Source organism: Struthio camelus, chromosome Z (genome assembly GCF_040807025.1).
Source record: "Struthio camelus isolate bStrCam1 chromosome Z, bStrCam1.hap1, whole genome shotgun sequence".
NCBI classification, from domain to species: Eukaryota; Metazoa; Chordata; class Aves; order Struthioniformes; family Struthionidae; genus Struthio; species Struthio camelus.
The window spans coordinates 44,148,093-44,724,808 of record NC_090982.1 but is presented as its reverse complement, the minus strand read 5'-3'; the positions used below and the strand labels follow the sequence as shown (position 1 = coordinate 44,724,808).

At 39.7% G+C, this 576,716-nt stretch overlaps 6 protein-coding genes across 21 annotated transcripts; 4 read left to right on the top strand and 2 right to left on the bottom strand.

Annotated features, from left to right (window-relative positions):
* The first annotated feature begins 14,763 nt into the window (after positions 1-14,763).
* On the top strand, positions 14,764-118,666 carry LOC138064543 (adenomatous polyposis coli protein-like). Of its 4 annotated transcripts, none has more exons than XM_068927561.1 (16): positions 14,764-14,877; positions 48,483-48,635; positions 68,555-68,639; positions 69,608-69,809; positions 76,621-76,729; positions 80,013-80,126; positions 84,061-84,144; positions 90,558-90,662; positions 94,721-94,819; positions 97,839-98,217; positions 99,487-99,582; positions 100,438-100,577; positions 102,075-102,152; positions 104,709-104,825; positions 105,848-106,062; positions 106,569-118,666. In XM_068927561.1, exons 2-16 carry the CDS (start codon positions 48,501-48,503, stop codon positions 113,128-113,130), a joined length of 8,520 nt encoding a protein of 2,839 aa, XP_068783662.1. In that variant the 5' UTR covers positions 14,764-14,877; positions 48,483-48,500; the 3' UTR covers positions 113,131-118,666. The 4 variants fall into 4 exon arrangements, with proteins under 4 accessions (XP_068783662.1, XP_068783660.1, XP_068783663.1 ...); XM_068927559.1 differs by having other exon boundaries at positions 94,721-94,843; XM_068927562.1 differs by lacking the exon at positions 14,764-14,877 and adding an exon at positions 36,065-36,123.
* A 7,181-nt stretch (positions 118,667-125,847) lies between these two features.
* On the top strand, positions 125,848-131,580 carry LOC138064542 (signal recognition particle 19 kDa protein-like). Its single transcript, XM_068927558.1, has 5 exons — positions 125,848-125,996; positions 127,746-127,821; positions 128,506-128,577; positions 129,788-129,899; positions 130,867-131,580. The coding sequence occupies exons 1-5, from the start codon at positions 125,962-125,964 to the stop codon at positions 130,998-131,000; spliced, it is 429 nt and encodes a 142-aa protein (XP_068783659.1). The 5' UTR covers positions 125,848-125,961; the 3' UTR covers positions 131,001-131,580.
* A 6,179-nt stretch (positions 131,581-137,759) lies between these two features.
* On the bottom strand, positions 137,760-161,708 carry LOC138064541 (receptor expression-enhancing protein 5). 2 transcript variants are annotated; one of them, XM_068927555.1, is made up of 5 exons: positions 161,458-161,708; positions 160,920-161,013; positions 147,055-147,193; positions 141,804-141,972; positions 137,760-140,415 (listed from the first exon to the last, which is right to left on the bottom strand). In XM_068927555.1, the coding sequence occupies exons 1-5, from the start codon at positions 161,573-161,575 to the stop codon at positions 140,366-140,368; spliced, it is 570 nt and encodes a 189-aa protein (XP_068783656.1). In that variant the 5' UTR covers positions 161,576-161,708; the 3' UTR covers positions 137,760-140,365. The 2 variants fall into 2 exon arrangements, with proteins under 2 accessions (XP_068783656.1, XP_068783658.1); XM_068927557.1 differs by lacking the exon at positions 161,458-161,708 and adding an exon at positions 161,095-161,161.
* A 7,111-nt stretch (positions 161,709-168,819) lies between these two features.
* On the top strand, positions 168,820-192,261 carry LOC138064540 (m7GpppN-mRNA hydrolase-like). Of its 2 annotated transcripts, none has more exons than XM_068927554.1 (11): positions 168,820-168,926; positions 174,755-174,906; positions 176,205-176,332; positions 176,778-176,876; positions 179,322-179,474; positions 181,260-181,372; positions 181,479-181,586; positions 182,410-182,533; positions 183,127-183,228; positions 184,459-184,510; positions 185,226-192,261. In XM_068927554.1, the coding sequence occupies exons 1-11, from the start codon at positions 168,874-168,876 to the stop codon at positions 185,387-185,389; spliced, it is 1,248 nt and encodes a 415-aa protein (XP_068783655.1). In that variant the 5' UTR covers positions 168,820-168,873; the 3' UTR covers positions 185,390-192,261. The 2 variants fall into 2 exon arrangements, with proteins under 2 accessions (XP_068783655.1, XP_068783654.1); XM_068927553.1 differs by having other exon boundaries at positions 185,223-192,261.
* On the bottom strand, positions 191,821-415,216 carry LOC104150980 (MCC regulator of WNT signaling pathway). 11 transcript variants are annotated; one of them, XM_068927547.1, is made up of 23 exons: positions 414,487-415,216; positions 412,722-412,784; positions 410,513-410,635; positions 405,529-405,595; positions 403,583-405,096; positions 378,487-378,734; positions 364,260-364,471; positions 263,142-263,255; positions 254,030-254,172; positions 246,556-246,692; positions 242,474-242,637; positions 239,260-239,466; positions 229,073-229,219; positions 228,664-228,753; positions 227,860-228,008; positions 226,036-226,176; positions 224,881-224,981; positions 222,084-222,267; positions 214,683-214,917; positions 208,839-209,045; positions 207,722-207,819; positions 196,328-196,450; positions 191,821-195,388 (listed from the first exon to the last, which is right to left on the bottom strand). In XM_068927547.1, exons 5-23 carry the CDS (start codon positions 403,612-403,614, stop codon positions 195,208-195,210), a joined length of 2,913 nt encoding a protein of 970 aa, XP_068783648.1. In that variant the 5' UTR covers positions 403,615-405,096; positions 405,529-405,595; positions 410,513-410,635; positions 412,722-412,784; positions 414,487-415,216; the 3' UTR covers positions 191,821-195,207. The 11 variants fall into 11 exon arrangements, with proteins under 11 accessions (XP_068783648.1, XP_068783650.1, XP_068783649.1 ...); XM_068927549.1 differs by having other exon boundaries at positions 414,955-415,216; XM_068927548.1 differs by lacking the exon at positions 414,487-415,216 and having other exon boundaries at positions 405,476-405,595.
* A 299-nt stretch (positions 415,217-415,515) lies between these two features.
* On the top strand, positions 415,516-449,284 carry LOC138064539 (3'-5' RNA helicase YTHDC2). The gene is made up of 30 exons (XM_068927543.1): positions 415,516-415,815; positions 416,332-416,422; positions 419,052-419,248; positions 421,014-421,213; positions 421,767-421,933; positions 423,845-423,947; positions 425,195-425,351; positions 426,448-426,555; positions 427,576-427,724; positions 428,144-428,279; positions 428,651-428,777; positions 429,590-429,655; positions 430,587-430,765; positions 430,961-431,057; positions 431,143-431,230; positions 431,317-431,397; positions 432,308-432,390; positions 433,164-433,269; positions 433,393-433,512; positions 433,839-434,111; positions 434,630-434,756; positions 435,278-435,483; positions 435,950-436,145; positions 439,156-439,265; positions 440,121-440,413; positions 440,880-441,057; positions 442,126-442,329; positions 444,190-444,372; positions 446,110-446,215; positions 446,366-449,284. The coding sequence occupies exons 1-29, from the start codon at positions 415,593-415,595 to the stop codon at positions 446,188-446,190; spliced, it is 4,329 nt and encodes a 1,442-aa protein (XP_068783644.1). The 5' UTR covers positions 415,516-415,592; the 3' UTR covers positions 446,191-446,215; positions 446,366-449,284.
* The last annotated feature ends 127,432 nt before the right edge of the window (positions 449,285-576,716 follow it).

Sequence of the window (576,716 nt, the reverse complement as noted above, 5' to 3'; positions counted from 1 at the left end):
TTATCCTCATTTGTAACATTTTGTGAACTCAAACACTGCTGATTTTTTTATTATCAGTTACAAATATACAAATACCATGTATTTCATCCAGAACAGGAATATAATTTTTTTCTTCCCGTTCCCCTGCTCCTCAAAGTAGACAATGAATGAACTGTTTAAAACAAAGAAAGATTTGCTCACACTGAACCGTCTAAGAAGGCACGACTGCTCCTCCTAGGCAGGCACCTGGCATGAGAAGACAGGAATGCTTTCACTGTTTGTCCTCCCTGTTTGATCTTTTTGATATTTTTGATTGCATAGGAAAGTTTATATGTATTCGGCATCCTCCGCAAACCTGACAACCAGTTTCAAGATCAGATCTCAGAAGAAGCTAGAGAAATGAAATCTATTGATTCTTTCATCCAAGCTTCTCATCAATAATCCACAGGCTCTAATCATACAAATGATTATGTAAACCCATAATTTTACACAGAATTGTTATTTCAATGAAACGAACTTAAGTAAATGCTCAAATATTTCCACGATTAAGGCCTATGAATTTCTTGCAGTACTATATATGTGACGGTTGAATTAAGGCAAATCTGCTAATCTCTCTTTCTTGAATCTCTGTTTATTCATCTACAGTATCAGATGAGAATGCTAAACAACCAGAGAAATTCAGAAAGATATTAGGGAATAACTAAGAGGAGAGAAGGTTACGGTGGAGGCTTTGTAGTAATATAAATGTATTTGTATGCAGGAACTACTTTCAGTCAATGCGTATTTTAGTCAAGGTATAAGAAATCACAGTAAATATTTCATCTTTAACATGACGAAAATGTGGATTTCAAATACTGTTATTTTATGGACCTGTCTGATTTGCAAAAAGTAAGGTTGGAGCCAAATGTTTTCAAGGTCTCAAAAGAAGATCTTCAACTCAGGCCTACTTCTAATTATTTATCATTATTTGTTAGTGTTACTAATTCTTTGTTCACTGCTTTAATTCTGTCTTGTGAACTCATTTATGGGAATTTAGGTTGCTTTTTAATGAAGCAGCACATTAGGAGACGTTTTGAATAACGTACGATAATGCATTAATTTCAGGAACTGGCAGTATTCTTAAAATAATCATATTAAGTTTGATTGAATAACATTTCCACAAATCATGTACATTTTGAGAATTCAAAAAGTATAAAACATTACATGTGAATTTCTAGATTGCTAGATGCAAACATTTTTCATAGCTGTTATATAAAGTATCAGATTAGGTTTCATCTTATCAGAATTGGGGGCATAGTTATTTGCTCACTCTTCACACAGGTTAACTCTACTAAACTATATATTCTAGTTATGTATTTAAATGTCCTATAGCAGCTACACAGATACAGGCAAGAAGATGGGTAAAACTGGCCCTCTGTACTGTTCTGTCTTTCCTTATTTTCTCCAACTAAGAAACTGCACAAGAAGTGAAGTACAGAATTTTGTAATAGGGTATTTATAGTTCAGGCAGTTAGATTATTTCATAAAATCGCAACCAGGAGAGAATGTACAGGAGGCAATCTCTCCATTAAGATGCCAACTACTCAGTGAAAATATTTAAGAATCATGTAGCAGCTGTGACAGTGCCGGAGGTAATTAAACTGCAGTTCTAAAAATAAAAAGAAATGTATGGTGATGCATCACATTTGATTTTTCTTCCAGATGCTAATTATGCAAATTTATCCTTCTCACTGACACTTAAATTGGAATCTTCCCATCACATATACAAGCGATATATATCACATATACCTATCAGTAACAAAGATTCAGTTGAGGAACATACACCTTGCTTCTGCAAAGGTTTTCATATACAGTTAAACCTTTGAGAATCTGGGCTTCAGCTTCAGTATTGGTTTTATAAGGTGCTATCTATTATATGATGCTAAGAGTGTCAACTGTCACTCAGGGAGGAGGAGAAGCCAGTTCTCTCACTCACGTTACCTCTGTAGGTTAGCAGCCTCTTGGTTTCGGTTTGTTTGTTTGTTTCTGCATATTCAAAAGCTTCAGTCAGGACGGGGGACACTTTGCTTGCCTTGTAGTTTGTAGTGTGCAAACAATCTGAATACACACAGGTATATGTATATCAGCCAATACTTTGGAGTTACTTTTCATAGGACTTTGAAGCTGTAACCACGGAGAACTATAAAATAAGTTTTTATGAAAACACTTTCACATTGCATACTTTCTCTGCCTCACCTGTAAATAACAATCCTAATTTTGTAGTTAAATCACAGTCCATTCAATTTTCTCTTTTTTTAAACTTGCTTAAAGATTTTTACTTATCTTCTGGGTCTGAAAATATACATGCTTAATAGTCAGTAGGTGTTTTTATCTAACTTTATAGAATTTTGGTAAAATATTCAGAACTGTAATTATTCAAATATTTGTGCCTAAATAACTAAAAATTAACAAGAATAGAAACCTCAGATTTAGATTATTTGGAAAATTAGATAAACATTAAGCCATGTTCGAACAAAATTGTTTCAGCATGCTCAGAGTTACAAACATTCAAATTCAGCAGTTTCACACAAGCACATTCAATTTTTCAAATGTACTTGAAGTATATCCTTATTAACTGTGTCCTACTACACTAGCAAATCCACAGTAACTTCTACAATGTTTCCAGCAGGAATGTACTGATGCGAAATTATATTCATCCTATCAAGTCCTGCAGGATTTGGCTCAATAACTTTCTTGCATTTCAGAAACCTTTAGCTTTTCTTCTCTCCTGATGGCAAGATTCTTGGATGTAAAAGAGACTATTTTTATATTTACTGATGAAAGATTCCCTATTAACATAATTATTTCAGTATAATTACAGTTGACATATGAAAAGTGATAAATACCTTCAGAGAGGTACCCAATCCTTTTTTAAATTATCATTTTCCATCAGCTTAACAATGCCTTTGATCCATCACAAGGACATTTCTCAATACAGCATATGATTCATTTGTACCCCACTTGCTGGAAACATCAACAAAAATCGAGCTTCTCTGTGAGAATCAAACATACAGAATTACAAAAGAAGACAAGAAGGACAAGAATGTAAACCTTTCCTTACAGGTAATCTGTCAGATAATCTGCTTTAAATCCAAGCGTTAGTAAAACATGTTAAGGGAGAAAGACAAAAACAAACAATATCAGATCACCAGGAACCAAGGACGTTCACTCAAGGGCTCTAAAGGAACTGAAGGATGACATTGCTGAGAGACTAACCACACAACATTTTTTCAGTGGGCCCAAGTATCAGAGGACTGTGGTCAGTCTGACACTGGCTAGTCTGACACTAACTTTTTAAAACGCTTCCAGAGTAGATGCAGAAGAGGAACTAAAGAGCAGTAAGAAGACTTCTGCAATTGGGCAAGTTAGTGGAAGCCACCACGAAAAACAAAATTAGTGGAAGCATGGATAAATATGGTCTATTGGGGAAGAATCAGTATGACTATTGCATAATTTCTCCTTACATATTAATCCATCAGCTTTCCTTGAAGGAGTCAGTAACCACACGCACAAGAAAGGTCCTGCTGACGTAGTCTATTTTGATTTCCAAAAGATGTCACTGTGCATCACCCATGCTGCCCTTGTATTTTGAATGTTAGGTATAGTACAATGTATACACTATAGAGTATATAAAAATGCACAGAGTAAAATTCAAAGAGGTGCAGATAAGGGTGTCCAGGATTTGGTATGCCTTCCATACTAGGATTGACTAGCTTGGTTAGGACAGTTCAGCCGGGAAAAAAGATGACTGAGAGGGCATTTCATAGAAGAGAGGGTTAATATGGAAGGACTCTTTACTATCTCTCCCATTATATGAACTAAGCGGCTTCAAATGAAACTAGCAGCTTCAGTTCAGAGCAAACAGAACAAGGTGCTCTTTACAGAGTGCATAACTAAGCCACGTCACATTCTTATGTTCTTAGTAGATGCAGTCACTGACTGACTCTAGATTCCTGTGGAAAAAATATGACAGTATGAACAAATACTGCTCCACAGGATACACATGCAAATGAAATGAATTAAGATTGCACAGGCAACCTTCACCCTCAGATTTCTTAATGTTTTAGTGCTTGACACTACAAGTAATCTCTTTTAAGGTAGTCTGTATATATTATACCTAGTAGTTCTACCACTCCATGAAGTGGTACACACTGACCCAGAAACAATGGCAAATGATGGCATTCTGTTGCATCAGACACATATATCTCTGTCTGATACTCCCTGCTCTTTTGTTCTCTTTCTCCCTCTTTCTTAAAATGTCAATTTCTTTATACATCCCTCTCCTAACTTCTGGAAAGGTTATGACAGAATTTGAAATGTGCCCTGGTTCCTCCTCATAGATCTGACTTCTGCATTCTGGCCACACCAAAATATTTTCTCAAGATCTGTGCTCTGGTCAGGCAGCATCTCACTGCCCAGTTTCCATCGGTTTCAGAGAACACAGCCCTGACTTTCATTCTGCATGACCGATTCTGTCAACTGCGCTGCTGCTAGAATTTCTGAGTTGATCAGCAGTATTTGTGACCCAGCAGTGGCCCTGGCCTGCTGCTTGGTCATGGAAAAAAGTCACAGTAGGCTTGTTTTTCCTTTGTGCGGATGTTTGCTGTATCATCATTAACAGTGAGACGGCAAAACAGAAGAAGAAAGTTATGATCTGATGACACCTTGATATATCTTATCGATACCAGCTGCCGTGCAGTTCAGTGATCAGGTTCAACTATGAAGGCACTCTCCTTTTACAGTCAAAAGATGAGATTGTGTTCTAACACCGGCCAATTCACTGAAGCTATCTGGTAAGTCAGGAAATACCTTTGCCTCATGACAGCTTTGCCCCTATCTTAAAAGAAAGTGGAAGCAGTCTGTAGAAATGCCCACTATAAAATTATGCAAACTTCCATAAAAAATGGAAATTTAACTTCCAGTGGCTATTTCACTTTGTCCCTTCCCAACTAGAAACCAAACAAACCCCTAAATCTCCTCTTCTCTCTCCTTCTGACAGAACGCGTTTGAAGATTTATCTTGGGTTTGACCTTTTACCTATCAACCTTTGTTGCTTATATGACTCTCCTTATTTGACGTTAACATCCCTCAAAAAATCTAGACAGTATTAACACCTGTGAATGTGAAATACTGGCTCAATTTTATGGTCTGGACTTAACATGCATGTCAGAACAGCTTTGTTTTTCAAGTAACTGATTGAGTAATAAGAATTATTACTTCAGCTGCTTGCAAGCATTTATTTGCTGAATCATGACTAGAAGTCCTGAAATTTATCTTACATAAAAATATGAAACACATGAAAGTATGGCACTAAAAATACACTTTATTTCTGTTCCAGTTGAGCAGAAATATCTTCTCTTCAGTGTATTAAAAATCTTATGTCATTCTTTCAAAATAGGTTTATGATGTACAGCTCTAGTGACATAGTGGGGATTTTGAAAGTTATCAATCACAGATGTTTATCATTGTCTTTTGTAAGGACTTTTCTATAATGATGAATTCAGTAATACTGATAGCTATAGGTTATCTCTAGCAAAACATTTAATAATCTTTTCTTAGAAAACTGATAATTCAACTGGCAACTGTTTGTCACGTAGGTGCTGGCACAGTTTTTTGGGCATGGCCTAATCTGAAACCATAAATTTTTCTCAAAACATATTTCTCAATTTTTAACATACGCCTGAGCGCGTGCCCCTGGGGGCGGTTTGGCTGCTGGGGCTGAGGACCACGGCAGGGCCAGTGCAGCTGGGGCTGCCCCCTGCCTGCTGGTGACCTGGGACCAAGTCAATGAAGGAAGCTTTGCTACTACACAAAACTTTTCACCAAGCTTTCACCAAGCTTATGAAGGAACATCTTGACTCTCTAACCATATATTTTTTCTCAGAATTTGCCACCTGTATGTGATGTAGTTATATTCATGGGGTTTTAGTTTAGGCGGTTTTCAAAGAGATAATGGTTATCACATCAGCACTGTAAAAACTGCTTACTACCAGTGGACGAGTAAGTAACAATAGACTTTTAGAAAGAAACAATACCTACTGTAGAGATGGTCATGCGTGTATATATATATATTTGATTTTGCCAATACTGATGCATTTGTTTAAATGGAGTTATATTTGACTTAGAGCTGGTAATTCAGGCCCCAGAGCCTTTTCTTTTGCAGAGAAACAGTAGCAGCATCTCAGATAAGGATAACATTACTGATAATACGCTGAGAGTAACAATCAGAAATGTGAAGGAAAGATGCCTTGATAAGGTCCAAGAATAAAATTTATGTATGTCCTTTACACAAAACCACCTACTTGTGTAGATGCTTGTGCAGCTTGCTAAAAGCATTTAAACGGTTTTATTTTATAATTTGCATTAATTTCTTGCATTACTGTATTGAATAAGTCCTGTCTCAGCATATGAGATAAGAATCATGCATTTTCATTTAAGAATATAAAAGTTGGACATTTAAGGCTAAGCTGGTCCTCTAGACTCCCTTTACGATCAGTGGAGTTAAACAGGTAACTCTAAAGGGTAATTTATCTTAAGTGGCTAAAATAAGCTAGAGGCGTTGCCCCCTGGGCTATCTTTGAGAAGACTTCAGATGCCTGAGACGAATCTCATGGTCCGAAACCATGCCGTAGCCAATCAGCACACTCTATTATCTGCTATATTTGCTTGAATTTCACATAAATTAAGTCTTAATATGAAATAATTATTATACTACATACTGGACTATAAGCATGCTGGGATGAAATATGAAGACTTTCATATATAACACCATATTCTGGAAAGCACTGAAAAGTATTTCTTTATTCCCCTCCTACAATTCCTATATTTTAAAACATTTTTCTCCCGAGAGAACTCTGAAAATGCTTGTATCAGCAGCGTTAGTTCATTTTTTCTAGATAACAACCATTTGAGAGGAAAAACATGTCGAGCCCACGCTACTGGAAGCTCTATTGTTTTTTCCCTGCTAAAGATCTTTGTAAGGAATCATACTTGATCATAAGAAAATTTGGGGAAGACAACAGAGATTTGCTTCACTTGGAACAATCCATAAAAATTTGTTTTGTAACAATGCTATTTTCACTGGGCTTATGGTTCACCTGAAATCCATGCTACTCTCGCTGTTTGAAGTAATGGATTACACCTGTACTTGGATGAAAAGACACCTGGCTGTATTTTTTCTAGTTTTGAAAATTACCACATCAGCAAATTCACGCACCTCTATTTTATGAGTTCAGTTTTAGTATATTTACTGTGTAAACTGCTTACCATTGTTATTTTTTCTATGCTTAAGTGTCATCACGCTGATGGTTTGGCTAGGTCCACAGAAGTTCCCAGTGGAATGTTAAGCAAACTGCCAGCTACCCGAGTCACAGTAAAGAAAACTGAGCTGAACGGCAAAATCTTTTAGAGCAACTACTGAAATAAAGCACACCTAAAGCTTTTCATGTAAGACATCCGTAAATAATTATGAAGATTTAACAATCCAACCTTGTATAATTCTTACTGAGGAAGTCACTTTTAAATGTTTATTTTTGACTGGACAAATCTTGCCAGAGATTATTATACATATTTGGTGTTTGACTTGGTTTTTCACTCCTTTTTTATGTTGTTCAGACAGAAAAAAATATAAAACAAGACTGAAGAATAATATATGTTTAGCAATACGTATCATTTTATCATATGTACGTGTTGCCTGCTTGTTATCCCCTTTTTTGGTGCTCCTGCAGCATGATACATGTTCTATCTCTTCTGATTCGAGTGGGAGCTCGAGGTATTTAAGCTCTATTACTGATCCTACTCTACATGCACAAAATAGATCATGATATTATCAGCCACTGACAACCATCCAGGGATAAACAGTCATACGAGTATTTTGATTCCTTATTAATAAGCTATGTGTGAAAAACTTACAATAATGAATGGCTCAAATAAAAAAGTATTTCATGAATAACATTATCGGAATAGGTAGCTTTTCCTACATAATGCTAATTTTAAAACCTTATTAGGAGCTAATGCTTTGATGATTAATATACTTTATTCCCTTGCTGTAAATGTTACGATGCTTTTCTTAAATCAACTACATTTTTTTAAATAAGCTACTGCCCACATTTCACAAAATACATTGATTTTTCACAGCTAGGCTTCCCCAGTCGATTCCGTAAAAAAACCGTCAGCACGTGTTTACATATCAATTTCTAGCCACAGGTATGAAGTTGGAAATGTATACGGAATAATAAGCTTTACTCAGAATAACTTTCTGGAAAAGAGGACACTCAAGGAAAAATGCCTCATTTTGTTGAAAATCTCATTGGTACAATACATAGCAAAATAAAAACTTTGGCGTTTCTTTGAGAGAAGAAACTCCACATCCTAGAAGTCATTAAGTAGTGTTGCGCTGAAGTGGTCTGAATCAGGACAGTTAGCCTCTAACGCCATGAAACGCTGGTTAAACAGCTGATCATTCACTACATTTCTTTCCAGGTATTTTCTTCTGTGTTAGGCAAATTTAGTCACTTCTCTAAAACAGACACCATCCTGTAGTCCTCACCTCCATGGCAGGGTGCCTTTCTTGCTTGCTTAGATGTCAAGGAGATGCTACTGTTATAATCACACAGCTACTGAAATACACTCTAGGATATACAAACTCCGTTTACACCTTGTTTTTTCTTCAGTAAAGTAGAGTCAACTTCTGTCTTGAAAAAAGTTTGCTAACATTTCTTCCCTGACTGTAATATTTTGGATAATATTTCTAACTTGGTCACTGCCTGTCTTTACTCACAACACAATTTTTGTTAATATGCATTTAGTAGCTTTGGCAACCACGTATAATTCTTCTGTTGATCATAGGCAATGTTTCTGATGTAAAAATTGCTTTCTAGTTCCCCCTCCCCAAAATCTGTCCCTTGTGTCCTGGCCTTTGGGAGCTACGGTAATCCAAGAAAGTAATTTCTGAAGCTTGCACTCTGACTCTGTCTCCTTGTCTTACTGCAGTTGTCTCCTCTTACTGTGAAGCAAGCACTGCATCAAAATCTTCTGGGCTTATAGATTTCAATGGGACAAGCACCTGAACTAAATTTAGTCTTTAGGATCTCTCTGCCCTTCTATCTCTCAGGTCAGATAGCAGCATTATTTAAGGATGCAGACATCTAAATTTCACAAGCACTCTTTTAGAAAGCTAAGGATTTTGGGTGCAAGTTCAGACCTCTTCAGCTATCTGGAATTGTATGTAACTCAAAATGACTCATTCTCTGGACTACACTCAAAGTAATTTTTCATAAATATTTAAGACCCGTGTCTCTTTTTTTCTTTCTCTCTTCAACTCTAGCACAGAAAACCTGGACATATTCCATGCAACTATCACTTTCCCTTAGACTGACAGGATAAATTTAATGCTATGATTCTAAAAATTAGGCGGCTTTAAGAGGACACCTCTATTTTTAATCCTTTAACCCTGAGATCAGTTTTCTTTTCTGGCTAACAGAAACTAACTAACTAACATCTACTGTTTTTTCCTTTGGTTTCCTTTAAATATGTGAACCTTAACATGAGCCAGGCAAACCACCAACAACTCAAAATATGATTCGTTGCTCCGGGTTCTCTGACCTAATTAATTGATGGATCCATGCTGGTTATTTAACAACATTAAAGTTTAGTTTAAAAACACAGTTCTAAATGCACCCCTAGGATTCTGGGGTTACATAATATCTAAATTCAGGACTATTTCTTTGGAAAAGCATCTTTTTTTTCCTTTGTTATAGTTTGGAACCCCAGGAGCGAAGTGTTGTGAGTTCTCATTTTCCCATTACTTTCTGTTGACTACAACTAACTCACAGTAGAAATCATTCAAACATTTTTCTAATTTTTACATTAACCTATAGAAATTTCACCTTTTTTCTGTGTTCCTTTGAATAAAATGACTTGATTCAGGAAATACAACACTAACTCTGAGATTCTTTGACAACTTATTTTAAGAGTTGTAAAATTATTTCTGCTTTCCTCTATAACAATATTATATATGTGATCAAAAAGAGGATGACTCTGCAGTGCTGGCACTGCATAGACACCTAATATCTACTTCCCTGAGAGGATTACTGTCTAAATAGACATGACAGGAGAAGGTTTTGAGGGCTAACCGTTCACAGAGAAGTGAAATGATTTGCTCAGTGTCACAGCAGAGTTCATGGGCAGAGACAGGAAGAGAATGTGAATTTCCTAAATCCCAGGTCAGTACTACAGCCACTGAAGTACACTGCCCCTTAAATAAGAACTATATAAGAGAAAAAAAAAAACCACCCAGCATATAAGTATCTAAATCTCACATACAACTTATTTTTAATATTCCATTGTCTAGCACAAGGCTAAGTGCATTGTGAGTGACATTTTAATATTAGACCATTAATTGCTTAAATCAAGCATAAAAAAGGAAAGTCCTCCTTGCTATGGGTCATTTGCCTTATAGGATTGGCAGTCCTTGAATAGAGAAGAATAGGCCATCAACAGCAGGAATCAGTAAAACCACTACCTAAATTTCTCTCTCTGTAGTTTTACATGTTGCGAGTCCTTTGGGCTGGCCTTTATTCTGCAAGGTAATTGTTGACAAAACGGCTCCTACAAGATGCTATTTTAAAATCAACTACATGGATTTCGCATCATAATACTGGGAACTGCCAATTGTGAGAAATGCTTTCCTGTGTAGAGCGTGGAGAATATAATTCTGCTTTGTAATACAGTTAACATCATTCCTAAATAATTTATTTTTCATGCATTTATGTAAAACCTGGACCAATAGGTTAGCAGCTTTTTAGGAAGAGCTGCCAAAATGCCCTTGGAACAACACTTCTGAAAATGGTCCATCTTCTAACAAACATCTGAAGATATGAAGTGATGGCTCTTCTTGGTGGGTAGTTACCCCAGAACAGGCTACAACTTTTCAGAATGCTATCTTCAGTATGATCAGCTTGTTCATTTGTCAGTCTAACTAATTAGTGGTACTGTCATTTTCCATCTCCCATTAGGTTTTTAAATCTGTTTCTGGCATATTGCTTTAAATTTGATGATTAAACTGTTCAGGCAAAAATTGACTTGTGTACCGGTCAAACACCTAGCAAAATGGAATTCTAATCTGATCTTGATCTGAAAGTGCTCTGAAAAACAAAACTATAAATACTAATAATCTTCAGATGAGCGACTGGCCAGCAGGCTGGAAAGAAAAGAAAGCACGCTATTTCAAAGGTATATTAAGAAACATGTTCCAGTCTGCTCTTTCTGTGCTACTTGGGTACACCATGCACACATTTTTGTCCTGGACTCCCCAACAGGCACACAGACAAACCCTATGTCCCCTTCCTGAAAGGGTAGGGGCAGCATGACAAGGAGCAATGGGAAGCAAAGGAGAGGTCAAATTCCTAGGGCAAATTCCTGCTAATTTCAAATAGCACATGCTTCCTTACGGCACAATTTAGAGCAATTATGGCCAGGTCTCTTGAGAATCATAACTAGTTATTGTTTTTCCACCTCTTTTGTATTCCTTTATTTTGTACAAGGCAGATTAGCTCAAGAGTCTGATACAGTGACTTGCTGTCCCTTTCATGGAGGCAGATGGTGTATCAGCCAAAGTTACTTTCTTCCCTAGCAATACAGCAGGTGTTCAGCCACAGGGGCCAGGGAGGAGCTATAGCTGGAACAGCCCAGCAGCTGCTGCTTGACATGCTCTCAGAATACCTCAGAGCCCATCAGCCTCACTGCCAGGACAGATACTCTCTCTATTTTCTTCCTGTGGAGATAGGCCTGATTCTAGCACTTCACCCCAACAATCATACGGTGTAGCTCATAGTTAAATCCATCCGATTATCTTATTTACCTATAGGGCCCTCAAGGAACCAAGGGACCGCAAATAGCATACCACTATTGCTGTTGATTCATTTTCCTAAAATTGTTTTGATCTACCTTTTTTATGATTTCTTTGATTTTCTTTTTAGGTTTTCTTTGATTTATTGTCTTTCTTTCTTTTATGATTTCTTTATGATTTCTTTTTTATGATTTCTTTCTTCTTTTTCTTTCTTTCCCACTTTGGAAAATAATAAATATGAAAATAATTAAAAAAAATGCTACCTTAATATCCTTCTTATGTTTTCAGTCTTCCTGAATGAGGTACAGTTTAAGATTAATTCCCTTTTAACAGTAGTTACTCTAATTGTTAGAACTCTCCACCTGACACACAAATGCAATTTATTTGAAAACAGACTCTCATAAACCGGACTTAAAAAATGTTGAAAGTTCCTCTCGTTTCATGAAGAGGAAGGTTACTTCATGCTTTTCTAGACGTTTACAATTGTTTTTATTCAGATTGTCACACAATGAGACACTCCTTGATTTATTCCCAGCTCCTCAGAAAAATAATTTATGTTTGTCATCATCTAGCTTTTAGGCAAGGGACTCTAAGGGGGACTGAACTTACAAAAACATGTACCAAGAAGTATTGCCTTTCCAACATTCAGTCTGACACCTCATTTGCTTAGATAAAATATACATTTGGAGCAGCTAACACTGGTTCACTAAGCTAATTTTCATTATATGAGTTCACACAGTAGCATCAGCTCACATGTAGTTAGTTATTCATGATCATGGTTTATAGGATACAATTTTATGGCCCTTGAAATGGAAAAGTAGAAATCAGAACACAGCAGTGATGGAAACTGCAGCTAAAAATGAGTTATCTCCCAGGTATGAAATGATTTTTCTTTATTTTTAGAAGCATCAGAGTATACGTTTTTATTACTGTTGTGTATAATCTTATATGTAACCCTCATAGTTGACTCACTTTATTGTAAAAAGAAGGTAAAAACTAGTAATATTTACCAATAAAAATGAAATGTTACTAAGTTAATTGTGCTGAACTGTGTATAACTGTTGCTTAGTGTATTTAATTCCAATGATATTAATCCTGGAAATAACTTCATTAGTAAAATAAACAATGCAAACAATACCTAAACATAAAATGCACAGGCTCAACTACTCATCAGCACAAAACCACTTCCAGTTTCACAGGGGGCTGTGACAGTCTAGTATTACCTCTGATTATGGGCTCTGAAGAGGAGTGCGAATGGGCTTAGGAAGGTGATTTCTTTGATCCTAATGAGGGGGCAGAGCTTGCCCAGGCCCATATAAGGAGAACAGAAAGCCTGTAAAACGCGGCAGGTCAAATCTAAACAGGAAATGTTTGGGCTAAACACGGTCAGGGCTAAAAAAGAATTCGAAGAGCACCTTGCAAAGGATGCTCAAACTGGCAGTAAAAAGGTCTTTAAATACATCAAAAGCCAGAAGGTAGTTAGGAAATCGGTGAGACTGCTAGTGACAAAGGTCTAAGGGGGCGGGGGGGGGCTCAAGGATGTCAAAGCTATAGCACAGAGGCTCAAAGAATTGTCTGCATTAGACTGCGGCTGGGGATGCTGGGGAGAGTCCCAACCCTACATCTGTTTCCCAATGAGAAGGTCAGAGGCATCAGATCAGTTTGAAGTAACTTTATAGGAAGTATAACCCCAACAGGCAAGTTATCAGGACCTGGTGGCGTTCAGCCAAAAGCGATGAAGGACCTTGGTATCAAACCGCAGACCTGCTGGCCATTGTGCATAACCCATTGTTAGCAGTGGACTGGAGCTAACAAGTTACCAGAGCACCTCTGCCCACCCAGGGCCTGCTGGAGCGGACCATGGGAGGCAGAGACCCGAGGGGCTGGTTTTCACTTGCAGTAAAGGTGTAGGGTTTATTATAAAGATCCCTGACCACGTGGATAAACACAGACTGATCGGCAAGAGCGTCTCTCTTCTGTGAAGGGGAACTGTCTCACTGACCTGCTGGCCTGACCGCTGCAGGAGGGTAACAATACACACGTGGAGAAAGCACTCTCAACTTTTGCCCTCAGCTGCCATACCTCGTTGCGTGCATCTCTTTCTGCCAGGGCGAGTGGCCTTTCTGCAGCCTGTCTTTTCTCTCCCTGACCGTACTTATTCTCCAAACCACGACAGGCGACCCTTCAGGGACTACATCTGTTTGGCAGCTATTATTCGAGCCGTGTTTCAGGCTCTCGCCGTCCGCCGGCTTTGCCCTATCAAAACAGCCCGCCCTGTCCCGCTCCAGGTCTCCGTGCGAGGGAAAACAGAAAGAGCCCGCAGCGCTCAGCGCCCGCTCCAGCCCGGCGCCGCGGCAGCCACCGCGAAGGCGGCGGTTGGCGGGTAACGGCCACTCCACACACACCACCCCCCCTCCCCCCGCCACCGCCCCGCCCCGCCCCGCCCCGTGTGGCAGGTGTGCGCCAAGCGGAGGGGGCGGAGGAGCTCCCGCCCTCGCGCATGCGCGCCGCCGCCACCGCCGCCGACGCGCGCGGGTTCCTGTACCTCCGCCGCCGCGGCCGGGATTCCCTGGGCTGCGCCTGCGCGCTCCCCTCTCCCCCTCGGGCAAGATGGCGGCGGGGAGATTCGTCCGGGGAAGCGAGTGAGGGGGGCGGTTGGGGGCCGGGCTCGCCGGCGAGAGACCCCCGGCGTCCGCGGCCGGGCGCGCTTGCGGGAGGCGGGCGCTGAGCCGGCGGAGGAGCTGGGCAGGAGGCCGGGGCTGCCCCGGAGCCCGCTGGCAGGATGAGGAGCTGGGCAGACGGGACGGGGGCCGGCCCTCGCCGGTGAGCGGGGCGAGCGGCCGCCGGGCCCGCGCCCCGTATGCGCGCCCGGCCCCGCCGGCTGCCCCTTCGCGCCGCCCCGGGGGGCGCCGCCCTGGGCTCCGCGGGCCGGCAGCGGCGGGAGGCGCCCGAGGAGTCGCGGCGGCGGCAGCGGCAGCAGCGCTGGCGGGCGGGGAGAGCGCGGCAGGCAGGTGAGTGCCCGTGGGCGGGGGTGGCGGCCCCGGGGGCGCCGAGCTGCGGGTGGGGGCCGGGGCGGCGGCGTGGCCCGGCCCGGCGTGGGCTCGCGTGTGCCCGCGGCCGGTGTCCGTGCCGCCTGGGCGGGCTGTCCTCCCCCCCTCCGCGGCCAGGGCGGTCTCCCGCGGGCGCTGCCCCTCGCGCGGCGGGAGCTCCCTCTGGTAGGTGTCGCTCGCGTAATGGCAGAGCTCTCGGGGGCTTTTGGCGGTGGCGTGACGCGCTCTGGCTTCGGTGGTTTTGTGCTCCAAAATCTGGCCAAGCGTCTTGCGGTATCTGCTAGCTGAGATGCTGCAGTAGTAGCAAGGCCCCGGCGGCTCGCTCTCGTGAAGAGCTCAGGTCTCCTCTTCTGTGAAAAGGAATTTAAAAGTCGAGTCCTTCACCTGCAAAACCTTCCTCTGGCAGCTGGTTAGGCTTTGACTTCAAAACTCGCTGTCAGTAGGCGTTATGTACTTCTGTTATGTTTCCTCTGTAACTTGTTGCAGCGAGGGGTGGATCCGTACAGGTCTGTCTGACTACGGCCCCAGTGCCTCCTGAGGTCATTGTAGCCTCTGCTGCTGTTCGTAGCTGCGGAAGTGATTGAACGTAAAGCAAAATAGTTCAGACTTCTGTAAACGTCGGTTTTGTTGTAGAACTACAGAAGACGGAAGAAGCAAAGATGCAAGTGTACTAAACTACATAACTAATCGGTTTGTGTCTCTGTCCCTGTCCTCTCCCCCGATAATTGCTATAAACTATATGATAGTAGTACTCTGTAAAAGTGGGAAGGCAGGCCTTTCAGTAAAGCTGTCATAGAACCTTTTAACTTTCCTGAAAATAAAGTGAAATTCTGCAGAAGCTAATTTCAGGTACTTGCTTCTACCAACTGCTAATCAACAAGAGAAGACTTCTGTGCTCCGAAAGAAAAGCACAGATTTGAAAACTTTGTTTCAGGAGGTAACGTCCCAGTTGATAGCCTACCGAAATGCTGTCTGTTCCTGCTAGCGGTAGGACTAGTGCAAGAGTTAATTAAGATTATGCCACTCTAATTGAAATGACAAAGAGCTTTTTTTCCTATTGTCTTCAGGTGCTGTAATCTTACATTTTTAAACTGGGTTCGGCAAAAATTGTGTGCCCAGTGGTTTCATCCAATCCTAAGCACTCAAGAAATATTAGACTTGTTAAAGTGAGTGCCTTGAGGTCATTGTTATGCTTCAATTTCCTTGATATGTTTCTTTTCCTCTAGTTATGATAAAGACTGTTTATAGAATAGTTCTGCCCAATGAAAAAGACCTTGCAATTACAAGTACTTGCTCTCCTTGGACGTTTTAGGTTCCAAAATAATTATATTTTGCCAAATTATACATTTGTATTTATACTTACTGGTATAAAGAAAAAACCAGATAACTCAGGCAATCCAAATGGTGGTATAATCTATGAAATATTTTTAGTTTTGCCCTTAGTGTTTGAGATAGCAGGTTAGTACACAAAATGTTTTCTGAATAGTGCAGAAGCAAACACTGTTGTGCATAAGAACATGTTTTAGCAAATGTAACGAAATATGTACTCAAGTATGTGAAGTGTTGATACCTAGACATCTGTTGTAGAAAACGTGAAGTAACTAACATTGCAATTGCAGCTTCTTTGGAATATCAAATTGTAAAACCCTCAACAGCACGCTCTGCTACTGTGCACGCAAAGTTTCAGATACTGTTTTGGTCAGCTTTTGTTTTTAACTAATAACTCTTAGCCCCAGTGCACACCTGTATTTTGAGTTTGCAGAACCTTCTGGGTGCTTTAAAAAATATGTTTCTGTGTATATGTTTTTGCTCTCCTAACTTTTAGATTATTTCTGGAACTTTCTTATAGCTAGATAATCTTTTGGGTAAGGGAATTATGTCCTTCCATGATCACATTTAATACTAAACATTAGCATATTTCATAATAAAACTTTCTTAATACTGTGATGATCAAATGGGAAAAAGTTAGATTTGGCTAAGTCGGTTTTGGCTAGATTTTGAAAATTCTGACCTTGATTAAAAAAACACAATAGTTTGGATTTTTTTTTATAGTTGTTAACTTTTCCTGTTTGTTTCAAGCAGCTCAGTAGTGATAAATAAAATTAATAATATTATTGTTAAATATGTGCTTTTTGAAGTATTTTATGTGTAGCAAGTTGTTCTGAAGTATCATGAATGTTATGTGAGAGCATAGAATTGGTTCAGGATGTGGGGCATGTTATCATTTTTTGCTTTCAAACTTTGCTATAGAAGTTATTTCATGGTGCTATGCAGTAGAAATTCACGAATTTCAGGATTTTCTCTCACTACATTTGAAACTCAGTGAGAGAGTCTACTTTTTATTGTGGTTAGGCCTCAGAATATTCTCCTTCAAATTGTCTCCATTGAATCTGGACAGTGGAAAGCAATGCATCATCGTCTTTTCTTTGTATCGGGTTACCATTTTTCACGGGGTGATTTTTAGTAACTTGTATGACAGTGATGGAACGAACAATGAATGAATGCACTGAAACCAGGCAGCTAGAGAGCTTGAGGAGCAAAACATACACCACTAACTTTTCCCATTTTAATGAGAATGTCAGTGCTGTGAATGATAAAAGGGTCTTATAGGATTATTGTTTTAAGTTTAGTTTTTAAGGAAGTCTCCATTGTAGGCTTTAAAAAGCAGCCTGACTGTACTAAATAAATATACAAGGGCTCTGCTTGGCAGTAGCCATCCCATTGTTAAAACTGATCTTTAGATGGATCTTCCAGTAGTTTGCTTTTCAAATTCACATTATCTTCATCAGACAAGGTTCCATTTATTAGCAACATTAGCAAAGCAAAAGCACTTCTACTGTAAGCTCTCAGCTTTGACTCCTCCTATTTGCATACCAAAACACTGGAAGTTCTGCTGGGTTTTTGATCTGAATTGACTTGGGTTATGATTGTAAGTACCAGTTTGCTAAAATAGTATTAAAATAATCTGTGGCAGTGATTTCGACAGTAGCTGATGCTGTGCTGTTACAGAACTTTATTTTGATTATTGTATGATAATCATTTATTTTTAAAAAGCTTGTGTCTTGTTGCATCAGGTGTAGCTGGAGGATGAAGCCCCTGTGCGGTAAGCATTCACTTAAAATGTCAGAAGGTGATGTTGAGTGGACTTGCTGTTTTTCATTAAGGCTTATGGGAGAGGCAGTTGGGAAGAAAAATTAAAATGAGTAAGAAATGCCAGCTTGGTTTCACTGTCTGCACGTGCTGTTATAGCTGTACTTTTGGACATAATCACAAGGCTAATCTATGCTAATTTGTAAAAGATTAATAGGACAGTAAAAGATTAATAGGCTTCCACAAGTATGTTCCTTTGTGTCTATTAGATGGTGATTGATTAGTACTAGTTATCACTAGTGGAAATAAAATTTTAAAAATATGAACGCTGTCAGACTGAAGAGAATGTATTTTGCCCTTACCTTGAGGAGTAAAATTCAGCAAGCAAGAACGTCTTTTTAGTTAGTCAATACAGTTGTGTTAGAGCACAAATAGTATGACTCTTCTGTAGAAATGGTGAACTAAAAAAAAAAAATTAAAATTTAAGGATTAGTAGCATTTTGAAGCCTCTTTTGCAACTGTGAAGCTATTCTTTAGAGATGCAGCTTACTCACAAACTGATAGAACTATTAATCTCTGATAGAAGAACAGACTTTTAATTAAGTAGACTTCATAATTCAGCATAAAAATTTAGACTTATGTGAAATAATATGATGATACTTCTCTTAAGACTGTGATTTTTATGAGCTCTTTATTCTTGTTCTGTAGTAGAACTGGCTGAAGAGCAGAGCTCCAAGGGTTGCGATCAGTGGCGCAGGCTAGTTGGAGGCCTGTAGCTAGCGGTGTCCCCCAGGGGCCAGTCCTGGGTCCAGTCTTGTTCAATGTATTCGTCGATGACCTGGAGGAAGGCACAGAGTGCACCCTCAGCAAGTTTGTTGATGATGCTAAACTGGGAGGAATGGCTGATACCCCAGAGGGCTGTGCTGCCATTCAGAGGGACCTGGACAGACTGGGCAGAGGGGAACCTCATGAAGTTCACAAAGGCAAGTGCAGGGTCCTGCACCTAGGGAGGAAGAACCCCAGGCACCAGTACAGGCTGGGGGTTGACCTGCTGGCAAGCAGCTCTGCAGAGAAGGACCTGGGAGTGCTGGGGGACAAGAAGTTAACTGTGGCCAAGAAGGCCAATGGTCTCCTGGGGTGCTGCATTAGGCAGAGTGTTGCCAGCAGGTGGAGGGAGGTGATCCTGCCCCTCTTCTCAGCCCTGGGGAGGCCTCACCTGGAGTACTGGGTCCAATTCTGGGCTCCCCAGTACAAGAGAGACATGGCACTACTGGAGAGAGTCCAGCAGAGGGCTACAAAGATGATGAAGGGACTGGAGCACCTCTCCTCTGAAGAAAGGCTGAGAGAGCTGGGCCTGTTCAGTCTGGAGAAGAGAAGACTGAGAGGCGATCTCATCAACGTGTATAAGTATCTGAAGGGGGGGGGTGTCAAGAGGATGGGGCCAGACTCTTCTCCATGATGTCGAGCGATAGGACGAGAGGCAACGGGCGCAAGCTGAAGCGCAGGAAGGTCTGTCTGAGCATGAAGAAAAACTTTTCTACTGTGAGGGTGACCGAGTGAGGTTATGGAGTCCCCGTCCTTGGGAGATATTCAAAAGCCATCTGGACGCAATCCTGGGAAATATGCTCTAACTGATCCTGCTCTAGCAGGGACATTGGACTAGATCTCTAAACATCCCTTCCAACCTTAACCATTCAGTTATTCTCTGAACTCTGCTGACCCACCCACCACTTAAAGCTTTGTGTGGAAGCTGCACACTTTTTCTGGAAATCAGATCCGAATAAAAAGTTTTCCTATTCATGCAGTTAATGCTATGAGCGTCACTTGCTTTAAATAGATTCTGAGAGATGCTGAGTCGTACAAAACTGAATTTGGCTGTTAGTAGACTGGCCTTTTTGCAGCAACTGGCACGCGGGGAGAACTGGAAGGAAACTAGAACTTCTCATTGTTGTGTGACAGGAGTGCAAAGAAATTGTGAAAGCATAAATTGTGTGAGCTGACTCTCCTTTTATTGATGAAAAAAGTTCTCAGGATCACTTGAGCTTTTTCTCCTCTCTGAAACCCCTGCTATGGTGATCTTACATAGCTGTTGTTCTTCCACTTAAAGGGTGCTAGCAAAGAATCTGCTCAGAACAAAGCAATGTTATTCCTATATAGCATCATAGTTTTATATGTATATTACATAGAAATCCCAAGCTTCTATATGTAAATTTTATATAAATAGCTAGTTATAATCTCACACATGCCTACTGTCATTGCTCTTTCACTTCAAGCTAAGTCACCATATATTAAGAATTGCATGACTTTTTGTGCTTGGCTGCTGTTTCTTGGAATAAGATTTTCAGATTTTTTTATATTGCTATACTGTAAATTGAATTCAGTTGGTCAATGACGAGCATTTCCCTCCGGCCCCCTCTGGTTTGTGTTGTTACAGGTTCTACTAGAGTTTGCCTTTGGATTGTAAACTTCCTATTTAGGTAGTGAGATGCTTTTCATCTAATAAAGTTACTTGAATGCCTGAATAAACATGTCAGGATAGGACTTAGAGCTGTTACTGTATACCCTGAAACAGTTTCCTCTTCCTTGTTTTGGTTTGTCTCTTGTGACTTTCATTATATAGGAGTGTTTTTCTTAACTGATTTTTGGCAACAGAAAGATAAATATTGATAGAAATAAAAATATGGCATGGACTGGGGATCTCTGGTTATGTAAACAAAAACTGAGGTTCGAGCATGGTGCTGAAAATCAGAAGTACTGTAAGCTTAAACATATCCCTGTGGTTCTAGTGGAAATGACCCATGAGGCTTGTCTTTTTCCCTAGAAATTGTAGGCTATTAAGAAAAACAAGAAAATGTAGTATGTAAGAGGCAAATTTTTTTTGTCAGAAATGTTGCAAAGAGTGTTTCTTGCATTGGGATTTTTATAACTAATTTTTTTTTGTACCAGTCTTCATAATAGATTTGTGATGTTCTCTGTGTAGGATAGCTGATATTCGTTCTCTGACAGTTGTAACTCCAGTTTTCCTGTTTGTATAGGTAGCTGTTACTGCACTGTGGTTCTTGCTTGCAATGTCTTTATCTTGCAGCTGATCTGTGTTCTCAGAGAACTGATTGATTTGCCAAGCTTGTGCTGTTTCTGGGTAGTGTTACTTTTCGTGCCAGTTGTGCCTGGATTTGAGGAAGAATATATGGAAAGCTCTTGATGGTAAAAGCGTAGTTATATGTGGTAATTAACAGAAACAAAGGGGTGTACTGCAGAACCATTTATACTGAGAAATTGAGGGGGCATATACAGCTATACTTACATATTTTTATTTTTTGGTGGGATTAGTTATTTCTTGTTTGTGTGGGTAGACCTGAAGATCAAATTTATCCATACGGTGTTTGGGGTGTGGAGATGAGGTAGGGGGAAAAAAAAGCAATAGTATATGCTGTTATAAAAGGACCACATACTGAAATGGATCTGTTCACATGCAGGGAATTGAATAATCATTTCTTTCATAGGTCTTCAGTAGTATTTTTATGTATAGATAAACATAAACACATACACACAGTTTACATACTAAATGCAATTTCTGGATATTCTGTATTGTGTAATAAACGCTAATGCACCTTTCTTCGAATATGTGTGAGGGGATTTGGAAGATGTCTTGGGAAATAAATTTATCGTGTTGATCTCACTTAGTTGCTTTGGAATTTAGTAGTTTGGAGAGCAGACTCTTACAGTTGGTGGTGGTTGTTGTTGTTTTTAAACAAAACCTACTTCAGACATGGTAACAGTACTGTCCTGGACTGTAGTAACCGACTTATTCTAGGAATGAAGCTTTTCTGAGGGCTGTAGCGTAAGAATTGGAGCAGGCAGGTTCATGTAGTACCATTACCAATCGTGTGACTTGTTACCCTAATGGATGTTTTAATGATTATGACTTCTAGTAGTGTGGTGTAAGAGCTTTTGTTTTTATTTGAAAGATAGTTGCTGTTAGGCTGCCTGAAATGTAGAAAATGTTTCTATATTTCGAAAAAAATTTCTAGCACCAAAAAGATATAACTTCTCTGATTTATTTAATAATACAATCCATTCTTTGCTGACTACTGTTGAACCATCTGGAAAAGGGGATATTAGAAAGTGTGACTTTATTTTATTTTTTTTAATTGCAGTAGTGTTAATTGGCACTATTGTCAGACAATGGTTACCTCTATTGCTTTGTGTGTAATATAACATCCTTTGGAATAGGGTAGGAGTCATCAAACTGTAAAACAAGACAGCTTTTGAAGATGGAGCAAAGTAGATTGTTCAAAAAAGTTCGTAATCTTCTGTTATTGCATCTTGTGTTTATAGTATCTGAGTAAACACACTAAGTGAATTCATCAGTGGTTGCTTGTTGGAGGCTGGTCGTAGTAGGGCTGTCTTAACAGATTTAAATTCCCATGTGAGCCTTGCACAGAATTTCCGCTTTGCCTCAAACTGCTGACATCACCCTAGACTACTGTCTTACTTGTCTTGGTTTTGCTAATCAGAATAAATATCATGTTTCTGTACTTACTTGTTTTCAAATCACTGTCTATTTTCAAAACGCATCTCGTATAATTGAAAAATTCCTTACAAAGTCTTTTGGTCTTCACATTGGTGTTGATGGCTGCAAAGAGAGTGGCTGTCACAACTTTGAATCGCTAGTAGTTGCAGACAGGTCAGTAAAAATCAGGTGCAGTTCAGCTAATTTCTAGAATTCTAGCAGGCTTGTTCTTAGGACCAGCAGTTTGGCATGCTTTCATTTGTGAACTTTCTGTGCAAGTAAATGCTGACTTCGGGTTCCCGAAGCTTTGAAACGTTCTGTCAGGAGTTTGCTTAGTGCCTTGAAAGGGCCTAAGGAAGTGGGTGACCTTCCCAGAACTCTTGCCTATTCAGTAGAAAATACCTTTCCTGTAGCTGACCTAGCATTTGCCCTGAACCTTACGGTATTGTGTTGCGACCTGCTTGTTTTATTGAAAATTTTGGCCATTTCATCATTCTGCTGTTTGATAAAATCTTCAAATAGCTAAGGCAGCACTTTACTTTTATGAGACGGTGAAGACTACTTTCATTCTGAAAGAGCGGTTCAGATTTTATTGGTACTGATGCAGTGCCTTTCCAGCTTAAAGCTTGCTGGAAGGAAGGAGTGTCACTTCTGCTCATGTTTAGGACTTCCTAGAGTAGAAAATTCCCATTTATGATGTGTAAAGCATATAGGTCATAAAGGGATAAATAGCTATGATTCTCTCGCTCTCTTTTTTTTTTTTTAAACTATAGTAAAAGGGATGTAAGACTGAACTTGTGTTGAACCCAGAACTTTTGTGTTTTGTTTTCTTTGCTTGTTTGTTTTTTAAGACTTCATCTATGTTTTTTGTGGAAAAAAACAGATTCAGGTATTTGAGTTGGACATTCCACAAAAGGAGCACTGAGCTTGCCCTGGATAATGGGATTTTTTGAGCTAAATGCCTGCCTTGTCTCACTGTGATTGTTTGCAACTTCTGTATTTTCTGCCCAGAAAGAACTGTATACAAGATCTCTGCTCCCTTTGAAAATCCAAGGGCTCCAGTCCAAAACTTGCAAATCCAAGGGCTCGTGTTAAATATCCTTGATTGTTCCATATTAATCATTTAGGACTTGGATGTGGAAAGAGTTTGGGGAAAGGTGTTGCCTGTCAGCAGGCGCTATACACTGGAATCTAGACCCAGCAGAAAAAATAATGCTGATTATGTTAGGTTTGTGGGGTGTGTGTGTGTTTTTGTTGGGTGTGTGTGGGTTTTTTTTGTGTGTTTTTTTTTTTTTTTACTTTTGGCATCAACAACTTCAGTGTCAGCAATTCTGAGGTGAAAAGCTTCAGTGCCAGTAACCTTGACAATATAATTGGCACCTATCACTGCCAAGAAGATTGTGTCAGTGGGCAACGTTGAGATAAATGAGACTCCGAGGTTAGCAGAATCTGCTCTGTGGCCATATTCCTTCCACGTTGTTGGTTTTTAACACAAAGCTAAACTGAATGTTTTTTTCATTACAAAATGTAGCAAAAATCCCCCAAAGCTTGTTTGCAGACTTAATTTATTTTTTATCAATAGCGGGATTAAGCACAGCTTTGAATACTTCCCAATTTCCTTATAGATCCAATTTTTAATTTTCTTAGTATCAGTCTTCCTCCTCCGCATTTCAGCAGAATTACTGTATTTGTAATTTGTCCCCAGTGTCCAGATTGTTCAACTACAAGCACTTCATTGTATAGGACTCTAATTTTAGCCAAGTCTAGCAGAGTAGTGACTCAAACTTCTGTAGTATTCCAGTTTCCACAAGAGTAGGAAAAAACCCACAGAGTAGAGTTCCTGCACTTTGCTCTAGCATTTTTCTGCATTTTGCATGTTCTTGTTGTTGTTTCAGTGAAAACCACAGATCTAAGTTAAAAATACAAGCTGAAAAAGGACGTTAACGAATGTAATTTTTTTCCATTGGTTCTGTATATAGGTTATTTGTTTATAAATACTGTTATGTATGTTTGTGACTTTTTAAAATTCCATGTACTGAATATGGGCCACGGTTAAAACGCTGAAACGTGGTAATGGTACTGAGTTTACATGTGTAGATCTCTAAATGTGATTCAGAATAACCCCCAGAAAGGTTTAAGGTCTGGACTCAGCTGGGACTCGATGAAACAATTTGTTTGATCAAATCTTTTTTCATTTGGCTGTCAGTCTGCTGTAATTGCATCCACGGTGTCAAGAAGCACAGGGTATGCCAGTTCATAAATGAATGTGGTTATGTTTTTGTCTTATTTAGATTACTGTTACTAGCTTAATGTGTACACGGTAGAACTGTACGCTTGTGTTCATTTAGATGCTCTTCACTGTTATGTTAATGCTTGCCAGTGCAATCCGATAGCCAGAAAGTTATGAGACTTATTAGTTAATATAAGGCTAATGGTATGTTTAAATTGATGTGGAATTAGGTCTCTGACAAAAGGTTTAGATGCCAGTCCAAGTGATGGCTTCCTAATTAAATGTCTAAATGTCATTGCTAAGACTTTGAGAACTAGACTTAATTTATAAAGCGTTTTCCAAAAAATGTTTCAAGTACATGAAGCTGAAAAGAATGAATTGAATGGAGAAAAGGAGTCCTTGTCCTCCTCTCAAACCAGTGGATTTGTGTGTTGCTTTATTTGCATGAAAAAGTAGGTTTCTGTACTTGACTGTCTTTAAACTGTTCCAAATCTCTGTCTGACTAGTGAGCAAAATGTGCAGCCATTTTCTTTACGACTGAAAGGGTGCCTAAAATGATCTAAAGGTACTGAAGATTCCAGGTGACAGTCCAGTACGCATGCAGCAATAAAGATCTGAAACCAGTTGTAACGACAGAGCGTGGTTGTAATTTGCTATACTATTTTATGTTTTAGAATGTTTTAACTTCACAGAATGATGGAAAAGCAACTTACTTCAACGTGTTGGCTACCATGGCTAAGCTTTGCATTTGGTCTCTGCTAATGCATTAATTTTTGCCTTTAAAATTTTCTTTTCTAAATATAGGTAGTATAGGAATGTTGGAATTTCTTTGCTCTATCGCAGTTTGTATTGCCTGAAAATTTTCTAACTTGTGACTTTTTAAGGGGCAGAGTTTTTTTTATGGACTCTAGCAATGGTCATTGTGGGCAATTTGCCACCTAGTTCATTGTTTGAAGGAGAATTGTCCATTTTATTCAGTTCACATTTTGTTTGTAAACATGCATGGCTAGTGCTCTTTATCGTTCTTGCTTCTTTACTGTGTTCCCTAAGTTGTTATATAATTACATTGTGGGAATTCTAGAAACCCATTAAGCATCAGAATCGCTTTGTGTTGGGCAAACCTCAAATCCATAAAAAGACACGATTCCTGTACTGAAGCAATTACGCTGCTCCTAGCCTGCAATGTAGGTTGTTGCCAGGCAGCTGAACTGGGGAATAAGATTTCATGAAGCACGCTGCTAGCACTTCTTAGCGTTTTCTTTTAGGAAAATGAAAGGTAATAAACTGTAAACTAAAAGAACATCAGGAAAGTATCAACCAGGTGTAGAGGAGAAAGCACCTACTCTTGTAGTTGTTTTATCTTCTAGTGAAGTCATGCTATACAACCTTTTGTGGAATTACTTGGACTCCATAGATGTGGTCATGCTGTAGCACATGTCCAAATCGTAGGTGCACCCTTTTATGTGGTGGGTGCCCATCTGAGCACACGGAAACAGTTCCAGTCAAATCGCTCATCCAGATGCCTTAGTCAGCTACGTGTCTGATCACATGATGAGCGAGTGCCATAACATGACTGTCACCTGAAACTTTAATGTGATAAGACACGTTTGCTCACAAGATAAGACAAAAAATTCAGAGACGGCAGAAAAAGTAGGAAGTGAGGCTGACGAACAATTCATCCATAATCTTGAATAAGAACATTTCAATTACTACCGGTTCTGTTATTGGAGAAGAACTTTGGTTTTCTGTTCATAAGACAGAAGGGATTTTGCCAGTGTTGTGGGATCTCTTATTTATTCTGACAAGGAAGAAGCAAAAATATCTACCATGAAGATTTCTGTTGTCATCTTGACACCTGAGGAAATTAGCTTGCACAACGGCCCCTTTCAGACTTCTGGGGAAAGTTTAAAATTTGTAATGTCGGCTTATCTTGATTTGCAGGCACTAAATTTGTCTGCAAGAGTGTTTCTATACAGATTAAAAACTGCACATAATGTCTTACGCTTGCCAGAGTTTACTCAAGATCACTCAATACCAGGCAAGCTTAAACTTAAATGACTTGAATTTTAACATTAAAACAGTACAAATTATTTCTAGAAGGGATTCAGTACTTGATTAAAAAATACAAAACAATTCTAAAAGTCATGAATCAATAGAATACAATTTCATGCTGAGGAGGAACTTCTGATTGTCAGTTATAGTTGCTCCTAAATCTCAGTGAGTTAGGGCTGACATTCTAGCTGACTTGCCTTGGGGATCTTTGAAAATACATCTTTTCTTCATTTAAGATTGAAGTATTGGGGTTATGTGTAGGACAAAAAAAGGAAAATGTTCTTTTAGAGCGCTTAGCAATACAGAGAGTTTTCCTAAATATGGTTGTAATGACTTAAAATTTTCCCTTCCCATGTCCATAGGGATTGGAATCTGAGATACAAAATGTAGCTGTAGTCAGTAGGATGTTTTTCCCCTCTGTGATTTTTTTTTTATGGTACTTTTAGCCTGAGAAGCTTATATTTTCGAGAGAGTTGCAACACCTCATACACCTTAATTACTCAGTTGTGTCATAACGATTTTAAGATTTAAGGCATGTAACTTGGGTATTTCAGTTCCATCTAAATTGAGTGGCCCAGGATCCCACCTGGAGGAGGAAGGCTGGTGTCTGCCAAGATGCTGCTCAAATATCCATCAACTAGAGCAAGGAATTTGAAAGCACTCCTGGTTTCCCAATTCAGACAGACTTACGGTGCATTCTTCTTCTGGATTATTCCACTGACAACTCATTTGTTCTGGGCATGGTTGTCACCCCTCTACCTACTTCAGTTGCTTTTTCTCAGTACTTTAGGAAAGTAACTTTGACAGCGGTAAAATGTTCAGCAGCTACTGCCTCAGATGCTGTTTTGTTACTTTGCATGTTGATCTTCAAGGTGAAGAATGGGCCACAGAAAGGCCAACTTCGTGTTGGCCTACAAAAGTGCAGAGCGCTGAGCACTGGTGCTGCATGGATAGAGCTTGCTCCTGGAAGCAGCTTGCCTAGAGATGCAATGAGTATTTGCATTTTGCATTCTTTTTTCCAGTGGGCAGGTAGGTCAGTTCAAAAAAGTGTTTGTACTGACTAAATACTGGACAGGGTAGGCTCTCAAACCCACCCTAATGTATGTTTGGATTTTTGTTCCTTACTGACTCTTCAGTAAGATGAAGCTTCATTATTGGGAGTAAATAACCTAAGATGTTCTAGACTGCTCAGGTTTTACAAAAACAAACCCCCAAAGAAGAGAAGCATCAGACTACAGATTTCAACTTTCAAATAACCCACTAAACTGTGTGCCACAGGAGGAGTAAAAAAATAGTTTAGGATGCCACAATGCTAAACACTTGTGTAACAGCGAACTCCCTAGAGAAGTGAGACCCGGATCATCCGAGGAAGCATTTTATGCTTAAGAAATAAGCTGAAGAAAGCAGGAGCACTTCAAAAACAAAAGCTAAACCAAAAATCTGACGTGAAACATTACACTTGATTAATATGGCTATGAAGAGGAAAACTGCATGCTGGCTAGGCATCTGTGAGGCTTCTTTGCGCTACCTGGGAGCGCCGGTCCATGCTGGGAGAGTGCTACCTCCGGCGCCAGCTCATCTCTGCATTCACAGAAGACAGCAAGTTGGAAAGCAATTTCTGCGTTGGTCTTGGGAAGAAGAGCTGGAGGACTTTTTGTCCTGGCTTTAACAAGCAATCAGCTGAATCTCTGTAGTGTAAGACTCGATTATAATCGTTGCAGTGTGTTATGAGTGTACACACACTGCAGAGAATTACAGTTTTTGAAGGATCAAATGAATTGTGAAATCTAATGCATTTCAAGCTCAGAAGGAAGCCCCATGCCATTCAGTATGACCCCTACACAGAAGCTGCACAACATTCAAAATCAAATTTTCTTGAATACCGTCTCACCTTATAGACTCAATTTGTGCTGGGCTTTTGTAATCCAATTAAGCATACTGATACTATGGATTTTAATTCCAATCTATCTAATTTCCAGCTACTGAGTCTTGTTAAGCTTTTGATAAAAGTATTTTCAATACTTTTATAATAAAAAACAGCCTCCTCTTTGCTGAGCCAAGTAAGTTGTACATAACTTAAGCCATACAGTGTAAGTCTTAACCTCAGAGCCATTTTTGAGGTCCTTCAAAGGAGGACTTTCACACTGAACGTTATATGCTGGAACTTGGCTTTGGCCTTTTTTTTCTTTTTTGAGATTTTAATGAAGATGAGTGTATGCTCATAGTTCACAACAACAGTTTATCTTGTAAAGGAGAGTTTTCTAGTTTGGTTTGTTATGAACATCTTCCTCTAGATAAGAGCCTCTGTTGAGGCTCTGGTCCTAATTTAAGTATTTAAGAGATTCTGATGACACTAAAGTCACGGCCATGACTAAGTAAGATCTTTGTGTTGTGTTTCTAGACATTGCTACAGCCTTTGCTGCAGTGGGAGTTTAAAAAGCTGTCATCAATATGGTATAGAAAGATTGATAGCTTTTTTTTGTTTTTAACCCCCTCCTAGCAAATGTGGAGGATGGTGGTGGTAAATTTTTTTTAAAGTTCTTTGTTTACAGGGTCCCATAAAAATTGACCCTCCCTCCTTTTCAATGTCCTGGGCAAAACACACATGTTGGTGACCTGCAGCTAAATAGATTAACTGATTTATCACTACTAAAATGTCAGAATGCTTACAAGAAATCAACTTTTGGATGAAGGACATCTGGTTCAACCTAAACAAAAGGAAGACTGAAAAGAAGATTGTCAAGAGAAAGGTAAATATACCACTGAAATAATAGAGCTTCCATTTATCAAAGTGCTGTGGAGTTTTGGGATGCTCACACAACCAGGTAGCGTGCATTTTTTTCTAGTGGTGACTTTTCAACCTCAGCTTATCAAGAAGCTGAATCTGATCAGCCGTTTGCATGTGTGGTCATCCATTTGTCATGAACAGATGTGAATGTAACTTCTTATGTCTGCTAAATATTAAGAATAAGCAAAATATATCTGTGTAACTCAGGCTGTTGTAGGTATTCTAGGCATGTGCTCGGTTTATTCTACCAGGTCTGACTCTGATTCAGTCTCTGAGCAACTGACAGCTATGCAACCCTGCATGAAAAGCCAGCAGCTATGTTGCGGCTAAGGATGAAATATTCTAAGACGAAAAGATTTGATTATGAAAGGTAACTCTAGGTCAGATTGGACGGATCCAGAGCATGGCAGTCTGGGGAAGCACTGAGAAACATGAAATCCTCAGTCTTTCTGCAAGTGTTCCATCTTTTGCTATTCTATGGCCAAGACGGGGTAGAAAGGAGAAATCTGTGTTAATAAGCAAATTCCCTTAGGAAGAGCTTTTACTGTGAAAAATCTTCCAGAGGTTGGCTGAGGTACACTGGACACGTTCTTCCCATGAACGATGTTCAGTGTGATGTATTGCCTTCAGTAAAGTTAACTGATTACTGAAACTGAATTAAAGATGGGTTAGAATGTGCAATTATAGGTTTACAAAGGGGCTGAATAAGCCTTTACTTTGCTGGAGGTTTGGAATAAGTGGGTGGGCAGATATGTGAATCTGTGGAGTAAGACAAACTGAACTTGAAAGTCAGCTCTCTGTTTAGGTGGTCACCGTAGACTCTTTCAGTGAGTGATACAGACAAATGACAGTTTTCCAGCTCATATCTGTGAAAAATAGTTTTCCAGATTTCTGTGATTGAATAAGCATAATCCATTTTAATTTTCTTCTTTCTTTAAACTTTTCTTCCTTTTATGTTGTTGCAGCACAGCTTTTTGGAAAGGACTGCTTTTTTCCTCATTTAAAAAACAGAAGTTTTTATGAAAACTAATGCAGAATGTTAGTATTGGGTAAGATAGACATCTGCAGTTAGTTTGAGAAGGAAAGAACTGATATATTTATGTATTGACTATTTCTCTGTTGATTTCTTCAGAAGACCTTAAGGTATAGCACAACACTGATCTGACTTGCAGCCTCTTAACATCTTACAGAGGTGAAGCCTGGGATGAGTAACAACTCAGTTTGTTGATATTTGAACAGAAATATTTCTGGATAAAGACCTGTACTCTGAATAAGTACATGAGAAATGAGGCCTGGCGAGTGTTGTGCCTTGTTTTGCAATAGTATTAAGGAGAGGTGGGAAAAAAAGCATCGGAAGTAAAAGGAAGGCTGAAAAACGGAATAAAATATGCAGCTGTTTAGGAGGGAAAGAAAATGCATGGCATGGCTGGATTAAGAAGTAATTACAGCACAGATATAGTAAGCTACTCACATGCATGACAAGAGCTGCGGCTGAGGAAACAAAGCAATACAACAGAAGGATACTGTGATGCTCTTAATTAGAGGATAGGAAACCATAGTTAATGTGACACGAAGTTAGTGTCAGATGGGGTTCGTTATGCAGTGGAGATAAAAGAATGGGGAAATGGATGGCGACGTCTGCTGGATTGCTGGCTTGCTATGAAAACTCCTTCCGTTATTGCTGTTGTACTGTTGCTAGAACGTATACGGCTGATATTATAAATTGGTCCATGACATGTTACTAGATTTAACTGTAGTGAGGAGAGATGTGCTCCTTCTCCCTGCACAAGACTTTCACTTACTGAAGTTGCAGCAAGAAACCTGCATGGAGATGGAAAAATTTAGTAAGAGGGAAGAAAGTATGAGTGGGAGATGTCCCAGAGAGTACAGTACTTCCAGACAAAACAGAGGAACTGCAAACCGTAGAGAGCTGTACACAATAATGGATTTAAAGAGCAGATAGCATTCTGTAAATCTGATTTATTTATGAAATGAAACAGCATGCATTTCTCTGCTTTTCTCATTCAGCTTATGTTTGCAGGTCTTTCCTGCAGTTAATTGACCCTGTGAAGGGGCACACTGTTTTCTGTTAATAAAATCTGTTTACGCCACTTATTTAATCCCCCCCCCCAAGATGTAGCCTAATGTAAATCAATGTGTAAAACTTGCATTTTATATTAGTAAGTGAAGTTCTGAAGACAAATCTTTTAACTTGCCACTACTACATTTCACATTTGCAAGTAATACCAAGCATAATGCCTGGCAACAGAGAGAATTTAACTCATTATCCAACCCACTTGCTGTGCCCAGAGTCTCTAAGGTAGTTAGTACTGTGCATGCACAATGACTAGTAATGAAATATCAATCACTTCAAATATATGAAGTGGTGAAAGGCCTCGAGGGAGAAGGGTACTGCTGCAGAGGGTGAGGTGGTGAAGGCACAGAAAACTGTCCCATTTATGGTCAAGCTATCTGAAAAAACCCACAATCTCTTGCATTTTCTGTTGTAATATTCTTAATTTTATGAAGCAAATAAAGGTTTGGGGAACATCCTTTGTTTTCAGAATGGACCTTAATCCATTCTGGGGCTTCTGTTTAGCACCACTTTGTAGATGAGGGAGACAAGTACGGGAAATAAAAAAGCAGGGTTATAGCTTAATTTTATTTGGTCTCAGACTGGATTTTAGTAAATGCAGTAAGAGGTTGGGAAACAGTGCCTGACTTGCATCAAGTATTCTATGAAGAGATTGCTAATTCCTCTTCTACAGCAAAAAAATCTCGTTTAGCTGTGTGAGAACACTGTACTGGGTAGACTACAGGGATCTGGGCCAAAATAATACAAATAGTCAAACTGTGAATATGGAAACTGAGCTGATGTTTTCAAATACTAAACTTTTGTGTCCCTGGGAGTTGATAGCTTACCAGCAAAGATTTAGTTCTCTTAATAGATTTTTAAGTTTTTATATAATACACATATGTAGTAGATATTCCTAGACTTGTCTTGGGTTTTGGCAATGGTATTTTGCAGAAAATGAAAAGCCTAGTTTGTTCTTTCTGCCAGATTAGAAAGTAACTAGCCAAAAATGAAGTCTAAACAGGACTTTCTTCTCTGTAAAATTCCTTTCTGTGCTCCTTTTTTTCTCCAGAGAGACCAATTTATTTATTTATTTATTTATTTTAATCAAATGCTGCTTCATTAATATCAGAAGGGTCAATGGATGACAGTACTGCACTTAGACAGTAGTTTTGAAAGACGTAAGTAGAGTTTATATCCTAATACCATTCACCTGTTTGGTTGTATATCAGTGCCCTAACACCACTGGAACAGACAATATGAGAAAGATCATCTTACTACTAGTAACATGCTGTATATTAAACTGAATTTCATATAAAATTGGATTTTTCTCCAGCGGCAAGTGCATGTGACAGACACAGAACATAAGCTACCATTTTTTTTATAGAAATCATAACAGAATGGGCATTACTATGAGCAAGGAAGGGAAAGCTTTCTGCCTCCCACTCAGCTGTCATGTTGGCAGGAGGTATTAAGAGAGTCTGTGCTGCTGCTTATGCTCTGCTTGTTCTGTGAATAAATACAGAACTTGAGGCTATAGAGCAGTGAATCTAACATCTTTTATCAGCACTGAATTTACATAAACCTATGCCAACTTGTGAGTACCAGGCTCATAAAGAAAGAGGTCAGGACTAACCAGAATCTCTTCACAGGCTGGGAACTATAGCTTATGGCTTTTCAGAGCTGCAGCAAGTGTGGTGTAACGTGGGTAAATGAATACTTTATGAAGCTTTTGATCTCTGATATTCCCAGTTTGGATTCTAGAAGGAGATCTATGAAAATTAAGTCTACTTCTCAAGCTCAGTTTTTAACTGAGAAGTATGCGTTTTAGCTTTGAATTATATAGGATTTCAGCCTCTCTCGCATTTAGTATGTCTTTGAACGCTTAAAACTGCCATTCTAGACTGTATTGCACTTGCAGATTATGACCATGAATTGAAACCATTACAGTTCTCAGTTTGACTGACCTGATGGGAGTATAAGGCACAACTCATGTTACAGCAACTTTCCGGCTGATAATGTAAATTTTGTGAGCTATATGTGCACTTATTTGAGCTTGACTGACTTAAATAATTTTAGGCAAGAGAGAGCTGCACAACAGCTAGGAGCGCTTAGTTTTTACTTTTTTGACAGGAGGAACAGTGGCGTTGTTATCAGTGGGATGGCTGTAGATCTAATGGAAAACCAGGTTCTAAACTTTTAAAACCATCAGGAGTAATATGATACAGCTTACAGCTGAAGGATTATTAACTCGCTAGTACAGTCTGTAGTATACGCGAGTCTAAAATGAAACTGAGTTTATCAAAAATCAGGAGGACATCAAATATGGCTGTAACTAATGGAAGCTGCGTAACAAAAACCATGTAGCATGAGACATTTTCATCGTTCTCATCCCAGGGAGTCCTTGAATACTACTGCAGTTCACTGTGTTTGAAATGCTTTACCATTTGAAGATTTTTGTGTGATACCACATTGAAGGCAGCAGGCAACACGTTACACATCTTATTCCTGAAGACCTTTGAAAGGGTAGCTGACAAGGAGCGCCTTTCCTGAGACTGCAGTATTGTCTTGTGCGACTGGAAAAATGAGCCTTGAAAACAAAGCTGAAACAGAAGTAGTTGTGTTTAAGCATTGTTTCGCAACTGCTCACTTTCCCTGCGCAGGCCTGTAGTGCCTTTAACTTCACTTGGTCCCAACCACGAGGTATCATGAGTCTGCTAGTTCCACGCAACTCAAGGAAATGATTATAGGAAGAATGAAACTTCCTCCAGCATGTGGGGGTAGATAGCTCATTAAAAAGGCATATATCGTTACGTCCACTTGCATGAGCAAATATTGCCATAAATAATGTAATGAAATGTCACAGGGGAGGGCATTCACTTGCTTCGTTCATAAAGCGTTGCAGTTTTTTGAAGTCTTGTATCATTCCCTTTTTTGTTCGGATGTTGGACTGCACTGCTCAGAGACTTAGTCTAGAATACTTCTTCCAGAGAATAAAAAAAAAACCTAATAGTGTGTTTTTAAGCAAAGCTGTCTTTATATAAGAACTGATTTTTATTTTTTTTTAACAACATCCCACTTACTACCTGATATCTATAAAACTTGTTGTAAAGAGCAAATGTAGACCACAAGCTCACACGGCTGACATATGGCAGGGTTTCTGCTGTCTCTTGTACTCTGTAGCATGCTGCTTTAGTCTTGCGTCTTCTTCATTAATAACCTCTCACCTCTCTATCCTTGGAGGGAGAGGTCAGTTCTGGAAGGAGGTTCTAAAATCGTCCTGAAGTGATTTGTTTGTTCATCCATCTTCTGGATTTTTCTCCAACACTCCTCACTGAACTTGTACTTATTGCTCTAATTTGGTATAGCTTAAATGCATACGTTTTATCTCTATTATAAAACCAGCAAGTAGTAATGACAAAAAATTGTGTCTGAAAAGTACATGAAAATGTTATTTTGTTGAGGTGTAAATACATTAGAGATGACATTGGGAGAAACGCTTAGTTGCCTTTTTGTAAAGCAAGTATCTGTGTGTTTTCTTTGGAAACTAGGCAATGTATATTAGCTCTAGTACGTGCAGAACCTTTTTTTCTAAAACCATCTATTATCAGTGCTTGCATCCTTTATATAAATGCAAAGGCTTTTTTGTAGTCTTGCACAGTATTCGATCCCTGTCCCTTAATTGAAAGGAGGAGAAACAGAGTGATAATCTTCACAAGCGAAGTGATGCAGACACTTAAGAGACTCTTTCCCCTAGGAAGAATTTAAGTGTTGTACCCATTGCTACAGAAGAGTGAGCATTAATGCTGCAATATAGAATTGGGGGTGGTTGTGATGGTTTTTTTTTTATTATTTTCTGTTTGCAGTTATGACATGATCCTGCCCGCCTTGTTGGCGGTTTAAAACCTCCCCAAAAGTTAGGATACGAGCATGCGTGCGTTAGCAGGCACCGCGGTCGATGTTGCATGCCGTGGCTGCCTGATGCCTGTGCTCAGAGGGGCAGCAGCTCTCGGGTGGGCGGGCGATCTTGCCCCAGCCTGGCCCTAGGGGGGGATGCGAGTGCCCTTGCAGGGGCTGTGCGGCGCCGTGCCCTCCCTCCGCCGCCTGTCACCTCGCGCGACCGCGGCGCTTCCGCGGCCCCGCAGCGCGCTGGGCGGGCGGGGAGCAGCTGGGGCGCGAGCGGCCCCCGCTTCAGCCCAAGCGCGCGGTTCTGGGGAGCGGCCGCGGCCCCGCCCCCGCCCGCGGGAGGGAGGGGGAGCAGCTGTTCCCCCCGCGGGGAGGGGTGGGGGGGGCGCCTCATCCATGCGCGCCGCCCCATTGGCTGCGCGGGCGGGGCCGGGCGGCACGTGACCGGCGGGGCCGTATTGGCCGCGGCGCGGCGCAGCCGGTGGGCGCGGGCGGGGCCGGGCGGGCCGGGGCGCTGGCGGCGGGATGGAGGCGCAGCCGGCCGCGGCGATGGGGTGAGTGCGGCGGCGGCGGCGGCGCTGCCGCCCGGGCCGCGGGCGCCTGACAGGCCGCGGGGAGCGGGCGGGAGCGCGGGCCGGCCGCGGCAGAGCCGGGGTGGCTGCCTGCGGCTCTCCCCCGTGCCTTGACAGGGAGGCGGCAGCCCTGGGAGGGGAGAAGAAAGCGGCTTTTGTGGCTAAAAAACAGGCTAAAAAATGCGGGGGGGGGGGGACTTGCTGACCTAGAAAAGGGGGGAAACGCGGTCTCTAAGGAGACGGGCGCCGCGTAACAAAGAAGGGAGCCGGCGCGGGAGCCTGAGCCCCCGGCGGCGGCCGCGGGGACACAAAGCGGCGGCGGCGGCGGCGGCAGCAGGTAGCGCGGGGCCGCCCGGCTGCGCGAGCCGCGGAGGGGCCGCGGCGGGGCCGCCTCGCTGCGGCAGCGCGTCCCCGCGCCGGCGGCGGGAGCGCTGCGGAGGGGCCGCGGCCGGGGGGCAGCGGGCGCCGCGGAGCGGGGCCGGGAGGTGCCCGAGGATCGCCCGGCTCCTCAGAAATTCATTTAACATCACAAAGACGCGCTGGGATCTGTGACTTAACCCGAATGCTGTGGGAAATCTTAATAAATTATGTATGAAGCGGTGGGTCCTTCCTTTCTCTTTGTCAGACATGCAGCTTTTTATTCTAGTAATTAGGTCATTGCCAGCAAAACGCTCCGGTTCTGCCAAGATGTAAGATAGTTTTTTTTGGAGGACAAATGTGCTGCCGAATGATTTGGTTGTATTTGTTATTTGAGTCCAAATTTAAAATGCTTTCCGTCCGCATAGGTCTAGGATTATGACCGTGAGCCGTAGGGAGCGTCTTTCATTTGACAGAATTTTCTTCGAGGCATCAGCAAAACCCAGTTTTGACTAGTCTGGTTTGGATAGTCATACGTTGAAAGATGCCTTCTAAAGGTGCAGCAGGGAAGACGCAGCTTTTTCATTGGTGTGGAAGTATCTTCAGTAGATCGCTGTACATGTTTGAATAACACAGTACAGATTAATTTCAGATTTTAATGATTTTTTTCTCCTGTTGTTGCATGGGAAGTGCTCCTTAATATTCTTTCTACTAAATGTTTTTAATACTTGGTCAATTTTTGTATTAGTTCTAGTGCAATTAATAGATTTCTGATTATTTTATCCAAACTATGGTTCTGAGAAAATGCCTATAAATGTAAGCATTGAAAGTAGTTTTATGGAAGCAGACTCTTCTGTGTTTTTAAGGAAACTGCAAGAAACTGGTAAAAAATGTTTCCTTCTCCTTAGTTCTGTTCAATAAAATGATGTATGAAAACCCCTTGATGAAGAAAACTCTATCATAGATTTTGAAATTCTGTTTTATATTAAACATCCCCTCAAAACATTTTCCATGTAGGCCATGCACTTGTTCTAGAATGGAAGTCATAGGTGTCTTGTCGGTGAGATACGCTCTGGATGGCATTAAATTTTAAAGCATTAGTTGAGGACTTACCAGTTGGAGTACTTGGATTCAGAAGGTAAAATGGCGATACTGGGTGTTTGTCCTATAACACTTTGAATGTTTATTATAGTTGCTCAAATATTGGAAGGTGCAAAAGATGCAAAGGTGCTTTGGCTGCTTTTTCCTGAAAAGAAAGAGAATGACAAAGCATGATAGCGGATTGCGTTGATTATTATGGTGATGCTTCTTCCTTTACTTTTTTAAACCTTCCAAGAGACAGTCTTTGTATTGTTTTATGCGACAAGCTAAGTAGTTGCTATGAGAAGCAGCAGTCTCACTCTTAAAAATGGCAGCATGAATAAAAGATAGCTTTTAAATTCTTTAAATAATTGATAATTGTACACTTTCCTAAACATTGTCCCTGAAATCCACATAATCATGTTTGCCAAAATATTTGTGCAAACTGTTGGGTTCTGATACATGTTCTGATACGTGTTATCACAGAACAGTATAATTATTAGTATATCATCAGCATAGTATAGCATATGTTGGAAATGCATGTCTGAAATTGGCTCCTTTGGTTTACAAATTCCTATGAATGATTTATGCATGTATCTTAATTCAGTTGGTGGAATATTTATGTTGATGAAATGTTATTTATTACTTTTTTGCGAATGTAATGAAATTGCATTAAAAACAGTCTTCTGATGCTGATGTTCTGCTGTGACAATAAGTTATTGCTAGTGAAGACTTGAGTCTCGGCTGATTGTTTTCCAAAATTCAAACAGGGCCTGTGTGAACAGATGCTGATGTATTTCCTACAAGATAAATGATCTTTTATTCACTTCAGGTGCTGAAGTGAACCCTGAAGATGACCCTGATAGAGTACCCAACATGGAAGGATATTTCCATATTTCCTGATTTTAACATATTTTTCATTTTCTTTTTTAATTAAAATCAATTTATTTCATGTTAATGGTTTTAGCTTGTGTTTCCAGCTAGAATAAGAGACCTGTCTCAGAAATGTAATAGCTTACACTTTCTGGAATTGGACCATTAGAAGATTAGGAGAAATAAAAAGTAAGCAGCAAGTCAAACGTAGTGAGGTCGTACACAATTGGCCACGAGTAGCAAAGATGATCTTCACGAAGCATGAGTGTGCAGGCTTGTGAATCATCCTCGATCCAATATAAGTTATGATTCAAACGGTGTCTGAACTCTTTGTGTTCAATATAGTATTTAAATGCAAATCATGTTTTGTATTTTCACAGTTCTATTCTGAATGCAGCATGACTAACAAGCTAGGGAACTTCCCAACCCAGAATGCTGAAGGAAGAAGTGGGGTGGGTTTTTTTGGTTTGTTTTTCCTTGACAGTGTGAAAACTTAACTGGACCGTTCATAGCCTGAAATGTATGACTTGCAGGTTCTCCTCTTTTCTGTGGTGTTATTATGAATGTGTTTTGGATTGTTAGCGTTCTCTAGTAAAATCTTAAATGTGGGGTTGTTTCTAGTTTTAAAAAAAAAAAAAAATCTTCATACTTGACCTATAACAAGCAAGGCAGTACAGACTTCAGATGAGATTGCCATCGTAAGTGTCCTCCTCCTTCTCTTACAGTTGCAGAGAACAAGGATCATTTATTATTTTGGGACCCCAAGTTATGTTTTGGTTAGGAAAAGCAGATGATGTGTCTGCTAGGACAAAGCGTATGAAATTGTGCTTATCTGTGTTCCGCGGTGTTGCAGGCTGACTTGTGATCGACAGAATTCTAGCTGTCTTTCAAAAGCTGGTACACCATAGGTTTTGCAGTATACTACTTATGTTACTGAATTTAAGGAACAGTGTCTCTAAAGCTCTTGCCAAATTACAGATTCATTTAAGGAAAAAAGAGGGGGAGACATAACCCCCGCCCTTGCCCACAACTGAAAGGATTTAGGAAGATCAGGTGTATTAACACCTAAATACTTTATTCTGCTGTACAAAGCTAACCTTCGTGTAGAGGTAGATAGAAAAACTAAGAAGAAAATCCTCTCTATGCAGCTGAGGTTTAGGTAGGGAAAGTCGAGCGTGGCCCCCTTTTAAAGGGATTGACCTTTTCATACATTTTGTTAGGAAACTGATAGTAGCAATGGCTTTTAATCTGGGCCTTGTTTTTCCTGCATGGCTGAAAAAAACCCTTCCCAAAAGTAGGGAATTCAGAGGGCACCTAATCTGGGGATTCTCTTTTGATATCATTTCATGAACAACTTGCAAATTTCAACATTTAAGACGTTGTTAAAAGGAATATCATTACGTACCTTGCAAGCCGCTTTCCGGTGTCAAAGTCGTGGTTGCTAAAGCAAGCTCGTGAACAACTGAAAAAGTTTTCAGTGGTGGCTGTTTCCTGCTCCTTCCTGTATTCCTCTGGCTGATGTGCCTGGGCACATTAACACAGAGCAAAGGAGAATATGAACTGAAGGTACCAGATCTGTAACACTGCTCTTCCCTTCATGGGCATTTCCTCGTTATGTTTGTGTGCCCACATAGCCCAGATGAAAAAATAGCTTCCTCTCCAGCTGCTACTGACCAGAAGTTTTGGGTTTGTTCTTTAATACACAGAGGGGTAGGAGGATTAAATACATTAGCTACAAAAGCCGTTTTGGTAAGGCATAGGCTTGCTCCCAGGTGGAAGTAACAAAATTGTTCACAGTGATGCTGAAAAGGGCAGAAATATGATTTTGAGCACTCTGGAAAGAATCAGGATAATGGCCTTTAATCACCTGCAGGGGACGGAGTATTTGTCAGTGAGTACACAAGGAAATTATTAAACAACTCCTGTGAAGGCTAAGCATTTTTAAATTAGGAGGCCTGGAAAACTTGCTCCTGACTGAACTAAGTCAGTCTCTGGCCCATGGATAGTCATTTTTGATAAATTATTAAAACACCAAAAAAACTTAGAAGAATGCTGATACTTAGCTAGAGTTAAAAAAAAAAAAAAAAAGGAGAAGCGGAAAGATATCTATCTATAAAGCACTGAACATTTTAACTTGAAGTCAAGCTCCAGTCAGCGTGGTGGAAAAGCTGATAAAAGGACTCAGTCAACAGAGAAATTGAATTAATGCAAATCAGCATGGTTTGATACGTTCAAAATAAGTATGGCCAAATAATCCTCACTTCATTCTCTTTGAGGCTTTAAATATATTGATGAAGGTAACAGTATGAAGTTGTACGTTTAGGGCTAAAATTAACAAGTGGGCCTGGCTTACCTTGGAACAGCTGTGCTGCGGGTTGCCCCTGTCTGTCAGCCCTGCCCCTCTTTTGGAAATGCTCATGTAACAGCTGCTGAACCATTGTGGTTAATGGCCCAGCATATTAAGTTAAACCGACACCTATTTCAGATTACCTTAGTATGTCAAGCGGTAATCTGCAGTGGTTCAGCAGCTGCTGCCTGAGCAGCTGAGCCCGCCCCTGTTCCCTGGGTGGGACCGTGGTGGAGATGGGTAGGGCAGACAGCCGGGGCAGGCCCCCCCTGCCCCGTGCAGCTGGCCCAGCGATGGCACTAGGCTCTTGCAAGTCAGAAGCCTTAGGCTTGGAACTTCAACAGAATCTCTTTTGAAATGTGTTAAAAGGATTGATAACTAACTAATTGGAAAACCTCAAAAATATGCTTTAATGACAGCATGGTCTGCCACTACATACGTTTCTTTTTTTTCCTGAATTTAATGTATTTTGCTCTTGAAGAACAATTCCCCGTTAGTCCACCTTGGAGTAAATGACAAAAATCAGCAGAATGGTTAAAAAAATAACAAGGACAAGATATTTGGCTTAGCACAGGGTAGTTGGATGAAATCTGTGGCTATTGAAACAAATCAGAGTTGATAGTCCTTTCTAACCTTACTAAATTATAACAGTATATTCATGAACGTTAGGTGCAAGGATTACAACTGTAAGCAAAGAAACTGCACTGTGAACAATTTCCAGTTGCTGTAGAGCGCATTAGCGCGCTCTGCTCACCACATGGTTGAGAAAAGACATGTTAGGGTTTTACTAAGACTAGACTTCAGTTCTATAAAAGTTGTTTTATAAAAATAGAAAGCTCTGGTAGTAATAGCTTTTATGAGCAAAAAACAGTAATGGAGTCTGAAATATTTTCATAAGGAGATTTAATTAATATATCACAAATTGTTGAGCTTAATTGTTAAGCAGAACCTCTTCAGGGCATGTTGAGTATGCATGTTTATTGATATCAAATGCAGAAGAACACTCTGATTAATATAAAACTAAGTTTTCAGAGAATGTTGATGTTTTTGCCTGTCTCTTGGGATTTCAGACTAAAAAGAGCCCACCGAAATTACCGATTCCTGGGTAGTTGTTACTTGTATAATTTTCTAAATGTAGAAAAATGGATATCTAAATTTTAACAGTGCATTTGCATAAATTTAGGCTGCTGATTAATTTTGATTTTAGTGTGTGAAAGAGTATCCACTTTGAGTGTCTCCTTTGATATGTATATTCATGTAAGCTGCTGATTCAGTAGAGCGTAGTGAAGTTTCTTGTCATAGATTTGCCTTACTTTGATAGGCGGTGGAAGAGAAGAAATCTCTTAATGATGAGAATACAGGTCAGGGAGCCTGGAGACCTAGATTCTAGACGTTTATTATCGGGTAAGTTTAAGCCTACATCCCAAGAGAGTTATTTCTTGGAGTAGATCCAGTAATAAGGGTATCTGCATTCTTCCGTTTGTTTCTGGAACGCTGCAAAACGAAATGCAGAGTGAGAGTGTAAAAGGGGGCCTGACTCTGAAGTGGAATAGTGAACTTCCCAAAGCTGAACTGTTTGAAGTATCACGCAAATTGCTTTAGGTTAGGTAGAGTATAAAATAAGTGTAAGCACCCAGAATTCATCTTCTTGCTTTTCCCTCAACTCCCCAGTGTAGCGGCTTCCTACGTGGAGTGAAGAGTCATAATTTTTCTTGATTAAACTGATTTTGGCCCCGTGAATCTGGAATATGTTTCTGTATATGTATGCAGTGGTATAGCTTCAGCCCAAAGGGCCAAGTGTAAACTATTTCTTGCTTTACTTTGGGCTCTTCAGTGAGGGAGGGAGGATGTGTGTGGAAGCCTGGCTGGCTGAAGAGGGCCCCAAGTTTGATTGTTTCCCCAGGGCAAGTGTTCTGACTGCTAAGAAATGACCAGAAATGGGTAGGGATCAATTTCTCTTCCTTTGCTGCTGCCACCACTTCTGTGTTTAAAAATCAAGTCTTTTTTTGTAGCCAAAGGAATAATTTTGGAGCGTAAATCCAAGAATTTGGAGACCTGAACTCCAATCTGATGCAAGTGTTAGTCTGGGGTTATTGGTAGGTATCTATTTCCAGAAGACGAGCAGACTTGGGGATATGTGTTCTTAACAACATTTACGTAGTTGGATACCTAAGCAAACGCTGCAAATGACTGTTGAATTAAGTTTAATTTTTAGGTGTCTACTCAAAATACGTGGAACAGCTAGTAAGCGTCTTCCTTGTGATTCCACTCTGCAAGCTAAGTGCTGAAAGGTGTCACAAAGTTCGGCATGGGAAAGCCTAACCTGCTTTGTGGTCGCACATCACCTATGGCTCAGTTTCCCCAATCTTAAAATGAAATAACTATGTCTTTTGTGAAATACTTTGACATTTCATTATTCCAAAAGACACTGAAAGATGGAATAGTGGAGAAAAAGACACAAATGAATGTAGAGAAGCAATTTAATTTTCATTGAATAGCACTGATATAATGGATTGTAGGAATGAAAATAGGTGCAGTATCTTTCGGTATATATGTTTAGGAACATAAGATTGGACTTCTGAGTTGTTAAGCCTAGTTCCTTCCTGAGCAGTCAGCTAGGCAAGGATATTTCTGAATTTACAACTTCTAATGACGTTTCCAGTCTACATTCATGAATGACCAATTTGTTGGTCATTTGTTCTCATTTGTTCTGTGTCAGTACTGTGTTTTAACATACATATTTTTCTCCCTCTTGAGTGTTTTCCCCTCCCTAATAATATTTATAAGATGTAGCTGTGTCCTTCCAGCCTTTGTTTTGCTGAAGCAGCAAAGGCTTGCTCAGCTGGTCTCTTCTCCTGTAAGAGACCCTCTAGTCTCCTGATCACATAGCATCTTTCTGCGCACCCACTTACATTCACTTTTCATAATACGGTTGACCAAAACTGTGCAGAGTATCCTTGTTCAAACGTTACTTGTATCTTGTAAAATAACCTGGTAACTCTAGGGGTTATGTTTGCTTTCCTTGTATTAGTATCATGTTGGTAGCGCTCCGGCTTTCTGTGGCTGACTGGTAAGGCTCAAGTTAGTCTTCTCCCTGCTCGTTATTTCCAACTGACAGGATCCCAGCTCATGGTGGTAGCTCTTGTTAGTGATTGCTAAATCAATGACCTTGCGTTTTATGTTTCTTAATTTCAACCTATTTCTACTGTTCCGTTCCTCAGGTCATCGAATCCTTTATATATTGTGTTTCAGTCCTGTGATCTCATGAAGCCTCTTGAATGTATGACATCAAGCTTTGTTGCCACTCAGCCACTTCTTATGCCAAGGTCAATAATGAAATAATGAATAATGCCTGTCACAGCCTAGTTCCTGGGAGATTTGATGAATAACCTGTCCCAAGCCCAACAGTTCTGCTTTCGGCACAGCCCGTTGTCATCTTGTCTTTAAATTATTCCTTATCTATGTACAGTTTTCTACTAATCTCTATCATAACCATAGCTGACGTTACATGTGGCACCGTTTCAAATGCTGTGCAGTGTTTGTGGTAGGTTAGATCTGTCATTTCTAAAAAGTAGTTCACTGTATCAGCCTGAGTGTAGGATTGCCTCAAATATATGGTAGTCCTTCCTTTAACAGGCGAGGAGAAACAAGAATCATCTTGGAGGTCAGAGAGGTCTATGTCAGAGAGGCTCCTGTGCTGTGGTGGGGTGTAAACCCTTTAAGCATCCCGGGGCTTACCTTAGCCAGGGTAGCGGCCAGCATCACTGAAAGCAATGCCATGCCTTCCGAGCCCACAGCGCATCAGTAACGTTGGATCTCTTCCCTTCAGGCTTCTTCTCAGTGCTGTTGCAGGCTTTCAGATGATGCTTTTAGCTGGGACTTGTGCAGTGAGTGCCAGAGCTGTGCGGCACTGAGAATGCCGAAAAAAGTTAGAAATAGGGCTCCTGTCCCAGTAAGTGCTTTCTGTGCCAGCACTAGGTGTTTAGCTGGCCTTCAGGTAGCCAGGGACCGTGTTGCCTCTCCTTTCAGTTTGGGGCTTGGAAACTTTTAATACAGCGTTACTGTCTATTACTAAAATTGTCGTGTGCTTTTGGAGAAATGCTGACCATGCTGAAGTCTATAAGGATTTCTCTTTAATAACTTGTGCCATCGTGCAGAGGTCTGAAACACTTTGCTGCGTTTTCCCAAATGGCTTCATTAATCTTCCTCATTTATCTTTTATTTTGTTTCTGCAATTTATGAGCGGTTCAAAGAGTAGAAATAAGATATTTGACTTGTTAGTGTTTGTACTCTGAACTCTAAATTCAGCACAAGAAATTCAAACTAGTCATATTTTTGGATTGGATATTTTGGATTACCAAAAGATTCATTATCTAACTTTTGGGAATATACGGGTTATTTTGTGATATGAAGTCTGTATTCTGTGATGGAAAGGTATCGTTCATAATGAGTGTTTGCATGAATAAACGTTTGTGGGTGGTTCTTATCTTTTGGGTTTCTTCTGTAAAGAGCACACAAGAAAATTGAATGAAATGTTAATGGAGAATAAAATAAAACGCTGTCCTTGAGCCAAGCGCAAAATATTTTTGAGGAGCAAATTTCCTTTCTGGCTGTGAAAAATGTAACTTATTGTCATCATGGACAAAATCTGTTATTAAACAAAAATTGAAGATGTTTTAGATTGCCTAGCTTGTGGCAATGAGCTAATCCAAATAGTTTTTTTATCTGAAAACCTTCACAGTAGTATTTGACATCTGCATAAATCAGTGAGTGACTCCTAGTCTGAGGTAAAACACGGCCTCGCTCCCATACTGTGATTGCCTAAAGCCAGTCTTGAATTCTGCTCTGAGTCTTATCACATCTTTTGAAATCAACAGTTTGGTGAACATGCCTAAAAGTTATTTTGCTTGTTTGAAACCATTCGATGTTTAGTGCTTCAGTTAAGAGAATTTTGGTGGATTTCGGGGAGGGGGGTGCTTACTTCTTTAAGGGAAAAATAAGTGAATCTTTATTATTGGATATATGATGAGTAAAACTTTTTTCTTTATTTGAAATACTACCTCAAAGTTGGTTTTGCCGAGAGTTGACAGCCACTTTATGTAAGATACGCTACTTAAAATTTTAAACCTCCACTCCATAACTAGACTCTTACTCATTTAATGTAGCTACATTTAAGCTTGTTTTCATCTAAAACAATCAGAGCTACCCAATTGCTGTTCTTCTACTGTAGCTCCTCTCCTCAATTCATTTTTTTCCGTTTTCTTCTTTGCGTTTATGTGTCCTGTTAACGTGACAGATTATTTTGACTTCCAAGTGGATGAATGAGAGTTTCTCAGATTGGACCAAAAAAATGGAAGAATCTGATATTTTAATCATTACCTGTCCTTTCATATTAACCACTGATTAACATGAGGTGAGAAGATGATTAGCTGGAAAGGACGGGCATGTCAAATACATGGCACACAGCAGCCTCTGTCAATTAGAAGTAAATGAGTAAACGTGCAATGTAATTGAGGTATATTTCTAACATGCCAGAGGTGCAACAAATGGACATTTAGGTATGCTACTTATGCAGTGTAATCCCAGAGCCTCATATAAAACAACGGGTTGTATCAATATTGCAGAATGATACTAATTTATAGCGATTTGAAGTAAAAACATTTTGAAGTTACCCACCCTTGCATGGGCTTGTGCGGGATTGTCCGTGGAGTTTATGTTCTGAAAAGAAACGTTGGTTTTATTTATTAGAGTGGCAAAGTAGTACTTACCAAATAAATACAGGCATGAAAAGGAACATGAGCAGTGCGCTTCGCCCCCGGCCCCCAGCGCTCTTTGGCAGCCCTCCACCTCTTGGGTGGACCTGGCTGATGATAAAAGCACAGAATCCGTCCAACAGAGCAGTTGTTTCAGATTGCCGTCGTTTCTCTGCAGTCGAGGTCTCCGGTCCCGCCTGGCCATCTTGGCAAAAAGAGATTTATTCGGGATTTTTTTTCTTCAGCTCATTTGTACTGTCATTGAAATCACTGTTCCACAAACGGCAGGCTTCTTTCTTGCTCCTGATGAGAGGTGTCTGGGATACGAAGCTTTGCTCCTTGAAAAGGAAGTAAACTAGTCACATCAAAAAGCAGTACAGCTTTCGTTATTGTTCCCATCTTTATCTATTGTTGTTTTTATTTCCTTTGAGTTTCACGTTTAAGAGATTAAACATAGTTTTCCAATTTTATATAGGAGAAGTCCAACCTTTTGGATATTTTTTTTTTTACCTACTTTTTAATTAGCTAGATAATAATTCAATTAAGAGTCATCTGGGAGAGCAAAATTGCTTCCCCAAGCAGTTACTTGACCTTGTAATTACAACGGTCAGCGGCGTGGTGAGAGGGGGCGCGGGACCCGTGCTGCTCTTCGCACCCTGCGCAAGGCAGCCCGCCCGCCGCGTTTGCAATACGTTCCAGGAGCATACAGGAAATTCTGACTGTGAGCTTTTCCAAAGGACCGGAGTAGTGATGGAATAGGCATGTTGTCCCGCAAGCTTTTTTTTTTTTTTTTTTTTTTTTTTTTTTTTGAGTTGCAGGTCTTATACTTGCTTGGGAAGTTCTGAGGGTGGAATTGGCTGGGCTTCCTGTTGGGCTCTAGAGTGGCCGACGAGGAAGAAATCGATAGCTTCCGCTGTAAAGCGCCGCAGATGCGGTCAGCCAGGTTTTCATTAGCTTGCGCGTCGTTTCCGAGATGAACAGCTCTGATGGTGTGTTGATTTGGAAAGCGGGAAATAATTTACATTTTATACTTTAAATCAGAGTATTTGTTTCGTGCTACTTGGTAACGGCTGGATAATTGTGGTGGTGTTTTAGGGCTGTGTTACAATGTTACCCCAAATAAATATCACTGAAAATGCAGGCATGACTTATGGACAAAATCACTATAATAGCATATTTGATGTTTTTACTTCATGATTTATATAACATACCTTTCTTACTCTTCTTTTTTATATTTTCAGTGTAGGGTATCCTTGATACTAAGAATAGCCCTTTATCTATTTTTTTACAGTGAAATCTAACCACTTTTTGTGTTAGAAATACACGGAATATTTATTTTAATGTTTATGACTAGGAATTTTGCAGAAGACTTGATTACTACTACATTTGATGCTTTTGTTATGTTAAAATTGCTCAGTACTTACTGTTGTTCTCCTTTCACACAATATCTCCATTAGTGTGTGCTGCTCTAAGGAGAGCTGAGCATCTGTGACTATCTTCCACTTCATAACATATGTGGGCAGTCAGTCAGCGTATTATAGATGTGGTTGACAGTGCTTGTTGGCTATTCAAAAATGATTAAATATAGTCTATTATCTCCTTAGTGTTTTATTGTTGTTACTGAAGTGCTAATGGTGACGATGCTTTTGTGTGATGGTATAATTTTCCCTCATGAATTCTGGCTTTCCCTAATACCTGAAGCAATTGTTTTCAGCTTCTTTCCTTTGCTGAAACATGTGTATCAAATGGAAACCCACTGAAAAAAGCCTTTGAATCGGCATTAGTTCTAGGCCTTAATAGCCTGATATAATGGATTGGAATTAAATGTTTAGAACATGGAGTGGTTAATGGAAAAGAGTGAGATGTAATTTCATGCTTAGATAACACTAAAATTAAACATTTTAGGAAAAACTTATCTGTTACTTTTCTAGGGTTGAGGGTAGCCCAGGATGGCTGCAGCTTCATATGATCAGTTGTTAAAGCAAGTTGAGGCCTTAAAGATGGAAAACTCCAATCTTCGACAAGAGCTCGAGGACAACTCAAATCACCTAACAAAACTGGAAACTGAGGCATCTAACATGAAGGTACTGTAAAGTAAATTTCTGTGTGCATCACCTTTTCTGTTACTACCTTTGTTTTTGATTGTGTTCAGGTGTTTTAATGGACTGGTAGTTACTTAACAAGTTTTGTGTGCTTCTAAATAAAAAAAATTCTTTTCCAGGTTGTGTAAGGAAAAACTATGCTAATCAAATCTACCTGATAATGCAAACTGTTTTTTTGAAAATTGAAAATTAAAACAACACTTCAAATGGTTTTTAGAAACACTTTCCTGTTCTTCTGTCTTTTTTTCTGGAGTGTCATGATAAGCACTACCATTTTACTACTGCTGTACTTCCCAGCAGGAAGTCCAGTCTGCTAGCATAGTTTATGACAAAGCAAGTATTGCTCAGCTTTTGAAAACATGGGAGAGACTGGGGATTTTCACAGTATTTTAAGGTAAGTTTACAAATTTTTGGTTTTGTTACAATTGCAATGTTTAATTAACATCCCAAAAATAAAAGTTCATCTTTAAAATAAGACCACAAGTCTCCAGCCTCTCCCAAGGCCTAAATTCATACTTTTTAGTTTCACCCAAATCTGTCCATCTAGTGTTTATTGGCTAGGTATAGGCCTTCAGAGGCACTGACCTATCCAAGAGGAAACTCCAGGCTCTGATGGGATTTAGATGGATTTTGATCAGCAAGATATATGTACAGCTGTGTGGGTGTGGTACATGGCACTGAACAAGGCAGAATTTCACAAGCAATATAGGTCCATCAACATAACGCTGTGCCTGAGTTGACAAATCCTGCTTTTTGGTGCTAACAGCTGGCAAAAATGGATTGTTTTTGGTGCCTAACCTAATATGGCTCAGAAATGGTTGGAATCTCTGCATATACTCCTGTATAGCGTAAAGGTACTCTAAGTGTTAAACTACATTTGTGCTTCCATCTCCTTTTTTTTTTTTTTTTGGGTTCATCTGACAAATTTACAGTTGTTTTATAATTTTCTGAAATATGCTCATGAGGACTGTAGCAATTAAAAAAAAAATACTTCTAGTTGAACCTGCTTTTCCTCCAGCATCTAGATTGTGAGCTGTGTATTCACTATAAGAAGAAAAATTTTCGTGTGTTGGTAGTTGTGATGAAACTTGAAAGAACTACATATTTTTCAGTTATATTTAATCCCTGCATTTTGCTGCAAAATGAAAATGGTTTTGCTTTCTGCAATTAAAATGAAATTATAGCCCTTTATTTCAGCTACATGAAACTATATTCAGCATTAACAACTCTGAAAATAATGTTTTGCTTAAGTACATATCAGAAAGTTTGAGTTAGGTCTTTCATTTTTGCAGATAGTATTATCGCAGATTCATTAATAATTTCCCCTCTCTCCCTGTCATTTCAGTCTAAAATAAGGGCGCGAAGAGTAGGAGAGATGATCTTCCCTGTGGTTTGAAAAGGGGATAGAGAAAAAGTCTCTTTTCTCTTCTTTGTTCCCCTGTGGATTTTTTTTCTTTTGACTTCTGTGTACATAATTAAATTTCCAGTGACCTGGAGACAGACCAGCTGTATAAGCTGGACTCTAGGGCATTAATTTGGGATGTGGGACAGCTTTATATCCTTGCTTCAAATCTGGCAGACCACCAGGCTGAAAGTGATTCTATCACACTCCACTGAAGAGTCTTTATTAGTGTATTCTCAGTAGATACCTCGTATTTGCTCTCTCTGAAATGCCATCCTGGATCTGAGGAATTTTTCCCCCTAAAACTCCACCAAACTCGGTATGTTTCTTTTCATTTGGAGGAGAGCATTGTTTCAATTAATCTGAATTATTTCATCTGTATTCTATCAGAAAGTCCCCACCAGTTCCATTCCTCGTGAGTGTTTGCTCTTTGGACCTGAAGTGCGACCCTGTTTCTTTCCTTTGTTTATTTCGGATGTATTTGAAATGTGTCCAAATCTTGCTTTGACTTAAGCTTGAATTTGAAAGATGGTATGGGAGTGATCTGTGGAATTGCCATCTGTGGGTGAAAAAGTTTGGTGGAGATTAGCATAGGATTCTTTTTAGTCAGGAGATGATTTCAGTTTTACAAGCTTCAGGAGAAAGTGCATGCTGGCTGTGTTCCACTGGAGGAAACTGCTTGCTTCATGGTTTGTGTGGTTCCAGTGCCATGATTAGGGATAATTACAAGGAAAGTAAATAGAAGAACCAGAGAAGTGGAGGGCTGAAAGTCCTGTAGCTGCCGTATGAATAATTAAAACTCCAACTACTTTGAAAAACTAATCCTTTGGGTTAGCACATAAGTAGCTTCTTTGGAATGAAACAGAGGCCTAGCAGCCCCTACCACCAAATAAAATCCCAAATATGAATGGGAGAAAGGGATTGATAGCGGGGGAAATGAGCTGTGGTTCTGTGACATTTTTATAGCAACGTCGTCGTTTCTAAACTGTTTTAGATCTGTGCTGAGGTAGAAACATCTCAGTAATTCTTTGGACCGTTAGTATGTTTATTATATCTGCTTTTCTGCCTTATTCCTTGATCAGTTGTTGAAGAAAATACTTTGAGAGGACACCTTAAAGACAGCATTGAACATTTTTAAAGAAACTGATTTTGAGAGCAGTAGTGTTAAAATGTTGTGCAAACGTGCCTCACTTTTGTAATCTCTCCGTTTCAGAAATGTAAGATAATCGTACTGGAATTAAAAGCTTAACACGAGCTCATCTTGCAGATGCGTTTTTTAATAAACTACTACTGACCTATATAGTAAAGTACAATGTCTGTATGCTTTGTGTTTAAAGCTGAATTTCATGTTTAAAAGGGAAAACAGTCCGTTTGCAGACCAGAAAAGAATTTTAGTGGTAAATAAAGATGGATATGATATCAGGAGTGCCAAAATGATTGGTAAAACAATGTCCACTTTGTATTTTTAATTTGTGTTGTCTTAGGGATTAACTGTTCAAACAAAAGAAATCCCTGGGAGTATTATGACTAACTTGGGAAATTCAGTTGTTACTATTGGCTTACTGTCAGATGAAATACAGCGGTTCAGTATGATAAAATATTCTCTCTAAAAAAACAAATATGCTGTTTGATGGTCAGTGCAATGGTGATGATGTAGGCCCATACACATAGGAGAGTGGTTAAAATCTCTAGATGTAGATAATAGGAGTAACTACATAAAACAGAGACTATGGAACAAAAAACAGAGATTACAGTTTTGTTCTTTCTGAAAATCTGTACAATTTGTAAAGAAATGAAAAAAGCAGTTCAGTGTTAGTTGTATCTACTTTCTGTCTATAAATGTAGAACTCTTCATGTCAGAAAAAGGCCTCCGTTTTCTCGATAATATATTGCAAATGAACGCTATTCTCCTTAGGTTGTGTAAATGACAAGTTCTCTGCCAAGGAATTTTTTCTTTCTTTTTTTTTTTTCCCATATCATGGATAATTCATATTAATATCTTTCCCCATGTCAAATCTTGATGGGAACAAGTACAAGTAATTTAACTTTATTCAAGAAATAGCAAAGCAGTAACATGTAATCCTCGATTTCCACACTCACTCTGTCTCTGCTTGGATTTTACAGTAAAATGAGTAGCGTGTTGTCTTGTGTAAGAAAGTCATCTTTATTGTACATAATGTTCTGTGTGTAAAAAGCTCTCCGTTTCATCTTTATATAGTACCGATAAAGTTACATTCTATTTTACAACTCATTTTATTGCCTGTATCTTGTGTCAACGTGCAGCAATAATAAAATAGAAAGAATTTCACTAGAATGGATTTTAATTTCTCAAATTTTTTCAGGCGCGTTCTAATGCATGTCCTATGGAGAATAAAGACATGCAAGCACTAGCTGCATTTTCTGCCCAGTACAGAAGAGGTTTATGTATTTCACTCTTGCATTTGTTTATTCATTTATTTTCCCCGTAAAAGTTAAGATCAAGTTCAAATTTTGCTCTCTTATGCTGAAGTATGTTTGGAATAACTCTATTAAAAGAGAAGTCTTGACCACTGTATTTCTGTGGTGATTTTTCTTATTGTGTAATCTAAACCTTTGTGATTATTTTGCTTAGCGTAGTCTTCAAGAGGACACGTTAAAGTACTCTTTAGTACTTTAAAGTACTATTTAAATTAATGAAGCCAGGTTGAATGAAATCTGTTGTGAATTTTATGCAGCTATATAAATTTTTCCTGGAATTTTAGGAGAGCCAAACTTCACCAGAAGAAAGTTAAGCTAGATTTTTTTTCAGCATCCGAATACAATTTTTGAAGAAGAAGAAAACATGAGTAATAGAACAATTGTTGAATAAATGTCGGTTGTTGAGATTAAAGAACATATGGTGTCCCTTCCGTGATTCCTCTTTGCTGGTCATATTTTATTTCCATTAAAGCAGTGTGGTGTTAATAATACCATGTTAATGTTAAATTATGTAACTCTTAGTGGTCTAGAAGAGCTTTAGCATATGTTATGGTAGTTGGCAGAGTGGAAAAGGGCATTTTCAGATACTTACCACAAACGAGCGTTTTAGTCTCAAATTCAAAGGAAAATACTGTATTTTAATATATACTTATTTTTTGTGGCAAATATTTCAAAGTAAATCTCACTTGGTGTAATTTTGAAGCTAATTTACATTTTACAGTTCGCTTTTGATAGGGTAAATTCGGCATGAGCTGGCTAATAGTTGTCTGGTTCATTTCTTCTTCTATTTAGAATGTATTGGATTAAAAAAAATACATCTTTAAATTGTGTTGTTAAGAAGATGGCAACTTTCCTCAAGGCTTTTTAGCCTGAAGAAGAGAAGGCTTGGGTTGGTGGGGGGGAATCTTTCAATGTTTATAAATATCTGAAGGAGGAAGGGTAAAGTGGATGGGGTCAGACTCTTTTCACTGGTGCCCGGTGACAGGATGAGAGCCAACGGGCACAAACTGAAACACAGGAAATTGCATTTGAACATAAGAAAATCCCTCTTCACTCTGAGGATGGTTGAACACTGGCACAGGCTGCCTGGAGATGTTGTGGAGCCTCCGTCGTCGGGAGGTATTCAAAACCTGACTGGACACGGTCCTGGGCAACCTGCTCCAGCTGCCCCTGCTTGAGCAGGAGGCTGCACCAGGCAGTCTCTGAAGGTGCCTGCCAACCCCAACTATTCTGTGACAGGTTTAGTCACCTGTATTTTTAAATTCTAAAAACCCTTAGTTCAGTGTTTCTTTAAGTGATCATTGTATCCATATTTTCAATAATATTTTCAATTTTTAATGTTAAAAGTTCGTGTTGGTCCATAAGATAGGTCAGTTCTCCGTTTTTCTGGCCCAAGCATTGTGGGAACCAGTGATTCAATTTATATTACATATTTAGGTTTTTCCTTTCAGATGCAATTTGTTATTGTCTTATACAGGTTGAATGGATGAAAAAGGTCAACAGAAAAGATGCAAAAATGGCAAAAGCTTTACATAAATATGCACTGGAAAGAAACAAATCAATGGTTAAACTTTTGTACTAGGGAAATCTTAAGCTACTTGTTCATCGTTCTTTATACTTACTTGGTTTCTAGAGTTCTTTTTTTTAGCAGATCATTGCCTTCATATAAAGGTTTTAGTTTTAATAATTTTCTGGGTTTTTGTTTTTAAGGAATTCAGGTTTAAAAGACAAGTGCTAGAGAGCTGGTTACTCTCATGTGCAGTGCAGGTCAAAGAGTGGTTTTATTTTGGATATCGGTAGTGTTTGTGGGATTCTTTCTGCTAATTAGAAAGCAGGATAATAAATCTTGTGATGTTTTACTTTGTTGGATTGGAATGGATTTTGACTACACAGAAAAACAACTGCTAAAATATTTTGAAGAATTTCATTTTGATTTTAAAAGCATTTGTGCAAGGTTAAGCAAAGACAATTTAATGTGGTTGCAAAATAAATTATTTTAAGCCAATAGAATATAATATCCCAGATGTATTGTGATGCTGTGCATACTTCCTATGGTTGATTGATCAATACTTAAATTAGCTGAATTGAAGGTAGGATGTGTGCTAGGGAGGATGTCATGGCACCTGACTTTGGTATGGTTTCTGTCATGCAGAAATGAGAATATGAGAAAACTTATTTCTTATTAGATCTGAGTATGATTTTATCGTAAAATAATGTGTTTTATAATTGTGTTTTATTTTCTGTGCAACTTTAACTTCCTCTCATATATTTTTATGACTATTTAAAGGGATGATCATACAAATCATAACAGGAATAGCAGACTGACTAGCAAGTTAACAACTTAATAAAATGGTTATGGTAGCTTGGTTGTTTTATTAAAAAGAGAAAAAGAGATAATCTTAAAAATGTAATACTTTTAGCTTTGAATATTTTAGCATCAGTTTGTTAATAAAACAAAAGATTGATGTTCGGAATGTTTCAGGAGTAAATCAACTTGCAGTGTTTGGACGTTGTCTTACGCTTTTTGGATGTGAACTCTTTGTTCATCTTGTTTGGAAGTAGGATTTTGTGGTCTGTGTGGATTAAGAGTTAAGAAGAGTTAAAAAGGAAAACCAGCCAGCCAACCAAACAAAAAAAACAAAAAACAAAGCAGGTTTCCCAGTAGCTGAATCGCATCCTTTCTAGAAATTTACCCTTGCAGGTGCATAAGATTTCAGATGTTAGTGGTACCCTTTACTCGTCTTGCCCAAACTTTAAAGTTTACTTTAAAATGACTGCTGAGAGAGTCTCTCTTTCAGAACTTGTGACCCCTTTTATCAAACGTTTCCTTGATCATGTAGGCAGGAGATGGGATTTTTTTTTCAACTCAGATTCCCCATTTTGTGATTGGTGTCCTGCTTGTCCACCATGTCTTGGTACTTAATCTTGAAAAGCTGCTTTTTTTCTGATCAGCAGTGTTTAATGATCCTCACTGTAATGTGCAGAAGATGACAGGAGATATATTAGTGTCTGGTACAATACTTCTTAGTTCCATATATCATGGTAAAATACAGCATCTAGTAAGCCGTGTGCTTGCAAATTAGAATTTGAAGCCTAACGTTTTCACAGAGATTCCTGGTACATGACAAAATTCATAAGCTAATATATGTATGTGTCTATGTATTTATACATAAGATTTCTCAAGTAGATGGCAGATACATACATTTAATGGAGACCCACATGTGTAATCCCACCTTCGGGAATCTAGCAGCAATTCTTAGATTAGAGTATCAGAAGCTTGAACAGTTTGCTCGAGATACTGTGTCGGATAACAAGGCTCTCCCATCTGTTTCCAAAGGGAGACTACTTTTAGCTTTGTCTTGCATTTTCCCTTTTTTCTTTTTATCTTTGGAGAAAACACTTTTGGTTGACATGGCACACAGTAGAACGTTTCAGCAAGGCATAGAGAAATAAAATTTTTTTTGGAAGAATGGTATTAAGATGCAGGGGTGAAACAGCTAGAGTGAAGTGTCAGAAGCAAGTGATATTTACCCAAGAGTTCTAAAGGAACTTAAGTGTAACATTGCTGAACTGTTAAGTCTAATGTATAACCTGTTCCACCCTCTCCTCTTAAGCACTTGGGAAGATCTAGGTATGATCTCTTTGGCTTTAAGATAGAGCAGATTGCAGCCTAAGAAAGAGGATAATTCATTTACTAGAGTAAATCATGAGGTCTGGATAGTGAAAATCGTAGTCACTCCAATTATTTCCCTTCTGTCAACAGTTTCATCAGTTTGTCAGCCAGTCGTTTCTTGTTTGATCATGGATTATGAAGTTCCCTCTATGATAGGTTTCCTCCTTGCAGCAATTCAAGCAAGTATGACTTCTTGCCCAGTGCGTCTTTTCTATGTAATCTCCACTTTGCCAACCTTATTGCCTAAGAGGTATCCTCTAACTGTTAGTTAGGTACCCCGTTAGTCCCCGAACTTCCTCCCCGACAAATTTTCACTTGCCTTCCATCTGTATCTTTATTTCTTAATCTGTTAAACATAAGGGCAATGATACACTGTCGTAGAATCACAGAGTGGTTGAGGTTGGAAGGGACCTCTGGAGATCATTTAGTCCAACCCCCCTGCTCAAGCAGCGTCCCCTGGAGCACATTACCCAGGATTGCGTCCAGACGGCTTTTGAACATCTCTAGGGAAGGAGACTCCGCAGCCTCTCTGGGCAACCTGCTCCAGTGCTGTCACCCTCACAGTCAAAAAGTTTTTCCTCATGTTCAAACAGACTTGCCTGTGTTTCAGCTTGTGCCCGTTGCCTCTTGTCCTGTCACTGGGCACCCCGGAGAAGAGTCTGGCCCCATCCTCTTGACACCCTCCCTTCGGATACTTCTACACATAAGTATCATACACATACTGTCAAACTATAGAATCCAAACTGAAGAAAGTTTAGTGTTCATTTTCTTATTTTTTGATCTCACTCAACAGACATCTGCATTACTTAACCAATTTATGCACATGTAACTTTCCTGCAAGATCTTTTACATATTTACAACCATTTCTTCTTGTCAGCTGAAGATAAAGCTCCATAATCTATATTTAAAATTACCTCGGTACAAGATTTATGGAAGGTGGCAGGTGTGATGCCACATGTTAAGAAGACTTTCCAGGAAAAATTGGAGATCTACAAACCAGCAAGCCTGATGTTCATAATAGGCACATTGTCAGAAACTAGAGTAAAGAATAGATTTGGACTGTTAGTTGGCAAAGAATTTACACTGTTTTCTTAGAGACGCTTATGGCTCACAAATCTGTTAGAGTTCTTTGGAAGGAGTCACTGAGTAGCAGGAAAGCAGTATTGGCATTGATGAATCTGCTTGGATTTCTGAAAGCATTTTAGTAATGTCTCTCATCAAAGACTCATAAAGACTGAGAAGGTTCTGTCTTGGATTACTACCTGATTAAAAGGTAAAAAAATAAAAATAAAAATTGAAGAGCAAAATAAACAGTCAGGCTTTTTTCGTGTTACCAGTAGTGTCTCTAGTGAGATCTCTGCTGTGACCTGAATTTTTCAACATATTCTTAAGTTATTTAAGAACGAAAAAGTTCTTAAAAAGTTTGGTTTTCACTGTGGTAAAAATGAAAACTGGGTGTGAAGAGCTGCAGAAGGGTCTCATGGTATTGCATGACTGAATGAATACACGGCAGATAAAATTCAGTGCTCGCAAGTGTAAAATAATTCATGTGGGAAAACAGTCCTAACTTTATATACGTAACAAGAGATTCTGAATTAGCTTGGCAACAATGTGACGTAGGGAGAGGTCTTGCAGTTAACACAGATCTTTTAAATAAATAAAAAAAAAAAGTCAGCTTCCCTTCCCCCCCGCCGCCCCGCACACGCTCCAGAATTGTCAGTTTAATGCTTGATTTGGATCAAACAAGTCTGATGCTGGGAAGTAATAGAACAGGCCTAGATAATGAAATAAAAACCTATAATTACATCAGGGCGGAAATATGTGCTGCATCCACACATTGAACAGTATATTCTGATGAACCTTCTCAGAAAGAACATAGCAGAACTAGTGTGGGTGCAACAAGAATGACTAGGTGATATGAACAGCTTCCTTAAGTGATGGGGTTGAATAGAGTGGGACTCTTTTGGGGAAGAGAGAGGGGGAGAGAGAGAGAGAGGGGCAGGAGGGGAGAAGGTTGCTGAGGTCCATAAAATCATAAATAATATGAGGAAAGTTAATAGGGAATGACTGGCCTCTCTCAATACCAGATCTAAGGGATATGAAATAACATTGTCAGGTAGCAAGTGGAAAACAAGCAAATAAGGTACTTTTTCCTGTAACTCGTGGGAGCGATTGCTTGTCAAAAGAATTGATTGGGAATTAGTACCCCCAGAGGTGGGATATCAATAAGTTAAGTTGGGGAGAGGGATAATGAGGAGGAATGAATAGTATATTCTGTTCTGTTCTAGCACCTTGTCTAGGTTTCTGCTGTTGGCGTAAAATACTGGTGTGGATGGACGTGTGGTCTGACGCAGGTGAAGGACAGCTTGCTTTTCGCCCAGGTCCATTCCCTCCCTTGGGAGGAGCGGTGGGAGCAGAGCGGCCAAAGGGGGGCAGAGAATTCCCCTTCCTTCTGGGACAGCCGGCACAGGTGCCGTGGGGGTGCCTGGCCAGGGCACCCAGCAGGGGTGCCTGGTGCTCTCGAGGGGCTGGGAGGGAGGGAGGGAGGGAGCAGCGGTGGCGGCTGGGCCGCCTGCAGCTGAAGAGAGCCTGAGGGGCTGCGGGCAGGAGCAGGAAGCGGAGAGCGGGGCCTGGCAGGGCATGGGAAGAGCCTTCCCTGGAGCAGGTAGCCTCGACGGAGCACGCTGCTGTCCTGAGCCACCCGGCTGGGTGCGAGTTGAAATTGGAGCATCTTTTCAAGCCACTTTGAGTTTTCTTCATTTAGATGGTTCGTATTTTGTTGTTTAGGGTTAGCCTACTGTCCCTGTTTATAGCTTAGCACTACTGGTTTAAAAACTTTTCTATCTTCTTTGGGGAGCTCAGTCAAAGGAGCTGGTGAGAAGGTCTAAGCAGATCCACCCCAAAGCTCTGACTGTCTAGGAGTACCATGAGGCCCAATGTATTAGTTTTTATGTTTGTGGAGAACACCTTTGCAAATAATTTCAAGAAAACATTTTTGATGTGAAAAATTGAATTCTGTGATATGTTTATTGGGACTTAAACGGGTGACAGTCTAACTTTGAAAATTTTACATAAGGTCGCACTAGGGTAACTTTGGCGCATTAAAAAGGGTTTATTTTAGGAAACCGGAGTTGGTAGCTTGTTGTTTAAAGGAGCAGAGTATTTGAGCAGTGTTAAGTGCCGGTATGACTGAGTCGCTTGCTTGCGGTTTATAAATCAGTGACAGCATTGTGATGCCACTGCCACGTCAGCGACTGTGCTGACATCCTGCACGTTTTACCCCATCCCTTTGCTTTTGTCATTTTGTGCGTTTTCATCACGGCGGTTCTGCCTGCATGCGTTTGGCTTACCCCTTTTTGGAGAGGAACCCCGTTTACCTCGATAGAGATGTGAGTGAATGCAACTTTCTTGCTTGCTATTAGCAGTAGCTGAGCATACATTTTTTTTCCCCTTCATTTAGCTTGGGTGCCACCAGTTAATTCAACTCTTCTAGCATGCTCGACATCTGCTCATTGCCATGCAAGTAGTGTACCTCCTGAAGCGGTGCCCGCATTGGATCTGCCTTCGTCCTGGCATTGTTTCCGTGTACCTTCCAGCCAGCTCTAATGAATCAAGTTTGTTTTGTCTGAGTGATTTTTCAACGTTCTGGCTTATGTGGCCAAAGTTAAGGGGTTTTTGTACTTTGTACTCCTGACTTTTTAGAGTTATTTATAGGGGACAGTGTGCTCTGCTGACTTGACAGAGCTTGTTTTTCTTCTCCCAACTTTCATTTTTAAGGGCTTGTTTTGATGCGTTTTCCATCTGGCACACAGTGGAGGCTTTGTCTTGGTTTCTTTGATACTTCACTGAATTTTGTTGTGGCCCAGCTTTAAGGGAGCTTTAATCAGAAACATAAATCACAGCAGATAATAAAGGGAAACGTAGAAGGGACTAAAAGTGTTTTGAAGACCAGCTCAAGGTGCAGTAGCAAACCAGAGAAGTTTTTGTAATATGTTTCCTGCTTTTGAGAAAGAATTTTGGGGAGGGAATCAATGAATTGAAATGAAAAACTATGGAAACTTTTGTGAAGCTTAACTTGTGTCAGATTTCAATGGTGGGAACATGGCAAAGAATCAGACACTCAGAGCTGATTTTCTGTTTTTTTTGTTTTTGTTTGCTTTGCAGTGCTAACAGACTTTGAGATTGACACAAGCTAACTATAAAGAAGTAGAAAATTATCCAATAGAAGTTATTTTTATTTTTGCTTGTTGAATGAAAAAATAAAGTACCACAAGAAAGATTTAAAAGGCATTTTATTTGGGTTTGCACACGAAAACATTAAAGAAATGCCTGCCTTAGGGTAGAGGACGCACCTCTGTTTTTGTCACCTGGTTTATACGTGCTATGATACAATTCCACATATTCTACAAAACAACTTTCTTAAGTTAGCGCATATGATAGTCAGACTAAGGGTGAAAAAGTATACATTTGTATAAAGTGATATTTTCTAATTTACCTCTGCAAATGAAGTCTTCAAACACAGATTTTCAGGTGTAGAATGATCTGTAGTGAGTCAAGAATCTCTATTCAAAATTACTTTTTGGCAGAAATGCAGTCTGCAGGAAAAAAATTAAACTTACTCAAAGAAAATATAAATTCTGATCAGAAAAATCTATTGTTGATTCACCGTATTAAAATTAAACTGAAATTCTAATCTCTTCTATCTGCTGACTTTCTTATCCAGACTATACCTCCTTGAAGGGCTGTGGTCTCACTATGAGTGGGTAGCGTGCATCCTGACAATTGAGTGACTCCAGTGCACTGTGAGAAACATACTGTGTGCTGAAAGTTGAGCTGGAAGGAGAGAATCCAGTGAGAATCCCAAGGGACAGATCTCACGTGGTGCTGTAGCACCCTAGACAGACTGTTCAAAAGCAAATTATTGTAATCAGCTCAAGACACAAAAGTGGTTTGATTAGATAATAATGACATTTTTTTGCTTTCAGTGTAACTGAGTTATGTTTTTTATTCTAGAATAATACATTTTTTTAAATGCACTACAAGATACTTCACTTAGTCTTTGTGCACAGTAATGAATTAGCTAGCTGTAGAAATGCCATGTTACAGCTGTTTAGTTAGTGAGAGCTTTGTAAAGTATAGTAGCAGCACAGGATATGATGCTTTGAAAGTTAGTTCCTCCTCCAGATGATTGGCTATATGGACATTTGCACAGCAGATATTCATATACTCATCCTTTAATGAAAACCTTTCTCAGCTTTACATTCATCCTGTTCTGCACAACAGGCATGATATAAATGGGCAGAATATGATGACTCCTTATTTTGTTAAAAAGTTCTTTGCATAGTGATACTAGCTCTCTTATTTTTTTCCTGGAGCCTTGGTATTTATTTTATTTAACTGCTGTATGAGCAGTCGTTACTGTGCATGGTGTTAGTTAGCTGCTCTAGTTTGAAAGTGAGATAAGCTGAGTATAATCTTGAACATAAAGGCTGTTCATGTGGGGAATTAGTTCTGAGGTGCAAGCTGACAGAGTACTAGCTCAGTCTTTTTGCTGCCTAATAGTCTCACATTGACAATGTCTCTATTGCAATGCCTACTTTAAGGCTAAATTTCTAAAAGATTTTAACTCATAAAAATATTATTGAAATTGTTAACACTTTGCTTGATGAACAGCTAGGGAGTAAAGCCATTGATTCAGAAGTAATGTTCCTTGCCCACATAAATATTTGTGGAATAGGTACTAAATTCTGAGCTTCTACACCTTCTGCTGTAGTAGTTCATTTGGTATTTTTCTTTCCAGCGTATGCTTGGTTTCCATTTTATTTCAGTTTGCACGTTGTAAACTCTGCAAACTTGTAAGCGTTTGAACTTTTGAAGTGTTTCAAGGAAGAACAGTAATCTTGGCTAGCGTAGGAAACGTCGTATGCTGTTTTGTCTAATGTGGGCTTTCACCTTCCTTCTCAAATTCCATTACCCTAATTTGGATTTTTTCACGTGTGGAGCGTTTTTGTTGAGTCCTGTGCACCCATGCCCTTCAGGGGTGAAGAGGTGATGTCAGACCTAAAGTGCATAAAGGAGACCGTCACAACCAAATTGTGACACGAGGAAAAAGAATGTTGTTTGTGCAATAGACGTGCAAGGGATAGTATCTTAGAGACATCCTCTAAAAATAGTTGATGAATGCTAAACTTGAAGATATTAATTCACGTGCATTGATCATTTGATAAATTATAATATGCCAGTGAAAGAAACTCCTTTAAGCTGCGTGGATTTTTAGAAATTGAGTCAAATAATAAGTTCTGATAAATATTTCTATTCTGTGGCCGCACAAGCGATGCAGCTGAACACTTGCAAATCACCTTTTTATGAACTATGCACTATGTTATGAAAAATGTTATGTTATGCACGTTATGAAAAATGCACTAATTGTTATGAAAAATATTTAGTAAGTTACAAAACAGACATTTTAAGTATCAGTGAATGTGGGGCATTATATTGAGTGTGTCTTTTTCAGCTTGTTGGCATGATTTTAGGATAATTAATATTTTTAGCTTAGCCTTTGTTCTAAGGATTCTACCAGAATACCAATTGCTTGGAAAATTGAATCAGAGATTTTTCTTCTTTTTTTTAAGAGGAATTTTAGGTAAAACTGAGCTAGTGGTAGTTATAGTTACTGGCATGACTTCAGACAGTATTCTTTCTGAGCATAAAATAAGATACTTAAGTTGATCTGACAGAGAACTTGCACTAAAAACTTAATAAAATACAGTACATGATTACAACAAGTGACAGCTCTTGAGCCTGGTGGCATAAAGGGAATAATTTTCTTATAAAAATGTCATTGTTCAGAAAACTCAATGAAAATGAATAACATCATTTCACATAACAAATGCTTTTACTCTTTTTATAAGGTTAAAAGTTGAGTTATTGCAGTGTTTCCTCACAGCTAGAGATACTTTTATCATTGCTGTTATCATTTGGACTTGGTTATAGGGTTGAGCAGCCAGGGCAGTTGCCTGACACTGCAGGCAATCAGGAGGGTTTCCACCAAGCCTGATTAAGCCATAATGTAAGTCACCGAAATTTATGGAATAAGTCCCTTACTCCCCATATCTCTCACTCAGCCCCTATGAGTGTCATAGCTGGCATATGTGATAGTATTAACGAACTGTCAAGTTCAGATAACTATGGAGGGTCACGTCAGACCTTGACCTTTAGATTTATGCTCTCCATAAATGCACTGAAAGCAGGATTCTGTTTTTCCCCACTGTTTTGACATCTTCTAATGTTGTTGTTGAATTTGAGTGATGGATGTGCTTTTAGTGTATTTTATCTTTTTGTTGCCCTTTTAAACAAATAGTAATTGAAACAATGTGCACAGCTTTTGGTTGAACTTCTAAAATCACATTCAGCTTAGTATGCAATTGTAAGTTAGTTTTCAGCATATTAGGGTAAAAACATGAGTACCAATGGTGTCATTTAGAAACACTGTAGATTTGGTTTAGTGTGATAGTCTTCAATCATTCAGTATGCATTATTCTTATCCTGAGTGGTGCTAGGACAGATGTTCAAATGCTATCTGCAATTGTAAACACTTGTTTCCATTTTTGCAGTTAAACCTGTTTTTATACTCAAATGTCGCAAATGTAGCGGTAACCAAGATATACATAACCTAAACCAAAGGAGAACTGAATCTTTAGTTTTGTTTACAAGCATGAAAAGAATTGCCTATGTAAATGACAGGAATGTCTCTTTGTTCAGGACCTAGTTATTAGGTAAGAGGGAGGAACAGGTAAGAATGACACTCATCTTACTAAAAATTGATTGATAGAATAGCTTTTGTGGCAAATATTTTTAAATACAGGTTTGTGCTTACCTTTAAAAGATCCAGTAAATTCAAAATATCTTGTTTGCTTCCTACTCCAACTGATACTGAACTGTATCTGGCACACCACTGCCAGTGATTGTAATTCAGTACAACTAATGATTTTGTATATTTGATCTTCATCGTGATTTTAATTTGGCATTCTCTGAATACACGGAAGTCTCAGAAAAGAGAAAATGTAATTTTAAGAAGCCTTATTCTATTTAAACGGGAAAGGGAAAAAAGTAACGTTTACAAAAGACTAAACCCATTTAACAGAATTTCTACTGGGCTCAGCAAGAAGGGACAAATTTTAAAAAATTTCTCACAGTGAAATTTGTTATTCAAATGTAATTTGGAATATACCATGGAAACAGTAAAGTGCCACGGATGCTCCCTCTCCTGCCGGAGGAGAGGTATATGCCTAAAACAGAATGTTGTTGTGCAGAAATCATGTTTGTAAGTGTTTATAAATATGTATATTAATATGTATATGCTTAAACTTTTTCAAAATTAAATATACTTTTAAATCAAGTTGTTGAGATTTTAATTTTGGCATTATTAGAACTATTTCTCTGTTGTTCCTTTCTTTGTAGCAGCTTGATTAAATTCAAAGCCCTTAAGCAATTTTATTTATGACCCTCACCATTTAGCTGGGTGCACGTGCTGTGAAGATACTTGTTTAGACTTTCCTTTCCAGTAATTTTCCTGTTAGTTGCTGATATATCTGATCATGCTTGCTTAATTAGCCGTAAATCAGTTGTAAGCTCAGGAATGTGTTCATAGAGCCCAAACGAAAAATTGACATTAGTTCTTTACTTCACAATCCACAAGGCACTCACAGCATCTATTCTGCTTTCCCATTTTATATACCTATACTTTTCTATAAGCCTTTTTAAATATCAGAGTTCTCTCTGGAGGCAGCATAACCATTTAAGCTAGTAGACCAAAATTTAGCCTTGTACTCCAGGAAAGTAAAATATATACAGGTTTCTTTTACAGATTGAAGTTAACGGTTTTCTCTAAGGTTTCCAAAATAATTTCCCATGAAAAATATATGAATTTACAGTAAACTGTTGACTTATGCTGCATCTTCCCTTTATTGCCTTTAAGTGATTCATCCCGTCACGTGGGTCTGACAGCCCTAATCTGAGCTGCACTAGTCACAATGAGTCATAGGGACTGCTCCTTTTCCTCCGTAGGTGTTCTTGTAGACCTCCAATAGGACAAGGTAAACTTGGTTATGTTTAGGCTCCTTCTTTAAACGAATAGAGCAAAACTTTTGCAGCCTTCGTTATAGACACTTATGGTTGTGTGCCTGTTTTATCGGTAAGTCACTAGTGAGTCACTAAAGAACTTGCTTAGAATAATGCTATAAACCATTACTAGTGTATGGATTCAAACTTGCCTAAGCAAATAGAATATTAATATAGCTTTAGCTAAAGTGGTTCAAGCTTATATGTGGAAAAGATTCTACACTATCTAACAGACAAGCTATTAAAAGAAATACAAAATTATTGTTTGTGGAAAGTACTGTTTTAAAACTTTACAAATCTTGAGGGGAAAAAATGGGAGAACTGCTCAAGAAAGGCATGAGTTTTGAAGTTATAGTAAGTAAATAAATATCACAGTAATCGATAATTTGCCATGTTTTCTCCATGACCTGCAAATTGGTTATTGCAGACACTGCTCAGTCCCTCTGCTCAGATAAAATTCTAAATTCCCAATTTGTCATTTTAGCACAGTCTCATTTTCCACCAGTATCTGGCCCCAGGGCTGCTACCTTGTCAGTTTAGACTTTAAAGTGTATGGTGACTGAGCTTGAAATCGCTGTTATAGCCTAATAAAGGCATTGTTACCTAAGCAATGATTGTATAGAAAAGAAATAATGGGTAGCTTTTCCTGTGCACTGAAAATGTGTGTGTGGTATTGAAAAAAGAAGTGAAAGGATAGTTAAAAAAATAAAAGTTAAAACCGAAAGTAATGAATTGTGGCAGAGAAAATTGAGAACTGTGATCCGGTAGGCTGACGCTAAGCCGTGGCCAATACCTGATATTCAGAGACAGACAGCAGTCCTGAGCTACCTGGACACCATTCAGTCCTGTAATTCAGTAACGTGGTGACAGTGTTTCCACTTAGCTGTTCATATTGGCTCTTGAAGCAAGAGGACTCGTAATGCGGGAAAGTATCCTGAACGTAGGATCTCTGACATAGCAGAACTACCAAGCAGAGAGGTGAGAAAGAGGCTTCTGAGGAGGGGGCTGGAGGTTTGGGTAGGAGTTTTTTCCTGCAGCAAGGTGCTGTTCTCAGGAGAAGGGGATTCACCAGCTATTTCTAAATTTGTCAGAGCTGACAGGTCTGGGGAGAAGACAGAAGCCTGAAATAGTCCCAAGACCACTCCACATATCCACATTGCCCTTTCAGGCTTTTAAGCGAAGTCTGCTGTCTGCAAATGTTATCTGCCCTTGTGTCGGATAACGTAGGAGCCGTTCTTTGAAAAACACCAGATTACTTGTTTGTCTGACTTTGCTGACAGGACAGATGTTATGTATAGAGTTGGCTGAGCCATATGGCTAATGAGGATGCCCTTAAATGTACTTAAAAGCACAAGCGCAGCTGGGATTTTCTTTCTGAGAGTAGTGATTTTATCACATCAGACTTGATCCTAAAGACTGTGCAGGTATGAACAGGTAGCGCAGTAGGAGTAGGCCTGTGGCTCGGATGGTGCTGAGGACCCACTAGCCATACGGTATGTGTTACAAGGGACTCTGCTTTGAACTAGCTGCGGTGTGGTCCCGTGGAGTGAATGTCCATCAACGCTTTGAGAATGGTAACTGCTGGCTTGCTGGATCTAAAAGGAGTTTCGTTCACACTGAGATTACTCTACAGTGTGAACCGAAGTCCCATTAGCAGGGGCGGTTGGGAGACTGGCTTCAAAGTGCTCCGAACTAAAACACTAACGTAGTCACACTTTTGGGGCTCTCTATAGGTCAGGCAACATGAAGATTCAGGAAATTTGGCCTCAGCGTCATCTTCAGAGTTACTTCGGTAGAACAGTGTAGACATGGTTAATGTGACTACTCCAGAATTCCTGTTTCTGGAATAACGGCATGTAATTAAATAGTGGGTGATTGCAGGGTGACTGTGCAGCTACTGTTTGTTCTGATACTAGTGCTTGGAGATGATATTTCCACCATCCTGTGGAATTCTTTACTCAAAATCTTTTTATCTCGGTTTTGTACTGGGAACAACGCTTTGAGTACAGGAAAAACTGAGTGTTATATCTGTTTAAAATGAGTATCTTGACTTCTTGTAGATGCTGTTCTTGTTCCTTTCAAACAGAGCAAAATGCCTTTAGTGTACCTTCTGTACAAGTTCTAAGAATCATTAACACTGATGGTAAGGCATGCTGGTTTCTTAAAATAGCAAAATAGTGATATGGAGATCTTTATAACTGTTATTTAAAATTCATTAGATCTAAGATACTGAACAGAAGATGTACAGTTCTAGGTGCAGAATCTGTCTATGACAAGTATGGAGCACCTCTCATCATTCTGAGTTTTTTTTTCTGACTCTTTCTAAGAAATATTTTCTATAGCGTAATAAGAAAAATCATATTTTAAATTGCAGTAAGGGCTTTTTGCCTTCTGGCCAGTCTTTTCAATTTATTTTTGCTATTGATGTATCCACTATTATGATGTGGGAAAAGGCTTTCACTAGCTTTCATTTAATTTTCCACCTGAATTTAGGCCACCGAGCAATAGAACCCTAGGGCGCGAGCCGCTTTTAATCTAGTAGTCATTGTTTGCTATGAATTTTTTTGTGCATTAGAAGTATTTTCCTTCAGCTATATAATTTGATCACATGTAGTTCTTGATAGCGTGCAGGGATGGTCTTTGCTTTGAAGCTTCAGCCGCATGAAGGAGTCCTAAATCTTTTCCTCACAGGCATGGTGGTAGTGGTAGTAAGCAGAAGAATGTGACTGTCCTTTCTGGCATATGGTGGTGATGAGGCCTCACAGGAAAAAAACCCTGGAGATTATTTCTGCTGATGATGATATCTTTGAGGTTCAAAAAATGTAGTGTTTAAGATACTTTAGTAACTTTTAATTATGTATCCAGATTTTATATTTGTAAGACATACTTCAGGTACACACATTGAGAAATTGGACTCTGAGTTTCCCTCTGCTTCCATTTCTCCATCTGTAAATTAGAGAGATGTGAGCATTCATTTTGAGAAGAACTTTTAAATAATCTAATAAGTTGTACTGTCAGAGAAGATTAATTAATCAGGATAGACTTTATATTGTGACAGTGTTTGGGAAAATAATGAGGAACTTATTTGACAGAAATTAAAGTTATAGCACTTGATCACTGCTCATATGAAGGATAGTTTACATTGGTGTTACAGTAGCTGTTACCTAAATGTATAACTGAGGGCAGGATAAGATGTATTTACCTTGTGGCTTATTGTAAAGCTTTCTTAATTATGCTAATTTCTTATAGGAGGTGCTGAAACAGCTACAAGGAAGTATTGAAGACGAAGCAATGGCATCTTCTGGACAAATTGATTTACTGGAACGACTTAAAGGTAAATTTAGAATTATGTTTTAAATAAGTTCATTTGCTTCTTAGTAATAGTGGCTTTGGGATAAAATTTTCCAGCTCAGCTGCATCTTTTTTCCATTACTAACTTTGACAGTCAGGCGTAGTCTCGGTGCCTGTTATTTTTTGCTCAGTGTTTTAAGACACGCTTTCTAAAGAGAATGTCTTCCTGTGTTGCTTTTGTGCTTTTGCTACTGTTACTGTAGGGCTTCATATGAATTGCATGTAATACAACTTGCACTTTATTCACTTTTTTGGCAAAAATGGATTTAATTGTTTAAATTGGTGGTGGGTTAGTTCTGTCAATTTTCTAAAGTTGTTTACATGCCCTGTCTTCTCCCTGTGGTATTGCTGGAACTGTATCTGTCCTGCTGGAAATTGGTGCCCCCTTCCCTGAAATGTGGTGGAATGCGCATCCAGGCCGTTATATGGGATGTGCAGAGCAAGCCCAGATCAGTGACTCCCTGCCATACGTCCGTTATCTCTGTCACAGCAGCAGAAATATCGTACAGGACGTCCACGTTTAGGCCCCTATGGTGGACAGTTCTCATCATTTATACGATGGTGGAGCACCTGCAAGAGCCCTGAGAAAGATGATGTTAGGAAGTGGGCCACGAGAACAATTCACCTGACGTTTATGCTACGCTCTGCCTGTTTCCAAGTTCTCTGGGGAAGAGGCAAGGAAACTGGTTTGGAGATACTGTGTTGGTTGGCAGGACTGTAGTTTGAGCATCTCCTCGTTCAGAGGACTACTACTCTCTAACTATGCTGTCAAGACTATTTTTGTTCACATTATGCTCTTCTGTGGATACCGAGGCAAAATGTTTTAACTGTTTCCTTTTAAAAAAAGAAAATCATAAATTTGTTCATGAACTATGACGTGAAGTAGGAATGATCTTTAAGAGCTGTGCTGCTGAATTTCAGCTCTGAAAACATTTGCTCTTTATTATCTAGAACTGAACTTGGAAAGCAGTAACTTCCCTGGAGTGAAGTTAAGGCCAAAAGTGTCCATGCGTTCATATGGGAGCCGGGAAGGGTCTGTGTCGAGCCGTTCAGGAGAGTGCAGTCCTGTTCCCATGGGATCATTTCCAAGAAGAGGTTTTATGAATGGAAGCAGAGAAAGCACTGGTTATTTAGAAGAGCTAGAAAAAGAGAGGTAAACTTCTTCATTTATTCCTTCAGTGTGTGCTGACTTCTTTCAATTTTAACATGCAAGTTTACTGACACATTTAAGATCTCACGCTTAATATTTAGTTATCATGCGTATGATTTTGATTAGTGGTGTACTCAGAATTATCCTAACAGTTAAGAAAAACTAGGAATCTGGAATCTACATTAGGTTTAAACACACACACACACACACACACACACACACACACACACACACACACAAAATCCTCAAGCATACAGTATGATTTTTACTGCTTCTTCATGTATTTCATTGTTGCGGGTCGTTTTCTGAAGTTAATTTTATTTTCATCAGCAGAGCGTTAGCGTCTTAAATATCTTTATAGTTTGAAAAATGATGCCTCCCAAACACCTCTTTATCTCCTCACCACTAGTGGTAAGTGCTGAAAGCGGGGCAATGTGAAGGTGCAATCTCTTTGTCTTGTTTAAATGCGAATAGCTACAACAGGTTGTTAATGAGTCACTTGATGTTAGTAGTCATTTACCTAGTGATTTCTTTCTCTTAGCAAAAATGACTACCAAACAAAAGCATTTAATCTGTCTCCAAGATGTCATCCCTATAGGATGTCAAGCCTGTTGGCAAAATAATGAAGTTGTTTTTTCTTGCACAGTAGTGGTATCCATTTAATGTGAAGAACACACTTCCAGGGCATATTACAGAGATGTACCACACATCAAACACTTATGAAGGAAATGCAAAGCAAGAGACAGGCAGCTGTTTCTGTTGAAGGCTTCTTGATATCCTAAAATAAATTTGACTAAAATCCCAGGTGGTTTCAGAGGCCTCTCGTTAAGCCGGACTTTCTAAAGATTTGGTCATTGAAAGCTACGAAGTGGATGGGATGTCAGACCAAGGGGCTGCAAAACCATATAAATTGCAACACAGTATTTTTGTGTCAAATAGTTGAAAAAAAGTTTTTAAAAAAATTCCTCTTTGGAACTGTCCTACAAAAGCTTTGTGTGTATCAAAAAGGTTTGTGGGCACCACTGTGGAAAACCCGAAGGGCCTTTCCTGGTGTTCAGTAAAACTTTTGCAATCAAGAGCTGAAAGGAGTACATTTTTCCTCTGAGGTAGTATGTCTAGATCCCTTTGGATTGTAGCAGTTAAATGAAAGTAATGTCTTATGGGTCCATTCTGAGCCTCATCTAGCAGCCACTCCGTTTTTTCATTTTCCTAGTCAGAAGCACTAATTGTGTGTGTTTCCTCTCATAAAATCTAGATTCATGAAGGGCTGTATGTGGATATTTCCCCCTAAGTCAGGAATCTCTTCCCACTTGGTCGTCCCAGTCTTTAAGGATCTGACGTGTCTGCCATTTGAACTCATGGCTATCCATGCTTCCTTTTTTACATGCAAGTGCTCTTCCTTCCTAGTGCGTATAGTTTAGTAAGATTGATGGAACAGAGCTTTCTGTGTGTGATGTTTCATACGGACAGCACCTTGGTTCTTACTCAGAGTAACAGTCTTATTTCATCTTGTTCGTATTTTTTCCGATGCTGTATTCTACTGCATGTGATACTAAAATCTATAAGTGTACTTGGGGCTTTCATTTGTGGTTCAAATGAATTCCAGGCCACTCAGAACAAGAAGCATTCGTTCCCAGCAACTGGAGTTCTTCAGGGGCTTTAATACGTCTGTTTTCTCATCTGTGATCTTTTTCCCACTGTTGTGGATTCTAAGGTGATAGTTCTTCAGAAATTTTTCTCAACGATAAAGACGGCTTAAGCAGTGAACTGCTCTTTGTTTATAATAATCCTGGAATAAAGGAAGAGGGACATTTTAATTTCAGATGAGTTCACTGATCTGGTTATGAAACGCAGTGTTACTATCACAGTTGAGGGAGTAAAGATTTGTGCTGCTGAGAAAATCTGCAGAGGCATGGCCAGATAACATCTAGCTTCATTATTAGTGAAACGACGGATAATCAAAAATGCCTGTTTATTACGCTATTTGAGGGGACGTGTAAGAATGCTAAGGTATCAGCATTGCACCCTGGATAGCCCAAAGAATCAGAATTTGGGGATGAAAGAACTCATGGAACTTACCAGGCCTCAAAACGTTAAAGCAGTGTGGTAAGAAAACGAACGTTTTTTGGAAACCCAAAACAAGGGAACCAGTAACCCATCCAATAATCGAATACACAGGCACAGTATATGCTGCTTATGGGCAAGAGTGTTCGGGAGGAGCAGATCATTTATTAAGTGTGTGCAAATTTGGGAAATTCAGTAAATGCTTTTCATTAATAAAAGGATCTAGAGAAAAGTGCTGAAATTTGCTTTGTACTGAACATTTAGCTTGTCCAAAAAATGATATACTAAAGGAAAAAGTTAATAAATTAGTTCAGTTACCAGAATGAAGGTAAAATTGTCTACGTATTTCTCCTTTGCTCAGCTCCCTTCTAGTTTCAAAGCCCCCAAAAGAGGGGAGGGATATATGTTTTTGTGCTACCAGTTTAGAACACACTACCTATTAAATGCCCTCTGCATTCGCTTTGGCTAGTTTCAGGTGTATTTGATAAGACACTATCTCAAAAACAAAACTTTTCGAAGTACATTGCGAGTTACTTTTTGGGTCAGTTTGTCTTTGGCAATTTAGTGAGTCTTTTAGAAAAATTAAACATTTTGTCAGTTCTATAATTTTCCACTTAGGCCGATGATCTTAGGACGTGTTTAAAATGATGAAATTTGAATGAAAATTGTTCTCCTGCTTTATTTCCTCTGTTTTATTCCACTCTTCTTTTCTTTAGTGTTTATTTTGAGCATTTTCTTTGTCTCATGACTTCTCTCTCCCTGCTCTTATCTCCTCTTGGCTGACTGGGCTACTTACCCAAGTCTTTCCAGCATCTGTCAGCAGTGTTTGCTTGTATCAGATGTTGGAAAATTTGTGTTCAGCCTAAGGAGGATGTTGCAGTGCTCCTGCAGTTGCACAAAAAATGCTGACTTACTGAAGTGTATAGCTAAAAAAACAGCCAGAAACAGCTAATGTATCCTACAAGTTTGTTGTCTCAGTCAATAATTGTTTTTTCTGCAGACAATTCATGCAGAAATTTCATTTTCCATGTTGTATGCATCATTTGGTTGAAAGACATTTGTACCTGTTTTGCTTTTGATGTTCGGAAAAAACTGCTCTTTGAAATACTGGGTTTTTTTCAGATCATCATCTTCAGGAATTTGTACCTTTTTAAGGTGTTATCATTTTATGGCTTACTAATAGAAGTCAGGATTAATTATAAATGAAATTACATGATGTAAGTAGAATAGTGTATATTTTGTTTCCCTTCTCCCCTTTAACTGGGAAAAAGATTGACGTATTTATTCAAAAAAGATTTCCCGAAATAAGAAACTGCTTTTGTCTGATCTTGCATTCATTCAGCTTCACTTATTGGTGGGAGCTTCAAAAAAAAAAAAAAAAGTGTTAGAGAAGAGTTTGGAAACATACATGCTTCAGAGAAGCAGTTCAAATTGGAAACTTTTTTTACTCATGAAAGCACTATAATGTTCCAAAAGTTTGTTTGATTTACCTTGCTGCATTCTCACTGAACTTGAGAGCATACGACAGAGAACAGAATATTCTGATACTGTGAGAATATAGATATAAACAGTCTTGGAGTATAAAGAGATGAAATAACTGCATTGGATTTTTCCATCAAAACTTTTCTTGGATCAGTAACAGCTCTTCCACCTTAAGCTCGCTCCTGACCTCAAAAAGTTCCAGATGGCTGCAAAAGGAGCTTGACTTCTGGTTGGTGTAATACTTGGTACAAATGTCAGTGCAAAGAGCAGCTGATCAGATGTATCTGCAGAGACCCACTCTGCTTATTTTCAAGGAAATTGAGGCAGAACCTGCTGCAAATGTACCAAGCTCCTTCAGGCTAATAAACCTAAAGTCATTGTGAAACCCAGAATCCTCCTCCAGGAGCAATGATGCCAACCTACTAAGCCCAAATAAAGCATTTCTCATAAGCAAAAACGGTCCTGTTAAATGAAAGGAGTCCCCCCCCAGGGCATGCATTATGTTATTTGTGGTGCGCTGATGGTTCTTAAGTTTCTTTTCTTGCTTCTAGCATCCTTTCTGCCTGTCAAAACAGATTGAATGGCACAATGTCTCACTCCCAAACTGAATGCTCTACATTTTACAGGAGATACTTAATCACTTATTCACTTACCTGCTTTCTAAAAAGAACTTCTGTTGGTTAGCTGAAAATAATCCCTCCTCTTTTTACTACCAGTTTTTTGACATCCAGAGGCAAAATTAGTCAATCCCGTGACATTTGCAAGTCCTCGTATAGTTTTGATCGGCAACAGATGAGACTGATCTGATTCATACCATTAGAAAAAGCATCATACCGTTGTGAAAAAAGGATTGGGTTAATTTTACTTCCGTAACTTTCATTTCCCAAACTGGACGCGCTCAGTGCAGTGGCACACACGGGGAATAAAAAGGCAAGCCCTGCAGAAGGTCTGCGTGCATCGAGATAGGCAGAGCGGGCGTGTGTGAGAGGATGGGCAGGTGGGAGGTGAAAGGGAGTGAGTACCCCTTTCCCACAGGCTTCCCCTGAGTAGGCTCTAGTGGCATTTTGTTCAGTCTGACTAAAGTGTCCCGGCAACAGGGCTACAGTCCTTGCCCTAAGGAATTCCTGCCCAGACCCATCCTTGCAACTGGGGGATTACAGTTACCCTGTAATCCTGCTACGGTTACCTGCAACAGTAGGGTAATTGTTGTTTCTTACTTTTTTCACTGATTTTACTTGTAAGCCCATCTAGTATAAAAGTTGACCGAATAAATGGCTTTATGTTTGCCTCGACATCTTAAATGGTTCTGTTTCAACCTGACTTTTGAATCAAATCTGGAAAGTTACGTTATTCTGGTCGTGCTTAAAAACATTCAGCGCTCTTAGATGAGTGTAGTTTTTCAGTCTCTTGCATCCGGAGTGAGGGAGAACAGCCCAACAACTGAGTAGTTAGTGTAACAGTATGGTTTTCCTTAATCTCTTTCAAAGGTATTGTAGCTGTCATTAAGATTACGATTCCTTTCTTGTGTGGTTTTACATTAGATTAGGCAATGCCAGTTACTTTGGTATACCTCTAAACTGTTACAAGAATGCTGGTTTTTTTACTTTCTGAGATGTATGGATTCTTGTCAGTATTATTCTCAGTTCTGCCCGTGTGTAAATGAAAAAAAAATAGAGCTGTTAGTTTAGCATTTACTAACATAAACTAGATCCTGTAAATTTTTCGTTTTCCACTTTGAGCACTGTTCAAATCGCCTGCTTTGAGTATGGAACCATAACTGTTAGTCGTCAAAACTTATTTATTTGAAACATTTTTGAAGAGACCTAGGTCAGACAGATACTTCAAAACCTTTATTTTACGTGAAGTTCTCTCATTTCAAAGCTTGATAATCATCTTACCAAATCGTGATTGAGCTGCATTAACAAAGTAGTCAGGGGGGATTTTTATTTTTGTTATATGCTCTGTTTTTGTTCCTTAGCAAAACATTTGTGGTAATTATCCATGATGCGTGCATATTTGTTAGAAAGATTCGCTTGACTCTTGTCAGAAAGTTCACAACCTGAGTTTAGAGAGAAAAGGATGCAGAAGTTAAGGAGTGGGGAAATAGTACTGGGCAAACTTGTATGCAGCTTCCGGTATTATGGCTGAGTGTTTGAGTTCGGTCTTCAGCATTATCAGTCCAATTTTGTTTATGAATGGTATGCTCGTTTAATTTTTTTAATGAAGTACACCTGCCTTTATATCATCTGTAATCTAATATGATTTTAGCATTTCCTCTGATGTTAATGAGCGATATTAAAGTGTCAGAAGGGAGAGAAGTGCTCGCAGAAAGCACTTGTAAGAAACTAAAAAACTTAGGAACTGACTTGTCTGTATACATGTACTAGCAGGATTTTGACCGTAACATTTTAAAATGTATTTTAGAAGGAAAAATGTGATAACAATAAATAGTAAGTAACTGTATTGATAAATTTTACAACTGTATAAATGTGGTTTATTATAAAGGGTTGATAAAGCAGTATGTAATGCTATTTTAATAGATATGTTCTCAGAGTTTGCATATAAACATCTTCAATTCCTTATATTGATGTTCTGATGCCTTTAGCACATACTACTTGGGTCTGCAACGTGCTTATGTTACATATTTAAAACGTATTAAGCAGCTGTAAATGTATCCTGCCTATAAGATTTGATGGAAGGTACTCTTTTAAAATGTTTTTAATAATCATGCAAATAACTTGTTTGTTTTATGCATTGTTTTGGCATGGGTGGCAGAGTTAGTGAGAAGGCACTACAGAGGCAGCAAAGATAATGGAATTTAGTAATGGTATTGTGAGATGTATTTACCACAAAATCCAAGCCTTTTCTTACATAGCAGTTGTAGTTTGCTACATTATACAAAGCATATTGTCATAAAGTAGCAGGATGCAAGTTAGCACAGGGCGAATACCTGAACATAGCTTTCACAAAATGCCTCTCAGCTGCAGACTTCCAAGTGATTTTGTAATGAGGGGTAGCTATCATCTCTTCTATAGAGGTGGACCTGATGCACGAAAAGTCACACTGACTTGCATAGCACAGTGTAGTGGGTAGTTTGTTCAGCTAGGGCCAGGGAACAGAACCCCTGCTCAAACTTCTCCTTTAGTGCCCCCTTCAACAAACCTCTTTTCTTATATGACCTTTGGTATTGATATCAATGCTTGTTGCTGTTCTTATATTGGTAATGAAGACTTACTAGTGAGACATTTCCTGCTTCTGTTTTTAATAGATCTCTGTTGCTTGCGGAGCTTGAGAAGGAAGAGAAAGAAAAAGATTGGTATTACGCTCAGCTTCAAAACCTTACTAAAAGGATTGATAGCCTCCCCCTTACTGAAAACGTAAGCAATTTCAGCATGCTCATTCTGTATCTAGTGCTGTGATCTCTGTTTAGATGCTGTGTGTATTTTATGAATTTGGGGAAGTTCTCTACTATCGTTTTCATATGTAAAGCAGTTTTATTCACTATGTAAAGTTAACTAAGTCAAAGTAATGCATTTTTCCTTTGCAGTTCCCCGATTTTCAGATACTATTTTACTAGTTTAAATTTGTACCTATCGGTATGAATGTCAGTGCTAGACAGGAGCACTGGAAAAGTCGTTATGACAAAAGATTTACATGTCGGTAGGTTTCTTCTTTAACAGTATCTCCCAAAGGCCTTTTCTCTATCAGTTCCATTATTTCTCTTCTAGTTTTGTGAGCGATATTAGCCTAGGAGACAATTTACGCAGGAGCTCTTAATTCAGAACAGTGAGTAAAATGGTGCTATAGGCTATGCAGAGTCTAATGACCCTCCAAGCTTTTACCTTGGCATCTCCAAACTAGTTATAGTCATCAGCATTATCTAGGATAATGAAAATCTTTGATATCCCAGATAATACAGGTTTTCCTACTTTCAGACCTTAGCAACGTGCATGTACTTACAGTGCGTTTCCTTAGTACGTGCAGTTCTGTGAAGGCTTGGTTGCCCATCCTTATAGAGGCATATCTGGACAGGAACCAGATTAGCTGTATTTATGCTGACTAGCTGTGAGAGCTAGTCAGCTTCCTGGAAATGGAAATACAGTATGAAAACACTTCAGTGACTGGGGTAAAACAGTTGCCATTCAGTAAATCTAAAACTAAGTCACAGCCATGTTGATCAGAAAACCAGGGGAAGGCGGGGAAGACTGAAATAGACCTTGAGGAAATGCAGTCTGTTCCCAAAGGCAGTCAGGTGTATCTGTGTCACACTAAATACACTGTAGCTTTTAAGATGAAGTCTCCCCAGCTTCACAGAAAATCAATTAACTTTAACTCTTATTATTATAGTGTTTTGCTTAACAGATGTGCTAAATCTCTTTTGTGGTAATTTATGCCCATTACTTCTTTTTCTATCCACAGAGGAAGGACAGATTATCCCTTTCTTTTTAGTAGCATTTTTCGTATTTATAGACTATTATATCTCTTGCTGGCTTTCTGACTTGACCTTGCTGAAGTCTTCTGGGAGAACTTGCTGTTGGAAACGTGTTTATTTGCAAACAGTAATTGTCCAAAAACCGTGAAGAGTTGACTTCTAGGAAAAATGAAAAGATACATCAGCCATAATTGAATTTTCTAAGAATTTTCCAAGCTTTTTAACCTCATCATAATTTCGTCATGGTTTCAAATTTCTATCTCTCAGTTCAGTTTATGCTTTTATCTTGTGCTTTGAAATGCATAGCCTTCTCATTTCTGTGTGTTCTCCATCATACAGTTGGCTCTAGGGTCATGTATCATACTTTACCTTTCTTTTCATATGTCTGCAGCTGAAGGCTTCCTTCTGGCCTTTTAAGGATCTTTTAAGATCCTTATCCCAAGTAGAAAGGGCTTATTAATTCTGTCTTTATAAGATTTCTGCATATTATTGGTGGTACAAATGACTAGTGTATGTGGGCTTTGATTTTTTCCCTTTTCCATACCAGGAAAAGTTCTGGAACAAATAAGAAAATGAAATTTCTGTCTTCTCTCAGTGACCATCAATAACATGATCCCAAGGTTATGCCAAAAGTTCTGCCGTGTACCTGTATGAATAGTACTGTTTTAAACCTGGCAGTGCAACATAGTACTTTGGTGCTGTCTAAAACTTCTTCCTGAAAGATTTATACTCTTAACAGTCTTGTTATACTTGTGAATAATTGTTCCTAATAGCGAAGAATGAATAGGCCTTCTAGTTTTGATTTTCACACATTCATGCAGTCATTGTTTTTGGTTTGTGTTCTCTTTAGTTGCTAGTACCTTTTTGCTGGAGAGCAGACTAGAGAGAAGTTTGAAAAATAAGTACAGCTGCAGTGTTTGCTTGTCACGTCCCATTTTCTTCCAGAAAGGCATTTCTCACTGATCTTTAAATGATGCATCTTCTGATCTTCCATGGCATTCATTTCGTTTTACTTGCCAGTCCCATATAGCTACATATCTGAAACCACTGACTTTTCAGAAATTGAATAGATAAATTCATATCGTGTTCATCTGGTAAGAACAGTTAGAGACGAAGGTAGTCATGTGCATCAGAAGATGATGTTAACTAATGCTCTTTTTGAGCAAACATGTTTACTGGGCTTAGTACTATTTTCCACATATTTGAATAAATTACTTGTGTACATATGAGTAGTAGTTAAACTTTCAGCTTAAAAATTATCTTGCTCAACCTAGAGAAGAGAAGGCCTAGGAAGGATCTACTGACAGTCTTCTAATACTGAAAAGGTAGCTATAGAGAAGATGGGAGGTGCTCTCTTCACATGGTGACAGGACAGGAGGGCACCCAGTTGTTTCAGGGGAAATTCTGTTCGAATATAAGAAAAAAAATTCTTCACCGTGAGGACAGTTTGAACATTGGATTAGATCGCTCAGAGAAGAGGTGGAATCTGCCAGGCTAGAAATATTCAAAACTTGGCTTGAAAAGGCCCTGGATAGCCTAATCTGAAGCCCAGCTTTCAACAGAAGGTGGGACCGGGTGATGTCCAGGAGTTGCTGCCAGCCTAGGCTTTTCTATAATTCTGAGATCTTTTAAAATAAAGCTTGAGGGAGTTGCACTGAAAATGAACTTTCTTGTTAATTTTTTGTTCTCCCCATTAATTGCAAAGACCTATTTTTTTAAATTACATTAATATTATAAACCAGCCTTTCTGGTGCTTTGAAAAGTTGGAGTACCTTTCCCTGTAGGTTATGAATTCAACAGCTATGCTTTTTTTTTTAAACAGGATAGTTAAGAATAGGATTGATAGCAGTAGCATGAACACCATCACTAGGTGCAGTAGTTTGACACCTATGAATATTTTTGCCAGTACAGATTTAGATGGAAAACATAACAATTTTTGTTGGTGTGCTGACATACGTTAGCATCCAAATGTTCCATGTTTTTAATGATACTGTGTCAATGTTTATATATTGTATTTAGTCATTTGACAGACTTGCAGGTAGTCTTTGGGTTGAACAGTATTGTGTTCTTATTTTTAAGAATGTAGTAGTATTTTAAAGGTCTATTATTCGTGTTTTATTTGTTTATGAAGTTCCATGTGGAAAAAATTGTTCTGCTTCTGTTCAGAGAAATACAGAGTTTGCATCAACTTCATTTGCTAAAATGCCTTCTCTGCATTTCAATTTCAGTTCTCCTTGCAAACAGACATGACCAGAAGGCAGTTAGAGTATGAGGCAAGGCAAATCAGAGCTGCAATGGAAGAACAACTAGGTACTTGTCAGGACATGGAGAAGCGAGCACAGGTATAGTTTTTCTTTCATTATTAAAAGGATTGGAAAAAGTTTTCCAGTGATGTCATTAAATTATTCATGTATCTTTAAACTGTGTGCAAACACAGTGATACCTTAGAGCATTCAGTTAGCCTTTTAAATACAAAATAAAGGAATCAAAACATAGAAAAAGACCACTCAAACAAAAAGCACCTTTCTTTGCTTGTTTAAAAGACGACTTGTGAGTAGTTGGGAGAGGTTAAAAAAAAAATCATTATTTGACTGTAGTTTATTACAATTTTAGCTTCAAACAAATGTGTATTTGCAGCTGCTTAATTTGTTTGTGTAACAAAACAATATGTTGGGTTTTTAACTTTATGCTTTTAAGTTTACAATAAAATTCAGCTGCTATTAAGTTTCCTTTACCAGAAAGCATGTATTAAGGAATAATCTTTGAAAATAAGATATGCTAGCAAAATGTCATTCACATCCATACCTGTAAACTGTTTGCTCTAAGTAAGGTTTCTGTTGTGTTCATGATGAGTATGTGCATAGTTCTGTATGCAAATCATGCCACATACATTTGGAAGTATAACTCAGACTGTAACTGTGGGGAACTCGATAAATGAAATTATCAGCTGTTGACTGGTTATAAAAGCTATTCCCCCACAGTAGCAGAGGGACAATTTGAATTATTTATTGCCAGCTGTTTCCATGGATGTTAAGTAACTAGTTTGATAAAATAACCTGCTTTTTCCTAGAGTGTTACAAAAATAAGTCATTTGAACAGAAAGTGTCTCTTTAGGCTTTATTTTCTTCACTGAATTTACCTCAACACAAAATTTTGCTACGTAAGTAATATTTCTAATTAATTCTGTTTGTAATTAAAATTTAAAGTGGCTTTAAAGCAGAATAATTTAGTAGGTATTCTTGAGAAAATTCTGAAAAATGGTTAGTCCGTGGCTGTATTTTTTAGCAAAACACATACACGCTAATTGTAGAGCTCGCTCTATCAGGTATGTGCGTTATGGTTGTGTAAGGGTCTGTCTATATAGAAGCGCTTAGACCCAAGTTCACTCTTCCCTGTTCTAAGCTGCCGGGGTAATAACTGGCTCTGGTCAGGATGCTGTATGGCTGTGTTACCGAGGTTTATTGGCTGCCCTGCACCAAGGCGACTGTGCGACTTGGGTGCAGCCAGTTCCAAATGAAGGCAGAACAGAGTTGAGACTGTCTGTGTATGCCTGGTTCTCCCTGTTGTAAAAGAAAGTAATACTGAAGCGACTCTAGAACTTCTGAGCAAGTTCTTTAACAAGCTGCAGCTAGAAGGTGAAGTGAGCTAAATGGATACAGTAGGCTGCTGGCCAAATTTTAAGTGCACTCAAGCAGAATAAATGAAACCTCTGCAAGAAGCAATTTGACTGTAGTTATATCACTATGAAAGTAATTAAGTTGTCCCTAAAGTAGCTACTTCCCTACCTGTTCTTTTTTAATTTGGGGGTGGGGGAGGAGGAACCCGTAGGCATACGTTAATTCAGAAAACCATAATCTTCCATCCTGTTGGTAGTTACCACAACTATTTTATTCCCGATACATATGTATAACACCTATATGTAATCCTAATAGACACTGTAATTTCCATAAGATTATAAAATAGGAAGAGGAAATAACTATATCCTCCTGCACTCTGTTATTGAGTTTGGCTGGTAATTCCCCCTGGTTTCATTGTACCAAGGTATAGATGCCAAAACTGTGTAGAACTTAATTGACGTATAAATACCTCAGAGCAAATTCTGGATTACTCCACTGTGATGTTCAAATGCATAAACTGAACCGTTCATATCTGGCAAGTATAGTGAACTTGCTTGTTTTTCAGCTTTCCTTTGGCTCTGTATTTTCATTCTTCCGTGACCATTTGTGCTACTGGACACAATGTAAAATGTAATTTCGAGGAAGGCAAGAATGGAGGTATATAAAGGCTGGCATTGCAGACGACTCAGTATTATAGATATATAATATTGATTCCATAAGCATGGATAACCTGCTGTTGCCCAAGGAATTCATGCAGTGGTCAGCCTGTTCTTTTTTCTGCTTGTACAGCGTTTGGTACAAAATATCCTCGTGGTCGACTGAACTCCTCAGGTCCCCTGCGATACAAAAAAAGAATAAGCAGAAAGAAGAAGGGTCTGATGTTTCTATCTCTGAACTAAAATTTGGGATATATGGATTGAATTCTTGGCCCTTTCAAAGACTTCATCACTGATACTGGACAAACCATGTAATCTTTACATTTCTTTCTTCTGCAAAAAAAAAATAAATTCCCCACTTATAGATGTACGTATATGCATACACATACTTGTTTTTTCTTGATCCCTTTATGGAATAACTTGCTAGTTACATAGAAAGAAACTCAGTTTGATGAAAAATTAAAATCGTGCTTAAAGACAAAGAAGAGAGGGGTTCTGTCAGTTATGCATCATCTCACCAATGTACAGTTACCCAGTTATATATTTCTATCATCTTTCTCATACTTAAGAATCTCCTGATCCAAGAGAGAAGGGGGATGGATTATTTGTCTGCCTCCTGCTCTGTATGTTCAGTTTAAAATGCTACTGACCTTGTTTTCTGATGTTTTGCTTTACCAATCCAAATCTAGTTAATAGGTTACTCTTTGTAATTTTGCATCGCCGCTGTATGTTGATGTTTAGGGTGTTTTTCCCGCAGCTTATTATTGTGCATATTTCAAGAATTACTTCTATTTGGTGATTATGTTTTCTTCCATATTTCTAAAATCTCTAGATTCCGTTATGTTTCTATTTCATGTGTATAATTTGGCATTTGCAGCTCTTCTAAAGTTCAGTTTATTTCCACTTCCAGACTACAAAGATGTTAAATAAGGCTAGTCATAATGCTAATCCTTGCAGTGCCCACTAGATGCACAAAGCCTTTCCTTTATTAGTGTAGCACTCTAACTGTTATTCAGGTTACATGATCAGGATTTTTTTGTTTGTTTGTTTTGTTTTATTTTAACTAGGCATCCATTTTTAACCTACCTATTATACAGGCAAATGTTATTTAATCAGTTCAGTGTTCGGTTCATATCCTGCTATATTACTGGGCTATTTATTTTCTGCCCAATTTTCAAGTCAAATAACGCCAATTTATCATCAGGCTGGTACAAGGATGTATCACTTACTGTATTCACTCGCTTCACAGAGTCATAATGCATCCTGTGCACAGTATAACTTACGTAGAGTACATGTATCCTGTAAAGTTTGTTTTTTCAGCATTCCGTTTACTAACCACAGAACGATTGCAGTGGGAAGTGAGGTGGCCACTTTTATATGGCTATAAAAGACTCAAATTAATTCAGAGATATCTATAGAATCCCAGATAAGCCAAAAAAGCAATGTGCACTTTTCTTTTTTTACTAACCCTCTAAATTCTTGGAGATTTTTTTTAGGAATGGAAAATATTCAGAGGCTATGCATAGGCAAATCCACCAAAGCATCCTAATAACTGAAAATAATACAAGTCAGACAGCATTTTATACCTTCAAAGCACTCTGCAAATATAACTCTCTCTCAAATCTGTGTAAGGCAAGTAGAATTCTAACATTGACGTGAAAGGGAAATAATTTATTAAAAATCTACGCAGAACATCAATTTCGGAAGCAAGAAAATTGTGCGAGTTTGCCGAAGCGTTTTTCTTGACCTGAGTTTGTACTGTGCGACAATCTAATCTTGTATCCAAGTTAGTGCTTAGTTATATTAAAAACCTAATTACCCATTCTGTTTTGAAAATGTTACAGTCGTGCCTGTGTCTTACTGCGGTTCATGCAATTACCACATGAATGGAGCAGTTCTGTTTTGTAGCCAGCTATATTTGCAATGAACTTCTCATATTATCATTCTATACAGTAAGTGTAAGGAGTTTTTAAAAATGAAACATGAAAATACATTCATTTCAGGTGAGAGTGGCAAGGATTCAGCAAATAGAGAAGGACATCCTTCGTATACGACAGCTCCTGCAGTCACAAGCAGCTGAAGCAGAGGTTAGTAAGCGATTACTTGCCTTCTTTTGACTAGGGTATGTTTTTTAAAAACAAACAAACCACACCTATTTAAAAGAGTAAACTTGTGGACAGCCTTATTTGCATCAGCAAGTGACGACACTGTTCATTAATTAGTCAATATATGTAGGTAGGCTGTAACAGTCTTGGGAGTAAAATTTGGTAATGTGTTGCTCTGTTACCAACGAACTGAGGGTGGAATACTTTGACTATTCTCTGTGCTACTGTTATATTTTCATCAATATTGATATATCAATCAAAAATTTAACTGGTAATTTCAAAAAAAAGACCAAAATGCAATATATCACAAAGTCTGAGTCTTGGTTTTAGCAAATAATTATATAAATTAGTAGTACTTTTCTTTCTAAATCTGAATCTCTGATAAGCAGCCTCCTGGTTTGCTTATCTGTTGAGAGAAGATAACCAAAAAAGGTGAATACAGTTTCTGCCAGATTTCATTATAGAAGCCCTGCATATTTTTAGTGTTTAAGTATTGGTTTCTGTATTAACAAGTACAAGATCATATTTCCCGTAAATGACAAAGTTCGTAATAGTGCCTGCCATTAGCAAAAACTGCACTCATAGTGGAAATTAAATTGCAAATTCAGTTCCATTTCTTGTACCTGTAACTTAACTGTAAATTGTATGTTGGACCTGAATGTTTTATGGTTTGTCTTCACCCAAAGTAACTACTGTGAAAATTCAGGGCAACTTTTAAATTATTAAGGGGATGTAGATTTTCCCCCTGTAAAAAGTAAACGATTTCATAATTCTAGATTGGGTGACGTAAACAGCAGCGTTTATAATTAAAGTTATCTAGTGTTTTGACGCTTTAGCCGATCCAGCTGCAATTTTGTTGGATTTATGCCATAGATTGCTGCTTTTAAAAGTCACTAAACATTTTAGAGAATGGAATTATCAGAAAAATTGATAGTATTTTCTCTCTGGCCTCTTCCCATCTTCCTTCACTTTAGTTCCTAACCTTTTCATTTATTTCTGTCAGCACCCTGTGGTGAAAGAGAGATTTTATTTTTGGAGGAAGTGACTTTTGCTTTCATACTAATAAGTTTCCCCAGTTGGCTTACGCAATTCTCCTGTAGTCTGACTAGCAGGCTTGCGCAGCTGCATTAAGCGTTTAAGCAACTGAATTAAATGACAATAGCATTGGGCTTCCAGTCTCCTAATCAGACTTTTATGTTGTATGAATAGGAATTGTCACAGAGGAATATAGCAACCACAGGGAAGGTGCAATCTGGTAGATGTCAGGAAGGGCCAATTAGAAGTTCTGATCTCTAGTTTTGTTACAAAGTTAAGCTTCATGACTCTTCTTTTGAGCACAATTACATATCTTCCCTTCCTTTCACAAGTTACCGTAACTGAGCAGATGCAGCAGGTCACACTTGTTAGAGCTTGTTTTCAAAGTAACGAGCTCCCCTATTAACCATAAACCTTTTTTGAATTAATATACTTGATTGTGAAATCTGCAGTCTAGAGACAACTTTGTTCTTCAGCAGAAAAAGAAATTAGGATTCTTGGTCTACAGCACTTGTTTGCTATCTAGCGCAGGCTTTGTCAGTAGCTTACAAAAAGTTTTAACATCCTCTTTACTGAGCAGTTTGCATCCATATCTCAGATAATAGGCTCCTCGAGTTACCAGACGTTCTTTTAATGCAAATATCTGTGATTAGTGCTTTGGATCTTAAAGATATTTGGTATAGACCTCACCAGTGAGCATTGGGGGGTGGTAAGGTTCCCTATGATGGTATTTCTGTTTTCCCAGATGGCATGCAACATACTATTCTTTAAATAAAACAGAAACACGTTAAAAATAATAAAATTGCTTAGTACTGAAAAGTCAGCAGTATAAAACAGTGTGGCTTCCTTTTGTGTGAACATGATGCACTTCTTAATTGCACTTAGTCTTTACCACATAATTTGTTAGGACTTGGCTACATTCAGGGCATAGGACAGAAGAAGGTGGACAAGACAGGGAAAAGAAAAGAGAGGATACTCTGCTGTCTTTTAGGCCCAGAACAATAGTCCAGGAAGGTCAGGTTCTTATCCATGTTCTGCCATAGACTTTCATTGAGTCCTGTTACTACAGCATAATTTTATTTTCACACAGTTTTACAAGAGGTTTCTTTGCATGACGTTTGTAATTTTTTTCTAAAATGGTGGTACTCTTACCATGTGAGAGGGGTGCCTGTCATTCCTTTTTTTTATTTCAGGATGGGGATACACTTAATTTTCACTTCTTACATTTCCTCATTCAATATCAAAATTGATTCTGCTTTTCAGCAAGATGAGGGAAGCACAAAATTTACCATTCTAATGTACGGGTTTTCTCCGCATAGAATGTCTAGCTTGTTGTTGGACGGATATCATTAGTATTGTTTTAGAACTAAGCTGAGGGTATTTTCAAAAAATGTGTTATGAAAGCTATCAAAATGCTTCTGAACAAAAAATGTACAATTTATTTTTAGTGATCTGATTTGTATTTATTTACTATAAATTTTGAGAAAAGTTGGGCAGCAAACACCACCTCATTCGTTATCCGCTCCATTGACAGCCCCTAACTGCAATCCAGTAGTAGCGTGGATGCAGCTCTGCAAATAACATGTTTGGCAGAAAAGAGTAAATATTATGCATCAAAAGACAAGTCTGTTGACAAGTTTCAGAAAAGGGATGGGGTTATGTTTTGAAGGGCAGTCTGGTGGGGGACCTGTATACAAGCACTTGAAAGATGTAAGGCAGTGCTGAATCAGGAAGAGTAAGTTGAGGAGCAGACAGAGGAAGTACGCGGTCTTAGGCAGAGGTCAGTTTATTGGCAGAGAAGAAATATAAGATGTCATGCTCTTTTTTTAAAGAGAAGAATTTTACCAACGGTCAGAATTAGTTAAATATATGTGACATTGTATAAGAGGTATGCACTTAGTCTGAATAGCCTTAAATAATTGACTGCTCTGTCACCAGTGCTTTCTGTTCTGTACAGAAGTTGCCCGGTGGCAAGAAAAAAGGTAGTAGCAGTCAAATTTCAAAGTCTGTGTAACTGACAAACGGGAACCTGAGGCATTTGCTATATTCTTATGCTGTGCCTGATGTAGTGATACCCGACTTGACTGTGCTCTTTATGTTTGTAAAGAATTAATAACAACAACAATAAATTCCATAGCTTGTCCACTGATTTCCTTGTCCCCTGTGGTGATGGCAGTCGTCGTAGAATCTAAGCGCAATATATGTTGTAGTATATGACCCGAGTATAGTACTGTACCCTGTCAAATAACTTTGGGAGATAAAGAAGCAGAGAAAATTGTAGCACACCTTTTAGCACATTTTTAATGCTTGGCAAAGTTACAAATACCTATAAATTAGAAAATTGTGATAATTTGCCTGTGAGTGATGTTACCTTCCAATTTCATGAGACTTCTATTATATATTTCATGAGATTTACGGATTTGCAACCCACTTTAGAGTTAGACCCTCCAAAAATAGAATGCTGGCTGTCAGGTACAAATCTGAAATTGCATTTAAAAGGAAAAAAAAGCCACTTCTTTGCAAGTATTTTATGGTGTTTTTAATTTGTTACGGTGGCACAGGCCCTTCTGTCATAGTATCCATCATTTGAAATACGTGTTTCCATTAGACAGTGGTGCTGTAGATAAAACGTAAAGGTTTTATTATGTGCAGAAATTATGCTCAGCAAGCTTTTAAGCTATTTTTACAAAGCACTTTGATGATTAGGAGTTCTGTTAAGGATTTGACTCACTAGATTTTTTTTTTCTTTTATGGTTGAATTGTAATAAAATAGTTTCAGTCTCATGGTTGCTTGTCTTTGTTGGTTGTATCGTTCTTGGTTTTACGTTCTTACGTATACTTGTATGTCTGTAGCTTTTGGATCTGCTATGCCATTATGGTAAAATAAACTTTCTTTGATATCTAGAAAATAATAATGTATCTGTAGTTTTTAATGCGCAGAAATTAATGTGATAGATGAGTATTGTGAGAGAGTTAGTGTCTTATGCCTAAAAAAGTCATTATTCCTAATAAATACAGAAGAGGCTACTTTTGCAACTCATTTTCTCAAAGCACTCAGCAAAATTATGTGTAATAGGTTATCTCAGCAACTAGGATGAAGGCATACTATTCTTGCAAGCTTCACAAATTACCCAGAGATTTGTCTTTTTTCTACTAGTAAATACGGGGAAATTAAGAATTGATAAGTGATAGCTAGCTACTGTTCACTTTAGAAGCATTTAGAGTATAGTGACAAGCGAGAGGGGGCTTCTCTGTCTTCCTGTAATAGGAACTTGGCCGTCTTTCACCATTTTGCTACAAAAGTGAATGGGCATCCTCAGTAACTTCAAAACGTAAAGTTACTTTAGTAGTGTGATACCAGAATTCAGAAATGACAGAAGCCTGTGAACCCAGCTGATGCCTCCTGAGGGTGAACGCTCTTAGAGTTTAAATGAACAGCTGCAGACGAGGTGTCTTCACAAAGCAGAGAGAAAGGGAAACTGTATTAAGATTTGCAGTCTTTCAGTTTTACCAAGCCCTTGCAGATAAATCACGAGAAGCAGTTTTCCTGCCTGCATCTAGCCTGGAGCTTTCAAGGAGCAAGTTCAGGGAAGGGGGATAAAAAAAAGAGCTTTCTTAGAAGAAAAGGTATACTAAAGTATGAACTATATACATCACTTGAGCTTATAGCCTCTGAGCCAAGGCTTCTCAGAAACCAGTGTTAATATTTCTTGCACGCTTTTACAGCCATCACGTAGTGCGTAAATGGGATTTTGTTATTCATCCATTTCATGGACAATGTAATGAGCACTTCTGTAAGGCGCTCTCAGACAAGGTACGCACGAGAAACCGGCTGCTGAAATAACACAATTCACTTTGCTTCACAGTTCTTCAGAAATCACGACCCAAAGTACACGGTTCGGTTGAGCACAGTGGACCTGTGTGCCGGTCTCTAGCTGCTGTACCACATGCAGAGATGACCACATCTGCTGTAGTTTAACATACTGTGGTTCTTTGGCTGATGCGGCTGGTAGCTTACACGTTTTAATCCACAGGTCCTACCTTTGGTGTTAAGAGATGATGCAAAGAGGAGGCATCCCTGTTGCGGTTATACTTTTATAACCGCTAACCCACAGTCTGTCAGAGGCGAATGTTAGTTTATTTACAATAATAAGTTATAGATAGATATTTTTAAAATCATACATATATGTGTATGTGTTTATAAAGAAAGAATCAGCTTCAATAAATGCCAGTTACCTGCTGGCTGCATGTTATAGTTGACTCCGTGGATTGGTCTGCGCAAAGAGAACAGCTTTGCACTTCTCCCTTCAAACGATGCCAGTAGCTAAAGTGTGAAAATCTGTGCTGTGAACTTGAAGGTGTTTCACGCTGGAGCCCTGCTGATGACTCATGTGGCGGAGAAGGCGGTGTGTGTTTGTAGGCGTTGCGAGCGCACGGGGTGCGTTTAAGGGGAGATAAGCCCTGGTAGTATCTGGTAAGAATTGCTTTGGAGTTGCACGTGAAATTGGGTGTTATGTTGACTATTTTTCGCCCTGGTATATTGCAGGAGGGGTTGTGAATAGGAAGCTGCTGCTGCTTTTACAAATAGCGTGTAGTAAAGGCAAGGTTGATGCGAAGGGGAGGAGAGGGACAGAAGATGTGGGGGAGGAGCTTTGCTTATGTTGTCGGGGAATTAACCGTCTCCGTTTGCGCGCTCCCTGTTTGATCTGAGTGGTAGTGACAACAGTTTAGTTTTCCTGTGCTTGTACAGAAAATTGGATCGCCTTCAGGAACTGTAACGTGGCTGTACCAGGTTGCTGTATCATTTGCATTCGTTTTGGCAATATGATGAGGTTGATCGATAGCAGATTGTTTAAATTTTATTTGTGGCAAAGTGGTTACTCCTGCGCTGTTTGTCATTAAGATGTAGAAGGATTTTTAGTGTGTGTATATCCTTCTGTCACCCGCAAAGCGTTTGTGTTTGAACGTGAAGCTTAATTTGACTGTGCTAGCGCTAGTCTCCAGTAAATGCATAGACCATGTGACGTTGCAGAGAAGACAGCTGTTTGCTCCAGTTCTGTTACATTTCTGATAGCGATGTGAGCACAGCTGGTGGAGAAGGGTGTTGCTGTGTCTCCCTGCAAATCCTTTGTCTTGCAGGGCTATAATCCTCCGAGGACGTGCCTCACTTTCATCTCGCAGTTTTTCTAAGATGCTCAGTCTCAGCCCTTAGCCTCAATAATTAACAGCTATGAAATAGTAAGCGCTGTTCAATGGCTTTGAGAAGATACAGCACTGATGCATTTACACTTTTAGAGAGCTTTGAATGGTAACGTGCACTTCGTTTCTGCATATAATTTCATAAACTCTTGTATTAACAGAGGACACCTCAAAGCAAGCATGATGCAGGTTCACATGATACAGAGAGGCAGAATGAAGGTCAAGGAGCAGCGGAAACCAGCACGGCAACTACTGGCACTGGTCAGGTAAATCAGCTATTTTGGTTTTTGATAGTATAATTACATACTTGAAATGTGCAATGCTTACATTTCGGTATATACTTTATTGTATTTGTATACCTGTTCATTTTTAAAACATTGACATTTTTCTTCATTCCATTGGAAGTGAGCAATTTCCTATATTTATTAGAAATAAGTGTTTTAAGAGGATGAAGTGTAAATATTCCATAATGCAGGGAGCAGTTTTCTTTTGTTTCAGTGAGTAATGAGCCTAATACAAAAAAGGAGATAAGAAGAACGACTAGAGAAAATGTATTTTATAATAAGTAAACTTTAATATTAGGAATGTGATTTAATTATGGGAAATTTTTCAAAATTTCACTTTAGATATTATCACTGAAATATCAGTGATTTAAAAAAGAAAGGAACCAAATAGTAAGTTTATCATTAATATTTCTGTAATACTATTTTAGATACTATTTGAAATGGTAGTATCAATGAGATAATCTCCTGGAAGTGTGCTGAAGGGTAATCAAATTACTTTTAAATAATCTTTCTTTGTTGTTCCTTTAATAGTGAAATACCTTAGCAGGGTACTTAGAGGACTACATTAAGTTCTTCTTTACTTACTCCTTAAAATTAATATTTATCCAAGTTTGGGTCTTCCTTTTTGGGCTAAAAATACTTTGGTTTATTTACCATGTGGTAATGTTCATTCCTTTCATAATTTCCAACTGCAGCTGAGATACTCGCATTAGTAATTTGGGTTCTGAAAACTTCACGCTATAAATTTTGATAATTGAATTCATATGTAAAGTATTTCTGCTACTTTAGGGAAGCAGAATTATTTAAATCCTTCTGAAAGCTTCTCATATGGGAAGATTTATCAGAAAGGGTATATATAGTGCAGTTTGGCTTGAATATTTCATTTGATTAAACATAAGGAATGGCCTACGGTTTTACTTTTGAAATATATTTGATAACCATTTGGAATTAGGTTCCCTCTGTTATATCCGAGCATTTGCTGGAGGCTCTCGCTCTAATTCTTATGACAGCTTTATTGTTTGGGGAAAAAAATAGTTCAGCGCTGCTTTGGGGTTGAAAGCATAATGTATTTAAATAATTGATGTATTGTGGCTGTATTTTCTGTCTTCATTGTATGAATCAGGAGTTATTTTGGACAACAGTTATTTTACATGGAAGAAGGGATTGTCATGTGTCTTGGCAGACTTATGCAAGTGGAGGATTCATTTATTCATTCGCAGTTTTATGTTTAGGATTTAAGCAGTTTTGAATTTTGCATCATAAAAACGTTTAAAGTATTTGTATTCTTTTCTCCTGGAGGTTGCCAGATCCAGGGCTCTGAATCTGTGTTCTGGGAGACATCTGGGGATTATTCACTTTTAGTGCAAGTCCAGAGAGAATAGGCTTAATGGATTGGGCATAGCGTTTATTTTGGATAACTCAGCTCGGTATATTTTAATTTTTTTGAGCAATCAGTTTTAAGCAGAGGGTAGAAAGTTTTAACTGAATAATTTGGAGCTAATTGGTTTTGTAGCCGTGTGAACAACATTAATTGAAAATTTGCCAACTGAAGACAAGGGTTTTCAGGATTCAGTCATGTCCTTTTCTGTGTCATCTTAACAGTGAAAGACAGAAAGGTATAAAAGGAGAACACAAATGAAGTAGGACAGGAGAAAGTTTGGAAAGAGAAGGGTCTACACAAGAAGGGTCCGTGTTACATCTCTCTGTTATTTTTCAGTTTCTCGGATGAATGGTTACACTTCTCTGATACTAGTTCTTTCAGATCAGTCTTTAGGAGCCAGTAAGAAAGATAATTACATTTCATTCGGGCCTCCTGGCATCTTCCAAGTAGTAAGGCCAAATGATGGCACTGAAGGAAATAGTTATCTGGATCACAGTTGGTGCAGTTCTGGGGGAAGCAATTGGAAAAGTATGCTATTTCTGTCTATGCTATGAAGGCCTGTAAGAGCTAGTGCTGCAAACTTGGGTCGTTTTTACTTGCTTGGATAAAATGAACGTACTGAATTTAACAGTGGAGAATTTCAGGCATGTACAGAACCTGTAATCCTCTGCGCGTTGTTTGAGGACGAGGTAATGTGATCAGTTAGTGTAAAAATCTCATGTTGCTTTCCCATATTCGTAGCACTACAGATTATTAAAAGAAATAATTTAGAAAGGCCAATATAGTTTTCATTCTAAGCTTTACACTTTTCAATTTTTCCTAGCCTCAACAGAGAGAATAAGGGCTTGTTTACATAGGAAATCTATATTAGAATAAAATAATGTGTGAATTAAAGCGTTTTAGTTATACCTATTTAGCATCCCATGCTAATACTTATTCCGGAATATGGATGAAATATTCTGGATTCAGATGGAGAGTGGAATGAGTATAATTATGTCTGTTTACATATTCCAGCATAACTCGAATTTTTTTTCTATCTAGACAAACTCTACATGAAGCTATTTCTACCTTTTATTTGTAGTCACTTTCGACTTCAAGTTTCGAATGTTGAAATGCATGAATAGCAAATACTGTGGGAAGAAATGTTTATTTTTGTTTCTGGTGCACCTAAAACATCATAGAAGTTATTTCAGAGTGTCTTTTATGTAGTTTTTCAGTGTGGTGTATATTTTTATTGAAAAAATCATATTCAGCGGTCCAGGTAGGCTGACAATGTTGTTTTGCAAATTAAGCTAATACTTCATGAATCGCTTTTTAGCTTTTGTACTAGATCAACAAAGAATTGGTGACTACCTCAGTAAAACAGTGTTTTGGTACTAAAAGTGACTGAGCATGTACAGTTCTTATCACTGATTTCAACCTATGTGCTCACATTTTCTAAATTAGGTGTGTAGGCACTTCCTTTGAAAATTTTGCCCTGGTTTCATCGTCAGTAAGCTACTAATGGCTTTTAATTTCATAACGGACTCATATTTTTAGGTCCACAAATTGCGAATCAGTAGATTAAGAGACCTGTATCTTTAAAATGGTTTACATTATTTTGTGCATGGCTTTTTAAATGCCACTGACATGGTCTAGTAATAGCTATGATTTTTGTAGGAGTTTGCTTTTGTGATTCCTTCACAGTTAGCAATGTTTTAAAAACACGTAGAATATGAGGTAATCTTTTAACTTTCGGAGTTTATTTTTTATTTGGGCTGTTACATTGAACACATGCTTCTAGATAAACAGTTATTATATTAGCACCTATTTTGATCACCCTGGGTAACATATTTACCTAGATGTACGTGAAAGGATTGAGACTCTTGGAAATTGTCTTCTCCCTGTGCGAGCTGGTACAGGAAAAAGTCACCACAAGCAGAGACAGGCACAGGACAACAGGGCAAGCTTCAATATTGTAAGGCACTCAACTCAGCTGTGAGACAAGATGCAAGCTCACCCAGCAGAGCAAGGAAACAAACACAACAATATTCCCTTACAGTGTTCACTATTCAAATGTATTTTTAAGTGCCCCAAACTGAACGGAGTCGTCTTGTGAGGGAGGGATATAGTAAGGGAAACTTCACAGATGGGAAGCAGAGAAAAAGAAAGAACATTTAAAAAAAAAATTTTTTTTTAATTTAAAAAAAAAGCAAAGAGGAGAGTGAGAGGCTAAGAGATGGAGGGAAAAATAAGGAAAAATGTAAGTACCCAATGGTTTAAAAAAGCAAAGATGCTTATAAGCTGGGCCTTGGTATTGTAGGTAGGAGCATGCTATCAATAATAGGTTCTAGAGAAATTACCGCTTATAGTGAACATAATTCAGTTTTTTGCCAAGTCCTCTTCTTTTTCTTGGTGAAAATAGTAATTAGAAAATACTCGCATTGAAAAATATAACTCTTCTGATACTGCATTTAGGGAAAATGGGTAATAAAACCAGTTTAACCATAACATCTAAATTGTGTTGGGGATGGTGAAGGATACCCGTCTTAACCGAAATAACATGCTATCAGTTCATTATAAGTATGATTCTGTTATCCAGTGCTGAAACTGAATCAGGCAGTAGTTGGTGTTCTAGTTAGACTCTGTCTTAATACGGAAATATTGTTTTAATTCGTAGGGTTCTGCTGCTCGAATGGACCATGAGACAGCCAGTGTTATGAGCTCTAGTAACAACTACTCTGTTCCTCGCAGACTGACAAGTCATCTGGGTACCAAGGTAACCGAAGATTACAAACCACAGGTCGCTAATGCTACATTTTTACTAATACAATAACCTCATTGTTTTTGCCAGTAGTACTAATATTAGCTGAATGTTCTGTCCACACATACTAAATTTATGGAATTAAAAATTTAAAATATTTTTTCAACTTTTAAAATACATGCACAGAAATCCCTTTTTGTTTTTTTGATTGCTGATGCTTCATTAACGGAATTATTACAATAAGAAAATTTGATTGCCAGAAATTACTTGAGGTCTAAAAACCTTGTGATGCTGATGTGTATAATCCGTTATGAAAACTAGCCCTTTTAAGAGTAGACCTTGGAATACTTTTCCAAAGTGTGAATCCTCAAAACTGATGCCATTGCTAAGAAATTAAAAAAAAAAAATGTTATGCAAGCCCGTCATGATGATAAATGTCTGTTCATTCTCTCTATAATAGTTCAGATAATATGACATAGAATCACAGAGAAAAAATACGAAATGGTCATTGTAACCAAAAAAATTGAATTGAATATTCTTAGAAAATAGGAAATGTTAAGGGACATTGAGGAGGTCATCTAATACATCTCTGCTCCCCAATAAAGCATTAATTCTCTCAGAAGTGTTCTTGCCAGCACATGACAGCTGTCTAACCTATTAGTAAAAACTAATGATAAGCAGTATCTGTCAATTTTTCACTCTTTCTACCATTAAATTTTGTTAATGTCTAACCTAAACCTCCTTAGCTGCACTCTCCCTGTTGTTGGTGGAAATTGGATATACTTTTGTCTTTTGAAGCAACCTTTTACATTCTTGCAGTATATTCTGAAGTTACTGAAAAATTAGAGAGGAAGCTTGATACACAATAGGGAGTATACTCAAAATACATGAACAGCATGAAAAGAGAGGAGAAAAAGGGCAAATCTGTAACACAGTTGACTTCCTGAACCGCTGGGGTTTATACTACCTTTGGCATCAGCAGTCAGACGTATGGTCATTGTGGTGCTGCTGAGCCCTTTCCCCTGCGAAGCAAGGCGTATTAGCTTGACATAGTATTAAGTTACGTTTGGCCTTAAAACAGCGTTATAATGTTGTAATTTCTGCCCCGCAGCGTTACGTGTGCACAAAATGGAGGTAACGTTAGCTGGAGTGTCTGTTTGTAGCTTTCCATTATAAAATATAGAACTCCCAAAAGGTGCAGACAAGGGGGGAGCCCTGAATGCAGGGAAAGGGACTGTGTGTGGAAGGAAACAAGCAAATAAATAGGTTGAAATTAGCGTGCTGTAGGGTAGGAAAAAATTGAAGTTAGTGCATGAAAAGAATGGAAAGCAGTAGAGATTTTAAGTAGAGGAATTACATTTACAGAAGCAGAAAGAGATGCCTCTGTGTGTAGTACATATAAAGAAAATGCGCGCACACACACACACACACACATATATCTGTATCTATATTAAAAAAATGGCTTTTCCTATACTATATGTGCCACAAGTCTGAAGGCCAGATTTGGATGGCTTCTTCAGCTTTATTCTCTGAGAAAAATTTACCTTCCAAATCTAAATTACTGTGGATTAAAGCTGCCGCTTAAAATGTCTGTCAAGAGGCATGCATAAAGCAGATTAAATTCCCTCTCTTTCAAGAATCCAAATGGATTGGCTTAATACAGTATTGGATTTTTCCAGTCTAGGACTTCAGGATCTCCAAATTGGGATGCTAGACTACCCTAAAATTGTTTCCAAGACTTATTTCAGTGAATTTTGCGTGTCGTCATACAATTTTACAAATTTTAAGATGTGCATTGTTTCAGCAAGTCTACAATGTTTAGAAAAATACATTTTAACAGACTCACTGCTTATTCTATCCACTGCCATCCAATTTTTGTGTAACTCATGTGTCATGTGTTATTATTAGGAAACTTTGTCCAACAGTCCACAAGTCTCATTTCTTGTTGAGCTGGTGTATTCTAAAGAAACACACCCACTGCTACTTAACAGTTCCCTTTGGTAGTTTCTATATGTTGTGCTGTGTGTTGGAACATTGCTGGTTTTGTTGCCTTTAGGAGCTTTGGGTATCTAGATAGTATCTAATGTTATCTTTTACATCATATTGTTTCTACTAAAAGTTCATTAAGAGAACCAAACACATTTCTCATCTAAAGCAAACGGAATGGGAAAGACAAACCTGAGAGTGCATTGGCTGCTGTGTTATATGACAACCAAGGGAACCCCTCAAAAATTGCTATTTTTGAATTGAAATTTAGTTGCTCTGAATTTAATGTGTAATGCTCTTTTTCTAGTGGCTTGATTTATTTGACAAATGCTTAGTACTTTATATTGTACATGTTAAACGAGCATTTGTTCCACTTCTGTTATCCATTGAAACTGGAAGAAGGCTTAATTGACCTAGTCAGTTCTGCATTAGCTGTAAATAATCTGGCCCCTATGCAAATTGTTTATCCTAACACAAAATGATGTGTTAATTTGAAATAGTTTTAAAGGAAATTTTTTTTAATGTGTGTAAGATTTTTTTTAAATTACCATGTGAATTAAAAATTAATGAAATCAGCCTTATCCTTTGTCTAGCATAACTGTATTAATTCCACATATCAAATAATTTTTCACTGAAGAGCATCTTTAACTGAAAGTGACTCATACAGAACATTCTTTTTGAGATAAAATTCATTTAAATATATTCTAGCATTTCCAAACTAAAGCACTTTCATCAGTATGTTTCTTTAGCCCTTTGGACAGTGGAGAGTTAGAAGTCTTCCTGATTAATCTTGTAGGTTAGTACAGTTACATTCAGTTACCACCCAGTTATTCTAGCCATTTAACCACTAAGTGAGATTTATTAACGTTAGAACTGATGAAGAACCAGTAGTACTTATTTTATTGTTTGTAAGTAGTACAAATTCTGGCACCATTATATAAATACATTTTCTTTTTTGTTGATGTGTACCATTCAGAACTTCACTTTAATCTAATTTAATATGTATTTTTTAAATGTAACTGTATTTTTAAAATCATTTGACCTGCAGGTGGAAATGGTGTATTCATTGTTGTCAATGCTTGGTACTCATGATAAGGATGACATGTCGCGAACTTTGCTAGCAATGTCTAGCTCCCAAGACAGCTGCATAGCCATGCGTCAGTCTGGATGTCTTCCTCTCCTCATCCAGCTTTTACATGGCAACGATAAAGACTCTGTGTTGTTAGGCAACTCTCGTGGTAGTAAAGAGGCCCGCGCCAGAGCCAGTGCCGCACTGCATAACATCATTCACTCCCAGCCTGATGATAAGCGAGGCAGACGGGAAATCCGCGTGCTCCATCTTTTGGAGCAAATCCGTGCTTACTGTGAAACATGTTGGGAATGGCAGGAGGCGCATGAACAAGGCATGGACCAAGACAAAAACCCAAGTAAGTTCTGTGAACGGTGTGGAAATGTTTAAAAGATGTTTCGAAAACAGTGAGTTTACCAAAAAAAAATCTGATTTCTAGTTGAATATAATGTTAGGTTTCTTTTAAATAAATATGTATATACTTTAAGTTGAGGTAGATTTAGGAAATAGTATCTATTACTGATGTGACATCCCATTTATAAATTTGGTCTTTAAATCATAGGCCTTTCTATGGTTTTCAGACACAATTTTAGCGTTTTGTATTTATAACCTACGAATTAATATTAAATTTTATACTCATTGCTCTTGTACATTTCAATGGGTAATGATTTGTATCTAAATAAAAAAATAATCCCAAATTGCTGTTTGTTCAGGACACACATTTCCCTTAGGAGAGGGACAGAGGGCGCAAATTAAGTAATCTCATTCTAGTCTGTTCAGTATGATGTAAACTGCTGTTTAAAATGTTGTACATAAGAAACGTTTCGGTATTAAACTACCAGAGAAGTGCCATTTTAAGTGAATTGGAGTTTTCTCAGAGAACAGCTTTAACAACAGCAGCAAAAAGATACACCCTTCACGATTACATAACTTTTTCTGAATTAAAAAGAGGTTTAAGGTTGCCATTTTTAAAATTTGTATTGCAGACCTCTATGTCAGTAATGCTACCGAAATCAGTGGGCTCTGACATGGGTGCTGGAGTTTAGTGCAAGAATCGTTTTGCAGAAGTGGGGCTCTGAATAAGTTGTACCAATACAATTTGTGCTTTAGACAGTCTCGTTTGCGATATTATGAACTTTAAAAGTTCTCAGTTATGAAACAAAGGCTTTAATTAACCATTCATAAGGACATGAAGAAGAGAGCCAAGGAAACAGCTTCACGTTAGATGTTGTATTATTTAGTGCGTCCAGAAATTTTAAGTTTATTGATTTATGTCGCTAAGTTTATTATTTTTCCAAATGAATTAGATAATTTTTTTTGTACTTGAAGTCATATTTCTTACCAATACATGCATTCAGAATTCTCCCTAAATTCTTTTTCCTGAGGAGTCTTTTCAGCATCAAGTGTACTTATTTCTAGTACATAGATGTAATCTTGGGCCTCTGTGTATACGCGTTTATTATTAGTGTTCCTAATTAGTTGTCTGGTTTTGTATCTTGCCGGTGATCCAAATCCTGAGTAAATAGCAATTCGTTTATCTCTAAGATTAGATTCTCTTTGGAAAGCTTATGATCTAGACAAAATAACACGCCTAGGAAATAGTAATCGTTCCCTTTTTCCGTATCAGTGCCAGCTCCAGTTGATCATCAGATCTGTCCTGCAGTATGTGTTTTGATGAAACTTTCGTTTGATGAAGAACACAGGCATGCAATGAATGAGCTTGGTAAGACCAAATGGTTTTCTCTAGCTTCCTTTGAAAAGCTTGCTGGGAATGCTGACAATCCTTTCTTGTATGCTGCACTGAATATGAAGCTTTTTTGCTACTAGTTTAAACAATCGTGAGTTCATTTGTATCAGTAGTTGCCCTGTCAGTGATTGATGCAATTTAAATGAACTTAGCGCTAGACCATTTCTCACTGGACAGGTTATTATGCAAGTTAACTCTTTTTCCTGGCATGAGCTGTGAATTTTGGAAGAGTATTATTATCATGGAAACATTTGTGATTTTAGATATATTAGACTTAGAATCGAGACTACTTCTCTGGGGGGGGTTTTGTATCATGAGTTAAGCGTATTGATAGGTTCCTGTGTAGTAGGCTGAATTTTGTAGTCCATCACCTGTCAATTCTGAGCCGCTTTTTATTATCAGTGAAAACTTCCTATGTATTTTTTTCTGGGAAAATAAAATTCAGTAATAATTATTAAATTAATAATTACCAGATTTTCTGAATAGCCTTGTAAGTAATTGGTGCGAGTTCATCAGCCAAATGTGATTTTCATTGGATGAAATTAACAGATGAGTGTGCTTTTTACATCTTCAAAAATGCCCCCGTTCCCACCTTTCCCCCATCATCTTAAGATCATGCTACCAAGCCTTTCAGTTTATACTAAGGACAGGATTCAAGGTCCAGAGTCAGTATTTAACAATATGTTTAAGAAATTATTGTTTATCTTTCTGACCCTTTTGGGTTTCACATATTTGAGATTTTTTTCTGTATATATGAGTGTAATTTGCTCCTTGGTGTGTGTACTATATTCTTACGTTAAGCTTATTTTTTTTTTTAATTTCTTTTTAAAGGAGGTTTGCAGGCCATTGCAGAACTGTTGCAAGTGGACTGTGAAATGTATGGACTTACAAATGACCACTATAGTGTTACATTAAGAAGGTATGCTGGAATGGCTCTGACAAACTTGACTTTTGGAGATGTGGCAAACAAGGTAAGAGAGAATTTCAGGCATACGGTAATTTCAGTTTGTAGCTGTGTTTGAACTGTTGTTCTAAATTGTGAGTGATGAAAATCTCCAGGATAGGATATTACTCGCATTTGGGTTCACAACAGAAATTCCCAAAGAATTGTGCCATTCCATGCTGTTCCTAGCAGAGGAGGCCACAAATTGAATGTTTTATCACACAAGTGTAATATCAACTTTCATATGAAATGAAGTTACTCTTAGTTTGTCAGTGAAACTCAGGATTTTTATCTGTTGGTTTTATTTCTGTATAAACGGTACACTAGGTCTTTCCACAACATGTAGCACCTGATGATTATGGACCAATGATTATGGATAATGATTGGTTTTTCTGAGAGTTAGGAACTAAAACTGTTAGTTGAGTCAAATTTTGTAGAGTTGTCACTGAATTATATTATTATTGTCTGATGAATTTTTGCAGTCATCTTCAGTCTGGATCCTCTTTCTTAAATGTTTGGAGCATGTCTGGCTAATAATGGGCACTACTTAAATAACTTGAGGATAAAATGGACTCCCTGATTTCAACTGGGGACCTTGCTTTCAAATGATTAAAAAAAAAAAAAAATTAATAATTTCTTGTCCCAGAGTTTTCCAAGATATGGCTCTTAAAATAATTTCATTCAGACAAGACTTTTATCTTTCTACTCTAACGGAAGATATATTCAAGAGTGAATGGAAATAAAACCATGTTTCATATTACTCACTTTTTGCTCCAGGTTTAAACACGGTAAAGTGTAAATCCCTGCTACAAATAAAGTCTTCACAAAATATTGGCTCTTAAAATCATCTGATTAGTAATTGCTGCAAGGCTGAAGTTACTGGGTTTGTAGCACAAAGAAAGCTGCTCAGTGATACAGATGTGTTGTACAGCTGATGAGTATCAGTTCTACTTTTTGTTTTTGAGGAATTAACTTAATTAATTTAGTTATGCGTGTCACCAACAATTACTAATGTAAGCCATACAGATTTTCAAGTACTTAAAAAGGCAGTTTGTTCTTCAAGGCTCAGGGATGTTGATGTGTTTGTGTAAGTTTTAAATATTCATACTACTGTCTGATGTAAGATTCACAAAGTTTATTTGAAATAAAAAGTATGATTGTGAAACTCACCAGGCAGCCAGTAGCGATGCGTTATCAACTTACAGGTGAGTGTCCAGTGTGTTATCTAGGACATAGTGAAGATGGCTTGCAAACTAGTAGTGTTTCAGGTTTAGTCCTAGGCCTGTTGTCAAAAATACAAGATTTAGCACGCCTTTAGCAGGCACGTATTTCCCAGAATAGAAACTGGTAGTTATGCTTAACTTTTTAATAGCCGTAGACCAAATATCTGTTGTTGGCAGCTTATTTCACTAAGCTGTGTTGAACTTCAGAGATGATTATCTTAAAATATCAAAGCATTACGCACAATCAAGCTGCCTAATCTGCTATTTAATTCTCTTTTTTTTCCCCTCCTGATTCCTAACAGGCTACATTATGTTCTATGAAGGGCTGCATGAGAGCTCTTGTAGCCCAATTAAAATCTGAAAGTGAAGACTTGCAACAGGTAACTTCCTTTTGAGATGAAATACTCCCTTAGCTTAGACATTTCCGTCATCTTGCATCTTTTCCATTTCATTATGTTATGCTGAATTATTGTATCTCTGCTCTCCTTTCCTAAGGTTTACTTTCCTTTTACTCGTTTTACCTCTCCACCTTATTTTTATGCTTGAATTCAGGTCTTCTTTCATGGAGTCTCTAGTGTGCTGTCCACAGAGATTCTTTTTTTTTTTTTTTCCCCCCCCTTCAAATGAGGCTCTCTCTTTTAAATATGCACCATCCTTCCTGGTCTGATTGTGTTTTTTCTTAACTGTTGTTCTTGTGTTGTCTTGTCAGCAGTAAGTTACATTATCTGTGATGCAAAGTTTGTATCTGTCTTTGTTCTGTAAATTATGAAGTACAACTTTGTTGCTGTACAAATGCTCAACTGAGGGTCAAATTCTGTTTTTTCACCAAAGTACATGTTATATACAGACTACAAAACTTATTGGAAGTCTGGTTTTCAAGATGAGCGTGAGCAGTCTGAGGTTCTCTCATTTAGTTTACTGCTGATAGTGCTAACAGACCGGGATTACACTGCTGGTTAATGCAGTATTGTGGCATCTGAGGTTCCTTCTACTCTAGCAGCAAATAAATAATAGAGGAATAATAGTAGAGAGTGCTCTATTTCAGAGGGCAATCTACAATTACGCTTGATGGGGTTGTTCTGTTAGCACATGCATGCCAGCTCTCCAGACTAGCACCTCCCAGAGAAGCATTGTAAGTGTCAGCAAAGTGTTTGATGTGACACCAAAAGGGTCTCTTCCAATGGCTTATGCCACGTAAAGAAAAACACCTGGTAAACAATCTTTTTTTTTTTTTTTTTTTTTTTAAACCTTGTAAAGTGCTTTGGGTGACCCTGAGAGTGTAGAGCACAGACCTGTTCTTCAGTGGTATGGAAATTGTTTAAAATTATTAAATATGAAATTGTAGTTCCCTTTAAAAAAATATATAATGTAAATAAATCGGAACAACTTTTGGAAGGGAAAACCCTCACAGTTTGAGTGAATCACCAGAAAATAGGTAAAAGGACAATTTTTAAATATAATTGACTTTATCTCTTAAGACTTTTCCCCACTAGAGGAGTAGCTAACTAATTATAATTGAGTAACTAGTTAAAATTACAAAACAGGTCTCTGATTTGGTATTAGGACAGATATTATGGATATGTAGTACTCTGGAAAAGGAAGTCAACTGCAAGGGCACAGCGTTGTATGATTATTTGGATTTATCAAGATTAAAGAGACTGTGAGGAAATGCAGAGATGTGTAAAAAGATCTTAAACAGCATATGATATTCAGTATTTAAATTGAAAGTACTGCGGGTTCAGCTATTCATATGCATTACTACCTTTATGAGTGCTGGCAGCTCATTTAAAACAAGACCTGAAACTGCTGTGGTGACAGTGAACAAAAACATCGGCTCAGTGCAGCAAGGGTTTAAAAAGAAAAGAATAATTTGGAATAGTTGGATTTTTTTTTTTTAATTCTTATCACCTAATGGTCAAAAAAACCTGCAGAAACGATTTGGGATGAATGAAATTAGTGATTTTAAGTCCTGAAAGATATTTTCATTGAAAGAATATTGTAAGTATTGAAAGACTGTTACAAGTATTGCAAGAGACATAGTTTTGACCCTAAACAAATGAGGACATGAGACACAGAACAACATAAGGAATGATATACCACAGGTAAATTGCGCCCATTACTTTTTTCAATCGTGATACCAAGGAAATTATCAATGAAATGAAAACTAAGAAATTTAAATTAAGCATTAAATGTCAAGACCAATGATTTAGTAATATTTTGAAAAGCTTATGCACTTCCTGTGACAAGAGCAGCCATAGAAAAAATGCATGCTTACGCCTGCCCATAAATGGATGAAGTTAAATATTATGGGCTGTCCATTATGGTGCCCAATTGCATTTTACTTTGAAGCACCTCAATCTAGTTGCTGCCGAGAACAAGAACTTAGGCTGAATGGCTACCCATCTTCCATGGGTAACTATTCTGATTATCACAGTGTATTTTTTTAATTACTTAAAAGAGCTTTAGAAGCGTTAATAAAAGTAATCATACCGTACCTCTGAAAATCAATATCATAGAGAAGGTAAAAACCATTGTCCGGTTTTACAATTGGAAAAGCTGAGAAAAAGATAATAGAAATTTCTCTCCTGAAATTATATAAGAAGTCTACAACAGACATCAGAAGAGAGCACAAATCTGAACGTTTGGTCCAATTTTTCAGCCTATGTGGAAAGAAGGGAACCTGCTTTCAAAACTTTGTTTCATGTACACGCACACAGAAAACAGTACCTTTGCTCAAACTGTCCAAACGGAAACGTTTGGACGATATATCTAGGACTAGAACTGAAAACAAATTTCAGCAGAAGGCTACTTCATTAGCTGAACGTTACCGTTGTTAATGGATTCCATAGTGTTCCGGAAATCCAGGAGGATGTGCTGATAACCTACTAAAGAAATAGCTCTATTGAAATACATTATTTTTATTTCTTGTTTTGCAGGTCATTGCAAGTGTGTTGAGGAACTTGTCCTGGCGAGCAGATGTAAACAGTAAAAAGACTCTACGTGAAGTTGGGAGTGTGAAAGCATTGATGGAATGTGCTTTAGAAGTTAAGAAGGTATCATATATAAATGACTATGAGATAAGTTTTGAAGAGATTATATTAATTTTACCTAAAATACCGATATTATCCTTTTTGACATAAGCCGTTGGTCAAATATTTGAAGTGTTTCAGGTAGTTCCCTTGGAAGAGGAGAATTGCTTTGAGTTAACTGGGCAGCAGCTGATCACAGTGTAGCAATGACATCTGAGAACCACTAACATTTCTGGAATTTTATTTATGAGGGTTGATAGCTTTCACTGTTCAGTTTCATGAGCTGTGCTGTTCTAATGGCACATTCCAATAGCATTTTTTATTATTTGCCATTTAATAAAACTATCTTCTGATTTTGTGAATAAATAGACTTCCACTTCTGCCATTCTATAGATGTATACTTGGTATCCAGACAGGATTATATTCTGACCCAGAGTCCCTTGCCTGCTAATCTACAGACCCTTTTTACTATTACGGTAGCTGGCAAGTACTGTGGCTCAAACTTTCTCGCAAGCAGTAACAAATTCATAGATGAAGGAAGGAGAGAGAAGCAAACAAAAGCAGGTATGGGTGCAGTGCCACCTGCCTCGAGTTTATCAGCACAGAAGGCAGAAACTGAAACACACTTAATTCATATTTGTGAGGAAAACAAGAGAAATGGAGTGGCATATGCAGGAAAACAGAAAGCAAAATATTGGCCATCAGTATACAACGTGTAGAGATTTCATGCCAAACAAAAATTAAATTCTGTAGTTAACTGGAAAGAAGCCAGATTCCATGGTAAATAAATTTGTTGTTTGCAAGTCTGGGATAGAATCGGTGAAGCAGTTTGTTTCTCCAAGCTGTGTTTTCAGGCTCTGTGCAGATTCAGCAGGAATTATTTCTTTCATTTATTTTTGGTTCACGTTTCCAAAGCTATCTTTGCATCCACGGGAGCTAGAAAAACAAGTTTATTAAAACCTCATTGAAGCTGGCTTACATATTGCTGAGGGCTTCTGATCAGTAATTGAAAATTCTTTAATTCTGTAATTTTATTATTTTCCTAGGAATCCACCTTAAAAAGTGTTTTGAGTGCCTTATGGAATTTGTCAGCACACTGCACTGAGAACAAAGCTGATATATGTGCTGTTGATGGTGCTCTTGCATTTCTAGTTGGCACACTGACATACCGGAGCCAAACAAACACTTTAGCCATCATTGAAAGTGGAGGAGGAATATTAAGAAATGTTTCCAGCTTAATTGCTACTAATGAGGACCACAGGTGAATATACTTTCTAGTTTTCTGAAAATCTGTAGTGATACCAAAAGTATATTTACTAGACAGTTTTTATGACTGAGTTCTAATATGAATGCATGTATTAAGTACAGTAATTAAGGATTAGCTTTTTTTAATAGATTTGATATTCCATTTAGATAACAGGACTATGTAAAAGGATTAATGTATTTGCTGCTTGTTAAATGATGAATTGAACTGCAAGCTTTTCCTAACAAGAGAAATTCATTAGCTATTTCAGCCATAGGAAACCACCCGGAATGGAAAATTGTTTCGTATGGAGAGGGTTGTGTGGGAGCAAATTATTCATATCCACAGCAGAATTTGATTAGCATTCAGCTTAAAATTGAGGAAAAATAAGGTATATTTGCCCTGGAGAATTCATATTTTATCTTTACTAAGGATTAAACTTGCTTATAGCATCATAGATTTTTGTTGTTTTGTCCTTTTGAAGTGCCACTTACTAACTCTTGTTTTCAATTGCTCAACACCAGGCAAATCTTGAGAGAGAACAGCTGCTTACAAACCTTGTTACAGCACCTGAAGTCACACAGTTTGACAATAGTTAGTAATGCGTGTGGGACCCTGTGGAATCTTTCTGCACGAAATGCAAAGGATCAGGAGGCACTCTGGGACATGGGAGCAGTTAGCATGCTCAAAAATCTCATTCATTCAAAACACAAAATGATAGCAATGGGCAGTGCTGCAGCTCTAAGAAATCTGATGGCAAACAGGCCAGCAAAATATAAGGATGCCAATATTATGTCTCCAGGATCAAGCTTACCATCCCTTCATGTTAGAAAACAAAAGGCACTGGAAGCAGAATTAGACGCTCAGCATTTATCAGAGACTTTTGACAACATTGATAATTTAAGCCCAAAAGCTTCTCACCGTAATAAGCAGAGACATAAGCAAAACATATACAGTGAGTATGTCTTGGACGCCAATCGGCATGATGATGGGATTTGCAGATCAGAGAGTTTTAATACTGGTAATGTGACTGTACTTTCACCATATTTAAATACTACAGTGTTGCCTGGTTCCTCTTCCTCCAGTAGAGGGAATACAGAAAATTCTCGATCTGAGAAAGACAGAAATCTTGATAGGGATCGTGCAGTGGGTTTGAATACCTATCATCCAGGTACAGAGACTACCGGGAACTCCTCCAAGAGAATAGGAATGCAGATTTCTACTGCTGCAGCTCAGATTGCCAAAGTTATGGAAGAAGTAACGAGCATGCATATTCCACAAGAAGACAGAAGTTCTGGTTCCACTTCTGAAATGCACTGTTTGACAGAGGACAGAAATGCCCCGAGAAGAGCAGCCACTGCCCATACTCACTCAAATACGTACTTTCCTAAAGCTGAAAATTCCAACAGGACATGTCCTGTGCCTTACACAAAAATGGAATACAAGAGAGCTTCAAATGATAGTTTGAATAGCGTCAGCAGCAGCGATGGTTATGGTAAAAGAGGCCAAATGAAACCTTCCATTGAATCGTACTCGGAAGATGATGAAAGTAAATTTTGCAGTTATGGTCAATACCCAGCTGACTTGGCACATAAGATACATAGTGCAAATCATATGGATGACAATGAGGGAGAGCTGGACACTCCTATTAATTATAGTCTTAAATATTCGGATGAACAGTTAAATTCTGGAAGGCAGAGTCCCTCCCAAAATGAAAGATGGGCAAGGCCTAAGCACATAATAGATGATGAAATAAAACAAAATGAACAAAGGCAGTCCAGGAGCCAAAACGCAACTTACCCCGTATATTCTGAGAGTGGAGATGATAAGCACATGAAATATCAGTCACCTTTTGGACAGCAAGAATGTGTTTCTTCCTTCAGATCAAGAGGATCCAGTGGTTCAGATCAGAACAGAGTAGGCTCCACTCTTGGAATGAATCAGAAAGTAAACCAGTCCTTGTGCCAGGTTGATGATTATGATGATGATAAGCCAACAAACTACAGTGAACGCTATTCTGAGGAGGAACAACATGAAGAGGAAGAAGACAGACCAACCAATTATAGCATAAAATACAATGAAGAGGAACATCATGTAGATCAGCCTATTGACTATAGTCTAAAATATTCAACAGAAGTTCCTCCGTCTTCTCAGAAGCCGTCTTTTACTTTTTCAAAGAGTTCATCAGTGCAAAGCACTAAAACTGACCATATTTCCTCAAGTAGTGGGAACACATCAGCCCCTTCAGCTAGTTCAAAGAGACAGAATCAGCTTCACCCAAGTTCTGCACAGAGCAGAGGCAGTCATGCTCAAAAGACTGCCTCCTGTAAGACTCCCTCTATTAATCAGGAAACTATACAAACTTACTGTGTGGAAGATACACCGATATGTTTTTCAAGGTGTAGCTCTTTGTCATCGTTGTCATCAGCTGAAGATGAAATGGGGCGTGATCAATCCACCCGTGTGACGGATGCTAATAACACACTACAGATAGCAGAACTAAAAGAGAACAGTGGGACTCTGTCTACAGAAGGCGCAGTAAGCGAAGTCACATCAACATCACAACACATTAGAACAAAATCGAGTAGACTTCAGACTTCTAGTTTATCGCCTTCTGATTCCTCTAGACATAAAGCTGTTGAATTTTCTTCAGGTGCCAAATCTCCCTCGAAGAGTGGCGCACAGACTCCTAAAAGTCCACCAGAACATTATGTGCAAGAGACTCCGCTCATGTTCAGCAGATGTACTTCTGTAAGTTCCCTGGATAGTTTCGAAAGCCGTTCAATTGCTAGCTCCGTTCAAAGCGAGCCTTGCAGTGGAATGGTAAGTGGTATTATAAGTCCCAGTGATCTTCCAGACAGCCCTGGACAAACAATGCCTCCAAGCAGAAGTAAAACTCCACCCCCTGCCCAAGGAGCTCAAGTAAAGAGAGAAGCAGCTAAAGGTAAAGTACCTAGTGCAGAAAAGAGAGAACCTGGTCCTAGACAGGCAGCCGTGAATGCAGCTGTTCAAAGAGTTCAGGTGTTGCCGGATGCTGATACGTTACTGCATTTTGCCACGGAAAGTACACCCGATGGATTTTCTTGCTCTTCTAGCCTGAGTGCTCTGAGTCTTGATGAACCATTTATACAGAAAGATGTAGAGTTAAGAATCATGCCTCCAGTACATGAAAATGAGCATGGAAACGAAGCAGAACCTGAACAGCCAGATGACGCAAAGGATAACCAAGAGAAGAAAGCAGAGAAGCCTACTGAAGCAGAAAAAGACATTCTGGATGATTCTGATGATGACGATATTGAAATACTGGAAGAATGTATTATTTCTGCAATGCCAACAAAGTCGTCACGTAAAGCCAAAAAGCCTTCTCAAGCATCTGCTTCAAAAATACCTCCTCCTGTAGCCAGGAAGCCAAGCCAGCTGCCAGTTTACAAACTTTTGCCTTCACAAAGCAGACTGCAATCCCAAAAGCATGTGAGTTTTACACCTGGAGATGATATGCCACGGGTATATTGTGTTGAGGGTACACCAATAAATTTTTCAACAGCTACATCTCTGAGTGATCTCACGATAGAATCACCCCCAAATGAGTTGGCCAATGTAGAGAACGTGGGTGCTGGGACAGACTCAGGGGAATTTGAGAAGAGAGACACCATTCCTACAGAAGGCAGAAGTACAGATGACTCTCAGAGGGTGAAAAGCTCGACTGTGACTGCCTCAGGACTGGACGATGACAAAACAGAAGAGGGTGATATTTTGGCCGAGTGCATCAACTCAGCTATGCCAAAAGGAAAAAGTCACAAACCTTTCAGAGTGAAGAAGATAATGGATCAAATTCAACAAGCATCTTCATCTCTAAGTAACAAAAACCAATCAGAAGGTGAGAAAAAGAAGCCAACATCACCAGTAAAGCCTGCTCCCCAGAATAATGAATACAGAGCACGCATAAGAAAAAACACAGAGCCTAAAAGCAACATTAATAATGAAAGAAGCTATTCAGAAAACAGAGACACAAAGAAACATCTTAAAAATAATTCAAGAGATTTTCATGACAAACTTCCAAATAATGAAGAGCGTGTAAGAGGAAGCTTTGCATTTGATTCCCCTCATCATTACACACCTATTGAGGGAACTCCTTACTGTTTTTCACGGAATGATTCCCTAAGTTCTTTAGATTTTGATGATGATGATGTTGACCTTTCAAGGGAGAAAGCAGAATTAAGAAAAGGAAAAGAAGCAAAGGAAACGGAAAGCAAAGACTGCACTAGTTCCGAGCAGTCTTCAAATCAACAACCAAGTAATAGGACACAAGTCTGTCAAAAACACCCACCAGGCAGAAGCCAGCCTAAAAGTTTCTCTCAGTCAACTAAAGAAATTCCAGACAGAGGAGCAGCTACAGATGAGAAGATGCAGAATTTTGCTATCGAGAACACACCTGTTTGTTTTTCTCGCAATTCATCTCTTAGTTCTCTCAGTGATATTGATCAAGAAAACAATAACAACAAAGAAAGTGAACCTGCAAAACGAAGTGAGGCTCCTGATTCACAGATAGAATCGAGTAGACCTCAGACTTCCGGTTATGCACCTAAGTCGTTTCATGTTGAAGATACACCTGTATGTTTCTCTAGAAACAGCTCCCTGAGTTCTCTTAGCATTGACTCGGAAGATGATCTTTTGCAGGAATGCATTAGTTCTGCTATGCCTAAAAAGAAAAAGCCTTCAAGAGTAAAGAGTGAAAGTGAAAAAAATAATTCCAGAAATATGGGTGGTATACTGGCAGAAGATTTAACCCTGGATTTGAGAGATATACAGAGGCCGGATTCAGAGCACGGTTTCTCACCTGATTCAGAGAACTTTGATTGGAAAGCTATACAAGAAGGTGCAAATTCTATAGTTAGTAGCTTGCATCAAGCTGCAGCTGCTGCATCGCTGTCTAGACAAGCTTCATCAGACTCTGATTCTATCCTTTCATTAAAATCTGGTATTTCTCTAGGGTCACCATTTCATCTTACCCCAGACCAAGAAGAAAAGCCTTTTACTAGTAATAAAGGTCCAAGAATTCTTAAGCCGGGGGAGAAGAGCACATTGGAGTCTAAAAAAGTAGAATCTGAAAATAAAGGAATCAAAGGAGGGAAAAAAGTGTATAAAAGTATAATTACAGGAAAAGCTCGCTCCAGTTCAGAAGTTTCAAGCCAGCTAAAGCAACCACAACAAACAAGTATGCCTTCAATTTCACGTGGTAGGACAATGATTCATATTCCGGGAGTTCGAAATAGCTCCTCAAGTACTAGTCCCGTTTCCAAGAAAGGCCCCCCCCCGAAAAACACAAACTCCAAGAGTCCCAGTGAAGGCCAAAGTTGCACTAGTTCTCCAAGAGGAGTCAAGTCGTCAGTGAAACCTGAGCCAGCTCCTGTAACTAGGCAACCCTCTCAACAGGGTGGATCAAGTAAAGGACCTTCTAGATCCGGATCTAGAGATTCCACTCCTTCCAGACCTCAACAGCAGCCATTAAGCAGGCCTCTGCAATCTCCAGGCCGAAACTCAATTTCCCCGGGAAGAAATGGTATAAGTCCTCCCAACAAACTGTCTCAGTTGCCAAGGACCTCATCTCCTAGTACAGCTTCAACTAAATCTTCAAGTTCAGGAAGAATGTCTTACACATCACCGGGCAGGCAGATGAGCCAGCAAAACCTTGCAAAGCAAACTGCCTTACCTAAGAGTAACAGTGGCATTCCCAGAAGTGAGTCTGCTTCAAAAGGATTAAACCAGATTCTCAGTAGTGGTGGATCCAACAAGAAGACTGAACTGTCCAGAATGTCATCCACAAAATCTAGCGGAAGCGAATCTGACCGATCGGAGAGACCTGTGCTAGTTCGTCAGTCAACTTTTATTAAGGAGGCTCCGAGTCCAACCCTAAGACGGAAATTAGAAGAGTCTGCTTCATTTGAATCTCTGTCTCCTTCCAGGCCGGATTCTCCCACTAGGTCCCAAATACAGACACCAGTTTTAAGTCCGTCTCTTCCTGATATGTCTTTATCCACTCATTCAACTGCCCAGACTAGTGGTTGGCGAAAATTACCCCCTAATCTGAGCCCTTCTGTGGAATATGATGGGAGACCAGTGAAACGTCATGATATAGCTCGCTCTCATTCCGAGAGTCCGTCTAGATTGCCAATCAATAGATCAGGAACATGGAAGCGTGAGCATAGTAAGCATTCCTCCTCGCTTCCTCGTGTCAGCACTTGGCGAAGAACTGGAAGTTCTTCCTCAATTCTGTCAGCTTCTTCCGAATCCAGTGAAAAGGCAAAGAGTGAAGATGAAAAGCAATATGGAAGTTCTGTTTCTGGACCCAAGCAAAGTAAAGAAAGTCAAGCACCAGCTAAAGGTACTTGGAGAAAAATAAAAGAAAATGAAATTCCTCAAATAATGAATGATCCTCAGCATTCTTCCTCAGGTGCAACAAATGGCTCTGATTCCAAAACTCTAATTTATCAGATGGCACCAGCTGTCTCGAAGACAGAGGACGTGTGGGTGAGGATAGAAGACTGCCCAATTAATAATCCTCGATCTGGAAGGTCCCCAACTGGCAATACTCCCCCTGTTATTGACAGCCTTTCAGAGAAAGGGGGTGTGAATGGTAAAGATTCTAAAGAGAGTCAAGAAAAACAAAATGCAGGGAATGGAAACGTTCCTGTTCGTACCATTGGTTTAGAAAATCGTCTGAACTCATTTATTCAAATAGACAGTCCAGACAAGAAAGGAACTGAAACAAAACCTATGCAGAATAACGCTGTTCCTGCACCAGAAAATAATGAAAGTACTGTTAGTGAGCGTACACCATTCAGTTCCAGTAGCTCCAGTAAACATAGCTCTCCCAGTGGTGCTGTTGCAGCAAGAGTGACTCCTTTCAACTACAATCCAAGCCCCAGGAAAAGTAGTGCTGACAACAGTTCTGCTCGGCCATCACAAATTCCAACGCCGGTAAATAACAGCACAAAGAAACGTGACTCGAAGACAGAAAATACAGACTCCAGCGGAACTCAGAGCCCTAAACGTCATTCGGGCTCTTACCTGGTGACTTCTGTTTAAATACATCAAAAAAAAAAAAAAAAAAAAAAAAGGAGAACTGATGTATTATTTACAGCACCTGTTGAGAAAACCTTTGTTCCAAATGAAACCTTAAAAGACTGGGGATTGGTTTTATTTGTTGTTTTATTTTTTGTAAATAGGTTTGATTCTTGTTAGAGGGTCCTTGTTCTGGAAGCCATATTTGATAGTATACTTTGTCTTCATTGGTAATATTTTGGAGGGATACCTGATCGACAGTTTGGAGTAAAATTGCTAACGCAATTATATTTGTACAGTATGTTTAACATGTATTTAATTAGCATCCCATCCCATAATCCTTTAAATATTGCTTGTCTTGAAATCATGACCCTTACAGATAGAGATGATACAGTCATATTGCTTTATCAATCATTTCTAGATTACAGACTGACTAAACTACATCAGGGAAGAATTGGTATTATTTATGCAAAAAAAAAATATACTCAGTTTTAGTATTTGTGAGTCCATCTAACCCAATAATTAATCATGTGGCTGTGAAATTCACAGTAATATGGTTTCTGCTGAACAAGCTTTCCCAGCCTGCTTTTCTGCATGAATGGAACTGATGGTTCATTTTCTGAAGCAATGATTAACATTTCTGTGGTCACATAATGTGCATAGATAGCTATGGTGTAACAATTTACACTCTCTTTGTGCTCTGCAACAAAAGGAAAACTGTGTAACTGTAAAACCTTGAACAAAATTATTTTACCTGAACTAGATTTTATCTTCAAGTAGGTAGAATTTTTTTGCTATGCTGTAACTTGTTGTATATTCTGGTATTTGAGGTGAGATGGCTGCTCTTTTATTAATGAGACATGGGTGATGTCTCAACAGAGGCTAAAATGAACATTTCAGAATAAATTATTACTATATGTAAATTGTGTGTGTTACTTCTGCATTACATAAAAAGACGATATTTTATTTTGAGATGTCACCTTATAATGTCTTGTATAATGCACTTACACTTAAGGCCTGGTCCAGCAGAATCATGCACCTCCACTATTCACCCTTCTTTATTACTGACAATGGCTGGTTGTAGGATGCTTATAAGAGTTGCAGGATCAGGCCCTAGGTCTTCTGTACTATATTTGTAATTGAGACGGTTTCACACATCTCAGGTGCATAACAAGGCTAAAGGCAGGGTATTTCCAGAAGCCAAGCAGTATAATTGTTTTCTTGACTGCAAGCCTGAAACAATATTGTATGTATAAAAGTAATATTTATAAAACAAAAGATTTTTTTCTTAATTGGGAAATAATGTAGAATGTGAAATAGTGACTGTAAGATGAAATTTTAATTCTATTTGAAATCTTCATGCATTTTTTATTTATTTTTTAGAAATGATCGAGGGAAAAATATTGCAAAAATTCCATGATAAGAAATTCATTACTGTAGTAGAAGAAGAGTTGTATACACAAACCAGAACATCTGCTGCCTCAAGCCTTTTTGATGCGCATATGGTTTGTGCTTAAACAATGCTGAAAAGACAAATCTGTGCTTAAAATATATATGCGGTCTGAATTTAGATGGGATTTGGTTTAAAGCAGAGACACTTATAAAAGAATATAATATTAACCATTGTGCGTATGATTGAACAAACCATGACATAGCATCTAGGCTTCTTGTGTGTATCGACTCGACTATTCTAAAGTTAGCATTCTAAATAATTGGTATGCAGGATCCAAAACGTCCTGATATCAGGATTCCCTGAAATAGAGCAATTTAACTTTATGGTAGCTTTAACGCAGTTGTAGAGTGTATCACATCTGTGGCTATTGTACTTCCTCTGATATTGAAATTAATCTATTTTTATCTTAAATTCTGCATATGAAATGCACTTTTTATTAACAGAAATGAGATGCTATCAACAGAAGTCAACTAAGATTAAATTAAAAGTCAATACCAAAATAACCTTTTTGGAAGAAGTGGTATGTTATTTCCTCATTTATACTTTGTCTCCCATCAAATTTGCTTATAGGCATGCTATATTTCTATATCATCTGGTGAGTCTCTTAACCAGCAGCACTCCTCATTTAATGTATCTGCATATAACAGTCATCACAAAAACCTTTATTATCAGTATTACTGTCCTTTTAAAGATGGAGAACTAGAGGTGGAGAAAGACTGTGATTTGTTCAAAGTCAGAGCTTCCTATTGGAGTAGAATACAGAACTCCATCCCTGTGTCTAAAATGCAAAACCATCTTTCATATAAGTTTATGTGATACTTTTTTTGTGTTGGGCTTTTAACTGTTGATAGGTACGTATACTGTGTAATCCAGGACGGTCAGTTGGCATCAGCTTTACATGTACATCTTGCTAAGAGTTTAAAGTCAAACTGAATCCAGATAAAGAAATTCTGATTACAGTTTTATAACTGAGCTATTTAAAAAAAAAAAAAAGATGAGGTGAAACAATAAATAATTGTATGTGTATTGTGCACTAGAATGTCTTTGAAAATTGCAGTGGCCTCTCTAGATAGTCTGGGAGGTATTTCATGATCATTATAATTGGGAAGTTTCTCTTAATAACCTTATAACTAGCCTATATTTGTAGCAAAAATGATATAGGTAAGATAAACTTTCCAACTATAAGGGTAGTGAAACAGTGAAATATGCTTCCCATGGGAGTTGTTAAATTTCCATTATAGAAGTTTTAAGAAGAGGTTTAGCAAACATCTCTTAAGGATGGGCTTGAGTATATTTCGTATTGCCTCTGTGCAGAGAGATGGGCTTAGGTGACCTTTAGAAATCCCTTCCAGACCTACATTTCTCTTGATTCTGCATCTAAAATGTTCAATATCCATTAAGACCCTTTATAGCATCTCTAAGGATATCCCATGATGTTTGATTGATGTTAGCAATTAGGATACCAAGATATGTTTAAGCTTAGCTATAAAAACGGATGGTGGAAATAAAATCTAACACCCACATATACATTTTAAAGCTATTTTCTGTTTATCTGGTTTTGTAATGATGTCTAGATTAATGATAGACGGATTTGGTTTGCGCTGCTAAAGATTTAGGCTTTTTCCTTGGTTTTATTTATGTGAAGTCACCACACTAGGTAACAGGACATTATTTCTATCAAGTCAAAAAGAAGAAAAGCATGGAGCTATGGGATCCAAGACTCATTTCACTGTTCTTCTAGAATGCGGATTTTCTTCTCCAGATTTTGGTAGAACTTCTGCGATTCGCATGCAGACCTTTACTTGTCCTTGAATTAGCTTGTCATTTCCGGTACATATTGAACTAGTACCTGAAAATCAGTTTACTCTGAAAATACTCATAAAGCTGATTTCAGACTGATTTATAGCTTTGTCCTCTTGATGTTGAAAGTGGAAACATGACCACTTTGCAAATTCTAATTCACTTTTTTAAATATACATTCATTTTAGTTTCTTGATGAAAGTTACGTGTGTGCGACAGTTAAGGTTATTGCTCACTTTCTGTGAAAGTTCTTCTGACTAAACATTTCAAACTTTAAAAGGGAACTAATCTATTTTTACTTTTCATTTGAAATTCTCCATCAGAGTATTTTCCCCTAAAGGCTTCAAGATAATTCTCAAAACTCTCTGTCAGACATGCCAGCTGAAGAACTGAAAGCCTTGCCGGGATTTCCTGACATGACTGGAATAATGTTTCAAGCAAGACTTGGCTTCAAAACGCAAATATAATTTACGCTATGTTCTTCACTGTGGACAAGTATCTGTGATGGCGTTGGCAAACTTAGTTGCTGTGTCTTGGGCAAAGGGGAGAAAAGGAAAGATTTCAGAGACTCGGCCATCTTTCCCCAAGAATTCTTTCATATCTTCCCCAATAAATTCCATAAGCTACATAGGGAGAACAATGTTTGTCTACAAATTATTGAGATTTCGTTTTGAAAGTATGCAAGCAGGCCATGAAAATGCAAAACTTTTATCTGCTAATCTGACAGGCAAATTTTTGATGTTCACTTTGGAATATTAAATTAAAAACAAAAAGTTACTCAACACTTTCCAAAAAATGTTTTTTCTGTCATATATAACACGTAGGTGACAATTTAAAATTTTTCCGTGTTAAACTGAATGCAGTAAATCCATCCGGTAAATATATTTACTGCAACTAGTTTTCTGGGAAAGGCTTGAAAGGGTCCTTCCCTAATAAAGACAGTCCCTACTTACAGGGATGTTCTGGAAAATGTTTAGGTGGACTCTTGGAAACTCTTGTATTCTCTTGTTGCTAGATGCCTCCCAAATGGTCTTTTTCTCACCTTGCTCTCTTATTAAATAGTATGAACTGCTGTAAGAGTGTCTCTAACAATCTTCCACCTAAACATAACCTCATTTATCTACTGTAATGCCTTGCAAAATTTCATCCACCTGTCAGACAGCATTGTTCTTGATGAGATGTGTGATCTGAATGAAGCTGTGAATCAGAAGCAAATTGTCAGTCAATAAGAAGCACGACCTCCTCCACATGCTTAAAACTTTGAAGACTTTCTTGAGCCCAGATCACCCAAATGTGTTCACACCTTGCTTCCACAGCCATCTCCTTTGCACTTTTTAAGCAAAACAGTAAAAATGCCCACACTCTTTTTTCATTTCAAATCACATACAAAAACCTCATTGGAGCTTCATAGTTTCCTGTATGCAGAATAACAGATTTTATCTGTAAATGTGTTTATAGAGAATGTTAATGTAGTTAAGGTTGAGTTTTTAGTCAGAATGGTAAGTTGGCTGCTTATGTGTTGTGTTTGGTTACGTATTGGAAGCGCAAGGGAATTTGGTGTGGGGCTGAAGAGCTTAAGAGTTCGCAACAGTAATGTAGGTGTTGGAATCAATTGGTAATGTCTAGATGAATATAAAAGTGTGTATTTGATGCCTCAGTTTTCTGCTGTCAAATTTCAGTCTACCACATGCACTGTTTACTTACTGGAAGACTGGGTAATGCCTCCCTAGCATAGATTTGCAAGTGATCTATTCCTCGTGAAATTTCCAAACAGTTCTGGCTTTACATGCTTATGAATTTCTGCCACTGTAAGATTTCAGAAAAGTATTCTCATTTTGCTGTTTGTGGAAACATCCTTTGCTTGAGTGGCTGTGGAATTGCAATTAGGATATCGTGAAGATGTAGAGGGGGCTTGTTCACTCAGAGAAACGCACTTCTGTCCAGAGAATGAGCCCAAGACTGATGTACACACCGAACATCTCTCACGCCCTGCTTTTTGGTGGGATTTAAGATGCCTAAAGCTTGTGCTGGTTCTCTGCAAAGAATTGTCATCCTCTGAGACTGGATGCATTTTCCCACCTGTAAATGTTGTTTCTCCTTAACAAACTCAGCCCACAATTATCTTTCCTTCAGTTTTGTTGTTTGCTTCTGCCTGAGATGCATTACTGTTTATATCCTAACTCTGTAATTAATTCTTCCTTCAACTATTCTAATGTATTTTGTTTCACAGTATACTAATTCTGAATTTAGGCTTGCTATGCATAACTTATTACCTGCAGTGCTACATAAAATTTCCTCTTGATTGCACCTTGTCAGAGTGGAATTCTTTTCTCGGCTACTACTAAAAGTTAGGCGTCTGTTTGCTGTATTAGAAATATAATTTAATTTAAAAGGAAGTCGCTGTTAAGACAGTTAGACAATGATAGAGCATATCAGAACTAATGCCTCCAAAACATTCTTATTTGATTTTGTTGGTAGTCATGTTTCATACAAACACAAATGAGAAATAAGCTCAGCGACGTGGAATTTACCAATAGAGCTCTGTTTTCTTGCATGTTTATTTTCAAATGAATTCCACAGAACAAAATCTAGTTCTCCCACAACATCATTCCATAATTTCTCTCCATTATTTACCAGAGGTTCATGAAAGAGCTTATTTCATTATGACTTTTAAGCACAGTAGAGACTCAGTTAACTCCAACTCTTTTTTTTCCATAATGAATGCATTTTTAATCCCTGATTAGAGACTATCAAAGGACCTGGATTCGTTGAATTCCCAACATACAAACATACATATTTATACATACATGCACCTGCATATTTTGTACCCTTCTGTTCACTTTAGGCTTTGACATATAGTTAGATCAGAAGCATTTGAACAAAAAAAGATGCACTGTTGCTGAGTTAGTAAGATACTGTGTTTTCTAGTATTTGTAGCTCTCTCTGTTAATAGTTTAGAAGATGAGTTCTGCATTTCAGGATTAATGAGTTTGGTTGGCTGATTTGGTATTTTGGTAGCAGAAAAATACACTTTTTAGTTTGAATTTATAAATAGAAAAGGAAATTCCCTTACTAGCAGTTTTTAAAAAGCTAGATAACGTTTCAAAGCCAGATTATAGGGAAAAAAGCATTATTTCTATCACCTACAGTTTAAATTAAGGATCAAGAAAACTAGGATGTTTTAAGGGATTACATTTAATACTGAATGAAGGTAGCTTATGCCTAATTCTGTCCCTCCACCTAAAAATCCTCTGTAGAGAATAGCATGTTGTTGGGGGTGGGGGGGTGGTGGGATGCAGTGTGGATATACAATAAAGAGAATTCGGATTTGCTTGTGCATCTTACCTAGATCGTTACTAAGGTCTGTGATGGCAGACACTTTGTACGGAAGTAGCCATGGAAGATGTAAAGGAAGGTAGATGTAAAGATTAAGCCATAATATGAATGGCTAGAAACTTCTCGTTTTTATGTGATTATTTTTTTTCCATTGGGAAAGGGAGTTGTCACCTTTATTCTTAGAATAACTGAACAACTGACTAATTGTGATGGATTATTTGACGCTCTTGAAGTGTTTGAAGTCACGTGGAAGCCTTTCAGACAGAAATCCCCTAGTTTAAATGAAAGCTGTGAGTTCAGTGCAAATAGTGTATTATTGTGTCGCATATGTGTATGGATGACTGATGGTTCCTTCTGCTCTTACAAACTGACTTTGCACAGTTGTGACTTTACACAGCTGCCAGCTGTTACACAAGGCAAAAAAGAAAGGCCAAGAAACAATTGGATGTAAAACTGAGACCTACACTTTTTTCCCAGTCACATATTCTTTGCAAATAGCAAGGAATTAGAGATGGGTAGAAATCCCTATTTTCTGTATTTGCATTTTGCCAGTTCTTTTTGTTGCCAGCTAAATAGAGATTGGATAGAGTCCATTGGCAATGCGGTGCATGCTATTCCCTGTATCTCGGAGAAATACTGTATACGGTACCGGCTGTATTTTCTGAATTACTCCATGTCAAGGGTTGGGTCTAGGTAAGATATTCTAAAAGACTTTTAGTTCTGCATTGAATAGCATTCAGGAGCACTATTTCAAGGCAGCTATGGCACTGCTGCTGTTACGGTGCAGCATTTAAGCAGATTGAAACAAGGAAACCCAATATGGCTTTAGAAATCTTGTGGATGTTTATGCCTTTTTAAGGGTGCATGTGCTATCAGGATTGTTTCTAGGACTCTACCATACAGATGAACAGAAGGCACTTTTCTGCTGAGTACTGGAGTAAGTTGTGCAATTGTCTCTTCAATTGTAGGACAGGCATGAGGTTGTGCTCCTCCAGAAACCCCCTAAGGTTTGAAAGACAGGATTTTGGCTTACTAAGATAGAACTGGAGTAGTCCATGGATTTAAAAATAATCACTTCTTTTGGGAAAGTGGTTGTACACAGCACTCTAAAAGTGCAATATGCCAAGATGCTATAGTTCATTCTGCATAGTGAAGTTTCATGGTATGCAAACACCACTTTTGTGAATCTAAATGAAGTACGGCATTCCTTTTTTTTTTTTCCTTCTCTACACTGTTCAGCGTTCTCTTTCAGACAGACCTAGTTTACACCTGCCTGCACTTCCATCTTAGTGTCATATTTCATGAAGCGTTTCCATTTAAATGGTTTATTTTCTTACCACTCATTTTCCCTATATTTTATTTACAAATACATTTTTTGAATCCTTGCTTACAAAGACTGTGGAAAATTCCTCCTCTGCTCAACCCTTCCTTTCAATGTCTATTGAACCAACCAAGATTTCACCCTACATCCCTTTTCTTTGTTCTGCTTTTTATCAGCAGTCCACTACAGCAGTGTTGCACCTTCTGTTTTTTTATATATGCATTTCTAGCATGTTTAGACTATACAGTGTAACACTTGGTTAGAGAAAACTGAACACCTAAGCTAGGTCTGAATGAGCTGATAACTGTACGTGACACTTCAAGTGATACACAGAGGTATTGTTTTGGCTCAGTCCAGATGCATTTGCTTAGGCAGCCACTTCCAGTTAGGGCATTTGGATTTATCCCAGGTGAAATGTGCCATCCTGTATCACAACCCCTGCTGAATTTCTGTTTCATAATTTTACAGGCCCTTGATTATAATTTTCTGTTAGTTCACAGTCATAAAATAGGGTTTGACTGAGCACACCTTACTTGCTGTGGTGTGTGCTATGACAGAATTCTGTTTGAAATGCATGTAGTGCAATGTTAATTGCATGCCATTTCCATTTCCACTGCATAGTTGTGACAAACAGAATAACTTCATGAAGTCATACACAGCTTTCAGAGACCAGTATCTCTGGTAATCTCTGGTATTAAACAAAAGCATTATTTGGAATTGTGAAATTTTGCTTCAGACATACATGCGACCTATCCTCAAGAGCAATTACACCTTATCTTCACATTGCTTTAAATGTTTAAGAGCTGTCAGGTTTTGAACTTTATAGCTTAATTACTGAATTTCTGATGTCAGGGACAATAGATATTTGGAGAGCGCACGTGCCTGTTACATGCCTGAGTTAGTGTGTTTTGTGACCTACTTATGCCTCTGAATTCTTCAGGCTGGAAATATGCAGAATTCAACTTTAAAATAAATTCCTTGTGACACTAGAACGAACGTAGTGGCTGGATGCCATATACCCAATGAGCTCATTCTATAATGATGGTGGGGATTAAACTGGCATGTTTGTACCTAATGCTTCATTTTAGGCATGTTAGTTTCAAGATAATGTGAATTCTAGCACCAAGACATGAGATTGGTATAAAATAATAGGATCTACAGAAAAGAAGACATGCTTCCCTTGTTGTCAGCTAGGTATGCTGCATAATTCAATCTGTAACTCTGCAAACGCAATTTCCAATAATTGTTTATAATTTTTTCCATCTGAAATAGATGTGAAAAATCCTTTATGTCATTGGCTATGTAGCTTCTGTGCTATGCAGAAATAAGCTTACATATTATATTAAAAGAGAAATCATTAATCTATATATGTTGCTTTTAAACTATATGAATTCAAACAAAGGAAAAAATAGCACGCAGTTATCAAATATAACAACATTGAACAAACAAACATATAAAAGCTTTCTCAGGATCCTAAACTAAGTGGGCAGACTGAGAGCAAACTTAATATGCAATAATAGTATTGGGCCACTCACCAGTTGCAGCTGTGTTTGCTGCCATTTTTAATGTAACGTCACAGCAGTGCTTCTCAATCTATTGTCTAATAGCAGTCCATTATGCACCAAAGAGTGGTCTACAAAGTAACGGAGATACTAGAAACATTGTGAAAATCTAAGAAAAAAGAATGGCACAATGGAGAAACAACTTTTAGTATTTGTTCATTAAGTTTTAGCCTAATTTTTATTAATTGTATTTGAAACTGTGACAATAACAAATAATTCTTTTTTTTTTCTTCCCTAAAAGCACTAGGTAGTTCTTTTATTTAAACACTGCTAGAGCATTGTTTTTCAGATCTAGCTTTATACCCTTTTGGGGGATTCAAGACCGTGTGTCCCAGGTTAGACGTATTGTTATCTGAAGAACAAAAATAAACTGCAATGAGCCTGATGCATAACATGCTTTAGTGATGAATATGTTTCATCTAAAGATCAGACCATGAGTATGCCCTGCATATTAGATATTGGTACTGGGACACAGTGAATATAATGAAATCTAGTCTGTCCACAGCTTATATTGTATGTACAGTCAATGTTAAATGCCGTAAACAATTGCTGCAGGCTTCCGTAACTACAAGGACCACCTTCTCCCTGAGCGCAAGGGACAGCCCACAGCCTGCTGTTAGGGAAACACGACGCTGGCACTGCAGGGTCGCACTGCCATGCAGCATGCATGTAGGCAGTGGAGGAGCAAATGGTGTTGACCTGCCCACCTCCCTCTTTCCCTCCCCTTCTGCCTGTTTTGCTGAACGGTGGTCACAGCAGCTGGCAGAACCTGCTTCTGCCACCCTGACTGAGGCACAGGCTAAGCACTGACAAGTTGGACAACAGCTCCCAAGGCAGTGGTACTTCTAACACTTATTAGTTGGTGGGGATCTCAATAGAAGTCTCTTAATAGACATGTGTGTGTGTATGCAACAAAGACTTGAAAGAACAATGTGGTACTAAACCACGCTGGTAATTCTTTATCAAGCTAATCCTAAGATGAGAATGTTTTGTTGTTATATATTAACAAAAAAAGGCCATATGTTTAAATACATAATTAGTTTTAATAATTACCTCTTAGAGAGGTATGTTTTTCTTCAGTGTCTCACAGCATCACGCAAAAAGACTGTGCCTGTCTGTTCTTCAGCCTTGCAAAATGCTCCTTGGCTTCACTAGGTTGTTCTCTATCAACAGCACTGCTAAAGCATCCAATTATTCTTGCTTTTCATGTTCCTCAGGTAGGTTTTGCACACATTTCAGTGTCAAGAACATCTTTTTTCAGTTCTGATGTTCTGATAGGTCTCATGATTCTATTTGAAAGGAGTTCATCATTTAACTGAAAATTTCTTCTATATTGTTTTGTAAAACAGTGAGGTAGTGAATTTTACACCACTTTTACTGCTATGCATCAGCAGAAAATACCAAGCTGCGTCTTTTTTATTTTTCTTTTTTTTTTTTGGTCTGAAAACAGAAAACAGTCGATTGCTGTCGATCTTATCTCCCTTCAGGAAAATAACATATATATTTTTTAAAGAACTCCACATCAGGCAGCCTGAAGTAACCAGGGATCACCCTCTGAAAAATCGATCGGTCTTCAGCATGGACAGCTATTGGATCAAAAGCTTCCTTCACAACTTGACTCAGCTCAGTTTGTGTAACTTTTCTTTTTGTTGTCAGCTTTTTATCTTTCTAAAGGGCTGCCAAAGCTTTGGCCTCCTCCCATATAGTTACAATCACATTTTTGAAAGCTGCTATTGCAGAGACCACTCAGTTGTATTTCACTTCCGTAGTAGTTTGAACAGTATATTCACTTCTGGCATAATGAGACCAAAGATGGAAAGAAAAAAGACAACAAAACTTCCCACCATTCAAAAGAATCAATAGCCCAAATAACTCATGTTTGGGTGCCACCTTGATTCTTCCTGAAGCTTCTCCACAACTCTCAACTCTTCTAAGTTTTCATGAACTGTCCTTACAGTCCTTCCCTGGAAGTTCCATTGTGTTGCACTGGATCTCAGCATCCTCCTATTCAGTTCTTCATCTTGGACAGCCACATGCTTTACTGAAGCAGGAAAAAAGGTGCAGAAAAACGTGCAAAAATACTTTGTTCTTTGTGTGTCCTGGAGCATAGCTGCTGCGTGAAAAGGTTTAATTAGTGACTGTAACAATGCACAAAATGTACCCTGTGGAATTCATCTTCCATTAGGGCTTGTACTCCATTCAGTCTGCCCATCGCTGCTGCACTGTCCTACCAGCAGCAAGTTTGTGCGCTTCATGTTCCTGAAGGACAGAGTCGATTTGCTGTTGCCAAACAGCAAATCCGGGTGGTCTTTCACTACTGAGACTGCACAAAGTAGTCAACAGAAACATCACTAACAGACAGTGCAACATTGTTACTATCAATGAGTTACAAAACATAGCAGTCATTTTGTCAGCTTGAACTGAAACTTAAGTTTGCTCTTTGAACGTCACCCTTGATACAGTCTCTGGAAATTTCGTACGTGCAGAACAGTTCATTTGGTGTAACTGAAGGGTCCTGAAATGCTGGCAAGTTATCGCGAGGATTTCTTAGTACTGGATCATCCTCACATAACATTTAAAACATTGACCAAAAAGTTCCTGGCTTCAAAGACCTGGATCGCTTGTCATGCCCTTGGGTACCTGCGCTGCACGAGCCACAGTTCTGGCCCTGAAACAATCTTTGATAACGTTTCCTGTTCTTATCAACGTTTTGGTTGTGTCAGTTAGTCTCACACCGCCACACCGCACTCCCCAACTTTTCAACAGCGCTGGCTTTTCCAGGAAGTGGCAGGGAAGGAGCATTTTGCAGATGAGGGGCCGAGCTTTTTGTGCTTTGCGAGTCTTTGGCGCTGCGGCACAGCGCCACCCCCGGGAGCCCCCCGCGGAAAGCCGCACAGACTCCTCCCGCCCACCCTGGCAGCCGGGCGCCATTTCTAACGAAGCCGCTCGCACCGGAACGTTGACCTGCTGCCAAGCTTCCTCACTTCGCTTTTGGGGTTGGTAAGAACAAAGTCGCCGAGGCGAGGCGACCCGCAGCGTTCCGCTTCCGAGCGCTCCTCACCGCTCCCGTTTCCCACCAACGCTCCGGCTCCGCCCCGCGGTGGGAGGCGGCCTCCGCCCCGCCCGCCCGCCCGCCCCCTCAGCAGCGGCGCCTGCGCAGCCGGGGCGCACGCGCGCTCTGCCGCGAGCCACGTCGCGCCCTCCTACAGGCTGGTGCGCTTTAGAGACAGCAACCTCGTCCAATCGGGTGCCAGGAATGCTTGTCGCTGGAAAGGAGGGGGCGGGATTTCTGGTGGGGGAGGGGGGAGGGCGGTGTGACGAGGCCGGGCCAACGGAAGCAACGGCGGTGAACGCTGCTGCTGCTGCCGCCGCCGCCAGTTATTATGGCCGCCGCCGCGTCTCCGGCTGATAAGGAGAGGTAGCGTGGGCTGCGTCTTCCGGTCCTGTTCCGCTCTAACCCGTTTGGTTGCAGCGGGCTGAGGGTGGGGGGTCCGCTGGGGCTGCGTCAGCGCAGGGCGCTGGGGTAGCGGCGGCAGCAGTGGCCGAGGGGCCTAACAGGTGGGGAGCGGGGGCGAGGGGTCAGGCACCCTTCCCCCCTTCCCCCCCCCCCACCGTGTTCTTCCCCGGCGCTGCCTCGGCCGCGCCTCCGAGCCGTCGGGCTGCTTTGGGGGCCGCCGGTGCGGAGTGTAACGCGCGGTGCTGTGCGCTTCTTTGCGCTGCTTTGTTCTAAACAAAATGTTCTAGGTGTCCTGCGTGAGGTGCTGAGGACTTGAGAGAGTTGTGTTTGGTTGTTAATATTTCTATTATGTATCTTCAAAAACCAGTTACAAATATAATATGGTTAACGGCCACATATTGAATCTAGAGTAGCTGAAATGCCTAGTCTCCCCAAGCAATTTTCACGGTGGTGAATTTAAAGCAGTTTTCCAGGGGCAGCCTTCAAGTGTGCAGTCCACATGCTCTGCAGCAAGTCGAGGAATCTACAGGTGCCCCTTACCTCTGCGATTCGTTGCAGAGAAGGTTCAGCTTGTTCAAGGGTGGTATGGGGGAGATTGTTATAACTCACTTATTTGTCGAAGCAGGAAGTGAACATTTAGCCTTTCCTGATGCTGGCGTGCATGATGTTACGCTGCCATGTCATTTTTTTTTTCATGTAATGCGTTTAAATCTCAGAAAAGGTAAACTGAGGAGGAGATGGTGGGTAGTGCAGTGTATTGATGATTGTGAATGTCAGTAATGAGATTAGAATTTTCCTGTGCAGATCTCTACCACTTATGTAAAAATGGGGTAACTGGTCTGTAAAGAGGATTGTAACTAATAGAGGAAAATATCTGTGGAAAGGTATTTGAGAGTAGAAGAGTAATGAGAGTTGAGATGACTGAAGCTAACTTCAGGATCAGCAAGAGGTATTTTCTTGAGGCAGACTTTTTCAGCAAGGCAGGCTTTCTTTCAGAGGTGTTTCCTTTTAATCCGCATCAGTGACTCCTCGTCCATCTCCAGCTCATTGAATACTAATCTGCTCCATATAATTGATCGCTTCCTTAGTTTCTGCTCTGCTAGTATTTTTGCCTGATGAGAAGAGTGAGTTTCTGTCACTCTTGTCCTTATATATGCTTGACAAAGGTTGAACTTTTTGAAAGATCTTAGCGCTATCAAGTCTCTAAGCGTAGTTTTTCAAAGGCTTTGTAACTTGTCTAAATTTGGGTAGTTCTTTGTGGGAATAGGGAAAAACGAATCCATGATTAAAATGCTTTTATCGAGAACTTGAAATCGATCAGCAATAAGGGTACTACAATCTTTCAAGGAAATGGGTATATTAGATTTTAGCTTTTGAGATGCTATGGGTCAAAACATGCTCTTTCAACCTCCTTTGCTCTCAAAAGCCTAGGAGGTGGCCCCTTCCTTTGTCCGCGTTTTGCTCCTGAAACTGATTTCTTGCAAATAAGGTTTCAGCCAACTGGTGATAGTCCCTTAAATAACTGAGAATGGGATTTTGCAATGTCTTGCTAGTTAGCCAAGGAAAAATAAGTGGCTGTTCTAAACTGCTGTGGGGAATTGGGAACTCGTGTGTTATAGAAATGGACTTTCTTATTTTCATTTTACCGTCGCGCAAACAATTTAAGGAGCTGATATTACTTACTTAATCTTGCAATGTTTTGTCTTCTAGATTCATCTGCATTTATCCAGCTTATTTAAATAACAAGAAGACAATAGCAGAAGGAAGAAGGATACCTATAGACAAAGTAATTTGTGGGAGAAATACAATGTTTTGCTTTGTGGTAGTACATAGGGAGTTGGAAAATAAAACCAAGTCTCAGACAAAGCTGTTATCTTCCCTGTCCTTCTCAGCAAATAGGCTGAGAACTGGAAGTTACAATGTATTTGAAGATAACTTACTGTCAGCATGTGGACTTGTTAGAAGAGCGCTGGGTTTAAGTCTCTGCTTTCACATGAGCAGCCCCTTTGGCAGGAAGATGAAGTACTGAAAACTAATATGCTTGATAATCTACGGCAGAACTTGCTGAATTTAGAAGTGATGCAGACAGCAGTAGTAGGCTAAAGTCTGTGTGACTGGTGATCTAACTTGTCTTAATGTCACCCGTATTCTGTGCTTTGTCCCTATGCACATGGTACATAGATTTAGTAGTTGTTGCTTTTAGTGTATCCGGAAGTAGTCGTGATCCTCTCCCTCCCTCCCTCACGGTATTTTTCTAGTTGCAAAGTGTAGGGTAGGAAACCTCTAACCCGTTTGGTTGAAGCGGGCTGAGGGTGGGGGGTCCGCTGGGGCGGCAGCCGGGGGTGAGCGGCCACGCCAGCGCAGGGCGCTGGGGTAGCAGCGGCAGCAGTTGCCGAGGGGCCTAACGGGTCCCTGTTTAGGTAATTCATCAATTAAAAATAACTGTAATAAAAAACTGTTGTTTCAATAGGCTGTTGAAAATCCAACATCTACAGAAATCCAAGATGTGTGTGCAGCAGTTGGATTCAACGTGCTTGTAGAGGTAATAAAAATAACTTGGTATGGGTCTTAGGTTTTCTTTCGTTATGTCTTTTCTTACAAGCGAGGACAAATTGTAATGGAAAAACTTTGGTTGTCAGCCAAGATGCTTCTTTTCTTTGAGCAATAACTGAACATCATGCTTAAGCAGATATTGGAAAACTATATGCAAGGCAAGAATCACATATCTCGGAGATAATGATGTTTTTACCTTATAAAAAAGCTAACTGTAAAATATATGTATATATTTTATAAGTGTGTAGGTATATATATCCTTCTGAGAAGACTATACTAGATGCTTGAAAGTTTCTAATGGAAAAGGGCCAGAATAAAAACTCATTTTGCAACCTGGAGCTATACAAATTAAATATTAAAAAGTAGCTCACTTCTAATGAAAGATGATTAATTTTTGGAAATAATGTCCTATAGGAATAGGATTCTGCTGTATGAAATCTTCAGGGTCCTTTGAAACCTTTGTGGAAGTCATGGTTTAGCCAAAGAATTTTAGTTTTCAGTACCGTAGTAATCATCTCAGTACTCCCGTGGTCTTTAGATAGTTTAACTTGTTCACCTTTTTTTTTCCCCATAGGGAATGAGCTTGAGTTTCTAAAAGGGAACTTTTTTCGCCATTTATTCTTTTTAGAATTAATCATCTATTGCATTTTGTTAAAGAAATTAGATCCTCATCAAAGAGTTTAATGACTGGCATCCAAGGTCTGTACAAAATCACTTGGCTTTTCACAAGACGACTAATATATTCCTGTTATTGCACACTAGCCTGTAAAATAGCCAGTACAAGGAAGAAGCCTGTAATGTTATTTTAACGAAAATAAAAGATATGAGTTATCTGAAGTCAGCGGGCCTCGACGTCTGACCCATTCATGTATTGTCCCAAGATGTTCCAGAAGGGTTCATGGCCATGGAGAGGAAACAAAACGCGTGTCGCTGTGATCCAGACTGATGGAGTAGTACAGTGGACCCTGTAGCAAGTTATTCAATGAACCGGTTGCAGCAGTGCTTCTGGAAAAGTTAAACTATGACTTTGGGTGTTATTGCACTGGCTAACTGATGGATGATACTGCAGAGTTGTGGCTCTGGGTTTGATCTGCTCAAAAGAATTCCATGCAGGCTGCTGTGATTTGGATAGCTTGCACAGAAAATCATTCCCGTACTTCATATTCCTAGTAAAATAAGTTTATCCTTTCATATGACAGAAAAATAAGATGTATCCTAGAGAGTGGAACCGTGATGTGCAGTACAGGGGTAGAGTACGAATTCAACTCAAACAAGAAGATGGCAACCCGTGTTTACCTCAGTTTCCAACACGTGAGTAGAGCATCTGGGTTAGATGCTTTAACTGTTACTAACAAACAGGAAGGCTTTGTTTGTCTTATATTATCAGCTTGTTTAATGGTTTTTACTAATACAAATTTTAGAACTTAACATCAAATAAATTCACCTTTTAAAGTCAACCAAATAAAGCAAGTGAGTGGAGTTTGTAAAGTGCTGTTGTCTTTGATCTTGCCTTTTTTCAGGGCTTGAACTGAAAAGGATTTGGAGGAAAGTTGCAAGAGTGCTGTATTGAACAAAACAACAGTTCAGTTTTGATTTTTTGTTTTGTGGAGGATCATTTTTCAAAACAGGAGTTTGTATTAAAATGGCTAAATTCCACCTTTTTCGTAGGTTATATGCATCAGTTAAGCATTGGTACAGATGGCAAACTGATAAAACACAATATTGAGTGTGTATTTATTTTCTCTTCACCGTTTACATAAATTAAAAATAAAGTGGGAGGGTCCCTGAAAGTTCCATAAATTACTTGCCCATGCAAGATGAGCTAGTGTCTTTCTAAAGATGCTTGCACTTGTTGCCTGGTTATTCTGTGCCAACAATTTTTGGCCATTGGAAAGTGAGGGGGGAGAGAGTCGTAGGAAGGGTGTCGATGCTTTGGAGACTGTCAGGTCATGTGCCGCTCTGATACAGGTAATCCAAGAGGGGATACTTCAGTCTTGATGGCTATGCAAGAGAGATCATAATCTGGTGTAAATAATGACAAGGCTCTAATGAGCTGTGACACTTCATTAGTCCTGGGCTTAAAAATCTGATTAAAGCTTTGCACAAACTTCCAGCTACATGGGGAAAGTAAGAACAACTCTGCATTTTGTATCTGTTTTAACAAAAAACTGAGCCGGGGCTGAAGATTCTAACTTTCAAAACGCTGTGAATGTTCTTAACTTTGTGAGTTCTTTCTCTCTCTCTCTCTCTCTCTCTCTTTCTCTCTCTTTATTTTTAGGTAAATCAGTGATGCTGTATGCTGCAGAAACCATTCCCAAACTGAAGACAAGAACACAAAAAATGGGAGGTAGCGAGCAAAGTCTCCAGCAAGGAGAAGGAGGCAAAAAAGGCAAAGGGAAGAAAAAGAAATGAGCCTACATCTGGAATAACTGTTACTTTACATAGCTGTGCTTACTACAGATATGGATGGACACGTTACTGATTGCAACTTTGAAGTGAAAGATACCGGAGGGAAGGAGGAAGAAAAAAAAAAAAACAAAAAAACCCCACAGGTGAAGCTGAATAGAACTGCCTGCTTTTTCCGGCATTGGAATGCATGTAACTGCCTCATCTCTGTGTCACAGCAAATCTATCTACATACAGCCTGCAAGTCAAAAGCTAACATGCAGTTCTGAAGGTGAAAGAACATAAGCAAATGGGGTGGCTGGGAGAATTACTCTTTCCAGAAGAACTACGCAGTGTTATTCAGCTTTTTTTAAAAACAAACAAACAAACTTATGCAGACTAGATACCGGAAAACTGATTGCCTTAGTACACCATTTCTCTATGCTAGTTAAGTGACTATTTTAATTCTGAATGGTCTGTGTTGCTAAAAGAAAAATGTAAATGAGTGAAATTGATTCTGTAAACTTTCCTTGCTAATTATCTTTCACAACTGTCAAGTGTACTAATAAAGGCAACAAGTTAATTTTGAAAAATCTAATTATATAAACACTTGTGAAGAGCATTTCTTTTGTTGTTTTGTTTTTGTTTTTTTCCCCTCCAAAACGTACTTAAAAGATGTATGTGACTTACTGTAGGGATAATATTTTAACATTTTAAGTTAGTTGAACAAAATAGCTGTTCCTTTGTGTCTTTTGTAATGTAAGATACCATATCATATATTTCAGGTTGGTTTTGAGAGCTTATGAAATGTACTTTCTACCTTTAATCTCTCAAATATTGTTTCAAACGTCTGAGGCTCACAATATCTGCTAACGTAAAATAAAATGTTATATTTTATAGACGTGTAGCCCATGGACAGGGGCAAAAAGTCAGTCATTGGAGAAGTTGAGGTGGTCAGAACAGCTGTCAGCAACAAGGAACCTTAGAAGAACTCAAGAAATACACTGTGTAAGTGAAGTGAGGAATGGTTTAGTATAAGGAGACAGAAAAGGAAACAGCAGTACCAGTTATCAGTTAAGAATTTCCTGCATGAGTTTTTCTAGTCCTTACTGTATGAAAACAAAATGAGCTGGATGCTTTCATAAATGAGTACTAGAGGAAAGTTAACCAGACTATTTTGGTAAGTTCTCCATGTGGAGATACTCTCTCTCTTGGGGTTTGTCTCATCTTTATCTATCAGGTATGCTATCCTATGGTGTCACCTTTTTTCTCCCCCTATTTTAAAGATGAGCAGCATCCGAAATCCATCTAGACATTTAATGACTATTTTTAGAATTGTCATTTCTAGAATAGTCAGAGTTTACTAAAGTAATGAAACTTGACAAAGGGTTGTGCTTGGTATCCTTGCTCAGATTGCTAGTGCTTGTAGTTTGGGTTTTCTTCTAATACTTTTATTTCTTGTTCTACTGAACTGCCCCTTTTTTTTTTTTTTTTTAGTAGCTTAGTAAGCTACTGGTGCCCCTTGAAGTTGATTGATAGATAGGTGCTGATAGTGCAACTACATAGAGCCCTCTAGTTGTGAACAGTTCAAAGTTGTTTGTATTTTCTGTCTGTAATGTTCAGTAAGAGTGATTCTTGTATTGCATTTAATGAAGTATGCTGTGTTCTCATTCTCACTACAGTTGTACAAAATCCGAAAGCTGTTACAAAAAAGTTCCTCAGACCAAACCCCATGACAGTGAAGGAGTAAAAAAATATAGGCCATGTGTAATAGAATGACTTGCTGGAAGACATCTTTTGATCTAGCATGATAGAATATAAAGATTTGTTGTTTCTGCAGAATTAACAGTTTACACATACCAACTTTGGAGGATCTCTCCTGGAAAACGCACCTAAATTCTGAGAAGCTAGTTCACTGGCCTTTTTCCATGAGTTGCTAGGATGCTATGCGATAGGAAGAGTAGGCATGTTAGAAGACAAGTGGAGGTTGCTAGAGACTGTTACTTAGCTACTTACGCTCTACGCAATTAAGAAAGTGTTAAAGGTTAGTTGCAACTTGGGAACACGTAGTAAGTAATGTATTCAAGCAAGTCTTGAAAGTATAGTCAATATATAAATGGACCGTAATTCTTCACAGATTTGGGGGTTTAAATTATTCCTGGCTCCTCCTGCTAGTTGAGTACCTTCTCTGAAACTTTATTTTTCAGGGAGCTCTGTGAAAATTACTTCATAAAAGAGAATATCTCAATTCCATGATGTTAAATGGAGGTAAATAGATTCTTATGAAGTTATGATAGTTATGCATGAGTATTGCAAGTCACAGCTTTAGGCCATTGACATTTGAAAAATATGAAGGTTAAATCATACTGGATATCTGCTTACAGTGGCCGTAAGTTGAACATCCAAAGAATTTGTCTGCGCTATGCAGTGTGGATTAAGAAAGGATCTTAGTTGCGTTGCTTACTAACTTACCCAATTAAAGAAACAGAACTAGTTGAGTTATTTTAAAAATAAGGACCTTATGAAGAAACTGGGAGACATTTCTGCAAAGAGTAATATTAACACCAAATTTCTTAAACTGTGGTTTAATCAAATGAACAAAGAACGCTGTCAGGGTATTTTGTGTAAAGCTTTTTTTTTTTAATTTTTTGAAACAAGTTACACTCTACTAGGAAATCAAATAATTACTACCATTAAGGATCTAAAGTCTGTGGGGTTTTGTTGCCGTTTCCCCTACCCTTATATGAGCTTATCATTTTGCTTTCTAGTTTGCTTCAGGAAGTACTCTTATGTGAGCAGTACAGGTCCTATAAATGACGGATCAGAAAATTAACCGCAACTTCCCTTTTCCTGCCTTGGCTAAGCTTACAAACCATTATTTCATTTCTGGATTTCTTATTTTATTTTATTTTATTTTATTTTTTTTACTTTTTTTTTTTTTGACGAACTGAGTTAATTAGATGATTAAAAACAAGTGGGTTATGATATTAGGTCAGATTATTATGCAGGCCTGTCGGTTCTGCTTCCTTCTCTCTTTTCCCTCCCCTGCCACCCCCCTAAGAAAAGAGAGAACAGGAACGAGAAAAGATTGTTATAGTCTGATTGGTGAAATAGAAGTCTTACTTGTACGCTTCAGCTTTCTCATGTTCCTTTAAAAATTTGAATACAATATCATAAAATATAATGTAATTGACATAGATAAAGCTAATCTAAGCTGTATTTGGCGTAATTTTGTTCCCTCTTTTTATTGTTAGTAAGTCGTTTTAAAAAAAAATGTTAAGTCCTACAGGATTTCTCAGGACTTGAATGTGTTTCTCAAGTCTTTTTTTTTTTTCTTTGTTTAGAAAGATGGATCAGTTTGTTCAGGACCCTGATATCTATGGAATTACAGTTGTGAACATACTGGTGTCTTCAGGCCATTTCAAGTGTTGCAAGGAAAGTGTCTTCTGGCATTTTACTTTTAGTTTTGGAAAAATGGGACAGTTCTGCATTGTACGTAGTCCATTTGGGGACTGGCAGAAATGGAGGTAGGGAGAAGGGTGCTGCAAAAACACTAGAATTCTCGATCTCAATGCTGTCGATAGAAAACCATTTTTTTTTTTCAGAAATTGGCTGGTAATGGACATCTCTTTAAGGTGTTTGGTACCTGGCAGTCTTGTTAGTTAGTCTGTCTAGCTTTTACTCTCTTCTGTGAGAATTTGCCTAGAAGAGTAGAATTATTAAAATAGCACTAAGGATAACTATGGTTTCCTGTGGGTGGCAATATTAAGGACATGCATTGCTGGGTGGGAATTGACTCTGTATCTCTGAGATGAGGAATATGGATATTAAAGCTGATATCTGTCTCAAAGATACTAGTGTAGATATTTAAATATACATACTTGTTATGTTCCTGTGTTGGTATTTCAGTACCTAGACAAAGATTAAACTTTTGAAACAGGCACGTGAGCTCAAAAATCAGCCTCCCTGTAACAATTTCTGTGGCAGCAGCAGATAGGAAAACTGACAATAGGCATTACGTAGCAGATTTGAACATGCAGGCAAACAACATTGAAAGGAATAACTGTAGAAATGAACATTTAGCACTGTTGTAAGGTAGGTGGTTCTTTCAGATATACGGAAGGGAGCAAGTAGCTGTAGCTGCAAGTCTGCTGTAGCAGAATCGCAACCACCATCATTCAATTCTGGATGTAAAGACCATGAGTTTCAAATTGTATGTGGAAATGTATCTTACTTTGGGAAGTGATAATAACGTATAACCGTATGTGATTTTTCACCTTCAGCCATGAGGTAGATTGCATAAAGACCAGGGTTTGGGAAAATAGCTGTTCTTAAACATCTCTGTATGTATATTCTGTTCATGGTGCCTGTAGCTGAATGATTGGAGCCGTTTAGCCAACACTTTCTTTTGGGACAGCATATGTTTATCTGTCTGTGGTGTTTGTGCGTGCTGTACCGAGAGCATGAAAGGTGGAGTGGCTCACTTGTTTTGTTCTCTTTCTCTCTGTAGCTGCAGATTTAGCTATGTCTTAATGTAATTCCTCCAGTTACAGACTGGCTTTTGTTAGGTTATTTTATGTCTTGGTATAGGTTTCTAGAGAGGGCTTTTTTGCCTGTTTTCAAGAAGCGAGGCTTAATACAAACGCTGACTTCATCTGTCCCTTTATAACTTTTGAGTCTGTTGATAGATTTGGTTGAAATGATGCAATGACTAGAGTTCTCAGAGACAGTGAGTTCCCATAAGTCATGAAGTGCAGTGGCCGAGTTGAGAGATGAGACTCTGTTAACGCATCCAGTGAAGGAACTTTCTGTGTTCTGGATGGAACAAAAAAAGGCAAGGAGAATGAGCACGTGTTCTTCCTGGTTGGCAGTTTGCTTTGGCCAAACTGCATTTAGTGTATTGGCTGTCCAGTCAGCATATATGTAGCTTCAGATTAGGTACGGATTAGAACTGGCGAAATAACTACCAAATTAGCTGTCTTTTGTCAAGGCCCTGAAAAGATACCGACTACATTGTGGTGGTAGGCATAAGGGAGATGGGAAGGAAATGAAAATAATCGGTAGCATGGGACGTAGGAGTGAGTGGAGGAAACTCTAGGTAGGAACTGAGTGGAATGCGGTCGAGTTCTGCTTCTTATGAAACAGCATGTGTTTCTCGTTGTCTCTGTCAAGGTTTTTTTTTTCCAGATAGCAGAATTTGAAAAGTCTAATTTAAGTCTGTAGGCTTTCAGTATTCTCTTGCAAGGATGCAGTAATAGAAAATGGTAGGCACATAAGGTGGTTTTGTTTTGTGGAATTCCATTGCCTACAGCAAATGCATCCTTCCAACAGGTTGCTAAATTCAAAGTTCATCTTCAGTTATTTTTACTTTATTATTTCATGAGTTGACAGTCACCCACCACGTTTCTTGCTCAGGCACTTCTTACTATTTTATGGACCACAAAGAGATCTGTTCTTCACAAGGCTGTGTCGGTGTGGTTGTACAACAGAGGATTCCCTTAATGGTTTCCAGGTGGTTAATGCTGAAGTACTGCTTCATACCATCGCACTGGATGTAGAATTTCTCTGGAAATACAAGACTGAGATTCAGTACTCTGTTTGCATGCTTGCAGAACATGCAGTGTACAGGAAATACTTATGTCTCTGAATAATCACTAAATCTTATGAACATAATTTTCTCTTTAAGATTTGCTGCAGGACAGAATGTATTTATTATATTCTTATCAGTAGTGGCAGCTTATTCAAAATTATTATCCTTTGCCTGTAGTCAAATGATTGCTGAGCCTAAATATACTATTTAACATAATTCTGTGTAGTATCATGACCTGCAAGAATTTGTCATTTATTGTTTTAAACCCTGTTCTTCCTTTTTTGCATAGGGCAGTTATGGTTGGTTGAGTTTGAAAGTTTTGGAGGAGAGGATTAAGGAATTAGTCAATATGTTTACATCGATTCTCAGAATATTTGTACAAAGTATAATTGATTGTACAAACTTGACAAGACTGGAACACAAACTCAAGGCACTTTAACTTTGTCAAATTAAAAACATTGAGAGGTTTTGACCTGGCAAATATTAGTCATGTCTTCCACTACTTACAAGAAGGTATATTCTTTGCTAACTATCTTGCTTTGTTTTAGTAAATTCAGTTTTATTTTAGTATCATTAGCGGTGTTTGTATCATTGTGGGGTTTTTATTGCTTTTCTCTAAGAACTTCTTTTGTTCTGCTTGCTGAGTTTGGAAATGTATGGAATAAACGTCCTACTTACACTTCAAGCAGAAAGAACTGTAAGTGTGAACACTCCTACCTGCCAGTAACTATGCCGTATTATATATCTATATCACTTATGGAAGACTAGAAAATCAATGGGAGAGGAAAAAACAGTCTGAAATCCCTGTAGTTTATAGTGTTTCCTGTATACATTTCTATAGGATCCTGCATTCCCAGGACCTAGCCCTTGATAATTCCTCAGGAAAGCAAAGCTATGAAGTCTTGAAAACTGTGCTGTGTCGGCAGTCTGTTGTGCTCACTGTTCAGATCTGTATTCAAAACTGTTCTGTTAAGGTCCAGCGCTCTAAAACAGCTACATTGCACCATGAGATCTAGTCATAAAGCAAAAGAAGTACTTCCATCATGCTTTTAGAGAAGTTCCTACTAGTTCCATGGTAATGAAGTTTGGGTAGAGAAGTGAACATCCTGTAAAGACATTCTGCCTTTTTAAACTGATTCGGTTTCTCTATGTGTTGAGGTATAAGGTTCTTAAGAAATACTGAAGCGTTATACCAGTCCTGTAAGAATCTCTTTATTTGTATCCATTTTTATTTAGCATGTTACAACTTCAGCACAGACATTGATTAGAAGTGTATATTAACATTGTCCTATAAATGTTGTGAAGACAACTTTGAGAAGAGCACTGATACGAGGGGCCAGCCCAGTGGAGTTACTTGCAGGAAAAGGTAACTTCCTGCAGAAAATACTGTTTTTCTTTAGACAGCAAAGTTAGTCCTGAATCTTTACTTTTAACTAAAGTCTTCCCAGGAAGTTTCTCAGTCCGAAAAGAATCACCCTTTCTTTGAGGACACGATACGTTTAGCTCTCAGAATTAAATCACTGTGAAAGCCCACGAATGCTCCAGATGGTCATTTCTGTTTGCAACAATGCAAACAACAAGATCAAGTTATATTAACAACTTTCAAACAGGTGGTAGCTCTACTTTCAAGTAGAAATCTGATAAGGAGCACAAATTTAGCTGTTGGATCAAGAAATACTGGGTTGTAAATATAGGAAGTTGATCGAAAGCCCAACTGGTAAGTTCTTTGAGAAACGTAAAGGAATGGTCACCCTTAACACTTAACTGAAAGAAGTGTTTTATCTCATTGATAATGGTAGTATTTTAAAGAAATGATGATTTGTCTGAGAATTAAGTTTTGTCTCTGCTGCAGACCTGGATAGTCTTGGAAAGTCTCAGACTTACCAACAGCTTTTAGAAAAGCAGTTTTTGTAGTACTCTGAACCTAAATCAAATACAGTATTGAATGTAAGTATCATTATTTAACATAATTTATTTTATGAGGTGAAACAAAATTAAACTGACCACATATGACTGCTATGCATATAACTTTAAAATACAACATGAGGATTTAGGATGGATTGCCAAGTTCAGTGGGTTAAAGACAGAGGAAGCTAGGACAAGAAATGAGGTTACTTAAATTGTGAGTCGCTGTTAGACTTTTCTACTTGCTCACATCTACAACTTTGCTGTAAACTTTATTCTTTGCAGTAGATCCATTCGTTACAAAAAGCCGTCACTGAATAATCAGCCAAATGTTTTCATTTACATACTGCAGTATTCCGTGTTCTTCCTTCAAATAACAAACCGTGTATGCTGTAGGACAAAAAACGATGCATGGTGGATCTCATGCTTCCCCATTGTAGTTGTTCTTTGACAGCTGTAAGTGCTGTCTTACAGAGTCAGTGCTGTGTTTTCCAGCTTAAAGGCTAAAAAGCTTACTCTTAAGACACTGTTACATCTGTTCTTATAATAGGTATCGCTCAAATTCAAAAGTGATCTACTAAATAATAGTGCACGCTTCAATCTTTTACAGTTCTAGTCTCTGAAAATTTAGAGGGAATGTTTATAATATCATCAACTTGTGGAACGCCAGAAGCCTTCAGTGCCTTATCTTAAGATTACAGCCTAATCAATTTAGGATGGTGGACCTAGAAATCGCTTAACATAGCAAAAGTTTAAGCTTAACAACTTCTTCATGTTCTGTAAGTAAGTTCTATTCTATTCCATGAACTGCAAAACAGACTATATTCTTCTTGTAACAACTTTGGTTGCATTCGCACTGATTGGTCAGGAATAGATCAAGTAATCTCAACACCACCATCCCTGTTCCTTAAGACTGCTCAGTGCTCATGCAGCATTGTTCTTAGTACAATCAGAACAGACTGCAGATTTGTTATGAGCAGAAAACGCTCACAGAGGTTGTGGTGATAATTAGTGATGTAGTTCTGGGGACTGACACCCAGGGCACTAACTATTTCAACAGGGCTTTAGGAAAAAAAAAAAAGGCTTGTAACAGCATCACTCCCTAGTGAAAGGTGGTTTGTGCTTTTGAGTGTGATCTTACAAGGCACTCTGTTTTCAATTTTAGATGACAACTTTTAGCAAGAAAAGGCAGAGAGTTGTACTTTAGTAATGCTGTGCTCTCAAGGTAATGCATCCATTTCTGGCAAATTACTTCACGCTAATGTAAGCTGGATCACTTGAATGAAGTTACTCTTTCCCATATTTAGTATCTATCCATTTAAGAATACACACACTGTACCAATAACTGTAAGTTACAATGAAACATGCAACATTGAATAATCTCTATCATCAGGTGGCTAGAACAACAGTTTCATCATTTACAACTTCATTAGTGGGGAATATATCCATTATGCCACCTCTCAATAATTCCCTGCATATTCAAGAGAATCCTTTCAGGCTATAGTTTCCTCATACAAAAATTTTATGTCACCAGACACACCAGAGTTAAAGTGTTAAGAGTAATTACATGCACAAAGAGACAACTAAAGTGCAGAGCCTGTGGGATATATACTTTTTATTTATGTTATTGCAGAAGGTGATTACTGAAAGATTTCTTCTGCATGAAGATGAATAAAATATTTTCAATAAGCTTCCGATGCTGCCCACTGCATTGCTTTTAAATAAAAGTGCTTACTTTCTATACAGACAAGAGCAAAATAGTAAGCAAACGTACAACACATTCCTTTAATATCAAAATGTTTCCAAGGCAACATTATTAAAATTATACCACAGTCCCCAGCAGCATCAAGCTTTATCAAGGAGGTGGTAGGGAAACATTCTTTATCCAGTTAATAGTTTAAGTGCTCTTCTTCTCTTCACCCAGCAAGTTCACTGTTGCTTTCTTGGCTGCAGGAGAAAAAAAGTTTAATTTTAGTGGCCTATTCGGTGTTCTCGAGCTGCATAAAAATGTTATCTTCCTTTCAAGTTACAAAAGAAACATCATAGTTTTAGTGTGTGTGTGCATATGTGCATATATATATATATATTATGATGATACTGATAATATAAGGCTTTTCAAAAATAAATTGTGCAGTGAATCGAAACCATACATAAGGAGCTGCACAATAAACAGCACAGACTGACTGACTTCTATTTTAGGGAGAAAATAGGGCTACTCGGTGTCTAGGACATCCAGATTCACAGCAAGAAATTACTACCAAGCTGAAGAAATATTGCTGGAATAATGCTAACACAGGTGTGTGTGTGTGTGTGTGGATACAAGTTCTTAAAAAAAATAATACACATATGTGCAAATCTTTTTATCTAAAAATAGGAAAGAGGAGTACGTGATGAAAAGAAGACAGAGAAATCCCATGTGCAAGGTGGAAGAACATTAAGATCTCTCCCTACCAGTATGACTCAGTAAGGGTCATGCAGCAAAAATTCCAAGAATGACAAAGAAAGGCAGATCATTGAAATACTGATAGGAAAAATGGCAAGTTAGGTAAGAGGAAATCAGACTGCATGTGGTGTTCAAGAGCAAGGAGACTTAATGTGCTTTGAAGTATCGTCTCAAAATTTTTCAAATTAAATTTAAATAAACTTTTACGTCAGTTACTTAATAAATACAATTCTTTTTCTTACTCATAAAATTATCATCAGACATTTTGGAGTATAAGGGTTCAGTTTAAAATGCAGAGAAATAAAAGTAAAAATTAAACAAGCTTCAGGCTGTGACACAATTAGGAGGCCATTCTAAAAAAAATTAAGTTATTTCAAAATTTGCTCAGAAGAGAGAAAAGTTCAAATACTTATATAGACAAGAAAACTTAATTTTACATGTTGCTGTTTGTTGGAGTTCAAGGATTTTTACTAGACGTTCCGCCGTAGCACCAGGTATTTGAGATGGTATTTTAGGAGATGCAAGAATGCACTGAAATAATAATTGTATTTGCAGAAGGCGTCTTGTGAGGATGTGCTGATCTGTCTCTCTACAGAGAGAGTATTTCTATGGATATGTATGTTGGAAAGACACATGAGCTAATTAGCTATTATTTCATACAAGCCATAGCTTGCTCGCTCTCAGCAAGCATACCTGTATTCCTAGAAGTTAAAATTGCCTGCAATCCTCTTTCTTTACTTGGTAATTTCATCCAAATCTGACCTCACCGTTAAAGTTGATATAATCTTTTTACAAAATATTTTCCAGAGATGATAAATACGAACTTTAACATTAGAGTAGCAAAGGTGAACTCTTTCTAATTGATGTGATTAGTGAATGGTCTTTTCCTCACCTTCTTTAGTGATGGTATCTGCAGTTTCTGCAGCCTTGTCTTTCAGGTCTTTAACAACACTGTCCAGCTGAGCTTCGTGCTTCAGGAAGAAAGGGCGGATAATTCGATGATAGAGAAACTCTGCCCCGTTAGAAGGACTTGGAGCCATGCACCACAACAAGAAGCCACACTACATGGAACAAGGACATCTGCATTAGTACAGGAAAGGAGGTAGGAGACAGAAGGTGTAGCCTGTCTTCTTAACTCTGTCACAGACTTGAGTATATTTAAAGCAGTACATGACCTTCATTTTGCATGGTCACAGCCTAATAACAATGTGTATCAGTATTGTTTCATGTAATGAACCTTATATTGGAATAATTTCATGCATACTCATAGGATAAAGGAGGAAGCCTCTAGTGAAAAAGCTAATCTGTAAAAAAAAAAAAAAAAAAGACCATTGCATGTTTTTGTTTTTGTTTAGTTTAGTAGTATAAAAGCTAATTAGACAAAACATTAGTCTCCCTAGCTAGGCATGACTGAAGGTCTAGATCCCTCAGTCACTTAAATCCAGCCAGAACATATTCTTGTCCTTTCCACTTCCTTACCTTGAAAATGCAACAGGGAAGAACGGGATGATGTGCACCCCAATGTTAAAACTGACATGAAGGCAGGATAGAGGCAAGCTATGCATAGAGCGCAGACATGGGAAACACTTTCAGATTGCACAGTTTAGCTATATAGCTTTTATACCACATTCTGCTTTTGGGGGGGGAAAGGGGAGAGAGAGTACAGTACTATTTTTGTATCTTAAAAGGGGGGCTGAAAAGATAGCTGCTAGTGTATTATAAATATCGGTCTTCACTGGAGCACCTTTTATGTGGCTTCAGTCTCACTGTTCAATAAAATACAAAGACAGATATGCAAACAAAATTAAAATATTCAAAGAGCAGGAAGTCCCACAAGTAAATCTGCTTCTGTTCTGTAAGTTTATACAAAAACATTTTTCAATGATAAAACCTCAACCAAATTAGGCAGATTTTCTCGACAATGGTATAGTTCCTTCTAGACACAAAGCGTACACCATTATCAGATGTCGTGACCCTCTCCACAGTCTAAAGCCAGAACAATTTCTCAGAGAAGACTACCTGAGATTTCTGAAAAGACAAATCAAAAACACCACAACCTCAAGCAAAATATGCTTTCTTTTGCTTTAGACATGATTAACCATTTGAGGATTTCCACAGCTTTTTGTGAGGGGAGAGAGAGAGAGGGAGGGAAAAAAACCCACACAGCCTGAACTTTTCCTCCTCAAAAACACCAAACCCAAATACATACAGTAGACACCAAAAATGGAAAGCATGAAACTAAATCATTTAAACTACAGTACAACTGTAAGCAACCTAAAATTCTGTATTTAAATGAAAGTGATAATGGCGCCCTTCAATAGTGTTGACAAACAGCATTTCTTTTAATAGTTTAAATTTCAAAAGTTTTCCAGTATACATATCTTCACATAGCAGTATCTCCAGTGGCTGAAGAGACAGCGAAGGCATGTTTCAATGCATGCAGCAGAGCTTCTGAGAGAAAGTAATTTTTAAAACATAAGCAAAGCTTTTTACTTATTGATGAGATTTCCAGTATACTGTATAACATAAAAGCATTTCCTAGAAACTAATTTGATTACAGTATCCTTTCAAAAATCCACTGTGCCTAGCTAGACATTTCTGTCTCTTTTCCTTCCCCTCACACTTTTGATTTCCCACTGGAAAACTGCAAATACAAAGCCACACCCAAATATTACTTTGGTGTCACATAAGAAACTCCTAACAACAGGCTGACCATTAAAAGGTGACTAAGTCAATAGAGGTTATCTTAAAAGGAAGGTTCTGGTATGACTTTAACAACAAAAAAAGATTAAAACCTCTTTTGAATTATGAAAGTCACGCAGTCTTCAGATAAACCTTCCAAATATTTTGGATTATCTTCCCTCTATTCTTCCTCAGATAAGGAAGGGATATTGAGATTAAAAATCCTACACGTTTTGCTGTTCAGACGTGACATGTTGGCATAGTTTTCACTGCAACGAACACCAAGATAAAATTTCTCTCTATTATGCTCATCTGTTGAAGTAAAGATCTTTAATCTACTACTTCTGGAGGAGAGTGCTACTCGCCTTTTTTTTTTTTTTGTTTAAAAGGCCACTTCTCCTTCCCCTAGATAAAACCATTTATGATGTATTTGGAGCTGGAGAGGTATCTTGATAGGACATGTCTTCAAAAAGTACAGCTGTTTCCTGGGGAGAACAACTGCATTCTATGGAAGATTTTGCTAAACCAATTTAACATCCTTTTAGGGAAGCTTTAAGCTTTTTTTCTTTCAGGTATGCGTTGTAGCTATCAGAATAGCTTAAAGGGAGATGTTTTTCCAGAAGAGGAAAAAAGGTTTTTTTTAAAGTAAAGTTTTTCAAAGTAAAGTGCTTACCAATGAGAATGCCTAGCAGGGGCATTTCAGTCAATTAAAAGAAATAATTCAACGTGCAATAAAATATGGCATTAGTAGCAATTGCTACTAAGTGTGTTCAGAGAAAATAAAAGCAAGAAGTGATGGAATACTTATTTTCAAAAGCTTCTGTTTATTTGAGATGTAATATAGCCTAAAATATAAATGATAATATATTGTCCTGTTATCTTTCATTAAAAGCTGAGAAGTATATTGAATTTATTTCCTGCAAAGAATAACCGGCTAGCCACTAACAATTATCTTACTTGTCCCACTACACACAGATGTTACTTAGCTCTCCTTTGTTTTAGGAAGTCCCTGAGCTGTAAGTCCAACTTCCTCTGAAACTAAAAGTAAAGGAAACTTTGATTTCTTGCCTAGGAAAAGAATTAGTCATTTTGAATTTACAGTCTTGTCCCAATCTAGTCAAGGAAAAATTAAATCTTTTCCAGTTACAGGTTTGTTCTCAAATACCTATTACTTCTGAAATTTACTGAAACAGATGATTAAATATATTTTCCAGAGGATATGTACCAAAGTTGCAGGTCTCGGTCTTTTCAAATCTTGACAGTGTCAGACTGTTAAGTCTAGTTTATTCTTCCCTAGTCTTTTGTGAAATTTTGTGTTACATAGACCATTAAACCTAATATGGTCTAAAAGAGACTGACATAGCTCAGACCGTGAAAAGAGTAACTAGGGGGAAAAAAGTTATTACACTCTTTTGGTGCCTGCAGTACAGCCACAGGAGGGAATGGTGTTCATGGAATGGAGTTACTTCCATTATGCAGTTACCTGACCTAGATTTAAAACACTTGGATCCGGTGCTAATACTTGTTCTGGCCCTGGCAGCGTAAAACAGTTCAACTAGTTTCTCCACTACCACAGATGAAATGACTGCAGCTAGGAAACACGGTGTGTGATCCCATGATCAGTTCCATGCTTCTACAGGTAGAATACTACCAAAACCCAAGGCGTGTCTTATATGACTGCAGATGTGAACTCAAAAGTCTACTTTAGTCATTAAAATAAGGTGTTGATTTTCATGAAAGTGAAACAGCTCTTCAGTGGAAATCAGTAATTAATTGCATAGGGGGCAGGGGTGAGAGGAGACAACTGCTGTCTTGAAGTCAAAAGCCCTGATGTCAGTCTGACGCATTTGAAGTGTTACTTCCCTCACAATGAAAACTCCTACTTCATTTGATTGAGTACCTCTTAGTAGCACTTTGCATAATATAACCAGTATGAAGTATCTGCTGGAATTCTGTTCTGAAACAGTATTTTAGTGTTCAAAGAAAGAACTATGAGTAAGCTCTGGAGTCTCCTTTCCCTCCCATTCCCAATAATACTCCTAGAATAACCTCTGCTACTTTCTTTGACTACAATATATTAATGCCAGAGAAATCATTAAATAATCAAGAGATATACTGAAAAAGAGAGAAGCAGATTACATACAAAATCATTTTTTTCATGAGTTGTAAACATTTCCTATGCTTTAGAGAACAAAGAAGATAGATAACCAGAAAATAGGCATTACTAAAAAAAAAACAAAAAAACCCACCAAGGAAATCCAAAATAGTTCTCAGCTGTAGAACAAAAGTATATGCCAACATCGTAACGCATGCTTTCAAAGGAGTGCTTCAACGTGCCTTGTATCCATCTGTAAAAACTCCTAGTGCATTTTGAGGCTGCAGCGCTTAAGCTCTGAATTGCAGAAATATGGGAACACCTAAGATCAGTCTCAGTCCTGCATATCAAGGTATACAGAAACAGCAAGTAGCCAAGACTCAGTCAGTCCAGCGTACAACCTACAAGCTGTACAAAATGAATGTCAATATGCAAATTTAGCATATGTGAGACTTGGAAAGTAGCACGTATGACATATCTGAGTTTCTGTTTCGTAAGATCATAAAGGAAACCTAGAGACACCACAAACTACACTGCAAGAGATTTTAGTCACAGCTAGATTGAAAGTGCCAAGCTGTGGGCTTTCCCCTTTTCCTTACAAGCAAGCTCTTCCCACCCTTCCAGCCAGTTAGCAATGCTTTCTGATTCTCAGCCAAAGCCTTCTGCCTGCCTTTATATCACAAAAGTAAATCTCTGCTTCTCCCCACTACTGACCGTAAATGCTTTTACATGTATGTCCCTTCAGTGATTATCTTAGAAAGCTGTGCATTTATCTTAATTGCTTCCTTCAGTTGTTATGCTTTTTGCTGAACTGAGAAAAGTGTCTTACTGTTCATGCCATCACTAGATGTAAACGCGGTACTTCTGGGAACGGTATTATCAGAGCCGTCTGTGTTTGGTCTTCACTTGCTAGGTCAGCCTGAATTTCAATTGCACGCTCTTCAGAAAGGGTGTTGTGCTGGCATGAAGAAATCCTTGACACATTTTTTTACCATCAAGAAATTAGAAAAGAAGATCTACAAATGCACTGTATGAATTCAAAACTATTAAATGTGAGTATACGTCATACATATTCATATACTGGCTTTCCACTGTACACCTGAATAGGCTCTTCTTTCATAGAACACCACAGTTCTTTCCCTGCCACCCACCTCAACTTCCTGTCTTCCTCCACAAAACCATCACCCTTAGGCAGATCACTTTCACAGTGCTGGAATAACAAATTACACGTAATCAGCATGTAAAAATAAGGTGTGACCCAGGAATGATTCCAGGGGAAATCTGTTGTCATCTTTTTGTTCTGAAAACATTAAACCAGTTACATCAAAAATCTTGTGTTAGGGGAGGGGGAAATGAATTAACCTACCTTTAGCATGTAGTAGAAAGGGAACCAGGATAGAAAGATATCAGAGAAGAATTCTGCTATGCTGAAAATGCCATACACAACCCAGTAAGTCAGCCACTGTGTGTCATCATCTTTGTTGGGGCTTTCAATAGCCTTGATGCTGTGAGGAAAACAAAACAAGCGAGCAAGTTAGTAGTGCCAGTTTCATCTACAATGCTGAGGTTTTTATGTCTCAGATTTGTTGTTATACATGAATTCCCCTAATTTAATTTCTCTATATGCTGTACAGAAGAGGCTTAAATAGCATCTATCATACAGACAGCGTGCTCATGATCTTTGAATAGCAAAGCCTTTTTCTACATGTGAGGCTCCAAAAAGAAAAGATATTTGAGCTATTTCTAGCTCTGTGGGTAAAAAAAAAAAAAAAAAAAAAAAAAAAAGAGCCTCTTGCCCTATCAGTTCGTTGGATGGAAAAGTAGAGAAGAGAAGGGATAGTATTTGGCCAGTTCTGCATGCATCTATATTAACATTTTAAATTTAGTTCAGGATTTTGAAGCGAATCTTAAACATCCTTACTTATCACGTACGTGAGCTAGATTCCTTTTTGAAAAGGTAAACCAGAAGACGTGCTCTAACTACTAACAAGCACTTCCACTTCGCTTCCACAGAAGCAAAACAGAGCTTGTGCAAAGTACCCTCCCCCAAACGTGCATAGCTGCAGCACCAACTGTTTTGCTCTATAAATCCACTCCTATGGGACTTGCAAATTATGATGTAGCCTGTGTTAGTAAGAACAGTGCGGAACAATCTCTAGTAAAGTCTTAGGGTTCCTATTCAATGACTAAATGCCTTTTTGTTCTCCAGCTGCTAGGAGAACGTAGTTCAAGTTTATATAGTTTTAACAACAAAATAGCTTGAGTAAAGATGCACATGAGTTTTCTTTAGTAAAAGAAGTAGAGCAGAGATTCTAGACTTGCTAAGTCCTAGATTACTACCATAAAAAGTTCACAAAATCACAGAACGGCTGAGGCTCTGGTGATCATCTAGTCCAACCCCCCTGCTCAAGCAGCGTCACTTGCAACGTATTGCCCAGGATTGTGTCCAGACAGCTTTTGAATATCTCCCAAGGAACAGAGACTCCACAACCTCTCTGGACAACCTGCTCCAGCGCTCCGTCACCCTCACAGTAGAAAAGTTCTTCCTTTTGTTCAGATGGAACTTCCTGTTTCAGCTTGTGCCCGTTGCCTCTCGTCCTGTTGCTGGGCACCACGGAGAAGAGTCTGGCCCCATCCTCTGGACACCCTCCCTCCAGATATTTGTACACATTGATGAGATCCCCCCTCAGTCTTCTCTTCCCCTGACTGAACAGGCCCAGCTCTCTCAGCCTTTCTTCAGAGGAGAGGTGCTCCAGTCCCTTCACCATCTTAGTAGCCCTCCGCTGGGCTCGCTCCAGTAACTCCGTGTCTCTCTTGTACTGGGGAGCCCAGAACTGGACCCAGTACTCCAGGTGAGACCTCACCAAGGCTGAGTAGAGGGAAGGACTACCTCCCTCCACCTGCTGGCAACGCTCTTCCTAATGCAGCCCAGGATCCCATTGGCCTTCTTGGCCACAAGGGCACACTGCTGGCTCATGGTTAATTTGTCCACCAGGACTCCCAGGTCCTTCTCTGCAAAGCTACTTTCCAGCAGATCAGCCCCCAGCCTGTACTGCTGGCATGGTGTTTTAGAAGGAAATGATAGCAAGGGTGAATTTGATAATGTGAAACTTGAGAATATTAAAAAGCATTTATCCTCTCCACTCATGCCATAGGTTTAAAATTGGTATACTGAGTTTAATGAATTTCATTTCAATTCTCTTAAACTTTTATTCCCTCAATATTAAACACGTTTCTGCTGAAGCAACATCTGTGCAAAGGTGCAAAGTTTTCTTTTAAAATCTGTAAATGAAGATTCTGAGAGTTAGGGAGATTTACAGAGCGGAAACTCGAGAGAGACGGTGTCTGTGAGTACACTTCCTGCTTTGTGAATTCACAAACCCTTTGGAGCGTGCCACTTCCTAGTTCTACAGGTTAAGAAAAAAATCAATCATGTGACAAACTTTATGTTTTAGAAAAAGTACTAGCATACCCACCACACACACGCACACAAAATTGGCTTAGCTACTGGACCGAATTACGCAGTATGAAGATTTTACACTTGCATTATACTTATGTATTATTTCCATTAGAGCTTATGGCTGTCAGCAAGGTTCTTTGTGGGGAATTGTAATAGCCCTTGTCCCACGCAAGCACAACAAGGTGTGGTTGTTAAAGTACCACACAGCCCAACCGGAAAAACAGGTTTGCCACAGCTGGACAGCAGCAGGTCTGCTTACTGCTGTTCCTAACAACACAGCATTAGGAAACAGCAGTTCCTGGCACTTTTCTTAAAGGCAGTGCCAACGTCTCTAGCTCCTGCCCTCCCACTCTAAACTACGTTTTTTCCTACACCTGCACCTCTCTTTCAGTTGTTCTAGTATCACTGGATAGGGGAGGTGAGGGAGAGGGTTACTGATCTGGGCTGTTTTCAAAGTGTGAAACTACACTTCTAGAAGGAAAGAAAAAAGTACAAGGAACTAGTAGGGAAGTTACAGTGTTGAACAAAGGGACAAATAAAGGAGAGAGCCAAACTCACTGCAAAGTTTCTCAATGTTACGGAGAACTTGCTGAAGGCCTTAAGTGCATGAATTATTCTGGTTATCACAGAATCACAGACAAGTTCTGCATTAGAGGCATTTATATTGATGAAGGATGTCTGGGATTTCACAATGTGCATGTTAGCTTGGTATTTGTTGAGAGGATGCTCAGCGATGAAACAGCTAACAGATTTGCTATTTTCCACTCATTGTTTGAAGCCATCCACAGATTAAGAAGACATTGTTTGATCTTTGTTGACGTTATTAAAGCCATCTTAGAAATCATGAAAGTTAGAAATTTTCATCAGAAAGCTTAGAATTTCCAATGCTGAAGCAAACGGCAGATGACGTGGTATCGCAGTGCTAATACTTTATTTATTACCTTATTTTCTCTCCTATAAATATGAATGACCTTTAAGAGCTCCATAAACGCAATGCTATGGGTGTGCCCCATTTGAATTTTTACCATCTGCTGCCGCAGTTCCTTACGTTGATGTTCTGCCTAGTCAAATCAGAGAATGGGAACTGACTGCCTCCATATGGACCTTAAAGAAAGATCCCTAATAACAAACAAATAGAAAACAAAGTGGCAGACTTAAGAAGTTAGAGAGATATGCATTTTTTCCTGTCTGTCAGGTATTCACTGATTTTTAAAGTACTTCAGCTTCACAGGGATACCTGTTCAGCATGTGCTTATGTCTACAACATATCCACTCATCCAAAAATCTCAAGATATAGCAGCTTTTGCTCCCAAGTATTCATGATCTGTGAAAGAGCCCTGATAGCACCTAAGAGGAAGCACTGCCAATCTTGCAAATTTCAGTCAAACCGTAACGCTGTGACTCCTCAAGTGCTGAAGCAATAAAGGTGAATCTAAGCTGTTTTTATAGCTATGAATTACTAGCCCTGAGGGCATTGGAGAAAAACATTTGAAAACACTAATCCCAAGGACATAGCACTAAATTAACTAAAAACAAAATTATTTTAAGCAACTCTTAATGATATGAATGCTGGCAACACAGAGAATTAGCCACCCTAAAATCCTGTCCTTTAGGTTTAGGAATCACAGGACCACTAATTTGGGGGAGAGAAAGGTGGCCCTGTAGCCTAGCCAAGCAAAAGTCAAATTATTACTTGATGTGGAGAACTGTTATTTTAATTGGAGTTTTTGTGCTATACATGCTATCCTACAGGTTTCTCAGTCTTCCTCCTGGATGTGCTGAGAAATCTAAAAAATAAGGATTGCTTTTATCAGTGATAAGGGAATTATGAACAAGACACTTTATGGTCAAATGCTCAGAAGCAGTAGTACTACAAGTGGACAAAAAATTGTCTGGTTTAACCATCTGATGTGTGGGGTGTGGGGTTAAAATCCAACACCATCCAGATGCTGTTGTCCTGCATGCTGTGAAAGCCAATGCACAATCCAATCCTCCTCCTATAATGGTCTGATCTAGATATCATAGGACAAGTTCACTGAGCAGACGCCTACCACACCCACTAAGGTATCAGCCACCAATGTCAGCTCAGAAGTAAAAATACAAACTGCGGCCGTTAGCAATGTCTCCAGCTCTAATCCCACTTAGCTGGGGGCGGGAGGGGAATGAAGGAAAGAGTGGATAAGAGCAGGGCCATCAGGGATTTAACATTTTAACTGCAGTCAAAGAAAGGAAAGTATTCGATGAGTGTTCTGCCTCAGAATGGGGAAGAATATGTCCCTCACCTGAGAGTGCCAGTGTGAATCCATATTCTAGCTCTTCTCTACTTAAAAATAAAAGAAAGGCAAGAGCTATCTCCGTCCTCCGTACTTACACAGTATTTCAAGAGTAAGGCACAGAAAATCCTTCACATTCAAGAATCAGCAAGTACAATGTAGTTCTGTAAAATATCCAAAATATGTTTTTTTAATCATTTATAACTATTCTCTTTTGAACAACTGAATCTCACCATAATTAGAATTAACTTTAGTAACTTATTCTGTAAGAAACTATTATACCTCCGTAACGTTCTGTGCAACTAACTTGAGGAGACAACGTGTCATGTACGCTACTTCAAGCCAAGAACATTTTATTTTTTTCCCTGTTAAATCATGAATCGATCAGTGTACTATTCCAAATGCAATCTCCATTAGTAAGTGAAAGGATACAGGTCAGAGATGAATGCAGATCATGAGACATTGGCACTAGAGTCAAATTTAGAATAGCCTTCCTGTAATGGCTATTGGTACATCTTAACACCAGGTAAGTCAGTCCCAGAGGCACATAACATTACAGTCTCCTAACAAAGACAGGAACATCCAAAACCTCGCGTTTCAAATTTAAAAAAGAAAAGAAGAAATACTGTCAGCTTGTATATGGTGTTTATACGCTAACTGTAGAGAACTATATTTAAAGCCGCAAGCAACTACTTACAGTAGTTCTGCACGTCAGAGGTAACAGCAGTCATTATGAACCGCTTCCAGTAGACTGGATAGTCAACATTCCTGCTCAGTTATTTTAAAAACAGATGTTTGTTCAGTAGAGAAAAGGACTCGCCATGGGCCAGCGTTGCCACTTGTGCAAGCAGATGGTGACCCAACAGAAAACTTCTTGGCTGGGTTCATTTTTAAGATCTCTTCCCTGATGCCCTGTTAACTGGTGAGGCCAAAGAGGAAGTGCTGAGGCTGCCATTTTCTCTGGCAGTCCAGGGCTTTATGTAACTACATTCATTTATGGAACTACAATTTCAGAATACCAGTTCAGTTTCAATTGTGTGTGTGTCTCAGAATCAGTCCAAGTGAATTCTCGATCGAGCGTGATTTTTTTTATCCTGTTACCTGATAATACGTGCTGGTCTCATTTTAGCACGTTGCTATGTTCAGTTCATTCACATAAAGCATCTGGCTCCTTTTGACAAAAATGAGATCTTTTCCAGGAAGAGACTGTTACACATTCCTACATTAGCTCCAACACAACAAGCTATTGTTAGTGTTAATTCACACAGAGAGTACTCACAGAAAAAGTTTATTATAATTTCACTGATTTGGAGGCTGGCCTTTTTTGAGCTGAGTCCAGCCAATAAGAAGTGGAAGCCAGAAACCAAGACAGACATGCCAACATCTATTACCCTAGTGCCGTGTAAAGTGATCACTCAAAACCCCGCAATTTACAAGGCACACCTGATGATGACTCTTGCAAAGGTGCACATCACATTTTAATACAAAAGATATAACACAAGCCTCCAGTATAAGCCAAGAGATCTTTGGTGCACAGTAAACCACCCATGCATCAACCTAGATATTCCATCCCACAAGGCACCGCTTAAACTAAACCCAGTGCTCATGCTGTAGTTAAAGAAGAGAAAACATGTTGTTTACCCTTCCTTCAGTTTTCTAACCACTGATACGCTGCATGAGCGGGCAGGCATATTTTTGACTCTCTTAGTTGTGCATGGCACTTTTTTTCTCTAACTTGAAAAAACTGAAATTCCCTGTACTTCTGGATCTTACATTTACCAGTGCCTCTCAACTCGTTGTAGCAGTTTGTTGCTATTCAAAAGTAATGTACTTTTAGCTCTCCAGTCATCCCTGTGGGATCAACAGTCAGTTGTAACACAGACCTCTGACTTTTGGCACCTTCCTCATGTCAAACTTATCTTTGGCAGGCTGCCTCTGTGGCACCTGGCATCACTTCAATGAAGGAAGTACCTGTTTATTTGTATGTGCTTTATTACTTTATCTTCTTCATTTTCTTTCAGCAATTAAAAGCCTTATGTCTTCCATCTTTCTTCCTCCGTACCATCTCCACTAATAGTGCCATGCACTTCCGGATCCCCAAAACATCTTTCTGCCAAATACTCTGCAATATTTGTATACGCACAAGCCTGCCATCTCCCTGCTCTCATCATTATTGTGTATCCAGAAGATGGCAGTAGATGAACTCATGAAGGGACAGCAAGGGGATTCGCTGTCCATGGAGAGCCAGATATTAGTAGGAGGCAACACCAAGTAACACAACAGTGGTACAAAGCGCCTTCCAGCTTCACTTCTTCAAAGAAAATGGAGACTAAGCTAACAAGAGGAGCACAGGGCACTTTGTCTAACAATGAAGCAGATTCTACAAACTACAATTTACATCAGCACAAAGCTGGATTCCTGCAAAAAGCAGCAATCCTGTCACCTCATTGCTCTGCTTATTCTTACCCACTCTCTTGTGCTGGAACAAGGGCTATATGATAATCAGTGCCCCAATTTTAACTCAAGCTAAAACTTGAGTTTTAACTCAAGTTTTTTTAACTCGCCTCTCCCCTCTCCCTCCCCCCTAATTTTTTTGCCATGACAGATTAACCTGTATCAGTTCCCCAGGCCATCTGCCTGGGAAAGTTGGGTAACTGCTTGCTCCAGCACACCATCTGGGCAACGCAGGCAGCGTGGCCCAGCAGCAACACCAGCACAGTTCAGCTCGCTGCTCCGCTAGAAGCTATTCATGTGCCTTCTCTAGAAAGGGAATTTGCTGCAGTTCCAAACTTAACACAGGCAAGGAAAGTCACTGCTGGCTTTCGTGGAGCGCGCCTGCGCTTGCATTCTCCTGCTAAGCTTTACCGGCTTTACCGCTGGCTGTACTTGTCCACACTAGCAATCAGACCAGTATTGCTACACTGTCTGCTAGCCCTGTTTTTGTAATGTCTAATTCTGTTTGTTTATATTACAGAAGTCTTTCAGGTTGTCTTCCCTCAAGGTGCTGACAGGAAAGACAAGCAGCGTGCAGTCAGGGAGTTTAAGAAAAACAACAACAACTACATCTTACCTTTGTAGTACAGACATGCTGCCATTTCCACAAGAGGAAGCTACTTGCTAATGATCTGAGACACAACACTTCTGGTGTCCTCTTTTTTTGTGACAGTTTTGTTTGAAGAAAAAAATATTTCACGTTCAGTGATTGCCTCTCCACAGCTGGTATTGCTTAGGGTGTAAGCCCAGAGATCAAACACAGCACTGTTGTTCACTGAATAGAGGAGGACTGGGCCGCTGCTATATTCTTCTAGCAATACAGAAATAAGTTATGTTTTCTTGTCAAGATATGTTGCATTGTGGAGAATATATTCAAGTGTAATTTTATTACAGTTCTAATATTGTTCTTCAGCTCTAAGTTCTAAATTGAAGTTTCATCTAATGTTCACAGACCCTCACACACAAGATCTCATGGAATATTTATTTTCATAAGAGCAGAAGACAGCCTCATTATTCTCATCCAAAAATTCCTTAAGCATCTTGTTCATTGTATGCACAGTGACAGTAGGTGCCCTTCCTTTTGGAACAGCAAGATGTTGCTGGCTCTTCTATGCTCAAGAGTCTCATAGATGCGGAGAAAGACCTCAATCCTAACTAAAATACATGACCAAAACAAAACAAACAAGCAAACAAGAACTGCAACTAACACTAATCCAATATTTGTTCTGATCTCGCTTTTGAGTCCAGCTCAATTTTTCTAGCGTTTAGAATTAGCACAAGAAATTTTTGAAGTACTGTGATTCTCCACAAGGAAGGGTAGCTTAGAAATATACGCCAGCAAACCCCAGCTTGTGTAAGTCAAACTGTTCCATTAACATCTGTAGGCCTCCATCAGCCGGGTATCCAGAGACCACTTCAGTAAGAGAGAATAGTGCAAGCACAGTGCAATACTGCAGCGTATCTTGACTAAGAAGGTCTTGTAAAGTGCCTGCATTGATTATGTCTCAAACATATCTGCATTCCCTAAAAATAGTATCCTCATCAGTTAGAAACTGGAAATCTTCCAATTAGTTTAATTCCAATTGTAGACCTGTAGCTCAAAGATCTTTATCTTTTTAAGCTAAATTTAATATATGGAAAACCAATTATAATTTTCCTACAGTTATTGTTATGTTAGATGCTCTCTCCAGTATGTGACCACTTGCTATCTTTTGGACAAATCTCGTGCTTTCCTTTCAACGGACATAGAGAGCTTTTATTTGACACACGGCACTCTTAAACCTAGAAGACAAAAAGCAAACAAGTTTGGAGGAAGTGACTGGCAGAACATACACAAAAGTTAAAATTCTTTTTAGTGTTTGAAGCCTCATTAAAAAAGCATAGGATGGGAAAAGAGCCAGTATAAACGAAGACAGATTTGGAAACTTTCTGCTCTTACATAAACCGAGCATTGTGAATATGGTTAGATACATCATCTTGCTCAAATCATCTTTAAAAAGCAGCAATGGAACATTACTCAAGAATATTAACATAGCATGCAGCATTTTCCACGTGGGGAAAAAAAGAAAGCCTTTCTTTTTAGAGAAAACAAATTTGCTGCCTTATCTCTCAACAAATACATGAATGATTTTACACTTTCAAAGCATCCTTGACCAAAGGAAGAGGCAAAGGAACTAGGAAGGCAGCTCAAGACTATAACAATACTCAAATAAGGACTTGAATTGCTTGTTTCTACCTCTGCACATTCAGTTTCGATTAAGTCTTACATAAAATGACATGAGCAGCACTTACACAGCAAAGCCAGCTAAATTGAAGCAACAGCATAAAATTAGCCAAAGCAGAGGTATGATTGTGCTATATTGCTTTTCTCCCTTCAAGACACCAGTAATAAGTTCAGGCATTTTTACTGCCCAAAGCCATTTTCATCTTGGCAATTTTTACACTGACGTGACAGCACTTGTGAAATTTCAGCAAATCCTTTGCATGCATTTCTTAGTCATCAAAGACTTCTTTCCTGCTCGTTCTTTTTTTTTTTTTTAGTGGCGGCTGCTAACCACCACTGGTTATGGGTGGAGCTACATTTAAACAGACTAACCCTGGCAAGTTTAGGGAAGCAATGAAAATATTGGCAGTTATTTAAAAACTGCCAATAGTAATTTCTTCCATCTAGGCTGACTATTCCCTTGTGCAGTTAAAGCTCAGTAAAGATATAAAAAGTTGCTTCCATCATTTGTGGCAAAGTTTTAAATGCTGGTCTACTGCCATCACAAAAGGCTGCAAATGAACATTAGATTTCAGTTTCAGACAGGTTACTTTATTTCTTCACGAGCACTGAACAGAATTGGAGGGAATAGGACTAGAATTTTATGACAAACTTGAATCCTAATTGTCTGACTTTCTGGGATGCAGCCAGATAATCTTGGAAGAAACACTTCTCAATTTTGCCTGCGTAAGAGCCTCATGAGTAGACCCTCGATGATGACAGAGCATAAAGACTTGGATTTTTGGAAGATTTTGTATCACTGGAGGAAGAAAACTCCTTCATGTATAAACCTACCATAGACTTGCACAAAGCAAAGCTAAATGTGAAGGGGGAGGGAGGGAGGGAAACAGCTGTGCCTGCGCAAAACAGTTACAATATTAACCAAGGAGTCCCCCTCGCCTTGGGCTGGCTTTGTGCATTCATTAGCACTCCATGGGGCTGACACAGCACCGGCTGATGTGAAATCGGGCACCCACACAGCTGCAGCGGTGTCATGTAACACTGAAGGTCACACACACCTTATCAGCTAGGCCAAACGAAGGGGCTAGACTCCCCAGCGCTTCTCCACTGAAATTTGCACCTGCAGCATAGCACAGGCGCACACACACGTACACGCACATACACTGAATATAAAGAACAACATAAGTGATAAGAAAATAAACTACAGAATTATACAGGGCCTGATGGTCAGAAACTTGCACATCCATAAAACTTCACGTTTCATATGTGAACAGACTGAATTATGAGCTGAGCATCCTTCTCTGGGTTTGTTTTTAATCTACTATTCTTTCTTTTAGGCATAGAGAAGAGACAGTAACTATCATGACCAATATAATCCAATACTAAAATCCTAAACTAACAGTTAGACTTGGAACATACCTAATGGGTCACTCATTCAGTAGCCTGCTTGGCACTGTAGTCAAGCTGTAAGGATAGGATGTGATCTCTCTCACAGTTCTTGCAGAACACACATCTTTCCTGACATTTAATGAGCGTCTTTCCTTCTGAAAAGGCAGAAGCCTGACGAATTATGTAGTTATTTCTTATTTTAAACAATTCAGTCAACCACAATACATAAATGATGCTGTCTTCTATTATGCAATAGATCAGTGTAAGTTAACTGGGAAAAAGTAATCTCTTTTTCCCTTTCAGTACCCTTCTGAGATGTTTCACAGTTGGTCCCATTGTTGAAATGCCTGTGTAAACATCAAATTAACACTGCCTAATACTTTCAGTTTCTGCCTCTGTTCCCTGACCTCTTCCAGGAGCCACAGCGCTTAGTTTTACTTAAAGGAAGAGTCACTTGAGAGCTGACGTTGTGCCCAACGCTAGGAAGTAAATCTCGCTACTGTTACCAAATCACAGAGCAGGCTCTTCAACTGTCTTTTCAAGAGGGCCAGAATGAATAGAAGTGAGGAATAAGCAAACCATCCCCAGTGGCCCTCCTTGGGGTTTGGGTCTGCAAGCATGAGCAACAGCACTCAGCAGCACCCTAACGGCAGTACAGGATCCGGAGCAGTGGAAAGGGAAGCAAGAATCTCTCCAGTAATTCAGCTTTATCTCATCGTGGTTTAGCCCAGTATAAGGGCGAGCACCAAAGAGGATTCTTGTTCTTGTTCACAGTTAAGCGGCCCGTGCTAGAGAGCAGACTGAAGGCCACCATCTTCCCCTGCTGCCAGGCTGACCCTGTAACCCTGTACAAACTGGCAAAGGCAATACTTCCTCTCCTGAGTTCATGCACCTTACACTCGAAAAAGGGGAAGCAGAATGGGACCATGGTGTGCACATTAGCACACCTTCCCCGTGTCTCCTCTGCACCCGCGCTGGACTGCCAGAAGGTTTAGGGCAGAGGAGCACGGATGGGAAAACGCTACAGCCCAGTTCTGCATTTGGGAATGAGGGCAAGGGAGTAAGCCCCGCTGTGCTGTCAGCAGGCTACTTCATCCACAGGCTGCCACTGGAAAACCCTGGCGTAAGGCACACTCAGCAATGCAAGTGCTACCTTAACTTTGTTCAGTAAGAGATACTGATAATGCTCCAGGTTTGATTTTAAGCAATAAAGATGTATTTAATCTAATTTTGATATGGAAAAAAAGAAGTTGAGAAGTGCATAGTACCAACACATAAATAATGCTATTAAATAGCTAAAGGGATACATAGTTCCAAAACCACTGTAATGGATTAAATGCGTTTTAAATAAAATTTTAATATAAGATTATAACTAAGTTTCTCCTAAAAATATTTTAGCATTAAAAAGATACCTAAAGTGAGAGCATTAAAGTGAAAAAAAACAGAAATGGCATTGTATTCATGTGCGTGTTATTCAGATAATTATTATTTTTGAAGCAGAACATGCAGCCAAGGACAATGCCACATGCACTCGCCCCTAAAGAAAACACAGTGCTAACATGAAAGAGGTAACTTTTTACGTTAAGATAGATTTAAAACATCTTCCTGCATGTGGAACGGTAGACATATTGCACAAAGATAAACTCAAAGTAAAACAAATTTTCCAAATATGGAAGGAGAAAGAAATCAGAGGAGAAAACTCATTATCTGCATTTTATTTGGTACTATCTTGCCTTCACAGCCCTTAGAGCTTTTATCAGTTTATTCAACAAAGCTGCCAGTATGCAACTGTTCTCTGTGCTCATTTGTACGTTCACATAGTCAGAAGACATATGCAAAGACAGAGAGAATAAAGGCATATTTTAAGTATAAAATATAGGCCCAAAACCAAATTTTAAAACAAATTAAAAAATTTAGATATATTTTTTATACAGTACTGATATCAAAGTGACCTCAGACATACATTATTACATAAATACAATTCCTATGCAACTGTTTTAAGGTTTTGAAGTCTTATAGACTGAAAACCTATATTTTTACTTTCAGCTTTTAATGAAAAAATAAAATTTAAATATAAATTGCTTTATAAAAATAAAAATCTAAGTTTCTCTGGAGTTGTTCTTGGCCTATAATCTTCTAAACTAATGCCCACCAGTGACATTGTTAGAAAAAAGTTTTATATTTCTAAACGCTGCAATCTTAAGATGTTTAAAGAGGTAGTTTTAATCTTGTCCAAGTCTAAAACTAAGTCAATCTTCAATATAGCTGAAAAATATAACAGAAGGAACAAGCAAAGCAGTATATTTTGTATTGCCCAGGACCTAAGTACAAAGAACATATTTTTTTTAAAGTTGCTGACTGCATTTACGCACCATTATTTAAAAGGCAAACACTGTGTTTTAACAATCTATTAGTACAGTTGGGAAGAACTTCCATTTTATGAACATATTTGGCTACACAGAAGTTTTTATACACTACATTTCCAAAGCCTTTTGCAACATACTCCACTGTGCTTTTACCTAACAGGAAATCCATTTTACTGTAATAACTTAAAAATCTAATGCTCATGAAAGATATCCAATATTCTTAAAAACAAAACTTCTAAGGAGGCTTTCCTGCGCCATCCTTTGACAAAATGAAACGCTTTAGGGTGTTTTACTCCTAAAAGGTGCTTCAGTGTCTTCAGTTCCACCTTCTCATCAGCTAGGCTATTTTGGAGCACAAACCGTCCCTGAACGCAGCTCTGTCTCCGGACCCTTGCACAGAGCTTTGCATTAAACATATGCTGACGCTGCATCAGCGCCCTCCTGCCACATCCGAGAGCGCACTCAGCTAGAACTATCAATATATATTTTATCAAATACCGTTGCTGCAGCAAATAAGATAACAGTGATCCCGCTTCCTATTGAAGATGACAAAGCTACAAAGTCAAAGCTGAAGCACGATGCGCTATGGGAACAGATTTTCAAGTACGAAAATTGCTGAACGTCTGCCATCTGTAATTCATTACGCAGGCCCTGCCAGATGGGAAGAAAGCTTGTTCTTTACTTAGTACCCAGGGACTACAACGGCTAACAGAAACGGGCGTGGGAGGGAACAACAGAGAGGGAGACAGGCAAAGGAGCAACGTTTTGGAGCAGGGTCCTTGATCACCGCAGCAACAGCCCTGGGCCAGCAAAGGGCTGTGATTGTGCAACCGAATTTCCCTCAGCCAGTATCCCCGTTAAGTAACAGTCATGGCCAAAAGGGGCAAAAGGCTCGGGGACGTTCCCCGAAGCCAAACTCGCTAATCCTCCGCGACCTCCCCACCGCAGGCGAGCGGCGCCTGCTTTCAGGGCGGCCCCGGGAGGAGGCGCCCCCCGCACCCCCCTGCCCCCGCCGGGCCCACTCACGAGATGTACGCGGGGTAGGCGAAGCCGATGAGGTTGCAGAGCAGCGAGGCGCCGTAGCCGATCACCAGGTACACGGCCACCGCCCCGGCGACAGCTGCGCGGAGAGAGCGGACAGCCGTTAGCGGGGGGGGGGGAACGGACACGCGTCCCGCGGGGCGCCCGCGCCGGCCCTCACCTGCGGCGCTGAAGGGGTACATGGCGGCGCGGCCGCCGGGGCCTCCCTCCCTCCCTCCCTCCCTCCGCCCGCCCGCCCCCGCCCCGAGGCCCGGACGGAGGCAGGCGCTACCCGCCGGGCTTCCAGCGGGGAGGGCGGCGGCGGCCCGCCGGGGGGCTCCAGGCGGCGCGGCGCAGGAGGAGCGGGCAGGGCGCGGCCGCCGTTACCGCAGCCGCGGCGCGGGAGCCGCAGGCAGCGGCCGCGGCCCCCCCGCCGAGCCTGCCGGCGCCAGCGCGACACCCCGGCGGGCACACGCAGCGACCGGGCCGCGGAGCGGGGGGAGGCGGGCCGGGACCGCGCAGGGCGGCGGCGGCGGGCACCCACCGAGGGCGATGTAGGTGCGGTTCACGCCAGTCTTGCTCTCGATTTTCTCCAGCACGCCGGTCAGGCAGTTCTTCTCGTGCAGGAACCTGTCAAACCGCTGCCGCATCGCCGCCGTCATGGTGAGACCGGTGCCGGCGCCCGCTGCTGCGCCTCAGCCCTGGCCGGCGGCAGCGCGCACAGCCCGCGGGCACGCGGCGGCCGAGGGACGGGCTCTGCGCCTGGCGCCGCCCGCCGCCACCGCAGCCCGCCCCGCCCCGCCGGCGGCAGGCGGCACGGCGGCCCACCAGCGAGCCGCTGCGGCCGGCGGGCAGGGGGAGGGGGAGAGGGAGGGAGCCATCTTGCCCCGGCGCAGCCCATCTCGGCCCGGCCCGGCCCGCGCCGCGAAATGGAGGCCGGGCAGCGCCCGGATTCCCCCGGGCCTGCGGGGGCCGTCGCGGGGTGCGCCCGTCGGCTCGGGTACGACGGCGTGGTGGCCGAGGTGCCAGCGCTAGACTGAAGCCGTGGTGTGAGGCCGTGGGCGTCTTCAGGGTGAAAATGCCTGTTGTTTAAATGAGCAGACAGCCCCTTCCCCCCCACACGCACCTTTTTTAAGCGCAACAGAAACTAAATCTCTTGTGTAAATAAGCTTCAGTCATCCTTCGGGGTCGTTCTCAGCACCGTGTCTGTCCCGAGCTGGGGTTTTTTGGCAGGGCAGTTGTTAGCAGGGCACTCGGGAGCACTGGGGGCCTCCGCTCGGCCAGCAGGGCGAGGGGCTCGCGCCACGGCCTCCGGCCGCGACCCTCAGGTAGCCACCTCTAGCGCCCCAAAAAACTGTGTGTGGCGCTGCAGAGCAAGAGGGAAAAAGCCAGTATGTGCTATCACAAATTGCAGGTGCCAAGTGATGAGGAAAAGTCAAGAGACGGAAAGGCAGGAATTGACCTGAATTAGAAGAAAGGTTATGATAACCTGATTACGCTGTTACCCAAAAGGTGTGTGACCGCACTGAGGGCAGCAGTGGACATCTGTAACTGTACCCTAGAATTCATGGTATGCATACTGTTCTTGCCAACAAAATATAGTTTATGGGGTATGACTTAATCTTGGGAGCATCCTTGGCTGGGCTGACCCTTCCCAGTAACTCCTCTGCATCTGACTCAGCTTTATAGCTTGTAATGGAGACTCTATGTGCTTCCTTCGAATCTGTGTCACTCATAAGCATGCAGGAAAATCCTGATTTGTCCTCAAAAATTTTTTTTTCTTATCTTTACCTGAGAAAAAATTAAACCTAAGTGGCACATCATCCTTTCAACTTCTCATTGTCTTTGGAGTCTGCATTTTGCAAGGAACTGAAGACAAACTTGCCTAACTGTGGAAACCCCTTTTATTCTTTCAAGTAGCTCTATTACTAGAAGGCAGAGGTGAGGAGGAGAGAGGGAGGAATGCCTGCTCTCTAACCCCAGCTCAAAGGTTCGTCCCGTGATTTCAACTTTCTTGGGGTAAAAGTTTTCTTCTTACTTAATGGAGTCATAAAATACTTTAATTTGGGAGGGATCTATTTGGTCATGTAGTCCAATCTTCCGCTCAAAGCAGGGCTAACATCAAAGACCGGGGTGCTCAGGGCTTGGGCCAGTGGGGTGTGAAAATCTTCAGGGACGGAAAGTCTGCAGTCTCTCTGGGCTGCCTGTTCCTGTGCTTAACCACACTTGCAGAGGAGACTTCCTCAATGCTTGAAATTGAAATTACTCTTGGTGTCACTTGTGACTGTTTCCTCTTGTCCTTTGTCCTGGTCCTTGGTACTGCTGAGGACACTCTGCTTCTCTATAGCCTCCCTGTAGATAGCTGAAGATAGCAATTAGATACCTGTGCTTCGCCTTCTCTTCTGAGAACAAGCACAACAAACCCACGTCCCTGAGCCTCTCCTTGTATGTGTTCCAGACCCCCTAATTTCCTTCTCTTTGCGATATCCACCCGATGTTTCTTGGCTTTTATGGAGAATGTGGAGGACTGCTGGCAAATGCATTATATAGCCTGAAGGGGTGCTGCTGCAGTGAAATCTATGAAGATGAATATCTCAGATATCCGTAAGAAATGGTTATTAACAAGCTTTGTCAAGAGATTTCATTCTCAGCTCAGACAGAATAAAACTCTATACCTGAATTTAAAATAGGGTAATATTAGAAATGTTAGCAAGTTCCTTGAGATTCTCTTTTTTTGTCAAGTATAAAGATTCCCCAACTGTGTAAGAATACTTTGCTATTCTGATGTGCCTAAAGGCTTAAAAGTGGCGTAAGGTAAGCATCACTACATGATACAGAAAGCAGTCTTACTCTTATTTTGCTTATGGGTAAGTTGAGGTGTGGAAAAATCAATGGACTTGCTCAGTTCTAAATCAGCAATTCTCGAACCGAGGAAGGGTTTGCTGAGTCAGGTCCCATTCTGCAGGAGTGCAAGAAGCCTCAGGGAAACTTCCTTCAGTCTTTGTTTGTTAGAATCTCTCCCTCTTTTGCACTTTCTCTCGTCTGCCCTCTTTCTTTTCTCACGCTTTCTAGGCTCCTTTTAAAATGCTGTTCTGATTGTGTATGTAAAACTGAAGGACTGGAGAAGGGCAAATGAGACACGAGCCATTATAGAAAAGGGGGCCTAATACAAAAGATTGAGAAGACATTCTTTTAGATACAGAACTATTATCTCTTCCACTTGATGTGTGCTAAACAAGAGGCTCTTTTTTTGTGTATTGCAATGTGTTGAGAAAATTACTAACAGAAATGTGCAAAACTCCTGTGTTTGTGATGAATTATTTGCTATGGAGCAAGAGCAAAATGGGTTATTAAAAGAATCAAGTTGAAAAGGCAAACAGAAACAAAGGTAGGGTGCTGTACTAGAGAATACCAAAGCTCTTCCAGCACAATACGGAGAGCATATCGAGTAGTGCTCCTTCCTGTTCCCAGCAAAGCCTGATACTAAGATCAAAGGACACTGGAACCTGAAGGCTGCTAGCCTAAAGGGGAAACTTATAGGAGGGACTGAGTGAACTCCTTAGGCGATGAAGAGAAACAAAAAAAGGAACAGGACAATCTCTGGGAGAGCCAAGAGATGAGAACTTTCCCACCTTCTAAGTTTGGAAGGTAGCAGTGACCTAGATGTGTGCTCAGAATAAAAGCACATGCGACAGTAGCCAATTAGTCCAGGCTACTGCGCCTTTAGCAGTGGATTACCCTGAAATGCCAAACTCTAAAGTCTGAAGTCATGGGCTACTGCCAAACTCTGATGTCGGAAGTCACGAGTTACCAGAGACACCTGGCCTGGGAGAATTCCACCCTTAAACCACATGCTTAAGAGGCTGTCTTCTTTTTCCCCCTGAGGGTTGCTTTTTAAGAGGCAATGAAAGAAAATGGAACATAGCAGAGTTATTTCCTTTCTATGGTCCTCCTCCATTTTTCTGCTTCCCCTTTTTTACACCATTTCTTTTTCTGCTTATATTTTCTAATTAATACAAATTAATGTCTCTCCTCTGCTTCTCCACTTTGGTGGTTTGAGCTGTTTGGTCTGATTTTATGATCAGAAAGGCCTAGAGGTGAGATGTGCTCACCGACTTCTTAATCTGTTTTCCTGTTTATTGTCTTCACCCTGAGCTATGGTCCACTTCTGTCATCCATCCAGCAAGAATTAAAGGTTAGCCTCTGGCTTTAGCACAGGTGCATACTTCCTCCAGCAATCTGCTTAACTTGGAGTTTGAGTGGATGATCCTGCCCAAGGGATGTGTAAATTGTCATGTGGATCAGCCAGTTAAGCCTGTGAGCTCGGTGTTGCCTTAAGTAAATCACGTAGATATGCCCCATAAGCGTGCGCTGTGCTTTGCTTCATGCTTGTTCTGTATATATAACATTATACATGTTATTTTAATTAAATTAATGATTACACGCAAGGATTTAACCAGAAGATTATTTGAATAAAGTACTGTAATGTTAAGAAATGCCTAAATGCCTAAATTTTCTCTGAAGACTTAGGGCAGCTCTTTATATATCCAGTAACTATGTGATCACAGGCTTATTTTTTCCCACAGGTTTCTGGCCTCCTCTGCAGGGTTCAGGGAATCTCACCAGGATTTAGATACCATACTTTGTCCAAATACTCTACTGAATACATCTTATTAATTTTTATAATTTCTTGCATTTCACGCCATTGTGGCATTTGCTGTGATGCTTCTCTCTTAAAAAAAAAGTCAAACCCTGCCAGATTATTTTCAGATCTTTGTGGCAGTCTTCCTTAGAAACAGGGAACTGAGACATACATGGATTTGGACCTTAGATTTTCATTAACCTTGGGTAGGTGATTTGCCATACCTAAACCTCACTTCAAAATATTTAGCAATTTGTTTCTCAGCAGGGGTAGCGTAGTACTAATTGATTCCTTTTGTCCATCAGAGGTGCACGTCTGTGTGAGCCCTCCCGTTCCCATTGTGTGCCATGTAACACCCGCTAACGGAGCAGAGGAGGGGAGTAGTGTCACATTGTCACCGTTTAGCTTTTAAGCAAATTTGAGTCAGAGTATCAGTTTGGGCAACTGGGAGTGCTGAGCTCACAATTCCCTGATAACACTGGCCCTTTATGGATGCCCGCTCTCAATACTGAATGTGCCTATCTGGGCTTTTTAGTTTGGATACCATTTGGTTTACATCCGTTCCTCTAACAGAGGATGTTTGCATTGACTTGTTGCTTAGGAGTAAGTCAGTGCTTCTCAGCCTCCTTGCTACCTCCATTAACTATCCCTTACTGGAGATTTTGGTATAGAAACAGTTTATTGGAGCGTTGATTGGGAAAAATGGATTCTTCTGATAAGCTAGGCAAGCCTCAGACCAGGTCAGTTGGTTGCAGACTCTCCAGGCTCTACCAGAGTCTTTGTTCTAATTAACTTGAGCTGCAAATGCATATTGTTGAGATCTGGGTTTGGCTGGTTCTTAGCTTCTGAAAAAGTTTCCTCCTATTGAACACAATTCTACCCTCCACCTTGGCCAGCTTCTCCAAGCAAAGCTATCTCCACCCTCAACTGTGGCGTTTCCTGTGCAATCCTGTTCTGTGCTTCCCTTCGAACTGCACAAACTGCTTACCCTTTTTTATTTTCTGCTACCTTCTTTCCTTGTCCCGATGCAAACAGAAAAATACTCATTTCCAAATTTTTTATTGTAGCCTTGCTATGGAATCAGGACTGACTGATAAGCAAAGATTAAAAACTTGCTCGACTGTATGACTGGGTTATTCTGCAGGTTGCCTGGAGCTGTGAGGTGCTGTGGGTACTAGGAAAAATTTCCCAGCTCTATACCTGGGCATCCTAGTACCCGACTGCTCTTGCAGCTTGACAGCATAACACTGACAACAAGGTTATAAATGAGGAAAAAAAAAAACACCCAGTGATACGCAGTTCCAAATTCTACTTAACATATATTTTTTTCTTAGACTTCTGCTCTGACTAACCTTTTCAGACATGTCTCAAAACTGCAGCAAGCAGAAATGGACAAGTGCTTCCTCTTCCAGCTCCCCTGTCCTGGAGGCTTGGCAGCATTGTGTTTAAACTGTCATTATGTTCTTCAGTTAGCACAGTCCTCCTGAGTTAAGCATCCTACTATCCAACAATGTTTCATAACTTAATCTGCCATTTTTTTGCAGAAACCGTGAACAGGGTAATAGTAGCATAGATGACAGCTATGGCATCAAAGTGTGTTTTCTAAAATATTTTTTCTCCCTTTAACAGTTGTGGAGGGCTCCTGGTTTCACGTATGTGTTAAAAAATGAGGTACTAGAGCAGGGAGAAGCATTAGCAGGAGGAGCTAATTTTCCCTGATCCCTGCTTCAGATAGGTTCCGACTTGGAATTTAAAATTTTCCTTATGTCCTCCAGGATGTGGATGTTTATGGACCAGAGAGGCATCTTACTGCACCAGGGAAACTGCAGTTTGGAGTTTCAGCTTTCTTCACGTAAGCACTCGTCAGCACAACAATTTCTGTAGGAAAAACTTAAGACATATTTCATGTCTGTTAAAATTATTTACGTCCCCAGCAATGACAACTAATCGAGAAGTGGTAGATGGGCATACAAGAGAAGAAAAAAGATAGAGAAAAGGAAAGGAACCCCAGCAGAGTGATTCTTGCAGTCAGACATCAGGGCTCTGCTCTTTTGGCTTCTTGACATCATAGCCCTTCAGTTGGCTAGCAGCAGCAGGGTTCACTAGGCTGTTGTGGAAGCAGACCCTGAGAGTGCTCCTCAGGCTCTGCGCTGAGGAAAGGAGGGGGAGCGGGAACATCACCGGCACTGCAGACAGACACGGCTGTTTCGAGGGGAATGTTTAGAGATAGGAGTACCATAGCCACCAAGGGAGCAAGTCTGAGAAATAAGCTTTAAATATACACTTCTAATTAAAAAAACCAAAGGCAACAACAGCTATTGGCCTCCAGCTGCTGCAGCTGAAGTGGCTCCCTAAGGCAGGGCTGTATCCTCATTAACATTTCATGCAACTTCTGCGACAAGTGCGGCGGACACCCCCTGGTGGCTGTAATCGCAACAGAAGTTTTCCATGAACGTGAACTGGGAGACGTTTTTGTTTGGTACGTATTTCTTTTCTTCTAGCCTCGACTGAAGTTAAAAATACTTTCTGTGCTTATGGCTATTTACAGTGTAAGGTTTAAACATCTCCAAGCGTTAAACTTTATGACTGTAGCCGAAAGTCTTTATGATAAGGAAAATAAGTAACAAACGCAACGTTTAATGTTTTGTGTTCTCGGTTTAAAGCCCGTAAGCTGTCACATGCTTCCTTTGCTCCTCCCCCCATCCAACGTGAATTTGAGAAGAGAGGAACGAAACAAAGACAGATTTCAAAGAAGTTTACTTCTTCACGCGGAACTCACCGAGGAGATAAACCCGTCTAAGGGGGGGTTTGTCTGGTGCTCCGCGCGGCAGCCCGGGCACCCGACGCAAAGGCTGCAGCCCTGCACGAAGTCCCCCGAGGGCTGCTGCGACAACGGAGGATGAGCCCGCGGCGGGCCTGCCTGGGAGCCTCCTACAGCCGCCGGCCTCCACGGCCGGGCCGAGATGGCGGCGGGCCGCCCAGCGCGCCGCTCGCTCGCTCCCCGGGCCGGCTGCCCCTACGCGCAGGCGCGCACTGCACATTGCCATCACAGCGGCGCCCATTGGCTCGCTCCCGCCGTTATCTGATTGGCCCTTTCCCCTAATATCTCCAGAGGTGACTGGCTCCCTTTTGGAGCCACGCTGCCCCCTCCCCCCGTGGACGGCCCCGGGCGCCGCGCGCACGCGAGGATTGGTGCAAGGGGTTGTCACTCCCGCCGCGCCTCGCTCCGCACCGCGCTGGGCGGGCGCCGCGTAGTCCCGCCTCCGCCGCCGTGCTGTGGTGCGGGCTCCGTCGCGTCGGGATGAGCCGCGTTTCCCCATGGAGACCAAACGGGCCGAGATCCCCAGCAGCGTCTTGGACGACCTGTGCAGGTACCTCCGCGCCGCCCCGCGCGGGCGGGGCCGGGCCCGCCTCCCACTGCGCAGCCCCGGCGGGGCAGCGCCTCCTCTTCCCCCTCCCCCCCCCCGCGGCGGTGCCCCCTCCCATGGTGCCCCGGGCGCGCGGCCGTTGCGGGGGGAGGGGGCGCGCGCACGTTCCCCCCCACCCCCCCCCCAGCTGCGCGCGCGCGCGGCCCGTCCGTTGGGCCCCCGGGGCGGCAGCGCGGCGGGCTCGGGTTGTGCGGAGGGCAGGAGGGGGTGTGGGGACCGCTGCGGCGGCTGCGAAGCGGAAAGGGGGTCGTTGCTGCTGCTGCAGGAGCCTCTCGCTGTGTGTGTGAGGCGGGGGGGGGGGGGTCGTAGCCGAAGGTGCCACCGCGTAAGGAGCCTGTTGAAAGCTACCCTGGTAGGGTGGAGAAGGTACCTACTTTGTAGTCTGCACCGTAGTCGAAAACCGATGTAGAGCTAAGTTAGCAGCGCGGAAGAAATGGAGGGCAGAGGGTTGGAGCGGCGGAAGGTGCTTCATGGTTGTCTTCCAGTGTTTCGCGGTTCAGAAGTTTACGCCGTGTGGCCAAGGAAGTAAAACTGCATCGGCAGTGTTTGTGCGAGCGAGAGGGGAGTTGTAAGTGCGAGGCTGATATAGTACGTGTTGTGATGAATTATTGTGATGTATATAGTTGAAAAGTCTAAGTTTGATTGGTAGGGGGGTGGTGGAGAGTCCTTTCTGCAGATTTTTCTCCTCTAGAAAAGAGAGCTCTGGTGAGATGGAAAAAAGGGGGTCAAGGAACGCCCATCGCTCCAAAATTGTTCTCTCCTGTTTGCTGATCCTTTAAAACGAATGATCGCTTTTTCTTCTCCTAAAGGCTACACGTTTAAATTTTCATAGTGCCATAAGACACAAAAGCTTTGTTTTCTTTTGGGAGAAGGCTCCCCCTCCCTTGATCTCAACCTCTGATCGTTACTGAAGCAGTCTTTTGGACTTTAGAACTCATCTGTGTCATCTCCAGAATTTGATATCTAGAACTGATTGTGATATATCGCATGAAATAATCCTTGCGCCTTACTAGATTGAAAGGACCTCCCTGAAGTATTTATGTGCTACAGAAAATGGTTGCCAGAGATGAAGGATAGTCCACTTACCTGGAATTACTGTTCTCAGGTGAATGAGAGTGCTTAGAATTCAGAATGCCACAGGCAACTGGAACTGTTCAGCACATTACCGTTTCATTTTGTATCTAATGCAAGAGTCAGACTTTGCAGTACCCGAGTCTTAATTTTAGTTCTGAAAGTCTAGCCACTGAAAGATGTCCGTGTATCCATCGTGTCTCTTCTGAGCTCCCTGTAGAGACCACCCCAAAGATGGGGCTTTTCTTTTAGATGTCTGCTCACATATGAGGAAGGAATTTAAGATTTTTCCAGAGAACCAGGAGCGGGAATTCCAATACTTCAAGAACTGAAATAGGCAGCTTAGTTGTTTGACTCTCATGGGGAACGTGATGGAAGGGCACACATGTAATCTGGATCTTAAGTTGTTTTAGGCTTGGTCCTGCTATCTGTGTAATGGTGTTCCTTTGAGCTGCTGTCATCTTCTACCTTTGAAATGCTGTTTTGTCTTCTAATTGCATGAATCCATGAATCTACTGGTGTGGCTTTAGTTAAAAGCCACAGAGTGGTAGGTTAGGGGCCTGACTTTCATTAGTGCTGACAGATCAGCCCTGTTTCAAATATATTACCCTGTTTGGGCATGGACAGGGCAACTGAAAGGAGTAGAGGAATCAACCTTTGATGTTTTGGCAAGGAGAGAAAGTGGGGAAGTGAGAGGACCTGATAGGCCTTGACTCAAGGGAGTAATCAAGGGAGTAATCAAGGAAGTGGAAGATCAGTGGTGGGGCACTTGGATTGGTTGACTATAAACAGAATGTTAGAAGATCTGTTACTTCTGCATTCTTCAATCTGTGTATGATATATGTATGATATGGAAATCTTAGCAGAAGGAGCTTTGCAAGTTTTCATCCTTAGTTATTGAACTTAATTTAAAGTCACTTTTAGCACAACTCACGCTGATTTTTGTTGTTAATACTATTGGCAAACAAACCTTCAATACTTAAAGTATTATGATAATTTCAGTATAATAAAAGCTTAGGCCCTTAGAAAATCTCTGCTGTTTCTATATGAACTGTACCAATGTGTCAACTAAAAATCTAAATTACTGTTGATTTTTTAGAAGATGGCAAAAATTTATATTACTTTTATCAAGCTAAAAAGAGAAAAATTTCTGCTCTCAAGCCAAACTTGCCCAGTAATTTAAGATTTTGTATGTTTGTGAATATATATATATAGGTATATATGTGTGTGTGTATGTATATATGTAAATATATTTCATTTGTAAGCCAAGAAGCTAAGTTAAAGCTTAGATGTGCACAAAATACAGCCACTCTCTTTGTGCGTCTTGATAGTGTCAGAGTATCTTTCAGACTTGTATTCTTTTTGGACAGGAATATTTTCCTCTTATTTGAAGCGAAAGGTCTGGATTCTCGGTAGAAAAGTGTGTATTTGTCAAATGGAGAACCCTGTTGTGTATATATATTCACAAGATAACGTCAACTTAAGTACTTCTGCCTGTATTTGCTGTTGACCTGCTTGACGTTTGGTACTTTTCCCTGTGACAAAAAGACCAGTGTAACCTGTTGTAGAGGTAGTCAATATAAGGAACAGCTAAATTAAGATACATTTAAATTTTTCTTTAAGCTAAATCACTTTCCTTTGATCCCACATAGAGGCCAGTCAAAGAGGTTCATGTGTAGGTCCTCAGATCATTTGCAGCTGTGCCATCTATTCAGCCAATTAGTCTGAGTAATAATTCCAGTGTTCAGGGCAGGGCAGCTACAGCTAGTTTAGTGCCTGCAGGTAATTCTCATAGCTGTTGTCAGCACCAAAGGCACCTCAGCTGATACTTTAATTTTGTATGACCTGAGAGGTGGGTGTGATATATTTTTGTTTTTTTTTTTTGTTTTGATGAGTGTGATATTTTGGAAAACCACAAGGTACTGTTGGGTGACCTTTACCACCTCAGTTCTTTTATCATTGTGGATTATAGGTTCCAAGTTCTCCTGCACTGTGCAGGATGGCTGTGGATTTCCTCTTGTATCAAACGGTTTGGTCTTAAATTGCCAAATAGCATTAAATTGTATGGTTAATTGGGCTAAGTCTCCAACTTTTTATTCTCTGTAGTGGTTTGAAGCAAGTTGATTTTGAGATATATAAACTTATTCTGTAGGAAGGCCTAAATTACATTCTTAGGCAGGGTTTATGGCCTAAAGTTATTAATTAGGCTAGTGTATTTACAAGGTGTGGTTTGCAGCATTTCTATGCTGAAGTATTTTGCTGGGGGTAAAGGTTGGCCATTTAGTTGCAACTATAGCATTTAACATCAAACTAAGTGCTTACTTGAAAAAGGGAAATTATTGCATTGATTTCTTGTGTAAAAACAATGAAAAAAAAGAAAACAATAGAAAACAATATTGCAGTTTCAGTGTGTACCTATGGATGTTCTCTCCCATATTAATTACATTCAGTGTTTGCCCAGGCTTTCAGCAGTGGAATGTATAATGATTTCATGTAGGTTATAGTTAAGCTTAAACGTAGTGGGATTTTTTTAATGCATATTATTAAAAGTTCTCTTGCATAATGGGTTTATTAAATCAAGTAGATCAGATGAAAGGGCTATCAGATGAAGGGGCTTTCAGACTATAGGCTTTGTTTCCCATATGCCACTTACCCGTTACTGTAGGTAACGTTATGCTAAATTCTGAGTCAAACATTCATAGCTGTGAGTTCACAGAATCTAATACTGAAATTATATAGCACTGAGGCCCATAGCAAAGAACCAATATAAACTAGCTCTTAAAAAATAAACAATTTTCCACTATAGGAAGTAGTAAGTAGGCTTTTATATTCCACTCCAGAGGTCTGCATGAGGATCAAGTATAGGTGGTGGTGATTATTGTTAAATGTTTTAATTGTAAGGCCATACTCCTAAGGATAACAAAAATAAGATTAAACACTAGTCTCGTGTCACTTGCAATGGAACTTTTTAAAGCTGTATCACAGCTTTTACCTGCTAGTAAACTAAATTAAGATATTTCTACACCTTAGTTCTTGTTCAGATGGCGAAACGTTACTTGGCAGCATGTAAAAACAAGTCGAAAGCAAAAGCCAGGTATAGAACGTCTTCAAGTGTCTATAGAGTTCCTCTTAGGCTGTTTTAGAATTACAGAAAGCTCAGATAACAATTCCAGTTTTGGCAAATTAATCTGTATATATGCTTCAGGAGCAGGACTGCTCTGACCCATTTTGTTAACTAGCAAATCTTACATGCATACTAATTTTTCATCGTGCTGTCTTACTACTGAGTTGTACTCTGTGACTGCTAAATAAATAAGTGGGGCTGCCTAGTCTTGATATAGCGTCTTATTGCAGAGTCTTCATTTAGGATTTGGGCTGCTTGGACCTTACTTTCTCCTGCAAGCAAGTACTGTTGCCTCATCTTTTGAATTTAGGAGGTACAAGCTGGAGATACCTGTTGTTAGCAATTCAGTCCCTCTTTTGGGATTCAGGTACCGCAAGTGGCTTAAAAGTGAAGAATGCTACTTAGGTATTAAAAAGTTAATTGGCTTTGTTCGTATTACTCTTAAGCCTATTGCTGGCATGTTCTTGTTCTTCTTTGGTACTGCTTCTGCATACTGCATCTTCGGATTCTTGATCAGTGGCAGTGCTGGGGCAAGAAAGCATCATCGACTAGTTATAAAGTGTATACAAATATACTTGATTTTCATACCTTTGAGGTACAGCAGCCTTATATGTAAGGGTAACTTTGAGTAGAAATAGAGCCTTACAAATGGGAAGCAATGTGGGGGGGTATTGCCACCTCAAAACTGGCAAGTAGGAGGAGTTACTCGTGAAAGTGAAAAGGTTACTCGCTCATACTTGTAAAATTTTAATTAAAGACATCTTAAATAGTTCTATTTCCAGCAAGAATACTATGCACTTGTGGGACTGAGATGGTACTTCTCAAGAGCTGAATTTAGAAGAGCCTTGGCAAATGGTTTAAGCTCAATGGGGCGGATGACCTTAAATTTCTGAAGAGAAACTCTGTTGTTCTTGATCTTAAAAACAAAACAGAAAGCTTCTTGAATAAAAAGAACTGTCATACAGTGCTACTGCTCAAAGGTTCATCTGTGGAAGTCTCATCTTTTTGTGCTCATATCTGAGCTAGTAGGAGAGAAGCGAAAAATAGACTTGAAAAGTAAACCAGTTCTCCGCTTTCTACTTCAGACTGAGGGAAGGGATAAGATCATATTGCCAGAATCAGAAAGACTTTACATTTCATGTAGATTAATAGTTTACTGTGCTTTTCAGTTAAAAAGATACGTGGATGTGTTTTAACTTGTGCCCAGAAGAAATATATTGGAATTCACAGAAATTTTTTACTGGACATTTAAAAATTGTTTCATTTTTGTAATATAGCCATTTACATAGGCTTTCTTCACCTTTTTTTTTTTCTTTTTTTCCCCCCACAACAGTTAAATTATTTAGTTTCTTGTAATTGAGTTTTGGGAGAGAACAAACCTCATGACCCATTCTCCTTTCTAACTTTAAAAGCTGTGTCTTACTTTCCTGTGAAAACTTTTTGCTGTGCGGACCACCAGGGAGATCTGTTGCTCTGCACTCAGATTAGGAAAACTGCTGCTGTAGCGCGTTTTCATTATTAGGTTCATTTAAATCGATAGATTTGTCTAATCTTATTTTTCTTTCTTTCCTGGCAGCCGATTTATTTTGCACATTCCGAGTGAAGAGAGAGACAATGCAATCAGAGTATGTTTTCAGATTGAACTCGCCCATTGGTTTTACTTGGATTTCTACATGCAAAACACACCAGGATTACCTCAGTGTGGGATAAGAGATTTTGCTAAAGCTGATATCCTTTTTATTACTGTAAATGTTTTCAGACACTGTGGATAAAGTGGAACCTGCATATTGTTAGTGAAACTTTGTGTCTTGTACATGCAGTGGGAAAATGGCTGTTTGCGTCCTGGTGATTATCCGCTAGACATGTGATTTTTAACTTTTCAGTGCTCCCGTAATTTTGTGACTTCTACAAAAGAGATGTTTCTCTTGCTGCTTTGGAACTATGGAAAACAAGCAATATCTCTGAGGATTTTTCACTTGGACTTTTCCTCGTGGCCACAAGTTGGCAGACTGGGGTAGGTTTCAGAGAGGAGCTTTTGGAACTCTCCAGGGTATGCTTTCTGCTTATTTAAAGCCTTTCACTGAAAATGCTGATGCAAGTGTGAGTGTAGCTAAAGACGGTATGCGTTCCCTCATGGGAAATGGTATGCATTTGTTCAGAGTTTCTGGCCGTTGCTGCAGGATCCTTCTAGAAGCCCCTCCGTTGGTAGGGGAGAGGATGCGTTTTTACTGAACTCGTATGGCCGTCCTCTGCTTTTTTTCATTAAGTGTCAGGCCTTGCAGAACTCTACCTGATCTATGCCTTGTTAGAGAAAAATTTGTCAAGTACGTTTCATACCAAAATCCAGCGAGTGGTTTTGTTTTAACCTTTTCCCATACGTTCTTGAAATGGAACTGGAGTCTTGGTTCTAACCTTCATAATAATATTGTTTATGATTTCACTATCCAAAATAATTCCTTGTCAGTTTGAAAATCGGAGACTTTGTTTGGAAGGCTGGCAGTATTTATTTTAGCAATAAACTGAAAAATTTTTATTTTCTGTCAGTGGATACTATGCAGACTTGTTGGTTAAGTTCAAGTAGCCTTTTAAGGTATAAATGTATTTTTCAGACCAAAGCAGTTCCTCTGGTACTTGTAGGCAGCACAGGAAAAATGAAGTGTAGTAGATGATACTTGTTCATTACATCTTTTCCTTTGTGGCTTACCTTCGCCAGAAATGTCACTTCTGCCGTAGCGTTTTGTTTTTAAATACAGTGCTGGAGAATAATTGGTAGCATCTTTGGTGTTTTGGTAAGATGTTTTTTAAGGACTTGTAGATTTGCTTTCAAAGTTTTAGAGTTATAAATGTTGTTCATGTTTTCTCTGCATGGTGAGAATCTGTAATGGTCTTTACTTCCAAGAGAATGTATCTAGAAAGCCCTCTAGGGAGGGAGTGGTTGTTGTAAACGTCGAGTGGGTAGCTTTGTATGACTGCATGTGATTGGAAACTGGATAAATAAATTTAGCATCCTTAACATGCTTCTGTACTCTTCAATCACTGCCCTTTTTTACTGCCTCAAGGTGAAGATGTACAAAAGGTTTTAGATGAATGGAAGGAATATAAAATGGGAGTGCCAACCTATGGTGCAATTATTCTCGATGAAACACTTGAAAATGTAAGTATGGAAATAATTGTGAGGGACTAGTGGGATGCGTGGATTGTGTGCTGGCAAAAGGAATCTTTTTTTGTAGTTTACATTTGTCATCTTAAAAAGAAAGAGGCAGTTTAGATTCACAGAGACCTGGCAGAAATGTGACACTGTTGAAGTGTGTACAGGAATAGAATATGCAAGTAAAGTATGGGAGACAGTGGATACACTTTTGCTTTCTTTCATACTCATTTTTTTTTTTCTCTATCTGAATTATGAGACACGTAGAAAGTTTTGACTTTTCTTGCTAGAATACAGAAAACTCTATCAGAAAGCGGTGGTGGTAATGAATACTTAAGAGTTGGTTCCTTCCTCCAATGAAAAGTATCTTTTGAGGGTTAAAGAGAAGAGGTTTCCTAGAAATTGCTTAAAATAATGGATGTTTGGCAGTTGCGTTCCTTGTGTTTTGCAGGTTCTTTTGGTCCAGGGCTATTTAGCAAAGTCTGGTTGGGGATTTCCAAAAGGGAAAGTAAATAAAGAGGAGGCTCCTCATGACTGTGCTGCTAGAGAGGTAAGTTGCATTTGATTCTCTTAAATTGAATTTTTTTTTTCCTTTTAAGATAAAGAAATTAAATCTTGCTGAGAGCAGGAGGCGTGTTAGATACCTAACTAAAATCTCGTATTATCTGTTTATGAAAATCAGGTAAATAACTTGTCCATTCTTGCAAGATTCTTCTACTATAACTTTTAGTTGTTTTCTGAGTTGCCAGCAGTGATTATTAAGGGTTTGTTTATCTGGTTTAAAATCACAGGGTTCTGATGTTTTTGATCGCCTTGCACAGATTTGCTAACTTAAGTGAATGCTATTGTAAAAGTTCTGCTCTACGGTATCAGTCAACTTTTAAGTATTATTTCTGCTGTTTGTGAAAATCTAGCTACTCTGTGGCTTTTGGAATATTAATTGCAAGAGCCACCAGAACTGTAAGATGGTAAAAGAGTGGGAATTAAGCCTAGGTAAGATGCGCTATGTAATGCTGTAGGCAGATGGAGGTTGTAGAAGGTTATGTAAAATTTGCGAAGAACTTTATTTTAAATTGTTCAGTGATACAGGAACAAGGATCACTATATATGGCAAGTAAACTATAAAAATAAAATAATCTGTGGGATTTATTGTTGCAGGAAACCCGATACGTATGCTAGAGTATGTATGCTAAAAAATAGACTGTAAAAGAGTATTACTGGTTATAAACTCAGTGTTCCTGTAACTGAAAGTCTCGTAATACAGCTAGAATTGAGAAAGAATTTACTGGATGAAGGAAAGTAGTAAGACGCATTGATTTTCTTCTTGACTGGACTGAGTGAATATGTGAGAAGTCATGAGTTTTCTTCCTATACGTATGTGCTGAAAACACATGAATGAAAAATTCCTTATTTCTGACTTCCTGAGGATGCTTTCCACACTACTCAGCTATGTAATCGGGACTTGGAAAAGCAAAATCAGGTATTTCATCTTAACGGTGCATTATTATGCAGTGGACAGATGTGAACTTTCACATGATTCCTTACTGATTTCTGAAGGTAGAACATTGTTTATGTAGTACTGTATGACTTAACGAAGAGTAAAACATCTGAGCTATAGATGCAGTGGACTGTCATTGCCCAACTCAAGGGTTGGGAAAGATGAGCAGAGACTCAATAAAGTTGATTTTATTATTTGGTGCGTGTCTCCTCCCCCCACCCGTTAAAGAGTGTGCTTGATTAAGCTTTTACTGGACAGATAATATTAGGGTTGGTCTGAAGGACTGCAGCTTGAAGGGCAGGGAGACCATAAAAATATGAACCGCAACACAGTGGGCGGGAGGTTATTGAAAGTGGGCATAACTAGTTTGGGAAGGGATATCATGAAATATCCCTTCCCCTTTTTATCATGCTAGCAACAGCCTTAATGCAGGCACAGTTATACTGGCAAAAACCCTTTTGATGGTGTTTTTCATTTGATAAATTGCTTTAAATTATACCAGTGAGCACCGCTGTTGCTATGAACTGTCTCCTCCGAGACAGACTGCTACTGTGGCTAACCTGGCAAGTTCTTCTAAGCTTAGATACTGCCAGAAGTTGTCATGACCATAATTTCTGTGCATAAATCTTCGAACTACTTCCACTTGGGTCAGCACAGATCTAAAACCATAAGCTGCATCTGTGTGGCACTGTACGTGGTCTAATTTAGGATCTCTTCACTGGGCAATATGACCACAATTCACTACTGTTCCAGGCATTGATGAGGGCAAAACAACATGGAATGGATTATTCTCTTGGTGAGATGAATTTCTACACTGAATTCAATTAAACCATCTGGAAAGACCCTTTAGGAAGGGAAAACACTGGTTACAGTAATAAGATTAAGTATGGGAGGAAAAGTGTATCTTCCCTTAATTGAAAAAGTATATTTTCTATTTTTTTGTGTGTTTTTGCTTTTTTTAAGCTCTGCTACTCTTAATATATTTATAAGGGAAGATGATTTGTTTTCTCTTTTTATGAGAGGGGTCATATGAACTAATTTGAAGACTAACTAGTCAGTTACTTGCTTTCATTAATAATATCTTTTTTTTTTTTTTTTTTAATTTGTGCTTCATTTCCTCTCTGTTTTTGGAAGTGAAACATGTAGCCATCTTTCACTGCAAACATAGACCATAAAATATGCTAAAAATGTTTAGGAAGGACCAGCTGGAGACTCACCATTCATATTAATGAATTGATACATAAAAGTGTCATAAGATTGTTTCAACTTTTTTTTGTTATTACAGATCTGTCAGTCTTAAAGAAACGTAAAGTGCATTGGATCTTAGACACCCTTTCAATTAATAGGCATGTATCTGTGTAAATGTTTTGTTTTTTCTTAGCCAAGGCCTGCTTTTCTAGGTAGATCTGAAAACTAGTCATGCTTTCCCTCATCATGGTAGGTTTTTGAAACGATGAATCTTAATGTACGCGCTAACATCATCTATATACTTCTCAGGTATTTGAAGAAACCGGGTTTGACATAAAAGATTATATCTGCAAAGAAGAATACATCGAGCTGCGAATTAATGATCAGTTAGCACGGCTGTACATCATTCCAGGAGTTCCAAAGAACACAAAATTCAACCCTAAAACTAGAAGGGAAATTCGGGTATGTATTGGTTTGTTTAGTTGTGAAGCTGCTTTGTTGTGACAGTTGGGTGGTAGGTGTTCTTTTTGTTTTTTTTTGTATTGTTTTTTGTTTTTTTAAGCTAATGGTCTGTAAAATCATGAAACTACTAAATGCAATGATTGTCTCAAATGCTAGTTACAAATGGCATCTCACCACTGTAGGGTCTTACCAACTTCTTGCAACTCTGACGCAAAGACTGATTCGTGACCGCCTATCTGACACCTCTATTCATCGTGAAAACAACATTAGAACATGCAGGCAAACAACAATTCTCCCCCTCTTTTCACCTAAATAGTGTATGTGTTAATCATTCCATGTTATTCCTAGCTAAAGCTGCATCTATAACTGTATGTGTTCTTCTGAAGATAAAATTATTAATCGATGATATACAAACCCCTATGCATTAGAAGAGGAAACACTCTTAACTCTTTAATGAGAATCTGTCATAGCTCACACAGTCTAGACTTAGTGAATGGTGTGTGTGAAAGGGGAGGCTGGGGAGGGGGCACGCAATGGGGGCATGGTCTGTGTACCATTAGGCTTTTAAAAGGCATTGTGAAAGGAAGAAGCAAATACTCAAGTATCAGAATTTCTAGAAAGTTTGTTACTGTGGGTGACCCCCATCATCTTTGAAAACTGGATATTTTTCTAGTAGTGCGATTCACTTTACAACATCTATCCCCATATTTTTATGCAGGCGGTGCCACTGAACAGGGTATCTGGCTTCAAAATGGGAAAAGGTGCTAGTGGTTGACTGGACAAGGAGCTCTCATTTTTTTGGCATTAAAGAGTTGTTTTGCAGAAGTAGTGTAGCATGCAACTCTGAACTTCAGTGATACGTTTTTAATACCGAATGAAAGAGTAGAAGCTGATAATTTTTAAAGTACAGTAACTTCATTTTTTTTCCACCCCTGTGCACGTGGTTACTGTTATGAAGAGTTCTTACCACATTAGGTTGTTGTGTCCATGTTGAAATACTTTCTTCATCTGATCTGATTCAGCCTGGCGTGTCATTTTTGTAATTCCTGTAGAATTGTTCTAGAAATTCATTCAGTCTGTACCTTGTTTTGAATGTATGTATCTTATCTGGAGCTGGCTTTTGGGGCAAGATTTAGTAATAGAAAAGGTCATATGGGTTTTTAATGTATTTTCAGAATTCTTGATTTCTCCCCATATTCCACAAAGTATACAATTATAGTAGTTAAAACTGCAACGTAAAAATTATTCTCGCACAAATTCTGTCCTCTTCCCATGGTGTTGGTTGTTTTTTTTTGTTTTGTTTTGTTTTTGTTTGGTAATAGAAGCTCAAACGCATTCTGCAAACTAAGTTCTCTTGTTTTTGATGTTTTTTGAACTACTATTGGTGGTCTGTTTTTGGGGACACTTTAAAAACAGCAAGAATAGTAGTGGCCTTGAAATTTACTTAAAACTTCTCCCTGTATATTCTGGCATTCAGTCCACAGTGGTTTGTTTTGTTTTGTGTTCTTTTGAAAAATCTCGCTCAAAATTTTGTTGCTGGATAATACATTTTATATTTTAGATGATATAATCTTACAATGAATATGGGCTCTTTCAACGATTATTGTGTAGTTGCGGTCAGAAGAATGACTTGTCATTAACTAGCCTTATGTGGAAAACTTTTGTAATCTGCTAATTCAAGTCTTTTGTTGCAGTTTTTCATTAAAAAAGATAATTGTGGATGGTGTGCACTTGTAAAATTTTCTAATGCTACAACAGTGTCTTTTTTTTTTCCTGTTTTTTTAGAATATTGAATGGTTTTCCATCGACAAATTACCATGCCACAGGAATGACATGACCCCAAAGTCCAAGCTAGGTTTAGCACCTAACAAATTTTTTATGGCCATTCCTTTCATCAGGTATGTTCAAGATGAGCCAAATAATAGGCCATTGCCTTTCAAAGACTTTAATTTCTTTAGACTTGTTTTAGTAAGTGAATCTTATTGAACTTCTGCTTGGTCACAGGCCACTGAGGGAATGGATTTCTCGAAGGAATGGAGATTCCTCGGATAGCGACAATGGATTTTCATCTACTGGGAGCACACCCTCTAAGCTCAACATGGAAAAAGCGAGGTAAGATCCAGGTCAGTTTAACCCCTCTGTAACCTTTCTATAAAACATTGGTTGTACAAAGCTAATCATCCTTTCTTTCTGAGTGTTCCTGTTTCAGGAATAGAATGGGTTAATAAGATTACCGAAATATCTCAGAGGATTCTAAATAGGATGGAAGGTTAATTACTATCTTGATGTGCTTTTTTCTTTTTTCTTTCCTTTTTTTTTTTTTTTTAAACTTTTGGTGAATTCGCAAGCATGCTGGAACTGAGATAATTTATTGAGTCCTATCTATGGCAATCCAAAAAGCAAGCTAGAATGAGTAGATAACTTTGTGCAATGCTTTTATTTCCCCTAAGGAAAATAAGGCTCTTTAAAGAAGTAGTAGTACTGGAAAGTAATTTCAGAAGTAGCTAGATAAAACCTACTTTAAAGTGAGAGGGGTATTGAAAAGCCTAAAATCAATTAAGAGAATACTGGAAGGGGTCACTAGGGGAACAAGTACTACTGTTTTCTTGTTTCAGCTGAGCTAAAAGTGGTAGAGCGAGTCTTCAAACCTCGATCCCTGAAGGGGAAGGCTACGCTCCAGTAATTCAGGCCAGTTGAGCACTGACCATTGATGTATTAGATGCTAAGGTGGACGCAACCCGCTGTCTAAACAGCACGGGCGTCCTGCTAGCAACCCAACTAAAGTTGGGTGAATGAAGCGAGCATCGTTGTAGTTTTGACGGTTCAGCTTGTCCTCTAGGTTGTTCTGGAGAGGCAGAAAACTTTAATATGTTTCTGTTTTGCTATTAATAGCCTTGAGGTTGTGTTGTAAATTCTGTTTCTTTTCATGTGCTAGATCCAAACTTCGCTGTAGTCAGCAGGTGTTTACAGACGGCTTTTCAGGAGAGCAGTGGGTAAAGCCAAAACAGCCACAGAAGCCATATAATCATCCTGAGATGTCTGAAGCTTTAAAAATAAAGGTATGTTATGTTTTCCAGGCAAACATGTTATCTGGACCATTTAAAAATAGGTATCTTGGCTCATTGTTCCATCCTGGAACTAAAGAATTTTATCACCCGTAACATGCAAAACCAAAACATGCGGGACACGCACACACCACCACCACCACCACTGTGGTGAGTTCTCAGTCTTTATTTGCTTGGTATTGACATTGGAGGGGGTGGGCATCAGGCAGTAAGTAGTTGTGTTGTTTCAGGTATGCACGGCAGTTGGTGCTCACCCTTTGGGCGTCCTTCATGTACCGCATTGAGTTTTTTGCATACCACTAGTACGTGTGTATCAGAGTGTGGGAACTGCATGGTATTATTGTATAACAATGTAACAGTGCAAGAGACTGAGTAAAAGTTACTTTTTGTAACTTGAGTCTATGTTGCTTTGTTAATTTTTGTGTACTTCAGTTTGTCTACAAAAAAATATTGTTTAAATGTTTTGAGGTATTGGGAGGGAAATTTAGTTAATAAGTAGAAAGTGTCACACTGCAATTATGCTCGATGCTGCTATTTAAATTCTTTACTGGTTTTTTTTTTTTTTTTTGATGTAATGGCTGAGTCAGAACTTGAGGGGCAATGGCAGAAAGCAATATCAAGACACTCCCAGCCAAAAGAAGCGAACAAATGGAGTCCACAGTCAACCAGCTAAGCAAAACCATGCCTTGGTAAGAAACGTGTAGTGGCTCTCTCATTTATCGGGTTCCAGTAATAGCTAGAGTGCACATCTGTCAAAAGTATATTTGAACAGAATATTCAGTAGGTATGTTGTAGAAATATGACATTTCTTACCTCATATGCCTATACATCTATAGGTAAGCCATTCTTTATGGTTCTGTAATTCTACTCAGTTGGCTTTTGTGCAAGCAACTGAGCCCCAGTTCTCCATGCAGCTCAACTTCCTTGTCCAGGCTTTAGTGTTACTTATTTACTGGCGGTAAGCTAGACTCTTCTTATTCTGGTTTGTAATTCTTACCTTCTTTCTCGTTTTCATATAAAAAGGAAGAAACCATAAACTCTCATCCTTGTGAAATCATTTCTGTAGATAGCAATGGTTAGCTGCATTTAGCCCGGAGAGTAGAAGAATGAAAATCTAGAGGACTGACTTCCCAGAAATGTTGTGGTTTTACAGAAAACCACAAATTTTGTGGTTTTTGTGATGGTGAGAGTCTGTAGGATCTTTATAGAAACGAGTGGAACTGTTAATGCTCCACAGTTACTGTGCACGCTCTTTATAAACTTGGCTAAATGTTTCTGTGTTGTTTTGTTTATGTTTCTGTGATTATTGATCTTTTAGTTTAAACACTTCATTTCCCAGAGACGTTTTCTAACAGAATGTGGAGGTCAGAGAGCTCTTAATTTTAATGCAGTGCACAGGGTCATACTTCTGTCTTTATTTGTATACCTGTAGTGGCATACCTGGGGCTAGCACTTAATTTTTGCTTAGAGATGTCTTAAGTTTCTGTCTCTAATTGGCAGTTGCTGCCTGTTTGCAAATACTCTACCCCCACCCCCCCCCAGCTTTTCAGAGCAGTCAGATTTAAGAACAGGCATATGTACGGGCCCCTTTGATTCCACACCATCATATGCAAGTCCTTTCTGGCTTAAAACATTTAGAAAATGCTGAAAATTTCTCCTTAAGAGCCTGCATCTTAAAAATGGTTGGCTGACTCGCATGCTTCCAAAACACTTGTGGTGGAATTGGAGCATGCTTATTCGATAAAGCAGCATCACAGAATTCACGTTCTGAGTTATAAAAGACATAATTCCCACATCAGGAGGTATGTCAAAGCAAATGTAACCAGCATGCCTCTTAGCTGACACTTCAGCAATACCTCCAGGAACATAAATGTAATTTTCTTATGAAGTGTGTAATGTGTGGTCGTTCTCTTAACTAGAAATGTGAAAAAAGGCTTAATCCAAGAAGACTTCAAGATAACTTTGAAACAGGCAAGTATGCTCTCAATTTCTATCCAGTGTCAGGCATTTAGGGCTGAAGGCACTAGAATGATGTTTTTTTGTTTTCCCCCCGTATGACAACCTGCCAAATGTAATGAAGGCATATTTTTCTAAGGAAGTTCTTTTTTTTTTTTTTTTGGTCAACTTTATGTGGTTTTGCATTTCTTCTCTTTAATTGTGGAAACTGTTAGACTTCACCATGTTGCTGGGTGAAAATAACGGAGTGTTGATTCAGAAAATAGTATCTGAATCAACACAATGCTGGTAATGAAGTGTTAGTCCAAGTGTAGCCTTCTGTCCTGCTAGTCATAATACTTCCTGCGCTCTGCAGTTGCTGTTAGACTAGTTTGGATTAACCAGTGCTTTTTGAGTGCGTTCACACAGTTTTCTACTTCCTGTTCAGGAAATAAAGCCACGTTTATTTCCTCCTAAGTAAGATGTGAGTTGCAAACCAGAAACCTGTGGCTACTGAAAGCATCCCCGGGTTGCCGCGAGTTTTAAGATTTGTTCCAGCCCCTAGATGGCTGGTAAATGTGGCTGTTTGACTTACCTTCCAGTTTATGACCAGACACACAGGCTTTGTAAATGTTAATTGAATGTGCCTTTCATGTATGGCTTTGTAGACTTACATACTGTCATTGATCCACTTATTTCTAACTAGCTGTTTAAAATTTGTTCCTTGCCTTTTTTTTTTTCCTTTAAGCAGATGCAGCGTATGAGATATGTTGCTCCAGCGAAGACCCACTGCCTGAACATGTAGAGGGACAGTCTGTGGCATGCAATGGCCATTACAAATCTGCATTCTCATCGAGAGCTTTCTTGAGCTTCAAGTTTGACCATGATGCCATAATGAAAAGTTTTGACCTCTGACAGCAAACCTGTTAAGAACAAAAATCAGACTTGCCTGTTGCAATTGAGTGGGTTTCTAATCCAGCCTTACTCTTTCTCAGGAGTTTTTTTGGGGGGAGGGGAGGAATGATTTTTGGTTTTGGTTTTTTGTGTGTGTGTGTCTTTTTCTTTTTTAATGCAATGCAGGAATTGACTGATGGTTTGGAAGGGTCTGTTTTCTTTGCAGTATGGGAGAGGCATGGTGAAGTGTTGCACTTTAAATGCACTATCGCCTTTGTCCACAAAAGTACCTTTCCAGTGTGTTCAGTTCACTATTCCTAGCTGTGCATTAGAGGGCATTTTTTTCTTGTTTTTTTAACTTGCTATGTATTTTTTTTTAACTGTTGGCCGTATACCAGCTTGCTAAACTTTTAACTAGTCTAACGTGAAGTTGTTGGAATTGTTGCTCTTCATTTTCTAGTACATTGCAATAGTACGGCAGTGGCAATGAAAGTGATTCTCAGAGGAATCCTTTGTCTGTCCTAGTAATTTTGAAACCCTAAGTTGCACATTTCAAACCTAGCCTCAACCTTTCATTCTTTTTCTTTTCCATTTTTTTGCCCCAAAATATCCTCCCTCCTTCACACTGAAAGTTATTGTTCATTGGCCAGCAATCAGTAAACCTTGGAGTTGAATCTATAGCATTTTGCCGCCTTGTACCTACTCTGCTTCTGTCTTCAGTGAGGATGCTCAAACTGGGTAGAACTTAGCCGTTCAAAACATCTAGCCTCGGTTCTAAGAACTGCCCCAAACTGGGGAGAAGTTAAAAGTTTTGTGTTAGCCATTTGCAGCTGCTCTCCAAAAAGAAAGGCTTAAACTTTTTTTTGGTTAGAGGTTACTTGTGTAGCATTTGTATTGAATGTAAATAAGCCTCTGGATCTTGCTGAGAGGAAGAAGGCAGGTGCATGGATAATAGAAGCATTGTGTGACACTAAATGGCTTTTAATCAGGCTTGCAATAACTATTCTGAGAGTGCCGATTATTATATTCTGTGCTGATGTCCTTAGATCTCTAGCGTAGTGTATGTTCTGTATATATCCAATAGTATTGATTTGCACTTGCAGCTAGCATTTGAATGATGTAGCCTCAGTCACTTGCAGCTACAACACTTAATAACAGTATCAAAGATGTGAAGAAAAAAATAGCAGTAGGAGTTGAGGTGACAAACTGTATGAAATCTGTTCTTCGTGATTCAAATTAAGGGGTTTTGAATACATGCTTTGCAGTTGGGAAAAATGTACTGTCCTTGTTTGTCACAGTGGCTCGTAACAAAAGCATGTTGTCCCAGATCTTACAACGGACCCTTCTGTAAAATAAGGGTGTGCAAATGATTATTTGACAGGTGGGCCCTCTTCTCCCATCAGAGTGAACGTTCATGCACTGAGTCTTTCTTTACACAACTCATGTGGTATCCAAAAAAACTCACAATCCTGGTCTTCCTTCAACTACCCTACATCATCTATTGCCTAGTATTTTTTTTTTTTTTCCCCCTCAAAAATGGCTTTAGAGCTATCTTCTGGTTTATTTATCTGCCTGGCACCAGGTGATTTGGGACTTTTAACGCTGTAGCACTTTTGGCTGTGGGAAGCCTGAACTCCTGTATGAGTTAACAGGAGAAACAGACTGCAGGACTGCAGCATTTCCTCCCTCTGGAGAACAAGAGTCTTGAGGGCCTTGTTGTTCAGGACCAAGTTGTGAAATAACTCATTCTAGCTTTGGTTCACCTTGTAAAAAGAATTAGTATCCAAAGGCTGTTCAAAACAGTAAATGGGTAAGTGCAGCAACTGAGAGGGTGGGATAGTGCTGGAGGATGCTAAATTAACTCAGCTTCAGGTGAAAACTAATCTTTAGTTCCTTCTTCACTGCAAGTAGTTGATTTCCCAGCAAAAGTGCCTTTACTCATGGCAAGGCAGAAGTTTGTATTCATATCTCCAGGTTGCTGCTGCTGCCTGTGGAGTTAACGAGCCTCTCCTAAGGCATGATTAAATATCAGACTGTGGAAATCTTTAATAAGTAAGTTGACTTTTCAGATAAATTACTTTCATGCTCTGTGAAATAAGGGGGTGTTTGCTGAAACTGTATGTACTTTGAACTTGTAAGTTCAAATAAACTATTGAGATAGTAAATCATGTTACAGACAGAGGAAGTCTCTAAAATGAAGCAAGTGCCTCCTATGAATAGGAGATGCTGGCCCTCCTCTGTATTCACTGGGTCTTTTTCTTTTTTTTTTTTTTTTTTTTTTAAATCTTCTTAATGAAGGTTTGGTTCAGTATAAAAGAAACTAGTTGCTTCATTAAGAAGCCCAAAGAGGGGGCTTATAGATATGTCCTGGTTTTTAGTAAATCTAGCCTTAACGTGCATTGCAAATAAATGTGATTAAATATGCAATAACTTTTACTACTTTGTATAAGGGTACTGTTTCTTGTATTTGTTAGCATTGCTTTCTGCTTTCTCAGTAAGGTTTCCAGAACAACGCAGGTGTGGTGGTGTCGCGTCATCTACCTTAGGCTCCAGGGTGCCCTGCACCGTGAACGTTTCAGATTGTTTACTCTTCCTAGTTTATGTTCTTATTTCACCATCATTTTATAATTAAGTCTATTTCCCGGTTTAGGAGTGCAGTTTACATGTGTTTCTGTAAAACAGTGAAGAAATAACAAAAGTGGTAATGGATTTTTTTTTTTTTTTTTAATTTCATGGGAGTGGGGGATAAATACAGAGAACCAAGAGTCACTGCTTGCATGTCAGAGCTGATGTCAAGATACTTGAAAAATAAACATCATTCTACTACTTATGTTTGGAGCAAAAACAAGTCAGAATGCTTGCCTGCAAGGGGTTTATTCAAATTGTGAATGGTCATCTATCACTGTCCTTGAAATTAAAAAAAAAATGAATAAAATGACCAAACATTTAACAAAAAGAAACAATAAACACGTGGGTCTTGAGAGTCTAGACTATTAGTTTGCAGTTTCTAGTACTGTATAACTCTCCTGTCTTAGTAGTGTGAGATTTCTAGAATCTCGCTTTTCCAGAATGCTTTGCACTTTGACTGAAAAGTGATCTGCCTAACTGCATTATGTATGTAGAAATATTAACTTCAACTCCTTGATGTACATGCATGCTTTTGAAAGAAGCTATCTATCTTGTACAGTTTGAAGTCTGGGAAAAGTGGTACTGGGAAGAAGCAGGGCAACAGCTTTATTTATTGCACAGTCACAGGTTTTTTTTTAAAAAACATAATGTAAATTTTTTTAGACCAAACTTACATAAATAGTGTTTATTAAAATTTTGGTCTTCATCACTGTTCCAGGCTGCTTTGCTGTGCTCCAGAGTTCCTGTGCTTTACCGTGGAGTGTTGAGAACAACGTTTGCTGTGTTCTTGCTTCACCTACTTGTGGCTGTTACGTATGCCAATAGTTCCTTTCAAAAACAAGGCAGGCTTTGCAACTTGGCTCTTCCTAGTAGACTTGCTCTCAGATTGTTTTCCAACTCTTATACTTAACATTGTAGGCTTTCCTGGTGACTTGTAGTGTATAGCAGTAGCGCTTTCTTGATGATTTGTAGGCTGTAGCATCACTCATAACGTGCTGGTGTGAAGAGCAAGTCTACATTAAGAAGCCAAGCTCTAATATGCTGTGGTATACAGCATGGTACTGCGGGTCTGTGGGTGACTGGCTTTCCAGTTGTTGGGTCAGTGGGCTGCTTAATTTTTCAGCTACCTGTTTGGTTTTTGTTTTGTTTTGTTTTTTTTATAAATTCTGAACAACAGGGGTTTGTGTGCTTGTGTTTTTTTTTTTCTCTTTTCTTTCCAGAGGCTGAAAATCAGGTGCCTTCATCTTGTAAATTAGGAGGTTACTCTATACACATTTTTAGGAAGCTCAAAACTATTGAGACCTGGTAGAATAGCCTCTCATTGATTTTTTAAAAGCAGTTTCTCTACTTAAAGAAATTAAAACTTGCACTGTAACTGTTAAAGAGTCTGGTGCTTTTACATGACTTCATACTAATTTCAGATTGCTTTTGTTATTGTAGTATTTCAGCTTTTGAAACAACCAAAATTATTTAAGATGGGGTAAGTTTTCTACAAACTAACTGAAGGTGCTTTTGCAGTAAATTAGGCCTGGAAATGGCACTACTCTTGCGTAATAGGTATTTGTTCTTATGCATTTGTAGCAATAGTCTAGTTCAAGAATGAAAGTAGTAGGCTAACTGCTAGTATTTGCACTGTTCTTAATACTGTACATAGGCACTGAGAGGAGATGCAGTAGGATTTTTGCTGTGTGTGCATTTTCACTGTTTCAAGTAGGTTGTGAACTTAAAGCAAGGCAACATATGTAGCAATTCCATTGGCCATATTCAGGATCATACCAAGAGGGGGGAAAAAAAAATCTGGATTAGCAGGAGTACGTTATAATTAAATGCTTGGGTTTTAACTTGTCTTTTCATTGAAAATTTTAGGTTAAAATACTCGTGTATAGCTTTGCCTATATTCACTTTGACTATAACACCTATATTCATGCTTAGAGGTCTCATTGTGGGCACTTCTGGGAAGCGACCGCAATTCATTCCTCAATACTAACAGAACAAAAGAAAGCATGCTGACCTACAATTACTTAAAAGTAATTGTCAGACAGCTTGACAGGGTACAGAATATTTAAATTTGAATAGGTCCACCATGAACTTTACTGTATAAGTTGTTCAAAAGATAAGTATTTTGTCAAGCTTAAACACTTCTTTAATTGTTGATCAGAAAAACTAATTTTCATTTTGTTTCCATTAGGAGTTCAATATGCTTAAGAAAATAGTTATAGCTCATGAAGCATTAATTGTTTTAAAACAAGCATGTATACCTTTTTAAAGACATAACTAGCACAACCTCAGTTCCCTGTAACACATGAGCCACTATGAGAAGCATTTACTTTGACTACAAATGTTTTAAGCATATTTAAATAAAATCAGTAAATGAGGAAGATGATCCATTTATTCCTACTCATTGGGTACATACTTATATTATGCAGGAAAGTTAGTTATGTAAAATTGCACGATTAAAAGTTCTAGCAAATATTTCTCAAGCCTGTACTTACAGCACGATTCTTAAGTGAGCTGGTATGGCTGCACAGCAGTGCAGCGTTTGGGAACACTTCACACCTGAGGAGCAGTGAGGCTGGGCTAGCGCAGCATGGTAACATTAAAAAAAAAAAAAAAAACCAAAAACCAAAACCTGCAGAGAGAGGTGGGTTTTTGTTTATAGACTTTGGGGTAATACTGTATTGCTGTACACATTTTAGGACCTGTCTGTCCAAAGAGATAGATCCTGTGCAGCACTCCATGCAGAAAAATAGGGAGCCGGTGTTTTATTATAGAGCTCATTCATATGTGAAAGATGACCTGTCTTCCTCTTGATTTTGTAAGACTCAAGAACTTGATCCATTTTCCTCACTGGTATGTAAGTAAGTAAGTGGTGTTGTATCAGTACTAGCTTAGTAGAAAGTATTTACAGCTAAGTGCGAGTTAAATGCCATGTCAAGTTGCAGATTTTATTCAACTTGCTTAAACCATTATGTTATTTTGAAGAGTAGTTTGCATTAGTCAGCTCTTCAATTTGAGTAGGTAAAATCTGTGACTACCTGTAACATATGTTGTACTAATGGCTGTGGTTTTAATCGTTGTTCGCTGATTCAGAAACTGAAGCACATCATTTAAGAGGCTATGACTAAACTGACATTTTCTTTTCTACTGTAATTTCTCTGTGAAGTTAAAGTCAATGACTTCATAACTTACTGTAGTAATGAAATATGAACATTACTGTTTGCAGTGTGAAATGTAAAGGCTGTGCTGCTGGTACAGTTTATTCTTTCATGATAGAATGTTTAAACTAATGTTGCCTTAAGCCAATTAGCAGCACTGATTTATATGTACGTGCCAGTAAAAGAAGTATTTTTTAAAGTCAATTGTGAAGGTGGACAGGGGGCCCATCGAACAATAGGAAGCAAAATTTATTTTAAAAGGGGTCTGGTGTGTTGAAGAAAGGAAGTATGTCAACCTTAATAAGTGCTTTGAAAGTATTTATGAAATGACAGAGTTTTTGGTCCATAAAGCTTGTCATTAAAAGAACTGGATATGTGGAAACAGTTTCATATGTGCTTTTCTATTTCTGTAAAGTTTTCATTGAAGCTGTGAAGGCGGGTCTGTGGCAAGTCTTAATGTTTTTGAGCTCAGTTAAAACCACGGATCGATCAGATCACGCTGAGTTCAACATCGCACGTCCCCCTTATGGTAACTCCTCACAGTGCCGTACCATCCACCTCCCTTACTGACTTCACGTAGAGAAAGATTACGGTATAGTGTTACCTTTTAGCAGAACCGCTCAGCAATATGACGACAGGTATGTTGAAGAAACACCAGAAGAAAAGACATAGCATTAGAAATTTATTCAGAATATAAGAACATTTGTAAAATAAAAGTATTATAAATGTCTCTGTATAAATAAATGCAGTTTTTACAATTCTATATCAAATAAACACAAAATAGCTATTTTACAGCGGCTAGGAAACTAAAAAGCAGCAATACGTTTAAAGCTAATTCAGTAAGCTGAAAGGTTTCTAATCTTACAATGTACAATATTAAATGAGTTTTTAAATGAGAAATTCCTAATAAAAACAGTAGAACAATACTGACATTAATGCAAATTTAGTGACATGTGCTTTGTAATAGCTAGCAGTACATTCAAGCTGGTGAAGATTTATACACGTAACTAGAAAAAGTACTGTTTTTTTTCTGAACGCAAAGTGAAATGTAAAGTCTCATGCACTCTAGCAATTCAGAAAGTGAAAAAATAAAATACAAACTAAGATTAATGCGTGAACAATTATTTTTCTGGCTTTGCAAATGTACTATTTCTGCAACAAGTGTTAAGTGAGCTAAGTTGCAGTGATTTGCGGTGACTTGCATCGACTGTAAAGTTAAAATGCACACTTGTCTATAGGCTGGTGTTTCAAACTTGCATAAAAGGAAGTAGGCTTTTGGCATTCACTCTCAGGATTAGTGCCATTTTTAACAAATACAGGGGGACTGGCAGCTAATTGTTAAAATACGAAGCACAATACCAGTAAACCTTTCACCACTCTCCTACCAGCCTCTTCCAGTGTGCCAACACAGGAAGCAGTAGCTACTTGCTTAGGCAAGCTACTGTGTTGGTTTGGCAAACAGCTAAGCTACTACAGAGGCTGTGTGACAGCAGTCTTGCTGCTCTGTCTTTAAGCCCCATAGGAAGAAAGAGAGAGTGACTTACCGTTCATGATGATACATGATTTATTCTAAAACACTCTTGGCGCACAGTTAGCTGGGGAGATGTGCAGTAAATGCATTAAACAGCACTTAGTTTATACAGAGTCAGCAAATCCTTGCCTGTTTAAGGCCCACTGTAGGACACTGCAGCTTTATATTTTTAAATCCAGTTACATTTCATTTCTTAATATACAATCTTGCCCATAAAGATGGGTTTCAATTCAAAGGCTTCAAGCCTAACTGGCTTAACAATTTCTTTAGCTAATCTAACAAACTGGAAAAAAAAAAAAAAATGGATCCAAAGAGGAAATCCAGTACAACAATGGCTACTAGCTACCTTAGGTGAAAGGTATTTCACATTGACAATTTGAGATGACCTCTAGTTACTTGTTTCAGATACAAGCAGACAAACTGTAGTTGCACTTTCACCAGAGTGCGCAGTGGATTACTTTCTTCAGAAACAAGTGTGATCAGCTATTACTAAAGCACACGTGTGGCAAAACTCACATTTCTGTTGACAAACTTGGCCAAAAAAATGAAACACAATGGATACTTAGCAAAACCATACAGACAGTAAGAAATCAATGCAGCTGTTGCCTCAACAATCTGATTTGCAAAAATTTCCATTTAAGTAGTAAGTGGGAATTGTGCAATTATCTTAATAAAGAGGACTGACCAAAACCAACCTAAAGGCATCACACCCCATCTACAACTTAATTTGGAAATCAGCATTGTCTTAACTTGCACTACTGCAATCAACCACTTACTTATGGTGTTGGCGTTGTAGCTGGATGTATCAAACTCTAGGGAACTATCAAGAAATTATACTGTTAAGGAAAGAAGAAAACAACAGCTACAGTAATAAGAGAGAGAGCATGAACGGCAACCGTGAGCGTTTCAGTTGTAACCGAGAGTTAACACTAATACCATATTCTGAACATGACTTCCCAGAACTGCTTTGGCTGCCTGGCCTACCAAGACTAGACTAGACAGAACCATTTAGGTCTTCTTAAAAATACTTCCTTAGTACTAGGAATTGCAGTACTAGATGAAAATTTCTCATCGCGCTAAACACACTAAGCAAACCTGAGGTGCAGCCCAACATGTACAACAAGTCATATGATGAACAGAAAGGATAGCTGACTCCTGAAATTGGATTTGCTGGATAAAACAAAGCTTGAAAAATAGAAGCAGAGAAGTAACAGCTGAACAAAGTTACTGGGCTCCATGCTTGTTTTAACAATGCCAAACTGGCAGCTGTGTTTGTTTTACATGCCTGGTCTTGGCTATGTTGAAAAGAAGAAAATTCTATGCGAAACTGCTGCCATGTCAGACTTCCATTTTTTGCTCCCTAGAAGCACCTCATCTCCACGCTTCACTTACTTAGCCGTCATAACTATTATAGGCCAAAATTTTCAATTCATTTACTTTGAGATGATGTGACTTACTTAAACAAAAGAAAAGAATGTTAACAGTAACAAAAGTTAGCCTAAGCAGCTATATGAAGACAAAGCCATTCACATTCTGTTTGTGGTTGTACATCCATACATACACACATTTATAGGCTTGTGCATATGTATTTAATATTGAACAGGTACATTTCTAATAAATAAGTACCTTTTTTGGTCAAAAGTATAAAAAAAGACATTCTACCTCTTGATCATAGAAAGATGTAATAAAACTATACACATGACAAAGACGGCCCAGCCTCTTAAAGAAAACCTTGGCTATAATGTATTAATAGGAAAATCCAGCTGTCTCAGAAAATAATTGCATACAACATGCAATATCCGGAGATTTCCTATAACTTCTTACTCAACCTTGGCACAGACTATCTGGCAGGGTGAAACTCACAGCCTTTAGTCCTCTTACAAACTAAGAAATATATCATTACCATAGTTCCCAGACATGCCCAGGGTGTTGGGTTTTTTTTTTTTTTGGCCAAACAAAAGAGTAGAGTTTTCCTACTCTACCTGCACCTGCAATAGTACTGCAGGTGTGGTGCAAACAGCAAACCAGCCGATCATCTTAGAGAGACTTCCATCCCCCACCCCCAAATCTGCTTATTTAGTTGATGTAGCAGCAGCAGCAAGGCTGGAGCATAATACAGAGAGAAGGTGTGTGCAGAGGGAGGAGCTTGGGGATTGGGAGAACCCTCCAGTTATCTCCATACTGCCCCAAATAAAATCTCAACATGAATTATTTTGTTATGTGACACTGTCGCCTTTGCGACATAAGATGGAAGAGAACCTGCATGAGTACAGACATAACGACACAGACAACGTGCATGCTCATGGCATGATAATTCAGGCACTGTCCATTTTCATTATTAAAGAGTTCTTGGTTAATGGTTAGGTTCTCCCTCCCCATGGCTCACGGCTGGAGAGCTGCAATCCTAGAGATGGTGCTGAACTGTGTTGAGGGTCAGAGCTCTTAAGAGTTTGAAGCTACCTAAAAACCAGCCTCCAAAAGAAACAGATTTGTAATGGCACTAACCGTCGTTGAAAGAGACGCGTTCAAAGTGAAGTCTCATTGGTGTGCGGTCTAGAGTTCTCCTCTTCTAGCAATGCTATTCTTTGTTTGAGCATCCTCACTTGTGTTTCATGTCTCTCCACCATGGCCATCATTTGTGACTCCAGTTTCTTCAGCTTGTTTTGATGCTTTTTCTTTGCTTTTTCATAAGCAGCTACCAAGTTACTGTTAGAAATACAAGGCAATACAAGACCGTTCAAAGTTTGCTCACAGCAAGTGCTACCAAAAAAAAGCCATGAGGGCACTTCAAAGTTTGGGTACTGATCCTCTTCCTAAAATTTGTATTTTAAAACTGTTTTCCAAATTCGCATCAGCGCTAACCTCTCTCATTTCTTTTGGGCAAGCGTGCACCTTTACACCAGTAAACTGATTACTGAAAATACTTTTTTTTAAACACGCCTTAAAGACCCAGCTAGAGGGTTGCTTACGATGACTTTGCAGAGCACTATTTGGGAATCGGGATGCTACAACATCAAGCATCTAATGCTTTACAAAAAGATTCCCCCACAGCCAGCGTCTGCTTACAAAACCCATCATTAAGCAAACTAGTGTTTCTTTGGGGGAGAAAACTTTCTCTCCTATAAATACAGTTAGTGAAAATTACTTTGTGAGCTATAGGCTCTTTGCAGGAGGGAGAGCTACAGTCCATAATATTCTCAGTCCATGCAAAGTTACTACCAAGAGAGGCAATTTTATTGCTCACAGAGGTACAGCTGCCGAAGAGGGGTTTTGGAAGCCAGTTTGTTAATAAGGCTGCAGCAAAAGGGAGCAGATTTAAACAAAATAACTGCAATACATAAACCTGATCAGATGGAGGGATTTACATTTTTGTTTAATAATAATGCATTTAATAATAACAACTCAATTGAAATTAACTTATTTCCCCTGCTCTATTCTTAGTTATGTAGTTTTCAGTATCCTGCATGGCAGGTTTATATCCTCCCCCACGTCTAACTATAACCTTCAAGAGTCATGAGCATGAAGACAAGGGTCCAGAAGCTCCTTATTCAGCTAGGGAGGGGACTACAGTGCGTTACCAGAACATGGCCAAAGGAAAAAAAAAAAAAAAAAAAAATTGCATCCATTTGCTAGTAGATCCTTTACCTGTTTGCCCTCTTAAGGTCATTAACAAATTCTGCAGACTGCTGATGCCTGATTTCACTGCTCTTTGTGAGTCTCTCCAAAGCACTCACCAACTCTTGCACTCTAGCTTTCAGTTTCTTCTCCCTGGATCAGGAGAAAAGGAATAAGAAAATAATTTTCAAAACAGAAATAACACTTCAACTTGCAAGAGCATGCATGCAGCCAACAAGTTTCTTCCGTGTGTTAAGACTGGCAGGCTGAAAATATTTTCCTTAATACTACTTGGACAACACAGGATTTGCTTTTTTTTTTTTTAAAAAAAAAAACAAAAACAACTTTGATACAGTGCTTTGATACAGAGTTAACGTTCCTATGTTAAACTTCTTCCAAAGATCGATTTTATAAAATTCATCATTTTGGAATATAGGATCAGAGCTGCAGTAGACAGAAAAGGTGAAAAACTTTTCTGATGGATCGTGATCTTGTATGAACTGAATCACACTCACAAATAATTGCAAAGATGCAATGCCTGGCATCTGCCGCCTTCTGCATCTTGAATGAGACAGTAAGGAAAACGATGACGAAAAAGGAAACAATGGTAATCATACAGAAATTTTAATTAAGAATAGCACACTAGGATTACTAGTAAAGCTAATCAAATTAATTTTTTCTTATGAATTACTACAGCTTCAGAGAAATTCCGTCAATTTCAGTTACTGCCTCAAATTTACCTGAATAACTGATACTACAATCTGATTGGAGCCCCCTCGTTTTTCTGAGGAGCCAGTGAGTCCAGGCCACTTGGCAGCAGGAAACAGAGAAGGTTAAGAACAACCAGAGAAGGGAGTACAGACACAAAGGGACAAGCACAAGAAATGCAGAAGAAATAAACACACAGGTATTTTCTTATAGGAAATGCTCTTTTTTTTCCTTCATATAATCTACAGTAGTGAGGTTTAAAACAATAACCAACAAAAAATGACATGAAGAGCGCTGAAACGGAAGTAAGGTACCTCGTGATCTAAGAGACAAAGAGAAAAAGAAAACAACGCAGAAGTTCTGGAGAGGAATAAGTATAAACGTTTGGGGTTTACAGATGGCTTTTTTTTTTTTTTTTTTTAAAAAGATAGCTTAAAAGGCACCATCTGGCCCAGGTGAGCGAGCATGCGGCCTGCGGGTCCGTGACGGTGGGGCCCAGCCTTGGGCCCTTGCCCCGCAGCAGCCCCCAGCTGGGCAGCCCCCCTGGGCCGCTGCCTCCTCCCAGGGAGCTCCCAGCCGCGGAGCTGGCGCCTGCCCACAGCCCTCTCCGACACCGAGACCGGCTGCCCCCAGCTCTTGACTGGGGGCTCTGGAGCAGACAGCAAGGAGCCTTTCTCAGCAACTCACCCTCCCAGCGTAGGCAGCACAGAGAGAAAGCTATGAGATTTGAAGAGAGGGGACCAAAGTTAGATTTTTTTTTTTTTTTAATGCCGAGCATCACATTTGGGAAGTTTGCACGTATGGAGCCACATGTCCGTGCTTTACTGCCTAGAACCACCTTGCTGTGATCAGCTTTTTCCTCCTGTTTTTGTTGCACAAGTCAGTGTTGCTGCGAGTGAATTGGATTTCATCTCAACAGTAAGGCTACACCTAGCACCCATACAAGCTCCCTGAGCACCTTGGGAATTAATACTCATCGGAGATGGAAGATCCCAACATGAGGGCTCCGTGCTGATGAGGCTGCTGAAAAGGCCATTACTGAGGCGTGATCTGGCTCACAGACCCCTCACTGCTCGAATGGATGCTCCAGAAGAGAAGTGCTCCATAAGGTTTTCCAAGCCAAGGCTGCCTCTGCAAGGCTGACAGCTGGGCCAAAAACCCAGCCCAAACCAAAATGAACACCCCTGATCTGCCAGTGTACTTCATTTTCAGGCGGTCATTGAAAACTAGAGAAAAGCACTTCTCCAAACTCAAGCTGCACTCTGAGACAGCAAAAGACTTTCTCTAAAACTTGAAGAGCCTGACAGCAGTTTATTGCCCCAGAGTTTGCAAAACCTTCTGAAGTTGCCCTCAGACCAAGCTCATGCTCCGAAATCCCTGCTGTACTAGCCTGCAGTTCCAAGGCCGGCCTGGCCATGGCAGCATTTTATAACCAGAGACACAGACAGCTCATGAGGCACGTCTCACCGGGTCCATCTTCAGCAGCAGAAGGGCCTTGACAAAATACATCCGGGAAATAGTCCAAGCTAGCAATCTATCCCAGCACACTGCCGACACTTTTGTACTGGACAAATTAAAAAGGACATAAGAGAGCCCTTGTTGATCAAGAATCCTCAGTATTCTTTATGCAACCTTTGATTAAAGTAACATTAACTTTCAGGTTACTCACTTTTTTTCCCTTTAAGTGTTAAGAGCTCACCATCTTCTTCACCCCAAATATAAATTCTTATACCCTGCTTTAGCTAATAGAAGGACTTAGAACAGTCTATAGTTGAAATCTGTGTTCTGCAGAGAAAATAAGAACTAAAAAATCCCGGAGTTTTTACTTGCAATATAAGATCAAACGAGAACAGATCAGACCCAGCAGAAGTCAGACCTATTATCTAACTGTGCGCATGACACCACTGATAAGAGCCATGCAAGAACAGAACCAAGTGGCATAAATCTGGTGCTTGTCCCCAAGAACTGCCCAGCAGGGGCTCTGGAGGAGGCCCAGCAGCACAGCATCTTGCCCTGCCACCCAGCAGGAATAGCAAGTCGGCTGGAACAAGCATTTGTAGTTTTTGGGGGAGAGGGGAACAAAGAAGAAACCTAATGTTAAATCAGCCTGTGATTTTTTAAGTACAAGAAAAGGTATTGCTCTGAAGATACTGTGCACAGTCCCACGGGAGCCACAATTTATTTTAGCTGAAATTTGTAACACTCCGGCTGCAACAGGAGCCTAATGGACAAGGCACTAAGAAAGAAATGACAGAAAGTCTTGGAGGAACTTTTCACGCATGATGAAGTTTGGCTGCTACGGTGAGTGCTACCCGATAAGACTATTGCATCACCTTTTGTTTCTGTTTCTGCAAACACACCTCTCGAGCAGTAATGTTCACTCTCAACTCCACAGAAACATCTGCAGTGTTTCTTCACATCTGGCCTGTAGTATCTTTGTCTTGCTGCTTGCCAAAGCAGCAGAACCAGCGCGTTGCTGACTACCCCAGGCTAGTTAAACAACTTTCACATGCTAGTTCTAAGCCATCTAGCTAAATAGGCTTTGAGCAGAGGAGTAATGCTTCAAAGCTAGGCGCCTCAAACATAGATTATACCTGTAAAACATATGCATCCTCAATTTGTAGTGGCAAGATCCAGACAGTTCTGTTGCCTTGTGTTGATGTCAAGAAGTCAGTGAAAAGAGCACAGCTGCCTGCTCTTACCTTACTCCCATGGAAAGCAATGCAGCAGGTTGATAGCGTGTGCTGGAGCTCTACATACACCTCCCAAAATATGGCAAAAACAACAGATAGGAATTGAACACTTTTGGACTTGCAGCTCCTGCTTAAAAACATCTATCTATATATCCTCAGTTCAAGAGGCATTTCACCCAGGCATATGGACAGTATAGCAGCAACAGCAAAGGGACAGTAAATACCTTGTTTTAGTCTGGGAAATGAAGATGCAAACACTTGCTTAATGACAATTGCCTGCAAACTAAGCTTTTCTCCCACAGTGCTGCATCTTCTACTTTTAGCAGCAGATCAGAGACCTCAGAGCTGCACCTTCCTGGTCAGTCAGCAAAAGCTCTACCCCTTCATAAAATCCCATGCCTCACAATGCTCACTGTTCTCACTTCTTTTTCTACCACTAATTAGCTCAGTTTGGGTGGAAAGAATGCTCCTTATTTGTGTCTTTCCAATACTGATCCTTTAGTTTGGCAACGTACGGGAGTAATAATGAATCTTTGAGGTGCACTCTGTGTCCCATCACTACGTTACAGGCTTAGGTGTCTTTATGGAATCCGCAGCACCACTTCACTTTCCTGACTGCTCTTATAAATCAGCAGGCGATGAATAATCAAGCAAGCGCAGGCTTAATAAAACAGAACATCTGAAAACAGTCCTATTCATAATGCGGTATCTTTCCAGGATGAGAGCCTCTTAAAACCTGGCAAAACCCAGGCTGGAACTGCGTGTCACGAGACCGTTCGAACATCGTCCCGATAGGAATAGCTCTGTGGCTGCGGCAGGGTCTCCTCCTGCCAGGCAATCTTCCAGGGTCTGGAGAACGAACTAGCACAGAAGCTTACGTGCCAAACCCATGCTGCTACTGTGCCCCTGGGCTGCAACATAGAAAAATATGGATCCTGAGAAAGCATTTATGTGTGCATTTTGATTGGAAGAAGAGAGGGAGAGGCAAATATTTTCAGAAGAACGCGATTCCTATGATCCCCCCAATTCAGGAGTCATTTGGACTGCAGAAGCCTGCACAGTTTTTGCTCTCAATAGTTCCTCTTCCAGCTGGCTGTTGGAGTTGTGGAAAACACAACAGCGGCACCTCATACCCACAGCGAAAATGAGCGCGTATCCCCAGAAACAGGGAACAAGCTTATGATCTGCGAGTACGGTTCGCTTGCACTGCAAGGGCTCCCTGCTGCAGGGCACTCAAGAAGTCAGCTGAGGAAATCCCCGACTGTGCTGTTAAAAGCTCAGAGCAGGTGTAATCAGAGCCCTACAGCCTACACTCATCCACTAAAAACCAGCAGGTCCAGTGAAAGGTCTAATGTGCTGGCAACAAAGATGGAATTCTGCGTTCCTTTCCTTCCGGGTTTTTCTGGACACGTTCAGGTTTTCTATGCCAAAATTCTTCCCAGGCAGATTTTCCTGCCCTTGCTCATCTTCTCTAGAATTCCCCCATGCTGCAAAAGCAGGAAGCTGCTCTTCCCCGGCACGCAGACAGCTTGTTTCTCTGCCCCTGGCTTGGAGCCTTCCCAGCCAACTCTTTCCCCTGCTGAACAAGCACAAGCACACTCTCTACCCCTCCGCACTCTCTGCCTGGGGTCAAGAGCACCCACGGCTCCTGCCAAACCTGGAGCAAAAAAGGAATAACGAGGTCTCTCCAGATCAGGAGGCGAGAAAGGTTTCTACAGCAGGGCTGAGGGAGTCAGGGCCCTTTGGGGCCTGACTATCCTACGTCTTGCTGTGTCGGGGAACATCCTCTCTTGCCCACCAGGAAGCGCTGCTTGCCAGCAGCAGAGCCCTTCACAGGCTGGCACCCCCGCCAGAAGGACACCGCTAGCTTCAGCTCACCCCGGCCCCCTGCTTTGCATACACAAAGCCACCCTGGGGTGGCCAGCCCAGGGCCGGAGGCCCCGTGGTTGTGCACCCACGTACCCAGGCCGCCCCTGAGCGCCAGCCCCCACTCGCGGCACCGGGGGAGGAGAGGGGCATCTCCTCCACGGCCCCGAGCTACGATGCCACTGTGCGAGGGAGGCCCACACCACTCTGCTCCCAATCCCTTTCCCCGTATCCTCCTGATAAAAACACGGCACCCTGCCTCACTTGGCTCTCTTTGGCTTTTTCTCCTCCACTTCCAGCTAAACAGGATGACACATACTTCCAGGCGTTTTCTCCAGGCGTTCCACTCCTCTCAGGAGAGCACAGCTGGACATTTAAAACAAATGCAGATTAATCCTCTTTTCACCAGCAGTTTAAACTAACATCTTAGGTCAGACTTGCATGCAGAATCCCCAAGCCAATTGAAGAGCGCGCTTGCCTCACTGCTCTGGGTTGGCCCGCTGAGGAAAACACCTAATATACAACAGAAATTTTTCTAAGGAACAACAAAACAACACTATGCAAATGCCAAAAGAGTTAATATTAACTTCTTCAGATGCCATGTCTTCCTACCCCACCACCCTGGGCACTGATGGACCTCAGTACACCAGTGCTGCTTGCCACCCATCCAAAGGTATCCTTTCCTGATGAGGGAGAAGACAGCAAATGCTTTAAAGCATGCTTTGCTGGTGTACAATGTTTTATCACTCTTTTCCTGATTGTCAGAAGCTCGGAGCTGGTTTCAGAAATCAGTGGGTACCACACGCGTGTGCTACATCGGCAGCAGGGGGACAGGCCAGGAGCGATCACGGAAACCCCAGGCTGGGGGCAGAAAGGGAGGACGGGCCTGGAGGGAGGCAGCCGAGTGCCTGCCGCACTTGGTGCTCAGACCTCCCACCCAGCTTTGCCAGCCTGACCTGGAAGTTTTCCAGACCTGGAGCTATTTGGAGCTCCCTGTGACAATCATGTCAAAGTGCACAGCAGCGCAGCAATTTAGATAACCACTCAGTGGTAAGGAGAACTACTTATTCCATGTCAAAAATAGAAGAAAAGAAAAATGACATTTATTTGTGAAGCACATAGAAAAAACAGCCACCCAAGACATCTGAGGAGTCTGTCCCTCATATCACCGTGAGCCATTCCCTTCTTGCAGGAAGGCTTCTCCGCGGGAATTTCCACAAACACCCCGTGCCTCCTGAGCCCCTCCGGCGGCCAAGAGAAACCACAGCAGGAGGCTGCACAGTTATGAAAAAACACAGATCCCTGAAATCAGCCATGGCTGCGGTCCATGCCAGTGTGAGGCGTGCAAATGTTTCAGAGCTCCACATCTCCCCGTTTAATGGCCATGACAGTGACAGGACAGAAACAAGCAAGTACAACGTAACTCTGACAAAAAGCAGCAGACGAGGCACTAGACACACTCATCCGTTGCTCCTAAGTGCTAATGCTCCCCGCTGCCCCTGCCTTTAGCTGCTGTGTGTTCACGCTCTATTTTGGCCAAACAGAAAGAGGATTTTACTGAGTCACTTCTTAATAGAAGTCTTAAATCTGAATCATTATAACAGCATGGGCTTTAGGCCTTCCTTTTTTCATTTCCGTATTGATGCTCATGATGGGCCAGAATTTCAGAGATGCTTCTACCTACTCCTGGATCCTGTTATCACGAACACTGCGGGGGGGGGGAGCCTTGAAAGCCAAGTCAAACTAGGATATCACCACACTTGAAGTCTGTGGAAGTTTAAAATAAAAACGTGGCCTGATACAACCCCAGCTGCCTTTGTGCCCAGAAAGAGCTGCTGCCTTGCCTTAGCACAGCTTTCTGTTGAAACGGTTGCTCTCCCGAACCACAAAGGCTGGCACAGCACAGGGTTGTGGTCCTGGGGCAGGCATAAGGGCCTGAGTCTACAAAGAGCATTACTGTGTCTCAATACAGAAGCTATTGCAATAAGACAACTTTTCTATGCACTTCTAGAAATATATGGAGTTTCCACTTCTAGAGAGGCAGGACAGTAGCTCTGTGCAAAATATAATACCTAGGACTTTTTTGTTAAGAGAAGGTAACTGCCAGTCCTACTGATTACTGCCCTTTTCTATCTACATGGCTACTCCCCCACTGGTAGCATCACTATCAAGTTGTCTTTTGGTTCAAAAGCCATCAGGCATGGTAAACGTACAGCTTCTCTGCTGTGACGCCAGGCGGAAAGTCACCCTTTTGCAAGGTAGATACTGAAACGTGGTTAGACTGACAAAATTCCCTTAACTCACATAACCCTGCACAGCAATTAGAGATCATCATTTTCTGCCAGTACCGACCCAGTTGAGATCTGAACAGTCTAGACATGAAGCGTTGTGTCCATCACGACCAATACCTGCTATTGTCACAATCCTTCCTGCCCAAATATTCTAATGGTTATAAAGGATTCTTTAAACACATAAATAAAATATACCTCTGGGCAGACACAAAAGCTATCAGCAAGTGGAAATACAATGAGAGACTGGGAGGACCTCAATAATCAGAACATTTCTACCAAGTCTGGGGAGAAGCTTCGTCCCGGCCAGCTTGGCCACTCTGCACAGACTCAAAAGAACTGAGATGGGGGAGAGACTCTTCATGTCACCTGCTAAAATAAGAGCGCTCCCTCCAGAAAGCTTTCTTATTTCCTCCTCCCTGCCATATCTAACACATTTATAAGCTGGTATGAGCCTTTTAAGTTAGAAACTTAAATAAGTAATCTACAATTCTCCTTTCCCCTGCAGCAGCAGGGCAGAACTTGCCAGTAAGGAACATGCCATTTTAAGGTCTCCCTCAGAGACTGTAACACTCCTGGTTTTTGGAGATTCAAACCAGATCCTCTTTCATAAAACTGGCCTACGGCACCAGCCCACAAGGGCGTCAGCACCAGGCCATCAGGCTGCTGGGAATACATTTTCACTCTCCCAAGAATGAAGTATTTCCTGCCAAATACCTCGTTTATGAATGTGTCAAACTCAAGAAAATGAAGTTTAGAGGCTTCATGTCCATTGAAACACTCCAGCAGCCTATTAGAAAGGAGGGAGGGGAAAAAATTGCTGGAGAGTCTTTGGCAGAAAATATTCGCACTTGCCTGAAACGGAACATTTCCAAATTAGCAGTCCTAGCCTGCAACACTGGAAACTTTGGTAACGTAAATGCAACTTTTACAACATATAACTTCCAGATAACTTACAATTCTGCTAGTTAACACATGGTTGGCCACGGAAAAGAAAAGCAGTTTCTGCGGAAAGCCCTGAAGACTGGTTTTGACATGGAACACAGCTATGGGATACCCTGAGTACTAGAATATGTAATGAAACAATAAATGAGGAGTTGCTGAATCCCCCCCTCCCTGGGATTTCCCCTCATGAGCACTACTAGCGACACCTCAGGGAGCTCCAAGACATGGATTCCAGATGTAAGAGAAAATCTGTGTCTGCAGAGGGAAGATAGGCAACCTCGGCAGACGAGACTTCTGCTGCAAACTCACTGGCAGACTGTGAACACATTAATGCTTCCAAACCACGCCAAAACCCAGGCCATAACAGCCTCCTGCAGTTTTATTTGGGTTTCACTGCTTCAATTAACTGAGAAGGATGTGACAGCTCTGCAGCAACAGAGGGAAAGACCAGCAAAGCACCAAGGGGGGAGCCGCCAGCACTTCTGCCTTTGGGAAGGCAGCATGGGGAGAGGGGCAGCAAGCGGGGCTGCTGAAGGAAATCACACACTGATTGGGGGACAGCTTCAAAAGCAACTGGACTTTTGGGAGGTGTCAAGTCTGAGTCCCCTGTCCTAGGAACCGCTGGTCCCTGCGCCAATATCTACTGCCTGGAGGTACAATAGATAGGTCCAACGGCTGGATGTGTGCACTAACTAAAACCAGCCATGACATACTCCCAAGTGTTTGTGTTTAAATATTGCCCCTAGGTTTCAGATTCAGTGTGGAAGCACTCAGCTCACTTGTTTCACATCTCCCTCTGCCCCCCCCCCCCCCCCCCCCCCAGCAAAAACAGTAACTGGAAAAATTATGTTTTACTTGAAATTCTGGTCCCAGTTCTTTAGTGGGAAAGGAGGGTGCTGGAGGAGCCTGCAGGACCTCCTGGATCATGCAGGGTGCTGGCACTCCTCTTTCCACACAAGTGGAAAGAGCGCTGACGAATTGGCTTTTGCTAAGGACAGGCAGTTAAAGCCACTTTGTGCCTAAAGGTGCCACAGTTACTCCTGACCGTTCTGTGTTTTAGCACTTGCACAGGGTAAAATACACCTCCATTATCTTATAACTTTTTGTGAATCCACGATAGAATAAATCTCACTAAGGTATCTGCGACTCCGTTTATGCCAAGACCACAATTAAGAATTGCTGGTATTTTTTAAGCATAGCTGTTGCTAACCACGTCCCAGCATGGCTTCCCCAAGTGTTAGACAGACTTTCTATTGATTTTCAGACAGAAGACTGCAGGATAAGGAAACTAAGCATTCAGCCTGACTTGGCTGGCACACTGATTAGGGAGAAAAATACCCTGTCCACACAGCTCACAGAAACTGTGCTTGAGCCCCGCTGGCAGCACCAGTCACATTTAGTACAGTCATATTTCCATTACACAGACTTTGCTCCAAAATTTATGTACAGTTTAATCCGATTATTTTTCTTTCCCATTTCTGCCTGACAAACTGTACTTGCTAGGCCCCTAGCTGGAAATCCATGCTAATCAACTTAAGGCACAGTAGATAAAGCAAAGTTTTTCCTCTGTGTAGTCAACAAACCACATTTCATGACTTTACTCAAGTCTCTGCTAACTAAGGTCACTGGCACCTTCTTGAAACCAGAAGCAAACAACAACAGGAAAAAGCTACGGCATGAGTGAAAGTAGAAAATGCCAACAGAGCTGCTCACACCAGGACTCGAGCCTGGGGGGTGTGGGGGAAGCCAATGGCTCTGTGCACTGTTTTATTTAAATCACTTTGTTGTTGGGTTTTATCCACCCACGCACAAATGACAGTTTTGATTTTTTTTAACCACAGAATTTTTGTTTCCTGCATCAGGCAAACTAAACATTCAGCAACTGCCAGACTATTAAGCAAATGGTATAAGCTGTATTGATTTTGCAGTGGCAACGATCTTACATTTTTACATAATACCTTTTAGGCTTAAGCGTCCCTAGGCACACTACGAGCTGCACCTATGAAAAAAGTGGTTCAAGAATGAAACGCAACAGCTGTCAGAGAGGATGTTCCACCATTACAGAGCACTCAAATGCTGGAAAAGCAAAACATTCTCTTTCTGACCAAAATCCTTAGTAGCATTTTAGACAGTTTCAAAATACAATAACCAAATCGGACATTAGATGGCCGTGTCTTACAAAAGGTGGGATACGAATTGAAACGATTACTGAAACAGTATCTTTGCCATGAACGCTACCACATATTGGGTGCAGTGAAAACTGCTGCACAAACACACGCCTAGTTAATGTATAATCGTACTGAAAGCTTTGGCTTAAAACACGGCTGTTGATAAAAAGAGTTTGTCAAGACATCAATTTTTTTCTCTTGTCAGAGAGCTAATGTTTCACACAACAGCGTTCCTTTGTAATCAAACTATGGCTCTGCTTACATACACAGGGAGGTAAATGCAGTGTCTGAATCGCCAAAATCACTGTAATTCCCACTCCTGCAACTCTCACCCAAGTTCTAATCTACAACCAACCTTCTTAACCAAAGATCAGATTCAAATCCCATCTCTACTATTGGCTTTCTGCATGCCCTCAAGCAAGATACATCACTGGTTTTGCCCTCATATTCCTGTTGCCTAAATTTGGAACAATAATTCCCAACATTTCAAAGGTTTCTTAAGGATAAACTTCATTTGGATTTGAGAGAAGCTGTATGAACACTGGAGAGGAGCACCATGGAAAGACTTTAGCAACCGAATAACAATAGCAGAAGAGAGGGGAAGGTTAGAAAAACAAACTTTGATTCTTTTCCTTCTCAAAGGAAACATCTGTGATAGTTCTTAAAACCGATCCAGGGTACGAGTTAAGGCTCAGAACTAAATCTCGCTCAAGACCTACAGAACAAGTCATGCCTTCAGTAAAGGGAGTTGCTTACCGCCTGAGCGCGTTTGTCAGTTCAGCAGTCAGTTCACTCTCGCTGTATGGTCTCAGCTCAGCTAACGTTAACGGTGTTGCGGTGCCATCACTGCATTCCTGAGAAATGAGCCAAGATTATCTAATTTGGAGTTGCTTATTATCTAATGGAAGAACTCTGAAAACCTCTAAATTCCCACCTACTTTAAAAAATGGAGGTGCAATAAACATCACAGTGTCACAGAAACATGGCAGCGTATCAATATAGCAAGAAATGAACTATCAGATTCATACTCTGCAGATCCTTCTAAATGTCTTCTAAACCACCAGAGCACACTGATCTGCAGAATTTGACTATAGCATGCATAATTCCTGGTACCTTACACGCTTTTGACACCACACTTGAAGCAAAGCAGCACAGGACCAAAAAAATTCAGACGATGCTTTGCCAAAAACTCTTAAATAAGGATAGCCCTACCACAGTTCTGTTTTTGTTTTTAAATACACTAGTGAGGTTTCATGGGGACACAGAACTAAAAGAACAGGATTAAAGTTCTCCTAGGTATCACTATTTCTTCACGCAAACTACTAATGAAAATGCATAAAACTGTTAAATATATTTCTGTTAAATAAATTTCATATTAAGGGGAAAAACTGTTAAATAAATTTCATATTAAGGGGAAAAATCCTCATTCTCAAATCATTACAGACCGTCTGATTTGCAAAAGGAGATTATAACTACAATGCTCTAGCTGCTTCATAGAGAAATGACCTTCAGTTTATCACATTTTGGGGTGGGGGGTGGGGGTGAGGGGCGGGTGTTTTGCTTAGACCTTCTATACCACTGCTATCTGCTTCCAAGGCCTGGCAACAGGCAAGACACAACATGCTCATCCACAGCAGCTTATGTGTTAGTTGGGAGGAGTACAACAAAGCCATTCACAAGAACAATAACCTCATTTTAGCCAAGGTTTAGCAGTAACCCTGAAAAGCACTCATAAATCACAGGATGGAAGGAATCATCTAATAACTGGAGGAAAAGGCATGCACATATAGAAGAAGAGCAGAATGATTAACATGCTAAACGCTGTAGGGAGGAAGGGGCACACTGGTTTTGGAGACTTGCTTTAATTCCTGACCTTGCCCAATTTGTCTTTGCTGCCGCTGCTAGTAGAGCTGAGAGACCTCATTCTCTGCTCTTTTTGCTCTTCCACTTCAGACTTCAAGTGCTCGATGTGGACGAGGTAGGCCTGTTCCTGGGCCTCTCGGGTGCTCAATTTCAATTCCAACGCCTTCTTCTCCTTCTCCAGAAGGTAAAGCTGCGCCTTCAGCTCTGCCATCTCCTCCTGTTGAAGAAACGTTATCAGCATGCTGTTTCTTGGGACTACATACCCAAAAGGAAGGCACATCTAACAAGGGATTCATTCACTCCTACTACTCAAGAGTGTTCTTTTCAGTGAAGAACACTAGCAGCATCTGGAAGGCTTTTTCACTGAATATGACTACACAGCATGTTTGTAAGCAAAAGCAACTGAAAAGTATTGCAAAGCTGAGACTCAGAGGGCTGCAATACCTTGAGACTAAGCGAGTGTCAGGAGCTGTGCCATCCCTTAATCACTCTCTCAGAAACAAACCCAGAGGCACTAGACCAGCTGAGGTGCCGCACCTAGAGTATCAAGGATCTGAGAGCGATACCACAGCTGCTGAAGCTGCGGTTCCACCTTGCCCTTCCGAGACTGTTGCCTCATAAACAGGAGTGCCTGAGCTGCTGTGAAATAGCTCCTGAAGTGCCACAGTTTCCAGGCAACTGATAAATAAGAATTAGCATCTGTTTACCTCATTACACTAGAATGAAACTTGAGGAAGTAGCAGAGCAAACACAGACCACATATTCCTGCCTCATACTGCCAGCCCCTGTGGCACAATCAATTAGCCAAAAAGGGCAACTGCGAATAGCATCATCAGATGTCCTGTTTTAGTCTCCCTCCTCAAGATGGTCAGACAATTTCAGGTCCATTACAATTGCACTAGCTTACATTCTTCCCTAAATATGATCCACAAAAGATGGAAACTGGTACTTCATTTAAAAAAAAAAAAAAAAAAAAAAAAGCTCAACTCTGAGAGCTAGTTCTTGTGCATAATTCTTCTGCCACTCTGATAGTTATGACAAGGCTGTCAAATATTGTAACGTAACGACAGCTATGTGGGGATAGACTTCCGCTTGAACGTCTGCTCTCTGACAGCAGCTCAGAGTTGCCTGGGCAGAATTATAAGAACAAGGCAAGAGCCCAGTGGCCGGCCTTTCAGCCCACTCTCCTGGCCTCCTGCGCATCACAGCTGACAGGCTTCCTGAACCAGAGAGGTCTTTGGGTTTAACAACTCTTGAGAAAAGTTTCTTCCATGAAATGTCTAGTTATTTTCTGAACCTATGAAAACCCAGTGTCCGCAGAATACTTTGAAAAATTGTTCTAAAATTTAATCTATATTATATGTTAAAAACCCACTACCAAACAAACAAACCAACCCCCAAACCAAAGCCTCCAGAAGCATGTTCTCATTTTTGAGCTTGCCACACACTAGTTCACTTCATGGGCTCTAACACTGAGTTCACACAGCTGTTTAGCTGTTTTCTGTATTACAGTTCAAGCTCTAGACTTGTTCACTCTGTAAACATCTTTGAAAGAAAAAAGTTCCCTGTTACATGGCCAGTCTAAAAAAAAAAAAAAAAAAGTGATGTTTTTAAACAGAAATCATATGCTAGGTCACAAAAATGTCAGAAGTGTCTTGTCATATCCTTCAAATACAATTCCCTTTGTACAATATCCATTGTTAACAAAGACCATATAAACAAAAATCTTGGCACATATTTAGATTAACTTTCTCCATAGAAGAGAATCCATGTTCCTACCCCAAAATTCACTCTCCAGATACAGTGCAGGCAGCGCTCACAGAGGCAGTACAGTTACAGCGATCGCAGGTAATCATTGGCTTATTCAGCAATACCAACCTCGCAAAAATGAAAGTTATAGGAGCTGAACTGGATTGTCTGGTATGCTTAAAGTATATGCACTGAGCTTAAGCCTCACTTTATAGAGCCATTAATCTACTTAGTGAAGGCTGTGAAGTAATTTGAACAGTCTTTTGGCTCTTATGTGAGGAAAAACTTTTCTTGCCGGGGTGGGGGGAAGGGGGGACTCCAAAGGTACCCTCCACCCCATCCCTTAGTCTTCTCATGTCAGGGCAATGGGGACTTGGAAGATGAGGAGCAAAGATAAAGCAGGGGAAAAGTAGAGGGATTGTCAGCCCATGTCTTATAGGGGCTCTCAGAAAAGGAACAGAAAGGAAGGGAAAGGAAAGACTGAAGTTAAAAATCGAATCTACAAGTTGAGGATGCTGGTACGGACACTTGAAGGGACAGTGGCAACTAGTAACATTTGATGGGGCAAAATGTAAGCAAGTCAGGTTTATTTATAGAGTTAATTAGCCTTTACATATGCAATAACTTTTCCGTGAAAATATGTTTTCTAAGATAGCATCCAAATTTTACTTCAATGGCAACATCAGCTTTATCTCTATATCTGCTATCTCCTCCTCCCTTTTTTTTAATTAAAGGATGCTGGTGAACCTCTCTGTAGTTTAACATACATGTTTTTTTAGAGTGCGGGCCTGAAGCACAAGGGGCAGTTACAAAACGAAGCACTGCAAGAGGAGCTGCCCACCGGCCACTCCTCCAACTGATTGCACAAGACTTGGGTGAACCATGCAGCTTCACAAGCTTCAAGCGCCTAATCTAGCAGTCATTTCAAGACAAAGCCATTGAATACTGGGGAATATTTTGTATCTGCAGTCATATTCCAATTCCCAATCTGGGCAAAAGCATGAGTGAAAGTTAAAACATCCCGGATTCAACGCAATCAGAAATGCCACAGCACGCTCAAAATTAAAATTTGTGTTTTATTCTTCTGACATGAGCACATCCAACAGCAAGGACTCTTACGTGGCAAAATGTTCTAGAAAGTCATGGAAAGGGGCCCCAAGAGGATCACAATACACAAGGTGGAATACATTATCTTTCAGAAGCAAAACAAATACCTGAGCAGATAAAGCATATATGAAAGCTCTGGCTAACTGTATTTTACCCTATACAGGTATAAGAGCATTTGTTAAATGCTTTAACAAAGGATTCTTGACATTTTCTGCAAAGAGATTGTCGTCTCAAAGCACATTATAAGCAATATTATCACCATCTGTACACAAAGGAGGAAAAATTATCAGAGAAGAAAGAGTTGAGACTTCTTATCTAGATTCTGAGTCCTCTGAAATGCAGGAAAAGGCTGCAAACCAAGAATTGTTTACACCCATCAAAAGTAATCTCCTTGCTAACTGGGGCATGACAACAACAACTGACCTCAAAGCCAGATCCACTGAATGATGACAAACAGCAGCCAAAAATATATTTGGAAACATGGTTAATTATTGCTCAAAGCACAGAATCGGATTTTACAGAAATAGTGGTGGACCTACTACGTTTTATACGCTGGATCACTAAGAGAATAAACACGGCATCATTAAACACTGGAACAGAACAAAGTACGAGGCTTCCCGACACTACCCCAAGCCATCTCTTTACGGACCAGATTCATCAATAATAAAGAATGAATGTGTAATACCATCAGCACAACACATAGATGCAAGAAGCAACATAACTCACGTGGTGACCAGTTTTTACTGGGAGTCATAAATGAAAGGTGCTGAAAGATGCAGCAGAGATTCCAACAGAGATGCATGTTTCAAGAACACGGCAGCAGGTTGTTAACACCCAAAAGTGTAGGAAATCCTTGAGTAGCCCCATCAAACCTTGCTAAGAATGGAGGGAACAGATTACAGAGATACTTGACAAAGTCCCCCACAGCACCATGAGACCATTTGCTTCAAGTAAAACAAAAATTGCCGTAAGAAAATTGAAATTCTCCTATCATCTCAGAAGAAGGCAGATATATAGGCTATTTTGTATGAGCTGCATGCTCCAAATAATAGACACGAATAATAAACTCGAAGGTGACGGCATCCTGGTGAACTGCCCCCTTCGGTTCAGCACTGCTATAGCTTGTCAAACATACGAGCCGCTTGCAACGCGGACCTGAGCAACAACCACGGATGCTAATAAGGCAGCACGTTTTCTCAAGACCAAAGCAAGCAGAGCACAGCTCTGCCTATTTGCCTTTTGAAATGCTCCACACAGAGAAGAAAGGCGGGAGTCTTCAATTTCTGCAGCAGGAGAGCAGTTGCTTTCCAGGCTTTGACAAGCATGAGACTTTTCCCTATGTCCCTTTCAGAAACCTAGACATTTTCTGAACTTATGAATTCCCACAAAGTACAACAAGTGACAACCAACGGACACTGCTGTCAGTTCCCCTGGGCCAGAAAGGACTGACACTGACTCCAGACACCTACGTAAAACGTGTGTCTATTCCAGGTTCCACTGCACACAAACTATCAAGACGTTATTTTCTTCCGGGGACAATTCCTGCAGTGCAAATCCAGTGTGCTAAGTCTAGTTAGGAGTGCAAAACACATGTCAAAAGACAGCTGATCATTTAGTGAATGAAAGGATCACCATCACTCAAAATTGTGCCAGAAATCATGATGTGCAACTATTTGGGTTCCTGTGAAGTTAAGGAAGGCACAGGCATTAATCACAGGGATAGCTCTGCAGTTTGCCCTTGCCAGTCGATTTAAAGCTAGAGGTGAACATGATGTACAAGACATTTCAGCGAAGATCTGGAGGCAAAGAAGGAGAACGGGAAGCATGATGTTTGAAATACACATCTAATAATTTGCAAGAGTCTTTCGGTATGTCTTACCTGCTTTCATTATGGGGAATATACTGCTCAGCTGGACATAATATATTCTAACAACTAATATAACTTTAAAACTTCTGAGTGTTACCAGGGAATCTTTTTCTCTGGACTGTAAATATTAAACGCTATAATGCAAAATTACGTTTGTCATCAGATGGAAAGGCAATACCACTAAGAATACAATTATCAGTACTAAGCTACCAGTTAGCCAACACTATCGGACCTAAAAAAAAAAAAAAAAATCTACAGATTTAGAAGCTTTCATCTAACATATCTGCCACTAGTTCACTGTAGCAGGACTTGTCAATACACAGAAGTTAAACTTACTTAAACTGAACTAAAAGCAGACAATTTCTGAATGCAGATGCACACTTGTGTTCCCTTTAATATGTTCCCATGTTTTAGTTCACCTCTCTAAATTCACAAAGCCAATAAAGAAGCCAGGTGGAAAATGACTTCAGGTCTACACCTGGTTGGTAAAAGTCAGGCCTCAGGGAGCAGGGTATTCTCCTAAAACCGCTGCTACTGCAACTCATCACCATATAGCCTTTGCTCCTGCTCTAAACTGAGCCACACACTGGAGCAAAGTGTCTAGAACAGCCCTAGACTAGTGAGTGCTTGAGAGCACAAAGGATGATAACTTTTGACAGACCATTCTTCCTCCTAGGGCAGTATTAAAAGAAGGTGAATTTGTTCTGCTTCAGCTCACAAATATTGGAGACACACATTTGCAAGCTTGTAAGTAAAGTAATGAACTGTCTCATGGGAAGTGTTGTATCATACTTTTGGTCACCCTCAAGCAACTCAGCTGCCATATCTCTGAGAGAGAACATTTGGTTTGTCAAGGAGAACGTTCCAAGTTTAGAGCCACGGATGAAGTCTTCGCCTAATCCAAAACACACAGATCTCGTCACTGCTAATGCTTTGCCTTCTGTCACTTTCACTATTGGAAAGCAATTTTCAGCCCTTATTCGCTTCAACAAAGTAACCCTTTAACACCCGCCGATCACTATCAAAGCCTTCCGTAAGCGTGACTTTATTAGCGTGTTTTGTAGCACAGAGGGATTGTCAGCAGCACAGTCAGCCTGTTAAATATAATAAAAACAACTATAAATAAAATACCTTCATTGCCATAAGCTCCTGCATCAAGACTGCATTTTCCAGGTCTAGCCTCTGGCTGTCTCCACGAGGTTTAACGTCATAACTAAGGGGATCAATGTGGATGCTTTCTAGCTCCAGCATTGTCAGCTTCACTGCTGCCCTGTCATTCTTCAACTGCTGTATGTAATCCTTCAACCGCTGCTCATCCTCCTTTGTAAACTCTGTGTCACAACTGCTTGCAGTTGAGCTGGTAGTACTGGAAAGAGAAAGCACAGCATTAAAACACACTGGGAATAAGATCTAGATTTTTGTACAAAATACTCTCCCAATACTTAGGATTTGTTTTCATCAACACAGACTTAAAGTTCACAGAAAGGACACAGGTAGCGTGGACTGGATGGTGCAATGTTCAAAAGATGCAGAGAGGTATGACAAATGCAGAGCTGGAATTTAATTCTCCAAGCCCCGTGAGAAAACCAAATCAGTGGCTACTTGTCTGCAAAGCCAGATATTTAGCAACATGTAATTGAATTAGTTTTCCTGGAACAGTGACTTGTGAAACAAGGATTTTTTTTTTTTTTTTTCAGTTTGAAGAAAAACGCTACTTAAGATTTCTCAGCGATACCCTAGCAGTGAAAGCCTCTGCGTGCTGCTTTACCACTGAGTCTTCATCTTCCTTGGTAAGAAGCATCTGCTAAGAAACGAGAATCAGTCCAGCCCTTACTTATATCTGCTGATGGTAGTACCAATTATCTTGTGAATTTTTTTAATGGACACCTGTAGGAATCAACCTGAGAAAAAAATCCACTGACAGATGTCAGGCAACAGCATCTTTCAATTCATGCTAAGGTTAATTTCACAGAACACCAAAATCCCTTCAGGCGTGCAGGGGTTTAAAACAAGCCCATAATTTAGCAGTTCTTTTGATAAAAAGACTTGATGGAACATTCTTTTTCTAAGGGGATAGTTTCAAACGAATGGCTGACCATTAGCCTGCCTCAGAAATGTTTACAAAGCGATTCTACAAAGGGAAAACTAACGCCTTGGTAAGAGCGCGGGTGCCTCAGTGCTGCATCCCCACCTACACGCATGCCAGTGCTGTAGGGGGCTGAGACTGACACAGCCTTAGCGTTCCAGGGCTGAATATAGTTGCAATAACACTAAAAGGAAAATAAAATGCCCTGTTGTTTCTATAACCTCACTCAAAGCTGCCTGCTGTCTCCTGAGGACCTGTAATCAGCTGCTGGGCGAGGGATAAGTCATCCATTAACTGTGCTTGTCTGGAATGCTAGATGATCTCAGTTATCAGCAGGGGAATAAATCACTTTCTGTATCAAATTGCACTGTTGTTCAACATTTTTGGAGGAAGAAAAAGCCCCACCCGCTACATGCTGTGAGAGTCAGGATGATGTCCTAAAATATATTATGCATGTGAAAAAGGAAGAGAGCGCCTTGGTTTTTTTCTCTTCTTTGGCTATACTTCTGCCGAAGCTGCACTGATTTTAAAGTGCCTCAGATAGTTGCCAACGAGTCTTTCCACAAATTCCAAGCACAGCCTTGGAGGAGATGGAGAACTGGCAGATCTACAAAGATTTCTCAAAATCTTTCCCCCTTGTGAAATATCCCATTACAGGTTTTTACTACAGTTTTCTGTTTATTCCGTATTATCCCCTCCTCCTCTTAGGGATAATCGGTGCCATATTTACCAGAAGTGCAAACCAATCTTGGCTTTCATTTTCATCCATTTCCATCTGCAGTGAAGCTAAAAGCACTCTGTGTCTATACTAATACAGAAATTCTTCCAGGTTGAAATGTTTACTTTTTTTTCATACTTAGTCCTTCATGTCTTCAAAACACTTCATAAGCACTGCTCCACTGAGTCTAACGGCACCCTTCTGAAGTAGATACCGATAAGGAAAAACGAGGACAGACAGCGTAAGAGATACTTAATTCGATACTGAATGGTATTGCAAGTTTCCTCAGCACCCAAAGACTACAACTGTAGTTTTTTTGGATTAAATATAAAATAGCTGTTGTTGGAAAAAGGATAGCCCTTAAAGTCTACACAGGCTTCAAATTCTGGGACGCAAACAGCTCATCTTAGTTTTCACTTACAAAGAAAAGAAAATCTAGCCCTCCCTCTGGGAATGGAACCTGAGCACAAATGCTGGAAGTCTACTGTTGTCGCATACTGTTGTATTGTTGAATCTCATACTCGCTGGATATTCACAGATCTGGCCCTTAAAGATCTCCGGCTATACACGTATCCTTTTGCGGAGAGCAGTGCAAGCCAAGGAAGGCAGTCTGGGCTGCTGCCAGTGATACTCAGGCTGCTTTTACTGCAGTCCTGGCTGCCTGCCTGCCTGCCTGCAGCTGAGCTGGCTCCTCTGCTGAATTGCTAGCATGCTCTTTTTTTTTTCCCCCTCCTTTTTAATAAGGTGAGAGGAATTTAATGGAGGAGCGGTCTCAGCCAGCCAGCACAACAAGAAGGGACAAGCACATTCCCTCTCCCCCTACATTTGGTAGCAAGCCCCCACCCAGGAGCGAAGCAGCTGGCCCTCCGTTTGCCCTCCTTCCCTCTCAACTGCTGCGAGAACCAGGCTGTGCAAGGAGCCACAGAGATATGCTGCAATGTTGTTGAGCTCCCACAGCAGAGCGCCCCAGCGGCGTTCCCCCAAAAGGCCAAACACCAGGGCTTTCTACAGCCACAACGCTGGCCCGTTCCTGCTCTGGCTAAGCACCCACAGCTGGTGGGCACATCAGCCTCAGTTCCAGATACTGCTCTCCTTTCTAATGGCCATCAGGACAAAAGGAAAAGAGACTGACAAATGCATATGTAGTGTGATGCAACCATCCACAAGACACATGGAGTTGCTGCAGTAGATGTGCAGTGTTTCTCATGTCTCAAGCATGTAGGCAGGGAGGGGTCACAGTTTCATCACACCGAGGGAGGACACACCACCAGTCTGCACCTTCTCCCAGCTGCTGCATTCAGAACAAGCAAAGAGAAGCATTCTACCTACTTGTTTCATTCCTCAAGTCTGACACAATGATGTCATGCCTGGATGATGTCAAATTAATTTTTATATACAGTCTATGGAAAAATGCTGGCTGGTATAGCACATATGCAGTTTTATTGGCTGGCATATGTGCGTATGTGTGTATATAAATACATGTACACGTACATACATGTACACATACACATGCACGCACACACACCAGCCAATAAAACTGCATATGTATATATACATGCACACTCACACACATAAATATTTACATATACAATGTAGTGAAGGGAAATAAAATAGGTCTTCCTAGAGCGTCTTTGAGTGTACCACTTTTTGGATGCTACAAAATTTTATCCTTATGACCCTGCAGAGTCTTTGGTTAATGTATTAAAAAAAAATCAAGTCCATAAATAAATCTGCAATTCAGCAATGGTGCAGATAACGCAAAGCGGACAGAACTAAAATAATGTTGTCAGTATTAAATCCACACAACTTGTTTGAGCGTCTGCATGCAACCTTACACCTTGAGGAATGCATTTGATAAAAAGCATACATGGGTCCACCAGTCTTCTAGGTGAGTCTTATGGCTCGATATCTGAAACAGCACAATGCCAAAAGATAAAAGCTTTTCCACAGAAATGGAAAAATACTCCAACCAGCTAAAATAGAAACAGCAGTGTTTTTAGCTAAAATCAGAACACTTTAGTGAAACCTTGCTTCTTCCTTCTCAGGATCATTTGCTCCAGCAATGAAGCGTTCCATAGATGATATTAAGATATCTATTGCGATATTTCTAAATAACTTATTTCCACGCTTCAGCCAAGATAATCTTGCATGTCAGCTACTTATCTGAAATCTGATGGTGATTCTGACTGGGAGGTTTAGCGCTGTGTTTGATTGAGTTTAGATACTTAGTGGTTCTAAGTAATACTGAAAAGAATTCCCTTTGCATGTAAGAGGCCAGATTATCCCTCCACGAATCCAGGGAAAGGTTGAGGCCACTAGCACTGCAGTGAATACACATCATCATTTTCAGGCAGAGCTAGAATTGCAGCCCTTCTCTTTTGTCTCTTTCTTTTTCAAGGTGCAGTATAGGTTCCATAGTTAGCTTCTGTCCATTAAAATAATTATGACTTCCAACTATACCACAGAGCTGTTTTTATTTTCAAAAACGAATTGGCAACATTATTGTGTTGTTGCTGCCAGCCAAATGAGTTGAGATGCTCGCTATTATTTTTATTCACTTCACTAGTAACAACCTCTGTGATGCTCTTTCATTTCATTTCATTTCAGCTGCTCCCTTTTACAATCTTTAACCCCTTGTCACTGGTGGCTCCCCGAGCATTTGTTCTCAGTAATGTGTTCAGTGATTTGACATTCAGAAACTCATTTGAAATGCCAAAGCTAAAGATGGGTCAACCCTTCCATTATAAGCCCCTATTCTACAGGGCTTTGAACGGCAGGGAGAATTATTCATTTGTCACAAGTCTCAGGGAAGGAGAGCTTTCATCACCTCGCTCCCTCTCTACTCACTCTGGTTACAAAGAAAAAGGGTAGCAACATGTATCTGCAATCAAGAGCCTCCACACCAAAACAATAATGACAAAAGATCAGTCTTGCAGATTCAGAGTATGTTTGAGTCACATAACGTAAAAACATTTTCATTTAAGTACAGTGGTCCCCTAACGGTGGCTCACATAGCACTCTCCACTCCCCTGTTTTAGGGGAGTTCTTTAAGACAAAGTTCTTTAAGACAAAGGAAAAACACGAAGCCTGCAGGAACAGCTAGAAATCCAGAGCTGGCCTTCCTATATCTGCTTGTATTGCTATTGCGGTGGCAGAGGAAAGGAAATGGAAACCACCAACATCAAAGAATCACAGAAGGCGGCAGATCTGTGGCAGTGGGAGGTCTGCCCAGAGCAGCAGGGAGCCAACTGACAGGGGAACACGCGTGAACAGACAGAGAGCTGGCAATATAGGCAGGATAACACCAAAAAGCATGAGTCCTAGACACACACAAAAAAAAAAAACAAACTAAAAACCAAAGGCCAGGAAAACAGGGAGAAGAGTTAAGGGAGAACCTTCAATTTTTTTACAACTAGGATAGAAGGCTTACTGATGTAAATATAGACAGGTGTTTGCCCTTCAAACCAACGCAGCTTTCCATCTATGGACTGCCGCAATGATATCGTGCGTTTGTGAGCTGAGGAGGGGGCGCTTCTCTTTTGAGACAGGGGTCACAGTAGGGAAAAGTCTGCACACGCTGCTATCACGTATCATTTGACCACAACACAAGGGAAGAAAAGAAGGTTTGTATTATACGGAGAAGCTAAAGTTTCAGAAGTATTTTTCCTGGTATGTGGATTTAGACAAAGAAAAATTACATTGCTGGTGGGGTGGAGGGTTGAATAAGGGATGATCAGATAGGGATGTCCGTTTTACAAGCTGTGTGCCCTTTGGATAAGTAAGAGCAACTTTTCTTTCTCAGGTTCCACATATATCAAAGCAGATAACAGTGGTTACCATACTCAGTACAACATCTTGCTCCATGCCAGAAAAATTTAGCCTGCAATGATAATGACTCAAGCGAACAGATTTCTCTCTAGCACACACAAGCATTTTCTTTTGCATTTTTACATGCCACAGTTTATACTGATGAAATTTGCAGTCCATCCCATTTTAAGCATACTCTGCTGAAACTTCATCTATTCAAAACAGTACATGCACACATACACATCTTGCGAGATGGCCGCCAGAAGTTCACTGTAAACACCAAGCACGAGGGACAATGCTCCTCACCAAACACACGCACTTCCCTCATCCTCCCCCTTCACAAAACGAAAATGATGGTCAACAAATGAAGGACTGTCGAGACTCTATTCCTACCAAATACTTTTCAAGGAAAGGCTGAAAACCCCAAACCAACCCAAAACCCAGAAAAAACCTCAAACATTTCCCACATTCAATCCTGGCAACCAACTAAGCTATTTTAGAGAAAAATAAATTATGCATCGACTGAGTACCAGACAGCTCATAAGAACAAAAAACACTGAGGTAGCTATAAAACTACTAAAAACGACCCTTTTAAATAGAAGAAGGGTAAACAAGCTCAGCCTAGCTAGAGGTGTGGCCATGCATGGCTGCTTACACGTTCATATGTAGGTGCAGAAACGGCCTAAGTGCGCACACACACTAAGGCAAGTCAAGTGTGCAAAACAGCTCTGGATAACTCTTCTCCTAGGCCAGTCAATACTTTTGGTACCATGACCGACCGATGTGTTACTAGCTCAGATTGTATCACATTCATTTCTGAACAAAAATACAGCTTTCTGGGACTGCTAGTGGAGCATTAAAACTTGTTTGAAAAAAAATATTTAAATTTATTTCACATTTGAACCTCATTCACTTGGACTACCTTTTTTCCTGATTTTTAGCTACTCCATGCTAGTCGTCAAGGCAGGAAATAAGATCTTTTGGAGGAGATGGTGGCAAGAAGAGGAAATGATGAAGTACTAAAATAAACTTCTAAAAGTGTCAAAAATGACAGCATTTGAATAAAGAACTGGCCCAAAGACAGAATTAAAACAAAGTTTTAGAGTGAATCTGAGAAACCAAAATAAATTTTACACAGAAAAATGTTCATCTATATTTATCCAGGATGCTTGCCAATTCTGTATCTACACAGATTCACTGCACAGAGTACAACTACACTGCAGGCAGGCAAAGACTCAAACTGAAGCTGCTGGCAGATGTATTTGAACTGGAACACTTCTGCAATAATAGCTGATTTAAGATTCATTATTTTATAGGTCTTCAGGAATTACTGCAATATCCAGCCCTTTCCTGAAAGAACCCACTCTATCCTTCATGATGCGTGTTTGCCATTCCATTGCAAAAACAATAGCATGGGAAGGAAGAATTTTGAGGGGGGCAAAGGGAAAGGAGAAAAGAGAGGAAATGGTTCAAAATGAAATATATGGTGGATTTTTGACATTTAGAAAACAATCATTGAACACTCCAAAAACCCAGTGGACGCACACTTACGGTCTCCGGTCCTCTGTAGATCTGTGCTGCCCTTATAGAATAGACGTGAACAAGAATTACATGCTCCAAGTTTCAGTGAGACAGCAAGAGAGTCACTGGGGTAAAACAAACATAATGGTTTTGCCCTTTACAAGGAAGATCAAAGTTCAGAATCACCCGCTTGCAACAAATCTATACAAGATCCTTCTTGGCTGGAGTTGCTCAAAGTCTAAAGACAATTAGACCACTGAGGCATGGTGACTTAGAAAAAGTAATCAAGAGCGCTCAGCAGCCTGAGGTGAGGAAGGTAGTTCAGCAGATGGAATGCAACATAACCTTCAGTCCGAAATCAAACGCTTGGGGATTAGGAAACCAAATAAGTTGCAGTTACCTCGTGTGGCTGTTGGATGACAGGCTTTCCCAGGGCTGCACACTACAGCCAGTGATTGCATAGGCTCCCCCGCAGCTCCCATCCAGTTTCATCAGCAAGGCTTTTGCTGCATTCTCAGCTGTCTTCCTGCAGTCATGAGCTCTCTTAAGCATCTGGGTAATGTTTTCATCACCTGTTTGGTCCCCTAGTTTGCAAGCAAACAATCTGTTTCAGAGTTTTGAGGAGGGTGATAAAAATGAAGGCAAGAACAGAGACGCTTCCGTGCGCTTTCAAGTTTATACTAAGATGATGATGATAAATTATCAGTTTGTGACGTAAAAGCAGCTTCACTGCTGCGTGAGCATCAGTGATAACTGGACTTCTGGCCACAACGCATAGCCCTCCCAGCCACAAGACCCAGGTATTTGTCTTAAGTCGTGTTTTACCTTAACGAGCTTGTCTGTTTGTAATGATGTGCACTGCAGGTTAGGATTAGTCCAAGATGCTCAAGATAATAACACACTAGGAAAGTGCCAACCTAATTTACAACTCTTACTTCCATCAGTCCAGTGCTGTTTTACAGTGTGGTCACTTGCAGGGCCCTTGCTCACAAACACCTTCACCTCAACCCTAACAGTCTGCCAGAACACCCTCTTACTGGTTACCTTTCCATCTCAAGGACAGCTTTGCTGCTCAGAAGCAACAGCTGAACTTCCAGAGTTTACAGTCCTGCATACTAAAACAGCATTGGTCTTCATTAATTTGCTGTAACTTGCAGAGATTCTGCAGGGACTGTGCAGCTACTGAGCCATCCCTTCAGCAGAGGCAAGGCAGAAAACACCGCAGTTGCCATTCCTGTAATTGTGACTCCAGCTGGAGTAAGACACAGTAAGCAAGCACAGCACAGTAAGACACGCTAGCGGCTACACTGAAAGGCAGAACAAAGCTACAGCATATTCATAGTTCACTAAATACAATGAAAAGGTGTCAGGAAGCATAAACGCATGACAGTTTGCTCTATGCAAGACTTTCATTTAATCCTTATGCAAATCAAAGACCAATTAGCCATACTTTGCACTTGCTAAGTAAACTGCGTGCATTAGAACTAATGTTCACGCAGAAGAAAGGAAGTGAGAATATTCTATTAAGAGCAGCGGGCTGTGCTCAGCTCCAGGTGATGCAGAAGCAATTCCCAGGCATTTTCCAATGACAGATGTTGGTGCAAAACTTGACTATATTCAAACCAAAAATCTGCTATTTTATCTAGGTGTTCTAATCAAATTTCACCATGAAGTAGAAGTGTGTAAACCAAACATCAACTTCCCCCAAAGTTATGTAACAGGAAGTTGGCACCATTTCTATCACAGGGCTGTAACTGATAATACTGTAATTAAGAGCTGTTGACAGATACCCCTATAAAATTAAATTACACTCTCTCTTTCATAAAATGCATGTGGGATAAAGTCCTGCCCGTATCCAATATGTTCTCCCTTTCTAAGATTTCTTTCTGTCACCTGTGTAAGGAGAAAATCCAAGACTACACATTTTTGCTAGCTACCAATGTCTTACAGCAGCGAAAGCACCACAGCACACTGTGGAAAGGAAGGACTAGACTCTGGAAGAAAAGTAGATGAAAAACCCAAAACATCCACTCTGACATTTACTCCATGGTCTGCTTGCATAGGCTAACTCATGTACACAAAGGCTTGCTCCTAGCACTAGAAAAGATGCAAAATAAGCTGCATGGTAACAGCACAGTGACTGTGGACTGAGCGCATCCAGCCTCCTGAAAACAAGAGGCTGAACCCACCAGCCTTGTGGCTCTGATGCCAGATGGTCATTTGGTCTCTAAAAGCTTTCAGTTTACATTTCGGTGATTCCTGAGAAGCTAGCGCTATAAATTACTGTCTCAACCAGGCAGTCACTAAATCTCAGCACAGCATGAAAAGCTATGCTTTCCTTTCCAAAGGTTTCCCCACTTCCTAACCCAAGATTACTACTGCTACCTTCTCCTATCAGTAAGGAGGACGAGATTATAAAAACGAGACTTATGTTCATCGTGTAAACATGTCATTCCACTAGTAAAATGGAGCCAGCAGTAATGTGAAGTTCCACACACTTTAGAAATATACCTATAGAAGGGGGCTTATTCTATTACTTGGAGAACATATTCAAAAAACTTAGTCACAAAATTAACTACCCACAAAATAAAATAAGCCCAGAACACAGAGGCTGATATCCCAGACAACATAGTAAAACATCAGCTAGAAAGTTTAAAAATTCCAGGGCAAAGTTAAAAGGTGGGGTGAAAAACTAGAGCTGCTTTCCTCCTCTTTTTTTTTTTTTTTTTGGCAATCACTGAATGATAGCTTTGCATTGTTTTGATCCCAGCTTCTAATAGACTACACTTAATTTTTGTGGGTGAATGTTGCCAGTACAAATACAATCTGTACTTGCAGTTACCACAGCAGTACAGTCCTAAGCCTTACATTGCTCATGAGTATTGTTTAACCATTCCACTCTGTACAGGCAAATCCCTGTAGCAGCCTCACCACAGCTAGAACAGACATCCCCTGTAATGGTATACACAGGTTAATTTAAGTTGCTGGTAAATTTATGAGCTATTTCCAGTCTCTCCCTCCCCTCCCCCCTTCTAGTGTGCAAAAATGATTCCCTTATTCGGTTGGAAACAAAACAGAACGCAAGGAGCGTTCTTAAGTGGCGGGTCATAAGATGATTCACTGTTGCAACTAACTCTTATGAATGCTAATAGACGGGCAGAATCAAATCTAAATAAAGTGATTCACTGACATCTTACCCACAGAACCAACACCTGCAGCTCTGAATTGCCCAAGAATGAGACTCTGCTCGCTTTCTGCCAATGCCAACAGCAGCTCATACGCTTCTATGCACTGTTCACTAAAAGAGAAAGCAAATCACAGAAGACAAAAATCACACAACAATATTTGCAATTTAGACTGGAAAAATATCTGCAATCAGCAAAAAAAAAAGAGGTAGCTGATGAACTACATGATTCTCTACTGCTTGTCTGGTAATAGGGATATTAAATGACATCACATACATAGCTTCTACCACAAGCATTCAACTGTCCTTCCTTCCATATGATGATCTCAGTTGGCCTCAACTAATGTAACAGCGAAAAACAAGAGAGGGGGAAAAATCTGATGTGAGGTGAGCTCCAGAAGCATTGGTGAAATGGTCAGTAATATGACTGATGGTAAACGTTATTTCTTGGAGAAGGCTCTCTTCAGGCCTTCTTACTGTGCCAAGAAAACTTAGAAAAATACTTGTTTCTCTGTCCTGGCTGCAAGATTTTCCTCCATATAAGACAACAACTACTAAACATAGTTGTGAGTTACTCGCTCGTGTTACATGCTAATATACTTTTAACAGTATATATGTTACCACACCTATTTGTAATTTACATTTCCTTATAATTTGCTCAAGGCTGATGTAACAGAATACATTCCTTAAAAGGCACACAATTTGTCCTACTGCCAGGAATGCCTGCGCCAAATTAGTTGCAGCGGAAGGAATTAAATGGCACCCTCTTTTTACACAGATTAAAGCAAATTTAGATACTCGAAACCGATACCAAGCGATTCACCCACAAATCCAATCGATGGCAGATGAAGTTGCTTGAAACTATGTAGAGTAAAACGGTACTTCTTGGTCCACTGGCCTTGTGAAAGGTGCCTGAATAATGCAGAAAACCAATGTCTCATGACTGGATTGAGTTCACTGCTGCTGCTGAACTACGGTTGAGATACACTTGTACCAATAACCTCAGTTACATAGTTTGGCCAGTAGTTTAACCAATGTGGCATTTTTCAGGGAGGAATGAAAAAGAAACAGCTTTACTACGGCACACCAACAATTTCACTCTCAGAGACCTCTGTCAAGTCTCCCCCTCTCTTTTTCTGGCCGAGACATCCTCTGTGTAGGTACATACCTGTATTGCAGTGCAAGCCTGAGGGCTGTAGCATTGGACTCATATTTCCCAACAAGCATGCTCATCCTCTCAGCATTGCTCTTGCATTCCTCCAGTGTTATGGTTAACAAGTCATTCTGGGATTTCAAGTGCTCAATACGGCTGTAGAAAAAGAAATCATTTACAACCTTCAAGTATAGCGTGCGGACACTGTCTTGAAAACTCTAAAACAACAATAATTTAAAACAAAGATGACAATTTGGTCTAGGCATTTTTTTTTAAAATGACTACAGCAAAATCCGACTGTTCCATATCCCGTAGCAAGAGCCAAGGCGATACTCATTTCTGTAGGAAAGCCCACTTCCTTCTCCTCCTCTCCTTCCCATTAAATGCAATCAATATAACGTTTCGCTGTGAAAGAGCAGCAATTACAAAGCCCTAGTCGTCTTTTGCAGCCACAAGAATGTATGGGGCAGTTATCTTAATTTTTCGCTTTATCTTTCTGCTTCCATTCCTCCCTACCTGCTGCCACATTTGCTTAAGTGGCACATTCATTAGCAGAACGCGTGGGTGTGTGGAGTGATCATACAGCTGCATAAATGCCTCCTCTCCTTGGAGCATCCAGAATAACGGTTTCACGTAAAGTAATATTTTAGTCATGATTACAGAGGCAACTTCCAAAACATGAACTGAGTTTCAGTGATGCAATGAAATCTCCAACAATTCTGGCAATGGTCAAACAACAGCTCATATCAGAACTTAACTGCAATATTCTTCTCAGTGAGGTTAACTCTAAATCCGAAAATAAAGCTTCAAAATATCAGTATCACTGACTATTATCATTGCTGATAACTGCAACACACACTAATGGACTCTATCTAATCATCAGAGTTGGACATACAGTGAGAGCAAGCAGGTAAATGATTTCACAGTCCAGACGGTAACCAACAAAGAAGTCAATACCATCCTCCACAACTCTAAAATCACTAACTTCTTGACGAACACAAGAAAAAAAGACAAGGGCTTGTATACCACTTCTTCAGCGATCCAAACGAAACCTGACCTTCCTAGGTGCTACACTCACAGCTGCTTCAACCTCCTGCCTCCTCTTTGATACCTCACATAAGGATACACGCTGTCAATGCAAAATTGTGCAGGGCACAGAGAGAAAAAAGATCACATTTTGCAGTACTACAAAAACATGAGCTACAAATAAGGAGATATCGTATTGATTAGACTAAACTTGAGATAGTAGTGGGGAAGAGAGAACTTGGAAGCATGCTCAGACACAGCTCTCAAGTTCCTGATCCACAGTTTTGATCCTGTGTGCTAAACAGGACATGAAGCTTTGCCTAAGGCGGAGCTTATTCAGCAATTAACAGCAGTATTTTAACTGCAACCTTTCTGCAGCTGCCAGAAGTCTAACTGTATGTATTCCACACCAACACATATCAGTGTACACTGATACAGTTAATGCTATAATTCTGTTTCTCTAAGAGAAAAAAAAAGTGAGCTAATTCTAGAATGATGAAGAGTAAGTTATAGGAATCCTTATTTCTAGCACTGTGTTTTACGCATGTCTACTTGGTTAGCCATAGCAAAGGATACTCCACAGTGCAGATGATGGTGCCACGCTTGTTTAATAATACACAACCAAATTGTCATACTGATGGAAAAGAATCCTTAGCGTATTGCCTCAATCACCTGTTTCTCAACTCCATTTTACGTTTATTTGCAGCTGTCAGAGTTGAGCTGAGACTCAACCATGAAACGTACAAAAAGTAGTAACTTCAACAAAGCTAACAGCAGACAACATATTTGAGCATATCTAATTTTTCACCTTACCTATTTAATCTCTCTGTCTCCACTTCAAACTCTCGGATTTTACTTTCAGAGATAGCAGATCCATGTGAATACAGAGTTTGGAAGATTTCTTGGATATTTGAGCAGTCTTGGAGGGAATGCGCCAAGTGTTCAGCCACGCTGCTGGACACCTGCACAGGATAATTAATAGATCATTGTGAATGGATAGCAACTGGATCCTCCCACAGATTGCCTGGAATGACAGCTGGGTTTGCTTGGGTGTATTCACTTCAAGATATTCATTATTCAGTTTTCTCTATGAATTTTAAAGAGAATAGGACATTTACAAGTCTCTCCTTTAAGAAGTTACTTTGACTCAAAATTCTAGCTGACCAAAGGTTGAAGTCCACCATAGATTTAAATAGGTTAATAGGCAAGTTATTTACCTCCTTGAAAGCTAAGCAAAAGGTCAGACCCAAGATCTTCTTTCAGTGAAATAAATATTAATCTACAGTAGCAACCTTGTGTTTACTAAACTTACACTGGCACATCAGAGCAGAATGAAGTTCTCTGTTAATTAAGAAATTGTGGAATGCAACTGAAAAGCCTTTGCTCGGTGAGTAATATTGACTGTTTATTATCTCCTTAAAGTCATTCAGGATATGACTTCTAGCCACCGTGAAATCTTAACGCTGTTAATACTTATACTCTGTTGAAATATTTTTCTCAAAATAGCTGCTAAGGTATTTTCAGTTAGCTCACATCTTTAGAAAAACAATGCTGCTTTTAATGGACACAAGTCATATTTAGAAGGTACCACGCATGCACATGCTTATTAGTCCTTACTCCTATGCTGCTGATTTCTGATCCTAGGACAGGTCTGTCAGACGATGAAGACTCTGATCTTGTCTTTGACAACTTCACTCTTTCAGCAATCTAGAAGTCAGAATGCTGCACAAGTTAAACAGGACCCCACACTCCTTATATATTATGCAAAATACATCATAATTTTTTCACTGGCTAGTTTTGGAAACCATAAGTAAATTGCTATAGATTGACATCTGTGTTGTAACTGAGAGACTTAAAATCATTTAAGTCAGGTCAAGTTCATGGGCCTGCTTATGACCCCAGAAAACTCTCCTGGGATTCTACGTGATATTTCCCAAATAATCACATGCCTACACAGCAGCTGTGCCAAATGAAACCCACTTCTCCCAGATAATAAGCTGCATTTCTGCGATACACAATAGCTTACCTTGGCTATAGGAATATCATTGCTACTGCTGCTTGTGCTCAGCTCTCCAGTACTAGGGTTAACAGGTCGATTTGCAGAAGTGAGACGACTTGGGCTGGATGGACCTGTTGCCTGCACGCTTTGTAAACGTGTTTGCAGTTCCCGAACCTATAATAAAATGTAATATTCTGTTTTTGAATTTTTATGATTTAAATATTTCAGAGATTTTCTCACTGTCTCATCAAACCCAATTGCTTCTGGCTTGAGTACAGAACCTGCATTTTGCCCTGTGGCAAAATATGCATACTATATGCATAGAAAATATTTTGGGGGGGGCGGGGTGAAGCTAATGCTCTAGCCAAAGATTATGATGCCTAAATAAAACAGATGAAGCTCCTATTCTTCATGGAAAGCTCCAATGCTGAAGAAACGCTTGACATAAAAATATCATAGGATGACATCATCATATTTAAAGGTCAAAGAAATTGAAATGTTAATCATGCTTTCAAAACTACAGTTAAGTAGAGCCACCAAAAAGTGAGTAATGTATGGACAACAAAACACTAGGAAAGTGCCCAGCTAAGTTTGCAGAAGGTCTCTCTAAGCACATACTGCAAAATGCTGCACTGTCCTCGTAACACATCAAATTCTTGTAGAACTGATATCAAAAGAGCTCCAGAACTAGAAGGTTTTTAAAAAAAAAAAAAAAAAAAAGCCTGCAGGAGCCAAAAGGCATTGCTGAGTATGCAATTATAGTGTGTACCTTGGAATAATTCCTAATAAACACAGAATAAATTGTCTGCTTAACACCACAGTTATGCCACAAGGGAAAGCGACAGAGCTCGTTTTTTCCCCACAGAACTAGCGTCCTGGTTTCAAACAAAGAGTATGAGGAGAGAGAAGGCAGAGGGAACCATTCGAAGGGGAAACATCCCGGAATGCTGTAATGTCCATCTTAACATGAAAGTTTCTGTGTGGGTTCAGAACTGCTGAAACTTTACCAAAAGTCCAGTGAAACGAGAACAGAGTTCAGCTCGCTTGATAACCACTTGTAGGATGAAATGCAACTGTGATACCTAGTGTACAGAACAAAGTGGGATCTCATACTAAAGAGAGATCTCATACTAAGAACCGATTAAGCAAACCGAAACCCTCAGTGAGAAAATACCAAAATTAAAGATGCATTAAAGCTTTGGGCCTTGCTCAGCTATAAGCTCAATAAGCGCACTGTTAGTGCTCTGGAGATCAGTGCTTGAAGAAGTGGCAGTCAGGATGTTCCCTGCACAACGTAGACAGATCCCTTCAATGTATGGCACTGAGGCAGGAGCTCAGGCTCAAACTCTTCCCTCTCCCCAGAGCAGTATCTTATGACCCTTACAAACCCCTACAGTCCGCTTCTACTTCCCTGGAGACTCCTCCGGCTTCTGCTTCAGATTTTATGCACACTGAGGATAGGGTTGCCTGAAGACTTACTGTCAAGTATCAGAATTTGTAGGCAGGTGCTAAAAAAACTCCATGCTTTACAAAATAAAGCATAACAATTGTGCATTACTATACAAGGTTGTAGATAACAACAATAAGAGCACAAAAAAGCTAACGACATTCACTTCCCTGTTTAGTCATGGCAGAGTGCTACACCTTAAACAAAGTGAGGCCAAACATTTCCCTCGGTCTCCCGGTTACAAAAAGTAGCACACAAAACCTCTAAACTGAATCCCTAGTGTTTAAAGTAACTTACTGAAAAATGGATGTGGGCATTTGCCCCAGAATTATACATCTTTTTAAGTGTAATTCCATCATAAAGTTAATGTGAGCAGCTGTGTGTAAAGTACATTCATAGAATGTATCTTCTAGATATTTACAGCTGAGGCCTCCTTTATATCCCTTTGCCCAGATGAGATTTCCCACACAGATACAGCTGCACCAAAGCAAACCTTAAAGACAGAAGTGCTGCACTGATGCGAAACAATCATTTTAACCTACTGATAAGTCTAAAACCGAAATAAACCATGTATGCACATTGCTGCTCGCAGATGTGGTGTGCAAGCGTAGACAGGATTTGTATTGCTGCATTAACACCAGGGGGAAAAAAACAACTGTTTTTTCTTAAATTCAGATCAACATTTATTACTATTTCTTTAACCCAGGCTGTCAATATAAAAAAAAAAATAAATTCCCCAAGTGCTTAAGTTACAGCATTGTTGAAAAGCAAACAAAGAGAAAAACCACTAAGGATTTATTCATGAGAAAATCAAATCCTGCCTTAACGTCCAACTTTAAAAATTGCTAAAATGCTCACCTACGCCCACAAGCCAGTACTGAAAGAGTTCAGCCCAAAAGTGAGTTACATTGCAAAGTTAAGGGCAATCAAGAAAGAGCATGTTAAAATTGTTTAAAACGCTGTGCATTCCTTTACTCCCAATTTTAAAACCACCTAACGTAAGGACAATATTACATAAAAGTTTAACACTAATAGGTTTTCTTTGGTCTATGTTTTATTACTGAGCAGTGATTAGTAGCCACAATTACAAAACCAATTATTCTTAAGGGTTCGTAAAATAACATTCACAATGGAAAGCAAAATCAACCTAAGACCACAGCCAGAAAAAGTTTTGCTCAGAAAAGCATTTATAAAAGAAAACTCAAAGCACAGCACAGTTAGCAATCTATGCTAGTCACTGCTTTAATACTGTACCACAGAAGCAACCAAACTTAAAAAAGCATTAATAAGCTCTCTGTTTTCTTGATGTGTTTACAAATTCAGTCCTTCATTTGAGAAACTGCGCGCCGCGTTAAGTGCTATTATTTACTGCATTAACTTCAGTAGCAGTAAGTACCGGATGGTAATTCTGAGCAGAATAACAGAACAAGTTTGTCTTACCTGTGGAATCACTGAACTCAAACTTCGCACATTCACCAAGGCAGAATCAGGAACCAACTGGGTTGCCCAGCTACCCGACTGCCCTGAGACAACTCAGGTAACTATTTCTGGTCACTAGCACTTCCTTCACCAATAGAGCAGTATGCACTATCTCCTCAGAAAGTACTTTTCCAAACTAACAGTAATTCTAAAGGAAAAATAAAGGAAGACCAAAGAAAAGGAATTCAGGAAAAAATATTTAGAAGAGGTGGCTTCTCTGTATTGGTGAATGCACGGGCTTCCTTTATTTTGAGATCAGTGACTGTACAAGCTTGTTCTGTTATCCTGCTCAGGATTATGTTTACCAGTAGAAAGAAGATGATTACAGCACTGTACATGAGAAACAGTAAGTATTTAGAAATAGGAGAGAGGGGACAGATAGATTGTTCAGGAATTGGAAAAAATTTGGCCAAATCCCATGGATGAAGAGAAAAAAAATCCCAAAGGTTCCGCTGAAAGATAGGGAGAAATGGATTTGTGAAGTAGTGAGGAATAGAGAGGAATGATTTAAAGAAAGATTTCCTCAGCCTGGGCCTCCTATTTAGTTCAAAGATAGGAACATCCAGCAGGATATCAACACTGCGGTCCTAAAACTCTACATGAGATAAAAAGTGGCAGACAAGTAGACCAAATTACAGAATCAGATAAAACAAGGCATAGGAGAGGGCTCAGAAGAATAAAGGAAACATCTGGGGAAACACCTGGAAAGACAACATTAAAGAAAGGAAAGAGCAAAGATCTTTTATATGGCTGGAGGAAGCCAGAAGAATTATGGAAATCCCAGAAGTAATGAAGTGCTGGATCCTGGGAAACAGCAACAGCAGGGGGATTAAGTGATACACAGGCCAATACAGCCAAGAGACTTGAGAGCAATGGATATCCTTTTTCTGTGGATATCCTTTTTCTTTCACTTTTGGTACTGTGAAAGTCAGATGCAAACAGACGTTCTAAAGTAACTAAAACAACATAAAACTTCATAATTTCACATTTTATTTATTAATATTTGATGTTTAGCAACATGCACCAATTCTTTAGTTGCATTTCTTATTTTTTCCTTGAAAATTGAGAATCGGACTAGAAAACCAGAAAAAAAGCATTTCTTCAGGGTGCCTTAAGAAATGAATGAAAAGACAGCTAGGGTAGGAAAAAAAAACACCCGACAAACTACAGTACTGTTGGATTTATAAAGGACGGTGTAGGTGATTAACAGGCACCACGGACATGTCTGCAGACACCAACAGTGAGTTATAGAAAAACACTTTAGTGGAAGACACTCCAGTTATCTCTAATCATAAATCCAAGAAACATATTGATCCATTTTACTCTTTGTACTTTACGCGCGCGTACTCACAACTACACAATTTAATAACATACTCGCAATAAAAAGAACGCACCATTACAAACTCCCTGCTTTTATCGCTGATTTCCACGTTCAAAGGACACCTGCTGCTTTTGCTCTTAACCCGTTCTGAAACAAAGGCCATGCCTACGATGCTTTTCTTTCTACCTTGCGACCTCTTTTATCATGCAGTATCTTTTAACTCTTTAAGTAATGAAGCATTTTTTCAGCATTTTAATACCACTTCCAAATTGTTTTTGTTAAAGAGGAGGAAGATGAAGTACAACAAAGTACTGGTCGTGAATATACTTCTCCCACTTTCTATTTTATTTACGCATGCTGCGAATCTGTGAGGGAGAAGGTGGAAAACGAGCCACGGACGTGATAATTCAGGTGAATTACCGGAGCCAGCGGCAAGGGCCCTTCTCGGCTTCTGAGCACTGATAAGCTTTCCATCAGGCCTCCCACTGATTCTTTTCAGTTGAACGTAACCTCTCCCAAACGTTTAAACAATCATGAGCACCAGGGCTAACGAGGCCTGATTTCCTAAAGATTGTCTGTTGTGGTTGACTGAGCACGCCGGGCCTTGAACCGCCTACGCTCTGATGGAAGGCTTTTCTGGTACTTATAAGGGCCTGTCTCCTCAGTGAATGCTCTGAATCAGCTCAGGTCGGTAGTCATTCCTTCAATTAAGGCATTCAGAGAATCTCTCCCCTCTACCCAGATGTGTGGTTTCAAGCAACTCAGAATCATTCAACTGTCTTTGGCAGCTCTGTTATTCGGACAGAACTGAAAATCAATCCACAGTTTGAAAAATTTTGACGGAGAGAGAAAGGGAACACCACACAGACACACATCAAGCTTTGGGAAAACAAGCATGCTATACAGATTTATATGTATGGGTTTGTAAGTATCAGGAAAAGCTACAGTTCACTGGGTGATACAAGTAGGCAACCAAGTGCTTTATAGCTTTTGCCACCTTTCAGACAGAAGTCCCCGACAAAGTGCTGCCTACTGATCCGTGCAGAAAGACCTGGGTGCTGCACCTCCATAAAAGATGCAAAGCAAGGAAAAAAATCAAGGACGTGACAGGACGTGACACTGGAGGCGAAGTGCGGATTCTCTGAAGGCTTTTAAACAAAGCTGAAGTATTCTGAACCAGGCTAGCATAAGGTAGAAACAAACACAAATGAGGGCAATAAGCCTATCTCAGGCTTTTCTTCACTGAAATTCAGATTAATCACTGAGCATTTGCATGCAAGCTTGGAAACAGAAGCAAAACTCTAGTTCTTTTACAGCTAGGCTGAGATATTGCTGTGTAAGCAAATACCACGCAGCTGAAGGAGAAGTGGAATGGAAATAGCTTTTGGCCGCCACCTCAGGTCTCTGGTGTACACCAAAAGACAAGGAGACAGAAGAGCTCAAGGATCACTTTAAACTGTGCAAGCTTATAATCATCTCTGAAGACCTATAACATAGCAATCTGGAGCAATTCTTTCTGACCCTGACATGAAGGATGCCAAAAGGAGGAGAGTCGAGCTAGCTGCTCCTGCCAGCTTTGTGTCACGTGAGAAGAGCGCGGGCTGAGGAATGCCTGGGAGGTCAAGGATTTGACCCCCTTCTGTGGTCTGGGTGCGTTTCAAAGTGCTTGCAAGAATGAGGTATTTTGGGAGAGCCCTCATGCTAAAATTAAATTTCTTGGAGTGGGGGCAGCCTGGGCAGCCGTAGGGATCACACACTAAAACCATGCTTTTCCACTTCACTCAGGGTTATGATTTCAATAAGGTCTTAAGTAGAATACAGCTAAAACATAAAGTGCTTGCTTTTCTGATTAGTTTGGTGAATTCAGCTGAGTTAGGAACAGATATCATCCAAACTAGCAGCGTCTGATTAACCGCACAAGTTGTAATGGTGACATATGGCTTACGCAGAGAACTAAAGATTTAATAGACTTCCACAGAGCTGGAACCACCTTTTCATTTTAGACTTAGTTCTTCAGAAAAGCCCCAGGGAAGCCTGAACGCTGCCAGCACCTACCACTTTGTATGCCAACACACTGCTTGGGACTGTGCTGAGGCACTACAAATCTGGTAACTTTCATGGGTGGTAATTTAAAAAAAAAAACAAAAAACACAACATCTTTTACTTTGCAGTCATGCTGGAGTTTCTACGCTATACTGATATTGCTCAACTGACTCCCTGGTGGCTAGAAGAGATTTTGTCAAAGAACACAAATACTGCTTTTTCTGCTACTATGTGTGCTGCTACATTTAACAATAGTTAATAGCACTGCTCTGATTCCAGTCTTATTCCAATGTTAATCTCGGGTACTGGTACAGAAGTTCTCCAGCATCCCGTTTGCATTAGTGGATTCAGAATTAGGCTCAGCTAGGTATGCTGCTAAACAGTTTTCTAGGGTATCGACTAGCCCAGACTTAAATATGTTTATTTTTAATATTACAGTATCATGCAGAAATAAAATAAATTGCGTTATGAAATTAGCAGCTGCATTGCAAATAACCTACAGAAATAAGTGATGACCTCATTTACTAATGACCCGTGAGAAATAAAACTCCATATGCATGTTGTTTCTTAGCTACTGTTCTAGGAAGCGGCACAATCTGTTAACTGAACACATTAAATACCTAATTAAATTAAATCTCTCACAAGTCTGAGAAAAACCTATCGAGAGCACTCTGCTTGATTACGGGCATTGGGCTAAAGTAACGCACCTATTGATCTGGTCAACTACAGCTTATTCTCTTTACCCAATTCAATTTAAGAACAATAACTAAATTTTAGTCGGCTCTCCTTCCCCACTCTCCAGGGAAATAATCTGAAGTGACTCTGAGTTCAGGTGGCATATAGAAAATATTTAATAGGTCAAATAAAACATTTATTTTGTTGCAACTATGGACACAAAGTTACATTACAAGTGCAAATATGGTTTCCAGTACACCAATTACACAGTATTGCTGACAGTCACAGGTCACGAGCAGACTTCTCTGGTGGGGAAAATAAACCAGTTGCTCTGCAAGTTAAGGACGATATTAAAAAATGTGTATTTCAATAAAGTCCTTTATAAATGCAAAATAAATGAAAAAGAAAAAAACTGCCAGTTGTGTCTCAGTACAGTCTATTTGATCTTGTGATGCTCCGTGCCAGTCCAACATTAGTTATTCACTCACCGGCAGGTTATGGCAAGACACATCTATCCATTCTATCCAAAAAGAGTTCCCTTAATTAAAAAAGAATGAACGTACATTACGTAACTGTCCTGTTTTGTAGGACAGACAGCTCACCATCTTTACAGAGCAATTCAAGACCTAGCGTCTCTAGGGTCACGGATCTGAACGAAATTCACACTGCTGCTCTCATCTGGCAATTCTTCTAGCCACTGACACGAAACACACTGATGATCTCAATTCTCTTTTCACCAGAGTTGCTTCCATAAATGAGACACGTCAGTAACGCGTGCAGCATCCATGTTAGCAGCTCCAGCAAAGCTGCCAACAACTACTAGATCAACGTGATTAACATACTCCTAGGCCCCTGCCTGCACTAAGGAAATTGTATACATATTTCATAGCATAACCAGCGCTTGTGTGGCTCCACAAATGCTGCTGCTGGGAATTCCACTGGAAATTCTAATGCAAAGTCACCAGTCCAAGCACTATCCACGTACATAGGACTAGATGGCATTTTCTTCATCATCTAACCCAATCCTCTGCTATGGCAGGCAAGCAGACAAAACAGTACAGTTTTGGAGAGATACTACAGCTAGCTCAAGGAATAGTGCAGCTGTATGAAATGGGCCAATTAAAGGTAGGGTTTTTCGCTTTCCTTCGGATACAATCCTAATGTAACAATCCTGGGTTTGATGGGTATCTCTACATCATCTTTTAATATTAATCAAACATATCTTTAATTATTTTTAAATTCCATTTTAGAATTAGTTAGGCATTAACATTAGGCCTTACTGTTGCTTCAAAACTGCAATTGTCTGGTCTGTTAGAAACTTTATAGGCTAACTTCTAATCTAATGTAGTCACAGATAGTATATATTAATCTGTTCTTGCTCCAGTTTTGTCCCTAAGCTTGAATAGCCATTTTCTCCCATTCTGGTTTGCTTTCTCCAGTATTCATAAAGAAAAATCAAACTTGTATTCAGATTTTGTTTTGTCGGGTTAAACATAACCATCCCTTTTGGTCGCTTCTCCAAGTATGTGGCCCATTTCTCGGACCATCTTCTATATCTTTTGTTGTCAATTCAAAATGAACTCTTTTGAGCACAAGAGATAAGAACTACATACAACATTCCAGATCAGATCTCACCACTAATTTATATGAACTGCAATAGTCTTTCCTATCTTTACTGGAAACACCTTATCTGGTACATCATACGATTGTGTTTGCCACCATGCATCAACGGTTCGGTCATCCTGATACCTGAGGGTACAAACAACAGCTCTTTCCCTTTTTCTCTTTTTCAGCTGTGGAGCTCCTGGCTGTCAGTATAAATTCTTGTTACTAGTTTTAAGTACACGAACTTGCAACTCCTTACTTCTCAAAATTTAATTCTACTTCTATTAAGTCTGTCTTCAAGCTCACCTAATTTTCTTGTATGATAACCCAACACTGCTCTGCATCATCTGTGTTTGTGCAAGCAAATTTCACCAGTGCACACTTCTACCACTCCCTACCCCTCAAAACCTACAGTAATTCACCAGGTACCTAAACACTACTTCTGTAGCTCAAGGGGTGGTAGTGACTCTGTTTTAAGAGAAAAGTCAGTATAAAACCAGTCCAAAAATCATCAGGACTGAAAACTACTTACTCTTATGGAAGATAATAGAAGGAAATTTTAGGAAAGAAAACCTTTTTAGCAAAGGAAATTTTAGGAAAGAAAAGCTAGAAAAGTGATCATGTTTTATATGATGGCAGACCACAATTCCTCCTTCATCGCAAATACGTTTTTTTGTTTTGTTTTGTTTTGGGGTTGGGGGAGGCTAGAGAGTTCTCCCAAAATAATCTGTAGCTTGATATCTGAAGATTAGATATGGCAAAAAGGACAACTTCATCCTAAAATGATATTGCTGCTAAAAAAGAATGCTCTCTTAGAAACATAGAACTTGCATAAAAAGTTGCTCTGCTGTCATTAGCTAAAGGGTAACACTTTCAACAATTTTTAATAAGATATGGTCCTCTAAAAACCATCAGCCAAGCTGAGCACAAGCTTGAAACAGCCATGTTTTGAAACAGAAATTATTTGATATGTAGCTAAAACACTACAGATTTAACAGAGACAGGGTTAACTAATTTAAAAGGTAACAGGGATTGAGCTCACATTCTCTTGAGCTTTCATCTTTTCTAATAACAATCTCTAGTTTTCTTATTGCAGAGTTCACACAAAACACAAGGTCTGACACAACAGTCAAAAAATGGAGACAGGGAAATAGGACGTGGCTGGGACTACTCATTGCTCCGTTCAGAGAGTTGCTACCCAGTGACAGGACTCCTGCTCTTTTTCTTTCTCCTAATCACAAATTGAATTCTCTTCAAAAACAAAGACATATTTCTGGTTTACAGGAAAAAACATGCCTCACAGGAAAATTCACTAAATGAACGTCTGCTTTCTCTATAGACAAGTTACACGTGCTTCCTCGGAGACGAATATCAGGTTTTCTGTTAATACAGGATCTCTGACATAAGATGGTTGTACACCTTGGCTGCTCATCGTAGATGCTTTGTCAGTTATCTTCAGTTTTGCCCTAGCTCTGTAATTCATATAGCTTGGTTTTAAAAACAAAACCCTAAAACCTGTACAGGAAGAGAGATGAAAGTGAAGCCTGTTTTGATGGCAAAATTACATGGACTAGGACTCCTCAGTTGTCCCCTGTAACAAGAAGCCATTTTCTATGCAGCGCTGAGATGACTGGCAGGCCTTACCCTTCTGCGCAATCTGTCCCTTTCTTCACGAATAGCGTTCATGGTGGCCTTGGTCCTGTTCAGCTCCTCCTCTTTGCTACACAGCATGGCAGTGAGGCTCTCGTTCTCTTCCCGCAGGCCAGCCAGCTCCTTTTCCCATCGAGATCTCTCCTCAGATAGATTTGGATAAAGGTCTCGTCCTAGTACACCCTCAATTTCTTCTACCGTCTGCAAAAATACAGTCACCATAAAACAGAAAGAACCAAACTACGGTGATTAAACAAGACTAACGGTACACAGCACAAAAATGTGTAAAGGGCAAATATAGGATTACATGCATATACCCATCCCCCCGCAACACCGTTACTTTGCTTCTTTTGTTCAAAATTACGGTCAGCCATTCTATTACTATTTTTCATACTGTCTAGCACCAGAGCAGAGGGATCCTTTATATACAAATCAATTGTCTTATTTTCATTAAAAAAGGTGAATGACAGTAATCCGGGCAATTTTTTCTCAAAGCACTTTAAAACAAACTAATGACTTTGCCATGGGCATGTTATTTCTCTGCCAGAGTCACAGGCAGAAAGCAGCAGCTTGTGCCTCGTCTGTGGTTGTATGTGCAGGGCACGGGGCCTTTCTCCATGCTGGACCAGCTTCACAAAAAAGGCAAGGAAAAGAGAGGGAAGAGCAGAGGAAAAAGAGTCCTCCTCTTTATGTCCCTAGGGACATATTCTTTCCTAAAAGCGACACAGAAGCAAAAGAAAGAAAACGTACATTGGCTAGGCTTACATTATCTCAGAAAGGTTACAGTCTTTTTAGTGCCTAAAAAAAAAGTTTAGCTTTCTCTGGGACATAATGCCTTTCAGCATTTCCCATCCCCTTCCCTTGCTGAGAACTGTGCTGTGTAGGCACCATCCAGCGCAAAAGAGATTGAGCAACTTCCACTGGGTGAAACTGAAAAATCACATGCAACACACACACACACCCTACCAGCAAGGGGACAGATGCTCCCATGGCTAAACGATAATGGAAAGCTGTTTTTTTACTGTTATCAACAAATTAATATTGTTTAACAAAATGGGGGTATAGCAAGAGTCCCATCCTTAGTGGGCATGAAAAGACTCACAAGAGACAAGACACTTTTAACAACTAGTCGAAGATTACTCCATAAGCCTCTGTAGAAGAAGTAGGGACAAAACTTTTGCAACAAGGTTCAGTCTACTCCTTTAAATCATATTTCCTATTTCCCCCCATAAAACTGTAATACATTAATACATTTAGAGTCATAAACACAAAACTCCACAAAGTATCTAAATTATAATTCTGCTTATATATTTGCTAGTAGGCTTCAAATAATGCTCTAAGGAGAAATGCCTTGCAATATCTCCAAGACAAAAGAAGCTGTAGGAACTTCTCCTCAGAAAATTATTTGAAGCCTACTAGCAAATATATAAGCACTAGTGGCTGCCCTACGGTCCTCAACAAAGCTGAGGGACCTTTTTGTCTCTATGCTCCCATATTTTGAACGTGATCAGTATCCATTAACAACAACAATGAACTCTAACCATCAAAGCAGGAGGATTCAAAATATTTTAAATACTAATACTTTAGCTCAACAATGAAGAAAATCATCAGCAGTAAAAGCAAAGGATTAAAAAACAGAACATTCCAGGTTTCCATTCATGATTCTATGCATTTTAAGAAACTCTGTTCTCACTCTGAAGAAGCAGGAAAGCAGAAACGACCTGTAGCAATGGGTGGAACTGCAGAGCAGCTCTGCCTATTTTTGCTACATGAAACGCATTGGTGACATGCTTCTACAACTTGTAATCTGAGCATGTCAGAGTGTTTCCTTATCTTCTTGAAACGTTAACATCCTTTGCGTGCTATCACTCGTCCAACGCAAACAATCCCTGTATAGGCAGCAGGGAAGCCTCCCCTTTCCACGGCCTACAAAATAGTTGTGCACAGAGAGGTCACATGAAAGGAGAGGGACTGTATTTTGTATTGGGGAGAAGCTGCTGACAGTTACTTACACTGATAAAACTCTGATTGTAGTTACTTTGAATCAACAGTAAACAACGGCGTTTAAAAAAAAATAAACAAGCAGCTTGAGAACTAAGCTTCTAGCAGCAGTTTTGTGATGTTACTGAATCCACTTCCTGCAAAAGTTCTCATCTCCTCTCACTTCAGAGATTTTTGTGCGCTAGGCACAGACTAATCTCCATCTGTTTTCTAAGATTCACAATCTCTTTGTCAGTGAACACCGAGTACTGAGAATACTTAATCCTAAAGCTCCAGAAAACGCAAGAGACTCGAGTATCTCTCTGTCTTACAAACATATGTTCACTAACCTACCCTCCAATGTTAAGTTCTTTACAGGCAATTATATTTTTTAGGCATCACCAGGAACAGAGCTGACCTTGCCCCACAGCATGCCAAGGACCTAGCTGAGCAGTTCGGAATGGTCACAGACCTCACCACTTCAAGAGCAAAGTGTTGCTACACTTGTTCATAGATAAACAAGTCACTGCTGCTTTTCCATCTGACACAAAAAAATTTGCTCATCTGTTTCCCTTTCTATAGTAAGACACCTTACTATTCCCTTGCTTTCAGGTTTTGAATTACAACCCCTTCACTATATGTGTTACCAGGCTTTTCTTTTACTGTTCTGTTACATGTACAATAAAACCAAGACATACAAGTATCAACTGAATTACCTGTTTCTGTGGCTGGCTTGTCTTGTTAGAACTAATCTATCACTCCATGCTTTGTGTTAAATACTAGCTTTATAACATTAAGACAGCAAAACCACAACTGACATGTAGTTTATGGCATTTTCTCCTCAAACTTCAGAAGGGTTACATATTGCAGTTTCAGTTACTAGTCACTAATCAGCTGTGTGACCTTGAGCAAGTAACAATTCATTTGCTGGATAACCTTCAGAAAGTAAGTTAACTGCTGAGTGCTCCAGTTACTCTCACCTCTGAGGTGAGGATGAGACAAATGCATCTGTTTTGAGACCAAAAAAAAATCTATTAGTAGCTCCTCCTGTGCCTTGGAGAATTTAGTGTATTAACAGGTGTATGACTACCTAACGAACACATACTACGAGCTGGAGTTGATTTTTTCCAAGTATTTTGACATCTTTGGAAATAAAGTGCTATTTCTGCAGAATATTATCACATCATGCAAGGTACTCACTGCATTTAGTGATTAATGTTATCAATACCTTAATGGCTAGATCACAATGTTCGCTGGCAGTGGTGAGTTGTTCAATATGTCTATCCACTTCTGCTACAGATAAACTGCAGCTGCTCTTCTTCCTCCCGCAGACAACATTTTCCAGACCTGTCAGCACTCTTTGCAGTTCTGAATTCAAGTCACTACAGTTATCTGCAAAATAAAAAGAACACATTTGATGGAAACCAAGAGTGACTCAGTGAAACAACAAACTCTAACCCAGGAAGTACTTGTTGCAGAACTGCTAAACACTCCTTTTGTTAAAGGCATGTCCTGTAATCTGACATTTTTTTCCTCATCAGCTGACAGGCTTAAATACCGTAACTATCTCAACTCAAACCACAAGTCATTTCCAAATTGACAAATATCGCTCCCCCTGCTTATCTGAAATGCTCATTCTTACTTCAGAGGGCTTTCTTTTCTGAGGGGCAAAACTTTTAAGACACCACATGCTAACAGAATATGCAATTTCTTTTTTGTCAATCTTTCTGCCCTTCAGTCCTTCAATCCTGATTTTCTTACCCTGAAAGGTTTTTCTATGGAAATTCACCTGTTCTTCTGTTCAGCACATTCAATGACATTATGACTTGATGTTTCTCAGAGAAATTTTTGTAGTTGTAGTTAGGTACCTCCCAACTTCAAAGGTCTTGTGCTTACAAAAAAGACCCATAGCAACTATTTAAGAGCCCGTGTTTCATTTTTACACCCACTTCTTCTTCAGATTCAATTGCAGAATATGCATGACGTGTAAGAGCAGCCCTTGTTTTTTGCTGCTGTATAAACAATATATATACAAGAACACTATCTGAATTACAAGAGGTGGCAGAGAATCACTTCCCCTGCAGTCCTTCGGCAAAGTTCTGGCGCTTTGCGTATTGCCACAGCACCTTCCACTTGTGTGGAAAACACCTTGCCAGCTTACTTTTCATCTTTCATCTAGCTCACACTTCATCTAGCTCACATTTTCATCTTTCTAAAGTGCACATTTGGTGATACATAGCAGTAGTTCCTAAGGAACATGGAAGAATTCACTTTTGTGCTGTCTCTCAAATGTATTAGCTGGTATTTATTTCTAGGTTACTAATTAAGAGGACTTTGACATTAACTGCTGACTGCACAGTACAGAAGTGGTGCACCATCAGTTCCTGTATCTTATTTAAAAGAGCGGCAGGCACTCTTGCTGCAGGGCGTTATTTCTATACTACTGCTCCGAGGGTTTCACTACAGTCAGAATTTCCAAACACGAGCCTCACGGCTGAGGTTTTTAAAGCGACCTAAAGGAATCTGGCACTGAACTGCATCTAAAACTTAACAAGCATGAGACATCGGATTACTTTAGAATGCCTTGAAAAATCGCAGTGCAAGAGAAGACTGAAAGAGGTAGGCAATGAAAGGCCAGAAAGTAAATAACTGTAAACTCATTACCACAAATCTATCCCCACAACGTAGTATGAATAGATATGAAATTACTGCTGACAAAAAAAAAAACACCTATAATTAAGTTACGGTATTACATAACAAACGTGAATAGGCAATGCACATATGAAACAACTCTTGAACACAGCTCCTGACTAACAATCACCCTTTTGCTTTAACAATAACATAAAAAATACCCCTTAATAATAGAACTCACTTATGAGTGGCATATACCACAGAGGATGTTTAACTGTAAAAAAAAAAAAAATTATTTGCTTAATTCCTTAATCTCCATAACATCTTATATAATACACGTTTTGCCCATTTTAACAAACAACCTTCACACAAGACCACATATGCTAAGTTTTGGCTCTACAGCACCATTTCTTCCCCTGAAAAAATAAGGTTTACAATAACGTTAGAGAGAGACATTTTTCTCAGAAAACTATTACAACCCAGTCATGAGCTTTGCAAGATAAACCACAGAGGATTAATAGTTTTCGCTCTTACTGTTTTATTGCTTATAGGAAGTAGACCAGTATATCTAAAGGCATTAGTGTATCATGACATATTAGTGTATTTACTAAGTCACTGATGCTCGTTCCATTTGTGCAATAAGCAAGGCCATACATACTGTTATTAGGTCATGATTATTTACCATTTATGCGTGTATACATATAAATAAATAAATGCATATACATATATATAAACGCACACATAAGGGGATTTACTTTCAAAGGAATATTGAAACAGACAAACAAAAAACAAACCCGAGCATACACATGGAAGAAGAACATGGATAAATGAAAGAAACCCTAAGGCTAACATTCATTTTATTTTGTGTTGCTGTATTTCATTTTATTTCCATGTTTTCCACCGTTAGCGGAAACTTAAAACGACAACTCACCGCTAATGCACACAAACCCTACTTCAGTTCCATCCCATAAGGAATAAACTCAAAGCCCCAACCGCAAAATAAATGCTGAAAAGTAAATTAGTTTGAAATTCTTTGTCAAATAAAAAAGAAAGAAAGAAAGAAAGAAAAAGAGAACTCATGTTAGAATATGTTTGACTAGAAACTTAACATTCAGCATTTACTTCTGAAAGCAAAAGCATCCAATTTTTAAGACTATAAAAACCTCTACTAAAATATGTTAACTCCACTGTTGCTAAGTATTTAAAAATAAGTTGAACTCCAGGTGTGGGATACTTATTATTATTAATATTGCTCTGTCAGTGCTTCTAGAAATTCAAGACACTGAAATACAAATGTGCTGCAGCAGGTCTTGCATTTATGAGCAAATGCAGTTCTGGAATTGGTGTCATTTATTTCAATTTATTAAGTTATACAGAAAAGTTATATTTTATATGGTTACTTAGAATAGCAACATATTTTCTAAATTATTGTACTGCACCTGAGGGCAATGAATAATACTATGCCCAAGAGTCAGCCTGTTCTCAGGTCAGTTCTTCTAGAAAGTACTGTCTTGGGAAAAAAAACAGCAAAAAATTCTCACTTATGAAGTGCACTGCTCTAAATAAGTGGAAACTGTTTCAAGACACTTTATGAAATGTAGGAAAGCAAATATTACATGTTGCATTATAACCATTAAAGCCTCACATCAAGTTAATGGCCTAATATGTAAGGATCACGCATTCTGCAACAAGGATTCAGACTACTGTTTCAATGATTTGTTAAAACACTGCTCATGTACAGTGTCAGCCTAAAGAAGCTCCCACATAAACAGGCAGTTTACCTAGGGAAGAAAAGCTACGTTTTTAAATATCAGTTAAGAGAATGGTCTGAAGAGAATTCTTGAAGTTAGTCACAATGAGGATTACACCGGAGTTCTGTTAGCCTGCGGTTAACTGTGGTTGCAATGGTGTCCAGCCAGTTAGAATATTATCACATTTTAGGCCTATTATCTGCTCATGCTTATATTACAATCACGTGCATTTTTGGATTACAGTAACATTTTTTGTACTTGCAGGTTCCTCAAACAATCAGTAATTGTGCCTGGATGGCAAAACAGATGGAATTCTGAAGAAGAGATACTTTTTGTACGAAGAAGAGATACTTTTGCCCTCTTTGTTCTTAACCACAAAACGTTACTTACAGACTGCCTGGAGGTGCTCTCTCCTTGCACTGTACTTGAATGGCTTAGGTCAGGTTTATCCAGGGCTAAATCCAATTCAATAATTTATCTCTATACAATACTTTTAAAGGGCTCAATTTTCAAAAACTCAAGATAGCTTTTATAATGAGGTTGCAGAAAAACAAGATAGATACTTCCACTCCCCAGGCCTTTTCCCCCCAACTTTTACTCAGTCTGCAGTTCTTTTCTAGGGTTAGACTACTGTGCTGGTACAAGAAAAGGATGTGCACAGCTTTTTTTTTTTTTTTTTTTTTTTTTTTGCGCATTAGGGACTCTCCTGAACAGATTATCCCCTTTTAGACTCTGTAGCTATTCCACACAAAGGCATGGAGATTACTTCAAATGCAAGTTCACGGTTGTGGATAAGTTCCAACATTTGTTTTGATTAACATGGCCTAGATTCATCTATTTCCTCACCAACTGTTTGACTGGCATTTCCAAGGCAAGGATATCTTGCTACTGCTAGAAAGCATCACGTCAACTAAGAAGTATAACTCACCCACGTCTGCAGTGACCATGGTGGACTGATTCTCCGGTACCGAAACAGAATTCTGGTCCATGCTGCGTGAGTCTTCATTGACCTCATGCTGGCTTTGGCTGAGCTCTGACCGCAGCTCTGAATACTCATCTTCCTCCCTGAGAGAGAGCACAAAGGCAAAAATAAAAACCTCTGAGGAAATAGCAGCTCCGTGGCACTTATTTCAGACCTGTAATCAGAGCAACAGGATACAATGCAACTGAGGATAAGAGGGTTTTGTCCATCCAATAGAAAAGGGTTTACATCCTTCACCACAAAGCAATTTCCCCTGCGCTACACCCGTAACAGCCACTTGCGGCACCCAGTGCCTGCCTTCGATTTCTTTATTCTCAAGGTCTTTCTTATTCCAGATCACCACAAAACTAAACAATAAGAGGAACTCGGGGCTTTTTTCACACGCACACGTCCTCACTTATACACAAGAAGGCCATGCACTGCTATGCAGTAACTCCCTAACTGACCATTCTTGATTGCACAGGCAGCTTTTGATCCCAGAGCGGATTGGCAATAACCAGTTTTGTTCTGTCTCTCAGTCTGAGCCTGCCGTAGGCTCACGCGTGAAGCAAGTGCGCACATGCATGTACCTACACACGTGCATCAGAATTCTCCCACGGACAGGCAGGTTTTCATTTTCCCTTCTCAAAAGGGAGAGAAGGGAGTATGGCATCAAACTGCTGCAGTTACTGGGAAACAAAAAGCCTCCATTTCCTGGGTTCTAACTGTAATTTGTCAAGCTGGTTCTACCAAAATAATTTAGGCCACAGAAGACTTTAGCTAAAGCTAACGAGCTTAAAAAATTAGGGCTTTTCCCGCCTGTCTTCACATGAAGAGTTCAAAGCACTGGGAAAGAAGATACGTAAATGGATAATTGCCTGAGAACATTTGTAAACCTTTTTTTCTTTTGATCCACTTGCTGATACGACTCAGAAAAATAAATTTTACCTCTGTAATGATTATTTTGACAGTAAGGTGCACTTTTTAAACATGAGAAAAACATCAGTTTATACAGGTGCAGAGGCCCTCTGACAAGTGAGCAAACAGTCCTCATTTTGTTACACATTAAGTCAAGTGCAGAAGTTCACTTTGCTTCAATTTCAGCAGAAGGGTGGATGAGAAACAGCATGAAAATGGAGCTGTCTGGATTTGGAGGCAGCAAGAAACAGCAAAGAGCTATCTGGGGATCTGCATCTGGGAGGGGCACCTGTAATCTGAATCTGCTGTGCGCGCACTATACAGTGATGAGTTTTTCATGCAGAAATCTTGCAGGATTTAGCCTGAAGGTTTGACTGGATTTGCCAGGCAAATTAGCAAAGAAGACGGCCTGTACATACAGGGAACACTGATTGAAGAAAAGTCTTCAAAGTGGCAGAGGTGACAAGTGATCAGGACAACGCAAAAAAAGAAACTTCAGCTTGCTTGCCAAGCAGGGTTTCTGAAGTTACTGAGATGTAATTTCCTTAGGAACTATTAGGCTCTTCCAACCCTTACATTTGCTTCAGTGCACGGAAAGTTAGACTTTATCAGAAGCAGTTAGAGACTATTATTAAACAAAAATGCAAGTCAACTGGTTAAAATTAAGATTTAGATCAAAGCAAGGCGCTATGCAACACATGTTTAAGAAAGTGTGAGAACTAAATCACGAATAGCAGGAATTAAAACAGAGCAAGAAAGACACATAAGCATGAGTTAATGTTCAATGAATGAGTTAATTATTAACCATAACACAAGCCAACAATAATTAGCTTCCGACAAAAACAATTACCATGTACTCAAAGAGCTGAATTTTTTTGGCCTGAAAGTAATTCATTTTTTCATTATACGTCAGCCTCTCTACAGTTAGTCCTACATTTTAAAACCTGAAATACCCCTGCAAATGGATGAGAGGCTGCTCCGATCATACAATGATGCCGGCTGTACACACACAACAATCAGTTCTCACCACAATCCTTTTGGCTCTCATTGCAAAGCTTTTCCGTTTAAAACACAACATGGCTTGGTCCAGCTAGCACTAATGCTCTTTTTTCAATTTAAAGCACCCTCAGTATCTCGGGACATTAGAAAAGCATGTTACGTGGCAGCACTCACACTCTTCTGTGGACTCAACTGAGAATCCAGTTTTTGGCTGAATTTATGCTTCTAGGTCTCACGACCTGCCCAGAAAGATCAGAAATCCACTTCCGTCAGCAACAGGAAGGTCAATCAGTCCCTCCACCTGCGGCCTCATAGGGCACAGATCGAGGGCTAAAATACAAAGGGGAAATTTGAGGAAGGCATCGCAAATAGAAATTCTGTGTTTAAAACTGAAGCTGACAGTAACAGAAGATACTGGCCAAGACTCCTCTTTCCCTAGAAGGGGAGAGTGCTTCTCCAGTGGCATTAGAGATGCAACTAGCCCCAGGACTCCTGCCATACCACCTAGAGGTTGAAGGCATCACAGCAATCCTCACGCTGCTTTCCCTGCCATCATCATTCAGGTTCTGGCTGGAGAAATGAGATACCTGCTCTGCTCTGTTTGATGGTTCCCTGCTGCTGGAATGTCATGGTAAGCTGGAAGCAGTTAAGATCAGATCAAGCTGTTCCAAGCACAGATCAGCCTGGGGTCAAGCGCTGGACCAGAAAAAGTGTCTTTTGCAGGTACTTATACACTTATTTTTTCCCTCGTGTTAGGCTGCAGCCAAGGATCACAACCACTGCACAGACACTGAGACAAACTGCATCAGTCAGTGAGCAAAACCAGCACATTGTTAGCATCCTTTCACACCACTGAAAAGTTCTGCCAGAGCACTGGTAAGGTGCACATTCCCTCACGGCTGCAAACACTGGATGGTTTCATACTTCAGGTGCCAGCTGTTTTTTCAACAACTCTTTTCCTTTAACAAGTATTTTTAAAGCATTCTGAGGCCTTCAGATGGAGAACACTACAGGTACATGCGCACTGCAACCCACCAATCGACTGCTCCCTGCATATACACGCTTGATTTGTCCCTAAACTAGTTGTGAACAAAGAGCAATACACTTGCGACAGCATGGGAATCAGTCACTGAAGACAGGTGGGGTTGGGCATTGTAGGCTGAAGCCAACGCTATCACATCCACGGTGGTGTTTGAACTGAATCCAAACAGCTCCAACCTAGTACATCTTCAGAAGCTAGAATCACACCTCTAGGTCACTGTGTAGGTATGCCTCTGAGCGCCAGGTGCTATTTCTTGTGATGCTGTAGTCTGTTCACTCTCCTTCTTCCTCATGAACCCCAAGACAACCTACTTTCTGAATATGTTTCATTTCAGATTAAAAGCCGTAATTCTAGACTAATGGTTTTGCAGCAACGGCTTACAAAATTCTCAACAACTGTTTCAAATAATCCTTAGCAGGCACCAGAAAGCAAGAGAGTCTAGGCCCTTCTGGTATTATTGTTTATAATTTTCAGAGTTGCACAGATATACCCAAACAACAACGGGTTTAGAACACCGAACAGTTTGATCTCTCTCTTCTGCTGAACATCAGGATGACTTCTAAGGAAAACTGTCAGTCAAAGGCCAAAGTTATTTCTGCTTAACTGGATTATGGATAATTTTTCCAGCCAATGACATGATTAAGAAAAAGGAAGTTGAGCTTGAATCAATGTATAGCAATACCATAAGCTTCTGAAGTCAGGAGCGTTCACCTTTAATATAGACATAATTCCCTGTTAGTACGCTATTAACGTAGTTTGTAAATCTTTTTTGTGTTTCAGAGTTACGTATCCTTTATACCCAAATATTTACAATAGGACTGCTGCAATTGGAAAGATCCATTTGACTGGTTTTCCTGACTTATAAAGTTGTGCACACTCGGACAGCAGGCATACACCTTCTCAAAGGATAGAGAATTAACGAATGAAAAAACAAACAAAACCTCTCCTGCAAACGGGAAAAGCAGAACTAGAGGAAACATTACCACCTGTATCCACTTGATACTTTAACAGGAGCTCAGAGCTAGCACCACTCAGTGAAAGGCAGTCACACTGAAAGAAGCTGACAAAACCTGCTCTATATTTTCTCTGCACAAACATCAGAGACTCTTAAATCCAACAGTTTTGCTCAACATTTGACTGAAGCTCTGTGACTTGAGTTTTACAACAAACTTAAGCCAAATACAAGCCACCTCTTCCCACCTCCTCCCCAATAACACAGACCAGAACAGTGAAACACAGTCATCCAATTAAAATTTTCCAAGAACAAACAGAGCAATTATTTATGGCTTCAGCCTGCTCAGTTTTATCCTCATCTTGGTGGACCACTTTTAGCGTCCTTTCACCCCCAAGGTGCTACCTTCTTGAACTCACAGAGGGTAAATTCTGCATTGTCAGGCTTCAAGAACGAAGCAAGCAAGAAAGCTAGTCTACTTACATTGTACGAGTACAGGAAATTCTCTTCTAGCCCTAATCAGTTACAGCTTTTTTTTTTTTCTTTTCTTTTCTTTTCTTCCCAGTGAGGCTGAATTTCCAAACCAGCTGAGGGGGTCTAGAGCATCAGCAGGGAGATGAGACAATTGCAGATGAAATGCTGGCTTGCTCCCATAACCAATGACCTCAATTTCATTAGAGAATGCTGGAAGAACGTAGCGGAAGAGCAGCAGTTAACTTCATGTGGCCACACACATGGAACTTGTTATGCCCAAGAAATGCCTAGCAAATCTAGAATATCAACAGACATTTCTAAAATAACTCCCATCAGGCTATTGTTACTAAGAGTAGCTTATCAAATATACCTGGGAAGAGACACAGACACGGGCATGTGACTTAAGTTCTCTCCTACAGCTGGACTTACTGAACCATGCAAGCAAAAGCCATTACACTGCAAGCTGTGTAAATCACCCTGACATCACCTAAGGTTCTTAAAACAAACAAACAAACTGAACGGAGAACACTAATTAGCTTACACCATCTACCAAAACTCCTCAAGCTGTCGCAATAGCTTCTTCAGACTTACATATTCTTGCTGCTTGTGTGCTTACTTACCCTCATATCGATAGTTACCAATCTAAAGATATTACAGCTTCAAGTAGATAGTCAAATTCTCTCTGTGCAACTCTGGCTTTTTCTAATTGTTTCCAGAATATTTTTGTTCATCGGGAGGAACCATGAAGAATGTCATAAAGCAGCAGTACTTCTGGCTGCATGGTAGTTTATTTTTACAGCCTAAACACTATACATGAAAATACCGAACAATCTCTGAGTCAGTCTTGGGGAGACACTTCTCTGTTCTGTAGTTAAAGTAGAGTCGAGAAACTGCTTTCAGAAAGCCTAAACTGTGTGATATTACAAGCAAAGTCTTATCTCAGTATGCGTACTTGCAGATATCTAAGAATCATACTAAAAAATTAAAAATAAAATCCCTCTCGTATTCTGATTTAGCAGAACGGCCCTAGAACAGCCATTTTCCCAGGACACTTTCGTGCAGAACTGTTTTGTTCCAGCTCCCTAGCTCACATTCCCAACAGCCAAGGGTGCAGCACCATCAGCACACCTGTCCCAGCAGAGATAGCAATTATACCACCCTTGCTCTGTGAGATGTTACACATTCGAAAGAGTGAGGCAAGAAGATCGTAAAGTAAATTTACAGAAAGTCCCAGCAGGAAGTATTAACACTGCTTCTTTCAGTTGTCTTTATAAACCGGATGGAATATCTCCAATTCTACCTCTGTTTGCCATTTTTAGGAAGAATTTTCCTTCTCCATTCCCCAAACATCAAGGTATTGGGCTGCCCAAGAAAGTAAGCTGTGCCAATCATTAAAGGAAATAAAACTAAAAACTTCATACATGGCTTTGTTCTTCCTAACAAAAGTAGAACAAAAAGAAAAAGAGGAGGTAGCCCAGCAATCTGAGCAAAACGAGTGCTCGTACGATATAACTGTACAATCACACGCAACAGTGGCTTGGCATCTGTTGCAGCAGTATTATTCCAATGCCTTCAACAGCCTGCACCCCAAAGCAGCCACTGCACTTTTGCAAGCAGCAGCATGCACTTGGCATCAAACTCATTCTAACTCTGCATGCCAGAGCTGACTTTTTTAATGGATGTGGCAGCACATTCACAGCATCCACCAAATTCCAATACTTTATAATTGATACATGTAGCTTGGCCCAAGGACTCCACCCAAAAATTTCTTGTGGTTATTATGTAGTATTTTTTTTTTCCACCGAGTTTTTCTGTCATTCAAAAAAATATCAGTGCAACTCTGATATTTCCCATATTTTGCTCTTCAACCAGCCTTTTCAACTAGTGCAATTTTACCAGAAGTCAAGATGGCTGGGTAGCCAGCGCCATGCTGAAACAACACGGTGACTAAACAAAATAAATGGAAGGTTTGACCGTAGAGCTATCAAGCATGAATGACCATGGAGTCATAGCAATTTTTTCAGAGAAGTACAATCAGTTTAGATACCTTTACCCGAAAAAAAATATCACCATGGCTATCACCAGTTATGACCACTAGAGTTTGCAGTACTTATCTTTCTACATAAGATCAATGCCATATAAAACTAGTGATAGAATTACATGGTATACATGCATAACGGTATTTTCTATTATATATAGTACACCATTTTTTTCTTAAAAGCATGCAGCTAATAAGCAAGAAAAAACTCAAACTTTGCTACATGGGAAGAGCATCACGTAAACTTCACCTACAAAGGTGTCAACTCTAATTGGATCTTCTCTGGAAAATTCCTAGATTCTAGTGGCTTACATGCATCCCCACAAATTAAGCTTTAAGAAGCTCCTTCCTTTTTCCAGTCTGACCTTCTCTGCGATGAGAATAATAGACAAAAACAAGTGAGGAAAAATAAGTATTCTCCTGTAGTCAAACGTAAATTTTATTTTAAAACAGTAACAAAGTAATGGCCTAATGCAATGCCCCAAGCTTTGCTGTTCCAAGAACAGGCAACAATGTGACGCGTATCGTTGTCACAACTGCTAGCACAAATTGAATAAAAGCTATTGAAATCCATACGATCTGTATTTCTCATCAGAAGTGATTTGGCTTAGGTGATGTGTGAATGCCACAGAAGGTTAAAAAAGGAGGTGCAGGTTGGGTGGCTACATCTTCCTTTTGCCGCTACTGCTATCACTTACCTGGCCCCTTGGCATGTATATTAAACTAAAGGAACATTTAGATGGCACAGTGCAGTTCTCTGCAGGATTCACTAGCCTCACCAGAGTGCATTTCTACCCATGAGAATACACTGCCATTCATCCTTGGGATGACACGGATGCCTTACAGAACACTGGATTGTGCCAAGGACACACGCCCTAATTATGGACAGCCATTTAGTACCAGTCACAACAAGTTTAAATACCTTAAAGTTATCATCAACTTATGTTTACAACGTACGTCACCCACCATTTTGCACCATGCCTGCATTTAGCCCAGAACTTCCAGGGAGTTTCAGTACCTTATTGTTGTTCCTTGCAGTCGATCAATCTTCTTATTTAATTCAGCAATGATACTGTGCAGCTCTGTGATTCGTTCCTCGTAGCGCAGCGTTGTTCGCTCCTGCACGTCTTCGTGCTCTCTCATTAGGTGGGATTGTTCACACTAAAGCAGAGAGCAAGGGTACAAAGGAACAGGAAGGGTTTTATGAATAACCGCATAGAGATCAGACATAAAGCAAAATTGCACACCATTAACGGCTTTCTTACACATCAAACCGACACTGTCTTTGCAAGAAAAAGGACAGGTGCAAAATCCTGACGGATACACAAAGGTATACAACCGGCAAGTTTTTAGGAACTGAAAGGCTATGTACTTTTATTATTATTTTTTAAAACACATCAAACAGCTGCCCTTCCTGCCCTGAATACAAACATCATTTGCAACTCAGAACATCATGAATATCTCATCCTGGAATCTCTGTGAGGTTCATGATGCATCAAGAATCTTCAGGGATCTTCCCAACATTGCCCGAATTAGAAGACGTCCTAAGGCAGAAACTGCCTTAGGATAAACAAAAGTAACCAGACTTTGAGACTGTGACACACCACCAGCTTTCAAAAATAACTTTCACTTTCCTCATACTCTTTTTTCAAAATTAGCCTTCTGACACAATTCCTGACCATCACACAGACTGACCTCTAAGATTTACTATCTGCTGCCTATATATCATACCTTATGCCTCTCCTTGGTCATCTTTCTTCCTTTGTGATTGCAAAAACAGTTCTACCTGCATAGTCCTATAGTTCTCACTACATATGCCCTAGGTCTCAAAACCCACCCAAACAGAAAACCAACATATATTAGTGCTACAGGCTAACATCATTTCATAAAGTTACAGCAGTCAGAGCTGGCACACTGGACACCATCACAGAAAAACAATGTTATTTCCAAACGAGAACAGCTTACTATTAAAGGGTAAGAAGCACCTTTGATCTCGCATAGTTTTCATCTCAGCTAAGTATTTCACGCTAGATTGTGAAATACAGCCGCTTGTCTTCCCCCATCATTCTCGATGGAAAAGGCAGGATTGGGCAAATGAATATAAAACCAGGTAAAACCCAGGAAAAAAATCTTCTTTTCCATTAGGAATATTTATGTTTATTAGCTATTAAAGATAACATATTTTTCTTACATGTACATCCTTTATACCTCTATATTCACGTGTTTATTATTTTAACATTTAAACAACTAGATCACTGCTTGGTTTCTGCCGCTGTTCTGCAACTGCAGCCACTCAACAGTGCATGTTCATTGGCGTTATGCTTGGTAGCAGATTGGAAAGGGCAAGACTAACTCTCTGCTTCTGATCCCCGGCAGGATTCAGTCAAGCCTCCTTGCAACCACACAACGGTATGTACCGTGCTGTGAATAAAAGAAAACTCACAAACCAAACAACAGTACAAAACCCACATCTGTTAATTGAAGGTCTGCAAAGTAAGATCCTTAGTAGCATTTCTACTACAACTAAAAAAAGCTAAAAGCTACAACTCATAATAATATATGAAACCCTCCAACACTGTTGCATCAAAACTTGTTTTCCAAATCATAAATGCCCCCAAACCTTTATGTCTTATATATAAAAGTTATACCTGTGCTAACAGGTATGCCAGAATTTTCAAAATTTGCCATTAGATTTCTGGGCCCATCCCATTCACAGCTTGAGAACATAATCTACATAAATTCTTCCTTGCATTTGTAATTTATGCTTCAGTAACATTTTCCTTTAGCATTTTTATGAAATTTATTTTGATATTTTTATATTTCAGAAATACAGTTTCAAAGACAGTGGTTCCAGGCATTAGGACACCCTTCCAGCACTGTTCAGGCTGGAACAAAATAGTACCTCTTATATATATTTAATTTTTCTGTCTTTCCTCATTCATCCTTTGCTTCAGGATTATTGTGGAAGAACCTTTTTTCCCCTCTTAAGTTCAGGGGAACATGCAGTGACTTTCACACCATAAATGTAATATATATATCTTGTGATAGATAACTACCATAAGAATTTATCTCACATACCGTAATGAAGGGTTGTAGCATGAAGGCGTTAAACTGTTTTTCATTATTTTTGGAAAAGGTGCAGAGGAAAGAGATATCCATCTCTCCCTTTGACAACAAAGTAAACAACATTGTTTTAAATATAAACATAGGCTTATCATCAGAGAATAGAAATCTTAAAACCATTTAATCCACAGTATAAGATCTTTCCCTCCGCACAAGATCAGATCCGGACTGCACTACATTCTGAAACAGATTTCATCTCTACTATACAAGGACACTGTCCCCAAATCCCATTCTGCAGTGATGTTCTAGGTTCAAAAGCTCCAAAGTGAGTCAAATGCAGTTTCATTTAGACCACGACAGAGTGCTTCTTCAGACTCAGGAGCAGAGCAAAAGGTCATATTTTAGAAAACTGATAATATACACCTGGCTTTTAAGGCTTTATGTTGACTACTTGAAGGCTTTATGATATACGTGTAGTGTATATGTCAAGTAGTCAACATAATGACTATTGCAGGACCTTCCTGAACTTATTTCGCAGTTTTCTGTATCTTAACATTGAAGAACTGGTTGAAGAACTACTACTGCTTTCAAAGCGCAAAAATAACAGGGATAAAATGTTTAACAACAGTGTTAGAACAAATTAAGTGCAATAAAAAAGTTGCTTACTGTGCCTTTCTAAATCTAAATTTCCTCTAACACACTTTGATGCCCACAAACACTACATAATTCATTGATCTGGATAATGCTTGTGCGCACTGTTTTTTCTTTTAACCCAAAAGGATATTTCAGATGGCGTGTGTAACAATTATTTTCAGACAATAAATAAAAAGCTTGTCACAGCACATTTCATCTTTCTAAGCTGTGCACTGAAAAGCAGAATATCGTTTATCTTGACTCTTGCTAATGGACCTCAGCCACATTATCAGACTTACTTTCTGTTTTCTCCAGCTATTTCTCAAGTCACCATTTTTCAGGGTAACCGTCATTTAGTAACAGACATACCTTGCGAGCAACCAGCAATCTGGAGATATAGAGAGAGCAGCTTCACATTTTCTTTTTTAAAAGGGCCCTCAGCTTATTTGTGGCAAAAGCAACTGGGAAAAGCAGAAAGAAAACTTCTGGGAAAGGCAGGGAATGATGCTGAGAAGGACAACTGTAGCTTGGAGGAGGGAACAGGGTTACTTCTAATAAGTTCTGGTCAGCTAGGACAAGTCTCCACTGAAAAAGGCAAAAATATCCAAACGACGGAAATATAGTTCAGTATGAATCCGAAAACGTAGCAATGAAAAACTCATCTGGTTACAAAGGTTTGCTCCTTCTTATGCCACGTTTATCTGAAGCTTAAAAAGGATAAGAAACATACTTTTTTGGTACCCATTGCTAAAGTGTTTTTTTCCTTGATACCCAGTCTCTTCATCATCCACTTCAATTTTGGCATCTTTTGAGTCTCAGAACAGTATCTGCCACCAATTCCCGCTTCTTTCCAAGGTGTACATACTTAGCTCTGGCAAGTTAATTGCATATGCCACACAAAGGTTTTAAGATAAATACCTCAGAGCCTTTTCCTCATCCTTCTTCCAGTCTCTCATTAAAATTCTGACAAAAACACAGGCACCAATTCACTGGGAAAGCAAATACAGGGATAATCCACTGCAAGACTGCAAAAGAGGAGTCATTGCTGGGGTTAAGAGAAAAGTTTCCCGCGCAGTTCTTAATGTAAGTGACCTTAAGCTGGTTTTTGAGATAGACTAAAAAGGTTATGTAAATTACTGAATAAATTAACAATGCCTGGGAACACCTTGGTCTGACCTCTTGATGCTGGGAAACGACCACAGGATACGAGGGAAAAAGATGGTAAGAGAAAGTATTCCAACTCAAAGATGTTGTTTCAGCACATGATGTTACCGCCTACTAACGTACACAAATCCCTAACACAAGAAACGTTACCGCTGCAGTCCTCTGTGTTACCTTTACTGTGTTCAGTCAGAGGACAGCAAGAAAGCACCAGCAGCAGTGCTACAGTAACAGATCCCCCAGTGCCTCAGGCCCTGCAGGAGGCACAAGCAACTCTGGCTGCAGCATTCAGGAAGAATTCAAGTCATCACAATGATAAACCTGGCTAACAGGCTGACAGAAGCTAAAAAAATCTTTGCTCAAATAATACAATGTTTTAATTTAAGAGGAGTGGCAGATTTTAAAGCAGGAATCAGTTCATCTAACTTTACGTATAAACACACGTCCATCATGCCCAAGCCTCAATCCTGAAAACACACAAGGTCAGAATGAAATTCTTTGATTGTATACTCTGTGTATACTTGATGTGGAAGAAGAATACAAGTAAAAAGGACTAATCCATGGGATGCAAGAACACCACACAAGAGAACTATTAATTTCAACGTTGATCTGAAGACAATGCATTTCTATTTCAAATACACTTCGTTAAATGAGAAATTGAAGTCTCATAGTGAAGTTTCCTGTTCTTACGTGTCTACGCAGTGTTGGTTTTATTCTTATACTCAAATTCTTCCATCCTGTCCTAAATTCTGAATAATTGAGAGGATGGCAAGGAATTATCATTGCACTAATGGAACGTACTGCTGCTGTGACACAGGATTTGCTACTCTGTGTCTAGAGTTATTTATTTTTAAATCCCTAAATTTCTAGGAATAAAGCAAAAAAAGAGTAAAGAGAGCAGAACTGCCTGGTGAAAGAGATGTAACAGTAAGGAAAACGTAGTAGGCGAAGTATTCATTTCTGCTGTTATTTGCTGAAACTTCCAGCATGTTGTTAAATCTTGTGTTCTACCATAAAACTTTAGAATTCAGTGACACAGGATGTTGCAAAACCCAAAAATATAAATGGATTAGAAAGAGGATTAGATAAATCCATGGAGAATAGGACCATAGGGGACTATTAAGTATGATGCAGCCTCTGGCTCAGGGACTTCCTACACTGTTGATGGCTGAAAGATGAGGGAGTATGCTGGAGGAGGACAACCTTCTATGTGCGTTTCTTATGCTCTCCCTTCAGATATCTGCTATTTACCATTATCCGAGCCAGGACACAGGGTCAGATACAACTAGTAGAATCACTACTTTTCTCTTCATGACCATAGAAAAATTTTGAAAAAAAGATTAGTTGCAGTTGGCCACTACTTTCCAGCATATTTCATTCAAGAAATCAATTCAGTGCCAAACTGCACACCAATACAAAGACATAAACAAGGAGGTCTGCTGTCACACTGAAATAATAGTAGGGTGTAGGCTAATGCTACAGCAAGGTCTGCACAGACTGTAGTTTTGGAGATCAACTCTCTCATGGTGCAATAACCAGAAATCCTGGCTTGTGCTGCTTTCAGGGGGTCTGACCTGCAGTGGTGCCTCTCATTTTAAGATAATACACAGTGCTTTGCTGACCTGTGAAACACACCTTAGATCACAGCAATGGCGGGGGGGGGGGGAAGGGCAGCCATAACCATCTTTCCTCTCTGATGATCTTCATTTGATAGTACTTTCATCAAGTATAACATAGAAGGATCTAAATATTAAGGAGTCCACGCTCCTTGTCATTGAGAGCAACAGGATCTTCTGCTCAGCCTCGGCATACACACATTCATTACACGTGGCTAGGCAAACATGACCGGATTATAAAACGCTCTTTTGGGTCACTATTACTATATACAAGAGGCTATTTACACACAAAGTCAACAGCCTCTGGCTGCCAGGAGGACAGTCTGGGGATCCATCCATTACTTGTCTTGTTCCCAAGAAATTCACTATTGACTGTTGTGGGAAACAGGACAACGAGCAAGATGAAGTCTCGGCCTCATCTGGTAAGGCTATGGTTATCAGTTTCTATGTTTCCTGTTAGGGCCTTGCTATATAAAAGCAGCCCCATAAAATGACATCAGGAAAATAATCTACATCAGCAACAGCAGGAACACAAGTAGGGCAAAAGTAGAGAACGCAGACTTTTATGCATCCCAATCATAAAAGCAGCTGAAAAACTGGAACGCAGCAAGTTACAGTGCCATAACGAAAATAAGCTACCCCCCCAGCTCGGGGAAGGAGGACTGAGCAGGGATGTACACAAAGGGTTCTTCATTATAACGAGCAGCAGAGGGAGAAGGGACTCACTCAGGCAGGCTGCTATGCTAACACAACCTCCGCTGCCTTGTATGCCCGGGGGGAGCTACCTAGGCCCAGCATCCCTGCATGACTGCTGCACATCAGGAACAAACAATAAGGAATGTCCACATATGCCCTTTGATCCGATCACTTAAACAGGCTTTCGTTCTCTCTGCTCCATCAAACCATCAATTACTTCCTTTTATAAAAATTCTAAGCATGAGCTCTCCAACCATCTTTCTTAACCATTTGCCACCTCTAATTCTTATACCACAGCTCCTCAGATTACCTCTGTTCTGCAAATCACTAATCCCCTTTCTTTCCAAGGTGTCTCATATGCCTCACAAAAGGATAGGAAAGTTGTTACCAAAACATGGTCCAAGAGCCATTTGTTCTAGAGAGAGCTTAACATGTCAATGGAGCTGAAAACAAGGGCTGCTTTCGTAAGTAAAGTCCAGATGCAGAAGAGATTTAATACTGAGCCACTAGCACCTGAATATGGTTACGCAGAACCTCAAATATCCCTTATTTAATTTATGCCTTCTGAGCCTCTGATGTGCATCAGTGAGGGAGAAATACATTAGGTTGTAGAGAAAAAATGACATACGATATGACACACATTTGGATGATCCTCTGCGGAGTGGGAGGAAAAGTTCAAAAAATGATGTTAAATGGAGCATCTACTTGAAAAAGGAAGTGATGCAGTTAGAAAAAGAAGAAAAGATGAGGTGGTATCACCACAGTGTGTCTCAGCACTTAAACATAGCCAACACACTGAATGTTTGAGCTGTGCTTGTTTAATGACTTACTCCTTATGACGGACTGGATTTTATTTTAAAATGTCAGTCACACCCAAACGATTCTCTATCCACTTCAGAGCTTTTAAAAAAGAATTTGAAAAGAACCGAAATATGAAAACTTTATAGAAATCGCTCGTTAAAACTTTTTTTTCCCCCAAAAAAACAATTGTGACAAAGTTTGCAACCAGCCACAACCATATCATTACAGAACGCTTACGGCATTCCAGTTATCCTTCTCATTACAGCAATGATGGACTGCCCTAAATAACCACCCCAGGATAACTAGTTAAGCTCAGTCAGTCCAGAAACATCTTAAAGTTTCTCTATTCCTATCAGTCTTCCTTTCCTGCCCCACTCCCACCCTTTGCATCTTCTCCTTTCAGTGTGTCCCCAAAGTCTTTATTTCAGCTTGGAGAAAAGGTATGGCAAGAGCACACTAGCTTTCAGAGACTCTGAAAAGCCAGATATTCTGGTTTTATCACATCCATAGTACAGACAGCCATCATTACTCGTGTTCACAACCACACAGCACACGACCATGAAAAAAACCCTCAGTGTTACAAATTGAGCACTGCACACATGCATGCGCTGGTAACAAACAAAACCAATCAAACAAAACCCCAATTTCATGGAATATCACCAGAGCATGTGTTCACTGTGACTAAGGGCTGATTAAACAAAAATCCCTCCAAAAGTCACTGCCAACGGGGAATCATCGTTGCACGGGAGCACCTGCAATGTGCTACTCATAGACTGAAGCACACACGTACACATATATTTTAACAAATATCTGGAAATACATATAGAACACTACTAAAGATTTGCGATTAGCAGAAGATGATGTAGATTATTTGGGTACAGTGAACCCATTTGACTGTTTAATGATTGCCAAATGCAGTCTCATATCAAACTGTCTCAGAAAGAGGAGTCAACCTCAGAGAACAATAAATTAAAAAAGGAATCTCAGGATTATAGCTGAAAAATGTTTCAATATGAACTCCCAATGTGACTCTGGGTCATATATCCAAGTGACTAAAGACTATGACAGTGTTGCATTGATGGGCTGCAATAAAAATATTATTTATAAGCTTGTGAACCCTAAAGGTAGCTTTAAAAAAAAAAAATCAGTGAATTCAGACAAGGGCCAAAATACGGTTGAAATAAAAGACTTCAAAGGTAAGCTCCATAAACATTTCTACATATGGCTTTAGTTAAAGTAACCCCTGTTTTTTAGGCAATGCCCCAGTATATATCCACTCAAAGATACAAGCCCCCACCAAGAACATGCTGAATACTAAAGACTCTAAATTAATGGGAAAAAGCATAATAAGAACCAGTGAATGGAAGCTGAAAAGAGACAATTTAAGTATGTTTTAATGTCTTTTAAGAAAATCTAACTAACAATGAAAGAGTCACAGCGCTTGGTGCTTTCAGATCAAGATGGGATGCTTTACTGGACAAAATGCTTTGACTTGCTCTATGGAAGTGTAAATGACTGAAAAACAATAGTCTGTGAGTCAGTAGGTGATCAGACATTCTTTTCTCTTTCTAACCCCATTAAATTCAAGCATATGTTTTGAATCAGTTTTGAACTGTAAAGCACTTATAAAAGGTATTTGCCAGAACAACAGTATGGGGAAAACAAAGGTTTTGTTTATCGTAGATATAAAGACAAAGAATAATAGTCCAATTCTGAAAAGACTTAAGAGCTGAGAAAGAATTATAGTTCAGACCTTATTCTTATTTAACCCTTGGCTTTCCACCGACAGTGTTTTCCCAGAGAAAATGGCTTACTGAAAGCTAAACAGATCACAGAACCACTTCTCACATACCACCAAAGCACTACCAACAGACAAGAACTTTTTATCATTGTTAACTTGTTAAAACAGGTCGTTTATGTTGACTTGAACACAAAACTAATCTAATCATTTCTTGACTTTTTTTTTTTTTTTAAAGAATGCCATCAGCACACAAAACTTAAAACCACTGCAAGTATATTTCTTATACAATCTTGAAATCTTCTTTCACTCATGACTTGGTTAACATACTTCACCCTCTCTCCAAGCACCACATTGCTCTCCAAAGAGCAAGGACAACAGAAAACCAAGGACCGTTTTCAGAATCTTAGACTACGGCTCACCTGTGCTTTTGCCAATTTCTTTTCCAACAGGTCACGCTCCCTTTCTGTTTGTTGTAGACGTTTATTAAGCTCCACTATGTCTCCCTTTAATGATGCCAGGGCTGCTAAATGGAGCTAGAAAACAAAAAGGAAAGAAAAAACAAATTAACCAATTTCTGTACCATAAGCAGCAGTAGTATTTGAAAGGAGAGAAAATATTATTTAGCAGTTACAGTACTGGTGGTTTTCTGTAGTGGTAAACAGGAGTTTTCATATTACAAAAGAGTCTAAAAATAATCCACATACCACTGAATACTTTTCATATGGAATTCTCTCTCTAGACAGCATACACATTCCACCCTCAGAAAACGCACTGAAAGGATAAATACGATGAAGTCCAATGCTGCTGGAAATGTGTACATTAGTTCTAACATTAGTTTAGTAGAAAGTAGCTCAAGCCTTGTGTTAGATTAAAAGTTGACTCAGATTTGCACTATAAAAAAAAAAATGTACATCACATTTTAATGCCTTCAGACATGCAGAGGTTTCCACGCGGGTGCAGCAAATAACTCCATTCATAAGACTCAATTTTACTTTGCAACTAATGCATACTCCACTTCAAGCTACTGCTTCACACTTGTCATTTTTCTGAGTCTCATGTCAGCGGGCTTCAATGATTCAGATTTACTGAAGCTGCAGATGAAAACCTTGAACTGTTTTTCTTTCTGTAATAGCTTATTTGGATGAAAGATGCATTCTATACTTAACAGGTAACCTGTGGAAATATATATCAGACCAGGATAACTAGCATAATCTACAAAATCTACAATTCTTACTTTAAAAAAAAAATCCAACACTCAAAACTCATGCACACTCTCTTTCTCCTAAACACCCCATTCACTGTCACACCAAACGCATTGGTTAGAATTCAATATTCAGTAGCGATGGCTACAACTCAAAAGTCCGGAGGAAAAAAACAACCAGCAATACAGAAGTCTTTCTTTGTAGTAGTAAAGAAACAATTCCAAATTATATCGGGTGAGAAAACAAAAATGACCTTTCACCCTGGACTGAGCAACAAGGCAAACACTGCCCTGCTGCCAAGACTCAGACCGAAACGCAAACCCTATTTCTAGTCTTCCAGTCAGACTACTGCAGTTTTTCACTCAGGCTGACGTTTTATTGGGTGGGTCTCTTTTAAGTTATTTTTATTGCTCCAATTCCAGTCAATCTGCTAATGAGTCCAATGTTGATATCTGTACTGAAACAGTTTACAATACCGGAAGCCAGCAAAGCACAGGTGTTCCTGTGTACTGACACGTGCAAGTAGTTATAACAGAGCAAAGAGACTAGATTATTTGGCAACAGTTCCTTCATATATAGCACTCCAATTGTTACAGAAAAGGCCAATTCCGGCTTCAAGACAGAAACAACAATTATATGACGATTCTGGATGTGCTTTCTGCAGTTTTAATTCCAGTATAACCAGCTAGGCTAGAGGCTCTGGGCATCCTCATTTGTCAGCTCAGTCTAAAATATTTTTATTATGTCAGTTACAAAAGAAGTCATACGCACATGCAGAGTTATTCATTTCAGTGGAAAATCTGCATGTGTGTCTATTTATGTCGCAGTAAGTTTAAGATTCTCGAGGCCGCCTCATTTTTCAAGTGAAAAACCAGTAATTCAGGCCTGCTTCTTTCAAACGCGTGTGTTGAAATTGCTTAATAAACTCCGACATTCCTTGAATCTTGAAGTATTCTTGGCCTTTTGAATCATTTCTTCCTACCACAGGAAAATATGGACAAACAAGCACCAGACTAATTTTACCAATCTGTTCATACATGACTTCCGCTCTTCAGGAAAGCTGGTGAATTTATAAGCCACTGTTTCACTTGGTTCCCTCTACAGACGGGAAGTGTTGCAATGAAACTCACTAGCTTGCTTGTTCATCAGATCTTGCTTCCCTCACCACAGCCTTCAAACAGTAGATCAAAAAAAGGCTACAATTCTCTAAATTGAGTAAGCCCACGCTACACAGTCAAGTAAGTATTATTCCCTTTTGTACATTATAATTAAGTGATCACCAGCTGTGGTTTTAATTAAATACCAGACCAATAACATACACACACGGAGATGTAGCATAAAAGGACACCGTTAATTTAAAAATCTAATTGAAAAACAACTTGCTTTCTGAACACTGGAACTAATGAGGCTGACCTCCTATGGATTTGCACCTTTGTCCCCTTCCCACAGCACAATCGCCAGAGCTCTTCTTGATGCCCCCTAATACACCCCAAACCAGGCAAGAAACAGCAAAAACTGTGTCTAGTTTGCAGTGACGCTGCTGCCTGCCCTGACAGCTCCTGCCAAGCAGGACGTCAGACAGGTGAGTTACGCTAGTCGGTCCTTTAACGTACGTCTCTCTTCTCCAAGTAACCAAAGGGTTTATTATTTATTACAAAGTTTGTTGGGTGTTTTATTATCCAAAATGATCCTTTACTTTCATAGCTTTGGCCTAGCTCAGTTTGAAAGTACCATTAAAACAAAAGAAAAATGGAAAAGAGGGGTCCAAAAGGATAACACAACACATATGAAAGGTACTGAAATGGCAGACTACACAATATGAAGTTATCACATACAGAGAGGGTGGCTGGGTGGGATAATCTTCAGTTTCATATGTTTTCCCAGTGCACAGAGTAATAGGTAATGCAATGCAAGTGGAGCCTCTAGATACTACTGCAATAAAAAAAATAAGCAAGGTTAACACAGCTAGCGTAAGTGGTTTCCTCCCCGATGCCTTAAAAGAGGTTGTTACAAAATATTGTTGCATCTTTTGTTATGCTGTGAAAGTTCCCACAGACTATTTTTCTCTGTGTGTTTGTAAACTACATGGCAGGGTGGAAACTGGGATAGTAATCTTTGGATGTTGCTATAACATGAAAAAGCAAACTTCTGAGCAAAGAGCTATAGTCAACAAAAAAGTCACCCAGGAAAAAAAAATAGAATTCAAATCTAATAATCCAAGCTATTAAACATGAAAAGACTCAATCTAAAAACCTCAACTGGAAGGCAATAAGCAAGTCATTATTGCAATTCTGCAGTACTGGAGCATTACATGATATGAGAACTGAGGGAAGGGAAGAGAATGGAGGTAGCCGTATGGCAACCTCCTCCCCCTCCCTCCCCCAAGCAAACAATGATAGACAAGGCAGAGTTATCATCACTAACATTCATATCATACGCTTATAATTCAAGGTGGGCTGCCTCTTAACAGCACAAGATTATAGAACAAATTAAAAACTCAGTAGTTTGTAACAATTAAGTCAGATACCATGAAGATTTCTGTCTGCACTACGTACTGTTTTGAGCCTTCAAGCAACAGCTCTCAAGGAGCTCTACATGAGCACAAGGAAAACAGCTGACTGACAAAGCCTGCATTGTTCACAAATTCTCCTCGGATCTAATACAGCAAGTATTGAATTCTCACATTCCATGTGAAGAAAAACAGTACGGGATGCTGATGCACCCGTTCTATCCAGCAGAGCAGGCAAAGTCAACACATGCAAAAGTAATGAGAGAAAAGGGCTCAGACAAACCTCCTAACGTGTCTCTCCCACTATCATCCAAGGAAATTAGAATTCTTCCAGTAAAGGCATTAGGGGCATAGGATTCATATAAATGTATCACCTACCTTACATGAGAAGCTATAGTTTCTATGAGATTTACTGCAAGGACAACAGCAGGCTGCTTACTCAAACACATACATACCACATGCTGTACCTGATACTATCCTGCCAGTTCAGCTACTGAAATTATCATTATCAATTTGTGCACAGAATGTAGTCTTTAAAATGCAAACCACTGTACAGCTACGCCTTGGAAGATATAAACATTCAAAAAGTAGGCACAATCTTAGGAGAAGCAAACTTTTGACCTCTCTTCCAGCCTCCTTTGTGACCTTCATGTCTCTGCCTTACTTCTCTCTGCTTACTTCTACCTGCTTCTACATCATCTCACAGAGTACGGTAGACATGATTTAATGATGTATTGTTTGCACAGTGCTTTAAACACTGCTTTTAGCACTGCACTTTGTGAAATTTTCTATGCAAGTACAATTAAAATCAATGTTTGCTGGCAGTGAGGTTTCTCAAGATTTTTGGGGAAAACAAAAATAGAAAAGCAGACGGGATAGCCACGTGAGCTGAGTGATAAGGAAGCAGGACGCTAGTAACATGCCTGTAGTACATATTGTTGCAAGAGTTCTGATACCACAAACAAAATAAGAGAAAGATCTAAAGGGCAATGAAGGAGGGCACTGAGAAAATGATAGGTTAAGTAAAAAGCACTGCAAAGCATTACAATTACTATTACACACAGCATTTTTCCTGTCATTGTGAACTGTCATCCTGGTCACTGAATTTAACCCACACTTTTCTCTTCCTCAACCAGGGACCAGCCAAATTAAAATCATATAACTAAAACCAGTTTTACTCACGGCACGCTTTTGCTGTTTTCAATAGAGCAATTACAAGAGGGACCGGACCTATGTACAGCCTTCTCTCTGAGAAATTAAAGCACTGATCTTACCTTCTCCATCTCTTTTCCTGCTTTCCCCAGCTACAGTTCTGCTGTACATCAGGTCAGGAACACGCGTTCAGAAATGTAACCTCTGACAGAACAAGCGAGCCATAAAAGCATCAAAATCATGGTAATAAGATATTAACATCAAATGACCAGTTTGTTCTACTTGTCTTCTCCTCCATTTTGTCTATGACTTGTGTTTTGCCTGTTTTAGTGCAAATAACTCATAGCAGGGACTTTTTTTTGTATTTTGCTATGACCAATTTTAGGGACAGGCAATATAAACAGACCCACCTGATCAAATGTTCAAAAGCCCATCTCATCTCTGAAAACATAACTATTTTTTTCTTATCAAATGACTTTACACTGGATTTGAAAACCCAAGCTGCTTGGTAAAACAATAAAAGCCAATTTGAAAGAATTGCATTGTATTTTCTGACACCTTTCTTATTCCTCAAGCTGAGGAAAACGACCAAAACCATAATCACCAGCAAAGAAATAAAAAGGTCAGTAAGATAAGTTTACAACGAAAAACACATTTTAAAATGGAGGAGGGAGAGGAGGGGAAAAAAAAAAAAAAACCAAACCTTGTCTGGAGTTTGAATTCAGGGATTTTCGTGTTTAGGGTGGTGATTGTGCTGTACGTTGCTAATTTCCGTTGACAGCAGTAGAAAACCAGAGCAAGGTTAGCCCAGTAAAAACTTAGGCATGGCTGGCACTAATCTGCTGAAGTGAAAGACGACCTTAACATGTGATGTGTATGTATTTAAGACTTGTGCAATAAAGGTACAAGAGGAAAAACTTACAAAGAACAAAAAAAATGAAAGAAATTACAATACAGGTTCATGCAACTAGGACACATCTCAAAATGCTGAAGACAAAAGAAAACCTAGGCAAAGCTTACATAACTTTCATATGAAATGAGTTAGGATATGCAATTGGTGTTGCAGACATTTGCTGTACATAAAAATTCAAAGGAGTTCTCAAGTTCATATTTTAGCAGGACCACAAATAGCTACAGCACTACTTTAAATAAATGTGTTGATTTGCAAGTGATTGATATAAAAATGTACAGCGACGCTCAACCATTTTTCTTCTCAGCCCTGCACATTTTTATGCCTCCTTTTCCTGGCCATGCTCCATGAAAGGTGCACTTTCATGGTACAAATGACAAAACAAATGTAAAAGTCCATTTCAGTAAATGGCCTGGCAAGGTGGAATGGAAAAAAAAACTTAAAATAACAACCATCTCCCAGAAGTAGTGACAGGACAGCTCGATATTCCCTAGACAATTTCAGCTGTATGATCTCTAGAGCATAACCCTGAAATACCACTGGCAACTGCCCTTTAAGCAATTACCTAAGGCAAAGTCAAAATGACTAAAAAAAGCAATACCATTGAATTGCTGGCTGCACTTACAAACGTGCCCTAAAACTATGTTTGAAACAACTGCTACATGCTAATATAAAAAGCTATCAATTTTCTAAATGACATAGGAAATGGACATTTTGCAACTACCCTGCTAAAGTAACTAGGTCATATTAGGCATTCGACAGTTACTTCATATGTTTGTGCAGGATTAAACAAATGATGTGCCAAAACAAGCCAGAATGGAGCCACCCAAATTCTAGCAAATCAAGAAGCAAGTGCTCATATGGTAAATTTTGTTTTAATTTGAAAAATGTGCAGATGTGTTCAATCTGTTTGTTATTTAGAAACAATTTTAACTTTTTTTTTTTAAATGGAAATTAACATTTCTAGGCACTTCACATACTATGTCTATTTCAAACTATTTCTTAAAAAAAATTAAACGTTAACTCCTGCCTTAATCACAGTGAAGCGTTTGATAAAGATAGAGCACTTGCTTTAAAGTACATTACAACGTTGTTCAAAAATGTCAAGCAACAGATAATCTAATGCTAGCACTGACATTACATTGAGTAGGATCAGTTTTAGAACAGCATAAACAACAAAAAAAGGCATAGTCATGGAAAATATCTTCCTTTGAAAAACTGCTTCGACAATTCGCACTTGATGAATGGAGCATGGTGCTAATTTGCACTTCATGAGCCTGCCTGAGGGCAGGACTAATGCTTAGGCTACATCTGAGTGCTGGACTTCAGGACTATTTCTATAACAACAGATGCTCACATCTTCACGGGAAAGAAAATTTTAGCAGACATGGGAAGAAAAGCCTAAAAACATGACCTGAAAGTAACCCAAGCCAGAAATGTCTGAAGCTGGAGATACAGATCTAGATGAAACAACTATATTTTGAAAAGTTAATTCTTTCTGGATTCTTAACAGTGTTACTCATCCCATGGCAAGGCAGCCCACACGGCCACCCTGACACCCTCTTGCCACGCTCTTGCACGGCGTATGAAGGCTCAGCCCTGCTCGTGCCCTCCAAAGGAGGGGGGAGCAAGGTAAAAATAATGCAGGGGATGGAAATGGGGGTCCGGGGGATCATGCTAGGACAAAACACTGTCTTCATATCACCTCAGTCTCAGCCTTTATAGTCTGCAACCGCAGAAGAGCCTTTCTGTAATTCAAAATAAGAAAGTGATATTTGAACACCATTATGAGATGGGGAGAGCTTGGTATGTCTACACTATTAGCTAAGCAGGATTTGATCAATTTATTAACATTTATTTAACATTCGCACCTCCTTACAGTTACCGACAGGGGAGGGTTCTCAATGTAACTTCAATAAGACACATTTTCTATTTTCAACACTTTGGATTGATAGAAAGAAGAAACAGACCTATTTCTTTCTATCCTCCCCTTCTTCCCAAAACAACTGAAGAAAATGAAGGGAGAAGGAGAGAGAATGCTGAGGTTCAGTGCAGCTCCTTCTTCCTAGCACATCTCAGGATGTCAAAGCTCCCTTCTCTGTTCCCGTCCAGTTTGCAAAGATCACCTATGGGACAGGGATACCACTGTCCTCGAGAAAGAAAGAAGCAGAAGACTAATCCCAAGAAGGCGCTCAAGTCACCCTCCGCATTTAGCATGAAGGTGACCCATGTCCTACCGCTGGATACAACAGCTGTCACAGGTAGACTATAAGCTCAGGCACATGGACTTGTTTTCTAACAGCCCCACTGTTTATCCATCACATTAACTTGCTGCTTCACCTCCAGTCTCTTCTGACAGACAACAATCCAGATCTTTCGAAAAGGAGACTGCCAATCATGTGAGAGCCACTCAAAAAAGAGATACGACTTACTATGCTAATTAAATAATAACAAAATAGAAAAGATATTCCATGGATCTTGTGCTCTTTTCAAAACCTCTCAAACAGGAAATTAATTCTGACTTCCAAAGATAAGACTGCAAACAAGTACAGCAAAAAAGCTGTACTTACAGTGACATAAGGATCTTTGTCTCAAGAACGACCTATATGATCTGCTGTGACTGTAAATTTAGAGAGACAAAACTTGTCCTGACAGGTGGAATCAGTAATCCACCATATCTGGCCCTCTGCTTCCGGCATAAACCAAAATCTGACGCTTCAGAAGAAAAAAAGGGGAAAACAAACAAACAAACAAAGCCCCCCAAGCCCCCAAACAGCTAGTGCCCCTACAAGGTACTTGCCCAACGGTTCAAAATCTTTAGGAAGAAAATATCTTTCTGATTCTTGATCAGCTCATGCCCTGAAGTGCTTTACCAGACTGTCTATACTGTAGCTTCCAAAACTGCAACTCTCAAGCAATCCTTCACAAACAGCTAAACAAGTTTAGAGTCTCCAGCTGTGGCAACAAAATCCTCTGGAGAAGCATGCTTGCATGCTCAAAAAAACAATTTACCTTCAGTTCAGTTTTTCTCTTTACCTATGCTCATTGTTCTGAGGTTAGCTGCATTTCCAAAGGGTTCGTATTCCTTCTCCACACATCTCAGGCCACCAGCTGGCCTCTCTTCACAGCAATTTTGATGGCAATTCTTCCCAGCGCTGCCTTTGCTACCGGCACCTGCAATTCAACCCACCACTTACACATTCTCCAGGGAGACACAGTTAACCAGTGACCACCTAACTTGCAAGAAAGCTGTATTTTTTTTAAATGCATGTTAGAAAGGTAATGTACTATAAGCAACATTCAACTTATGTAAGGTTTACCAGGTATTATCCACTGTTAAGACACATTCCTGGCAGTAAATGTCAAAACTTGTTAATGCTGCGTTCCCAGGCCAGCATCTCACTGTTCTAGGTCAATTCTCAGCACAAGGATCTATCCCCTAGATCCGTCGTGTTGTTTTAAGCAGATTTCAGTTCTTGTTTTCTGGCAGTCCTTACCATCAAACCAGTTCAAATTTGAATGAGCAACTTCCCCAAGGGGAATTTACTTCTTCACACTTGTTTAATGCAAATCCTTAGGCAGAAAAATTACCTATGCTATAATTTTAGTTCCTGCAAGAAAAGCTTCTATAATTTCTCTCTAGTCACATACGATAAACCTCTGTAAAAATTTGTTATATTTGAGTTATTTTATGTGTAAACAACATACTTCAGTACTTTCAGACTTCGAAAGTCCTGCATCTAGCATTGCCTACTTTTTCTTATTACCTGGTCTATACACGAGGGAAAAGCTGGCTGATTTTGCCAAAAGCTTTACAGTTAGATGGCAAATTATGGGAGAGTTCACATTTCTTCTGCTGAGTTCTACACCTGCTGCACTGGATGTTATTAGTAAAAAAAAAACAAAAACAAAAACAAAAAAAACACTTTTAACAAATTGGATAGAAAATTATCACTGTCGCACAATACAGCGCTGATTAAGAGTCTGTGATGATTCAGCTTTTGAGATGGGTTTGTTGGAAAGAGGTTCAGAACAGCAGCTACTGCAACGTTGTTAGAGGAGCTTTCTTGCAGCAAAAAACCAAAAAGCACTGTTTAGCTGTTTTTTAGTATGTTTGCAACTAGCACTTGCTTTTTACGTTTAGATAAATAACTATCCTCATTTCCAGATGACAGCATGTTAAACAGGAGTTAAGAAAAATTATCAAGCACAACTTCTAAATTCTACCCTAACAAATTTTCTTCTCTCTCCAGATAGAAAGTCCATAGGTCTATCCAAGTAAGTTTTCACTCTCTATGGTATAACTCATTGGAAATAAATTTTTCATTGAAGTATTCCATTAAAAAAATCTCTTTCTCCTTCAGGAAAAATGTATTTTAAAAAAATGCATTAGTGAAAAACAGTAGTTTTCTATCAGACCAAAGCAGTGAGTTGAAGAACAGAGAAACTGCAAATGCCCTGCAACACCTTGTCTCCCTCTAATTCATACCAGTTATTTGCATGGCATATCTGATGCTAACTATCAGAAAATCTCATTCAAGATTTCTGTATGATGCCCCAGACTCTTTTCCTGCCTCAACTACCTTCAGAAAGAAGCCGAGCACGGTAGCAGTTGTGAAACAGGCTTTTTGAAAGAAATAAAACCGCATCAAGGTATTTTTCTTTTTCAGGCACTGTAATGCTCAGACTTTAAGCATTGCAACCTCCAGTGTACAAACTGAAAAGGTCAAAACCAAACGTTAATAACTGTTCATTATCAACCGCACTAGCATGCGCAAGCTGCACAGAGACTACCGCTGGCACACTTCAATCTGTTCAGTGAACAGGAACTTACGCAAATAGTTTTTTGTATTTCAGTAACACCTAGATATATTATTCTATTCAGGAGAAGTATTTTCTTTCATTGTGCACCGGACTAATAAACCAACATGATATCTTGGCATTTAGCATCAGGCATAGCATCTTGTTCAGGCGGTAATTTTTCTCAGACACTTTTTTTTGTGCGCTTCTCCAAATCTGAAAGCAAGCTGCTGTAAAATTAGCAGAGAACCAAGTCTCCGTAATATGACAAAGTCATACTAGTCAACTACTGATAGTGATTTGCAAAGACAGCATCCAAAGTCATTCAAAGGTACAATTAACCAGGAACTGAAAACAAATCTGAAGCTAGTCAAGCTAAGTGTCACTCATAAACGTCATGAGTAGAATTCCAGTCCAGCTCACGGCTCTGTCTGCACAAGTCACGGGTGGGAAAAGTTCTCTTGCAAATTCTAGTACAAGGTTTAATCTGTTTCTCATAACCACTTCAACAATAACATCTTTTTTGTCCTTTTGTATCGTAAGTTCAGACGTAGGGACACGGCAAATGAGATACAGTTCTTCAAATGAGGATGCTTTTTTTAATGTGAAAAAAATGCCTTGTTCAATAAGAGAAAAGAGTATAAAAAAATTTGTAAGGTGAAATTTCTGCAAATAGAAAAATTATCTTCTCTACTCCAGACTACCATGTATTTTGTTTAAGGCTAGGCATTTTCTATGACTTCTTCCCTGCAATTTCTCAGAAAACAGAAGTTAAGATTTAAATGTTTTAGAGTGTCTAATGGACAATTAATCTTCAGTATTAATTGGTGCAAACATTCTCAAAATTTAATTGCACTTAATAAATTAAATTATAGAAGTTCATAATTAGAAAAGTTCAAAGCTTCAGTCAAACAAAAATTAAAAGTAAAAACTGCTCTTAACATTTTGAGTTCTATATGCATAATATTTGCATCGTTCTGTCTCTGCTGAGCACAAGGCAGGTTCATTCCTTATCTTAGGCTCTGAATGCCAAATTCAAGCCTGTATTTCACCCATGCAATCCTATTAAATAAACAAGAGTTGCATACTTGTAAACGCAACTAGAGCACGGTCCCACAGAAAGCACACACCCCATGAGGTTGTCAATCTCTCCTTGAGTGTAATCTTTGTTTTAAATCATCAAATAATAACACAAAAACATCACTAATTCTCTAAGGAAGTCAGGACACCAAAGGAAGTTACTTCTTAAGCACTGAATAAAATACATGCTTTATATTTATATAACAGATGCATGCACACACATGTACACATATAAAAGAAAATCAGGGGTCATGACAAGTCAAAATGTATAATTTAAAGGCATTGTACATGTCACAAACATCCCACTTAACACTTCAAAATGTCTGCATCCTTCTTACGACCTCTTTCACTAAACATATAACAAAAAAGACTCACTGTGAACATGGTTCATAAAGAGCTTTCCAGCAGTAACTGGCACAGCTATAAATCTACATAATGTTCAGGAAATAAATCATGTGCTCTCTGCTGCACATATAGGAACATTAATCTTCAGATGAACACAATACAGTACTCCCTTATCTGTTTAAAGTAGAGCAAACATTTTACTCATGTTAATTGTCCTGACAGAAAGGGATCAACACTGCATTAATCCATTTAACACACGGCTTATTTTTCACCCCTGTACACTCTGTAGGCCCAAATGTTTGCTGATACCAAAGCTAAACCTTCCCCATGTACAACTGTTCACAGAGGGTTCCTCACGCACATAGCATTCTCATTTGTTTATTCATTAGCTGATGGCTTATTACTCAAATAATTTGGCAGAACGAAAGTGAAAGTCTACTTTTCAGTTCTCCACGGTTTCACCACTTCTGCAATGCGATACTTCACAATTCAGGTGGAGTTACACTGCTGTATTATCTTAACGTATATTCCCAGAAATACCTTCTGTGCCCCCTAAAATCTTGATATATTAAAAGCATTAGCTTTAAAATAATTCTAACAGTGAAGCAGTAACCACTTCAACCTAACCAAAAAAACACCAGTCAAAACACAGGACCCCATTTTTTCCCCTCTTACAGTAGTTTCCCACTTCAAGCAGCATATTAAGCAGCACTGCGTCAGGCCAGACCACAGGCTGACGGCCCAGTATCCTCCTGCTGAGAGCGGACAATAACAAAAGTGGAAAAAGAAGTGTGAGAACGGGGCACACATTTGCAATGCTCCTCTGGTAATGATTTCAGTGTTCTGCAACTCAAGGACAACCGTTTCCCTACTGACGTTCTCCCAATCACTCATGAATTTATAACGCTGTCTCAAAACACATACTCCTTTCTCCCCCTTATCGTATCAGGCTGAAAGGCCGTAATCTATTTACTCCTCGTTCAGAAGGCTCTCTTTCCCTTCGGCCTTTCTTTGGAGCATTCTAGTTTTACAGTACTGGTGCTTGATACATATCACAGCCCTGGAGGACAGTGCTTGACTGCCTAGCAGGACAGGGCTAACCATTCTTTGCTGTTGGCACGCTCAAGCTAAGGATATATTACATCACTGGCATCTGCTACATGAACATTTGGGTCCATTCAGCCCATATATAAGCAATCCCTATGTTCCCAAGTATATCTCTGGGGCATATTCCATGGTTTTTTGTGCTGATAAGTTCTAAGGTTTTTATTCTGCTCAGCTGACTTCATCAATCGCAGGAAAAAGTTTTTGTCTTTAGGGGAACACAACGGGAAGGGCATTAGCAGCTTCCTCTCTACAAAGTGGATAGGCTCCAGCTTAAGCTAAAGCATTGTTTGGCCTTTAACCAATATCCTCAGCCACAGAAGCAAACATCAGTTCAAACTGCAGGCAGGATGCATATCTAAATACACGACAGGTATAGAAAGAGAGGGAAGCCAACTTCTAGGTAAAAACGCCATGTTACAGAGCAGATGTGACAATTATCTGAGTCATTCATACCATAAATAATTTTCGCTAACTTGACTCTTGTGTTGCAGACTTCAATGAACCACACGCCACGTTTTAATAAGTGCCATCAGGAATACCCAGCTCTGGAGAGCTAGCTCAGCTCCAGAGAAACACAGCCACGTATACTCAGCGTCCCTCCTGGGTAACGTTTCCTCACACTTCAACAGAGCCAGCCAGCCCAGCTGAGCATCCCATTAACAGAGCTATGCAGTTTTAATGCCTAGGCTACCCCTACTTTATACGATGCTGACATAATTTTAAGTCTTAACGTTCACACAGAAAGGGTAAGGGTATTCAGGGGGCTGCATCCCTTTCTCAGTCTGCCATTCCAGCCTGAACTCCTGTCAGCCTATTGGGCCTCAGTTACCATTTCACATCCCTCGGGGGCTCCAGGCTGGGGACACTTTTGTCTGCCCTTTGTTTCTTTTCTGGATTGCTCCTACCTTCTTCCCTTATCAGTCTTTTCCTTGCGTCTCTTCACTGAGCTGGCTGCGAGGCTGTTGCTCTGAGGCCTCCCCACAGCAGCACCGTGCCTGCACTGCCTGCACTACCCTGCTCGTCTAGGCCCAGCACTTCCAGCAGCTGTTTCCAATCAGCTCTGCGGTCCCTCTAAGGAGGGAGTTAGTCCCTCATTAACCCTCTCCCTCCTTCTGTTACGTGCAGAGGCAGCTATTTACCTAATTGCAGGGAGCAATTAATATGGTCTCAATTTGCAGGCAACGTTTTTGCCTATTTTGGCTGCAATGCTCAGTACACAGCAAGAAGCAGTACACTCAGCAGCTCCAGATACCTTGCCCAAACTCTCAAATCCTGTCTCCAGAAATAGTTGTTACCAAATGTAAGGGACATTAAAAAAATTAAAAAAACAACCAACCAACACTTTGTAACAAGGATCAGATTTAGCAGTATAGAGATAACTGAGTTTCTGCCAACCTTCCATTACAATCAATGCTAGCTTCATGCACAAAGTTTTAAAATCTTGTGTTTATATCTTTCTCTAAAAGGTACCTAAGCAGAAGTACTGCACCCAGCTCCATACCCCAAATCAAACGAAAACACATTGAGCACTTTACTATTGAACACTTCTTTTCACCAAGACACGCAGATCTTGTCCTCAAGAGACAGATGGACCTTCTGCAAAGATTCCAATAAAGTGACTTACAATAATTCTCAGAATAATATTTTCATATTTATTCCCTAGATCTTTTTTTTTCTTGAAGGCCAAGTCTAAAATGTGTTAATGCTAGAAAAGAGGCACAATATTAAAATGTAACTTGTCATTTCAGCTTTCTTGAATAAACTTGGTCAAAATTTTGGACTGTCTTCCATATAAGACCACTCCATGATTTAGCTTAGCCGGAACACCACTAACAGCCAAATCACATGCCAGTACATTTCAGAAAAAACAGAAGAGGATGTGAAACAAAGCTTTCAACATACTGCTGAGATAAATCAGACATAAAAAGGTGATAGTTTAGGAAACCTAACATTAATTAAACTGATATTAATTTTTAATGTGGATATTCTTACTCTACAATAAGTAGTCTTCCTGTCCCCAACCCCCATTTAGCTTAGTCCATTTTCAAGTAACGAAAAGTAACCAAAGAGCTTTTTGTCTGTGCTCAGAATCTACAAAAGAAGGTACCATAGGCTACTTCTCCTGCATAGCTAAGCCTCAGGTATCTAAATTGATTTTCTAAAGTTTCAATTTGCCCTTAAATGGACTCAGAGTGAATTACACATAAAACTACTATTTAAAAATTGCCAGGCTTGAAACAAGCCCCACAGTTCTCATTTAAGTAGAAGGAGCAAAGCACAAAGTGCCTACCTATGTAGAAGCACCAACCACACAACGCACTCAGACTGAACACTGGTCAACCAAATGCACGCGCCTCTCCTCCTGCTCGCCTCCTTGCTCTGGGAACAGTCACAGAATAGGCAGCCTTGTGCTTGGCTTAAGTCCTTCCATTCTAGCAACGGACTATCAGCATCAGTGTTTCCTCTTCCATGTAATCCTATCAGAGGCTCTACTATTTCCATGTTGGAGGAAACATGCCTGCAGCATCTGGAGTCCACAGAGCAATCCCTAGACATTGAACACTTGGGTACTGAGACCAGCAGAGCCTTTTCTGAGTCACAGGGGTCCAAACTTTCCAGTGGTGACAGAAGGTTTCCATGACACCTGTGCAGGTAGAAGCAGCTGGCTATATAATTCAGTATTTGAGTGCAGCTCACCAGCCATACTGTGGCATCTCCAGCTCCACCTTCTCATCCCTGCTGTGTGAGGAAGCAGCAACAGCAGCCTATAGCTTCCATACAGCTGTCAGGTGCCTGCTGTGCACAGGCACCTAAAGAGACGTTCAGCAGCAGAGCTTCACATGCTGCCCCTACAGCCTCTTCCCCTTCTCTCAGCTTACAATGGCAGGCTGCGTGGACTTGTTCTGTATGCTGCGCTGCCAGTTAGACCACCCTGCTCTGAGTTAATATACTGGAGTTTCCTGAGATTTAAGTTAGCTGTTTTCCTTGAGTAGGGACATTAAGGGCTTTTCTTTTCTAATTAATAGCAAATGTTCCACTCTCTTACAAAATCAGAAAATAAGAGAGAGATCTGGAAAAGAATTCAAGGACAGTACAAACCAGATGGCTCTAGGCAAGAACATTACATTTAAACATAAACATCTTTCCGTGCAACTCTTGCACATTTTTCCGATGCTACTGACAGGCAGACTTAAAGGTTCCCACAGTTCCAGCCTTATCCCATATCCCAGAACTGTGACAATATACTGCAGGAGATACAAATGCTACAGAACCAGCCAATGGAAAAATAGGTTTTGTTTTACATGCTCAGCTATGTGGCTATCAGTGGGCAGATTTGAACTGCCAAAAAAAATTACGGAAGCTGTGAGAATCAACCACGCTGTCTGCCTCAACCCACTCCACAGCCAGAAGCAGAGCGTACACAGATGGGAATGTTCCGGCGCTCGGAAATCCCAGCAGGCCTTACACATTGCAGTTTAATTTCTAACTGGGCTGATCTTGGGTTTCTAATCTTTGCACGTGGGATGGAGCTGTTTCTCTTGCGCGCTCTGAATCACCCACTTCTGAATCCGTTCCATCCGCTTTCTCCCCATGCAGGCAAGCAGACGGACAGATCAGCGAGTCTCTTCCACGTCCAGGGTGAGGCTCACATGGCCTCGCTCAACAGAATTACATTATGATCTTCTAATCCATTTTTTTGAAATGATGATATGGGCAGAGCTTTTAAGAGAAAGTCCTCAATCATCCTTCATCCAAGTCTCTCAGCTAAGTAAAAACAAAATAGCGTCGTGGCATTTAACTGAGGCAGTTTCCATGTTACATAACAAAATAAAATACAATAAACCCCAGGTAATTTCATAGACTTGAAGGCCAGGTCATTTAGTCTGACCTTCCACCTCACATAGACAATAGCACTACATCTAGAAACTGCCGTATTTGTTTAAACAAGGAGTGGGGAAGCTCATCACAGACAGCCAGCTCTTCTGAATCAGAGCTCGCAAATACTATATGCTACTGGGTAAAGATCCCTGGGATTTCCTAGGCTGAGTGAGAAAACAAAAGTAGGAATATCTGGAAATCTAGGTGAGAAGCACTATATAAATGCTTTACAGAAGTGGGAATGGTATTTCTCTCCACAGACAGGAATAAATGAGATTACTTTTTTTTTGCAAACATCAGAGAGAATGGCAGACCTGGCACTAGAAGCCAGGTGTTTCATTTGCCAGACCAGCGCTCTAATCATTCAACCATCTTGTCCCCCAATGTATTTTATGAATTTATTTTGGCAAGCACAGCACAGTGCTAATATTGCTTACTATCTTATTCTGCTGTGCACGAATTATGCACAATATTGATATTAAAATGATTAGTTGACAGAAACTGATAAACTCTCAAGTCAGTACTCACTTTTTTTGTTTTAATTAAAAGTGTGGTGACATTTGCCAGGGTTTTGGTAACAAATACTGTCTTTTAGATTAGGAACATGAGAATTAACAAGGCTGTCCTGCAATGGTGATTGGGAAAAGACCTTTCATTCACATAAAACCACAAACACACCAATGATTGTATCTGTTCAAAGCAAAACAATGAGGGAAAGAAAGAAAAACTATTATTGTTACACTGCAATGAATATGGAAATGAGTTTTTCTATTGCAGACATTACAATTCGGTAACACTTATTTTGCAAATTGTATAGTAGGTATTGCAGTTAAGATACTTCAATCTGTGCTGAACAGAGAAACAAGAAGAGCTTATGCAGCCTCCCCGTACCCAAAAAAAAAAAAAAAAAAAAATTACAGATCATCATCCTATAACTAAAATATTTTAAAGCAGCAGCTATAATGCAGAGGAACAATATAAATAAATAAAGCTTCCATGCCAATTCTATTATTTAAAGATATGGAAAAAAGAACTAAGATGCACACAAGCTACACTGAGCAGCAGTGCTCAGAATAGAATATGTAAAGGGGTACGCTATTTATAGATAAGAGAGCAGGATGTCAGATGGGAACTGAAATAATACATATAGCTTATGTTAGTTCCAACTTGCTCACAATTCATGCAAGCCTTGCAGATGTTTTAGAATGCCCTGTTTTCTATTATAAATTAATCATAGTAATGCACTGTGTTATCAGACATCATGGAAATACAGGACCAGCTGACAAAGAGCGTTCTTACCTTCATTTTAAAAGAAAAGCAAATTAGTTCTTTACAAAGCACCTATCAGTAGATTAAAAAAAAAAATCCTGTTAGTTTACATAAGAAGAATACTTGGAGATGCAACTTAGATTTTAAAAGACTTATGAAACTACAGCTAATTGAATGTGCTTATTTTTATTTAAGCAGGGAAACAAATACTGAGGCATGAGTAATCTGCAACGTCAGCAGCAGCCTAGGCCTGATGAGTGGCCCAGAACTGTAGAACCATTCCAGGCAGATGGGAGGTCTCTAGTCCAACCTCCTGCTCTCAGCAGGGTCGGCACTGCATTCAAATCAGGTTGCTCGGGGCTTTTTGTCCAGCCGGGTCTTGAAAAATCTCCACGGACAGAGGCTACACAACCTCCCTGGGCAACCTGCTCTCCTGGCTTGACCACCCACATGTCAAAAAAGTTTTTTTTCCCATATATTCAGTTGGAACCTTCCTTTTCAATTTATGCCTCCTGTCTCTCATCCTCCCATCATGCACCTCAGTAAGAGCCTGTCTCTGTCTCCCCAGTAACCACCCTGCCGGGTGCTGGGGGCTGCTTTTAAGTCCCCCTGAAGCTGCCCCTGCTCCAGGCTGAACAGCCCCATCCTTCAGCCGCTCCTCACAGGGCGAGTGCTTCTGCAACTACCATTCTGTGCCTTCCCACTTGATGTGGAGTATAAAGCACAATGGTTTTAAAAACACCATGGCTTTCATTTATTAGCCAAATAGCTTCACCAATAATACCCAGCTGATAAAAGAAAAAATAATCAGAAAGTAACCCTGAAAAATTCTTCCCAACCACCTTTATGCAAACTCCAGTAACAAATGGGAAAAGGCTACAGCAGAAAGTGGCTTCACTTCCATTCCCCTACCACCACTTTATTACAAAAACCCCTCCAGATGCTGCAGTCACAGTAGGAATTTTATATTGAAGTAGACATTGTCTCAGGAAAATTTGATTTAAAATTTAATTAACTTAAACACAAACACCACCTCGGCACAGTAAACAAACAAGGTACTGAGTTATGCAGAGGCATTAACTGATCACGCCTATCTTCTCCAGCTTCCTCATTAAAGGTAAAAGGGAACCAACAATGAAACAACAACATCTGCAAATGAGAGCAAACTGGGTGGTGCTGGAAACACCAGTGAAGATGGAGAAATAATACAAAGGACCTGCAGCAGATGGTTTGGAAATTAAATTGAATTTGGAAAAAGGTCAGATAATATAAGCTGGGAGGGGGATATATTACACAAAGAGTTAACATGCAGGAGGGCCCTGGAGGAGGCAGAGAGAGGAAGCGAAAGAGCAGCAGAAAGAAGCGTGTCTTGAACTCCTGGCAGAAAGGGATCTTGTTAGGGAGTCAAGGAGATGACTGCTCTTGTTTGTGCAGCTCAGGTAAGCCACCTGGAACATGAGAAATATTCCTGAGAAATTCAACACCAAGGAGGGACTGACGTACTGAGGAGAATTCAGAAAACACAATAAAAAGCATAAAGTCACTGACCTGATTGCTTTGTGTATCTGTCTACCTACTCTCAAACGCCACGCTCACCACAACAGGGTCTGCGCATCTCTGAGGTACACATGCGAAGCTGAATGCATAATCTGGGTAAACGGTAACTCAACAGGGGCAGCTAATGACACAGCTATTCCTTGGGATACATACCCAAGGAGGAAATGCATTTTGGCCCACAACAATTTAGTTAGGGAAGAAAGGGATGCGTATTATGAAATTTGTCTAAGATTTCTTTCAGTAGGAACAGTCAGCCAAGAGACATTTTGGAAATTCCATTATTTAAAACATGCTGGAGAGTTGGAAAAAGCCCTAAAACATACTGTAGAGAGCAATTCTGTATTAACAGCAACAGACGAGCAAATAACCTATGAGCCCTTTACCACAGCTAGCGTTTTATGATGCCTTTAACAATTGTGCTTGCGTTTAATCCTCTTGATCTCGTCTTTAGAGCATGGGAAGTGTATATGAAAGCAAAAAAGGAGAAAAGAGAAAAAGAATTATTCTCTTCCTAAATGCCCTACGAAACTTAACTTAGAACTTTAGCAGAAACTAAACTTACCAGCGTGATTACATGTATACCAACAGATCATTATTGTTGTATTACAACCTCTCATGTGTAGGCCACTGCATGCCTAAATTCATTTCAGTAGTCATATTTTCATAAATCAATTACATTGCTGGAAAGCATGTAAAACCATTAACTGGATAGCTTAGGATACTTTTGATTGGCGTTCTTCTAATCTTTCTTTGGGTTAATGTTATATCTGGCTCGTCACAGAAGACGTCCTCAGAATGCTCTACAGCACTAAGCAATCCAATGTTTTGCCAGGGGAAAGAATACATTTTCTTTACAAAATCTGGACCCTCTCTCTTCTTCCAAATATACTTTTAAGGCTCATTCCAATGTGTGATTAAAACAACAAGAATGACAAAGAGGCCAGAATTAGCACAAGGGGGAAGTAACTAAATCTAACAACATTTTAAAGAAATCTACCTAAATTTAAATTCTAAAGAGATGCTTGAATTCAGCTTGTTAAATTAGAACAATGTCGATGAAGTTTCCCATGCAAGTGAGAGGTTATGTAACTCAGTGAAACACAGAAAAACGCTCTGTGCCAGAGGAGGAGACTTCAACAACTGCCTAAAAATAGCTTTACAAAAAAAGGAGGGGAGTTTGCTTCTGAATAAATGATTTTGACTTTGCTGCGCTCATGTTGGCTCTGTTCCAGTGCAACAAAAATAAGGTTTGCCTCTGCAGGTCTGCCTAATGCAGAACTAATTTCAGAGAGAAGCAACTTGGAAAATCATCAAATGCCAATCTGTTTCTTGTTCTACAATGGCCGGAACACAAAATGACTTACAGGTATAACTGCACAAAGGGGTCACAGGCACTGTCGCCTTTCAGAACTCATCTGAAATCAGTTTTACCACATCCCAAAGGTTCCTTCTACTGGAGTGAAAGCTGTCAGAAAGGCCACGGCCATAAAATTTCTTCCAGATTCTGAAAGATGAAACCTCAGTTCTTTAGGGAAGCTCTAAGCAAAGAAAAATCTAGACAAAAAATGATGGCAAAGCTAACTGTCAAAACACATAGGAAACCAAGCTAACTGTTTAGGAAGCAAGAGCAGATTTCATGACTAAACCCCGGTCCCTGGACAAAATCACAACCTCAGGACAGAGATGGGTTAGACGAAGTTCTGAAATCTCTTCTATATGGAGTAGCAGCTATCAGAAGGGTTGCCTTAACACCTGGAGGCGACAGTGAAACAGAAACCAGTTTTCAAAGAAAAGTCCTGGAAGAGGACAAATTTCAAAGGCTTGTAAGATGCCGTGCTCTCCCCAGAGATGCCTCAAGGCACTGAGGGCTGAAAAACCATTCAGTCCAGAATTTCCTACTGAAGCTGGGATACTTCCCCACTAGGCCACTCAGGACCTTGATTACTCTGATCATGTCAAACTGCCTTGAACATAAGCAATTATCACCAAATAGGTTCCAGGAAGACACCAGTAACTTTACATCACCACATTTCCTTAGGAAATAGAATATTAAGGAAACTGGTAACATCTGCCTCACTAACTTCAAAAACTTTTGTCTTCTAAATGACAAAAACAGCAGGGGCAGCAGAGTGTGAAAAGACTTTCTTAGTTTTTTTCTTTTCTTTTTCTTTTTTAATGACTTCTTCTAATTCCTGATTAGCAGCAGTCTTCCACAAGAATCAGCCACACAACCTTCACCACAAACTAGCAGCTGCCTTAGATAAATGCTGCCAACGGACAGGCCTTTTGCTGCCGTGTTACAATCTTTTTTGTGGGTAGAAAATGCCCTCTCTCCCACCCTCCCCTAGCATACATGATGTGTGTTTGTATGTGCATATGGGGCTGGCTCTCAGTTTCAAAATGCAACATTAATCAAGTCAAATCACCAGCAGCAATCAAATAGGTTGCAGGATAAAGAGAAGGGGACAAACACTGTCACCAGCATTAGCGACACCCTTCTGAAATACTTAGAGCAGAAAAAAAACCCTCTCTCAACTGAGGTGCTTCAAGGAAACACCTTTTTTTTCCCCCTCGGTCCTGAAGACTGTCCTTCAGGAGTCATCAGGAACCTCAGTGGGTCTCACCTTCTTTTAAATTGAATTCATTGCTATCACCTTCTTTTCAATGTGCACTTGTGCCTTCATATACCCCCATAAATATCTACTGCTGCTTCCCATCTGCATGGTGTTTGGAATCTCCACCACATCCCACTGTGCTATTTGTGCCTCCTCTTTGTGCTGGCTCCCCTCACTAGTAAGGAACGCGTGAGTGATCTCTCCCTTTGCCTGATCTCCATTTCCACCGGAGTGGGAAAGCATCCTTTTGTCAACACCTCTCAGCAGGACCGAAGAGCTAACTCTGCTTGTTTCACAGTGAGATTCTTCCTGTAGCTTGTCATTTCTTTCTCTCCAGCACCTTTCTCTGTGGCTAAATACCTGCTCTGTGCTTTGGTCATCTTGACTCAGGATACCTAAAACATCATGGAAAAATGCTGTTGTCTTCACATATCAGCCCACAGAACCCCTCGGCTGCAAACTTCTCCACTGGCTCTGTTCCTCTTAGCCATAACGTGTGGCTGTCCTCCCTGTACAGGCTCTTAATACAACAGAACTGGCTTCCATTTCATTCTGTTGTACCATCCATCTCCTTCACACACACGCACTCCCCCGCTTTCATTTCTTGGATGACGCTTCCTCCTTAACATCCACATTTCTCTTTTGTTACACCTACCAGCTTCTTTCCTACAGGCCCATTTCACTCAGCACAGTCTCTCACCTTCAAGGAGACAAATTGCCCTCTCCCGCCTTCCTCCACCTTTCCTCCAAGTCTCACTTTAACAGTAACATCTTTCTATACTGGTCTCAGTCTACCCGTCTCTCTACGACTTCTCCTATCTGAAGTTTAATTGCTGTATTGTTTTAAAAAGATCATACTTGGCATGCAAGTTCTCGAAGATCTTGCCTTCACAGGTGTTTTATTTGGGTCTTCATGTAGTTCCTTGGGAAATGGCTTATTTTTGCCCCTCTTTCTGTATTGCAGAAGCCATCCCCTCAGGGAGAGAAAAAGCTGTCAGATAAGTAGGACTGTGACAGATTTCCCCAAGTTTGATCCTGAAAATTAATGGTGTAAAAATAGATAGAGTACCTAAACTCTGATATGCAGAATGGTGACCCTAATGAGAACAGGGCAAGTGTGCTGCTGCTTGGTGGCCTCACACTCTTGGCCTCTAACAGCTTTCGCTACCTACAGCGTCCAGCCGACAGGGAAGTGAAATTTAACTTCTGAGTGAGAGGCTGTGCAAACAACTGAGTTGGGGGTGTTAATGACAGACAGAGAGAGCATGGGAGTGAGCAAGAGCATCAAGATGTCTCTCTCTGCCTGCTTCCCCAGCTACAAACGAGGTGACCCCATGGCAGCTGTAAAATATGCAAGGAGTTCAAACAAGGAAGAGGAAGAACGCACAAGAGGAAGGCCCGTGGACATGGCTGAACAATTAGACCCCAAAGACTAGCTCTCATCGTTTCGTTTGCCATAGAGCATTACACAGCAAGAAAGGGATGGGAGAACAGGTCTGTGAAAACAGCAATAATGCATACATTTTGGCTAGAAATAGAGGTTTGCCACGCTGGATCAGAAAAGCAACCTATCGGGTCTGGGGTGCTGTCTTCAGTTTTGATTAAAAGCCAACATTTCAGAAGAAGCAAGAAAAAAAAGTCACATAGTCATTGAAGTATTCTGCATGGAATATAAAATTATTCCTTATTCCCTACTGTATCAGGCTGGGGTAATCTGCACCACATCATCTTCTAAGAGTAAACAGTATTAGACAACGTACTGGTAAAAATAAAAATACCCGAGTCCTGTCGATGCTACTGCTGCCCTCGTGATAGCAATGAAGAAACTGAAACATAGTTTTGTACTTCTGTCACTGCTGCTGCGAGGTGGAGAACTGATTTAATAATAAAGTGATTAATAGTGAATGTGACATCTCAAAGTCCACGGCAGCAAAAGGCCCTGCATCCATCCTGACTCTCATTGTTATTCGGAGTTAGGAAAGCGCCTCCTTTAATAGGAGGAAAAGGAATATAACAAAAAGACAGATGGTGGCTTTTTCCCTGGGTGTGAAGTTTTGGTGTATGCTGATTCATAGGGGTTGGATGCAATGCTAATCTGAACCAGCTGAGGCACCTCCAAAAGCTAAAGGAAGTGGAAAAGAAAAACCCACATGGTTGGGAAAGACTGCACCAACAAAGCAGTAAGCTAGACATAAAACAAATCAACAACTGTTTGTCATGTTGCTTGGTTGATGTCAAAGAAACGCACAGGGAGAGGAAAGGCTACTGTACACCTTTCTCATATCCTAACTGTTGCAAAGCCTTCACACTTGAGAAAACAGCCAGGACAAAAAAAATATTTATTAAAAAAAATTTTTTTTAAACCTTTGCTATACAGTCTTTGGGAGGCAAAAAAAGAAAAGATTCTTGGAATTTCCCAGGAGCATGTTTTGGGCATAGCACGCTCCCAGCTTCCTCAGCAACAGGAAGGTAGCTAAGACACAGGAAAGTGAACGGAGAAGAGATCCTGTAACATAAATCCTTCCTGCCTTTTCTCAGCCTCCCAAAGCAAATAACAGCTATACAGCAGAACAGAAGTCGTGTTTGCAGCATCTCCAGAAGGGCTGGCCAACTCAAAGTAAAGACAGGTTTAGAAGCAATCCTGGATGTACCACCGACACATTCATTGCTCCTAATCTATAGAGGGAAGTAGAGGGTGAAATGAACTGCTCTTCTCTACCCTCTTGGTTCTGGACTTGGTAGTGAGTACTACTTGTGCTTGATCAAATTACTTACAGTTCCTCCCTTTCCCACCCCCGCTCCAATCCTCATGAGCTCTGTGGCTGTCAGAGCAGCCCTGAACCAGAGAAGGTTCCAGGAGCCTTGACAACTTCTTAAACATTGCCCTGTGCACCCTTTCTCACGGTATGGGGAAAAAGCAAGTGCATCACAGGCTGCCAAGACTTCCCTATATTAGCAAGCACAAGAGCGAAACAGTGAGGTTTGTTCTGTCTTCAATTAGAAGAATCTAATGTATACAAAGAAGTGGAAGCAGGCTAAGGCCATAATGGTAGCCGCTATACAAACATTAAGATCAAAGAGGAAATGCTTAATGTAAAAAAAAATATATATATATATGTGCTTTTTAATCAGAAACCTTTACTACCATTATCTGTTACAATACACTGGTGTGTGCATAGGCCCTGCTGCACATAGAACAAAGCTACGAAGTCTCAGCCAAAAAACCTTACAATGAAGATAGGTATAAATACGCAGAAATTAAGTTTCACTCAAATACTGCATATTCAGATGGGTGGTCCAAACGCTACTGATTACTGTAATCAAGTATTACCTCTTTCTTTTTATTTGTCTCTGGCTCTTCTGTGCTGCCAGGTAGGTTCACATTACAATATAATCTGCAGAGAACTTGCACTTGACCTTGCAATAAATGTAGTGACATAAATTAAAAGAATTGATAATTGAAAACAGGTCTATTCTTGCACTGATCACCTTTCCATATTTCCACTTGGCAATACGAGAATAATCTCAATGAAAACAGGGTGGTACAAAATCTTTAAATTCAGGTAAAACGAAGCCATTCTAAAGTGCTCTGAACACCACATTCACTGCAAATAATAATAAAACTCAAATGCAGAATTCAGTAAATAGTTATTAAAAAGGATCTGGCATTTTTACATAAGGAATTCAAAATATTAAATTTATTTCCACTACATAACTGCAGCAAAATTTTCCTGAACGTTTTATATAAAATAAGCTTGTTAACTGTTTCTGCCTTTTTAAACTTACAACAGGGCTGGTAGTGATTAAAAGCTATGGAAAAGCTTTCAGATCAAAGAGAAGAACAGATTTACTGTGACATGAGTGTTTGTTTGTTTGTTTGTTTGTTTTAAGAGTACAAAGTTCTCCTGTAACTCTCTCTGTTCTTCACTGACTGAACCTTCTCACAGAGTCAAAATGCTTTCTTATTTTCAAGGTTTACAATGGTCAGCTCAACCATATAATTAATCTTGCGTTTCCAATATGAGAGCTCTTTCAGTTCTTTCAGTGAAGCCCCCACTCCCAATCTCTCAGGTGTCCAAAATCTTTATTCCCAAGCCCCTTAATTACCCCCACCGCCACCAACAATACTAAAACTTTCTCGCTCAATGTATTCTACAGTTACCTTTGCTATAAAATCTTGACACACGACAGAGAGAGAATTTACAATTTATATGACTGCTCCTAAGCCATTCAGAGATATTCAGTGAGCTAATTATTTACTCTCATGTTCATATAAACAGAAGGTAATTAGTGCAGTGAAAAATCAGAATCATGCTTTAAGTTGCTGCGTCTCCCAGTTAAGATCGCGCAGAGGTTAAAAAAGTAAGATGAAAACATTTATTATCCAGCTGTCTGATGTTAACATCTATAAAAAGAGTTATGTTCTGTTCACACAGGTTGGCATCTGTCTGAAGTCTTCCTAGATATTTGTCCCAGGGTCCATTACAAAGCAGGGAAAGACCCCCAACAAGGCAAGGGGAGGGATGTAATGGACGGGGTGGGAGAGGGACAGCATAAAAATCCCATCCAGCTAACAACCATCTGCTTTCTTGCTGCCTTACCTGAATCTCTCATTCTCAGCACTGTAGCCAGCACGCACGGCCAGAGTCAAGGGCTGTCCCCAGCACACAGCTCCTTACAGCACGAGTTGTCTGCACAACAGAAACGCTCAAAAGATTTTCCTCTGCTAACTTGTCCTTCCCTACCCCCACCTCCTTGCCTGCCTCGCCCTTCCCCCCTTCTTCCCTAGCAGCCAACCTTGCCAAACTTCTCAGTACCACAAAGAGAAGGCAGCAAGTCAAGAAAAACGTAGCAAATCCTGGTGAGTTAACTGTAGCATACAGTTTAAGCAAAATAAAGGTGTAGGAGTAAGGCCAGGGAAATACAGACTTAAAAATAAAGATGCCTTAGTGTTCTGCCCTCCTGCCTACAGAGCCACAACAGGAAATAACGACTGCTCCATACTATTTGGGGGCGGAGGGGGGGGGAGGGGGCAGAATATCAATAAACTCACCTTAGTGCATAGTTTTGGTTTTTTTACCCGGAGTTGTACTTCTGACTGCCAGTCTTCCACTCTCCCTTACATACTTACAGCATGAAACAGAGGGATGAATGACTTAAAGCTCACAGGAGGCACGTAGCAATCTACTAACCCACTAACCAGCAGAACGACTCTGCCAGTCTCCCATCTGTCTTGTGCAATTCTTTCCTCTTTTAATCCTTTCAAGATAAATTCCAGCCACAGCTATGAGTTGCTTGAGCAACTGTGTGTTCACAGCTGCTTCCTCTGGAGAAGCCTTTCTTGTTTATGAGTGTGTGCCTGTTTGTGTATATGCATTTGGGAGAGGAAGGGGTGAGATCTAAATGCCTTGCAAGAGAGGAGAGGCTAGTCCAGCAACTAGTCTTTCAGGAACACTGTAAATATGTGCCATGTTCCCCAAACAGCAATAAAGCTGCTTTCTTCAAATAAGGGCATTTTACATAATGCCCTTATTTGGGCATTTACATTTGATCTTTTACATAAGACATGTAAAATACTAAACCTAAGTAAAAACTTCTCCCCCGCCCAATACAAACACATACATATGCTTTTTCCATACATAAAGCTCAGCCTTTCTTTTATCTTCTGTAGGGACGGGCATGTACACCCGTCAACACATCCCACATCAAGTTCTTTCACGCACACAAGTCCAATACAGGAGAAGTACTTTGCATAATTCTGCATTCTTGGCCGTTCTTTTTCCCCCATGGAAGTGCTTCAAGATACTCTGCCCAGCCCGCTGTGCTCTGCAGATACTTATTGCCGCTTCATTTACAATTTGTACAGAATGTCACAAAACGAAGCAGAATACTAATTATTTGTGAGAATTTCTGTTTCCTGTTTCTCTTTCAAAGCTTCTTATCCACAAGAACAGGAAACCTTTCAGTAATCAGCCTCCTCCCTTTTGTTCAAAAACACTGATGCTGACTGCCTGGGAAGCAAAAACAAATCCATCCTGAGTTCAAAGGCATTTTTACATTCCAGTTATTTTTCTGACAATACTATGTTACGCAGCAGCCAATTTTTTCCAATAGCAAAGGAGCAAACTGCACTTAAAAAAAAAAAAAAAAGCACATACACAATAAACAAAACTTCCAAAATCTGTTTCTGAAGAACAATGCCCTTACCTTAATTAACGGCTTGCTTGTCCCATGAGCAGTGAACAGAGCATCCTACATCTAACAAGCTTTGCAATTTTTAATCAGCATAGCTTATGAAGCATTAGCTCCCTTCATATCCTCAGTCTCTGCAGTATAGGAGGCATCTCTGCCTCAGCCCTCTCTCCCTCTGACCCAACTCTGAGCTGATCTCCCTGCTCTCAATCTGTATGATGAACATGTGACAGCCGGACATCTCCATTGAGACTAATCTCATATCAATAAGAGCTTTCAGCATGACCCAGACCACAGATTACTTTATGTCTCAATGGTACTTTGCTGACCTTCTCTGGAGGCTGGAGAGCGTTCCCTTTGCATATCACATTTCCAGATTAGCAAAAGATTTATTTTCAGGCACTCACGTTTGTAGGAAATTTGAAAGTAACAAACCTACAATAAACAAACATGCACATACAATAACAGATGACAAAGTGCTCTACTGTTCAACGTAAGAAGTCACAGGTTAAAAATGGAGGAGATAAAGAAACTATCGATCTCATCACACAAGACATATTCATTTAAATATGCTATTTTTGTAGTGCTAAATATCACATTGACAAAATAAGACATTATTTAATAAAGTAATTAAAAGACATGATTATATCTGTTCAAGAGGCATCAAAAACATCCTAAGTGCAAAAACATATAGGAAGACTTTTTTCTTCAAGTATTCGAGTTCATTAAAAAAAAAAAAACTATATAATCTGTCAGTCATCATGACTAATGAAAAAATATGGAATCATGAAAACATCACACATACAAGATGTGCACAGATGCCACTGCTTAGTCGAAGACCAGTACCATGAACACATATTACTATTAATACTCAGCTTACAAACGTCACCAACCTAAAATCCATTCCAAATACAGTTCTGGTTTCTAGACCAGAAGAACACAGCCACCTTCAGTGCATTGCAACGTAGACTCTTATGTTACTATCTGCACACAATACTTTAAATGTCTGAAAATGTAGGTTTTATCGGTCACTTCTGCTTGCAAGTCTTTCTACAAAGGTAACTGCCTACTGGTCAGACTAATATTTCCACCTCTTTCTTTCTGGTTTAGCGCATACGCGTTACTAAGCACTTTGTTACAGAAGGAAGTCACTCATAAAAGAGTCAAGCACTTGCAAGAGAATGCCCATCTCATGCACAAATCCTCACAGCAAAAGCATTAATAAAAAGGAAACAAAAATTTGTTTTTCATTTTGTGTATGTAGATAAGTTAATGTAATAATGGTACTGACGATCACGTAGCTCCGTTGAGATGCAATTCTAAGGATACACGAGGTTAGCTCAGATTGGGCACAGACTAAAGCCAGTAACAATCCACATTCAGCATTTGCTGCTGTGCTGAACAAGTGTCACAGAGCCTACCTAGAGCAGCTCACAAGTAAAGGTTACATTAGACAATTAAATAGCATAATCACCACTGAGTGACACTTGGCCTTAAACAGCTAGTACTTTGAAAACAAAAGAGACATTGATCAGTTCATAACTGCAGAAACACTAATTCCTGAAGCTTACCTATGTTAGCCTGGGACTGAACACCTCCTCAGTTTAGCCAGCCATCCAAAAGACCATCTGGAAAAGCAGTATTCTGAAGATGCAGACTTCAATTAAAAAAAAAAAAGCGCTACAATTCAGACTTCACCTAGATTGTCTTGCAGCAAGAAACATGGCTTGTCCAGCTAACCGTTCCCAGGCACAGGAATAGCAGCACACTTTCATCTCTTTAGTCTGAACTCGGTTTTCTCTGAACTTGGAAAATAATTATAATATACTAGTCAGATGTTACAGCGAAGCATGTTGTGTAGCAATTAAGTTAATGGCGGGGGGAGGAAGAAGAGTTTGCATGTTTGGTTGACTGGCTTGTAATTGTACTTCTTAAATCAGTGATACCATCAGGTTTGGAAAACAGTCACGTGAGAACTAGAACCTCAAATGGCACTTAGAAGCCAGTGTTAATTAGCAATAAATGGCTTAGCATGATATAATGTTCCCAAGTTTGGTTTGAATATGAATGACAAATTTAACTTTTGAGGTATGTAATTGAAAAAATAATTGCCTAAATACATACACTCACATAACATGAATACTTTTGTACAGACAAAAGTTCCTGTTAAAAACACGTACTCTTGAAATGTGATGGAAAACTGTAAAGAAACTAAATTTGGTTCATTACTTCAGGATCATATTTAAACAAATATGAGCTAAAGCAGGATTTCTCTATCTTGGAATGATATAATCCAGCTCATTATTAAATTATTTTCCCCTTCAGGCACAGGATCATATGCTTCCATCAGTAACGATTTTTAATTATCTTGAGCAACATGGAGCTTCCTTGTACAGATTGTTTTCCAAGTTACTGTCCCTCACCCACTAGGTGAAAGAACCTGGTAAGTCACTCTGGCTTTATCTAACTAATTCCACCTCTTCAAGTCTCTGTCTCCGTACACATTCTACAACCATTGCATCTTGCAAACATTTACCATTACACCAATATTCTTTTTTTTTAAATACACAAATGCAATGTTATCCACTTAGTCCTTTTGCTGTTTTAATATGCCAGCAGTAAGTACACCTTCACTCTGTTCTTAATAATTTCTCAGTAACTGCTCTGTTCCAAGGCTGTTTCAGACTCTGCCCCTGTCCCAAATGCCATACCACAGTCAAGCTAAGCATTCGTGATGTGAAATTGTGCCCCAATTCCCCTCCTTGCAGCTGATACCAGCACGCCTCTGTAACCCTGGGGAGCTGCTCCACCAGTCGTCTTGCTGATGGTTTAAAAGGTGGTTTAAATGACATGCAAGTTCTCAGAATTTCTTCGCTTCTGAGACTTGCATGCTCAAAAGCCTCATTTTGTCTTTTTTTTTTTTTTTTTTAACTTTTGTGCTATAAATAAATGAATAAACCACTCCAAGTCAGCTGGATAAAGTTGCTAAAACTGCCTCCTAACAACTTAAGTTAAAAAACTCTATCTGGCATCCTCATATTTAAATATATCCCCAAAGACATACTGTTCTGATCAGCACATTGCCATCACCAAGGGATTTTAATATTAAAACTGCTTTGAAACAATCAGACAAGAGGCGGGTGCTTCTGACAGTGGTTTATGCCACTAGGAGCCACAAATTCTTATTATCAGAAGGCATTTCTGAAGGAGAATGGTAAAAACTTCACATTTACAGTACAGTACAGTAAAATGGCCAAAGCAAATGAGCGCACCAGTTTGTGGGTTACGGCAGACCAACCTCTGCAGCACTCACAGCTGGAAAGCGTTTGATAAGAGATACAGACAGACCTCCTGCCAACCAGTAATGGTAACCCCTAAAAGCTTTATGCAAGCAGCAACCAACTCCCCACCTACACAAATATATCTGCTTATAGTTAACAAACAAAATAGTAACACTGGAGTAATTCCTAGGTACCTTGCACAAGTGGGAAGCTCAAAAATAGCTTCTGTAGCAGATCTTACTTTTCAGTTCCAGCCTTTAAACCTACTTCCTGTTCTTCCAAAGGTAAACTGGATTTTAAAAAGATTTTTGTAATTATTATTTTTAAAATTGGTATTTTTGTTCCAGAGAAACTAAATATACAGCCAAACCACACCAAATATCCAGCCAAACTATATGAAGGAAATCAGCGAGAGGTGGTGTCAGAGAGAAATACAATAAAAGGAACAACTCTGTACGCAAATTTTCCTTTGGATAGGTTGCAACATTTTCCTGATACAATAATCCAAAAGAAAAGACGCGCTGGTGTACCAAAAACCTGTGCTATGCTCCGTGCTCCTGGAGTCACGATGGAGTTGCTGTTCTCATACATTAGAACTCAGTTAACAGGTTCAACTGACCTACTTAGGTGCCCTCTTCTAATGGGCACTGCTGATTCCAAAGAAAAGCTATGCAGACCATCTGTCAAAGAGATATTTAAAAAAATGGTTGCATCATAACAATCACAGACAATTCTGAGTTTAGTACTTACACATTTTTTCCCCCACTAAGAATGAGCCTTCCTACTAACTTTTAATTTACTCAACTTTTGTTGAGTAACATTTATATACCATCTCAGCAGTAGTACTTGTTCGACTGAGGAAAACACCCTACAGACTTGTCAACCTATCCCAGACCCTGCAAAGGAAGGAGAAAAACCTAGCAAACAGTTACCAGCATACCAATTATTATCACATGACAATAACTCTACTCACAGCAACTCTGCTTGCTTTTATGAAATCATTTGAATCACTCCAATTAAAACTCAGTACTAACAAAGGGATGAAATAGGGCAAGGCCATAAGAGCTTAGAGTGGTGTTGACTCAAACCTTATTAAAATGTGAGCAGTTCACTCCAGTCCTGTCCTCTTTGAAAATCATGTCTTCCCTTCCCTCCCTCAAAAGGCAATGTGCCTGGCAAAACAATTATTTCCGGGAAGCAATGAACTCAGGGAGAGACGGGCGTTGCATCTCATGAACACAGCAGACAGCACAGCAGTAACATTAACCGGGCACATTCAATACGACCAGAAGATTTTCATCTGCAGGACTAAAAATTAACCCATGCTCATGTAAGCTAAAAAACAAATCAACAACTTTTTCAGTAATTAATTCCTTCTTTTGTGTTTTTATATACGTATATTTAAGTAACAGCTCTTGCATATTCCACGCACATAAACTGTCTGAAAACTTAGTCTTTAATCTCTCTCCCAGCAGTTCTGACTTTTTTATGCCAATAGGGTTAAACTTTCACTACTCAGGCCTTCAGATTTGGCCTAAAATCGCGCACACAGGTAAATTCTTGCCTATAACCAGCACTTGCCAGCATAAGAGGAGAGCTGAAGATTTATCAGAACAAGTGTAGGGCTGCTTACACACATCAGAACCACCAAAGGCCGTATTTTCAAAATACTAAATATATCTGATTCCACCAATCACTTGGTCACTTCCTGACCTACACTCTGCACTGCTGCCATTCAATTTCCATTCCAGCACAGCCAACATAAAACAGAAAGCTTTCAAGCAACAACAGTTCGCTGCAAGGTGACCCATTTATTTTATCCTTAATTTTGCATTACTTCAGTTTTGTGCCTATGAATCAAACCTGCCTAACAATGAGGTTTTACTTTTTCCTCTTTCTCCTTTCTTTATGAAAGGGCTTAGCAGAGAGTTAAATACTGTGAATCTTTGCCCATTCATAAAGCTCATACAACAACTGCGCATCAGTGCCAATTCCTCATAGGTATTTTTCACACATATGTTACATAAACATGGATGTCAAACCTTGATTCTGTGTCCAACAGTGGTGCAAATTCTCGAAAGCTTTAAATGGAAGTAAATATTGAATACTTCAGTCACAAGCCCAATCCCTTCATAATTACTGAAACTGTTTCTGCATCTTTTGCTAATGATGGGGGAACACAAATTGAAAGCATCACCTATCCTGAACTGACAGTTCAAAAAACTGAGCAATGTCCAAGCAAACAATTACCTGCACAGCTGCTCACTCTTCTACACACTTTTGCTGCAAATTAATTAGAAACTTCAGCACTGCTGACATTCTTGCTGCCTAGAGACAAAACATATTCTGAATTTTAAAAAGTAGTATTTTGCTCCCTTAACATATTGCTAATACTAATAAATGGAATGATCTCGATCTTTTTCAATAAAATATCATTAACTATTTCTGAATATTTACACAGAAATAGTTTTTTTTTTTTTCCCCTCAATAGAAGAATATCTAGCTCAAATTTGTGCTGACAAGTTCAATACTATCCAAGGTTCTATGGACAAAAAAACGTGCAATTGGACACTCTCAGCAAAGGCTATCTCTGACTGATGTACTTTCAGTGCATTACCTGGGAAAAAAGATTTGCAGTAAGATTTGAGAAAAAACAGAAAAACTGAGAATTCCAGCAACTGATGCAGTATCTTGTGTTTTATAATTCTATGAGTAGATTTGGTATTATAAGCAAAATGGGACAAGGAAACAAACGAACAGAGTCCTTGTGTACACTCCAAACTTCAACTGGTTTAAATTCAGTGTGTGTTTCTTATTGGGCCTGTTTCTAAACTGATCCAAGTGAAGTACTGCCTCAGTTAAAGACAGGTTCTACTGACTCAGCTCAAGTTAGTCAAGAGTGTCTGAATTCCTAATTGAAAATTTTGTAACTTTCAGTTCTCCCCCCCACCCTCTAAATTAACTCCATGTCATACTGGTATACTTTTAAAGTTTCATTTTTGCTTACCACATTGACCCATGGGAAAGCTCTTCATTCCCTGGAAACCAGACAGATCTGCTCCGCTGTGAGCCACATATGGACGCGAGCTGATAGGGGTGTGTCGGTGATAAACAAGCATGGACAGTGATCGCATGGAACAACTGGTTGCATTAGAGTCATAGAATTTAAAACCAGAAGAAATAGTGATGATCTAATCTGACCTCCTGCATAACACAGGCTATATAACCCCACCTAGCAATTACTTGCCTTTATGACAAGTTTGATATGGTAATTCCTCAACACTGGTTTTGCCAGATCTACTTTGAAACATTCGCCGACAATGCTAATTGTGAAGCATGCTGTATCAGGTAGACTGTACACCTACCTCCCAAAGATATTTCTCAGACTACGGACCAATGCCTTCTTCTGAATCCAGGTATTATTGCCCCACATGCTACCAGCCCACAGTTGTGCTGACAGGGCAGTCACTGCGAAGGCTCGCTAGCTTGCACAAAGTGGTCAGCCAAATTAGCTCACTCTCCAGCAGAGCAAATGTCTGTCCAGCGCCTCATAAAGTGCAAAAACGTGGTGCAACAACGAGGCATTAACTCTGTATTACAGGATAGGGTAACGACAACAGCTGCAACTGTAATGCCAGCACTCTCTACACAGTGGATAAAACCAACAGCACCCTTTCAGGTCAAGGATTTGTCCCGTGTTGCAATTAAAATCAGCGGAAGACGCAGGGCAGTTCTTGAGCATGACAGCAGCGGGTTTCCACAGGCCACCTAAGATGAAGGTGTTCCAAGGTTGTAACACCTACATGAAATAACCTGAGCAAAACATTTATCCAGCTTCGAAATTTTTTTGGCTTAATACCCAGAAAGCATGAACACAGCTGATACCTACCCATTCAATACAAACGCTTTATTTATGCTGCAGGTATATTTTGTCAATACAAGACATTCTGGTATCCCAGAGATTAATCTGATCAGCTAGACAATATAATTTTTTAAAACATTTCCATGTTCTTCATTAAATTAGGTTTTGTACATATCTGATTTCTTGTATGATTATTTCAACCAATTTGTTTGGCAGCCTGAACACATACACAGAAAGAAATGTATGTAAGATTGAGTTCTAAATACTTGTTTTCCTTAGAACAGAGGATTTTCCAAGGAATTAATGTCTCCCAACTGTTATCTTTTACAAATCTGCAAGATTTAAAAAGCTTTTAGAAAAACTTGAATTGAATACATTCCTTACACCTGTAGGCATTCAGTTAAATACTAAGAAAACCCTCCTAGAAAAACATTAGCCTTCTAACTGCAACCTACCCATGTTCTCTGTTCGTGATTCTCTCCTTCAATGTTTATCACAGGTCCAAACAAAAGAAGATAACTGAAGCGGTCAACCTCAGAAAACTCTCTTCAAGTTAACTATCTCCCCTGCCCTAATCAGAAGACCAAACATTTACATGAAAGCTTTCATGTACTCTACCTATCTTCCTAGTCATTTCACACGATCAAACCTGTCTGGGAGAGCTGCAGCACTGCAAGTCGCTTGGAACGTGAAGGTAAAACAGCTGGAGCGTGATTAGAGTGAGAAAACTGACAGCATTGTAAACTGCACCTTTTAACTCTGTCTTCTGCATCCTTTCAGAAACACCTGCTTAACTGTACTGTAAAAATCCATTTTTTATGTTTTTTTTTTTTCCTCTGGCTACATGAACTAATAAGGTAGTTAAACTAAATTCTGTTCTGCTTCATCTATCACTAACCAAACTGTCAATTAAGTTCTAAAAGCAAAATTATTTGTGCAAGACAAAACCGCAGTTGGTCTCTTACATCTCAGGGTTTTTTTTTCGAGTTACATGGAGAGTCTGGGTTTTGAATACGGATACAAACATACAAAGAGAAAAATCCTTATCAAAATGTAAGAGTTTTTCTATTTTGCTGATGTTTAGATAGGCTTTTTGGCAGCCTCCAACTTGATGGTCATCACACTCAGAGACAAGGTATTCGTGGCCTCGATATTCTAGACACACGTCTGCCTATTCCCTTCTCAGCGTCATACTTGGTTTATCATAACTTTTTACTGAACGTTTTCAGCATTTATCACAGACATTGTCAATTCACAAGTATATAAGTTGAAAACAACTGTTGTATTTGTCTTTTCCAAATCTTCAGTGGAAGAGGCAGCATAACACATTTCATGCAGGAATATGATTTTCAGGCTTTTAAATTTTTATGTAGAAAAAGATCCTTAAGCAAACAGAGATGTGGTTTTATGGGCCAGCAAGCAATGTGGTTTGAGGGAGAAGTTTGCAGCAGAATGCTCTGATTTAGTTGTAAAAAAGTTACTGAAGTACTCTTCCAACGTCTTATCTTTTAAATCCTACTAAGTTGCTCTGACTCTGTATGTCCTTGACATCACGCTGCATCCCACAACTCAGATGCGGAAATAGTACAAAATAGATGTACAGTCAAAAAAGCAAGGTCGTGTGGATGTCAGTATCACCACCTTAACCACAAAAAAGGTATGCTTTGGTATTCTGAAAATACAACATCATATAACTGTCATAGAAGGGAAACACTGCAGTTTTTATTTATCTCTAGATAAACTAAGCTGGGTAAGATATTAAGTGAATACAGGGGTTTACCTCAACTGTTGTGAAAACAACCATGTCTCTTCTCCTTTAGGAACTTATAATGAAATACAAAAACTTATTTCCTGTTGTAACAAAAACTACAGCTGTATTCTTCCCATACTGTTCAAGGAGCGCAGGAGGTACAGCTAATGGCTCTGACTCAAGACTGCCACAAAGAGTTAGATAGAGCGTTTCTTTCTCGTGCTGGACTTCCCTGATCCCCTCAAGGATACATACCTGTTCCTGAGCTATTACAGTTCACAGCCATCACCACTGAATACAAATCACTCCCAGTTTCTGGTGTATCAATACCAGGCAAATGATACAGTTGAGAAGCCCAATGCATGGCCAACTGATGAGCCAGGCCTCTGGTAAGAGAAGAGCAATCTCAGAAAGGCAGTAAGAGCAGCTAGACAGTGTCAGCCATACTACCTACCTCTGCCAAAGAGCATGAGTGAGAGCCCAAAATAATCTCTCTTAAATGCTTTGGATTTCCCCCCTCGGAGGTTTACATGCGCTATGTATATATCCACTATATGCATATGTATTAACACCAAATCACATGGTCTACTCACCTGTAGGTTAATAAAATAATAATTTAGTAAATTTTACACTTGCACTTTTAAGGAATATAAGAATCACATCTGATATTGGGTTACGCCGGCTACTGGAAAGTAAGGTCCTGATAGCTTCCATACCTTCTTCAGATGAGTTATATAAGCAACTTAGAGGAAAAGGATTCTAGATTAAATTTAAACCTAAAACAAAGCCAGAGGCACTGCATATAAATCCTTTATTCATCCCCCAAAACGATCATTGCAAAAATATTTTCCCATTACAAATAGCCTCATTTTACAGTTAATTTCTCACTGGCATCACACGGTTATTCCCTTTTACATTGCTGTGTAACGCAATGTATGCTTGCTGCTTTAGAGATACCTCTCCATTCTGACTTTCTGCCTATGTTGTCTCAGGCATTTCCCAAAATTACTTCAGTATTTCTATCCACGTACAAAAGATCTGTCTGCTCATGCACTAAACCTAACGCTTACAGACAACCTGGCCCCTGAACATATTTCCTCCTATCAGCAGTCATGCTAGCCTTACTTTGGAATATTTTAATAAACCAGTATTTACAGAATCAAGCCCACCTCCTATTACTATTACTCATCTGTTGAGGTAGCAACCTTACATCTTGCATTTGCAGAGTAAATAATTTTTCTAAAGCTCTTTGACATAATTAACCCTGATTGCCCTCTCCTTCTACTGCTAAGCAGCTCTAAATTACACCATTCCCAGTAGTGCCTGGTAGAATCTCTATTAATGGTAAAAGCAGCTTCCCAGATTATTATGCGTCAAAGGTAATATTTCATCATAACATTAGCCCTTAAAAAAAATCTGTTAGGAAGAACCCTGAGGTGATACAGTATGATCTGCAGTGAACTACAGACATGCAGTGTTGCAAAGCCCTATCTCAGTAATATCATAGCTTACTACAAATCAAGGAATTGAAATGAAAAGGTCTAATTTTAATAACTGGTTTCTGGATAGAGGCTTCCAGCCATCACCATAAATTACAGTAGACGCAGCAAATCATTCTTCTCCTTTTTTAATCTTTATAGTTAAAAACAACGTTCTACATTCCTCAGAATAGGAAAGCCCTAGCCCCAACACCCTCTCCTGCCTTCTGCCTTGAGCACTCCAGCTCCTCACACGTGCCCGAGCAATGGCTTGTTTGGCTGCTGCCTGAGTGGGCAAGAACAATTTCTTTTACTCCTCCCCTTCCCTCAAATTCAGTGCAGTTTGCTTTCACCAGGATAAATGAATACCCCCAGTCAAGGGGATGTAATACTGGTAGGTAAAAGAGTCTGGAGGAGCACAAAGAGTAAGAGGAAAAGAGGAGGAAAACAGAAAAGGTGAACATTTCTTTTAGAAGTTTAAAGCTCAGGAATGGAAGCACAACTCCAATATGAGTGAAGAAGCAGGCGACGTGATCAGTAATAAACCAGGAAAGTAGGAAAGGAGTACTTAAAGCATCCACATGGAGGTTTGACCAAGGTACTATTGGGATTTAGCTAGCTAAACAGCACAGAAGTTTAGTAGTAAACACTCAGGGAATGGAAGAGAAGTAATTTTAAGAGGAGGTTTCAGTTGGGAGAATGCTCATCACCATACAGATTTCATACATGAAACCACCTGAGAACACAGCATGTGGAGAAAGTACGTACAACTCAGTTTTAAACAATGCCTTTGAGGAAATGCAGAGAATTTTGTGGGAGCGGTTAAAGGGAGGAGAGGCGAGCAGAAAGAGCATTTCCATCCAACTGTCTCAGCTACCACTTCAACGGTAGCAAATGAAACCACCCGGCAAACGTTACAGAAGAGGTGGGTTTGTGCCCACAGAAGGGCATTTTTCACTGGTGTGCCCAAGCATAGCACAGCTTCTTTGCACAGCCAAAAAAGGCAGGGACGATCTAATCTAAAGACAACAGAGGTAAAGGACAAATTCTGCACAAGGTTTTCTCCTGAGCAGCTCAGCAACACAAACATGGATATGGAGAATGGTGAATAAGAGTGGAAGTGATAGTTTTACATCTCTCAAACACCCTGAAGTTCCAATTAAATGAACCAGGCCCCTGAGAATAGCGCTGCTATCAGGAGCATTTTAGTTGTTCTCTCTAAGAAGTCCCTTGATGAGATCAGCACTGTTAGAAGTACTACTGGAAGAGAGGACTGCAACTGAAGTGTGAGACATGATTAGCACAGAGGCTGTCAGGAAGACTGGTATACTACGCAACAGCGCTGTGAATCTAAGAGCAAAGCAGATGCTTCCTTATGAAGATTTACACACTTGTCAAAATTCAGCCTGAACTGGATCAGCTGAAAGCTAAATCACAACTCTATTAAACACACCAGACCTAGGCAACTTTACGTTTACAGGTGGGGGGGGGAGGGAGTGTCAAAATTGTCTTTGCACATTAAGCAGCACATCAGCAGGAGCTTAAACACCGTACAAAACCTGTGTCATTAAAAAAAGCTGCCACGCAGTGACAGCAGCAATGTGCCACTAATGATAAACAGCACTGAAGTGAGAAGTAGAAGGATCCGCACAGCATGAGACATTGGAAGTGTGAATATCTTTGTTTCTGTTTCTCAGTTTCTCTCTTCACTCCTCCTTCCCTAATAAAGCAACTGACAATATATCAAAATGACCCAAAGAAGACAACATGCTACCAATTTTTATTCAGAAACATCCAAAATAGGGAGGAGGATTGAACCAGACCTGCTGGCAGATTCCTCTGTTGAAAATGAAGGTTTTCAGGGACTTCACTGTGTTTCAAGCCATGTTTCAAAAGAAGGAAATACTTGTCCATAATTATAGTCCTTAAAGCTCAAGAAGCATGTCAACATGAGAAAGAGAGCTAACGCAAAATGATTTTTGCGGATGGCCTGACGTGTTAACTCAAAATCACAGACGTACTTGCTCATGAGTTTAATATAGATAACACTCCAAGGGCATTTTGCATATGAAAATGTCATCATCTCTGTACTGAGGTACCAGCAGATCAAAGATGACACATTTGAGCACATACCTGAACAGAACTCACTTCAAGTGAAATCAAGCTTCACGATCCTTCGCTCACCAAGGCCGCATCACTTTTGAGTTTCTCAGGACATTAAGGAGCACAGCACTCCCTGCGAACACTGAAACACAGGCCAATGCCCCACAGAAGTGACTTTGCCTTGGCAGAAAGCTGTCTATCTTGACTCTTACAGAGCGACTTTAAAGCCATCCACTGCCCAGGCACTAGATGTGCGTACCCACGCCTCACACAGCCCACCCAGGCATAACCAGTAAATCCAACACAGCCCAGAGGAGGTTTTGATGCACATCCCTAGATTTCCTGACTGTGTCTCTGGCATCAGAAAGAAGACTGGCACATGAACAATTTACATCCCCTGTTTCTAGCTACCCTTCTTCCTGAGGGCCTCTCAAATATGAGCAGGGAGTAAAGCAAGACAAACTGTTCCAGAGGGAGTAACCCACTCCAAGCCCAAGAGCCTGTGATACCTCCTCCTCATCAACAGGGAGATGTACCCCTGTTTGGCCACTGGGATGCTTGCATTTCAGTTATCCAAAAGGAGAGGGGTCATACCCACACAGACCACAAAGCTCATATTGAGCAATACAAGAATAATTTTCAATATTAATCACGAAATGCTAAATAGTAAAATTCCCAGTCATATGCCATCCCTGAAACATCCTGTGGAAATAACAATTATATGAATTTGGCTAAAGTTAAGAGAGAGGGTTTTTTTTCTTCTTCTTCTAAACAATTATTACTAAAGATTATTACTAAGACCATTTGCAGTAACTTAAGCTATGCGCACTACCATGTGCATAGCACATCCACATGAACAGGAAAAAACTAGTGCATGTGTGAGCTTTGTGAAAGCTACACACATATGTGCATTTTGAAGCTACTCTGGAAATCATCTGAAGAAAAAACACCACAAGAAGGCATAAGAATAGCAGAGGGGTTCTTTTGAATGCTGAACAGTCCTGAATCACCGTACCAGGTATGTTTAAAACCCTTTGTACTTGCAGCAAGTCAGCCTTCAGTTAGGCTCACCGCAACCTTACACCTAAGCAATTCGAAATAATGCCCGTTCTGAATACAAAATACCTACCGTTCCAAAAACAAGCTAGCATGCAAATCACCATTTAACTGCAGTACCCGACACAGCATTATTCCTCAATTTTGTTCAATTTCAAAGTTTGAAGTGTCAGGAAGAGAAGGATATTATGCAAGGGGAAGTAGAGAAGAGATACTGTCAGGCATCTTCCACAATAAACATTTTGAAAGAAAAAAGGCCTTTCCTAATAGCCAAAAGCATTGCAGCATTAACCCATCAGACTTCTGTTTAAAAGCTTTTTGAGGTATCACTTTTTCAGGTTCACAAAAGCAGCTTCTTGTTGGAACTCTCAAGCTCCATTTAAAATAAGATTATTGGAATAGGAAGACTTGGCAGTGCGTCTGACAAACTTCTAAGTTACTTCATTTTTCTTATGTGGAGAGCACCTACTTGCTTTGTCACTTAAGGAGGAGGACTGTTTAGTTAAAGTGGGAAGAGGAGGAGAGTTCTGACAGCAATACCCACACGAGGCATTTCTTCAGCTTGCATAGCTGGAGTGCAAGTGAGTCAGCACGCACACAAGCACATATGCACAACACTTCAGTCAACAATTCTTGTATTAAAGTGGGATCAAGAGCCCAGAATACTTCAGCAACGAAACGCAACACTCCTGAATTATTAAACTTCAATCTCAGTATTAGCTGAAACCACAATTACTACTTTTGACCAATTGTCACTGCCACCGAGAGCACCAAACAGAATTTATTTTCTTTATGCAAAGGTTTTCCACAACTGCATGGAACCAAAGTAAAAAGTAAAAAACTAAGCTATAAAAACAATAATACTACTTCATCACACACTGCAGGGAGTCGCTCTGCAAGTATGCATTTACTTGAACAATGCCATCACGGCCTTCGAGATAAACGTACTGTTTGACTTGGTCTTTATTTTTAAGAGACTGATCAGCAACATACAAAAAACCCACTCAGCTAAATCTGGAGAAGATGCCATTACTATTATTATTTCAGTAAAATTCATATCCAAAGACTGCTGCTCCTCTAAGATAGAGTCATATTCACTGAGGAGTCTCCTTGAAATACATATATATACTTAAAGTTAATAATAAGTTATACCTACGGAGTAATCTGTAAGGTTTTTCTGTTAGTGTCTAATAGATGCAGTGTTCTCCATATGCAATTAGCCCATTTCTCAAATAAGCATATATCCATCTTTCTTTTCTTAGGGTAAGTTTTTCTGAATTTTTAATAATAAAAACATTGCATGCTATATCAAGACACTGCAAAGGAATACTAGTCCCTATTTTCCATTCTTCAGTTGTCTTATAGCTTCATCTATCCACTATTCCAAAACCTCTATATTTATCTGTTACAAAAAGGATCATGGCACACTGGTGTCATTTGGTACTCTATTGCAATGTAGCCTTTACCGGTTCTCTAGCACACAGTAATACTTCTTCCACACTAGGCAATAAAATTGAATTAAAGACGTTAAGTTGCAATTCTAACAGAATGGGAAGTTCAGAACCTCCTCTGCTATCTTAGGGGCTTTGATTTTACACTCAACTTCTACCCAGAGAATATAACTTCACGATGCTAATCCTGCAAAGGAGAAGCAAGGCTCATAAACAGGTATGGTGAGCTCCAATGCCACATCAGCACCTTGCAAAGCTGCTTTCTTTCCTCTAGATTGCAAATTTAAAAAATTATAACCGGCCTTCAGATGCAACTATGACTGTGAGAACTGTGAAATGCGATGGCAGCCTAACTGATGTGGAGGCAAGTCTGGAGACTGACGAGATCAACAGCCTTGAGAGATGCGAATGACTGATCTCAGACAGCAAGTAGCTTAGGTGCTAGTGACAGCAATAATTTGCAGAGTGTGAATCATTAACCCCTGCATTGCTTGGGGATGATCAGCAGTCCTCATGGTATATCAGGAATGGCAATCAATCAGGGCAGCAGAAAGCAAGCAGCATCAGCTGCCAACATTTATTTTTCTTCTCCTTTGGAAAGGGGAAGGAGCCCATTCTTTAGATGCAACAGCGCATGCCACTAATTTAGAGTCTTGCTGAGAGGGAGATAGCATGAAGAGACCCAGGGAGCACACACCTGTATTGTGCGAGAAATTTCTAAAAGCAACCTCTATGAAAAAGAGAAGGCCTATTCTGAGCGTCGCATTTAGTAGAGTATCTGTGCTTTATTCTACCGATACCGATGAGCAATATGGTTGCTGGTGAGCCTTTTCCCAACAACATGCCTCAAGAGCATAACCTGTAAGGCTTGCTTTAGTTCTGGTCTACAGCATGCTACTCAACTTTCAATGATCTGTGAATCAATCTTCTCATAAGAGCCCAACAGAAAAAGTGCAAAGGTAGCAGAAACAAGAGGTATAAGGCTACAGAAATATTAAGTGACAACATAAGGATTCTCAGAAAAAAAAAAAATCAGAATCTGTTTTTAATTCAAAGGCATATTTTTCCTTCATAAACCCTACTTCCCTTTGAGACGACTGTTGTTTGTTTATTATCTCTTAGATTTTGTGTGTGAGACTTTTAGGGGCAAAGAGACGTCAGTTCATAAACACCGCTCTGGCCAGTGACCTCCTAATAGCCCCAACTTAGAGAAGGCATCAGCCAAGCACCTTCCTAGCACTAGCAAAGGTCAGGGCAGCCACTCATCTTTTCCCTCCTGGAAGACAGTGGCTTGGCTGGCTCCTCTGGGGAACGCTCTACGAAGCAGGCTGACTTTTTTCAGTTGCCTATGCCATTTATCAGCAGTGACACAGGCTTATAGACCTAAATGTCATAGGATTCTACTACCCCTCTATGTTAAAAGAATGAGGAATGAAATCTGGCTTTGCCAAAGTGGCTAAGTGTAAAAAATTGGATTAAAGATAATAAGGAGTAACAAAATCAAAACTTTGTCTACTCTGTGCAAATTTACATTTGATCTGTCTCATTGTATTCAGGCTATGAAAGTGTCCATTAGTATAGCATTTCATCTTTTAAAACTCATTTCTGAATTAACTGCATTCTAAATTAATCCTAAATTAACTAATTTAACTTATAAATTAACTTTCAAGACAACTTTTCTATCCACATATTAACAGGCTTATGAAATTTCTTGATTTTTGAGGTAAAAAAAATAGAAGTGAGGGCAAAAAAAAAAAAATCACTGAATTTCCCTTGTCAAAAGATAAAGTTAAATATTGTCCTATGAAACAGTACACTGAGACTTTTCTTTCTATTAAAAAAATTGTAATATAATGAAAATTGATAATTGGTACATCTAGAACAAAAAGAAACACGACTTCCACTTACACAAAGCATCAGGGAATAAACAACAACACACTTGCCTACCCTACTTTTCGATGAGTTGAAAAAGGTGAAACAGCCTATGTTTTTTCACCAAGCAGTTCCTTTCATTAATGCAGTGATTCTGTTACAGAGCAGGTGAAAGAAAAAAAAAAAAAAAAAAAAGAGCAGCACTTGTGGATCCACTAAATTCATGCGATTGTGACAACCTTAGGGCACTACTGCCAAGGAGAAGATTTTAATTATTTTAGAAACACAAAAATATCTCTGATTTCTGTAACACCTTCCAAAATCTTCCAGGCTATGCTATTATTTGTTCATTTCCACCTTATTTTCTGATGCTGTAAGAAAAAAGAAAAAGTCTGACATGTCCATGTTTATGTAAAAATAATATGGCACAATCAAGACTAACACTGTCTTTTCTAATCATAACAGATGAAAAGTCTTCTTGTCTCCCTACTCTAGTCCAAGACTTCTAAATGTTGTTTGTGTGTAAGCACTACAGAATTCAATTCATCCACTAAAATCTCCTCCTGAAATTCCTGATTCAACCACACTGCACATTTTATCTGGTTACAATTCATAAATTATTGGCAAGTGCGAAATGAGAGCTTCGTTTACAGGATATGACCTTTTACCTGCTACATTCCTTCTGTGTAGCCAAGTAAGTTACAAAACATCATTTAACCAATTTTGTTACTTCCTTGTTAGTCTGATCTTCCCCTCCCCTCCCCAAGGAAATCCTGTTAAAATTCAGGCAAATTTTCTTGACAGCTGTGAAACTTTAAACGGTGTAGCACAGTTTATTCTGGCCAATTTGTCAGTAACTCTGAAAGGAAAGGCTTGAGAGGTTATGATTTAGAAGTGAAGTTTTATCAGTAATCAGGAAGGTTTAGTATATTCTAAATTTGCTTTAAGATTATTTAACCTAGCCAGTGCATCTTAAAAATGTCCAAGCTACAACTAACTACAATGCACGTCAATCCTCTTTGTACTAATTTTTGGTCTTTGCTATGCTGAAAAACTTATTAATTGGCTCTACGGTTTGTAAAGTCTGTACAAATCTGGAATTCAGAGAGGCCATCTTTCATTCAATTTGTGTGGTTTATTAAGCTATCACCACCTGAAAGTTATATTTTCACTGGTAGCACCAGGAACCACATGTCTTTTTCAACATCTCACGCTTTTCAGGGAAAAAAAAAAACCACTTGCTCTTCTTCTTCCACATAAATCACACACAAAAAGGTTACAATACATGTAAAATGACACAATTTAAAAAGGAATCCCAGCATGAAAAGCCATAGTCAAGTTTCAGCATTCTGCCATGTTCTCCTTCACAGCAGCACACACTGTATCCAACTGTTCAACTACCCTGGTTAACACTAGATGACCCCAGTACTTTCAACATTAGCCCTTAATGTGAGCTAAAGTTAGCGCTGCTGCAATTGCAATAGTGATAAAGCCTCCAATTTCAAATTATTTCAAAGGCCACTCAAGTAGCTTTTCTCTTCAGTGAGGTTCAACTTCAGTATTTTTCCTTGTCATTTAACAGAGATTTTAATTGGATAAGAAGCCAACTTCTGACACAGTAGGTTCTTTTTTTAACGTTTTGTTTCTTAAGTGTTGATGAATACTTCCTTAGTCTAATCAAAAACATAAAATTATCTGTCTTGGAAAAGGTGACAATATTGTTTTATTTATTTGGGCAAAATCTTTACCAAATTAAACCTAAATTCAGGCAGCCAACATCAGTGTATTCTGCAAAAGGCATTCCACCTAGTCCTTTGTCAAAATAATTTCAGGATTCTGCATCTTTCAATCAAAGGTAAAAATACCATCTGGAAAAAGGGTATCCTATCAGGATCAATCTAGAGTGGCTATTAGAGACTACGAAAGTTAAGATAGCAACTCTAGTAAAAATTATGCTGGAAATAATAAATGCTGGAAATTTCCCATTATGCTGGAAATTCCCTAAATCCTAAATGGGATTCTCTTCCCATTTCAATAAAATATTCTTTATTATTTTCTGATAATAACCAACAACATTAATATTTACAACTTACACAGTGCTTTCCATTGACATTAACTTGTTCATTCCCACAGCTCTATCAGTGGGAAAACTGAATGGCTAAGAAAGCCATTTTAAGCAACAGCTTTAAGCTACAGCAACAACAACCAGCTCGCTAACACCTCCCCTGCTCAAGTACGCACCCATAACTTGCATATAACAGACACTTACTGAGGACAGTTACAAACTCTGAATTGCTTTAAACTATTCATCTACCATACTTTCAATACTTCAGCTGCAACAAGGTTTTTACTTTCAAAAGTAATTTGAAAACATTTACTATTAAGTATGCCTTTTTCTTAGGAATGTTTATAAAAGAATGTGTATAAAATATTTTTTTCTTAAATATTTTATCTTAGGTTCCCAATACAGTAAGCAGTTCATCTTAAGAAACGTCCCCATAAACATTTCCCAATTCATTAGCTATAAAAGTTTATCAAATCTTTAAAAGAATCTTGACAGTGCACTTCACAGTGCTCTATGACTAAGCCATCTATTTCTGAAAATATAGTAGTATTTAATAACAACATTTCCCTAGAACCTTTATGCAGCCCATCACAGAATTAACCATTCTTTCTACTTTTCTTGACTTCTCACTACATTTTGTGATTTCCTATTTTAGACAAGAGAGACATTAAATAAGGCTTTGGTGACTCATGAATACATAAATATATATGAAACTGGGAGTTAAAGAACAAGCTTATCTTCTAGCCCATTTCATGAAGAAAAATGTAGGAACATACCACTCAATTTCTCCTACATAACAATATATTTTGTATTTATTAATTGACGGTTGACAACAAAACAGAAACTGATGGAAGCCAACACAAAACGAAGTATATTCAGTGATAACACAGAAACTATGTGAGAATGAGCAAGTATTTTTGAAATCACCTATTTATATTGAACATAAGCATATGTTTTCTATCAGTAGCAAGAATTAAAATGACTGGTCCCAAGTAAAAAGCCAGAAGAACTCCAAGGGATTGTAACAAATAAAGCTCCACTGAAGATACTCCAGTTCATTCAGTTTAAACCTAGTTTCATTCAAAGGCATACGACTAGATACAGCACTTGCAGTTATTAAAGATCTTTTAAAGAGAACTGAAACCAAGTGGCTGTCCAAATTTCAGTTCTGGCAAATATATTCCACTTCTTCAATAATTACATTGTATTTTCAATTTAAAGAGGTACATCAATTTCCCTCCAATTTATCATTCATGGCTGTTTGGGACACTGTGGCACTGTGCCAGAAAATGGCTATATTTCAATGGAGAAAGGATTGTGTAAAAGTTATGGTCCTCTGTTCCTTCTTTGATTAAAGGTGCCAGAACTTCATTCATCATTACTAATAATCTCCTAACACTATAAGTGGTATTAATAGTATCTGTTTAATTGATATTTATATGACGTTTTAAAATTAAGTATGCTGGAACATTTCTCTTTTGGCTCTACTCTACAGACCAATTTATAGGAGATTTATCCCTACACATCTTTTTTGTAGAATCTAAGTTCTTTTAACAACTTCCTTCCCTCATGCTCTTTTTTAGAATATAAGTTTCAAGGATTTAGGGGACTTTATCAACTTCCATTTCAATGATAACCTTGGACATAAACAGGTTGGAGAAATGGGCCAAAAGAAACCTCATTAAATTCAACAAGGACAAATGCAAAGTTCTGTACATGGGACGGACTAACCCCTGCAACGAGGCATGCTCCAAAGCATGTGGAGAGTCGGCTAAACAGAAGTCATCAGGGCACCGTGGCAGCAATGAAGGCTAACAGCATCCTGGGCTGTTTCAACAGGAATGCAGCCAGGAAATCAAGGAAAGTGATTATTCCCATTTACTTAGCACTCTTTAGACCACTTCTGGAAGCGTGTGGTCAGTTTTGGGCCCTACAGTACACGCAAGACACTAATAAACTTGAGTGAGTCCAGTGGGAGGCCAACAATATGGTCAGGGGGGCGGGAGCACTTACGGACGTGCATGGAAAAAACCAGTCTTAGTTGTAGAACAAAAATGAAAATAACAATTCTCACTTCACCGTTCAAGCAAGTATTCAAAACCCTGAATGGCACAGAGGAGTTGAAAAGAGTAACTACTCCCTTTTTCTTCTACTGAAAGAACTAGAGCTAGAAGGAAACACTCTAAAGAGACAAAAGGAGACAGCTCTTCTCTCACTCTGTTTTTAAATGGTGGAACTCCATGCCAGAGGATGTTAGGGATACTGAGAGTTTACATGGGCTGAAGGGAGACTGGATAAGTTCATAGAAGGAAAATATACTGAGGGTTACTAAATACACAGAAAACACAGGTGGCTCAGGAGGTCCCCGAGGCACGCACGGTTCAAGAGTGGAAAAATATCTGAGGGAAGCATCATAGATGCCTGCTCCACTCTTACCCTATTCCAGACAACCACTATCGGTCACTGTCAGAGACAAGATACTGGGCTAAAAGGATCTTTGGTGGGACCATATGCAGCCTTTCTTAGATCCTAATAGAAAAGTGTTGAAAACTAATTTGAATTTAAAGTATAACAAACAGAAAAAGCCCTCTGGTTTTTAATACTTTAAGAGTGGTTGGAAAAAGGATAGGTTAAGAAAAAACACACTTACCAGAATTAACAATCATAGGATCGGAAGAAAGGGAGGGGAGCACAAATAAGGCAACTTCCTGTTCCTCTTGAAATACATTTGACTACAAAAGCCTTTGGAGAAGTAAATGGAAAGAATAGCAAAGATATTTCTTAAAATGATAAGAAGAGCTACCCTTCAGCAGGAAAAGCTGACATACTAAACCAAGCTGTAAAAGACCTGCAGCACTGGTGAAATTGCCCAGATGCAGAGAATCCAACAGCTCATATGAACATACTTCTTTTCCATTACATCAATGAGAACGGGACTCCTTATAGTTCCCTTCATATCAGTTTGAATGGACTTTCACTTCCCCATTTTTCTGTAGTAGGCTTGATTATTCTTGGTCTTATAGCAGTAAAGTAAACTTTGCATTCTTTTTTCTGAACTTTAAACTTGGCAGTCATTGACAATTTATTTTATTTGGTTATACATGGTCACCAAAAGTAGGTATTTTACTGAAAAAAATCCTTCATCTAGCAAGGCTCTGAGCTGTCCTGTTTGGAAGTACAGGATAAGTGGAAGCTACTTCCAGCCTCACCTCAGGCTGGATTCATGAAAGCCAATGACCCCTCAATAAAGGCTACAGTTGAGAACACGGCAGTCTGAAATCTGAAAATGGTCCAAGCACAAGGCCAGGAGCCTAATATTGCTAATTATCTGTTCTTTATTTATGTAGTTCAGCTCACATACAGCAGCACTGCTGCGTTCTTGGCCCAGTGACTCGCTGCAGCTGTACGGATCGCAACAGTTAACACAGGTTTCAGGGAAACCATGTAAACGTCAAGCCTCCTGTCTGTGTGCAGCCTGCCTCCCTACCAGAGACCTGACCCACGAGCGGTGGGGGCTGACGTTGCACCTTCAGCTAATTCGAGAAAACCATTTGTCACTTACTCTGCAGCTGTTCAACAGAAACATTATCTTCTGCCAAACACGAAGTACTTTATGGTCGTGAACGACTGAACTGACTCGAGAAAAACATTTTTAAATACTTCTATTGTGTAAACAGATTTTATTAAATAACCTCAGAATTATCAGACACCTATGGATTGCCCGAGTAAGTTTTATTTACTGGTCCCCTTGTGTGCTATTTGCAAAACTATTAAAAGAGATTTTTGATAAGATCTGTCAGCTTAGAGAAAGCCAGCTTCTATGTACCACTCAAGAGAGCGTGAACAAAAGGAGCGGACAGAGCAGAATCCATGTCTTAGCAAAATGGTTTCAGATCTTTAAATAATCCAGTACTGCCTTGGGATACTGGAAAAGAACACAACAGGTTGTAAGATCTGTATACACGACTGCCTCAGGGATACATTATTGCAGACTGTGGTCTCAAAATAGGAATCAGAGACCGAATAAAGTGGCACATTTAGACCTGACATTGAGACAAAGCAACAGCATGAAACAGTTTATGTCCTAAACATAACATGCAAACAAACACAGCCATATATGAGCATTACATAATTTGAGAAAAACACGATTTTCTCTCATTGACCTCTCCTTACCCATAAAAAATATCAGTTTAGGCAAATTAAACAAAACTGTAGATACAAGCAAAAAAACCACCACCACCACCACCACCAACAAAAAAAACCAAAAAAAATCCACCAAACCCAGTTTCTTTTTTAAGTGCCTCTTTCTTCCAGCACAAGAAAAACCTGAAAAATTCTTATGCTGTTAAGTGAAATGGAAGTCCTATTGCAGTTGTCCTGGGCTTCTGAAATAATTTATCTGGATTACATCCTTCAACAATATCAAGAAAATCAAATGAAATGGGAAAAAAAAAGTCTCTCTCAGTATTTCCTGTTCTTCTTCCTTTCCACTACAATCAGCACTAAACTATTTCTGGCTAGATTAATACCAGACATCAAGAAAGAAAAGTGCTGCTCACATCATTGCATGGGATTATCATAAGTCAAGACAACATATGTGCGTGTGTTCCCTGGGGGGTGAGAGGCAAAAAATAACTCTTCAGCACATAAAAATGACATCACATTCTACGATGCATCCAGAATTTTCACATATGAACAATTATATAACAATAAAGAAGAAAGAAAATAGGCTTTGTTTTTTTGAACAAAGGTAGTTTGCCGACAGGTAGGTAGCTAACGTTTATGTTCTCTCATTCCAGAAAGTTTTCCCAAAAATGAGAATTTCTCAAGCTACTCTAGCAAAAACACACATACATATATTATATCTATATATCTATATATAAACAGCAGTAAGCAAAATAAAGATTAGAATCAAATCCTGCTTGTTGGTACCTGTAGATAGTTTTCAGTAATGATATGGAAGGCCCAACTTCCTATAACAACAGGTCAGAATTCGGATCTAAGAATACAATAAAGAATTATGCTCATCTTTGAAACGTAGAATTAGCGTCAACGAAGCCAAACAAGCAAAATCAATTGGACGCACAAGCGTTCATCTCATTAGACTAAATCTAATTTTAGGCATGTAAGTGTTCAAATCTGAACATACCTCCTCTTCTCCAATACATTATGTTTTGTAATATAATGCAATATATTTGAACACTAAAATGGGAAAATTAACTATAATCAGATTGATTTAATTCAAGACATCCTAGGCCAATTCTCTCCCTCAGACGATGTAAACAAATCACAAACAGGTTTCAGCCTCTGGCCTCAGCAAAACAACGAAGAAAAGGTAGTTTAATTCACAAAGTTAGCTCTTCAGTTATCAGTCAGTGAACAGATAGTTCTGACCTTCAGAAAAGCAAGCAATTCTTCAAATAAATACTAACTGGTCACAGTTTATAAAAATTTGAGGTGTTGCAATTTCACATAATTGAAGATTACGTAAAGGCTGATCAAAGCACAACTAACCAGCCAACTCTGTTGCTGTAACCTTTAGTCGGAAAGTCCCATACAGGTCAAAACGAGATGACAGGGCGTAACCTGTGTGGTGAGATGGGACAATTCCCAACTGCTGTGCTTCCAACAAGGACTGGTTGCTCATGCAATTCTCAACAAACATTTTGACGTCTTTTCTCCTACGTCTGCAGTGGTGGTGGCTACCCAAGAGTATAGTAATATTCACACAGAGAGAACACTGGAACGCACCAACTCATGATCTTATTTTCTGGAAAGGACCAGGAACATTCAATGACTCTTTGCAACCTGAGACGGAAACTTTCACCAATGAGTCAGACAGTACAAGCCAGGAAACTGGTAAAGTAGTAACAAGCTGAGTGCTTGGTGCTAACATAGATTTTCCTTCACCATTTTACTTTTCTTTTCAAACACAAAAATCTTTGCTCATTCACATCCAAAGTTAACAAGTACACTTCCCGCTCATACACCTTTCTATCCTCTCTCCTTTCAACCTGCCAACATGATAATGGTAAAAATTGCCATATTAAAATGATCACAGACAAAAGTTTATACCAGTTATTACTTCTGAGATAAGACAGTCACTAGAAGTTACTAAAAAGAAAAAAAAAATAAACTAAAATATACAGAATAAATAGTGAAAGATGAAATATTCTCTAACTTATATCCTGGGACAACTTTCCCACTGTGATTTCAGTAGGGAAACAAATACACATACCTTTAGGTACCTTCTTTTCCAGTATCCATCCTAATTTTAGTCAGGACAAAATATTTTCCAGAATATTTTCCCTCCCTTTTATAATTAATGATTTTTAATTAACTGACTGTGACCACCTGAAGTTCCTTAATTAAAGAGTTGGAAGAAGTGCACTTCACAAGAACGACTTTTGCTTCCATCCCCTCTCTTATCTTCTTACAGTGTCCCTGCAAGACTATTAAAGACTTCTCCAAAAGCATTCAGATGTATAGAGATGCACACAGCTACACACAGACGCAAAAGCTAGATTTATTTTTTGACAGAGGAAAAATTCACTGAAGCTTAATCTTGAAAAGTGCAGGATCTCCTGGACCTGCTCCTTTTGCTTCTCTGAATCCTTTCTTCTCTTTTAGAAGATGGCACGCACCTTCTGCGTTGCCCTCCTGTCCCTAGGAGGTAAGCCTTTCCTGAGAGCTGAAAGAAGTAATTTCCATGTTCCCCCATTCACTGGGAGGAGAAGAGACCACTTCCGCTCATTTTTCTGTCAGTGATGGGTTTGTGCCACTTCATTCAAGATGCAGTACTTAACAAGAGCCATAGAAGATGAAAAATATGACCGGGAGGATGTACAAGCAGTATGAAACCACACTGAAAGGCAAGAAAATAACTACAATTTTCAGAGACAAAAAGGTTACTCCACTGAATAGTACTTCAGTCAATACTAATTTACCAGCAGCAAGTTTTAGTAGGTGCAGGAAGCTTTCTAAACAGCCATGGAACTTAACCATGTTAATGGTGGAAAGAAGGAAAGAAAGAAATGAAGTAGAGGTGCAACAGCTTAAGATGGAAAATGAATGATTGTCCAAGGAAGAACTACTTGGAAGCTGAATGTTAATTAGAAAACTTTGCTGCATTACTTTGCTGCATTGATGCTACTTGCATTAGCATCACTGCTGTGCAAATAAAAATTATCACAACTCTCATGCACGTGAAAATATAGAAATGCAGAAGCGTTAAAAAATACTGAATAAAACAAATAGAGATATAATCCTGAAAAGGTAGATATAAGACTGTTGGAGTGAAACTAAGAATACCTCAAGGAAGTTTCCAAAAAGGGGGTTCCAGATAACAAGATGCAAGAGCTGTAGAATAGCTTCCCAAGGGTTAAAGGCCCCTTGACTTGAAAACTGTACAGCTAGATCGGATAACAAAATATACTTCAGGAAACGCTCTTACATTTGCAGAGACATGGAATGGATGGTTTCGTGGATCTTTACGTCCAAAATTTGTATAATTTTTTCAGTTGACATAACAATTTCCAAGGTCATTAAGAAATATTAAAAGATTATCTGCATCTTCCAACCAAAAATATCAGCTATACTAGACTGCAAAGAATACATTTGAAGTGATTTCACTTAGCCATATAATCAAAAGAACCAAAGGAATACAGAAAATACATTTAAACACATTTCCTGCTCCAGTAAATATCTTCTCTCTCTTTTTTTTTTCACTTTACTCCAGTTCTATTTGATCAGCCAAAATTAGTTTAATCTGCAGTAGATTTTTATAGCTTCCTGGGAGTGGGTATGCGCTAATAGGTTAGACTTGGGCTGCAGAGCTTTCCACATGTGTATTTTTCACATCAGCTAATTGTTAATAGGACTGTCTATTACATGCTACAGTAATACAAATAACTATTATTCAGCCTGTCATAAGGGTACAGAGGTGAGAATACTGCCTTCAGATCTGATATCCGCTCTCCTGTTTTTGCATTACTGTTGTACCTATGAACTCTTCTGCAAAAGGACTCCTTCAGGCCCAACACTATGCAAAAGATCTACCGTCTGCATATAAAGAATAATGATCGATAAGATACAGGAAAAAAACATAGATCACTAGGAAATAGTAATACAGTATTAACAAGCAAGTTGAGCAGCAACATAAGCACATTACTTGGCCCTATCTGGGGCTTGTCTAGCCAGGAGAGCTATACAGGAAGAGGGACAAGTTTAAAATACGGTAGCCATTTGGTACAACACACTGTGCATTTGCTCTTTTTTTTTTTTTTATTATTAAATCAAAACATTTCCTTTCTTTTCTGCCTTAGTTCGAATTGCTTCCAAAGCGGTTCACCTCAGACTAGAAAAAGGCAAGCTTATACTCAGAGGGGAGTCTCTGCATGGGGAATTCTATCAATATAATTACAGCTGTTTAAATACAACAGTGCTAACAGCACAACTGGAACACATCCCCATGCAGACAGGCCATTACTGTTTTCTCACATCTAATATGTGAATATCTCTACTCCCTTTCATCACAAGAGCATACATTAATTACAATACTCTAGATAACAGAATGTTCACTTTTTTTCATGTGGACATTAAATTTCACCAATTTTTTTCAGAGCGGACTGCTTTTTAAAGCCCTTTTCCAAAAAATATCAGCTTTAGCAGTCCCACAAAATGATACCTTTCCCCTTTAGCTAAGGTCAGGCTGTATCTTGGCCTGGAATTATTACTGATAAGTCATCAAGGATCATTAAAGGAAGTGACTTGGCACTAAACAGAACTGAAAGAGCTGCTCTTGCACCTGGAACGTTCCCAGGTCCCACCATCCCAGGCGTGCCAAAGGCAGGCTGGCACACTAACAAGGAACCAGCAACCCCCTAACTTGCTTCACAGACAAGAGACTATGAAACAGCCTGCCGTGATCTTTTGTTAAATGAGCAGACCGTGGTCAGCAAAACTCTGTGACCAAAATGCTCGAAATTAACTGGAAGGTTTTTAAAGCCTAAGTGCTCTTTATCGCCAAGCAAAGGTATTTTGTACTTCACCTCTCTGATCATCAACTGACATCCTATCTTGAGGGAGCATGCAGAAATTTAAAAAAAAAAAAAAAAAAAACGACAAAGCAATTCAGTTACATTTACCACTGCCCCATTCAGAGGAAGCTAGACTTGGCCACCTCAAGCATAAATCAGCATCATTTTGAACCACTTAATGGCTCAAAAGTTTAAATATTCTATACATAGACAAACAGGAAAACAGATTTGGAAGGACTGAAGAATCTCTGAAAGAATAAGGAAATCCACCATAAAAACTCTCCAGTTGGACGTTAGGACAGGCTGCTTTCTGGAGAAGTAAATTAAGAAAGGAAGGGACGCTGACTTGGCTTACTATCATTAGTTAACGCCATTAAATACATATATTAAAAGGATATTTAGCCATCTAACTTTAGGGACTTTAGGTCTCCAAATTAACAGTCTGGCTACATACATATCAGTAGGTGCAACTACTACATCTCTACTTTCTATGTTAAGAAATGTACGGTTCAAACTCACCAATAACCCTCCCTTATTGTTTGTACATAGAAGGTGACCTTGGGCACTATTGGTACCTCCCTTAAATGTCTCAAGAAAGCTTAATAGATTTTTCCTGAACTGAACAGATACTGGCGAAGGCAGCTCAGCTGCACTAGGATCACAGTCTTGCACAGAGACCCAATTTGGAACCTGCTTCCAGAAAGGAATCTAAGAATTTCAGAGTCCAAACTGATTTCCATGGGAATTAGCTATTTAACTTCGACAGACTCATATTGACAATCTCATCCAGAATCTCTTAAAGCAATAGCAGGTTAAAAAAAGAAAACAGTGGACTCCTTGTATTTAAAGGTAGAGTCTACTTTCAATATTCATTGTACACTTTACTGTTTTTAAGACATGTGCCTCCTTTTTCTTTTTAAACCTGGTTAAAAAAAAAAATCACATCTGGATGCTTGCTCATCTTGGTTGAAAAGAAAAAGCAAGTACCTCCTGAAAAATACCAACTGTCAAAAATACTGTGTCCATGGAAAAGGAGGAATTTAGAAGCAGAAATTAAGCAGTTTAACTAAAACTATTTACAGAATCAATGGCAAAGCTGTGGTTAGAACTGGGCAATGGAATATCACTGCAGCAGCATTTACCTTCAGAGTAGCAAAAATTAGAAAAGTAGGAATAGTTTCATAATTGTTATACGTTGTGGCTCAGTCTTACTGTTGGTAAAATAGGTAATTCCTCAGGGTTTATCTGAAAATGAATTATATATTCATAGCTGTAAAATTAGATTTTATGATGCATAAAATATACAAAATATTATTTTCACATAGATAAATTAGTTTCTTTATAAGCCTAAACAAATCATTTTAGGGATGCAAACGTGCAACTCCAAGTGCCCAAAGCTAGGTGACTTTTATGACTTTTTTAATGAGCAGAGTACCCTAAGTGTACAAGTAGTATAATATTCAACTCCTTTAAGGATGTCTTCAAGATGACTGGAAACCTTCAGAACATTTCACTGTTTTCGCAATGACCTCTCATCAAAACAATTAAGAGAAAAAAAAAGTCCCCTCCCCTAATATTTTTGTTAAAAATTTTTTTATTTCAAAAGAGCAAGCTACAGAACAATGCTGGAGTGTGAGCTGTCTGTTAGTCAGAAGATACTTTCAAGGCAACACTGCAGTGGAATGAGCTACTCAGCCCCCCGCCACCTTCAGAGGGCTAAAATACTAAGACTACTCTGAAAAGAATAAAGTTATTCATTCCATTAACTTCTAAACCTCAGGAATCTGCTGTAGACAGGGATTAGTTCAGCGCAGTAAGCACCCCGCTTCTGACTGGCAGATGTTATACCACATCAGAGTAGTCTGAAATAAGTCAGTTGGAGTCTAGAAGGTCATATTTTCAGAAACGCTGCATACTTTCAAAGGGAATGTCTGGACTGTAAAACGTAAGTAAATAAAGGCTATAAGTTTACATTGTTCTACTGAAATACAATATAAATAACTGTAGTCACTGCTGTGTTAGAAAACAAATCACAATTATTTTATTAAATGTTGGCATAATAAAGTTATCCTATGTAGGCAACGGCTTATTTAAAACACATGGTTTCATGTGTTTTGGAAATTATTCCTCTACAACAATTATGAAAGCTCTATTATCTAGATTTTATTTAATAATATGAGCTTGATAATGGATTCCTTTTTGTTTTATTTAAGTAGATCTGAGAAGTTTCTGGCTGCAAGGGTAAAAGGGCACAAGAAAAGATCCATCAGTTAACACACAGGCAAAAAATCCACCTGGTTGAGAGGCTTCAGAGAAGATTTTGAGGACCTGCATCTGCAACAGAGTCTGCATCCAAGTATTAAGCACATTTGGAATCATAACACTTTGTGTTAAGACTTATTTCTGCAGAGAGGGATCTGAAGGCTTTATTTTCCAGAGTAAGGCTACAAAAAACATGACTCACTATCTGGTCTGATGTGCACTCTCATGCAGTTTCTCTCTGCTTGGTGCTGCATGGGGGTCCTTGCGGTACAAGGGATGTGGTACTCCCGATGCAGACTGTCACAAAGTAACGAAAGAACCGGAAACTCCTTTTACTGCTGTCCTGCTACATAAGAATGTCACCCGCAGAGGTTGACTGGAAAAATAATAAATTAAGTGAACAAGAAAAGTTTCTATTCTGATTTGAGGAAATTGTGATAAAAGAATGCATAGCAGCTGATACGAGCTGAACAGTAAAACAAGCGACAACAGGTTAGGAAATGGCAATTATATTAGGTATCCTAACACTTGGAGGCAAACAGAGATTTTTATTTGATGGGCTAAATGTTACTACAGGTAGCTACAGATACTGTGGTACCAATTCATCGTTTCCATAACAACTTTTAAGAACATTTACTTTGTGCTTGTTAGGCATTTCTCATAACTTTCCCTAAGCTGTGAACTTCTTTCATCATTTAAAGAACATTTTCTCTCCTAATGTTAAGGTACTAGGCATGCCAATACGTACAAGAAATGGGGGGGGGGGGGAAAGCAACTAAGTGTTGCTATTTTAGCAGTCTGTTTGCCATCAGTTTCCTCAAACATATTATTAGGCTTCCTTCACACACTTTTCTAGGTGCTGAGAAGTACTGTAAACATAAATCTTCAAAGATCAAACGAAATCCGCACTTGGCTCAGACTAAGCTTTCACAAAAGATCCAATCCCCACGAAAATATTTCCAGAAAACCTGGCACAATTTACATGGAAAAGGCAGAGGGGGGAAGTGATTTTTGTTGCAGAGACTGGTTGATGCTGCTTTGAAGGGGTGGTTCTTCACCTGGTATCAATATATTGGCATAGTTTTTCTGCACCATACAGTCAAAGGCAGTCAGAGCATAACTGTGCATTCCTCTTTCAGGTAGAGGCCCCACAGAAGTTACCGGGAATTTTGCATCAGGTCTACGCGTTTGCAGTTTTGAGAGCACAGGTACATTCGTCAACAGCTAAAAGAACGCATGCTTCTAGCGATCACAACTGAGCTGAAAAAAACCTTAATATAGATGCAGTTGTACTGGCAATAAGACAAAGACTAGTTATGCTGGATACATAGCATGAATGACACATCTATTCAGAAAGTAAGCAAATCCATTTACTCACAGACAAGACACAAGCAAAGGCTGCAGGTCCAGCTGAATTCAACTTTTCGTACCAAGGGTAACAGCTAGAGAACTTAACACAAGGGTACTTAACTTGTGTCAATAACCACTGTATCCCGCTACGCGTGCACATAAACAGAGTATACAGCTCCTCAATATGTGCTATTTACAGTTTGGAGCAACACAGCTGAACAGAGATGTTAGTGACGAACTCAGCTTTACAGCACTCGGAGACCGAGTAACAAAGAAGTAACAAGTCCCATGGAAGCAATTTGCAAAGCTACTGTCCTCCAGCCGGGACATCCCTTCTGCCATAGGTTGCCATTCTTACAGCAGGGTCAGCAGAAGTCGCGTGCCAGCACCTCAGCCACTTCCTTAAAAAACATGGTGTCTTATACAATCCCATATTTATCTGCTGTTCAAGCCAAAACAACCAGCTATACGCTGTAGCGGTACTAGCACATATTCTCTTCAGTACAGTAGGCAGGAGACAGCAGATGAGTTGACAGTTTGTGCTGCTGCAGCAATGAACACCAAGACTCCTTTTTCAGCACGTCTAAATCTGGTGCCTGTTTTAAAACATGCTCTCAAAACAACATCCTTGTCATATGTGCAAATCAACCCTATTTTCTTCTATATATTGTATTTTTACTTCTTTCTTTAAATCCTCCCTCAGAAATAATCATTAAAAAACGGAGTAGATTTAATACCAAAGGCAACAGAGGTGCAGTCAGCAGCTTAAAAGCATTAGTGCTTTCTGTGCTACGCACCTGATCGAACCATGAATCTTCACTAAAGATCAATGAACAGATTCTCGCTTATTTAAAGTAGGCTTGGTTCAGGTGCTATATCCTGCAAAGCTTTCAATACTAGCAGCCTGAGCTTTACATACCCTGTTAAGAGCTTAGAATTTAGCCCTAGATCTGTAGGTCATATAAAATCAAGTTCAGACCTGGTAATTAAGCTTCTAAACCTTCAAAATTTCAAGTTTTACGGTTAACTATGGTTATGATATCAGCAAACGTTAGCAATACTTGGCACAATACCATATCCTAAACATCTCAGATTAGTCTATTTGTGCAGTAAATGGGAGGCACACAGAATGCTGACTTCCACTTACAATTATCTACCATAACTTTAAATGCATTCAGGTAAAATTACAACATTTTGTCTTGCCAAGACTTCCAAAATCTCAGATAACAGAACACTTCATTTGTGCATGGTTACAAAGATCTGCAGAACAGCTTGTGGAGCCTTGAAGCAATCTACACTGTGACCTGCAAAGGGAAAATTATGGTAAGATTCCTCTGAACTTGGAGAAAATGTTCAGCTGCCCAGTCTCTAACTGTCAGACTACATCATCATCATACTGTTGACCACTGCAAAAATCACTATTAAGACAGCCGATCAAATAGGTACTTAGTAGAGGCAAGGAACGGACATTTCTCAAAACATAAGTTCACAGCAAGCAATACGAACATAATACTGCTCTTAGAAACGTTGCAAGATCCTGTAAAGAGCTAACCTGCCGCTACTACTCAGACTACCCAAATACACATACGATGCACACAGATCTTGCTGCAGGACAATACAATAAAGTATTGCCTACGTCTTACTTGAAAGTATTTACAAATACGCTAACAGGCATACAACCCATATAATTATTCAAAAATTATTTCTTAAGGAAATCCAGAGATGGTTCCCAGAATTTTTGTAAAGATATCTTTAAAGTGACTTTAGGTACTTAATAACATAGCAGACAAATGTATTTATTTAATTTATTTAGCAGATGGATTATTTTGCTCAATGAATTTGTCATGGCATCAATATTAGCTGCTGTAGTCATACTTAGAAGATGGCAGTGACAATTTGTTCCATTCTGCAGGAAAACTTGCTCCTGATTTCAATGCAGTTACAGTGTTAGGATATGCTTTTTAAAATAAACAAACAAAAAACACAAGAGTCCGCCTCTGACCTCAGGCAGCCACTAACTTGCACATCAGCGGCCACTAACTTGCCGCACAGAAAAGCATGGTGCAGAGCGGCAAGACCTCACAGCAGCTGTGCTGCGCCCACAACTGGAAGCAATACTAGTCCAGGACTTGGAGGAGATCAGTGGGAACAACTGTGTCTGCACATCCATACATCCACAGCACACACGGCTAACAGGCACTTGAGGACCACAATGAGCTGGAGGACACATACTGTTCCGGAAAGAAGGAAAGGAAGTGAGGGAGAGCAGCATGGCATGTAAATTATGTGCAGTCTACAAAGAAGGGAGAGCACAGATAAAACCTGACAGTCAGAAGCATTTCGGAAAGAATGAGAGTCTAAGATACAGTTGGGAGTTTATAATAGACCAGCCAGACCAGAACTGAGCATGAACAGAAATCATAATGTTATCTATGGGGAATCATAGTGCCATGGGAAGCTAACATCTCAGACACTGATGGCAGAACAAGCATTCCTGGCAACGGCAAGCCCAAACGCTTCTGGATGTCCTAATGGATTTCTTTACCAGTCGCTGAAGGGAAGGCAACGCTTCTGAACAAGGGGGATTTAAACTAAAAAGAGCTGGGCTTTACACTTAAGTAGAGTTAAAGTACACGCAACTGCCGGAGTGGGAACCTCCAGCAGAGAGGTGGTGCAGACAGCTAGTGAATGCTAGCCCCTTAACTTGCTGCAGCAAACTTTGCTTGAGCTTCTCTGTCAGCCACTTTTACAGAGTTTGAAATACAGTATTATATTTAAACATTTTATTCCAAACTCTGAGATACCAAGGAACTACTGAATGTAGTAGACACTGTAATGACAAAGGATCTGAATGCTGAAAAGGTTCAAAATTTCCTTAAATTAAAAAAAAAAAAAAAAAGTGAACAGGGACACAACTCCAGATAACAGGATAAACTAATACCTGGGGGAAATAGTTAATTGTATGTACTTTATATGTTTTACAGAATTCCTTATATAGCTAATCAATTTTCTCATTACCTGCGCTGCAGAGAAAAAAAAAAAAAAAACAAGAAAACACAGTGGCTTTAAAATAATAAAGCCGGCAAGTGAATTGGTATGGTTTCTGAAGCACCTTTCAACTAAAAAAAAAAAAAAGCCAAAAAAGGACTATGTTTCAAGTTGACAGCATCCCTTTAAGCTAAGCATTTATTATTGCACTTACCCAGAGCATACAACAGAAACAAAGCTCCAGCAATTAAAAAAAATGTTTACTTTGAATATACCATAAACCCAAATTCCCTTGATGATTAATTACATTGCATAACCAGGGCTCTTAAAAGCATTATAAAGACCAGATACAGTCAGTAAAACAAAAAGGACATTGTTTGTGCAAATCATGATTCCTCATGACTTGCACACAGACCCCTGAAAACCCTGCTGATTACACTAGGATAGCGTTTACAAAATGAGCTTGACATTTCATTTTCTTTCTTCCACAGTTTTCATCTTCATCAGGACCAACCACTGTCTGTTAAGGAATGATTTATTCTTATGTCAGGCTCTTTTCTCTTATTCTTTAGGAGATGAATCATCAAGGGAGAGAAACTCACTTAACTCTTTGATATACCAAGATACTGGATTTGCTGTAGTCAAGAAAGCACGATGTAACCACGAAGCATAGATAAAAACCGAAGAATATTTAATGCAAAAAAAATTATTGACTGAGAGATTACACAGGCATCAATACAACTAACATTTTTTGAGAGAAGCAAGTGCTACAGAGAGATGTTAGATCAGGTGCCCTAGGATTGAAGACACTCATCCTAAGAACCTGAGCCAAAGCTAGAGTAGCAAATGATTACCAAATCGTATCATTTAAATCAGAGATAAATACAGAAGGACTGAGTTTATGAAAAAGCAAATCCTTTAAAATTAAAAACCTACTAAGAGAGTGGAAACTCTCACGTACTATCACCTGCTCTAAAGTACAGACGCACCACAAAAATTGATGCATTAATAGGAAGACATTCACTTTCCACATCCTCTATTGTTAGCTATGTGCCAGAGGAGAGATAAGGACTTTGTCTAGTTTCTGCCATCCCTCTCCTGATTCTCTGAGAACTATGCCCCATTCAGTAGAGGACATTGCTTTGGAACACTGAGCAGTCTGGATTTTCAATAACAGCTAAGTGTGCTCTACGATTCACAGTAGATAAGGGTTTTCAAAACATCAGTCTTTCAAGACACCTGCCCAAGTAGTTGTTTTTTGCTGTTGTTGGTTTTACATTATTATTACTATTGCAGTGAAATGGCAGATTCACTTAATAGGTCAAATGATCAGTCTTTGAAAACAACCCAAAATGAGAACCAGAAGGAAAAAAAAGGGACTTTTTTTCTTCCCTCCCTTTTTTTTTTTAAATGAATCCTACCTACTTTCATATACAATCAAGGTGTCTGTGAAACTTCAGACATATCTCTAATGTTTAACAGAGACCAGTATTTTGATTTAAAGAAACAGACTTGGAGATTGTCATTTTAAAAACAATATATATATTTTAAAGTAATCTGTCTGGGAGACAATATCCTCTGGAGCACTGCCACAGAAAGCATGGCTCAAAGGAAAAGGAAAATACGAAGAAGAACATGGAAAAAAAAATTTCATCACTCCATTAACAAGAGAAAATGTATCAGTACAATAGCAACAAAATGAGTATGGTATTCCCCCAAAACTTGAATTCCTTATAGATTTCTCACAATGAAGAGGGAAAAGACATTTTAAAGAGGCTGATGAAGCCCTAAAAGAAATTTTTTCAAGAGCCAAAAAAAGACAGTACAGCAGACCATTTAAACTACAGCAAGATTAGGACAAAGCTAGAATATTACTGAGCAACAGTTTATGAGAAACAAATGGCCAGATTCCTGAAGGTTCAAATCAACTGAGCAAAGAAGGAAAAGATGAAATCCAGATACTTACGGAGCAGAAAGTGTCAGTCTCTTTCCCAAAAAACATGATTCTGCAAATAATTTAGTTTCAAAAAAGAGAAAAGGTTGGCTCTTTTCATCAGCAAATCCTTGTCCTACTAAGGACCTTCTGCTAACTTAAAGAAAGACGACTGGCTTTTTACCAATATAACTGACATTTTAAAGGGGTAAGAATAATATATAATACATATACATTCTTTCATGTTTTCAAAACACTGTATAAATACTAATTAAAGCTCAGAACTACCCTGCAAAGGCAGACAAATAGATACATACAAGACTCATTTCTTTTCTGATTAAACTAAGCCTGGGAAGGGAGGGATCACCAAGTTTCCCCTTGTTCTAGGGCAAATAAACTACAGGCACTTACTGCTCTTCCTTTTAAAACAATTAGCCATTTGAAATCTCCGCTGTGTCTAGCAGCTTTCTGCTCCACCTAGACTGGAATTCATGCCAAGAATCTTGTACATTAAAAAAGGTCCAAATAATCCTGCTGTAATTCTTGAAAGCTATATGCCATGAACAATAGCTGACAAGATTGCAACTTTAGATGGCTCAAGGATATGCAATTCCCATGTGTTTTTGTTCATGACTTGCAGCTGCTCTATCATAAAGCTCTGTAATACATTATTTACGTTGTCATCTGGGACCCAAAAGGAACAGACTTTATCTTTCACGTATGTTCAGCTTCATTAAACCAATTGCCTCGTCCTAAAAGAATTTAAAATACACTTATACCTTTTGCTCTGTGCATGAACTCCACCTTATTGCATACGGAACCACAACTCGACATGGGAAATGAGCTTTTTTCCCCCCCTCCAAATTAAAAAAAAAAAAAAAATCTGTCTTTTGGAAAGGTTAAAAAATTGGGTCCAGTCTACAACTATATAGCGTTTCCCAACTTTCAAATAAAACTTTTCAGCAGAACTGCATGACGCTGAATCAGTCCAGTCCTCATCCAGACACAAAACATTTGGAAAATGCCATGCTAAAATTCGCACTGATCTTTTTAGCAGCAGTAGGAGTACAAGAGTAGAAGCTGGTACTGGAGCTCAAGTATTTCTATACCCCTTTCTACCTCTGTATTTTGTAGACATCTGAAGGCCACAGCTTAGATTGTGGTTCCACAATTATTAATACCAGACATATACTCAACATTACCAGACCTCCTAAGTGTACAAATTCCATCTGGTTTGGGCATCGACACATGTCTGTATTTCCACTGAATAATGCAGGAGACATGATAACAGTACTTATACCAGCTTGTGCCTTTGCACTGCTACTAGAGGACAGACATCAGGTAAGCAGGCATAAAGGTAAGGTATTTCAGGCAGACAATGTCTGATCTGTCATAAAGCCTACTGGTACAAAATTAGCATGTCAAAATATTTTGAACAACTCCAGACAATGACTGTAATTTCTCTTCCTCTCTTTCTTTTAACTGGATCGGTGATTTCTACCAGGTGGCCATAATATTTTTCATCAAATACTAGGCCTCCTAAAGTTAGATTTAATGTGTCACTGAACTGCAGTCTAAATCCCAGTTGCAAATGCACTGCAATACTAAAATTCAGCCCTTGCCTATTAGGGCTCCACTGTCCCTGAGGTGGACTCCCTTTGCTGCCTGCAATGGCATCTTTTCCAGTGCATGGTATTTGCCAGCAAACTGGAAGAAATGGTGCACCTTGCTGTTGCAGTGGCTCTAGTAACCTCCAAATAGCATTTTTTTAAGCTCTCTATGGTGCTTCTGCTTTCTGCACTGCCTCATTCCTTTCCAAAAGTGTAGGTTTAAGGGTCAGGCAGACAAACAAGCAACGAGTTCCCTTTCAAACACATGAACATGAATGCAGAGAAAGTTTAAGCGTTCAAATGAAAGCGAGTAAAAAAAGAGGAGAGAAACATTTGTTCCAAGGAAAAAGGATTGTGAAACCCAATCTAGTCAACTGATATAAAATAATCTCACCTTTGTTAGTCTACTAAGTCAATCAGTATTTTTATTGATCAAATAACAGTCAATGAATTATTTTTCTGTCATGTGATCCAGTCTTGGCTACAAGAATTCTATCTACTAAAACCAAACAGAACCATTGCAGCACTACTATAAGCAACTGTAGTTTTCAGATGCTTTAGGATCACTTTTTTTTTTTTTAAAAAAGTACTTTGACTAAAATAGAGTGAAGGCAAGGCCAAAAAAGAGTGAATGAAAAGAAGGGTATTATTTATACGTTCTCCATATTGTAAATAAATATGTTTCAAGCAAAATCTGAACATATCGCCAGGACTGCAAAAAGTATTCCTTTCTCTCCTCCGCATTCTCCCCTTACCTTCATGTTCATTTTATTTTAGCCTAATGAGAAACTATGTTTTCCTCTGGCTTGCAAAAATTTTCTCATAATGAGTAAGTTTTTGATTGATATTGACAAATTACATTATTAAATTGCAATGACTTCATAATCATAATCAATGTACTTGGCGCATAACCATAAATTGCATATCACTTATTAGATTTGCTAATGAGGAGGTTGTAAGGTCTTTATCTTTCTGCATATAAAATTTTACGCATGAAATGCAGCAGTGCTGAAAGTAAAAACACTTGGGTTAATACTGCTAATGAGTTTAGCAGTGCCAAAATGTCAATGACTTCACTCCGGTCAAGAAGGTCTCAGGTTATCTAGGTTGATTGCTTTTCATAATTTCTATTAAAACATCAAAGAGAAGTAAGTAGACGACTGGACTGAATAGAACTAAGTTAAACTACAAAGCCATTTATACTCTTATAATGAACAAAGTATTTTGTAAAATAACATCAAAAGATTCAGTTATGCTTTCTCCACTGTTTAAAATAACTTGTTTTCCCTTTTAAGCTGCCAAAAGGCTGGCTGTGGACTGGTAGCGGCACTGGGGGGTAGGAAATGGCTAGACATAGCTATTTGCAAATTATTGCTGGGAATCCAGTTCAGATATAAGCACGGCCAGAATTAACTACACTCAAACAGCTCTCTAATGCTACAGCAGGAAAAAGTTAACAGGAGGAGGAGGGGATTTCAGCAGAGTGTAAGAGTGCTCAGATTGACTGAGGTAGGGAAAAGGTAGAGAGATCCTCCTAAGATCTACTATCATTTCCAGTCAGCAGTGCTGGGACCCAACATAAAATCTGAAGAAAGAGCAATTTGAAAAATATTAGGCTGACATTCTGGAATTTCAGCAAAACTGACCTGTACTACCAACGCTTGGGAATTCCCCAGGAAAACCACTCCTTACAATGGCAAAATTGCCAGGCAAGTTTGACTTTATTTAGAGTACTCCACTACAAAAAGCAAGTCCCAAGGCAATCAACTCTTCAGTAATTCTCGACCAGAGGTACTCCAGAAACCATTCTTTCTTTCATTAGGCTGTGAAGTACTGTATAATTCTCCAGAACAACCAGAGGAGGTTTCCAGTCAAAGCACAGCGCTGCATTATGGCCGCAGCAACACCACAGGTCACCCTGCCTAGGTCTGGGCTAGCCTCGTTACATGTAAAAATTACACTGGTTTAGTCATGACTATTCATTTGGCACAAAATCATGCTTACTACTCACGTAGCAGATATATGCCACTATGCCAACAAAGAATCGTCCCCTTTCCCGAAGGGGTTACAGCCTTATACAGTCAACCCTGCAAGAGGCAGAACTCTTTTTCTGTTAATGAAGACCGTCAGCGGGGACTCCAGAGTTCCTTGAAGAAACAGGGAGTGTAACATAAATAAACAGACAGATGGGGATGGGGGAGGTGGACACACTCAAAAGTAAAGTGATAAAAGGCAGTGATGAAAAATTAGCAACTGCAAGAGGGCTGAAAGGGCAAAAGAAAGTTGAAGACATACATGGCCTCTAGTAAAGCAGCTGAGAAAGAAAGAAGAGAACAAGCTGGGGGCACAGTCAAAAGAAAAGTAGAACAGCGTACCCAAATGCAAACTGTAAAACGTGACAAGCATCTGCTGATTGAGCGGGTGGACTCCAGAGACCACCAATGTGAGGTGGGAGGGAAAGGACTGCCAATGGTCTTGCTAACAAGTCTTCTTTAAACACATAAATAGGAGGCGCCATCATCTATGAATACTATATGTCATTGTCATTTTTTTAAAATCTATTTTCTCAAAATTACTACATCACAATGCCTCCACAAGCAATGCTATGAAATCTGCTTAACGGTTGCAACCAGGTCATTCTTACAATGTAAAATGGCCCTCAACTCAGCCAATCATTAAAATTCTGTATATCCCTTTCTTTAAAATGTTTCAAACTGTAATTTTCATAACCATGCCCCAAGAAGACACGCTCCTCTCCACAAGACCAAGTCAGGCAACTGGAATTGAGTTACCAGTTTGACTAACATTTCTGACAAAAGCATGTAATGCGCTATAATTAACAAATTGAAATGTACGTTCTCGTATACTACAGCGACAGAATTGCATCCATAATGGTGCACAACTTATTTCAGCTCCTCAGATGAAAAGCACTATGGAAGTACAAAGCCTTGCTATCATTGTAATATTACTGTATGTTACTGTCATTTCAGATTTAACACAAAACTTATTCTATCAGTTGCTCTGTTAACCTTTTCTGTACAGAGGAAATGACCACCGCACTTTGGCCTAAGTAATACCCATTGATCCTCGGCAATTTGGTCCTTTAGCCATTCTAAAATAAGAAGTCAGATAGACAATTTAAGGTTACCCACTGTTTGCAATTCTTGTTCTGCCAAATAAAAGCAGAATTACCACAGCCCAGCTGAATGGGAGCATAGTAATCTAGAAAACACCTAAAACCAGAACGCTGTAAGGTGGGAAAAGACCAAACTCTGAAAAACCCATATAATTCATCATTTTAATTTCTCAACATCCCAGTTCTAACAACTGTTGGAAACACCGATTTTCCGAGCAAATATTTTGAAACAAATTCTTTTTCTTAATGCAAACCTGGTTTTGATTGTGTATTTCAGTTGTAGAAGAAAGGAATGGGAAATCCACTGGCAGAAATAAAATAGCTAAAGAAAACCTTTCAAAAATAGTTTTGAAATTGTGAATGTTCTCTATGCTTTTACTTATGTTTCTTGCAAGTAGGGAATATATATATTTAAATGTTATAATATCATAATTTTGCATAGTGTGTTCTACCATAAATACGGTGTTGTTTTGCAGCAACTTCCCAAAGATATTGCTTCTCAAGTTTTTAATAAAGTGTGCATTCCTAGCAATTTTTTTTTTTTTAATATACTAAGAGCCATTAAGTGAAACAGAGCTCTGGTGATGCCACATGAAAAAGAAAGGGACTCATTTGACTCTAAGGGCATAGACTGAGTTTGAACAGTCAGCAGGGGGAAAAAAATCCCTCCTGTTAGCTTTACAAAAAGAACACTAACTCAGTTGTGACAAAGATGTTTTGAAACCACTTCAAAGTTGTGAGCCAGTAATAACAGCAAATGTTCACAAATGATAAACTGATTTACCTTCTCGTGACAAATTTAAGGTTCTTTTCATCTAGCCATCCGCCTCCCTCTTCTCCCCTCTCTTCTTTTCCCACATTGGAGAGTTTTTCCATCTTGAGTGTGCTGAGCACTGAACTGACTGTTCATTATATCCATGATAAAAACAGCAGTATTAAGGTACAGTCCCCTCGGTGGGAAGGGAGAAGGGGGGTTACTCATTTTTAACTGTTTCAACTTGTTATGGGCTGTGCCTATAATCCAAGAATTAACCAGAGGATGAAGGAGCTTTGATCACTATCAAATTTCCTACTTAGAAACTGTGTCCCATTAGTCAATTTAACAAAGAAGAGATACACCAGATAGCTCTTCCATCACCAGAGAACCTTGTATTCTGGCAAGTTTCATTTCAAAGTTGATTTAGGTGAACAAACTGACCTGGATTCTGGATTAACTGTAAACTCACTATCACTAGAGACTCCCAAATTACTGCGTTTTCTGCGGCGTGTCACCACACAACTGCACTAAAACGTGTCAGAAAGGCTCAGTCGCATTCTCATCCTCCATTTTTGCTTCTGTTTCTTTGTTTGGAGATGCTGGCTCAGGTTTGCTAAATTCCTTTTGGTCTTAAAATAGACCGAAGGTGGAAAACTACTAAAGCAGGTTTTGAAACTTAACTTGTCAACCACAAGGGGCTTGTCAGAGCAAGGAGCTGATTGCACAGAAGAGACAGAAGTTCAGCTCCAAAGACAAATTTGCTCTTTAGAAGAAACTCTTTTTATCCCAAGGAAGTATGATCTGTTGCTCCTGAACTCCCGCTTGAGAGTTACTGTTTCCCAAAGATGATGAAGCGGCAAGCACAAGTTTATGAGATGCAGACATTCCTATGCGTGCGTGTGTGTGTGTGTGTGTGTGTGTATGCATACTATTATAAACAAATAGGAAAGACTGGTTTTTACAGTAATTTAGACTCTATTTAATTATTGCAAACTTTATATAAATCCACATTGCTATTCCAGTTTACAACCATTAATACAACTGTTACAGGTCTCTTCTGCTTGTTTCACACATGAAATAATCAAGGTTGAGAGTAAACTTTTCAATAACAAAAACAAAATCTGAATCTGAACTTTGCTACTGTGAAATCTGTAGTACTGCAGTACGAGAGACAGAGTCTGCACGCTTAAGAAGTATATATAGCAAAAAAGTTCTGAGTCTTGCAGAGATCCATCACAGAATAACTAAAAATCTCCACACCACAATACCTTGACTGTTATGAGCCACAAAACTTTTTTCTACTTTGCACCAGAGGGAAAATATCCATCATTGGAGGAGAAGAAATAAAGAGATTCTATCCACTCCTAGAGCCAGCTTTGCACATGACAAGAAAATCATCACAGGAAATATAGTAACAAATTCCTTCCTTCATATATAGCAGTCATCTCAGTATTACTGTCATACTGCAATCATTCACAGCAGTTGGCTGACATATCATGTTACAGCTACAGATACATTTTCCCTCAAAGACTTAATTCATGTGTTTATTTCATTGAAAGCAACAACATGGCTTGTTCAGCAAGTGCCAGACCTTCTACGAGGTGAGTTAAACCTGGGCAGAACATGACTTCACGTATACCAAACATCACAAGACAAAAAATGTAGTCTATATGCACTTTTGGCATATCTTTTCAGCTTCTAGAATTTCAAACCATTCAGATCTCAAAGTAATCATTTCCTCACCATGAGGAAATGTGATGATTCCTGTGATGATTTTCTTGCCATGTGCAAAGCTGGCTCTAGGAGTGGATAGAATCTCTTTATTTCTTCTCCTCCAAAAAAAAAAAAAAACAGCTGATAAACAAAGGCAGACCATTTTGAATTTAAAATCAAAGAACCAAATAAGCCTGCAAATCAGTTTAAATAAAAAGAACCAAATAAGCTGGTAAATGAGGTAATAGCAGCACCACTAAGTAGCAAAAACTATGCTGTAATATGCTGTGCAGGCAAAAGAGAAAAAAAAAATGAAGGGGCAGAAAAATAAAAGCATCTCATGTAGATTTATCAGCATCAAAGGTGCTGACCATTCGTAAGTGGGTACTTGGTCATTTGTGCAGCTAGGGTGATAACCACTTTGGTTTCTGTACTTGGCTACAAAACACATCTCAAGCACATTAGCCCAGCCAGGTCCAAGAAAGGATATAACAGAAGTACCACTTGACGAGGTAGCATCAGGGAGATGTAATAATATATGCAGCTGATAGCTATGACAAGCCAGCTGCTAATATGAATGCTACCTATTGTTAACAGCAAGCTAGATTCTATTACTTAATAACCGTCTATAGTCTAAGAGTAGGCTACCTGCACAATTTAGACATCGAACAAAGAAGTGCAAAGGATTATCAAACTAGATGCACTCAATCCTCTGAAGAACAAGTCTTGGTAGCAAGCGCAAACAGTTTGGGGTAAGGTCATCTCTGCTTCTTGTAGACGAAGGTCAGCTCATCGTAACATCTTAATTTGCAAGCATTTGGGCTTACTGTCTGCAAAGGATTGACTTAGTAAGATTGTCACCCATGCTCAGTTTTACAGGAACACCAGCCAAACCAGGAGCTTCATCCAAACCTCTGTAAACATGGTTCAGAAGGTTACTGAGCTGTCAGTGAAATAACTTTGGGCTTAGCAGCAGCTGACTGCACAGTCATCATCTTGTTTTTGAAGGTCATCACAACCATGTGTCACGGTTTCACGTTGACAGTTGAAATTCCATTATTGCAATTAAACAATTTAGTTTTCTGGAACAAATTTCAGAAAGTTGCTCTAGTGGGTCAGAAACCAGAGGCGCTGTGTTATGATTCTAGCCAACACTAAAAGATCCTCACATTTCTGAGCAATTTACTAGCCTATTTTTAAAACAGTATCTCATTTGAGTTATCAGCAGATGGCTATTTTCCATAAGTCTGATGCAAATTTCTACATTGTGATGTATCACATTCTAGCGAGATCCTGGTAATTTACGATAAAAATCCAGCCACCACCTGCCGCAGCATTTCCAGAATTCTACAAAGGTTAGTGATGTTAACCTACAAAATTTACCATGCAATCACAGTAATACTGCAAACAACCAGCATTTTTAAGAAAAGAAGCATTATTAGAGTTCAAAGCCCAGCACTCTGAAGTTAGAAATGCAAGATTTACAGCGTTAGTGCAAGCCTAATTCAAAGCCTGTGTACTAATGTATTACAACGGACACTAAAACTGCACGGTATTTCTCCTCTGCACAGATGGGAAGCTTGCATGTATTTTGCGTCCCCACACATATGCAGTCCTTTCTTGGCTTCTTTTCCAATCTCCTCTATCTTCAACTCTTTGTTCCATAGCTCATATCCAGTTCTCATCCACACCTTTTTCAGCTGTCTTTTCTCCCCAGCCTCACAGGTCCCCTTCTCATCTGCCAGCCCAGGCATCTTGCAACACATCCAGCTTCCAGCCCAACGCATACCTCCTGTGACCTCAGCTCCCCTCTCCTTCCATGCCCAATCGCCTCGCTCTAAGCCCTGGTCTCTCCTTCCAGCTTTTCCTTTTTTACTGTCCCTTGCGCTTTTTCCTAATTTTCAAGTCCAATTCTTGTCCCACCTACACCTTTTAATCAGAAAGTGTGATCCTCACATACTGAGAAGGCACAACTGGATGGGAAGAAATGGGAGTTGTCTGAGGCCAGGAAAAAGCCATGTCTTTGCACCTTGTCACAGTGCTCCAGTGCTCGCCCAACATCCAGGGATAAAACTGGAAGATTTCCGCTAACCTCTGAGTTAAAGCAGGCTTACCGAAATCTTCAGAAGTTTTAGCTGCAGTGATCCAGACAAGTATTGTACCGAGGACTCGTAAATATTTTTGTCCCCTTCCCTGAATATCTTTGCAAGATCAGTTAACAGAAAAATCATATAAATGCTAATACATTGGCAAATTTCAAGTACTGTTTCAAAGCACAGTGACAGCAAAAAGAATTGCCAGTTTTTTTGTTTTTAACACGGCAAAGCTTTGTCTGTTTCACTAGCTTTATTTGTGGAAACAGATGTAATATTTTGCCTGATATTCTCCCAAGAAATTCAGCTTATAGAAGACTGCAGTTTGAAAGTTTGCCAGAGTCCGGCAAAGCTAAAATGCAACAGGAGTTCATATTAGGAAGCAACCTTAAAAGATGGCGATATCGGTCTCACCTATTAAATACTTAACTCTGTCATTGCATTACAATGCCAATTTTTTTAAACTTTATTATAAAGACTAAAAGTTTGGAATTTCCTTTATGAATATAGATATTTAACACATAAAGACAAAACTAATATTGTAACAGTGGTAATCTATTTCTATTCTATATGGCTCATTATTCTATACTTTAATAATAAAATTGTATTTATCATTACATTAACAGCCATTTATAGACCACTGTTCCTCACAACATCTTTGCATTTAGTCAAAAATAACGGAACACCACAGGTACAAACAAATAATGATGTACTAAAAAAAAAAAAAAAAGAAAAGTTAAGGTGTTAAGTATTGCCAATAATTCTTCAGTCATCACACACTGATCGCACTTTTACCTGCATTTACATGTATTTAACTTAAAAAAAAAAAAAAAAAGACATTTGGCTGCTGCAGAAAAAAAGCACCCGACTGAAGTTAAGTCCTATTTAAAAGTAAAATAAATGTAAATACCACAACCATTTCTGCTTTAATTTTTTGGTTCACCTGCTACATCTAAATATTTACAAATATATTATTTTAAAATATTTTGTATAACACAGTCTTGCATTGAAAGAAGTAGCTTTTTCCATGTGCTTATGAGCTTAAGAGCATACAGCACTGAACACAATTTCAGAACATGAAAAGAGAGGTAGACTGGGGAGTGTTTTGTGACGCTGTAGAAACCTTTAACTGCTACTCCCTTTGTTTCCAGCTCATGTAACTTAGCTGTAATGCCAAAATTCTACTACAACTCTGCGTTAAAATCTCACTTTTTATTATAAGTAAATTGGGCTCTTTAAATGACTCAAATAATTAATAATTAGGCACATTCAAATAATGTCCAGCAGTTCCATTACAGTATCACCATACAATCAACAAAAAACAATCCCCAGCTCTGGAGAGCTTAAAAGCAGACAAGACAAAGAAAAGATGCACATGGAGAAACAGGGATTTACTCAGAGTCAACACAACAAGACACAGCCTAAATCCCACACAGCTCTGGTGCCATCCATATTCCACCAGCAAAGCTGCCCCCCACCCCAACGCTGGTTTAATGTCTTACTTGGGGGGGGGAGGGAATAGCAAATAGCACAAATAGCAATACTGAAAAATCAAGGGAAAGAAAAACAAGTTTATTTTTTCATAGAATTTTAGATACCAACTACATGCTTTCAAAAACTTTCACTTCCCCCCCCCCAAAAAAAAAAAAGCTAATACAATTTAGTCAGCTTTACAATCTATGGCAAAACCCTTATAATAGGTAAAGTTTGGTATATTTATTCATGCAAACACAACTTTTTTCTGTATTTTTGAATCTGGCTTGACTAAAGAGATTTATGTCATTTAATATTTTAATTCCAATCACAGAGTTGGAAGATGTAAGCTAATTTCCAGAGTCATAATGACTATCTCTACTGTTACAAAGTAGAAATCTGAATCTTCAGGAAAAATAAATCATTCATGCAGAAGGTTCACTCATACGACAAATCCTGATGCTGGGCTAACAGACAGCTATCAGTGTCAAAGCAGTCTCTTTAACAGCACCAGATCCCACCTTCCACACCAAACTTTCCCCCGTCTGTCACAAAGACTCTTTGAATTCAGGCCTCACCACATTTCCCTACAGAGTACATAGGTTGACATATTATTACTCCATGTAACAGAAGAGCTCCAATAGGCTTTTCCACAGGGCTCAGAAAGCAGAAGTTACCAGCACGAGTAAAACCTGCGACTTTAAATACCATAGTGTCACAAAGACAACAAAACTGAAACACAAGTGAAAAACAGAAGTGACAAAAACACACTTCCTGCTTAATATTTTTCAAACTACTCAGAGCACCAGAACAACATATCTCATTATATCCTATCACAGCTGTCCAATTTCATCATAAAGCCTTTCTCTGTGCCCCTTCCTCCTTCACATGCACATGCAACATGGACATTTCTATCTTTGAAAACAGCAACTCTGCAATCTATGGATTCTCGCTCTTTCAGAAGCTTTTGTTTAAGTGTTCCTTCACAAACTACAGATAGATTGCAGGGGAACCCACAACAGCCTCTGAGAGTCTTGCAACTGTTGCAAGCACACAGCACCCACAGTCAAGTCCTGGTAGGTCTAAGCCTGATCAATGACAAAGAAATACATTTTTCTTTTCCAACAAAGCTTGGAAGGAGATGAGGGGAAGGGTGATCTCACTTTACCTCCAAAACTCTCCTGAAAATGAACTTCTGGGTTTTTGATCCAAGAATAAAAACATCTAATTTTTAAAAAAGATTTACAGGATCTAGTATGTTGCTAATGGTACTTCCATAGCATGTGCTTGTCCTTATTAAATTCTCAGCCTGTAACACATTTTTCAAAAGTGTTTTTCGATAGCTAGGAATATTAAAATATCAGGCTGGCAGATATGTTACATAATCTTCGCTTTTTTTTTTTTTTTTTTGGGCCATCAGGAGGCTACAGAAGAGCATTATCTGTGCTGACAGTGTTTGGGCATTTCGAGTAATCTTTTTATAGTGCTTCAATTTAATAACATCCTAGCCTGAAACATACTCTGTGCCTGATAAGCAGCTCACACAAATCCAGAAAATAAACATTCTTTGAAGTCACTATGTTTTTTACATTGGAAATACCATGCATCAGCCACATTGGAAATTATATATGTTGATCATGCTAGAAATAGAGCCCCCTCAGCTAGACTATGGATCTAAGTTCACGTTCTAACCTATATTTCTCACATCAGCAGTACAGCTCACTGATAACATAACAGCACACTCGCCTGACTAAACCATATGTCTATTAATAAACTGCGGATGTCCAAGTAACTCTGGAAAAGCTGACCTTCCCCTTTTAAAGGATGCTTTCACCTATATAATTCATCATAAAATTTCAAAATAAACTTTAAGAATAAATTAGATTTTTCAAAGAGATGAATAATCACAGGTAGACTGATGGCATAGGACAGAAGTGTATCTAACCTAAAAGTCACATTCAGACTTTATGGCTACTATCCAGAAGCTTGTCCACTAAAATTCTCCACTAAAATCTGTTCTTTAAATGAGATAGCCACATCAGCGTAACTGATACTCACGGTAACTCTTTAAATTCTGTAGCTATACTTTACATTTACTGTCTCAACATCCTGCGAGGCAAAAGTATAGGAAAATGTCAGTTTTGCAAGGTTGCTTAGTACTTCACAAAGCCCACACAAATCAGGAAAGACGACAGAGACTGGGCAGAGTTCACCCAAAGAAAACATTTACAAAGAGATGCAGCAAACTGTACCTCAGTGTCTCTGCAGCAACAACGCTAAGAACATACCTGAAAGGCTAAGGGTATTATAGCTACCTGTCAAATAAAAGTTTTACTCAGATCTCTACTAGAACCCATTTAACAAAGCCTGACCTGAAGATACTTTGATCTAAGCATCTTGGGTTGCTGCATTCCCTTTTCTAAGTCTTTGACATCAGCCATTACTCAGCAGTTCACACAAACTGCTCACTGTTTTGGTTCGTCTGCTGTTACCAAAGAAATTTGTTATGCAATTTTTTAAAGGTTAAAGGAATTTAAAAATATGCCACGTTTAGTATTTGATAATCATGTTCCACTCTGTTCCATTGCAAGACCACAGCATTTTGAAGAACCAACATTAACAATTTATCACAGGCCGCACAACATCCTCTGACTGGGGAAAACTGTACCCTCTCTGGTAGCAAGACGCTATACACACTGCCTTTTCATTACAATTTCCATACATCTTTGACATTGAAGGCCAAGGCCATGCCGAGTATCAGGGAGAGGATCCCAGTGGGAAATGGAGTCCATCTGCTTACAAAAGGAGTACTGAGAGTATACGAGCACTCTTGCTGCATGGCCAGAGACCACTCGGAAAGCAGGTGGAATATTAGCGTGACAGTTACGCACTGTTTTAATGATAAGACTACCAAACTGAGGAAGATAAAGCAAGTGTTTGAGTTTTATTCCCAGCCTTAAATACATACAAAATCTGTGTACGGTTTCCTCAGTGCTATTTCCTCACATGTATGTACAATATGAGCACAAGCTGGCGCATGTTCTAAAAGAACAGAAAAACATGGGAAACTACCTCAGGGCAGGGATTGCTACTGCAGAATTTCTCCCTTGCCAGCAAGGCTCGGCTCCAGTATGTTGCTCTCCCACTGGTTACCCAGCCCAGCCCACAGGCCACCTCCGGCTCATTCACTGGTCTCACGAGTGCAACTTTAAGCCACACAGCCCCTTTTCTTTCTATAACTTTTCTTCTACATCCTCAAAAGTGTAAACTGAAGTATAGCAGTGATGCAACATAAATCTTAAAAGGAAGTGCAATATTGTCCTACACTAAAATTATAAAGAAAGTTATAAGTTAAGTCTCTAAAATTTGGCTATCCCTTTGTCTCTTCACATATTGCATTATATGTAAGATTTTGGTGAAACCCTTTTTATGAACTTGCTATTCTATCTCCCACACAAAGACAAGATTTCAAATCCACTCTTCCCTTCCCCCAAAATGTAAATGCCATGCTGGTTAAACAAAACAAACAAACAAGAAATAAAAATAACCTTTTTCAAAGATACACAGCCAAGCTGTTTGTTCCAGGCAATGTAAAGGGTTAAAGAACACGCAGCTATATCTAAGATCGCAAACACCACCACTTACCTTCTAAAGACCTAACTTCCAAGCACAAGGAGAGAGGCAGAAGGCATAAAGTATGCACCTAAAGAAGCACGGTATCTTCTAATTTCGCTGTGCAGAAAAGAATATATATCCTTTTCAAAAATTATACATCACCAGCTTATACAAGAAGTGCTTAAAGAACATAGTTGACAATCACACTAGGAAAAAAACGCTGCACCTGAAGTGCTGAACGTATTGCAATAATATAATATCAGCCCTTAGCCCATGACAAGTTCTCTTAGGCATAATTTTACTATCAGCAAATTCACGAGACTCACTTTAGTGAAAATTATATCCACAAACAGAATTTAGCCCTTAATCCAAGCATATAATTTAGCCCTTAACTATACAACTGAGAAGGACACCATGAAGCACAGTACTTACGTTATTTTCCTGTTCCTACACCACCAATTTGAACAGTCCTAAAATTAGGCACGTGCGTAACTACTGACAAGATTTAGCCCTACAGTTGTACTAAGTCACACTACAGGTCGCTATACCTCAGCATGCCATCTCAACAGCGGGTGGTTAGGAGTGGCTATAAGGACCAGGCAAGCTCCCACACAATGCTGTTTCCCCTTTAAGCAATTTGAGGCTCAGGGACTTGCTGCATCAAAGGTGGTGATATCTTTGAATTTGGAAGACAAAGAAAATACAGATTAAGCAATTCAGCTTCTTCCATACAAATACTTCTCCCTGTACAATAACTAATTGAATATGTACTAAGCATATATATTCTGATATAGTTTCATTTTTAACTACACAACAACAAATCTGTAACTGCAGTTTCTGTGCACAGGACTATACCTATACGTGCTTTCAATAACATTCACAGTGTTGGCTTTAAAAATATACTCCATGACTGCACTCAAGGTTTACAGTATCATATGACTAAAAAAACCCCAAAGGGATCCAAAGAGCACTTACCTAATTTAGGTGTCATATATGGCATATAAATCACATTCATTCTTGTTCAAGCCTTAAAAAGCAAACTCTGCAAATAATATCGGACCAGAACATTGACAACTAAAAGACCATTTCGTAACAGTAGAAGTCAGCTTCGTCAGACATTACTTTGTATTTTCAAAGGTATCAAAACCTCTCCTACATTCTCATGGGGTACAACAGTCACTGGTAAATTTCAGATTTGCCTCTCCTAATGTGTCCTATATTAAAATAAAAAAGAAAAATGCTAACAGCTATAGCTAACAGCCTTGCTATTGTATAATGAGAACGATGCTTTTTTACCTCTCTCTGCAGTTACAACATTCTGAATCTGCCATACAAACAGCACGTTGACTAATCCTTCCTTGTTTGGAGACAAAAAAGAGGAGGTTGAAGGGCAAGCAGAGGAAATACAGTAATAGGTATTGATATGTGCATCGATAACAATAGCTGGAACTCTGCAGTTCGAGATCACCAAAAACAAGTCATGAGTTTTGTAGAAGTATGAGTGACCAGTGAAAGAAATCAAGGGTTTTTTTTTTCTTTTCTTTTTCGCTTTCAGCATGAACTTGGGGGCAGGGAGGAATGGCGCGGAGTAAATAAAGACTATCACGACCTATGTTTACCTGGACAAGAGTTTAGGAACAGCAAACATGAACCACACACCAATTTCTACAACCACAGCTGTGACCCATTTTCTCCAAAGACGGATGTACCTCTCAAGCAAAAAGAAAAGTTTCAATACAAACGGAATGCATTGCAACAATTTCATTTTCTGTTTTGTCTAACGCATCCATTGAAGAATGCATTACATCTCCAAATCTTTGGAGTCTTCCTGTTTATTTTAATAATAGCAGTTTCATACCTAGAGCTTCTGGTACTCAGAGAGAGACCCAAGCACCCACAACACAAACCAATGTGCATCAAGTTCTTATGATGGTCGTTCTTGGTCTGTTACCATATTTGCCGTTCAGCCATATATATTGGTAACAGCCCACTGTAACGTGAAAATACATGCTGGCAGTAGAGAGAGAGGTGCATGTGAAAATCCCCTAAGACTGCACTAGTCTCATCGAATGCTCGTGGTAGCCAGTTCCACCTTGCTCCCATTGTTTAAATGAACATGCCGCTACTGTCTTCCAGTGACCAAAACCAAACATGCCATACAGAAGATACAGACAGAAAAGAAGGGAAAGGGGAAAAGCATCAAGAAGATGAGAGAAAAACAGTTAAATAATGTATGTACAGCCTTTACCCGAGGCTTCCAATCTTCAATAACAGCAAGAAAAAACAGTACAATTCACTAGTAGGAAAAGAAAGATTTTGAAGAACCTCTGTAGAAACAAATAGCCTTATAAAGTCTAATATGAGCATACAAACTACAGGGAGACAAAAATTCATTGAATAATTAAAGGTTAGAGGCGAGCAACTAACTGCATCTCAGAGTACTCACAGCAACAGTAGAAAAGCTCCTCCCTCGTGGAGGATATGATGCTGCTGTAAGCCCATAATTCATTCAAAATGATCTGCTTTATCAAAGACCAATATTGAAACTAACCTGGACCTTTGAGTGAAACAGGCTAAAGCATGCTCACACAAGCAGCTCAAATCACAAAGGTGGAAACCATCAGTAAAGATGATGATTAACAGCTGGGGAAGTTAAGAGTTTAAGATCTTCACTGCTTTGTCTGCAGTCAGAAAGGGGTCTATCAGTTGCCCTGGAGTACAAAAGTAACCAAGTATTAAAGTAATTTTTAAAAATTAAACAAACAAAAATGTGCCATGGTGCCTGGTCACAGACCTCTTTTGATGTTTCCCACCTTAAAATGTCAAAAGAAAAAGATAACAGATATTTTGTTACAAAAAAGTCTTACCCTGTGAACGAGTAAAGTAAATTTAAACTGGTAAACTTTCAAATAGTCCAGTCAGGTAAATGTGTTAGCAGTAAATACTGCCTGCTCCAAATAACTATCCAAGTATCAAACCCCATTGACACTCCAGGTTTTATGTGATCCTACGCAGTCCTGAAAGTTAAATGTTGAGGGGATAGAAAGCAGTGATCAATAAGCCATTAATACAGCTGTAGCCAGAAACACCATGGCAGACTGCTACCAAAAATATCCTGGCCTTTTGTGCTGAGTTTATGAACTTCATTTAGGCTGAGGTGCCAATATATTGTTTTTAAGCAATCATTTGCGAGAGTAACACAGAGTTAACTAAACTGAACTCTTTTTTACTTAAAGTAGGAACATCTATGAAATTTCTTTCACTAAAACTCCACAGTCACAAACCTACTGTTCCTCCTACATGGCAGGATACTGCACTGGCTCAGTACCTACTCTGCTTTCCCCTGTACAAATTGTGAACTTTCTCATTCTGCCAAGATTATCATAATGCTTCTAATAAAACTTATGAAATAAATAAGTGATATGTTACAATAAAAGTTATATCAAAGAAATGGACAAGGAGGAAAAGAGAAGGATTTCATTTAAACTGGGACAATACAGATTGCAGATTCAAGTTTCTACAAAATGACCTTAATAAGATGCTCAGAGTTTCACAGCATAACTAAAATTAGCAGTTCTCAGGACAAGTAAGCCCATTAGGGTGGCACATCTAAGACATTTCAATAACAGTGAAAAGATACAGCTTCTAACACATTTATTAAACATTTGCATAGTCTCTGATGTGGCCTTAATTTCAAATTAATTAAAAACAAGCAAACAATGTTGTACAACAACCAGACATACCTGCAACTATAAGAAATATCACCTTACTATGGTTTGTAAGGGAAAAGTAAAAAGTTTCCCATGGCTTATTTTTTCTCCTTTTAGACAAGGAAACATTCATCTAATCCAAAGGAACATCATCATCTTAGCTAAACACAATCAAACACAACTTCTGCCAGTGCTGTTGTTTTACCAATAAATATTTGTCATCTTCCGCTCACCCCACTTCCCTTCTAAATTAGTTACCACACACTTAATCTCAGCCGAGATCTCCGTATTTCACCTACCACAAAGATGAATGTTGGCTATAAACACAGCTCTTGGGGGGTAAGAGAATGCGTGCTGCCAGACTACAGGAAAAAAATGTCTTTACATGGTTACAACCGTTTGCTTTTCACTACTTAATCGTACTAAAGCAGCAAGCAAGTTCAGGTCGTTTCCTGATTGGCATAGCAAGTTATAGCAAGATACACATTCTATTAATTTTTAATTGCATTGCTCGCAGTTTGAAAGCCCAAAAGGGAAGCTTTTCTTTCTTTCTTTTTTTTTTTTTTTTTAAAGCATAAAGAAGGACGCTGAAACTGCTTACCTCACTCAGCTCCACAGGGGAGTCATTTCCATATTTCATAGCAACTCCAGAATTCATGATTAGACTTTTCAGGGCTTGACAATTTTTACAGATTTTAATGCTTCCAAGCTTTGTTTAACAGATTCAATAGTTCTTGCCTCTCCAAGATTTCTCTATCTTGCACATTTTGCTCTAGACAGCCATTTTCACTCCACATTGATACAGTTCAAATTAATGATGCAAGATCTTCTAAAAGAGCCAAATTAGTTTCCACTGCACAGACAATCCATTGCTGCAAAAGACTTGTTAGCACTGTGGAGTGCTCGGGGAATGCAGGGAAAGTACCGCTTCCGGATCTTCCAGCTCTCCTAGTCCATCTGTAAGTTGTGCTTCATCTCTGCCGTTCGTTTTATGCTGCCCTTTTCTCCAACTCGGTCTGAGAGCATCTCCCAAAGCCTTTTAATGTACTCGGAACGATTTGGTGAGCTTCAGACAAGTTCACAGTGAAAATACAAAAATAGCGCTGCAAGGTCTTCAGTGTTGGGGAAGAGAGAAGGCAAAAGAGAGGACACCCCCACCTCCAGAGACAAACCAATGCTGCACTTCATGCTAAAGTTTCCCCTGCCAGTGAGCCTGGAGTTTAAGTGGTTTATGATCAAACACAGCTGTCTTGCTGCTGGCTACAGGGTGCATGGAAGGGGCGGTACTAAAAGGAGAGTGCAAGTGGGAGGGAGAGAGCTACAGAGAGTTCATTTTGGAATTACAGGCATCTTTCCAGCTTTCTGTATAGTAATTACTGTACCTAAAACTATAAAGCTAAGTCACTAACAGGAAAAGCCACCTGGATAACAGTAAATTGGATTCATATTTCCCTATTCCCATGTGCAGTTAAGTAAGGAGAGTTGGTGGGGGGGGGGAATTGTAATGATTTCAAAAGGTCACAGTAAGCACAAAAGCACCATTAGAAAGCCACAGATTTTACACAGCATGCTGACGTTTTACAAATGGGAAGATGCTACCAGAAGAAAGGGAAAAAATACCCAACATTGGATTTCAACATCCAACTAATAATCCAGAAAAATCCTTAACGCAGTGGATTTGTGGACATGAGCTGCTCATTGCAAAAAGCAGCCTCCTTTCCCCCACCACCAATCCCCCAAAATACAGTGGTAGCTGCATATGCTTTGTGCCACAGGGTTATGATGTACTTCTGAAGTTAGAAGTTGGAAATACCACACTCTGCAGCTGAAATTTACCTGATCATCTTGGCTTAATACTAAAGCATCAAATCCTGCTAAGAGTTAAATTTTTTAAAGGAGAAACAGAAATAAATTCTATATAAGCCATGGCACAACCCTCACACGCCAGTAAATATGTTTATGGGGGAAACAATGCTCTCCAAGGGTAACACTTTGAAAATCATCCTGTGAATTTATTTTTTTCTCCTCTATTAATCATTTTAATCACAGATGAATAGCAGCATGCATACAGAAATACAATTCATCCAAATGACAATATGGAAAGTAGATTAAGAACGAGGACCAAGATAAAAACACGCATATTGATTTCTTATACTGAAAAGCACTAGCACTAGCTCTAAGCTTCAGGCCCCCAGTCCTTCCTCAGTACCGGGATCACAAACTGCAGCTCTCCCTTCCAGCTCAGGGGGTAAGGGTAAATGCCACAGTCTCTTTTTACTTCCATCCTCTAGCTATATCTTCCAGCCTTTTCTTTCTCTTTTCTGTATTTTTCCTATTCTCCAGGTTGCTTTCCAGCAATTATTTTTTTTATTTCCCTTCCTTTTTCATGCCCACCTACACTGTTTCCATCTTTCAGGATTTTCTCCTGGAGAGCATCTGCCCTATCTCACCTTTACATTCAGTTCTGTCTGTACAGTCAGCGCTTCCCTGTAATCCTCTTTATTCATCTGCTTTGTTCCCGATATATGTTCTCATTTATTTTCCCTCAAATACCGGCAACAGGCTGCACTGCTCTCTTGTGGCAGACTGCTGTTGTCTCAGCTAAAAGAAACACAGCACAGGGCAAACAGCAAAACCTGCCTCCAGGACGTAGGGAGCCAGGACGATGCAGACTCCTGCAGACCACAGATGGCAATATGGAACAGTAGAACTTTGGAACAAAGTAGTTTTGCACATTGCTTGGCTGTGCATTACCATGTGATTAGCAGTGCTTTACTCCTAGAAACAGAGGTCCTTAATAGCAACTTACCTCATTTGTCAAACGAGGAAGAACTTTGGTTCAAAACCTGCTGCAGCTGACACAATACTTTGTTTGTCCTGATTTTTTCCAAGTTACACCTTCCCAAATGGGAGGGTGACAAAATTATTGTATTCTGGGTCAGTATCTCTATCAGCTCCTATGTTCTCTATCAACTACTTAAAATCTCCTCTGATCGTTTCTCTGTCCAATTCCAGCATATACTACACAGGTTCTCCAACAACAGACGAGTCCTAGAACTACTTAAGAATAAAGTTCTAAGGTTTTCTTTTTCTAACGGGAGGTCTTGTTAAGTATGATTCTAAAACACTGCATTTCCCATATTATACCCCTATACTGCCAAATAGTTCCTACCTGACTAAAAGTAGGCGCTCAGAATAGTTTTGATTTGCCTTCCTCATTTGCCACTGTTGTGAACTCCTGGCAGACTAGCCACTGGACAGACTGGGCACATGACACTGCGTGGACACCCAAGCATAAGGGTGCACGACACCTGAGGATCTGAAGTAGCTCCACACAGTACTGAATTCATATATATGTTACACAGGATTTTATTCTGTCCCTTTCCAAGTCCAGACACTAACATGATAGAAAGAGTCATTGACTGTAAAACAAAAGCAGAATTCATATTATTTCAGGTGTGCACAAGAACACAGGAGGTACATGCAGATACTATCAGAGTAATACTTACATTAAATTTAAAATGCGTTGTAACTGACTTGCAAATTAATGAAACAGTTAAACCAAACAGTGATGAAAAGTTACTTTACTTTAATCCCAGCTGACTCCCATTACAATTGCTGCATGCTCACACCAGGTAGTACAGGCATGCACATTTCTGAGTTGGAAAGCATCCACCATTATCTTTAACTAACCCATAGATACTGCCACTGCCAGTTTCCATTTAGTGTAAAGTCCTTAAAAACTCCTGAATCAATACTTCTGAAGTGATAAAGAATAGTTTTCATCCATGCATAGATATCTATTTTGGATACTTTTGCATGAATCCCCACATGCACTGATAACTTCTGGGAGCCTATGGACTTGCCACTGTTCTTGCTGATCAGTGGGCCTGCTCTAGCTTTAATAATCTATTTTAACAGATATAGGATACCGCGTGTTTAAGCGCAGTGCTCTCCCTTGACAGATTACAGTTCAGGGGAGGAAAACAAACAAACAAGAAAGCTACAAGACAACCTTACAGGATACATATATGCATAAACTGGTAGCAAGGCTCATCTTAATTACAAGAGGCCTTTATTTTTCCCATCATGAAATGAGAATCTGGTACCTGATTTGTGGGCACTTCTTCATTGTGGAGAGTTAGTTAAAACTAAATGTAAATCACTCTTCTAAAATAATTATCACATCAAAACTTTTAAATCATGACTCCATACTGTCTGAACATCTGAATAACTTTAAGATTTAGATCTTGCTCCTCTGTGAAGTTTAAGATGATCTAGCATTTCTCTGATTCCATTTATTAACTCATTGAGAACCATATCGTATCACAGAATTAAATTCCCAGATAGATCTGACCAATTGTCTCTAGGAAGTTTCACTGTTTTCAAATACACTAAGTGATCTAATACAGTACTGGGGTACTAAGAACTCTGTTGAAGCCCAAATGCATTTTTCCATTGGCTTGTGCCACAGAAGGCTTCAAGGAAAATGAAGAAAAATCTTGAGAATACCAATTTAGTATCGCCCAGAAAGAGAAAGGAGAGCCCTGTGATTGAGATAGAAAGAGGTGCCTATTAGGCTCGATCCCTGTCCATTTCTGTTTGGCCGCTGACTGTTCGTTTACTGTCTCCCTGTCTTAGTTGCTCATCCAGGATTATAACGCTCTCTTGCTCTCCACGTTGTGTCTGCCTTCTTTATTTAGCCTCTACAGTCTTTGGGGGGCAGAATCTCTTACACTAGACACTTGTACATTTCTTAGCCCAAGAGGGCCTAGTCTCAGTGGATGCCTCAGCCTGTATTACCATAATACAATCAAGAATGACAAACTGGATGACCCTAACCGTCATTGATGCGGGTAGAAAAAGTTGAAATAAACAAACAGACTCCGTCAAGACAAAGCTACTGGGCTGAGCTTCCAGCCAACCTCAGCGCATTCTGACCAGTTAGTGTTTTCTGTACCTCCAAAGCGCTCATGCTGCATACTGCCTGTAGGTATGCGCATGTGCACTGACAGATTCTTCCCAAAATAATTTCAGAATTATTCAGTAACAACCATTAGTGTGGATGTTTGCTCACTGTTGATCTAATAATCGGATGGCCACTCTATTCCATTTTATTCCATTTACTGTTTCTTTTTAATCTGTGTTAAAAGAATCATTGACACGTATCAGATATTTACTGAGGAGTCTATCTTTTGGTTGTCTTTGGATAATCATTCAGCAAGGTTTACTCTACCAGCTGGCATAATACCATTCTTTTGGTACAGATACAACTTCGCTGCCTTTCTCACCTTTACTTTTGAAACTCCCATGGAACATGGAAAAAACTTAGCACTGTAGAAATTTTGCAAGGTCTCTCACTCACAGTATCTTCCAGTAACTAGAGTAGTCTATTTCCTAACAGTTACTGAAGCAGATGTGACACAATTGCCAAGCATGAATTTTCCATCAGTCTTGTTTTGACAGCTGCAAAGTGAAAACTATACCATAAAAGAGGCTATCTGTTAAATATGTATATGTTACATCCTTCAGTATATAGCACGTGCCATTCTCTGGCAAGCAATTTCACTCTGCACACAACATGAATGATTAGCTGATCACAATTCCAGCATGTATGAAATAAGGTATTTTGGGTTTGTTCCGTTTAGTTAGCTTTATCATGGAAATGCCACTAACTGAAGTCTATTAAGCATTTAATTCATGTTTGTTTATTTCAACTTTATCTCTGCAATTAGAGTAGCACCCTGCACAGTTCCACACGCAAATAAACTACCCATTCAAATGTTACAAATATACTACACACAACTGAAGGACAACATGTTCTTGTTCTCTCTTTGGCTCAAAATAGGCAGGTGTAGTGCCAGGGTCTGTATTTCCATGGACAAAGTACTAGCACTCAGAAGGTTAACATGAAGGCTAAATTTGGAAGTGGAAATTCAATACAATACTTGGATAATGTTTCCAGGCAGTTCTTTATTCAATAGCACTAATGCACTATGATTTAAAAGGGAGAGGTTGACAAGGATAGTTGCTTCTTCTTGAAGCAAACTGTTCTCATTAATGCTACTAAAGGTTATGGCACCTAGGCTGAGAGAAAAGAGTCTGGCTCATTTGAAACAATTGCAAGTAACCTTATACTAAAGAATGAAGCACTCACTCTGAAAAACACAAGTAAACTTCTCTTCTTTCCTTCAGTCATACCGTCTTGATTAGTCTAAAACAGATAACATGTCTAGAATAATGGAATTTCCAAACAGCACTTCAATCAGCTACTCTCACCCCTTCACCTCTCTCCAAATACTTAATCCACTTAAAATGTCACGTCCTTGACCTGACCAGTCTCCTTGGGAGTTTACATATGATCCCTCTTTCCATCCTCCAGTATTTTATGCCACCAAGCCACTCACCAAGCTGTCAACCAATCACTCTCATTTTCTGTCATTTCATCCACAGCCATCACATTCATTGCGATTCCATCTGACCCCACTGAGCCTTAAACATAGGGTCAGAACGGGAAAAGGATCAAGGAGCCTATGTGAGCCTGTTATTCATGAGACTTGTCTGAGAGGACAACAGGGGGAAACGGTAGCAATTTTTAAGTTCCTTCTGTCTTACTGCCACCTAATTATTATCACTGCTCATTTGCTCCTTGCTTACAAACACAAAAGAGGCCATTCTGTAAACTACAGTTCAGGTCAGCATATTTCTGCTAAGCTTCCCTTCAACATCCAGTGTCCCTCCGTTCAGTCATGCCTTCCTCCACTTACTCACCACAAGATAAATTCACTCACTTCATTCCCGATCTCCAGAACCTTGGTACCCATATTCCCATTTAACTCCCGTAGAAACAGCCCTGTGGTTTTGCACGCTTATTGCACTAAAAATAAGATCATTCCTAACGGCATGCCCTTAGATTAGTCCTAGCTTCAAGATATCTACTTCCCCACTTCATCAGAAATTGTATCCCTTCATCAGCTGCAAATTGCATTTCTTTCAAAACTTCTCACTTGCTTAAATAAGATTTGCCAGGACTCCTCCTCTAAGTCTCTCCTGTTTTTCCCAGTCCCTGAGAGTGAGATTTTCTCATTTGCATCCTCTCCTCATTCCTAAACTCTTAGTTTTGTATTTCTCCTTCAAAGCTTTTCTATCTTCTTCCTGATTTCGAGTTCCAATCCCCACTCCACAGTCACGCTCTGGTCTCTGCAAAAATTCAGCAATCCAACTCCTCTTCTGCCCATTTCTCTTTTACCCTAAGACTCTTCGAGCCGTCTACATGCAGTCAATCTAACTCTTTTCTCTAATCAAAACAACGTTTCTCTCCATTCTGACTTCCATTACCACGAGTATATCAGCCCAACACTTCCCTGAGCTGGACCCAGTGACCACATAAGTGCCATGGTGACACAAAGAAGGGGAAAGAGATCCTGGCCCCCTGGTTTACATCAGAGCTATAGCTGGACTCTTCCCCCCTCCATCTATCCAAACATCACATTTCAGCATCTCTACTCAGTATCTCTTCAGAACATTTAAAAGATGAATTGAGGGATACTTTCTGACTACATATATATATATATATGTATGCATATATAGTGGGTGTATAAAAAACAAAAATATAAAAAATAAAAATATATGTATATATTACAAAATACAGATTCACTTAGACTGAAATGTTTCATATTAGATGAATTTTGGTGAATCCAAGGCAAGTGTCTGACAGCACCCTACTTGAAACTTTAGCAAGTTGCTGACAAACACGACCTAAAAATCAGTATACTGTAAGATTTTTTTGCTGGCATGAGCATTTAAACAAAAAGAATATCAACTTCTTTGAGCACTTATGGGGTCTGGGGAGCTTTCAGTTTGGCAGATATGCAAAGAAAATTTACTTCAACCATGATATGAGTTAAAAATGATATATAATAAAACCTCTGGTGAATTGAAAAATTTCAACCAGATCTATTTTACTATCAACAACTTCAAAAATATTACAACTGAACTCCTACTGCTCTCATTTGAATTTTTTTTTACTTGCTGTCTTCTTTGGATACATAGTTTAGTGGCTGCTTAGGAAGATCTGCAAACTGGCCTTTGGATCACTTCTCAGCTCCCTATATATTCAGCATCTAGTAAATATTCATGTTTCTGTGTTTTTCTAAGGTCTCTCCTTTTTCTCTCCCCAAATGGCTAAACTTAAAATCCAAGCCCTCTATTCTAATCTCCATCTGATCTATGAAATGCAGTTTCCTGCCCATTGAACTGTACGCTTTTACCTTTTGAATTTTTCCAGTGACTCTTTCCCTATGTATTTTCCTACATTTAAAGCTTCTCACCACAGTCTTCAAGACTATGCTACTTCTGCCTTATTTCTACTTCGCCCGTCATATCTGACGGTTTCATTTTACTTTGGGAGGGACAGGGAGTAGTCCTGCTTCATCATTTACAAAATCTCTGATTTTCTAGTATGGTCTGTTTGTTCTCCAGCCTGAGATCTGTTTCCAGTTTTCTCATGCCACTCACGGTCACGAAAAAACCACTTTCGAGCAGGATTACAAAGCTAAAAATCTTCTTTACTTTCAGGTCTCATCTTAACAGCCACCTACTTCACTCAGTTTAAAAATGACTTGCTGAATATTACCAGTGCTTATTCATTCAAATAAGGTCTATCAATTAACTAAAATAAAGAAAATAATCCCATCCAACAGCCTCCTTTTTTTAAAAAAATGTGTTTGTTCTACTCTTACAGCACAAGACCTTTCATCAATATAAAGAAATGCCTGACATCCTTGTAGGTCCTACAGAAACAAAGACTTTTTCTCTTTTTCTGCAGTGCATACCAGACAATCAATATTCACGTAAAAATTAGATTCAACCAATAATAGGCACTTACTATCTCTTTAAAAATGCATAGGCTAGAGAAATTCAATGTCTTTTGCTCCAGTCACTTCCCTAAAATTATGGCTTCAAGTAGGTAATGTAATACGAAATTCAGTGTAGGAAATTAGAGCTGGTTATTCAGCTTAAGGGCACAGACCTTACTCAGGTGTATATATAGCAGTGGGGTTTTTATTTCATTACAAACTCTTCATAGAACAGAAATTGCCCTTCCTGAAATTCAAATAGTTTATTTTGATTGCTTCTTACCATGATGAAAAACAGTTTACCAATATACTGCAACATAGCTATTATCATAACCTGTTTCCCGGCTGAGAAGTAACAATATGCTTTTGTAGTCCGAAATGAAGCAACCCTGCTGAAACATTTCTTCACAAAACGTAGAAAAAGAGAGCTAGAGAGCACATGTGCAGAACCGCTCACCTCCCATTCTCTCTGCACTGGCACCAAAATAGTTCCCCAAAACAGCTGTGCTGCCAACCATACACTCATTAAAAAATACCAAACATGAAGAGGAGCTGACAGTTTGGATGGTGGCAGCATCCTGTACTGCCTCAAGTCAACGTCCCAGACCCGAGAGTGCCAGAGATGATTCCGCAGAGCAGGAGCCTCTTGACTAATTCAATCATGGCACTGATAGGCTTTTATGGAAACCTGCCTCGTCTCACTTGGTTGGCAGGATAATGGTTGCATACTCCATTATAGCACTGACCAGGAAAACATCCAGAGTCCATTTTGTACTGTGCACCGTGGAAAGATTTTCACTTTATTTTCACAGTTCTAATGTATCATGTAAACAAAACATGAGGGTTTAGTATGTATGCAGAAGTATTTTTATCTTTTTAATAGATGACAATTCACTGAAGCTCAGCATCGACAACTGCAGCTATGCCAGGTGAAGAGAGAAATTCTCATGACTGAAGTTACACGGTAATCTCTTCGGCACGTGGGAATCCAGGAGGTTAATACTACAGACTGACCCTGGGCCTCAGATTCAGCCTGTCATTGCCAAGCAAGGCACAATATTAACACTACATTCTACACAGCTGTGTGCAGTAGCGCTGGCACAACATACCAGGTGAACTGCTCTTCATTTCAGACAACTGGAAAAAAAAAGTTTGGAAAAATAAAAAGATCTGAACATCTACATCACAGTCGGAGCTCTCCTCTTAACTAGAGCAGACAAAATGAGATGCATAAGGCCGGTTTCTAAGTAGTGGACAAAGTTGGGGCGGAGAACAAAGTCCTTGCAATTAAGTTAAATTAGAAGTTAGGAAATTTGCTGCGTCGACCGTGAGCATGTCTGCTTACACACTGCTTCACAGCCCCTTTCCTATAGCACCTAACTGCGCCATGCCAGTTCTCAATACCCAATTACAACTGCAGCAATGGGTCAAAACCCATTATTCTGTGTACTGCACCGTTATGTGCTTGTAGGGGATGCTACTTGGCAGTCACCTGAAAGATCCAATTAAAAGCCTCAGTCAAGAGCACCTATTAAAAGGCTATCTGAGCAAATGTGCCCTGTGTTGACACTCGTCACTTGGTGCTCTGATCATCTGCAGATGGATAGTAACAGGACTCTCAAATAAACTCACAAAAAACAGCATAGAGTTCTTAGAGAGGGGATACAGTGCAATAATTTACAACAGATAAAGAAACAGTGTCAATATGCTGCTGAAGGGAGTTTTTATGAAAGTTTATTATTTTCTTCCTGCTCATCTGCATTTCTGTTATGATGCAGTAAGTTCCAAGAACAGAAAAACTAAACTTCACATAACGTTGATGAGTCCTGGCAGATCTAATCTATAATTTCCACTTTTAATTTATATGAGAGAAATGAATAAACTGAGTACTATTAGAGGGATATTAAAGCCAGGATCACATAAACATAATGCATAATCCTATTATACCTGATGCCTGCTTCACACAAATAAATTCCATTACAGTGCTGGCTGGAAATCAAAGACTGAAACAGTTTCCCAGATCCCCAAACATACAAATTTCTGTCAGAGAAAACCACCTTTATGCCTGCTTTCTGACAAGCCAAGCCTGCTGAATCTATATTCTTATAATCAATTTTCACTTTAATGGAATCCTCGCATTCTATTTTAAGACTGGCAGAATGGAAACAATGCCTTGCTTGGCAGCAAAGGCACAAAAGATAAGTTATCTTGGGCACAAATATTTTATAAAGAGTGGGCTCCATCGTCCAGACTACTAGAATCATATTCAACTTCAGGCCTTCCCCCCTAGTAGGGTTCCAGTTCAAAGAGTCATTAGGTTACATTTTCATACAAGTAATAGCTCATATTGACATGAAATAGAAATTGTAATAACAGTTGCACATAGCGCACAGAAAACAAATGAGTGTAGGGGGAAGAGAGCAGGCTCCCATAGTTCACCATACAGAGTGCACTGGATCCTTAACGTGAACAGGACACAGGATTCGTCAAGAAGATAAATTGGGAAAAATCAGTCTGCGCACAAGTAACTAAATTCTGTCTTATGCTACAGATTAGAGATAGAGACAGAGATAGAGAGAAGGACCACAGGGGCAGACCTTGCCAGAAAGGAACATACAAACGTTACTGAGTTATAAAATCATAAAAACCTCAGAAATGAAATGAGACATTAACAGTATGCTCTCATTAGCAAAGACACCAAACAAAAGTAACCTGCAAACTAACCAGGTAATTACCTGTCACAGTACACTTCTGTCTTCAGACTTTCTTAACGCTTTTTCGTAAAAGATACTTTCCCCAAAAGAAATCTGTGCGTGTTTTCAATAAAACTCACATTTACTTTGCAAATGATGGCTATAAATTAAACAATGGAGAGTTCAAGTGTAAGAGTACACCCTGAATGAACCAAAAAGGACAGCCTTCATGCAGTCACAAAACTCTATGAAACCTCCCCCCCACCCTCCATCTCACAAAAGCATTTCTGATATGTTTGGCAGCCAGTCAGCGCTTCCTGTATTTAAGGCATCAGTTTTAATACCTACTCTCACAAGCCTAGTTAAAGTTAAGCCACTAATGTGGCTTAAAAAAATTACAGTACACATATAAGGTTTAAAGCTTTGCGGGGAGGTAAGTGCTATGGGGCTTTTGTTTTCAGTAGTATCATTTGCCCACCTTAAATGCTCTAACAGTACAGTGACAGGTACCAAATAAAAACTTATAAATGAGATGGGCAAGCAACTCCTGTTGTCAGCCGATAATCCAATTACACCAGTGACTGAATTAAGCGCTCTTTCAAGAATGCCATTAACTAGGCACTTCTTCTCTAGACTGAGAAGTCTTTCTAAGGAAAGATTGTAAGTTACATAGGCATATCCCCTGCTAGTCACAAAGTAAAGGACACCTGGTTGTCTTACAGCCAAAGAAGGAGGCAAGATATAAAGTATCAAAATAACTGATGTAATGTCATATGGTTTGAAGTGCCAGAGAAGGGGCTCCAAGAAGAAAGAGATTAAATTCAGCGTTTTAAATAGCAAAACAGAATGTCATGTGACTGAACTCCAAGCAGTAAGCATCTCTACAATATTCTCCTTCTAAAGCACTAAGCACATTTTAACATGTTAAGGCATTGCAAGAAATCATTACGTCTTACATCCAAGTCATATGACAGCAGTGCTAAAGTTATATGCACCTCTGAGCACACAAATGGTTACTCATGACTCAGCATAAAACAGGCCAGTAATGCTGTTTCAGGCAGTTATCCAAAATCACCCGCACTACAGCCTGAAATAAACATAATACTTACTGATAATCTGAAGTGTGCTATTTTATAACCAAAAGTTATTTATATAAATAGACCACTGCAATTTAGGCTTGGCTGATTATGGGGCATATCATCTACGCAGGAAAGAAAAAGCCATCTGTCCCTGAAAAATGTAATAGTGGCATCTGGAGTATTATCACTCAATATAATCTATGTCAACTAAAAATAATAGCTCAAAATAACGGTTCTGTCTGTTATAACTTGTAGATCAATGGTCTTAAAGAAGAAAAATTAACAATGCGCTGAGTCTGCCCAAAGTGTATCACAGGAAGAATAACTGTTTTCAGAAAACATGATACTTCCTAAGACAGAGACTCAAAGTTCTCATCTGTCAGTGATGATGCTGAGAAGCTAATACCAAAGTATCTATATATTGCTTTGCTATGAAATCGCTACTTCCCATTTGCTTTTGTTTTTTATAAACTTTTGAGTTGTGTATCCAACTGAGATGATATCTCTATTTTGCAGAGAATCTTCAGTCAGAAGTAAATTTGCTTTAGTCACTTCAATTCCACTGCACAAAAACCAAACCTTGTTGCACATAGACTCAGGATAAAAATAGTTGATTCCCAAGCTCGCTAGAAGTCTTTAATACTTCCAAATGAGGTACACATACATGCAAATCAGAGAGCAATAGCTAAGGAAGACTGTTTTCCAGAATAGTTAAAAGAAGATGCATTAAGAATCTTGTTGCATTAGCTTTCTGTTCTTCTTTCTCTATGAAGACAGCCCAATATCTTCTTCTCTTAAGATGAGAAGCAAGTGCAGATTTGGCAGCTGGAGCAACCTGGGCCAGCGTCATCCACCTAGACACACCCATCTTGCACTGAGAGCCCTGCACAAGGTAAGCAGGATTATGCCTCCTTATTAATTGGCCAGGACAATACGATGGTGCAGGAAGCAACGCTGGAAACTCTGTAAATATGCCCTTCTCTCTGAGTTAGTAACAACAGGCAAACCTGTGGCACTCGCGCTACAGCTCTGAAGACAAAACAGCGACATAGCCTACTAAAAGCAAGTGGTTATGAAGAAATCCTACCCCACACTCTTGTCAAAAATACAGCTGTACTCCTCCCCTTCCCAAGTCAATAATATCCCCATCAAACCTATTCCTAAATGTTTTCAATCAAAAAGAGTCGTAGAAAGCGGCTAAGGAAACTAGTCCAACAGTTTCCAATATAGCTAGAGTGTCTTTGGAAGGAAATATCAGAGATTAAAGGATCCTGCACCAAATCAGTTCAGAGATGAGACAGTAAAAAAACAAATACACACATGTAGAGATACTCGGGGCCACATTTCCAAAATGTAAGACCGGTGTGCCGAGACTTTCGTCCAAACAAAACAGTTATTTATGGCTGACAGAAGAGAGGCATAAAATCATGTTATCATGTCAAATCAAACCACGTGAAATGGATTTACATGTTGTCAGAAGTAGCCACATTTACACAAGTATAAATCTATCGTCTTACCAATGCTGAGTGACAACAGAAACTAATAGTAAGAACACAGACGCGTATGAACACTTACATAAAAACAAACCAAAAGTGCACACATTATACTCAAAAAATAAAAAAGTAAAAAAAGAACACAATTAATCAGTCTATTTTAACCATGTGCAGGGAGAACGGGAAAGAGAATTAAGCACATCCAAATCTTGTTGTTTCAGGTTATTAAACTTCACCGGAATTCTAATGTGCAAGATGCATATGATATCCACCTGCTGCCATGAGCAACGTTTTCAGAGAACAGCAATACTTTATCTCCTAGAAACAAGTGCTATCCCTTCTGATAGCACTACAGGGGGAGAAAAAAAAAAAAAAAATCAAGATTGCATGGCCTCCTGGGAAGTAAACAGATGTGGCAACACAAATCAGTTATTTCAATGCATTTACATGGCCATCCATATTAGTGATTCGCATCCAACTTTGAAGCTTCAAGTACAAACAAAAAAATCCCAAACATGCAAATTCCTGAAAGAATTCCTTTGAGATACTGAAATTCTTTCTTATCCATGAAAAATAGTTAGATTATTTATAGCCATATATAATAAAAACCAAGCGGATAAATGATTACGTTTGGAGCACATACAAAGGTTCCTATCAGAGACATTTACAATAGTATTCAACCTAATGACATTAACAGGTACATCATCAGTAAGAAGTGATATGTCAAGTTAAAGGTTAATATGTTAGTCATAAATACTGGTATCCAAGTGAAAAGCTATAAAGAGAAATGTGTTCTTACTATTCAAACTTAACAACAGTTAATCTGAAAAATGTTAGAAGAGTTACAAACCCTGTAAAAACTACTGAATAATTTATTCAGCTAAAACAAAAGCTGAATCTGAACACATGTAAATTAACCAAAACATAGCTAAATGAAATTAATGGATAAAAACATAAGCAATGATGAATATAAATCATTACATTTCAATTTCATTTTTGTATCATTCCCTCCAGGCAACCAGAATAATCTTCCCCAAAGTAAAAAAATATATATATATATCTTTTTCACTTCACATGAAACCAAATTCCAAGCAAGAAAAATAAGAATAATTATGTGATCCTTTGACTATTCAGCACTCCATACCTCCAAAAATAGGTTGAAGTTTCTTGTTGAGATATTTGCACACATTAGGATAAATCAACACTGGACCAGGGACGAAAGTAACTGAAGGAACAGATATCGTATTTTTATAAAGCTCTGCTCAGCTGTATGTTCACAGGATTTCAAAAATGCCATTTTTTTTCCCTTTATAGAAACTGAGCCAAGTAGTGGTCGATTGATGTTCCTTTACCTTTTGCACATGGAAAACTTACCTCAACGTTGAGAGGGGCATGGAGACACTCTGCATTGACTCATGAGTGTGATCTGTGCTGTACAAGTATATTAGCAGTCACCACAGGGATGTCTTTAGCCTGACTGCATAGTTTTAAATCAAAAGTAGGCTGTCAGAAAAACGAAGCAGAAAATTAAATAACCAGAAATGACACTCTGCTAGGGAAAAACACCTCAAGGTGCCCAGAAGGGGTGGGGGTGGGGGGACGGAATCACATGGCTGCTAACCAGAAAGCACCCAGGTGATTTACGTTCAGCAAAACAATAATGGCTATGTTAAAACTGTGAGTCTAAAGTCTAAAAGTCTATAAGGAAATGTAAAAATCATTGCTCTCAAGAGTGTGTCCATATGGCCTGCATAGATGTAACCGGGAGATGATGTTCAGCTGTCAAGAACTGTTTCATAAGAGCAAGATGACACAGAGAGGCTCTGCTCTGCTTTTTTGTAAGCACTCTGAAGAAGAAAAACTTCTCTGGTTAACTTTAGGAGCATTTAAAGTTCTAGAAAGAAACGTCTGCACAGTCTATTTTAAAATCTTTGTCCTTCTATTACGCAGTTTTCCAAAAGAAATACACTCAACTGCCAAAGGGAAGGAATGCAGGTATTCAATCTCCACAAGTTTTTTTGAAGTAACCCTGGTTACAGTACGAAGGGGTCCGCCCAGCTCCTCATCTACAAATAGGAAAGTCTGCTGGATTCAACCCACAAAAATGCGAAAGCTGAGATCTGTTATTTCTAAAGATGAATGCAGGGGAGCAGTTAGGCTTGTCATTGTGGCAAACGTAATTAGGTAAAACAATTTGAGATAGAGAAGGAACCACGCATAATAAATTGCAGCCCTAAGAAAGCTGCAGCTATCTCTTCAAAGGAGTCTAAATTTAGTCTTCAGTAAGCATGTCCCCCAGTATTAAGAACAGTGTAAATGAAATAAATTGAAATACACTGAAAAACAAAATAAACTATAATTCTCTTTCTCTATTTTAATAAAGCCAAAGCAAAAATTTACATATGACTCATGATACCATGCTTAGCAGGAGTCAAATGGAGACATTTTTGTATTCATCTACATATAAATGAGAGACTACTTATTGTACTATGGTTTGAAAGACCATAGGAAGAATATTTAAAAGCAGAAGCATGACATACGCTCGTTAAAACAAAGATCATACGTCTTTGACAGCAGTAAATACAGAAGGAATTTAGAGATGGAAATAAAGAGAAAGCCATAATATCTGGGAGTCTTTATTTCTTATGATCCTTCAGCATTTTTAAGATTTCCACTTTCAGAGCAACACAGTAGCATTCACACTTTGCATTCTAGAATAACACTGCACACCTGGGCCTTTGTATCTGCAAATATACGACAGGTTACCAAAGTCGACTGCTTCTGAATCATCCGTCAGGAGGAACACGGAAAGACGAAACGTCAGTACATACCCACCTAAACGAACTACCAGATCCAATAGGGACATAGCAACTCATAGTTTATAAACCAGACACAAAAGTGTGCAAGTGACTTTTTTTCCCCTTAGCTATGCTGGTCTTAAGCAGCTCCATTTAAGCTTCTGTAAAAGCGAACTCTGCATCCTTTAAAATAATACATTGGGAAATAGCTCATGTTTTTCCAAAAATTGTAATTTTTAAGGGAAATCAAAGCTATGGAATGTGTAAAACTGAACAGGAAATTATATATTGCTTCACTACCTTCCCTAGATTTGCACCTTTTAAAGGAATGACCACAACAGCAGCTTTCAGTGTGGGGAAGTTTTAAGTACTGATTTTACCAGCACAGTTTGATTTGTGTTTGGCAGTGTCTTCATAGAAATCAGAGAACAAAGCGCTCGAAATGACATTCAAAAACCTGTGCCCCACAATTCTCAAACCAGGTACATATTCATCTATTAGCAGCTTCATTTAGACCATGTTTCTCTAGCTTGATTATGACAATGTTATTCAAGGCAGGGTCAAACGTGTTGCCAGAGATGCATGACATCTACTCTTCCTCCTCTATCTCCAAAGTTTATTATTCTGTTAAAGCACATATGAGACTGGCCAGACGTGATTTGTTCTTTTATAGAGCTAGATGTTCATTCTTACTTAAAAATTGTCCACAGTTCCAGAAAAGTACTGGAACCAATAAATGAAGCTAACTAACCTTCTTTATAACACATCTATATACTGTGTCTACTCATTTTCCATTCTGTCTAGTTTTAATATGTTACTGTCTAACTTTGAAGATCAAAGAGCTTAGGATTCACCTCAGTTGATCTCTTACTATTCTTCCTAGGTAAAAAGAGAATGCAATTCCTTTAAGGAATCATCGACTTTCTTGAACTCCTTTTTTCTTTAGATATGTATTAATACCTACATATTTTTACTCTGCACGAGGAAACTTTCAGTTCTAGGTCTGACCATGTCCATGAATATAAACCTTAAAAGGCTTTTAAAAACACTTTTTAAAAACAAGATCTGTTGTTGTTATTGTTGGTATTTAAATAATGCAGCTTAGTGAAGTTAATTGCTCTCTGTGGCCAGCTATCACTTCCGTTAGACACTAACTCTTGAACAGGACGTTGGACTAGACGACCTCTTGAGGTTCCCTTCAAACTGGAATTATCCTATGACCTCAGAGCTGATATACACCTACCAACTGCCGAAATCATAACGGCATTTTGGTAAACAAAAGAAAAAGCAGCCTGATACTGTTTCCAAAAAGGCTCAAAGGTTGAACTAATAAGGCTGATCTGGAGAAAAACAAGAAAAAAAAATTTATAAAGAACTTAAAAGCAGAGGCAAAAGGCACTTACAGTGTTGGCAAGTTCTAAATAACTTCCTCCAACAGAGCTGCTGAGATTTGACGCCTGAGATAGAAGCCTCTGCAGAGCAGCCTGTTGAATCACATTGCTTCCACCATATTCCAACAGCTTTTGTAGGGTAAAGTGACTCTGGAGGTCAGGGCTCTGAAGGTCTCTTGCTCCTGAATCGTATTCCCAGCTTTCTCTGGCTCCTGACAGGGCACCTAAAAAGCATAAATGGAAGAACAACTTAGTATGAGATGTGTATAAAGAATACAGGAATGAGCCTGCTTGCCTGTCCACAAAGAAAACAAAAGCAAATAGCTTCCCCAACATTATTCCACATCTTGCACATGCTGGCAAAGCCAGAAGAAAAAAAAAAAAAAACCCTAAGAACACTAAGAACACTTGCAACACATAGGCCATTTAACAAATTACAAGACTCAGGATAGAAAATAATAGCATTTGCATACATTATTTAGTAAGAGTAAAAATTGAATAATTTACAACAGCTACAAACCACAGAAAGAAAAAGTGTCAATTCATTCTTTCAGAATAAAGGGCAGCATTAGTCTAAGTACAAAACAGGAGAAACATCTACCTATTTTGTTCACTGAAGTAATATCAATAAAATTAATCTCCTACATGTGCAGTTTATCACCTTTTCATGTTAGCGCTGCCTTTCTTATTGATTACCTCAGGATTGCTTGTTATAGTTCAAGTTTCTAGGAAGTGTCAATCACCAGCTGTTTCATTACAAATAAGCACAAGAATACTATCATATATCTAGTGACAAGCAATGAACGCTTCACATAAACTTTTTGTACGATGAAGATGTAGGGTTACTAGTTCCTATTTGTCCATGTACAGCACTCCCAATTTCCTATAGTCAGAGATAGGGTTAAACCCCGAAACAAGAGATTTAACAACGTTTTCCAATTTTGTTTCATTGGTAACTACTTCATCCTTAGGTGTTTCTGCTTTCCACACAACTGACTCCTTTTAAAATGCTGCTATGTTTTATACTCAATAACCTCCTAAAACATTCCATAGTAGACGCTAAATTGTTTAATAACTCTGGGCAGCATGTACTATTTCATATGTAGACTAATGAAGATTATAAACAATTGACTTGTCCAAGAACACATTCTAAGTTAACAGAAAAGTCAACACAGAATTGAGATCTACAGGTAGAGCAAAACTGCAAATGCACCACACCATCAGCAAATAGTAATTGTCAGTAATGCTATCATCATAGCGCAAAAGCTTTCACTTCTTCACACAGCTATTTTCCCTCTCTGAAACATTGATTAGTATTCTAAGTGAGCGCTTACTAATCAGTGATTATTTCTTATTCAGTAAAATGCCAGGGAGCAGTAATATACCATATTATGAACAATTAGGAGAATGCCTTCCCTCCCCCAACCAAGAAAATTAAATTTGCAAATGTGCAAAGAGAAAAACAGCAAGAAGGGAGGCATGACAGCAACTAATCTGTAGCTTTAGATCAATACCTCTGTAAAGCAGCTATGCGTGACAAATCGACTTAAGAAATTCATAGGTGCTTTCCCTGGCTTACTGCAATGATAATATGCCAGTCTTTTAAAATATAATTAGAAAATAACAGAAAACAATTATTTTGTACTGACTACTAAGTACAAGATTACCTTTTGTCCTAATATAACTAACATGATTCATTATCACAGGTACAGGTAGTGATTAAAGATTAAGATTAATTCAGTTACTTTTACATCGAGACTACGCATCAGTGTACTTAATCTAAATACTTTCCGCAAGCTTTCCAAAACAGTCAAGCTAAGGTATTACTAATAGCTGTTTCCCATTCAAAGCATGACTACGTTACAGTGCGTGTATAGTGTACTAAGACTAGTGACAATGTACAATGTACAGTGTTAGGTATCTCTGCCCTCTCGTGGCTACAGCATCACAAAAAAAATTTCCTGCAACCAAGGGAGCTAAAGCAGCAGAGATGTTGTCTCAGGAGCCTAGGAATCAGTTCTGCCTTCTGCCAGCTAGACAAGGACACAGGAGACAACCAGGGTATCTGCGCAGGCACAGCCACAGAATTAAGAGAGTAGATTATACTATACAGATACTCGTTTTCACAGAGCTAAACATACGTTCAGCAAAGTATCTGCACTTTAAGTTTCTATTAGTCAAAAGACACTGGTCTGCAAAAGGGCTCACACCACTAATTACCTTAAAGTTAACAACATCAGCTTTTCCCAAAAGACCCAAGGGCTTTTTGTAGATTGTACCATCTGCTATAATACTGAACATACTTGTGACACTGTGCCAGCTCAGAAGTTACCTATCAGTCACAGATGGATACAACCCTCCAGGAAAGACATAAGAAAACTTCTTGAGTTAAAAATGGTTAAAAGTTCAACTAATTTAAAATACACATTCTAAAGGTGCAAGGAGAGATGACTGTTACGGAAGAAGACATTTCCGGTATTTTATTCTGGGTTTAATCACACCAAACATAAGATTTCTGTCTTAAAAGAAACAAAATTATTGTGGAAATTCCCAGGTAGTAAGCATGCAGCAGAAATGATGCTATTACAACCACAAAGCAGGAAAAAAAATTCAGTTGCACACTATTTATATCAGCCATGTAACAGAAAGGCATATCATTGTTTTTGAATTACATAAGCAGAGTTTCAATTACGCCGTAAGACAGCCAAATACACTCTTAATGGACTGAATGAATACACCAGACTTGTTTAAAAATGCAGCATAAAAATCAGTTTCTGATTAGGCAAGTCCTGGGACAGCCCAATCCATATGCTTATGCCCATGGAAGTGGGTAGTGGTTGGTTGTAAAGGGCTAAGGGCAAGTTCATGGGGGGGGGAAAAAAAAAGATCAACCAGAGAAAAATTCCTGTCCCATTTGCTATCTTCAGTCTTTCACAATTTAGAGAGAGAGCTACAAATAGAAGAAAAGGAAGAAATCCAGCAAATGTAGAGATAAAGACACATTATTAGCACCAAGAGTACCTTTATTTTCAAAGAAAGTACAGACAATTTCTAAACAAAATAGTTCCCCAACACCTGCAACAGGATATAAAAATTAGTTTAGCTAACACATCTGTAACTTGTCAGCTATTCTGTCTCGTGGTACAAACCCCAGAAAATAAGAGAAGTTCTGACATCCACAAATGGAAAACAGAAAAAGACTGAATTTAACTAATTGGAAAAAATACTACACTGCATACAGTGGAGACTCCTATACATTTAAAGGGTAAATGTCGACCTCAAAAAAATGATGCTTTGACCCAGTAGCATTTTCTACATAAATATTCTTTTGATTGATTTCCTAACATTACTAGCACTTATCTGTCTTGACCTGCAATTGATCCTGAGGAAATCTCCTGTTACAGCAAACATTCATGTACGAGGAAGCTTTTGTTTCTAGTGTTTTGTAGACTATCTAGAATAGGTCTGTACACACTACTAGCTGTAAGGTCAATCACATAAGCTTTGAGTTTTCCAGCTATCTGAAACATTTAAGATTCCTGTTTTGTAGGTTTTGCTGTTCATTCAGTTAGCCCCTGCTCTTAATTATTTACCTACAGTTTATATGTATTTAAACTTTTACACGTCTTATAACGTCACATCTATAAAAAGCAAAGAACAGTTCAGTCTGATCACAGCAAATGATGCATAGAAAGACGAGATTCCATGATCAAAGATATAGTTTCAGTTGCTGTTTAAAGTAATTTACAGCAATTCCCTTGACTAATGTAACTATGATGGGATACCCTGCCCATCTGCATTGAGACTTCTTGCTAGTTAATCTTCCTTTGCTCCCTGGAAAGCTCTCAGCAAGAAGATTCAGCCCTCAGGAGAGGATTCTGATGCTCTTGTGCCAGTGTTATCTCATCCTGTTAACTTGAAAGCAAATGCTATTTCATCTTCTCTAGAACAATTAACATTCTTTCTAGAAACCATGTACTCTGCAACAGGGAAACAGACGCCAACCGTAACTGCAAGTCTATCTGTACAGCCAGGCTTTTTGGTTTGGTGAAGGTCAGCTTTATCAGACACCTTACTGATGAACCCAGAATTCTGTGATTTTATTTCTGTTCTTAAAGTAGAAGAGATCATTCTTCAGGACAGTAGGGCACTGAAGCCACACTAGCTGCTGAAAGTATTTGGGATATCAGAGCAAGTCAGGTATTGCAAGAGTAGCCCTGTATCAACTTTTCGAATGAACCTGGCTTAAGAATGGCAAACATGAAGATAGTTCACGAGGTAAGAGGAGAGGAGTACAACCACCCACTAGGTCCCATAGCCACACCTTACTGGATGAGGACAGTCTTAACAGCAGAGATCCAAAGTCTGATCACTGATTACAGAAAATAATTTATAGGAGCACAAGGCACAGCTCTCAGTTTCTGGCAGAAACTTCCTTCCAGAGTCTGACGGTTTTAGTGCTGAGTGGGCAGACGGTTAACTCCTCTCTGCTCATTCTTAACCTCTGTTCTCAAAATCTATTTCAATCAGTCATAATTTTCTAATCAACAGCTGAATAAATATTTTATTTATTTTATTATCATAAACATCTCCTTCATGCCTTTGCACAAGTATATGACAACTACTGGAGATATTTTCCATCTGATTTCATGACCTTATTTCACACAACAGATCACCCAATGGGCATAAACAGGTAATAACTTTAAGCCATCGGTGACACTGCAGTTTTCTAAGGTGAGCCAGAGGTTTGCCCTCTTTTCCTTTCCTCTCACTACTCAAAATTTAGGCTCTGACTGACTGAAGACAGTTTTCTGCATTCCCTAAAGCATAATCTTACCCTAAGAATGACTATTTTTCGGCACACAAATCTTTTTATTTTGGGCTAATCTTTTATTTAACAATTAAAATGTGACAACCTCTTAAAAAGATTGGGAATTTTGACCACTTATTCTGCTACTCAAAGAAGGCAATGGGGATATTTCTGAAAAGCACTAGTCATTTCCAAGCTCCCTACTAACTTAATAATACATACACTTCTGGAGATAAAGGCACTACTGGGTGGAGGTAAAGACTTACAAAATTAACCAAAAATAGTCATTTCACATGAAGTAGTCAGTTGGGTAAGATGTCAAGGAGTAGGCCTAGCTATAAAAACGGGCTTGGGGGAGGAAATAAAGAGGAGTGGAGAATAACCCTTTGGACATTCGGACATCTAATTCCCATAAGCTGATGCAAAACTACAAAGGTCAAATGCATTTCAAAGAAAATTTAAAAGTTGAAGAGACTTCTAATTGTTCAAATAAGGTACAGTAAACAAAAACAACCGAAAATAAGCTGTGTTCCAAAGTCCAGAAGGGTCAACTTCATACTAAGCCAATCCAACCAGAGAAGTAAAAATTAAAAAGTCATATTTGGAGCTTACTAAAACTATTTCTGTTGTTTTCTCTATAACGGAATGTAAACTTTCTCACATTCTGCTGTCTGTGATATTTTTCCCAGAAGAGCTATAAGAAACTAACAAGGAAGGGGAGGATGAATGAATAAATATCCTTTTGGATTCTCAAGAACCTTCTGGCAGAACTGTTTGTGTCTGGAATAGAAATAAAACCCACTTAAAACCACAAGGAGGTAACTACAAAAGGCTCTGTGCAAGTCAGGGAACCCACTCCCATGCAGGAACCAAAGACCACGAGCTCCAGCTTCACTGTCAGTGGTTACAGTACTGTACATGACCTAGGCCTCTCAGAGTAACTATGTTTCCTATTTAACAGGAAATATACTCTAAAAATCTATTCATTTATTTTAAATCAGATTACAAAACAATTTGAAAGATAACATGGCAGCAAATATATGCAAATAAAAATGATCAAAACTTAAGACTGTCAAAAACTGAGGATTTTAGTCCACAAGTTCAGACAAATATCTGCCCTTCTCACAAAAACAAATTCCATCCATTTTTGGAATATCAACATATAGACTTTCTGATAAAAAACAAATCAGCCAACCACGCTGCTCAATGAAACACGCACTCCTCTTGTTTCTATACTACCCACCATCAAGAGTGCGGGAGTACAGGTTTTCCAGTCCTAGTTGCAAGACTCCCAGAACCTGAGTTTCCAGATTCTTCACACTGTCGCAGGGACCTGAAATTCCTTGGATTTGAGAGGCAGTGCACACCATCTGACTTCTCAACATTGACCCTGAAAGCCAAAGGGCCTACACCACTTGAGCCAGCAAGAAGCAAGACAAATGTCAGAATACTTTACACACCACCAAAGCTGCTACCTCCACAAAATACCTCAGTTTTTACAACAGGAATTTCTCTACAAAAAATTTTTGATCAACTCTTGTCATTATATTCCAGACTAAAAGAAGAGCAGCTTTTTTATTCCCAAGAGGACTACTGCTTTACCACCTGCAACACAGAGAAATGTACTCTTCAGTTGCGTCTGCTGACAACGTAGTAGCTTCCTACACACTGCTCAACTAACTATATGCCAGGAAAGCATACATCTGGGACCCATCCCAATCATTTCCTTCAAATAAGCATTTCAGGACATCAAGATAAAAATACTTTAACTACAGCGGAGCTTAGAGTTTAGAAATAAATTCTACTTATTATTGCTATTCCATATAGCTACAAATCACCTCTCACACACAGATGGTGAGAATGTTTATTTAAAAATACAGAAAGTTTTCTCTTAAATATGCATTACTAGTTCTAGGAGAATTTAGAATAAAGTTTTTGAAAAAAGACTGCACAGGTATGTTTTTTAAAATGCACTCTCAAGTCACCACCCAGTCCTAGAAAAACTTTTCATCAGAACTTTTGCAGAAGGCTTCTACAATGGCCCAGAAGGAAACAATTTGCTCTGGGAGGAGCAGTTACGGAAGATGCACTAAATTTTGAGAATCACTCTACGCCTAGCCTGTTGCATCACCACCAGATCTTGTTCTTCCCACCATACCCATATCTGGTTTGATGAACGCCGCACAGAAGACACTATGTTAGGCTATGTTATTTCTGCCCTTTTCTCCTTAGGATTGGAAGCGAGGATAACAAGCTCTAAAGGAAGGAAACCATAGCTAAACCCCATCCAGATTAAATAAGGCAACATACTCCAGGGGATAAATCTGTTTTATGAAATTATCTAAGGGGAGAAATGAACCAAGTCAATAGTTTTTGCTCCAAGAAGGAAAAGACTTGAACCTCTTAGAAAAATGCATCTGACACCTCTGATAATTTTTGCTTAGACTTAGCATTTTCTAAATAGCTTAGAGAAGAAATCCCCAAAACACTTTTAGATCATGCCAAGACAAGCAAGAATACTTCGAAAGGGTACGAGCAGCATTTTATATGCCATGAGTTACACCATGAACATGAACCGCAATGCACAAGTCTGACATGCACTTTTGAAGAAGCAGTATTATTTTCTCTCATATTTCAGTTTTCTCTGTATATGATGGAGCCTCCCTAACCTCCATTTTAGATGCTCTCAATTTGGATCTGACCTTAATTCACATGCACCAAACCAAGCAAACAAAACATCCTCATTGCATTGCTTGTTGCTCTAGGAACTGTAATAGTTCAGATCTACATTGGTAACACTAGAGGTGGGCAAGGTGGAGAGTACGTCACCACATTAGTTAGGAGAGGAGAAGCAGAAACGTTCTGCAAGACAATCCTTATTTTACAGAAGCCGGGGAGTGGGCTGTATCAACATGCTCCTCCCTAAAGAGCACCAGCCAAATGAAGCACAGCCTCTCTGAACGCCTTTGGTTCCTCAAGCTTACTAGAGTTCGTGTAGAAAGCACAGCTGGGACCAAAGTAATCAAATGATGCTGGAACCTAGTTTCACACTCCATTTGACAAGCCACACCTCCACGTCTTGCTGCTGGGGTTGGCTAAAAAGCATAGACAGCACTTGATCGTGCAGGAATGTTAGTCTCGAACGAGCCAGAGCTGTGGTGCTCTGCAGAGCTGTGCGGTGCTCAGAAGGCCATAGATCAAGGCTCCAGCGCTAGCTGCATGCTCGTGTCTCGGCCAGCCCTTACTTGCACTGGCTCTTGGTAGCAGCAACTGTACCAACTCTTCCAGGTTTCTCCCTGCAGGCATGCTGTGCCCCAGTCAGTCTTTCTTCCCCCTTCCCTCCAACTTTTTAAATATATTTGGTAATTTCAAAGACATTTATAGCAGCATCAAAGTCTCAAAGACACTAAATTCCTACAAATTCCGTGGAAAGTAACACTAAGAGAGCCTATTAGTGCTCCCGCTGAGGAGAAAAAAAAAAAAAGCGCAACGTGAGCTCAACTTCTACTATATGCGCCAGGAAAAACAACAACAAAAACACAGAAGGTGGCCACGCAAAGGAAAAGAAGTTACTTCTTCACGTAACACAAAGGTACGCTGTGGAAATTCTGGCTGCAGGACATTGTGAATGTGAGAGAGCTGCATGAGTTCCAAGATACATTTCTGGAAGACAGTATCACAGAGGGAGGGAAAAGGGAAGATGAGCAAGTGTGTGAGCAAGTGCATGCGCATGCATGCAACTGTCTCTGGTTCAAAGCCCCTGAACTGAAATTCAGCCGTGCATGCCCTATTCTAATAACCTTCTCAAAGCATTTGCTTTTCGTCACTCTAAGAGGTAGTACACCACTTCAGAAGAATCTTTGGTCTGATGCAGTACAGCTGTCATGATTATATGAATGCACGAACCATCAGAAAGCTTCAGTCCAGGTTTGTGCCCTATAAGACATCAGGGAACCCATTCTTCAGGAAAGACTTCCATTTTGCACAGGTTCATTGCTATTTAATACCCAGTATACTATCCACTCAGCTTTTAATATGAAGGTCAATCAACTGTCAAATATAAATTCCTTGGAAAACCAGCTTCATTTGTTCTGCTGCTCATAGAACTAACTGCTTTAAGTTTCTACCAAAAAACTTATATTCTCCTTCTCAGCACAGAAACAGCAGCATCGAAGGAATATTTAAAAGCAAAAAACTGAACCACTTATAATTAATCTAAGTTCATACGCAGTTAAACTCGGCCTAAGAGACTTTCACATTAAATAACCCTAGCGTGAAACTTTGCTCAGAAGCCTCAAGAAGAAACTGCAGCACTCCTACAGGTCCGTATGAGCTCTAACTCCATAGCACTTAATTAAATATAGCCTAAATAAATCTAATCACTGCATCAACTTCTTGAAAGCAATTTGGTCAAACACAGAGCCAACGCAAGGGAAAAGCAATGGTTTTCTGCCCCAACTGGCCTGCTTCTCATACTTACCCATAAGCTTAATTTGAGACCGAATTTCTGCCATTGTTTTGAGTTATTCTCATGCCTGATATATGATGTAAATAAGTTACCATATCAGATTTTCAAGGAACTGCCTTTTAGTAAAGAGAACAGGGGAGCTGGCTACAAATTAATTACTAATCACTATCCTAGAGTGAAAGACTGCTTATGGATTCTGGTTTTCATAACTGTTTACCTAGCATATGAAATCAGATCAGCAGGTACAGAAAAATCACTCATCTGCCTGAAGAAAGAATTTACTGATAAACTACCTCATTTTGTTCACCCTCAAAAACAACAGATACTATAAACAGGCTATCTTTATCATGGGAAAAAAAAAAAGGCGATTTGCCATTTGGAGGCTGACCCGCTGGCAAGCAGCTCTGCAGAGAAGGACCTGGGAGACCTGGTGGACAGCAAGTTGACCATGAGGCAGCAATATGCCCTTGTGGCCAAGAAGGCCAATGGGATCCTGGGGTGCTTTAGGCAGAGTGTTGCCGGCAGGTCGAGGGAGGTGATCCTGCCCGTCTACTCAGCCCTGCTGAGGCCTCCCCTGGAGTACTGTGTCCAATTCTGGGCTCCCCAATACAAGAGAGAGAGAGAGCTACTGGAGCAAGCCCAGCGGAGGGCTACTAAGATGGCGAAGGGACTGGAGCACCTCTCCTCTGAAGAAAGGCTGAGAGAGCTGGGCCTGTTCAGCCTGGAGAAGAGAAGACTGAGGGGGGATCTCATCAACGTGTACAAGTATCTGAAGGGAGGGCGTCAAGAGGATGGGGCCGGCCTGTTCTCCGTGATGCCCCGCGATAGGACGAGAGGCAACGGGCACAAGCTGCAACACAGGAAGTTCCATCCGAACGTGAGGAAAAACTTCTTTACGGTGAGGGTGACTAAGGACTGGAATAGGTTGCTCAGTGAGGTTGTGGAGTCTCCGTCCTTGGGAGATATTCAAAAGCCGTCTGGACACGATCCTGGGCAATGTGCTCTAGGTGACCCTGCTTGAGCAGGGGGGTTGGACTAGATGATCGCGAGAGGTCCCTTCCAACCTCAACCGTTCTGTGGTTCTGTGATTTATCTGTAAAGAGCTAGACAAATCTATACAACATATAACAAATATAAATCTAATTCTAGCTTTCACATAAAACATTTAAAACCATACAACATTGAAAAAACTGACAGAAGCCATACCTATTCAGCTAACTTCCTGCCTTAAATCATTAGAGGTATGGTTCTGCTGTATTACAAGGCTGCATTTGCTAAGTGATCCATCTCCATCAGTGGACAGATTATTCACACAGATTTAAGGTGCCTATCACTGCACCTCTGTCTCCAAAACTGGGAACTGTATCAACAGATCTCATTCAGCCGAAATTCTTCCTGTATTTCCTCCTGAAGTGATACATCAAGGAGTCAGGTTAGCATACAGTCATTGCAAGACTCTAACAATACTTTCAAAAGTTTTTTTATTCATTTTTATTATATTTTAAATAATGTCAAAAGAATATTAAATTAACAGAGTTCACATTCAATTTCATTTGCATGAAAATCACTAGTTAGTAATTGGAAATTAATGTCAAGTTTCCCACTGAGTTTAGTGGTGCAGAGTAAGTAGCAAAATATATTATAACATACCTGAGTTGCTGATATTCAAGCAGCAAAAAAACATCATCTAATAACTCGAAAAGTGTCCTTAGTCAGGCATTTGAATATAAGATTAATTTTTTAAATCTAGTCTTACACTCTCTCATTTGATTGCCAAGCTGGCAGAAACAGATATGGGTTTAGCTTACTCGGCACATATATGACTGGGTATTAAGAAACTTGCATCTTGACTAAAATCCAGTCTACTTACTTTTGCATCCCACCTGGGAACACAGGAGAAGAAATATTTCGGGGGGGCAAAATTATTAGAATAACTTTTCATCAATGATAAAAAGTGACAGATGAGAAAAAAGTTCAATAATAATTTAAAAGTAATTATTTCTTAGGACTTTTCCAGTTACCACTCTACTTCATAATGAAGTGTAATAATTATAAGTAATATATATTTTTTAAAGATATACACATCAATTTTCACACTCTGTGAAGGATCTGTGTACATCTACAAGAAAAGCCTGCACAAAATCCTGTCTGACTGGTAACCTCTGTAGAGTCACATACAAACTTGCAGTGTAAAAAGCCTCATCAGAGAAGCTAGATTCTTTTGCTTCAGATAACCAGGATTGCTGCTGCTCAGTGCCAATTAAATGGATTTGGAATTTTTGTAATTTATGCACTCCATATGGATACATGATAAAAGCTTTCAAAGGATAACAGCTGCTCACACATCACAGGGAAACAAGTCTTGAGAAAAGGCCTATAAACAGCCTTTGAAGATAACTTATTAAAAACAGTGTACCGTTGGCAAAACAAAACAAAACAAAAAATCCAAAACAAAAACACAAAACAAAGAGCATCTATCAAGTTTATATGTATGTTTTAGCATACCACCATGTCTCCTATCTTAAACATTTGGAAAGCAATAGCAAGCTGACCAGCATAATAGAATCAACACTCTGATCACTAACAAGACTGCATACATGATCCCCCAAAGACTTGAAAGGCATGGAAGCACACGCAGCTTGTAAGTCAAGCTTCACTGTAGGTACCATTCCCCTGCTTTCGTTACGTTCATGCTCTGTTCAGTGTTTACATTACTGAGTTACACTATAGTAGCGTTTTCTGGCCTCTTTAAGAAAAGATCTGTAGAACATCTTAGGCAGTGCTGCCACAATGGTTTTCTTTTACAACCAAATAAAAAACAGTTGCATTCTGGGTGTCATTATTTTTATTTCTTCCTACTCTGTTTTTTGTTTATGTGGGGGAACATGTCCATGTATTTTCCAATTATGAGCAAGTCTTACAAAATCTGCAAGAGTCAAGCCAGGGCAAGCACAGAAAGCATGAACTTTCTATAGGTTTAAAACTACAGTATGGCAAAGTCAGGCTTCATGAGCATGGCACAGAACATACCTTCAAAACTACTCCTGAGATCAATCAACTTTTGAAAGAAAAATTATCAAGAGAAATATGACTTATCAACTAAAAAAATGCATTAGATCTCCCTTGTATAACAAAAAGACATTAGTAAACAGGGGGAGGAGGAAAAAAAAAAAAAAGGAGTATGGATTGTCCTGGGAGCAATGGGGACATCAATAAATTTGAATGTTCATCACATGGCAGTATTTTTTTAGCAGCAGTTAATAACATTTCTTTGTGGGATGCATTTGGGGACTGTAATAAACAGCTTCCTCCTGTAAAGTTTAGGACACGTCTTTTATTACAATCCCTATTTATGAGGCAGAATTGTCTAAGAAAGTTTTAAAACACAAGTTGCTAGAAACCTCTGAAAGCTAGAGGAAGACAGCAAACAGGGGCAGTGTGTATGGCTGTTTGGGGGCAGAAGTGTTCTTCTCTTTTCCAAAAAGAAAAACGCATCTGTGGCAGTACTGAAAAAAAAAGGCCAATATAAAAAGGGCAGTAAAGATAATTATGTATGTGAGCTGTGAAACATACATCATCCTTAATCCAGTAAAAAAAAAGAAAGTAGGAGCCATCTGGGTTTTAAAGTGTTGTTTGATACAGCTCCTGGAGAAGAGTCATGGGTTGGAAAGGCAATTAAGGCCAAGGATTCTGAAGAAGCAGTGCAGACAGTGATAGAGAATGGGAACTGGAGTTTCATAACTAAGGAGTTAATCCTCTTGTACTTCATATATGCACACATATAAACATACACACACACACACGAAGGAGAAACAGAAGAAATACTGACTACAACAACATGACTATGAAAACAAGTAAAAGAGATCAGATAGCGAAGAAGAAATAGAGCTGTGAAACAGATCTGAGGGTAAAGTATACTCTTAACTTAAATTGAGACACTTGCAAAGAAAGAATACTGTGATGATTAACGGAGGATCTGTCATTAACAGAGTATTTAAAAAAAAAAAATCTAAGCTCGTGTACTCTGAACAAATAAAAAAGGTTGAGGGGATACAGAAATCTCTAAGTACATTCAAAGGTTGATGGCTGCCTTCTGAAGCACGGGCATGGGTCAGCTCCTAGATCATGGATCCGCTGTCATATTTAGCTAGTACCCACCTGCTGCAGGGAGCCAGAGCACTGACAACATCCTCAGGCCTTTCTGCAGCACCTTGCGTTTGCGGAGCTGGCCTCAGAAGCTGTTGTCTTCTAGTCTCTTGCATTTGTTATAGGGCGAAAGGAAGCATTTTGGAGGTGTAAACCTTTCCAATCTAACGATGGTTGATCACAATGCTAGAGAGGACCAGACTCAGTAACACAGGCAATTCCTTCCTATGTCCTGCGTTCCTGCACATAGCATGGGAAGGGTTTTTTTGCTGACTTTTTTGCATGGAGGGAGGAAGGATTACAAATTACAAAAGGAAAGAAGAACATTTGTATTCTCTAAATCTCAAGGAATTTCCAGCCCTCAGATCCTCAAGTAAGTAGATCAATTTTCTAAAGCATCCCAGAATCACCCACACTCCTACAGTATATTATATCTCAAAGACATGAGACTAAGATTATTTGTCTCCTTGCTTTTAATATTTCTACCTACCTGTCTGGGCTTTTCAGCCAATGAAGAGCTCGCTAGGTCTTCAGTTACCTGCTGAGCTCTGCAACTCCTGCCTTTTCAAGGAAGATTGTTGTCTTCAACAACTAGGGCTTTCAGAAGAGGATGTTCTGCACACATGCTAGTCCACATAAAGGATGGCTAGACAATAACAATATAACAGCACTCTAATGTATGAGGAAATCATGCCAAAGCATATTCGTAAAATCCTTCAGGTGAAATCCTGATGCCAGTAAAAATGATAGCAAAACTCTCAGGAGTTTACCTCTTCTTAGATCACACCAGCAGAATATTTAAAAGGCATACCTACCTAAACTGTTATCACTGCTAGTCGGCCAGGAAGCTATCCTGTCCCGTAAATTTTTCTTCTTAAAAGATTCATTCGATTTCACAGAAAGCTCCACTTCCTCCTTCCTGATTTCTCGCACCAGTTGCATGCGGCACTGACTAAAATCTTGAAAGGAAATTTTTCCATTTTCATCTGCTCCCAGCTGGTGCATGATCTCAGCGACAGACTCTTCCATATTCAGCTGGCGGCAAACCATCAGCAAGTCATTCCTGAGGACGTTTTTAGAGGGAGAATGGGGGGAGGGGAGGGATGAAAAGGTAGGGAAGATGGGGTGAGAGAAGGGGAAAAAAAAAAAGAAAAGAGAGAGCAATTTAGTTTAGAAGAAAAGGAATGCTAACTCTGTTTAATCTGGCAATGCATTAACACACAGACGCTTAAACTCAACGGGTCAACTATGATTTTTGTCCAAACCATAAGGGTGACAACAGAGTTCAACAGAGAAAGACCACAGAAAAACAGGCAACATTTTTCTTTAAGCATTAACCTTATTTTCTTTTGTCATTAAACAGCAGTATGTTAAATAGGAAAAATCCAAGAAGGACAAAGAAAATACAGTCAGAAAGGAAATAATACTTTGAATAACTGGCTTCAAGCCTGTCCCCAAACGTTCTGACTAAAAAAACCTCTTAAGAATCTTCCTTGGTCCAACTGTTTAAACGAAAGTCACAAAACGAGGAGGAGGTAGCACTCTGAAAAGTACTCTAACACTAAGTTTCAGAGGTCAAAAGATAGTTGCAACCAAATCAACAGGAAAGATACTTCCAAAATACAATACATTTACAAATTTGTACAGAGCGCTATTAGGATGGATGCATGCAAATAACCCTAAACATACTGGGGGGGGGAGGGGGGGAGAGGGGGAGGGGGGGGAGAGGGAAGACATTGCAAAAGACTGGGGCCAATGCCATTTTCAGTTTTGTCTGAGAAGAAAAGAACTTTCAGCACATAACTTAGACTCAATCTGAGGGAGAAAATTATTCTGAGGAGAAAATATTGAGGTGCTCGTTTCCCAGATTACTAAATAATGGTGAATAACCATTAACAAATCCACTCAAGGAACAAGAGTAAAGAATGCATTGTAAGTGGACTATTAGACAAACATCTGATAGTCTCCAATAATGACACAGGCCCAGCTCAGTGAAATATTTAAATAACTTGCTGCATCAAAGACTAAATCAATCCCTCAAAAAAGGGAGGTTCTCTTTGAATGCCAAACGGTCATACTGCCTTTTTCAAAATGTAAACCATTAAAAACAAAAAAAAACCTTGCTGTTCTTGTGTAAGCGCAACATTGCAACTGTAAGCCAAGACTGCACTGTCTTCCTGAGCATACAGAGAAAGTGCATCTCTTCCTTTCCAGACGCTCACAGTTTTCCCAAGCAGCATATAGACAAGTTTGGTAGATTGAGGCCTGCCTCATTCCCCTGCTACTTAAAACAAAAATCATCTACTCACAAAAGGGAGAGTCAAAGACTCATTTTCTTCCTCTTTTCTTTCTATTCCCCTCCCACTCAGGGAATATCCTACTTTACAGAGTGAGGGGTATGGGACAGAGCAGGAAAGAAAACGTTGAAACCTCTTCTCCAGCAACTAAAGGAAGATAGATGTATTATTTGTCAAATGCCAACTAGTTAGACCCTAAAAAGAAACGTGACCCAATTTACATCTGAAGCAACAGCTGCTCTGAACTACCAAGATTTCCTTGGCGCCTCATTCTATCTGATTTCAAAGTTTAAAAAATTGCCACTATTTTGGCACTTTCACACTTTGCTATTTCTTTCCCTCCACCTTTTTCTGAAATACTTTTTGTTTTGGACTGCCACAACATTATCAGTGATTCATAGCACAAACGGTATAAGTACTTCATGGCTTTTTTTAATCTGTTACTCATTTTTATGCCATACAAAACCTTTCCACAGGAAGAAAGAATTGTGTAACAGAATTAGTATTATATGAATTATTATTATTTTTAGTACTATCAGAATTTCAGCGCTAGTATCTGAACATCATTCAAAAGTTTCTGTAAATACCATAAAGTATCCAAAAGTCTTGCATCAAATGTTACATTAAAGCCTTTTAATATCACAACCAATGTCCATCTGTCGTATAGAAAAGAAGTCACACTTCAGACGGAGCTTTGGAAGTCTGTTCCATGCAGTAAATCCAGAACAGATGCCCAAACAGACATCTTGGCAGAGATGTTTATAGTGAAACTGGTATACAATAAATAAATAGATAAGCCATGTTATGACTATGTATTTTAGCGCCCTCCCCCCCACCCCCGCCAAAATCTCCACTTAGGATAACAAATGATTTTATTATGAGAGACTTGAACTACATTACACATGCCAAATCTAAATGATTGATAATTGTAGTTAACATTTCTATAAGAGTGTTGATTAGCTTTTTAAGTGGCTGAGAAAATAATAATAATAATAATAATAATAATAATAATAATAATAATAATAAAATCTTACTATGGCTCAGTTCCCTGGTTTTAAAAATTAAAATAATTCAGACCAATCTCACAAGGGTGTTGTAAAGATAAGGAACACCAGGCATTCAAATTTTCACAAGAGGAACCACACGTGCAACTAAGCTATGCCTTACACTAGCAACTTAAAGTGAAATTAGCCTGCATATCAGGGGCCAACAGTTATATCTGAATTAACCCCCAACCTTAAGCAGAGTAGTGATGTGATAAGATTGGCAGCAACTACTTAACTACAGCAACAAATGTTTTGATAGCTATTTACAAAGGAACGGTGAATGTACTTAATGATACGTGTTCTAACATCAGAATAGATGTAGCATCACAGACTTTCGGAGTGCCCAGAGGCGGACTAATCTTTGGAATAAGGACAAAAAGGGAAAAGCAGTGTACAGTGATCCTATCAGGGGCTCCCAAGACAAAGGGCTGCTGCCCTAGTCTCAGAAGAGCCATTTTGCCACAGATAAGTGGGAGGAGGCTGTGGCACTAGTGGAGTGCTTTACGCTCAGTTGTCAATGACAACCACAAGTCTCTGTCACCAGCATTTCCGTAAGGCTCACAAAATACATCTCCAAATTAATGTTTGCTTCCTGACCTTCAAAAGGTTTGTCAGTGCTGAGCTGTGCTCAGCTGAGCTCCCTCCAACCATGCAGATATTAACTAAATGTCATTTGTAACTTCTGCAGTTTGAAGACATAGCCTGAAACAAACTATAGAAGCATGAGCAAAGATGTAATGAATTACAAAGAGCACGAAATCAGAGATTACCGAAGTAACTTGGGACTACCAGTACTACTGAAAACAGATTCCGTTTACTCAGGACAAACCAATCTGAAATGACAACAGCTTTCCTAATCTCCATCTACAAACATTATCAAAATGTTTTTTTCTGTTTTTAATAAAGAAAAATATTTTCTGTTTACATGCTACAAACATTCCCTTGTACATCTACAGGAGTTTCTCCATGTAAACATCTGCCTGTTGAGAAGCACAACTAATTGGAACTTCTAGTAGCTTAAAAAAAAAAATTAGTCTCAAAAACATTCTGAAATACAAAAAATTTTGAGAACATCAAATTCTACAAAGAGCAATTACAACATCAGGGGATCCTACTGCAGATGAAACAATCTAGCCCTATTGCTTAACAACAAAAACCAAATAATACTTTTTTATGAAAACATCTTTCTTTATAGAATAATTCAGCCAGCTATTTTGACCTAATTTTTAATGTCAGGATGAGTATCAACGTTGTTCCTAAGACTGGTTCAAAACACACACAAAGGCTTACAGGCAGACACATGCACATAATTCAAGTATACCTGTTGTTAAAGTTAAGTGTTCTCAAGTGCTTTGTAGAACTGAAGCCTATGCAAATACTACACTGCAAATCAAACCGAGTGTCCAAATAGAAAATGTATTTTAAAGCCAGAAATTATCACATTTCTTCTCTTGAACTTGACCCTCATTCTGCTGGAGTCAACTGACCTCCTTCCATTGACTTCTACAAAATCTGGATCCATTTTTTATGGTGATAGACACACAGGACAGATGGTAACAGGAAGTTTCTAACATATGTTAGAGAATCCAATCATACCATCGGACACACTTCAAATGAATTCTTACCTGTGTTCATAGGTAAGAATTTTTCAGAGTCTAAAGGGTTAGGCATTCAACTTCTCAAACTTTCTGAAAATACTAGCTAACATGTAGCATACAAACTCATGTCACCGTGTGACATAACTATTTTATTAAACTGTCTTATGACAAGTCCATCTCTGCTCATGTTTATGGGGATGAGCACTGGAAAAAAACAATTAGATGACAAAGAACAGAGTTTTCAAAAAGCTACAGGATTAGAGGAGCAGTCAGAGTTACAGGAGTAGTTAGAATGATTACAAATACTATATTTACAGCATTTTCAACCATTTAGTTTTCTGTCTTGCTAAGGCTTCATTTCACTTTTGGTGCCCCATTTTCACACTAGTAACTCTCCTGTGTTTACTGTCAGTATACCAACTGGAAATCAGCATCTAGTCAATTAGCTTTATTTTTTCAGTCTAGGTTAAAGTTTAGCTGCTTGAGGCAACAAAGAAACAAACACAACCAAATTGGGATCACAGTAGCTCACATACAAAATCAACCAATCTGGACTTTGCGTAGTATCAGTTTCAATTAACATTCTCAATAAACTATACACCAATCATATCAAAAACTCCATATAAAAATATTTACTGACATCAGGGCAAGATTACTGCTACTAAGTCATTCTTCACTCCAATAATCAGAAAGGTATTTTCCACTTTGGATTTAACAAGCTTGGTATATCACTTTAAACCTTTTCTCCAAGGTACATAATTTAGAATATTTTCAGATTAAGCAGCTCAGTGCTTGGAGAAGAAAATCATATGCTTAAATAGATTCTTTTAATTTTACCTTACATTCATTTCATTTTTATTGAAAAAAATTCTCAAAAGGACTACCACGTAACAGGTTTTAAGCATGTTGGCTATGACACCAATGATACATAAGCAAAACTTTTATAGACAATTGGAAAAAGAGCTAAAGAAGCTATGGAACTGAACTCCTGCTGCCACAAGGAGCTCTGTTCTTTTAACAGGATAGCATCAGAATCCAGGTTATTCTGTCATAATTTGATTTATTTAGCCATCTACCTACCATAGCAATCCTTTGAGAAGCCTTACACATGCCATTTTCCTAACTCCTACTAACTCAGGTTAAAAGCACAGGATTTCTGTAACAACTACAAAATGAGTCTAGCTAAAGTTTATAACTTGATATAAAATTTGAAACGTTAGATTTCCTCCCCCAAGAGGAATTAAATACAAACATAGCATACCTACTTCACAGTATAATAACACTGGGCAGTTAAACATGCAAAGCAAGCATACATGTGCACGTGCTAAAAATTACAAAAGAGAAGCGTTCTTACTTATTATCAGTTTTCTTTGCAACTGGAAGATCAAACTTTAAGTGGGTGATAATTCTGTTAGACCACAAAACAGGATCAGTGACACAGTCTTTTTCTTTCTTAGCACAGCCATACTTCCTGCCATACTCCTCTTTACCTTGTTCTGATTACCGCTTTAGTAAGCATGAGGAACTCTCTAGGCAAGCACGCATGCTACACAATACCCACAGCTGACTGCTCTGAGACTTAACTGAACAAGCAGTCGTTTTTCTGTTCTTATCCCTTATGATATGCTATCAAATCTATAAAGGAATGCTGGTTCTATTGCCACTATTTAACACAAAGGGCAACTATAACTTCACTAAAAACTATTTAAGTTTTCAGCTACTACAAAGATTTTAAGGACGCTTTGCTAGGAAGTATTTATTCTTTGCTTATGCAACCTGCAGTCTAGGTACAGAAATTCCTTTGAAGAAGAAAGGTTAAAATTAAAGATGCACTCCAGTTCCTTAGAGGCAGACAGAGTAAGCAAACAGCAAACCATAAGAAAACCTGTTCCACATAGTTGTGTTATGAGTAGTCACCTCAAGATCAGTTCTGTGGATAGCCAGTAGGACTACTGGCGAGGACTAAAATGAAAATGCCTCTCTGATGGAGCATTCTGTAACACCCTCAGCAAATGAAGCAATAAGGGGTTATTAATAAAAAATACTTTCCTGGAATCACTGTTTACTTTCACCTTTGGTATCAGTGTGCGCAACCTATTTCTCTGGTGTAACTATCAATCTTTGGAGTTCCCTCTGCTGGACACTTACCAGACTGCTGCGTTTCTAGGCACCACATGGTGCCCGTCCACGCTGACGCTCTCTTGGTTCTCGGCAAGTCAAGCCCTTACTACTTAAATCACTTACAGAGTTACAGTGGTTCCCTAGCTTTCACTTTTCTATGACCAACAGCAAGCAGGCAAGCAGCCATGGGAACGATCTCAGAATTGTTTTTTTCCCCTCATGCTGTTCACGCTTGCTACTCTTTGCTACTTACCTAAAACATTTGCTTTTGCTTTCCATTTAAGAAGCTGCAGGCCCTTGCAAAAAGGAAAAAAAGAAAAAGTTATCTGCATTGACAGTCTAGTGTAAACGGATGCTTGGATGCTGCCAAGTCACACACAGTGCTAATAGAGGTCCCTTACCTCTAACTGAGCACTCTCCAGACTGCTATGCCTGGGCTCTGTGCCCTGCAAATCAGTTCCCTTCCATCTGAGAAGCAGCTCTCTACTGTGAAAATACATCTTTCTGGTCCTCTTTGCTGCTCATCGTTCTGGCTCCCCAAAGTAGTGTGTCAGCAGTTCCCTTTGCTCTCTATTTTTCCCTCCATATAAAGAAGCAAGAGCTTAGAATACACTTTGTCAGCTTGCTGCTGCCAAAAGGGATGATTCCATTCTCAGTCCTATCTCCCCACATCTCCTTCCATTTTCCTCTCATGGGGCTGATTGAGCAGGCAAGTTAAACCAGCATAAAGCTCATCATACTTAAGGGAACAGTTTTTCTTGACTCAGCTCCCTGCACTAGTTCACTACTGAGGCAGACAAGTATCCGCACCAGCACTAGGTCAACAACAGCACCACTCTCTTCAGAGGCAAACTGGCTAAGCCTTTTGCTTAGAGATTCTTAGGATATGTACCATCAGCATTTTAGACTGAGAAAGAAACGGCTAGATAACATGTCCTAAGCATCACAAGAAGCAGGCTGTATAAAACGCTTATCCCTCAAACTCTACCAACACGGATAAGTTAATTCACAGGCTCCTTACAGTTCCAAAGCCATCTTACATTCCAAGAACTATAAGCAACACAGAACATACATTACAGAAGCCCTCAGTACTACACTGTGAACTTCTGCTACAAGACCAAGAGAAGACGCTCCTTGCTTCTCAGATCTGCTTCTCAGATTCTCTCTTCCACCAAAAGCTGGAAGAGCACACAAAACTTATGCACGGAACAGCCAAAAGCACAACTACCCGCTTTTGGCTCGTGCAGCCTTTAAAAAAGGGCAGAACTTCTCAAGTGTATTTCTCAGGCTACTGGCTAAGTTTGTGATAGTCTTTGAATAGTTTTGCAGCTCTCCAGTGGGCCACAACCTGCCAACTGGGAAACACTGGTTTAGCGTGACAAACTCAGGGCTGGGCACCCAGAAATCTTCACTTCAAATTCTGCATCTACCACTGGCTAGGCAACTTTAAGTTGTATCTCTATAATCCTTCACAAAAAGACTTCACGATAGATAAGTATTATAAAACTACTTTGCAAATAAAGAAACTGACTCTCAATCGCTCAGATCAAGTGAAGAGAGATATTCAGAAGCGACTAGAAGATTTGTTTGAAATTCTTCAGAATTTAGCATCTTAACTGAATGCCCAGTCCAAGATAATTCAAGCTTTTCCTCAGAAGTGCTCAGTGCCAACAACTTCACATTCTCAACTTCACCTGTAGCTAATGGAAATCACACATACAAGGTTTTTTTTTTTTTTTTTTTTAAAACTAGACACAAAGCATCTCAAGGTAAGCACTCAAATTTAGGCATCACTTTTGAAAATTACCAGCCTTAAACATTACAGCCATGTCTCTGACTGTAAAATATGATTTAAACAAAGTCGTTACCTGCATATTACTCTAGACAGAGAGTCTATCTAGTACTGCACTCTACCTAAGGAGTAATACATGTTTTGATTTTACAGAACAGAAAAAGAATTTGGGAAAGTAAGCCAGGAGGTAGAGTACGAGACAAGTATCCATATTAGTGGATACTAGTTCCAATCCTGATTCTGGCCTGATTTTATTAAAGCGTTGCTCTTTACTGACACCAGTAAAAAAAGCTGTCAACTCCCCCACTAAACGTTTTGATATTTTGCACTGCTTTACTAAGAAGGTCTCCAGTAGACAGGTCTGTGCTGCTACAGCTTTTTGAACTCACAAGACTGAAAAGATTGTGCTTAGATGCATGTTGAACAATGTTCATATTTTTTATGCATCTTCTAGTACAGGCATGACATTTCAGCAGCACATGAGGCGTGGGCAGACATCCTACTCAAGCAACCAAAGAAAAAGGTGCAGAACCGTAAATCCCAACTTAAAGTTCTGTCAAACGGACAGAGCTTAAAACCACAAAACAATTCAGACACCAATTGTCTTGACGGAAGGAGGTTACAGATGCAATTCTACATGCAGTTATGCTACCAGATCGGAGTGGATGGCAACAGGCTGCAACATAGACCAAGTGGCAGCAACCTTCTGACCTCACTCAACGGCTTCCAAAACCAGATATGCAACCAAAATCTCAGTCCATCGTGACAAATATTATGCCTCCCATTAGCCAGTCATGGCAAAACTCCATATAGAGGGAAGGAGGCAGACTGGAGTCTGTTCTAGGAAAACGGATGAAAAGGTGAAGGAAAAACAAGGAGTAAAAGGAGGTTTTGTGTTTTAAATCTAAAGCGGAGTGGTACAGTTCTGAGAATGGAGGTCTGCACAGGTGGACTGAAGAAGCTTTAAATTATTAAGATGTCACTCCATAGAAATACTGCATATAACAAGCCTATGGAAAGAACCGCAAAAGAAAATTATCCTACCCTATACCCAAAGGCAGGAACAAATATACCCATGTCATTCTTGACAGAGGGCTGTCTAATCTGTTCTTAAGGCCTCCACAATCTCCACTGGTGACTTATGCTAGTGCTTCACTGCTCCCCCAGTTTCCTAATCTGAATCTTTCCAGCTACAGTTTAAAACACAGTATTTCAGAAAGAAAAGCAACAATCTGTTTTCTATAATCATGGTGGATAACACAAAAATAGTCATCACATACTTAAAACCCATTCTCAAGATGTCTCATCTTCTGAGTAAAGAACTCAAACCTCTGCAGTGCTGATCATTTTCTGTGAACTGCTCTGAGCTCTCTCCAATTGATCCAACAACCTGATGGACGGTGTCATGCAAAACTAGACATGGTACACCATCTTAGGCCTTGAAGGCACTGAAAAAGAGCAGAAAAATTGAAAACAAAATTCTTGTCTTAAAATAGCAAGATATCACTAATCCATATTTAATTTAAGACCTACTATAAATCTCAGACCATTTTCTCAAGTACACATCCTGTATTTGCACCACTAAATGTGCTACTGTGCACTTACCCCTACTTTATCTTACCTGATTTTTTTTTCAAGCCTTATCTTCAATTTGTCAACACCGATCCTATCCTCCTGCACATCTTCAATCTTCCTTAGCTTGCTGTCATCTCAGATTTAATTAAGCTTATTCATTATCATGTCACCCAAATCATTAATCCTGAATAGCACTGATCTGGCCCACGACATATTACCAATTTCAATTTGATATAACGTTCCATTTGGAAAACAAACTATTAGTATCTAATGATCTCCGAGTATAACTTGAGAGGAGAGGAAAAAAAAAAAAAGAAAAACTACCTGCGTGATACTCTGTCTCCGGCTTGCTTACAGTGTCATAAAACAACACCAAAAACTTTACTAAAGAGAAGACAGAAGGCATCTATTGCTTCACGTCTATCAACTGCTCTTACTACGTTTTAGAAAGATTGAATGGGCTTGATACAACTTATTCATAACAAACAATATTCAAATAGTTATCTCATGGGTAACTACAGATAGGTTATATGCAGACTGGTCCATTTTCCTGCTTCTCCCCACTCTACCACAATTTTAAAGAGAATACCCATATTCAATCTTTTCCCATTTTTTGAAAGGCTTCAGAAAAAAACCCTACAAAATAGTTCTGAGGCTGTCTTTAAGAACGCTACATCAACTTCACTAAGTACAATCAATTAAAACATAAATCTAAGAACTCTCTAATTTCTTTCTTTCCTCATATTTCCAAGGTCTTTGCCATCAGTGCTATTTGCAGGAACCATCTCCCCACATTTGACATTTGTCAGAAAAAAAAAAAAAAGAGGCAAAGCTTTTCACGATTCACGGCATCGGCCATAAACAGTTTACTTCTTCCCTCCCTTAGGTACCCTTTCCTTGGTTTTCCTCTTACCGCCTATGCACTCTGCAATAACTTCTCCTGACTCCTGAAACTCCTAGCTAGTTTCATTTTCTGCCCTGCTTGTTCTGTAAGTTCACAATTAACCTTAGCAATCTGACCTAGTTCCAATATGCTGAGCAGTAACAAGGAAAAAGAAGGGTAAACAGCCAACCCGCTCAAAAACTCCACCTGCTGAACACAGCGGAAGATTAACTCCAGTCTCAGGGCGTTGGCTTTATTCATAACCTATAAAGCTTTTACTTCAGAGCCCTGCCTCAGCTTGGCTACCTCTCACAGCACTACTCCAGCCACATTCTACACAGTCTACAATGCCACTCTTTCTCCTGGGAGAGCAGTAGGAAGCTACCTCCAACAGGCAGTATATCCCAGTAGGATCCCACCTGCCACCCTCCCCAACCCCATTTCCTACTAGATATGGACAAGACTGCCAGTTTGTTGCAGGAACTTCCAGAAGTGAAATGTTTGTTTTACAGTACGCACAACACACACACATTTTACTCATTAGAAATAAAGTAATTAAATGGTGTAGTCTGAACATTATGTTAAACCGTTAACACAAACTGCATCTCAAAACCTGGGAGAACAGTGTATCCATTCTTGGCCAAGGCTGTCTTCTCTGGAGACAGAATTGTTGCAGGCAAACAAAGGTCCACTTATCAGCAGAGAAGCACTGCTTGTCAACTGAACCTCTGCCATTCTATGCTTTCCCTTGTGCAGCTCGCTAGTTTGAAGTTTTGCTAAAACACAGTATCAATACAGCCCACAGATTCTACCACATGGTAGGAACTACCAGGAGCCTAGTTTTCATTCAGGGGCAGCCTGGTCTTTGTTACCTAACTTACCCTTACAAATGGCAGAAGAAATTTCATTTAGTAAATTACTGCTAACACTACATAAGTACTATTTTGCTTTATTAAAATTTAAGCAAGTAGTGCTGCAAAAACCTCTTGGAAAAAATGAGACATTAAATGCGTTCATTACAGCTAACTTTAACTAACATGCTAAGTGCTTGGGAACAGTCATTCTGCTAGGGTAAGTTCCACACATGTACTATTTATTCTCAAAGATGCACACAAACATCCACAGTAAAGATAAGGTGGATTTCCAAAGCCAGGTATCCCCAACCTAACTATTTTCCTCCAAACATCACTCCCAGTCCATCCTTTGGACAACAGTCAATTAGACACAGCACTGGCCTCGTTAATCTCTTTCACTCTCTCACTACCAACAGCGGTGCTAAGAATCTAAAAAAAACCCTTTTGTTATGGTTTCACACTTTTTAAAAACAACGTCCTTTTTATGGTCACAAATCAATTTTTAGGAATGTTTCTCACTTCAGAGCATTTGACGCTAACTGTATTTAAAAAAGACATTACCAGAAGGATCACAGCTAAACCCCAAGCATACGATGAGCCAGCTACACAAACTGACATTTCAGCCTGAAAATTAGTATTTCTTCTTGAGCTAGTTTTCAGTTAGAACAGTTCTCTGATCTGGCTCACTGAACAAATTCTAGTACAGCCACAAGAGAGATTTCAAGACTACACAGGGTTGAACAACTCTTCCAGCAGCACCTTGCACTTAGGCTGACTTCAAACAGCCATGAAACCTCCACTTGATTTTCACAATTTATTTCATAAGGAGTTCAGGCACCTAGCTTAGGGCCGTGGATTTGCTAGAAAAGGCCAGGTGCCTAAGTATCTTGTGAGGCGCTCTGCTCAAAACGACAACATCCATGCCCTGTTGCTGAATTAAGTTCAGACACCAATTATCCTATGTCAGAAATCTAAGTCGAAGTTGGTTTTTTTTTTAAATTGATTTAGAATCCATCCACAATGGCCAGCTAAATATTTCCACATGGCATCCTCAACAGGCAGATAACAAGAGCAGACAAAGAAAATATAATGAGTTAACCACCCAGTGGTGGGACTTTTCTCTCATCCAAGAGCCTCCCAAAACAGTCAACCTATACATTAGTTTCTAAGTATGGATTCTGGCAACTTAATTCTAAAAACCTCTAGAAAGGTCCTGCTTGTAAAGAAACGTGAGCTAAGCAACAATGGTAATGGAGGATTCTACCTACCTTGCCTGCCATAAGCAGAAGAAAACGCAATCATATGGAATCAGAGAAATTCAAATATTTACTGAAGTCTCAGTCATACCACGAAAATGGCCACCAGCAGTCTTTATGCTGCAACCTAATGGAGGAGGGGAATCCAACATATTAGCGTAGTTGTATTTTTCTGGGCTTCTTGATGGCCATTCTGGAAGATCACAAGAAAAAGTTCAGCAACTACTTTTTTTTCCCCCCACCTCCAGAGCAACAAAAAGGAGATTACTGAATTTATATGGAGGTTTAATTCCCTCACAGTCATAATCTCAATAATACGGTATTAGCAACAAATTCATTAACAACGATTAAAGATAAGAAAGAGCTTCAGCACTTAGAAGTTAACTGAATGGTAGCGTTCAAAGGGAACAAAGAGTTTGACAGCTGTATTCTCAAGTAACTGATTACTCAAGTTTTCTTCCAAATTACAGTCTACCTGAACATTAAGCTCCCAAAAAAGAGGAAAAGAATAAAATCAAACCATATAACAACAAGCCTGAGATTTATACTTAAGTCACTCTTCCCAGTTTACCAATATCAATGAGTAAAGAAAAATGGAAAAGCTTTACAAAGTTTAAAATATGAATAGCTCCAGCTAAGTCTGAGGTTTACATAAGAACTGGACCGATGGCTACTCCTAAAATACGAAGGGTTCTGAAAGTTCAGGTTTAAATATATTCTTCTGACTGTGTATCAATTGTGACAAATACAGACTTTGAAATGTGTAAGCCTTTAACAAATATTAATTCTTGGTATGTTTCCTAAGACATAGTATTTAACAAGGGGGTTAGTTTTAAATCATCCCAAACTAAGCATGCAGCATGTCTCTTTCGCCTTTCCTCTAGATCAGCCCACCTGGTTCCCCCCCCCAATACCTCATTACTTTTTTTTTTTTGTTATAACGCTCTGAGAGGACCTGCAGAGGACAAAAAATAAAAACCTACAAAATCTATACAACTGTGGAACCACTGAGAAAAGCAAGCTCCAAGAGACACAGAGAAAACAGACTACATCTTATTTGGCACTCAGTATTGTGCCGTATCCATATAAAAACACCCCTTTAGTTACCTGTTTCACAGTCCCTGTGACAGCTTCCTAATGGAGATAGATACAAAAATAAAATTAAGTCTAGGAGCAGAACCTGGGAGCTGCAACTGTTTTCAAGATATATTGAAAAAACAGGACAAGGACAAACAGTCTGTATCAGTAAGGCTCAGATCGTTTTTTTTGTTGGAATTCCTAAAATTGAGTTGTGTCAAGCTTTCAGGTGGTTCAAGAAAGCACAGACTAGATAGTCCAGCTCTTAGAAATGAAAAGAAAATCTTGTACCGGGCTCTAACAACTTTTCTAACTGCATGAAGGTAAGTATGGCCCAGCAGTATCCAGAAGAAAGCCAGATACGATGTAAGGACTATGTAAAGCCTTGTTCTCATCCTGATGAGATTTTGCAGACTACTTCAAAATGATGTTTCCTAGTTAGACAGCTGGATTGAGGTCAGAATCAGGACTGTGCAGGACCAAACTGCTTTTGAAATCAGAAACTGCAGTATCTGCAAAACTGCCAGAATAATATTACTTTTCTCACAGCTCTTCAAAGGCAGTTTTTATTTCTGCCTGTTTTGTGTTGCAGAGTTCATCTTTTCTAAACCTCTTATTTGTAGGACGTAGAGCTCTGTCATCCCCCAGCTTACTCACAGCCAAATACTCACAGCAGCTTCTACTTACACATTTCATCCTGATGCTGCTTCCATCCAGCAGAGAACAGCCTGAAGGGACTAGAAAATATCTACAGGCAGAGTATTAACTTATGCTGAAATCAAGTTTTCTGAGAGATCATCACTGAATGTATTTGCATGGGCTCGTAAATGACCATGCTTGCCGTGGAAACCCCATGTTTTACCACCATACGGCTGCAAAATAGTATGCACAGTACATATAGTACTATGCCCTGAATAGCAAAAGAAGCTGATTAAAAACTTTGATAAACGTGCCTGCGCATGTCTGCGCATTTACGAGTTCAGTGTGATTTTAGAGGCAATTACCAAGGTACAGAAATCTCTAACAGGTTACAAGCGTTATGTACGGAGCAGATGAATTGATCGATTTTTAAGAAGGGTTGGGAAACAGTGGATTGAATGAAAAAAAGCCTAAATGATATACACATTCACTCTTTTCATACACTGGCAACTTCAGAAACACATTTGTTGAATAACTCCAGAGAGAATATTTTTTCCCAGCACTCTTCTACATAAAAATCCAGAAATATATGTCATTTTAAGGTAGCACCTATATAGGACACTTTTCAGAAACAGAACAGAATCGTCGCAAAGCGGTTTCCAGCTATCATAAACCTCTGAACAACAGAAAATACTCTTCTTTGGAGAAGTAACCATTACTGTAGTCAAGACCTAGTTCAAGTCCATCACAAAATACAACATACCACAAATGTATTTCATCTCAACCTCCTTCATCAGCATCCAGTCCAGCCGCTCCAGTGTATTCTAAATGATTTTTAATGACTGTATCTCATGCTCTAGAGCAGCTGGCTACTTCAGGGCAGGTGGTGTCTGTCTCCCAAGCTCCTCACTAGTTTCAGAGGGATCTAAAACCATCAGCTAAAAGAAGCAGGATAACTGTATGCTCCTGAGCTAAAATAGAAAAACTTCTTGTTCAGATCTTTTTGCAAATTCTGTATATTAGGCTTATTTCAGAAGAGGCATTTTAACATTACCCTCTAAATCCGCATTAATATAATCAAATAAGTGCCTCTGCTAATCTTCGTCCCTGGTCATCCTGGGACAACACAGTGAAAGGAAAACAATTTAACCATATTAGAGGCCTCTGCAGTTTGCCAGTAATCCACAGAAGTTGTCATGCACTGAGCACATCTAGGCACTTTGATTACAGTAGCTCTGTCCTGACAGTTGTACAAGAGTTGCTTACGTGTTACATTCTCTTAACATGCCCCATGTTTTGAATTGCTACGAACTAAAGAAGTTTTAGAAAAGGCAACTGTATATTAAAAAATACAAACTGTTTACATCTGCAGAGTATATTTCAAAATTTTCACTTGATTGTGAACATTTTAAATGTAATTTTGTGATGAAGACAGTTTTATCTCAGTGTTTTACAGAGCAAAAAAAATTTTACATATAAGGCTAACTAATTCTACAATGGTTGTGCTGGTGATCTTGTTTAGGTTTTTTGGGATGAATGGACCAAGTTGTCTCTTTCATAGGCACTTCTATTGCAACAGTCCAACATGCACAGAACCACAGAACGGTTGAGGTTGGAAGGGACCTCTCGCGATCATCTAGTCCAACCCCCCTGCTCAAGCAGGGTCACCTAGAGCACATTGCCCAGGATCGTGTCCAGACGGCTTTTGAATATCTCCCAAGGACGGAGACTCCACAACCTCACTGAGCAACCTATTCCAGTCCTTAGTCACCCTCACCGTAAAGAAGTTTTTCCTCACGTTCGGATGGAACTTCCTGTGTTGCAGCTTGTGCCCGTTGCCTCTCGTCCTATCGCGGGGCATCACGGAGAACAGGCCGGCCCCATCCTCTTGACGCCCTCCCTTCAGATACTTGTACACGTTGATGAGATCCCCCCTCAGTCTTCTCTTCTCCAGGCTGAACAGGCCCAGCTCTCTCAGCCTTTCTTCAGAGGAGAGGTGCTCCAGTCCCTTCGCCATCTTAGTAGCCCTCCGCTGGGCTTGCTCCAGTAGCTCTCTCTCTCTCTTGTATTGGGGAGCCCAGAATTGGACACAGTACTCCAGGGGAGGCCTCAGCAGGGCTGAGTAGACGGGCAGGATCACCTCCCTCGACCTGCCGGCAACACTCTGCCTAAAGCACCCCAGGATCCCATTGGCCTTCTTGGCCACAAGGGCATATTGCTGCCTCATGGTCAACTTGCTGTCCACCAGGTCTCCCAGGTCCTTCTCTGCAGAGCTGCTTGCCAGCGGGTCAACCCCCAGCCTGTACTGGTGCAGGGGGTTATTCCTCCCTAGGGGAAGGACCCTGTCCCTGCCTTTGTTGAACTTCATGAGGTTCCTCTCTGCCCAGCTCTCCTGTCCAGGCCTGTCCAGGTCCCTCTGAAGGGCAGCACAGCCTTCTGGTGTGTCAGCCACTCCCCCTAGTTTTGGATCATCAGCAAACTTGCTGAGGGTGCACTCTGTGCCTTCCTCCAGGTCATCGATGAATACATTGAACAGGACTGGACCCAGCACTGACCCCTGGGGGACACCACTAGCCACAGGCCTCCAACTTGACTCTGCGCCATTCACCACAACCCTCTGAGCTCGGCCATCCAGCCACTTCTCAAGCCACCTCACTGCCCACTCATCCAGCCTGCACTTCCTGAGCTTGCCTAGGAGGATGCGATGGGAGACAGTATCAAAGGCCTTGCTGAAGTCAAGGGAGACAACATCCACTGCTCTCCCTTCATCTATCCAACCAGTTGTCCCATCATAGAAAGCTATCAGGTTGGTTAAGCATGATCACCCTTTACTGAAGCCATAGTGACTACTCCTGATCACCTTCTTGTCCTCCACATGCCTAGAGATGGCCTCCAGGATGAGCTGTTCCATCACCTTTCCAGGGATTGGAGGTGAGGCTGGCTGGCTGGCCTGCCTGCACAGGTAAGGATAGCTATCTACCTGAATATGGCAATAGCTTGAATAGCAACCAATGGTTAAGGAAAGGAAACAGTGATAGGAAGGGCCTGCTCAAGTTTTCTTTATTGTATGGTTCCCTTGTGGCTACCACTATCAAAACTGCCTTGGCAAGTACAACCTGTGAGAAAAACATCCTTTTTCCTTGTCAAGAGAGTTGTTTGTACTCTGCTTTACAACCGTCACCAATACTGGAGAGTTACTAATTGCAACACTCAGAAATACACAGCACAAAGTAGGAGTCTGAGAAGCTCACCGCCATGATGTACGCATATTCTTTATATGGCTGATAACCTTGATATATTGCTGTCAGCTCCATCAGGAATAATGTTATGGTTAAAACTGCATTCGGCTTCAGAGGGTCAGTGCTTTTCACCTAAGAACTAACATAGTTCTCCCCTGCATGCTGAGGAGTAGCGTAAAAGATAGGCTAGTGATGGCCCAAGGCCAAACTTCCTTCTCCTCTAATTTTACTATAAGTGTAACAGTTATTATATCAATGAATTTGGAACCCAGGACTACTTAAAATCCATGCTAAGTACTTCGCTCTTGTTGCATTTACGTATTTTACTTATGAGATCTGTCACAAGTTCATCAAGATTTACCCTACACTGGTAGCTTCCCCATTTCCCCCCATCCCAGAAACAACAATTTGCAGCACAGTGCTGAGCTCATTACTTACACATCTTCTATGACATCCAGATCACTGCCTCCAACTTGTATACAAGTTTTTAAATACATGATACTTGGTCAATATCTCTGACAATGCTTTGGATGAACTTGATTTATAGCTCACATGGGGCTATAGCCTAAACTGTAAACTCTCCTCCTCAACCAGCTGCAAGGAAAAAAAACAGATTACTATCCTGGGAAACATCATTATCCATATTCACTCCAAACGCTTTGCCATAGTTATCTATTTTTAAAAGAGGAGAGGGAAAAAGGGAGAGTAAAAAAATATGTTTAGAAAAAAAAAATATTTGATTTAAATATATTTCATTTACCTACTTATTAAAAAAAAAAAAATCCAAGTTAGTCAGTTTGGGCATTTAGATTTCTCAACAGTACTTATTTTACTTACATAAAATTACACACACACACAAAATCAAGCATCCTGTAAACAGATCTAGTTCAACCATGTTAATGAAGGAATTTACAAGAATACTAGTGTGCAACCTGGATTAAAGCAATAAATGCTTTCGCAGTTTTTTCCATGGTTATAAATACCTAGCTACAAAACTACTGTAGCCCATTAAAAGAAGAAATATCAGCTTGTCAAAAGCAAAGCTTGTGAGAGTCCCCAAAGCTATATACCACTAAAACTGTTCACATAATAGACCAAATCCAACAAGCTTCTTTTAACTCTTTCTGAGGAGGGCAGTCAAAGGAAGCACTCTTTCAGCATGTACTTTTAATGGACCGTACAAGCTCACTACAGAATCAGCAGGTGTGTGGCCTTTCAATCATTTAAAAGCAGAGTGTGATAAACACTGAACGCAACGTAGAAGCGTTAGCATACACAGAAGAAAACATTTTCAAATAAACTCTACAAAGATAACTTTTTTATTTCAAATAGCACGATGAAATTTCTTCTTATGCACTCAACACTAACTTCACCTTTGTTTCACAATCCTAAAAAGTATTTATCCATGTTTAGAAGTTAAAATTATAAAACTATCACGTATTTGTAACTTAATAATGAAGTTAGATTTTTCTTCATCAATCATCTCCATAACTCATAGCTTCATTTTTTGTAAATGAAGCTATCTACTGCAGATACAAAATTACTTCATTTAGAGCACGCAGTGTTGCAAAAGAATAATCTGGAAACCTACTTAGTAATTACTACAGTAAAGGTGAAATTCATTATGTGTGTAACTAGAACTTCAGTACAGTTAAAATATAATAAAACTACATGGCAATCAAGTTTCTAAAGACAACATTAATCTAGCCTGCCACCTGTAAAAACCCAGCATGCTCTCACTTTCTGCACCGACATCCACCAAGGCCACATATGCTGACCCTATTAAAAAAAGGAAAAAAAAAAAAAGGCAGCAGGTGTCCTCCCCAATGCACTGACCCTCTAAAGCTGAAAACAGTTTTAACCATAACATTAGATTCTCAAGCTTTTCAAAACAAACAGAAGAAAAACAAAACAAATGAATGCAGTGTTTTTTCAGTTAACAGCTTTTTGTTCATAACAACACAATCCAGCTACAGCTGCAAAAATAAAGTTTTCATGTAAACAGTGCTTAAAGCTGACTCCTCCTCCCAGTGAGGTGATCCAGCTGATCTTAAGAGTTCAGGATCCAGCCTTAATCATGTACTGCTTTGCAAGTGTTTATTTGTAGTTACCTCTCATTACTGATGACATATCAACAAACGAGCCCTTATGAGATGTTAAATAATTAAGCAACTACTATCACTCCCCAAAGGAGCAAAAAACATTTCTGTGCAAACTAACAAACTAAAACTCCTGTGTTCTCTCAATATTTTTGTCTAGCTAGATGCTGCAAGATTTCAACACGCAAGTTTCTAATATAGCTACAACACGTAACGAGCAATAAACATAGGCCTAGCATTCCATACCCCATCATTCAATTTCTCCTGCATTACAACCATTAACAGCACACACTTAGTACTTACGCTTTTTCATTTTAATATCAACCTAACTACTGAGAGTCCGAAAATTAATCAGTATCTCAGGACATGCTCCTCCTCTCCATCTGTGCCTCTACTTCCCTGCTATTATTTGAAGAGGTTTACAGTTTGATGCACAACAAAGCATTTCCACAGCTGAGACACCACATAACTTCATTAGGAATGCAAATAGCTCTTTTCCCCATGCAATATGAACTAAATAAACATGCATACAAAATGCCTGCCTTTTCTGCAAGAATAAAGATCTTCTCTTCCCTAACAGATCTACAGTTGGAGAGAAAGCAATCTCACGAACAAACTGCTGCATGCACTATGCAAACAAAAAGCTGATGAAGCTTCAACCCTATAAGGAAAGCAGAAAGGGTACTTGTTTTGAAAGATATGACAACTTATGCTAAGAAATAGCTGCAAAACTGCAATTTTCAACTCCATTATACAGAAAATAAATTAAGTTCTGAAAAGAGGCTCAGACTACTAAAACTCTATAGATCATTTCTAGTCCACAAGGAAACAGCTGGTTTTACAGTGCTGGCTTCTCTGTTCTTTAGCTCTTTATGCCTGCAGATGCCCAGGCATTTATTGCAATGTTTCACCTCCTGTAAATGGAGCAGGAACGTGGAGAAGTCAGCCTACCATCTCCGCTGGGGCTACAGGAAAGGCAACAAAGAAAGCAGCATTACCCTCAAGGATCAAAAACATCACCAGTCCCATGAGGAAAGGAAAGCCCAATGAAGCAGGGCAAGAGGGAACAGGAAAATCAAACAACTCCCCTCTATGAAAAAAGGAAAAGCAGATGCAAGACAAAGAGTATGCACACGATGACAGGATTAAGTTAAATACAAAAGCAGACGCAAGGTTTTTTTGGCTTTTTTTTTTTTTTTTAATTTGGTACACTAAAAAATGCATTAACCCAAACACTGTCATAAGACTGTAAAGAATGAAAAAATAGTTGCTATACTTTTCACAGGGAGACTGTGTGCGCCCATGAACCAGAAGGAGCTGTCTTTAAGACTAAGGTGGCGTGCATTACAGAAGTATCCAAAAACCACCGAGCAAGTCTGCTCCTGCATAAACCATTGCTATAAAATAGATTACAAGAGAAATCGAGACACTAAGCAAAGCAAAGCGAGGAATGCGTTCCATTTACAAGATTGATTACCTAGATGAACTAATGAAATCAAGAAAAGCAAATGACTCCCTTTGATGCCAAAGATCACTTGTCAAATATTCATTCACCACTTCTGCACAAATACAGAAATGTAAGGGAAGATAACAATTTACTATACTATATTCTGATCACGGCCATACCAATTTTGCCTTGAAGGCACAGTCCCATATAAAGCAAGGTATTAGCAACAACGGACCCACTAAATCCTAAAGAATTTGTAACCACTATCCCTTGAGCTGTAATTCTGTTTCCTACTGAAATCCAAGGTCCTTCCTAGGACATGTTGTGGAGCCTTGGAAACTTTTAACAGCATAGTTCAAGCAACGCTCATCCGTTTTGAAATATACAGAGTATTAATTTGGAACAACACATAAAGGTAAGGAAACTCCATCAAAAATATGACTGGCTTGTGTAGTAGTAGCATCTCTCAACTGTCCATATGAAGCACTGCAACATTAACATCCCTTCAGTTTAATTCAGTTTACGCTGCAGAACACCACCACCATGTACAGGTCAGAGAGCGTGCTCACGGGAGGCAGTGTGCACTGTAAGTGAACAATCCTGAGTTTTCAGACTTCAAAATAACTTCCATTAACAGAGTAAACAGGTGGAAAGAGAAGTCATCTTAGCACACTGGTAGGAAAGCAAGTATTTTCAGAGTTTTAATTTCAGAACAACAGCTGTCAAAATAATGATTAAATAGGAAAAAACAGCGTATGGAAGCCCTTTAGATTAGAAAGATCATGACCTTGAAGTTCTATTTTTTTAGTGACTGCCAGCTATTTGAGATTTTCAGCAACTTTCTGGTTCCAAAGAGAGGACAGAGGGGACTGAAGTTTACTTAGCCTTTCTGTAGGGTCATACTCTTAGGTTTCAGGCTGGAGGACAAGCTTAGAAACTTTCCCTCGCTTTAACTCAGCTCTCTAGAAGCACTTACTAACTGCATCACTGCCTTCATTTTGAAGCTGTCATTTCCCAGCATCTCTGAAAAATAACTGAACTTCTAAAGGCAAGATTTTTTGAATTATAGTGTGGAAGAAGAGGACTAGTTCAAGAAATATCTTCCATTAAATCCTATCCTGATCAAAATACACTGCCAATGCTTCCAGATATGTGATTATGGCTTATTTACAATCTACTGCATTGCACAAGCAACTAGGGTCACAATCTTGAAACTAAGAAGGGGGATGGGTATAGGCATTTAAATGAGGTTATAAAAGGATATCGATAAAAACACAAGAAAATTAGATATTCTGAGAAATTGGTATGACTTTTATCTTAGACTATCATACTTATGACATTACCCACTACTACAGATTTAAGCATAGTAAGAATCGTAATAAGAAGTCTTAACTTTTTAGATTGGCATATTAGGAAGTAGACATACCTGAGGAAGGGCCCAAAAGGACATTCATTTTTTCCCAAGCACGTCAGCTGAACTAACCAAAATGCTTCTGATAGAAATATACCTTCCTCTAAGCCTTGCTTCAGTTTTATCTTTGACCAACTTTGTTTACTTACAGAAATCACCTGCCTAACACACTGGGTCATCAAAAACGTCTAGGTTGGAAGACCTGAACTTCCAGACCTAGTGGAAGTTAAAGGTCTTGCATTTTTACGTATCAAGCCTTAAAACCATATAGCTATTCTCACACACAACCAAAGCGCTGATCTCAAACCCCGCGCCCTCAGCTGGGCGCGCAGAGCAGAGCAGAGCTGGGCGGCGGTTGGGGATCGCTGCGGGGGCCAACGGTCGCCAACGGCTGTCCGAGGGGGCGCGCGGAGGGGCTCCCAGGCAGGGCACCTCCTCACGGCCGCCGCGCGCTCCCTGCTTGGCGACGCGCCTGAGGAGATAACGTTACAGCCTCGAGCTGGCAGCGCCGTGCTACAGAGAGGCACCCCGTAGCTACAGAGCCGGACGCCGGCTCGGCCACTGTCGGTCCCTCACGGTCCCAGCTGCAGAAGACCCAGCGCGGCAGGGCGGGCGCCGCCCTGGGGCCGCCCGGGCTCCCCGCCGCCGCCCCGGCTGCAGCCCAGCGCCTCGCACGCTGCTCGGGGTGGCGGACGGTTCGGCCTGGCGCCGATGGGCACGGAGGCGCCGCCGCCCCGCCCAGCGCGGTGCTGCGCTTCGCAAACTGCTGAAACTCTCCGCGGCAAACTCACTGAGAAGTTGAGACGCCACTTCGGGGGCGGAGGGGGGGGCAGAACCTCTGTATCAGCCACGCAAAGAACCGCCTCCCCCTCCCGCTGCTGCTACCTGCTGATGTAGCCGTCCCCATCACCGTCGCAGGTCTGGAAGAGGCGCCTCATCCGCTCCTCCTCGCCGGTGCTGGAGGTATCGCTGCTGCTGCTCCCGGCGCTGCTCACGCTCACCTCCACTACCGCGGCTGCCGCCATCATGCGCCCAGCTCCCGAGGAGGAGGAGGAGACGGCGGCAGCAGCGAAGCTGCCTGAGGCGCCCGGGATTCCCAGTCCCGCCGCGCCTGCAAAGTGCGAGCGGCAGCACAATGCAGGCGCGGGGGTGGGGAGCCCCGGCGCGCGGCCAGGCGGCGCGCGCGCCCGCCGCGCGCCGCCGGCCCCCGCCCCAGTGCACCTTCCGCGGCGCGCGCGCCCCCGCCCCGCGCAGCCCCGGCGCGCCCGCGGGGGGCGGGCGTGCGGGGCGCCGCGGCCCCGAGGCCGAGCCGCCTGGCCGGCACCCTCCGGAGCGGCACATCCGGCCGGGCTGGGCAGGAGGGCGGCTCACCCTCCCCGCTGGCCTCCTGTGCGCGTCCCTAGGGAGCGCGCGGTCCTCGTCCACCTTTCCCCCGGCCTCTCTCAACGCCAAAAGTCACTGTGGTATGTGAGAGAGCGAGTGGCCTAGCCAAAGCAGGGCTAGGCGCTCTCACAATTTCGGAGGCCAGCCCCCTAGGGACCAGCAAGCAAGCGCTGGGCAAATCTCACCGGAGCTGGGGGTCTGGGGGCCTTGTTTTCCTTCTATGTCAGCTGGCAGGCCCTGGCATTCTCACAGGCCCTGCTCCCTGCTTCAGGAGAGCTGCAAGCCTTCTCTGACTTTGGCTCACCTGTAAAAGCCGAGCCTAGGCAAGCTACAACAAAAATGAACTTTTTCAGTAGCGCTAGGTGCAAGCTTCAGTTTTTTTGATGGTGGATAGAACAGGTGAGTGATCTGGGGCACAGAACACCAGCCCCTCTTGGCGCTGATAGAAATTATTTCCTCTCCATTGATCAAATGTTACCTCAAAAGGTGGTAATTTTTTTCTCTTCCAACCGTTCTTCATCAGGTACGATGGTGCCTGCTCTGGTGCTTAAAAAATACTTAATTTCCAAATTTATTCATGGCTTCCCCCTCCCCCGATCTGTCTCCTTTGCATTTAGAGAAAATTCATTTCCTTTGCAGTCTTCATGTTTCCAGATTAAATAAGCCTTTTCATTGCACCATACAGGATAGCCTCTTCATTTCCTTTAGTATCCTTGCCACCCTTATCAACACCTACTGGAAATATCTATTTTGAAACTGCCTAGATCAGCATTTGCCTGTTTCACAGTAGCATTACATCTTTCACTCAGCCATCCTGGATTAATTAGGTCAGCTAAGTCTTCTCCTAACCTATTTTATGCACATGCAAAAAATTCTTCTTACTAAGGACATACCATTTCCATTCATTCTATCAAATGTTATCCTGCTCCTATTCAGTCTTTGAAGACATCCAGTTCTTCCCACACGGCAGCTTGATCTTCCTGGCTGTTGACAACGGCTCAAGAATTTGTAATGTCAACAAAGTAATCAAACTCCTCTTGGCACACAGTTCCTTTCAGGTAGGATAACTCATGCCAATAGTTCTTATCATTAATACTTATCGCATCTCGATTAAAGTCATTGCAAGGCAAAGAGTCTCTATGTTTTTATAGGATAAAACTGCTTGCAAGTACAAATACACGCTCACTCACGTACTCTCTTAGTCTCTGCAGTTTTCCAGTTTCCATTTCCCACAGCACTGCTTGGTGGTTGGCCGAAGCACGGGGGTATGGAGCCACGCTTCTGTCCAACACATTTCCATACTCCGTCAAGAGAACGGAAGTAGAGAATATCCACAAGTATCCTTCTTCTTTCAGAATATATGTAGCCTTCTGTAGCCTTTGAAGATTTACGTCACGTTCTGCTTTTGACCTCCAATCTCTTTCTTAGTCTTATCAGCAGTTGCTTTTTCTCCATCCTTTGGAGGATGTTTTTCGTGTGTGAGAGCAGCTGCTCACTGCAGCTGTTTCTCTGATGTCGAAAGCAGAACGTCACTGGAGCAGCCAGACAGTCACAAGACCACTGCTCTTCAGCCACAGCCCATAGATTGTAGCTGTTCAACACCACACACAAGAATTCTTGCACACATTCTGCAAATACAGCACACATTTTTTCTTATTAACCATACAGCTGTCCTAAAACAATGTCTCCTCCTAAGGAAGGAAACAGGTAAATAACCAACTTAAAAAGACATTAGCAACGAGCACAGCAAATATATATATCCATTGAGTCTCTTCTGACAGCTTCTCCTCTTTGAGGGTTGCAGTTAATTTTTGCATCTTCAAGGAAAGTCCCAAGACTCTTCTTTAAACCTACCACAGTAGTTTCTAACTTTTCCTTATACAAAACTCACCGAAGACATTTTCATCTAGCTGATATGAACAGCTGATATCCTAGCTGTGTTATGGAACAAAAGAGAACAAAATCAGTTCAGCTTACTGGCTGGTATCTTGATCCAAATCCAACCTTTAAAAAGAAGACATATCACATCAGTTGGAAAGCAGCAGTCCAAGCAGTAGTTCCCCAGACTTCTCAGTGCCTGCTGTTACTTATGTGGTAGTCCACTCCTGCAGCCAAAAATATGAATTTCAAATGGCAAAAAAATATATTTAAAGCATAGAAGCTCTCCAGCAGTAGGTACTATCCTTCCTGAAGTGCATTCTCACTGTCCCTGGTAGTAAGGATGACTGGTATCCAGGAATATGGGGAAAGAGAACAGGGAAGGAGAGCAAGCAGTAAGACCTCCACACTGCTGCCCATCCTCCCCTGCGTGTCCCCTCTCAGAAAACAGGCTTGATAGTTCTCAAAAGGAGAGAGTTTGTGGGTTTTCTTTTTGAAACTGAGGGTCTTACCTGTCAATCTCTTTTTGTTTATCTTTTCATTCAAGTTAAATGAATCCCCAATTTTTCAACATTAGCTTATTCTACAATCAACTTTCCATCACATTCTGATTTCTAAACTGAAATGTAAAAACATACCTGACAACCATTGCAAGCAGGAAGAGCAATATTGTACCAATATTAGTTGCATTTATTCTCCAATATTTATATAGACAAAATACAATATTTATGTAGACAATATTTATGTAGGCATAAGCTACTTGATTTCCTGAAGTGCTGGACTCCTAAGACTTCCACCACATCAATGGGAAATCTAGGTCCTTGTGATCTCTAAAAGTCAAGTCAAAAATATCTAAAGTTAGGTATCCAACAATAGGAAAAGAAAACGGTTGTACACATATCAAAATTTAGCTACAGCTGGTTTTACATAAGAAAACAAGTAAACTAACTGCACATAGAAAGCTGCCAAAAGACCGAAGTCAGCTGACTAAAAGCGAAAAATGTTTCCTGCTACACAGGTTTCAGCCACAGCACTCTAAGATCAACCTCCCCCCAAAGCAGCAAACAAAACAACCAGTAACTTAAGATTTCAAGCACTAAGTGTGACTTCTAATTTAGTAATACTCCTTTAAACAAGATGGCCAAGGTGTGCAGTGGAGTACTTGCTTAAAGCATCAGGAGTGTGATTCCCCAGAATACCAGCCCTTACCTTTTCCTAATTTCTGCACCCAACCGTTTTTCATTTGTTCCAGACACGCTCACCTTCTCGAGTTCCATGTTTCTCCATGAGGTTCTTAGGTAAACCAAGACTGTAAACTAACGGACACCCCTATAAAGAAAGTGCAAATCAGCAGGCTACTAGCTAACTTAGGCAAACTTTCTACCCTTTTAGCTGTACTTGGCAATTAGGCCCTAGACTACACTTTAGTGATGGGACAGCAGTGTTCTGCACTAACTTCCCACCAATAAATGGAAATGGGGCAACAGAGACAGGTAGCTTTATGATACCCATTTTTTTTTCCTGTGCATGCCAGCACCTCCAGGCACATTTATGAGCGAATTTTAAAACACAGCACATTTTAAGAGTTAATCAATTACCTAGTTATTCAGGCAAGGATAGAATGAGGACAGAGAAATGTAGGAAGAGTGCCTGAAAGGCAATGCGAAGTTTAGCACGCTTGGTCCAGATCACTCCAAATCTTCAGAATGCAGAAAAGATTTTGAATGCCAAGAGAGTAGTAAATGCCATATTTTAAGAACACATTGCAAATATTACAGAAAACAGTTTTAAAGCAATTAATAAATGACAACCATTTGATGTCTCAACAGCATTTTAGTTTTAACTTGTGGAAGTTTTGCTTCCTTTGGGGTTGTGGCTCTGTCCTCTCTGCTGCTGGCGAGCAATTCGATGTTTACCTGTTTACTTACAGGAACAGGAACACACTATAAATATATATAAAATATGATACAAAAACCATGTAATACTACTCAAGAAACATTAACTTTCTCATGGATGCTTACTATGCAGAAAAAGAAGAACGCATAGCCAGAGACAGATAATGATGTGAAAAACTAGCTATCTAAGCTGCTCCTCTTCCCTTCTATACCTCGAGCTATTTTTCCCAGACTTGAACCTTAGGTGCCTTCGGAGCCCACCATATCCGTGCACACAAGGTAGGAGACATCTGGGACTCCTGTGGAGAACGGCTTAATCTGTCAGGGCACCATGTGGCCTGGCAGCCCAGGCCTGTCCCACTGCCTACAAGGGAGCAGGGCACCAGGGGCAGCCCCAGCCCTGGGTGTCAGGCACTGCCATGGGGACGCGACAGGGATAGGGCCAAGGCTGAGCCGGGCAGGCACCTATGGGTGGGTGCTGTGGCAGGGCTGGAGCCAGCACTCCTGTGGAGTCATTGAGCAGGGACTGATGGCTCTGGGCTGGAAAGGGGAGGGCTGGTGCCCTGCCATAATCTCACCAGGAAGATATAATAAAATGAGGTACGGAGGCTGTTAATCTGGTTTACATGGATTTAGGTTCAAATGTAAAGTGGATATGTGCAGTCACCAGGCACTTTCACATAATATGACCTGGTACACACATACTACACTAATAAGAGGTGGAAGATATGCCAGCATCTATAGTCCTTAGCTAAATCTCTGCCTGGCAATGACCTGTGTAACATCTATGTACATATTTTTATATGTAAACATTTTTTCAATGAGGGAAGTGTACATTAATACATATTATTTATTTTCTAACAAATACCTTAAAACATGCATGCTCTGATATCACTGTCATGCATTTCAGGGGTTTTAGCTGTTTTAAATTTCTGTAACTGCTTAGGTATTCAGACTGAAGTTTTTAACATATGCAAGGACTGAAACCAATGGCTGGTGGTATCAAAAGAAAGATTATCCTTGATTTCAGTAGCCTTCAGATAAAGGCCATCTTTGTTTATCTGTCTTCACTGTAACCAAATTAAAAGTAACAGACATAGTATGTGAGTTTAAATAAATAATACTTAAAACATTCCCATATACAGCAAAGTGCTTTTGCCACCACCAGAGCCGTGGTTTAGCTAGGAAATTAGTACTTAAATCCTCGCCAAAATCCTGATGTCTAGAGTCATTATATTAGCCTTTTCACATTACTTCATTTAGATCCATCTCACATCACAGGCATAGTATTTCATTCCTGCTAGAAATGCAAATCTCATGCAGCCTTTACTGTGGAATTGCTATCAAGCAGCGCTAGTTGAAAATTCTTCATCAAAGCAATATTTTCAAAGGAAAATAATTTTTTTTCATTAGACGATTTTTTTTAGATTTTTTTCTTCTCCTCCAAAACATGATTGGTTAAAATGATACACTTTGCGTAAAAATGAAAATACTTTCATTTAGATATGATATTAGGGGTCTGTATACCATTTTTCTGAGAACTCTTCTGTTCATTTTCACCTTGTAATGCTCAGGCACCTTGTAAAGCTGTTTTAAAGGATGTACTTTTGTTTGATGATAATGAATGTAAATGGGGAAAGGTTTGTCTCTTTTTCCAAGCCATGTCCTAAAACACTCTCCTACCAAATACAACTTGCCACAGTCCTGAATCGTGCATACAAATCCACAATTTGGATCTGTCATTTCCTGAACTTCTTTGATATATATTTAGACAAAGATAATGAACATTTCCACTGCTATTCGTCAAAGTTTTTTTCTTTACATCTGTATCTCTGTTAACAGAATGCTACTTTGGCTGAAAAAAGCGGGGATAATTTTAGAGATAAATGGCCTTCTTGTAGACTGTGGCTATGAGGTAACCTTGATAACTTTTTATTTCTGCAAACTGCTGATGGCTGCAATAGTTAAACGTGTTCTGTACTCCAGAAAATGTTTGCAACTCAAGTATAATGTTCGTCAAAATATTTCAGTGAAACAGTGTTCTGTCAGGAGAGGCTGATTAGGCCTAATTAAATTTCTCTAGGGAACATATCAATTCCTCTGAATTCCAATTTCAACAGAGACACAAGCATATGAATGACAGATATGAAATCTTTCTGCCTTCAGTTCACCTCTCGACCTGATAAGACATGGAATTCCTGCAATTTCTGTACTGCCTTTATAATATTTCAGACATAATAAACCTGCTAGTGTTCAGGCAGCTCTATCCATCCTCCATGTTCGCCATCACTTTACTCTTCTAAACGAGATCTTTCCACTCTCACTACTCCCCTCTGTCATTCGCTCACCCAGAAAGCACAGCTTCGTATTTTAGGAGGGAGTAGCAGCAGAGACAGTTATTGGAAGAACTGGGGCATATTTGACCTTGTTTGGAAGCATGCCCTTCCCAGCCCTCACTTGGATATACTGCTGAACTCACTGGATGCCTTGGGCACTGCAAGAGATTGCTATTTTCCTCTAAAGTTTCAACACTCCAAGTTCTGAACTGCTCAAAGAGGGGGCCTGAAAGGGTTAGTCCTACAGCCACTGAATAAATTAGACATCAGTATAACCTACAACATCAATATCTATGGAGTTTTCAAGTTCCACAGGATACTAAAAGAGAAAATGACAAAGAATAAAAGGATTCGGATGCATAATATTGTCCACATTTTGCTGCAGCTACAGTAGATTTCTGCCTTTAAATTACTGAGCATGCAGAATTTATGCAGAATTGAAAGTGATTTTGTGTTAACGGTTTTATGGCGCAATTTAGTTATTCAAGGTAAAATAAAAATCCCCAATAAAGTCGCTTTTATTTCACATTGGAAGAACTATACAGAAGAGTATTTTGGATCAGGTACAGTGAAACAGATTCTGCTCTGCCTAAGCCTCACGTAGATAATATCCTTTATATTTAAAGCTAAATCCTTTAGACTTTAAAGCTAAATCTTAAATATAGTAGATATAACTTTACTATGCCACAGTTGGACATACTTAAGAGTGTGATATAGGATATGGATAGCCAAATCAAAGACAAAACTGTCATTATTACGGGACAGAGACTATTTATAACAAAGATCATGACATCTCATTAGATATACAACTTGCTTTCTAAGCACTAATCTTGAAGGGAAGATGCAACCCATCAGAGAAGAAAGTTACATGAGTTCTGCTTTGTGCCAAAAATGTACATTATTTGACAATGGAAATTATATGACATGAAAACAATAAAAAAATGAACTAAAGAAGCACCAAATGAAAAGTTAATTTATGAGCAAGGGAACATTAAGATCCAAGAAATGTACACCCCTGATTAGATTTTAAATTGTGAATCTGTGTAACAAATATCTTGTCATAGAAGAAAGACGTAGGCAATTCTGCTACATGATGCAGTCTTGCAACTTTTTTCCCAAGCAACAAAAAAAATATAACAAAACCTAGGCAATTTCCCTCTCCACAATAGGGAAGAGAATAGGATATCCTTGATCAATTGACACAGGAGACAGTGACAGACAGTTCAGTATATTCACTGGAGAGAAAAGCCTGCTGCAGACTCATACAGGTAATTTAATTGCTACGGATTTTTTAAACAAATTACAAAATCAGCATGGCTTTTCTGTGTTTTTATGATATACAGAGAAACTCTGAAAGTTTCCTTTCCTTTTTTGTGAGCTTTTTTTTAGCTGATACATCCTCAGAACGTAAAAGACTAACTTAAGGAAAGTGACCCTTAGCTCTGGAAACAGAAGGTTTGTCACTCTAGCACTGAAACTAAGCTTGGCCTCAGTTGGTTCAGGCATGGCATCATGCTAATGCAACTGTACTGCTTTCTATGCTGAGATAATACCTTTGTATTAGGGTTCCCTGTATTGTACAGATGTACTGGCTAAGGTTGATGCTAAGTCCAGCTCTTGGCAGTTCTCGCCACTGAACAGAAAAAACCTGACTTTACCTTCTAGATTCATGTTGTTGTTTTTGAGTATTTTCTTCAGAAAAATCAAAATGAACTCCTATCTTGGAACCTAAGTGAAATGGAACTTAAGTGAAACCCAAATGATTCAGAAATAAGAGATGAGCTGGGAGTGTCTAAGGAGGGTCCCTAGAACTCCTGTGGTTGCCAGGTCTTGGCTCAGAAAAATAGCGTGCTTTTGACAGCCACATATACCTTCTGGGCGTACAGAAGGTGAACTGGATCACTCAATGGCATTCCATTTCCCACCATGGACTCTAATATAAGTACCCAAGGGAGCAGTTTTCAAGGATGAAGACTGCAGGCTTAAGCTGTAGCTCATCACCTATTTTTCTTTACCTTATGGCTGGTAAACGTCAGTATCACCAGGTGACACTGCCCTGCCTCTGAAACGTCCTACATCTGCTGTCCTGAAACCCTTCGTGAGAATAGGTTTTAGCAGTGGATGAGGGCAGAGAGAACCTGTAAAAGAGTGGGAAAGAATAAATATATCAGTTCCATGAGTCATGCTGTCCCTACAGAGCTGTGTGATTAGTTGGATTCTCTGATGTCTACTAAGAGATGAACTTTGATTACAATTTCTCCCAGACTTGATGCATTTTTAAGTGTCTACGTTACCTGATAAGGACTGAGCTATTGCTGCAGCCTTTCTATTCAGTTGAATACAAATAGAATTTCTATCCTCCGCCCTGCTGCCTATTTTCATTAAACTTTGAGGTATTTGATACCTAAGACTTCTACCATGCTACTCTGCCTTTAAATTTGGTTTAAATCGGTCAAGACGTTCAAATACTATTTCACGGCGAGAGTGAGATCACACAGACAAAAACATACTTGTAAATATATTTATATATCTACAGATACACGGATATACTGAGTATTATTATACTGATATATTGATTAAGCTGACCAATACGCTTGTTGCCTTACATCTAGAAAATAATAATTAGAAATTAAAGGGAATAAGGGCAGAGGAAGAGACAAATGAAGGAGAAATTATGGAAAATGTGTCAGTGCGTGGTACAAGTGACAACATAAACGAGGAGGAGGCAATTGTCCATATATATCCCACAAAATCCCAGGGAACTATCAGTGTATACGATTTTGTACAATAAAGCACCAGAGGCTCATTTTCACCAGATGTCATTTCTTACACAAACATTTCCTATTATAAATTCAGATTACTTATACCCTCCTAAATATGTACAAATACATAACTAATTTTAACGGGACCTCAGTAAACCAATAACTATTTGGTTACAAATTTACTATGATGCCTGAAATAAAAAGGTATCACAATACCATTTTTATAATGGAAGAACTGAAATCTTTTGCTCTTTGACTAACCTGATCTTGCAGATTAATATTAGATCATCAGTGATCTTTGCATGATATTTCAAAGGAGAAAAACAAGTCTTATGACTCTAACCACTACAACCATTAAAAAATGAAAAAGACTAATTATTCCGGAGTCAACTCTGACACAATGCGCATTCATAATTAGTACATAATGGCTAATTTTGTCTCATAGATTTCCTTTAAAGTTCTTTTTCTTGCTATAGCGGCATCTTTCGTGGAGTTTTTGTAGTATTCAAGAGAGGGAGAATATTATGCAAAGCAAAAAGATGCCAGCAAAAACTGTTTCATAATACAAGTGCCTCTGAGGAGGGTAAAATAAGAATGCTTAATTGTATTTGAATATGCTGATATATTTAGCATAAAACTCTGCTGCCTCTTACCACTTTTCATAAAAATATATATGGGCATTCGGACATATGGTGATAGAAGGAAATAATTCTTATTCCAGTGATATTTGCTCTGTGGAACTCCTTAGCCAGAAGGTATTTCTGAGGCCAGCCATGAAATAAAGTTTTAAAAAGTCTTATGAGTTATTAATTATAGTAAGAAAACCTGCAGCTAGTAAATTTTATTAGTATAAAATGTTTAAGGAATATACATAAACCACCAGGTTTAAGAACTTAGAAACAAAGACAAAAGCTGTTTTGTACATATATTGTTCAGAAAGGTCTGTGGTATCTTCCTCTTACACATCTACATCTAACATTGACCTCAGCTGGAGACAGAATGCCAAACTCCATGAAGTTACGAGTAAATGCAGTGTAGCATTTCCTATGTCCAGAGACATAGACCTTTCTCTAGGAAATGCCTGAGGGAAGACAACTAATGAGAAGCTAGACCTAAGTGTTAGACTACATTACTCAGCGAGTAATTTTGAGAAACCAGTGTGTTAAAATGACAGAGCATTCCTATAGGAAAAGGATACATGCTGTCAGAACTGCACTTGGCAATTACAATCTTTTCTTGACTACAGAAAGATAATAAACTGTGATGGTGAAAACAATGGCAGTATCTGCATAGAGCTGGGCCCTTGTGCTGGCATGCCTATGCTGGGAGGATTTAGACAGGTAGTATACACAATTTACACATACATGAACAACACATACCAGATCTATACATTCATTAGAATTTTTCTCAATAAACCCTTTGACCTGTTAGTCATGGTCTGCTTATTTGTTATGCTGCTTACCATTTCATTTTTCATCTCATTTTTCATGAGTGGTTTAATCCGCTCCTCTGTTCCTACTGTCTCCTGAATGGAAAGCACATACGACAGACTTAAAAATTTGAAACAAACTTTTGAACTTAAAATGCTTCACTGGGGTTAATCATAACAAATGAAACGTGTCAATCTCTAACTTCAAACCAACCAAAACCCAGGAGTGTTAAATCCCATACGCTGGTTAGCCTAACCCTGCAGAACCACGTGTCCGTTACTAAAGGGAAGATTTGTGTTGCTCCTCACAGAGTGGAGAACTTAGGTCGCTGTGAAAAAGCACTTCTCGAGCAACAGTAAGCACGATGCACACTGTCTTCTGCTTCTCTCTTCTGGCCTGGCAAACAGGTTGTGGCAACACGCCCTATGGCATGATAATACGGCATGCTTGGATCCCACGTGCTCCAGAAGGAGTGTGCTGCCGCTCGTCCTTTGCAGGCTTGCTGCCTGCATGTAGGCAAGTCTGGCCCGGAGGGCAGCCTCAGAGGTGGTCCAGAATCACCCTTAGTGACTTTTTGGAAGTATATTCACAAGTGTTCAAAACCAGAAGGCCAGTTTGCACAATTGCCCCCTAACACACAAGCTTACCTTACAGCAAACTTCTGTTCTCACTCTGTCTTTTATGCACTCTGTACAGACTGTAATCAGACAGTTAGCAGGACCAGGCAATCACTTGTTGCAGCATGCAATATAGGGTAACAACCACTGGTTAGGAAAACCTTCCTTCTGCTTCACTGTAGCATGGAACCACTCTGTGTTCGGTAGATTTTGTTACATAAATGCTGACTCCTCCAATTTATACCAACAGTTTTGGGAGCATGATTTATTGGCTGTCTGAAGTGTTGTTTAGGCATATTTATAGCAAAAAATCGATAGCAAATTGATAGTTTAAATCATGCTTAATGTGCCAGCACCCCCATGCATCTTTACAATGTGGGAAATTTAAACATTATTAATGTAGTGAGTCAAGCTTCCCCTTATTTCACTAATATTTTATGAGTTCCTGTCTTAAATTCCTGGAGATAAATTAATCCCTGGTATAATGCTACCAATGCAGTTGCAATAGCTGTGAATTCAGGCCACGCCCCATAAAATGCAGCTTTATTTTCAAGAGGGACTATATAAAAATAGTTCAGTGTGTATATTCTCTGTGTTTGTTTTGAATCATGTCTTTTTAAATAAGTCAAATAATATTTTCCTGCTTTTACACATTTAATAGCCTTGGAGAGTCAATACAGCAATGGAAGAAGCAAGCTATTAAGAGATCTGTTATGCAGGATCCAGTTGTGCCCCCTCATGCTCTTAGCTTTACAGATTAATTTAATGTAACAGCTAATAATTATGTCTATGAGCTGCTGTATACACAGGATTGCAAATCTGAGGTCAGAATAGGGCCTGCAGAATCACATGCATGTACTGTAGGAAGGCAAGATGATGCTGTTAAGACGTAGGAATTGGTAACAGAACTATATTCATACTTACAGATTTCCAGTGTGACTCTTTCAAACCAGGTATCACCTCTCATTTATCACCGTGAACAGTAAGGAAAAATAATCCTTACCTTGTGATGTTATACAATTTGGTTCATTAATAAATGTGATGTGCTCAAACACTACCCTACTGAGTATCATGGAAATATCTGTAGCTAAATAGCATTAAACGCTTCTGTTGAAGATGTGTAGAAGAAAGTTAGATTAGAAAACTGAGAATATTTAAATAACCCTACAACCAAGCAAACCTTTAACTGCAGAGCCACTTCTCAGAGCAGATTTATGGTGAAGTGAGCTTTGTATACAACTTTGGTAGCGCTCTCTTAAAAGGTATTTTGCAGGCAGCCACTTCAGACAGTAAATGTTTGCCATCTACTCAGTTCTCCACTGAAGTTCACCCTTGAGGATCAGTTTGCTCTTGGTCAAAGTATGCTCAAAACGTCCAAGCGTGGGGGAAGACTGAATGACGACTCATGCCAACGAGGGGAGCTTCAGCTGCGCGCCCTGTGCCAGGTCGCAGAACATCCTCAGCGCGGAGTCGAAAAGCTGGCACGAAAGATGATGGCGCTACCCAGAGAGTGATTTCCTGACCGAGGGACTACTCGGAACACCGGCTAAGTCCCCAAGCCGCTCAATGACTGCACAACTCGTCCAAAACGCACAGCGAGTTAACATCTCACAGCTAAGAGGCTGAGGTCTGCGGTGATCTCACCCACCTGCACATCGCAGGAGGAGCCCAAGTTTCCTGACAACTCCGCAGCTCAGCTACCGCGGCGTGGCCCGGGCTACCGCCTGCTCCCGGAGCCCCTCGGCGAGGGCGGCCAGCCCGCCCGCGGCTCCTGCCGCCCAGCCCAGCCCAGCCCCGGCGGCGGGGCCAAGCGGGCCCGCGGGCAGCAGACACCGTCCGCCTCTGCCGTCCCGTCCCGTCCCTCTGCCCAGAGCATGCGGCGCCCACGGCTGCGGGACCTGAGGGGAATACGCCAGGCAACAATCAGCCGGACGCGCGCTCTAACGGACGCAGCCTGCGCCGCAGCCCTGCCGACGGCCTCCGCCTCGCCCCGCCCCCAAGCTCTCTGGGGGCGGGGCCTCGGCCCGGCGGGACCCCGGGGCCGGAGGAGGCGGGAGATTCCTCAGGAGCAGGGACGGCTCCGCTCGCCCGCGCGCGCGCACGTACGTACGTCACGACGCTACCCCGGTCCCGCCCCCTCCCTCAGGCGGTACCTCCTTCCCCCCTCCCCCCGCCCCGTCGCTTCCCGGCTGGGCCCCGCGCCGCCGGCACCCACCGCCGCCGCGCACAGGTGGGCGCGAGCGCCGCCCCCAGCGCGGCTGCGCCGTCCCCTCCGGCCGCCGAGCCATGTCGCGACCTAGCAGCGTCTCCCCGCGGCAGCCCGGCGGCGGCGGCGGCGGCGGCGGTAGTAGTAGTAGTAGTGGTGCGGGCGGCTCTGCTGCTGCCGCCGCCGCCGCCTCCGGTGCGGGCCGCGGCCGCGCCAAGGGGCTGAAGGATATCCGCATCGACGAGGAGGTGAAGATCGCGGTGAACATCGCCCTGGAGCGGTTCCGCTACGGCGATCAGAAAGGTGCGCGGGGGCTGCGGCGGCCCGGCCGTTGGGGGGGGCAGGGCGGACCGTTGAGGGGGGGGCACCGCCCCGCCCCGCCCCGCCCCGCAGGTGCGATGGCCCCGCGGGCGCGGTACCGGCGGCGCTGAGGCGCGGCCCGGCGGCGCAAGCTGGGCGCCGGGTGCGGAGCACCTGGCTGAGCCGGCGAGCGGGTGGGAGGAGGAGGAGGAGGCGAGGGCCGGGAGGAGGGGGTCACAGACGCTTAGGGCCCCAACGGAAGCCTTTTTCAGCTCCTTTTTGTGAAAGTAACGCCCCTCTTGCTTGTAAACCTTCCTCCTTTGCAAGCGCGAGGGTACCCCACTGCCGTTACTTCTGTGGCTGACAGCAGCGTTTGTGCACCTATGGGTTTTATCGCCCTTTTCAGGAAAGTGTGAGCACGATAAGTTTGGGGGCTGAAAAACTCGTAGCATCTAGGTGATGGTGTTAAGGATGTTACATGTTGTGTTGTCATATTTGTTCTTTTTATCATACTTCTAGAAATGGAATTTCCTTCTTCTTTGACTAGTATTGAAAGAGCTTTTATTCATCGTCTCAGTCAGTCTCTTGGTCTGATTTCTAAAAGCAAAGGGTAAGTTGGAATCTGATTTAGTTTAGAGTACCTGTATGAAATCTCATTAGTAGCTGTAAATGTATGGAATTTCTTTACTAACTGTAAAGTGACCTGTATTTCTAGCGTATCCTGCATTTTTACAAGGGATTATACTAGGGAGGAAAGACTAAAAGGAAAGACAAAATAAGGTTTTCTTTAGCTTTGTTTTAGATCTAGCTAAAGAAATTTGTGGCACGCTTAGTTGGAGGTAGCTTGCCCTTTTGCTCTCTTGTGGTTTCATGTGTTCATTTAAAAAAAGGCTCCTCACCGAGTTCAGCACTACTGTATTCTCAAGGTCTTTATGTAGTACCTGAGAACTTGGCAGAGTAAGACGGTATATAGAATAGCATCTCCAAAACAGGGCTTCTGTTGAGAAGTGCAGGAAAGAAGGGCTTGTATGCAGATATTATGATGTTTCTTTCTCTTGCCCCACTCTGATTTTCTGAAGATAAAATCCATGTTTACTTACCTGATGAGCTTGGATAAAAGCTGAGATTCGCTTGGGAGGTAAGGTGGCAGAGCAACAAGAAAGGGAAAGCTGCAAAAAGACCTAGGCTGATGGAATGCCCTGTGAAACTTCTCTCTCTCTTTGTGTGTGTGTGTGAAGTGTTGTATAGCTGTAGCAGCATTTGCTGCTCTTCAGTTTCGGTGAAATTGCATGAATCTTGCAGAGGAAGTGTGCAACACTAGTTCTTTGATCCATGCTTACCTGCCAACGTCCTGTTGGTGAGCACAATTCGGTAGTGTTTGCACTGGATGCACGTCTTGGTTTCAGAAGAGCTTATTCAAGCATGGTAACGTTCAACTGAAGTTAAGTTGCTTCTACATTGGCTCCAGTCTCAGGGGTGTTACAGCTGATTTTGCCAAGATTCCCATGAGCCAGTAAGTTCAGCTGAACTTTTGTATCTTTGTATCATGTTTTAGGGGAAAGGGGTGTTGAAAAGCCACATCATAAACACCCATATGGGCAGCAGAAACATGCTTGCGTTGTGCAATGCCTGTGCTGAACTGTAGCTGATAAAGCCTACTTGAATCCTTATTGATTCTTTGTAGAGCTACTTAAGTGTTTGTAAGCAGCATCCTACCAGAATCTGTGGTATGTTATTTGCAGGTTTTTTTCCATTATCCAGGGTGATAGGCATCTTGGGAAACAGTTGAACTAAAATTTAATCAACTCAGAAAAAGGGAATGTTCACCTAGGAAAACATAAACTTCATCTTTTTTGACTGTAATAATAGGTTGCACGTGATTTTAAAAAGGGATTTTGTTTCTCTGAACTTCAGTGTTCTACTCGGGTTTAGTCTCCCCAAATTTCTTCAGTAATTTTCCTAAAGATTGATCATTTCAAATGTTATTTTTAAAAACTTGATTGTGATTGGTTTTCATCATTGTGTTTCTTGATAGAATATAATTTTAATCTAATATTCATTATTGTACTTGTTGCATAGAGTGAATAAATAATGGAAACTCTTGGGAACGGTAGGACGATGTTTTGTGTCCGTAGTTTTTTTTCCCTTTGAGTTGACCAATCATATGTTAATTATTTATAGAAACCTTATTGTAAACTCTTCATAGCTAGTATGTTTTTCTTTTGATATCTGGTTAGTGTACATGTAGTTGTGTACAAGAAGTTGCTGACATGCAGACTACTGAAGGCTGGGAGCACACTCAGGAGAAGTATTGCTGTATGTTTCTTTTCTGGTCTGACAACTTTTCCCTAGATGAAGCTGAAGCCGTGATGAGAAGCACCCAATATTTTTGTAATTCTGAAATTAAATCTTATATTGGCCAGAAGCTGAACCCAAGCCAATAGTTTAGAAAGCAGCTATGTGCGCCACTCTACCACCAGTACGTGTTTTAATCCCTGTTAGAGGGAGGGTATTTGGCTCTTGGTGTGAGACGTTGTGCTGTTACTCTAATAAATCATGTTCAAAGTGTGTCGATCGGTTGTTGTAGCCCAGGCACAAAACAGTTCGATTTCAAACATATTTACAACAATTCTTTACATTTCAGTATCAGAGTTCAGTTTTAGAACAAATGAGCAATAACTGTTTGTACTGAAGTTTTATGATTAAATGTGTTGGCTCTATTTCTGAATTGTAAAACTTAATTTGATAATGAACATCACAGGAATCTAGGTGCTTTTAGTTTGTTTTACTGGACTTGCTTCAGGCTTTGAATATTACTAGAAGGCAGGTTTTCTGCTACTTCTGTTTGTTGGCTTTTAACAACCTCTAAGTCTCTTAAATTTGTATAGAAATCGTTATGTGTTATACCTGTCACTATTGATTGATACAATGAATGATGGAACTGTCTACTATCTTTTAGGAAGCAAATGCAATGACAGCGCTTGAAAAGAAAGGATAACTGAACAATGTTACATTATGGAGGCCTAACTGCAAAGCCATCAGAATTCTGCAGTGTCTGTGCTGTGCTACTTCATGTTAATGGTGGTAGATGTTTTAGTGCGTTGTACTTGGAAGTTTCTCGATATGACTTTTTATTTGAAAATAATGTTAAAGCAGTCAAGAAAGAATTGTGGTCAAATAGCTTTACATAGAGGTATGTAGGTTGCTTATTTGTAATACAGAATTTCCTTTCCTCTCAGGAAAGGAGCAAATCGATACCTGACCGTAAGGAAGAAAGATGGATCAGAACTGGCACGTGCAGTAATGTCTTGCTGTTTGACTCCCAACACGAAACATGCTGTGCGGAGCTTAATTCAGAGATTTCCTGTCACAAATAAAGAACGGACAGAACTTCTACCAAAGACTGAGCGAGGAAATGCATTTGCTATTGAAGCTGGTATGTTCAGTGTGTGTTTTGATATGGACTTGCAAATCAACAGTGCTTTAAAATAAACAAAATGGAAAACCCACAAATCACAAAAGACAAAACTTTTGTTTCCCCTTCCCTGCCAAATGGAAAAGTGGCCCAAACCAAACACTTGATTCTCTTGGCCTTTAATTTTGAGTAAAACGTCTTGTTTACCAGGGGAAGTATATTTTAAGCAATCATGTCTCCCACATTATGATGTCTCCTTTTCTGCCAAGTTACTTCTGAATCTTTCGGCCAATTCCAACCAAATTTGGCTGGAAAGGTAAATTTCTCAAAGATACGAATTCCCACAAGTTCTGAGGTGGAAGTGAAGAGAGAAAGGCTCTCAGGACTGCTATGTAAGAACACCTTTATTAGGAAACCAGGCTGAGTTTGTTCTACTGCTCACAGGAATTCATGTTCTTAAAAAAATAAATTTCTTGTTTTATTATTGTCATCTTCTAACAATGGATTTCATTCAGAACTAAAAAGTTAGTTATCTAAACTTGATCTCCAGAACATGAAATAGTGCATTGGAAGACCTACTTTTGATATATCAGTGGTCCTAACAACATTATTGCTTCAACAGCTGTAAGAGTTTCATTCTGTTCCTGTGCACAGTTAGCTGTAATACACAAAAAATACTTCCATCAATATGCTTTATTTCATTGGGTATTTCAGATTTTTGATGGTTCATGCTTTTAAGTGCTTCTTCTATTAGTTTTCATTTGGTGATATTTTAATAGGTTAACGGGCTGTTTAATAAACAGAGAGAAACAATAATAAAAGTACTTAGCAGCTGCTTAGGGAAGGGGTAAACTAATAATGTAAAAATAATCTCTTTGCTGCACCTGAACACTTTTTTCTATAGTTTTTGGCCCTTTTAATCTGTTAGTCTATGTCATTCTTGGCAAGACGGTGCTTCTTGTAATTTAATCTATTAAGCTCTTAATCACTTTACACATACATAATTGAATTTACAGCAAGCTTTTCATTTTTCTAAAAAATAATTATTAAGCAATTTTGGAGTAGTACTTACTAACACTGAATTTGAAGTAGTCTCTAGTTATGAAGATTTACAGGTTCTTTGAATACTTACGTATTACTTTCTAATACATGATGGTGTACATTGTGTGTCTAGGGGTATAGATTCTGTGTAATTAATTTGTGTTATTTAAGACAAATCATTTGGACCAGAGCATCAGGCTCTATAAGACTAAAAGGAGGTAGTGAAGTTGAGAGAGAATGTGAAAGGAGGAGTATGAATTACAGTAAAGTTATTTTTTCTGAGAAGAAATATTTGTCAGTTGGGAATAAATTAAAAATCGTTTTATTTCACTGTGGAGTGACTGTTTTTGTGCAACTGTGGATGTGTAAAAGTGATATGAAAGGCCAAGAAAATATGCCAGACTGCTTTTCTTGGCTTTAGTTTTCTAGCTCTCTTTCCGCTTTTGATGCGTAATAAATGTTTTTAGACTTCCTGAGCAATGTATTGGGAAAGTCTTTTTTTTTTTTTTTTTTTAACTCAAAATAGCTATACAAGTAATAACTCCTTTGAAAAGTATTCATTTCAAGCACAATAACGGGATAACTTACTCTGAATGTATTATTTAAATGTGTGATGGGTGTGTCCCTTTGTTCATAGGGATGCATATGAAGTCAGGAATGTTCATTTTCCTTTAGGATTATTCAGTGATATTTTAGTGATTTTTGTATCTGTCTGTTCACGTGATTTGTTAACTTCTCTTCTCAGAAAACAGAGAAATGAGCAAGACTAGTGGACGGCTTAACAACGGTATCCCTCAGGTTCCTGTGAAAAGAGGGGAATCGGAGTTTGATTCTTTCAGGCAATCGCTACCAGTTTTTGAAAAACAGGAAGAAATTGTCAAAATAATTAAAGACAATAGAGTTGTTTTGATTGTAGGAGAGACTGGATCGGGAAAAACTACTCAAGTATGTTCCTTTAATGAAATAAAAAAGATAACAGTACTTGCACAAAACTATTCTAATTTCTGTAATAGAGGATTTCTTTATTCTAGTTTTCTAGCTTTTTTTTGGTGTGGTAGAAAGTCTTGGTTTTTAATAAAACTCACTTTCTGGCTTTTGAATTATTAAGCCAGCAGATACTTATTAAAAGAGTAAATAGTTCTGCACAGTCTTCTGATAAAGTTTTCCATTAAAATAACTAAAAATATTTTAAGGAATATAGCTAGCGTTTTGTTTAGTTCTTTTCCTTCTAAAGCTAATTTTCTTCACAAAGTATTTTTTTAAAAATCTCTCTGAAAAGGGAGGGAAAAGCTTCGACTTCTGTTTGTGAGGGAGCTTAAACTTAATGTTAGACATTTTTGCTGTCTTTCTGCCCCTTCAAGTACACGTGACACGATAATCTTATTGCGAATCCTTTCGCAATGTGTGCAATATTGAGAAGCAATTACATTTCTTCACTGTAGTGAATAGCTATAACTTTATCACACTAAAAAATAAATCCGAACAATTTTTTTTATAGATTCCTCAGTTCCTGCTTGATGACTGTTACAAAAATGGAATTCCTTGTCGTATATTTTGCACTCAGCCAAGACGCTTGGCCGCTATTGCTGTGGCTGAAAGAGTGGCAGCAGAAAGAAGAGAAAAAATTGGCCAGACGATCGGTTATCAGATCCGATTAGAAAGCAGGTAATAACAGTATTTCTTAAAGTCAATTGATCTTGTGTAAGTATCTTTCATCTTGTGTGCATTTTGAAGTACAATATATTGGGAATATAGCACAATAAAGGCTCAAAGGAACAAAGCGTTCCTAGTTTTTAAATAATAGGATATGTTATTTCCGGTAATGGAATATTTAAGGGTGAAAAATAGTTTTCCTCCTGTAGACTTGCAGTTGCATGTGGTAGATTGTCTTACAGAAAGGACTTGCAGGAGCATTCACTCAGTTTGTGCTTTGACAGGGGCTGGGAAGGGATATTCTTGTTTTACTTGCAGATCAAGTCTTCTTTTTCCTTTTTTTTTGTCCTTCTTCCTTTTTTTTTTTTTTCCTTTTTTCTTTTAAATTGCATAGGTCCAAAAGTTCTACAACTTTTGGAGAAGGGTAGGACCAGGATGCTCTAATAAAAGCTATATAGCGAGAGTTAATAGGAGATCTGGCAGGGAAAAAACAAAACTCTGAAAGTGAATGATGAAGTTGAGCATAATATACCAATCTAGTTTGGTTTAAATGTAATTTGTTTCTCAACTTTTCTTTTGTTAAGCATGAAATGATATAAAAAGAGATTTCTAGGTTATTTTAGGAATATTTTTCTAAAGCAGAATGGGAGATTCACTGAGCTATGTAGTTGGCAGGGTTCCCAGGAATGGGTAACGGTGTGGAGATGAGTGAGAAGAAGATAACAAAGGATATGGCAGGTTTCGTTGCTTGTGTGGATGAAGATAACTGGTAGCTAAAGAACCAAACGCAATGAAACAATAAAGCCAAATTATGGAAAAGTGTGAATGTGCATACAAAAGTTCACAAGCCTATGAAGGGATTTCAAGAGGTACTAAAGATGAATTGGAAATGAGGTGGATGATTAACGTATGGAAGTATTATGATGTTTGAAGAACCCAGTAAAAGTCAGATCAAAGTGGATGAGCTTCTAGAAGCAGCGTGGAAAATATTACTTTAGGAGGAATTAATAGGATTTTTGATAGTATTTGGAAGGGCAAATGGGAGAGAGAGAGGAATATTTCCAATATTGTGTGAAAAAGGTGGGAATAGGAATGTTTACAGTCACACAGGAGGTGTTTTTTGTTTTATTTTTTTATTAACTTAGATAGCAATTAGGATTTCTGTAAGAGGCTACTAGAGAGGAAGACCAGAGATTAGAGCTGGGAAAAGTAAAACGTTTCCATCTTGATTACCTTCTTCAAAATACGGAAGAAATTTGAAATGAGACATAAATTCCAAACTTGGAAAGAAACGTGCATGTGGTAACTGAGTGAGGTCCTGTGCCTTCAAGAGAAGAGCTGTAGAGCACCATATGAAGGAACTTCTCAGAACTCAGACTGGCAGTGCTGGAGAGAGTAGCGGCAATCTTTATCTTGATGTGCACAGCTAGCTCTGCTATGGGTATCAGAATAGTAGCTTTTACAGATTTTGAAATTCTTGAAGAAGAAATTGATGCATCAGCTGATCTTATGTCATGCAGTCAATTACAGACAAATGCAAATATTGCAGGCCAAATATTTGTTGAAAAATGGGAGCCTGGTGTCTGCACTGATTTTTCCAGTAAATTAAGCAACATAGGCTCTCCAGGCTCCTCTTTTTCCTTTATTTTTTTAAATTTGCATTTGATTTTGTCAAACGAATTCATTGTCTGAAGTTTTGGAACATAAGCCTTAAGGTTCTTCAGGAAGTCTCTTGGAAATAGCCACTGTGTAAAAACACATAGTGAGCCTGAATTCTTTGGTAAAAGAACTATAATCTAATCCCTCTGGTGAGCAGCTATTCAATCCTTTAATTTTTAATAAATAGAGCAAAGTTAGTGTGTATTTACATTACACAGTTAAATGGTGCAAAGGACTGAAGTATCTTTATAAACTGTTTAATAGGGTTTCTCCAAAGACTTTGTTAACGTTTTGCACTAATGGTGTACTGCTTCGCACCCTAATGGCAGGAGACAGCACTCTATCAACAGTGACACATGTTATTGTGGTAAGAATCTTGTTGTATTTCACGTGAGAGGGAGCAGGTACATATTGAATATTGTAAGATGAGATTCTAGGGGGTCTTCCTTATTAATTTCCTGAGCGTTTAATATGTTCTTGTTTTGGCTGACCCTGAATTAAAGTAGCTTTTTTTTTCCTCCCCCTTATCTGATGTCTCTTATTGCATATACTTTTTTTTTTTTTGATAAAATAATTTTATTGACTTCCCTTAGGTTCATGCTGATAATTGATTTTGGGTATCATGATGCAGTTTGGGAGAATAGAACCTTAAGTCATTTGTAACATCCTCTGTCAGAAGGCAGAAGAGCTTTAAGGAGCTTCTTGTTGATATGATTCAAAGTGAACGTATCAGTTTTTCTTGCATCTTGTACTACTTTTTGAAGTCCAGGTTTGCGCAAATGTATTCAAGATAATAAGCAATCTAATTTTCAGCAAATTACTTAAGTATGTTGGTTTATAATTATGTGAATACTCCTACTGTGGAGTCTGAGAAGTGAGTGGAACTGGAGTATTTATCGCCTTGCCAAAATTAAGATCTCCACTGCTGGAAGACAGCATAATTTTAGTTGCTTAAGTATGAAAGTGAAACAAGTATAAGAATGTTTCATGCATTCTTGCCTTCAGTCTAAAAATCTTGTATTTGGGTCTCTACTCTGTAAGTTCATAATGTAAAACAAGATAGAAGAATACAGCAACAAAGATTATAACATCAATTAAGGCATATGACTGATCTGAGCTGAACTTGTTCATGACTTAATGGATCTAAGCAATCTGACTTTTTTTCTATTTGTGTGATAGCTTGCATTTCTCTAAATGCTCATCAGTGCTGAAGTGAGAGTTTATTAAAGTAGATTTTGTAGGATTGCAGTTTGTGTCAGTGTCTTGGAGATGAGATGCCTTTGGATGTAAGTATTAGAAAAATTCCAGAAGTTCACTTGAGCCTCTGAAATCAAGCTATGTGTGGCTTGTGCATTAACAGCAGTCTGCTCTGATATCTTTATGATACTTCTTGAAACAGTTTGACTTCTCAGTATTAAAAAAAAAAAAAAAACAACAACCTTATTTAAAGCCGGTGAGATCTACTTCTTAATGCATCCGTAATGTACCGACAAAATACTGTTTTAGTTTTAAAAAAAAAAAAAAAAAAAAAGTTCACATTTCTGAAAGGTTGTAAGTCTGGATCCGTGATGCTTATCAATTTTTTTTGTCTTTCTTTCTTTCCTTTTTTTTAAGGATGAAGTACATGAGAGGGATAGATTCAGTGATTTCTTGTTAATAAAACTGAGAGATGTGTTGCAAAAACAGACTGGTCTAAAACTAATTCTTTCTAGTGCTGCTCTAGATGCAAATCTCTTTATTAGGTATTTTGGAAGTTGTCCAATAATACACAGTAAGTATTTATATCAACTCTTAAACGCTAGGCAGATATAGTCAGATTTATAAAGTGAAGTTAATCAAAGTTAGAACGATGCTCTTCTTTTTATTATGTTTATTTAATTAACTATTTGCAAGTATTTCAGTGAAGTGTTTTTATCACAGGAAGTACCGTAAGTTTGGGGATCCCCAGTCCCCCCCGCCATGTAGGTGTTCAGATCAAGGAGCAGGAAAAGGTTCTTGAGGCGCCAGTCTCCAGGGTGCTACAGATCCTAGGTTCGACAAGAGTCTGGCTTTCATTAATTTGTTCCAGCAAATTCTAGTTCCTACTGTATAGCTTCCTAAATTACGTGAACCAAAGCTATATTTTCTGGGACTATCTGAAGGAGAGAAAGGTCCTGGGTGATTTCAACTCAGCTATGGCAAAAGTCTACTAAGGGAGCAGAAATTAAAATCTAGGGATAAAGTTTCCCTGTGCAGTGGAATCTTTAGTGTCCATAAAGGTGGTCTAGAAATGAGCACTATTGAAAAATAAATCAGGGTAAATTGTTAGGAGATACAGACCATTTGGAATATCTCATTTGTTAGGAAGTATTCAGTAAAGCAGGCATCTGCTCGTACACTTCTCTTGAAAGAAAGTATTTTAATGCAAAAGCGTCAATCTTTTTGTGCCATCTTGCACTAAAGCTGTATTAATTACTGTTACATCTGTAATCTGTCAGTCATACAGTGGTAGCTAACAGTGGATTCTTTACTTTAACCTTAAAGAAAAATGGCTACTTTTAATAAAATAGCAATGAATAACTGTTGATCACAGGCATCTCTTCCCATACCACTTCAATAGAACTGAAGAGGTTAGTGAAAGTCGTTGTACCCACCTGGTATTTGCCTTTGTAAATGTTAATTTGTTTTGCAGTGCAGTAATTTTAAGAAAAGAAATGCCTGATAAAGGTACTCTTACATGATTTTTCGAGGAAAATAATAGTTATCCCTTAAACGAGAGTGTTTTGTTTCATAGTTGATTTCTCATGTGTATGAAATTGCAATTTTTATTAAGATTATCAGGGGGCCCAGGGAATATTTAGTATAGTATAAATCATTTATATTTTCAGTACAAGGAAGACCTTTTGAAGTGAAAGAGATGTTTCTGGAGGACATTTTACGAAGCACTGGATATACAAATAAAGAGATGGCAAAGTACAAAAAGGAGAAGCAGCGAGGTTGGTACCCTTTTGGGGAAGGGGGCGGGTAGGGTGTGAGGCTCATTGATTCGTTGAACAATTAAATATAGTGATTCTGTGTGTGAAATTCTAAAGACGGAATATTAGCTGAGACAAGATCAGATGAAAGAAAGTATCTTTAAGCTCTCAATGTTTACCTTGTTGAAGTATAACAGATAAAAATTAAATATTTTCACTTTCGATAGTTGCATATTTTTTGTCTCTGTTTGGTAAGTATTGTTTTATCTTTCCTAATTATTCTGGAGCAGAAAGGGCTATAAATTTGTGTTTTACCCACATGAAAGACTTAGCAGCAGAAGCTACTATATGACTTCTGGGTGCAAATTAAACTGCAGCTGCTGTAGAGGCAGTTTGTTTGTTTGGTCTTTTTGGTTATTGCGCAGAAGCAGTTCCTAGTGGTAACATTTTTCACCGTATTTCTCAGATATGAAACAGTAATACACTTGAACTTGGTACAGTTGTCTTTAGGTTGATTAAGTAGATACGTTATTTGAAAGCAAACATTCTTAACTTATAAAAGGCGTACCTCTTAAATTAAGAGCTGTTGCAAAATGATCCTAGTGTATATAACATATAGACCTAACTGTTTATCATGTTGCTAGCTTTGATTGCTGTGGATGGAAAAGTTCAGCTAAAGCACTGCTATGTCTTCTACTGTTTTTTCTGCTTGTACACAAAAATTAGTTGTTACATGCAGGAGCTATTTCATTTCTCTTTGATCTTTCACTTCTGGAAGGAGATCTGAACTCAGAATTCTTTAAAAACTATTTACTTAGGAAACTCTTTCAAATATACTGAGTTGGAAAACTGGAGGCTTTGGAAGTTTTAACACCCGAGTGGTATTTTTGCCTTGTTCTTAAAGCAGAGGTTTGCAGTGGTGGAGTTTGGGAGCCCTTATATAAAAACTTTTGGCTTAGTCTCACTACTTTTTGTAGCAGAAAGCAATGGATGACTAACATCACTTTAAAACACTTTTTGGGACTATCTTATGCATTCTAGAAGAAAAGCAGCAAAGCACTCTTACTGAGTGGTATTCTGCTCAAGAAAATAATAGCAAACCAGAATCTCAGAGGCAAAGACCTGTCCCAAGCGTAGCTGAAGAGTATGATCTGTTAGATGATGGTGGTGACACAGTATTCAGTCAACTGGTAAGCATTTTCTTTTGTTGGAAAGATTTAGATTTACATTATATTAGTAGACACTTAAAAATTGATTTATAGAGACATTATTCCTGTTGAGTTTCTAGGAGGACGTTAACATGCTTTAAAATATTAGTTTCTTTTTTTATTAGTTTAACTATTCTAGAATATAGCCAAGGCATGATTTATTAGATGATGGTGACAGTTGTACATAACTGTTCCTTAGATCAACTCACTGCCATTGTTGTAAATACCTGCATGTGATACCATAAATACTTTAATTTATGTGTGAATGCTGTATTTCTGCTTGTTACTTACAAAGCTAACTGCCCTTACACTGTTAAAATTCCTAATGTGTAATATATGAGAAAAGAGACAAAATAACTTTTTAGAGAGATTCATCTTTCAAGGCTGTTTTTTCTCTTTAGACTGAAAAAGATGTAAATTGCCTTGAACCGTGGCTAATAAAAGAAATGGATTCTTGCCTTTCTGACATCTGGCTGCATAAAGATGTTGATGCCTTTGCTCAGGTGTTTCATCTCATTTTGACTGAAAATGTCAGTGGTAGGTTTCTTTCGTTTATTTTATTCTATAAGGAAAAAAAAAAACTTAGGCAAAGAAGCCACAGAAATTCAAGTTATTATCCCAGTTTCAATCTTTGTGTTACTTTTGATTTCTAATGCTAATTGGAAAACTGAATAGGATGATTTGGGTTTATTGAATTGTGTAGTTATTCATTACTGAACTTGTTCTGAAGTGTTAACAGATGTTATAGTATGTTTCTAAAATAGTGTTGAAAACTGACTGTAGGATGGAGTAAGGAAGTAAACTCTGGTTGGGCTGGCTTTTGCAATTCTTATTCGTGTTACATTTAGATGAAATGATAACATTTGCCTTTTGTTTTGTTTTGTTTTCTTTTCTTTTGTACTTGTCAGTTGACTACAGGCACAGTGAAACCAGTGCAACTGCACTAATGATTGCTTCAGGGAGAGGCTTTTTGAGTCCAGTAGAGCAACTGATCAGTATGGGAGCAAATATCCACTGCAAATCATCCAATGGCTGGTAAAAACAAACAGCTCGACTGAAAAAAATATATAAATTTTTATATAAAATGAAAGATTTCCAATATACTTCCTGAATGAATTAATTTAGCAATTTTTCAGTGCTGTAAGCAGTAATACATTTTGACAGGCTAAACAATTTTTAACTTTTGTTGCATCATTCTTTTCTGCAGTCTTAATTAAATACTTAATTAAACAGCCAAATATACAGATATACACTTCTGTTTTCAATTAACCTGATTTGGCACCTGATTGGGAAAAAAATGAGAATCTTTCTACATTCACTGAATTAGACCCAAAATGCTTGGTCACTTGTAGTATAAGAGAGTAACCTCTATAGGACTGAAAAAATAACAACTTCCATAAGGCGTCAAACAGACCAAAATCTTTACACATTACTGTAAAAAACATCTGAGGTGTGACTTTTCAGGATGACTTCTGGGTGCTGGTGAGGTTTATTAGTGAAGGTGCTGCAAGAGGCATGGCTTATTTTTGCACATTGGTGTGTGATTTTTCAGAGGAATTGGCAAACTCTGCCCTCCCCCCAACATTTGCAGGCATTTCTGCATAGAGCAAGTATTCTTGCTTGGTAGAGAATTGTAGATATCTAAAAATCATGTAGCTATATGTCATACTCATTTATGCCCATGCAAATGGGATGTTTCAGGTCCAGCAGTAACCGTACTGATTAAACTATAATGCAGAAATTGATAGAAAAAAATGCACTGAATCAGTTGTTTACTGACATAATGTGGTATAGATATACATCTTTTGAAGACAGAAGTAATAAAGATCACTATGCAACTCTTTCAGGATGGCTTTGGATTGGGCTAAGCACTTTGGACAGACGGAGGTTATTGACCTTTTGGAATCCTACAGGTAAACTATAATTACTTTGCAGGAATAACATGGAGAATATCAATTTGTGCTTTGCCGCCTTTTAATCAGAAAAGTTGATAGTTTTGTGGGTTCCAAAGTCTGGTCTAGATAGCTAGACTTATTTGGGCATAGGAACATTTTGAAAACATATTGTTATTACTCAACGGTTTGTTTTGCATTCAGTATCATCATAGTGATTATGATGGCATAGGTTGTATGATATATGTAGTTCTAATGGTTAGGACTTCTTTTATGTCATTTATGTTGATCTTCTTCCCTGACAGGTATGTCCACATCTAGGCAAGATGTGGTTATATTAACTTAGCCTGTCTGTATGGTGAAGATAGCTGTTTTGTAGTTACAGTGCTACCATGGTCCCAAATTAAGGCTCTGTAATTGAAATGAAGCTGATCTATCTTTTATAGTGGTTTTTTTTTTTTCCCTTTGGTGTGTATTGTCGATACTTGATGTATCTATACTAAAAGAAACTTTACGGATGAGCGATAAATACATTAAAACATTCAAGAATTGTTTTTTGATTAACTTACAGGTAGTAGTTTACAGTTCTGCAGAGCCCTATTTTATTGTAATTTCTCTTAGTGTAGTTTCTGTTAGTGTAGTACCTGCTTAAACTTCCATAGCAGGAAAGTAGTTGGAAAATATATGTTTCTTTTTAGGATTTTCCCTTTAAGTGGTTAAACAAATGGCATTTATACTTTCAGTTCTTTCAGGGTTGCTTACTGTTGTGTTTCAATGAAGATGATTAAAGTTAATGCTAAACATTCAAGTGCTGTGCTGCTACATTTTAAATATTTCTTATTAAAAATGGGCATAGTAGTTATGTTAGTCTTGATGTAAATTTGAATTGATATCTGAATGCAAGCCTGAAGCAAGCAACCTTGAGTCTGGCCTGTGTATTTATATTTTTTAGTGCTTCACTGGAATTTGGAAATCTGGATGAAAGTTCCCTGGTCCAAACAAGTGGTAGTGACCTTAGTGCAGAGGACAGAGAATTGTTGAAAGCTTATCATCACAGTTTTGATGATGAAAAAGTGGATCTGGATCTGGTTATGCACTTACTTTACAATGTCTGTCATAGTTGTGATGCTGGTAAGTATATATACACACGTCTAATAAATTGCTGTAGATTCAGCTTTTGCTGATTAAATTGTGCTTTCTGTTCAGCAATACCAAAATGGTAAAACCTTTTGGGGTGTTAATATACATGATTCTTAAGTATAGTTTTGTATACTTGAAGAGTTTGTTATTTAACTCTGTATACAAACTTTTTTTTTTTTCCTTTAGGAGCGATTTTAATATTTCTTCCAGGATATGATGAGATAGTTAGTCTGCGAGACCGTATTCTTTTTGATGACAAGAGATTTGCTGATAATGCTCACAGGTAAAAACTCTGGTTTATATTGTTGACTCAAGTTTTTACTGTTTTTTGTGAAGATGCTTAAAACCTGTTTTCTGTCTTGCATTAGATATCAAGTTTTCATGCTGCATTCAAATATGCAGACTTCAGATCAGAAGAAGGTGCTTAAAAGTCCACCTGCTGGCATCCGCAAAATAGCAAGTATCATGTGACTTTTTCCAATGTTATATTGATTAATACAGTCTTTGCTTCTACAGTTACTACAGTATTTTTTTAATTACAGATTCTTTCTACTAATATCGCAGAAACCAGCATCACAGTCAATGATGTTGTGTTTGTTATTGATTCAGGGAAGATGAAAGAGGTATGGTTGGCTTAAACTTCCGTTTGATTAATGTTATTTTAGAATACTAATACAAAAACATAAGCTTTGAAGGATTTCTTTTATTAGTAGGCCTAGTGCTAGTATGTGTTGGAAATAGATACCAAGTAACAAAACTTCATGAGCAGTTTTGACAACCGTTTGTTTTATGACAAATATTGTAAACAGCTAGCTCTTAAAACCCTGGAAAAGCTGCTGCAGGCTCATTTTTAAAACGCAGCCTTCTATTTGATTTCAAGGAATGTCCATCTGTTCAGACCTCCATCTTCCTAAGCAGAGAAAGCTGGGAGTTCTCTCTGTCCTATTACTGTATCCAGACTAAGTCTAATCTATAGCTAAGTTCTTAAGCTTTGTTTGTTGACGACAGTGTTGAATGGCACTTTCCTAATTATTAGTACAAGAAACATGAGATAACGTGCAGTAATGAGATGGTTTTAAGACCTAGGATATGGTTTAGAAAATCAAACTGTGTTTCAGAGGAGGTATGTTCATCAAATTTCTGAAGTTCTCATGGTAATGCAGTTGTTCTGAATTTTAGCACAACATTTAGGAAAACTGAAATAATTCTTAAGCATGTCAAAAAAGAGAACTTTATTGCCTGTAACATTTTTGCTTGGTTTGGGGTGCTGCAGAACACAATTCATTGTGCAAATTACTTATTGACTGGAAAAATTCCGATTTAGAAAACTGTGTAGTACAAACATATTTCAAAGGAGAGAGCATAAATTCACTTGAAACTGAACTGCTTTAAAACATACCCTTGTGTCAGATGCTGCTGCTGCTGCTATTACTATTTTCAGAGAACTTGTTTTGATGAGCTAAGTAATTCGTTACTCTCATTTCATATACCTCATTAAATCTTGTTTTTATGTTCTTTACTTTTCTGTTATAGAAGTCTTTTGATGCACTGAATTGTGTTACTATGTTAAAAATGGTGTGGATTTCAAAAGCCAGTGCTATCCAGAGAAAAGGCAGGTAATACATGCTTCATATTGAATTTTATTTTGCAAACATCTATCATCTTTAAGCGAATGTATTTGCTTTTTTTCTTCCTGCGTAGCACCTGCAATATCCTATAAAAAGGTGTTACACAGCTTGTCTATCTGCGGGCAAAGGGCTATCTTAACGCTAGTTTTTGATGCCTCTTCATCCCCGTATTAGAAGAGATATTATTCATGCTTCTACAGACTGTTCCTGACTTTACGGGCCTTTATCATACTCTTCCCAGGCCTGGGTGAGGGCTAAGAGGAAACACCCATGTTTGCTGATAAAATGTCAGCATTAACCTGCAGGAATTTGGGTGTGCATGTGAGCGTTTTTCATCTCTGTCTCTTCCCTTTAAGTTGTCTGCCTTTTATTCCTGGAATAACTTCCTTCTGTTCCACATTCTGTTCCAAATTTGGAAGAATGAAGTTTATTACTGTCCTTACCTGTAAGGAATATGAGATTTGGATTGGTCTTAGGGCAGCAAAAACCCCACACCTGTTCAAATAGGACTTCTTTTCATTTCTCCAAATCTTCTGATGCTGAGGTAAAGTTAAAATAGCAAATTTCCTTACTATCAAAAATAAACCATTTACTGGAAAAATCTCACCTCATGTGTGGGCCTTCTGCTTAATGACAAAATTATCTTTGTGTTAGACTTGCTTCTGTGGTTTCAGTTTGAATTTATTTTTTACTAAAACAAAACCAGAAAAGCTCACAACTTATTTGTAGTTACCAACGAGCTTTAATATTTTATTTTCAAGGGCTGGTCGCTGTCGGCCTGGAGTCTGTTTCCGTCTGTTCAGCAAGCTCCGATTTCAGAATATGTTGGAATTTCAGACTCCAGAACTTCTAAGAATGCCACTTCAGGTGCATGTTCAGTTATCAATCAATCATACCTTTTTTTAATGTAGTTTCACCACACCGTATTATTACCTACAGAATACTGATTTTTCCACAGTCTTAACAAGTTCTTTGTTTTTTAACTTGCAGGAACTTTGTTTGCACACAAAATTGCTGGCTCCAATTAATTGCCCAATCGCTGACTTTCTCATGAAAGCTCCAGATCCTCCACCAGCTTTAATTGTGAGAAATGCTGTGCAAATGCTTAAGGTCAGCAGTAGAGTAGGCTTATATGGGAGTTATATTTGCTTCTGTGTTCGTGGTACGTCAATATGTTTTCCTCTGTCTTATGTTTAGTGAGACTTTGTTGTTTAGTCACTCAGGGACGCTCTGGGTTTCTGTTTCCATTTGGTCATGTGGACAGATCAGTTCTTGTTAAGGGGAGAGAGACTGCGTAAAAATATCAGCTCAATTTCACACAGTTTGTCTTGCATTTTTAGTATTTGGCAACTAATCTAGCTAATGTCCCACATAGATTTCTTTTCTGCTTTTGTTATAAACTCATTTTTCCCCTTTCCTCTTTCTTTTTAAATCAGACAATAGATGCTATGGATACTTGGGAAGATCTCACCGAACTTGGTTATCATCTGGCTGATTTACCAGTAGAGCCACACCTTGGTAAAATGGTGTTGTGTGCTGTTGTTTTGAAGTGCCTGGATCCTATTCTTACCATTGCTTGCACTCTTGCCTATCGAGACCCTTTTGTCCTACCTACACAGGCGTCTCAAAAGCGTGCAGCCATGCTGTGTAGAAAACGTTTTACTGCAGGAACATTTAGTGACCATATGGCGCTTCTCAGGGCTTTCCAGGTATTATTTCATCTTCAGAAAGAGTACTAATCTCAGTAGATTTCATATCAAAGCAAATGGTGTACCTACAAAGTTGGAAATAGATAGACTGTAATTAATAGATAGACTATAATTAATTCCTCAGAGAAGAAACTTTGTTTTTTGCCTGGCGGCTTTCCTGTTCAGTGAACTCACTAATAATTTTATCTGTAGGAAACATTTTGTTCAAATTATTTTTATTTTTCCATATTACTTGCTAGCCTAGTTAAACTCTGAATATTCAAACAAGATGTCATTTCAAGTAATCAGTGGATAGGCTATAAAATAACTTGGAGATGCTTTATGTTAATTTAAAGAAGAAGATGAAGATAATGTAGTACTTGACCAGAATAGATCTGGCTTGATATATATCTCCCCTTTCAGATATGGGATTTGTCTTCACTTTATTGTCATAAATTTCACTGTACTTAACCAAAAAGTTCATTTCTGTTTTTTTAGTTAATCAAATTTATAAGCAAATGTAAAAACACTGTTTACAGGCATGGCAGAAGGCGCGGAGTGATGGCTGGGAGAGAGCCTTCTGTGAAAAGAACTTTCTTTCTCAAGCCACAATGGAAATCATCATAGGAATGAGAACACAGTTGCTTGGTCAGCTCAGAGCTTCAGGTAAATAGCTCATAAAAAAAAAAAAAAAAAAAAAAACCTTAACATAAGTTTGGAGTCCAGCCTAGTATGAGCAGTAACAAGAATAGTGTTCACTGGTGTCAGTTACTTCCTTAATTTGAAATGGACTGATGCACATTCATTCTGGGCAGGTGCAGATTCTAGATGGAGGAAGTGTTGCTGGGGAACAGAATCTCATGCTGATCTAACTGAAAGCACTCTTTGTTCCACATTTCACTGGCTTTCACAGTGCAAGATTCATTTCTTTGGATTTTCGTGTTCTGTTAAATTATTTCTACATGAAATGTCTTTGTATTGTAAAAGTAACTCTACTTTGTGATAGTAAAACTCATTATCTCTAGAAGGATCTCAATCTAATGGTTTCTTCTTGATTGTGGTAAGGTTGGCAGTGTGAAAAATGCAGCAAATTTGTACTTTATTTCACTTTATTTCCCAACAGGATTTGGAGAAGAAAAAATATATAAAGTCCACTCTAATGAATCTTTATCTTCTTCCTTGCTCAGGTTTTGTTAGAGCCAGAGGAGGAGGTGATATTAGAGATGTTAACACTAACTCTGAAAACTGGGCTGTAGTTAAAGGTGCTTTAGTGGCTGGGATGTATCCAAATCTAGTGCATGTAGACAGAGAAAGCCTCATTTTGACTGGACCAAAGGAGAAGAAAGTACGATTTCATCCTACCTCTGTTCTTAGTCAACCTCAGTATAAAAAGGTAAAATCTCAAATTTGTAGTCTACAAACAAGAGCAGAGTCTGCTAAACACGCTTGTGAAAGTTTTAAAAATTTCTCTTCATAGTTGTCAGTACTTTGACAGCAGCATGTGCGTGCCTAAACGTTACTTTTTGCACAATGCTTTTTTCCTTTGTTAAAGTAAGCAATTGGAGTTGGTTTGTTTTTGCAGAATTGTTTCATCAGAACTTACTTCAGTTAATCCTCTGTTTATGTAGAATAAGACAAAATAGCAAAAAAACCCTAATTATCAAACTGTTTTGAACCAACTGCTGATGGTAGCAAGAAGGGATTCTGTTCTAAAGTAGTGATTTTTTTTTTTTTAGTTTTTTTTTTTTTAAGCAATATATTTGGCTTTGAAGTGGTAGGGTATCTTATACATACACACACATGCTTTTAATTTCAAATAAAAGGTAAAACAGCCTAAAGTCTTAATTGCTTTTGCGCAGATTCCTCCAGCAAATGGGCAAGCTGCAGCCATTCAGGCACTCCCTACAGACTGGCTTATCTATGATGAAATGACAAGGGCTCACAGGATAGCAAATATCAGATGCTGTTCAGTTGTAACACCTGTCACTGTGTCACTCTTCTGCGGACCAGCTAGGTTACCAAGTAATGCTTTGCAAGAGCCTTCATCTTTTCGAGGTATATACCTGTTGATATGCAGTAGTATGTGGGATGGAAGGATTATTTTTCAAGAACATTTTATATATATATAAAATTTTTATATATGTGCTAAATCTCAAAGCTACAACACCAGAGTTACTGTAGCTGCTGAGTAGCTTACTGGCCCTGTAATAAATGTCTCGGCTTTATACACAAGTAGTTTTATACCTTAATTTCCTTTTAATAAACCTTTTTAAAGTGCTGCATTTTGATTCTGTTGATTTTAACTTTTTACTGTTGACCAGATAAATAATGAAAAATACAACATTAGGAGCTTAATTCTTAAACAGTATCATCAGAAAGGATCCCCGTCCCTGATCTTGTATTCTCTTAGTGTTCTGTCATATATGAAGGTTATGGAACAGTTATGGCGGGGATAGGGATCTGCATTCATAGTCTACAGTAGACCTGTACTAGTTGAAGAGTTGATTTTCTTTGTCGATATTAATGGATCACACCAGGGAAGCGGTAGTTCCTGTGTTGTACATATGTTTCATCCATGATTATAATCTTCCCTGAAAAATTTTTTTCTTCAAATATTGTTTCCTTTGCCCCCATCTCTATTACTTGAGCCAAACCTTATTCACATGGATATCATCAGTGCGTTAAGGCCTGAAGTCTTAGCCTGCTGTAGTATAAGGTTCTTGAAATATGACAATGGTCTTCTCTTCTTTCCTTTTCTTTCTTTTTCTTTTGCTCTTTCACCTTCTTCCTTACTGCCTTATCTATTTGTGGAGACGTACCAAATATACCGTCACGGTCCTTATTGGACAGAATCAGTTTTGCTTTCACGTATCTGAGGTTAGCTAATCAGATGGGCGATTTGTGAACAAATGAATTGCTGTCAAAGCCTCATGGAGAATATATGAATATTTCTTTTGCGTTTGTGCCTGATTTGAGAGCTTTCCAGTACCATGCTGGGCTATGAAAAATAAAACAATAGATTTATAGAAGGTTGTTCTCTGAGATTTGAAGGCTAGTTGCTTAAATAAGTGAGAAATGGATATACCACTGAGTTTTGTCTGGGACGAAATGACTTTGTCTTAAAGTTGAGTGCGTTTGTACTGACTTGAGACAGCCCTATACTTAGTTAATGAATGTGACTATGATTACAAATTCATTTGTAATCACAGTCTTCATAATTAAACCAAAATTGGTTTAATTTTGGCTAACGCAGTTCTAGTTAATTATCGAAGGCTATGTGGATTCTGTAGTATTTAATCTGCTGTTTTTAATCTCTGAAATTAATTTGAAATACTGTATGTGGGTCAGATTCACTGCTGCCTCCTAGAGGCATGATGAGCCTAATTAAGATAGGCTTTGACATAGGAGAGTAACTAGATGATCTAGACTTCCTGCAGTAGGGAATTTATTTCTTTCTGAACAAAGATTATCCATTTGGCATACCAGACCCCTGCTCTTTCCCTAGATACAATTATCCAACGTGCTTTAGAGGAGATTGAAAGCTCTTCTGAGCTACGTCTATGATAGTTGTCCCTAGACTGCAGAAGCTGTTAGCAGTTCCTCTGAACCTGCTGTCTTCCTTTCTTGCTACTTCCAAATACCTTCCCTTTCCTCCTCCTTCTTTTACTGTACCTACGACTTCAGTGGTATAACCAAGAGCAGAGACCAGTCTGTCTGGCCTCTTTGAAGGCAGGGCCAACATGAACTTTATGTTTAACTTCATGGTGATGGTAAGCGTGTTTTTGGCTGGAAATAACTTGTCTGGGACACCAGAAATAGCTATAAGTGTCACAGTGCCTATTCTGGAAGTAATTAGTTTGGTATTAGGTAAAAAATTCTAAGAATAACCTTACAACTTTTTCCATCTAATATTTCTACAGCAAGCAGCAGTGAATTTTTTTCCAAAAGAAATGCAAGCAGTGTTGTCATATTACATCACTTGAATTCGTACTTACGAATCTTCAGGGACTCATAGGCGTAAATTACATTTGCATTGTTCTGAAATCGCACAAATGTTAGCAGAGTATAATTCCTAATATCTACACCTTTATTGGATTAGTATGAAATGTCTAATGATAATAATGCTGAAAAGTGTAGTTTGTACATTTTTTTTCTAGAGACCAGTTTATCTGATATTGCTTGAATCAGATTATTCAAACTGAACAGTTTAGAAACTGTCATTATTGCAATGTACACCTACTGCTTCCAGCCAAAACATGGATTTTAAAAAATTTTCAGTTATTATCTTCTGGTAGCTTTTAATGACAGTTAGCTATACCAGAAACTAGAAGTAACTGGGAATATACAGGAAATAATTTTGTTATTTTTATAGAGCACTGTAGGAATAGAAGCAAAAAAAAAAATCTATCCTGCTGTTTGTTCTCACTAGAAAAGTTATCTCGGAATCAAAGAAAGAGCCTATATTAAATTACTGAAGCTTTCTTGTCTTACTGTTTAACTGTTAAAACCAGTATCCATGCTGATGGCATCAAACCTTTTTTTGAGAAATGGGACTCCTGCTTTATAGCCATATATATATTTTTATATGGGTCTTGAATCTGCTGCATTCCTAGAAGATAAACAAAGCATAGAGCAATGCATGATTTTGCGAATAGCTTCAGGCATCAGTTTGTGTGTGCTAATGGTTTATTGATGGAGGTATCTGAGAGAGTCAGATCATAACAGTGCAGGGGTTTACGTGGAGGCACCTGAGTGAGTCAGATCATAACAGTACAGGGGTTTACATAACAGAACCCTCTGTGTGTCTATTTGTGTCTAATATTTGAGTTCTGCTACTAAAGTAAAAGCAGATTGACAGACTTCTTACTGAGAGGTTTTGAGAAAAAAATAAAAAAGATATTTTAATATCTCTATTTAGAAGTAGATGAAGAGAGAATATTAAGTAGAATTGAAATTTAGAAGGGAAATGGGTTTATTTCAGGCAATATAATAATGTTTGGTATTTCATATGCAGTGGAAATAATATAGAAATGCTAATGCACTTTTTCCTGTTTGTTTCATCCAGTGGATGGGGTGCCTAATGACAGCAGTGATAGCGAGATGGAGGATAAAACAACTGCTAATCTGGCAGTACTGAAGCTAGATGAATGGCTCCATTTCAAACTGGATCCTGAAGTAAGCACTGTATCAGCTTAATGCTTGTTCATTGGAAAAGAATATTTGTCTTTGTATTTATCATAGGTTTATTTATTACTTTTTTGTATATTTAACTTTATAAAAATTTCTTAAACATTCAGGTAATAGATAATTTCCTTTAAAAAATGGAAAATTGTGTATTTCCCTCTCTGAGAGCAAGATTAAAGCTAGCTCAAGATGGAGCGTTTGAAGTTGGAGATAATGTAAGAAAGGCCAGATTTAACAAAAGGAAAATAATATATTGAAGATAAAAATCTTCATGTCATTGAGAAACTCTGATGGTTGTTGTAGGAAGAAAAGTTGCTTATGAATTATGAAATGTTCAGACCATTCAGATCCAGCAATAATATTATCTGTTGTAGAGATGTTCAAAGCAGTGGGGTTTTTGAAAACTAAAGTGCATTTTAATAGCGTGCATAATTCAGTCTAAGTTCAGTCACTGCATTTGAGCTAAAGTCTGGCTTTGGAGAAAGATGTCGCTTAGAACTGATCTTTTTTTCGCCAGGTATGAATGAAGAGAATGTGAAAGTGAACAATAACAAATCCTGCAGGTTTACAGTACGGTTGTGAGTTTTTGGTGCAGAGCTAAAAGAAATAGAAGGTTTTAAAAATAATTTTAGATAACCCCAGAGAAGAAAGGATAACTTTTAAATTTTCTTCAAATGACCATCCCCTTCAGCCCCCTCTTCCTCCCCGTTTTAGTCTTGCCAGTCAGAGTTCTGATCCTGTTCGTTTTAGAATGCCAGATGCTGTCTGTTTAAGAGAGACATAGGCAGCCTGTATCTGGCTGATCTAATTTTGATTAGTCTTTAACAGAGTTAAAAATCATTACAGGCTGCTGGTTTGCTGTTGCAACTCAGACAGAAGTGGCATAGCTTATTTCTGCGTCGTATGCGAGCGCCTTCTAAACCTTGGTCTCAAGTTGATGAAGCAACTATAAGAGCAATTATAACTGTTCTAAGCACTGAAGAACAGTCTGCAGGTTTGCAGCAGCCTTCAGGGATTGGGCAGAGACCAAGACCTATGTCTTCTGAAGAACTTCCTTTAGCATCTTCGTGGAGGTCAAGTAACAGCAGGAAAAGCTCAGCAGAAACAGAATTCTCTGATGACTCTTCTAATGCTGAAAAGTAAGCTGTTTGAAGACTTTCAGAGAATAAGTGGTAATTTTTGGAGATATAAAAGCAGCACTTGAATTTCTGCTAGTAACAAAAAAGAACAGGAATTGCATATGTTTCGTAACAGAAGGATGACAATACAGTCGGAAGAATTGCTGTTGTGCTGCATTGCATTGTAGTTGTGATTTCATTGATAAGTATTTCCTATGAAAGCCTGCTGTTTGAGGGGACAGTCAGTCAGAGATATGTTGTCCGTGAAATCTGATCTCTGGAAAGAAATAGCGGAAGAGCTATAACCCCAGCATTCAAAAACAATGCATAATAAGTATTTTTTAAATTTAAAATACTTAATATGGTTTGTACTTATTGTAATGTTTATAGTCATGCAATAGGCTGAGATTTAGCTGTCAGTTCTACTGCGACTGCTTATTAAACTCTTGGCATGTTAAACTATCCTAAATCCACCCTTACCTCTTAGGGTTCTAATGAAATCTACACCTCCAGCGTTTCACCAGGCACAGAAGTACAAAGAAAGAAGCGTTTTGCACTCCAAGCGAGCTTCAGATGACAGGTCAGATCAATCATCAGTGAAGTCTACAGACAGCAGTAGTTATCCTAGCCCATGTGCCAGTCCCTCTCCTCCATTATCTGGAAAGGTAGAGTTCTCATGAATAAATTATCCCACTCTTCGATATTGTATTTCAGAAGTAAATTAGATTGCATCTTTCAGAAACTGTCTTGTATTATATTGATAAATTAAGAGCCTAACTTAGATTTCCTTTTTTTAACCTGCGTAATGCTATTTCTTTTTGGAACTTAAAATCTAGACTAAGTATCCTTGTTATGCTAGCTGAATGCAGTAAAATATTGTTCTTTGCAGAGAGCTGAGTTAAAGCTATCTAGAGTAGAACAATCTCTCTCTCTCTCCCCCTCTTTTTTTTTTTTTTAACTTTATGTAATCACCAGTGGAGTTATACTTGTTTTCTTGCTAAATTAATATACAGAGCCTGCACTCTGAATTCTCCATTTTGCTTTGGATTCTGCTTCCCTCTGTTTCTGTAATAGCATATATTACGACACTGGTTCTCTTCAAGTTTTGTGTTATCTGCCTCATTATGACTGCTTGCTTTCTGAGGATAGTTGTTTTAATAGACCGCACATTTTATGAAGTTACTGGCTTAATTCTCCCAGCATATTTGAATGGTAAACCACAGAACACTGAGAGGAAAACCTCTTGTTCCTCTAGGCACTGACTCTTTGGAGGCTTTGATAATTCCTCTTAAATCTTTCACATTTTAAGTTCATGTCATGTAAAAGCGGGACAACTTATGTATTTTCTGAAGATGGGAAACGTGAATAGTGTAGCTTAGGCTACAGTCTAGAACAGTTACGTTTCTCGCCTGAAGGTGTGTAAAACTTGAAATAATTGTATTTAATTGCTAGACTGCTGCTCTGCTGTACTTGTTTGCTGTTCCTCTTTTCAAAAAGACTGATTATTTTGGAAGGTGTCTCAGAAATGTAAAATAGATTTGAAATACCTTTAAAAACCAATGCAGATAGTACCAGCTGAGAGTTTCTGTTTTTCTATTAGAACCTGGGGGAGGAATGCAGGAATGCACTCAAGGGATTTTTATCTTCATATGTTGAAATGGTTTACAACTAAACTTTAGAACTAAAACCTACTTTACTTTATTGTAGTTTATTTTACTGTATTCTTTTTGCAGGGTTCCAAATCTCCCTCACCAAGACCAAATATGCTGGTTCGGTACTTTATAATGAAAAGTAGCAACCTGCGAAACCTTGATATTTCTCAGCAGAAAGGTATATGGTCTACTACGCCAAGTAATGAACGAAAACTAAATAGAGCCTTTTGGGAGAGCAGCATGGTTTACTTAATATTTTCTGTCCAAGGATCTGGACACTTTCAGGTGAGTCCTTAGTTAACATTACATGTTAGCTTTGGCTGATGGTTTAAGAGAGTGTAATAGATGACTACATAGTGGGGAGTTTTTGCTTATGTTTTCTGATCTTCTGAAAAAACAGCTCAGGAGGGCAAGTGTATCTGGTTGCTCAAGTGACGGAGTATTTCATTCTGCTCTGAAATAACACCTTTTTAGCTATCTCAGCTTGTCACTCAAAGCTAAGGCTGAACCAGCTCCAGGTTTCCTCAGTAATGTTGATATCCTAAGTTAATCCTTAAAAAATAAATTAATTAAAAAAAGGCAAAGCAGAGGATTGCTGCCTCTTTTTTGCATGCTAAAATTAATACTATGAAGTAATAAGCAGTTATCAAATGGCAACTTTCTAAAGTCAGAAGACTCCCAGATATCAATAAAAGTCTACTTTTTCTGAACAAGAAACTTCTAAAAGCCAGATGGCTGGAAAGTCATGACTATACTTTTTTGGAGTTATGTCCTGATTTCGCAAATGTTTAGGCCACTACTACAGTATTTTACGTAATATATTCTAGTTAGCAAGAGAGTCGTCAACAACAGGCAGCCAGTTTCGAGTTAAAGGCTTTACCTAGTGATTTGAAGTTGCATGTTAGCTGTATTGTAGGGAAGGCTAAACTCAGTTTTCCCTAGTAAGCAAAGTTCAACTCATCTTATTATATAAACTTATTCATAAAAGCTAAAATTAAAATCTAATGAAGTAATTCAAATACCACAGTCTTGGTGATACCACTGAAAGATTATGGTGGGAGATGCATATGATGATTTGGTAAACACAGATGTAATATTGAAAAGTTATTTTCATTGTCAGTTGTGGTTTTCTGCTCTGTATTAAGGAAACTGTAAATGGGCTGTTTTAGTTGTGCTCTTAGAGGAAGAAGAGGGGGAGTGAAAGGCTTTAGTTTGTTGAAGTCAGGAGCATAGGCAGTTGATGTTGCCTTGCCCCTCGGTTTTGGCCATCCGTGGAAACGTGAGTCTTCCATTCCTATTAACGTGCTCTTCCATTGTGTGTCTTTTTTCAATCTTTTTTCCTCTCCTTTTCCTTGTATCGATTTACATTTCAAATCTGGCTTGAGTTATCCAGGACTGTATCTTATAAAAGTAGTGCGTACTGGCAACCAGAGAATCCAATACAAGCAGCCTCTTAAAGAGATCAAGACTTGTACAACCTTGCCGGAATACTTGATGGGCCACCTCCCCCCACCCTCTCGAGGGATGTCCTGATAACGATAAAAGTCAGAAACCGTTCTGGATTTGTGGTCCTTCCCCTCTCCGCGTACACTCACGCACTCTTGCTTGTCTTGTTGGAATTTCTTCCAGCTTTGAAGAAGAAAACGGCAACTTTAACTTGTCTTTTCTTCAGGAAGAACAGCCACGTGCTCTTAATACTATGTAAAAGGTTTTTAATGTAGAGGGGACAGGGGAAGGAGGGAATGGATCTCCAAAAATGTCTAAGAAGGAATAGCTGCTGGAATATGACATAATACGGCGCTCATCATGATTCTTTACATTTCAAATGTTTTTTACTATACTTTTTTGAAATATTCTGTTACAAAGTTTAAAAGAAATTGTCAAGGTTTAATCAAGAGATATTCTCAGTGGTCAAACCTTTGAATCCATATGTCAAGTGGCAAAAAGATTGACACTTCTCTAGCAATTTTCTAGATGTAAACACTTTTAAATATCTTGCTTCACGGGGAAAAGTGTGTGAATCACTTTGAAACTAATTTGAAAATTTAGTGAAAATGAAGTCCAGTCATTCATTTAATTCCAAAGTGACCAAATGCCCTCTAACTGTGTTTCTCCTTTCGTATTCCAATTTTTTTTTTACTCCAGGGTTTTGCTAGAATGTCGTCAGAGATAGGACGTGAGAAAAGTCAAGACTGGGGGTCTACAGGTTTAGGAGGTGTATTTAAGGTGGAGTGGATCCGAAAAGAAAGTCTTCCTTTTCAGTGTGCCCACCATTTGCTCAACCCTTGGAATGACAATAAGAAAGTACAAATAAGCAGAGATGGCCAGGTAATGTTATTGCCTTGTAAAGTCTCCTTTACTCAGAGCTGTGTTATTTTGGCTTCTTTAGACTTGACATTTTTATCAACGCTTCTCATGTGTCTGTTAATCTGAATCATAGTTCATTGACACACGCACATTGTGCCCTGCTCGTGCGTTACTGTTGAGGAAATAGAGGCTTTGCTGTAGAGCAAGAAAATGTACGTCTGACAGAAGGAGCCTTACAGTTTTGATGCAACCATGCCTTTGGAAAAATAGGTCAAACTGTAGAAGCTATTCTGATTCATCACCCTTTGTGTATTCTGCCCCAGTTGTTCCCCAAAAGAAGAGAAAGTTAGAAATACCAATTTTAGGTTTTTCCATTTGTAAACAGATTTATAGGCAACTTCTAAAATGTTGTAATTGAGCATGCTAATTCCTTGGGGAAAAGAATCATTGAGTATAATTTAGATAAACCGTAAGAGAATAATACAGAACTAATTCAGAAGGCAATTAAAGCTATCCACCAACTGTGGAAATTGACTGCTATATATAGCTAGATAAAGATATAGAAAGTATATCTTAACAAAATTGAATAGCCTGCGCTGAAAGTTCCTGTGAAAGGATCCTGTTTCTTTAGCTTCCAGGTTTACTAGTTACAGTGAAAATATGAATTTTTTCCTGTGGTAACTGAGGCATTTCAGAGATCAGTATACAAAGCCTTTCTATTTCATCCAGTCTCTTCTGTGGAAGTAGTGTGATACGCATTGGAACTGTGTTGGCTTTTTCACTCGGAAGTTATGAACAGCTTTTCTGAAATATCACTTGGTTTTGGTCAGGGTTTAGTCTCATAAAATCAAAGCAGCCTTTGCTTAATGTATGTCCACAAAAACTAAAGTTTTCCAGAATTTTTAATTTTGGTTCTGGAGCTCTTCATGTTTGTTTGCTGCTGAGATAGTCTGTCACACCCAAATAAGTGCTCAAAATTGCACCTTTGAGTTTCCTCTGAAATCTGAAGAGAATCCTGAGAGTTGAGGTAGAATAAAGCGTAGGACAGATTCCCTAATCCGCTAAAGCCAGAAGCTACAAATAGCTGAAGGGAAGGTAGCACAGGAGCTTTTTTTGGCAGTTTCTGTGACCTCCCCACTTCCCCAAAAAAGGTACAAATATCTCCATGATGTTAGACGCTTGTTCTAAATTTCATGTATCTCATTCTCACTGTGTTTCCCCAAAACTTCGGTCGTTGTAAGAACGAGGAAAGGAACGTGACCAGTAGCATGCGGTGGTGGTGGAGTATAACAATATTTCTGCTGTAAGGTTTTCTTCATAGACAAAATCTTGAGGATCATTATGCAACTGGTTAATATTAATGTTATCCATGCTTCCATTAAGAGCTGCTGTGTTACCTGTGACTGCCTGTCCAGGTTCTCCACCACACTCAATTGCATTAAGTTTAAGGATCATGATTCTCCACATCTTTTATTTCATAAGCGAGTGGCCTATGGAAGGTACAAGATACATGGCACATATGATCTTGTCCACTCTGAATTTTTTTTCTCCAGAACCGACAGCTTACTCTGAAAGGAAGAAAGCCCAAGCAAACTGTAAACTAGTTCTAATATATGTGTGAATAGTAAAGGAAACGAACTCTTTCAAAAAGACTAAAAGCAGTCACGGTTAACTTTATCTAGCTATTTTTGTAATTGGTTTCTGCGTGTTTAGTACTAGCAGTGAAAACGACCTTCCTAATTTCGTGTTCGTTCCTAGGAGCTGGAACCACAAGTTGGAGAGCAGCTGCTACAGCTTTGGGATCGTATTCCCTTGGGAGAGAAAAGTTCAACTGATTGACTTTATAAAGAGTAACATGCTAGAGGTAGATACTTCATGCATTACTTACTTTATTATGATAGATAGTGATAGAGGAAAAGTTATCCATGTACAATGTATTTGTTTTTCCTTTGCAGTTTGGGAAGAAACAGGTTTACTTAATTTTAAGTTTTTTTTCTTTCTCTTGATTTTTCAGCTATCATTGTCACAACACCTTTTATAACCACTAGAACCAGCAGTGTGCCTACGATATAAAGATGAGGAAGAAGCTGGTGCCACAAGCTCTTGAGGTTGCTGGTGACGCTCTACAACTAGCACTGGAAAAATAGAGGGAATTCTGTTAGTTTCAGTATTTCCTTGTGATAGCAAATGTCGTAAGTCTTCACCAGGCTGTTTTTGACTGAATGACAATGTTTTTAGAGTAGGATATTCAGTGTGCAGTTGACTTTTAAAAAGATAGCTAAGTTCAAATTAAGTTTAAAGCAACGGAATATGTAAGTTCATTATGGCCTTAGAGTAACACAGCAGACAGTTTAAATACACAGTTTACATTTAAACAGTCTCAACACAGTAAAAAGTATGAGAGAAACCAGTGTGATATTAATTAGTCATTTTAAGAAAAATGCAAGACTAAATGAGAATAGATGCTTCGAAATAGATTTGAAGATTCCATGAAGTACTTTTTGAACTTTCATATGCTCAGTGTGAGAGAGCAGGATAAATTCAGACAGACAACTAGGCAAAAGGAGAATGTCAAAGTTCCATTAAGTAAATAAATGAAAGGGGCATGAGACCGCTTTGAGAGAGAATTGGTCCAACACATGTTTCCAGTTTGTTATTTATCTTCTTTAAAAGGTAGTCTCACTTTGGTAAGCTGAAATAACCTTTCAAAAGGCTGCAGTGAAGAGATAGTCTAATAGATCACTAACCTGGACATTATTAGAAGAAGAATTTGAATCCCTCCCCTGAAGAAAAAAAAAAAAAAACAGTAGAACTTTTTTCATCTTTTAATGTAGTCTTCATACTTTCGTTCTATACCTCTTTCATTTTTTTCTTCTATACTAATTTTTTCAATTATTATTTTCTTGGGCTTGTCGTTAGAAGTTAGGTTACTGCAGTGTAAGAGTGATATAAATTCACTCTGCTCACAGTCTGCACTTAACTGCACTGTTAGTATAAACTGAGAGCTTTCCTGCTTTTGAGCAGGAAAGAGCATAAGCTCTTAATGTTTGCTAGGAATATTCACACAGAGTTCAGGGTACACTGTGTATTCCTTCTTGCTTACTGTGTAGTGACTTCCGTGGGTAAAGAATAGGCTTTATCTTTGTAAGAGTAACTGAGTCCTCCTACAAACCTTGGTTTCCAGCAAGTGATGATACTTTTTTGTTTGCTTGTTTTCCCTGCCTCATACATTCTCTGGGATGCAGTGGGCTCCATGCTGTGTTGTATGGCTTTCAAGGATACATGCAGTAAATTTCCTTAGAACTTGGGGCAGATGGAGAAAGAATTCATAAATGTTTCTCTGAACTTCAGGTATGATCAAAGCATGATTAGGTGTGCTCTCCTTTCAGTATGTAGTAATTACTGTTTAGAAGAGAGGTATGATTTAAATTCTGGAAGGGACAGCAGTCCTACAATCAGACACTCATGAAAGGAGAAAAAAGATCATGAGTGGCCTTTCACAGTAGGGAAAAAAGACTGTAAGTATCTTCATGCTTTTTTTTTCCCCAGGAAAACTTTATGTTGATTATCAGCTAAAGCTTTCAGGATATCCACTGACTTTTTTACTGTACGTCTGTTTTTTATTCAAATTATATACAAGTTTCAGTTTGACTAAATATAGGATTTGAGGTCATAAACAACTGAGTCCCATTCTGTATCATTGCTCATGTTTTCTGCTGTCAAATTTTCCCAGCAATGATTTTAGAATTCATAATTTTTGTATTTGACTATTTAATGTTTTGAAATACAAAAGCCTCTGTAATAAAGTTGTTTTCAATTTTAGTTCTTGTTTTAAATTGTTGCTTTGCAAAATGAACCTTTTAAAACGTTTTCACTAAATTCAGCGCTCAGACTGCAATGAGTTTCTGCTTAAAATCTAATGTTATACACAAAAGTAATATTTCAGTCAGTTTAAAGCTTTAGGAGGGAAGGTAGGAGCTAATTATGTCCTGAGACTTTAAGTACACTTAAAACTTTCCTTTTCTTTCTTTGTGAACGTTTTCATGGTGATCAGACTTCCTGCAGTTAGCTTCAATTTACCAGATGAGCAAATATTTTAAAATAAGGTTCACATGTTTTTGCTTGTTTTACTAATTTTAATACTGACAGAACAGGATAAATTAATGCTCATAGTGAGGATACTTGCATGTTATTTTCTGGTTCTAATAAGCCAACAATTTATTGTTCCATTGTACTTACCTTACTTTACTGTTTGTATTTTCTGCCTTCTCTCTTTCTTCCCACGAAGCTGCGCGTGTCTTCATGGATACACATTCAGGATTGTTGCTGTCAGTGTCTGAGTAAAAACTGAACTCAGGGAAGACCAAATCAGAGATGAGTAATGTCTTGAGAACAAATCCAAAGGACCTGTCCTGACTTTAGGTGAGGCATAGAAAGGTCCTCTGCAAGGCGATGATTATGCTAGCTTTGAAATGATGATTTAAAAAAAAGAAAAAAAGAAAAAAAAAAAAAAGGTTTACCTCTGATTTATACCACTGTAAGCTCAGTGCCATGGTGTATCAGTGCTTCCTACTGACTTCTGAGACCACCTTTACAAGACAGAATCAACCGGTAGTTGGTAGTTAGAATTGCTGCTGCTCATTCTGTGGACTTTCAGCATTCGGCAACAATATCATTTGGTTTGTAAAAACTGAAGGTAAATGCTTTTTCTGTAAACAGCAATACTACAACTTGTCTATGCTACAGTCTGCAAGGAGTATTGTATAGTAGGTGTAAATGTTTTTTTTATTTTTGAACTAAATTACTTACTAGGAGAGGTTATTTTGAACTAAGAAACACTGAACAATGTGATGTATGGTACTCTTGTTTTGCTGTGCAAAGTCACTTGCAGACATACTTTTATTTCTAAATAAAAATACAGAAGAAAGATGTATTAACCTTGTGTGCTGTCATTCCCTTTTACCTCTAAATTAAGCAGCTGTTTTCTGGTAGCACCATAGTAATATACATTTCTGAATGGTAACTTGTAATAAATTAGCATAAATTATTTTTGGATAAGTCTAGCTGGTATTCTCTTGGATTCCCTTTTTTTAAGCACTGTTTTGATATAATCTAAAAGCATGTCCACGTTAAAAGATTCCACTCTTGAAACTCAGTAGCAAGTGACCTTCTTGTTTTCTCAGATAATCTCCCTTAATTTTCTGCGTTGTCATCCATAACAATTTTGCTAGGTTTCATCTAGTGCGAATAATGTTGTATTCTCTCTGTGGACGCGCATTACTGTTGTTGAATCCATGCAAAATGTCTGTATGGTTACTTCACTGTGCAGCAATGACCTTTCTGATGGATCTTCCTGCAGTGCTCTCCTTTGGGGTCATGTTACTTTGTTGAATGTTTTGGAAAGTAAGTGCTATTTTGAGCCATTGAGCAAATTCCAGTTTTCTGAGACCGTGTATTGACATTCTTTGCTTTCATTCTGCGTCTTGTATCTTCCTCACCTCCAAAGAGATTATCTTGGTTGCTGTGTGCAGCAACTAGCACTATGATCAGTTCCTGGAAGAGCTCCGGGGCTGTTCCAGGATAGAAACAGCAGGTGACTTACAGAAGCTCTGTCCTGCTACGACAAACGAGACAAACCACCCATTGCCGTCCTCAGAGTGCAATAGTAAAAATCCCATTTGGAGGTTGCCAGCCAGGATTTACTCTGATGTAGATACAGCCCTCTTGCAAGCTAGATATTTGTCCCTAAATATTAGAGTGAGGAGGGAAGGGTAAAGAAATGGGGTTATGGATTACATCCACAAGTTTGCACAGTGTACTCTTACATGAGCAAAGCTAATCTGAGTGGTGATGATTTGGGCTAACGCTAGTAATATTACGCAAGACAGTAGATCAGAGCTAAAATACTGCCTTATGTAAGAAAACGGTGAGGTGTGCCGTTTCCTCAATAACGTGCTTCTGAAAATAAGGTAAAAATGGCAAGCTCTTTTGCTGCTGACAGAACTTGGTTCCTTTCTCTAAAAACTGTTTGTTAAATAGTTTGTAGCCTAAGACTGGTTTTGTTACAATTATTTCACTGAATATTTGCTTTTCTGCTTGCTTTTCTTTTTTCTTCTTTTTTTCCACATTGGTGACCTGATACCATTTCTGCTCCTTCATGACGAAGTCTACAAAGGCATTTCAAGACAGTTCTTCTAGTGCTTGCAGATTTAATTTCTGCTGTGGGATTTCTCATAGCTTCTTTTTTAAATGCTTGATATTGCCTGTTGTCAAAATGAAATCATGGCTCAAACCTGGCAGGCCAATTTCTCTGACTTGTGATTGGATCAATTCATAGTTACCCCTAAGGTACTTCATCTTTAAACTGAATTAGAAGTGAAGTGTTTTTATTTGTATCAAACCCATAAAGAATTTTAAAGCTCCTCCCAATTTGTGTGTGTGTGTATGTATGTGTATGTTAAACTTTTTTTTTTTTCCCCTCACTTACGTTGTATAATGCCTGGCTTTCGGATTTGCAGCCTGATCTTGTAACTTCGCCTGTGTGCGTAGGCCGATTGAGTTTGGTACTGTTGATGCACGAGTAGAGACTATAGCCTGAGGCTTTTAAAAGAACCTACCACTTTGTTCTGTCTATAGGGAGTATCTGGTGAAACCCAATAGCAATCAAATAAGATTAAGGAAGAAAACACGATTGTCAAAATTGCTTTTATCTGAGGATATTCTGGATGCTGGCAGAAACGGAGAGTAAAATGCAGTTGTGTGACACGTGTAAAATAGATTTAATATCTTCTGCTCTTGGTAAAGTGTCTTGATAATCTTTTTAAAAGCAGGCTGTGTAGAGAAGAAGTTCCAACTCTCTGTGGGCTGGCAAACTCACTGTGACCTTTTTGGTTTACAGTGTTACCTTCTTTATTCCTCAACTTCTCTCTCTCTCTCTCTCTCTTTTTTTTTTTTTTATTTTTTTTTTTTTACTTTCTTCCCGCTTTGCTGCAGAGACAGTGCTTCCTTCCACAGCAGTTTTTGAAATAGTTGACTGATTTTAACTAAACTTAGAGGAAGGGCCTTGCATAAATTCTTACAAATTTTATGGAAAAAGGTGGTTTATAAACTTGTGCGTTTCCTGAGCTTGCTCCTTGATAGACTTGAAAAAATCTGCAGGAGGCAAACCATTCAAAGACTTCCAGTTGGAGCTCTTTCTGTCTTCCTAGATACTCGGTTCAGTCCTCAGTGAGATGAAGACACAATGTACCATATTATCTTAAAAAAAAAAAAAAAAACTCCTAAAGAGAACAATAAAATGTATACTGCTCTTGAAGTGAGCATGCTAATAAGCATTATTGCACTGTGTTAATTTTTTTTTGGGCGGGGGGGGAGGAAATTAACTTTCTTCTTTCAGATATCTGGAATTTTTCAGTTGAGTGGAAATATTTTAACTAATGAAAGGAAAACTGCAAATATATAGCGTTTCCCTTGTTGTTTAATGAGCTTTGCCAGGGTACCAAGAAGTTATAGAAGTTTTTTCCTTAGTTGCTGCATAATGAGAAACTACCCGCTGTTTTGGATGCTCAATACAAATCTTGCTAGCATGAACATTTGTTAATATGCACTACTGGACTGCAATGGCATTTTGGTAAATTCAACTGCATAGCTTCATTTTACAAGGGTCTGGTAATAACCTGAACTTTTACCTTCATAGTGAAGTAACTTTTCAAGAAATAATGTAACCTGCTTTATCTTCAGCAATACTTTCCTATGTAAAATAAACTTCCCTTTTGGTAAAACTTCATCAATAAACTGTATAAAACTGCACCAAGATGCGATGAACTGTGAATGAATTCTGATGTAAGTTTCTTCCTGAATTCCATTTTGAGAAAGAAATCAAATCCTCTGAGACATTTATTCAGGAGCATAACTCTGAAACAAGACAGGAGGACTTAGGGTTTTGAAATATCTTTTGAGGAGCTGGGAGAAGTGTTGTTAAATGCCAGTATCATTTTTGTGTGTGTGGCTTCTGTTAAGTTATTTATATGAGCTTCAAAATGTTACTCTGAATTATCTGTATTTTCTTTTTTTTTTTTTTTTTTCCCCCCCTGGTTCATGGTTCTGTTCAAATTAAGAAACTCTCTGTACCCATGCTTTTTTGCTAGTTAGTAATGAAGAATTCTGTCTTTCAGGGTAACATTTCAATGATTACTGCTTTCAGCAGCTTAGGTGCTGCTAAGTCTTAATGTATTGCAAGATGATATTAAATGAGGTTTTTTCACTCTTAAGAGAATTATTATGCTCCATCCACAGCCTTTACACAAAAGAGGGACATACCTTTTGTTCTAGGGGAGGCCCTGGGACTTGAAGAAGACTTGAAGTCCCAGAAGTACCAGTTTAGGAAGGAGAGAAGAGATGAGCAGAAGGGCTGTAGGACACCTTCAGAAGGGCTACAGGTAGGCTGTAAAGCTTTAAGAGACTTGTGAGCTGATGCTCTAGACTATTCTCCTAATTACCTGTGTTGGCTAGATTGAACTGATTAACCTAATGTGTATGTGGCAGACAACATCAGTCTTTCATGTGTGAGTTTATCTCTGGGCTCCGTCTCTTCATAAGCACCATGCAAATATGTTACAGGGGACCATGATCCAGCTTGGATGTTAGAACACGGTAGCCATGTTCATATTGCGGTTTTGTCTGATGTTGAGGGTTAGCTTAGCTACACTGGTTCTGCTTCCATTCCTGCTCAGAGCCTCGAAGGTGGGAGTTGTTGAGTTGTTGCCCCACACCCCCACACCCCTTTTTTTTTTAAATGGATGAGATGAGAAAGTAGTTGAAGACTGTCATAATGCATTTGCCCAAGGGAGATAAACAGAGTCTGTTATTTTGATATTTGTTTCCTAGCGCTCAAGTTCAAGAACGGGGCGTGGAGGAGCTTTTGTCAGAACTGAGACTTAGTGTGAGTGTGCCAGTTTTCATTTAAAAAAGCAGGAAAAATTGACTGAAGTCAGAGATCACAGGTGCCCTGTTTTAATACTCTTAGGGAAGGAAATACTGCGAGAAGGGATCGAGGGAGCCCTAATTTCCCAGAGACAGAATGAATACCAAGTGTTATTTTGGTGTTTGGTCCTCATTCTGATGTTTGTTTTAACTGATGACTCTTCACTCAATAATGAATCAAACCAGTAAGAGATGGTGTGAGGCTTTGGTAAATGTGGACACAGTAGTCAACCTTGAGTTGAAAGGTCACATTGGTTCTGTGTAAGATAAAAGAATGGAAGGGAAGATGGAAGCAGCTCTGTCACACTCCTGTGACCACCAGTAATGAGCCTTGGTTAGGTGAAAGGATTTCTGAAGTCTCCAAGTGTTACAGCTGGAAAATTGTTTGTAAAATCAGTGGTGAGAGACAGTGGATGCGTAAGGGTTAGATTTGGGAGAAGCATTGACCTTAGAGGAATTAAAAACACTGCTGTCGTGAAAAATAGGATGCTGAAGATGCTTCAGAGAGAAGCTAGGTGGTGTAGCTGGCTTGTTTATGAGCTTTTCTCTGCTGAGGACTTATGTTTTGAAATGAAGCCTAGATTTATTAGACCATGCAAATGAAATGGCCTCACCTCAAGAAAAGCAGCAAGATGTGGGGAAATTGCACAGTAACTTGTCGCTTTATATCTGACTTACTCATCTATCTGTTTTTACTTCCATAGAGGTGAGAAGGGCTACTTCCTGTAGGCTATAGGTAGATATTAAAGGATGGATCTTAAAAGTCCCTTTTTATTTATTTATTTATTTTTCCTATGGCAAGCAAACAGTGTAAGACTACGGCAATACGGACATGCTAGTCATTAAAGGCTTTAAATAATACTGATTTTCTGTAAACATTGCTGGGATAAGAACACTATTTACCTCCACGAAGTGACTGATGTCAGGATGGTTTTCTAAGTGAAAAGATCTGCTCTGGTCAGAGTTCAGGATCCCGCTCCCAGGCCTGACCTGGCCTCTCTCCATGACCATGTATAACTTGCCCAGTGAATTGCTTCCCAGGCAGTGAGGTGTTTGCACTCTGCACTGCTTGTCAGGACTTTTTCTAGAGAATGCTTGTTAAGGGCCTTTTCCTGAAATACCACATAGAGATACAGTGCAAGGTTTGTTTATGCTTGAGCTAAGTCAGCTTTTGGTCCCTCAGCATACAGAGAATGCAATTCCTTGGGCAGCTGCAGTGCCAACATCAGTAGGCTGCTTAAAATTGTGAGGTCTGCTCTTTGCTATTTCTGTTGTCCTAAATTGCTAGCAACAGAATTTTTCCAGGGCATTTTTGTTTTATTGTACTTGGGTTTGTGACCTTGGGAAATGTTTTCTCACTCTACTTTTTTCTGTTATTCCTGTAAGGAGTCAGTGAGTAGGTCTTTGGGAGGAGGGAAGACGCGTTCTGCGTGCATTGAAAATACACCTACAGTTGTGTTCTCAAATATTACTCTAAATAGGCAGCAGAGAGATGAGAAAGTTCTGTAGCCTTTTATTTATCTGAGACTTTGCAATAGTATGCCCTGGTGCTATTTGTAGCAACTGTTTAAACAAACAACAACAAAAGTAAAATGCATAAGCTTAACAGCTTCAGACCAACGGCAGTGGATGTTTCTTTCGAGGCCCGTGAAAACAATCAAGCAACAGCGAACTCATCAGCATCCTTAGAAAGCCAAGACCTAAAACAGGTTACTGTAGGACCCGCTGCAGTCCTTGAAAAGGCTGCCAGAGATGTGAATGACTTGCTGGATCTGAAGGTGGGTGAGGAAGAAGAGATTTCTAAAGTTTTAAAAGAAAACGAGTTTTAAGCATGCTGATGGGATCAAGACTAGGCAGTGTGTGGTTTTTCAGCTTAAACCCAGAACTGAACTCTCATTTGCATAAGTAGTGTTGTTCCAAAAACATTCTCCCCTCCTTTTTTTTCCCCCTCAGGATAGATTTATCTTTATCTTAGTAGCCTATTTAATTCAAATTAATGAGTGGTGAAGACAGTCTACAAGAACTCTAACTGTACTTAGGCAGCTTGGACAAAGCATGTTATTACTTTTCTCAGCCAATCAAGTTTCAATGCTTTCAAAAACCAGCCTTGGCAATAAAGAAGCTCTGCAAGTTGTCCTCCATTCATTTGAGGCAGCCGATAGTTTGAAAGTGAATGGCATTTCTTGCACAGCAACCGTTTTTCTGTAGAAGTCTACTGTGTGAAAATCGGTTCTGTCAATGGGACAGTCTTCTGTCAGTTATTTGGACAAAGGTGTTGGCTTGTCTGTTTTTTAATGTGAGTTAATTGTTGAGAATGCTAAAAGTAGAAAATGGGGAGCAGCTAACGTGAATGGGAAATAACCAGAAGAGCCTCTCGATCAAGAAGGGGAAAAGTATGTATTTGTTTAGGAGAAAGTGCAAACATAGCTAGATAAAACAAACAAGTCCTAATTGGATATGTACAAACTGCCTGCAGGAAAATAAAAACAAATTGGCCAAGTTAGGTATGTGGCCTACTGTTCTGCCCTTAACATTTTCCCTTAAGTACTAATTACACTAAACTTTTATTAGTTTTTAGCACAAGGGAGTGCAAAAAGATTTTTTGCATCAAATTTATTTAAAAAAATCTGTAAGAAATGCACTGAACCCATTTTTTTTGAGGTTTATCATATGAAATGTCTTTGAACTTTGTATATAAAAGATGTATTAGTTCTCCACTGTCATAGTCTTGTCAGAACTGCTCATAACCTTTTGACTCACATGAGCTCTGTTTAATGGGAGCACTAGTGGACTAGTGGAATTATTGCAAGTTTTGGTTTCCAGCCTTAGATTGTCCACATGAATTGTGTTTTTAAAAACTCAGAAATGCTTTGCCTTTCTTTACTGCTGGACTATGGGACTTTGATGCTTTCACAAAGTGCATAGTTTCCTGTATTTAAGCCTTTTTCTCTCCCCTGCCCCCCCTCCCCAAAGGTGAATCATATATCCTATCATTTGGGAAAACCACAATGTGACATCTGCAGAATAGTAATTAGGAAAAATCGTACTAGATATTGGGATGGAGGGGAGGCAATGGACCAGTTTGACTGGCATTTCAGCAGCCTTCTCATTCCCTCGGTTGGAATGGGGCAGAAACAGCAGCTTATTATATGGAGTTTGGTTTTTTTTTTTTTTTTTTTTGCATTTATTCTGAGACAGACTGTTGTTGTTACTGTCTGTTGTGATAGACTTCATCTATCTCCCTAACTTCTTTAGCTTAGGTAACTTGTGGTTTTGTCTGGATCTGGCTGCGAGAACGTGGTGAGGAGGAGCTCTTGCCCTTGAAGTGGGCACTAGGGAATAGCTCTCTTCCCTGTGATATTGCTGAAAAATCTTGAGATGCTTCAGCTCTAATACTGAGCTCAGAAGACGGAACGATAAACTTGAGCTTTGTACATGGCAAACCAGGAGACTGAGCCTACGTTGGATGTGTAGTTCGGCTGTGGAAAAGTTAGGGTACTACCTGAGTTTCCTCTGACTGCAACTAAGCAATGTGCTTCTGCAGTGTAATCAAAACAGTCACTCCTGTTTATTAACATGGCACTTTGAGGAAACCTGCATGCAAGCTCCCCTATGCAAATAAATTATCTTCATAAGAGCAGGAAGTGGAACGTGCTTGTTTCTTCCTTACCTTTCTTTCTTCTCTGCAATCTTCCCTGAAACTGAAGAGGAGAGAGATAACTTGAACTAAGCGTTTAATCTTTGAATGTTCCTATTTTTAGTCTGAGTGTTCCTGTTTGCACAGCGTACTGCGTGCGTGACATGAACTTGGGTTTTGTGGATTGGTATCTTTGACTAATCTCCAGCCTTAAGCCTTTTGTTTGTTTTTTTTTCTTTTGTATTCGTGTTGTCAAAGTGGAAGCTATATGAAGCATTATGTAATGAAACAATAGATAAAAGCTTTCATATTGATCTGGCCTGAGGCAATCCTTATGAGAAGTTCTGCAGTGTCCTGGAATGCTGCTTCTGCAGGCTGTGAGGCAAGCAGAATATACCTGCACTTTCCCTGTTGTTTGAGGGAACCAGAAAACGTTGGGGCTCTGGTTTATATTGGCTGACCGGTGAAAGGTGCTGAGCAGCAGAGTTAGAACAAGGTAATAGTCCTGAGGTTGGAGATGCCATGAGAAAGGCTCCCCGTCCATTCACCTGTGCTTGTTTTAGTGCTAGGGGAAGACAACTACAGCCCAAGCCTGGAGAAGCGAGAGTTTCACTATGCTTTCTGCTTTGCTGTTTGTTAAAATGGATCTCTCTCTTTCCCTTTACGCATAAGCTGTGAACCCTCTTCCATGCTCAGCAGAGGAATCCCGCTTCCCTGGGTTGCGAGTAATCAGTACTGAATGCAGGCAGAGGTGATTCTGGCTGATACATCACTTGTGGAGATGCCAGAATCAAAGGGAAAAATCAGCTGCCCAGCCTGGTTTCTTTGACGGTGATCCTAGAGCTAATTGCAGAGAAACAGGGGAGGGAGCCACAATAGGCAAGAAAACAAATAGACCTTCCTGGGGACATGTGGTGAGAGCTTAGAGGGTATGTGGTTGAAGTTCCTTGGGCTTGTGCCAGGAGGAGAAACGAACCCTTGTGCCAAGATACAACTGACTTCTAGAAGTCAGTCCAAACAGTCGGTTCCTGGCTGTTGCTTACCAGGATTATTTTATGCTTGCCACATATCTTGTTTGAGTGCTCAGGTGTAAATCTTGTGCATTGTGTTTTGTGTTTGCCAAGAGTTGACTTTTTTCACTGCCAGAAATTGTGTTTTCATGCCAAAATGTTGCATTTGGGAATGTGCTGTGGGCTGCTTTTAGCTTCTGTTTTATGTGTTCTGCCTGTGATGGGTATTGCATGCTCTTACCAAAGAATCCAAAAGCCAGTTAGTTAATTACTGGTTGCACAAGGTGAGGAGAGGGAGTTTTAAGGCCAGTGGAAAAAAACATTCAGTTAGAGAAAGCAGAGGAAGTCACGCACTACTGCCTCTACCTGACCTTCACGCACCTTCCTCCTTTCTCTAGATTTCAGCGGAGGCTTACATAACTCCTGGTCCTTGACAGGGCTGCCTTCTCTCTGCTGTCTCCTGAGGGAGACTGCCAGTTTATTCTTCTCAGGATATTCTCAGACTTTATGCCGTCTTTAAAGACAGAAACAGCCATTAAATTGTGCAGTTTGACCTTGTGTGTGACATAGACTGCGAAATTTGACCTAGCACAAAAGATACACCTGATTTGTACCTGGAGGCTTATCCTGCTCTTAGAGATAACTAGGCGTTTTTTGTAGTTGTATTTCCTCCAGAGTACACTTGAGGTACAACAAATGTAATATATTCTTCTTCTGTAATAACTGCAGTTGGGAAGCTGGACTCAATTTTCAGATTTGTGTTGTTCTAGGCAAGAGATAACACAAAACCAAAGCAAGAAACAGCTCCCTCCCACCCTGCGGTACCCAGTGGGCAGCACAGAGCATCGTGGCAGGCAGACCTGTGTTTCTGCAGGCCGTGCTCTGCTGGTGCAGTGATTGCAGCTCTGAACCAGGCTTGTGGGGGAATTGGGTATGTGCTCACAGCTGCAGGAGGTCTCACGGCAAACGATCAGCCGCTTGCCTCTGTCACTTTACCCGCCTGATTTGTAAGCGGTAGATCTCTAAGAACACTCCTAAGGGGGTTGCTGCTGAAGTTTCTAGGTCTGTGTCATAACTGTTGTATTGTTATCGAGAAGAAAATCACTAAGTTTTGTTTCGCTATAGTTAAAAATAAAGTTTTAAAATAAACTTTTTTTTTTTTAAATCTCAGAGTAAGCTTATTGAAAACAGTAGTTTCAGAGCAAGAAGTACTTGCTAAGTCAGTTTGAATTTAACCATGAAAAGTTTGGGACAAAAATTTTGGAAGTCTTTTGAAAACTAAGGCATTATTCTTTTAGTTTAGAATGGTTGTTCTTTTGGAAATTCATCCTAGGAAACAAGAAACTTAGGGAGCCCCTAGAGAAATCAAAGTGCTCTTCAACCCAAAACACAATGGGTTGGTTTAAAATTACAATTTCCTTCTTTGTTTCTCCTTCCCTACCAAATATGATTTGTTTAATCCACATCTAGTTTACCTTATTTTCTCCTACCCCAAATTTATTCACCAATCTGCATGACCCAATATTCCCAGGTCAGATGACAGTTTTAAAGCTTTCTAGGTATGACGAAATAGTCATCATTTTATTATGCACGTTGGCCACAGACACTGCACTGGAAATGATTTTGTACCATGAAACTGATATGAAAACACAATGGAGCTGTAATGGGGTACGTAAAGAAACATAATATTGAATGCTGCTGATGGCATTGCAGTCAGGAAACCATGAAGGATCATTGGTATTATGTCATCATCTAGGATTAATTTGTATTTTATATAAATATTCTTTTGTCTTGGAAACACCAGAACTAGGAACTGAAACTGGTAAACTACAAAGCTAGCATGTGTAACTGTTTTCTGTTCTTAATTTGAATACTTGCTTTTTAATCTCCTACAGCTGTCTGGCTGCAGTAAATGAGAACAGCAAATTTTCCTTTAAATTGTAAGCTCCTAGTAGTGCAAGCATATTAAAATACAATGTCTAGCATAGAGGGATATGACTGTTGCTGATGTTTTGGCCTGCACTACAATATAGTAGTAATAATTGTGTCTGCGTATTGAGTAGCTTGCAACTAAACTTCTGTGAGCATATGCCATGACAACAGTAAGAACTCAGTAATTTTGCTGGAAAAACAACCTGGAATGCAATTAAATTCCAATTCTTTAGATTGGAAGCATTTCTGTTGGGATGTGTTTCCTGGACAGGTAGATACTAGCCTGCTTTTCTCAAGGGCTGCTTTAATACTGTGGTGGAGACCTGCCTTGTGAAGATACTCCTGAAAGTTTGACACCACATACAAAATGGACTTTTTAAGCTTCAAAGGGAATGATGCCTCGTGCTTCCATCCAGAAGCATAGTTTGTCCCCCCCCCCTTTTTTTTTTTTTCCATGTCTGTTCATGAGTAACAACCCAAAGCACATAGCTGATTGCATTTCTTTTTGAAGCTTGGTTATGGTTATTTCACTCTTGGGCTCTGCTGCCATTTGTAAAGCAGAAGAGTGAATGTTACTAGGGTCCCTGGGGTGAATTACCTTGACATCCATCTGTTGAGTGCATTTCATTTGATTGTAACCTAAGGACTTTGTGCTTCCCTTCTTGTGTGTTCCCAGATGCTACTAGATGCACAGGATGACATGACTTCTAACAACGTAACAAAGTTTGTGATTCATTTAGAAATCCAGGTTATAAATAAAATGGAAGTTTAATAGGTGATTTATTTTTTGATGCACAAAACATACAGTATTTAGTGCCTGGTGTAGTATATAACTGGATATTTCAAGAGGATGTGCTCCAACGGAGTAATGCCAATTCAGTGAGGAGTCTCAGTGGGCTGGAGTAACACAGGTAAGGCAGTAGCGAGGCTTACTCAGGGAGAGGCGCTATGTTTAAATCTGCCACAGTGGCCCAGTTTCACAGTTGGGTAAGTAAAAGCTTTCTATCAACTTCTGTGATGTGAACTAGTTTCTAAAAATAATACATAACTCAGGACTATTTTAGAGCAGGGCAAAAATATCCTCTTCATCCCTAATTCAACCCGCAATAATTTCCTGCAGAGCTTAACATTCTGTGCTTTAAAGGTATGAGAAGTGGAGTTACATATGTAACTTAACCACTGAAAAATGTAGCATCGTCACAGGATAAAACTTTAGTTTCACTTTAAAGTCAAGATAATTTGTAGCCTGTTGCTGGTCATCCTTTTTGCCGTTTCCAACTTATTGGTGTTTGAGAAAACCCTTCTCTGATAGGATTGTATTTATGTATAGATTTAGAACCAAAAGCTACCTAATATTTTTCAATAATATTTTGAATATGATAGACACAACCAATGCTGCATGCTAAGTTGGGTTATCTGTTTGTTTTTAAAAATAGTGTCAGATGTGAGTATTCTACATTTATCGAACCTAAGTAGTATTCGTTGCCAATGACAATTATCATCATCAGTGATGCCTCTTAAATATATGAAATTGAGTAATCTGAGCCAAGTTCATAGTGAAAAGACTGCATTCTTGCAAACCATAAGAAAAAAAGGCCTGTTTTGGATGAACCTCTTCTTTAATAAGTTGAGAAATATAAGCATAACACTGGGTATCTTAACTTAGGTTTGGCACTGTTTTAACTGACATCTGTAGCAATACAAGTGTTGGGTCAACGGGCCTGTACTTAGGCTTTTGAATGTGACTTTCCATAGAGTGTCCAAATGCCATGTTTATTTCTTACTCTGCTTTGTCCCTTGATAACTTAGGCTACCGTTAGGTTTAATCAGGGTGATATATGTGCAATTTGTGCCTTTCTCCCTGGAAGGAGTTCCCCTGGCAGCTGCAGGGGGAAAAGCATTCGTGAAGCTTCAGAAGAGGGCCAGGAGCTAGACTTAGTGGAAGGAAAGGCTTAGAGATGATCCTTCCAAAGTACTTTGGAGCAGTGAAAGGATTAGGGCGAAAATGTTTCAGCAAGCATTGTAAAAGAGAAAGCACTTTACCGATATGCTAAAGTGAGCTTCCTTCCCTAAACGAACCCTTGGTGTCAATGTCATTATTCTTGGGTTAAAGCCGCTGTGAGGCAATTTAATTGTGGCTATCCCTTACTTCTGGCAGAGACTTGTGACGCTGCTTGGCATTAGCTACAGCTGTGTTCAATGTCTGATCAAGCAAAGTCTCACTCTCCTCTGGTTTGTTTTAGAGCTCAAACACCTCCTCTTCCACCTGCTTTTACCCTGTGCGTTATCCTCTGCTGGCATTTAGCCCAAGATAATAAAGACACTTTATTTGCAGATCTACATATGTATCTGCATAAATCTGATTTGATTCTTTGGGTTTTTTGATACTTGAAAAAGGTAAACAATCTGTGGAGCCAGTCCTTATTTTGTATTTCTGTCTTGTAAAGTTACTCTGTAGGTAAACGGAGCATAGTTAGAATATGGTAGTATGGTCTCACAGAAAGAACCACTTTAACAGTAGGAGCAATAAAATGCAGTTTACTTAGGAGACCCTTACCTAGAAGTGAGATCCCTTTCTTGATTATTAGATATCTCAGAGCCAAAATATCTGAGAAGGAAAATATCCATGGGACTATATTGAGTGGTTTGCGATCTCATGAATGTGGGGTTGAGCTCCTCACTATATACTTCTGCATAGTCTACTCTTAACATATGACAAGGAATCAAGTTCCAGCACATTTCTGTGGAGACCATAATATACTTACTGCTGGGAAGGTTTTCCTGACAGTGTCTGAATTTCCTCTTTTTTAATATTGTACATTTTAATTTAATTACTTCTAATTATATCAGATATCTCAGATCAGTTTAGTTCAGCAATAGTGAGCTAAAAGCTTAGCCTTTTTTGTATCTAAAATAATAAGTATTGTTACTTAATTGTAAACGTTTAACCAACCTGTAAACACCACCTTGGGTTTCATTAGGATGTTGTCTTTCAGCTTGCTTTGGAAATTGCTCCTATTTAAATAGCAAGAAGGGTTGTTCCCCATTCTCATTTTCTTTCTTTTTTCCCCCCACTCCTATCAGCTTTTTCTTTTCAAGGTCTATTGATCTGGTTTCTGGAAACTCCCATAAGCACTCACAGTCACTAGATGGTGATGTTCTGTCAAGAAAAGCTTAGAACATGGGAAATAGAAATTCATGAATAAAGGATGAAAGAGACTACACCATAGAACGTACCGTTATAAATTATAGTTCTTGCGTTATTGCGGCTTTTTCTTTACATTGTCCTGAGAAACTGTATATTTGGAAAAAAATTATTACTGGTTGATTTAATTTCAGTCTGGTGGATGATTCATTCTGGCCCTCTTTTAACCGGGGGTGAGGTGAGAGTGTATGTGAATCTGCTCTTCCACCATCCAATAGAGTTAACACTAGTGTCGCGAAGAGCTCGGGAAAGCTGATGACACCTGATACTGAATGGTCAAAAGTAATATTTAAACAGATGCTTGGAACCAGTTTACAGAAGGAAGTAAAGAAAATGCTGAACTTGACATAGGATTATTCTGAGTTTCTCTTTTGATAACTCTATTTGCGCTCTCTTATGACTCCTTGATCTGTAAGGAGATACAAAAGTTAAAAAAATAAAAATAAAAAAATCTCATCTTTAAATACCAGGAAGTTTGTTTATTTCATTGGTAATGGTGTGGGGGGGACCTGAACCTTCAGAAGAACCATAATCTCTTCACAGTGTTTATTACGATAAAGTTTTAGTTGGTTGTTGAATACAAACTAAAAATTCCTCCTTTTGTATCACAGTTATTCCATTTCTAGTTGTCTCCCAAGATTTTGATCAGATAGATATATAGAATTTGCATTTCCAAAGTATAACGCAAGTAGTATCTGTCTATTAAAAAAGTTGAAAAGACATGCCATATTCCTTTTTCTTGGTAAATGCCTGTTTACAGCTTATGTTATGAAACTTCCCGTGGAACACGGAGTACTTGCGTACTAAAACAGGTTAATCTGGTTGTGTCTTCCCTTTGACTCATGTTTCTTTGTTAAATGTTTTTCCAACAAATACTGTTTTCCTTAGGCTGCTTACCATTCCTACATCTGCAAGATTGTTTTGTCTTTGAAATCTCCTTGACATAGATAAAGAGGAAGCAGAAAAACAGTGGAAGCAATGAAATAATATGAGAAACTTCTAGGTATGCCTCCTTGCTCTTGTGTTATCAGAAACTTCAATCTCTAAGCACTAAATTTTGGAACAGGCAGGCAGTGGGGGAAGAGGAGTATCATTCTCCTGCGTCCTTGCTGACTGATCTAGAAGATCTGACATGTCTCTTGGATTGTGCGTGTGCCGTGTTGTGTTCCCAGTACTTTCCACCTAGAATGAGACTCCAAAATTTTCCACTCCAGAATTAATTTCTGTGGTCTCATTAAATAAAGATCAAAAGTAACTCTCCTCTCCCACCAGGTCAATAAACAACAAATTTTTAAGGGCCACATGCTGAGATATTGCCACCCACCAGCCTTATGAACAGTAGAGTCGGTTTTCAAATTAAAGGCAACTGAGAAGGAGAGGGAAAGGAAGCATGTCTTGGGGTAGGTCCATGCAAAGAACTTTTTCCAAGGCTAGTGATGGCTGTGAGGGTTGTGGGGTGTTAAAAAGTGTTTATATATATCTATACACACACACATATGCGTATGTGTTTGTGTGTATATAGATATATTCAGCAATTTTGTACCAGCAGAGCCTGATGCAGAGGCACTCGTTTTGGCAAACGAGTCAGAGTAGGTTATTTCACTTGTGGCAGTAGAAGTAAGCTGTGTCAGCACAGGAAGCCCTGCTGTGCAAGCTGTGTCTGTCCTGCAAAGGTTTGCTGGTATGGTGCGTTTAACCTTCTCTGCTGTAGACCAGGCCTTGGAGAGGAGCTTCTTGCTTGCTTACTGACTCCAAATTTTGGTCTGATGACCTTTTAAATCCTACATTTGTCTCTTTTACATATCCTGGCTACTCCAGCATCCTAGTGTTGGTCGAGATATAGGCCCTGATGGTGCCCTCTAGTGTGGAGGTGACTTCCAGGCAAAACCCAGACTGCATGATTTGAGTTTGCTTTCCGCACTAGAAAACATGCACCGTAAGAGCAACTCAGCAGCTTGCGCTGCCCTGGCCAAAGGCTTTGTATCTTGCCTGTGCCACAGCAAATCAAGCTGTAAAAGGAAGGATTTCCCAAGTGGGAAATGCCAAGCCACCATTACTGACCATATCTGGAAGACAAGAGCACTGTAAGGGAGTCACAAACTGCCCATCACCATAACACTGAAATCTCAAGAAACTGCCAGAGAACTTGTATAACCCTGCGTTGGCAGCACACTGTGGAATCTAACTGTAATCTACTTAGAGATGTCTGTGTTTAATATAATTCTTTCTAATTTCATACTCTTGTTCTACAGCCAAGAGCAGACTTCTAATCAGGAGAGGTGGGAGCTCGTGTCTCGGCTTACCTGCATTAATCGCTTGCAGAGGACAAAGCCCTAACAGTGCTGGTGAGAGAAGCTTTTAACATGATTCCATTTCTATCCAGGTTATTTGCTCACCTGAAACCATAATTTATTGACAATGAAACTGCACTTTCTAGCACATTCCCTTTACAAGTAAACATTTTAAATCCACCGTCTGATTCCATTAAGTCCTTCTGAAAATTCTAATAACCTTTGAAACGTCCTTGCTCATAAAGGAGAGTCTCTTGCATTTTCAGAAAAATAAGCTTTCAGCTGTGCTTTCTGTATTAAAAAGTAGGCTACGGTTGAGAGAATATTATTCATATTTATATATGAAAATTATACTGCCTCTGTAAGTGACTGAATTCTATAGTATCTTTTTAGTTTTACAGCTTTTTAATGCAGCCACTTAGTAACCCTGCAGATTCTGTGTCTAAAATGAATGCAGATCAGTTGCAATTATGGAAATATTTTAGGTTCATTCTGCTCACCCTTGATAGAAAGCTCATTTTTAATTTATTTAATTATGCCACACTTTTTGTCTTATTATGAAGCATTAGGAGAAAACAGACTTTAAGCTTTGAGGCTCATGCTCTTAACCTCTGGAAAACAGCTCTGCCTTTCTCAAACCCTCTCAGGGTTGGTCTCGAGAATACTGATATTGCTCTGGGTTTTATTGCAAAGTAATGAAATGCTGAAGCCCATTTAGTGTGTTGGTGATGTTTTCTGAATGGAATCCGAGCTCTCAAAATTTAACTGATGCTATTTTAGAGGGAAAGGAGATTTTGGTCACTACGTTAACTTCAGAATTTGAAGTAGCCATTAACAATAGTCTAGTGCCAGAGTTGTGCAACAACAACTGCTTTTGATTTGGTCTGAAATGACAGGATTATAACAACAGTGATTTTACTTCTCTCCTTAATTTGGGAGTTTATTTGTGAAATCTCTGGGAGATGTGGCTGTGTCTTTGCAGCTAAGCCATTTTGGTGGTGCCGACCTTGGTGGCAAAGCTGTGGCAGGAGCCCGTGCTGACAGCAGCACCAGGACTCTCCCCGACGCCTGTGGGTTCGGCATGGTGCTGGGGCGCCTCGCAGCAGGATGCAAACCTATGTCTCTAGAACAAGGACAACCTACAGCAGCGTGGCGAAACGGGTAACTAGTCTTCTACTTTGGCAAAAATCCCAAAATACAGTGAGAGGGTGATGTGGGCTCTGCTCGCTGGGAGCAGAGTCCTTGTACTGCACCTTACAGCTACTGAATTGGGGGTTTGAGAAGGGCACTTTCTTTGCAACTGGAATCAAAACACCAATTCATTTCACATAGTTCATGTAATTGCTGCCAGATGACAGTGCCTCTGTGTCCTTTGACATTGGGTGGCTTTGAACTAGTGATACAAAGGTAAAGGGTTCTGCGCATCAAAATCCGTTACTGATCCCATGAGCCCGATTTCCTGCACAGAAATTCTCAACCATCTATTATGTTTTGTACATCTGACTGAAGTGCTAACATATTTTGGTTATATGATTCTAAACTTGAAAAAGAATAGCGTTGTGCTGCCTTCCATAGGCACGTCAGGGAGGAGACTCCCGTGGTGCTTTGACTTTCTCACAGTGGCAGGGCATTGACGCTGGCGAGGCTTCTTGCAGCACTGAAATGTTCAGGTGAAGGCAGAGTTTTGCAATTGAAAATGGTTCTGCTCTGTAGGGCCTGTGATATTGAAGCAATTACACTCATACCAACTGTACGCTCTCCCTTTTTTGTCTAGAGCTTTACCTCCGTGACGCGTTGGCCAGCCGACTACTGTGGTATAAGCAGCATTGAAACAGTTCTTCCAGCATGCTTTCCCATCCAGATGCACTGCTCTGGAATAAAAACTGATCAGGGTCTGGATTAATTAGCTTTGTGAAGTAGATTAAATGTTCTAGGATAATTTTTATGAAACAACAACGCTGGGTAATCTCCTCCTGCTCTTGTAGATAGGACCAAATAGATTTTCTTTGTCTTCTGCTTTGACTTAGTTGCAAAGCATCTGCAATCTGTACATGTTCTGATGTTTACTAATAGCCAGGAAAGAATGCAATATTTGGACTGAATTGCATCCTATGATTTGGTGTGGGTACAAAATAAAAGCAATCTTTTAAAATAAATGTTAAATAATTCTTATTAGGTATTATTTTGGGTGTCTCAAAAAACACTACCCCAGTAAGTCGTTGTAACTGTCATTAGAGCCTGTAAAGCTTTGTGCTTGCTGCTTATCTGTTGATACTGTTACCAAAGCTAGCTGGAGTTTTCTTTCTGTCCAGTATTTTAACTTTGTGACCTTACTGTAAAACTTGGAATGAAGCTGCAGCAAAACCATGGAAGTGCATTTGAACGTATCCAGGCAGTGCTTATCTGTTTAGTATTCAAAATAAGGAGTCAGCTTTTGACCTTTTCATTTTATTGGCATCAGTTTTTATTCTTTGCCTCTTTGCTAATTATTAGCGAGCTGCAGGTTCTGGGCCACGTGTTTTGCTGTAACTCCAATCTAAATTATGTTAGGGAAGAATCTAGAAAGCAGCGTGTCCAAAATGATAGGCCACCACTGTTTTGCCATAACGTGGTGGCAGTAAAGGAAAACAAAGGATCTATTTCCCTCTGTGCGTACACCGGGAGATATTGAGTGGGATTTCTTAGTTGCAGCAAGGGAACAGAATTCATAAGAGGAAAAAAAACCACATTTTTCTTCCTCCTTGTAACAGAGGACCTGGAGTGGATGGCTCCTGTGCTATGCTTGTGATCTCTTAGTGATTGCATTGTGGTTAGATTTACAGGCTCATCCCCTTTTCCTGCCTCGACAAGACTGAGCCAAATGCCGGTCTTTCACGCAGATGCATATACGGAAGAGGAAAGGGGCATGGAAAGGGAGTGGAGCTGGCAGGCAAGAAGAGGGGACAACGCGGTTGGTGAAGACGTTGGCAAGAGAATTTCCATTGCAAGTTGGAGGGAAAGCTTATCACCTGCAGTGCTCGAGCTACCTGAAAAACCTTTGGGTTTAGTAATTGAAGGCTTTTAATTTGTTTCCTCAACACAGGGAGGCACCTCGGTGACACGTACACGCTTACCTAAAACACATGCTTTCAGCTCCTGCGGGGCTTCCAGCCCGCTCTAATAACACCACGCCGAGCTGGCGAGCAAGAGCGCAGCCCCAAGCATCTTTCTGTGCTCTCCGTCCTGGAGAATTTAGAAACAAAGCAACTGATATGGAGAGAAAAAATTTGCAGTATGTCAGCACTGCTTTTTTCCCTGATGCCTGGCTCTTCAAGGCAGTTTCCAATTCAAGTGATTCGATTTTTATATCGGAGTCAGCAGCTTGATTGGCATTTTCTCTTGTGAAACCTCAGGAGGTAAAAGTCATATTAAACATGAGTGACACAACTGACTTACAAAATCAGCCAGCAACGCTCCACAGGGATGCCAGGAAACTTTTTTTTTTTTTTTTAATGTAAGAAAATTTTTCTGTAGGAGACTAAAAATAATTCTGGTAGTATTTAGGATAATAAATTCTTTTCGTGCTCAAATATGCTGCTTTCCAACAAGCATTTACAAGCCAATAGCTCAAAAATCAGTCCTAGGAATCAAAAATAATTGTAGAGCGTTCATGTATTCAAATGAATGAATCTGTTGTTAAGGTGATTCCCTCTGCCTCTCCCCCGCCGCCCCCCCTTGGCTTGTGACAGATGAGGCTGTTCAAGGTTTTATAGGGTAGAGAATGGTATCACCTAGAAACAGACCGTTGAGAAGAGGTTGCCTGGGAAACCCTGTGCCCATAGATGTTCATTGTGCTGCATTACGCGCTCCTAGGTGCAATTATTTATAATTAAAAAAAAAAAAAATTCCCCCTGTGGAAGCAGCGGAGCGGTGGGGAAATTACATTATAGTCGCAGGGGGATCTAATTCCGTTTTCTCCTTTGATAGTTCGACCAGCCCTAACAGTAGGGTGTCCTGTTGGTGTTTTTGTGTTTTTGGAGAACACTGGAGGCAATAGAAATTGTGCTTGAGAAAGCAATATGGAAATGCGGTGGTGACGGCTTTAAATGCAGCTCACGTACGACGTCGTCTGCCTGCCAGTGGAAAAACCCCACCAGCCCTCAAGAGAGCCCCACTCTGATCAGTCTGAGTAGATTATTCCTTCAGCTTTAATAATTCAGACTCCCTGTCTGCCTTACAGGGAGTTTTCCTCTCGCCTGGAAGACACATGCCGCTGACTGGGGAGATCCCCAGTCTGCTGCTCCTATTTCTAACAATAGGCTTGCTCTTGACGCTATCTTCTCAAGGAAAAGGGAAAAAAACCCACGTATTTTAACCCTGTTTTTTCTATCTAGAAATGCACATGGCATCTAAGAGGTTTATGTGAGCTCCCAGACTCCAGTTACTTTGGGCTTTTTCTCCTAGTTAGAGGAAAAAACGTAGGTTTGACAGTTTTAACTTGTGCTAACAATAAGAGAAACAAAATCGTGATTACCCTGTTTCATCTGACTTGGTACTGCTAGCTTTTTTTTTTTTTTTTTTTAATACCTAATATGCTCCCTTCCCTCCCCCTAAAGTATTCGCTCTCTGTAACAGTTGCTGTTAGCATATTTAAAAAGAGAGACAAGCCAAACCCCCCCCCGCCCCCGGCTTCTGCTTTGCCTACAAGCAATTTGTCGGTTTAGTGGTGGTGGGCAATATTTTGCTGAGCTTCGTGCTGCGGGGTTTCGGTTCTTAAAACCCAAGTGTGAGCTGTGCAGCTTCGGCAAGCCCTGCAGTCTATCGACAGCCTCCATCCTTCTGGCGTCGAGACTGGCGTCCCTGATTAGAACTGACTCTGTGGCACAGAGAGAATCACAAGAGGAAGGAAAAGGTCAAATAGGATCAAAAAGGGCCAAAAGAGGGTGGTGTGGGAAAGCCCTCTTTTCAGTCTGATTTTGGTGGATCAGGGGGCTGCTGGGACAGCCCCAGGCAGAGGGTTTCAGAGCGCAGCAGGCAGTTTTGGTGCGCTGTCCCCGGAGCGGGGCTCAGCAGAGGACTGGCGTGGAAGGCACGCTCGTTTCGCTTGTAACTGGAGCAACAGGGCCCGCTTGGAAACCCTTCCAAAGTCTGTTTTGCAAGTGGATGTTAGGTGGGAGGATTTAAGCTCAGTCTGGTTGCAAACAAAAGAAACCTTGTCTTTTCCTATGACTTAACGGGGGGATATCCCAAACCAGGAATGATGTTTTGGAGGTGGGCAGAAGGCCCAGGGCAGCCCCGGGCAGCAGGGAAGGGAGTGGGGAGGCTGTGGCAGGAGCAGCGGCTCCTTTCTGCAGCTTCCCGTGCTTGTGGGCTCTGCCCTGCAACTGCAGTGCTCTCTCGCACCACTCTGGGCTGCGAAACAGCATCCTTTTGACTGTGCATCCTTGAAAATTTTCCATTTGAAGTGAGGATAGCAGTCAATTGAATTTAGAGCAGTGAACTGCTTTTCTTCCTTGCTTTTCCCACACCCAGCAGGAGCGGTACTCAGACCTCCAGGTGACCACAGCCTAGTACTGTGGCTGAAAGTGGCTGCAACGCACCATAGCAGAGGGGCTGCTCTGGAAAGGAGGGCAGCTGCCTTGGTTCTCATTAGAGGCAAGTTACCAAAAGGGTCAGGCGGTACACCAGTAAGTGCGGGGTTTAGGAGGAGAACAGGGAGTATTTCTTTCTCTGCCGTTTCTCTCTCTTGGTAAACTCTAATTTCTGTCCTTGAGACTATCCGTGCGCCAGCTCTCCTTCAGCGCTGGCCAAGGACAAAGAGGTTCAGAAACGAGATTTCCATCTTTTCCAGGTTATTTTAAACCAGATGAGTGGTAAAATAGAGGCCTTTATGTTTTAAAAGGCTGATAGCACAGAATGTAAATACTTCAGCTGACTGTCAAATTCACTTCTGTTGCTATGCACAAATAGAGATTCAAGGTTACGCAACTCTGGTTGCTTCAGTGCAAGAAGTGATACTGCAAGTTGTTTAAAGTCCTTGTTTGTACAGAGCTATTATTTTAATTTGTTCAAGTTTTTACATGCATTTGCTCCAGTAAATGTATATTTTGTTTCTTCTTGACAATGATTTAAGGCAAGGGTTCAGTTTCCATATAAATACATTCTGGGGGAATTGCAAATTGCTAGCAACGTTGCTCCAGCCCAGAAATTCTTCTAGTAAGACAGTTATTGGAGAACTACTGAATTAGTTCACGTAATATATACCCTGGAGTTTGATATTACCTTCTGCCCACTCAGCTTTGAAAACAAGCAGCAGATTAGCTTGTCCGTGCAGCAGGCTGCGCCTGCAGCTCTCCCTCTTTTATGGAGAGGTTAAAATGAAACACAGCAGAAGAGCGGTGCTGATTGTGGTGGTAGAGCAAATGTGTGCCTGAGCAAGGAAGAAATCCCTTAGTTCCCCTGCCTGTACTCTACCCCCGTGAGCCCGCTCTCCTGTTGGGTTTCATACTTGTCTGCCAGGTGTGGTATGACTCATGAGAGAGAGACAGAAGCTGTGGCATACTTTTTAATAAGGAGCTTTTCCCAAATATCCTCTGCCAAGGGTGTTTACGGGTCTAGCCCAAACCCAGCGCCTCCAGTCCCTGTGAGAAACTGGTGGTTTTACTTCCTTCTGTGCTGTTTGTGCTGAGGGGGTCCCGTTGTCCCCAGCCAGCCACTGCCGTTTGTGGTCGTGATGCCGAGGTGAGAGGCGACCCTTAAATCTGTTCGTTAGCTTCGATAATGTCGTCCCGGGAACTAGAGGGAAGAAAGGCCGCTCAGAGCTGCCCCTCACAGCGGCAAATCCCCGTTTTGGCACGCGGCCGGGAGCCGCCCCGTCGTGTGATGGAGTAGGGATGGTCGCAGTGCTGCTTGGGCCGCTCGTGCCTGCGGCTGTAGGGACACAAAAGCTGCTCGTCTTGGGACCTTTTGTCTTTCCCCCACTGTTTCCCTCCCCACTTCCATGTATACCTTTTCTAAACTTTTGCTGGTGTTGATTTAGTTGGACTTTGCTGTTACATTAGCTCGACCTTGGCGATATTTAGCCAGCAGCAGCAGTGGGTGCATGCCTGCTGTTGCTTCGGTTGCTTTATTTGAACGGTTCCTCCTTTTGTTGGCTTTTCTTCCCGGCAGTCACTTGCGCTTTGTCTTTTCAGGATCCAAGCTGCTGAGGTGGGGTTGCTTTGTACGACTCTACAGCTCCAAGGACCTTTAGTTACTGGACTATAAATAATATCTTCTTCTGTATTCTCTGTGATGTGTAGGAAAGACTGTGTAAGTCTTGAGGTGATGTTATCTAAGCCAATGAGATCTTAAGGGCAACCTTAAGGTAATACATCATAGCCCATAATAAATTTCTCTGCATTGTGATTATAAATTCTAAAGGCAAGCAGGAACCAAAAAAAAACCCCTCACAAACATCAGTATGTATTAGAAACAAAATGGTTACAGATGAGACTTAGGCTTTACTTTCAAAGGGCTGACTCTGAATTGTAGGTTCTTGTACATTTGTTTCATTTCTTTTCGTTTTCTTTTTCAAGGGGAAAAAAAGGTTTGATCCGTGAGCTGCAAGTCACCTCTGGAGTCAGCAGTGATACAAGAGCATACAGCTAAAAAAATGTGAAATCAGCATGAAGGCTGAAGTACTGTTTTCTTAAGGCACTTTTGGAACTGGCAAAAGGTGGAACTTTCTCAAAGTTGTTAAACCTCCTCAAAGTTGTTGAAATGGAATGGTGCCCGCTATGTAGAGTAATCACGGGAGACGCTGCTCGTTTCTCATCAAGAAAAGTGCTTTTTAATGTGTACTTTACAGCAAGTTCCTCTTCAAGGTAGGATGTATACTAAATATACCTGTGTATTAGTAGAAGTGCATTTTTGCCCTATATATACGTACTAAGTGTTCAAATTGCATTTCTAATTGAGTATATTACTGGTTGAAATGTGGATTATGGAAATCTATTTTTACTTCAACTGTGGGTTGTTTGGTTTTGTCTTGTGAGCTGGTTCCTTGAGAGTGGAATATCACTTTCACGCTGGTATCTGCTATCAGAAGTGAATGACAATACACTATTATAGGTAGAAATTTTAGCTGAGCACCTAAGTTGTTGGAAAAAAGTAGGACAACTTTAAATACTGAGCTTTAAAAGGCATATTAATGATAATGGTAGATGAGAGGCAGGGCAGGACAAAAGCATGAGGCAAGATTATTTCTTTAGCATTCAGTAGCTTTTCTTTAGTATAATAAGACCTGACAAGATGAAACCACTTACACCGTTTCTGAGATAGACAGTGGCTTAGACGCTTCAGCAGGTCATGCTACTTTACCCTACACTGATAGTCTGTATTTGATTAAGGCCCGCTAAACCTAAATTTTCCTTGCAGATAGAAGATTGCAGTGCAAATAAAACAGTCCCTGAGCTGGGCTGTTGTAATATGACTTGGAGATACTTTTGTGCTTCTGAGATTGAGATGGAGGTCTGGGCTGCTACTGCTGAAACTAGACCAGAAATTCAAGTGAAATCATTAACAGACCTGAAAACAATCACTGAGGTACCTGGAAACATGCCCAATCTCAAAAAGCAATTGTATCTGGTAATCCCCTCTATGTCTACAAACTGCCTGCTAATGTATTTTGTGCTGAGCTTTGGGGCTTGTAGTCTGATGGAAATGTTACAAATCTAATTCAAAACACAGGGCAAACGTTAGTACAAGTGACTGTTGCCATTGCCTACCTCTTAGTTTTCCCATCCCTCTCCCCTTATTGGGCCTTCCTTTCCTCCTCCCCTGGGCTGCATTTTCCATGAGCACAGTTCAATACTAGTGAAAATGGGCAGACAGCTGTCAAGGGCTAAAGGAGGTCTTTCCTCTTAGCATGGGCCTGGCTGCCTGCCGGGTCTGACCTCACCCTCTGAGGAGCTGATGTCTGAGCATCCTCCAGGTGCAGCTTGCCAAAGCCCGCTTCTGCACGCTGATCTGCCTCGCGCCCCTGCTTCAGCGGCCTTCAATTATTTGACTCTGCTGTTGATATTCCCATCAGATCTTTCTTGCGGCTGGTGAGAAGAGCCCTGTCCTCCAGGCCAGGCTTCCCTGCTGAGGTGGCTTCCACCTCCTCCCCTCAGCCCTGTCTTCACCACTTTCTGCTCTTTGTGCTCCTGCAGCCCTCACTTTCATTCACAGCCCTTTGACTGTGGCACCTAGGATTCAACAAGGTAAATGAAGGTAGTCACCAGAGGGCTTTTGGGCCCAAGGCCTTTAAATGACAAGCTGCTCTGCAGCGGTAGAGTTTATGTCGCCCAGAAGATTAATGAACCAGCAGCTTTTATCATTAACTGAATGTGAAGCCAGTCAAGCCTCAATACTCTTTAGCTACTCTCTATTTCTAAAAGAATTATAGCAATGTGCCAGCTCAGCTACAGCTAAGATGGTGAACTGCTGTCTGTTTAAAAGGTCAGCTATTCTAAGATCTTGAAAATCCACACACTAATTCACATTGTCTTGAAATTTGCTCTTCTTTTGGGGACTTAGCGATTATCCAGATTGGGGCACTCTGAAACTTGCACTCTGCCCAGAACAAAGTCTTTGTAACCTCCTGGCTCTTCGTGCTTTGTGTGCACATGGAGCGCTGAAGCTGCTGGTTGGACTCTCCTCAAATGGACTGCAGTTGCTGGAGATCTTTCTTGTATCTGGCGTCCTCTGGCAGAAGCAGCACAGTGTTGAGTGTAATTAAGGATGAAATTTGTAACACCAAATCAGGATGAGAGAAATAGTGGACTAGGAGACTAGAATGCAGGTGTGTAGCAAAATTCAGTGAATAAAAGGGTTTGTTAGCAGCCTCTTGCTGCAGTCCTGACTATTTCTACGTGACTTACTGTGATCGTGAAACCTCAGCTATGTTTATGCTGTGTGAATTTAAACGTTACACTGGCAACTTTTAGTTAATGCGTGTGGTGAACTGCCCCAACTGAGACCAATATTTGTGGATTGAAAGCAATATTTCAATGCACTCCAAAAGCTGTGGGCTCACCCTGACGGCACGTTGGAAGGAAGTGGGCATGGTTAGTAACTCCACACCTAGATGGTGCAGATATTTGTTGTGGTCCATACCTTTCCTACTGCAGGTGACATGAACATCCCAGAAGCAGTAACCTGGTATTACTCAGTGCTCTGTGATGCAGCAAGCCAAAAAAAAAAAAACCACACTCCAAGTATGGCTGTGTAAAGCCCTTCCAAGATGGTCCATGCTACTTAATTTCTCTTCCTGCTCCCAGAAGCTGTTCTTTTAATGTAGCAAGTGTGTGGAAGGCAGGAGGTGTGGCTAGTTGAAATTCTGTTTCATGTCTTTCTCTCCTCTAAGTAGGCCAACTGACATCAGGTTTCTTTCATCAGTTCAGGTATCTCCTGTCCCATGATACTGACAAATAAAAGAAAAATGTCTTTTCTCCTTTGCTCTCTTTCTCATAAGGGTAGATAAAAGAAATAAGTTTCCTTTTAATGCATTCCTTTATCTATGGGGAGACTTCGAAGAGACTGCATCTGTTCTTGATGTAATGAATCAGATATTATTCATAAGACATATAATTAATAAGACATATCTCACTTCACAACTGCTGCAACATCATACTAAGGTTGGATGAGGACTGGAAAATAGTAAATGTTTGCTCTAAATGCAAAGCACAGGTCAGTCTGCTTATGACAGCTCCTTCTCTGCAGATCATGATCACAGTGTTGTAGGGGTCTTTTTCTTTCTGTTGTTGTTGTTTTGTTCATGTGAAGTGCAATAGTAGCAAAACCAAAGGGACAGCTAAATTGCATCAGGGAGGCTGCAGATTCCCATCACCCAGAAGAAGAGAGTAATACAGATATTCATGTGCTGATGGAAGTAATCCACGCCCTTTTGCAACACAAAGCAGGAAGCCAGTGAGAGGTGATGCACCCCCCCATGTTGTCTGAACCGCTTACTGCAAGATGAATTATGCAAGAACAAGTGACCACACGAAGGGAAGTTCATCTGGGCTTTGGGGCAGTCATTACTGTCAGTTTAGCTGGTAATACGTGACTTGGCTTATTGGTTTTATTTATGCTTAAAAAAAGAAAAAGACAGACACTCCTGGCGTTCTGCACTGACAAGGGTATTGTTCTGTAGAACCCCAACTAAGTCTTAAGAACGGTACCAAGAATTATGATTTGTTTTTCTTTCCTTTCTAGAAGTCCTGTATTTGGGGGTCTGAGATGTGTTAATATTTGGGGAATTGTCTGTTTTCATGCAACTAATTCATATTGATATGTGATCAGATGTTGCAATGTGTGGAAAAAAACATTTTATTATATTATATTTATTATATTTATTTTTGCTTTGATAGTTCCCTGTTTTTACAGTCTGGACAGTATGTGACTTTAATGACCTGTCTTATGTCACTAAGAGCTACAAAAATCCATAGGAGGAAATCTGTTCGCATGGATTGTGAAGCAGTTAATTGTGAATATCTGATCTATAAATAGCAAACACAAATCTGTTTACAAGTGATTCATAAGAACAAAGAACAGCTGTCCTAGGTCACACCAGAGGTTCCCCGATCCACTGTCCTAATCTGATGCTTGCCAGTAAAGGATATGTTAGAAGAGTATGTGGGCAGGGCAAGCTTCCAGTGATGCTTTTTCCCCAGGGTGCCTTTCTAGTACTTTGCAGCTTAAAGATTTCCTGAGCTGGAGATTGCATCCGAATTACATGTTTTGATAGTTCCTGATGGCTCTTTCATGAATTTCTGTAGGCACACTGAAACCATTTGTATGTTTTTCCTCTGATATATCCTGTGCAGTGAATTCTGCTATTTAATTATGCACTGGGGAAAAGGACTTCCTTCTGTTTTTCTACAGCTATTACTTGTAAAATTCATTTGGTGCCTCTCAAATTCTATGTTAATCAAAACAGTTGAAAATTCCCCTGTTCATCTTTTCCAATGCCACTCATGTGCCATTTTTTCCCCTCAGTTATTTCTCTTCTAGGCTCAAGATCCTGACCTATCTATATTCCCTTCCTCCAGAAGCCACTCTGTAAGTGGTCACGGGTGCCACCCTTCACTGTAGCTCTTGGAGCTCTACACTAGCCTTCTGAAAGGAAGAGCTCTTTTCTGATGTTTTTGAGAACTGTGCACAGTAATCAGATGAAGCTGCGCCAAAGACTTGCATGATGGCACAATGATATTTTCTCTTCTCTTCTTGATTTCTTTCCTAATGCTTCTTAATGTTTTAGTTGCCTTTATGACTGCTGCTAAGTATTGATCTTACATTTACATAGAACTGCCCAAAATGACTCCCAGCTCTTTCCTGATAGGTAATGGCTAATTTAAAGCCTATTATTACATATGTATCATCAATAGTATCCCTTCCTCCTATGTGCGATACTTTGCATTTATTGGTGCAGAATTTCACCCATCATTTTTATCACTAGTCAACCCACTAGTGATAGTGATACCCTTTTTCAGCTCTTCTCAGTTACCTTCTGTTCTGGCTACCCTCAAGAAACTGTTTCAGCAGTAGACCTCACTGTTCAATCTTGCTTTTACATTTCCTGTTTTGGATCATATTCATATGTTAAACAGCACAAACTTGGCAAAGATCTTGGCACAGACTCCAGGGGCAGTCTTCCTTTCTTCTGAAAATGCACTTTATTTCCTACCTTTTGTTTCTTAGCTTCTACATAATTATTATGAGTGAGCGGACCTTCCCTTTTTTCTCGTTCTTATTGTTTGGTGGGGGACTGTGACAAAGTTTTTGTGAAGTGGAGTATATTACGTGAACTGAATCACCCCTATTTATGCGTTTGTGGATTCCTTCTGAAAACTCTAGTGGAACTGTGAGACGTAAGCATCTTTCATAAAAGCTCTTTTTTCTTTTTCCACTCGGTGTTGTTTAATATTTTCCTTAATGAGGGATGTAGTATAACAAAGCGTACTAAACTTGTAGATGACATCAAGCTGTGAGAGACTTGTAGACTAGAATTAGAATTCAAAGTCATCTTGACAATCAAAATATTGTATGAAATTTAAGGTACGAGTAAAAACAAATTCAAAGAATGAAACTTAGGCAAAATGAATCCATTCCAGTATGGAACGGGGAACATCTAATCAACAGCTCTTTAGAGAAGAAATTGTGAATTTTAGCAGGTCTTGAACTGAGCACAGGCCAATAGTGTCATATGTTGTGGAAAAAAAGAAACCATCATGTGAAAAAATGTAAGTTGAGTAGTGCTGTTAGGAACTAATTCATCTGCATAGCTTGAATACCACGTTTTGGGTAGTGTAGTTCTAGAAAGGTGTGGGCCAATTGTGGGAAGCTAAAGGGAGAGCAACAAGGATAATCAGACGTCCAGAAAGCAGGACCTATGGGGAGAAAGGATTGGAGTTGTTCAAGTTATAGAGGAAATGGAGGGAAACTTTAACTCTTCAAGGACATAGGTGGGCTGCAAAGAGGGATCTGCTCTTCATGTCCGGCTAGGCAGGACAAAAGTCAGTTTACAGGAAGAAATGCTTCGTGTATAGTTTAAGCAAAACTTGCTGGTGCTATGAAGCACCTTTTCAACAGATTATCTGAGAAGGCTTTACTTGAATCTTCACTGTTGGATGTGTTTAAAAGCAGACTGGGAAACAACCTGGTAGGATTAGTATGTGTAGAGCTGACCTCGTCCTAGACAGAAAGGTGAACTAAGTAATCTCTTGGGGTCCTTTCTGGATCTTTTTCATTATGTTATGAGAACTACACCTTGAACCACGTTCTACGCAACCCTAGATCAAGAGTTTCTGTTGCACTTGTGTATTCCCTCCAAAACCAGTCATTTGTGGTGTCTGAAACTGTAGTTCTTCCTCCACGAATTCAGGAAAAATGGTAAGCCTTTTTAAAAATTATTTTTAAACATCTCCATTAATTAGACTGTACCAAAATAAGTCAGCGGTGCTTATGTTGATTTGCTCCATAATGCCAGGTGAGACTAAGGATACATTGTGGGGAATATATTGCTCTGGTTATGCCCGTCTTCAGCTAGCAAGAGAAACCTCACGTGCATGCTGAAAACACTTCATACACAGCCTCTTTTTAATTCTACATCTGGCATGTAAAGGGAGACTAAAGGTTATCTCCCCCAGACCAGGCCCTGCCAGTCCTCACTTCTCTTAGCCCTTGCTTGTACTTTGTTAGTTGTATGTGGGAGGGTGATCTTCTGCAGAGCTCTGGCTGCATATAATTTTTCTGTTTCCTAGTCAAATGGAAAACAGACCGGTCTTCTACTAATAATACAGCACTAGCTCTGCTCAGTTCATGAGCATGGCAGCCTGGAAACTGCTCAAGTTTGCAATTATACTGTAGCCAGATGCTCTTCATTTCCCTTGTGCTGTTGCCTGCTGCTCTTGGTATGGCTGCTGATTTGTGGACTGTAATATCCTCAAACTCGGAGGGAAAGAAAGCGTACTACTTGAGAATGAGCATCGTGTTTTGCTAGTTTTAAGTACAACTGACAGGTTGAAGCACATTAGTCCCATTAACATAATTGGAATGATGAACCGTCACGTTTGATGCCTGCATCCTTAATCAAATCCTTCCCTTGCTCGTCTCTTCTGTTGGTGTTCACTCGTGTTCAGAAATCACAGAGTCCCTTGCCACTGTTTTTCAAACTGTGCTGCCTGTCTGTAGGCACTTGTTCTTCAAAGCCTTTAATACTAACATTAAAGGAGTGCTTGCTAATAAACAGACATATGTAGCTGAAAGGGAATTCCTCTCTTTTGAATATTCACACATATCAATGCATTTATATGGAAGATATAAATATTTTAAATATGTTTTTCTGGGAGGCAGAAAAATTAATCACTAATCTGTCTCAAACTTTTATCCAGAGAACTCCCCACCTCTCACTTCGATATTTTTCTTCTATAGCATCTTCCATTTAAAAATTTCAAAAAAGTTTACAGATGGCAGTAACTTCCCAGCACTGCTGAAAGATCAAAAAGATTTAGCCTTATGCTATAGCTGAGAAATATAAGGTGCAATAGAAATCGCCTATTAGGTATGTAGCAGCAAACAGCCATGATAGAGGGAAGAGCCTCGTACCATCAGCTATCCATCCACATGACTGGGGCCACCTTTTTGTATCTGCATGATCAATTTGATGAGATAGAAAATTACACAGCACAGCTGAAGGTTTTATTGTATTTTTCAAATTTCGTGATAAAGAAGCTGCTAAGATGTGTCATAGTTTGGAGTCTTGAAACATTTAGGTGCTGCTAAACTTCAAATAAAGTGCAGGGTTGGACTCTGCATTACAGCAGAAGGAAGGTGTAGGTGTGAAAGCTAACAGGGCTTTTGGAGAAAAGGCTGTGGCTTGGAGGGGCTTTTCAGAAGAAAGCATGGTGGGCTTGTGGGTGCTGACAGGGAGCAGAGTGGCGAGAGAGGAGTACAGAGGAGACCCTTCCTCTCCCTTGGTGCCAGGGAGGACCTCCCTGGGGTGAGCAAACCAATGTAGCATTGAGGAGATACTGGCATTTCGAGGGATCTCCTCATAAGTGCTATATTACCTTGCTCTGTTGCCTGGCAGGGGAATTTTGTCTAATATGATCACAGCAGCCTCTAGCCCATTGGATCCCTAAAGTCTGAACCCACAGCTCTTGGCAAGACCGAGCAGGATTCCGGGCTGGCTGAGCTGGTGGAGGTCAAGGTGCTCAGCAGGAACGAGAGCCGTCGGCTCCTGGCCTCCCGAGCACCTGTGTATGGCCTCCCTCCTTCTAGCTGCCCTGTTCTGTGTTGTTAAACCCTTCTTTCTTTATATGGTGGCTAACACTTTAATTTTAAGTTATCATCAGGTTAATGAACTCTTCTTCAAACGACATACGCCTCAAACATTTCTGTAAAGTCTCACCGGGAAGATTTTAAATTTTAGTAACATCCCCGTTCTGTGAACCTGAACAGCCATTTCCAATTGAAAGCAGCGTACAATAAATCTCAAATCTGTTTTGTGTTGATATGAGATCCTCTGAGAAATCATGCCACTGACTGGAAACGTTTTAAAACTTGTTTGCTCTCATACTTGCTTACCCTCGTACTCATAGGTGCAGAAATCATTTCTGCGATTCACTGGGGGATTTTTCTTCAAAATGTGCCATGGCCTGTAGTATATATCAAAATACAATTCCTAGTCCTCAATTAAAGATGGTAATATTTGTCTCAGACTGGAGTGAACCCTGCTCTGCTCTTAAGGTGGTATAGAATTAAGAAAAAAGTGACTAATGCAAGCAAATAGATGATGTCTATTCCAGTGTGAACTTATTTGGCAAACAAATATTACGGAATTAAAATGTCCTGAAAATGCGACCTAAGGAAAGAGAAAAGAAAATTTATTTTAATTTCGTGCTGGGCCTTTGTTGCAAAGTTAACAAATCCACTTCTAATTTCCTTTTAGGGGGAAGAGGGGGAAGAGGCTATCTCCACAACTAGTAGAGGGTTTAAAAGGGAAAAAACGTGTAATATGTAGATATGGTGAAGGTGAAGCCTAGAGCAAAGCTGCGCTATAAGTACATTATCCCTCTTTGCTTTTTCAAAACTTGCTGAAGTACCTTCACCTGCTAAAATGAAAAACGTAGGTGCTTTGTGTGTGTGTATCTATATGCATGTTTTTACGCTTTAGGAGTTAAATGTTCTGGTGACAGTAAACATCACTTGCATGAGATCCAGTAATGCTGAGTGGATGGAATGGGATCTTCTCCTAGCCAACAAGAGGTTTGTACAGGTGTCAATCACAGCTGAATGCTTCCACCCTTTATCCTGAGGAAGTGATGCTTCACTTCTCAAGTGATTTCATCAGTGGGAACAAGACTGAACTTACAGGATCTTTCTGGCTTGGTCTTGTAGGAAGAGCTGTGTGGGCTGAATTTCTGTATTTGTGTGGCAAACGCTCCACCTCAATGTCCGAGAGGTCTGCTCTTCTTGTCAGGATCAGGGCTTTTCTAAAAACATAGAATAAGCGGTATAAAAGGTATATCAGGATAAGCATGAGATTTCTGCATTCCTCACCAATAGAGGCACTCTACAGAATTGTTAAACCCTTTACAGTGTGTCATAGTAGTAACTGGCAAAGAAAAGACAGAGAAGGTTTGGTCTTTTGTGTATGCCATATATGTTTTAAATATGGAGTGTGTTAATTGTATTAGTGGGATTTATTATTTCTTTGATCTAATGCAAATTCTCTGCTGGAATAGAAGGTTTTTTTTCCTATATACTGTTGAGCTATTGAGATTCCTTAAAAAAGACTAAAGTGTCGACTGGAAAAATAGAAAAATGGATGCAAATATTTTCTCCGTTTTCACGGAGAATTGCTCTCTGATCAGTTCCCATAGACTTTAGAACCGAAAAGTTTATTTTTTATGAAACCTCATGAAATGCAAAATTGTAAAACTTGTAACAGCTTTTTGTATTACGTTCTAGTAGTCTTTGTTTCCTGTCATTATAAAGGCAGTCAGCTAGATTTTTACCTATTGAAATATGCAATCTAAGAGTGAGTGTAGCTGTGGGAATTTGCAGTCTCGCTGACATGAGTGGTTTTGTTCTTTGCAGCTTATGGAGACACTGGGCTGGGCTGGTGAGACATGCTAGCCTGGAGCGCAGCAGTGACGGAGCTTGAGCCGTGCAGGCAGCATCTCAAAGGGTACAGAGCTAGGACTCTGACTTCAGTTACCCAGGTGATTTTTCAATAGCATAAACTCCATTTAGGCAGCACTGGTTTGATTTCTTTTAATTCTATAGAATTCTGGACAATTTTTTATTTGTTACCCTTTTTTAATTTCAGTGTAGACTGCATCCCCTTGCAGTGTCTTTGCCCCACAAAACTGAAGTGATATATATATATATATATTATATATATATATAGATATATAGATATATAGATATATATAATCTTTTTTTTTTCCCCTGATGTTTCTCGGTGCTCTGCCTGCCTGTGTTTTCCCTTTTTTGCTATAGTTTGTCGAAGAACCCAGGAGAGAACATGAGGAAAGCTAGTAAAAGCTGGTTTAAGGATCAGTAGGTATGCGCATATTGTTAATATTATTAACATCGTTTTGTCTTCGGCATTGTGTGCCGTTACATGGCACGCATGTAATGAATAACTGATGATCTCTGTCCCTCCCCCCGCCCCACTAGTGTATTTTTCCTTTACTTTCTTCTTTTTAAAGAAAGCAATTGTGTAGGTTTTCTTGGTTTTTTTCCTCCCCTCTGACCTGGTCTACTGTACAACTTGGGACTATAAAAGCTTATTGCTGTAATTCAAGTCTATTCTATTGAATTAAGTGGAAACAGGACCAGGCTCTCATAGCATTTTCTGCAGAGGTGCAAAGAGCACAGTCCAGACAGCAGCCGAAGGAACTAATTATGAGAAGTGCTGTTAGACTAGAAACAGATGCAAGTCTCTAATGACTATGCAACAAATGCTGGTAAATTTTTTTCAGCGTCCAGGAGGTGAGGGCAATGTATTGTGCTGATGAGAATCATACATCAACGTTGCTTAGGAAGATGGCTATGATTTCACCAGCTGCCATGCAGCTACAAGCCATTTCCCTATGTTTTTCTTCTCTAATGTGTTATACTGTAAGAAATAATAGCCAGCTACAAGGTACGCTTCCTCTTTTTTTGGTGCTTGAAAGATAGGCTATCTGAGAAGCAGTGATACAGCTGATGTAACTCTGTGTGGCCTAACGGAACTGAGCCTGCTCGTGCTTTTTGCAGGGTGGTGATGATATATGTATAAAGACAACTGCGTCTCCATTTGGGAATAAAGTTGGGGTGCTGGGCAAGAAAGCAAGAGGAAAATAATAGTAATAATGGTGCTAATGTAGAATCTCGTGAAATAAAGCCTGGCACCTAATTGCTTCTGGAACGTATGCTCCCTTCCTTCTTGACTTATAACAATTCTGTTGAATATAAACTACATCACTTGATCTCTTTTCTGTTTTACAATACAACCAATGAAGCTTTGAACAGTATTCGTAATCTTTACAAGAATGCACATATACTAATTGCATATTTTTTGCCAAAGAATGATCCAATAGTTAATTCTATTACACTGTGTATTGAGTAATAGTTTGCTTCCACATCACCAAGTAGCATGCAAAAGAGCGTGCTCAGAGAGAAACAGTGGTGCTGAACTGCTGTTTCATGGGCACTATGTTATCAAATCAATTCTTTAAAGAAGAAACCATAAATGTTAACACAGAATGATAACTCGCTGGACATCATCTATTGATATGCGATAATAATTATTATTCAAGCATCATTATCCCAAAACTATATTGTAAAATATAATATTATATTTCTTAATTTTCTTAGTGTCATTGTGTTCACAAAAAGAAGACTCTGCTATTACGTATTTCTCATTATGGTCTACTCAAGCTTTGTCTCTTTACAACAAAATGTAATGGGTTTAACTGCCACTGACCTAATTGTTTCAGTGAAAATCATTGCTAGCCGGAATGACTGTTATAGCAAATGTATCAGCCTATCTAGAGCCTTGGCTAGTTTATGGGCATGTTTCTGTGGAGAGGTTGAAGCAGATGCAAGCTCATTTCCTGTGGCCCTGAGCAGGCTGGCTGGGAGTCAGTTGTGGTCAGAAAGCTGCACAATGACACCAGGATGGGGCTCTTCTCAAACCAGTAAGTCCTGCTCAGAGACACGGCATATTAAATCAGATGACGTGCAGCTTTATGCAACTTTGGACTGGAATTGCTTGTTTCTGGCCAGTTCGGAGTGTGGGCAGAAGTTGTGCTTCTCTGTCCCCCTCCACGGAAGCATGTTCTGTGTGTGTATATACATACATACATACATACACACACACATATATATATATATATATATATATATTTTTTAAAGTGGTCATCAGGAGGGCACGTAAAACTTCTGTCCAAGTATTTCCTGGAATCATTGGGAGTCTTTCCATTAGCTTTAATGGAGCTGTATGGAAGACATAAGTAGTTTTCCCTACCGAGTCTTTTAATGTTTAGTCTTGCTGCCGTATAGGGATGAAGGTCTGGGAAAACCCGTTGGTAACTCTAAAGTGAGTGGCAAAGCTCCAGGGGTAGGATTTCACCCGCAGTCCTCATCCTGCCACGCTCTGGGCATTGTATGAATAAAAGAATACTTTTTTCCCATAAAGTGAGTCTGGAGCCTCTGCTCTTGCACTGCTTCCCTTGCCATTGGGCCAGAATGGTGCTGCTCGCTGTTGGGGACAAGCTGTCATATGAACTGCCGAGGGAAGTCCCCAAGAAGCTATAACAGGTTATTTTAGGGGGGGATACGTGTTACATCCAGCTTTGGTAGTCTGTGTTGTCGTGCTTAACAGAAGATTCAAGTGCTGGGGTAGAATATGAAGAAGTAATTTGGTTACCTTATGATTTAATTCTTTCTGCCACACTGCTATACCTCCTTAACCTTGTAAAGGCATCACGCTAGTGCAGATAGCAGGCAATACAAAGCTGAGACTGGGCAGTCTTGGGGCTGCTCTATCCAAGCGTGCTCAGAGCTGCGCAAGGCAGCGGCAGGGCCCCGTTGGTGGCGCACGGGGGGCTGTGCTGGAGGACGGCAGCAGCTGGTTTCTGTCTGAGTGCTGGGCTTGGTACTAAAGCCAGATTAGGTGGGGAGGCAGGGAGGGCACTTTGAGAGTGTGATGCTCAGAGTTATGTGAAAGGTTGCTCTGTCTGTTCAGAGAACTAGGCATGATGGAAAGTCGCCTTGGAGGGCAGAGGGAACAGAGACAGAGAGGAACTGTAAAGCAAAAATTGATCTTGGTGTCCTCGTGCATATGAAGTCCTACAGTTAAATCTCAGTATAGTGAAAAATAGAGTGAAAACAAAGTGATTGGCCTCTCCTCTTGGATCCATCTGTCCATAGAAAATATATGTTTGGAGCACGTTAATCTCTTTAACTGCTGTTCAGGGTTCAGATCTCAATGGCAAATGGCACTTTTAGTCTGATAACATAGTTTCTACTCTTGTCAAAGCCTGGGAATTTGCTTGAGATTGTCTAAGCCTCACATATGTAATATTTTGGTTCTAGCAGTACGATAAGTAGATCTTTTGGTAATACTGGTGCCCATTTTATGCTATGAAAGGAATCCTTATGGCCGTATATTGTAAACGTTACTAGTTGAAAGTAAGGCTGTAAGCAAAGCCACTTAGCGTAGTTTATTCCTTCACTTATGCTTGCTTCTTTCCTACTTCAGCTTGAATCCAATTACTATTCTATCCTTTCATAAGAGCTGTAAATGTAATAATAATTACTGTGATATTACAGTCCTACCTGAGAATGCTTTTACCAATGACTATTTATAACCAACACTTCAGATGACTAGCTCAGAGGGAAACTGGGAGAAAACCTCAAAATCGGTCTCCATAGACCACAGACTTGTGGTCTTGTGTGTTTGGCGGCACGCTGTAGGGCAGGGCCACTGATTCTCAGGTGTACTTGGCTAAATTCTTCCACTTGTTTGTACCATCTTCCAAATAGAAACAAGATGATGAAAAGGTTTTTTGCGAAACAGGACATGAAATCAGCAGGTCATCACTTTTTGGGGAACTTTGAAAGATAATTAAATATAAAATTCAAAGCAAAAACAAAACTTTGCTGAGTTTTAATGGCCTTTTAAATAAAAAGTGTTTCTAAACTCTACCTCTAGGTAGGTTGTTAACTTTTGAGGTCAGAAAAAAATCTTTATTGTCCTGCAAGAAGTAAAATTAAAGTTCTATATTATACAATCACCAGAGAATTTAAGTTTATGTCTTTGAGAATTGTTTGTGCTCTCTCGTATGTCAGTCTGGCTCAGAATCCTCAATGATACAGTAGTATTTGTTCTTGGTTATTTTAAAAGCTCTGTAGCTGTATGAGAATACAAGAACTGTACTACTAATTCAACAAAATTGAAAACTGACATCCGCCGCAATTGCAGCAAAGGTAAAAATACCTCATTAAAAGCTTTGTTACTTGATCCGGCTTGGCATGCTTTTTACAACTAGGTTAATGAGACAGTTCTTCAAATGTCTGTCTGTGCCGAGAGGGAGCGGTGGTAGGATGACAAATTAGTTAATTTGATAAAATTTATGTAATGTAAAATTCTGATAAAATGAGATAGCGTCTTCTGCATTATTGAGTATTTGAAACTTAAGCCTGTTTTTACATTAAAATGGTATGAAGATGCTTCCTTAATTCCCTTTATTGACCTAGAAGATGAAGATTTTAGACCTATTCTAAAATATGTTTTTGATTTAAAACCAACTCTGTCTAGCATGAACGTGTTTCCCTTGCTAAAGGAAACTAACAGTTTCAAAGCAGCCAAGTTCTTGGTAAGGCTGTAAAGACTGGGCAGGTTCATTAGCAAAGAAAAAGATACGGAACAAATGTGTGCTTGAGTAGAGGAGGGCTTTTATGATTTATTCTCTTCTTTATACAGGCAAAGTGAATCTATGACCAGCTACTCAAACCGTGCCCTAACACTGTGCCCATGCCTGTCACCAGCACCTGCTTTGTTACATTTACAAAAATCTTTTTGTTTTCTTTTTATAGGGAGGAACTATGCATGCTTGACCAACCCTCAGCGCATCTGCAGCGAGGGGCAGTAAAGGTAGGGATGAAATTTGTGCGCTCTGAATTCTGTTTTCACTTACCTGTTCAAAACTGAGTTTTAGTTTCCAGCTGGGTGAATGAACAGCATACTAATAAAACAGAATTCCTCCCGCTACACATACGCAAAATCATAACCCCTGCTCTCCAGAAAATGTTTTTAATGGGATCACATCAGGAAGGCTCTCACAGCCTCTGTACCTTACATAAGTAACCCTGTGACAAGTAGCACCCTTGTGCTAGGTCCTTATGTGTAGGTATGATATGAAATGCTGTACAGTTGTTCCTCCTCTTCTCCCATTCATGTTCTGTAAGAGCTCCTGCAAAAATATTGGCTTCCGTCACTGCCCTTTGCTGAACTCAGCCTATTTAAAAACAAGAAGCCTTTGTAAGTCAGGACACCTGCTCTTGCCGAGTGAAGCCAGTCAAGGCGTCAATTCAAAGCCTCTGCCAGTTGTGGAGTCAATTATTAATGCTTTTCCCATTGCCACAGTAGTTATGAGAAGCAGCTCTTTTTTCTTACACTTGACGTTGTTAGCATGTAGGCAGTAATTTCCCGTCTTGCTTTTTTTGTCTAAGCGTTATTTTCAGAAAAGCAAGTCTTCCCTATCATTTTCAGAAAATTATTCCTTAATTCTTGCTAATTACAAGAAACAATGCCTTCTCCTCATTTAGCGGCATGCTATTTTCTATGAAGGGCGTTAGCTGAATATAGAAATGCAGTCTGGGATCTACACCCTGACTGCTTAGTCTGAGTTGTTGTTGAGACAGAGGTAGCATCCTGCCTCTCCAACGCGGTGCTCCTCAAGAGACAGGGAACGATAGCGACTTCGTAGTTTTGTTGCTGAAATAGTCTCCGATGCGTTGCCTGCTTCTTATCTTTTGCAAGGGGCGCCACAGAAACCTTCCAGGTTTTCTGTTCATCTGTATAGTGATTATATTTTTAATCAAAAATAAATCGGTAAAATGTGTTGAGCACCAAAGAATTATTCTTTAGATCAGCCTCTAATTTGTAAAGTATATGAAACAGATTGTGTGGCTGTCAATGTTAGTAACATTTGAGTGAGACAAATTGTATCCAATTATTCGTTCGTACTATATTCTGTATTTTTCTCAAAAGCCCAAAGGTTACAGACTTCTTTGCACTTCTTGCTTGCATTAATAATAAGTGATGTTTTGTGAGCTGCTTTGGGACACTATTAATAACATTTTTATCTCTGCACACAGCAGACCTATAGAACAAATGTGTTACAGATTAGAACGCTATGTGGTGTGGATCTGAAGCCTGACTTATGCAGATAAATGATGCAGCATAAGAACGCATGTTGTTTCCATTTCTGTGGAAGGGAGAATGTGGGCTTATAAATAAAAAAGCTGTTTGTATAATTTTAGCTTTAAATGAGTCTTTTTGAAGCTGTTTCTTGGAAGCATTTTCAATTAAGATTTGGTATAATTCCAGTAACTATTGTGGAGAAGTTTTGCTGTGCTTATTGTTTGATTTTAAGCGTATGAGCACACTGACAAAAATGGATTGCTTCCTAAATTTTAACTGCTTGCTTCACTCAGGCTGTATGTTGTATTTCATTAAGCCTAATTCTCCATAGCCAATTCTGGGATATCGCAACCTTTTCTGTATGCAGTCTCTCTGCTAGTATTTTGGAAATTGTAAAAATGTTCCTTAAAGCCTTGGACTGTCTTGGAGAACAAAGGTAGAGGTTCAGAAAGGGTTTTGTGTCTGCAAGTTCCTCTCTGGTAAGTAAGTCTCAGAGGATCTAGTAGGATTTTATTGCAGGGGTATCTGCCAACAAGCAGGAAGGATCTACTTCTCTGTTAAATTCCACGGGTTTTCAGAATAATTTATAAAGGTACCTTCTGATTTCATCCTGATCCTTGCTTCATAATAAATGCAAGAGGTAAAGCTTTTAGCCTAAAAGGCTGAGGTGGTTTATACGGCCTGAAAATACAGTTTTCCAAGCAGTGGGTCCGTGTCATTAGCACCCTCCCCTAGAGCTGGGACTGCCACTGGTGGGTTGCGTGCCCCGTTCTTGTCGCGCAGAGCCCAGCAGTCCAAGGTTGGGTAGTTCTTTGCTCTGATCCCTGCTCTCCCCCTCCCCAAATTGTTGAGGACAGGTAGACCCTCCCTGGCTATCTTGCCCGGCTGTAGCAGCTGTGGGAGAAGCCACTGCCAGAGGAACAATACTGGTATTTAGGACTGGGGTCAGGGAGGGAAGGTTTAATAACGCTGGGGCTGCGATAGCAGAACAAGCGTTGTGACTGATGGTGCTAATTTGACTATAGGACCAGCATGAACTGCTGGGTGCAGAAGTGATGGACAGATATTGATGAAATGATGCTCATTGTCAGCCCCCTCCGCACACCTCCAAAGCAAACACTTTCCAGACTGCCTTGTGGATACCTTTCACATTTTGACTTGTTTGTTTTTTAATTAAGGATAGGAAATTAGTGAAAGCCTTTGTGAGCTAGCTGTAACTGTTGGAGGTGCCTGTGTTAAGAGTATTTTCAGGGCAGTATTTGCTCTCCCGAGCTGTCCGGGAAGCGGCTGGTCTGGACAGCTGTGTTGGTAGGAATGCCATGGTGACCAGTGCTGCCATGCTGCTGTGGGTAGTAAATGCTGATATTTAATATATGTGCCACGTGGGAGTGGAATGAAAGAGAAGAAGAGAAGGACATAGTGTCAGCCTATCTGTCAAACCCCAAACTGCTTGCATGGAGCGTTCTTGGGCTCTGTTACTAGCATTTCTGTAACTGAAATCATGTTGCCTCCCAATGTAAATGTAGGGTAATGCCATGCAGGCCAATGGTATTACTCTGCATTTACACCACTGCACAGAGAGGAGGATTCAACTCCTTGTACTTAATCATCTCAATAATAATGGTTTATATTATAAATTCTATCACAGTTTGCACAGAGACAGATGATCAGCGACGGATGCCTTTGGATATTAGATGTGGAATGGATATTTATCATACCAAAATCTGGACATTTTTATATTAAATAGATGGCAGTAAAGCATTGCACAGTTTATAATCCTAATTAAATTGTTGTATTTTTAGTATGGAAACCTTGAAAACTACAAGCCTTGGTGATCTATGATGAATGATGCAATCATTTTTGTACTGTAGAGTTAATGTCTTTTCGTGCTGTGCAGTGCTAATTTAAGGAGGTTCACCCCAGACAGTCTAGATTCTACTTCCTTTTCTTTCTAGTGTAGAAATACAATACCAATAAGGCAACAGTTTCCTCAAGTAATTTAACCCTTTTCTTGTAAATAGTACAGCACTAGTATTCATTGTACATCGTTGTGGATGAAGTTTGTCCAACTTTCAGGGTGGACAGAAAAATACGTTTTCCAAATCGAAAAATCTCTTCAAAATCTTGAGTTCTCTCAACTATTTGTTGCTGTCTGCATATCCGTGAAAAATTTTTTCACTTCAAAAACAGCAGAGGGAAAGAGTGGTTATAGTTATTCGTGACTATGTGTCAGATCTAAAGAGAGGCTTGAGCTAGCTATGTAGGATAGATACTGTGATGCACAAGACCTGCTGAGTGGCTGCCAACTTCTGGAAGTGCCTGAGCATATGACTGCATCTTCTAACACGAAAGCTCTGCAGGTACCTTGCTATTCTGTGATGTCCTTGTGGTCGGCCTATCTCCAGTCTGAACGCTTTTGGTGCCTAGCTCCATCATAAACCCTGTTGAGATCCAGAAATGGGAAGGGGAAGTCCCCCTAGGTTTTTTGAGCATTCCTGTCTCATGGTCATGCTCAGAGTATAGCTCGTACAATGGACAATTTAAATTAACAATAGTGATACTAACTTTCATTCAAAAATGCACAAATAAAAACTATCCTACTGCAGAGGAAAGGTAGGAGATATTGTAAAGAGGCAACTTCACGGACTTCAGACCAGGAAGAAAGTGTACAGAAACTGGAAACTAGGTCAGATGACTAAGTAAAAGGATGGAAGTGCAGCATAATTTAAAGAAAAAAACAAAGTACAAAATGCACACGTAGCAAGTAGGGCAACAAGGAATCATTTTTGTTAGTGCATTAGCAGTAAATACAGTGCCAAGGGAAAGACTGGTCCACTACTGAAGAGAGAAGAAAAATTACTGGCACATGAAGCTGGGAAGGCCAAGGTTAGTATCTTTTGACACTGATCTTTGGTAAAGACTTCAACTGCAATCAGAAAGCCAGGATAATTAGTACTTGGTTTAAAGAGATGACACCTCAGCATTTAACAGGGAAAGACTGTATTAGTACTTAGGTAAGGCAGGTGTTTTGAAATGAGCTTGATCTGAAACCACGTAGCTTTGTTCTTGAAGTGGCAATAGCAGTCTCAGAGCAAGCAGTAGATATCTTTGAGGACCTGTGAGGGTTTAGTGAGGCAATGGAAGAATGAACAAGAACAAATGTACTATTTATCTTTACAAATAAAAATACAGGAAGAACTGGAAAATTGCAGATCGACTGCCATTATCTTCAATTCCCAGGGAAAAGTCTGTAGAAAATGCCCAAAGAAACTATTTGAATTTAGAAGAAAGCAAGGAAAACAGTCAACATTTATTTGTTAAGAATGAATCATGTCAAGCCAATATAATAAATCTCCTTCTGTGACGATGCAAGAGGATCAGGGATTTAGCCTGAATCAGTGCTATTCAGTAGTCTTAGTGACCTGGATGATAGGCTAGAACATAACTGTACATGAGCTCCTGCCAGTTCAGTATCCTGTCTGCAACAATAGTCATTGAATAGATGCCCAGGTAAAGTAGTAACAGGGCAAACACACTTGACACTTTCCCTAGGTACTCTCCCAAGCTTCCTTCTGTTTTCGTTTCACGGAAACTTCAAACGGAATTTGATGTGGTTTATATATATAGAAATCCTGAACAGATCTCTCTGTAAAGTATTAGTCCACTCTTGTCTTGAAGCCAGGTAAATGTCTGCATGATGGTATACTTTGGCAGGGAGTTCTGTAAGTTTGACGCTCTGGCAGGAAAAAAAACATCTTTTGTTTTTAATCCAGTTGCTTCTAGCTTCATTGGATGACCTTATATTTCACACTGGAAGGGGAAGTGAACAGGTGCTTTTAAGGAGGCAGCTACATACTTCTAATCATCCTTATTTAAAAGGAGACAGATGTGAAATAAACATTAACTGTGGCTTCCGCAGGAGCTCAATTACGTAGCTCTAAGACCTGGGAGCAGAGGCATTTTTCCTTGATGCTTTCCTTGCAGCAGGCTAAACTGCTCCATGAATTCTCTACTGTAATTATGAGAGAATACATCTATCCCTTTTTAAGAGAGGGTATTGCTGCAAGGGTCAGGGCCATACACTAGAATTAAGTTTGCATTGTGGTCATGTTAACAATAGATGAATTATACTAACTTGTGCATCAGCTTGAGGATTGCTGGCAGGGCAGCCAAAAAGGACTGTTATGTTTCAGTTCAGTGTCTTTGAGCACAAATGGCTCTAAAGCAAAGAAAATACTTAACTCCCAAGTGAAGAAAAGTTTTATACAGCTAGGGCAAATGGCTTTGAGAGATCTATCAGGTCCATTGTCTGACTTGTTTTAATTTCCTGGAAAGTGGTAGCTAAGCCTGTAATTCATTTCCAGGAATGAGAAGGTTTAATTATTAGTAAGCTAAGAGTGTACACTTTCAAGAACAACTTAATTGGATAATGTAGCCGGAGAAAGGCAACCATGCATAAGAACTATGTCAATAAAATTTAACAAAATAACAAGCATTTGAAAAAGTCACAACAATTCATAGATTACCCGTGATGGTGAAAATACATGAAGTGACTTTTTAAAAGGAATGTACATAATAAATTTATATAAGATAGTTACTGAAATTCTCAAGGCTACTGACACTATCAGCATGCTATTCTTGATAGTCATTTTCTTAGATAATTTGGGGCACTAAAAGCACCAAGAAAATCATCTGTACGAGATTTAGGACTCTTAGCAGATATGAAGCCTCTAGCAGCAATTTTTCCTGTAGGTTTCTTAACATGAAGGACAAATAAGTCTATGATATGAGGTCTTGAAGAGTTCAGAAGGACTGGCTGTCGCCCACTGCAAGCAGTTTTTGATAAACACTGTGCACTGCTGAGAATATATATTTTTTTCCTTTAACAATTTAAAGTTAGAACACAGTTGAAGTGGGAAAATATATAAGCTATGGACTCCATAAAATGCCAGTTTTGTGACTCCTGGGAATCAAACGGCTTATTTGTTTTGCAGCGTAGGTTGTATTTTGAACTTTGCTAGTATGAGGTTTAAATTTTATTTGTTCAGTGACAGCCTAGGCATGTTGGGTGTGATGCTGCCTGTGGTGCATATCAAATAAAATCAACAGAACTGTAATACTGGATTATTCCAGTTGGGTTTACTGTAATTTCTCTGTGGGAGCTAAAAGATGTTACTTAGTATGTTAGTCCCCATGTCATTCTTGTAGACAGGGAAATTCTTTAATTAGCAGCTATGGCACCAAAGACATGCTCAGAGTAAGTAGATGAAGATGAGTAGCTGGGACGTTTGCCCATGGAACAGCCAGAGCTTATGCCCATGCCTTTCTGTTCAGCAGGTCAATAGGGCAAGAACCATTTAAGATGAGGTAATGTCACAGTGCAATAAAATAAAATAATAAAATAAGCTCCAAAGTTAATCCTTCTGTATCTCATAGAAGACTCATGGACTCATCTTTCTTCCTGGAGCTGTGACAAGACGAAGTTGTTCTGTTGTTTTTGATATCTACCTATTCTAAGGTCTTTTTAGGATGCCATCAGCATGACTTTAAAGCAAGCAGTGACTCTTCTGCCTATTTAGTTGTTGTTTGAGAACATGCCCTGAGTTTTACTTATATTAAACAACCAGACAACCTGGAGAGGAAACTGGTAGGAGAGAGGTATTAGAGGCATTAGTGTAGAGACAGCCAAGGAGCTCGTTCAGCTCCTAGGGACAGAGAGACAGATAGACAACTATTGCTTGTTGGAGATGAAGGATTTAACCATAGGTGATGTGTGAGGAAAACTATGATGATGTACAAAACTAATGCTTTTCTTGAATCTGTGATTTTGAGTGTGTAGTCAGTTTACTAATTTTAGTTCCCAGGGTTTGTTTTTGAGGATATTTTTAAGTATGGACTAAGGCATCAGATTATTTTGCCATTAGTCGTGAGGTATATCTATCCTTTGTGGACTCTGCGTGAATTCATTTTAGTGCCTAATGGTTGACTGGTTTCACCCAACTTGTTCCTGCCAGGGCACAGCGAGGGCGGCTGCTCTGCAGGCGAGCCGGGAGCTGAGCAGCACCAGGCAGGTGGCAGCAGCAGCCTTGCCACGAGGAGCTGGGGCACGGGGTGGCAGGACCTGGTCAGGATTGGGGCCGGAGCTGGCACTGGGGTTGACATGGCCATCGCACAGGACTGTGGCCTGTCCTATGTCACAGGAAAAACTTGCTTAGCGATAGTTCCCTGTTCACTAGTCACCACGTATATGGTCTGAACAGCTCTTTTTGAAAGTGAGGAGCAACTCCATGCTTACCTCGTGGCAATATTCTCCCTAAAAAAAAATGGAGAACATAATGAACTTTTAAATTCATTTCTTATGCTGCTGGCCTTCAGTTTGGTTGTAAAGAAAAGCGCAATTAAAAATGCTTCAGTAAGCACACAGAAGACTCCATTTTATGGATGGTTGAATTAGAAAATAAAAAGTCATTACCTGTGAAATACCCTAACTGAATTCTTCATCATAGGGTCAAATGTATTTTTTTTATAGGTAATGTTTAAAACAGATTATGGTTTCCAAGTATGGTTTCAAAGGTCTTTTTTGTAATTTCCAAATATACCTTTCAGTTGTACCTTTATATTATGAAGGTTAATGTGCACTTTTCAAGTTCAATATGTGACAGGTTTGTGTGTGGAGCATGTAGCTGGCAACAGCATGTCTGAAGTTTTTTGCCTGTTGCAGAAGTGCAGAAACCCGAACCTTGGATTAGGTAGATCTGGAGCTGACAGCTTCTGAAACACTGCATTTGAAAAGTAGACCTGTTCAGTGCTTGAAAGGAGGCTCTTGCTCTGCTTTGAAATGTGTCAGTGTATCTGGTACCTCTTCTCAAAACAGTAAGCTCCTGAAACTATTCAATCTTTTTTCGTGATTTTTAGAAACATTTTGGTTGGTATTTTGTTCCTATTAGCAATGGAAATAAGGGAGCTGAGAGTTGTGGTTTTTTCCCGTGCATCACTCACTGACAGAATCACTGAGTTTCAATCAATGGCAGCTCTACAAACTGTTGCTGTAAAAAGAGAACAGAAGAGGTTTGCATGGGTGTCACAATTTCACTGGAAAACAAGTTTGCAGAGCCTTATCTGCAAGTACCCTTTATCCTGAAAGATCTTTATTACAAAAAAAGAATGAGCCCACTTTTACTCTCAGCATCTAGACTTGGGTTATATAAGAGAGCGGTTGAAAATACGGCTTTATTTGGAAACCAGGCAGGACTGCAGAAGATATCATTGGGAGAAAGTACCTATGAAACCACTATATTGGCCTCTCTTACAGAGTGACATTACTAATACTTTGGAGTAATCATTGCTTAATTTCACTACCATTCATAATAAACATTCATTTTCCCCTCCCGTTCTCTTTCTCTATTCCTTACAATATAGGATGGTTTTTTTTCCCCTCCCATGTTTACTCATTGCTAAAACATTTTGTAGGGTGGGCAGGGATGGGCATTTGGCACCTGTCAAAATCCCCTCCAGTGCTGAGTGAACAGCAGTGAATCTTGCAACCGTTCAATGGCACTGGCCATAACCAGAACCTTGGCCAATGTTGCTTTCACTATCTATAGCGCTGTTTGTCAAAGCTCCCTGCCGTCAATAAAAATTACAGGAAAAATGCAAGGCCAAGTGTGGAGGTCTGACTAGAGGAGCAATTGTTTTTATTGTACTAGAAATTGCTTCCCATTCCCTTGCCCTCCTCCATCCACAAGTGATACTTAATCTCTCCTCTTACCCTGGGGAGGGACTGTTCTTAATTTCTGCTATTGACCACTAATACTTTAATATGGTGCCCAAGTGGGTGCTGCAGCCAGGACCATGAACTTCTACGGCGTGGGAGAGAGCACTCAGTTCTGCTGCTTTGCTTTCAGGAGACTCCTTGGCCTGAATGCGTGGATCAGCGAGCCCTGGGTCACCCCACCGCTGCCGCACGGGGTTACGTTTTCCCCCTTGTGCGGGAAATTTGCCCAGTACTTCAGATCGCTCTTCAGGACATCACTCGCGAGAAGATGCCTCTATAAGAAGAAGAAAGTACTTTATCTCCAAGGTATAGCAGGCACAATGGGTCTGGTGTAGCTTCCTTGGCAACACACGCACCTATTGTGCTGCGTGGAGTGATACACTTGCAAGTGGGAAATGAATTGGTACTGGTCAGTACCAGGGCAAACCACTGCTTGGGCATGTCTGTGATAGCTCTTCATCTGAAAACCAACTTCACATTAGAATTTGTTCTTTTCTCTCCTGAGACAGAATTAGAAATTGCAGCTGCTGATGGAAGAGCTTTGCTTGTCTTGCAGTGGGGTATGCAGAAAAAAATTGTTCTGTTTTGGAACAAAGTTATTTTTTATTTTTTTGCTAGAATTTAAAAAATGCAATTGAAATGATGTTCAGTGTGAGCTGGTTGAAAATTTCAAATGGTTTCCTTCTTTTATAATTGACTGTCTTTTAATTCCAGTTGCATTTTTTGTAGGCTAAAAAGAAATAATAAACGCTATGTGGAGTTTTAGGGTACAAGGGATACAAAATGTCTTTGAAATGATGTTGGAATGTTGCTTAAGAAAAGATCATTTTAATCCAACTGCAATTTGTTATTTGCTATTTCTGCACCTAAGACAAATGGGATCTTTTCCCCACAGGGTGGGGTTAAAGAAGACAGCAAATGAGCATGTGGTTTATGCTGCTCTCGGATCAGATTCTTGGGGTACCCAAGAGTAACATACCAGATGCTTCTCAGGCTCATTAGGAGATGATCTTAAAGCTTCTTGGCAAGAGAAATACTGTATGACTAAATGACTGACCCACACACTGAAGTCAATTTAAAAAATTTCTGTAAGTCCTAGTTATTATTGGATCATACCTTAAATTACAAAGGCAAAAATCAAGAGAGATTGACACTGTAAACCGGATGCAAATTTTTTTTTAAATATAAAATTTTAATTTTTGTGAAAAAGATTAAAAAGATCCCAATTAACATTTATTGCTTTTGCTAGATTTACCTGACCTGAGACACTGAAATTATTACAGAAAGGCTCTTGTTTAGTTAAAATGAAATCAAGGGGCTTTACCAAAGTCAAAGCAGATTTTTTTTTTTTTCCCCCCTCTAACAAGGCTATCTTGTTTACCTTGTGTATCTTTTAGAACAGCCTGGCAGATGAGGGTAACCATCTGCAAGCATCTGAGACATCTGCAAATGAATTTAGCTATTCATTAGCTATTTTATCTACTTATTTTCCAGGCATTTTCTAACCATGCACATTGTTATCTAATTCTTACTGGCTACTCTAATTTTTTTTGTCAAGTGTATATCCTTTGTTATTAGCCTGTCCTATCTAGGAACAAGGCCTTTTTATTTTAACAGAATTTAAACTACCATGTCTAAAGACTTGCCTAGTTTTGAAGAACTGTTCAGTAAAGACCAGAATGTCACCCATTAGCAAGACTGTTCCTGTTGTAATTGCTTTTCTAGCTGATAATAGTGCCTGTACTTGTGCCGCAGAACCTGTGGACAACTCTATTATATTTGATAAGCTCTTATTTTACTTATGTGCAGAAAGTGACTGGAAATGCGAGTCTGGCTGTTATTGTGTATGAGGCAATGACAGTGCCTCCGAGAGAGATTTTCATTCAGATTAGTGTCTCTGCCCTGTGCAACAATACGGGTTGGAAAGGTCAACTCTTGCTGGCCTGGAATGACAGACAAGATTAAGGGTTGTATTAAGGGTTGTATTTTTTTCAGAGGAAATTTCATCTGAGAATTTAAGATTTGAAGGTGATGGTGCTCTAACACTGAAGAAATTATTTGATTCTAATGTTCTTGTATTCAATGCTGTTTGCTGCCCATGGTTTGGCTGTAATTAGATACGACACTGAAACGTTGTGGTGTTCTGGACATTTGGGTAGCAAGCCTGACACTAGTGTGTATTTCATAGGAATAACGATATCAAAAGTCATGACACTTACAGTAATGATTTCTGTAAGAAAAACATGATGGTGGTGGGGAAGTAGGAGATATTTGTTCAGTCATTTCACTATTTAATCCAATTTATAAAAGAACAGTCCTAATACAGATACCATTGTATTTGAGGATGTGTCTGTTGTTATTAAGGTTCCAAAGGATGAAAGGAGGACTCTGGAATACTTTAGATAACAACACCTGAAATTCAAATATCTCCAACCCAAGTCCCACTGTGGTGTAGGCCAGTATATATGCTCTAGCGTGCCACACATACCAAGACGTTTGGACCGTTCCCGGAAACAGGTACTTCACTGTTCTTTTACAATAGTATTGATAGCGATGCTCAAACTTTTTATACTACCGTGATTAATAATACCCTAATTGTTGTATGCTTAATAAAACCCTAATATTTGGAACACTCCTCCAGGGAGGAAATGGGCTCTAGGCTACCTGAAGGCAGAGACCAAACTCAAGATTTCTGCTTTCCAAGGCAATAAGGCAGGGTGACTGGGGGACACCCCCTCCGCTCCTCTCCCTCTCTCCCTCTCTTTGAAACCCAGCATAGAAGCACGAGTGACACCGTAGTCCAGTGGCTAAGACGCATATCACGAAGATAAATTCCTGGTTTTCAGTGCTCTAATCATGGTTCTCCTTCAAAGCCTTTTTAATATAACCTGTATTGGTAGGCCTGGGAGGTGGGGTTGGAATCAAGCCCTTTCTTCCCTTCTGCCAAGCTCTTGTGCTCCTTGCCAGTTGAGTGAAATCTCTGTAATACTAAGTCAGTATCACACAGAGACTGGTACTGAATGTTAGATGACTTAAGAAAACTGGCACATTGACCTGTTCTTGGCTTTTGTTTCCAGAAAGTGGTGGGGACAGGTCTCTCTGCCCTTCAGAGCACCCCCTGAATAGTATAGACCCCACCCTCTGCACCCTGGTACCTCTGCGCAGAGCCCTCTCTAGATTTCTTTCCTACTTCCTGAGTAAGAAGGTGACACCTATGGTTCAGGAACATGTCTGCAAGTGCATAATTTTTCTTTCAGCCACACAGAATCTGAGTTGAAGAAGATACAGTTTGGGAATACAGTTTGAGAGTAAGCAAAATCAGATGGTATGAGGGGAAGAATATCTAATTCATAATTAAAATGCAGCCTAGGAGTGAACAGTTGTAAAAATTTCTGCCTTTCTTAGATAACATATTAAGGGGGAGCCTTGTGGTTAGTGACCAAGGGAAATGCTAGTCTTTGCATTCTTGTACCAACTTAATCTTTTATTGTGTATATATACAATGCTTCCAGACTCATCGAAAACATATTGCAGCTACAGACATTTTGAGCTGCGCAACAACATGTTGCTAAAATATTGAAACTCTTTTTTCTTTTTGTTCTGCAATCTGTAGATGGTATACAATCTATAGATGTCACTGCTTCCTTATCTTCTTCCTTTTAAGAACATCTCACCACACAGCTTTGGGTTGATAGAAATTATTTTGCTTCACTTTGTGGGTCTTTCTTTTAGGAGCAAGTGAGAGGAGACATACTTAAGAGAAAACATAACCCTGCCATTTATCTCTAGTTCTGTGTAGCGGCAAGGTACAACATCTGCATACCACACGGTTCGCTCAGTTCACCTAGGACTTTCAGCGTAATCTGACTGTCATGCAAATACCAAGAATTTATTTTTTTCAGAGCTAATAATTTTGGTTATATCTCTTAGGATAGCTGCTATCATCTCTGCCTTGATTACTAGCTGCAGAGAGGGAACTAATTATAAGAACACAGAAGCAGAAGATATTCATCGAGATAATAGGGCCTAAAAGCTAGTTGTAGACTTTTTCAGTATCTCGAACAGTAAAAAGTAAGACATAAACCATGTGTCTTTGAAAGCACAAGACAAGCATGTTTCAATTTGTTCAATGTCCAAGCAGAATAGACTGTTTTGATCTAAGGAAACAGAAGAAAAATATGAGAAGATAGAATTGCATGGACGTTCAAGGGTGAATGGTCACAACGCAATCAGATTTGCTATGTTGGCAATGGCATACTCAAGTAGCACACAGATATTGGATTTTAAGAAGGGCGTACTTTGAAGGAATACAAAATAAGATAAGAAAAAAGGAAACCTTGATTGGAATTGATTGTCCAGAAAATCTACTGCACAAAAGGAGGGGAGTAAAGAGCATTTAGGTCTTGAGTTACAACAGAGAAGCGTGGCCATGGTCCTTTGTAGCCCTTTAAGTAAAGGAACCCCAACACTGGTGCAAAATAAATTATGCAGTAGTGAACCTGACTTATATTACTGGCATAGAGTCCCTTTAATAGGTGTGGCTACACCTGTTTTCACTTGGTCTTCCTAATACCGTGCTTTAGAATATCCCTAGGAAGCCTCCTGCTTACTTACAGTTGTAAAGTGGGGAGTTAGTGGCATAGAAGAAGAACGTATCTGATCTGTGTCTGCTTAAAGCTTCCCTGCAAAAGGAAGTCTCTTCTGGCCATCTCAAGTCATCTCAGGCAACTAGATCTCTCTCTTCTATACCACTTGTTTTGGCCTTGGATAGGAAATCTTTTAGTTATAGCAGCTAGTATATGCATATAGCTAAAATTAATATTAACTTAATAGTAGCTAGACCCTTTCAAGTTTGCTTTGAGTATACCATGTTCTTTAAGTTGGCAATGTTGTCAGTTTTGTCAGAATTTATTACATTTATTTGTTTTCTGGTTAACTGATAGCCTGCTTTATTCCCTTAATATTTGATATTTAAGCTTAAGAAAACTATTTTCTCTGTCCAAATTCTCCCTCATTCAGTGGAAATTATTTACAAAATGAGACGTGACTGTGTGTGTGTCACCTGGAATACTTCTGCACTTGTTCTTCTATTTGTTCTGCTTCCATCCTTATGCACAAATTGGTCTCTTTTTTATATGCAGCAACTAATAGATAAAGGCACTTTTGAATAGATACCAACAGTCTGGTTCTCCGTTCTTTTACTCTTAGAATGTCAATGAAGTCAGTGGAGTTATTTGTGATTTATACTGTTAGAACTGAGAAGAAAATCAGATCCTCAGGTCTGCAGGGATGTAACCTCTCACACATTATTTAAGGAAAATGGCGACTTATAGACTTGACTGGAGTTAGTCTGGCAAAATAAATAGTGTCTTTGTTGGAAACTTTTTTTTTTTTTCCTCTGAGTAGGCTTGTTCCTATTTTAATGGAAAGTGTTATGAAGTGTGGGGGCAGATTTTCTAAAATATCTGGTGCCTAAAGTTGCGCATAGGTCTTTAGCGGGACTTTCAGAAGTATTTTGGGGCCTCTCTCCCATCAAAATCAAGGATGCTGGTATACAATTTGTTTGGAAGTCTTACCTAGCAAGTTTCTTCCTATTTTAGAACCTCAGAAATGTTGTATAGTTGTTTACGATACCTCTGTGATATTCTCATAGTGTGGTAACTTTATAGGACTAAATATGCTATTACAATCTCAGAGTTCAAGTTGTGGGAAAGATACTTGAAAATCCTTGACTTTTAAATATTCTCCTTGTATTCAAACAAGAATGTTTTCCCGTAAGTTTCAAAATATATTTTTGGTAAGTTTAATAACCATCTTTAGTTCTTGATTGTGTAGTGTCAAAGCGATGAATGATTAATTTTATATGAGAGGCAGGATGACACCGCCTGTGATTTTTAGGGAGAGGCTACTGAGTTTATGAGTGTAGGAAAGTAAAAAGACAGTATTGGAAAGTGACTGCAATCTTCAGTTTCAGAAGAACCTAGCAATTTTTACAAGAAACCCTTCTTATTACAGTGTTAGTTCTTTGGCGCAGGGACAATCTTTTCACTTTGTCCTCGCACGCTATAGCTTGTGTGACATTCATGCACTGCTATGAAAAAATAAACTCTTTGGAAAGAATTTTAGAGACTACTCTTGTGTTTACCAGCCTTGCTCCTTTGCGTTTGGATCAGAAAAGCCTGCAGTCTTTACACTGGGTGGGGTGTGCCCCTTTGACTTAAGTGGGCGTAGAGATTTTGTGCAAAAGTATTGCATATTAATTTTTAAAAGGCTGATAAGCAAATAATCTAAATGCTGCATTATATTTTTCTGGAATGCAGCAAGGTTAGCACAGCACATAAATCTAATCATTTTTGAATTACAGTGCTTTCTTACTTCAATTTACAAATATTAATTTCACGACTGACATTTTCTTAATGTAATTTCAAACTTTGCCACCACTATATTGAATTTAAGACAGTAACAGGGTCAAAGTGTCAGCTGTAGATAAACAGGAAGATTTCAGAAAGAGAATTTGGTCACATTGAAAACTTGCCATAAAACAGACAAATCTCTCCTTCAGTGTCAAATGTGCATAATGACTGGCATAAGTGCAAATGGAATACAAGGATGACTAAAATGCTTGTATTGAAGCATTTTGTGTTGGTCTGGCAGTAAAGTAAATCACTGGCAAGGTGCTGGGCATTAGCAAATCAGTACTAGGGCTAATGCTCCTGTTAAGTTCCCTTTCTGAACAAAGATGTCAGTACAAAGATGCTTTTCCTGGCAACAACATAATGACTCCTTGTAGCTGTTCTAATACTATTATGCTAAGACATATTTTATCCTAACAGAGTAAAGAAGAAAAATAAAATTGACAGAGAGAGAAAGAGAGAAACTTCTTCAAAAATCGAAGAAAATTTGAAGTTCTTGTTTCACATCATCCTAATGAAGTCTGAAAAAAGCCAACCCCAACCAAGCACTGCATCTGCAGGTAGCAGAGCTCCTGTGGTGTGGCTTAATGATGCCTCCAAACACATATGAGCAATGCATAAGGGTCTCGCAGGCTTATGGGCGTATTCCTCAATTCCAAATTCTTCCTCTCTGCAGGGAGTACAGGCTGGAGAAATCTGGAGAGAAGCACCGGGGAAAAGACCTGGCTGACTGTGAACGGGAGCACTGCCATTTCCCAAAGCACATGCAAAATAAATGCATTGAGAGAAATGCTCTCCAAGGAGGCTGTGGCCTGACGATTCAAGTCTGTCAGTGTGTGATGGCAGCAGAGGTGAGGGGAGATACTGTTGCTGTGGCTAAGGACAGGGAGAAGAACGATTTATGACACGCGAAGAGTAGTGAAAAAGAAGCTGCAGACAGTGTGTAATAGAGTTTAGTGAACCCGGAGCTGAAGTGCTGAAGTGAAGTCAGAGTGCAAAATGGCCAAGGCCTGAGTGACCTGGTCATCTTATATGCTTTTTGGCAGCTTTTCTTCTTTTCCTTTTCTTTCCAGGAGCTTGGGATTTTTCCCCCCCTTTCTTTTAACGCACATGTGTGTATTTTCTAACCCACCTCCTCTGTAGCTAAACTTCCCAAATCTGCTTAGACCCTGTCCTGGATAGTGAAGTGCATGCTTTCTCCAACTTATTCAGATCAAGGCGAGGCCCTCCTGTGCAAGGGTAAGGTATGTTTACGTGGGTGACACCTTCATCTCTCTGGGGCTTTGTCAGTGCCACAAGCCTGTTAGTGTTGGCCAGGACACTTGTTTTCAAACGAGATATTTATATCACGTTTTGCTCACAGTGTTACTCTTGCAGTGTATCCTTTACTCCTGAGAGAAAAACTATATTCACAATCCAGCCATTCAATCTCAGAAACTGCAGTGAGCTGTAATATTTGTCTTGCATTACAAAGACTGGCAACAAGCCTATGAACAACACAGGGAAGAGGAGATGGACTGTGAACTTGCAGTGTGTGCACCGTGGGGTAAGTATCCCATGTTCTTCCGAAGTACAAAATGGAGCAAGCAAAACTAGGTCGAGTCCCAGGTATTGACTTGCTGCAGCCTCAACCAGTAATTTCAGAAACGGAGAAGCATGACAGTCACATATATACAAACCGGAATAAGCCTCTTTGCCACTTCTTACTGCTTCCCAGGCCCTGAGATAACTTTTCCCAAATTTTCTCTGCTTTTCTGCCATAGTAGGAGATGTCCCAGCCAAGAGCTGCTGACCTCTGTAGCTGAGAGAGGTGAAAGCTCCCACCTCCAGCTCCCGCTCCGTTCAGCCCTGGAGAGATACTCTTCTGCACAAAGTGTTTATAGCCCTCAGTCTTCATCCTCACGCGTATGTCACGAGTCACATCCTTACAATCTCATCAAAGAATGCTCTTTGCCTCACTGTCACTTATTCTTTTACCTGCTATCCCTCCTAGCTTTTTTTAATCTCTCTTCTGTAGCAATTCACAGACGTAGGTTAGGGAGAGTCATGGCAATTTGCTTGGGATGATTGTATAGGGAAAGTTTCTAGAAAAGGAGAGGAGTGAGCAAATGAAATTCTTCCATTCCTTCCCATTTGTCCTCACAAGGAAAACATCTCCTTTTGATGTATGTCAAGATCACCAGGTTAGAAGAATTCTCATCAGATATACAAATGCTTGTTCTTCCCTTGGTCATTCCAGCTTTTCCCTTCAAATGCTTTTTCTCCTTCCTTTTTTGCCAGTTCCCCATTTAATGTAATTTAATGTAATTTCTACTCTTCCTCCTCTCTCCTCAGCTGCCCTGTATTTGGACAAATTCCCAAACTCCTTGCTTAGGCAAAAATCCTGCTATTCCCTGAGGGAAGCTTGAAAAGGGCATAGGTGTACAGTAAATAAAGTCGTTTCAAGAACCTGCCTTATATATTTACCTATCTATTGAGTCTGAGAAATGAGATGTGGCTCTTAAAAGGTTCCAATACTGATTTCAAGTCTACAGTCTAAAACTCAGATAACTAATTCCTGCAAAACTTGGAAGCTGGCATAAATTTCCCCAGACTTAATTCCATAGTGAAGTTAATTTAAAAGAAAATAGTGCATAGCTAAAGCTTACTTGTGAAACGTTCATAGCTGACTTCATGGTAACTGCCTGCCAGCATATCAAAATTTTGACCTGTAGCATTTCTCCCCATTAATAGCTAGTCAAGATGAAAATATTATCGATCATGTGAATTTCAGCTTGGTGCACAGCTATATTTTGACAGAATCTTTTGAAACTTTGTATCTTCTACCTGGGGAAGAAAAATCCATATGCTGATTGTGTGGGTTTAATTTGAAAACCAATTACTTTTAAAATTGGTTCTGCTGCTGCCCTTTACCTTGGGTTGTGCTAGAGGTTTGCTTTATTTTTATTTATAATTGAAATGGAAAGGTACAGCATATGACAGGTACTCATTTCACAATCAGATTTATTTCTCTCCATGTGTTCTTGCACACCTGCAGCACTCTGTAATTCAGCTGATCAGAAAAGTGCAGATTATTTTATGCACAAAATGTTTCTTTTGAAGCATCCTTTGAGCAAATTTTCTTAAAATCCTAAATGGGTTTCTGAATGAATCTGCCTAAGTTCCTGGCAGGTTTTCCTTCATTTCCAATCCCTGTGATAATCCATCTTGTAACTGTACTTGGGAGCTGAAGAAGCAGAACCTGCAGCTTTGGGACAGCCAGCCAAGCCAAGCTTTCCTGGCTCTCTGCGTTAAGTGAGGATCTGAGAGTGCAAGAGTTTAATCTTTGCCACAGTTTGGTTCCTGGCGTTCCTGCAGGGAGATGGCAATTCTGAGAGCTCAGGGCTTCCGAGCGCTCTGCTGCAGAGCTGAAATTTTGCACTTGAAATTGTCGATGCTGGATCTAAGGCAGATGACTCAGGGAAACTTGGCACGCCACGTTGAAGACTGGGATGCACGGGGCTCTGCTGCGTTCAAGGAAATTTAGATGGCTATTTATCTGAGCAGCAGCAGGGTCGGGGTGTTCCTGAAACAAAATGGCTCCCTATTTCAGCATTTCTGAAACAAATTTTTCCTCAAGTTTCTAGTTTGTGGGAAATGTTGAAAATTCCCTGTTGCCTGGAACTCTGCTTTTTGGCAAGCTCTGTTGTGCATCTACGGTTAAGCATGCTCCTAAATGCTCTTACCTCTTCAAAGTCCTGAACTGATGGAGTTGAAAAGGATGTTCGGAGGCTTTTCCTTTCCCATGGTGTTTTCTTCAAAGACAGAAGATTAATCTTGCTTCTTTACATTTTTCTTTAAATGCCACTTGCTTAGATAATCATCCATAGCAACATTCTTACAATATTTAACAACATTAAAAAGGATTAACAGATTTATATAAATAGTGACTGAATATGTTTTTATAATGAAACCCTTTCACATAAACTGAGTTTTGTAAAAGTAATTTAGATGTGCTTGTTTATTATTTCTGCAGTTTTATAGGCTGTTGTGGGTTTGCTTTTGCTTGTTACTAGATACGTTAACTGAAGGAAACGTGGGTAGTCAGAGAATATATTTATTTGCTCTGAGACAAGGATAAGTAAACTTGGATCATCTCCCCCAAAGATATTTAACAAACAGTTCCTCAGAACTGGAACAGTCGTCTTTGAGGAATGTCTGTTACTGGAGGTTTTTAGCTGTCTTTACAGTTAGGAAGGTTCCTCTAACATCTATCTTAAACTTGCAAATAAATATTGTTCCTGGTCGTATCGTGCATTGGACATGGAGACCCACTGATCATTCCCCTCTTCTCTGGAACCCTTTTATCCGTTTGCAGACCGCTTTGATGCTCGCTCTCCCTGTTCTTTGTAGAATAACTAATTCCATTTCTTTCAGTCTTTCCTTGGCTGCTGTTTTCCCTGCTTCTTGCAACTTTCATTGCTCTCCTCTGAACTGTCTCTAAACAATCTCCATTTTTTTTTAAGTGTGCATTCAAAACAAGACAAAATAGTCCAGCTAGTGCTTGGCAGCATCAAATAAAGCAGAATGATCATCTGCTGTGGTCTTACATACAACAGTGCAGAATGAGATTGGCTTTTTTTTTTTTTTTTGATTTGTCACGGTGTTACCTTGTTTCATCTTCAGTTTGTGAGTTTGTAGTCTGCTCTTTCTCCATCCCAGGTTCCTTCCTCGATATTCCATGTACGTGCATGTGATTGTTCTTCCACATGTACTTTCCACCTTACTGAATTTAATCTTCCTGATTTCAGATCATTTCTCCAATTTGTCAAGATCATTTTGAATGCTAATCCTTTTCTGCACAGTCCTTGTAACCGCACAGGCTTTGAGCTGTCCACAGATTCATTGAGAGTGTGCTTCCAACTCTATATGACTAATGGCAGTGTAGAGTAATTGCACTCGGGACAGCTTTTTGCAGGGCCATGTGATGTGTCCTCTCTGTTTGACAGTGAGCCACTAGTCAACTACTCTGAGTTCACTTTTCACCTCTGATCACCCTTTTTAGTAAGTTTATCTTGACCACAGTTTTCTCTCTGTTTGCTTTGTAGGACTGTGTAAGAAGCCTGAAGTCGAGATATAGCATATCCAGCTCTACCTGCTGAGATGAAAAAAGAAGGGTAAGTTGGTTTGACACAATTTGTTTTGGAGAAAGTGAGATAAGTGGGTAGCTGTTCAGCAGTAATTCTTACTGATGGAGTTATTGGGTGCTCTCGCACTTGCTCTGGGCTCGCAGCCTGTGTGAGGAAGCAGTGCGTGCCCGAGCAGGCAGAGTGGTCCTTGCTGCGTGAGCTGAACAGCGCCTGCTCTACGTGCACTTGAGGTGACACTGCTAAGCCTGCAGTCTGGGCCACTGGCTAGTCCAGCTTTGAGTGTGCCCTTGGCAGACTGATTAGATCAAGGGCTTTCAACCCTTTTCAGGTCACAATCAAGCGCTCAGGAGATGTGCTGGCTCCTGCGTAATGAATTTAGGCCTTCTAACGTGAGGCTTGCTTTTCCCAGTTTAGTGGATCTCTTGGAAGCAGGATCAGTGCTTTAGAGAATCCTTTGAGACTTACCATAGATGAGGTTAGTCCACAATTTACTTGTAATCCTTCCCCTTTAAAGCTTCTCTTCAGCTACTGACTATCGTTAACCGCTTTGATCTGGATTCTGAAATAATAAAAGATAATTGCATTTTTAAATTTTGTCTTTTATTTAACATGTCAGAAAAGTTTTTTTTTCTGACTGCTCATTAACCTTTAAAATGTAAAAGCTTTTGCTGCTAGGGACAAAAGTGCCTTTTAGAGATTTCGAGTGTGATATTTTTCTCTTATTTGGATGGACTTAAATTACTGTGGATATGGTTCCTATCAAAATGTGACAACCATTCCTAATCTGCAGTGTCAACAAAGTGAACCACTGTGTTAGATGCCATAAAATGAAACGTAGTAACTGGACTGTACCGACCCGATTCGTTATATATTTTGATCTCGTCTTCCTCGCATCTTCAAATCTCTCATCGTTCTTTTTGGACTCTCTAACCCCTCCTCAGTGGGGTCACACCATTCTTAAAGTGTCGTGCCCCCACCGAATGCACAACCTGACACTGAGCAAAGCAGAAGGATCACGTATCCTGCTGAGAACAGCTGTGTCACTGTGACCCAGTGTGACAGCTGCTTTTCTCTCAAGCTTCTGCTGGTGGTAAACAGAGCAACATGTGGCTGTGTTTACTCCAACTGAGCACTATGCTTGTTTTGCCCACTCAGAAACCATGGGGAGCATTTTTTAAAACAGGCTTAACAAATGTTGCTACAAGCCCTAGAGAAGAGATGCATCAAGTAGCTGCTTCTGCTGATCCAACATTCGTTAAATTTAGCCGCTCAGTTAAACAAAAAAAGAATGTAAAATGAAAGCAAGAACTAACACGCCACAAAAACGTCCCAGATATTTAATATGTTTATTAGAAAATGTATGAACAAAAAATAGAGAAAAGTATTAGATCTGTGTTGATTTCCACATATAAAACACATCTGATCTATTGTTACTAGAAGAGGTAGGCTACATCAGATAGTCTTTGACCTTGAGTGACCTTCAAGCTTTTGTCAATTAAAAAAAAAGCACAGGAAATGTATTGCACTCCACAGCACTCGATCCGTAACTCTGCAGTTGCAGACTGAATATTTCTTTCAATTTTCTGCCATAAACTGAGAGAAGACAGGCTTGAACCTGGGTGGATCTCCAAACTCTGTGGGATTTTTTGTTTTTGTGTGTGTGTGTTTTTTTTTAATTTGGTGCTAGTATGGAAAGGGAAAGGCTTTTTTCCCCTCCGCCTCTACTGAAGGTCTGACGGCCATATGCTTGAATAGCACGTTGCCTAAGAGTGCAATGACAAAGCTGAATGAATGTCCCTCTAGTGAATGCAGGCTGGAGTCCTCAAAGTTTTGAACAGCCTCATGTCCCAGAGTAGTACCTGCAATCAGAGCCAGAGAGGTATGTGAATATACCTCCTGATGTCCCTCAAAAATACTTAGGTAGTGTAATTTGAACAAATTCTTAGGATTTTGTAAAAATGTAACAGAAATCATAGTAAGCTTCTCATTGATATAATGGAAGTGTCTCCCCCTCTCCTGTGTTTCTTTTAAACTAAAAAAAACCCTGTTAGCTCTGGTTTGCTTGTGATTCAGTAACAGTTGCTGCTTCTGTTTTATGTCAGGACCCCCCCGTGCCACCAACTGAACGCAAAATCAACGTCTTGCTGTAGAAATGAACGTGAAGTCCTAACTCTCGCTGTGTCCGTATGTCCTGACTTTACTTTTTCTCAGTTAAAAATACATACGGAAGGCAAAAACCTTCCGCTTTGCAGTATTTGTGTGACAGACAGGGAAGGGAGTCCTGCTTCGGCGGGAGAAGGACTTTCAGAAGCACGAGGACTTCTTGTCAGGCCGAGGGGGCCCCCTCAGCCCGCCCTGGCCCGGCCGCCGCCATGTCCGCGCCTCCCCCAGGTAGGAGCGCCCTGAGGGCGCGGAGCCATCCGCGGGCCGGCGGCCGGGGCCGAGCCGAGGAGGCGCCGCCTCCGCCGCGGGTGGGCTCTCGGCGGCCGGCTCCGCGGCCGCCCTCCCCTGGCGGGGACGGCGCCATCCCGGCCCGGCGGCGGGTGCGCTGGTCGGTTTTGGCCCTCGCCCGCCCTCGGTGTGAAGCACGTAGCGGTGGGGGGGGGGGGGGGGGAGAACCCCTCTGGCGGCCGGGCCAGGCTCCCTGGCAGCCGCCATTTCGTGGCCTCGGCACCGCCCGCCCTGCCCTCTCCTGCCCCGGCCCTGTGCCCTTCACACGGTTTTTTTTTTTTTTTTTTCATTTAATAACCGAAAAATATCATCTGCCATCTCCCGGCTTGTACCTGCTGATGCCATTCCACCGCCTGGTGTTAATTAGGGTAAAAGGAATAACGCTGTTGAACAGTAGAGCTTTTCGCGCGCTGCTGTTTTTTCTTTGCAGTGGCCTGTTTTCATTGTGCCCAGTTTTTAGCTTGGCTAACCCTGCCTGCTTTTTCTTCTGATTTTTTCCTATCTTCCGGAGTAGGCAGGCCAAGGCAAATCAGCAGGCGTAGCGCGGTGGCATGGCCTGGTACCGCCGTGCCACCGCCGTGTTACTTGCTGGTGGCGTTGCTTTGTTGGCGCTAGCCAGTTTTCCTTGCCCTGACAGCTTTGCGGGTTGCGGATTTCTTCAGCGAGGGATCCTGTGTCTGTGTAAAACGCTGTGCACAGCGATGATGCCCTGCGTAGTTCCCGAACTTAAAATTTATTCTCTCTGTCTCTCAGGAGGGGGACGGCTGCGTGGAATTCCTGTGCCCTGCTGAACTCATGGCATCAAAAGGCCTGGTCGGGAGCTTGCCCAGTGAGGTGCGCTTGCTCTATTTGCTTTTAACCCTCCATGCGCCAGCGCTACTGTAAACTGTCACATGTTGCCGCCAGAAGAGCTGGACAATCTCTGATTACGGGGCTGGAATTCCTTTGTGGAAGTTTCTGCTAGCTCAGTTAATTTAAAAGTCCTTTTTGGCAGCAAAACCTCGACATGAAAATTGCTGTTAGCTCACACAGAAAATGTGTTGTGTAGTGTGTTTTCGTACCAAAAGGAAAAACAGCTGCAGTGCTCTAAACTGCTTTTTACTTCCTCGCAAGGACAGAGCGCTGTTCTTACTGCCTCAAATTTAGCTGTATTGGGGACCTTTTGGAAAGATATGTTTATGGCTGTCCTTTTTCAAAGACTGTATGGAATGCGAGGACTGGTTTGAAGGTATGACGTTCAAATTACAGGATGACCTACCTGATGGAAGAGGTGGATGCTGTAATATTTTTGGTTCATATGCCAAATGCATTCAATCTAGAGCTAATAGGAAGACTGATGCTAGCTTTATGCACTGGCCTTATGTCATCTTAGTAAATCATTTATTTCCATCTATCTTTATTTATTTATCTTTTTAATGAGCATAATAATATGGAGATGCTCTAAGGTTGAATTAGTTAAATATTAACAAGCTAATACTTTTAACAGCATGTCAACCTTTCCGTCACATATAATATAAATACTAAAAGACTTAAGAACGCTTTTGTTTTTTTCAGCCATCTACTCAAAGGTGTGCTGAAAGGTTGTCATTGGAGCATGAATCTTCTCCTTGTTTTGCTCCAGCCAGGAGCTGACATTTGATTCACAGATAAAAATTGTAGTGTTTTTCATCTTCAGGAAACACCCATTCACCTCCCCTCCTCCCTCACTTTTGTTTGTTGTCCTGACACTTTCTCCTTTTCCTTTAAAGGGTTTTTATCTAGTAACGCCCTACTTATACACATTTGTTTTGATTTTTAAAATTCATTTTCAAGCAGCAATCCTGCGAAGGATTGACTGCAGATATCTGTGTAAGACTGCAGGCTTTGACCTCTAACAATCAAATACCCAATCAAACAGTCAAATGCATGTTTTTCATGCGTTTACTGTGTATTCCGTCATGACGTAGCTCCACCTCATGTCTCCAAAAGAGAAATAAAAATTTCTTCCGGCACATAGGGCCCTAGCTTCTTAAAGAGCGTGATCTTTTCACAGATCCCTTTTCCCCCAGAAACAGAGATGCCAGAAGGAAAAAGATGAATGAATGTGTTAAAATGTAGTAGTTGGATGTAAGTGGCCATAGGACAGTTTAGTTGCAGATTTCTTTGTTACAGCAGTGGTTGAAAGATGCTGCTGTTGAAGATGGTGTTTTGTGCGCCTTAACATATCTTAGACTTTCTGGAAAGGATTCCATATAATAAGTTAATGTTTTTGAGTTTTGAGTCGTGAAAATCTTACCAGTTCAGGAGACTTTGTGTTATTGACTGATGCGCTTGAAAGGTAATATCAGTCAGGATATCTAGAAGTTCTGCTTTGCCCACAGGAGGAAGGAACATGAAAGACTTCCTGGATAAGGCGTTCTAATTTGTGCCTCGTACATTCCTTGGGGATTTTTTTTTTTGTTTTTCCTTGCAGTTCACTCTTTATGACTGAAACGAAAAGCTATTTTTAAGTTGGTAGCCTTCTCCTTCTGATATTCCTTTTTATTTATTTATTTGTTGTTTATCAGTGGTGATAATTCTCAATGACACCTAGACCTTTTTCATAGCAGTGCTAGCACGATGGGGAGAATCCCAAATGCTCTCTGCTATGCCTTATTCTGCTGAAAGTGGCCTTATGGTTGCAGAGCACAAGATCTGGAAGAGACTGGTGGGTGGGTGTTGTATTTGTGTAAAGCAAGCTGCAGAGAATGGAAAGTGGGAATTTGGGGTCAGAAGAAATATGCAGTGTGAGAGCAACAGTGAGCGGAGGAGTGCCTTTCTGGGCTCCACGCTGCGAGATCAGCATGTCAATGAAAAATAGCAATCCTTGCTCATCACAGTTGTCCGTGTGTATTGCAAGCTGATGAGAGGGCATTGCTGCAATGCAGCTTCTGGGAAGCTGCCTGGAGACTTTTGGCTGCGTTAGAATAAAAGCAGTGGCATTCTGCACCCCCCACCCAAGTGAACGTTTCTGGGTTGGATATACTGGAAGGGAACACATCAAGAGGGCTGCCTTGGAAAAGCAAAGGGATTCACATTGCCAGTGCTGTGGGCTGAAATTGGAGATGGTGCTGCTGCGACGGCCACCATCTTGATTAATGCACTGGGGAGTGAACTGGAAAATATTCAAAGCTAAAATGAGCTGCTCTGGCTTGAGCAAACAACATTTCGATGGACCTGTAAGAGATTCCTCTTCTCTAAGCTGCAGGCAAGGAAAGGATCAGTAAAACACATTCACCTGAGTTATACACATCCTCTGCTCCAGGAAACCCAACCTCAGTATCACCAGCCAGTCTCTATTTGAATCCCATATTTATACAGTGGTTTGAGGCTCTTGGAGGACATCAGGAAGTGAAACAGGGTCCTGTCACAGCTAAGACCTTTACCTGAAAAGAAAGTCAGTCTCTAAGTGCGGATTGTAACCAGTGAGTACAGATTCGAAGAGACCAGCAGACTACCTCCCCTGATACCCAACTGCTGCAATGTGCACTAATTGCAGCTTCCCACTCCATAATGGATACACTTTCCTGGCCTGAGGGGCATTGGACAGCTTTCCCTGTATTTTCCATGCTGAAGGCTGTTCTCTAAGTCTCTAAGCTCTAGAAATTGGGAGAAGCATTTAGGTTTTACTGAAAAGAGAACTCCTCTTTTTTTTTTTTTTTTTTAATAATCAGTACTGGGGAGGAAGTTCCTAGAGAGCTTGGTTTCCCCAGGCTCCCACTGTACTCAGTAGGGAGAGAAGGACTCCTAGGAAACTCTTTCCATGAAATTTCCTGAAATTTAGCTTTTCCAGACTCTTCTTTATGTGCAAGAAAATACAGAATTCACCTTACCACGTAAGACCAAAACAAAAGACAATTATTTTTAACGGGGAGTAGTCCCTTGATCTGATCTGGTGTGCAGCTGCAGGAACACTGTGCCAACACCATGGTGTAGGCAGTGAAATGAAATCGCCAAGGCAGAGGCCAGGTCTTTCACTGCCAGCATGAGCTTGTGCTACTTTCAAGTGAATGCGTGCCGTAAATCTTGACATAATTCAGAGCTCTGTTTAACAGTGACTTGATTTTTATTGGTCGTCTTTTAGTGATGTTTCATGGGGTTTAGCATGTCTGGAAAAAGGCCATAACTTTTTTTTTTTTTTTTTTTTTTTTTACAATTTCCATAAATTTATACTTCATACTTTTGAAGATGGAATTCTTTGTTGGGACTGTTCATCTTTCCTTTCTAGTCTAGGATGACAGTGAATTTACTCTGTATTAATACATGTATGCATATTTGCAAGTGTCTAGAAATTGTAGTTTGAACCAAACTTTTCACAGGAGTCAACTTCAGAGATCAAAGCAAGATCAAGATTTGGATGTGCTTACAGTTTAGGGATGCATGAGGATTAGGATTTTTCGGAGCTGAAGCTTCATCTCTGGTTATAGTTGATTTGGAATTTCACTTGAGAAAAAAATGCAGAATGAAGGGATGTGTTAATTGAGTTTAAAAGCAGGCACAGTTTGAGTGTTCTTTGGAGAATCCACTGGGAAGAGAGCCAAGAGGAAGCAATGTGTTCTGTTTTAAAATACTGCATTTATTTGGTTTTTATGTAATAGAGATCTTGCCAAAAGGAGAATGACAACGGTACATTTTAAGGTCATCACCAAAGGACCTGCATTTGCTTCTGCGGTGTGCTGGAATAAAAGACTCGTGAAAAAGGGGAAAGAACTCAGTAAAGTATGAGTAAGCAATTGCAGGAAAGAGAACTTGTTCACCTATTTGTTTTGTCAGGGTCTAATAGCTGGCCATGGTCCCGTATACAAAATGCTTTAGAATATTCGTTTTTAAATGGTCTTACATTCTCAGTTCATAACATAGATGGCATGAGGTTGGATTTAACCCTTACCCTGAATGGCCCAACTCTCAGAAGACTGGGGCCTATGTGTAACAGAAGACAACCTAAAATGAAAGGAATGAATTATTTATACAAAATTTATTGCTGTGAGAATAATGTAATATGTACTAAAAGCTGTTGTCATGAAACAGTCATGGTGACCACAAGATTGATGCTCTTCGGATGATGGGAACAATTATGAGCAGGTCAGAAGAGGGCAAAAAAGTCTGGAAATGGTTACTTCTGGAAGTTGGAAGGTGAATTCAGGAATAAGGCATTTTAGTGCACATGGGGTTGTGCTTCTTATAAAACGTAGAAGCTATACAACATTCTGTCTTCTCTTCCACTTGCTGCAGTGATGAAGATCTGCTGACTGTTCTTACCGTTAAATTGTAATTCTGTTTTATAGTGTGGACTTCTTATAACTGTAATAATAGAATACAAATTTTAGGAAGAGTGAAATTTGGATGCAGTCCGACTCCAGATGTGATCATACAGGCCTGTTTCTGGTAGTAAGGGAACTCTGATCCAAACCCAACTCCAGATGTGATCATACAGGCCTGTTTCTGGTAGTAAGGGAACTCTGATCCAAACCCAACTCCAGATGTGATCATACAGGCCTGTTTCTGGTAGTAAGGGAACTCTGATCCAAACCTCTCCATCATTCCAAAAAACCTGCTGAACTGATGTTTGGTTCTTTTCCACACACAGTAAGAAGCTCAGATTTCTCTTCTGGAAGCTTTCAAAACAGGGGACAGAATTCAGGTATAAATAGCATAGCACCTTAAAATGCTAACCCTTGTAACAACTTTCTGTCAGTCAGGACCTGAACTTCATTTAAACTAAACTTACACCTGGAAGGCTTTGCATGTTGTCACACTTCACAAGGCAGTCCTGCTTTCAGATGCAGTAGTATACCGCAGTAAGAGTTTGAGTTCTTGATTTAGGGTAAGCTTTATGTCCAAATAATGACATTGTATATACTTTTTCATCAAAAGCAAGAAAAGACATTAATTTGCCTATGCTTGGAAGCATGAAATGTTCTTCAAGGTTAATTGTTTAGCCTATTAAAACCAACTTGCTTCCTGGTTTATATAGAAGTTATCCATTAGCGTGGTAAACGTTCTCACATATTCTGCTTTAAAGATTATCTACTGAGAAGGAAAAAAAATCATTATGATATATGAAGGTCACTTGATCTAGTTTTTTCTTAGTTTGTCTTCTAGTTGATTTTAATGTTAGAACGTAAGGTCTTGTGTCCTTTTTTTTTTTTTTAATTCCCCTTCTGTTGTATTTCCTTTTATTTTATTTGGAAGTGGAGAGAAAGCTATTAACCTTGGAGGGGATACAGTGTTTATTGCAGTGAAAGCAGGCAGTTGCCCAGGGTGGTAGATTGCCTGGAGTAGCCACGGGCCTGGTATCTGCTTTGTCAACGCTGGATGAGATGGGGAGGAGCAGTGTGTGCTGCCTGAAGAGGTGCCGGCAGAGATTTCTGCTCCTAAAGCTAGGGAAGGGGTTGATGAATACGTGTGCAACCCAAAGACACTGTCGTCCAGTTGGTGAATACCTGTGTGACCCAAGGCACTGTCATGCCTCTTTCTGTCCCGTTGCTGGCAGCAGAAGCCACTAGCTTTTAAATCAGGGCTGTCTCCAGGTTTTCTGACCTGGTCTGTTCTTTCCTGCTCCTGTTAGGAGGAGCCCTATTGTGGCCCAGGCTCTCTGCTGCTTTAGTGATGTACCATCACGCTAGGGAATGCAAGGAATAAGTAGTGTTTGTCCCAGAAATGAGAAGGCAGACATCTATTTATAGGAATATATAGGAAGAATGACTGTTATGTGTGATTTCCACCTGAGTGACTTCTCAAATAGTCAGAAACTTCTTTAGAGTTCCTAAACATAATAGGGTGGTTTTTTTTTTTTTTAAATTTGCTTAAACTTCTAGGTCAGATACAGGTCATTGTTAAATGCAGATGGTAAAATTACATAATAGGGGTGTGTGTGTGTGTGTTCTTTTTTTTTTTTAAACGAGGCAAACAAAGTAGCAGTTATTTCCATTTTGTGTTTGGAATGAAAGAAGAGATGTTTCCTTCACATGTGATGATCCTGATTGAAATGGAACTTTTGTTAGCTGTAACAAAAGAAAAGTGAGAAGATGTGTCTGCTAAAATTAGAGTTGTAAAATCCTAAGATAATTTAGGGTGGAAAGGTTCTCAGGAGGTTGTGTGGTCCAGCCCTCTGCTCAAAGCGGTACTCATGTGAAAGCTAGATTAGGTTGCTCAGGACCTGGGCCAGTGGAGTTTTGAAAATCTCCAAGGCTGAAGAATCCACAGGCTAAGTTCCAGTGCTTGTCATGGGGAAAGATATTTTTTTTTTTTTTTTTAATCTCCAATTGGAATTTCAGTTTTTGCAACTTGGGACTGTTGCTTCTTGTTTTTTTAGCGTGCCCCTCTGACTGGATTCTGGCTCTGTGTTCTCTGTAGCCCCATTTGGGTACCAGAAGACAGCAATTAACTTTCTCTTCTCCAGGCTAAAGAACTTCAGTTCCTTTAGCATCTCCTTGTATGCTGCATGCTTCAGCCCCCAAACAAATTAAATGTTTCCATATCAGCTGTTCTGGCCAATTTGGTTTCTCTGAAATTTCAGTAGATAAGGAGTTCTCTGAATCATTAATGTTGATAATCCCCTAACACTAGGGAGAGATTTCAGAGACTGTTTATAGAGTCTCTAGTTTTTTAAAAGAAGCAACAGCAATGACTAAAGAATTGCATGCAGGTTAGTCTGGTTATGCACTTGAAAAATATAATGGAACCACTTGTTTGGACCCTGTCAGAAAGATGTAGTGGCTTAAAATGTAACTGATGTCAGGGAGCTTGAATTCATAGCAGCTAACTTTTTTTAAAAACTTGATTATATAGGTCTGACTTGAATAAAAAAAAAAAAAAGGGCAGTTCTGTGTACATTGGAGTCATCAAAACCATTGATCTAATAGGAAAACATCCTGATTTTAAAATCTTTCAGTATTTGGAAACTAACACTTAATAGATTAGATGGATTAAAAACTGGCCAACTGATCAACCACAATATAATTGTTAATGGGTAGAGACAAATGAAATAGTTCATTTTTAGCAGAGTCCTCTAGGCATTAGGGGACTCGTAAGTCATTATTTTTATTGGACTGTTACTGTTGCTGGTAAAATATGCAGACAATATCAAGACTGATGGAACTGATGGGTAAACAGTTAGGGAGAGAGATCAAATATAGGTACTTGGGTAATCCAAGGTAGCTGGTTAATTAATTGCGGGCCAAGAAGATAAATTTTAATGCAAACAAGTACAAATCTGTGTGGCTATGGAGAGTACAAGTTATATAAGTGAGGCAGAAGACATTTGGCCTAGAAAGTTCTAACTTAAGGCATATCTTAAAAAAGCTAAATTAAGCAGAAGTTGAGGAAGATTCTTGTCTTTAAGTACAACAACAGTGAGACGACTTTAAAAACACTTTGTCTGATTCTGGTGTCTGTACTTGCAGAAGAAGATAACAGTTATGCGAGGACTTCAGAAAAAAACACCAAAAATTCAGAGACTGGAAAAAAAAAATTGCAAGGTGAGGTTAACTCTTTGTCAAACTGTAGGTTTGTAGGCAGAAAGGTGAATTGTCCATTGCTTATAGTTCCTTTGTACGTTGCAGTATTTGATGACTGGCTTTTTCCGCCTTGCTGAGAATGGCCTAACAGTTTTGTCCGAACACTGGAAATTGAATTAGGAGTCGAGTTCAGCCTTCAGATAAGACGCAGCGAGAAAAGATGCAGCTGAAAGAACTCATCAATGGCTCATGGCAGCTTGGAGGCTTCTTAATCAGAGATGCTCTTAATCAGCCTCTTTAATTGGATGTGCTCTGGTTTGTGCATACGGGGCTGAGAAGGAAAGCAGCAGAGTGAAGAAAATGGTGATCCATGCTGGCTTTGGTATCTCTTGCTCTTAAATCAGTGAGTTCCATAGTCATTCCCTTACTGCAAGGTTTGCTAGAAGATCAGGATTGCATCCGTTGCTCCTGATAGCTTTTTCTTAGGACTAAAATCGAATCTCATGTTTCAGGATAGTTTCTGGAGTTCCTTTTTAACTCTCCCATGTGCAGCTGGGATAATGTGGTATAGTAAAGGTGGTAATGGTTACAAATAGGAATGCAAACACACTCTTGGAGACTGGACACCATCCAAGGTGAATGAATGCTCTGGAGCTGTAAGGTAAATCCTCTTTCAAGATGCTTAAGTGATGTGTCTTGCTACCAAGACAGGATCAAACTGAGCGATAGGAAGATCTGGGGTTGGGAAGTAATGTACCCTGTGACCGTGGGGGCAGAGAAAGGAGCAGGGAGTCGGTGGAAATGGCCTTCCTGCGTGGTGTTCGTGCAGAGAGTGAGTAGGCAATAGTGTGCTTTGTGGGAAACATCTGCTTCTTTAGGGCATGGCGTCTTGAGTGCTGTGGCTGGGACTGCGCATCCCCAGACCAGTCCTCAAGCAGGGCTGTGCCTACAAGGCATGATTCAGTCTAATCCGTGTTGAAACTCTGGTTTAGCTGGCAAGATTATTTTACTGAATATCTTTTTCCTTTCTTTTAGCTCTAAGGAACGTCTCTGCTGGTCCCAGAGCTGATTTAACTAAATGGTGGGCTGTGAATTGGCAGGAAAAGTTTGCTCTGAATTTATTCAGGATGGCAGAATGAGAAAGCACTGAAAAGTAAGTGATAGGTAAACAGGAGGTCATTTATACCTTTTGTGTATTCAAAGATGCATGTAAGTTTTTCTCACACATTTGTTTTAGAACAGTGCCTTCTTTAGAGTACGTTATTCATCCCTTCAGAGAGCCTCACTGGAGATAAAAGTTACGGTTATTACTTAGAGGCAGGGAAAATAATTTGCTCAAGACTGAAAGTGCTTTTCTGAAGTTTATTGTATTATATTTTGTTGTCTCACATTTTAAGGCTCAAGAAGCTTGGATCAATTCACGTTTTATAAGGTAAGATGTTTGTTAATATCTAGGTATTTCTGAATCTCAAAAGAGCATCATAGAGGCTTTTTTGTCGTTGAAATGCGCACTCGAAAAGGTTTGTTTACCACATGTTAGCCAATGCAGTAATGTGTGGAAGTGTTCTTAAAACTTCAGGTTTTAAGAAAGACTGCTCTATTATTTTTTCCCTTTTCTCTGATGCAGAGGATAGATGTTGCCCATAGCAGCAGAAGCCATGTCTTCTAATATTGATGGAGAGAAAAAATGTTCTGTGGGCAGTCCAACTTCTGACTCTCCTGTGAGGTTTCTTATCTTTATTTCTGGTTTTAAGGGTCAGATGAACTCAACTTTTTGTGTAACAATTTTAGGGCACCTGTTATCTAAAGAAAAAGGACTTTCTGTGTCAGCTACCTCCCTCTCTTCAGCTGCCAGCTTCAGGGCAGAACTGAGCTAGAGACAGAATGGTTCATTTCTCTTTCATGTCTATCCTTGGTAGGTGCCCACTGTTCAGGGACTGTCTGCTGTTTTTTCATCTGCATACAACGAATCTTAGAATAATTTAGGTTGGGAGGGACCCCTGGAGATCATCTAGTCCAACTCTCTGCTCAGAGCAGGTCTGATCAGATCAGGTTTCTCCAGGTCGCATCCAGTCAAGTCTTGAACGCCTCCAGGAATAGAGTCTCCGCAGCCTCTGTCAGACCCGATGCCAGCATTTCACCCTGACGGTGAAAAAGGTTTTCCTTCTATCTAATGAGAACTTCCCATGTCCCAGCTTGTGTCTGTTGCCTTACCTCTTACCGCTGCACACCTCTAAGAAGAGTTTGGCTCTGTCTTCTCTGTGCCCTCCAGGCAGGTAGCTATAAACAGCAATTAAGTCTCTGCCTTCTGTTCTCCAAGCTGAACAAACCCAGTTCCCTCAGGCTCTTCTTGTCAGCTGTGTGATCCAGCCCCCTGACCAGCTTTAGTGGCCCTTCACTGGACTCGCTCCACTATGTCCATGTCTTTCGTGTACTGGAGACCCCCAAAAGGAACACTGCACTCTGGATGCAGTCTTGCAAGTGCCAAACAGGGGGAGGACCGCTGTCCTGCACCTGTGGGCTGCACTTTTGCTAATACAGCCCAGGAGGAGGTTGACCACAAAGAATTGCTGCAAGGGTACACTGCTGGCTTATGTTCAAGTTCTTGTTCTCCTGGACTCCCAGATTTTTTTCCTGCACAGCTGCTTCCTAGCCAGTCAGCCTCCAGGCTGTCCTGTTGCATGAGGTTAGTCCATCCCAAGTGCAAGACTTGGCATGTGCTTTTTTTGAACTTCATGAGGTTCTTACCCACCCATTTCTCCACCCTGTCCAGGTTCCTCTGTGTATTGGCTGCTCCCCCCAATTTGGTGTTCTCCACACGTTTGCTGAGAGTGCAGTCTGTTCTGTCATCCAGGTTGTTAATGAAGACATTAAACAAGATTGGTCCCAATTTTGATGCCACTAGTTAGTGGTCATCAGCTGGGCTTTGCGCTATTGATCTCAACTCTTTGAGCCTGGCAACACAGCCAGTTTTTCACCCACTTTGTCATCCACTTATCCAGCCTGTCTCGCTTATTTGGTGGTGAGGAGACTATGGGAGACTGTGGTGTAAAAGGCCTTGCTAAAGTAAAGATATACAACATACTAATTTCTCCTTCTTCCTTTCCGGCTTAGTGTTATTTAGCTGATTCCTACATACAACTCAAAGCAGATTCTTGAGGGAAAGAAAGACTACTTGCAATAGGGTTGAGTGTTATTGTGAGTTCTCCTGCAGGCATAACATGTCTGACTGCACACAAGTAGGTATTTTCAACCATTATTACTGTGCACAGCAATAGTAAGGGCATAAATAGTCTTAACTGAGAGATAGAAAACTTTATTTACAGATTAGATATAAGAAGATTACTTGAGTGAAATAATGCCTTCTCTTTCAATATACTTTCACTGCTGAGATATTGGAAGTCATAGGAAATACATTCTCAGACAGGGCCTTTTGGACTGAAAGTTCTAGCTGAAAACTAGGTCTTGAGGTGAAAAATATCCTCTTGTGCAATAGCAAAGTCCTTATTGCTGTGGTAGTTCCATAAGGGAAGAAATAGTTAAAAAAAAAAAAAAAAAAAGAGAGAGAGAGGTTGCTAAGAAGCTATCCTAAAACGAGGAAGAGTAAATAGATAGTATGGAAGGAAGGAAAATATTTTTATATATAAAAAAAAAAAAAATTCCTGAATTTCCTGTCTCTAATGTAGAGATCTTACCTGAATTAATTTCTTTTCTTTTGTTTTCCATGGTCTGCTTCCTTTTTTAGAACATTGATTTCTTTACTATGAAATAAATTTGCATTTTTCTTTACAGTGGTCTGTTTATTTAGGTTTGTATTGCACAGTGGCCTGTAATTGTTACGTTTAATCAATCAGGACAACACAGGTATAATTGCATGATAGAACGCAGGGTGTTATCAGTATTCAACAATAAGATCAAAGGGCCCAGTGAAAAATATGTTGTCAGGAAATAAAATTTACTTTTAATCTTTCCTTATCTATAGCAGAGCATTGGCATTTGACCCTGTCTTTCCTCAAGGTGAGTGCAACCTGCATTTATAAGATTCATGGTAATCAAAAATGTGAAATGGAAAGGCACTGTGAGATCTGATATGAAAGTTGGGCATGATAAGCCTGAAGTAACCTTAGAAAAAATAGTCTAACTTTGTATCAGGAATGCTAATTCCCCCATGCGAATGTTGGGGAGCATGTTAGCGTCTACTGCACGTGGACTGAATCTCATTCAGAAACATAATCCCACTGATTAGACTGCCATGTCCTAATTAGTTGTTTCTTGCCTGTTGGTTTCTAAATTTATATTTCTTGCTGCACTGAAAGAACATTATCGATGTTGCAAAGTCAGGTGCTCAAAGGTTAGGAAATAACTGGATCAAGGTTGCCTTTACGCTTTTTTTTCCTATGCCCTTTTTCTCATGGTCTTGAGTTATGAGGGTGTATTTAATTACAGGGTAGAATCCTGTCTTCCGTTTTTCTTCTTTTTCTCAGAGTTTTATTTGGTGAACAGGATACTCTCTTCATGAACAGCTATTCAGTATTTTTTCTCTCCTTTTTGCAGAGTGTGTAACTGTATGCTTTAATTACTGAACAATATTCAGATGCTGGATTGAAGACAGATGATGCACATCTTTGTAGTACTTGATTGCATCATAAACATTAATTAATCTTCTCAAAATCCCTAAAGATGAGAGGACGTTATCTTCCCCATTTACAGAGAGATGAGAGTTGGTCTTCAGTAACTGAGATACCCAGTATGCTTTTTAGAGTACTTAATGTTTTGTAACACTTAATATATGCAAAGTGCAATAAGTACTGCCTCAGTTGCAAGCTGCAGTACTTGGTGCTCCTTTAGATCAAGCCTCAAAGTAAAGACGCCTCTGCAAAATTAAAAGCTCACAATAAGTGATCAACTTTGCAATAAATGGCTTATGTACTTGCCTAACACCTTGTAAAAACCCCGTGACAGAGAGAGGAAGAGATTTTCTAATCTTCTGATTTCCTAATTAGAATCTCATTTTCTAATTTTAAATCTAATTTTCAAGGGTACTGTACTATTGTTCTTATGTTTTTCTTCCTGATACCATCTTTCTTGTTAATAGAATCATAGAAAAATGTAGGTAGGAAGAGACCTCTGGAAATCATGTAGTCCAGCCTCCAGCTCAGAGCAGGGCTAACATCAATCGTAGACCAGATTACTCAGGACCTTGTCCAGTTCGGTCTGGAAAATCTCCAAGAATGGAGATACCAGAACATCTCTGGACAATCTGTTGTAGTGCTTAGTCACTGTTATGGTGAAGAATTTTTCCTTATTTCTAGCTGGAATTTTATTTCTTGCAACTTGTCACCATTGCCTGTTTTTCTTTTACTGTGTCCCTATGAGAAGAATCTCTCTTTCTCTTTAACCCCAGTTTAGGTAGTGGAAGACAATAACTAGATCCTCCCTTAGCTATCTCTCCTCCAGGCTGGAGAAGCCCAGTTCTTCAGCCTCTCCTCACACATGATGTGCTCTAGCCCCCTGACCACCTAAGTGGCCCTCTGCTGTACTCTCTCATGTTTGCTGGATCTCTCTTGTGTACTGAGGGCTCCTAAACTGGGCACAGTACTCCAGATCTGGTCACGTGAGTGCCACAGAGAGAGGAATAATCTCTTCTGGCAACCTACTGGCCACACTCTTGTAACGCAGGGCTGCATGCAGTAGAACTTCACTGCTGCAAGGGCACACTACTGACACATTTAACTTCTTGTCTGCCAGGACTCCCAGCTTTTTCTCTGCAAAGTTTCACTCCAGACAGGGGTGCTGAGCCTGTAGCGATGCATGGAGCTCTGCATCTAAAGGCACAAGGTTTCCTATTTATCTTTGTTGAACTTTGTGGTATTCTTGTCGTGGCAACCTTGCCCTTCAGCTTATTAACTGCTGCCTCCCGTGTGGAGTGGTTCACACGCTTTGGGTGCCCCCTGTCCACTGTCCAGGTGGTATTGGCACCTTTATGAACTCCTGAGGAGCACTTCTTGTAGCTGTTGGACTTTAAGTTAGAGTAACGGTTATACTAATTGTTAAACAGGTAGACTTTGACCCTTTCACCCCAAGGTCCAGCCAGGGTTTCGCTTACTTTGTAGTCTGTCCATCCTTACTAGCTTTGGGGGCACAACAGGGGACCATGTCAAAAGCCTCAGTAAAGTCAGGACATCGCTTACATCCACAGTTCTCCCTTCATTGACAGAGCCAGTCATCTCATCGTAGGAGGTGCTGAGGTTGATCAGGCGTGATTTGCTCTTGGCAAATCCGGGATGGTTTATTCCCTGTAACCTTCTGGTCTTTCGTGGGCCTGGAAATGGCTCCATAAACCTACCAGGGAAGGTAATAATTCATAGTCTTTTGAGGGACTGAGACTAGGCTGACCAGCCATTAGCTCTCCCGATCCACCTTCCTGCCTCGCTGCTGCCTTCCCCTTCATGCTTTTTTTTTTTTCCCTCCATCTGAAGATGAGGGTGCTGTTTGCCTTTTTCCAGTCATTGGGGACCTCTTGCAACTGCCACAACCTTTCAGATGTGATGAAGAGCGGCCTTGTAATGACACCTGCAAGCTTGCTCCTCCCATGCTTTCCTGTGCAACTTCCAGTTTGTGTAAGAGAGAAAATGCGTTATAGACAGGAATCCCATCACCGTGCAACCCTGATTCATTTACACACAGCACTGGATCAGGGAGAGATTTAGTGCAGAAGTAAAATACTCATGCAACTAAGAAATTTTATGGTCTCTTTACAATTTTTCAGAGTATTTGGGGGAGAGAAGCATTAAGACAACCCAGATAAAGTGCAAATATAGATAGTATAACGCTTTTGTAAATCAGGCTGCAAGAACATACGCAGCGTGTTTGTAAGTTTAGAAAACTTGTAAGTTGTTGCCAGTAGACAGCAGGGACAGCTTTGAAGAGCAGAAGGCAAAGTGGGGGTTATCTGAGAAGTTCGTGCTCTACATATAACCGTATTGCTGACACTGTGCCACAAACTGGATTGTGGGCACAAGGCCGAGTGATCAGTATACATCAGTGAATAACTGAATAATTGAGAGTTGCCTGGTTCATAATGCATGTGCACCAAGTGGACCATGAAAGCTCCTTGCTTATGATTGTAGGCAACTTGTGCAGAATTACACCTGAATGTCTAAAATACTATTTATGAAGAGCTGGTTATCTGTGACACATTAAACTATAAAAAGCTTTGTTAAAGCTAAGCACTCTGGTAGCCTTGCAGCATTCAGTTATCTACTCTGCACAGCTAACTGGCACTGTGGATACCTATGTGGTTGGGCTATTTTAGTTTTAAAAAGCAGTGAATGTGTGATACACTTCTTAAAATGCAAGTTAGCAACTTATTCCTGGATATATTGGGGCTAAATGCATTATATTTTCAAATGTTTGCATTTTGAAGGTGCAACTTGCTCGTTCCCTAAGCTTTCAAATTCACAGTATGCTCCTTTGCATGTAGGTCCAACCACTCAATATGCTTCAGATTTATGCTTTGAACATCTCTCTGTCCATATGTTCATGGCCTAAGTTGGTTGTAAAATCGGGTTAGCTGAATTTCAAAACTACCCCAAGCCTTCTGGATTCATCTCTGCTAGCTGGGTTTCTTTGTTTTATTTTGAAATTGCTTTAGATTTGCCAAATTCTCCTTTCTGGGGCTGCTACTCCCTCGCTGGGGCATAGCACAGACAAAGTAGTAGGATACAAATGAATGGTGAAAGAATCAAAAAGACAGTGAGTACCATGCAGAATTTGACTGCAATTTTAAACATCCAGAACCAATAAGTATGTCTATAAATAATACACAGTATTTATTTAGAGCAATATAAATATCAGTCCTCCTAGAATTGCTAGGAGGATAGCTGTACGACATTATGTTTGTTTTTATAGACGGAGAATCTTCTGCCCATGCTGTAGGATGCAAGGCAGAGCTGCCTTGACCACGGTTGTTCTGGAATCAAAAGTAGACCAGCAATGTTAGCCTAGAGCTGTCCCAAGTTAGTAAACCCAGTATCTCAGCCAAGCAAATTTACTTGGATGCAACTCCGTGCTCTCATAACTGTATTGCTTTCAGATTTCAGACTGCTAGTATCTCCACCTGCCGCAGTGCCCGTTCACGTCAGACAGGCTTGAGAAAAATGAGTTCTCCCAGTGAGAGGTGCTCAGGCTGAGCACCAAGGAGTTCCCAACTCCTATCATTTTATTTGAACTCTGGCCCAGACCAAGCTGTTATCTTGAGCGGTTGTGCAGCTTTTTTAGGATGGGCATGTTTTTTGCAGCATTTCAAAGTTTTTTTTTTTAAAGCTTTTTCTTTATTTTTTTCAAAACTTGAACAATGTAAATGATTTTTTCCTGCTCTTATTTTTTAATCCTCTCTAAACTGAATATTTAACCAGCGCTCAGGACTAATTCCTGTCTTTGGTATCCTGCTTATGTAACATAGCTGCAGACAGTTTATATCCTTGTACAAGAGGAGAAGTGTAAGACTTTGATCACCTGAGGAAATGTAGGTGAGTGGATTCCTGAATCTGTACATTGAATCTTGCAGAATTCAGTGAGCCAAGTTCCATGAGCGTATGGGTGTGCCTGGGTTTCGTCACTCGTGAAATCATTGTTTCTTCCTTTACTGTTTTCAGTGCTGTTTCTCCTTAATGAAGGCCTAGCTTTGATCATAAACACTAAGCTATTACTTGCCATTTGGGTCAAAAAAAAGCTGTTTGCTCACTACGCCTTAGTACTTGGCCTCAGCTTTACTCTTTTTCCTGTGAGAAAATTGCTTGCCTAAGCAAACTTCTGAAAGTGGAGATTTCCAAGAAATGAAAAGCACCTTGCCCCTTTTGAAAGTGTGTTCCTTTGTAGATCCCAGCCTTGACAATTCACCACCTCTCTTCTTCTAAATTTCTTTAGTCAGAAACTAATTAATCCTGACTAATCGTCTCACTTTTGTTAGTCAGATGTTTTGTTAGTAAGAACCAAAGCAAATACCCTGAAGCAAGCGTGAAGCTATTGGCCTTGTTTGAGTTGAAAAAATATGACACACCAAATATATTGTTGTATTATTGTTGTGGCTCTGATCTCATCTAATGTAAATAGGGAATAGTTCCACTGAGCTGGAAGTTGGAGATAAGAATCAGGCTTTATGTATTTATCCTGTCTGGAGTACTTGTTGCATCACAGTTAATGTATTTGAATCTTTACAAGTTTTTGTGAATAACAGTTGAATACTCCACCATAGTCTGATGGGCCTCTCTTAAACCTTTTGTAAAATGCGTTTCTGCACAAAATGATGCTGACCACTTGCTATTGTGCTTTGGTAATGTGTTGCCTCTCCCTATGTACGCCTGCTCCTGGGACAAAAGTACAGGGCACTGGAGAACCATCTCAGCGTTCATCTGTTTAGAAATTCCTCACTTTCTGTGGAGGATGCTCACTTTTATCTTATCGACTATTTCCTCTTGCGTTACTCAATTATTTAGGAAAATAAACCTTTTAGTGTGTAAATGGTAAGTACATAGTATCTGTTTATTCAACGATGCAGAAATTTTGGCAGTTGTGTTTTGTTTTCTGTCCGTGTTGCTGAGCTGTATATTTCTCTTTGCATTTGAGACATCCTTCTGCTGGTTCTGGACCTGCTTATCATTAATAAGAGACTTTTTCTTCAGACACGAAGAGTAAACTAAATAAAAACGTGCAGTAAAGTCCCTGTACTACAACTACTACCCTGACAAAACTCCTACTGAAATTAATGCAATTTTGAATTCAAGTGGTTGACTTGAGAACAAATGAGATCCTGCTATAGCTATTTAATCATTCTCTGACTTGTTTGAGGCGTTTATAATGGATCACCTAGTACCAAGAACTTTTCTTGATTTTGAGACTTGCATTGTGCTGCAGATGAGCAGATGCTACAAAACAGCTCTTTTTGAACAGCCTGACGTCTAAAGGTATTTTACCTTAGATGATAACTCATCCTGCAATTGAACCAGGACCATTCGTAAAATCAACTGGAATCATAGTGTTGATTCAGAATTTTGGGTTTAGTGTGGTGCTCTGACTCAGGCTGAGAAAGAGAAAAGCAGAAACAGAATGAAAAATTTAAGATGCAGTACTGACTGAAGTGTTTCATTTTTGTATGCTGAACAGCACATAAAACAAGGAGGCTTCTGCTAAAAGCGGAAACATGGAAGTGCTAAATGAGGAATGCACTTGATGTTAATTATATCGTGGATTAAGTGGTTCATTTACCTTAAACATACCATAATGACAAGTCCTTTAATTTTTAAGGCCCACAGCTGGAGATCTTGGCAGAGCATTATTGGGAGAGAAAGCCTGAATGAGACTGGAATACTTTTATCTACCAGTCTCAGGAAAAAAAAGGAAACTAAGGGCATCTTACCTTTAGGTAACTCTCAGTAGCTTTTCTTGATCCCAAAACATTCAGATAGCAACAAATGCTTAGGGCCTTATGTACACTGTAAAAATGAGAGGGCAGATTTGTAAGACTAATTGTTAGGGACCTGTTCTAGTGCAACAACTTAAGGCAACTGCTTTCCCCTTCATAGTATGTCTTACATAAGAAGACCGCTTTGTAGGCGGATAGAACCAGGCTACCTAAAAGCAGCTGCTTGGAGGATGCTGTCATGACGCCGAAGCCATGGTTCATGTCTCTCCACAGTGCCTCTGTTTACCCTGTGTTCTTGGGCAGTAAGAGAGGTTTTCCAGTGTGGGAAGTGTAACGGAAAAACTTGCCACCTCCTTGGTTGTTTACTGTCTGCTTTGGGCAAGCAGAGTTCTGGCCATGTCTTTTCCCAGGTCTTTTATGCCTTTTCGACCCTTCCTGTTTGTTGGCATGCGACGGATGTTCCCGCAGGAAACCTTACAGGCCTGGGCCTGAGCGATCTCCTAGGAAAAATACAGTATACTAAGAAGTTGGATCACTACTTCAGAGAAATGGGAAGCGACGGAAATCTTTAAGTGCCTAAAAAGGGGTTGGAGCACGTTTCGTGTGTACGTAGACTGAGATTTTGATTTTGCTTCTACTGAGAGGAATCTAGTGTGTGTGCAACACAACTGCTTTCTGGTCTGAACTGGCGTGTGTTAAGTGGAGACAATGGGGGATTTGCTGTGAAACTGCACCCCTGCTCTGAACCAAAATACCAATGCAGATGCAGCCATAGTTCTTCAGGCTCTATGCCTTTGGGCAAGCAGTGGATGCTGAGAGAGGTAGGCCAGGTTTTATGTAGAACACCCCATTTCAAAGTCCAGGCTTGGAATGAATTGTATCCTGTCTTAATTGTCCTGCCTTGGAATGAATTGTATCCTGTCTTAATTGCTCTCAGGGAAATTATATATCGATAGTTTGGGCAGATACTAGTTTTCATCGTGTCAATCCTGTCCTATTATAAGAGTTTATGCTTGTTAGATTGCAGCGTGGGTTAGCTACTCCCTGGGGGCCAGGGGCCGCTGGCGGTGGGGGCTGCCTACAGTGGCAGGGCCAGGCCCAGCAGCCTGGGCCCATCCCACCGTCCCATGAGGGAGCAGGGCGCTGGGGACAGCCAGGGCAGCCCCAGCGCCGGGCACCAGGCACTGCTGCAGGGATGGGCTGGGACTGGGCCGGGGTTGGCAGGGTCCATGGCCGGGCAGGGGAAGGGACAGAGAGTGATGGCTCCAGGCTGGGCTGAGATGGAGGCCTGGGGCTGGGCAAGGTGGGGAAGGCCTGGGGGGTGGGCACACTGAGTGGAACAGGAAGGCTTGTCGGTGGGTGCCCACTGGGGCCGAGACAATGCACTTCTCAACAGATCGTTTGGAATCAGATTTAACTGCAGGTTGGTCAAGTACTAGTCTTTGTTCCTTGTTTGTGGTATAGTAATGTTTGTGATCTGCTGCATGAAACCCCAGGAGAATTTCTCTCTGCACTGTGTAGCAGAATGATTAGGAAAGGAGCCAGTGCTACGTTTGATGTTACTGAGAAAAAGAAACGAGGACAATTTAACAAGCTTATATATTCAAGGTTAAAACTCTCCTGTTTTAAGAACAGTAGGAAACAAGACCATCACTGTGCTAGCGTCATGTCCTGTAATATAGGATAGCATTTTTCCTTTCAGTTTACGTACTTTTTTTTAGGGACCTGTTCACCCTGTGGGTGCCAAAGCAAAGTAGCTAACAGTCTTAATATGGGTCTGAAGGTGTGATTTTGCGCTTCTCTTCAGACTTGCATCAAACACTGCCTCCACTTAACCCAGTTGTAAAGGGATGCTGGCTTGCTTAGGCTGGAGTCTTGAAAGGGGTAAGATAGACTGTTAACTGTAGGTCGTCCTAGTGAACAGAGGAACTCTGAGGAGAGGAATGGAGGACTAGGGCCTGATGAGATGCATATTAATTGGTTACGCTAAAAAGTAGAGTACTTGTTTTTCGTATGGTTCTAAAGCAGTATTAAATTGTTGTATTTATTCTGCCCCATGCGGAGAGGTATAAATAGGCATGTCTGTAAAACCCTGTTGGGGGGTCACTGGGTCTCTGTGACTTTATAAAACTTTACGAGGTAAATTAGAGTACAAATTGTATACTAGTGTAATAAACTTTTGTTAAAATTAACTGGAGTCATTTTGTCACGTAGTAAAAATAAGAGTCTTTGTTGATTTCATGAGAACTGCTGCAGGAACACACTGGACATGCAGTTTTTGTGTACAGCAATGGTCACTAGCTTGTGGCGTCTCGTGCACTTGTTGCCTGAAAGACCCTCTGATACTGCTTGTGGTTGCAGGAAATTAAAAGTTGTAGCTGGGGTCAGCAGGGAAAGTAACCTACCTTATCATTTGTTCAGTGCAGTTGACCTGGAGCCAGCAAAACTTAGGTAGCTCTGAGCTCGTTTCTGAATAGATAAGGTACCAGTAGATGGCACTCAAGAATCTGTAACCTAGCACCTGACTTTTGTACAACCTATTGAACTTGTTTGTAGTGAAGACTTCTGCCTGCGCAGCACTTCAAATAATGGTAATTGGAATGATTCTGACAGTAGACAACATAAGTAAAGCCTGCTATGTGGAAAATATGTCAGACTAATTAACTCCCACCCATGTTTTTGTTATACAGTGTAATATCAGTAAGTAGGAATGAACTGATTAAATTTAAAACAAGGATGATTGGCTGGGGAAAGTGGGAATTAGATGACTTTTTGAATATGCTTTCATCCTTCCACCATTTTGGTATGTCAGTTGTTGTGAAATGTGTATATGAAAGTGTAAGATTTTTTTTTTAACACAAAGCACATGTGGTTACTCAGGTTGGTGGTAGTATCATGAAGACAGCTTTAGCATGTGGCCGCCAAGATGATGGAAACTGTCCTTAATTTCTGGATGGACTTACATACTTAAAGAAGAATGTTAGAAAAAGTGTGATTTTGCATACATCACTATCCCAGGGGCACTGTGCGGAAGATACGGGATTGCAGTCTCTTCAAATATGGAGAAGTTTGCTGTAGAGAGGAAGGGAATAATCTGTTCTCCTTGTGTGTGATGAGTAGGACAAAAACTGAGCTTAGAAGTTGTGCAAAGAGTTCAAGTTAGCCCTTAAGAAACGCTGTCTGACATTATGGATAATGGAGCACTACAGTAGATTTCTGTGAGGTTGGTGTTACGACCATCATCAGGAGCCTTTAAGAACTGCTTGAAAAAGCTCTGTCAGAAATGGCATATGGATAGCTAGCTGATCCTGCCTTGTTGCATGGTGAGGAGGAGACCCACAATTTCCTTTTTGGTCTTTTTTTCCCCTCTGTGGTTCTACAGCTGTGATCTCACTGTTGTGAGACACGCTAGGTGATAGTGTAAGCTTGGGGTATCACTGGAGCATCACAAGTCCCAATGTATTTCCTATGGCTCCGACAAAAAGAAACTGTATGCATCTTCCCCCTTGTTTTTCAAGAAGCTTTGAATGTATTTTTTAAATGTTGATGGATCTAAATATAAGCCAACACCTCCGATTTTTTCTGCTTGCATTTGCCTTATTCTTATGCTCAGTGAGAACTGTATTTCTGAATTGGATTTGTAAATATACATGTACCTTAGGTAAGTTTGGGGATACATTATTGTAGTAATCTAAGCATTTTCTTGTTCCTATAAAAGTAAGCTAGATGCAGAATGATACATACACCCATGTTGGTTGAGCGTTCTGTTGTTTTGGGGAATATTAGAACCTTGATGGAATTTTCTTTAGTTGGAGAACTGTTTGAGATAGGTCTATCCTGTGAGAATGCTAATGAACTGCTTGAGATTGTAATGCAGTGTTTTACATCATGTTTTCTCTGCGCCTCAATAACTTAGGGATGATAGGATCGTCAAGTTAATTCGTTTAAAAGCTACTTAACTTAAATATTCTGTGTCAATGTGGTGTGGAGGTATCGTGAGATCATACATCCAGAAAATCAGATATTAACCAAAATGACTAGACTGCTATTCCTTCTGGGAAGGGGAGCTTTCAGCATATTTTTAAAGGAAAATGGATCCTTCCTGCAGGGTGGAATATTGACTTGCCTGACAGACCAGTGAGGTGGGCTGCTACTGAGGAGTTATAAACTGCAAATGCTGTAATGGGTTTGGGAAACCTGGACGGTACAGTATTGTTACTGATGTTATTTGGGATAGATATTGACCCCTGTGATCATTATGTAAAGTCATGTGCTACTCTGATTAAGGTGTTAAGACAGTCCTGATTGTAAATCAGCAAGGAACGTGAAGGGCAGATTGGGGTCAGCTTGTCTATCCTAGAAGAATTCTTTTCTTTCTAGAAGAAAAGCCCAGTCATCCTGTGTGCACACTTCTGTGTGTACAAGATCTTCACCTCCAGTAATACACTGATCAGGTTTGTCAGGATCACGTTTCTAAACCGTTCTGCTCAGGGCAGTTTGTTGTGGTATTGCTTCTCTTTTTGGTTATCGTTAGGAGAACATCTTGTTTAAATAGAAAAATATTTGATTAAGTTAGGAACAGCTTCTGTCTCTTTTCTGTGGAAGCAAATGCCCTGTGCTACAGGCTGCTAATCGCAGGTGGAAGGATAAGGTTTTTGAGTGCTCCTTGTGAAAATAGTGGGAGGGAATTACTTGATTTGCTTACTTTAAAGTGAATCAGGCCACTTTTGCTTTCACTGTACAACATAGGCAAATCGGAAAGAACTGCTTCTCTTTTGATCAATACTTCTTTCTCTGTGACCTGCATGGAAGGTGTGCTGATTAGCCTTTGTGCTGCATTCGGTTCACAACAGAGAAAAAAGAAATATTGATTAAAAGAAAGATGATTAGTTCTGGTTTGCACTGTTACAAAGGTTGGGGCGAAGGTGTTTAATGTGGGATTAAGGGATTTACATTCTGTGGCACACTGTAAGAGAGTCCAAAGCACCAGTCGTTCTGGGGAAAAATCGTAACTGTCGTTAACAGTCTGTCCAGTATCAAATTGCAGTGAGTGTATAGTTATAAAACGTAGGCAAAAGCCACAAATTGGAATGATTTCGTGTAGAACTAGGTGACCTCTAGATGTCGGTTCCCAGCAACGTTTCCACGATGACTTTATACAGGGATTACTCGCAGTGAGCAGTTTTGAGACTGAGGCCTAAGGATAGGTGAGGCAAGGGTAAGAGAGAGGCAGCTGAGCACTCGGGCTGGCGTTGGGTTGTGAAGGGGCTCAGAAGTAACAGTGTGGAGTGATTCTTCAGTAGCGCAGAAGTAGAAATACAGTGTAAGGGCCTCAGAAATTAGGCTGGGTTCCCACCCAGTGGCTAGAAAGAGTCAGATATCTGAGTGTGTACAGGTACTCAGTATTTGTCTAATACTTACTGATTTGAAAGTGTATTTGGATAAGCTATCTTCCCTTTTGGTATACTCAGCACATCATTTAAAAAACATCTAAAATGCTCTTTTATGTGTTGTTACTGAGTTTGCTCCTAATCAAAATAGGGCTTGACAGAAATTATGTGTAAACAGAATGTCTAGATAAATATAAAGCCACCATTTTCTACTTTTTTTTTTTTTTTTAAAGAGGAAAGTCTTTGCAATAAATGCAGGGAATTTGTGATCATTATTTCTCAGTGCAGATCAGCTGTGCTAGCTAAAATGACAGATTCCTCTGTTCCTCCTAGATATTCTAGAATTTTTAGCTAAGAATTTTGCCTGTGCTCAGATCCCATTCTCCAAACTGCTAATTGTGATTAATCTGTATAAAAGAACAATGGAGGTTTTAGCTGGAAGGGACCTCTGGAGGTCACCTAGTCCTACCTCCTGTTTGAAGCAGGGCTGTTGCCAGCACTACGTGAAATCAGCCATGGCTTTGGCTAGCTGACTCCTGCTTTGCCATACTGTGCTGAGCTGCTGCATAGCTATATTTGTTCATTCCTGTTGATGAGTTGGTTATTGTTTTTTCCTGTCATTTTGGAAATTGTATTGTAGCAATGAGGGGGGGGAAGAAAGACAAAACCCGATGGTACTGTCCAAAGTAGTGACAATCGATCAGTGGCTAATTTGTGCTGGTATTGCTGCCATTGCTGCTTGTGATGTGGGTGAATTAGAAGTGATTCCACTGTGAGAATTAGAAGTATTGCTGTGGACAGGACTTGCCTGATAATAGCTCAGATGTATTTTTTTTTTTCCCTAAATGAATTGCATGGTTGTGCAATGAACCTTTGCAACATGTCACTTGAAAGTGGGCTCTGTCAGGATAATCGCCACACTGGTAGGCTACTAACAAAGCTTTGCCAGGTCTGAAATGAAAGATAACTGTGTTCTATGTTGTTAAGGGAATCAGCCTGTTTCCAAGTACAAAATATAGTAGAAGGTGGCCAGTTGCACCTAGGGAATGGTTACAGGGGTGCAGAAACTGTAGAAAACAACAGTTAGGGAAAACCTTGTAAGGGCATGCTCCCAAGCCTTGGTATAAGAGGTAGGTGAGAAGCGAAGGCAGCAGATAAGATACTGCAGCCAGTATTTTGAATAATCAGTTGTTTTTCGAGGAGAAAGTGTAACTGAGTGGAAGAAACGTGCTCTGTGATTACTCTTATACCAGCAGCGTCTCCTAGGCTATTGTACATCTCTGTGTGTGCACTCTGCTGCAATGATTCCAATTTCTGCTATGTTTTCAGTGTAACATAACATATATAGCATCCTTTTATTTCAAGAATTTTCACTGATTTCCTCCACTGATTTCAGTGTTCAGCCTGTACTCTTTGCTTTCTATAGTTGTTCTTCAGGCATCCCCTTAGGAAGTGGATTTTTCACTGCAGTGTGGAAAATTATTTCTCAAAAGAATATCGTTCAGCTCTTCCACATGGCAAGAAGGGCCACTCATGTAAATATGGAGAAAGAAGGCAAAGGGATCCCCTTTCCCTTTATCCGACAATTGGGTAACTGGTCAAAAAAAATTCCCAGATAGTATGGTGAAAGAAGGGGCAAGCTGATGGATAAGGTAGCCTCAACCTGGTTTCCTCTGCTCCCTTTTCCTTGCCTTCTGTGAAGCAGTGCGCCTAGGAAGGAGCTGGCGGTTGCCCGACCTTGTGCTCTGAGGCAAATCTGGCAGATGAGTAGAGAGCTGATTTCTATTCTGCCAGGCAACAGCTAGGAGGAGGGTAGTCATTTTTAGCCCTGCAGTTAGAAGGTGAACAGGGAGCTGTTGGTGGTCGTGAATCAAAAAATGGTCTTCTAAAGGCCGCCCACTCCCACTATGCTTAGGTGTCCACAGACATAGGTTTTTACGGACCTCCAAGATAAAGCTCTGGAAATATCCACGGAACAGACTTTCCTTTTTCGGTTATTGTACTATGTCTGATGTTGGTTTGGTCATGGTATTTACTCTTCTTGAGATGTTTTATAATCGCTTCTTGATCATTGTCTGCTTGCTGCATTCTTGTCTACGCTGCCATTATTCTCAAACGTCTGTTTTGATAGCTCGCAAGTAGTGAGGTGTTATATTGCCGGGGTCGTCTTTCTCTATTTGAAGGCTAATGTGACAGCATAAAAAAAGTGTGCAAGTTTTGCAGAAGCATCCTCCTGCTGAAGCTGGACTCTTACAGCACTCTGTGTTGCTTTCAGGCCATATTGTCTCAGCGATATATTCCTAATGCAAAGGGTAATTATGACCACGCGTTAGAAAAGCCATGATGTCATTCAGCAAAGAGTTTTGTCTGTCTTGATGGAATTTTTTCTCTCTTGACTTCCTCTCCCAAGAGAGTCTGCTCACGGAATTCCTTGGAAATCAGTGTAATTTATTTTAGTATGTTTATGTCAGTATTGGTGACTTCTGTTAGCAGCATTGCCTGCATTTTTGTAAATGAGTAACAGCATTTCATTTTTGAAGGTGGTGATTTCTTCCTAAACTGGTTGTGTACGTGAGTGATAATAGTGCGCGCACAGCTTGGCAGAGAGAAATAGTCTCAAGAGTAAGCTAATTGCTGTTTTGGTTGGTTCCATTTCATCAGTTCTTTCTCCACACCGGAACAGCTTAGGATTTATGAGTCATCATGTGCCTGAACTTCTAAATTACTTTGGTATAAATCAGGAATTACTCCACGGATGGTGGTGGTGGGTAAGTAGGGCTGTTGTGGTCATTGGATATGTTTTAGGCCCTTCTGTTGTATTCTTATGGGCCCTGTTTCCTACTTCTCATTTGGGATAGAATCAGGTAGTTTAATGATTTCTAGAATGGATTCTTGGGCAGCAACAGTCTATTTTGCAGCTGAGTCAGCATGACAGCCAACACACCTAACTTTGGTCTTTCCTGAGCCTATTGAAATGGACAGTGTCTTTCAAACAGAGATTAAAGAAGTATTACTTTTAATCCGAGGCGCCTACCATGAGGAGCAAGGGGTAAAATAGTATTCATATTTATTTCTCTTTACGTAGATTTTTATCTTTCATTTTATAAGTTCCTCTGAGTCGACTGTCAGGCAGAGGAGCTGCCTGTCTTGCTCACTACAGGCTTTCTCTGTGTTTTCTGGTTGTCAATCTGTACTGCAGATAACATGCCCTAGGTTGTACAGGCCAACATCTTTAAAATGTTGATATTCTTTTTGTTAATGGGTTTTCAAAGAGTGCACCTCATGGGTCTGAAGCTAGGCAATGGTTCTTCTTAAATTATTTCCAGAAGAGACCTGAAGATCCCATAACATCTTATCTATGCCATTATTTGGCTTGACATTGGTACCTATCTTACACCTTCCCCTGATTTAACTTTCTGACCTCAGTCACAGTAACGTTTTCTACAGACAATTTGAGAGGCATATGATATTTGTGAAAAAATATGAGTCTATGTTCTTCAGTCTGGAATATGTCAGATATTTCCAGTGTTTGAGCATCAGATGCCAAGTGGTTTGGGGGTAGCTTTAATTGGCTTAATCATCCTTTGTTTTAAAGGAGCGAACAGTTTGCTGGGATTTGATAGGGAGATACCAAGCAGGCAGACGCCCACCAACTTCTTCATAATTGTTCTGGCTTCTCTTGTACCACAGTATAGCAGCAATGTGTTACGCAGATATACAGGGAAGCAACACTGGAGCACCTTCAGGACTTTTCCTTCCCACAACAGAGATGATCAGGTGTCTATTACAGGGGAGAAGATTGTTTTAATGAATTAGTTAGTCTTCTAAGTATGTGGTAATTTTAAACACATGATTATTGGACACTTTAAAAAATATGATTTTCAGTTACCTGAGTTAATTCAGTTGTAGCTCCTGATTTGAGGAAATGTGATATGCATCGCAATATGCATTGTGTAGTCTTTTGGCATAATAAGACCTGAACTAAAAATATCAGGCCGTGATCTATCGTGCCAACACATGAATGTTTTCTTCTGTTCAGTAATTTGTGGTACAACAAAGTTTATCTTGCTGCCACCCACTCTGTACCCTTTGCTATATGCATGTAAAATGGCACCAGATGAGATTGCTGGCTTTACAGCCACACTGAGCAGTGATAAATGATTATATCTGCTACAAGGATTGAGGACCTCGGACCTAGATTTAAAAACCAAATAAAAAATCCAGGAAGATGTTAAGTCAGTTATGGCCTTGTTTTGCAGCTTAATTAGGGTTAAGATTCTGCGTATTAAAGCCAATAGCAAAACTCTCCTTGACTTCAGGAAGGCCGGGTTTTTACCCAGACTGCAGAGGGACTCGTGTCTTGTAGTAAAAGGTGTGCATTTCATTCAGTAATCCAGAACAAATGTTTGTATTTCTGTAGAGGTTCTTTCAAAGAAGGACATAGAGAAACAAAAATAGAAAGGCTTTCTATGATCTTTAAATACTGTTGACGCACTTTTGTTGTGGGGTGCTAACATATTCGAGCAGCAAGAAAAGGGCAGAGTAAACAGCAGGCTATGATGTGTAAGTGGAAAGTTAATACGCTGAAGAGATCCTGGAAGGTAGTCGTATGTAACAGTAGAGGGAATTTTAAATAAAACGATTTTAGAATGAATGCACTGTTTGAAAAGTAGCAGTTACATCCTTTCAGGATGAGCCATAATCCTATGAACTGAATTCTGAGAAAGTTGGTTAAAATTGAAACTCTGTGTTACTCCTTTTGGCTCTAACAGTTAGCTGGTGTCCAATCTGATAGCTTGTTGCTAGCTTATAGGAAATATTGGGAAGGGAGCTGAGTATTTTTGTGACCCAATATGAAGAGTATGCAAAAAATGGTGCTTCTCCAAGTGCTGTGGAACTTAACAACTGTTTAGTCATATTCTGGGGAATAGAGGTTTCCATTCTGGATATGTCAAACTTATTTTTCTCGGCTGTACTTTTTTAATTTTTTATCAGGGTCTTGCCACAAACGCTCTTGTCTTTCACTTTCTGCTGTTCTTGCACTGTTTCTCCCTTCTTTACTCATGTTTTCTGCCTGTGCATAAGCATACACGAGTGCATACAGATAGCCTGAGCTTATTGTGTCATTTCTGTGAGTTGATGCGCTGATCTGGGTGCGGAAGCCGCAAAGCTGCAGTAATGCATTGCCGGGCTTGAAGTACTTTGCCAGTCCCTCAGATGCTGAACATGGAGCTATTGGAAACAAAGTGACTGGGGAAAGGTTTTCTTCTTTGACTTTGTTAATCATAGCTGAATGCCCTTGTAAATCTACTTATGTCTCAGTTTTTTTGATCTTGTTAAATTGAAACGTTTTTTTTAAGTTCAGACAGAAAGTTCATTGCACCTAAAATTCATTTTATATTTTTGAAGGAATGCCCTTCTTTATTTTGTGTCATGTGGACTCGCATATGAATCTGTACATGGGACCCACAGGAATTCAATTATATATACAGCTGAGTATAACAGATGAGAATGGACAAATGGGGATGCTTTCCTGAACTAGGACGTGAGAGAACTCATCTTGGGACTCCTATGCAAGGAGTCTGGCAGATTCTCAGCAGGTTGGTTTATGGAGAAGAGTCTTCAGGTCCCTTTGCCTTTGGAAGGAGTTTGCATACAGCTAGAGCGCAAAGGTAGTTTCTTTACCTCTCCTTCTACTCTCTTGTCATACAGAGCTGCAGTGAGCATACCTCTCGGTACTTTTGTATGGAGGAGAGAGATTAATTAAATGGTATGTTGCAACTTCTGTTCTAATTACATTCTAGCACAAATTAGTGCTCTGAATAGCACATGGCTTTTTAACGTTTATGATTCCCTTCATATGCCACATACCAGAAGACTCTGTGATAGAACCTGAATATCTTAGACTCTGCCTCCCCCCCGCAATCAGTTAGACCGAAAGAAAAAGCGTAGCAGCTGGCCGAGAGCCTGTTGTTCCTGGTATTCTCTCAAGTTGTTAGAGGTCAGTATCTTATCTAATTTTTTGCTCTTTGGCAAACAATTGCAGGGCAAATGCTGTTTACGTGCCATATTTGAATTTTTGGAGAGGGAGTCTTGCACTGAATGATTTAGCTTGAAAAGAATGGAGTCTTTTTCCTCTAATCTGTGTCTGCAGCTTTAGAACATCATAACTGGTAAATGCTTATTTCCTTTCAGCAATGATTCTGAACAAAATTAGTGCATGATGCCAAGCTGAGAGGGGTTGCGAGGGCTTTGGACAGTAGCAGTAGAATTCGTAGTGCTCTTGGTTCATTGGAAAAATGTAAAATCAGTAAGATTAAATTAAGACCAGTGCAAAACATTATACCTAGGAGCGAAACATCGCATACGTGCAAACTGGGGAATATATTGTCAGACAGAATGGAGAAAAGCATCAGGATTTTTAGTAGACTATGCATGAAAATAAATTATGTCATGCAGTTCTGAAAAGAAACATACTGATTTGGGTAGTACTAACAGAAGAGTTGTCTGAAAACTGTGAGAGAAAATTCTTGGACTTTACTTGGTGCTTGTGAGGCTTCAGTTGAAGCTTTTTGTCCCATTTTGGGCACCACCCTTAGAAAGGAGACAGAGGAGTTACAGAATGCCCAGGAGAAGAGTCAAGAACCAAAACTGATAGCTTTAGAAAACCTGATGCAAAAGAAATGTTTCCATCCACAGAAGGGAAAACTGAGGGAGAACAGAAAAGGCTTCAAGGGTGTAGCAAGTTGTTATGGAGGATGACAGCAGTCAGCTGTTCTGGATATCAATTAGGAGCTGGACAGGAAGAAACTAATTGATTTGCTCTTTCAGAGTTTAAGGTTAGATATCAGGAAACGCTTTCTAACTGAACATAATCAAGTTCTGAATGTGGTTAGGTTATGAGATGATCATCATGCCAGGAAGTTTTTGAGAGAGGGTTAGCTAAACTCTACCAGCTTCATGAGATCATGCCTGAAATAAAAAGGTTGTTTCCTTGAGATCCCAGCCCACTCACTTTTCTGTAATTTCTCTGAATTTAGAAGAAGGAATGGTTTAAATACCATGCCCATACATGTGAGCTATGCGGAAGCTCCCTCTTCCCAGGTGTTTAAGTTTAGCATGAAACTTGGCACATTAGTTAGGAGTATTAGTTAATTAGTAAATTAGTTGATCTAAACAGAACATCACGATCCTTTCAACTTATCTTAGCACTTTGAGGCTGGAAAAGGTTCAGTGAGCTGTACTTGGCAAAGGCTTAATTTTCTGGCAAGATGATTGTTTGTCAAAATTCCACCTCCTAGTGCCAGTTGGGAACAGCAGTGCCAACCTGACTTTGGGTGGCCTCCTCTCATCAGAATTCTGCGTAAGTGAGGTATCCAGCTTTTGGAGTAGCTCATCTGAACTGCTACGTTTCTTTTGTTTTTAATGCCCTGAGCACATATCTAAATACATTAAGTTGAAGAGGGTTTTTTTTTGTTTCATTTTTTTTAAAATGAGTATGTTTATATGACACTGGGTGATAAAGTCGTGCAAGGAGCTTCATGCAGAAGCTTCATACTTCCTCACTGAAATAAGAGGAGCTTAATGCAGAGGCAAAGGTCTAATTGTGCAGTGTTCATTGCTATATGGAGAGCTTAGATCGCAGCAATTTAAAAAGAAATTACTTAAGTACTTCAGATGCAAAAGTGTACTTTTGACCCTGCATGGACGTTCAGTCTAGGAGATGTTATATATGCTTCCTTTCGGGTTTTGTTTTTCCACTTTGCAACATGAAAGGAGAAGAAGGGCAAATAGACCTTGTGCACAACAGATGCCAACATTTATAAATACTTCCTTGAGACTATCATCAGTGGCACCTTGTTAGGATACGCTTGTTTTAATATTTTTTTTAACTGTGCAGAGCAGACAGCTTCTGCTTTTTTTGCCACTGATGTCAGTGTTCGTGACAGAAGTGCTCGCGCTGTCACTGTTGGAATGGCTACACGCTTTCTCATTCTCTCCACTTTGTCACAAGCAATTTCTGGTTTAGAATACATCGTTAATTGATATTGATGAATTTAGAAGAAGGGGAATGCAGAAGGGGAATTTGACTTCTTGACAAATTGTCTGTCCTTGTTTACAGAGCAAACTTCAAGCTTCTCAGTCATAGCAAAATATATTACTACTCTGAAAGACCAATATACGGAGGTAAATAAAATGAATTTTGACTTCATTATTTGGCCTTTTGCCCCTTCCATCCTTGAAATGTTTTTGCAAACTGCTTTGCGAATATTAATTTAGAGCATGCACATGAAAGAGAAGGATTGGATAAGTATACGTACTATTGGTTATATAGTTGTCAGTCCTTTATGCCTGCCTGCCTGCCTGCCTGGATTTTTGCACTTACTGCATAAATTGATGTTAGTTATCGACATGTTGAGGAGGTATCGCTGAAACTTTTGGGTAATAAGTTTTTAGAAGGAATGATACAGACTTTTCTAACAGTTCTGGCTTGATTTGTGGAATGTCTCCAAAATTTGATAATCTCAAAATGGCCAATTAGGATTTTGATAATAAGAATTTGCTTATTAAAAGGGAGCATTGGCCAGGAAGTGGAGCTACTTACCACTTAGTATTATCAGGAAATTATAAGTGAAAGATATTATCCGTCAGAGAAGAAGGGCTTTTTGTCTGAGGGTCACCAATTATAAAACCTTTGAAATCAAAGTAGTAATGATAATTGTATTACTATTTTAAGAATCGAGTATTATTCCCAGGGCTAAAGAAAAGTTCAGTCATCAGCAGCCAATTAGCCACAGTACAGCTTCAGTATAGTACAGCTTCTTCACTTGCAAAAACTGCTTACTCCAGTTTCTCTTCCGAAGGGTTCCAAAAGGTGGATGTGGTAACAGGCCAAAGCCATTCAAAGCAAATATGTTATCCTATGAAAATGCAAATTATTCTTCATCTAGTTAACTCCCTGTCATGTTAATAAGGTCCTCTTATGTTTCTTCGGTGTAAATGGTGGGGAAAAAAAAATCTCTCTCTTCACTGAACACGGAGAGATGTTTGGGGCTGTTTCACACGCTGGCAAACGCAAATCCCTTCTCTTCCCTTTCTCCAGATGTAATAGCACAATATAGAAATGTGGGGAACTCCATCTCATTTTTTGCAGCACATACTTCATTAATGTGGTCATTGGACGTACTACATTTAAAAACCCTGATGATGCAAGTTTTTATTCCTGAATGAGTGGTTCCGTTTTTAAAAAAAACGCGATATTGTGGCCATCTATGCATGAGCAGGAAGGTTGCTGATTTCTAACGGCACTGAGCTATGGCTTGGGAGATGTGGGTTTGATTCTTAGCTGTGCTGCAGACTTCTTTGACCTGGCAAACGACTCTGCCCTGATTCCTGCCAGTTCTTGTGGAGGGGAAACTGCTGGTTTGAGCACGTCTCTCTGGGAACCTAGGAGATGGGCCACAGGGAAGAACTGGCGGGGGGGGAGTCTATGTCCTGCTGTACCTCACTTCACCATATGCAAAATGGAGATAATATTATTGCTTTTCTTGCTATATCCCATTTCTATCTTGGAACAGAACAAAATCTCTGGAGCAGCAGATGTATCATACTTCTTACTGTCTGGGACTTGCTCTGCAGAAGCAGAGTGCAAAGCAGCCATACCTGCTCTGGTGTTGGCCAGAATTGCTGAATGCTACTGTCATATAAACAATAACAATAATAATAAGAGGGGAAGGAACTAATAAGTTACGGACTTAGGGGTGAAAGAACACGCTAAAATTTAGAAGAACCAAACAAGAAAAAGCTGATTTGTCCATTTTTCTATAGAAATAGGTTCACCAATTAAATCCACGTGCAAGTGGAATACAAAGCACTCCTCTTTGGCAAATAGGAAATGAGAAGAAACATGACAGCTCTCCTGTGTCTTCCTGTTTTAATTTCCTTTATTTTTCAGTATGATCACATATGAGGGAACTGAACACTCATTTTGAAGTCCAGGGGAACAGTTAATTTTTGAGTAGTGTGTCAGCAGCAAATAGTTCCTATAAATAGTTGCTTATGATCTCTTTGATTTAATAGAGCCATTTCTTATTCAGACTTTCTGTCTAATTCTAAAGCTGACAAACAATCATTTGGCTGTCACGGTAATCTTTGTGCGAAGGTAATCTTGGTCTTGAAAGTAAAAAGAGCTGCCATAGTGCAGGTAGCAGAACTAGGACACTATTTCTAAGAGGAATCATTGGAGCATATTATTCAGTTCCTAGCCAGAAGGCTTAGCCTGCTGGTTCTGCTATCATTTACCACTGCATGATACCGCGTCTCTGGTAGTGGTTTTCAGCAAAGTTTAAAAAGAAAAGAACGTTTCCCCTCTTCTTCCCAGTTGTTGATTGCAATGTATGGGGGCACAAGTGAATCATCGTTATTTGTTCAGTTCCCTCGAACAGATGGATTATTTCCTGGTTAAGAAATAAACTACTATGAATTAACTTGGATTTTGTTGTTGTTTTTTAGTGAGAGGTGGTGAGATAGGAGCAGGATCCTTTATGCAAGAGATGTTCATTAAGAAAGGGGTTCAGTAAGAAGGTGCTCTAGGTCGAGGTTGTAGGGAACGTGGTAAGAGGTGAAGGATTTGTGGGAGAAAGATTTGGGCAGTAGAAAAATGGTGTCCTGACACCGAGGTTTTGAAAAGGACTTAGAGCCCATTAGCTAAATCTGGCTTGGGGCTTGTGGACACATTCCAGCTGATCGTGTTGGTCTCCTTGTAGGATAGCTCCATAAACCACAAGGAACTCGCTTTTGATTTACGTTTTTGTGGAAACATCAGAATCTAGTCCTCTGTGTTGCCTCCCTCAGGAAAGAGCACATCCTACGTGATCAAAATGTATGCTTGTTTAATCTTGTGGATGTTGGTGACATCTGACTGAATGTTGTTAGCTTTATATTGAACAGTTACTATTAATTAGAAGAGCTGTAGTCTCCGTTGCTACAGCTAAATGTAATGTAGCTGAAGACAGCTGTAGTTGGTGAAATAACTTTGCACCAAGACTTTAGTGCTGGAGCATTCCTCGAAGGTTAGAGATGACAAATGCTTCCAAGAAGCACTGGTATTTTTTAACTGGTACATTGCTTTGAAAACGTATCCAATGAGATGAATGAAAGCACCGCACTGTTCTTAAAATTAACTACATTTATTTTTCTGTTATTTCCTCTTGGCACTTTTCCTCTGCAGTCAGAATTATGGAGGATGAGAAGAGTTAAAAGCCACGGTGAAAGGAAACTGTGTAGTGGGAGATGAACAACTTCCTTTGGACCTCTTCAGTCATAGCTTTTATCAGAGACTCTCAGAGACTATGCTTGAGGTTAAGATAATCACAACGAGATTCCTGTAAGAGACTTTAATTCTCTGAGGCTGTGCACTGCTAGCGGTATATTTAGGGAGTCATAATGAAGAGTTTGGTAACTGCAGCAACCTCGTACAGGTCTAATACTTCCTGAGATGTGCTTTCTGATTGTAGATCACAGCCTTCAGCAAGGCAGTTGAAACAAAGCAATTCTCCTTTGTGTACCTTTGCGATCGCTATTTGTGTTGCAGCCATGAAACTGTGCTTCCAGTTGTCAAGGCAAACCTCTGGATCTCAGATTATTTGCTTCCTCGTGGGCAGAAGCAGTTAAATCCGTTCCTCTATACTTCTCAAGCCAACAAAGACACATGCAGATAATCTTATGAAAGTGGCTTTCTTTTTTCTTTTCTTTTTCTGGCTCTTGCTGAACGTGATTCTCCTTTCATCCTTTCTGGCAGGCCGCAGCACTCCACTCGGGGAAATTGATTTCTGAGCAGGTGTAAGAACATGTTTCTGAGGCTTGCTGCTGGAAAACTGCATTTTAAGGCAGAAAACTGAATAAAGTGGACCATTGTATATTAAGTAACTGAAAAAAGATCTGCCTTTTGCAGAGATACCAGTAACATAAGGATCATCTTTCTTCAAAGGAAGAATTTGAAGAATTTGGATTTGCTGTCATGGCAAAATTATTAGCCATTAAAAAGAGAATCAGTGAGGCTTAATGGCTTTTATTATGATTAACAGTGGTGTTAATTCACTCTTTTTCTACGTCCAGGAAAGATTAAAAGTGAACTTTCGTGTGACTTCCTGAGTTGTAGACTTTAAGAACCTACAAAGTTTTAAAATAGAAAACTACTATATTTTAGGCAGTTACTGAGCAATGTTTTTCCACAGCTAATTTTCTGGTAGCCACTATATGGTAGCTATTAAGCAGGCAAATGCGCGTTCATAGGAGAAGCTTTAAGGAGTTAAATGTTTTGATTTGAGCTGCATTACTGTTCTTATATGCCAGCTGTTTGCTCATAAATGTGTATCTCTATCTCTAGATTTGCACACACACCCTTATAGGTCAATCTGAGAAGCAGTTGTCAAGTTTCTTGGAAAAAGGTTATTATGTGACAGAAATATAAAGAGATGCTAATTTTGCCTGGATGTGTGAGGCATCTATCGGTTTCTTAAAAACTCTTCCACTGGGAAAAGGGATATACAGAAAGGATTGATTTGATCTTGTTTTCCTATAGCCTTAAGTATGGTGCTGAATATCATGGAAAAAGTCACTAGTGAGGCATCAGATGGTCTTTATCACTGAACTGAAGTGAATTTATCTAGTTGGAAAGTTAAATTCTTGTCCTTTTGAGAATTTAGCTGGTCAGTTTTGCAGTGCTCTTGAGTTAGTAAATAGCATGCTGCAAGTTATAGGGTACTTTTTCATATTCCTAGAGAAGCAAAAAGTCTCAAGGACTGGATCCTGGTCCTTTGGTTGGTTTTGTTTTTGAACAGGTGGAGGCTTGTTCCTGTGTGCTGTTCCAGTAATACACAGGGACCGTGAGTCGATTGCTCTGGTTTCATGAGGATTTCTCAGTTTGGGAGGCTGGCCGACCTGTCAGGATAATTGTAGCAGCTTCAGCAATGCTTATCTTTCCAGCCCCTCGTACGTGTTTGTGATTTGATGTGCGTTAGCAAAGAGGGGGTCAGTGAGCTCTGGACAAGGATGTTTTTATGCTTGGGTGAACCCTGGCTGCTAAATTGGATCCTGAGAAGGCTCTTACGCTATTCAGTCTATTTTGCTGAGGAAAACGGCTAGAGCCTTAAACCGCGTAAGCAGGGACCCTGTTGTATCCAGAACAACCTCTGATTGTGTTCTGTGCTGTTCTTCTAGTGTTCTTCTGCGTCGCTGTGGTACATGAATGTTCTCCACTGTGTTTGAGAAGGCAGCTCGGGATGTGACGCTGGGTTTTTGTGAGATGGATTCCCTCTAGACTTGAGCATCAGGCGCTGTAAGTGCTCTGTCGCTCTTTAAAGTGATACGGTTACAGATCTTGTACATAAGAGAAGTGTTTTCAAGCCAAAAAGAACAAACAGCTGAGAGAGCGATTGTAGTTGAGCTGTGCTGATTTTGCACGTGATGGAGCCTGACTAAGATATTTCAGGCTCAGTCCAGAGATGGCAGGCAGGTTGCTGTCACTAGTGTGTGTTTAAAGCAAGTTGGCCAACATGGTGAATTTAGCAGAAGTGATTTTTGGTCCTCTGAAGTGGTTTTGTTATTAGAGATAACCAAAATGTGCAACTTGGCTACGTTCCCAGCTGTTTTATATGATCTAGGAGAGCAGTGACCAGGAGGGATTTTAATTAAATTCATGGCTGGTAGACTTGCACCTTTTTTCTCTGTTGTATGTCTTGGTACCAAGGTGCCTTTGGCTCATCACAGTCAGGATATTGCTGGGGCTTGACAGAGGGCTAATGTTCTTGAATCTATTCCAATGAACTTGAATCTGTTAGGAAGTACCCATGAGGGCAGAGATGAGTTGCCTGTTACATGAGTGGACAATGGCCGTATCTGGCCATGATAAAGAGCCTCTCAGAAAAGGATAAATGTGAAGACATGCAAGTCAGTTTTCTATCAGAAAAACGAGTGAAGTCTACATGAGTTTTTTGTGACTTCACTGTTGTGCAGCTTGCTATGAATGCATAAAACTGTTATTTGTAGCCAAGTCTTTTGGCAGTTCTCAGGTCATTTTTGCTGCATGTTGAGGAATTACAAGCAGAGCCATATAAAATTATTTAATATGCTATTGATCTGCTATAAACAAACTGGTTGCATCTCAGGCTAGCGCATGACTGACTGGTCTTACTTGCACTACATAATTTATAGCCAACATAAATATTCGTCAAGAAGTCACATGTGTTTACTGAAAACTGAGAAGCTGTTACTTCTTTACACCTGAGTGACTTTGCGAAATCTGAGGTCCTTCCTGCTAGAAGGAGAAACTGGTGGCAAAATGTTTATTTTACGTGTAAGTGCAGCCTTATTTTTTTATGCAGTCTGTATATTTCCAGAGAATGTGGATGAAGCTTGTTGCTGTGATTACCTCAAAGGTGTTTCCTTCCTCATAACATCAGAGGTCCCTCAGCCTCTCACTAGACTTGAAACTCTTTCACTAGACATCTGTGTTTTGAAGGGCCTGTCTTTTCTGGCTGTGTTCTTCCCCTGTTGCACTTTTTCTTCTTCTTACATGCAAACCTCATTAATTTTAACTAATGCCACACTTTCTTTCTTCCCCTTCTCCTCCATTCTTGTCTTCCAGTTTAGACGACTAAAATTCCTGAGTCAGTCCGAAAGAAAGATGTCTGTAAACCGTAAGGTGGGCCAGTGCCCCAAGTCTGCATCTCTGCTTTTGCTCCTAAGAATCGTTCAAGAACAGTTGCCGTTAACGATATACATGTGATTCCGCAAGACTTCATCCAACCATTAACTGTATGTAATAAAAGATTGAGCTTAAATGTTCCACTGGAGCATGGTACAGAACACTTAAATGAACGAAACCCACCACCAACAGAAAAACGTTCTGGATCTAGTCCAGTCCCCTGCTTTTGAAGACAGCAGAGTCATGTGATCTTGCTCATAAAGTTATCAAATGCCTCTCAGAACCAGTTTGATCATTGGGTCCATTACTATTGGAAGGCTGATTAAGTCTTATTAAGGCTTTTCGTTCCTCTGATGGTCATATTAAGGCTTTTCGTTCCTCTGATGGTCATAGAGGCTTTCTCTGTACCTGCTCAGGTAAGAGCACATTTCTTGAAGTATGAGGAAACCAGACTTCAGTGTTGTCTTTCAGTGCAATCTCAGTGTGGTTTATACAGAGATATTAATTCCTGTTTCATAAAGGAAATCCTTGGTTAATATGTTCTGGGACTGCATTTACTTTTTCCCTGCTCTATAACACCCGTGGTTCATAATCATCCTGTGGTTATACTGCTCTTTTTTCTCCCTCTGCAACTGCTGATAAACCCCTATCCTGTAACAGAAGTTTTTCTTCTAATTCTGCACAATGGGACAATTGCACATAATGTTCCACTATCCAGTGCTTCTTGTATGATATTGCATTGCAACTCTATTGAAGCTACATTACTGATTACTGTATTGAAAATGTCTCTCAGCTTTTTGACTGCAGCAAATTTCATTAGTACGCTCCTGCTATTTTGTGCTGAGACTGTTAATAAGAACACACAATTCTCATAATTCATCTGTCTCCAAACCACCTATTTTCTTTTGGGCTGTAGAGCTCCTTTCACAACGCAACATAACACAACAAAACACAGCACAGTGTCTTTTCTCCTGTAGTGAGTTCTTTACCTGCCTCATTTCTTTTACTGAGCTTCTCCAGGTAAATAGTTTGATTTCTGGTACTTTATGGGGGATTGTTTTATGAAATTCAGCTAGAGTAAATCTAGTTTGTCTTCCGGATTTTGTTTTCCTCTTTTAATCATTATTCCATGTTTGCTGTTCTCCAGTCAAGCAATCCTGTTGGCAAATGTGTGAAAGACCTTGGCAATTAGTTAGTTTGGTGCAGAGATGGGAATTACTTGGTTCCCCAGTTCTCCTTCATGACATGAAACTTCTCCAATTTTGCTTTCACCTAGCATGGGGTGAATCACCTTGCCTGAAAACTAGACCAAAATGTTTAGTTATCCTGACTACTTCATCTGCATTGTTGTCCCACTTTCTTGTTGTTTTTCTACTTTATATTGCCAAAGGATCTTTTATTGTTTGAGTTCTTACTAAGCCGCCTTGGCAATTTTCTTTTTCTCTGACCTCTAACATGTAGCTTTATGTGCTTATCGGTCCTTTATCCTCTGATTTGCAATCCCCAAAGTTTTTGTTTATCCAGGTTGATATGGATCTTCCTCCTACTTTTTCTGGTTAAAAAACGGAGGAAAAAAAAAAAAAAGACACCCTAAGCCGTTAAGAGAAAGGTGTTACCTGTACTTTGGACAGTTTATCACTACTTGGAACAAAGACGAGGTCATGAAATAAACAGAGGTGATTCTGAGTTCTATCTTTGGCTTTGTCTGTACAAATAAGTAGTTTTATATAACAATGTAGCAGTGGTAAGTTAACTGTACAATTTGACACTTATGGAGTTTTGATTTGCTGTTAGCATTTCCATTTGGCAATTACTACTCTCCATTTGGCAATTACTACTCAGCATAGCAATTCATTCACTTTATACTCTAATGACTAAGAATTCTATGTATTTGTATGAATTAAAAATTCAATAATGTTCCTACATCGTATCAGAGTGATGAATCCATCCTATTACTACCAGATTAATAATGCTTCCATTCTCTTTCTACAGTATGAAAACAAAATTGGTTAATTATTTTATTAGTAACTCATTCTGCAGTGGTCCCTGTTGAAGAACATCAAAAGAATTCTTCTCCATTTTGTGTTTAATAGCTGTAGGAAAATTATCTTGGGAATTATACTGATTATATTAAGACATTAAAAAGGCTAGTTATATTATTTTCAATTTGTGAAAAGGAGTTGCATACCAAAATGCCTTATCCTCTTTTTAAATCAAATTTCCTGAACCTTAACACTGGGATAGTAATACTCCTACCTCTGATGAGTGCTGTAGTTAGCTCAGTTTATAGTGTTTATAAATTTGATACATGCAGTTAAAATGGATTTGCAATAAAATGATCAATAAATATTAATTAGCTTAGATTATCATTAAGAATTTTCTTAATGATAGCTATTGATACCTTCTTTCCTGGATCGATACAAGAGAGACACTGACGAGATGATAGAGGAAACTTTTGATTTTTAAACGAACAAAAAGTTAAGATTTGAAGCACCGAGTCATTTCAGATGAACTTCAGAGAAGGTGGCTGTGATTGGGGGAGCGATGCAGACTTGTTCCATCTGCTGGAAATTAAATCCTGTAAATAGTCAAGTATTTTACACTGCCCTGAGGGAAATCCAGTCTGCTTTTGGTTAATTTATTTTTGTAGATAACTACTATGGCAAGTCTATGTCTGTGAAAAAATGTTTAAGTCCTCTTCAGTGTAACTGTGGGAGAGTCACAGACTTTAAGGCCAGACAGGACATGTGGCTCAGGTAGTCGGAGATGTACAGTCCACATCTGGCATGCAGGTCTGGTTTCTCCATTTGGTCCATTATCAAAGGAGAGCACTTAGGAAACTTGGATCTGATGAAGGTCTAGGTTTCAATACAGAGAGAATTCAGCTTTGTGTCTGATGAAAACAGAGCAGAACGGCGTAGTGAGCATCCATGGAAGGATAGGTGGTCAAGGAGGCCTTTGAAAATAATATGGAGAGGGTCGGTTCTTTGTGTCACACTATTTGTTGAATCTGTGCCATCTTAATCTATAATAACGGCCCAATTTGAATATGACAGGTAAGCACAAATGGAAATTAATGAGAAACAAATTTGGAACAGATGGGAGGAAACAGTTTTTCATGCAGAAAATGCTAAGCTTTTGTAATGACCTCAGAGGTGAGATTGTTGCTGAGGTGATTTAGAGGAAGGAATAATTGACTGTGTTACGACTTCAATGTGATAGTAATCTGAAATGACATTGTGTGGCCTTTTGTTAATATCTCAGGCCACGTTTTCTTCTTGGGTTGCTATCTTTGCATCTCTGAAGGCTCCTTTTATAGTGCTGTCCCTTATGGTTGAGGGTGGGAGCAGACTGCTTGTTGGAAGTTGGAAATGTATTTCAAATGCAGTTGAGACTTACTGATTGAGCCATACTGGAAGAGGGTGAGGTGTGATACACCTCAAGCAAGTTTCAGGCTCCACATAGCTATACCTTTAGACCATCCCAGACTATTGAATCACAGGTGAAACTGTGCAAAGTTTTTATAGAAACTGTGCCAGTTAATTTAAAATACTGCATTGTACATTACATTGCAGCAGTTTTCTAAAATATCTTTAGCTTAGTTCTTGGCACTACAGATAGACCGTATGGAAATATAGACTCACAGGATCTCATCATGGAGTCAGTTTCTTGTATTTCCAGGCAAATTATGAAATCAACTAGAAACCAAAAGGGAATCTGCAACACTGTAGATAAAGCAAACAGTAGCAGTAACATGTGGATTCTTTGCATTTCCAGTTTGCTCTTTCCACTAACACGTAATATATAAATTGGTGGAGAAGCAAAAACAATCCTGATAAATAACATAATTATAAACATAAACGGTTTATGAGGTAAAAGAACCACAGCTGCTATCTGCACTTATGGATAATATTTTTCTAGAAAATGCCGTTGTGATTTGACACAAAGGTGTTCCTGTGAACAAGACCCTATGCTTTCTTGCTTGTCTGCTTTTATATCTCTGTTGAAGCAAGGAATCGGAGACAGCAAATGGAGAAGATCCTTTTGTCATTGAAATGCACCCTCTAAGCAGGCAGCAATGTTAAGAATTAGATGTTCTGATTAGCAGCTGGGGACAGACAAAGAAACAGCTTGGCCAATCTGTTCCTGGGAACGTCCTGTTCACAAACTGGAATACAGCTGCTGGTTTGGGCACTGCATCATTAGTTACAGGTGAAAGTGTCATAACATCATTTCAATTATGAACTGGAAAAACTTCCATTTTTTTGTGACCATCGTTTGTAGTTGATTTCCTAAACGCTATCACTCCCATGCAGTGCTGCAACTCTGTAGAAGTATATAGCTCTCGGTTTGTTTAAAGTATTAGCAGAATTATTTATTTAGCCTAAAAGCCTGTTACATTGCATGCATCTATTTTTCACTTGCTTTCAAACTGTCATTTGTTAGGTATCTCTGTAGTTACAACATACGTTCCCATTTGGTCAGTGGCTTTCATAAGCAGTTGGGGTAAAATGGTAAGGATTTTTTGAGATTCACTGTGAAGCAGTTAACACTGTAGGAGCAGGGTTGGAAAAAAACGTTTTCCCCGTTTGAATTGAAGCTGGTTTTATTCCTGAGGGTCTAGATACTTGTGAAGTATAGTGGGCTGTCGTCTTCGGCTTCAGCAGGAGGGGAAGATGGTGGGTCTGGTTTTGGTGCAGGCCACCTCTTTTGACAAAGCAGTGTGCTGACTTGTTTTAAAGAAGCCGTTTTGTTCAGTGTTGCTCAACAAGGCGCATCGTCTGGCAATGACTCTTGTCATGGATCCCTGATTTTTGACAAAGATTATACAAGGATCATGGCAAAGTAATTACAACAATCCTTGGGGTTTTCAAAAATCCTCAATTTCTTGGCTGCATTTCAATTCATAGTATGATACTGAGATTGCCTCATGTTGCTGTCATTTTGGCAATACTCTCAGTTGTGCACCCATGCTGCTAATTTTAGATCTGTCGTCTACCTGTTGTGAACGCTGGCAGCTAGGTTAAATTGACCCTACAGCAGATCAGGACAGGAGTAGGGGCACTGTAGGAGGCTTAGAGGACATTGTGAGTATTTGGAGGGTAGTGTATGATGTGGTTGTTGAAGTGGTCTAGAGGGGAGGCATCAAGCAGGTGACACAGAGACCTGCTCTGCCAACCCTCCTGCTGACATCCCTCCAAAGGGTTTTGGAGCATTTTCCAGGAGGTAATGGGATGTTTTTTTTTGTTATAGTACCTTTATTGTATTGATAGGGTCAGCTCTCAGAGATTACTTCACGCATACTGCTGATTGTTTGACTAGGTGGCACATAAGATTATAATTTGAACGGTGGCAAACTGGCTGAAGCACAGCCCACGTAAGACAAAAGCAAATGCTTACTTATAGAGACCAATAGGAAGTAGTGGACTGAACATCAGCTCCCTCACTGCACAGCTGGTTGCCCTCTTTAGGCCTGCTTCCCTGAAAAAGGAAGGAATAAGTTCATCCACCCAGCTCTAATGTGATGAGGAGGGCTCTTTAGGTAAGGATGGAAGGCTGGCTGAAAAAGCCTGTATGTTGGCAAAAACAGGAGCTCCATGGACAAATACATAACAAGTAGAGAATTATGAGATATTGATAATTAGCTTTCTAGTGATATGGATGATGAAGCTTTGCAACATTTTGCAGAGCAGTGTGGAGTGTCTGTCACTGGATTTCTTTAAGAATAAGACAGACAAAACAGAACGAAACAGGCAGCTGCCTTGCGCTAGGAGAGCAGCTACACATCCTGCTGGGGGCTCTTTTGTGTGCTTGCTAGCATCCTAAATGACTGAGGAAGCGCCTTGGTTGCTACTGAATAGTTAGTCTTCCTGTTCTTCTGTACGATAGGTCACCTCAATTTCTGACAAATGCATTTTTTTCTGAGGTAGATTTTTGGTTATTACTATTTATAGAGTATTCAGGTATTAGTGAAGGTATACATGCACAAATTTTACAGCAAGCAAAGAGTAAGAAGGCTAATCGTTTACAGAGAGTCAAGTGTTTAGTAACTGATTATTATTATTTTTAAATAAATTTACAATTGTAACGTGTTTTGTAAAACTCAAAAGCAGAATTCTAAACAGACTGCTAGCTTCAACTATTAACAAAATTGAGAGAATTAAAAGAAACAGCAACAGCCACCATAAAAATTGGTAGTAAAGACATATTCCTTGTTTGCTGAAACTCACTGTATGTGTGAAATTGTCTGCCAGTTTGAAATCGGGATTAATGGTGTCCTGTATTGTCAAGCACGTCTGGGTGATAAAGATAAATTGTTGTAGATTAAGACCACACATTACAAACAAAAGAGTGGTTGTTTGCCATGTATACAGAAATGAGAAAACATCTTCACTGAAGATTTTCTTCCCTGCAGAAATTTGAAAATTTATCGAAGCATGAAACATGATTAATCTTTGCGTGCTTGACAAATCAAGGACAGATCTATGAACCATTTTGAATAGAAGAAAGAAAATACTGGTTTTTGAAAATTGTTTCCATAAAGAAAATGCAGATGTTTTCATGCCACTATTAGTTATTCTTGTGAACTCTGAAAAACTAATTGGCAATTGTAGATTGATACAATGACCTAGATACCATATTCTAATAAGAATAGATTAAATATGGATGTTGATATTTGGTCAATACTGTCTCTGCATATTAAAGTCAAATAATTATTTTTAAATTGGCAGGTGACATCATTCTTCTTGCCTCAGGTTTAAGAATTCAGTTCGGAAAATGCTTATGTGCAAAAATGATTTAGCGTGCAGAAAAAACTATTCTTGTGAATAAAGTAATTGTATAAAGTAAAGTTTCAGGGAACGATAAATCATCTAGGAAAAGGTTGGTGTGACTTTTTGGAATATTAATAAAGGATATTTTTAGTGATTGTTAACCCCTTAAGTGCTGGGATAATAGAGTTTTTTTTCTAAGGAGTCAACAGAAAATTTAACATTACTGTCTTACTTGCCAGTGATAATTTCACCATTGATTTTAGCAGCATCAGAAATACACTGACACTGAATGCTTTAGCAAACTCTACTCTATTTACCTGCCTGTATCACTGAGTCATTTATTCTCTTTATTTTGATTTATTATTTTAGTGAAGCCTGGGAACTTATCGCTCTTTTACAGTCTGGTTGAATTAACCTCCATGTAAATTTGCCCAAACGTGATAAGAAAGCCCTTCAGTCTTTGCAATGGGAGCTGATACCTTGCTGGTAGAGCTGGCCTTCTAACGACTGTAGTAAATGCACTGTATTTAAATCCCCAGATTTGCTGCATTCTCGTTACTTGTTGTCCTGTGCAACACTGAGAAGCCAGTGCTGGATAAAGGGATTTTTACAGGTAAACTACGTAGCTTCTCTTCCTTGTTGCCAGCTAGCATTGCTGAAAACATCATTCACACCCATTGTTCAGGAGGTGGCATTGCCCCTTTTCCCTTGAATGTACCGGTATTAAATGACAGGAACTTGACTAGTGAAAAGATCTGTACTCACTACCAGTATTTCAACTGCAAAGGAAGATGCTGTTGTGTGCAGTACTGATGAAGTGACAGTTAACAGTGTAACCACAAGTTAAAGAAGGTTAATGCCAAGTTGCTGCAAAATTACGTGGTATCAAAGATGCAGTGAATTATTCTGTCTGTGCATAGTGCTTGTTATCTTGATCTTCCAAAACTGTTGTCACATGATTCAATTACCTGTCCATACAGTCATTTTTATTGTATTTCAAATTCAATCTCAAGTTTCATTTCAGTGTTGCTGTATGTGCACTTGAAATGTGCTCAGCATAATGCTTCTTTGAGGTGAAATTTCAAACGTATATTTTGAGAACATTTTCCCATAAAGTTTTTTTTTTTTTTTTTTTAACTTTTAAAGCTGTTAAGGCCCATTTTCCATCGCACAGTGGGGCCTTGAACCTTCAAAGACCGGCCTGGCTTCTCAGAGCAACCTGCCTTCTGTGTCTTGCCTGTGTGTGACACCAGGCTTCAGCACTTGCTTCCAGGCTCAGGGCAGGCAAGGAAGGACAGGGAGCAGCAGTGGTGGTGAATTTGCAACTGTATTCTTGCTTTTCCTTCCTCTCCCTTCATGCCCTGCCTCAGGAGTATATGTCACAGGCAGGTCCGATATAGAAAGTAAGTGATCCTGCTTTCTGTGTGTCATTGCCAGAGTTGCCTGAAAAATCTGAAAAGGAGAGATGACCTGGGAAGGACAGCAGTCCTTTTATAGATTGCTGTTTAAGATCTTGTTCAGGGATCTTCTTTTTTCAAGCTGTCTGGCTCTGGGAGGGCAGTGCAAGCTGTATGTGATGCTCTAGCAACTGTTTCATTGTGCATGACAGTCTCCAAGACAGTCTGATAAAGCAGATGAGGAAAAAATCATTTCCAAATCCTTTTAATCTCCTTTTATTGGAGGCTGAATGCATTGCAGGACTTGAAAAGGGAAGTTCAATACTTTCCCAAGAAAAGCTGTTTAAGGTATGTTAAGGGCTCACTGGAAATAGCATAGACCTTGTGAGGAGGTGTGTAGGCCACAGCATTATTCTGAAGCAGCTAAACATTTTTAATCACAGAATCACAGAATCATATAGGTTGGATGGGACCTCTGGAGATCATCTAGTCCAACCTCCCTGTTCAAGCAGGGTCACCTAGAGCATATTGCCCAGGATCACATCCAGACGGCTTTTGAATATCTCCAGCGAAGGAGACTCCACTACCTCTCTGGGCAACCTGTTGCAATGCTCTGTCACCCTCACAGTGAAGAAGTTGTTTCTCAGGTTCAGATGGAACTTCCTGTGGTTCAGTTTCTGCCCGTTGCCTCTTGTCCTGTTGCTGGGCACCACAGAGAAGAGGCTGGCCTCATCCTCTTGACACTCCCCCTTCAGATACTTGTACACGTTGATGAGATCCCCTCTCAATCTTCTCTTCTCCAGGCTGAACAGACCCAGCTCTTGCAGTCTTTCTTCCTAGGAGAGGTGCTCCAGCCCTCTAATCTTGGTAGCCCTCCGCTGGACTCTCTCCAGGAGTGCCACGTCTCTCTTGTCCTGGGGAGCCCAGAACTGGACCCAGTACTCCAGGGGAGGCCTCACCAGGGCTGAGGAGAGGGGCAGGATCACCTCCCTCCACCTGCTGGCAACACTCTGCCTAATGCACCCCAGGAGACCATTGGCCTTCTTGGCCACAAGGGCACACTGCTGGCTCATGTTTAACTTGTTGTCCACCAGCACTCCCAGGTCCTTCTCTGCAGAGCTACTTTCCAGCAGGTCAACCCCCAGCCTCTGCTGGTGCATGGGATTATTCCTGCCTAGGTGCAGGACCTTGCACTTGCCTTTGTTGAACTTCATGAGGTTCCTCTCTGGCCACCTCTCCAGCCTGTCCAGGTCCCTCTGAATGGCAGCACAGTCTTCTGGTGTGTTAGCCTCTCCCCCCAGTTTAGTATCATCAGCGTATGTATAATCTTAATAATAATTTAGTATAATCTTACTGTCTGAGATTCATTCTTGTATGTAAAAGTGGACTAGGATTGTTTCTCATGATTAGTGGAACATGCCATGAAGATGTAAAACTAAGTGCAAAGTATACAAGCCTGGAGACAATGTGAAGAATTTATGCTGAAATTTCCTTTTTCTTTCTGAAAGTTATTATCTAAGAAAAATGAACAGTTTCTTCTCGGTAGATATGTAACCAAAGATATTTGTGAAACAGCTTTTATCTGCTTTGAGCTTTCTTTCACTTGAAGGAAGAATATTTATAAATCAATAGGGGTGAGGGAGATAAAGATGTGCATTAGGTATTTGCTGGCTCTTCTGGACCACATCTGTGGCATGTTTGTCTGTCACCATGGGGGACTCGACTCAAAGACCCTGCCAGTGTCTTCTGGGCCTATGTATGAGAGCAGATGTCCTTTTTGTTAATAAAATACTTAGCTGGAGCGATTGGATAGTATTGTGGCTATTCACATAAGGAGCTTCCTTTTCACATCTATGAAACAGAAGGAGAAACAACTTTCCTTTCCTGCCTTTTTTGTTCATTCTATTCATGAATCATCTATTCACCGTCTATTGTGTGATTTTTGGGGTGCATGCGCCGGTACAGGGACAAGTTTATGTTTGTCCCAATAACTTGCAAAAGGAGCCCTTGATTGGTCTTTTGATTCGCACATGGAAAATGGGAGTCAAGCATTTGGCATTCTAGTTTTGTCTGTGTCACATGCTGTCTGTATGATATTAAAAATAGCTTACAGTCCTTTTCCTGTCCCAGTTTCTTAAGAACTAAAAGGGGGTGAGCATCATAACTCTTATTGTTTAAAAAAGAACTGACCTTGATGAGAAAGGAACCGTTTTTGGTTAACGATACGACACACAGTGGGTTGGGAGAGCAATGTTTTCACCATTTGGGAAATGCTGACATTTCATCTCCCTTTCAAATTAGAATGGAAAGTCAGAATATCCAAATGCTTCAAGGGAATAAAAAATGTTTTGAACAAAGAATGTCTGAATGAGTAATTCAGACTTTTTTCCGAAAATATGCTGTATGAAAACAATTTGTTTAGAAACAGCTTTTTGAAATTGGAAGTTTTGTTTCCAAACAAAATTATTATTTTTTGCCATGGTTCTCTGGAGCTGGAGAAATCAGCAATTTTGTTAATATTGTCACCGTCCCTCGCCCCAAATACTGATTTTGGACAACGCAGTTTTCCAGGGAAGAAAGCTTTAAAGTGTAAAATTTCACCCAGCTGTTAGTGCTGAAAATTCTGGATGGGAACTGCAGTGTTGCCCTGAGCAGGTTTTTAGCTGAGATGCTGGCCTCAGGGGCCCCTTTGGTGACACAGAAGAATTGTAATCTGACAACTGGAGAATTCCTTGGTGAAGGAGAGCTCTTTCAGTAGCGTAACCATTTAAGGTTATGTGTTTTCAGTCCTTCTCTCCTGGCTTGGAGAGCACTGTCACAAATTCTTCCTATGTTGAAGTGTAGGTGGTGTTGAAGTTGCATAAAGTAATGCTTGGCCCTAGACTAGGGCCGCTGCGCTGTGGCCTGGAGAGCAAGGGAGCTGAAATGATCTCAAAGTGTTAACCTCTTGCAGGAGAGGTGCCGGAGAGTCTCCCCATGTAAGTTCTAGTTCCCATATTTGGTTGCTAAACCAGAAGGCTCTGAGTGGTGGCAGTACATATGAAGGTGTTTCCTAGCAGGCCTGAGTAATATGTTGTATTTTAAAGAGGTAATAGAGCCATATGTGCAGTCATAGGCATGAGGGCTGGAGTGACTCCAGAATTATGCTTCAGATATTATGCAGTGACCTTAATTTTGATTTCATTTGTCCTCTTGTAAATGGGGAGTAATTACCTTGGGCTCAGTAGAGCTTGTGTTTAGGTAGAGCTAGATTAGGAGAGGAGAATTAAGCTGATCAGGCTCTCGTGAGCTGATAGTTGTGCTCTCGTCTGCTCTTCATAAAGTATGTAATTGTTTCTAATTTGACTTTCTACCAGCTAGATGCTGCTTGTTTTACTCCTCATTCAAATAAGTCATAAACGGAGGCAGTGCTGCAATGTCTACTCTGTAACTTGCAGAACTTAATGGGTGCTGGCACCTCTTAGGGGTCTGCCGAGGCGTCGATAGGAAAGGAAGGTGGCACCTGGGCAACCAGACGTCGTAGAGCTCACATCGTTAGTTGCTGGGTGTGTAACTGAGGCCTCAGGAAGCAAGGTCAGGATTTCCGGCCACAATAACGACATCTGCCTTTCTTCCTGAGGCATTCTTGATGAGTTAGACCATAAGACAGACCATTGAAAGCTGGAGGTTCAGGAAGGGTACTTTGTCCGCGATGTTGAAACTGCTAGTGTGCCAACAGCTGTAGAGTATAAAAATGTTTCTCAGCAGGTCAAATAGATTTTGGTTTAGAGAATGTAAGGGGTTTCTTAAAGATTGTCTGCATCAAAGATTCTCTGTGTTTAATGTTTTCAAAGGAAAAAATGGCATGAGGAAGAGTGGGAGGAAGGAAAAAAGAAAAAAAGCCTCTTTCTGAGCTCACTGATCTAAATTCATTCATGTCTGTAACCCTTTAGTGGAATCTGTATTCTGTTAATGCTATTGAGAGAGTTATCAAAGACTCCCATGAGGTCAGGATTGCACCTACAAGCCTTCTGTTAGAGAAGAGTGGAAATAATATGTCTGTTTCTGTTTTTGTTTAGGTTTGTCATGTAATTTTAAGTAAGCAGACCTCTGAACTTCTCAAAGCAATGAACCTACCTGGAGTATACAGCAGCATGTTGCTAGTCATTTTTGTCTTACCACATATTATGCTGATGCACCCACCTGGAGTGCTAAGTTGTAAATTGGATCACAAGTCCTTCAGGCCAGGAAGGTAGGTACGGAAGGATTGTGAAATCACTATATTAAGAAGCCACACTGGTTAGAAGATGATTGATCAAGCCGTCTTTCTTTGAACGTGAGGGTCTGTACTCAGTGCTTCATGTGTAGTTGGCTCCAAACAACCTCATTTGCAGCCTGAAGCAATTTAGCTGTTTTAAGGCAATGTTCCATTTGAGGCGGTTGATGCTAGGAGAGTGTCCTGGGCAGAGCACGGCAATGGCATGTTTTTTTCCTACTTCCAGAATCTCACGGTCTTAGCGTTTTGCTGCTGTGTGCTGCAGGGACGTACGGACTTGCACCTAATCTCTGCACCATGCTGCATTGCACAATGTAGACGCATCCTCAGCTATGAAAGAAGACTGAGAATAACCGGGTTATTTAGGGCAGCTTCTTTTAATGAGAGGAGGATTGTAATTCACTATATTTTCCCATTCTTTCCAGTTCAGACTAATTTGAAATAATTCAGATAAATGATGCTTTCATCATCTGAGAAACTCTCACAGATAGTAGACAGACTTTCATTTTTTTTTTCCAGAGAATATTTGAAGGAAAGCTGATAACCCAGCATGCTTTTAGCCAGTGATGAATTTGGTGGATATAGTGTAAGTTTCAATTTCTGTGTTTTTGGGAAAGATGATGAGAATTTCAGAGTTCCCCTTCACGTTAGAATGAGCAATAAGTTGTCTTTCCTTTTTGCATGAATGTTGCACCTAGTGATGTATTCAGTCTTTTTTCTCTTATGGAAGGAACAGGTGTTGGTAGGTACCTTGGATAGCATACTTTGTTACTAAGATGAATGAGAACATAGTTCAGCAAAAACAATCTGCTTGCAGATTCATTAGCTACTACTTCAAGAAAGTGCAGATATCAAGAATTCAAAAGGATTCTATATCAGGCCTGAGGGTGGGAAAAATTTTCTTTTAAGGCAAACATCTTCAGTAAGTTACAATTAACGTTACAGCTGCTGGACTAATTTTCAAGTTTCTTTCCGTGTGGACATAGTCTGCCTATGTATTGGCAGTCATACTAGAACCAAAGTGACAAAATGAATCCAGATGAACTTAATGAGAATTGAGTCACCATTCAGATGTCTGTTAATTTTATCAGAGGTGAAAAGCAATGGCCAGTGCCTAAGCTATGTGGTAAATCATGCATTGTATAAGCAACATATTGCAACTTTCAGCATTGTTTTTTTTTTTTTTTTTTTTTTGTAGAATATCCAGTGCCTTTGAAAGTTCCAGATTCTTTGGTAAAATATAACGGAAAATTTTAATTTCTATTTTTTTCTGAATGTTTAGGCTCTATTCTTGAGAGATATTCACAAACTGATTATTTGTTTGTATAATATAGAATGAACAAATAAACATGACGTTGTTGTTATTTGTTAAGTGGCAGCTTGTTTGTAGTCAATAATCTGACTAATCATTTGTTATGTATTTGCTGGATGGGTCAGCTAATCAGTATGTGCCGATGTGCTGCTGTCTGTGTCTGAGAAGCAGAACCTTTAAAAAGGTCTGAAACTGCAGGCTGGATAGATAAGGGTTAAACATGAGCCCCAGGGAAGCAAAAGAGCCTGTGGCTACTTGGGACACCAGAGGTAGTTTACAGCCAGTTCTTGGTATTGAAGAGCTCCGAGGCCTGACTAGAGAATTTATATTTCTTTTATGAAGATATTTTTACTGTATTTAGAGTATGAAGTTAGACACTTGTTTGCCAGCCTGTTCCAGGCTTTCATTAGAGACAAGTTTTGTAACTGGTACGTAAGGTTCACCTTGGAGCTGGGGGACGAAAATACTATTTTTGTAGAAGTCATAATGGCTCAAACTTCTTCACAAAAGCTGCTTGTCAAAAGTAAAGTAGGTTATATTCAGTAAGCACATGAATCTGGTTTCTTGTGATTGTGTGTCCCTTGCCCTGACATCCTTCCGAGACATTAACTCCATCCCTCCCCCAGTCTGATCTCTGTGTAATATCCCCAGTTTCTCTTGGTGTTCCTTAACCCTTCCACCTTCTCCTGCCCCTTTCCCAGAGAGGAGCTGCCTTGGATCCCTACCTTGTTCCCTAACTGTTGCACTAGATGCAACATATGCGGTGGCTGGGCAGAGCTCACCATGTGCCGGTTGACTAGTCAGCAGGTAGCACTCACGCTACAGCCTTTTCCTTAGCAGGGGTACTAGTTTTGAGTCTCTTCTCCCTCCCCTGTCATTGATTTTCACAAAATTTATAACAACTTCATATCTTTGGACCTCTTCCTTCCCCTCCCTCCTTCTAATTTGATGGAAATTGGTTAAGAGCTTTAGTAAGTTAATTTAAATAGCAATCCAAGATAAAGATGAGCATCAAGAGGATTTGTAATTTGTACGTGCCTAGTGACATGCTTAGGCCGTGGAGTAAAACACAGGCTCACTCCTTGTAAAAAAATTGCAAAGCAACATTTAGGTGATGAAGAAACAGCTTCAAGGTTCTGATCTAGCATTAAAGTCATGCCCAGGATTTTTTTTGACAAAATATGTTTTGCTAGGAAATGACAGCTCATTGAAATTCCTGCTTTCCAAGAAAGTGTACCCCTCTTGCAAAAATTTTACCGGGAAAGGATTTTTCAGCTCCAAAGATAATATTTCTCACCAAACAGTATTTTTGATGGTCTCCAGATAGGCAGACATTCAGGAGCATTCATGTAGTTTTTGAAATCGCGGAGTTGTGTGTGCTGTAAAACTCTTTGCTGTCCAGTACTACCCATATAATTTGTCAAAGACTGTCTTGAATTGTAATTTTTTACAGGTTCATATCTTGGTGGCTGAGCTGAGGCTCTCTACCAGGACATGGAAGTTGATTGACTCTGTGCATCAGTGCTAGCGCTTACCAGGATGAATGGTATTTCAATAAATCAAAGTTAAGGAAGATTAGAAATGGCGTTTTTGGTAGCCTTTGGGTAGAAGCCACACTTCATTATAAATTCACTTTCACTCCTGGTGTTTCAGGGCATCATGGATTTTGCAGCGCGAACAGTGTGGGGTTCATGCTGTTTGCAGTCACCTGGGTAATGATCACTTTGTCATTGCTAGGAGTTAAACTACTAGCTTCAGGAAGGATTTTGGAAATATTATCAGGGAGACCTTGAGAAATGCATTAGTTATACCTGTCCTTCTCACTCCCAAATACTGAGAGCAGTCAACAAATCACATTTGGGTCACGAGGCATATCAGGACCAACAGGATAAAGACATTTTTGTAACGTTTTTTTTTTCTTGCAGGGTAGCTGAGATTCGTTAACTCTTTTAATTATCATTTTCATAACTTGTTTTTTTGCAAGAAAAAAAGGAGGCCAACCCTTCCTCTTGGAAGAATGGCCAGAGTGAGACTGCAGAGCTACTGGCGTGGAATTTATATAGTTCTTCTTTTTTACATTATTCTCTGCTTTTTATAGCAGTGTCCCAGAATCTTGAAGGGAAGGAGGGAGAAGCAGAGAGGAAATACTGCTTTCCCTACTGGCTCTATTGCTGCTGCATTTCTTAAATGTTCTATCCTTCCTTTCTCCCTTCCTTCATACTGTTTCTTGAGAAATCAAAAGCCAAAATAATTCTTGGCCTCTGTCAGTGCTAGGGGCTTCCACACTTAGGATCCATATAGGTCTGCAAAAAGCATTTATTAAATGAGAGAGGAAGAAATACATAGTCTCATTCTCTGAACAGTGAGCTCCTGCCCCCTAATTCCATGTCTTTGGTGATCTTGCAGTAATTCCTTTTGGCAACTGAAGGTTGTTGGGCTCAGCCAACAGCAGCTGGATTCATCTGACCCTGTTTGTGCATCTGTGCTCGTATCCAAACAGGCTGTGCTTTCTTGTCAGTGGAGAGGAGATCAGTTTGGGGAGTGAAATTTATGTGCGATTCATCTCGTCCTAAAGTGGGTGCCTGCAGTGGTCAGGTGAACCTCACCCTAAGCTACATTGACAGGATTGTGACCACCTTGCTTGAGTGTACAGGGAAGACAGGCGATTCAGATGTGGACCTCTGCATGGTAAACACCTAAATCTGTGAGGCAAAGTTCCCTTCTGCAGGTTTCCTCTTTTTCTGTTTGTTTTTTCTGTGTCCGTTTTTTTAATTTCAGTGTTCTGTATATGTTGTTCCTTGTCACTTGATGTTTCTTTTTCTATTACGTTGCTTCCTTGGTGGTTCTTGGACCCCTTTGTCTGGTTCCAGTAGTGTTCAGAAGATGCCGTGCTTGTTTACTGATGTTGTTTCCGTTAGTGGTTCTGAACCAAATACCACTGGAACAAGGGAGCATTTGGCTCCTGTCTTACTTCATTATAGGCAAGTGGTTTCTGCGTTTAGGATGCAGTAGACCTGCTGAATGAACAGAGAGGTTCCTCAATAGTCAAATTCTGTCTGCTGTTCAAAAATGTAATTTTAGAAAATGAATATTTTCTTCATTGTGAGTGAGTTTTATACCTTTACAGATCAGGAGGGCTTTATATGTACGTGCAGAGAGAAGATTAAGTCATTTTTCTGTCCTTAATGTTACACGTAAGTATCGAGCAGGGATGGTGAAAGAAGAGTACCACATGTACTCCAGAAAAGCTGACTGTACAAATTAAAAATACCTCTCCATGTTCCTTTATATATCTTACAATGTTTGCTCCCTCCAGGTGTAGTCAATAATCACTAACCTAGGAAAATCTCATATGGAGAAGTCCCAACTTCATTAAGTGACCTCACAGCCTCATGGGAATGTGCTGTTTGTTAATTACATATAAAGAGAATGCTCTTGGCTCCTGACAGACTAAGAGAACTAGGCTTGATGACTTGTAGCCTCATAAATTGCATCTGTTTACCCTCCTCTTTCCTGAAAAACATTGTAGGACTGCTTCATTATAAAACACAGACCCATCTGGTCTTATGAGTTTGGCACAATATTGCAGTTTTGACATAGGAGAAAATGCAATTATCTGAAATGTTGTACTTCCTGCAAGCAGGAAAAATATTATGCTGATTTCCATGAGCTAGATTTATTAAACAAGGTTTGAAAATGATGTTCTGTTCCTTGCGAAGGGATGGTTATGGAATATCCATTAATCAACACTGCTGTCGGTAATTAGTGAGTTAACTTTACTAGGTACTTAAATGTTTGTTGATCCTCTCACTTGGTAGCTACGTTTGGCAGCATTAGGAGAACATACATGAACGTGTAGTGCCAGCGGTCAACTTTCCGACAACATAAAGGAAAAAGTGATTAAGTGATTAAGTTCCTCATGCTTGTGAGGAACAGTGGAAAGGTCAAAACCCATAGCCAAGACATTTCGAAGAGAAGCATCCTTCCGGCGGGGTTGTTATTTGGCCATGCCTGTGTAACATCTCCACAGCATCCGAGAGATGCATACTGGGAAATTGGTTCACAATGGTTTAATCAGCAGCGCATGCTGGCTTGCTTCTTGCTGTGCTTGGGCATGGTGTCACCCAGCAGCAGGCATAGCCCCCCCATCACTGGTCACACGCTCTCCTACTGGCGTTGGAGTTGTGCGGGAAGTGCTTGGGAATTGTGGGGGCTCGGTTGGTTGTTGGTGGCTGCAGGCTGGCTCTTCTCAAAAGCTGGAGCTGCAAGTCCAGCCGTGGTGCTACTGAGTCTTTTGGACAGTAGCTGCGATGCAAAGTGCAGTTAGGATACTGGAAGCAATCTGCTGCAGAGCTGTAATTTCTTACAAGCCTTTCCTCTCTGAGGAAGCAAAGTTGAGGATATTGGAAAATCTCCAAAGTACCAATGGTAATACACAAAGGCAGTCTCCCAAGCAAACAAATATTAGTGATATTTGCTGATATAACGGCTAGAGGTAGAGCTAAACAGGGTTTATTGATCATTGTGTGCTTAAGATGTATTTTTAAACTGGTTTCCTGCAGCTGCATATCTGAAGCATTTTCCATCTTGCTTTTTTAGGGCAGTGATGCCCGTTTTATCCGTAAAATGCTACTTTCAGTAATAGGTAAGCAATTATACCTAAAAATGGTGTTTGAAAATAGTATATTACTTTCCTAAAAGTTAGAAGATGTAGATATTAAGCCCTTGATTATGTGATTGTGTCGTATTTTTCCACAGAGTGCTTGTTTCTTTCTGTGCACAAGCTAGGCTGCTCTGAGGCTTAATGAGGAGTCTTTTGCAAAAAAGGCTGCTGTCTGTCAAACTGCTGTCTCATTTACTGCACAGTTTGGAAGATGTGTAGTGGACAAGACGGGGAATAGCAGGAAAAGAAAAGATGGTCTAGCAGTTAGGACAGTTCTGTGGTGCCCTGGAGGGTTCTATCTACCTTTCAGTGAAAATGGCTAACACTTGGTAAAGTTACAGGGAATTGGAGAAAGGGAACTATCTGAGAGCTTTAATAACAATTATGTTAACAACCCCACCGCTGGGGTAGCCAGAATATTTCTGTTTTATAAACCCCTATATTCCTCCTCATAAATAGAGTAATGCTTTATTCATTAAAAAACCTTCTGCAACGTCCCCTTCGTTGTGAGCTAAGTTTACTGGTGCTTACGTGAATGAGTGAGGTAAAGCCATTCTTTTGTACTTTCCATTTTCTTATCTGAGCTACCTTAGGTTCTTGGAGCCTTCAGCACTAGACTGCAGAGTTAGAAGGGTTTCTTGCATTTGTTATGGTCAGAAACATAAGAAAGACTTCTCTAATTGTATTTTGGGACTTCCAAATTCTCCTCCATGGGAACCTCCATGTTTTGCAAATGGCTTAGTTTCCATAAAATTGAGTGAATATTTGACCAAATTTGCAGTTTCCCTGCACTTGCCTACTATCTAGAGTAAAATACCAGAATAAAGCAGCTAAGATAGTCAGAATATAGAACTGCGTACAGTGTTTTGCATGCTCTGGTATGGGGGAGGACCAGAATAGGTGGTACCAAAATAGGATGAGTGCATCTTTATAGCTGACTTTTGGAGAAAGTGACATTGGTTTTTATTTTTTATTTTTAAAGGATTTTGAGCTGTGATTTGGAAGGGTTATGGCAGTACCCACTGTGTGAAGCTAAATCTCCTGTCCCTGATGTACTGATCTCACAGAAGAGAGCCTCTTCCCGCAAGTATTTCCTGCAGAAGAAACAAATTGCAGTCTTATGGAGCAGTGTCTCTTCTGCGTGAAATTCATTCCTTTTCCACTGTAGGAAATGGAAGCATTACAAAAGCATTATAGAAGTTTTTATGGTGGACTTTTATAGGCTTCTTTATATTGGCTAGTTATGTACTTTTTAAATTAGCAGCACTGATTTTGCATTTTTGTTCCCCTCTGTGTCTATTAATCAAATGCTGCCCATCATTCATCATCCTGGCTTTGATTGATACTTTACATAATAATTCCAGACCTCCATCACTGTGTAATCACCCAGCATCTATGCCAGCTGGGCATTCAATAATTGTACAAGAGGTTTTGTTTATACATGAGGTAGTTTTCTTTCTGGACATCCAGCTGTATAGAACATAAGAATATGACAGATAATCTTTATTTAATATTTTAATTTGCAGTTGGCTGCTTTGCTGCAAGCTGAGCTCCTCTTAGTAATAGTCCTCCCACTCTGTGATTGTGCGGGTTTTATTCAAGTATAGATCTCTTAAAGTATCGCTCTGTTTATGCACTGAGGTTTGAATTCACCTCAAGGACAGGAGGCTTCCTGCTCTGGCTCAGTTCTTTGTGGACATTGTGTGTCCTTATTTTGCAAATGGATCAGCCGCATGAGCGTGCTGCCATGTCCCAGCATGTATTTCCTAGGTATGTTAGTGTACAGAGTGGGAAAAGGAGAGTATCTAATGGTCCGACTAGTCTTCCAGTCAGCACGAGGGAATGAGAGAAAGGGAGTATTTCTTCTGTTGAGACAGGTCTGGGTATCCCTGGATCTGGGCTGTAGGAGTGTGCTTCAGCAAGGTATCCATGTGGAGTCCGATTACTCCAGGCTTCCTGATGAGAGAGGGAATATCAAATCTGTGGAGCAAGTTACTTGTCCTACCTAACAATTTTTAGCCTTTTGGCTGGACTAGGAGGTACTCAGAAAACTTCACAAACGCCAGAAAAAAGAGAATCATAAAAATACTAAGAACGGATGGATTGTTTATTGAAAAAAAAAAAAGTCATAAAGTGTAGGGGGAGAGCAGCTATTGGCTGTCTAGAGAATCAACATTCTGGGAAATGAGGTCTTCTGTAATGATACACTGGTTACTATAATCTTCAAAACAGTAGTTTCCCAGAGGCCTGTTGTACTTTTAAAAATTACTCTTGGAAAAATTTAATGGCTCTCAAGAGGTTTGTGAACAAAAATTGGAAGTATCTCTGACTTTCTGACTGCAGTTTCTGGAAAATTTTATTCAAGTGAAAATATTGATCAAGTGACTAAACCTTTTTTTTGTTTTTTTAAGTTAAGGCCAAGAAGAATGTTAATTCCACTCAGGTCACCAAAAACACAGTGCAGCAAATAGATAAAAATAATTCATGTTGTCACTTCAGATGCTATTTTTTTCAGTCAGTGTATTGAATCTGGCCAATGTTTTTGTGCACAATGTATCCTCCCACTTTCCATATGGAAACGAGATCTCGCTGTTTTCTAGGGCAGCATAGACAAAGTAGAGTTAGAGTCACACTCATGAATTTCCTAGAGTCTTGCATTTAATTCTGATACGAATGCCCTGCAGAAGCTGGAGTGGCTTGAGAAGGGAAGGGGTTGGGATGGAAAATCATGGGGGAGCAAGGGTTACCAAAGTGATTTCTTGTTACTGCACTCTGTCTATTTATGGGAGTGGTGTTAGTCCAGATATATGCATCCGTGTGAGTGGAATTAGCTGTGAAGCAAGAGACAGTAAGAAATAGGTATTTCTGTAGCATAATTTGTGTCTTCCTGAAGTAGAAGTAGGAGAAGGTCAAGATGACCTGGATCTTAAAAGTTCCTGTTTCTCTCTGTTGACTGTAAAGGGGGCTGAGGGTAAATAGCTCAGTCGTGGACATCTGTGTTGTAGATACCTGAAATTAAGTGAGGTAAATCTATCCCATCCATTAACTCCTAAATAAGCCTCTCTCTTATTATTGGAGTGTGATTAAAGAACATTTTCCTAGCTGGGTGCTCACAGCTATGCTGTACTCTTTCTGAAAAAGACCTTTTGTTTTCCTTAGTCTGGCTTTCCTTTCAGTTTGGTGAAGGTTGTTTTTAGAATGTTGCTGGGCCCCTGAGCTGTGCCTGCCGGGTACGGCAGTAGTAGGGGCGGCACACCTTCCTACCTACTAGCGTTAGTATCATTATTATGTCTCTTCACACACACAGTAACAGTTCTTTGCAAAACTGCGAGTGAAAAAACAGATCATTGGTCATCGTCACCCAGGATGCATCAAACAAGTTTTCTTTCATATTGATCAGATTTTCAGTTTTGTCTGCCTGGGCACAAAGTAAATTAATTCCACAGAAGGACTATTGATTTGACATACAGTTGGAAAGAACAAAAGTTAAAGCTTTTTTAAAAGTTTTTGCCTGGCAATGCTGGCTAGCTTTGCGCTCCGCAGTAGGATATAGGAGCCTTTCAGATGTGAGGTTGCAGCCACCTGGCCTGTTGGACTATAAGCAGACCTCCTGAAATAGAGAAAGGGTATCTTTTTGGAAAATGGATTTCTTCCGCTGCATTTAAATTATTGATCTGCTGTACTAGTATGTGGGGGGATCAGAGTTACATACAAACGTCACTTAGGCATGCTCAGTTAAACCCTGTAGGCTTGAGTTAAGGAACCGAGATTACCTTGGAATCTCAGCACGTAGGGTGTGGTAAAATGCACAAACTTGTGTTTGTGCATTTAGATAACTCTGGGATGAATGCTAAAGGAAAGCTAGAATAGGTAGTAAGCTCAACAGCAGCTTCCCTGCAGGATGTTTTCCTGTTTGTGGGATAGCTCTCCCTTTCCTGCTAAGGAGTAGGGTTTTATTAGTTTGAGCTAACGGAGCCACAGAGCGCGTTCATAGCCTAGTGATCTGGCATTGGGAGGAGGTAGGCTGCCTCTCTCTACAAAGGGTTGTGACTTGCCTAATTTTTTGTACTGGTCTCTTCATGTGCAGAAGTTACTTTCAGATGTGCATTATAATCGTTTACACATACAAGAGCAGCTTTTGCCAGTAGCACTCAGGAGGCTACACAGAGCCATTTATTTGGTTTGCTTAATTAAGCTATTATAAAGATTTTAATGCCAGTCATTATCTAATTTGAGTTTGCCATTCTATCAGGTGATTTTTAGCAAGTGTATATGCATACTCTTGCACATGAGTATATAGAAATACAAAAAGTAAAACAGTTGGAAAACACTCTTGAAATATTCAAGTGTTTTGTTTGACAGGGAGTTGCACAGGGTTTGCTTGCCAAACCTAGATTCCAAAAATGTAATAGTCATAAAGAAAACTGTAAGTGAGACTAAAGTTATTTAGCCCTTGTTTGAGGGGGAAAAAAATAAAAATAAAAGTGAATTCAGAAGCTGTTTGAAGAAATGCCTCTCAAAAAAAAAGAAATTACCTCTCAAATTTAGCAGTGTTTAATGAATTTGTAAATGCAAGGACATACTTTTCCGCCTGAAAAATATTTCCTGTTGGAATTTGAAAATCATGATGCATCGGTGTTTCTTTTCGAGCTTGCTTGCTTACGCCTTTGAAAAATGAAATTAAAAGAACAAATGTGAGACTTTCTTCCTGGGTCTTATAAAAACAGGGATTGCATATTCACGTGCTCCATAGACAGTCCTCTCTGAAAGCGGTATATGAATAGGAAAGAATTACAGCTTGGCTTGATCCGTCTATAGACCTGTTTCTTCTCACTTCCTCTGCTTCCCTTTATCCTTTAGGGGATAAAGGCCCTTCAGGATCTTGCCAGGCAAAGATTTTAATTTAGAGATAGGCCAGGCAAGACCCAGGAAACGAGAAGAAGCTTGAGCTCTGATGAATTCGTCAGAGCACCTCATTACTTACATGCGGATGTTTTGGACTTGATACAGCCAAGTACTGAGTTCTCTCTGGTCTGACTTACCTGTCTTCACACTTGGTCTGACATCAGTAGTGACAGACAAACCAGCAGTGGTTATTTGTTGGGGAATCACTACTTTCTGACATCTTAAGCAGCTGCAGACTTATGTTGCATAGTCAGCATTAGATAACAGGAAAGGTTTTATTAGTCCTACTTTTAGAAAGATTAGGTCCGATTGTTAGCCAAAGTAAATAACCAGAACTTTATTGAAGGGAAGTTGTTGCCCAGACAGCTATTGCTCAGGGCTTGTGTGGAGGAAGAGGGCTGGATCCTGCACGCTCTTGAGGAGATGATGGTATAAACTACTATCTTAATACCACCTTTACTTTTCTTGTCTGCATTTCCAAATTTCTGTTTCTTATCTATCTTCTGTTCTCCTGGATCTTCTCTTTTGGTTTTCCTGGATCATCTCCATCACTTGAAAATAATTCCTGGACTCCAAGAGAAGTGTTTTGTTGCTGTGAGCCTTAAAATGGTCTGCCCTTCTGTCTCTCTAGATGCTGCAGGCCTGTTAACATGCCATTCTTCTGTTGGTTGTTCTCTATCTTAAGTACTGTTTTTACTGAGAAAAGCTTCAGAGTTAGGGTTTATGTGTCCTGAGACATTGGTAAACACGAGTCCAGTTCCAGCAGTGCTACAAAGCTCAGAAGCTGTAAGGTTACTGTGAAGAGACGAGCGGTTTCCATTACCATGTAATGCCTTCTGTACGACAGATTCTTCAGAATTATATTGGAGTAAAAAAATATTTACGAAGGTTTTAGTAAAGACACGCTGATTTCCGCAAATTAACCTCTCTAATCCACGTGATATCAGACCGTGCCAAAGCAGCTTTTGTCCAGGAGGCAGAAACAGCCAATGCTTATCTAGAAGTGATTTTGCAGGCTTTACTTATGATTCTCTCTGATTGCTGTTATTTAAAAGGCCAGAGACATGAGATAGTCTTAAATACAGTGTTACACTTTTCTCCAGCTCACAGAAATCAAATGAGAGATGCACTGTCTATGAAATTCTTTGAAAAATGATCCATTTTGCAAACCAAATTAAAGTGTAAAGTGCCACATGAACTCACTCGTGTGTAAAATTGCTTTGTATGCATTTGATTTTAACTGACACAGCTTTGGGTTGAGAGTTTTCTTTGCTTAGCAATTGTTTAAAATCTCTTAAGTAGAATTATGCTGGCATTGAATTACTGGTGGACTTGAACCAAACACAGCTAATTTAAATTACCAGAGTATCTAATTTAAATTTAAGCATGCAGTGATTATTAATTGAAGCACCAAGAGACCCTGGGTACCCTAGCATGCTCCTCTCTGCTGCTGACCCCTCAGAGCTTTCCTACCTTTTGTTTTTTCTGCCCGTTGCTGGTTTTTAGGCTTTTATTTTTTTAATATTATTATAGGACATTCTGCTTTATTCTACTGTTCCTTTAATGCTTCTCTCTTACTTCCGAAAGCTGATAAGGGGAAGGAATAGAAGGTGGTAACTGAATGTAAGGCTGCTGCTTTCTGAAAAGTGGAGGTAGATGCTTGATTAAGAATAAAGACTATGGTGTGTGTGGGGGGGAATGTTCCGAAGGTTCACTCAAAGAAAGAAAGGAGTCCTAGCATCTCTTTTTTATTCTACTTTTGGAACAGGAATTATTAAAGGTTTCTGAGCTGCTGACTCCAAATTCTCGGTATTGCACATTTGAACTATATGTTAGTTTTTTGGCCTAACTTTTCTCTCTGTTCTCTGCCTGGATTAGTGGAATTGTTAACCATAGCTTTCTGATAGGATACTTGTCCTGTGCAAAATCAAAATCTGCATTCCACAAATACTACCTAACATCTTACAATAGGTTGTTTTCCAGTATTGCTTATGACAGTGGGCTTATCTCTTGCAGTACTTTCCTTAGGCTGAAATTCAGTCCTGTGTTGATCACCAGCATGAGATCTGGGCAATAGTTACGTTTTCTCCTAGCTGATTTCCTCCTCATCATTGCATATGAGCTGGATAGCTAGTAAACTTTAGTTCAGCATTGGCAGACGTTGTTTCTTGCGTTTTATGCACCAGTTTAAATGTAAGTATCTTTCAGAGAACTTTTCCTGTACTCACATCACTTGAACACTCAAATCAAACCTGTGACAGTCTGCTCCAACAGGAGTTGTTTTTTGTTTTTGGTTTTTTAAAATTCTTGCAGTTGACTTCCGAACTCCATGGTAAAGCACCAAGTGAATTACATTGAGCAATCTGTCAATTTGCCAGTTTTAACACGACATAAATGTTTATGGGGAATTTTTGGCACCATTTGCAAATGTGCTTTATTCTCTAGAGTAGATGTCTATTTACATCGCACACCCTAAAGTCTAGCTCTGCTTACAGTAACATAGGAGAGCTGAAAGTAGATTTGCTATACATTCTTGGGCTTTTACGTAAATAGAAAAGTTCTCTGTGTTACAGATGGTTACACAGCAGTTTTTTGATATATGACTTGACATCTTGATCTCCTTGAGTCTAAATGAAGAAGCACAATTTGGAGACATACGTTTTGACAGAGTACCGTTAGTGTAAAAAAAAAAAACAAAAAAAACCCCTACTCTCTCAGGTCACTTTGTCTGTGCTATGTGTGCCTAATCACCTTAGAAAGAAACTTCTTTAGTGATGCTTCCAAAATATCTACATATGCCAGCCGTGCAGACCAATGGTTTGTTTGAATGGATTCGAGGGGAAGGTCACAAGTATTTAATGCAGCTGTAAATTGAAATACAAGTAGTGATCAAGGCTTGTTTTGCATACCAACTTAACATCTTCTGAACAGTGTTGCCAAGAAAGTGGAATCCACCGTAGTGGAATAGATGACTAGTATTTTCATCTGTTCCTAAATTTTTTCAAAATCCTTCAAAGGTTACTTGGTAATTTTTTTTTCCTTCATTCACATCAGTGTCATTTACTGCTCAGCCTATTTCCCTTCATATTTTATTAGAAATGACTGTTCTTGCATTTTTGCTTGTCTGACCTTCACTGCAGAAACTGGAATGCTTAAAAAAAAATTATAGAAATCTTGTAAAAAATTATCTTCAAAATCTCTCCTTAAACACTACCTTTCTCTTATGTCTCCATATCATCCCATGTAATATAGGCCAGGTGAAAGGTAGGCTAAGGCTTCTAATTTTTTAAAAATCTTCAATTCCTTTGTT

What these genes read in the sequence shown, in the direction of transcription:
- LOC138064543 (XM_068927559.1), top strand. Translation starts at nt 48,501, where the DNA reads ATGGCTGCAGCTTCATATGATCAGTTGTTAAAGCAAGTTGAGGCCTTA. An exon ending in CTGAGGCATCTAACATGAAG is followed by an intron (nt 48,636 to 68,554) that starts GTACTGTAAAGT and finishes AATTTCTTATAG; the next exon opens with GAGGTGCTGAAACAGCTACA. An exon ending in GGACCAAGACAAAAACCCAA is followed by an intron (nt 98,218 to 99,486) that starts GTAAGTTCTGTG and finishes TTTCCGTATCAG; the next exon opens with TGCCAGCTCCAGTTGATCAT.
- LOC138064542 (XM_068927558.1), top strand. Translation starts at nt 125,962, where the DNA reads ATGGCCGCCGCCGCGTCTCCGGCTGATAAGGAGAG. An exon ending in TCTCCGGCTGATAAGGAGAG is followed by an intron (nt 125,997 to 127,745) that starts GTAGCGTGGGCT and finishes TTTGTCTTCTAG; the next exon opens with ATTCATCTGCATTTATCCAG. An exon ending in GATTCAACGTGCTTGTAGAG is followed by an intron (nt 128,578 to 129,787) that starts GTAATAAAAATA and finishes TTCATATGACAG; the next exon opens with AAAAATAAGATGTATCCTAG.
- LOC138064541 (XM_068927555.1), bottom strand. Translation starts at nt 161,575, where the DNA reads ATGACGGCGGCGATGCGGCAGCGGTTTGACAGGTTCCTGCACGAGAAG. An exon ending in CTTTCTACTACATGCTAAAG is followed by an intron (nt 141,973 to 147,054) that starts GTAGGTTAATTC and finishes TGTTCCATGTAG; the next exon opens with TGTGGCTTCTTGTTGTGGTG. An exon ending in AGATACCATCACTAAAGAAG is followed by an intron (nt 140,416 to 141,803) that starts GTGAGGAAAAGA and finishes TTTCTCCTGCAG; the next exon opens with CCAAGAAAGCAACAGTGAAC.
- LOC138064540 (XM_068927553.1), top strand. Translation starts at nt 168,874, where the DNA reads ATGGAGACCAAACGGGCCGAGATCCCCAGCAGCGTCTTGGACGACCTG. An exon ending in CTCAACATGGAAAAAGCGAG is followed by an intron (nt 181,587 to 182,409) that starts GTAAGATCCAGG and finishes TTCATGTGCTAG; the next exon opens with ATCCAAACTTCGCTGTAGTC. An exon ending in CTGAAGCTTTAAAAATAAAG is followed by an intron (nt 182,534 to 183,126) that starts GTATGTTATGTT and finishes TGGCTGAGTCAG; the next exon opens with AACTTGAGGGGCAATGGCAG.
- LOC104150980 (XM_068927544.1), bottom strand. Translation starts at nt 401,184, where the DNA reads ATGACCCAGTGTGTTAGGCAGGTGATTTCTGTAAGTAAACAAAGTTGG. An exon ending in CTGCAAGGAACAACAATAAG is followed by an intron (nt 246,693 to 254,029) that starts GTACTGAAACTC and finishes GCTCTCTCTCAG; the next exon opens with GGAGGAAGATGAGTATTCAG. An exon ending in GGGACAGATTGCGCAGAAGG is followed by an intron (nt 229,220 to 239,259) that starts GTAAGGCCTGCC and finishes ATTTTATTATAG; the next exon opens with GTTCGGGAACTGCAAACACG.
- LOC138064539 (XM_068927543.1), top strand. Translation starts at nt 415,593, where the DNA reads ATGTCGCGACCTAGCAGCGTCTCCCCGCGGCAGCCCGGCGGCGGCGGC. An exon ending in CCGCTACGGCGATCAGAAAG is followed by an intron (nt 415,816 to 416,331) that starts GTGCGCGGGGGC and finishes TCATACTTCTAG; the next exon opens with AAATGGAATTTCCTTCTTCT. An exon ending in TTCTAAGAATGCCACTTCAG is followed by an intron (nt 433,270 to 433,392) that starts GTGCATGTTCAG and finishes TTTAACTTGCAG; the next exon opens with GAACTTTGTTTGCACACAAA.